This window comes from Fringilla coelebs (assembly GCF_963513975.1).
Source record: "Fringilla coelebs genome assembly, chromosome: 3".
In the NCBI taxonomy this organism is placed as follows: Eukaryota; Metazoa; Chordata; class Aves; order Passeriformes; family Fringillidae; genus Fringilla; species Fringilla coelebs.
The window spans coordinates 66,209,157-66,785,872 of record NC_140030.1 but is presented as its reverse complement, the minus strand read 5'-3'; the positions used below and the strand labels follow the sequence as shown (position 1 = coordinate 66,785,872).

The window sequence follows — 576,716 nt, the reverse complement described above, 5'->3', positions numbered from 1 at the left end:
GCGTTCAGCCTTAGGATCACAAAACCTAACCATGACTGCCCAAGGCCTACTCTAGCAGGAAATGGTGGAAGATGAAGTGCCATTTGAAAAACAAGGCATGCTCCTAGTTAGTCTCCCTAGAAGAGGGACTAGATCCTCAGGTTTTCACTGCCTGCTGCTCTGAGGCTGGGTGGCTCCAGATTCTCCATCCACCAGCCCCTAATCAACTGAGAAGCACTGGGCATTTTTCTTAAGGCTCAGTCCTTGGCATCAACTGTAAAAATGGTGAGTCCCCCTTTGTTCCAAAAAAAGGTGGGTTTCCAGTTCTGCACTTGAAAATGTGTACTGAGCAATGACTGGCAGTAATTTTACATGGTAAGTTCTAGCTGACTAGATTTAAAATCTGTTTTCCCTCAGAAGACCTGCAAAACACCTTGAGCTGGGTTTGTTCCATTACAATTACTGTGATGAACTGCCAGAAAGTCACATCAGGAAAATTGTACATAACCAGCCAAGTATTTCTCCTCTTCACTTTGTTACCAGCTCAGCCTCCTGTCCTTGCATGTTCCTCTGCTAGTGATGCTTCTGGTGAGAAGATGTGTCTCCTTTCTTATTTGACCAACTACAAGAGAATTACAATGCTTATGCTCTGCTTTGCTAATTAATCTGGATTTATGTGTGAAAGAAGGCAAAAGAGTTTGGGGAAAAAAAAATCTACTCTAAAACACAAATGTCCATTCCTTAAGTGGACCCATCACATAATACAAGTAAAAAAACGCTGTAAAATTCTCAATTTTGGGGAGCTGGTTGTCACTGTTCCCAAGGAGAAAGACTTGCTGTATCCCATCATAGGGGCAGAAGAACCTCATTAGAGAGAGCCATTAGTGTCTGCTGCCTGGTTAGCTACGGACTCTCACTATTTTCCACTAGCCTGCATAATAGAAATCCCACAAGGATGAAAGCTAAAAGAAGCATTACTCCATACATTCTGCATTAGGCTGTTAAAGTGTGGCAGAAACAAAATGTGTCACCCAGTGCTCTGTATGGAAGGTGGCAGGTGGTGGCCCTTGGGGTGTGATCGAGTGGGTTTGTTTCACCACTAGATGACACTCCTGTCTCTTGAAAAGGCTCCTGCCACCCCTACTGTGCTGCAGGTCAGAGAAATTTTGAGAGCAGATTAACCTGGCTCCAGGTGGGAGCTCCATGAGCCCCTCTCAGACAGTCACTGCCTGATTAATTACAAGTGGTTGCACATTAGGAAGCCTCACCTTATTCTTTAGCAAAAGTAAGGTAGAGAAAAAATGATGACTTGACTTTTGAAATTTTGGTTTCCCTCTCAGCAGAAGCCAGCTAACATGTGCTCAGGAAGAGGGCTTCTCCTACTGCCTTTTGGAGTGTGGCTGTGGATTAGCAAGAGAATGCATTGAGCTGGTTGTCAAAAGTATGGTGGGCTCAGGGCCCAGGTACTGAAAGACCCCAAACTCACTATGAAACCATGGCCAGGCTGTGCCACACTCCTAACACCACTTTAGAAAAGCCACAGGGCTTATGTGGTGTTATGGCCAATACCCAAATTATGCTCTCTGCAAAACCAGGACAGTTCCTTTTGCCCCAGCCCTCTCAGGAGACAGAAATAATTCCCGTATACAAGTGCTCAAATAACACAGGGTAACATGCTGTAGCCACCGGGCTGATGGAGAACTTTCTGAGTGATACTCTTCATTCTGCTTCAGCAATTGATTTTAAGTATTCGATAATGCAAAGTTTGGAAAGGCAAGACAGTAAAAAAAAAAGAAAAAAAAAGCCTGAGATTAAAAGAGCCAGTAATAAAAAGTCCATGAGTAAAATGCTAGTACGGCTTTAGGTACACAGCCTTCATGCAGCAGAGCACTATACAGGAGATGGGGAAATGCATAATATGGTGTTTTAAGGACAGCTGTAATCACATTTCTGAAAACTCTCCATGAAGAGATGTCCACAAACTTCTGACACATGCTCCTTGATTCCCAGACAAATACCAAAGGGGTGAAGATCCTATTCCTCCCAGAAATAAGAGAGCATTCAAATACAGCCTGAGATGGCAGCCCTACATCACCCTCTGATCAACTTCAACAGGCTGGTAGTGCCATGCAGAATCCCACGGGATTGTACTTCCACAGATCTGCTTGCAAGATGGGAGATTTATGGTTTTTTGTTGCTTAGAAAGTGATTATCAAGATAATGGGGCAATTTGTCTGCAAGTTAACCTTTACAGAAACTTCCTAACATAAAGCTCTTCCTCTCACATTGTGCATCTTAACATTTATTACAATTATAGTCTTATGAATTTTGCTGTTTCGTGTTTTCCCCAGTTTATGGTCTTTGCTTCCTCTTTTTCACCAAAAATGGAACTCTGTTTCCCAAGTACCTTTCCCCACTTGTAGGGCTGGCCAGGCAATTAACAACTTCACCCACAATCAATATGTAGAGTTTTCCTGCGTGTGTAATAAGGTAGGAGATGAAGATAGATTTTTCCCATGTAAGCTTTCTACATTAAACCTGAGTATTTATTCTTCTTACATAAATCTACTTACCTTCTTTTAATCACGATGATGAAATCAATTAAATACATTTAACTTGTCTGCACAAAAACTAATGAGAATAAGATTTACAGGCAAGCAGGGTATTCTTGAAAATGAATTATTGGATGGAGACTCAAGCTAGCATCTAAGACTTGTTAAAATTAAGACTTTTACAGTACTGGACAAGTCTGAAGACACACCAGACTGCCAGTCAGTGCCTGAAACTCGACTTTGCTCCTGTGTCAGAACAAAGCAAAAGCTGTGTGCCTGATTAGAGCTATGACCATACATGGGAGAAAACAGTCCATTTTGGGGAAGCAATTTACAGAACAGCTTGTTTACTTTAGGACAAACAGTGCTGCCTGTGAAAGCCCCATCTCAAGCACAGCTCCTGCTGACTTCAGTGGGAATCTGCTATGAGTCAAAAGTGGAGGCTCAGTAGTGCTCTGTGGAGAAGTATAATCATAATTATAGCGCGGATTATAATTGGAGACTTGCAAAGTCAATCAGCCTGCTTCTGGTAATATCAATAGCAGTCTGGTGGCTAAATTGCCTAGACTAATTCTTTTTTAACACCTCAGCCATAAGACTCATCATTAGACAAATGCCATATCCTAATATATACTGCAGCTTAAACACAATGAGAGCTTCAATCTGTTTTTTAATTTCTGTGATATTCTGTCTTTTTGCCCACATACAGGGAAAAAGTTTATTGTAGGCAGAAGACTGCACGGACTGTTCCCCTTCAGAAGGTTCTTGCAGCCTTCTTGTCCCTGGGAAGTGAGGAGCTCCTGCAGACCTCTGCTGCATGATGACATTTGAAAAATGAGCAATAAATGAAACAAAAATTTGCTGAAAGAAATTATCAAACTAATATGTATCAGATTTATAAATGGGTGAAAAAGGCCAATCAGCTGTTCAAAAATCTAAGCAGCCCCCATTATAATCTAGCTTACTTATACAGTTACCTACTCAGTCCATGCAAGAATACTTGGAGGGGAAAAGCAACCTTTGCCTATCCCAATCCCCCATTTTCCTCTTGTTCAACTAGCAGAGTGTGGATTTAGTTCCAGCTGAAGAATCTATCCAGAGTCAAGCATTTGCATATGCAGCAGTGATGGCACTTGTGCTGTGTCAGGCCCCTTAGTGGAGCAGGCAGGGTCAGTACCACTGAATAGCACCCTGAAGTTGTCTGGAATATTTTTATGCTTGTTCATTCCCTGGATCTGTTTCAAAAGACAAGCATTGTACTTGGTGACAGCAGCCCGTGTTTTCAGAGCTAGGCTCCACCAGCAGTTAATTCAAACTGGCCTGATTTTCAGTGCTCCAATTTGAAGCAATTTCCTCAGCTCCTCACTCAAGTAATTTTTAGTTAGAGACCTACCTTTTGGTAACTGGTTGGGAACATTATGACCTGCCTTTAAATGTAATGTGTTACAAAATTACAGGGACAATTTATGGGACAGCAGATACTTCCCTTTGCAAGTTTCTAACTTCCCAATGCATTATATCCTTATAATGAGTCAATAAAACAAGTCATAGCTGCAGCACAATGAATGTCAAGAGGCACAATAGACAGCAGGTATTTTTGATGATTTACTCTATCAGCCTCCTGACCAAGCACTTTTACTTTCTGAAAGTTCACTGTGCTACACTGTAGGAGGTGAGTGCCTCTCGGTGCTTTGGCTGCACCTCCCGCACCGCAGTGAGATCGATACCATGCACCGCTGTCAGCCTCGCTGGGGGAGGAAGGTCAGCCGAGTTAAGCCGTCAGCTGGCCCGCAGACAAAGCCTGAGAACAAAAAGCGGAAAAGCCTTCAGGGGCTCTAAGGCTTTAGGCAACTAAGGCTGGACACAGCCAGCGCCTGCATTCCCGGGGGCTGGCAGCAGCGAGGGTTCAGCCGCGGGTCAGCGAGCCGGGCTCAGGTTTGCCGCGGAGCGGTCACACACTCGGTGCTGGAACGGGCAGAGGGGCTGAAAGACACATAAAATCCTTCTGGGTCACCCAGCTGCCCTCTCTTTCAAGTGGAATAGGGGCAGACGGGGCACAGCTCTGCAGGGCCCAGATGAAAGCGCGGGGCTTTGTTATTCGGCAGACCCAGTGCCTCCCAGTTATTATTTTTTACTTTATTTATAGCCCTACTCAAAACTGAGTACACATTTTGCTACGGGGGAAATAAAAGACTAAAAAGACTAAAAAAACAGCTATCCTTGCCTTCAGCCTCTCGGAAATTAGTCCGGGTCAGCGAGAATTCAGCACTTCTCTCTGTAGCCGGGAGCTGCTGAGGGACCGTGTTTGGTCCCAGGGCAGAGCTGGGAGCAGGCGCTACCCCGCGGGCTGCCCGGGCCGTGTCCCATCCCCGATGGCGGCCGGCCGTGCGGGCAGGGCTGGAAGCGGCCCGTGAGGGCAGGGCCGGCCGCCCAGCAGTGCCGCCATCCCGGGGGGTGCAGGGGCAGGGCTGGAAGCGGCCCGTGAGGGAAGGAGCGGCCCGTGAGGGCAGGAGCGGCCCAGCAGTGCCGCCATCTCGGGGGGTGCAGGGGCAGGGCTGGAAGCGGCCCGTGAGGGAAGGAGCGGCCCAGCAGCGCCGCCATCCCGGGGGGTGCAGGGGCAGGGCTGGAAGCGGCCCGTGAGGGAAGGAGCGGCCCAGCAGCGCCGCCATCCCGGGGGGTGCAGGGGCAGGGCTGGAAGCGGCCCGTGAGGGAAGGAGCGGCCCGCGAGGGCAGGAGCGGCCCAGCAGCGCCGCGGTCCTGGCAGGAGCAGGCACGGGCGCAGCGCCCCCTGGCGGGCCCGGCCGGGAGGGAATGGCGGCGCCGGGACCTCACACGGAAATCGCAAGTGCTTTCGGAAGATATTCGCCGTGTGTATTACCTGTTCTCACCGACACGATTCACATCGCGTTTTAAAAATTCCTCCAGGCTACAGTCATAATTATGAATTTTTAAAAGTGACTGAATGACTACTGAATGACTCAGCCTCCAGATTTAGATGTCTGGAGTTAGGCGTCCTCTCTGTACTATCTGCATTATTTTTTGATTAAATAAATTAAAAAATAATTTTAAAAAAAGAAAAAAATGACTGTCGCACAACATTTCTGTAGGTTTCTATTTAAATTAATTTCCATATTATTTCTCATACAAGTACGCTGCTACCAAGCTGACAGTATGAAAGCAGCCATGAATACATGGAACCTGTTAAAAAGGATGGAACAAGGAGATTGTGTTGAGTTCGAAAGCAAAGTACTTAACTGGACTGCCAAGAGTGCTATCTGTGCTATCTCACAATGTTCTGCCCTGTGCATCCCGCTGGTGAACTCCTGGTCTCTTGCAAATCTCCAGCTGAATGTCACTGAGCAGGGACTTCATCTGATAAAATATCTCATACTTGATTTGCAATTGTTCTGCACTGCACGCCAACTCTGTTGTCCAATGCTGGCTGTGTGTGGAATTATAGCAATGATATACTTAGCACACATGTGCTGATAGATAGGTGGGGGACAATAACAGACCTCCAGTTCATGCTAAGTTTAGTGAGAGGACTGAAAAGAGAATGATACTTGATATGGATTTGTTTGTCTCTGCATCCAATTTATAAATGGTACCATGGGGATCTACAGTCTTCTCATCTTAGCCATGTTTCCAGATTTTTTGTTTTTGTTTTGTGGTAAACAAATCAGTGTCTTTAGGAGAAAGCAGATATGGACATAGACAAACACACTAAACAGAACTTAAATATCTCAGCATATGCATATGGTACTTCAGAGCATCAATTATCAAAACAGTTTCCATCTGCTACATCACAGCTGCAATGTGCTAAGCCAGTAATATATATGGGAGATAAAAAGAAACTACTTGAAAAACCTAACTTACCGATGAAGTCTTTTAAAATCATAACACTGAATAGTTCAGGTGAAAGCCATTTAAGCAAGTCTGAGAAATGTGCTTTTAGGAAACTCACCTTTTGCACTAGAACAATAGAAAAGCATTTCCTTGCTTTTCCTAATGCTTTTGGTGAAATGCTGTGAGAGTCATTCTACCAAGAATAAGGACAAGGTAAGAGGAAATTTCTCATTCCTGCATTGGCTGAACCTCACATTCTCTCATGCCACATTTTTGTGATGTAAGAAAGAAGAGTACAAACATAGCTTTAGGCCCTTGTGGCTAATATTTAGTCCCTTATGATTCTCCAGTTCCCAAGAGTAAAATATTTATGGGGTATGTAAAGTCTTGTGATAGACAGGCTTTCATTCCTTTGTCTGCTTTGCTGGACTAGTGGTGGAGTAGTTTTAGTCTTTCCTGGATTTTTGGATCTGTGATTTTAACTTCTGCCAACAATAGTCTCCAGAGCTAAGTCGAGGTTTCTCTGTAGTAAAAAAAAAAAAAAAAAAAAAAAAACAAACAAAAAAAAAAAAAACCTCATAATAATTGTGGCCTTAAAGATGGAGGAGTGGAGTATAGAAGAGGAAGGACAGATTTTTTCACTGCCCCTTCATGTCCCTTTAGGCGCTTTCTGTATGTCTGATGTAGTTCTGGGTGCTCCTGGCTGTGCCACTGCTGAGTGCTTGGACTGCCTCTGTACCTGTCTGTAGCTGAAATCTACTGAATTTTGCCATGAGTAGTATGTCCAGACATTGGATGAAAATCAAATCTAGCACACTGCAGGCTGCAAAACAGTAATGTCCTTTTATCAAGACACTTACTTATATGACTTATTAGTAAGTCAAACCTTGCAGAAGTCCATAGCCATGCAGCTGCCCTATCCCTCCTTGTATGTCCCAGCTTTACAATGAGCTGGCTTATATACTGAGCCCTATGCTTGGTCTTGTGAGCATGGTCTGGTGAGAATGGGTCCCCCATGGTGTCTGGGAAATATATCTGGGATGTCCTGTCTGTGGGCCCCTACCCATGGAATCCAGCTTTCTCAGGCTGAGAGTAGACAAACCTGGGTATTATTTTCCATGGATTGTGCTGCGCCCACAGGGCTGCCATGTACAAGGAAGCGCCTCACATGTACCTGTCACTGACATAGTTTATGAAAAATCCTTTTGCTAGGATTTTTTCTCCTGAGAAGCTGAGAGGCTTCTCAGGAGACATGAAATGGAAACAATAATTATCTGCTGCTGTGGAATGCAACAGGTGCATCTTTGATTGGTCTCATGTGATTTTTTTAATTAATGGCCAATCACAGTCCAGCTGTCTCAGACTCTCTGGTCAGTCACAAGATTTTATTATCATTCCATTCTATTCCTTTCAAGTCTTCTGATGAAATCCTTTCTTCTATTATTTTAGTATAGTTTTAATATATAATTTTCTTTTAATATAATATATATCATAAAAACATGGAGTCAAGATTCTCATCTCTTCTCTCATCCTGGGACTCCTGTGAACACCACCACATGTACCCATGGAAGAGTGAGCATTTTGGAGCTTGCCCTTTGAGGGGAAGCCATGTGTTGGGCAGGGATGCTCAGGTTTCAGAGAGAAGTGTGCACAGAGATCTCACCCAAAGTAACATGTCCTGGCTACACTTGAGCCTGTACATTATCTCATTTTCAGAATAGCCTGCCAGTCCCTGAACCACTGACCCTAACTGCATTCTTGATGCCACACAGATCAAAGTTCCTGAGTCCTACATTCCTGATGTCCCCACATTCCCCCCACCAAATATTTTTTCTTATTGCGTCTACTGACGTCTTTCACTGCGCCTTCCTATTGTGCTGTTGTCTCACTTTATACAATGCAAATTGTTTCCTCTCTTTTCCTGGCTTCCTACTTCTCTACGTTGTCTTTATCCTCTTTTGAGTTGGAGGACAACAGCATCTTGTTTTTCTGCAAATAGGAATATTTAAAACATTGAAATATGACCTAGACTCTGAATCTATTAGGACTGATTCAAAAAATGAATGAGAAGAAAACAGGGCTCTGAGAGTGAGATTTCTTCATTCTGCAAACTGCCATGTGATTATGCAAAGCTGTTCTCTTATGTTTTCTGCCAGACAAAATATGCAGATAATTTTCTTGCCTTTTGGAGGGGAAATGGTGTGCATGTGCATAAATTCTGTCTTCCTTAAATTAAAATGAGACCTTACAGAGTGGGTAAATTGCACTTTGCCGGGTGAGCAGACTGGCAGCTCAGAACCGAGCCTGGTTTCACAGCACATTGCTTGTCTCAGTAGCGAGGCAACATGGAACAGGCTTGGTCTGCTTTTTGGTCTGTAACTCACTGTGTAAATGCCAGCCAAATTAAAGCAAAGCAGATGGGACGAGTAATATGAAAATTAATGAAGCTACTTGCATTTAAAAGTAACTGTAGATACATATTTTAATGGAAAATATCCTTTCTAATTCAGAATAGCTGGTCAAAAGAAACGGATCAAGCAGTGAAAACTGCTAAAGCTTAGCAGAACACACCTACAAAGAATTATTACAAGTGAATAAGTCTTTATAGACATAATCCCCATTAAATTGAATTATCAGGTCAAAGACTTATTTTCTTTCTCAGCTACCTGCACCACACTGTGAATCTACCATTTTTCCCAAAATGTAGAAGTCCACCTCTGATAAATTCTTTTGGGATTATTCACAATGAAATCTAACATGTTTTCATTCTCCTGTGACTTTTGCAGTTTCCATCCAAACTTTTACAAATTTCTACTGAATAGTGACATTTTACTTTTGTATAACTGGCTACACTTCAGTTGAAAGAGAAATGAGTGTCAGTGTTCTTTTAGCTTTACCACACAAAAAAATGCAGCTCAACCTTAATGATATGCTGAAAGATGCCCTCTGCTGTAATAAAGTTCTAAATCAATATTCAAAATTCCAGCCAATCACCAAGTATGTTTGTATTACTCTAAACTCTGAGCTCACTAGGTATTTCCAACTGCACAGCTGGTTCATAAGAAGAAAACCAGGCTTGTCTCTCACATGCCACTGTGCTGCTTCTTGAAATTGTTTCTTCTTGATGTTTAGATACTAACAGACTCTTCAACAGTGTTTTAAGTGCAGAGAGTGGAATCAGCTTTGTATTTTATTAATGAGTTTGAAGGTACTTAAAGATGTGGGGGAATCAGAAAAAAATAAAAATAAAATCTTACCATTATATTGGAGACTGTCTCTAAGAAGCACACAATTTTCTGCTAGACACAGATCAGGATTTTTGAACTACTGAGTTACCAAATTCTCTTTATCTATGTAAAAAAATGGCATCCAGACTCTTCCTCAGGAGTCAGATTTGAAATTTCAGGGGAGAAGTATTACAGTTAAATTGCAACTTTTTGACACCAACATAGATATATGTACTGTTTTTCATACACAGAGTCTTTCCATGAAGAAAAAATGAGAGGCTGTGTAAGTGACAAATTGTGCCAACATTCGCAGAGAGGATTTTCTGTAAGAAACAGTAGAAGGTCCCTACCCCCACTCCCTCATACCTCTTCTGTGGTGTGATGCCATCAGATAACTGGTATAGTAGGCTTTGATGCAGCCATTTTGCTATTGCACCTCCAAAATGAGTGTCATCTTGAAAGATCGGGCAATCGTGTCTTGATCCAGAAAAGCTTGCCCTATCTGTTCTGTTCAGTAAAGGGCTTGACTCCATGTGTCAGTCCTTTGCTGAAGTTCTTCACTGAGTAAAAATGCACATAATTTCAGGGCTGTCCTTATGCCCCTACTGAATGTGGCCCAGTATGGCTGAGCTAAGTATAAACAGGACTCATGACCATCCAAATTCCAGTACTTTCAATACAGTAAATGTTATAAAGTTATGGTGCTTAAAAGTTGTGTTATTCCGACAGGGAAAAAGAATAAATATGTTTTACCCAGGTCAAATATGTTTTACTATTGAGCAACCTGGTCTACAAACTTGAGGCAAAAATCCTATCAATTAAAACACGACATACCATTCTTGTTTTCCTTGTAGTAAAGTGCTACACACAATGGCTCTTTAACTTACTGCAAATGCTGTTTTGAAATAGCTTTGTTTTAGTTTTTGTACACCTTTCCTCACTAACTTAGCCTGCAATATAGTGCACCATGTAAAAAAGCTGTTTTGTTGGTGTAAAACTGATGCATATGAAATGTCATCAGTCATCTCTTTCTGGTCCAATGTATGTAAATTCTTTGACACAATCCAAACAAGGCATTTTCTCTTCCAGGCTCCATTGAGGTAAGTGAATATTTTGTTCTTCTGGAATATGCACAGGGATTTAGTAAAACTGTTATTGTGCTTCTCTTAAAACATTACACACTCCAAAGTACATGCAATTAAACAGTGTGACAGTTATTCACACCCTCATCATATCTGTGTTGTTGAAATGATAAAAGAGCCAATCAAGACATTCACAAATCTCACAGTAGATTTCCACAATGTCACATTACCGTTCAAAATGAGAAAATTATGAAACTTAGAATTATGTTTATCATCAGAGCAAGATTTGATAACGTATATCTGACTATACTGTGCCTGAGTTTAAGTCAGTTCATGAAGGTTATTAGCTGAATTTTTGACATTTCGATATTGATAATGCTGGCTTTTGGAGCTGGATTGATTTTTACAACAGAATGTCATTATAGCGCTTGCAGTGACATGAAGAACAGAACTTCAACTTGATCTTCCTCTACAGAAGCTCATTAGACATTCACATAAGAAGGCAACCAACACGTGCTATTGCCATGGAAACAAGATGGAATATTATGAAGCAGTATATCCCATATTCCAAAACAGAGAGGACAAAGATAGCAAAAGACTGACAGGCTTTTCTTTTGCAGCCTGTATGGGTCAAAGAAAAACTTAGCTCCTGCTCTTTGAAATAAAAATCACCAGTGCGGTTTTAGGCCTCTGGTTTCAAATCTTCCTTTTCAAAGACAAAATCTCAAGCTAGTTAGTTTAGTTTAGTTTATGATGTATGGGAGGAAGGAGGCCGAATGGAGGCATTGGCATTGCAGCAGGTGTGTAGGTGTGATGAGGTACAAAGCACACATGTCATAGAACTGTCAGAAGACTGAGTCAAGTTCAAGCCAAATAGTGAGGTATAGATAAAACAGAGGTGAGCAAAAGCACCAGAACATAGTGGCCATTAAGATGCAGAGGAGGCTAGTTTCAAAGACAATGGCTGGCCAGTACCAGTGGCCAGAAATGCAAAGGATAAAACTTCTTGTGATTGCCATTAAATTGGTTAGTCTCATAGTTTCTTACCTTGCCTAGATAATGAAAAGCTTCTGGACATCCTCGACATATTTCAGGTATATAAGACATACCTAGTCTAACTTCCCAGGCTTCTGTTTGTGATTACATACATGGAAAATACTTTAAGTCATTTAAAACACCTGTCTGTTCTAGAGAGTTTTCACAATTTTAAGAGTCTAGATCATTGTGTTCGAGTAATAGTGTTGACTTCTGAGTGGTTTTTTTGGGAAAGAAAGATGGATAGGGAAGCAGCATTGTGTCATTGATGACACAATGACAAACACAGGAATTCTGTGATAATGAAAACAAGAGCTTAGAGGAAATATCTCGCCCTTTGAATAAAGAGCCTGTGATTGCTACTTCATTCACACACTGGTTTACTTTTAAGAAATATTTTTAAATTCCAGCTGGGAGTCAATTGTAATTAGTCATTTGAACAAAGTGTATTTTTGCATGGGCAAAATACATCTTAGGAAAGAGAAACAAAGAGAATAATAGGGCTTTAAGGAGTGCTTAACAAGCCTTGGAAGGTTGTATCATGAGTTTGTCACTACAGAGAGTTCCTGTGAGATTCCAAAACACTTTAAGAGAATGATGGAAGGGAAAATATTACAGTACATAGAAAGCTTGTGAGTCTACTCAATCAGGCTTTGGTAAGCCTCTCAATGCCAGCATATGAAAAGTATCGTTTGCCCCTATTTAGTTATGATAAACCCCACAAATTGTCGTCCACTTAAGGAGCCACATCAAATGACATTCAAAACTGTCAGGCTGCATTCACTGTTTCAACTCTGATGCATTCTTGACTGGTTCTGTGTTAATTGAAAAAAAATGACAAAAGACACTGGGATTTTGGGAGAAGAGTCTGAATGGAATATTAATTTTATTACAAAATTATTCTAGCAAAGCATAAAAACTTAACAGTAGCAAGTAGATTTTTAGAATACTAGATAAATTTTTTCACTAGCAAAAGGCAAAGAGATAAAATGTGATATAGTTGCCAAAAGTACTTGAAAATAATAAACATTTTTTCTCATCTTTGCATATGAACTTTCTTTCCCAAACTGTTAAATACAATTCACAAGTGATAGCAACTACACTTTTCTCGCCAAACCTTTACCGTTTTTTGTTTTTCTTTCGCTCTGCTTTCAGGGCTGCTTCCTGAGCTGCTAGTTCTTCTTCTTTTCTGCGCTCAGCCTCCAACACCTCATTTCTGTATGCTTCCCGAAGGCTGTAAATTCTGCCTCGTGCTTCATCCAAGGATGCCTAGCCAAAAACAAACAGCAATACTGCCCTGCTCAACACATCAATCTTGGTTTCACCACAAGCAACTGCATCCTTCCTGTTTTGTTTCACTTTGTGACGCTCTAAGTACAAGGAGAGCATCTCTCCTTTTCTTTTTACATGGATTTTTATTGACTTCTCAAAGGAAACAGCCAGATGTCAATCTTTTCAGCATGAAGAAGAGAAAGTTCAGGAAAATCCTTTTTAAACTGCTGGCATAATAAGATAGTTGTGTGAAAGAAGAATAGGGCAACAGAGTAGTTACTGTAGTTACCTAACTGGACCTAGTCCTTTTTCAGTTACTGGTTTGCTTTGCAGTCTTAAACAAGTCTATTAAAAACTAGGTGTTAGAGATGCTGGAATGGCTTAGGAGTTGTGGCCTTATAAGAGGTTAAAGGAGCATAAATCATAATGATCTTCAATGAGACTTGGGGTGAGTGGGACTTTGACACCTCTGAAAACTTTAACCTTTCCATTTCCATCCTGAAAAATGGGGATACCTGGAAATCTCTATATAGTTCTTTGTGTCCATAGATGAAAGGGCTGCAAAAGTGCTTATCAGCACAGTGTGCATATTCACAAATAAATCTAATTTTAAATTCATAATGTGAAACATTTAAAATGGAAATACTTTCTAGAAAGAGTTGAGGAATTAATCTTATGAAAAATTCCCCTTCTGATATACAATGTTAGGCATCCAAAATCATAGCAACATCTGAAAACCTGGACTGGCATCCTTATTAGGGTCAGCCACTGTTGGAGAGCTGCGGCTCCTTGCTGACCTGTAGCTGAGTAATCTAAATCAGGCTGTCTGGGAACTAGCTAAGGAGATGTTTTCAAGTAAGATTTCTGTAAATAGGTTGATTTGACATAAAATTATTTTTATTGTCTCTTATCCAGTTTTAAGAGCTCTGAATTGAGCAGTTGATTGATAGTGGTTGTTGTATCACCACTGCAACAAACAATTGTTTTCCTGATGATGCTCAACAGTTAAGCCAATTTGGTAAGATACTTGTGCCAATTTCATGTGCAGTGCATTGGCTGAGTTAATCCTCAGAATGGATCCCACTAATGCTACCACATTTATTATTTATAGACATGGTTTTATGAGGTTTAATAATATAAATTCTTCATTTGCTGGCATCATGCATATTCCAAGGAAACTGCATTCTCTAACTTTTCTGAGACACAACTTATCCCCCTGTATAATTGGTTTTTTATTACTTTTCAAAAAGCCGTATACAAGTCTATAGCCAAAAAAAAAGCCAGACTGGAGATGCTTCACTTAATAAGCATCTGGTCATGTATGTCAGTTTTTGGTCAGTTTTTTTCTGACATATAACTATGCTTTTATGTTGATAAAATAGTGTTTTTGCAGAGAGTGTATCGAGAAAGTACCAAGAATATCATATTAAAGATATCATGCAGTACTATTTTTTTACTTTAGAACTTTTAGATTTGACCTTTGTCCAAGTGAAATTTCAAGCTTGTTTGCTGCTTCTGATCTCTAGTACTGAATACAAAAGCTTTGATGATGGTTGATCAGGATATTCAGACTAGTGGTGGGCATCCCAGCAGAAGTTAACTGGAAAGTAATCTTGAAAACATACCTGCAGGTTCTCATACGTTTCAAGTATATTTTGCTTCAATAAAATTCTCTCATTTTCTTCTTTTTGTCTTTGTTCCGTAGTCAGCGTGCAAAATTGCATAAAATGGTTGAATTTTTCTTCTATCTGTATCTGTTGCTGTTGAATGATAGACTCATTTCTCAGCACAGGTTTAGGCATTGTTTTTCTGAAAGAAATACAAAACAGATATTTGTCTCATATTAAATGAAGTTTTGGTTGTTGTCTATTTTGCTTAACATCTCTATGCAAGTATTTGGCTTACATTTGGCAACATCACCATCATATGGTTAGATATGGTTAAGGAGTCACTTTTCCTCTGCTTCTATATAACACCAATAAGAAAATACATTCCTGAGGCCAGGTCTTCTTATACTTGAGTGTCTATTTTAAATCTATTAGTAAAATCACGCTCATCTTCGAGCATTTGAAAAACTCCTACATGTGACAATTTGAAAGAAATATGTTTTCAGAAGTTTTTGATACTTCTGAAAATTGAGACAAATGCAATTTATCTTTTAGGGTGGTTTTTTTTTTTGCTTTTGGCATAATGGCAGGTAAGTGGATAATATACTTCTATATTTTGTCCTAAATGACTAGTGTAAAAGTCAAGGAGTTGAGGACAAATGAAATGCTTACTAGATTTAAGATTGTGGAAGGTATTTTGCCATATTTTTGCCATACTGCTTTTATGCTATTACACTTCAATATAATGCCAATTTCCTTCTCAATTTAAAATTAAACTTGAGCATATTTTTCAGCATTTTTGAAGTCTTCTGAAGATCAATAAAATGCAAAAATGCCACATTGAATACAAATAGACTTAAGCATGAAGTGGGTTATAGCTGCAGCGCAGCAAAAAAGGAGATGCATTTAAATTAGCTCAAAAAGTTCATGTCAACACTTGTAATAAAGAATATAGTTCTTTTGAATAATAAATGTAACTAGTACAATTATTTCAGCTATTAACTATTATTAACTGAACTGCATTTCTTAAATATGTTATTTTATAACATCCTGACAAATTTTTTATGACCCTGGGATTGGGTCAGTTGGTTGGAGGGTAATGCTGATAACACCAAACTTGTGGGATCAATCCCCGTACAGGCTATTCACTGAAGGACAGGACTTGATGATCCTTGTGGGTCCCTTCCAGTTCAGAATATGCTGTGGTCTGGATGCTCCTTTCAAGAAGACTGAAATAAGCATATTTGTCCAAACACTCATTTCCTTCAAATGTTTCTGTCACACATTCATCACATGCAGTGCAGTGATTCAACAACCCCTTTGACATTTATTATGTTAGGGCAGTTTACCTTGTGTAACGACTAAGGTCTATAAGCTCCCATTTTTTTTGCTGTGTTTTCAATCTTGAGACAATATTTATTTGTGGTGATTGCTTTCCTGTGGTAAGAAAATATAAAACAAAACAGATTAAACTGGTTATGTGGTTATGCTAGGGAGCTCCACCTAAATTCTTTTATCAATTTTTCTTCCTTTGGCTCAGCAAAATACATTATTAAATGAGAATATAGGCTGGAGAGGTATAATATTTCTGCCCTTTTATTTCCAACACTTAGGACAGAATCAAAGATACTATTAGAAACCCATATATACTAGAAGGAAATTAACATGTGGATTTTAGCTAAAACCCGTCTACTCACTAAAGTTAGTAAATCTAAGCAAGAACATTGACTTTGCAGTGCCTAAAAGGTATAAAAACAACTTCTGGGTATCATATTCTTTTGATTAAAGAAATCAATAAAAATCTGATTCTGCAGTCCTGGCCGTAGTTTAAAAAAAATTTATTCCCTTTTGGGGAGAAGACTTAATTAAAAAAATACCTGTTTAAAGAAAAGCCATAACACAGTAAAACTGGTATTCTGAAATCTTAGACTAATTTTTTTAACCACATGGATAATGTGGTTAAAACATGCTGTGTTTTATTGTAGCATTCTTGCAGTACAATGACACATCTGATATTAAGCATGGCAATGGGCTGAGCTGCTTTGTCATTATTTCAATGCTTCCTTCTTTTAATTTGTCTTGATGTGCTGAAAAAACCTGTGAAATTTGATGGGATTTAATGATGACTGCATTAGTTTTCTTTTATCAAAACTCTTTTATTACCTTACCTATAGTAATAACTAATTGAATTATGTTAAAAATATTACTGGACTTTTCTCGTGAAAAATAGAAAGAGGTTTCTGAGCATTAAAATAATTAATTTTTATATATTTACTCTCTATATATAGACAAATATACCAGCTTTCTCTGCTGGTCTCAAAGGGTGACATGGATCTGGGGAAATGCCTTATTCACTGCCCATTGGAACAGTAGTATCCAGAATACAAAAATCCTCATTAAGCTACTGCATATTACAGAAATGTTCAATCTCATCATTGCCAAATGCTGCACTCTGTGGAATAGAACCACAACAACTTAAAGTCATTGGGGTGTCACTTTTTACTTCCTAAGACATTATATTAAATGCTAAATGCTTAGTTTAGAACAAAGCCCTTGGTGGACAACAATTAATTTTGAAGTCCTTTAGCCAGTAACTTTGAGGAAACAATATTGTTTCAAGTAACCAATACAGTATTAAAGGCATTAGGTGAGGATTAATTCTGCTTTAATTTCTGAATCTGAATCTTTCCTGTGAAGGAATGGAATGGGATGGAAAAATACTAATCTATAGTTAATTACTGGTCACAGGGTCTAGTTCCATGCACATGAGTCGTGATTAGATATTGTCACAATCAGACTGGGAAGTATTTCCTTTTCGTGATGGCCTCACGTCAGCATAATCATGGGAAAAAAAACCCCAACAAACAGCTTGAAGTCTTGCACCCAGTTCAACTTTTCATCAGAGTACAGAAATTGGCAGGGAATACATATGAAGAATCCATAGAAGATTCAATCACTAAATAAAATTAGCACTTATGGAAGCTTCCAGGAAACTGATGCTATTCAGTATGCACTTTTTGACACCTCACTTCCAGACCACTCTCCATGAACAGCTTCCATGAACATGCACTTTAGGTGTATTAGTCTCTTACTGACATGCTATTTTAGCTGCTAAACACTTTTTTAGCATTTCTACTCTAATGACCTCTGGTACTTGGAATTGAGGGAGAAGGTATTTTCCACTAAACTTCCAAAAATTTCAGATTAATTTAGGGTTAGAATTCTTCTACAGAAGGGCTACCTGAAGTTTGCTTAAGGGTAACTTGGCAACCTCCAAGAGCTGTGAGGCTGTATTTGTGTCTGGAACTAGAGCAATGAAACAATTAAAATAAAGAGGGGATAAAGAGTAAGCCTGCCATTGCACATTTTGACACCTTTATTGGGGCTGATCTATCTATCTACTACCAGTATTTAATGCAGAAGTCTTTCCTAAGAAGTGGAACATGCTGAACAGCAGACACAGAAAGTTGTACTCTTACCTGCTTCTTCTGAACTAGGTGTTAAGTCGTCAGTCTCAGCCCCAGCTGTGGGTTCCTCTGAATCTCTCACAGTATACTTATTAATAAAACGCACACGTTCCTGAAAAGCCTACAGATCGAAGTTTTATAATCCAGATAACAAAACTTTTACTGCATATTTCAAATCTCAAAGAATTTTCAAAAGTAGGATTCTATAAGTCTTCAATAAGACCTAACATCAGGGTGCAGTGTGCAAGTCTGCCTGGGGCTGGAATCAGAAAAGATGCCAGGATCCCACTGAATCAGTCAATGAGACATTGCACACTTGCACTAAAGATCTCTGTCCAATGAAATGCTGGGAAATCACTGATCTCTGAGCAGTTTAAAATAGTATTGGGATTAAAAATAAAATAAAACCTGTATTGCTGAATGTTTGGGTAATGCATCTCTTAGGAGCTCCTATAGCCTGATGATTTAGACTTCCTCTAGAAAAATGGGACCTTTGGGTGAAAACCCTTTCAGACTCAATTACCTTTGATGCCAAAACCAGAAATCAGCACTTCTGTCTTTTCAGAAGGAGACTTTGACTCACTTGGAATTCTCTTAAGGGCTGTCATTGCCAGAATAGACAGAGAAGCCGTTTGGCTTTTGGTCAGCCTGGAGTCAGGCACTCAATTTCCAGAGCCAGAGGGTCTGTGACCCCTGGAATAGGCAGACATTGGGCCAGCGTTGTCAAGAAGAAAGGAGAGGAGAAGCTACTTAATCGGGATAGCATACCCCCAATTTAGACCTTGTTTTTAGCATATTCTGTTGTTGCTGCAATTTTCTTAATGATAGCTGTTAAAAAAAAGTCACAAACCTAAGGGGCTTTAAAGTGGAAGTTGCAATACAGTTGATTTTTTGATTAAAAAAGATAATGGTGATAGAACCAGATTCTGAAGAGTCTTCACACATCAGATGGAATTCATTTCTAGCTAACCTTTAGGAGGCTGTACTTGCATTTTCAATCTCAGCACAACTAATCAAAGCTGCAGAGCAGCATTTCTCCTTAGTTCAGAATATAATAGAGTAGTGTCAGGAAAAGTTTTGAGCTTTAAACACACTTGAAAAGAACTGAGAAAATCTGAGAGTGTAGCTGGGAAGGCTCATGTCTCAGGTTCATTTCGAAAAGTTGATACTAAAACCCTCAAATTTCAAATCTGGGGATTCTGGCTGAGCATACCTTAATGGTATTGGTGGTGATAGGGAATGACTGTCAGATGAGTTTGAAGACTGCACTTTGTTATTTTATTTTTCTTTGGTAATGATACTTCCAATTCTGAATCAGCACTGCACTTTTTGCTTTGCTAGAAAGAACATGTATTATTTTTCCATCTCAAGCATATGTCACTTCAAAAGCACCCAGATGCACCTGGCAACTAGATCAGTATTGCTTCTCCAAAACTGAATTCATACTGAGCGTGTTACAGACTCTTGGGTAACCTGCAATGCAGACTGAATTTGGAATCCTGGCTGCAAGGAACAATTTGGGTACTGCTATATGACCAGGTGCCAGTTCTTCAGAAGAAATAACTTTTGGCATGTTTATAGCAGTGTATTTCTCGATAGAATTTGTTCATGCTAAACATTAAACTAGTCACAAGTAGCAGCTTTGCAAATGTGTAGAGGTAGTGGGCTTTCTAAGGAGAAACTTATCTATGTTTTGTAAAGTAGAATCTAAAGTCTCAGTGATCTACAGAAGCCTGATGTAGATGATCTGGATTCCTACCCAGAATTCAGGCACATAATCACTTTTAATTCTTTAAATTGTAAAATTTCCTGTCTTCCAGAGGGGTGAAGAGAGCAGCCCTATGAAGGCAGGTTTCTGTTGTGGCAAGTGCTCTACCATTACAACAACTCCTGGAACTTGTGAAGAAACATCATTGCAGAGATAGCACTCTGATATTACCTTGACAGCTCTCCCTGGCTCCGCAGACTCCCATGCTTCTTTCATGGCTCTGATTGCATCTACTCGCCGGGTGTCCTTCTTCACCTCCAGAAAGTCTGCCTCTTTCTGGTCACTAACTATGCGTAAAATACAGTAGGGGGCATTTGACTCTCCTGGCTGAAAGCATCATAAACATAATGTAGTCACTGGTATACATCTACTACCACTCTTTAGGATGAAGTTATGTTTTTGTGTACTGGTAATTTTTCTAACTGATATACATTGTACGCTGACAGACTTTGATATGCATTATGACACAGAGGCTGCCAAAGGAAAGAAAGATTACTTTGCAATGTCTGGAAGCTCTTTGAGGTGTTTTGTTCACATGTTTTCCCCCACCCTCATGCAGCATGCTTCACACTCCCAGTTCTTCTGAACAGTTTGTGTGAACAAGAGTATTTTGTGTGATTTTTCATAAAATTATGTCGTCTCGCCTCGTCTCATCTCCTCTCCTCTCTTCCCACAAGCTTCTTTACTAGAAGCCTTATTATATTCAAGTGGATTTTTTGTATAGAAATAAACCTTGCTCTCTCTTGTAACTTTCTTTTCCAAGCACTTCTCAGTCTCTCAAACACCTTAATGCATGGCTTCTCCAGAATCACAGGGTAAGTAGGGCCTGAAGTCTACTAGACTATTCTGATGCCTGACCAAGAAATGAGATATTGTGCTGCATATATTTCAGGAAAATATCCTGTGAAGAAACTTTAAGCCTAAGACTTAGAACTAGGGTTAGGAGTGCAGGTCTTGTTTGAGACTAAGGGTGGACATCTTCTCTTTCTGCAAGGGCTCCATCTCAAAAGTTGTATCTGTTTCAGTGGTGGACTCCCAAGAACCATCATCCCAGCACCTCTAGTGTAAGGCAAAATCACAGGGAAGTCTGCTGTGCAGCAAGATTAGTCAACTAAAAAAATCAGTAGAAATTTCTTAATGAAAACCTCTATGGTTTTTTACTTAAACTACACACCATGAGGCAGCAAAATTCCCAGCAAAAGCAATGCCATTAAAGAAGAAGCTGTCAGTTCCTTCAGTGCTTTCCATTAATCCCTTCGCAACCAGTAATGTCAATTATTCCTTTTAAGGCATAAAGGCTGGCAATAGCTTTTCAGACAGCCACAGAGCACTCAGATGATCCACTCCAGGGGATAAGAACTTCCAAGTAAGCAAGCACACACTGATTTTTCTGCCACTGTATGTCTGCATGCTAATGACAATTGTGATATATGAGACAGGAACTGACTACAGTGGAAAAACCTATTTCATCTCCCTAGGAACCCATAGAAGCCACTACAAGGGGGGATTAATGGGACACAAATACGGTGAATTCTTGGAATTTGGTAAGCCTTCAGCAGAGACAGAAACTACACCAACAAAAGGAACAACCAGTTTTTCCTTTATACATAAACAAAGAAATGAGCAATTTGTGTATCTAAATCCAGGATGCATATCTTTTACATTCAAATTTTTAAATTTAATTTCTCAAGTGTTAAGCTAAAAAGGTGGCAAAGCAGGGTATAGAGAAATACAAGGGACATTAGAAGTCCTAGCAGTACTGATCTGCAGACCTGAGAATATCTCTATATTCAGTGCAAGGATGGCACATTCAATAAATCGAGGCTTTGGCCTTGTTCTCACCTGAGATCCACCTTCTTTCCAGACGTCCTCTTTTCCTATCTTCTCAAACTCTTTATCTTTTGATCCTCCAGTTGATTTAGGAATATTTGCAATCTTTTTAACTTGGAAAGAAGTGAGAATTAGGGGAAAGCTTTGCTCCTCATACTTTCTCCTGTGTATTAGTTAAATGTAGTTATAATGCATTAAGATTTAGAGAATGTCATTGTTATCCATAAATATAGTTCCTCATATGAAACCCAGGGTGGAATAACAGCACAAAGCAGCCATACAGAGAGGCAAAGGAAAGCCAGTTAATTAGTTGACACTTTCAAGTACTATCAAGAAAGAATTTGAGGACCAAACAACTTTTAAAAAGATACTTACAAGGTGAACACATTGTGACAACCTTATCTGTCCTAAATAACACTTTACCCAGGGCTTAACTGAGAGCTTTCCACACTGCCTGCCAGTAGTCACTGCATTGCTGCTTTGTGTATGGGTCAGTACAAAGACTGCAATGCACAGAATCACAGCCTGACTCTCGCTTCCCTTCTACATAAAATCTCTGTCAGTGTTTGTTATGCACCAGGAAAATATGCAGCTCAAAACAGGTAAAGTCAATGATCACATTATCTCCCGTCCTAAGACTATCTAGAACTAAGAATGTAGGTACACCCCATAAAATGCAAGGGAGTTAAAGCAAAGAAACATGTTTGAGACTCAATGCATGTTTAAGAAACGCAAAATTGTCATTGTCAGAACTATCTGGGAACATTTTAAATTAATTATATTATCAGTACATATGTATACTATATGTTTTAATTAATGGTACTCTGAATTGACATTTGTAACAGTTATTTTGCAAGGTCTTATCTGGTGACAGCTGTAAACAAGACTTCATGCTTGTCATATTGTTTTTAAAATAAATTAATAAATAAAGCATGTAATGGCATATAACTTTATTAGCATAAAGGATGTGTCAGTTGAAACAACCAGGGATTAATCCAAAACACTATGAGAAAGATTAAAAACCTGAGTCTGAAATCTCCATTTCCTTCCACCTTCTTACTGCCTGAAACATGGAGAGAAGTGCTGAAAATCTAGATTTAACAATACAGTAAAAAAGGGGATTTCTCTCAGAAAAAAAAGTTGATATGAGTGACTGTTTAACAGTCTGTTGATTATAGTAAGATAACTTTCACTTAATACTTTTAAGGTAGACATCTTTCACTTAGTGCTTTTCCAATTTCTTTCCACTGAGGACAAATCATTGTACTGCACAGTTAATGAGCTTTGGATGGGATCTGTATTGTCATGGGTGAGGTTACATGGATACATAAAGCTGTAAATATTAAAGTCATAGAAACATATTTGTAGCTCACATATAGTTCCACATTCAAATATATATTATATGGTATATAAGTGTGTTACATCATACACGTGTTTATCTAGAAATGGTATTATTCTTATCTCCTCATGCTACTTAAAAAATGTCCAGTGACATTTTACACCAATGTGTAAAGCTTAAATTGGTTCAGTGCTACTAAGGCATATATTAATGAAATAAAAGCAAAAAGCTAAAGTGGTCTCCACAAATATTGAATATAATAAAACAACTCCACAGGAAATGCAAATATAAAACAGTGATGACATAATTAAAAGTTATAAAATTATTACATAAATGGCTCTCTCTTTAATTTCACATTATCATTACATACTAGCACCATAAATCAGGCTGGTGTACATACATTATTCAAGGTATTATTAAATTTTTGAGATAAATTATTTATTGTTTACACAAACACTCAAAGACATTCAGTGTAGTTAGCTAAATGATCCCAGACAAAGACTTTCTATGTCATGGAATACTACAAGCTTTTTCTGGTTTCTAGAAATATTTTGTGACTCTGAATTATAACATTTTGATGCTCTGAACTTACAGCATACCCAGATAAGTTAGTAAAGAACAAGCAAGCATAAGAAATGACAGGGGCTAGAATGAGGTAACCTACTTTAACTCCAGATTTGAAGGCTTAGGGCAAGATTAAGTTGAGATGTCCAAGCTCTCCCATGTACTGCACTGTCCAGTTTCCCCCAGACCTTCCCACTTCCTCAGCAGACCAAGCAGTATCCCAGTTAAGGGATCAACCTCCAAAAATGCCTGGAGGGGGCAATGACTGCATTTTGGCATGCTGCCCACTCTGATTCAAAGGGAGATGAAAGCAACAGCTTGGGGCTTTACTTGGGGCAAAGGCAGGCAAATGCTTTGTATGGGATATGATAAGAAAGGCAGGCAGATGATACGAAAGTAAAAGGCCATTCCAGCTCACAGCTTATGCATCAATCATCACAAACTCTCAGTGACAGTTTTTTATATCTGTGTGGCACCAAGAAAAGCCTGGGCATCACATGGGCTGACAGTGATGACACACAGCTGACAGGAACTTTAAAATTAGCTTCTCTACTGCTTTTCAATTATTTATCCAAAAATTCATTTAGTCTAATGCCAAATGGGACCAAAGTCCAGTCTGATGTCCTGTCCATGACAAGTTAAACAATTTCACCAAATGATTCCTAGCTGAAACTCAGCTTCAGATTGAGATACATCAATTCTCTGTTTTAGATAGGCAGCTACTCCTGGTTTATGAAATTTAAATTACAGAGAATCTATCTTATTCATAGGTATAACACAGAGGAGTCTTTTGTAGCTTTCCTTGAGAAGATATCATGCTACTGCTATCTGAAATAGGCTCTGAGCATTTAGTGGGACTACCCAGTAGCTGGTAGTAAGGACTGTTAGTTTCCCAATGAGGGACTTTCAGATTTCATTTCAAGAAAAGATTGAGAAGTTCAGCTGTTGCTTTTCCTGTCTTTGACTGGACCCTCAGAAGGATTCTTGACAGATGGCAATGTCAAAAGTCTTTCCAAAGCTGGGCTCACCCAGATACTAAAGTTACAGAAAAAAATACACCAGGATAGAAGCAAATCAATAATCTGGTTGCAGTAGTAGTGTAGGTTTAGGGCATGGCTTAGAGCACCATCATGTATCCTCTGAATTATTTGTTCACTGAACACCAGGCAAGTGATTAATCACTACTGACAGGCAAGCTGGGAAAGAGAGAGAGAGAGAGATCTGAACACCCTGTTAAACATCCCATGGAATCCTCTCCTTGGCATGAGCCAGCAAGTTCTCCTGTGGGAAAACAACACCTGTGGGAGAAAGTTTGACCGCTCTGGAGGATAAAAAGGAATATTCCAAAGCATATTGCCTGTCCTGCCTTTTCAAACCTACCTCTACTACCTGGGCTGGGCACTCCATCTTCTGCTTTCCCAGTTGCATAGACAGCCCTCATCAACAGCTTACAGTTCTAAGTTAATTTAAGGCAATATGTAAAATGCAGTTAGCATTCAGCACACAATGATGATTCAGCTCAGGGTTGTGACAGTTGCACAATAAAACTGATGATCTTACTACAATAAAAATAAAACTAAAGAACCCAGAAATGTAATAGCCAAAAATCCTAAATACAAAATGAACCTTAAAATGATTTTGTTCACACAGTCAAGCAACTGAAAATGGTACTAGCAGTTGCAAGACTGCCTGCTTATTGTTCCCCTTTTACACAAGAATCTTGAGCTTACATTTTTAAAAGTTTTTTCCATTGAAGCTTGCACCATAACAGTTCTCAGAAGAAAGAGGAAAAAAAAAACCAACAAAAACCCCAAAAAACAAAACAAAACAAAACAAAACCAAAGAAAAAGGGACGAAGAAAGAGGAAAGAATGAAGACAGTATAAATAAACTACATGGAACTTGCTAATCTCTGTGTACTTAGTTTTTCCTGCCTAATGCCTTTTTTATGTTTTGTTTGCACAATGGGCTGTTTAATGAAACATTTAATGGGCTTTATATATAATAAATATGACTAAGTATTATTCACAAAGTAACTTTCACTAACACAGTTCTTTTTACAAGTACAAACATCAGGAAATACAAAATTATCATAGCAATCTGTATATCAGAGAATTTACTTTCTTCAAAAATGTTCTAAATAAGTATTTATAATATTGGTGAATATCAAGAGTAGAACAGCATGGGTCTTCATTTAAAGGGAGACTGGTTTAAAAGATTTTAGTAGATCTTAATACAAAGTTGAAATAAGCTTTTGCCATGATAAATTAGCTTTAATACAAAATTAACTCTAGATGGCAGTGTTGGCTTACATGAAAAAGGGATACTTGAAAATGGGAAAACATTTTACATAAATTTTTCACCTGGCTCACCGCAGCATTCTTAAAAATCACGTGGTGAAATGTCTTTATGGTTACATTCCAACATTATTATTATTACATGAATTTTGTGTCTGACAACTTGTGTTGGCAATTTTAAATAGTAAAGGTCAGTTTTCAAACTGATTTAAGACTAGCTCACAATCAGAAAAAGGAATAAATGTTTGGGCTTTCCCCCAAAATACTTAACTATAGTAAGAATTTCAGATAAATATTGCTGTTAATAGGGGTACAAAAAATAAACACTAAGTATCAAGTGAGTATTGATGTTTCAAAATTTTTATATAAATTGTGTTTAAATTCTGTTGGTGGCATAGGCAATCTGTTGGTATCCTTGTATAAACAGAAATACTCAGTTAATAAGAAGTGTGAAATGGATTTGAAAGGCAGCATTTATGAGAGAGCACAAAAATTACACCATTTAAAAATGATTATATTTACACCATTTTAAAATAATCCCAAGAAAAAAAGTGCTTGCTCTCACAGACTGTAATTTAAGTATGTTTGACTGCAAATGAGCATCAATTAGCATGGAGAAGGGGAGTTAGGAACTGGAGTACTGCTACCTTGAATTCAACATGAGAACATGCATGACATTGCCAAGGTTCAGTGATGTGAGCTAAGAATTAGTGAAGAAATTTAAGAGATTTAGTGACCTCCTTTACTTGCAGTTTTAGACACCATGGTGAAGCTGTATAAAAGGATATTGTCAAGTGCAAGCTGTCACTATGTAGCCAACTCAGAAGGGTGTAATAGAATGTCTATTGTGAGAAGGAGTCCAGCAGGGAAAACTAAGAGAATTACTGGGATAATCTAAGAAGAAAGATGATATTGTGAAGAACACAACAAAATACAAGCAGATGAAATCACTAAAAGAGCTGTGCACAAGCCTGTAAGCCTACATGACATATCTCCTCAAATGCTCCTAAAACTGACTACAGACTACAGCAAACCAAGAAGATAAATATTTTTAAATTTTTGTAATAATAACTGAAAAATACTGAACAAAATCTCAAATATTGCTTACATACCAAACCCAAGAAATTAAATAATATCCATCAGCAATTACTGCTGCTGAATCTAAGTTCAGTCCAGAGTACTAGATATTACTGAAAAAAGATCTGACCAGACATTTAAAAAGAAATATGTAAATAGAATAAAAAGTAAAACATAGAGCTAGTAAATAAAAAACAAACCATCCTAAATTTTTTTTTTTTTGGGTATTAGCAAGTGTATGTATATGAGGAACCAAATAATTCTTATCACTTCTTTTAAAAACTGAGTTACAGAATTTTAATATTAATGATACAGAAAATCTACTGAATGATAGGAAGTAATATTTTAGGTTCTGCAGGAACCTAGGGGTGAGAACACGGGAGAATCAGCTGCATGTGTGTGTGATGTTCTGCACCAGCAGCTGGAGTAGGGCTGCACCTCAGAGCTTGTAGGGGATGCAGAGGCAAGCTATGGGGCACATTAGGTGTCTAAGTGCAGCTGGTGGAAGGATCCACCTTTTTAGAAATATACAGTCTATCTAGGGACTTCCATTCTTTCCAGCCCAAGAGCGAAAAGCAAGATAAGGCAGCCGGTGCTGTTTGTGTTTGTGCTCTGTCTGTCTGAGATGTCTGTAGCTGGCAATGTGTGTGTGTTTCTGTGTATATATACACACCTACATATACATATACATCGAGTGCATGTGTCTCTATGTGCACATGCTTGGTGGAATTTCATATTCAGCCTCACAAACAGTTGGATCTGGGAATGTGCAGTGGCAGAGCCTTGCCTCTCTCAGGCTCTTGTGTCCAGAGTAACTACCATAATAAAGATCTAAATAATTTTGTGTCAACCTTGCAGATAAAAGAAGAAGTATGAGACATTCATCTAATTTACAGAATACTGACTAGGATTCTAAGTGCTTTTAATGTGTCTTGGGATTGGTTTTTACTGTCCCTTAAGAAGAAATACTACAATAATCTGTAAAAAACCCAAAACCTTCTGTAATTTCTCTGTCCCCTTCGTGACTTGGACATATAGACTGTACTTGGGAACTTTCCTAGTCTTTTGTCTTACTAAATACTTCTCCTATCTGTACAGAAGGAATACATTTCCCAAACCAGGCCTTTCCCTCCACCTTGTTCAGTGCATTTTCTGAAATTATCAGCAGGCATGTTTCTGTTCCAGATCTCTACCTAAAGCTGAGCCTTAAGAAGGTGTCTTGCAGTGTAGTCTATGATTTCCTTATATTTTGTGAACTGAAGATATAGATACATGCAATCAAACTTCATTTCTAAGGACTACAGAATAAAAAGGTTTTTTGCCTAGTTATTTCACTCAATCAGTGAAAAAATGTTGCTTGTATTAATAGATTTTTTTAAAATCAGTAACATGATATGTTTGACTAAATATGTACTTAGATTAACCTACCTTTTATTTCATCTTTCTGCATTTCCTTTAGTTCCTGAACAAGCAAAGACTCACTCTCAGTAAGTGGCCAACTATCATGCAACACCAATGCCTCTATTGAATACTGGTGAGACTGTAAAAGAAAATGCAACATGCTGAAGTCATAACAATTGCAACAAGCATTCAAGTCCTGCAGGTTAGTAAAGTGCCAGATATTGAATTCAGCAAATAAAACACATAATTAATTTACAAGCTTGTACACAACAGCATTCACAAGAAGCTTAAAAATTTATGTTAATTCCACAGATCTTATTTTAATTCCTGTGAAGTTAAACAATTACTCATGTGTTTATCAAGTAAAACTAAACTGGGCTACACAATACAGAGCTACATTCCTGTAAGATTTTCATGTAACTTCCCTATGTATGCCATGTACTACAACAAAGACTTTTGTCTTTGATTTTAAGACTTACTACAGGGCTTTGAGCCCTTCTACTAGCACTCAATAATGCCTTAATTTGAGGCAGAGGTGACAGGGTCCATGGGCTTTTTTAAACATTGTCTAAACCAAATTGGAAATGATTATATTTATAAACTGTTTTCCAAAATTCTAATGCCAGTTCTGAGTCAAAGGAACAACTTTGGAGTCTATTTCTCAATAATTTTTGTTTTCTTTCTTTATTTTGTTGCAGTTGAACTCAACTATCAAGAAAAAATCAGACAGAAAAACATGTGGAGAAGTAAAACGAGAACTGTTTTAGAAAGTATACTAAATTTCTCTAAAATAGACAATACTAAATGGCATCAAGAAAAACCCATGGTATGATATTAGCCTCTGACAAGCTTGGCTTGAGAAGCAGATATTATGAAACTATTACTAAAGCTTGCAGCTGTCTGGAAATAGGTGTTTCTCTAAGCAAGCTATTACAGATGGTTTTCTATAATATCATATTTCAAAGGTGGCTCATATTGAGGCATCAAAACTTTAGCTTAATTTCTGGCAATTTTTGATCTTTATGTGAAAGTTATGCTGTACTTGTATTGGATTTGCCAAATGAAGAATGCTTAAAGGTAGAGTAACTCACCTTGTTCTGAAACCTCCTACTTATTTAGTCATTCATACATGTACATTATCCTTTTTTTCATCATCTCATTCAAAAGCTACCAACAATCTTAATTTTGGATTCTTGTTTTTACCCCAGGATAGAAGATCTCTCCACATGTACCAAAAGAATTAGCAATAACCCTTCACTGTTTGCTTGCTTTTCTTTTTTCTTCCCAAATCCCAGTGATTAACAAACTCTTACTTGTTGTGGGCTTCCAACATTATTTTCAAAGTTTTCTGAGACTGAAGATTCATCTGGTAACATCACTGAGCATTCCTGTACAAGGTCTGTCTTGGAAGAAGTTTTGCTGTCCTTTGACGACTTACGACTTCCTTTTTTTGATCGTCCAGGTTCCAATCCCTTCACTGTATTACTTTGAACAACTTGTAGGTTTTTTACTGCAAGATGACCAAAAAAGTGGTCCTGAAATTCTGTGAATTATTGGTATGAGGTAAACAGATGCTCCCATAAAGTAACAGAAAGAATTAACATAGTCCATTTTCTCATACTGGATTATACTCACAAGCTTCCAATTAAAATGATAATTATTCCAAATGCTACCCTGATTTCATTTTGCATGCAAATCACAAGAATCTTCAAAGTAAATAATGAGAAATTTAAGACTGTGTATATATGACTGGTGTTACTGTTTATAAAGCATATAATTTCTCCCCTCAAAGCCCATGCTTCTTTCCTGCACTAACCATCACAGCACCATGCTATACATTAAAAAATATAGAAAGCTTAGTGCTCCCTATGATGGGATCCCTTTGTGGCTAACCTAATTTAATAAATTGTGTAAAGCTGGATGAAGGGAAGAGGTGCATTGGCCACAGTTCTGGCACTGCATACACTTACAGACGTCTCTTATCTCTTTGTGCCAACCTGAAACAAAGATCATAGCTAACTTGAGATAAAAAAGAGCTAGTTTTAAAAGGAGATATAAAACTATTTGTGATCTATCCTTTATCAATGTATATAATTGTCACCTAAGGAAGATGTTATGTGGAAAAACTGTGAAAAGCAGAATGTTCTAAAGAAGGCCTGGCACAGAAGTATTAACTCAGAAAACATAAATATGTTTTCATTTCTAACACCATTGAGAGGGGGTCTTTTGCCTGCATGTCTACAGAGAAAGTAAAAAAGAATTCTAAAAGTGAAAATCTCATGGAAAATTGAATTAGGACAAAGAATAACACCTCTGGGGAAGCAGCTTCACCTGTGTTACACTAACCATCACCTGTGTTACACCGGACCACCAGCTGGGAAAGAGATATCATTCTGACTTCATTGAAGGCAAGAGGCTTTACTCCTCCCAGGGTTCATTGTATAAAAAAAGGATGATACTGCATCATTGCCACACTTTGAAAGAAAAATGCAGACTTTCATGCATGTTAATGAAACATCCAGGGAAATTCACAGGAGGTAACAGGACTATTAGACACCAGATTGAACAAAATTTGATGCTGGTGTGTCAAAGAATAAATACCCAATTAGAGGTTAAGTTTGCCCCAAGAAACTCAAATGGAGCCAGGAAATATTATGTATGAAAGCCAAATGTCATGGATTCCTTCCTATTGCATCTTTTCTCTGCATAAGCCAGTGCGTCCTTGTTCCTAAAAAAAGCAGTAGAAGTCAGGAAATCAAAATAAGACCTTGCAGAGACAGTCTCTTAAGAAGTCTCAAACTCCTTATCACAAGTTCTAAGTTGCTCTTTCGCATTGCATTTAGAATCTTTACCACCAGAGCCATCCCTCTTGCTGTCCCTGTGGCAAGGACACCTGTGAGAGAAATGTGAAGGAAGACAATACTTGGTTTCTTCTAAACCATTTTTAGGGTGCTGCAACTCCATTGCTATTATTTGGTAAAAGGTATGCCTAAACAAGCCTGTTAACTGTGGAATAGTTTCTCACTCAGTTGCTGCTGAGCTTTTTAGGTATCATGCTGTGAAGGTAAGAGTAGATGTAATTCACAATGGTTAGATTATTAGGTCTTTCACCAGAAGGAACCAAAATCATGAGGTTTTCACTCAATAGAAGTACATTTGGATGAATAAGAAACAACATCCACAGACCCAAATCTTGAATATTCTACATCTGCAAGAAAAAAAAATGTTGTTTCAAAGAAACAACCTGTATTCCAGATGGAAGAATAACTACATAAAGATATTTTCTCATTGCATAAATTGCCTTTAGTTTACCATTTGCAATATTTGCATAAAGGTTTCAAGTCAGGAATGATCTTCAGCGCCTGTCTGAGCACTGCTAGCAAGGGCCAGTGGATGTAATTTATAAAGGGTAGCTTTAAAGCAATGGGGCCACTTAGATGTACTCCCCCGGAGTCAACAGAGGGGTGAGCTCCCCTCCAGGATGTGTTGTGTCGGGGCTTTAGGAGATGTGCACTGCCCTCTGCAGGACCTTACCTCCACCGAGCAAGACAGGTAGAGCCCAAGGGAGCTTGTATTCCTTAGGCTACAACTGGTTTTCATGAACGCCTCGCTATTCGCCTCTTTTCTCTGAAACCTGAAGAGCTTGAGTATTGAACAATTCTATAAAGATTTTCCCAGAGGAATATCCTGCCATGAAGATAATCCTCTCAGAATGGTGGAATCCCCCATAAGAGTCAATCTGCTTCCTTTGCAGGAAAGATCACTTGCAAGAACTCCCCAAAATACATACACAGCCACGAAATCTCTCAATGGTCACCAGGTGGTGCTGAAACGCTATTTTTTCCTTACTCAATACAAAAAGGTATGTGTCACTCTTGGTTTTCCTAACTTCTGGCTGGAAGAAACCTCCACCTACCTTGCTTCCATAGTCAAACAAATATCTGAAAGATATTTTTATACTTTTAAACAGGATTGTATCAGACTATTACTGTGGAAAATAAAAGGATTGTGAGTGTTCACTTCCCTATCTGTGCTTAGGCAACTGCTGTGCTTGTACCAACAAAACCAATTGTGCTTGAAATGTGTGTGTCAATATGTAAGTCCTTTATTGTCAAGCAAATGTTCAAGGTCCAAGTCATCTGCTACATCTCAGATGAGGTAAATGTATTCAAAATCAGTTCGTTTAATGTAGTTTTTGAGCTGTAAAAGACATTAATAGAACAGCTGTGACTGGAGATGAAATAACAGGCTGTAGGTGGGCAGGGAAATAATGTTTTATTGGTGATGGCTGTGCAATAATGTCACTTAAGAGAACTTCTGGCAACACAGTGATCAGTTCTGTGAGAGGCAGAACGTGTGGTAGTGAATAAGTGTCAAATTTAGGGATTGTATGTGGCTTAACTAACAAGATTGGTGCTGTTAGCGTTCAGGAACACATAATCACGAGTGATTATATGCAGGTGCTTTTATTGAAGAGCTCTGGGTGTCAGGGGTACAAACCCAAATCTGACTCCGACCATACAGTTGAGATGAGCATGTTTTTATATTCTATCGTTATATAACTTTCATGTTAATTATTAAAACTTATATTGTTCTATTGTATACATAGATTTCAGCTAAGCATAGCCCCCCTTAAATTTCCAACATAGTTTCTCATGATTCTTCTTATGGTTATATAATAATTATATTTAATTACTAAACAATCATCACATCTAACAATCATATCATTTATCATACTGCTTACGCAGGTGCAGTTGATCTGGGAAAACACAAAGCTTAACATTTTCAGATTCTATCTTTAACATTTTTCATGGGCTCCACTATCAGTGCCAATGGTATAACAGTGTTTTCTGATTATTCTTATTCTGAGAAAACACACTGTTTTAGAGAACAAAGAAATACTGATAGAAGGAGTCTTGTTGTATTGAGTGTCATTTGTATGAATCTTCACCTGAACTTGGAATCAGTATTTCTGAGTGTTTCTCTATTGTTATTGAGCAGGCCATAAAAACACTTTGGACAATGCCAAAGAAACATGCTTTTACAATGTCATAGACTGAACCCCTACTGAACCTAGAGACACTCAGTAGATTGGGTACAGTACTTTCATTTTGGTTATACTGAGTACATTTCATAATATTTTCATTTAATTTGGATGCTATGAAAGATTCTACACAAAGTATCTTCTTTGTGATATACAGGATGTATATTAATGGGAAAAGAACTTCAGTGCTAAGGCCAGTTGGTCTACTATAGTAAAAATACAAGTAATAGAAAAAAAAAACAAACAGTGACAGCTTCACAGTAATTCATTCCAAATGGCAACCCTCTATATACTCACACACACACTTAATGAGTATAATTAATATTCATTTCATCTTCAAATATAGCCTAAAATCATAACAGGATTTTATGGCCACCATTGCTAAATAGGCCCAGATTCAAAAACCTTCCTATTTTCAATCAGGTTAATGTAACAGATAGTTCACCAAATAATTCAAAGTGGATTAAAATAATTAAAATAAATTAGCAGGAATTATTTGTATCATTGCACATTAGAGCTAGAATGTTTGTGTCTGATTTCTGAGGATATTTTGCAAAGTTCTCACATATGTGTCCTGGTAGACTGGCAAAAGCAAAACACCCCTTCTAGTTACTTTGCCCCATCCTCTCCCTTTCTGCCTCTGGTGGAACCCATTTCTCTTCCCTGTAACTTGATTGTGCCTTTTAACTTATTTCAGTCTTCAGACTATCACCTTTGCAAGGAGACAGTCTCCCAAAACAAAGTTTTTCCTTCACTTTACTGAGGGCATCTTGGCAACTTCCTGCCACTACTGTGATGCTGATCCTAAGCTGAGTTATTTTATACATTCATCTTTCTATTTCCACCAGTCTACCATTAAGTTTACTAGTCCACTTTCACATTCCAACAACATTAGCCAAAAATAGCTACTGATTATCTTGGTAACTCAGAATCATGACAGGTTCTCTGTGACTTCCTTTAAAAACCCAAAGTTTCATCTGATGAATGACATTTTAAGAGCATGGTCTCCATAGGGCTAAAATTTTTTTTCACATTTCTGGTAATAATAAGGTGCAGTTGAGACAGAAATCAAGTTGTTTCATAAATATTATTAAATTATTTTTTTTCCCATAAAGCATTGGAATTTTATATTACACATTATGCTAAAGGATCATGTTTGAAAACTCCACAGATCAAAATAGTGGAGGTGAGCAGAAATATAATGCTATTTTGGGCTTTAGCAAAGCAATAATCCAGTATTTGAACAATTTGTCTTTGCCTCAGGTTCTCAATATGCTCAAATAGGCAAACTCAGACTTATAGAAGATTTATTATTTAGAAGTCTTCATAGAAGGACTGAAGACTTTCATATCTTATGTATCTTATGTATAGCAGTGTGGCTGGAGAGTACAGTAGCAGACTCGGCTTATAAACATCTGCTTTATTTAAGCGAACTTGTAATTCTTATGAAGAATTAATTTTAAAATTGAAGCACAAGTATAATGAATAATTCAAAATAGCACACAAATTAAATGGAAATAATTTGATTTAGAAGTGAGGTGTATAGAAAACAGGGAAAGGATGTAGATTATCAAAGAAGATGGCAAAGTAGCCTCTAAAAGAAGATGGAAAGAAGATGGAAAGTAGCCTCTAAAATCTATTATGTATAAGAAGTATAATGGAGGCAGGCAGATGGTACTTAATTTTTGTTTAAAATTACCTGAGCACTACAGGGTCCATTGTTGAAAATATGTCTAAGAATTATGTACCTCATTCAATTGTACTTATTGGTTTTGAACAGTAAAATTAAAGGTTAATGAAAAGAGCAGCGAAAAATAGTATTTTCCATTACAGTTTTTCCTTACAGTTACTGTAAGAATGTATATCCTGCAGTGAATAAAATTATTAAATATAGCATACAATACTTACACTGGGAGCTCAGAAGTGATTGATTACTCCAGAAATTAAAAACTGGGATGACTGCATTGCCCTTTCCAATGACACTCTTAATTTCCTTCTCATTATCTAGGACTTGTAGCTTAATGAGCACATCTGAATTAGAGGTTTGTACCTGCAATGTAGCAGTATGTGGTGCTGCGACCTTTACAAAATACCTAAATAGGAAGAAAAAATTTTAGCAATATAACCAACTATACCTGATCACTGTTTTTAGGAAAGTGTCTAAATTTTGTGCTGAACTGGAAGCAAACACTTAAAATTGAGTTACAAATCAACTGTTTTCCTGGAATCTGATGGGCTAAGCATCCTATAGTGAAGTTTAATGCAGTGAATCAACAAACAAAGCAAGTGCTGCTGCTGAAAAATTGGTGGTCTATTTATTTTTTTTTCACTGCCTTATCAAATGTCCAAATAGACATCTGAATGCCTACTGTACTTTTATTTGTTGAATATCATTAGCCAGATCAGGGAATTGTATCATTATAAAAGTACCTGAGGGAAAAAAAAAAGATTATTTGCTTTCAAAAGGGTAGGGATATCTCCTTGGATGGCAGTAGCTACTTTAGTTCGCTTAAAAGACTGTGGCATTAAAACCTGTTGAATTAGAGTCTGAGGGAAAAAATTCAAATAATTGTTGTGTTGTTCAAATAGTTGTTATGCTGTAACCCATTGCTTTATGTATTATATGCTTTTTGTCCATAAATCCAAATTGTTATGTCTAATCTCACCAAACAAGCAAAGAAACAAAAATACACAAAGACTCCATCACCCTGACTTCAGCACATTTGGAGCTAAAAATAAATATATTTTTATAAGGTTGGTAACATCAGAAGGGTGAAAGAATGAAAATCGTCAAGAAAGAGAGTACTTACAAAATTTTAGTGCATATAGGTTTTTTTCCATTACATGGTTTTTTCAATTATATTGAAACTGATTCCTTCTCTTAAAGAGACCTCTATCCCAAGAATAATCTGTTGGTTTGAAATATTGAAAAAACTTCCAGGAATCAGGGTAAAATGTTTAAGAATTAATCTTCAAAATATACACATTTAATCAGCTCTAAGCACAGGGCCTGTTGTAGTGCAATGCGAAATTCTTTGTGTAAAAACTTAAGTATAGAAATTTAGGAATGGTCAGTTCTGAACTCAGAATGGATTTTAATGAACTTTAATTAATTAAAAAAGGATGAATAAAAACTAAATCACATGTTTGTTAAGTATATTCTCCTAAAAGAATCAGCACACAAAAATAAAACAAATATAAATTTTTCTCCCAATACTGCAAGATGGAAATTGGTCTGATATATTGGGAAAAGAGTGTTTCAATACATATTTATTTCCCGAAAGTACTATGGAATTTCAGTAATTGGCATACGGATGAGACCTAGCTTACAGAAATGCAAAACACTGAATTTTGATTTTAGTCTGTGTACTTCACAGGTGTTCTTCATTAATTAGTGGCAATATTTCACAAATAACATTTTCACTAATCAAATGTTAATTTGATAGCCCATAACATTCAGATATTTGCATTAATATTCTCCCCTTCTAAGAAAGAGGAAAGAACACACTTTTTGGTAGGGATGACCGATATGAACCCCAGAATTTATTAATTCTTCTCTCAGTATTTACCTAAACAGTAGGAACTCTTTGTTGGGTATGTAATACTCCTTAAATTGTAGAGTAGAATAGGTAGCATTTACAGCCTGACGAGAGAGAAATGGAAGAGCACTCTGGGAGCCGCAGAAGCGGAGCTTCCATTTGCCACCTGGCACAGGTTGGTCACCAGTGTGTGCTTCAGCCACAAAAGTGTATCCTTTCTGAAAGGGGAAAACAAGTCATTTTTACATGGCAATAACAATACTCAAAAGGCACCCTGTGACTACATGCAACATACTTTTTGTCCATTACACTTATCGATATAATAAGATGAGCTTCATCAGCAAGAATCTTATAACTCCAGTCTACTCTAACTTATGGAGCATGTCTTATTTTAGCAATTTATACTTGCTAAAGAGTTACATGACGAGTTGAATCCAATTTCATCTAACTGGAAAGCTGGCAGGTGTTTTTAGGGGCAGATACAACCAAAGTCCTAAAGTCACTTTCTAACAAAATTATTTGATGATTTAAAATGTTCCTTCATGCTTAGGGAGTGTGAAAGTAGGGGTGGATGAGTTTGCTACATGGAAATTTAAAGATCAGGTTACTTCAGTCTTCAAATCTGAGTCTTTCAGACCCAGATTACTTCAGTCTTCAAATTAAAATTTACCCTAATTTAATAATGCCACTGCAGATAGAGCACAAAAGGATAAGATTTCAATCTTATTTTTATTAATATCTTAATAAAAAATATTTCTAGTATTAGAAAATTCAAAAAATAATAAAAAATGCAACACACAATTAATAATGCAGATTTAGATGTTCTTTATGAATCCTGAGAATAGGAATATGAGGAGCCAGGATATAAAATAAAAAAATTCAAACTGTGATTGATTTGTATTTGTGAAAATGAAGGCAATGTGATTACTTGAAAGGCAGGGGCAGGAAAAAGGGATATAAGGAGTGAAATGGCCATTTGTAATGTTGTAGGGGAACTCAGCATTAAGTCCCTTTTTCATGCAGTCTGACTTGCCCTACTATCCTCCTATTTCAAATATTAAAATTTCATGTTCCACCCAAGAAATAGACCAAATGAAGAAACTTTGAAAGGCTCTATTTCTTCCAGTCCTCTTCTAAATTCTGTTTAAGAAATCAGCATTTACCAGCAGAAACTTTGTTGTAAAATCCTTATAATAAATAGGGTTGTGATTTCAGGACTATCCAATAATTCAGGGCTGTGGCTCCATGAATACTGAATATTTAGAATGAAATTAAAATAAATTATTCATTATTCCAATTTGTGCAGTTGTAGCAGTAAGGCACTTTACAACCCTTAATCACCACAAGGTAACAGCAACGACTCAGAGTAACCATTCAGGAGAACTCACTTATTTAAACATCTAGTTAAGCACAGAGCCACAGGCCCCTCTGTTCTCATCAAGCACACCTGAAAACAGAGAAGGATTTATCCAGATATTCGGCTCTTTTCTGACAGCACGGCATGCATGAGAAGAACAAATTCCAGCATTTCTCTTGTATACCTATCTGTAAAGCTAATGTTATACAATCCTAATGTTCACTAAAAATATTCAGAAAATTCAGACTTAGGACCAAAAGTTTGTTTGAGTGAGCACTTTGTGACTACTACAAGCAATTAGAAAGCACAATAACCGAATTTTGTGTCTGGTAGGAAGATCAAGTAGGAAGATCAAGTCACTACTGAGAAATAAGAAAATAGGGGTCAACAACCCCATTAAATTTAGGTCTCTTTTGTAAATAACCTTCAAGAAGTTTCACTACTTAGATATCTTGTTACAATTCACTGTCTCTAGAATCAGAAAGGATTAACTTCATGGCAAAGTAAGATGAATCCTTTACATCCTTCTATGTCTAGTCAAGAGAAATAACTGAGTAGGGTCCTTGCTCAAATAAACTTCTATTTTCTAGACTAAATATGGTGGTAGTGATGGTTTCTTAAACTCTTATCTATGTAGGTCAGCTGAAGCTTGAGTGCTTATCTCTATCCTTCTCTACAATGTGTTCAAAAGAATTGTGAATAATAAAGAGAGGAGAATTAAAAAAACCAAAAAAACCCAACAAGAACTAAAACAAATTCCACTGTCTCCAGCAGTAGAAAAAAACCACCAAAAAAAATTTAATGCAACCCCAAAAAATCCAATGCTAAACAAGTACCCAGTTTCCATCTAGGTTGTAAAGTCTGCAAAAGAAGACAGACTTTACTGCTAGTGTGCAGATTTTATCTTCATTGTCAATCATTCTGAAATGAACTTTAATGCGTTCCAGAAGTGTCTCTGCAGCAGAGTAACAGTATCTGTTGACAGGATTCTTTTTTATCTCTGTTGTAAATTGCTGAGTCATAGTTTGGAAGCAGAACTGGTAGGTGTATTTTTTTAAAAAAATGACTTATGTAATAATACTGACATTTAAGAATTCAGGCATACTGAATAATTTCCTGCTTGATGTACTACATTGTTGACTATTTTTTATGAAATACTGTTACAAAAAATGTAACAGATTAAAGTAATACCATTGTATTCTGTGTTTACTAATTGCAAAATGTCTTGTCAAAGCATCAATAGAACTTTCAAAAGCATGTGCAGGTCCACTAAAATCAACTATTTGGAAATAGGAAGAAACAAGCTAAATTGGAAAGCATAAGGTTATATCCTTACTGAGGAACTCAAGAGCTCAGTGACTGAGAAATGCAAGAACAAGTAAAAAAATACAGCATGCCTGCACAATTCTCTTTTAATACTCTGAAAACCACTCTTCACTGCTATTAACCTCATTTAATATTCCAAAATATGAACCATTAGTTTAGAAAACAATAACAAAACTGTGGTTTTAAGAGAGGACTTCTTCAATAGGGAAGAGCAGGAATCCAATGAAAAAGGCCATTTTCATCAGTAATTGACAGAATCACTGAGGCTACTGTGTTTACCCGTGGGAAGAAAATATGCACCCTTATCATTCCTTATACAAACTTTTTATGGACACAAGTTAAATATTGGCACAAAGTTTACTGTGCTCAGTGTTATGCATGATAAACAGGAAAAAAACCCAAAACAACAGCAGCTGGAAAGAGTACAGAGGAGAAAATAATCAAAAGTTTCCTAATATATATTTAGCATGGAAGTGGATCAGGGGTGGTCTCTGTTCAAACTTGCTAATAAATAAGGGTGTGCTTTTAAGTAAAACACTACTAACATTGTGACATAGCAAAAAATCTCCACAGAATTTAGGCATTGTTTATTATTTTTAAATTATACTTTTCACAACAGCTTCTTGCATTTACCTTATTTTTGGGATAAACATGAGGTGCCACTTTGAAAAAGGCATGTGGCATTTCCTCCTGTGTGTCATTATCAAGAACATGAAGTCTACAGGAAGGGATAGTGGTAAACACCTTTGTAAATATAAACATGTCTTCTGGGACAATAAATATTTCTCTAAAAAAGAAAAATTAAATTATATCAAAATTATGTTCCCAATAAAAGGATATATGCAATACAAAGCAAAAAATATTGCCATGGTTTAACCCCAGCCAGCAATTAAGTACAATGCAACTTCTCACTCACTCTCTCCACCCAATGAACCTGAGGGAAATAATCGGAAAGAAAATATAAATCTAGTGTGTTAAGAATAGTTTAACAACATAAAATATATATATACCAATAAATATTCTAATAATATGAATATTTTTAATTATTAAGAGAGGGAGAGTGAGTAACAGAACCCAAAAGAAATGAATGATGCTCAATACAATTGGTTGCCACTCACTGACCATGGTCAGCCTGGTCCTGAGCAGTGATCAGCCCCCTTCCAGGTAATCCTTCCCCACTTAATATACAAACATGACATTCTCTGGTATGGAACATCCCTTTGGCCACTTCAGGACAGCTGTCCTGGCTGTGATTCCTCCCAGATTTTTTTGCACTTCCTCACTGGCAGAGTGTGAGACATTGGAAGTCCTTGACTTGGGGTTTGCACTCAACAACCCAAACATCAGTGTATTATCAATATTGTTATCACACTAAATCCAAATACACTGCACTCTACCAGCTACTAGGAAGAAAATGAAGAAATTAAGAAGAAAATGAACGCTCTTCCAGCCAAAGCCAGAACAAGTACATGCCAGAATTTAAGGAAAGCAGACAGATAAGTAAGTTTTTAAGCAGGTTAGTGAAAAACCAGAGTGTATCAATACTACTCCCACATAAGAGTTGTACAGGAGTCTGTGAAACTCACCTGAAAACCAGAAACCAGGCATTTGGTGGTTGATCAGCATATGTTACTGCAAAGTCAGTGAAATGCATCTTACACCATTCATCTTCATAACAAGGAAACTTTTCAACTGAATTAAAGTTTCTTTTAAACATTTCTCTGGAAGCAGAAAACAAGATAAAGGCTTCAATTTAACAAGGATGGCATACATATACTGACTTTTACTTATGCTGGCCATGAAGAACACTACTTTGTGCATGAATATAAAACAGCAACATTAAATGTGTTACTAATATTTCTCTAGTAGTTGTTCACTCTTAAATAAAAAAATAGTGGAGGGATTAGTTCTTTCAGATCTCATGGCAAATATATACACATATTTCTATCCATCAGTCTACCTGTGACTACAGCTGCTTCTAATATCCTAAGATGTTATGGCTTCTATAAAACTTTAGCTTTTTTTTTTTTAATAGATTTCAGTTAGCATAACTTCACTTTCTTTATATTAAGTTGTCATCTTAAAGCTGTGGAGTCATTAGCATATTAAAATACCTTTATTTACTTTTAAAACATTTTGGAACAACAAAGGAATAAAAGTAAAACTAATTGGCCAAGGTGCTAGATTGTTATGTTAAATAGAAATCTGTCAGCTGTTAAAAAAAAATTAAGCACAAGCACATTAGCATGATTTTCACACTCAAATGTATCCCTCGGGACAATGCCTATGAACCCCATAAGTTTTATTGGTTTGAAGGCAGGCTAAAAACTGCATCTCATCTTTGCTGATGTAAAAATGCTACAAAGCTAAAATGGAAGGCTAATATTTGGAACAAGGCTTTGGTTGCAAAGTCCTGATCCCATCAATGTACACAGGTTTTACAAAATTAGAAATTATAAAAGGTGATATGAAATTATACCTGGTGTGAGTGTTGCTCAAATTGCTGGTTATAAGGAGTGAGGATTTATATCCACAGGCAGTAATTATTGCCAGTTTTCACTCCTCACCCCTGGAAGAACTGATTTACTGCTAGATCAGTTGTGTGAACACTTGCAGAGAGATTTTTGGAGGACTTAATGGAAATATGTGATCCCCAGAGAGTGTTAGACTTGCAAATGACTTAATGAACACTGTTTAAATTAGAATAGCCATCTTTCTAAAAGCTCTAATAAAATATCAGGGAAAGCATAGAAATACACCTACTACATTTCTACTACCTAGAAATACATATACTTCAAGCAAGTGAGACAAAAATGTCCCCTGTTGAGACAATAAGTTGTGTACAATTACATAGTAAAGCTATCTTCTTTCTACTGTCAATCATGATTGCTTAACAGATAGCACAAATCAAAAAAAAAATTGTTAAATCAACTGGATAACGGCTTAACTAAGGAATCAGTATCAGATCTATACTTATGGAGCAGCCTACCAAATACTAAAAAATCAACTACATGCAAAATCTAATACTTTAGATTAAAAAAATCAGTAACATATCTAAAAATTAGATTTTACTCATGTAGGGTTCACAGAATAAAGCATAGCATATATTTAGTAAAAAACATTTCATCCCTTCCATCAGGGATTTGTAATTTTGAGACTAATAATGCTCTTACCATGCTTATTTTGTGAAGAGACAGTTTCTGACAACTGTCTACAATAAAATAGTTTGATTTACTGCATGATTACCTTAATAATGTTACAGCATACTCTTCAAAATTTAACTCAATCATAGTCCACAGGTTTTTCAAAGTTTCTTCAACATCAGTGTTTTCTTTAGTACCTAGAGATAACCAAATAAGTTATGAAATATAACATCCAATTTTGCTATTGTTCTAAATTTACACTGGCCAAATACTTCTGAAAAATATGACTTATACAAGTAAACTGCCTTATTTATTTGGAGTTTTACAGAAGTCTCACTGAGCTCAAAACTGCTTTCTCCTTGGACAGGGTATTTTCCATTCATCACCATCTTTGTACTTTTCAGCACACCTACAACTGCAAAAATTATGTGACCAATATTTTTTCCAATTTACAGTTTTTTCACTGTAACATGTTGTAGTGATGGTTGGCAATCTCTGTCCTCAGAGAATATGCTATTTAACTCCCAGCAGCTTTCATCTGCAGATACCAGGAAGGGGTAGGGATGCACCTAAAGTATTTGTGTAGCTAGCAGGAAAAGAATTGGGCAGCTCTAATGGGTAATTCACCCCACCCGTGTTGGATAACTCACATAACAGGATGTAATGTCATCTCAAGGTGTTTGCTTCTATACATGGAATAGAGATAAAAACTAGACTGATTTGAAAGTTTTCAGTAGTACATTACAAATCTTGGTTTATTCCAATAAATATCTTACCTTTTTAAAAATAAATATCACTTTTTCTAACTTGAATGTGTCCGGATTCAAGTCACAAAATTTGAATGTCAGACTAAAGATCTTCTTGTTAACCTTTGGATATCAGCCTAAAGAGACTGTTACTATGAAATTCCTTTCCTCCTGTGGGTACTTAAAAATTATAGCAAAGTCTTTTCTTATCTGCTCTTTCTGAAATGACAGACTAACAACCTGTAAGTACAAGGCCTATATTCAGTCCTGATCCTCACAACTCTACTCATTATTTTGTGGTTGTTATCTTTCTTTCTTCCTGGACTGTGGATACTGTACTTGGACACAGTATTCCAGCTGAGATAATAGAATTGCTGGATAGGAAATATTCTACAAGTCCTGAACTGCTATGCAAGATTCCTCTATCTATGTGCACAAGAATGATGGATAGTATCAGTACAGTATCTTTGCAGGACAGCATCAGACTTCGATACTGCGTGTGTTCCACTGACTGCTCATTATGATGCTTAGGTTCTTGTATGATTTCCTTTACATTTCCAGAAAAAAAAACCTTAACATTTATCCCAGCTCTGACCTAAATCTACATTAACACTGGTTTAGTATCTATGCAAATCTAGGGGGGTGTATCTTTCGTATATTTTTAGTATCATATGTGCTAAATGAGTGGTTAGGAATATTTAAGAGAACTACGAGTTTATTTCATTAGTTGCAGTTAATTTTACCTAGATATTAATTAGTAAAAAACTCTTTACAGTGAAGATTTTAAAAAGATGAAGCATGAAACATTTTTGAAAGGTGTTTATAAATGACACACCTGGTTCTCTGCTCTTCAGTATTTTCCTAATATAGGTCCCTCGCCAGAAGGCTTGAATTTTGAGAGCTGCTGCTTCTTTTTCTTCAGATGTGGGAGCTCGATTCTCACAACTACTAAGGGATTTCTCCTCACCACTCTCTGAAGGATTGGAAGAATGAGTAACATCAGCTAAGCTGGAAGTCCTGTTCCTGTTGCTTTCTGTAACAAATTAAAAAACAAACAAACAAACAAACAAATAAACACAAAACAGCAAGAGAGTGACTTCAAGCATAAATTTTCTATGATGAAAATATCACTCTTGCAATTTTATTTTTATCATAAGTTGGAGAAAATATACTGTATAATTACCGAAGTCAAAATGTCAGCTACTTTGCTAGTTACATACATCAAATAATTTAATTTTTCTCTTCATGGACAGCTATTGCAGGACATTTTTTAAAATCACATCTCTTACTGTGATTTCAAAATGTTCTTCCCAACATGAACCAAGAGAATTTGATACACTAAAGCCTGACTCTGTACACAGCTTAAAAGAGCTTCACAAGATTGTAATTACTTTTGCCTCTCAATCTGATAATTTTATTAAGTAATAATTTCAATACCAGTGTTGTTCAAAACATTTTGTTTAACCCTTGCAAAGGAGCCACAGAATAAGGGTAAGAACTATGATAAAGGAAGAGCTCATTTATCCGACTGACTTTATGTCATCAAGGAGTTTCGAATTGCAACAGAAATTTGTGGGTTCTGACATGTTAGCAATGAAGTCTTTGAAGGCATTCTTGCCTAGAAATTAGCATCCTGGGAGCCATCAGAACCAGGACTTAGGGAAGGGTGTGGGGAGCAACACTCCAAGGGGCCACTGCCAGAGGGGAAGTTTGGAATTGCACACATATGGAATAAAGGGAGTAAGACAGCGTGATAGAAAGGAAACGGTGCCACAAAAGGAAGTACTAACAAACAAAAAGGAGGAGAGGAATCTGCTTGAAAAATGTAGACAACATTGCAGGCAAGCAAGCTGTCTTAAGATATTGCTTTCATCAGCCAGATCACACATTTCAATCTAATCACTTTTACTCAATATTGCTAAATCTGGCTGTGCTCTCAAACCATCATTTCTTGTCAGTATTGCATTTCCAAACCCAAGAAAGCCTCTTTAATGCTTGGGGACTGGAAGATTACGCAACCCCACTTCAGTAGAAACCACATTAGAAGTCAACAATATGAGTGGTACAACCACTATTATAAAACAGGAACATATAATCAGTCGCAGAACAATACAGACTTGAGTGGACCACTGAAGGTCATCTGGTCCAATCCAACATCCAAAGCCAGATGAATTTAGGCCAGGTTGCTCCTGTTCTTGAATAAATGTCCAGTCCATTTTTTAATACTTCCATAACAATTGAGACTCCATAATTTAAATGGGCATTCTCTTCCAGCTTTTGACTAGCCTCATGGTGAAAAAAGTTTTCCTAATCTCCAACTGGAATTTAACATGTTCTAAGATGTGTCCTGTGTGTGCATCTCTGGAAAGGTTTTGGCTCTTTCATTCATTCATTACTGTAACACACTTCAAAATGAATTTGTTCAATCTACAAACTTGTCTATTTTACAAATACGTAACCCAGTCGCAAGATGACTTCTGACCTCACTAATCATTGTCTTCATGGAAGGGAAATAGACTTTGATTTTCAGCTCATGCTTTGGCTCAGAAAAATGAGTTCTGCTGCAGAGCCTACATTCCTCATATAAGGCAAAATAATGTATTATAAAGTAACAGTTGTATCTATATGAACACATATACACATAGATTGACCTAATAGGTAAGAATATCCTAACACAGGGCAGGAATCAAAAATATAGAAAAGTAAACACAAAAAGTATTGGTGTGGTGTTGCCCTGTGAACCAACTAAAAACTTTATCCACTGAAGATGCCAAGTAGGCTCCATAACAAGAAGTAAATACCTGTAACTCTAGAAATAAAACATTTTATTTGTGAGGAGAAACAATATATGGATATACAGTAAGTTAGTTAAATGTTAAACTGTTTCTGAAAGCACAAATATAAAAAAATTGTACGGACTGTCACACAAAAATAAATTCTATTTATAGAAACTTTCAGAAGTTACCACAGATCAGGCCGAAATACAAAAATTATGAGTGTATATTCCTAAAGTATATATTCATAGGGAGGTTCTTTTTGTTCTAATTTTTTTAGACAATGTCATAAGAACAAAATATTTTTTTGCAATATTTAAGGCAAAATAAGGAAGTCTTAATTAAATATGCTGATCTTTCAAGGCTTTTTTAACTTAGCAATTCTTAGTATTTTTTCTTGTAAGCAGCGAAGTGTATATTGAGAAATGCTTTTAATCAATCAATCTTGAGCTAGTGAATACTTTAAGTCCATCAGTATTGAACTAATGGATGTTTCAAATTTGACATTATGATTGAAAACAGATTTGTCAAAAATCTCTGACAGACCTTAGCCGTTAATCAGAAGACACCGTGCTAGTAATAAAACTGAAGCTTTCAAAGCAGCCTAGCAAGACACTGTTCACCATAAAATCACTTCAGTTCTTGGAGGCAATGTGGCAATGATTTTTTGAAAAAGGACTATTTTGCATGTACTCGAGGCATTTTACATATTCAAACAATTAATGTCAAACTTTCCCTCACCCCTTACTAGAACACAAGTTCAAATCCAAAGTGCAAGAAGAAACAAATATTCAGAATTCTCTTTTCATTCACACAATGCAACACAACACAACTGTATAATCAATCTTAACCTATGTTTCTGGAGGAGAGAGAAGCTTGTTCTGAAAAAGAACTGAGCTGGACATTCCAAATACAGTTTCACAGTCAAGATAAGCTCGTAGAGAACAGCTCGACTTCTAGATAAAATTTCAGACCAGAAGGTTTTAAGAGAACTGTACACAAAGGGCACTCCACTTCCAACTTGAAAGTTGGAATTTATCCATGAGAAAGAAATGTAGCCCCTGAAATGTGCCTAAATCACTGTTAAGTGTTTGAGACTCGAAAATCAGTGCCACAGACCTCCACTGGCTCACTATTGGGCCCAATGAAACCAGGACAACGTAAAAAAAGAAAATGGGCAACAGAGCGCAGGCAGGCATCCTGATATGCCTCCCTTCCCAGGAAACATCACATACCTCTGTAAATTCAGTACCTCATGATTTCCCAAAGTTCTTCAGGGCCCCTTTATTCCCTCTCCTCCCAGAATACAACAGAAGAGCCATGCCATGGGGAAGCACTCAGCTTCAGATACTTCCATCTTTTTTTTCATATGCTCACATGGCACCGTCTTCCACTTGTTTCTTGTGGCTCTTCTGCTAATTGCTTCTTGGGAATGGATAATACTTGGCAGTCTAATAAATATGACTAGATCATTTTCAGGATGGCTTCTCAGAAACCTTCGCAGCCATGACCACTAACTGCAGTAAATCGTAATATCCTTGCCCTTGCTAAATTTTAAGATTAATTCAGCACACAGTGAAAAATGAAAATGCCAATATAAAATGGAGGTTTCAAAAAAAGCTCAGATTTGACCTGATACACTTGTAGACCCAGATGACAAAAATACTTTATTCATCTGTTATGGTACTTTACACTGATATCTGTTCGGTTCCAAAAAGTTACAACCTCAGGTCTCGACAAGATTTGAGTAACTAAACTGACATTGCAGCAGAGCTAAGGTGGGGGCAGGGTATTCAGCTGATGCAAATCCTTCTAGGCCTTTCTACAGTGTAGTTTGCAACTGGTATTTCCTGCCATCTACCTCTTTTTCCCTGACAGTTCACTTGGTTTATGCTTTATTTCTTTAGGTTTCTGGATGGAACCTGAATAAAAGCATGCATTTACTCCAAAGCAACCTTTATTAAGCAGGGCAAAATGTCAATAAAGGTCAAAAAATGTCCAATATCAATAAAATCAAAGGGAAACAATTACCTTTCCAGTCCAATAGGGATCTCTGGTAATTTAATTTTAGAAAAGCAAATAGTTTAAAAGGACATATTGGACACTGGAAGAAATAAGACTGAAACAGAACTTTCTTTCTCCATATATTTATTCCACTTTTTTGATTCACTGCCCAACTCCTAAAAATTATTCTGTCACAGTGGATCTCATACTTTAGTAATTTATATGAGATCTTTGCTACAACCTGTCAACTGTGCTAATTATTCAAATCTATTTAAAAAATGTCTTCTAATGCTGACAAGTGTTCAAGGGTTTTTTTTGGAATGCAGAAATCAGTAGCACAGTAATCTTTAAAAAATGTGACAGGTGTTGTTTACTTTAAGTGGTTTGATAAATGTCAATATGCTGACCCTTGCAACATACTCTTGCCATGGGATGCAATTCTCTGAAAAATACCTGATGCCTCACAATAAGAATAACCTTCAGAAGAATGGAGATTCAGAGGAAAGTTCCCAGTAAAGAGAGACAATATATGTGCTTATAAGTGCTTTCTTAAAGGGACAAAAGTATAACAACACTGTGTCAGTAAAGTTATTTGTGTAAATTTGAATTTAATTTTTTATACTATTTTTCCGGAATAAACTGATTTTTGATTAGTGAGTCAAAAGGAAGTTAGTATAATTTTGTTTGATCAAGTAGAAACACTTTATTCTGTAAATTCACAATAGACAAAGAAAAAGCTAAGTACCCATAAAAAGCCTTCAAACGGTGATAGTGTCTCTCCCCACCAATCAAATTTATTTTCTCTTGTGATATGAAGTCATGTACAAAAGGCTTTTATTGGTAAACTAGACACCAACATTAATAGATTAAAAAGTTATAGAAACTGAAAAATAAGTCCTAAAATGGAAAAGAGCCATGTATTTGGTTGCCAGGAAAACTTAATTCTAACTGTGTAAAACTGCAGCTTGCATAAGAAAATGAAGCAAAGAAACAATGCAAAGAGAATTATCCCTGCTGGTAATAAATATGTTGGCCTTTCAATGGCTTCTCTCAGAGTATGTTGAGGTACGCAGCACTCCCTGACCACAGGCTGGAGAAGAGGCAGTTGGTGCTGTAGCCAGTTCCACACTATATGGGTATGACTAGCCAGCCAATTAGCCAGGCAACACAGCAACACAGTCATTTCCCAAATAACAAGCTTAAAAAACAAGCAAGCAAGCAAAACAACAAAAATTTAAATATTCCCCCCCCCAAAAAAAAAAACAACCCAACACTTAGAAATAGCTGAACTTTCAATGAAGATACTAACTTGAGTCTTCCTTCACTCTCATTTTGTGAACAATATAGGCATTTAAGGCCTTTTGAGCTGGTAATTTGAATGAAGGTGATGAGGTGCAGTACAACAGGTAAAAAATGCAGATGTTTGCTAATGTTTGTTAATACTGACAAATGCAACTCAAAGAAGACCAAAGGTAGTTTTATAAATTAACAAAGGGAAAACAGACTTTCAGGAACAAAGAAAGGATCATTTTTATTCTGAGATGAGCCTCAAATATCCTGTCATCAGTGAAAGTCTTAGGCTCAAAAATTAATTGTGCCTACTTCGGCAAGAAAAAACAAGAGAATAGTTGGCTTCCCTGAAAATAAGAATGGGCAGATATATTTGAAGTGATTAGCAATATCAATACATTACCTGAAAACACAATGTCATCCCCAGAAACATCAGTGATTTCAAAATCCAAAGTGAAGGACCTGAAGGCAAATTTATATCTGTAGATATCCTTCTTGTCTGATACATATTCAATTAAATACCAAAATACATTATTGAAAATCTAAAATCAGAAAGAGGAAAAGAATTATTCATTTATAAAGATTGATTTATATTGCTTCTTATTATTGTTTCAAAAATGGTTTCCCTCTTCTCTTACCATGTATAAATGAAATCTTTAACTTCCTCTAACAAATACTATATCTGAAAATTAATCCCAACTGTAGGACTATAATTCAAGACAACAGATAGAAAACCTGCTTCATGCCTGGTTTATAAAAACAAGAAAATAGGACTTATTCTACAGTGTGTTTATCACCCAGGAACATCCTAGTTTATGTGTAGGGGGTTGACGGCCTCATACCAGAGGACAGAAGAACACATAATAATTACTATAATGACAATGGGAGTTCTAAACTCGAGGTTTCAGAATAGAGACAGGTAACTTAATGGGAATGCTTTCGGGAATAGGAAATGCCACAGCATGGGAAGATTTGGCTCTATTTTTATGCTTTGACATATTGATTCTCTTTAAAGAGCAGAAATCCAGTCTTTTCCTCCCCCACTCCTAGTAGATGGGAATTTTAGAGTGGGTTTTATAGAACTAGTTTCATAATCTGACTTTAAGAACTTACTGGAAAAGACAAGATTTTTCTGTTTCATTGCCCTTAGTTTCAGATTTTTCTGCTTTCTGGAAACATATTTTATGCATTTTAATACTAAAAAGCATGTCCTTTATTTTTAAATTTGTAAAACTAAGAAAAGAAAGAATACAGTAGAACCTTTCTTGCACTCAGAACAATTTTTCACTGTTTGTATTAAAGACAGATAGTTTCCATATTTTCATCCTTGAATCACTGTCAGCTCAGTGCCTTTCATTTATCTAATTTCTGTCCTTTTTTTTTTTCAGCTGTACATTGGTCTTCTTAGAGGAGGAGAAATTAAGGGGTATATCTGTTTATGACTACTGAATTTTTCTTAAGGTCTCAAAGTTTTGCACATATTTCACATGAACATCTGCATTTAAAATTTGTTTATTCCATTCCTGAGTTCAAAGCAATTTTTTTTCCTGGTGGACTTGGCATGTAAATTACCTCTTTCATGAGTGGTGCACCTGTAATCGTTCTTTATTAATTCTGATATTTCGCTGAATTTGAGCTGGTGTCCAGCCCATGTATAAAAGTGCTGGTGTTCTAATTTTTAATATCAGTAATTATAAAAAATATCAAACCCTTTTTTCTATTCAATCTTCTACAATATGCATAAACAGTCTAACCTGCATGAGCATTTTAGTACTTTGATGAAAATAAATGAATCTGGAGTATATAAAATACTGACTTTAGAAAACTCAAGTTATAGCAATTTGATCAACATTTGCATACACATAAAAACTAGTGTACTTTCTATAAAAACATTTTTTTTAAATCTTTTTATAATATTGGAAAGCTATAGCATAATATTGGAAAGCTATAGGATAGAGATCTACAGAAAAGTGTGATGTTTTCATCATATATCTAATTTATTGTGCATAGAAGCAAAAAAGTTGAATAAGAATGCTGTAGTTTCAAGAAACAGAGAAAACCAACTTGGAATACTGTGAACAAAAGAACTCATTACTGCCTTCAGAAATATAAGCTGTAATAATGTTTTCCTGTTCCATCAACATTAGACACAGAAAGAGAACATTAGACTTTTCTGCATTTCTGGTAGTATCTTTCAAATTCAAAATGAAGTTTTAGTATAAAGACAGCTAATGCTTTCTGCCCCAAAGTATGCTAAACCAGATCAACAAAAAAAGACTCAATTTAGAATGTGCTACTCTGTGCACATTGATGTTTCTCTTCTTAAAAGAAGATAATTATCATACAGTTGCAAGTTATGTAATTTGGGCTTACACTTTATCATGAAAGCCACATTCACAGCATGCAGGTGGTCCTTATTAAGTGCATAGGCCTTGTTTTGAAGAGGGCAATGACAACATTAAGCAGTTATCCAGCTTCTGTAGCTTTTAGATATGTGCTCGTTCAAACTATTTGCTCACCTTGTTGTTTTCTTCAGCTAATTTAGTATCCTGGAGGCCAGGAGGACAATAAGCTACTTCCAATTCCTTCAAGGCTTTAGGAAGCTCATCCTTATTGCTGTAATTATTTATCACATTTCCAACAGCTCTCAGGATAGCTGTAGCCTGTTCTATAAATCGAGAGCTCTCCTGAGGAAAGAGAATAAACCAACCATTGTTAGAAAGATTGCTTTAAGATTTTCTTTGGTTTTCTCTCTGGGCCATGACAGAATACAAGCATTTTTTTTGTGATGAAGTACAAAACTTTTGGAATTCATTCAGTTGTCCTTAATATTATAAACTGTAAAATCAATTATGTCTCTGATATTTAAAAATGTATCAATTCCTCACTGATTTTAGCCAGTGAAATAAATAACAGGCACCATAAGATATATCTATTAATTACTTTATTTTTCCTATGTCATTAGTCCTAGGAAATTTAATCAAAAATAAGATCCATATAGAGACTTTCTACTCCAGTGATAATAGTGTCAGCTGAAGTGCTCAGCATCTTCTGTTATGGAAGGACAGATTAGTACTAGTAACCTGCTGAAAGCAATGACCAAATACATGCTGCCTAAAGCATCAATTATCTTCATCAGGATTTCTGTGCAAGAATGTGAACACTCCTGCAAATGACAGCCTGCAAAGAAGTTGCTTCAAAAAGAAGTACAGGAAAAACCCAAGGATAAAATTCTGCTTTATTTTCTTGATGAGAAATACCTTTTCATCCAAAAATTGAAGGCAACGGGATAGTACAGCCACAAGATATTTTTAATTATCCAAATTCTTATATTTCAACTTTTTATCACAATAAATGTGATAAATGTGCAGAGCTGTATTAGTGCTCTAATATTAGGACCCAGAATCTACACTGCTATATAAATTTGCTGTTACACTCATCTTTTAAAATGTTTTTGCATGAATGTTCTCTAGAAAATATATTCCCTCCCCTCAGGGATTTCAACATATATTTGGGGCTACTGCTTGCCAGAGAAACCTTGAAAATATGGATGACAGTGGTGTCTGGATTATGGACAATGAAGAACAAAAGTTGTAGTCATTTCTCCCCTGGGCCTCTTATCTCAACTATGAAAAGTTATTTGATTAAATTGCTCATTTTATATATAAAAGCTGGTTTCAGACCTGGTGAGTCATATGCAATCTCATGGGACCAAACATACTTCACTGATTTGAGGTTTTATTTAAATAGGCAGGTATTTTTTAATATTAATTAATATTTATACATGTATTTTATGACATGCCTCAAAGAGTGAGTTATACCCTACCCTGACATACATATTTCAACAAAAGCATTTTTCACCTTTTATGCTGCACTTCTTTGTAAACCATAACACTATTTAACATACAGATTTATATAGGATAATTTTTGCATGCACTATGCATCCAGTACCTGTTGTGCTGTAAAACACATATCTTTTATGCCTTTACCAATTTTATGTTAAAATTAATACTATACCATTGAATATAATAACTCTAAATGGAAATCCAATACTATTTCACTTTAATTAGTAGTCAGAAAAACTATTATCACAATGTTTGATTAGTCATTATGCACACCTTCTGAAGAACTGACAGCACAGCATCCTCTTCTCCAAAGACACATGGCACCATGGTACACAGCTGAATGTGGTGCCCCATGGGACATCTTACTGTGAAGAGCAGGGTGTGTCGCCTAAAATCAAGAAAACAACCCAAACTAACAACTTTTTTTTTTTTTTAATTGCAACAATTCAACAATTCTTAAGCTTTTCCTTTAATGCATTTGGTAATATCATTGTTAGAACTGTATTTAGGTGAAGAAGCTTATCCAGGCCACAGCTGCAATGTGTTAACCAGAGGTTCAGCAGTGAAAGTAAGAAAGGAGAGTTCATGCCCCCAGACACACTGGTAGTTTTTTATTACATCTTCTTTTGACTGCAATTTAAGGGCTCTTTAGCCACTAACAGACAGTGGGAAGAGAATGCCTTCCATGCTCACCAAGTGACTTCTCTTTTGGAATGAAATGGGGAAGTGGTCAATAAGCCCATTTGTCTCCCACACCTTTTGTAAATTAAATCTGACTCTTGTGTCTGAAGAGAATCAAAGGTGGGAAGCTTATAAATTTGAGCTGATGGTATCTCTGTTAGCTTTGAAATTTACAGGTGCAAAAAGAGAAACGTTTTTGGCCCCCTTACAGTACACAGAGATACAGCTTTTAGAAACTACACTGAAAAAATACACGTGAATCCAGAACTAGATGTGAATGTAGTCTATAAACATAATAATAACTATTCTAGTTTTAGTATGAATCAAAACAAATAAAGAGCACTATTAAAGATCTTTGACTTAATTTCAGTATGCTAGAGTTGTGGTATTTTCTTTCTATGTCTATTTATTTGACATCTTACTTATTTTTAAAAAAATCATTTTGTTTCATGTCTTTGAATTTTAACTGATGATTTTCTCTTTTTGGGAAAGTAGAAGGCCTCATTTAGTTATGCAGGAATATTATGCTCATGACAGGACATGAAGATGTCATTTTCCTGGTTTCCCTGAAAGGGTTTTCAGAAAATAACATATCAAAGGCTCTTCCTTTTTATCTATTTCTTTATTTAAACAATCAGTCAATGCCCCATACTGAGTATTTAGAGTTACAAGCAAAAATAAAAAAATCATATTAGGCAATATGTGAATGGGAAATGAGATATGCAAGACTTCATGAATAATTTCTCCTGTTATGTTTATCTTCTTTTTCAAGAAAAGCATTGAAACCGCCTATGGTAGCATCATGCTTTTACAGTTCCACTAAGAATGCTAATTCTTACATTTTTCTTGCTACCCCAGGGAACATTTCAAATCATTCTAGTTAGAAACACTTTTAAGTGGGAATTTTTAGGAATTTAAATATATTTTTTAGCAAGTCAGTGTGATTTTTCCTGTTAAATGGTCCTAAGAAGAGTAAAGAACTCAGAATTGTTATAAAAGTGTTGGTAAATTCACAGTAATTTGACAGTCTTACCAAATCCTAGCTATCAACCGGTCTGATACTCCCAAAACTTACGTTTTAGGAAATAAACTCTTACTGGGTTACTGTGTAAACAATCATTTCAAGCCTTAACTAAAGAGTCAGGACAGTAATGAAGTCTCATACATACCCAACAGGAAGATTTACTACAGTAGCTTTGGTTGCAGATGTATGCATGTTTAACACAAGTTCTCCAGGAGCCTCAGATTTCCAAGAGAAATATTCAACCCTCAGCACACCTGTTGAACATTCTTGTTGAGTACCTAGGTTAAGAAAACAAAACAAAACAAAATAAAACAAAACAAAAAAAAAAAAACCCCACAACACAGCCCCCAAATTATGGGGAGGGTGAATAACATTCAAACACACCTGTGCAGAATCTGTAGCTACTTCACAATCATTAAAATATTCATTTAGGTTTTGCTAACACAGAAAAAACCAGTCACTTAAAATGCATTGGTGGTACAAAGAATGGCTTATTTGCACTCTTTGCTAGAAAAGAATGGTTATAAAATGTGTTACTAAGATGATGCCTTGAGAGGCTATGTAGAACAGAGGCTAGATGGTGTTAAAGAAATAAAGTAGGTATTTATTAAAACATAGGCTATCACGTCAGACATATTCTAAGTCACTTAAGGCTGCTGTAAAAGTCCAAACAAATCCTTTCTGTCCACATGAAAATTAAGTAAATAGCCATTAAAAATATATATTTATCTACATTTATAACTTACAGTTTAATTATTTTAACAGAATGGTCAGTTTCAATTTTTTAAGTATTCTTTTAGTTCTCTCTACTCCACTCTAGATGCATTAAATTACATTCATGTCAAGTGTTTAAATATCTGATTAACCTAAGCCAATTACCATAAAATGCCATCACTCTCCTGAATTCCATTCTATGTTTTTAATAAAATACAAGGAATTATTATTTAAATCATTCAAGTTGTTAGGTATTGAAAAAGCCAACTTAAAGGTGCTTGAGAGCTTATTGTGTACCAGTTTAAAAATAATTTCAGAAAATTACTTTTGTTATATTGCTGTTTTTGCTGCATTATGATCAGCTAAGGCATAAAGTAGCTCGCAAGAATGGAATTTGTAGAAAAGAAACCACAAGAAACACAAGGAAATCCATTCCAATAATATAGAGATGAAAAGCTCCCAGCAAATCATTATAAACAGAAAAGGGAGGAATTCTTTCATGAAAATGCTCATCATCAACGAAATAATGATGAAGCATTGCTTGAATATTAGTGTATTCCTTAAAACCAATTTGATTATTTCAAACTATTGCTAAACTCTCAAACTGTGCCCGAATAAACAACAGACAAGCACAACAGCACAAACATATTCAAGAATGGGAAAACACAACACTGACATGTACTTCTGTGTGTTGGCCTTACCTTCAGTAACGTACCAGTGTACTAATGCAGAAAAGCTAAGCAGGATTTCAGTGGGCATCACACTGTCCACAAGTAAATAATAAAAGACTTGCTCTTCAGACGACTGTATAGAAAAATGGACATTTGTTCATTCACTTGCACTGAATGCTGTCCACCTGGCCTTACACAAAGTAGGACTAAGATTTTGGATATGGTGACTTTAGGAATGGTATGGGAAATAAGTGATTAATTGTCACTACTTCTTCCAAATTTCAGACATGTCATTTAAGCCCAGAGCCCCATGCTGCATGTAAAATAGCGTTCAGTTAAGAGATAAAAGGAAACTGAACTTTTTTTTGCATGAGAATATATCTATTTTTATATTATACTGTCATATGTACCTAAATGCAGTACTTTTACTTGGCAAACAATAATTAACAGAAGACCAAAAATGTTGGGTTTTGCTGCAACTTTCTGATTCTAATTAATTATAGAAAGCTTAAAAGAATTAAGTTCTCTTTGAATTTGTAGATATGAGTGATCCTCCCTTACAAAGGAGTGTTTCTCCTACAAATCTCTATGAGGACAACATCTTTCTCTCTTAATTTTAATACACTATTCCTATGCCAATATTAGAAACTATAGAATTATTCTATTGCTCCTAGTAATTCTTCAAAATCTAATGGTGAATGAGCTTCTTCCTTCAGAACTATTACAGAACAGGTCTTCCCGGATATTCCAGAGTTATATAAATCCATATTTTTTAATATATTTATCTTTCTATTGTAATATGAAAATGTTCTTTTGTAAGCATGATATAGAATTTACCTAATATTGTAAACATATCATCTCTTTCAATGTTAGAAATGAAAATGGTTTTACAGCAAAGGGTTTGGGGTTTTTTTTTGGCACAAGAGCACACAGGCTTACACAGTCTTAATGCTGATTATGGCTTATGAAAGTATATCGTGCAGTCATTAGGAAAATTTCTTGTGATGTGATTACAGAGAGGTGGGAAATTGCAGCTGTACTGCAATTATGGAGCATTAATCCATGTAGTTAACCTTCCCAGTACAGGATTTTACATGAACCTCGCGCCTGGAGTTTACATTTTGGTACTCTACAATTACACTTCAGATACACTATAAAATAGGAGCTGGGACAGGATATTGAAGCATGTTGAATAACCTTCTGATAATATGAACTAATGGCAGGTTTAGAGAAATTCCATTATTCGAATGTAACTAGAGAGTACATCTAAATCCCCGCAGCAGGATGCTGTAAATAGCAAAAGGACTTAGCATTTACACAGAAAATAGAGTGTTATGCTAAAAAGACTCACAGTTTGGGTTTTAGGTAACAGGGGAAGATGAAGGAGAATTGAAGAGCAGATTCTGTAGCTGGATCATCATTAAATTCAATTTAGACACCAAATTGTTAAAAAGTAGTTTTAAATCAAAATAAAGAGCGGTTGGAGATCTGATTCACTATCATTTTTGTTTACATAAGCCTTTTTTTGTTATTGTGCAGTAGCATTCCACAGTATTTTTCCTTTTTGTAATCACATATATATAATGCAACATATTTGCTTGCAAACATACATTTGTATTGAATACAGTAATCTTAATGCATTATTATTTTTCAGTAATAGCAGTTCTATATGCTCTACCAATATCCTTTAGGATTATATGAATTATCTAATTATGTAAGACTTTGATTTAAAAAAGGCACAATACTGGCATTTACCTTAAAACATGTCTTCTGATAATTATAAGCATATGTATTTGGCTTGTGGAAAACATACAGCCTCCTAAGAAGAATATAAAATTGAAATATAAGATATATATGACTGTAAGAAAATCAGCAGAAATTACATAGTTTAGGTAAATGCCTATTTCATAGCACAAAACATTAATTTTACTTTCACAAGTCAGACTCAGCTATTTCTCAAAAATGGTTCAAAATTTTTGGTTATAATAAAGGTGAATAAAATTAATCTCCAGAGAAAGCAGCTGAAATTCTTATCTTTGCTGCATTTCTACATTTTTCCATTGGAGGTCAGCCCACTAATTTGTTTGTTTTCAACCTGTAAATTGTAACATGCTAATAATACTCTAAAACTTCCATACCCACATAAAAATTACTGTAATGAAGTTTTATACAAAATATAACTGAAAGATGGACTGTTTTATATATTTTATTAATGTTTTTTTAGCCCTGTGCTGTTGGCAGATCTTCAGAAAACTATATAGTTCCTGACTACATTTTTTTTAAATTTTGATTTCACCAAGGGAAGCATAAATGGCTTCAGGTTAAACTGAGGATGGAATCAGATCTGGATCAATGCTGTTGTTACTCAGAAACTTCACAGTAATCCTGATCTACTGCTGGCATATCAATTCTTACAATGACTAAAATATTCCTCACTTCTCAAAGTTGATATGGACTATGAATATTCTTCTTATTTTTAGTGTATCTGAGAGGTAGGCATGACAGAGAAGGAAAAGCTTTCAACTGAACAGAGAGGTAAAATCAAAATCTTAGGTGCCTAATTTCTTCTGAGGGATAAAGTCTTCAAAGGTCAATGAAGATGCTCTGTTAATAGCTACTTTATCAGTTGACTGTGACAATAAACTCTCACTCATTTAGAGATAAGAAACTGACAAATGCTTTTTGCCTTAATTAATATTAATATTGGTCTACAAAAGGGCAATAGTACTTTAACATTTAGTTAGTAAGGTAGAAAGTTCATATTTCACATTCTCTGTATGTGACCAAGACTTTTAAAGGAAATTAAATTGCTTGAATTGCTTTTTTTTTTTCTGAATGTCCTTTCTTCCTGGACCTAGGACTACCTAAAAGTAGCATAGAAATCTTAACAAGGCCTAAAGTGATCTACGACTTTTTATTCCTAAAGTTCCTGTACTGCTGGCTGGTATAAAAGTTATACATTCTCCTTTAGAGAGTGAGTAGAGTTTAAACACTTATTTATGAAAATGGAAGCTTCATAAAGAAATCTCAGTTACACATTCAAACAAGAAAAGAACTGGGTGAATTTTCTCAGATAAAATTACTTCCCTCAGCAATCTTATATTCTCTAAAGGATATATATTGTACCAGGCTCCTTAAATCTGAAAGATAGAAGCTGAACATATGATGCTACAAGTACACTAGCTTTTTTATGTTTTCAGAGGCATAAATGCCTTGGAATTATATTGAAAAAGGGAGCGAGACAAAACATCTAGTTGATCAAGCAAAGCTATGCTGATGGCAACAGATATTAACAACTTTTTTCTTTAGAATTGTGTGTTCTTGATGCAGATTGTGCCTGCCCAGTGCCTCATGGGTGGTAAAAGCACACAATGGCCTCCACACTCCATAACCTACAATCTTCCACTCCAGCTGCAGTATGACAGCTGCTTTATGGAGCTGGTGGTTGTGTTTTCCACTGCATTCTGGAGCACACACACAAGGCACAGAGCAGGGCTGCAGCCACAGACTCACTGTCAACAGGGACAGTATGTCTGGTCTGAAGAGCAGCCTTGAAGCCACCCTGAAAGGCAGGATAGCTATACAAATAAGACTGTTATGAAGACACAATTTTTATATAGACATGTTTTGGATTTTACCATTGTTATACAGTATATTGTATGGAATAAAACCCTAACCCTCTATTCCTTACTGGAAACAAACGCAGAAATCTTCAAAGGTAATCCAGGTTTCCCTAGAAACTGAAATCTTTTCTGATGCTGTTTCATCCTTTGATTTAGTCCCTGTCTGGCTCTTCATACCCGTATCAGCTCTTTCTGGCGTTTGTTTTGTATCTAAACTGATATTGTCACTTTCTTCTGCAAAGATAAAAAGACACACAGAGCCAATACAGCGACAACATGCAATTTAAAGTCGTATCATTCTTAAAATTATACTAAAATTACAAGAAAATTATCCATACATCAGTTATTATGTATAGAGTTTAAAACTAAAAGCTATCCCACTAACCTAAAAAACTCAAATGGCGACTGAAGCAACTCAGTACAGAAATTTGGGGGTTGAATCTGCAGCTGCTTAAGTAGTCTGCCTTGATAAACTACCACATATTGAACTATGCCCTACAATTTTCATTATCAGCTTGTTATGTATACATACATATGATTTCTGAAACCTAAATTCATCTCCATAAAGAAAAAAACATCCCCTTGTCCAAAAAAAAAAATACATCCCCTTCTATTCAGTGAAAGGCTAATGAGGCAGTATTTTATAACCCACAGAAAAAAAAAACAGAGAAATTTGGAGGACACAAAGGCCTAGCCTTGCTCTTGGTACTTAGTACCCCTACAATGCTACTCACACAAATCAGTCTCACTACTTCTAAACAGAAACAGATTTGAACTAAATCACATCAGAAAATCAGAATTAAGGTCAGATTCATACCAAAATATAAACACATAGCCAGGTTTTGCAATCACTCAATGAATTTTTGTGTTGTAATGTAACTTTCTCTACATTTATTCTCTGAGATTCATATAAGCAGTTCCTGAAAATGTTTGACCTAGCCCAAAAAGAAGTTTTGAGATAGCTCAGCAGCTGAGAATAGAAGAACTGAACAGCTATTAATTTAGAATGCTTGCTGAGGAAAAAAGATGAGGTAATATTCAAATATAAGGTATAACAAATGAGAAAGCTATTAGAAACATGCATAATTTATATTTAAATGTGCTTTGTAATATTTCATTACCACCAATACACACAGAGCTAATGTGTGGCTCTAAATTAGTTTGCACTTATTTTTCAAGGACTGAAAGAAATACAAAATAAGGAAAGGCACCAAAGGCCTTTTTCCTTTCCTTCAACTATGGAAATCTACCTGAAAGCAGAAAAATCTAGACTTTCTCTTCAATTTAAGTTAGCATGAGTGTTAGGATTCTAGTAAAACAACCACAGTGCTCTTATTTTTAAGAGCCTCTTCTTTTTCTGACCAAATCCTTCAAACATTCAAAGTAATTTAAAAAATGTGGTATTTGTTTTGAAAAAAGTTTGAATACTCTTCAAATAGTGATGTAAAACACATTTCAAAGGAGCACACATTAAAATGAAAGCGGATTTTTGGTTCTTTTTTTGACATTTTTCAGGAAAAAGAAAGAAAATACTGTAATTCACAGCTCTTGAAAAAGAGCTCTCTGTACAAAATCCACCGTATTTTCCTGGAGAGAAACTTATGAGAAGTGTTTGAATTTTTTTTGAAGACCAAACTGAAGATTTTACATAATTATATATACTATTACCAGTTCTTTGAAACCTTTTCCTGTAAAACCAACACCCATAAATAAGTAAGACTGCTGATATATGTACATGAGAATTAACACCAACACCAAACAACACAGGAATGGTAAAACTCTGACTATAAAGTTTACACACACTTACCTTTACTGAGTACCTCTGCATTTTGTCTCAACAAGGGACTGGTCTCCTATACAGTGAAAAAAACAAAACAAGGAAAAGTAATGATAATGCATTATTTTGTTAGAGAAAATACCTAATTTTGGGGCAGTCTTTCCAGAGACAGAGAAACAAGCTGGTAAGTTATCATCATGGGTTTGGGCTAGGTTTTTAAATGAAAAATAAAAGTAGCATATTTCATCATAATACCTACACACATATCAGCAACATACAGATTGATGTTTTTCTAGAGAAGTACATGTCATCTGCAATGTGAGATAAAAGCTGTTTCATATACCTACCACTTCACTATTAAAACAGTGTTTGATATTACTGAGTTTTGACAAGAAAGTAAGTTTTATTCTAAGAACTGATATTCATATTCTACAACCAATTCAATTTTTTTCTGTTTCCATTCATGAAAAATACATAGAGGACTCCTTTTCCAACAAGAATTTCTTGCTGTGAAAGGAACAGTACATAACTGTCATTAGCAACAGCATCCTTGATTACAATAGAATCTTTTGTTTTCTATCACTGTATAAATAAAAAGTAGCCTCTTTTTTTAATGCTTTTGGCAAGCAACTTTATCCTGGCCAACCCTAGCTCCAAGCTAGAATTGCTGAACTAATATGAATGCAATATAGCTGCTGACACTTAAAGTTCAAATGAAGTTAGCCAGCCTTTCAGAAAGTCCACTCATTAAATTTACAAATACAGGGTCCTAGTCTTTGAGAGATTAAAATCTTTGATTTAAAAATGTGTGCCTAGTCATCCTTCCTTCAGACTGCCCTCTTGTCTGCAATATGACATGCACTGAGAGAGTCACTTCCCCCCTCTTTTTTTTTTCTTTTGTGAGGTTGGGCAGGAGAAAGAGATTGCACAGTTTCCAGTTTACTTCCTATTTCAACGTGATACTATTGATGGTGTAAGAAAACATGATGGCTTAGCTGGACTAGCTTTGCCTTTGAAAAGACAAATATTAAAGCCTAAAAAAAGCTATTACAAACAAACTTGCAAGCTTCCTTTCATCCCAGGTCTCCCTTTACCTAGATTTGCCACCCTTCTCCCTACCCAAACTCCCCATGTATACCCTCATATATCTTCACATGTGTTAAAGGTGCTGATGCTGAAGCTGGTAGCACTGACCTGGCCAGCAGCTGGACATACATACTGATTTTCTGTTCTGCGTTTCAAAGAAGAGCTGTGGGAGCTGTGCTGACTTGAAGCTTTTATGCTTTTTCAGTACAATCAAGAAATATATTTTGAGGGGTAGACAGACATAATTTAGACAGTCTGAGTTCGACTGGATGGCAGGTCACAACAGTACCTAAATCTTGCACAAGGTGATTGTGCTGGAAATTCCAGTCTGCCTCAACCCTCCTATTACAGACTACCCTGCATACACTATGTGAAGGGACCTCCAAATGCTTCCTTAGAGGAAAACCACATGGCTTCCTACTTTAATTTCTAGCTCCAGTAAAAGTCTTCCTGCAGCATTTTAAAGAATGTCTATGGGCTCAGGACATGGGAACAGGCTCAGGAATCTCACCTCTGGCAAAATTTATGTGTTTGATATTCTCTGAATTAGAAAGGAAAGAGCTGAGCAAATAAACTACAGATTTAAGAGTCTCTATCCCAAAGCTGGAAGTGGCAAATAATTTAATACACATAATTTAACTGTTATATTGTTTATTATGGAAATTTAGAAGTCCCATTTTTGCCCAAATCCGACACTCTATTCCAAGTCTGTTATGGGCTTTTGGTTTTTTTGGTGTTCATGTTTGTTTTTGAGTCAAAGCTGGGGACAGATCTAAAATTAGGAGCAATTAAGAGAAAAATTAAGACACTGCTAAAATTGTTAACACTTGGGTTAAGAATTTAGTAATGGAAATATATTGTGTTTTACAGTTATTTTTAAGATTAATTTATCGTTTTTCTATGAGCTGAAAGGACACATCGTGCAAATATCCATGTACTTCAGCTCCTGTTTGCAGAATTCTGTACACACAACTGTTGAGAACAAGTCAAGCTGTGATCACTTGTCGTGTCCCATTGACAGTCATGTCTCAGCATATGAGTCTGAAAAACCACATGGACTAACTCTTCCCTTTAAACTGTGACTTCAGAAGTACACATGCACAGAGCTGTCATATTTCTCCATGTGAGCCTACCTCTTTCAATATTCCAATGTTGCCAAATTTCTTGCAGGAGTCATAGGACTTACCAAACAGCTACATATCAGCTGTACAATTTATCGAGTTTCTTCTCAGAAATCCTGGGCATGTGCAAAGTATAAAAGGTATGAGATCCACTGTATAAGCCTTGGAGACTGCAACATCTGTACAAGTCTAGCACTTTCTGCCCAATATACTGCTCATGGACAGTACACATGATCCACACTTCTAGTATGGACACGAGGTAGCTTAATATAGAGCTACTTTGTCAGTACTAACAGTTGGCAGCAGGAAAGCCTGGAAAGATACAGAAAATCCTCAAAAATGGCATCAACAGAATTTCCAGTAAAGAAGGAGAATGTGCCCTTGAAAATCTGGATGCTTAGTAACTTCATGCAGTCTGAGCTGTGAAGCCAGTCTAACCACAGCTGTGTAGAGACTCCCATAGGCTCATTTACTCAGTTTTTGGAGCACAAACAAAACAAAGTCAAAGCTGTCTGCTTTTTCAATGGTACAGGATGTGTTCATCTACCTAATCTTCACTGACTTGGCGACAACTGGAGTGTCAAGAAAGTTGTCATTCTTTTATATTCTTGCCTCATGTACTGTGCCTAAGATATTGGCACAGAAATAGAAAATAAAGGCATTTTTCCTCCTTAATGAACACTCATTGCCTGAAAAGTCAGCTCTGCTGCCACAGTATCTTATAGAGAAATAAATTAGAAAAGACTTAGATCCAGCTATGAACATGGAATGATGCACACAGTTAGATTCTGGGAGAAGTACTTCCTTCAGTGAATGGCAAATATGAATGAAAATTCCATAGATAACTTAAAAATGTAATTTATCATCTCTTATGTTTCATAATCATTAATACATAATTGTAAAAATGGTAGTTCATAAATGCATAGCTATCTTGTTACGTTCAAGAATTCCTTCATATTTTTCAGCTTCCTAAATTAGTTATATTTAAATTTTATTCAAATCTGCCAAATAATAGGTTTTAAAATTTATTCTACATTTTTATAAAAACAGTAGCCTTTTCTATTGTACAAATGATGCATGGCAGAACTTAGCACACCAGTTTTTCTGTGAAAAACAGAAGTCTTCTTAATAAAAAAATAAGCTCTCTGAATATAACTGCGGATGAAGGAGTAAAGTTTCAGGTACTCTATTTTTAAGATAGATAATCCATTTCAATTCCTTCAACATAACAAAGATGACCAAAATATTTCTTAAGATCTAAACCTGCATTAAGTTTCAAGTTTTCATGTTGACTGGAGAATTATATCATCAAAGGGTTTTGCATGTGCAGTCATATGGACAGTCTTTGTTTGTTCCTCAGTCACTGTGTTCACTAAATGGAATATCAGTTCTCATTTTAGCTGTGATATGAGAATAGGTAACAGAGGTGGGCTTTGAAAAAAAGGAAATGTTGCAAAAGAGCAAATATCTGCAAAGCAGTGCACAAACTGAGATACAGAAATAGTTCAAAATGTATTATCAATGTGGCACATCTTTTATTCAGTCTCTAATGTTGAAGCTGCCAATATGTATGTGCAAGTAGATAATTGTGGGCCCATCAAAGTGTCTCTATACTACAAATGTCTAAATTCCTCTTCTCAAGTCCCTCTTCTAATTCATGTGCCTCATATGTCATGTGTAATTTTTCCCTGAAAAAAAAAAAAGCATGGAATTTCCATTTTATGCAGGGTGAAGTAATTTTCAAAATGATAAAATTTGTAAGGAAAGTAGATTTGTTTTATTTCCTACCTAGCTCTCCTGGTGACTCAATACCTATTCATAACACTTATGAAATACAACACAAGAAGGATTGGAGAGAAAAGAAGAAAAAGTTTGTTATGACACAAGAGTCAGTAATGTTTATGGGGAACATGAAAAGAGCACACAACAGAGCATGCAAATTAAATAAAATGATATCAGTTGCACACGAGAAGATAATAGACTGACTGAATTAAAAAACATGAAGGAAACATGAACATTAAAGAACAAGTTTTTTGTATTGTGCCACTGGGAGAAAGTGAAGACTAACACTTTTGTGCTAGAAATTAGCATTGCCAGAGAGCTTGACACTGAAGAAGTCACAAAGAGAAATATGAGTGTCTTGCTTAAGATGTATGAACCTAGCAATCAGGTCAGTATATTAAAATATCTAGTAGCCATTGCACATACTGATGGTAGACCTATTCTGATTTTCTTGCTTTTGATTTCGTCAAAAAGAACACATAGAGCTCTATTCTCAATGGAATTGGAGATAACTTCTATTGAAAAGTTCATCCCGATGAAGAATATTCAGATAGGCTTTTGAATGGCAGATCTACAAGGAAACATCTATCTGCTCCAGGATAATCTTTTTCTTGGAAGTGTTTGACAAAATTACTGTTGCAGAAATCCGCAAGACTGTGCAATTTATATATGATGACTGTTTTGGTTTTTTCCTGGCCACAAAATACTTTCACATGTATTTCGATGTGTGCTACACTCATAAATCATTTAACTTCCTATTGAACAAGAATAAAAGAGAGCCTCTCCATATAAGAATTTGGCTCTATGTTATGGAGTTTTTAAACAAAAAAATTAACAAAATGCATTTTCTTAGGAACAGTGATTCAAGATCATTTCAACTTCCATAATTAGCTATTTTAAAATATTTTTCCCTTATGCAAATCCAAATGCTTCCAGGACTGTAAAATCAATGAATGGGAAAGTCAGAGCAAAAAAAAAAAAAAAAAACAACTGAAAAATTCAGTAATGAAGCATTTCTATTTTTTAGCATGAATACTTTGAGGACATGAGGGATAATGGCATGTCTTTCAACTTCATATTTTTCAAAGAAGATACATCCAGCTCCTAGAATTTTGCCTTTCATGTATCACTTGTCTCTGTTTCTGTGACAACAGACCTTAGGAACAGCGAATCAGATATTCAGTAATGTTACTTCATGCAGTTTACATTAGAGCGAATTGAAATACGCCAATTTAGACTTGTCGAGCATCTGGAATAGCAGCTGCCTGAATTTCAGTCGGCTTAAAGCACAGAACTGCTGTATCCCAAAGATTTACCAAATCTGTATCAAAGGTTTTAAAGCAGATGTCTCCTGACTAGTAATCACACAGTTTAAAATGGAGAAAAAGTTACTCACATTCAGTATATTGAAATACAAAATTCTAAAAATTAGCAATAATAAAGTGAATTTGGGATATCAAAGTTTCTCTTACAGTGTTTGCTTTTTTAATCACTAATTGACATGTTTTCAAAAAGTATATATTATTATATCAAGTTTTAAAACTACAGAAAGCAAACTCTTCCTTTATGAATTTGCCAGAGGTAGCCACATAATTTTGTTGATGAAAAGATTTAATATGTGTAAAAAAGAAGACTGTCCTCCCTAGCCCTACTCCTAATCCTCCTTTGGCCAAAAACCATTTTCTTTTCTCATCTGTAAAAATGAAGTTCTCCTTGCCTACTTTAGCTATTAATAGGCATAGCATTTTTCAACTGAAGTTTAAATTGAGGCAAAAGTAAAGTTCCTGTACAAGTCAATTAGCTGTTCAAAACTTCTTACATTTCATGTTTGAATCCGATTTCCCTCTGCCTACATCACATTCATGTCTTCTTCCAACCGTTCCAGTTTTATCAGTGACTCTCTCATGTATTTTCATACTCTCCCTTGTCTCTCCTTGACTGCATGTCCTACTGTGATAGATCAGCCTTTTAAATCACTCTTGGACTACTGGAAAAAATCTAAGGGATGTTTCACACTCCTTTGATGCTTCCAGCACATAAACCTCTTTTAATTTGCAACTAGCCGAATCTGTATTTGTACACCTAAAGACTGAAGCAGTGAAAACAATAATTATTATGATAAGATGCTACTTTGGTTTAGGATGATTTTATGAAGCTTGTATTTCTAATTGTTCTGTTTATGTTGAATATAAAGTTTTGCACTTTTAAGATTGGCTTACAGAGTGAAGGGGGGGAAGAAGAAGCACGTAGTTTGCAGAAATTGCACTTGTTCGTATGCATTCTTTCTTTTGGCATGTGTTGTTTGAAGCACGGACAGTGAGAAAGAACTTTCTTTTGCTTTTAGTTTTTTTTGCTAGCTGAAGCAGAGATGGATTTTGGACTGTAGGTTGTTGGGGTTTTTGGAACTCTTCAAACTTGTTTTGGACTGAAAATTTAGAAAAAATATTGGAAGCTCACACTGTGTCCCACTGAGGCCTGGGATGCAGCATGTTCCAGTCTCTTTGCACGTATTGAGCAAATTAAATAACTTTAGTGGAGCTCTGCTTGTTTCTTTTTAAGTGAGTATTTAAGTCTTTCTCTATGTTGCCATCTCTTTCCCTAAGTGAAATATTTTTTCATGAAATGCATTGTTCAGAAAGTCTTTGAAAGTATCATTTTTTCTCAGTTAAGCTTTAAGATTTAAAGATTTAAATATTAGAAGGAGCATTTTGTCAAAGATTTATCTAAAAGCAGACTATGGTAGCATATACACATTCCATTGAAAAACAGAGATAACAACAACAACAACAACAAAAAGTGTCACAAAAATCAGCAACTACAACTTTCCAAAGTCATCCTGGTAATGTTTCATTAAACTTAGGTAAGATTAATCTTATCTATCTTGGAAAATTATAGTGGAGACTTCTACCAAGTAACTAGCACTGACTTGGGTGGTTTGAGCCAACTTGTAGTCAGTGCCGCATCCAGTGAACCTGTTTGGAGGAATGTCATTCCTTCACAGAGTTGCACAGGAAGCCTGAGGGTCCAAATCATAGCTGAGGATTCCTTTAGAATGCAGAGCTCCTGAAATCTAAGAGCAGGCCAACCGAGCAGTGAAGCCTTACTTCTTTTTCCAGATCTAGCCAGAAATCCTTCCATTCAATACTAAATGAGGAAGCCATTTTAAGGCATGTGTTAACAAAGTTTACATTTTTCTAGTCACATGCCTAGGTACATCTTGCTCTGCAGTCGAAATAAACTATTCATAATATAAAGTAATATTTATTTTAAACACTGCAGACTATCTTCTTAAGATACTCCCATCAAAAGGATTTCAAAGAGCAAAACCAAGACCGTGTTAGCAATAGAACTTTTATAATGTGAGGGAAAATCATAAAAAAGAAAGTTGAAGAGTAGGTACTAAGAAAGATTTCCCACCCAATACACATCAATATAACTACAAAGTGGAAAGAGTAGGGAAGTTAGTTGAATAGGAAAGGAAAAAGCTTTCTGAAATGCCTTTGAAAACATATATTTCAGTATTAAATAGTTCCTATTTTATATTTCCCTCTCCTTTCTAATATAAAACAAGGTCAAGTTTAAAAAATAGCAATACTATTACCTGAGAATAATCTTCTGCATTTGAGTGTCTCCCATTTTGATTCATATCCCCATTACTGTCACTTTCATTTTCATCAGTTTCAGTAAGAGAAGCAAGACAGGATAAAGAATTAAATCCTTTTTTGAGGGTAGACTGTGGAAAGTGGCTAAATAATAAAAGAGAACGCAAACACTTTAATCCATACATTTTCTTTCAAATGACAGTCTTCATAACTATTCTTAACAGAATTTTGTCAAAACAAGTTGTGTCTCCTTTATTTTGAAAGATTCCTAGGGCAGTACAGAATCCATATCTTCATATATTTCTTGTCATTACTGGCTTGGCACTAACACAAACCTATGATAGAAAGACCTCTTAACTAACCCTCAAAAAAGCAAAACCCAAGCCAGCTGAAAACTAGATGATAATGTCAGAAGTGAATAAATTACTATGGCCCCTAGACAAGAAAAAAATACTACTTTAATGGAGGTAAGGCAAAAAGTTAAAATGTTTTGTGTTTTTTCCCTCAAAATGGGTCTCCATAGCTACCAGACCCCTAAAACACAGGACAACCAAGTAAACCTGTGCAGATCTATTCTGGTACTAGCAAAAGAAAGCTCTGTTGCTGACTTCACTGGAGGCAGGAGTAAGAAATGAAGGAAATAAAAAGTAACTCTTTGCTTGTTAAGTGAAGAACAAGAAAAATGAGACCAAAACAATTTTGCATACATGCTAATTAGACTTAAGTGCGTAATTATGCTATTACAGCAATAAAGAACAAATTAAAATCCAAGCATGTGTTATCTATCTCCCTTTCTAAGGACTGAGATAATGAAAGATCAAGATCTTTTGCAGCAACAGTCAAAATTATCTTGTCTTTTAGTGTTTCAAAATAATTTATTAGTGGAAAAGGAAGAGATTAAAAACTTTCAGTCCCAATCGTGTGTGTCTAAGTCCCTTATCTTATTTACACAGCTATATTATTTGAATGCAATGTTAATACCTGCTATATATTTTTGGCTGCTACCTGTTAATTAAATCACAAAGATTAAAGTAGCCAACTATAATGGAAACTAAGCATAAGAAATAAATTATCCTTCCTCAAATGGGGTAAGTTGACCATGAAGGAATCTATCAAATAGGAAAAAAACAATACAAAATCTGTTAAAGTGCAAATACTTCAACATCTTCATTATCAAATCTCTCATTACTTTGATAGCCTGTTAATTACTTAGAGCATTATTATATATTTCTACTCCTACTGTTTGAAAACAAATAGTAATTTAAATACTTTTAACTAACAAAATACAACTGTATCAGCAAAACAATTACATTTCCAGAATACTCCAAGGGGTCATGTTATCCATGGACAAATGCTGCTGTTCAAAAAAAGACAAAAAACTAACGGTTTTTTATCAGTCCATCCAATTATGATGATCAAAATGGAAAACCTGCCACATATGTAATTTAGTCAGTTTATTTAGAGATGTACTCAACAAAAGCTGTACACACCCTAAGAAAATACACAGATCTCCAACAATTTGCAACCCATTGCTGGACTCGAGTCTCAAAAAAAGACATATCCTTCAAAATGACATAAACCTTTCGGTGTACACTGGGTACACCAAAATACATTCAAATTCTTCGTGACGGAAGCTCAGTCAGAATAAAAGAGACAGAAGTCTACTGATGAATGTTTACATCATAAACTGCAGCCTGACAGAACTGCATTATGTGATGTGTCCTAGGGAAAAAAACACAGCTCTGATACATTTTATCATCCTCTTTCTTTTCTCATCAGGGAACAAGTATTATGCTGAGCATGAAATACTGACTAGAAGTCATGTATACAACAATTTCTGAAACTTCTCTAAGACACCCTATATAAAGACACTGGTTTTCAAGGGCTTATAGGACTTCCAAACAGTCTTTAACACAAGGCATTTATACAAAGCTGTGTTTTGACCATGAGCTTTTTCACTTGCACTCTCAGGCCTATTGTAACAATCATGAACAGAGAACAGCCTCTTTTATTCATAAACATTAAGTGTTCCATATCAAACTTGTGATGCCCATGAAAATACTGACTGGCTAGTCAATTATTTCCTTGTTATATGTTAGAATTAAAAAAACTAGTAGTTTGAAGAAATATTTGAAATACTTCAAAGAATATTCTTATTTCTGGCAGAAGTAATCTAACAAAAATTCTACATCTTTGGGCCCACTGGGTAGAGAATCTGGCAATGTGTCTTTGCCTGACAGCATTCCCTGTCCTCCAATGTCAGAAGTCCTGAGAAGTGTACATCTGCCTAAGGGATTGTCTGTCCTGGCTGTGACAAGTGGGGACCCATGTGTGCATGTCCACTTCCTGGGAAACTTTCTCAGCAGTGCAGACATGAGCAGATTGGAGGGAGAAAAGCTAAGCCCAGAGACTCATCTCCAACAGGAAGTGTGTGCTGCACTCCCAAAACAGGAGGTGTTTGTAAGCCTCAAAGACTGGAGGGTGAACATAATTGTGTATGTATGCTTCTGTGTGCCTGATTAGAACTTCTTAGGATTTGCTACAGGAGGGTGTTCTGAAGTTTTTAGGTGTTTAATTAGCATTTTGTAAGCGCCCAGTATGCAAACTTAGCTGTTGTATTGCCAATATTGAGCCTAAATGTACAGTTCACTGATAGCTCCTTAATGATGTGACACCAAAACATCAACAGAGTGCTTTGTCCTGATGTGCTTCAGACATGATCTGAGCAGTTTTTCCCTGTGACACAAGTAAAGATATGCCATTGCACTTTCCCAGTGCTCTTTCACAATGCTAATGCTGAAACTACATTATATACTTACATGTCTGTTGGTATTTTGATAATATCCAATTTGTATCTAAAGAATAGGCTAGCAATCTCAACATATTTTTCAGGTTTCTCCACCACAGGCTCTGGGAAAAAAGGTAACTTGTTAAATATTTACATTCATAAAAGTATTTAATACTATTAATGTGGAGAAATAATTCCCAATGGGGACTCATCACCCCTAAATAATTTCCCAAGTATCATCCCATGCACTTGAATGGAACAGAAAACAGAGGGGTGGTTCTAGGAGACATACAATGAAAAAATAAATGCATTACACTCTGTTCCTTAGCCTGCAAAGTATTAAATTATGCCTAATTTATATGTAGGGTTGTCCAGGGTAGCTCAAAACAACTATGGCAGCACTTTCTGCCTTTGCCAATTTCCTTTATTTCTTATCCCAGTATACTTTGTTAGCCTGCCTGCAACACTTTCATGCTCAAGATACCTCATTTCATGCATCTCACTCCATTATGCAGTACAGACAACCCTAGAAAAAAATTACTCTAAAACCATGAGTTGATGCAGCAGGACTAGTCACATACTCTAAATTTTTAAAGGTGTTCAGAAGCTTGCATGGCTCTGCATCAGAGAGCTTCTGTGTTATTTTGATAGTATCCCCTCTTCATTTGCTCCACTAGAATGCTTTTTTCAACATAAATTAGGACACTTCTTAAGCCATGTAGGAAATATGGCTAAGAGGAAGTAATATAAAATTGAGTTCAATTGAAATTAAGTTAACAGATGATAGGTATGGTCCTGAAATAATTAAAATGCAATTACAAATTTATTTTGGAGGTTTTAGTAGACAAACCTTGGGGTTCAGATGTCACAACAACTTGCTTTTTCAGACGGAAAAGCTTCCAAGGAGGAGGTGGTAGCGGTTCCGGAGGTACTACCAGAGGGCAGGACCTAGTTCTAGTGATCAGGACAGGATGGCTGTATATATGGGAAAGCCCATATTGCCTCATTTTCTCTGAAGAATCAGCCTACAAAACATGGAAGGATAACCTGACTGGGTCAGATCTTTTTTCTCCTTGTATCTGTCTAACAAACAGGAACAGTATGCACACAAAGGAATCTAACAGCTTGTATAACAAATAAAACTAATATAGTCCACCTGGCAAGACTATCCAAAATCATGCTGATTAGAATTTGATATTCAGCATAAAAAGTATACTTAGAAGTGTTTACGTGTATTTTACTTTTTATAATAGATACATCACTTCTTTAACTTATTTATATAACCTAACATACAAGTGAAGAGAATAAATATGTAAGAATGCAATACGCACAATATTTTATTTTAAATAATAACCCTTAAAAAACTTTTCTTGGAGAAAAAGTCCTTACTCCATGCTGAGTTTATAAAGTGGTAGGATTCTAAAATCAATTGGTCTTTTAGACGACTTGTAAAAACTCTGTAATGTATTGCTTTGAACCAACACATCATTAAAGCTAGGCTTTTTATTTGATGGCTCTTTTATAAAACACATTAAAGACACTTCAGTTGACCTGTATACCAAAGACCTTAGGAACAGACTTAAAAGCAATTTTAGATGAGGACATCGAGTGGTGCTCTTCCCACTAAAATAATAATGGTCTAGTACTTAACATCACAACTGGAAGTTCTGATACAAGATTTGTATATCCTTTTAATTTTAAAAGCACACTTTCCTTTACGTGCTAAATAAATCACCTATAACTTATTTCTTTAACATACTCATCAGCAAGTCTCTGATTGTTTCTACTAATTTAAAAATGTTCCTTTGGTTCTGTATTTATGAACTCTGTAGAGAACAATGTTGTGGTTGTCAATTAGTTGAAGAATGGGGAACAATTTAAATTAAAAAGCCAGTTAAAAAATCCAAAATTGAAAAGGATTTTGAAGATGACCAGTTAGGTCTCATAAAGGAGAACTTAGTTGTTGAGTGCTCTACACACTTGTATGACTCAATTTCTGATTTTTTTTTATTTGAGCAAACTAAGACAAATTCAAGCCACAACAATCCAAGGGAATCCATACTAGAAAGTAAAGCTAAAAGGGATACTGCAAACATTCGTGAGGGAAATTCTGTCACAACTGCCATCAATGACAAAATTTTCTCCAAGTTTAGGGAACAACTCTTATCCCAATGAACTAATTTCCTAGACTTTATTTCAATCAGTCTAGTTTTTTTCAGCCCTTGAATATAGTGGGGTTTTTATCCATAAGAAACCCTCTACACTTCTATATTTAACTTCTGTCAACTTCCATTTTTCTATCAAGTCTTTACTAGTTTAGACATATAGATTCATCTGTCTCATCCTATTTGGTCCACCATACCTCTTTTTCAGTAATCTCTATATCCCAACAGACTGTAGTCAAATTTGAGACTCAAGGTGTAAGGTGGCAGGAAAGATAGAAGACCATGTCCCTGCTTCCACTTTGCTTTTTGATGATTCGCATTACTTATTATTAGCAAAGAGACAATACTGACTGAAACCTTATATTAAAATAAATTAAAGCAATATCACAGATAACAAGCTAATCTTCAAAATTGCCTAGAATACACAGCACAATTTTTTAAAAGAAAATAATGCAAGAATTAAGGGCACTAAAGCATAATACCTGCAAAACATTTCTGGAAATTTCTTTACTTTATGAAGCTTACCAGTTTCCTGAGAAGGCAGCTTAAAATGTAATGATCTAATTATGATAGATTTGATATAAATGTACAAAAAAGGAGGAAACAATTAATGGTCAACTCAAGAAAGCCTGCTCTGGCATTATTAAATGCTTTCTGAAGAGTATGACTAAGTGGAAATTTAAGTGTTGCTTTTACCCCAGCTGCATTAAGGGCTACATTTTTCCAGCTGCTTTTACCAGTTACAAAACTAATGACAGAAATTGATATAAATGTGCTATTTCTTATATAACAAGCAACATACTGGAAAATGTATATCAGGGAATCTTAACTGTAGTCTTCAAAAAATTAAAATTCTTTTTTTTTTTCAAATAGCCCATAAAATAATTAGACTTTCCATTCAGAAGTATCTCATCATGATACATTTTCTAGTCCACATCTAGTCTCTCCCATGAAACTTCAGCTTCTGGGATCCTGAGGAAAGTGGAGGAAAACTAAGTAAAATCAGCAGGCTTTGGCAGGAAAATGCATGTTCAGAACACAGAAGTACCAAAATATAAATTTAACTGACAGTCATCATCTAGTGACAGTTTCACTGTGCTAATTGTATTCTTTTTGTTACAATATTGTTGCAACAAAATGAAACACTGATAACAAAATAAGTTTTCCTGTCCTGAGAGCACGGAATCTTACCATTTGTGTTAATAAAAAAATGTCCGCTTCTATCAGATGCAGTGGTATGCAGCCAGCGTACGCCACCATTTCTGGCTGGGGTGGGGTGGGCGATTCTATGCAGAAAACATCAACATGCTTTAGAACAAGGCAAACAGTAAACAATGTAGCTGTACCTCACACTAAATTATTGTGCTTTCTCGGCCTTATTTTTGTCACTATTTTCTATGTCTGACTGTTATTTTGCTCAAAAGAAGAGCTCATTGTAATGCACTTTGAATTGAAGCCATGGACGGAAAAAAGCACCTCATTTAAATTGTCGACAGCATTTGCACATTTTACTTATTTTTCATAAATCAGTAACATAAAATACAATTTAAAAATATGACAGGTCAGAGGTAGCTTTCAATGGTTTTTTTGGTTTTATTTCAAATTTTAAAAATGGCAGATACTAGCACAAAGAAAACAATACACATAATCTGTGTAGATGAAGTAAAAACATTCTGATTGGTCAGTACTAGTTAAATGCTTCTCACCAGGGAAGGCAGAATTTGATCTTGCCAACAAATGGATCCAAAGCCACAGCTCTGGCCACTGCTGCCAAGGGATAGGGAAATAGAGATAAGTAATTTGAGAAACACAGTGCCTGTAAGCCGGGGTAGCTGCTCTCACTTCTGTCAAGCAGATGAAAAAATGGAGGTAATATGGCTGCCTCAGAAAGCATGAAGCTCTTATCCCACACACCTTATAGAATTGTTTGCTTGTAATTCTGCTATAGGCAAGGAATAGAAACAGGGGCACATTAATTTGTTAATCCCAGAAATCTGTTGCACTAGGCAACCATACGATCATCTCCTACTCTTATCTGAGAAAGAAGCCACTGCTAACTCCTGAATCATGAAGAGAAGACAAAGATGTCTGATAGTCAGTTCATTCATGCTGAAGGGAAATTAAAAGTCTAAAACATATATTTGAAATAGACATCTCTGGTTTTAACAAAAAGACATCTCAAAAAGAAAGGTATCTATTTCTCTCTACTTTTCCTTAGTCTCAGAAAATTTGGAGACAAGATTTCAGTACACAGGTTGTGACATCTGTTTTTCAGCAGAATGTTTTTTAGGAAAAAATTTCTTCACAGAAAGAGTTGTTAATCATTGAAACAGGCTGTCCAAGGAAGTGGCTGAGCCATCATTCCAGGAGGTATTTAAACGATATGTAGATGTGGCACTGAGGAACATGGTTTAGTGGTGGGCTTGCAGTACAGGTTAACAGCTGGACTCAATGAACTTAGAGGTCTTTTCAAACCTAAATGATTCTCTGATTCTATCCCCATCTAACACTCCAGTAGAATTATCTGTATCTGTCATTGTTGCCTTCAGCTTAACCTCAAATACAGGATAATTGCTTCCTATGTTTAATAAATATTCAACTGGAAGTTGCACTAAGAATAGGTATTTTCTGTGAAATGAAATAAAACAAAGCTATCTGCATATAAATAGGCAAATGTCTGGAAAACATGATTTATCAGACCTAAAATCTTTTTATTTAGAGGGTATGTAACATTTTATTCTCAAAGTCTCATTCTCAAATATCTTTGCATCTTAAATATTCTTCCAGGAATTCAATTATCCAATTAAATATAAGCTAAAGGCAAGTAAGAGTTACTTTCCAATGGATTCTTAGTTTTTCTCACTGCATGCTTGTGATTCCCATGTTAATCACAGCTCTTGTGTCTGTTGTGAGTTTCAACTTATTCAAAAGCAAGGCTATAATTAACATTAATCTCACTTCTTACCAATACATCTGATCTGTTACAAACACAGCAATATTAGCTACGATGTCCTGCACATTTACAGAACAGTATGTGCCACAAGGCATACCGATCTCATTGCATGTGAGAACTATTTCTGAAATAAAAGTATTTAATCAAATACCAGGTGGAATGTAAAGCTGTCATATTTAGTCCAGATGGGTTGTGAAATAAAACGTCTGCAGGGCACACAATAAAGAGCAATGAACAAATTATTAGAGCATGCAAATAATTAACCAGGCATATAATATCTACTTTAATAATACTATTACAATACTAGCACATTATTCCAGTAGCTTTAAAAATTGCATATTATTTGATCATTTTTCATTGTACAAAAAATGAGGACGATGTATGCAAATTATTTGGCACCAAGAGCAATGATGGTTAGTGTGGATTCAGCATTTGGGGAAACTAGTTAAAACTGATAGCCTTGATAAAATTGCATTATTAGATGAAAAATGTTATAATACACAGCACAACAAAACAGATTCAGCAAAGCCTATTATTTCTATCTATCAGTGTGGATATAGGAATTCTGCAGCGCTTTGTTATAAAATTCTGAATCCGTATAGCTACTTGTGTCTTGCACTTGCAGCTTTGCAAATTCACTTACAGAGAATGAGTACTAAACAACCCAAAAAAAAGCTTCAGTTCCTTTGAGAAGGGAAAGTAAGACTTCAATTGATTGATATAAAATACATATCCAATCCAAAGAAAGGCCAGGAATTAAAATGGTTGATTTTAATAGATCTTAACAATTTTTTTATCATATGTTTAACATACGACTTGCAAATAATTTTCTCACTCTTGATGTTTCTTTTAAATATTTATCTATCAAACAAGAGTGGATGGTGTAGTATAACTTTCCAAGGACTAATGATGGCAGATGAAGACCACAAAGGTGGGTCTGGATCTGAGGGCTGGAGAATCTCTCCTATGAAGAAGGGCTGAAAAGTTTGTATTGTTCAGCCTGCATTAGAGAAGGCTCCATGGAGATCTTAGAGTAGCCTTCCAGTATCTAAAGAGGAGCTTACAAGAAAGCTGAAGAGAGATTCTTCAGGCCATGGAGTGATAGAAAAAGGGACATTGTTTTAAGTGACCCCTCTGAAAGAGGGCAGGCTTAGATGTAGAAAGAAAATTCTTTACTGTGAGGATGATGAAGCACCAGAATAGGTTGCTCAGAGAAACTGTGGATGTCCCATCCCCGGATGTATTCCCGGCCAGGTTTCATGGGGGGGGCTGTAAGAACTCTGGCTTAGTGGAAGGTATCCCTGCCCATGGCAGAGGGTTGAAACTAGATGATCTTTAAGGTTGCTTCCAACCCAAACCATTCTATGAAAACACATCAGTTGGCTTTTAATATCCTGACCACCAGGTCTGCAGCTCAGATGTTAACTTTGCATATTGGATTAGCTTTGTATATTGGAAGTTTTGAGTTTTCAGAAAAATAACCTGTGTGCTCTTCAGAATTGACATAAATATCATAGAATGATGATATGCACTTGAAAACCAAAACATTAGGCTTCAATCCATTTTGTAAATGAAAACTCTTGAATAGGTAAAAGAAAAATTATAAGAATGTTATGGTTATGTGACGTTTATCCCATTGACTCTGATGATTACAGATCTACTTGAGTTCAAAAACTTCTAAGTATAATAATAATCTCAACACTTCTGTGACATATAAAATACTGTCTTTAATTACAGAACTTGTATCAAGGCACAATGAGATTAGCAAAATACATGGCTGATTTGTAGAACAAACTCCCAAATTCCTAGCTAGTGACCTTTCAAATGGAATTGCGTTCCCTTTCCAGCAGTTCAGAAATTATTAAGAAACTCAGTAGTTTGGAAACCTAAATAAAAGCAAAGTGGTGATTCTTTATAGGAACGAAGTGGTTGAGTATCTTGTTGCATGTAGGTAAAATCTTACACAGGGAAGGCCTTGTAAAATCATGGCTCAGGCCCGGTACTTCAGCTAAGCAGAAAAGGACTACAGGAAAGTGACTCAGCTGAATTAGAGGCAGAAAAACAAGGTATGTCACCATCATGTGTTCACATCATGGCGTGTGGTGGTTGGTTGAATAATGTTTGTTATGATTTAAAAGTATGTAACTGATAAAGGCCTGACTGCATAAAAAAGGCCTGGTTTTTACAGTAAAGCAGCTCTCCCTTGCACCTGCCTGGGAACCCTGAGTCACTTTGGACCCTCACCTCACAGTACCTTATCTCATATTATATCACACCATATCATATCATTTTAGTGTAAAAACTGCTCATAAAACAGGGAGACACCCTAAGTATGAAAGGTTTGTTACCAGAAGAAAAAAACCGATGAGTGGAAAAGTACAGATTTGTATACTAAAATGGATCAGTAGGAACACATGGATTGCCTGCCAAAAACTCCTGAAGACTGGCTGACTGATAAAGTCAGATAAAAAGTCATTCAGATAAGTCCTTTATCAAAGACAAAGTTGGTTGCTCTCAGGAAAGTTCAGACTGACCATATCAAGGCCTTGATATTCAGCTGGATCCACACAACTGGGTGAATAGAGAAACAAGTTCAATGCTTCAATGAACCTGCTACTCATACTGTGTTTGCAGCAGGCATTGGTCTGACTGTGCAAGTGGTTCAGAACTGCATATGTTTGTATTGGATCTGGCTTGGACTGAGCTTTCATCAGGGCAGCCCTTGTGGTGCTGTTTTAGACACATCACCAAAACTGTGGGGGTAACACACCAGTACGTCAGTGACTGCTGAGCCAAGCTCACACACCAATCAGTCCTCTGTTTCTCACTCCACTACCCCAGCAAGAACACTGGGGGTGGGCAAAGGGTTCAATCCTCATTCTCTAGCCCATCCCACTGTGGGGAGTGACCAGGTGGATAGGTGGTGGCTTAGCTGCCAGACAACATCAATTCACCGCAACATTATAGCCCGCACAAAATCAAAAGCCCGTAAGAGAAGTTTCCAAATTATTAGCAGTAACTGGTCCTTCAATGTGTTATGAATAAAAAGGTCATGAATATACAATGCAATGAATACAGAAGGTTTTGCCATTTTAAAAGTCAAATATAAATAATATCCGGGGCAGTTGAATATCTCTTTAGAAATAGTCCATATTTATCACAAAGAAGAAAAGTTTCCTTGAAATCAACAGACAACAGGTAGAGTGAAAACTTGCAGCTGGGAAATAAGCACTTGTATCATGATGGAAATGAATCACTTTTCAAATCACTTAAAATGAAAAAAAAAAAAAGAAAATTAAAAAATGTTGCTGTATTAAGTAAAGTCACTGTTACAAAACTACCAGAACAATTCAGGAACTTTTTATAACTACTGCCTTTGGAGTCTGACTTTGAATCAAGACCTAGTTTGAGATGTTATTTTATGCATAACAATGGTTCTACTGTCTTGGGCCACTCTGCAGACCATGTGTCTCACAAAGCCTGTAAGATTTCCCTCTTTTGGCTACACTCTCACAACAAAAATGCATCATAACTAAGTATTATTCCAAACTTCAATTCCTTTTTTTTTTTCCTTTCAGTCTAATAGTTTTAAATTTGCTCTGTTATCATAGAATCATAGAGATACCTAGCTCTTACTCTTCTCCAAAAGCATTTTTTGGTTCAAACTTAGGATAAAAGAGTTCTCTGATCAGTGTACTTAGACCTGAATTAATGACCTTCCTAAATAACCTCTTCACAGGACACTATCTTGCTTTCACAAAAAAGCATAAACTCTGCTTTAAACGGCAGGATAAAGATCTAAATATCATGTCACTTTTCACATGGAAGCACTGCCTCTTTTTTAAAATGCTCCTTCACTCCTTTTCCACAATTTCTAGAATACATATCTTAGATCCTTTTGCTTCCCTTTTGCTTTCTTTTCTCCATCACATGCTTGAGTACTAGTTATATTCACATGAAACACCTCCTTTTCCTATTCCACACCTGCTGCACTAAAGCAAACTACATTCCTGCAATATATTTTAAAATTTACTGCTGTTTAACTCATTTAGTGTTATGTAAGGTAGGAATTTAAATAAATATATTTGCTGATGACAAACCATAATCTTGGTTTGCTGTAGTTTAAAATTATTTAAATTACTAATTAAAATTATTCAAATCACTAATTTAAGATTCAAATCAAGAAGCAGGAATTCCATTTATGTAGCAAATTTCATTTTCACTTTGCAGTTATTTCCCTTAGGAAGATGTTCTACCTCTTCTCACCTACTGATTTGCAACTGCAAATCATTCTAGTTAATAAGTGGGTTTTGCTGCTAGTCACACGGAAATGCCACATGTATCCAAACATAAGCAGTCAAGAGGATATAAGCTTATTGTACATTTGTGAAAATCTTCTATAGTTTATGCTAATAAATTTGAAATATCTTGGTTGATTGTTTAGCAGTCTGATAAGTAATTACTTATGATTTGTTTAAAATGTATTTTCTCAAGGTTTTTTTGTTTGTTTGTTTTTAGCATTATATATAAATGCACAAAGGAAAAATGTACTTAGTTTTTATGCTCTTATGAATATATCAATACAGGAATCAAATTCACTGCTATGTATTTCTTGGACAAAGATTTTAAAAAATTTAGATTTACATCATGAAATGAATTCTAACAAACATTTATTCCCCCCCCGCTCACCTGCCCTTCGACAGAGGCGTTCCTGCTTTTTCCAATTGCAATTTTGTGTATAAAGTGGATATTGAACAAGTAAATCACAAAAGAGGAAAGATTGCTGTTTTATAAACACAGAACAACTGTAAGACAGTTTGCCACTAAGAGAAAGTACTGAAATATACTATTTTTAATCTATGTGGCAGATTAGGTTAGAATGACTTCAGTGTGTAATTTGAGCTATAAATAACTACAATTTAAACAAAAACAAAAGTAAATACAACCTCCCCCCAGTAAAGTTCAAAACAAAATTAAAGCAAAGTCTTTTGCTTTACATAGAACTCCTGTCTGTATTTTTATCTTCAAAACAATAGGACTTACTTTCAGTTAAGTCCTGAAGGCCTTGGGCTTTTGCCAACTTTCCTGCAGACTGAAGTGCTACCTTGCCTTTTTCTTTCTCTCCTCCTTTTGTTTTCTTTACTACTTTTTTCTGCTCTGCTTTTTCTATTAAGCAAAATAAAGATTAAATATTTTTCTTTCTTAGATAAAAACTTTCAGTCATCAAATGTCATACAGTGCTTTAATAAGACTTAAGATAAATTTTAAAAACAATCAAACACAAACTCTTTGAAGTCAAGAGTTGAGATTAAAAAAACTAATTTAATTTAATTAAAATAAATAAAAATAAAAAGTAGTCCTTAAGATGTAAATGAATATTTAATGAGAAGGAGCTAAAAAGGCTTTGGTCCCACCTTTTAGTTATTGCACAACTTTTATATCCTTACTACACCATAAGAAATCATTCTATTTCTGGCAGTGTGCCAAATATTTTATTCATGTTCTTGCTCTCATGCATCAGTAATTACAAAAAAAAAAAAATAACACAGACAATGCATAGATTCCCAATGGACATGGAAGAAGAAAGTGTTCCACAGACCAAGCATTCTTTGAAGTCTTAGAACTCAGACTACAGGAAAAGACTTCTTAAATGCATTTAAAAAAAAAAATCATAGAATCATGGAATGGTTTGGGTTGGAAAGGACCTTAAAGATCATCCAGTACCAACCCCCCTGCTGTGGTCAGGGACACCTTCCATTAGAGCAGGTTGCACAAAGTCCTGTTGCTCAAAGTCCTGGCCTTGACCTCTTCCATGGATTGGGCAACCAAAACTTCTTTGGAAAATCTGTGTCAGGAGCTCCCTATTGTCAGAAAGAATTTCCTTCTAATACTCAATCTAAACCTGCTCTCTGTGAGTTTAAAGCCATTCACTCTTGTTCTATCACTACAAGCCCTTGTAAAAAGTCCTGCTCCAGCTCTCTGCTAGGCCCCCTCTAAGTACTGGAAGGTGCTCTAAGGTCTCCCTGAAGCCTTTTCTTCTCTAGGCTGAACAATCCCAGCTCTCCGACTGCCTTCATAGGAAAGGTTCCTCCAGCCCTCTGATCATCTTAGTAGCCCTCCTCTGGACTCATTCCAACAGTTCCATGTCTTTCTTGTGCTGGGACCCCAGACCTGGATGCTGCACTCCAGGTTGGAGTCTCACAAGAGCAGAGTAGAGGGGGAGACTCACCTTCCTCATCCTGCTGGCCACACTGCTTTGGATGCAGCCTAGGATACAACTGCCTTTCTGGGCTGTGAGCACACACTGCTGGCTCGTGTACTGCCTTTCATCCACCAGATCCCCCATGTCCTTCTCCACAGGGCTGCTCTCAGTTCTTCCAGTCTGCACTCACGCCTCAGATTGTCTCAATCCAGGTGCAGCACCTCGCACTTGGACTTTCTGAACGTCATTAGATTCTCATGGGTTCAATCCTCATGCTTGTCCAAGTCCTTTTGGATGTTATTCCTTCCTTCCTTTGTGTCAACTGCACAATACAGCTCCACAGCTTCACAGAATCACAGAATGCTTCAGGTGGGAAAGAATCACAGTGGGTCATCTTGTCTAACCTCCCTGCTCCACCAGGGTCATACTAGAGCACATGGCAGAGGACTGCATCAAGACAAGTTCTTGAATATCTCCAGTGAGGGAAAATCTACAGCCTCTCTGGGCAATGTGTTCCACTGCTCAGTCACTCACACAGTAAAGAAGTTCCTCATGTTCACGTGGAGCTTCTTGTGCACCAGTTTCCACCCATTGCCTCTTTTCATATTGCTCAGCACCACGGAGCAGAGCCTGGTTTGATCTTCATGGAACCCATCTTTTATATACTTGTACACATTGATGAGGTGCCCTCTCAGCTGTCTCTTCACAAAGCTGAACAGGCCCAGCCTTGCCTCATCAGAGATGTTCCAGTCTACCAATCATCTTCATTGCCCTCTCTGCTGGACTCACTCAGGAGCTCCATGTGTGTAATGTGCTGAAGAGCCCAGGACTGGACGCAGCATTCCAGATGCAGACTGAGTATAGGGACAGGATCAGTTCTCTCAACCTGATGGTAATTCTCTTCTTAATGTGTCACAGGACATCATTGGCCTTCTTGACCCCCAGGGCACACTGCCGACTCAGGGACAGCTTGTTATCCACCAGGATCCCCAGGTCCTTATCTCTTATGGTGACATGGATGGCTTTGTGCCATCCAAACATTAATCTCAGACATCAGCAGAACATCTCAACAAAGCTTTTAGCCTCAGAGTTGGAGATAACAGAGCTATATCGGACACAATGGTTCCCTGATTCTTAGCTATTTCAGTTACTAATGAATTTTTAAGTCTTAGGCAGGATTACATTTACTTAGTTTTAAGGGGAAAAAATGACGCCACCCTGTTGGATGAACTGTTGCCAGCGACATGTCCATTCCAAACTCTTGAAATATCAACCCCACTGATGGCTGGGTCAAAATCATAGAAAGATTTCCTAAGAAGAGAGAATACTACCTCATCCAGGTAATTTCTAAGACTTTTATAGCACTTTAGACATTGGGACATAATATTTGGGATTCAAACGAGGAAGTCAGTGATTTTTCTAAAAATCTAGGAAGAAATAGAAATTTTAGCATGTGATTTGTACTCTCCAAAGGCATGAGAGTTGTTGTGAAATTGCACCCATGACTTCAAGTTAAAAACAACAACTAAGAAAACTCATTCTCAAATAAAAAAAATAAGAATAATATACTGGAACAAACTAGTATATACATCTAATTTTTTAAATTTAAATGTAAATAGGATTAGCAGCTCTTAAAGAAAATTATTGCATATGCATAACAGAATAAAATAAAAATTGCAATAAAAAATGCAGGCAGATGTTAGAACATATTTATTATAACTGTAGGTAATCACACTATACAACATTATTTACAACCCAGTATAAAATATATAATTAATTGATGGTCAGAGCAGTGTTGCCTTTGGAGAACCTGTAACCTCTCTGATTGGTATCTCTCTGCAAGGAACCAGACTTTGGAGAAATGACTGTGACATAGAGCTGAAAAAATCTCTGCCAGAAAGGGAAACTATTTTTATAAAATAAAAGACTAGTACTGCTTTTCATGAGATCTGTAGCTAGAACAAAAGTATTTTGAATATACATCATTGCAACATGTTCAGTGAAACAACAAATCCACAGAGTTGTATGTGGCAATATATGCAAAACATACTTATTTGAAACAGAGATGATGTTAACCTTATTTAAGCTTGGCCTACAAAGGTAAGACTGTGTAAAATTACAGACCTTTGCTACTGGCTGTCTCTCCTCTCTCTGCTGAATCTGTCAGCTTACTCACAGATGAAAGTTCACTTTTTAACTCTGGGTCTCTGGTTTCTTCAGTTTTTGTATCATCCCGAGTATCAAATTCTGGAGCCTTCTTCTCTGGCAACTTGAATTCTGGCACAATGCCTTTCAAAAAGCTCCAAACTTTGTCCCAGTATTCAGGCCTTTAAGAGAAAACACAAAAGTATATGTCAATGGTAGGGATATTTCCAATAAGAGAAGAAGGTGTGATTTTCATTTAGACAGCACTATACTGCAACTGACAGTCCAACTCCAAAAATGCTACTGGGTTATTTTAGTAGATATAACACCCTCTGTATCAGAAATATTTGTTGGGACAGCTTATGAAAGGCCTATAAGAAAAGAGATGATGGTTAGAGATGTATGCAAATAAAGCATCCTTTCTCAAAATTTTTAGCAGACACAAGTTGTGGCAGAGAAACTTGCAGACCTCTTTACAACTACACCATATAATAGTGTGATTCTATCTCTGTATATTAAAAAGCTTCTCAAAGACCCTGTCAAACTGGAAAGTTTTTGATATGATGTAACAGTTGCAGTCATTGCAGTTGATTTTCCGCAGAAACTCAGTGATTCCAGAAATAATCTCAAACAGGGTCATGAATGAGTCTCATGCAAGCTAACTGCATTCAACTTTTTTTTTTTAAATAAATTATGTGATTGTAAAATGAGCTAAAGTCATCTTATACTGCTATTCCAATGACTCTGTAGTATTCACATTCTCATATTCCATGATATAATGTATTTGTAGCAATGAATACTGTTTTTTGCTGTTGAAGTTGTAAAACTAACTGTAGAAAGAAATAAAATTTCGGCTACTTAGATTTTTAAATCCATGAGCTATATACACACTACTGTAGGACACAAATATAACAAAAACCTAAATTGCAAGCATAGCTTGAGAAATAAAAAATTACTGAAAAATTGAATAAAATATTCTTTGACTGGAATTATTTATTAGCAAAATATGGTTATAAATAAACAAGGCTATCTAAGTGAATGATATATAAACCATAACTATTTGTTATCTAGATATTCATTTGAATTTATATATGAAAAGGCAAAAAAGGTGTAACTCAAAAGAAAAAATCTAAATATTTTGTATCAGCATCTGGGTAATTAATTTAGTAAAAAGAATATCAAGCTGAAAAGTCAGAATGTCTTTTTTTAAAAATACAAAATGAACATAAAACACATAGGAAACAAGAAAAATATTATTGTAGGTAGAAAACGCTATTTTTGGTTGAAACTAGAAGTCTGACAACTGTTACAATTTGAAAGGTGGAAACACCACACTAGCTGACACTGATTACTTCCAAATTCATGACATATACTTTCTATGGTATATTCAGATATAAAATTATTATTATCAGCAGACCTTTTATAACTGCATACTAAATGCAACACAGATTTCTCTAACCTTGTTTTCCTCATGCTGTTTAATATTAGTTAAATTAATTTATAAAGAATAGGCATCAGCATGATAAATAGCTTTACAAGAAACTGTATGACTTACAAAGAAAAACACAATAAAATTGCATTTCTCAAAGGTACATTACCCAAGTGTCTGAACTATAAACCATTCACTTTCCAAAATTGAAGGTGAAGGACTTCTAGGGCTCAGCTTTATTTTTCATAATGCCTTATAGAATTAAATATTAAATAACTGGCACATAAATTGCTTAATGAAAGAACTTACTGGAGAGGAATAACTTCTGGTATCCATCCAGTCAGTGTTTGTAGAACTGTAAATTCTTCCATCTCTCTTTTTCCAGTTGCATGTATACTATAAGACAAAAGCAGACTTTTTACAATTATAATGTTACCAACTACAGTAAACTCTGAAGTCAACATTGTTTTCTGTAATAAGACCATGTAATGAGGAATAAGATCATACACAGAATAGTTTGATGAAAAGCAAGTCATTACTTGCAATTTTAGGAGCTTTCCAAACCACTGCTGAGTACTCCCCTACAAAGTCAACGCTTTCGCATCAGATCCATTATTTTAGTGCTCCCTGTGGTACAATGGCTTTTTTTTTACCTTTGTTAGCAAGCATACTATGTATACTTGCACATAGTTGCAGGGTTGGAGATGTGGGTTTGAAATTTCTTATGCTAAAACAGGGTTATAATTCTACAACTTCCATCTCCTAAGCAGCTTCTCTAGCTCCCAGGTTATTCTGAACAAGCTGGCTCACTCTAGCTGGTTCACTTCCACTCTAGCAAAGTTCAGTCTTTCAAACTGACACTCTGCTACTCTCTGGAGAGGTTTCCTGAGAGGACCAAGGACAAAGATGCCAGCACTTGTATGGCTAACCCTTGTGCTCTGGAGAAATGCAGTATGTCAATCACATTCCTGCAGAGTTTCCTAACGGGCAGCTCTTGGCAACTCCTTAGCTTGTGTCACATACTTTAGATGACTCTTCTGACAAACACAACTTGATGTGACGAGAACAGGGAAGCTTCACTACCCAGATGTGTGTTTTGAATTATTTTCTCAATCTTATTCATTTAAACTGTTGGTCTTCATTCCTCATTTCATAGGAACCTGTAGCCATAATTGTCAATTACTGCATCATAGGCCACCTTCTACTTTTCCAGTCAGTTCTAGGGAAGTAGATCACTGTACACAACCACACGACTGTAGCAAAGGTATCAAAAGAAGCTCACAAAACTCTGCTTTCAACATTGGTTGAGTCAATACAGGTCAAGGCCCACAATAACAATTTCATTAACAGTTCACAGGTACTCCTGTTCAGCAGAAAGCCATATGTGAAGTTGTCAGGAATAACGTCAAACAAAGCAAATAATGAGAGTACTCCAGTTTCTTTGTAAGTTTTCTGTGAATAAATTTACAAATACATGTAAAAATGAAAACCCGTGCCTTCTGTAGCTATAGAGGATTTTTTTCTTACTGATTTACAGTGTCAGCTTTTGGAAGTGTATAACTGTCATTACAAAAATGTAACAAAATATATTTCCAATGTATACCAAATCAACTTTTTGCTGTTACCATGTGACTTCACAAAACAAACCAAAAGTGAGACGACAAAACATACCTAGTATTTGCTAACTTAATTATAGCTTTGGACAGCAACATTGGCCAAAGTTCATTTTGGCAGGCTGTAGCTGGTAATAACAAATTGTCCTCTTCACTGAATGGCATAGTGTCATCCACAATGATCTTTCTCCAGCACCCCTGTGATAGGGGAAGGGGAGGAAAGCAGAAAGAAAAAAATTAGTTTGTGGGCAGGCAAGTAAAGAGTATGCAAGAGAACCTTTAATGCTTTCCCAAGAACCCAATTCTACTGTAACTCAATTTACATCACAGATGGCTTTAAAAAAAGTTCTCACATAATTTATGAGAAACATGGAAATAGCATTCATAGCGTTTTATTACTGCTCTGACTTATTTGTTCCAGAGATTAATCTAATTGCTGCTATTTCCAAATATATTTCATCTCATATGTGTAGTACATCATGTGCATGCATTCAGTACTGTTTCTTCAGCTGCCATGACAGATGCCTGAGAAACGCTAATGATGAAAAAAAAAGGCTGAACTAAGATAGCAGCTTTTTAAATGTCTCTTTAGATATCAGTCTGGAAAATACTTGTGACATAAGTAATCCCCCTTGCTTCCCAAAAACTATCTGGAGATATTGACTGCAATTAGTCTCCTGTTACACATTACATCAGTATTTTGTAAAACACTATACTAAACAACACAAAATTATCAAATATTATTTATTTACTTATTTATTTAAAATTTCTTTATTTCCAGGATAAGAAACAAAGAGGTAAGACAAAGTACTGGTATCTCCAATACCAGATACTTCATTAGTAAACTGAGCTAATATTCCACAAAATAATCCTGTCTACCATTCTTCAAGTAAAACTCTCTGTCCTAGTGATCAAGATATAATAGAAAATAGGTGGGCCAATAGCAAATACTTCTGTTAATTCAACCACAAAATGATGAAGAATGACCAAATCACTAGTGTTCACCATGTGTTATCAGAGAGTGCAAAACTATTGTTCTCTGCTTGTAACTAAGCTATGGATTCAAGCTGAAATGACAGCTGATTAATGCTATGAATTCTATAGGTCTAAGGAGAAAACAAATTTAGTCCAGAGGTCAAAGACATTCAAAAACCAAAAAATAAGCTAATATTTTTAAGGATAAGAACCATTTTGTGACAACCAAATCAAAATATTTAAATTTCCCTAGTTTGAAAAGGACCTAGTCAGGGATATGATCACATATTCATCTCCTCTTCCAAAAATTGCTGAAGTTTACTAGAGAGAACAGAACAAGGTGATAAGTAAAGGAAAAAAAACCAAAAAAAAAAAAAAAAAAAAAAAAAAACTGTGGGGCAGGTCTACAGATGGAAAAAAGTGAGAAAAAAATAACTACAGGGACAAGTTTAATAAACCTCAGAAATGCAAAGTGAAAGTAGAATGTGGGATGGAATTCATATATTTTTTCAATTATGTGAAAAAATTATTATCCACAGGTTTGATGTGGTGCACAACAATGCCTTCAGGTCTCAGTGCAGAACATCAGTGAAATCAGTTCATTATTCTTCCACCTTTTGTACTATTTTTCTTTTAACTTTCTACTTTCTCCTATGGAACATATTTCTCCTCTATCTCTTCTGATATTTGTCTTTCTTTGTTTGCACATTTTGTTTAATCTTCCAACCTCTCTTCAAGAGGTCACCCTATTTTTTTCCTGTTTTTCTTTCTGTAAAATACAGCTGTATACCCAGAGGAAAAAAAAATTGAATAAACACACAGGCCCAAACAAAAAAAAAAGGCAAAGAGCGGAACAAAAAGTGACAAAGAAAATGAAGCATTGGTAACTCTTGGATATCCTTTAAAATGTGAAATGTAGTCTTTTACCACATGACTTCATAATATCTGCAGCATTAAATTCACACACAGAATAATGCCTTCTGCTGAGGAACTTGGACTATACAATTTGTGCCTTCTCAAACTCATGCCACTCATTTCTATATGAATATAAGTTATTCCACAAGTGAAGGGAGTAGTAAGGGGTGAGGAAAGCACAGGCATGTAAATCAGATAAGTGTTCCCCTTACAGAGAAGGTCACTTTCAAGTTTCTGTTTCCAACTGACTATCTCAAAAATATTTTCAGCTTTGGGCAACTGGAAGTTCAGTAGGGTTAGTTTTAGGTCTTAGCCTGCTGTGACATTTTCAGTTTCCAAAAGGCAAATGTAACTGAAATAACTCCAGAGGTCAGTTCTTTTATATGTTACTATTTCTCTATTAAAATTAGGTTCAATATGCAATTAAGTTTTCCCTGTTGACTGCCAAATGTTTTAAGAAATTATCTATTTTCTTTAGAAATCCTTGGGATGTTTTAGTTTTACCAGTACCTCTTCAGAAAATGGTCCTCACACTGGAAGTATCTAACTATCTTTAAACACACTTAGAGACAAACAGCTCTATAAAGTCAGCCAACTGAATTACTTAAATATGAAAAGAAAAAATTTAGCCTAATACACCAGAGGTGTGGACCACATGTCTGACTCTACTAAGCATTTGCATCAAACCTACAAAACTACAAAAATAAAGTATTGCCTTTGCAAGTAATAACACTTTTATCAGGCCACAAGTTGTACAACAATCACATTAAGTGTAAGAGGCATTTTAATTACCAAGCATTTAAATCAACAATTTGTCCATTTTTCTACTCCTAAAAATCTATGTATTTTCAATAATAAAATGTATGTCCAGTAACCTTTGAAATTTGCCAGGCTAGCTACATTATATTTTTATTTTGTTGGAGGAAACTACTCACCATCCAATAAAGTTTCAATCCATATTTTCCAAATTTATTGTACACTGGTACGCGTTCCTTGGCAGATTTACATAAGCCATAGATGTGTTCCCAAGGTTTCCAAACAAGTGTGGGTGTTTCACTATTTAAGGAATTATCATTATATATCCTCCAGACAGCATAGATTTCACTTACAATCCATCTCATCAGCTAAAACAAGAGAAAAATAGAAAAAAGTTTTTTCAAGTAACACATTTTGAAAAAAAAGTGAAGTTAGAATGATCAAATAATAAACCAGATCCTGTTGTAAATAAAAAAGTGCCATAAAAATATAGTTATAGTTTAATGGAAAAATTAATTTTGCTGTTACAACTTCTCTTAAAATCATTGCAATACCTATCTACAATAACACAAGACTTTATGCAACTAACTAAAGGCTCAATATAAATAAAGGTATTCATTATCTAACAAAGGCAAACTAAGAAATACAATCTTAAAATTAATTATTACAGGACTTGTGAGTTGTCACTTGTTTAATTGCTTTTTAAAAGCCAGCTGCTAAAAGTCAATATTGCCTTGAATAGTCATTATTTGTACTCAGTAAAGGAAATCCTAAATTATTAAATGTACATAGAAATCTTTAATTCTTAAAATAAGAACTTAAACTAATCATGTTTTATGTATGAGTTTTTATAATATGCAGATTTATGATGTATGCCTTACTTTCACAAGTACTACCAAACTGTTACAAGGATTTATATATACTGGAATGAAAAAAACCTTTTACTACAAGAAATGTGCCCTAAAATTAATTAGTGGTTCTATGGACATTCTAAGAAACTTGTCCTAGAATAAATTAGTGGTTTTTCAGAGTAAAAAATGACATGACTTGTCTTCTGGTGTTTCTTCCCTTATATCTCTGGTGGTGAATTTTGAATTTGCATTGACATACTGAATGAAATAGAAATTAAGTAATATTGCATTCAGTAAGGCACTCAGATGACTTGATTCCACCTGGTTTACATTTTTCCATGATCTGCAGAAATTCAGTAAATATTCAACTCTGGAGAGACAGAATAGACTGGATCACAGACATTTGCACATGCATGCAGGCCCACTAGGAATTCCAGAAAGTTTGAGTAAAAAATATAAATCCTTTATAACATTGCCTTTATTTACTCTTTTCTTTAGACAATATTATCCAGTTGGAAAACCTCTTACCATCACTGATTTTTCAATTTCTAAAAAAAGATAAACACTAATTATAATAATCTAGATAATTTCTTGTGACTTTATCCCCTTCATTCATTTTCCACTTCAAAATTTTCTCACAACATTTTTTTTTTGCAGGAATTTGGAGTGAAATTCAAAAAGTCAAAGAAAGATAAAAAGGAAATAATTTTTTTAAAGGGACATTAATCTTTTTCCACCTACCTCACAACAAAATATGTGCTCATTTGCTGAAACAAGGTCAAACGAGGTCTCATTTTGGACTATCACAGGAACCTAGTAGAAATTAAATCAGTTAGTTCCATAACTAAATTATCTGGAGAAAATTAAATTAACATTAGCATTTAACTGCAGTGAACATGCAGATGTTGGACATCTGGCAAGCATTCATTACACATTTTAAAACTAGAAGTGATCATCTTGTAGATGGTTTGATATTTCTTTATAAAACTTCCTTAAATGTAGGCTCAGATTTTTAAAAAATTATTATTATTTTTACCAGGAGATTTAAAGAGTATCAAATTGAATAATCACATAAGTGAATTGAGATGCCCTCAATTTCTTAAGATATTTGCAGTTCTGCATTTAAATCATGATCATAACACTGTCTCATACTTTGAGATTCCCTTAGCCACCCACCAGGGTTCACAGTGGTTCACTGATGATCAGTTAAGACAGTGGCAATGTCTAAACAGCAACTTTATCAAACTTTTGGCTGCATTACATTATGTTCATGAATATTTTCTTCTTGTACAGCCCATTTCTTTTTTGTAAACAGTTTAGTAATAACAGACTGGGATTGCAGTTTATTGAACTAAATGTATCTCTGCCTCTCATCGCGTATTGGTGTTCACTGTTTGAATCTTTGATTACCCCACTAGTTGCTTGTTAATGTTTTCTTTTATAATTAAAAATATATCAAGTATAGCCTTAATAGCCTTTCATCACTTGACATTTACATTAATTTTTATATAAAATCCTTGGTAATCATTGCTTGTTGATTCAAAATATATTTGACCAAAAGAAGCACCAAAGTTTTAATCAGGTCCTAAAGAAAACAAATGCTTTCTTCATGATACTCCTGAGATAGATTTTAAAAGCTATTTTTAATACAGATACATGCTTCTATGACTTTCTGGGCTGCCAGCTACCTCTTGCCTACATCTTTCAGATACCTCCACTCAGTTTATGCATTTTGGCAGTGTTTCCTACCCAATCTTTTGGTCTTGTCAATTACTCTTCTGACCTCTCCCTCTCCCTCCATTAAAAATTAAACTTAGATCTGTTTAGTGTCTAGTTAATAAAAAATGGAACTGACAAGCTGACAAAAGGAAAACTGACAAGCCTGAAAAAGTGGGAAGGGTGGTCAAAGTACTTTAAAACTTCAATATATCATCTGAAGTAAATGACATAAACCCTTATATTAGTAACAGTATTGGAGAACACTAACCTTTGAAATGGGAGGCTATTTATTTTCTCTGCAATTAATTTTAAAGCTAAACTGATTAACAGCTATGCACAATTTTAAAATGTTATGGTTACCTTGCAGACAAGTACTGTCAAAGACATGTACTCTGTGTAGCCCAGAAAAATGTGATAGTTGAAGGGAAAAAACGTAATGTACTTCTGGTAAAGTTAGTTCATGGTTTCATGACAACTATGAATACTTCAGACACCTGCTCAGGTGGAACATACAGAATTTTTTCTGCTCTGACAGTAATTCTTAAGTGAGACTAGAGAAAAAGAAGGCATCTATAAAAACAGAAAGGCATCTTCCTGTTCAGTTGTCTTCCAAATGAACATGGGAGTCAAAAAGTGAAGCAGATGTGGGAGGATACAAAACCATGATGTTTTGTACCAGGAACGCTGGTCCATGGTGGTCTTATCCCATTAATAAATTTAATTAATAATTAAATCTCAGATTCTGTATAGTATCATTGGGAATGCTATTATTACAGCTAACTGTAAAGAATGGGATTAGTATAGGTAATCTTATGACTTTTTAGACACAGAGAAACCTGTGCTGTGTGGCATCAAGCAGGCCTCGGATTCATCTACGCAACATTCTGTGCAGATCCCATCTATTTTGGATTTGCTGACCTATGATACAATTTGAGCTACGAAAGGATACTCTTACGAGAAAATAACTCTGCTGACAATTTCTACTGTAAAATGAAAGAACTTCCTGCTGTGGTTAGATAAAGTCAAGGAGATGCAGGTGATGTAATTAATTGCCAGTAAGGAGCAGGAGCTGCCTGCAGGCTCCTCCATCACCATCAGCAGTGTGAGCTCACCCTGGGCTCAGGGTTTCCAGGGCCAGGGCCCAGCCATGCAAGCAGCACAGGTGAGCTGTCACACGGGTCACTGAGCCCTTGTGTACACCAGTTTCCAGGACAGGACTGACTGCATGGTCAAGTGGCTTTTATCTGTTGAACTAACTTCCTCTGCTAATTTCACTCTACTTTTCACAAGTTAGGCAATTGGGAGTTTTTCATCATGACCTTGCTTGTTTCTTACCTCTTTTGTTAAAAACTCTTGTGGACGTTTCCATGAGTGCACTTTTAAGGATGCTGGCAACATTATTTTCCCTTCAGGATCATCAAATCCAGGCTACACAAAATATGGATGAACAAAAATGGACCACCTTTAATAATTACAGTATTGATCTTCCATGAGATTTAAAATAATATATTGTTCACAGGATAATTCACTTAAGGAGCAAAAAAGCATAAAAAAGAACTAACAGTATATACAACTAAACAAAAAGAGCACGAAGCCCAAGGTGAAGATGCAGCACAAAAAGCTACCTCCAGTATTCAGAGAAGTTTATATGGTCTGCACTTTCCAAGACATCTGTATGAAATTATTATTTTTCTTTTCCCCTTTCAGAATGATCTCAAAAAAAAAGCTTAAATTTTTAAGTCAGTTATTCTTCTACCAAGCTATTCCTATGTACTTTTTCTAACTCACTTATTTCTATAGCTTTTAAGTTGAACACTGAAAGTAAATATCTGAAGTGATTATTAAGAAACAAAAAACTCACGTTCCATGCATTTAGCACTGCTGTAGAAACCAAAGTGAGCTATAATTATACAGCATGAATTAGCCCATAAAAAAGAGAGGCTCATACAGTTTTCAAACTTGCATTTTTAAGCGATGCTTATCCTCCATGTGCACAGAAGGCGTCAGGATATATGATGTCTGTTTACTTACTGGTACAGTGTGGGATGAGGACATGCCTCTGATATAGCTTGTGCTGACTGAGAAGCTAATCAGTTACATGGATAATGCCTTTTATTTGTGCCTGGATTTTCAACAGCTTTTAGGCATATTATACATTTGTGAGTGTTTCACAGTCTATGATGCACTCTGTCTTCTATAGACCAGAGAAAGAAAAAAAATCTATGATACAAAAACATATGATACTCTGAGTCCTTAATGATTAAAAGATGACAAAACAAAGTACATCACAAAAGCATAAAACCAAACACAAAGCAAAGGCCCCCAAATAAATAACCTTTTCCCCACATTTTTTATTTGTATTTTTTTTCAACATAATAATCTGCAACAACCTATTTCAGTACCAGAAGGATAAAAGAGAAGCTGGGAAGGAGGGGAGAGAAGGAATGTTTTAGGAATACTTTTTTTCTTTCTGAAAGCTTAAAGAATTCCTTGGGGCCTGGACCATACAAAACTGTATTAACAGTGTTTATATTTTTCTTTCAGAGACATCCAACCCTGACTTCATGGCACAGCAGGAAAGTTTAGCTCTTAAGCACTACATAAACCACAGAAAACAGGCGCAGATGGGAATAATATGACACTATGCAAAGTTAAAAAAACAAACAAACCAACAAAAAAAAAAAAAGATGGAAAGATGCAACTCTTCTTTAGCTTACTAGGCTTTGAAGTAGAATATTATAGGTCCAGGCTGAAAAAATCAGGTTTTAACTTATCGAGTTTAAACTTTTTTTTTTTTTTTAAGGTGGCTGTAAGAGACAAGTGCCAAGTCTCAGGGGTTCATGTCCTAAGAACAGGAGTCTCAACCACAAGTTCTACAGGAAGGACATGGAAGAAATGAGCACAGAAGACAAAGACAAGGTCAAATGCATAATCTCAGCTACACAGTGCACAGCTGTAAGAGAGGGCATTGTGTTCAGGTGGTTGGTAAAAGACTTTCAGTGTTACAAGGAAAGAGATCAGGTTAAATTCTTTACCCACACAAGAAAACAGGACTGTTTACATTCATGTTCCAAGTGTACTTAAAGGTTCTGGATGACATTACTAATTTTGTTTCCAAAAGAATTAACCTATATGATGTTGAATTCTGGCTACCTGCTTGGATCAAAAAAGGTCATGTTACAAAATACTTCAGATCTGTAATTCATCTGCTGTGACTGGCATATAATTCCTTTAAACATGTAAAAGAAGCAATGTTTCATACAACTTGTAGCTGAAGAACTGAAGAGTCCAGTAAGCAATTCAGAACACCTCTTGTGCTAAAATAGAAGAAAGGTTTTCATATATAGTTAATTTTAAGTTTATGTATGATAATAATGTCTGGTAGACGTGACAAATTAGTGCTAGAAAAATGTTCAGTACAGCCCAAAGACACCAAAAGTGGTAAAGGAACAGGGGAAGGACACAATGGAAAATTATTTACTTGACAAGTTAATGGCAGTCTTCAGTACAGAATGCATACCTTCTCTCAAAACAATACTTTGGCCCCATAGGAGTATAATATAGTCAACCTTTGGATAAGAAAAAATAATCTAGAAATATATATGGAAACATAAACATAGTACACCAGGACACATTCAGAAGAAATATATTAACAGTGCAGAATTTGCATATAAAATAGGTGATAAATCATGGTATTTAATGCATTTAAAACTTCAATTTAAGGTGCTGAGTTTAAGAAATTTTTTAAGAAATAAGTTTACTACTACTCTGTATAGAAGACCCATACATTCTGCAATGGTAACCAGTGTGAAGGAGTAAAAAATCCATGAGATTTTTAATTAATTCCAAAGTTGGTAAACAGGAATTTTTCAACATCTGGCAGGTGCTTACTTTCTGCAAAATGACAATATTCCCTCAAATCATTCTCTACATACTAGAACTGCCGACAGTGTTTCATGTGTCCAGAAACTGCAGTGTACAAAAGAAAGTACTTCAACATCCATTTTTGCCATAAAAAAGAGGGATGCATCAAACCTTTTGAGCCCACAGGAACTGCAGTAGCCTGAGGAGTGTGTTAGTGCCCTGACATACTCCAACAGTTCAGCTGTTCCCACACCCTCAGTTTTAGTTATGCTATGAAATAGATTTGAGGGTTGTGTTTTTTAAACCATTAATGTGCACACAGATATGTTAACAGTTCATTTTAAAAGCAGCAAATATACAATACACAATTGTTTCTAGTTTATTACTGTAGTTTAGTAGGGAACTATTTAAACATATTGAAAATATACGATTGAAAATATTTATCAGTAACACATTATTTTGAAGTTGCGACAAATACTCTATTAAATACAAGTAAAAAAAATCAAGTGGAAATAATATGTGTCATGAACTTACTGAAATTTGACCTTTTCCAGGTTTTTCTTTTCCAGCTTTTCCAGTATCCCATTTTTCTGCATTGATATCTGCATCATTCCATTCTGGCCAAATAGAAAAACTCCAATTCTCATTGGAAGCAGGTAGCTTGGAAAGCATAGATGGCCTAGAAAACACACAATAGCATAAATAAAAATGAACAGCGTTATTAGACAAGAGTAGTAGAAGGTATTTTATCTTATAAAATTTTCTTTTTTTAATGTAATAAGAATTTTAGTGCTTTTAACTATGTTAACTTTTTGCCACTAAGATAAGTAAACTTACCTTAGAAAGTGCTTAATGTTTTTATTAGGTATAAACCAGCAAAATGTTTAATGCATTTATACTTCTGCTGAAGTAAATTGGGTAGCTGAAGTACAAAAACCGAATTTGAGGACAGTTTCTTCCCTCCTCTTTTCCCCTGCTTGAAGCCACATGGCTCTCCTTTCTCTCCTGTGCCAGTCCTAGCATTCATCACTCAGTTCAACTCACTCAGCCATTTGAAGGTGTTCTTCCATTTTTTCTGACTTATTTTCTTTAGGTAACCAGAAGGAGCTTGCCGTGGATACAGGATGCCCTGGGGAAAAGGACTCCCACTTCTAGGCCTCTGTGAGCTGCTAGACCAGCCAGAGCTGTCTGCAGGCAGTTTCATTCTCAGGGCTCTTGTGCTACTGGCACTCTCACTATTTTCTCTTGGCTTTCACAACCCCGGCAATAATTTTGCTGAGGCTGAAAGGATTTTCACAAGACTAATACACAATGTGTTCATAACCACAAAGTAGCACTAGTGCACCTTCATCTTTCCAGTGCATACAAAGGGCTGAAAAACTGAATTAGCTAGAATACTCATTCATTGTTCCTATATATAAATGCAACAAAATGTGTAACTACATTCCAAAATCAAACACAGACTACTTAAATGAACAGGAAACTGACTAAGGAAATTACTAAGGAAAATGTTGTCTAGCAAATGACACCTGAAAATCCTATTAAGCCACATCACCCAGAAGGTGGAAGCAGGGACAAGTCACTTGGGGGAACAGAGGTGTTGCTCAAGTGCAGAGCAGTGAAACTACAAAAGTAAAAGCTCAGCTGGAGTTGAAATAATCAAAGGATGTTAAGGACAAGGATAAAAGCTCCCATAAGTATATTAGCAGCAAAGGACATATAAGGAAGCACATGTCTGCTGCTCAGTGAGGTGGGGAACAGCTTAGTGACAAAGAACATGGGAAAGGCCAAGACATTCAATGTCTTTTTGTGTCTTGGGTTTTGTTGGCAAATTTGTCTCTCCCCAGTCCAAGAGTCTATTTTCAAAGTCTGTGGGAGTGAAGCATTACCCACAGTAGAGGAAGGAGCTGGCAGCAGTTAAGGCAACTGGACACAACTCCACGGGACTAGCTGCAATGGGAGCAAAGATACTGAGGGAGTTGACTGGAGTCTGATTTGGATTTTGGTAAATGCAGTGCTTGGAGACACTTTAAAACTCAAATAGACATGGATCTAAGCAACCTGATGTAAACTGCTCCTGCTTGAGTAGGAATTTGACTAATTGGCTCCCAGATGCACGGTTCAATCAATGTTTTTCTATAATTCCATAATACTTTAGCTGTTAGCAGTAGTAAGGACAAAGACATGGGTAAAAATAAAGATCTCTCACTGTAGACATTAACTGCATTCATCCACACTACCAGTAACTTAATGGAAGACAGCTGTTAAAATTCAATACCATCTGTGCCTTCTGCTATGCAAAAACCACCCAAACATAGCTTCTACTTCTCTAACTGGAAGGAAGATGCATTCTGTAGAGTATACATCTTCAGCTTTATTTTTTCATCTTTTTCACCTCAGTCATCTGTAAATTAACTCTATTACCTTTGATCTTACATTAATGGCATAATATTTTCTCCTGTGTTTTCTTGAAGACTCAAATGATGCTTCATTCTGTATTGATTAATATTTAAGCAGCAATTATAAAACCCTGAGGTGTTTATCAGTTACTCTGTATAATTTCCAGTTGTTTCAAAGAATCTTTTGTATCTGTGCTAACCACATGCATGAAGGACAATGAAAAACTAAGTGCTGGCTGTATCAACATTTGTGATATTTTGAAACCTGAACACTTCTAACACAGATTTAACTCCTGGCAGTTTCTCACTAACTCCTGGCACAACTCCTGGCAGTTTCTTACACATAGTAAAATTTTTGTAAGTTAAAATTCTCATTTTCTTTACTTTTTTCTTTACTTTTCAGATAAAATATGAACAGCATACATATCAATTTGAAATATTTAAGGACTACTCCTATTTTTTTGTATCTTTTTTCTACTTCTACATCTGCATTTCCTCTTCTACATATTTATAGAGAAGCATAGGAATTTCACTTACTGATACCAATAATAAAGATATTCTGACACCATTCACAAATAAAATTAATGATAATTGCAATAAGTCATAGAACCATAGAATGGTTTCAGTTGGAAGAAACCTTAGAGATCATCTAGTTCCACCCTTCCTGCCATGAGTAGGGGCACCTTCCACTAGACCATGTTACTCAGAGCCTGTCCTCATTTCTTGCTATGAGATTTCTTAGTATTTTGGGACAATAAAAGAATAATAAAAAAGCATAATTTTAAAATGCAACAATGAGATATGGAAGACTTACTTAGCTTACTATCACACTAAGACAGAAAATCACTTTCTACCACACTTTGACATAACAGAATATCCTCAGCATTAACAATGTGGAAGACATGGAAACAATGCTACCTATGATAAAGATGCCTAAACTAAGTTGTAGAGGTCTAATGCTACTGCATCTCAGAAATGATAATTCAGTAAGACTTAGAAAATTCACAAATAACTGCAATTTAATTAGTCTCCAAATATAAGTAATAAATAGTAATAAAAGGAAAAAGGCAGCTGAATTAATTAAAATACTGCACTTGAGTAATGCTATTAAGAAGTTCCTCTATTACAAGAATTGAATAGTGTAACTGTGGGAATTTTTTGAAATTAACTGTAAGATACAAGGACAATGCAAATAACTGCTATTTTATGCTCAGGCTGGATGGGTTCATTGTGCAACAGTATTTGTGCATTTTTAAAACTAACTTACTGGCAGACTTCCTTTTAATCCTGTGCTAAGCCCTAAAGGAGAAAAAGGACGAATAAATTGCCAAATGAAATACCATGAAGTTGGCACTAATTCACCTCTGACCCTTAAAGCAACTTCTCCAAGAATACTGGTATAATTGATATAGTGCCAAGAGAGGAAAGAGGAGACAGGCAGGATAGACAAGCACAACAGGGGAAATACAGACAGATTGCAACCTAAGTTTTTCAGACACTTCAAATTTAATACACAGACAGGAAACAAGCCCACTGGAAATGTGCTCTCAAGTAATACAGTCATTTAGTCAGCAGACATGTGCACTACCACATTCTGCAAGCAAGATCTTGTTAGCTTGCTTAATGGAGTCTAGAAAGCTAGGAAGCAAATATTTTCTTCCTAAAACAGATAAACCTACCTGAAAATTATCTATGACCATTCCTTAGAGAGAGAACCCAGCAACACTGAAGGGAGTCTTCTCAAGAATTACAGAAGTATTTGCAGGTACTTTCAAACAGCACAACTACTCCCACCTTCCAATACTCATGTCATTCTGGACCACCAGAGTACAATAATTTTGTGATTTTTTGGAAATCATGAAGACACCAAGAGGCAGTAAAAAAAAAAAGTGTCTCTTCCTGTGAATTGTTTGAACAGTTATAAAAAACCTACTTCTGTCTTCAGTAAAGCTTTTATATTAGGAAAAAGAGGGCAGAGAACAAACAGATGCTTTAACTTTTTCTCCAAATCTGCCCTGCAGGGCAGCTACTTAAGTTTTTCTCTAATCTCTTCCAACCTCAAAGACAAAAGACTCCTTTGAAGACCTTATTTATAGCCAAAAGTTCTTTTAAAGTATAATCACTGAAATGATTTTTAAAAAGCAGCATCTGAATATCTTAGAAACCCAGAGCAAAAACCATGGTAACACTCAAGTTCATAAGAATCTCTAAAGGATACAGGAAAGTTTGGTCAAGTATCAGTAACTCTGTGGCAAAATGATTTGCTCTTTTTCTTCATACCTAGTGCCATTCTTCAGAACCAGAAAGAACAGAATGAATCACAATCAGACAATTTAATAAGCAGCTAATAAGTTAATACAGTTTTCTCCTTAATATTAGCATAGTCAGTAGCAATTGCAAAATAAAACCAAAATATGAATTAGTTGTTTACAATACCTTGCCATTAGTCTTATCTTGGATACTAGAGCCAAAACTTACAGGATTCTCTGCAGAAGCAAAATAGTCTACGTGCTTAGATGTATCACATTTGGGGAGACCCAAGCCATGGATGCAGCTCAGGTATGATGGGCAGAACAAATAATTGTAAACCATCTATATTGAGATCACAGTTGCTTGCAAAAGCCTGTGACAATCAGTTTTATTGTCATTTCACTTTTGTGTTCTGGGGTAGGATTTCTTCCCCAAAAACACAGAATACTTTTGGCGTTGAAGCAAGTTCAAACTGGAAAATTAAAGTGATGATAGAAAAGATGAACACCAAGTGATTATTCTTTATAGACATCATTTTCAAAGGAGTCTGTAATTTAGATCACTACTTCCAAGTGTGATGTTCTCATTTCTAAACATAGCTGATGTCCTTGTAGGTGTCAGACAAACTACTAATAGACCTCAGTAACTTGTCAAGAATGAGCCTCTTTTGAAGGCACACACACACATTTTCTAAGAGAGATGGTCACCTAGCCTGACATTTAGCATTGCCAGCTACAAGTCTACGTTTTCTTACTTATATTTGCCTTCACATTAATGGAAACCAAGTTATTCCTTCTTGGTTTGCTTTCCAAATTCTAGGAGGCAGAAGAAAAACCCTAAATGCCAAATGCTTAGCGCAAATTTTACACAGTAGCATGCCTTGGACATTATTTGAAAGAAAAATTAATAGAAAATAGTAGTTTAGAAGACCTGTAGGTTTTAAAACTTTTTTTTTTGTTTGCTCTCCTTATTTTCAGCCTGATTCCATTCGTCGCCCTAAAAATATTGTCTGAATTCTTATCCTTGCAATTTTTGAATACCAGCTAAAATTGAGTATCTTCTGCTGTTTTGATCCATTTACCCCAACTAAACCTTTTTGCTATATAAAAACTTGAAGTCAGAAATTGAATATAAAGCACAAAATCAAGTAATAGACTTTTTCCATGTGTTAGGGGAAAAATATGAAGATGTATTCAAAAACCTGGTGACAAATAGACTGATAAGCAACTGAATACCTAATATAGATCACAAAGGATTTGTTTTATCTTGTGTGACAAAATCTATATAAAGCAAAAAAAAAAAAATTTCTTTTCTTGGAGGAATTCCAAAATTAAAATTTAACCTTCATGCTCATAGCAAGTTCATGTACAATGTTAGAATTTTTGACCCTGATCCTTCAATTTTTGCATTCCAGGAAGAATAGTTTCTATTGCACAAAATACCATTTGCAAACTGCTCAAAGACAGAAGTAAAATCAGGTGGAATTATATACTTGAGAAAAAATATCATGTATGTGCTGCTTTCAAATGGCAGACCAAGACCCTGTAGCCTGCAAGGGCAATGCCAGAAAACTCAGCTTACCATTTTCTGTGCTGAGATGCAGCTGTAGTGAAAATTCACTGCTCTTGATTCTATGGAGCCAAAAATCTGCTATAAAAAAAGCTTTAAATACAGAATGGAGAAAAATACCTTTTACTTATTTGAAAAACATTCTTCACAATGGAAGGTATTAGATTGCCTAGATGTCATTCACTGGACAGCCTTTCACGTTCTACCACACTGGTAGAACTTAAACATTTAAAAGACATCCTTCAAATTTCTTTTTTTTAAATTACATTCCTAAGAGTGGAACATTGAAAATTAATTCCAAGAGATGCCTACCAAGACAGAAACACTATATTATCTAGCTCTTAAATGAGCCCTTGTAACGTACAGAAACAAAAACAGTCTGCAGAGGTGGGATTTCTATCCAGTGTTACAGGTGGAAATATGATATACCAATACCTAGATAATGTCATAGCAAGAGCCTGGGAAGAGGAATGTCTTTCCCAGTCATTTTCAGGGGCCAATCTCAGCCAAAAGAAGTGATATCTGATGGATTTTTCCAAGATAGCTAAGGCTAACTCTGAGTTGTGTTCCAGGTGGGATTGTGAGGTGGTCAAAATCCTTTGAGGTTAACTGGTTTCAAAAGGAGGTGGTGACAGGCCAAGTGAACAGACTGCCACAGACAACAAGGGCTTTGAGCCATATCTTGCAGTTTTCCACCAAGTCACAGATTTGAAAGCAAGTAACATCTACATCCAATTTGGAGATCAAATTTCTGCCTGATCAATGTGCTCTTCTTCCAACTAGCAGCAAATGAATAAGTGTTACAACGTTATAAATTGACCTTAGACCCAGATGTAAGAGTGCTAAGACTGCTTTTGACACTAAAGTTTGATACTCAAGTATCAAGTAGAATATGAACTGCACAGCATTGCTTCTTTGCTGGCTTCTCTAAAAACCTGTTGGGCCTTCTGTACGGCACCTGAAAAATTACCAAGAGCTAAAAGCCTCTGTGTGGCAGAGCATGCCAGTACTTCCGAGGATTTAGGCCAACTCATTTAAAAAGCGCTTTGCATGCATTGTTAAAAAAATCAGGGAATCCCATTTCTTCCATGGTGGTTACAGAGAATTCACAGAGGATAAAGACCATTCTGCTTAAATAGATGAATAATCCCCGGCAAACTGAGTCTCTGACATTATACTTTAAGAATGCCGTCTAGTTTCAAAGCCCAATTATTAGTATTTTTCTTTTGACAGTAACGTTTTCTGCTATGCAGTTCTGCTGAAAGCTGCTTTTCTCCATCACACTGTTCTTTACACGGTTCATTGCAATAGAAGTCAAAGCTCCTCTTGCACACTCTGATTGTACAGTCTCCAACCAAGGGCTCATTGAGTGTTTTCCTGTAAGATTCTCCGACAGTGCTTTGAGTTTCATGGAAAGAAAAACCTAAAACTAAAATCAGTAGGGAGTACAGCATTTAGTGTGATATTGCCACTAGTAAATTACTTAATATTTTCATGCCCATGAGTCCGTGAAGTTTGAAATCTACAGATCAAATAAGCTGAGCTCTCAGGGATTCCTTGTTTTAATTAGAATTAACTAGGAAAATTAATTTGAATACATAATTTTCTAATTAACATGTAATCTAGTTAATAAAAAATTAAACTTATTGGTCAGCTTATATGCTATTCTAGTATGCTTCTCATAATTGGGGAAAATGTGGGGGAAAAAACCCCACATTTTCTCACCACAAAGCATGAAACTAAAAAGAAAGTTAAGAATAGAAGGGAATAAAAAGGACCAACAAATTGACTATGTGAAGTTGTACTGTGTTTACATGCTGAAAAATTTTGATTAATGAAGCACAGGTACCGAAAGCAAGAGCTTCATTTTTCTGGTCAGAAGTTCTAGGTCTAATTTAGATTTTTTTTTTTTTTTTTTTTTTTTTTTTTTGTGATACTAAAAAAAGTGCTACTCTCAGAAATATGAGTTTCTTACAAAACAAATAGACAATAAACAACACTAGATGAAAAGTGGTTCTCTCAAGCTTAAGAAAGACAATGAAAAATCTTCAGGAACATCTCTAGCTTTAGATTACAATTTAGGTATTAATACAATAGTACAGTAGTATGGTTTGCAGATGGTCAATGAGGCAATAAATAACTTCTGAAGAACAATCATGAACCTAAGATCACAACACCTTTATTCACTAACACTGCTGTGTCTGGGGAAAGTACGTATGTACAGGATGGTTCCACTTGCTCAGCATTTCAGATGGGTAAATTTTAAGGTACATAGATACTTTTCCCTTCAGTTATGCAACTGGATGTCCTGGAATCCTGGGCCATCACAGATTTATGTTGTACCTAAATTATTTGAGAGGGCAGGAAATGCCTTCCAAAAGGCTGCAGACAGGCATTCAAGCCAAAACAATTGTTTATCTTTGGATTGCAATTAACAGTGTGCTAAAGGAGACGATGATCTCAAAACATACTCAGTTATGTCAGGACAGTAGCTGCAAACTGGAGATGAACAACTGCTGTAGCTCAAGATACACCACTCACAGAGTCTCATGAAGCCTTAACTGGCTTTGGTTAGAAAGGATCTGAACTGAGCTGTTTGAGACAGAAGAGCCCAACAAGTTATCAAAAATCAGCCTTGTAGTAAGAGTATAAAATCTTGTAATATGTTACCAGTTACAATTGTAAAGCAGATTATGAATGCAGTGAAGATTTAAAATTTTTCATTCAAATCTTTTCCTTGTGAAGTCCAGTGAGTAGCTGTACTGGGTTCGGCTAGGTTTGAAGAATATTTCCTCAGAGCAGCTTGTAGAGGGGATATATTTTAGTTTTGTGATGGAAACAGTGTCAATAACACAGTGATATTTCAGATACTGCTGAGCCGTGACTACACAGAGTCAATGCCCTTTCTGCTTCTCACATGGCTCCAACCAGCACGTAGGCTGGGGGTGCACGAGCAGGGACCAGAGGGGATTCAGCCCAGACACCTGACCCCAACGAGCCAGAGACTTTCCTTACCATATGTTGTCATGCTGAGCAATAAACCTGGGGGGAAGAAGAAGGAAGTAGAAGACATCCAGAGATGACATTTGTCTTCCCAAGTCACCATCACGTGTGATGAAGCCCTGCTTTCATGGAGATGCCTGCACACCTGCCTGTCCATGGGAAGCAGTGAATTAATTCTTTTCTTGCTCTGCTGTTTACCTATTAAGCTGTCTTTATCTGCAACAAGTGTCTGCATATTTACCCAGATTCCTGCCCTCATGCTTCTAGGGTTGAGCTAGTAAGCAGTGTGGGTCAGAGCTGCCACATGGGGTTAAACCATGACACTTGAAACTAATTATATTTTTAAAACAGCCCAATTTCCAATAAATTTGACAGAATTAACCATAAAATGGGTACACCTAATAAAAAAAAGCAAAATCAGGGCTAGTATAATCAATGTCTTTTGTCCAAAATGTTCACTCTGTTTCAAGTCTCCAGCAGAAGTTATAACCTCCAAACCACACTCAACTCTGACTGTAACTCATGCACAGTCAAAAACAAGCATAAGCACCTCCATAGGAATGTAACCAGCTTTTACCATAACACAGCAACCACTTCTCTCAGATAAAACATTTTGCAACATATGTTGCAAGTCAAAGATGTACCACTGGGCTACCCCCTCAGACCACAAACAGGAGAACAGTACTACTGAGTGGGAGAATGAGTGAACTGTAGCTCAACTCCTTGTCTCAAATAATACTGCAACTGAAAACCTTTATGCAAAGTAGTAGTCAAATAATTCCACAGACTCTAAGTATTTTTAAGCATAATGCTCAAACACTTCCCAAGCTTGTTGTAGTTGCTACATATTTATATAATCATCAACAGGTTTCTTTTCTGTAGGCTTGTTCACTGATTCCATGTAAATTTTTAGTGCCCATTAAAACTTACATTAACCAACATGAGAGGTCCACTAAAAACTTCAATTACCATGCTCTTACCCACAAGTCATGAGTTCTTACCATTCTCAATCTTCAGCCTATCTAAAAAACCCAAAACATGAAAAAACCAATCTGGTCAGTCTATATTCTCTAAACTACCAAACCTAAAGAACAGATGCTGGCAGTGGATAAAACCTCAATCACCAGCCATGGCTGAAACCTTATTCTAGGTTTACTGGAATTGAAGAATGACCTAGCAATTCCACTGTTTTTTCCTGCTCCTATTGTCCCATCCTTTAATCTTAATAACAAACATTCGGTAATCCTAGGCATTGGTGCAGCAACCTGCTACTGATTGCAATCAACCAGGCATACAGCTAAAAAATAATTTCTTCCAGCCAATGCAGGCTTCAGCCTGTCTCTGCTGGTCCTTAAGGATACATCAGCAGTACATATTATTTAGTGACCTCTTTAAAAAGTACTCCAGCATTGGTCTGACCTTCCCTATACACAATGGTGACTTCTGTCAGTGCCACAATTACCCCTAAATCACTTGCCTCTCTTGGCACTGACCATTAACTCCTCATTTTTGTCCCTAATAGCCCCAACCCTAATTGTGATAGCTGCTGATGGCTTAATTCGGAAGATTGGGCTCGATGGCATAGAGCTTCATCAAATTAATTTAAAAGCATTTTAATTCATTATCCATTCTTACTAGCCAGAATCTCTTCCAGTGCCACCAAAGACATCAGTTCCTATTCACCATAGCTGTTGAAACCTGGGAAAGATCATTCTCAGTAGCCTCTAATGGTGCAATTCAGAAAAGCTGCGTGGGCAGCAGTTCTTTTGAGCTCTTCAGCCCATCATCTCCACCAGCTGCCTAGCTCCTGAGGGAATTGCTATCTAATTAGAAAGCAATAATGAAGAGAGACCCAATGGAGTATCCTGCAGTGACCCAAGGGAAGTCTGGCTAGCAAGTCCAGAGGAATTTTCCTGCCGCCTTCATATGTTTTTGAGGTCCCACTCTAACAATGCAATATATCCACCCATAATCCTGATTGATTTTCCACAGTGCAGATGTACTGTCCTGATTGTTCTAAACACTTGTGGGGGAAAAAAAGAAGCCTGATTTCACTAGAAATTGAGAAAAGTGATTTTAAGGTGATCAAAATATACTGCACAGATGTTTGTACACATTACTCTCAGAGGATTTCTGCATTAATTTTATCCACAACAGATGAAATTATAACACTAATTCTTTTTGGAAAGCACTGACAGATTTCAGAATTTTTTTACAAATTGTTTAAAGAAAAATTAGTATTTTTCTTTTTTCAACTACTTATATTTCTATTTAGTATTTTGATCATTAGAGACATATAATAAACAAGTCACGTTTACTATCAGGAGGACAGCATTAGTCAAAAGACAAAGTATTTTTAGCATTTTTATCCTTGCAACTGCAAGCTTTGCTCTAAAATAAAACAGAAAATCTATCTTGCAATTACAACAGAATACTAAACTTACAAGGCAACATTTTCCCAGGCAGGCTGCAAATATCCATTTCTCTTTCAAATACAGGAACAGTTACATTGCTTATGTTTTCATATATTTAGACAAAATTTTTACAGTAATTGTCTCTGCCTCATAAACATCCTGAACAAGCTGGGTAACAGAATGAACAGAATGAATGAATATCAAAGAGAATCAGAGAATATTCTGAGTTGGATTCCACTAGGATCATCAAAGTCCAACTCCTGGCCCTGCACAGGACATCCCAAGAGTCACTCCATGTGCCCAGGAATAGTGTCCAAATACTTCTTGAACTCTCTGAGGTTTGGTGCTGTGACCACTTCCCTGGCCAAAACAGCAACAATAACAGTTACTATGCAAAGGGTGCTATGGAGAGAAGGAACTAGATACTGGCAGCCTGCAACAGAAAAGTTGGCAAAATGGGAATCAAGGTGTGAAATATAAAGTAGAAATATGAAAATATAAGAAACTATTGTGTAGTAAAGGCTGTGTTACTAGATATGAAATAAGCACAAAGGAGCATTTGAGATTGACTTCAGGAGAGAAATAAGTGATACAACTGATACCTTCATGTATGGCAGAAAAAAAAAAAGAAGCAAAGGCCATAAGCACATACATGTGATACTTTTTTTCATTTGAATCCCAACAGCACCATGCATTCAGGCTTACATTAGGATGAGAAAGCTGCTAACACCATAGAAACAGAACTCTCAAGTCAAAACAGTGACAGTGAATGTCAATGTTCTCTATTTATTTGTCTTTTCAGGAAGAAATAGACATTTACACAGAAATACACAAATTCACACTAAACACCCAGCAAATAGCAAATCATTTAAAGATAACTCAAGATGCTACTTACACAGAAATATTTAAGAAATTAATAGGAAGAATTCTTTTCTTTATCATACTTGCTTTCCTCAGATTCTTCATAACATAAAGCAAACCTTCCAGACACTGGGAATTTTTTTTTCCTTTCTGTAAGGGAAACTGATGTGCTATAACCGTCATTAATCATTTTGCCTCCAAAACTGCAGCTAGTTTGGTTCCTCTCCCTGATTAAAGTAGAGCGTCCCCATTCCCAAAATTATTGTCCTATTGTCCTGGTTGACAGGTTCGAGGTTCTTTTAAACCCAAAATCATTTCAGTGAGCTCTTAACTTCTGAGAGCTCCCGAGCAGCAGCTGAAGGCCTCGTTCCCCTTGCTATGCGCAAGGTCCGAGATCTGCGTGCCAGACCAGGGGCGCTCCAGGGCACGCACGGCCCCGGCGGGGCAGGACGGCGCTACCCGGCGGGAGGAGCGCCCCAAGGACCTCAGAGGGAGGGAGCACAACTTCCACACGAGCTGGGCCCCCAGCTTGAACAAACAAACAAAACCCCAAGAACAACCAAACCTCTCCCCGTCTTTAGAAACCACTTTTACTGAAGCACCCGCACGAACGAATGAACTTTCTCAGCACAAGTTGTTTGCCCGCACGGCGCTTACGGGCACGCACCCGTGTCCGGCCGCTGACACGGCGACAGGGCCGCCTGGCACAGGGCCCCGCCGGCCTCGACGGCCGCCCGGGCCGGGCCGAGGCAGAGAAGCCTCGGGGAAGTTCCCGGCCGGCCGCAGCAGCCCAGGCCGGGCACGGCGCTGTCTCCAGGCGGGGCTGCCGTCCTCCCGCGCCCACCCTCCCTCTGTCCCGGGGCTCCCACCTTTTGGAGGAGGTGCCGGCGCCGCTGGAGATCTCCTTCTTCTTGCCCGCCTTGGAGGCCATGGCCGCAGGTGGGAGCCGCCGCGTCCGCCGCGTTGCCGGGCGACCCCGCGGGCCGCGGGAGGGGCCGCGGGCGGCTCAGGGCGAGGCGCCGGGCCCAGCCCCACACGGCCCCCGCCGCCCGCTTCGTGCCCGAAGAGCCAAAGGAACGGCGTGGAACGGCTCTGCGGGCAAAGGTTTTCTTTGGAAAGTAACAGATACCGCTTTCTGCGGCAGCCTCAGGAATACGTCCCAAGAAGGAAGTTTGTCTGCTGGTCGGTGATAATCGGTTGTGAGAAGCTGTCGTCTCTGTCGAAGACAGAGGCCCTGCAGAGAGACCTGGACAAGTGAGGGGACCAGGCGGTCACCACTTGTATGAAGTTTACCCAAGAGCAGTGCTGGATTCTGCACCTGGGACAGAGCAACCCTGGATGTACGGACAGACTGGGAAACAGGCTGGACAGCAGCACTGCCGGAAGGGACCTGGGGGCCTTGATCGATGGCAGCTTGACTATGAGTCAGTTCTGCCCTGGCAGCCTAGAGAAATTTTAGAGCTAGATTATGCAAGTCTTTCTTTTTAATAATTTCAGATTGGGGCAATTAACTAACTCCTGCTATGAAGCCCATGATTACCAAAGTGAATGCTGTTCTACCAAGGTCAGATAAAATTGGCATTAATCTGCTGGTTTTGAATTCAGCAGATAGTTGACTTCATTTATAAGAAGACTTTTTCAGATACATTCCAGAGACTGCACTATTGTCAACAGCACCTATTTCTAACACCATGTTTGCTGTTTCCTAATCTGTAGTGAATGATGAAAAATCCTTGATAAAATAGAATTTACTTTGCTTATTCTTATTCAAACTTTTAAAATATAAAAATCAATGAAAATCTATTTGTCAAATTGCAGAAGGCATGAGTAGATTAAAAATAGGAGGAAAAATAGGCAGATGTTGCTACATCTAGAGGGTTATTTTAGACAAATTTCAGATCTTGATTTATATCAAGATGACAGGCAGCCAGATATACACTCATAAATTTCAAAGTGCAGAATTCTTCCACAGCTTGGCATTTCCTTTGGCGTTATGTCCAACAGCATCCATTTTAAACAAGGTACTTTGAGACACTTTTCACTTGAGAGCCAAGTAAACATTTTAATTTTATTTATTTCTTTTCAAACTGAACAGCCGGTCTTCTCTTCATACAATTATGCTATCAAATATTGATTAGGGCAATAAATAAAATAAAAAAAGGAGAGAAAGAGGTGAGTTCAAACATCTGGCTACACCTCTTGAGTACCAGCAGAGCGCTGTTTGCCTCCATACATTGCTGGATGCTGATGCAAACTCGTAGATGGGGGACAGGATTCAGTTTGTGACACGGAATGCAGATAGAAAAACAATGGAAATTACAGACTTTCTATTCCTCTGAATCCCCTTTCCTATACTTACTGGACAGAGAAAATACTATGGAAGAGTATCTATGAAACATACATATAAATGAAAGAGGCATTTATGGAAGTTTTCATAGTAGGAAAAACCACTTTCTTAAAAGGAAGGAAAACTTTTCCTTCTTGAGGAAGAAAAACTTCCTTCCTTCTCCTTTTCCTTCTTGAAAACTCCCTTCTTGAGGTGACCAGTGAGATTTGCAGCATCCCAGCAAATAAAACTTTCATAATAAACTTCTGTGAAAGACAACATTAAAGTAACTGAAGTTTGAGTGCCTGGAATGGTGGACGAAGAAGAACACAAATCAGAAAAGCATATTCAAGTACAGAGGCTTTAATTCTTTGCTTTCTTAAGTGATAGTTACTACATAGGAAGTTCAGAATGGACCTGACCTTTACCTACAGTAAGTTTGTTTGCTAAGTGATGGCATTAGAAGCATGTATCTATGTGCTTTGTGAAGGAAAAACAAGATCTCAAGTTTAACATCCATCAAGTTACATCTTTTTATTTATGCAAGAAGTTCATTTTGAATTCCATAACCTAACAGCAATGACAAGGACAGCTTGTTTGGAAAGAGAAATTAATCTGAATTTCAAACAAGCTAGTTTTCTAACTGGCAAAGAATCTCTAAGGTCACATCAGCTGTTTCATTGCCCTAATGTCTCAAGCCATGAAGTATATCTGACAGACACTCCCTGAAGGGAAGAGATTGTTAGGGTAGAGGCAGCCTGACAGAAAATGTGGAATAAACGCACAAGACAACAAAACAAGTGTTAGGAACCCATTGAGATGTCACTAAACAAATACTAAGGCAGCACATACTGATTAGCAATGGATGGATGACCTTCTGGTCATCATTCTTCTAAGGTACCATGCAAAACACCAGCTTCTTTGTTTTCCCCTGAAAGCATCACAGCAACAGCTATAGCACATGCAAATCACTTACAAGAAAGCAGCCTTTTAATCTGAAGTATTTTGTGCTTTTTTTATTGCAACACATAGTAGCTGGAGAGAGTAGAAAAAGAGTAACTATGAACAGCAACACTACCAAAAGCCCTCAGACTTAAGCCTCCTCTGATCTTACAGAGGGCACAAGGACTTCAAGAGAGTAAAAGTTTTTGCCTTAAGAGAAGGAGTGTGGGATTGGGGCAAAGCAGAATGTCTAGAATAAGTGATGAGTAGGCTTAAGATACTAATTTTTCTCAGAGATGTCGAGTGGCAGGATTAGAATCAATGTGAGAATTTAAATATGAGAAATTCCTCTTTAAAAATAAAAATTTATTTTATTTTTAATTACAGTGAAGCTGGTCAAACACTGGAACAGGTTTTCCAGTAAGACTGTTGTAGCAGACACTGAGCTAGCTATAGCTCCGTGGAGGACGGAAGCCTAGAGATAAGAAAATGCCAAGTCATAGTAACTAAGTTAGGAGTCCTCACTCCAGTCCTCCAGACCTAGCTTATCTCTCTGTGACCCCATAGGCCATTCTCCCTAAATCCTTACAATTGGTCAGTTCCTGAGCCCTTGTACCCCTATCAAAGAGGTTACTTTAGCCCCATTCTGTTAGAAGAGCTGTTGCTGGAACCCTTCATGGACCTCTCAATAAAACCATCACCGTGGATTCTCCAAGGCCTCTCCTCTCTCTCTCTCTCTCCACCTGCCTGGAGCCACTGCCCTAGCCAAGGCACCTTTAGCAAGAAGAGAGCTGAAACCATAAAAGAGCTGAGATCACTAAGAGCTGATAATCACTGAATTTGCTAAGGTGGCCAAGGCTATGGAGCAGTTCAGGTTTTGGACACCCAGCCTCCAGAAGGCTAAGCTATCTGGCCCAAGGCTGCTCACCTGGGGCACCCTGATCCTGCAGGGACCCAGCTATCCGGCTAGAAGCAGGATCCCATGGCTTTTCAGACTGTGGAGTTTATATCAAACTGGGCATGATCATGAGCAAGCTGCTGAAGGTCTGAGCAGAGCTGTAGGACTACACAATCTTTCAAGGCCACTTCCAACCTTACCCATTCTGTGGTTCTGGGAAGTCTCCTGTGAAAAAATGGGTTAAGGTCAAAAGCAGCTAGAGGCTTCTGTAAGGAGAGATGCTTAAATTTCAAGCATGAGGCTGCAACAGTCACAAGATGAGAGGATTTTTGTGTTGCATTTTTGAGACTTTTTCCCCATGTATTTTTTATCAAATGATAGGAAAATCTAGGTTCTGAAATTAATGCTTTTAATAGATTAAAAAAACACAAACATTGGCCTTTAACTTCCAATACTCTCTTTTATCTGTTTGCTAAGTGAAAGAGTAGGTGGAAGAAATGCAAGGAAGGAACAGATCAGTGGGAAATAGTGAACAGAGGAGGACAGCAGTGCACTGGCATTTCATTAAGTGCAGGCAGTGAAGGATCAGGAAAAGAGTGAAGGGTGATCAAAAAAAAGAGCAGTTGTGAGTGGAGAATGGTAATGCCTGAGAAAATGAAAACACTGCAGTATGTGATAAAGCCTGGCGGAGCAGTCTGTGCACTGTGTCAGGAACAGTCAGTCACTGAGGTGACATAGGCTAGGGAACTATATTTGAGCAAAACCATCCTCAAACAGATGGACTGCAACTATGCACAGGAAGTCCTAGTCTGTCAACTCTTAATGTGAGGCTAGGGAGTAAAGTGGATTATGAGAGTTTTCTTGGGTAAACTGATGGAATAAGACAAGGTAGGGGGAAAATCAGTTGTTTGCATTATAGAAAACAGTGTTTGCCTAAGCAAAGGACTTCACTGCCATTTCAAAAATATCTTATGGTAACACATCTCATCTGATTTTGTCAGGGACATGATTTTTCCAACATTCCAGCCTCTCTTGAATTTGACACAGTACCAGAAAGGTGGGGTTCATCAGAGTCCTATGTTACTATTTCCACTTACCCTTTTTATTTTCAAGTTCTTTATTTGCTAGAGCGCATTCTATCACATTCTAATGCTATAATATCATTTTGGAGAAACACAGACCCAAAACATTCTGTTAAATATCAAGCAGCTCTTCAAGTCCAATTTAAATACAGCAATACCATCAAGTCCCATGGGAATGCTCAGGGTACTTATTCAGGTAAAAGTGCAAACTGAGGACCACCACAACTTTGATCATCTCTCCACTCTAATATAGGGATAAAACAATGTATGGCCCAACAGCAGGCAGCAGAGGAAAATCCAAGTGGCTCACAGAATCATACAGAGCTATTGCCTTTCTTTTGCAAATTTACATTTGATGATACAGGAATATCTTTTTATGTCAAAAGGAAAGGCTTTCTGGGTTTGATACAGTGTGAAAACCCTATCTGAAATCTGGAGTTAAATAAGACAACTGTGATTCTCTAACTATTGGAGCTGTAACAAAATTTAGATATGGACAGAGGAAGTAGTATTACCTCTTAAAAAATTCTAGATATTTACTAAAAAGATACAATGAAATTATGACAGTAGCCTGAGGGACAGAAGGGTATTTTTTTTTAAATTGAGAATACACAGTCTTAATGTAGTATAAACTACAGAACCTATTAAATCTCTTAGTACACTGTTTTACTTTAGTATTTTGTTTTTTACAATTTTTTTATCATTAAGAATGTAACCTTTTTGCAGGAGATTTAAAAAGTTAAGTCTTCTTGTTTTAAATAAAGGCATACTGCAGATCACAGCAAATCCTTTTTAACAGTGATTAACTTTAGTGTGTTTTAAGTGTGGCTGCAGTTGTACATGCAGGCTAAAAGCAAAAAGCTGTATACTATTTAAAAAATGCAAAATGGAAGATTGCCAGAGAAATATGCTTTAATAGAAATGTGATTAACATTCTTCATGAAAAGTCAGAAGCAAGACCATAAGCTGATGCAAGATGTCTTCTAACTTCTTTTAACCAAATAAAAATATATTGTCTTCTCGAAATAAAAAAATATCTACAACAGTTTACATTCTCTAACTTCTGAAACCCATAAAAATTACATAAATTATTGGCAGACTTATGCCATCATCCATATGCCAAGTGCCACTCTAACCATTTGAGCAATAAGTCATCTGCTCTATTTGTGCTTAAAACAATAACCCAATGAAACGAAATGGCATCCTGGTGGACAATCTGATGGAAAGCTCTTACTCCTTAAACTATTACATACAAGAAAGCAGTGATTTTGGGGATCTTGTGGCAAAGTGCCATCAAAAACAATTCTTTAAATTTCAAGCAAAGTAGTTTCCCTGGGTGGTGGGTTAACCCTGGCTGGACAGCAGGCGCCAACCAAAGCCAATGTATCACTCCCCTCTCAGCTGGATGGAAGAAAGGAAATATAACAAAAGGCTCATGGGTTGAGGTAAGAGGCAGCAATCGCTCACAATTGCTCTCATGGGTAAATAGACTTGACTAAGGTAAATTAGTTTAGTTTACCACAAATCAAAATGGATTAGGATAATGAGAAATAAAAACTAAATCTTAAAAACACCTTTTCCAACCCTTTCCCTTCTTCCTGAGCTTAACTTTACTCACAATTTTCTCTATGTCCTCCACCCAGTGGTGCAGGGGGATGGGAAATGGGGGTTTGCAGCCAGTTCAACACATATTGTCTCTGCTGCTCCTTCCTTCTTAGGGGAGGACTCCTCACATTTCTCCTGCTCCAGCATAGGGCTCTTCCCATGGGAGACAATCATCCAGAAACTTCTTCAATGTGAGTTCTTCCCCTGGGTTCCATGAACAGCTCCAGTGTAGGCTCCTTCCATGAGGTACAGTCCTTAAGAACGGACTTCAGCTCTAGCATGGACTCCTCCCAGGGTCCCAAGACCTGTCAGAAAACCTGCTCCGGCATGGGCCCTTCCATAGGGCCACAGGTTCTGCCAGGAGTGTGCTCCAGAATAGGCTTTCCACAGTAGTCTGCAACTCTTTTGGGCATCCACCTATTCCATGGTGACATCAAGTACTGGGTCTCTAGGAATGACTTGCACTATTCCCCACAGATTAATTATTATAGAAGAACAAAGACTTGTTCAATCTAAGGAGCTAGTACAACTCAACAAGCCTGACACAAAGTTTAAACAAAACTCTGGAGCTTGGAATAGCTGATATTTTTCTAGTACTACAGTTAAGATACATCAGAAAATCCTATACTGAAAAAGTCACTTTGTGTTCATCTTCCACATATTTTTCCAAATCAAAGGTTTTGAGTTAATTAGGATAGGGCTTCATGACTAGTTTAACTAACCTATACACTTCTGCATGAATTGCAGTCCCATATCCCTCTACCAGGGAGACACTACCATTTCCTTCCTCAGGCTAGTCTTTTCCTAGTTTTCTTGTTCTGACTGGATCAGCTTTCCCAATCTTAAATATCACAATGCTCCCTCTCCACAGAGGGATATTGAGAATGTAGTCTGTAGCACAAAGCAAGACTAGCATTCTATTAAAGCACCATTTCTTTTCCTCAGACAAGTGACAAGATTTAAAAAAACAAATACATCCTGCAGGCAGTTTTATAGTACTGGCCTCAGTAGTAACAACCTGTATATAAACCAGTACCATTCCACCAGCTTTAGAGTCATGTTCTTTCTACATTCATGCAGAGGTTTAGAAGATGCTATGTGCAAAATAAGGAAAGTGCTTAAATATAGCAGCAGTAACTCTTCAAGAAAAAGTTTAGACATGCTTGAAAATAACCTGTATGGGAACTATATTATCAGTGACAGGACCCAGATGAGATTCATGCAGCCAGGCAGTCACAAAGGATGAGTTTGGTCTCCATTTTGCTGTTGAATCTAAACACTAAAGCAAAAAAAATCCACAAACCACTAGAGCTGGGGAAACTTCCCATGGAAGTAAAGTTGGCATTTACATTTGTTGGCATTTAATTACTTAAAGTTGAAAAAAAAAGGCAGTACAGCAGAGATTAAACATTGAAAGTGAGTTTACAGTCAAAAATGGAGTTGTTCAAGTGATTGAATAGGAAGATTGTGATAGTTTCAACTCTCGAGGAAAGTCAGGCATTGAAACAACTTTGCCAGGGTTATACAGTCTCCATGGTTTGAGGTTAAGACCACATGAACACCTCAGCACTGTGTGATGACCTTGCTTGGAGAAAGACACTGGCTTGGAAGACATCCTAAGATTCCTTTCATCTGAATTATCTTAGGATGCTAAGCTTAATAAACCCAGTTTTGTTTATGCCAAGCCTTGCTGTGGTAACTTTAAATAATTCTTTAACATAGAACATACTAGAAGATAAAGTTGTTTTCAAATGTCAATGAAAGTATTTGAGTATAGACTGGAACATATGAGAAGATTCACATTCTCAAAAGCATACACCAACACACAAAAGATGCCCAAATATATTTATTTAACTCTTAAAAAGTATGTTACTCTTTAGAAAAAAAAGACAGCCTAAGAAATCTCAATACAGATTAAAGTATATCAAATCCTGCATATACCTAATTCTGATGTTTACCTAAACATCAGCACCATCAAACCCAGCAAGGTAAGACTTCTGAAGTCAATAGCAATGAGGTACCAGGACAGAAGAAACCCTTAAAAGAAAAAGGAGCTTCAAAGCCTTTGAGCCAATAAGAGCCCAAGTTCCAGAACATATTCAAGAACCACAAAGTATCTCTAATCCTTTTGAACTTCATTTGCTGCCAAAAATACGTGAGTGTTATAACAAAGAAACATAAGTATCTCAGTATACAGTTACAAACTGGTAAGACAGTTCATTAGTTCAAAGCAGCCAGAAGAGTTCTAAAACTGACAAAGACAGAGCTTGGGGCAGAAAGGTTGACAGACTAGCATGAACCAATTAAGCTATTTCCCTCAAGACCTCTCTCCTTGCTCATGATATTCAGAACCAACTCTAGGCAGAAGAAAAAGTTCATCATCACAAGACAGTAAGATACTTTTTGTACTCTTGGTAAAGTTTTCAGTGTTAGTGCATGAAAAAGTTACTAGATGCTTATTTCTGGATGTGCATAGGGGTGAGGTTGCCATAACTATGTGCCAGCAGTACAACTGTATTCATTAATGTGTTTCATATGTAAAGTATTAGCTGAAAATATTCAGCCTTAAATTGTTATAGAAATACTAATAAAAATGCATCTCCAGCAATGTCTTTCCCTTGTTAAACACAATAACAACCATCTTGCTTTTACTCCGTGGTAAAAGCCATCTACTCCAATCTTAGTGATCACCCTAGGAAAGATACCTCCCATCTGTCATTGGCCCCTTCAAGATTTCTGGAATGTTTTCATCCAGGAGAACTAGCAAAGAAACAGAACCTCATGGTGGGGATAATAAATAGGGACAATTGTGCTGGTGAGAAGGCTCACGTGGGACATAAATGGTGACAAAGGAAAAGTTTACTTTAAAGGTGCAAGAGTCTAGTCACCTAAAGTGAGTCCTATTTGGAATGCAGCATATGTCCTAGAAGCAAACTAGACACTGAATGTTGTGTTTCTTCCTTTTAGGAGTGTAAACACTACCTTATGTTCTCAAGTAAGAAGACACTAATCAGACTTAGATGCAGACACTCAAGCAAGTGGAATGATAACTCACAAGATACTCAGTTTCATGCTAAACAAGAATATGTAAACACCCAAATGAGTCACCAATTCAGATAGTACCATACACCCCATATGGATTGTCACATCGCAGCACCATAGCAGCATTTTGATTTAAAGCAAAGTCCTGCTGCTCATCCCATCACATCTACTGAACGGTGGTAGCATTAGCAGCACTGTGATTTACTCTCTGCTTTCAATGGATCTAGGTCCAGTTTTGGTTTCCCCACATCATTCTCTTCGTTAGGAAAGGTTTTGTAATTGGCAAGGATGTTTTCCACCAAGAATCGAGCAGCTTCATCAATGTTGATGTTGTCCTAAAAATGTTGAAAGCAAGGAAGTCAGTGATCTTTTTGAAACAGTCACACATTCCTATTAACAGTCACACTTTCCTAAAGCTATCCAAAAAGAAAATAATTCTTCAGTCTTATCAGCAGAACACAAGCAGTTTAGATACAAGAAGTCATTGCTCAACCTTTTTTTTTCTGAAAAAGTTAGCAGAAAGGTTGGACACAAAATTATTCATCCATATTACAAGCTGAAATCTGATTCTAATCTAGTAGGCAGTCAGGGGAATGAGTGTCACCTGCATTTGGAAGACAGACAAACGCCTAAGTGCATTTTTGCACAAGGAAAGATCCTAGGTAATTACATCATCTGCAGTATTGTCCTACCTTTTGGAGCCTTGGTCTGTTTCTGATGGAATTTGGATGCACTAATCTTTTCCACGATCCTCAAAATCACAACTATTTCCAAGTAGCTTTTCTAGCTACTCTACATATTCTTGTGCATACTTTGAAAAGCCCCTTTCCATACACCCTAAAGAATGTATGTGTGCAGGATACTTAGACATGTACTTTGCCAGAATACCCCAGTTTCTGAGGGTCCAAGCTGGCTAGTGCCAAGCAGTCTCTGGCCACAGGTTTGACCTGACCAGGCCATCTGCTAGCACAGGGCTGCCATGCTTAGAATTGCTCATCTTTACTTCCAAAGGAAATACCAGCCCAGTATATTACTGATGACTGAGTATCCAACTATCAGTTCCAACAGAAAGGCAGAAGCAGATTAATAGGATATCCAAGTGGGCAGGACTTAAAGCCATAAACTGTTTGGCTTAGAAAACAAGACAGTTGTCCTAAATAGTTGCTATTTCAACGACAATTCTTCAGAGCTCTAAACAAGTCAATTAATACCTAAGCTAGAACTTATTGCCTGGATTTTTCTCTGCAGCAAGAACCTTGTTTTACATTGTCCTGTCTTAAATGCCACCTAAAATGCAAGCTGTCACTAGAATTTCACATTAGGAAAAAATCTAATGTTACTGGCATTTATTTTTAAGTCATAATGCACTTCATATATAGCAGTTTTACAGGCAGGTAAAGGTTCAGGGAAGACTTTTACCAAAGCAGAATCATGGTATTCTTTTTGAGTATAAAGAGCCTTAAAAATAGAATTTTTAGTAGCAGATGGGTGAGTTTGGAAATATCTTTTCAAATGCAAACAAATTGTTAACTAATTTAACTAATTCCTTTAACTGCTTATCCTTCTCTTAAAGTAAACAAAGAGCAACTTGTTACTTTGTTTCTTATAGTCTTCTCAGAGACTCTGCTTTTTAAGAGTTGTCTAAACATCATTGTGTAACACTTCAGCGGCAGCAGCTGAAGGAAGTAGGCAAGACAAAAGAAAAGTGAGACCTTGAGGCCTATCTTACTTTCTAAAGGATTTATCAGCCAGACCAGTAAACTGGCCTGTCAGCCACACTGTCCTCATGTAGCAGAGTCCTTCATTTTAAGAATCAGTTGGGCTTTAAGGAAATATTGGGTTTCACTTCCAACTAAGCTGCTGCCAGTTTAATCTGTGCATTGACAAAACATCTGTAGACTAAAACTGTAAAATAGATGAAATTACGCAAAGTTAACTGAATAAAGCAGCTGTCTTTTTTAGCTTAAATTACTATACAGAACAATTTGTTTTTCTCCAGTTCAGTCTTGACATTGCCTGATAAAATAGAAAAGTGCTTTAGCAACACTGTGGGTAGATAGTAATGAGTAAGCAAATAGCTTCTTCACTTCAAATCTTGCTGTTTCCTACATAAAACAGTGAAAACAGAAAATGCAATTTAAAAACCTGCACCTAAAGATGACCTGTATTTTTTGGGGAGCTTGATCAGCATTTAGTAGTATTAACATCTAAAGAACTACTGATCCTCACGCATGCAAGATGAAAAAACTTATCAAACTCAGATAATCAAAGCTTCCAGATAGTTTCAAGATGCTCTGAATTTGAGATACCTTTTCATCTAAACCAAATATGCCTCATCTTCTTCATGAATGAAGCTAGCTAACACATGAGTTCAAATTTTCTGAATTTGACTGCCACTTCCTATACTTGATAACTTTATTTCCTATATGACTATATTCACCCTTCTTATGCCAATATTCAAGAGACTAAAAATATTTTTCTATTAAGCTTACCTTGGCAGATGTTTCAAACCATCCAACAAAGCCACCTTCTCTGCAGAACTGGTCCATTTGAGAGGGATTCTGGCTGCCATCTTTCTTCTGGTCACACTTGTTTGCAAGGAGAACAGCAGGGATGGGGCTACCATTAGGAAGTAGTACTTTACTGTCCAAATCATGCTTCCATTTTGAAACAGCCTCAAAAGTGGAGCCTCTTGTAACATCAAAGACCACAAAAGCACCAACTGCCTCTTTGTAGTATACTCTGGTCATATTTCCAAAGCGCTCCTGGCCTGGAAGAGAGGACAGTCACAGAGTATATTTATATTGAAGCATGAACTGTATTCAGTGTAAACAGATTAGTGTACCAGCTTAATCCACAGAAGTTTGGCATTTGGGCCTAGTCACCTAGAGCATAACACATTGCCTTCTGTATCTCACCTAAGTTCATTGTAACAGCTATTATGTATACTATACATGGCAAGTCAGATGCTATAAGTAGTCTGCAGTCCTAACTATGATTTGGATTTTTTCTTAAAAAAACCCCTCAACTTCTATACTTACATAGTCAACTTATTTGTTGAGTAGAGTTCTTTGAGAAGTAATGCCTAAAAACACTACCAACACAGCTATACACAAATCATTATTTCATCAAAGAATATTAAGGCTTGTATATTAATCTAGTTGCTTCAGCTAAAGACTCAAACTCAGCCTTTTGCTGAATGGTGAGCAACAAGGGGTTCTGCAAGCTTCAAAGCTAACAGCCTTCAAAGAATCTTCTGAAAAAGTCACCTATATTATAGATTTTTCCTTAGAGAAAAGTTCAAAAGAAGCTGCTAGCTTAACAGTTCGGGCTAAATCTGTTAACTTTGACTTCATTTTTTCAAGTCTAAGATTTACTCCGAATTAATTTTCAACTACAGAAGTCCTACAGCAATCCCAGGATTTAAAACAAGAACAGTTAAAGTACAATTATTCACAACAAAAAGCCACAGGGAAAAAAACCCAAACAACTGTCCATAAGCAGAGAAAACTCAAATAATGACTTTTCTTATTAAGTACAACTACTTTAGTCAGAATAATTGAAATATAGAATTAGAGTGTGCCAGTTCACTTTTTCTTCTGTTTGAAAGGTCAGACTATCATGGTGTGTTTACATTTGAGTGTGTCTAGCACTATCAACTCCTAGCACATTGTTTGGAAAGTCTGGGCTACTAAAATAGCTTTCTGCTTTGTTTGGAAGCCTTCACTGGGAAAAGTAGTCCCTGAGCTCTATTACTTAATTTTACAGTGTATCATCACTTGAGCTTTTATCTTTTCATGCATATGAGGTTTAAGAACAGATAAAAGAAGAACTGTATTTGGAAACATAGTTGTCCTCTGTTTATAAACACTCAAGTCCACCTTTGATTAGCAAGGGCAAACAGATGCAAGGAGAATTGGGTGTGTTATCATCGTCTCAGAAAGAGACCAAAACTCAAATGAAGTTGAGAAGAGATCCTGTTCAGCAGTGTTCTTTTCCAGCTCATTTGCCTCATTTTAATAGAGTATTTCAGAGTATGATTAGCTCATTCCCTACAGACAGTTTCGGAAAAGGTTACCTAAGCAGCTACTAGAATGGCCTGAAAACAGCAGCAGCCACATTAAAGATCCAAAGAACTATAAAGAAGCTGACTTTATTTCTGTCTTTTCACTTTAAGCTATGATGCTGCAGAAAACAGCATCACTATCCAGCATATTCTTCAGAACGGAGATTACACATTTTTTTCCACTACATTTTGTGAATGAACAAGCATGATCCAAGAAGAAAGCTCTTAACTCCATACTCAAAACTCAAGTTTTAAAGCAGCATTAATGCCATGGACTTTAAGGCCATGGAACAAGTCAGGCAGCAAGCCTGCATCTCTGTGACTATGCCTTTGAAAAAGCCACACTGCTAATACAATTCTCCTAAACAGAGTACACAAGTAATTCACATCGTCTCCCTAGGCTGGGCTTTCATATCTAAAAGAGGTTTTTAGAACAGCCTTACTGCAAACCACTGACCACTGTTTCCACTAATCATGTACCATTACGGAAGAGTTAGATCAGAAGGCTTTTACGACTTCTGCATGTCAGTGATGTCACATTTAAAGAATGTAGGATTTTGGTTTTGGGAGTTTTGGTTGAGTTTTTTAACGGAGTTCCACACAGCCAAATTTAGTTACATTAAGGCAGTCACTGCATAAGGCACCACACAAGTTTTGAGGAGCTCCTTCTCAGCTTCCTCATTTGTTGAGCTGTCAGTTTCACCACCAATTCAAGCCACATGGGGACACCTCGGACTATGCTAAAGCACTGACTCCAGTATCCAGTGCAGGGAGATATTCCTTCACAGCAAAGGACAGCCCCACAAAACAGTGTAATCTCGAGGTCTACAATGCCCTATACCAACCTCAGTCTTCTCCAGAGAGAGTTCTTCAATTCAGCTCTGAAATGGTCCAGAATTGAGCACCGCTTGCTGTTATTTACATGAGACTGAACATGAATCTGGAGCAGCAAGGCAAATGGTCCCATTAGTCCTTGCTATTTAGTTGGTGGAGAGCTGGGAAGCTTCCATGCTTTACTTAAGGCTGTTTTTCCAAACACTTGATGAACATTTACATACGAAAATTAAGTTGTATTGATTAGTTGCAGGAAGGGTTGCTAGATTGTTACCAGAAGGAATAGACAGAGCATGATCACTACACAGGAAAACTAAGTTATTCAGGAATGGCAGAAAAGAACATCAGGCAGTTGCCATTTCTCAGATAGCTGTGTATGCTGTACATAAACAAGGCTGCAATCACTGAGCACAGTGAAGGACATTACCATTGACTGAATCCCTTCCTGCCTATTGCTCTTCTATCCAAAACAGCTGTAAAGACAAAACCAGTTGACAAGGTGGCCGTACCAGCCTCTAATAGCAATTATCATTCCTGAAACACACACAACAGCACATTTAAGGTGCACAAAAAGGTGAAATTAGAACAGTGTTACATGTAGCTTCCAAAACAACAAAGTTACAAAGCACAGCTCAGGACCAAACCTGAGGAGTCAGCCAAAGTCAGCCTTGTACAGCAGCTGCTCGCAGTGTAAGAAGACAGCAGTCCTGCTAGGAATGGAAGTCAGCACAGAACTGTATGTTCCTTGTTATTCCATAGCAGCCACAGTATAAATCATGGGCTTTGCCGGCCCACAACAATCATTTAATTCTTATTTCCAGCAACTCTTACCTCTCTTGTAGTATGAGTTTTAGATTTAGAGAAACATCAACACATATTGTTCCACAGTTTTAATTTGGGTGAAAGTAGAAAACTGATGTGCCTATCAGCATGAAAGCTTCTATTTTTACTAGATTAAAGCTTTATATTAGGAATATTTGCTATCTCTTACCCTTAAACACACACAAGCTCAACAGTATTGGATTCTTATACATTAATGCCTTTTAATATGTCAATATGAGTCCTTCCCTTTTCTAGAGGAACTCAAACCAGGTTGTTATAGACCTGTTTTCACCTCTAGAATTCACATCCACTAACAATAAACCTGACCTGAATACTACCCTGCAACTGCTCTTTCATCCTGTCTGGAGCCTAATGAAGATGGATATACTGTATTTCATACAAAGTCAGAAACAATAAAGCATGGGCTGCCCAGGAGGTAAGTTTTGTTTAGTAAAAGGTATACAGCATGAGGCAGGAAAAGAATTCAGTTTAAACTGAGTGGACTTCCTTTATAATCATGTCATTATTGAAAAAGCACATGCTGACCTTCTTGTCTAGGATGCAGAGCATTCTAGACAGCCTTTTGAAAATTTTAACAGGAATTTCAGACAGGTTTCACAAGCGCTTTTCTGCTTGCGAAAACAAACAAACAAAAACAAACAAACCCACAAACCCTCATACAGAAAAATTAAACTACAAAACTCTAATCCTCTAAATTCTCAAGGCTGAACATAATTCTCTTTGCTCTTAAAACTAAATGTCACAGCTTCTGCCATGCACAGTTCAGAGATCTGTCAGACCCCCTCCTCTGTCCAGCAAGATATTTGCTATAGTCATTTCTCCATATGTGACAATAGTGTTGAGCAGTACAGAAAGTGAATCATACCCCCAGAGAAGAAAAAGGCTAAAAGTGATCAGATTAAACTGGACTTAAAATCCCCAGTGTGTATAATGTAAGAAGAGAGCAGGAAGATAACTAATTGCTTAGTACAGCAGTATAGAAAGGAAATCAAAAGATTAATCATCCTGGTAGGTCCAGTGACTAGGCATAAATCTGGTGCCACTAAAGTATAGTTTTTTAGTAGTTCAGCTGTAAATGAGGAGCTAAGATACAGGACAGCCACAGGGATGAGTTTAATTTAGGGGTATGGAAGTGACTTCATGTAATGCAAAGTTCTGCATTCTCTAACCATAGTTTTCATATAAAAATGACTCAGCACCTATTGTCACCATATCTTCCAGTAATTGCAACAACCTTAAGTGAAATATTTGCACAATGACATGCATCAGGAACTAATCCACTTCCCTACAGCAGCACCACAGGAAAAAGCTGACTTTAAAACTGCATTAGAACTTGGGAGCTATTCTGACTCCCCAGTTTATATTTTAATGGGAGTAGAATGTAAGTTGAAAACTACATGAAAGAAATTATGGGCTGTAATTTAAGATTGAACATTAGAAGCTTTATATTTGTCCTTTTCTGCAAGGTAAATTATCATTGCCTTGAAGTACATTTTCTAGAGCAGTCTCTCAGTGTAAGGGAGAAACACTAGAGTCCTGTTTCTTACAGCAGTGTGACCTACCATTGTAGCAGTTCTTGTGAATATTTAGCAACTCCTGTTATTTCACGCATAATTTCAACTTGTAACTCCTCCTATATGATGGGATTTTGGGCTAGAAAAAGCAATTTAAATGTACAAATGACTGTTGGATATGCACAATAATGAGTTTGTTAAGCTTCCTTCCCCCAGACTACTTAATATATTAATGAGTTAGTAGAGAGTTTATATCAAATAAGATGTGAAAGGTTTGTTTTTTTCAGGAATACCTGAGTGACAATTCTGTATTTACAATTCCAACTCTCAGTAAAGTTACTGTCATCCAGTGTAATAGATTTAAGCTAAATCCCCATCCAAAATGCGTGGGAACATAATTCAATCCTCTAATTGAGTTAGAACTACTGTCACTTTCAAAACAAGTCCTTCAAGAGCCACAGGCAGGAAAAGACCAGACTGGATGTCAGAGGGATGTTTGGCACAATACAGCCAATACCCAGAACTGCCCTGAGGATGAATCTCCCAGTTCTCCAGACATCTAATGTACATTTTAGCATTACCAGGGTCAGGTGTGAGTTGACTGAAATTCCTTTTTAGAGAGGTATATAAACATGTTACTGGCAAGTTACCATTGCTGACAGCTATCCCCCATCTCCCCAAACCAGCACATCTTGTCCCAGAACTGTCCTACCTAATTAGATTAGATCTGTTATTCTGCAATAAGTAGGTTAACCAAACCACTATCGATATTACAGCTCACATGCAAGTGGGTCTGCCTGCTGTCTCCCACAGATAGTAGCCATAGACTGAGAGTAGACAGACTCTTAAGACTGTTAATACCAGATGGCTCCTCACTCCCCAGTCTTATCCATTAAGGCTATAAGTGTAAAGTTGCCACAAGTTAAAACCACAGAGGTGCTGAACTATGCATTTATTTAATGACAGACAAATTTGCAGATGACACCAAGCTGAGTGGTGTAGCTGACATATCTAAGGATGGGATGCCATCCAGAGGGATCTGGACACACTTGAGAAGTGGGCCCATGGGAATCTCATGAGGTTTAACAAGACCAAGTGCAAGGTGCTGCAACTGGGCTGGGGTACCAACACAGGCTGGGGAATGAATAGAATGAGAGCAGCCAGGCCAAGAAGGACTTATGGGTGCTGGCAGATGAGAGGCTGGACACGAGCCAGCAATATGCATGTGGAGCCCAGGAAAATCCCTTTTATCCTGGGCTACGCCCAAAGTAGCATGGCCAGCAAGGCAAGGGAGGTTGATTCTGCCCCTCTGCTCTGCTTTTGTGAGACCCCAACTAGAATGTGGTATCCAGCTCTGGGATCCCCAACATAAGGACACGGACCTGTTGGAATGAGTCCAGAGGCAAGCCATGAACATCAGAGGGCTGTAGCACCTCTTCTATGAAGACAGGCTGAGAAAGTTTGGATTGCTCAGCCTGAAGAAAAGGCTTCAGGGTGACTTGAGGCCTTCCAGCATCCAAAGGGACCCCTACCAGAAAGACAGAGAGGGGCTACTTACAAAAGCATGTACTGACAGAACATGGGGAAATGGTTTTAAATTAAGAGTAGGTTTAGATAAGATATTAGGAAGAAATTTTTCATTGTCATGGTGGTGAGGTGCCAGAACAGGTTGCCCAGAGAAGCTGGGGATGCCCCATCCCTGGAAATGCTCAAAGTCTAGGTTGGGTGGAGCAACCTATGGTCAAGTCCCTTGGCAGCAGAGGAACTTGATGATCTTAAAGGCTCCTCGCAGCCCAAGCCATTCAGTGATTCTATGACATTAGCAGCTCTAGCAGATGTAAGAAACCTGTAAGTGTTAAGGAACATCCAGCTTGACTTTTACTTTCCACCACTGTGAAAAAGTGTTATTTGTGGTTCTGGTGACAAACACAGACAGGCTAGGAAGTGAGAATTACTAGAATATTATATCTTCCTGTATGAAACAAGTACTAGAAATAATCTCACTGACTGCAGTACTTAGTTTCTAACAAACAAAAGCAGCCTCAGGCAATTACAACTGCTAGTTCCCTTTCTTACTAAGGGTGCTATAGGTAAGTTAACTGACCACTGGATGGACCTCTTCCCAAGACTAATCTTTTCCCAAATGCTTCAGAACAGGCTTCAAGGCAAAAGCCAGTTAATCCCTGTTCAATTGACTCACATTTTATCGTAAAAGACAACCTTTGATCCCCTGGTTATGTCTATATTAGAGAGCTGCAGGGTGCAGTTGAAGCAGTTCTGTTGAACAATGCAGTGTCAGAGGCATGACACCAACAATATACTGTACAGACACAGTATTTATGAGAGACCCTGTAGCCATTAAAAAGTTACTGATGAACATCAGTCTAAGTGCAGCAGCATTTTGATTATTTAGATCATATCACAAAGTATGCCCATGTGTTCACAGAAGTCACTATTTCATTTTGAAATGTTAGGAAGCATTTTGCTTTTAAGTTCCATTTCTCAGCCAGTTTCTAAACTAACAATTTGTTGACTACATGAAACTTCAAAATCAATGACTAGTCCTTCCATTCACTGCTTGCTATCATTAAACTTTAACACAGGACAATCCTGTTCACTACTGTGAAACAGCAAGAGCACAGAGATGGCAAGTGCTGGAAGCTAGACACCAGATTTCCACCAGGAGCTATGTTCACTTCTACCAACCTAGTAGAAAAGGATTGCCACTCTCTCACACAAAGACAAAGTTTTCCCTCAAATAATTGCACAGCCCTCACTGGGAATTTTACAGCAAGACTGAAATTTTCATTGCTGCCTGTAGTCTTGGGCTAATCTAATACTTAATTGTCCAAACTGACTTCAACAGCTCACTGTTCTGTCTTTAAGAAGTTGAGAGGCAACACCCTGCACCTAAGAGTTCAATGGGTTTTGTCCAACATCATGTGTATTTTATGCAGCAGTATAACAGTCATGTTTGCCTAAGAATCCACCTATTTTTTTTTTTTGCATCTTTGCTAAACAGCAAGTGAGAGACAAAGTCCCTGTTAAGCACTAGATTTCAATCCCCAGAAAATCGGAGTGCAACCAAGCTAAACAATTTCTAACTAGCTGTCAAATGCAGCATGTACAGGACAACTCCCCTGCATTAGTATTCAAAGGAGTTGACATAGTCCAATTAGTGCCAGCAATAGCATGAATTGGTACTTCCTACCTTGCTTTAACAAGACTTCCCCAAACAAGTAATCTGCCAGAGTTAAGCTATTTCATGCCTGCCACCCTCTGATCCATATCCTTTGGTGTGCTGCCCTGCAGCCAGAGCTGCACTGCGTACTTCACAGTGATGCGGCATGGCACTACAGCATTTCACAGCACACAGGAGAACAATTCTAAAGTCAGTTTATCTCCAGAACAACTTTATCACGAGACTGAAAAAATGTTAATCTCTAAAATGGTCAATGTGTCATAGCACATTGTGTGTGACTGGAATTTTGTATCAAATTGCTGCCACTTTGCTCTACCCAGCACTCAGCCTGGGAGCATTTAAAGAACAAGTTCCCATAAGCTGTTTGCAGTGACATTCAGAGACTACCTCTCAACCTATTATTTGAAAAGCTGCTAAAATCCATACAATATGGAATATTTGTTTTCATTACCTGCTAATGTAGAAGCCACTGCTACTGAGAGTTTGCCAGCCTTCTCTAGACAGTTAAGACATTTATTTCTAAGCAAGCTCTATAAAGCCTGACAATCCCTCCATTTCTCAAAGCATAATCACATTCCATTTATCCTCTTTTTGTGTCTCCATAGCCAGAAGAGAGCTTTGAATATCGAACACTGCAGCACAGTAGCTTGAGAAGCATGCTGTGCTTTGTAGTCACTAGTCACTGCTTACTGCTGGTCATGCTAGCTTTATCACCTGCAGGAGTTTCACAAGAGGTATCCATATATTTCCATGCAAAAATATAAATAGACATTCCCTTTCTGCAAATCATCACTTCTTTCTAACATGGCATATCATACTCCTGAACCTCTGAAGCAAGTATTTGGAGGGAACCATTTACAGCAGACTACAAAAGCAAAGGAACGGTTACCAATGGAGGGTATGTCTGACAGCTGTGAGACTGAATCCAGTGGTTTCACTCATCACTGAGAGGAAGAGTTATTTTTTACAGCATGCTAATACCTTTTCTGGAACCAGTCAGCTAAGATTATTTTCTTTGCTTTATGTCATAAGTTGAGAATTACCCCTTTATAGCACTTGCCAACTCAAATTGTACTTGTGGATATGCACTTTGGTAACACCCTGTCCTAATGTGCACCTAAAGGAAACCAAACTGGTAAGAGGCAAAGTGGACATGTAATTAAGATTAAGCACCAAGACTCTGAAGCTGCAACTTCTGAAGATGAAAGGAGAGTTGATAAAGCTTGATTTACATTCCTGCAAATGCCATACATTAAGAGAAAAGTGTATATTCAACACTGTCTGTGCCAGTTTGTCTCTGAAGGGAAATGTGCTTGACTTGTCAAACCAGCTTAATTTCTGACTACTTGAGTCAGTATTATCTCTCCTGTCCATTTGATGTACACCTATCCCTGACTCTAACACAGAGTACCAGGAAAGAGTTTTTATTGTGGTCTTGCAGGAAGCACAAAACTAAGCAACAGCTGTGTGACATCTGTTTGAAAATAAGGCTGAAGCACCATCTACTCCATAGTGAATAGACACTCAAGGACAAAGTGCATTTCCACTGTTGACAGAAATTAAAAGTACCTGTAAGATAAATACACTGAACTTTATTTTAAGCCTGTACTAGATCAGGTGGTCTTTTAGGATCACATCTTTAGCCCCATTTCTCATAGAACACCTTGAAATGCCTTATGAGGAAATTCTAAGCTCATTTCCAAGACAATCCAAGAACATCTGTCTCAATTCTCCTATTTAACTGAACTGTCCTGCCTTGCATAATCAAAATTACCACACTAGACTATCTTACAACACCAACATCAAGACCTGTAGCATTTCCCATATAGTTCTGGAATTCAATCAGCACAATTGGTATAGGTTTCATCCAAAATAACGTATACAGTACTTTGAGTAGCTACATAACATAGTACTAAGCAAAAGAACCTTTGCCATTATGAATACTTTGGTACCCCACTGATAAGATGCGGAAATTCCTTCATTAGACCAACAAACATACCTCATACCTTGATAACATTTCATTAAAAGTGTATTTAAACAGGAGTCCCAAAAAAGAAAACATGCAGAATCTGTTTATATTCAGAGAAGTCTGAAAGTTGGAAAAACACCAAAAACCCAAGTTTAACAGATTCAGAACTTATTTTAATATTTAGCTGTAGAGCTCCATGCACAGCAAGTCATTCTGAAGTGAAAGCTCATAACCCAAATCCAGCTACTCCAGAAAAGTCATAAGAAAGGACACCCACACAAGACTTCCCACAGAGCAATGGTTTCTAGAAGGAAACAACGTACACCTTCAGTGCTGTTTCTTGCCTGTGTTCAAAGTCTATATAAGCAGGCCTTTACTTCCCATCCCCAAACTTTATCTGCTAGTCTTGCATGTTTCCAGTAAGCACAACCCTCAAGCAAATTTTCTCTCATGAGATTTATATTTAAACACATGTGAGCAGGAAGCAGTCAGAAATTAAGTTTTTCATATCTCCATGAGTCTGAAGACAATCACACAGAAGATTCCCCAGTCCTGACTGGGAACTTTCTGACCTGCCTCAGCTATAAGCAAAATGATACCACTCCTAATCTCCTCCTGAAGGCTGCTCCTGGAACCTTCATCACTATATAAACTAGGAAACAACCTCAGAAAACTTAAACGTTTCTGAAAACACTCTGAGCTCCAAGTTCTGCATCCATTTCTGATACGGTTATTTATGTTCACATCCTTCACTCACTAAGACTATTTATAGTGGTGAGAAAAAATTCGAGGGAAGGTTACGCTTGGATTGTCTCGCCTCCACCTTATGCTCACTTGTACCAGGCACATAGCTAAGCAATTTTTTTCTTTTTTTTTTCTGCAAGAGTTGCCATTTTAATCCCTTCAACATGCATTGTGGCTAAGGACAAGTTGTAACAAGAGTAACTTAACTACTTTTAGAGACTGCTGCCTCCAAATTCTTCATACTTAGGAGAGACTTCCCTGCAAAGCAACTTCCCTGAAGCATACGTGCCTCTGGCACAGAGCCAGGTATGGATACAGAACGGAATTTTTCTGATTGTTTTCCCACAGATTTTCAGAGATGCATTAACATCACTTAACACTTGCTTTAGACCTTATTTAAAAAAAATAAAATCAGTCCATAATTCAAGACACAAGCTAACACTCCAGTACACAGAAGCAACTTGGCAGCCTCTATGACATGCCAATGGCACAAGTGCAGACCAGCTGGAATAGAGAGCTGCTTGAAACGAGGGTGTTCACATGGGAGTAAACTATCTCACATACTATAACTGCCTGGTTGCCTTTGAAAGTCAATCATATCCATGGTTTACTGTACTCTCTCCCATTTCTCATGGCTTCCTATAGAAAAGCCTAACGGTTACTTAAAAAGTTAATTTGCTCTTAACGTCAACTCACCTATCTTAACATTCACTTGTCTTCATACAAAAGATGGGTTATTCCAGCTCTTCCTCAACTTAGTATTTAACCAAAATACTTTATCTGATTTCTCCATCCTCCTGGGGTCCTTTATATACTTATAACAAGTTACAGTTCACTTCGTCTCAAGGAGACATGCAATATTTTAGTAACAAATTTACATGCTACGTGCTGCTTATCATTCAGTTCTTGAAAGCCTGTAGAGCACGTTAACAGTACCAAAGTACAATGATTCCTTTTCTGTTTGGCCAACTTCATAGCCATACTCTGCCAGTTAAAGAATTACTTCAGTTTTAATAAATATTTATACAAACAAGTTTTAATAAATCCTGGAAGAAGAATATTCTTACACAAAAGTTAATTTAGAATTCCTCAAAAAAAGCATTAAAATTAAATTCATCTAACAGTTGCCATTAGTGACATTCTTCATGAGAAGCCAACCTCAGGCCACTATCCATGCTCTTTACCATGCCTGCTCTCCAGCAAACTGTACTTCATACAGGCTGATGTGAGTGACAGTGATAGTCAACATGAGCACAAAAGCAGCAACTAACACAGATGCGGGTTTTACTAGATCAGCTCTAAAGTTTCTATGACACTGAAAATCCTTTAAGCACTCTTTCAATATCACGTGAAAGCTTCATCAATATGCCACACACACCTCCTGAGCATACTGTGGTCAATGCAGTGCTCACTAAAACAGCATGCCTGTCAGGTAGGAATCTCTACTGTTTTGAAATAGACTATATAAACACTTCCCTATCATTAAGATTTCTTTGGTTTGCATCTCTTTACTACAATGACTTATTCCTACATCCTATTTATTTTGCCAATCATTTATCCCCTTTGATCAATATTTTAACACTTTCAGAATTTATCCAGAAAGAATTTTTCATTACTTCACACATCAAAATAAAAAAAAGGCAACAAAACACAAAAGACAAAAAAACCCAAGAATAATGCCTAAGGGCAGCTAAAGTTCCTGCATGAACACACATATAATCTGTTCACCTCCTTTCAGAATGCTTTCTTTATGCTGTAACCAAGATAATTTGACAGTGACCAATCAGTCTTACTCTCAAGCTTTTTCATCACCTTTAAGAGGTTACAACCTGTGTCTAAAAACTAAAAAAACCTGACTATCTCTACAATACAAATGTCTAGGCACAACAGTAACCTTCCTCCCTCTTCACTATTTTACATCCCTTCCCCTTTGATGCTGCTGCAAGAATTTGCACTACTTTGTACCTTACAACAAGAGGGCTATTTTCAGTAGAAAAAAGAAAAAGCATAAGCAGTGTAATGTGGTCATGCTCTATTTGACAGAATTATCTAATCACAAAAAAAAGACCCAAAACCAAAACAACCTCAGCTAGCACAAGAATTTGAAGTCATCCAGTAATGTACTGTATTGAAATAAACAGCACAACATTCATAATTTTTCCTACAATCAAATCAGAAGCCAGCATAGTATCTGCATTATGATCTTTAGCTGATGCCTGAACTACAGGGTCAGTTCTTATCATTGACTTAGGTACAAAACCTTAGCTTGCATCACCCAGCTCTTTAAAGAAAGCTTCTTATGAGAAACTGTTACGTACAAGCTTTGATCTAGTTAAAATAATATCCCTTTCTATGCTTAAGGGTAAGACTTTAATTCAACAGCCTTTTTAAATGCATCAAAATAAATTCAGAATGCCAGCACTATATTGCTTGCAGGGAAGTCACATGTAACATTACTTACCATAAGATTCAGATCTCTTCAAGAGATCTAAAGCTGTTTGCACACACCAGCAGGCAAAATTATCTACAAGTTGAAAGCCAGAAGACAGCTGGGCTGATGAGTTAAAAAGGAATGACTATCACATGCTCAGACAGTGCTACACTTCAATAAAGCACTTTAGAGAATGTTGTCTGTGATTATAGAAGCCATCTTCAACCTGGTTCTTTAACTAATAGCTTCAATATAAATCTGTTAACATCCTCAGGTATTTAGAAATATTCCTGATTGTACACATAAACAGCTGCAGAACACACTCCCAAGTTGAGGACTTCAGCAGCTTTAAGACCATCAAATACCCTTAAAGACACTAAAATACTCTTTATTTTACTAATTAACTCTCAGATGTCAAGTGCCATAAGAGTCCAAATTGTCACTGTCACACTGTCTCAGCACAACCCAACCAAAAATCACCAAGATTACTTCTCTTCTTTGTCTTTTTTTTTTCCATTGGGCAAGATTCCCCCAGCCCTTTGGAAACAGAGTACCCTAAACTAGCAGATTAGACCAAGAGTTCGGAGTGCAAACTGCAGAACAGTTGTATCTTCCTTTTCAATTTCTGCTAGGGAAAGACTAGTCAGGGGTTTCATATAAAAGTCTTATAAAACAGGAGAAATATTTCAGTGACAGGAGAAATTTTAATTCTTCAATCAATTTAATTCTTCACCCAATTTACCACAAGCTTCCAAGGATTTATCAGCAGCTCTTAACTTAGTCTTCAGCTAGCTGTGTCAAAAATACTCCAAGGGCAATAATCAAGAATGAAAAACATACTGTCTTCTGGATTATGTCACTATTGCACGATGTATTGCTAGAACTTCCCAAGCTGTAAATAGGTTCTGTGCAAACTTTGTGACAAGTTAAAGCTAAGTTTCCGCCTATCCTGTTGAAACAGATTGCTTTGGCAAAGCACACAGCCTACCCAAGTCTGAGCAATGAAGGGCTGAGAAGTCAAACACAAGGATGGCAGCCTGCCAAACTCCAGGATGCCAACAGCCTCCCCTCTTCAATCTTTGGAACCCCAGGCTCGCTAAATATACCCAGAGGATTGCAGTAGCTTGTACCGATACTGTTAATTGAGTCACAGAAAGTTAAAACTGATTCACAAGAGAATCTTCACATCAGAAGAGAAAGCTTGCCAACATCTTACTTGCTCTTCAAAACAGCAATTGGAAAATATTTTCATCTGCCCTACAGACCAGCAACAGAAAGATCCACGGTGTATTTCAGCATATGGAAGTACAAAGGCTTAACAGTTTGAGGAATCATATTTGAAGTGTTTTAGAGCAAAAAGACCAGGAGCTGAGGTACAGCTGGTCTGTCACAGGGTTACAGCAGCCACATGTCACACTTCCTCATTTCTGAGCTTCCACAGATAAGCATAAAGTTCATGGAAACAGTAACTACAGGCTTTTTTCCTCTTGTGTCTTCCAGCAGTGTAAGTTTAAACACTGGCATTTCAAATAAAGTCTGCTTTTTCAGATACAAGGAGATATTCTGAGGGTGGTAGAGATAAGGAGAGCTGCAGGGGAACACCTGGGCTCTACACAAAACTAGAAATGCAATACCAACCAAGGTGATTACGGAGCTGAGGGACAGTCTTCTTATGAGACCATGGCAAAACAGAGATTGTTCTGTGGCATTTGACTCCACAGCATAAGCAAAGCAAACCACAGTAGGTATACAGTTGGAATCTTGGAAACAAGAGATGCTGAAGAACAGGTTTGAATCATATATAGGAAAGGAATAATAGGTTTGGACAAGTAGACAGGACTTTATTGCTTCCATGTGCTCAAAGTATGTTTCTAACTCACAAATTTGTGATTTGAATATAGAACTAAGCATAACATAAGTTCCACTCCCTCACTCAATGCAGCAGGGATGAAAACTACTTTTAAGTTAACCAGGTGACTCCAAGCATGCAAAGTTTAAGCACTCTTCCTTTGAGGACAATTTTAGCTTTGAGTTACCTTTAACCTGTAAAGCATGGTGCATTAGATGCATTACAGAGCCATAACCCTGAATTAATTTCAGCAGCAGCCATAACCAAGGCCACCACCACCCAGACAAGCAGGTCAGGAGGAGGAGTACAACCAGGAACACTCCAGGAGCCCTGTATCCAGCAGCGAGAGTAAAGCAGCTGTTCGAGGACTACTGTAAAACCCTTGGCAAAGCCAAGAGCCCCACAAAGTCTGCTAACAAGAGAGGGCAAAGCCCGTAAAAAGTGAAAAACTTAATTCCCACATCAAGACCTCCCTCTACTTACACCTCAAGAGAGGCAAGAATGAGAGGTTGCCTATAACAGGGGTAAGACAAACACAAGAAGAGACATTTCCCAGCCAAAACACGCTTTCCTCCGCACAGGCCGGGCCCCGACAGCCGGGTTCCCAGCGCCGCCCGGCGCACCCTGCAGGGAGCAGCCCGCCCGTCCTGCCCCGTACCTGCGATATCCCAGAGCTGCAGCCGCACCAGGGTCTTGCTGTCCCAGTTGATGACTTTGAGCGCGAAATCCACGCCGATGGTGGCCCGGTAGTGCTGCGAGAAGAGCTGGTGCACGTAGCGCTTGATAATGCTGGTTTTGCCCACGCCCAGCTCCCCGATCACCAGCACCTTGAAGAGGTGCTCCCGGCACTCCGGCACGCCGCTGCCCGCTCCTTCCCCGCCGGCCATCCCTCCCTCCCTCCAGTGGAGTGCGGCGGAGAGGCCGGGCTGCCGGGGCCGCGGCTCTCCCGCTTCTAAACTTTCCTAGGCAGCAACTTTCCTCCGATTTTCCCCAGCCGGCTCCCCGCAGGCCCGGCCCTCGCCGGGCGGGGGAAGACGAAGCGGGACAGAGGGTGGGAGGGAGCGGGGAACCTCAGCCACCACCTGACTACAGTCACAGGACGCGGAAACTCCGCGGGCTTATAGCGGCCCGGGGAGGGCGGTGGGAGGGGCGGGGAGAGGGACCAGCCCGCCCCGCTCCGCCGCTCCGGGACACCGGGCGGGAGGTGGGGACGGGAAAGGGTCAGGGCGGGGGGAGTTACCCCGCAGCCGCTTCGGGCGGGCTGGGCTGGGAGCGGCAGGGTAGCGCGGGCTGGCCGTAGTGGGGGCTGAGCCTCAGAAGAGGGCTCGGGTTGGGAAAGTGTCAGCTCTCTGTCCGTACCATTCTTTGGTACTTTGCTTCCAGTGGTGGTGGCGGCAGCGAAGTTTTCTCCCGGTGAAGTCTCTGAAAGCACCCGGGTTCTCTCCCCACCGTCCGGGAAAGAGTGTTTTACGGCAGAGAGGTCCGTGGGACAGAGGGCCTTATCAGGATGCGTGTCTTTGGCAGGGTTCCAATGGCCCGTGCTCGCTCCCGGCCTGCATTCCCAGGAGCCAGCTTGAGGAGCTATAGGTGCAGCGTGCTGCGCTCCGGCCCTCTCCCCGCCCTCGCAGGCCCTGCTGTGCGGCCTCGGGCTGCGTGTGGGCCGGGACGGGCTGAGACACCGGGGCAAACAGGGCCGGCAGTGCGGGCCGGGCCGGGCTGAGACAGCGGGACAAACAGGGCCGGCAGAGCGGGCCGGGCCGGGCCGGGCTGAGACACCGGGGCAAACAGGGCCAGCAGTGCCGGCCGGGCCGGGCTGAGACACCGGGACAAACAGAGCCGGCAGTGCGGGCCGGGCCGGGCTGAGACACCGGGGCAAACAGGGCCGGCAGTGCGGGCCGGGCCGGGCCGGGCTGAAACACCGGGGCAAACAGGGCCAGCAGTGCGGGCCGGGCCGGGCTGAGACACCGGGGCAAACAGGGCCAGCAGTGCCGGCCGGGCCGGGCTGAGACACCGGGACAAACAGGGCCAGCAGTGCCGGCCGGGCCGGGCTGAGACACCGGGACAAACAGGGCCAGCAGTGCCGGCCGGGCCGGGCTGAGACACCGGGACAAACAGAGCCGGCAGTGCGGGCCGGGCCGGGCTGAGACACCGGGACAAACAGGGTCTGCAGTGCCGGCCGGGCCGGGCCGGGCTGAGACACCGGGGCAGACAGGGCCGGCAGTGCGGGCCGGGCTGTGCTGAGACACCGGGGCAAACAAGGCCATGCCCAGGCAGCAGCAGTGGCACAGCGATGGCTGCTCTGCAGAAAAGGCTCGGGTGAGCAGAGGAGAAATCGCCTCCTCATCCGCAGGATTGCCATCAAACACCTACAGCTAAATTTGGTTCCCTCTTGTTACTAAATTGATCTAATAAAATATTTTTATTATTTTCTGGTTGTTTAAAAAATTATCCTAGGCAGTCACAGAATCATAGAATGGTTTGCGTTGGAAGGAACCTTAGAGATCATCCAGTCCCAACTCCCCTGACATGGGCAGGGAAAGCCGGGTCCAGGGATGGGGCATTCACAGCCTCTCTGAAACAGACACCTTGTTAGAAATCAACATAAAACAATTTTCCTGACCTTAGCACCATGTAGTACCATGGGTGCTGACTACAGGTGCTGTGCTGGGAAAAAAAACCATCTTTGCTAACATACTCTTCAAATTAAAACACACAACCCCAGGTGTCTGTGCCAGTAACAAGAGGATGAAGTTGTGTGGTAGTGTCTCCATGCTGTAATGTTTGTTTATAATGCAAATACCTAAACAGAACTATTCTGTGCCACAGAGCAATGGCAACCACCCCAAACAGGAAACATTACCTGATGGTCTGGTCAGCCTGCGTGTACAGAGGCAGGAAACCCAAGGGAAGATCTAACTAGCAGTGAAGGGATGCCCCCAGCGGGAAAGAAAGTAGTGCTTAAAATACATGGTAACATCTGTCAAACAATCGTCAGTTTCTCCTGATACTATAACAGTTTCTTGCACATACTAATTTCTTTACAATGCTTTAAATTAGTGGCTTCAGTAAAATGATCAGATATCCTCAGGTGGCTTTTGGAGAATGTGTATTTCCATGTCACACAAAGATGGTTCATGCAGTGTAGATGGGAGTAGGTGAATAGAAGAGCTGTTTGGCAAAATAAGGCAAGAAAAGACAGCATTCTTGGGGGGGGAATTGTGTTTGGGGATTTTGGTTTGGTAAATTTGTTAATTTGTCATGCTATATTAACTCCATGACAATTTCTGTAATTAGTATTTACTTGCCCAGCAGTAATGATACCAGAATATAAACTGGGGGAAGACTATAACTTAGAAACAAGATATTTTCTTCTCTTGATGGAGTGAGGCACAGGGCAGCCCAGGTTCCTGCCAAGAGATGAGACAAACAAGTAACACTGTCTTTATCTGGGAGGTTGAAAGCAGATGTGAGACAATATTATTTCAGGTACAGGGACTTTAACCACTATGGGTTCTGGTAAACCTCTCTAGCTATATCTAGACTGAGGTCTTTTTCATCACAATGGTCCATTCAGACAGGGAATTTGGCTGGCATGCACTGAAATTTCTCCCCAGATAGGTGCCAAAGTTTTCCTTTGTCTTGCAAAAACCAAAGTGGGTTGGAAATGAATTGTCACATGCTCATGTAAGGGTGGCTGGGGTTTAGGATGGATGCAGAAGCCTTGTTCCACAGGCTTAGATGGAGTCCCTGAGCCTTTATTCCTCACCTGTGAGACAGTAATTACATTACTTTCCTACCTTCTGGGAGACTTGTATTAATTGATTACTAGGCACATTCTGTAATTATATACCAGGGTGTGGAATGCTTGTATGTTGACTGCAGGCCTCTCATAATATTCGATAAATTGTTTTCCCTTGCACAGACAGGAGCAAAATTGTATTTATTTCCTACCATTTGTTAGGCTTGCCTACTACCCTTTTTGTTTTACATGTCATAAAAATACATTGATGCCTGAGAAATTTATTCCTCCCATTACTTCCTTCATACCTTGTACTTTTTTTTTTTTTACAAGCAAGGTAAGGCAGATATTTTGGTTTTGATTGGGATAGAGTTATCATATCAACTAAATGAGATATTATTAACTGTACTACTAGTAGTAAACTGACTACCAGTACTTCAGGATACTTGAGTTTTATATCAACAGTGCAAAAGAAGCCTGTAATTTATTTTTTTCCTGACATATTGATTTGGAGGAATTAGAACCAATATTAAAACCAAAGAATCAGTAAAAGTCATCATCTCTTCATGGAGGAGTCAGTATAAAAAAGCAAAAGCAAAATGTGACTGATAATTTGCCATCATTAAGAGTTTAATCAGTACTAATTGCATTACATAGTAATATAGCAGTAGATCTTGCCTGAACTAATAATTTGCCTAAATTTCATTAATATTAATTTTTATCAAGTTGGCTGATACCTGTGTGAAACAGCTTGGAAAAATTCAGTCATTTATAGTCCTGTGTCTCTGGGGCAGTGCAATCAATCATACATGAGATTATAGAATGAAATATAACCAACACCCACCTAATTTTCTTATTGTGAGCTTAATTTCTGTGTTGCTTGGTCTTTTACATGTAATTCTATGTTTTAAGTGACTTCCCTTTGTCTCTTGAAGGTCACTGAAAGCTCTCTATTGAACAAAGGCTATTGACATTATGGTACAGTAATTGGGATAAAAACATTATATTTTACCTTCAGTTGCCTGCACTGGGAGACCAGGAAAGGGTTATTTTTGGCCATATTACCTAGCTTATCTGGTTGGTTGCCTTTAAATAAGATGTTTGCTTCGTATTTCAAATACAAAATAAAAGCTCTTTGGTTTTGGTGGGTTTTGGTTTTTTTTCCTTTCTCTGCAATGGAGGTCTCAGGAATGAGGAAGAGAAATGTGTGTCTTACAAAACAGGCTTTTGGTATCCTCTCATCCTAAAGGCTGAAGTTTGGTCTGAATTTTTTTACCGTTGCTCTTTGTTGCAACCAGTGGCTGCCCAGCCATGGGGTTCCTTTGCTAAATTATGTTTATCCACAAGTCAGAACACTGTCTTCCAACAGCAGCTGGATTTAAGGAACTGGCTGGCCACTGGAAGTGCTACAGAAATTTTTATAGCCTCATGATTGTTACACAATGAACTGGTGAAATAGTTTAGCTTGTAATACAGCACTTTAGCTTCCTTTTTTTCTGATCCCTAATGGCTTTTGTATCTCTCTTCCTTCAAGACTACTTCTTCTAATCTTTCCCATGTTAGTCTCTCCTCCACTTCCTCTACACACCATTTTGCCTTATCTCACTTCTATTTTCATCATAACAGCTGCAATTCTTGTAATTCTTGTAATTCTTTACAAACTTTTCTTTTTGCCTTCTTTTTCTTTGATTTTTTTTCCTCTATTTTTATTTCCTTTCCCCATGAATGCTATTTTTCTCCTGACCTCAGTTTAGGCTTTTCACTTTTTACCTTTTTTTGTAATGATTTCTTTCTCTCATACTCACTTTCCTATTCTTCTGAGCTTTTTCCTCTCTGAAATGAATGTGAGATTTTTCATGTTGCTACTTGTCAGCCAGTAGTGAGAAAGGGACCAGCAGCAGGTTCAGCCAGTTAGACCAGGAAAGCTGCAGGAGGCACATTCTTGCCTGAAGCAGAGGGATGCATTTAACTTACTCTGCAGTTACATTGGAAGTCAAATTCATAGCTGAAGGGATGGTGTGAGTGGCTGCAAAAGTGGATGTACAACACAAGGACAATTTCCCTGCGCAAATGAGGATGCAGAGCTGCTTGCAGACTATGACTGAGCAGGTTTGCACACCATGTTATCTGTGTGCTTCCTTGATCTGGTGGGGGATGCACAGAGCACTTCCTCTGCTCCACATAGTGTTTCCCAGAAGTCAAGGGCAACATAAATCCGCATTGCACACGAATGCCATGATCACAGCCAGAGTGTTCTGCTGGAGCAGCACAGGTGACTGAATGTTTTCATTTAACAGTGGGGTTTGAGGGAAATGTCCCAAAGTACTGTGATAGTAACATGCAAACAGTGGAGACCAAGGCAGGAATGGAAGGCTGGGGATATTTTGGAAAAGTGCTTCCATGGTCAAGTAAAACACTGGACAACAAAGGATATGCACAAAAATGCTGAATTAATATTAATTGAAGGTTAGGTATGAGTTTACAGTCTACAAATGCATGCCTAGTTTTTGCCCACTGTATGCCATCAGCTGTATGAGAGCACCCATGAACAAAAAGCTAAGATTATGTGATAGTATTAAGCCTGCCTGGGGCTTTGTTTCCTGCCAGGCACTATGACACACTCTTGTCTCCTGACCACAAATTTAACTGAGTGATGCAGGCTTGAACTTGTAAAACATTCTCAGCATATAGGAGAGTTCTACTCATACTCAAACAATGTAGTTGGAGAAATGCAGGTGGTGTTGTAAAATATATCTCAGATCAGATGTATGCATGCAAAACTATTATTAGACAACCATAAAGATATATTGGAAAATCCAGAAAAATAAATAGTAATTTTTATTTAAAGCCTGTAAAATAATGGTGCAAAAATTGAAGTAATGGAAGGATCTTTCTGTCCAGAAGAGTAAGTGAAACCAGCCATGAAGAGGTCCTGTCAAACAGTGATGTTTGCTGGTAAAATCCTGGAGAGAGTCCCTGATGATCACAAGCAGAAGTCTCCTTAACAAGGCCTGATTCCTTAACAGATCTTCCGATTCCTTCCCTGACTTATTTTGGTAATTCTCCATCTATATAGACAACAGACTGAGAGAAACAGCTTGTGAATTTTCTCCACTGCAAATATTTATTTTTAACTCTTTAAATATTTATTTTTAACTCTTTTCATATGAGAATGGTAAATTCTTTGCCTTCATTACGAGCACTCTGAAGAAGATAGTTCAATACTCTAGTATTGAAGCAGTGCAATGAGCCCCCAGTGTGTTGTTGGCAGGCAGATTTGTGGCAAAATAGGTAAATACTTATAGACCATCATTGCAAGTGTCAAGACTGAGGCCAGGAGGGAGAACAGCTGTTGACTGGGATTCAGATAAGCAAGATGTAATAGTTATTGAAATACTGAGGGGATTATTATGATAAGCTTTCTTCCTTTGCTAGCTGCTCACTCTAGCTTGTGTGTGGACATTTATTCCCCCAACAACTTTTCGCACATTCAGTACTCTCAAGCCATGTGCTAGGAAGGAAGCAGAGGTTCTTCCATGCAAGGCCCTTACTGTGGCATCTCCAGCTGGGGATGGGTGGGCCCTGCAGTAGGCACCACATAGACATAAACTGCCTAGGAAAGCATTTTTTGTTTGTTTTAAATGGTTCTAAGACTGAAGTACTGAAAGGCACTAGAAGTTCCTATTTATGTTTATGTTGATAACTCACCATATTGTTTTGTGTCACTCTTAACTAAAAATCCTTATCATTCTTAGCTTATCTTGGTTAAAAAAATGTACTTTTCCCATGTCACACTGAATAGTATCTGCAGCTACAGAAGTGTGACTGAAGATATGACTTGGAAACATAGGTACCAAATTACATTGATGCTTAGAGTGATGAGTGACAACCAGACACTATTGTAGATAAATCCATGTTGATTGACACATTTAATTTTAAATCGTTCAAATTTATTTAATTTGTATCAATCCTTTAAAGCAACAGCATTTATTGCATCTTTCATGGGGAGCGAAGTAGAAAAACTGAAACAAAAAGCTTTCTACGACCTTTTGTAAACTGTTGTAGCAAGTCCCCATTCTGCTCACACACTTAAGCAAGAGAAATTCAGTCATCATGACTCATCCCAATCCTCTGCACCTTCTAGAGTTCACTCCTGTGCATGAACTTCATCACATGCAGTCAGCTTCTTATTTTATGTGGTGGGAGACAGACTGGAAAAGATAACTATTACAGCAGACCTGGAAATACAGCTAATATGCATGGAGACTTAAACATACATCATGGTTATTCACTCATTACACGTTCAGCTGAAAATATAGATGTTTTCCATTGCCTTCTTTGCTGCACAATTTCACAGCAATGACAGAAGACATGGAAATGCCCTTTCTCTCTCTCTCTTTCACATTCAAAAGGGAAGCTTCTCTAACAAAATAAACTAACCATACTTATGCATTTTTTGTCAACCTCAGTGCTGCTGTGTGGCTTTAACATTAGGCCATGTAATGGAGCAAGCTGTACTATGACCAAAGAATATAACAGTTTCAGTCTCATTTATGTGCAGATTGTGTTGGAATTTACATGGCAACTGAGTGTCCTTCTTACACTGGCTTTAACTGTGAGTTGCTAAAATTAATGTTTGAATTGAGGTGTCCAAAATCTGACCCATTTGAAGGGGTTTTTTATGAAGTTTGATGCATGCTACCCTTTGTTAGTTTTCAAGATCCTACTGCCAAGGACAGGAGTTCAAACTTTTCCAGTCTAGAGGTTTCTGATCTTTCATATGGAGCAGTCATTTTCCCCCTCCCCGCCCTGCAATTAGTTTATTATTGAGAAATGGTTGAACAGGTCTTAGGTTTTAGAGCTTTTCAGCCTGAGGCAGACACCTGGCATGTATAAGGTTTGCTTAGGTTTCAAGCAAGCTAAAGAACAAAAATGGAGATTCCCAGTCTTTATTACTGAGAAAACTAGAAGCTCCTTCTGCAATACTGTATTGTGTTATTCTCATTGCTCCTCTTTTCTGTAGTTATTTGGACCATGGTTTTATAGCCCTTCTCTCAACTGTACAAAAACCCAAACAAAACAAACCAAATAAACAAACAAAAAAACCCAAGCCAAAAAACACAAAACAAAACAAAAAAAAAAACCAACAAAAAACCCCCCACAAACAAAAAAAAATCTGTCAGGCTCAATCTGTATCAAATTGTATTTGATAAATAATAAATGAGAATGTATTTGGCTAAACAAAATAGTGTGTTTTTCAGTCATCATTTCTTAAGGAAAAGTATGGAAATAACATATTTGGAAGACAGTGTGTGACTACTATGACTATGTGAGAATGAAGCTGGGTTTAATGCCCAATCGCTTTACCTGTATTTTCAGACAAAAAAAACCCTTTAGAGTCATCATTCACTGAACAAAACAGTGTTTTTTTTTTTTTCTTTCTTTTTTGTTTTCTAATTGGTTTTTAAGCAGGATTAGAGTGTCATTGAAGCCATTTATTTATGAGTGTGTATTCCATCACAGTGTTCCAGTTCTTAACCTGCCCCTGGCTGTATGTGCCTTTTTTGCTGGTTGCTGGATCCTTCCTGAGGAGCAGCACCACTCAGTCCACCAATAGCTGGCAGCCAGGGAGTGGGGTCTGAGCACTTTTGCCAGCTGGCTGATCAGCTGAGGGACAAAGACAATAGCTTATCTATGCTTGCTCTGGTCAGCTCCCAGGACATTCTTGTCCTTCAGACTGGCATGACTCCTGGCTCAGTGCCAGTTTCCATCACTGTGCTGCTGTTCTACATACACACAGCTTCTTTTTTTAGTTATTTATAATTTTTGCACAATTTTACTTTTATTTGTGGTGGCCATCTAAACAACCGCTGCCTGTTCTCTGCATTGTTAGCAACAGTCGTGAGCTGCTGTCAGTTGGATCTTGTAAAGCTGCAGCTTTATTCCATCAGCCTCTATTCTGTGGAGCCTACACACCTCTAAACTGTCTGAACATAAAAGGAAATAAAGACCTCACTCCAGGCATAAATCCCAGCAACTGAACATCTGTGTTTAATGCTTTTGAAATACCCTTCTAAAAGGTAGCTGCAGGTGGTTTTGTCAGTAAATAATTTTGCACTTGTCCATACATAATGTTTCAAAATCCCAGTTTCACTGGTTTTTGCGGTTTTTTTTTTTGGCCATAAAGCTCCATAGCTAATTAGAGAGGTGAACTAATTAAAGAAAATAATGAACCATACCCGTATCAGATCAATATATTTGGAAATTTTTTTGCAAGCTGAATAACAATCAAGCTGAAAATTAGAATATAAATGTTGCTAATTTCATGAGCAAGGAAAGGGGCATCTGGTTTAATGTCTGCTATCAAGATTATTATTAGATAGTTTTCAAAGTACTGCCAAGAGAGTACATAAAACTGCCACTGAGATGCATTTTTAGGTTCAGTATTGTTCTTCCAACTGGAGTACTTGGAGCACAGTTACAATCCTTATCTTGCTTTCCATCTCACCATGGTAACATGAGTTATGTACCAAATTTTTCTACTTCCAAGTACCTTATTTTGTGAACAGTCTGTTTATGTCAGAGATAATATTTTCAGGCCGTACACTTTATATCATTCACAAGCAACTAATTCAGCACAGACATCTTGCAGTCCAGTCATGATGAAAATTGTTGTAGCCTAAAATGAAGAGCTGATTTTCTATCAGTATCTATTTTTGTTTCTTCAATGTCTCTTTTTTATTTTTTTCTCTTACTTTCTTCTGGTAAGACATTCTATTGAAGAAATCTAACTTCTCTAAACATCTTTTTAAGATACCTTTTAAGTTTACAAACCAAACACTATTTGTTAGTCTGTAATATAATTTATAGAAAAAAAAGTACCTGAATATTTCAGAAATTATGTAGTCTGCAGTTTGTTCCCTTGTTTGTTTAATCTAATCCTGTATCTAATGGTGATGATCTCCACAAATTTAAGGGTGTCTATTTGCTTTTTCATAGAGATAGTTCTCAAATATTAACCCTGCTTCAAACATCTGCACAGCAAATTCAGTGGGATGAAGTATTGTGGATGACAAGAACAAAGCCACTCCTTTTCAAAGCTGTTGCAACTCTGAGTCAGTGATTTGTCTCTATGAAAGACATACTAAGTTCTTCACTCATAGCTTCCAGATGAAGGACATTTTCTTCCTAACAACAAGCTGGCTGGTCACAGAGCTCAGGACTCATCTCTTCTGAGCTACTTTTGCAGTTTCTTGCTGTCATTGATGCAAAACATCAAAGAATGCAGTTCTTGTCAGAAAGAAAATCCCTTACAGAACAGAGAGTTACAGACTGCATGTATAGAAGTTCAATTTAGAACTGAAGGTGTTTATTTAAAATGTCCCAAAGCTACAGTTGACATTACTTCCTTTTGCTGGGCCTAGCAAACACTTTCTGTCTTACATGTGGTTGCATGTATGCTAGAGATCAGAGAGCTTTTTTATCAAAATTGGTTCTCAGATGTGTATAAAGTTTTAACAACCATAAGCAGCCTTTTCAAAAAGCAGCTTGTCACATGACATATGTGGATACCAACCAAGTTTTCTTTCTTTTTGTTCTTTTTCTCCTAAATGAAAAAATCTCTTCCGGCAGCCTCTTATAAACTACTTCAAAGAAGTCTCAAGTCCTTTTTTTTCCCCCCAGATAATCTACTCTTCTGTGCCTTCTCAGAAAATCAGTCAAGATGTTTGAAATCTGAGGAGTTTGCAAAACAGCAAATTTGATTTTTTTTTTTAAACGAATAGTGTATTTCAAGGGCCCTGATCATATTTCCAGTGTTTTTTTAGTTTATATCTCTCAATTACAGTGAAAAAATATCTCTAAAGGGGTATGGCCTGCAGAAAATTCAGTAGTTTTGGAAAACTACAAGGCTGACAAAAACCAGTCTCAATCCAACACAGTACTTAAGTTATGCTTAATATATGAGTTAGTGTAGGAAAGCTGAGATTCATGCCTCAGAGCTAATGTGTCCCAGTGCTCTCTCAAATGACTGCTGAGAGAGCAAAGACTACAGGTTACCTGCACAGATCTGGCACATCGAGCAGTGGGATTTTCTTCCATGCCCCTCATTTGCTGGATTTAAACACACAACAGCCCCTGGTCTCTTAACATCTTTGTTTAATATGCCAGAAACCACTGCCCATTCTAGATAGTGTGAATTCTAACCATGTGCTGTCACATTTGTCCAACTTTAATTTGGCACTATTTAAGTGCCAGTCCTTAGTGGCACAACTATATTTTTTCACCTGTTCCCAGCTCCATTCATTGTAGTGCAGTATGCTTAGAGAATCCAACATCTGTTCACTATTTTCATCCTTGTTGCTTAACTGATGGCTACACCATGGAATGAGTGCAGAATTGTTTCTTTCCTCATGATCCTTTCCAGAGCATACTAGAGTGCAATGGTGTCCAAATGAATCATGAACTTTAATGATCATATGGCTGCTATGAGATGAAATGCATCATTATCTCCATTTGATGTCCGTGAAAGTGGAACAAAATCCTCTCTGGAGGCCACACAGGGAGCCAATGGCAGAACTAGAATTTGGGACCCAATCCAGTACTCATTCTCCTGGATGAAACCATTTTCCTCTGGGAAGTGCTGAGCAGCCTTGGCTCTCATTGGCTTTGCAGTTTTGAGCATTCATCATGCCTATTCACCATCACAGCACTGGTAATCTTAAAAAGCTCGACCAGAAGATAAAAGCCTCAATACATGCAGTGGCTCTATGCCTGAAGCTACAAAAGCAAATTCCTCATTTAAAAAGGCTTTTCAGTGGAATGGTGAAACCGAATGAAATTGCATATTTTTGTTTTCCTATTGCTTTCTTCATCTCACTTGGAAACTCACATTTCTTCCTTGTCACTTCTTCAGTGTACCCACTGGGGAAGACAGACACCACTCATGGTGGGGATGGCACAGAGCTACACTCGGGACAGCTGTCAGACCAGAGCTGGTGTGACCACTCATGAACTGGAACACTGCTGCCCAGCTGAATGTGGGATGGACCCTTCCATCTGCTTTCCTGTGGTGGGATTTGGGCATGTAGCACAAATCCAGTTTCTTACTTCTCTAAAAGTTATCAGGACTTAATTAAGGCTTGAAGCCTCCTACGTATGACTGAAATGAATGAACTTGTTCAATGCCTGGTATTTGAAGGATGGATGGGCAGATGAACATGCAGTCCTTGTAAACACAGACTATCCTTGGCAAACCACAAGCAATTTCTATTTCCTACAAAAGAAAAACAGTGTTCAACAAGGGAATGTTTCTAGTTCTGGGAAGGCAAAAATACTCACAGATATATACGAGGTTTTGAGCTTTTAGTCTCTTTTAGATGAAGGCTGCTCAGATAGTTGCAGAGATAATAGCAGGAGAAAATATTTGGATAGGTAGATCAAAATAATTTTCTTTCAACTGTCATATTCTTAAACTAGACAATAGAATGCTAATATATTTCAGATACAAAAAAAGAGTACATAAATTGTTTTGAAAAATATGGAAACTAAAAGCTGTGCACTGTCATACCAGTGCCTGAGGTCATGAAATTTCTTTAGATTTTTTTACAAAATGTACCTCCTGGTTAATAGAATTTAGCTCAGTTAAACTTGTTAAAGAATAAAGGTAGTATATCCTATGATAATCGCTGTATGATGAATGCCTGCTGATTGTCCATTCTTTTGCTAAAATACCCTCCTCAGTATGTTGTGGAGGGTGTACTTTTTAAGGGAATCTCAGAAAATAGACCCATTTCCTGGGCTTGTCTAGAATGTGCATTTATCACTAATTATCCAAACCTTCATCTTTTTGGAAGCAGTTAATTTGGCTTGATGTGGTATATGCCCCATAGAATTTTCAGATGAGTTTTGAAACTAGATCCTATGTGCTTTGATCTGTGGGCATTTGGGATAATGTGGTTGCATGCAGAGAAACTGGCCTTTGGTGGTGATTGGCAAACAGCAGAACAAGTCCTTGTGAAACACATGCAGTGAAGTCTGGTGGATCTCCTCCCACTTCAGCACTGACTAGCATGTGCATTTGCTGTCTGTCTCTATGTTCACTTCAAATAGCTCATGATGATCAGAACACACCACCAAATTATCCAGAGAATTCGGTGTTTCTTGTGCCATTAGAGACTGCTCAAAGTTTGGATGACAGCTTACATTCTCTGCCTGCCCTAAACCCTCTATTACACCAGGGCTTTCCATTTTGCATCCTCACTCCAGGAGAACTCTGAACAGCTGTGAGAATAATTTTCTGGGAGCTTCTGGTAACTGGTACAGTACTCTAAAGAGTCCCAAAATTAAATACTACATAACTGGATTTGAAATTCATGCAGCCCATGTATAAAGACTGAAAGCAGAGATGTTAGCATATGTGTGGCATATGATAAAACCTCTTCAATGACACCCACAGAGTTCACAGAGTGGAGAAGCAACTCACAACAGTGGAAATATTTGCAGTTACACGGGGAAATTACTGTAATTGTAAACCCCAAGAACTTGCAGCCTACTTGCACATAGAGAAGACATCAAGGAAGGCAATTCTCCTGTGCTATGAACTTCACAACATAAACAAGGCTAATGTCTAGTTGAGCAGAATTCTAAAATTATTCTAACCTGAAGAACATTGTCTATTAATCTCTTTTGTTTTGGTTTGTATTTCACAAATGAATAAAACTTCACTTCCTTGAGTGAATTAGGCTCATGAATATAATATTAACAAGGGAAAAGAAAAAATGTTCCCAAATAATTTAAGGAGCATATTGTTTCAAGAAAAATCATGCGATAGGCATGGAAGCATTTGAGAACATTTCCACTCAGCATGACATACTCCTATTCCCCATTTGCAGTGAAACGAATCCATTCTACAGATGATGAACAGGATGTGGCTGTCCTTACTTTTTTGTTCCCCTTTCTGCTAGGAAGCACAAGCATGACTAGGAATGACTTCTCTTGTTGAGCTGCAAACATTGCTTAATATATTCTTAGTTGCTTGACAATGAGTTTCTTGAATTGTAGGGTTGCTGTGAAATGTAATGAGCAGACTGTGCAGATAAGACACTTCACCAGTGGATCTGGTTTCATTATGTGATCATTCATTTCTACTCTGCAAGCTCTTGCTTGTACACCATGTTTCTCAGCTTTGACACCCTTAAATTAAAAGCAGGCCTGCAAGGACCTACTTATATTTAATAATGATCCCAATAAGATGAGTCTTATAAGGGCCAAGAAGTATATAGAAGTGTAAATTTTTTCTCACATTCCAGTTCTTCTCTGCAAACCAATCACATTTCCTCATTTGACTTGTTAGAATGTGTAGTTATTTGAATGAATCAATTACTCCCTTAAATCCAAAGAGTGATAATCCTTATTATTAATTTAAGACTGCATCTGCTACAATTTTCACCAAACATAAGGATACCATGTCTAAATACAGAGGCATACATCATTACTTTTATGGCCCAAGGCCCCTGCTCTCAACTCTTTTTGAAGTTCACTGGGTTATAATAATTTTTCACTCACAATGTCACATTTCTTTCCAGTAATCTGATATCTGCTCACTATGACCCTACTCACAGAAGACTGAAGCGCCAATGACATATCTAATTATCATTTACGTTATCATAGCATGTTGTCACTTCATTACTCGTGTTCTAAGTTTATGTGCACATCTAGCTGTTGAACTGTAGTCAAGAGACAGACAAGGAGAGCCATAATATTGCTAATTAGTTTTAATGTTAGAACTGTCAGGCAGTGATAATTTTTCAAAATTCTGAAAGAGGTGAAAGCAAACTTGTGCCTGAGAATTATGAAATATAGGAAATTAAATAGCATTTTATAAACTCTCATTCATATGATTTTTTTCCCCCAAGAGCAAAATGATGTTCACATGAAAAACAGTAACTGTAATCACACTCCAGTTGTCTCCCATCTTCCCCATCCTTTTTTCTGAAAGTATTATGACAGTTTTATCTTTTTTAGACAATTTTGAGATATTTTAAGTACAAAGTTCAGATACCTTTTCCAATTTACTGACAATTTAGACAAAGAGATATCTCTGCCCACATTAAAAAAGACACAAGATCTCCAGAGAGGAGGAATATTCTGCTTTTATGATCAACTGTAGCAAAACTAAATCATTAGCAAAACCAAAACATTTTTCTTTTCCTATTATACACATCAGACAAAAAGTGTTCTTTGTCCTGTGTTTCCTTCCTATCACTATTTTGACTATTTGCACAGCAGTTTTTCTGAGAAAGGGAAGACACCAACACTTCTGTTTGATTAATGGAGATCTTTCCTATTATCGTGCCTCCCTGACATTCTTGTCATTGACTAAAATGGGACAAGGATCTTCTGTTGATGCAAGGTCAGCCATTGATGGGCTAAAGAGCTCTCAGGTGGAAGTGTCTGAGCAGAGCATTTGAACAAATCATTTGACTTCTTAAGGGATAAGGCTATTTCACAGCTGTCAAGACAATTACTTTACATTATTCTGAGAATGACTGATCAACTATGTTTGCTGGTTTTACAGGTTGATTTAACTTTTATAGTGCGCTACTAAGGTTAAAGCTGGATCTGAATCCTGAGGATGTGTCCAGATTGAACACTGCTTCTTTGGGGGGTAGGTGTAGTGTGAGCTGTGCAGGGCAGCAGTGTCAGCTGGTGCTGCAGAGCTGCGTCACCTTACTGAGTAATGCTGTGCAGCCAGGCCCCCTTGGCAGATGTAACTGTATAGAAGGAAGGCAGCTTTTGTCAGCTCCACCTATGTGATCTACGTGGCTGACACAACCAGACCCACAGGGAAACTATTCATATATGCTAAGTTTCCACTCAGAAACTTTGCAGAAAAAGCCTTGTTCACCATTCAAAAATTTTGGTATTGCTTCCGCCATCAAAATCTGGGTCTGTGAAACAATAAGGATTGTCATGTCCAATCACGTGTTCACAAAGTATTTTTGGTATGCATCAAGTCATCTGTTCTGATAAGCTTTTTCTCACCTATTTGTCAATTCTGAGCAAAGCACTGTGATCATGCTTGTTTATAATATTATCCCAGTTCTCTCTAGCCTGCAGACATCTACAATGTAAATTAGTTACAGCAGTAGAGTCTCTGTAGTGCAAGCAGATCTTTGCCGCACCACTCCCAAGGGATAAGGGGTGTGCAAGAACAGCCCAGCTGCCTCTGCCCTGCACACCTGGAGGGGAGTCTGAGGAGCCAAAGTAATGGGAATGAGAGAGGAGCCGGAGTCAGTGCAGCAGAGAGCTCTGAACCTCAGGAAGGCATTTCTCCAGTGGGGCTATGCCACACAAGATGAGATCAGAGAGCTGTATCAGATCATTCGTTGCCTTTGGTTTCAACTCTAGGATTACTTCAACTTTTTGAATAAAATTGCTTACCACTTAGAGTGAGAATAAGTATTTGGGCCTTCTTTAATTTTAAAATATCTCCTGGACTCAGAAAACTAGAATATATTATTAAGAGGATAGGAAGACAACGTGCTACAGGCGCTTCAAAACGGGAGCTAAGACATGACAAGAAACGAGTATCAGATAAATGAAGCTGAGATTGTCTGAAAGAGAGGTGTGGCTGAAAGGATTTAATGGAGATGCAGACAATAATCTAAATCCTATGTAGGCAGTCTTTGCACTCACTGAGCACTGAGCTAAATAAAGCTTTGGATCATGACCAAAACCAAATTGCGTACCAAGAAACTCTCATCAAAAGTTTTTATACAGGCATTTTGATCCACTTAATGATTAAGGTTATCCAGCAACATCCCTTCCCTTTTTGGAGGTTATTTTGCAACACAATGTGCATATCTTACAGAGAACTCACAAAATGCATTTTAGTCTAAAAATTATCAGGAAATTGCTATGAACATCTTGAAGAGCTGGAGCTCAGGAATAGTCGACAAATACAGTGCTTGCAGCCGAGATGTTATCAGTCTGACCCTTTCACATAGGAATGGAGGAGTTTTCAAAAAACTGCAGACATGTAACAAAGTTTGCAGTGCAGGTCTGATGAAAATTTAGGAGCAGAACACAGCCATGTGTTGTAGCCATGGGATGATCACAATGTTCAAGGTTAGGCAGCCCTCATGTATCTCCAGGTGAGTACCATGTATGAATGCATTTTCTGGTGCTGTTCTGGTGCATGTATAAATGCATTTGGAATGTTGCTGTTTTTCTTTTTAAGAAGTTGAATGCTAAATCTAAGAAACTGGATTTTTTTTTATCACTTGAAAGAATCTTAAAATTATTAAATAATACAGGTCTGAGCAAAAAGAAGTCAGTTCAATATGGAAATATTTGCATGCCATTTCATTCCACTCTCCTAACCTGAGGGAATCACTGTTTTAGAAAGTGAAGACTTAATTCAGTTTAATGAAAGTGAATATGACAAAACCTTAATGTAATTATGAAAATAAGGTCAAAATGAAGTAGCTTTTATCTGGAATGAGCCTCATAAGAGCAGAATGAAAGGCAGACTCAGTTTTAAACATATTGAGAAATGGTCTGAAGATAATTGATCATGCATATGAATATTAGGCAAGAGAAAGACTGGTTCCACTTCAGTGTTATTAAATTTATTACTCTATTAAGTCAAACAGCACTTGGAAGATGGACATTCCATGGGATCCCTGAGCACAGTGGAGTCTCTCCACCCAAGAGACAGAAAGAGAAATGAGATTATGAAGAATTCTTGTTCTCATTTGATAAAAGATAAACTGAACACCAGGTAATGTTATGTGCACAAAGTCAGTTATCAACAGAGCAAACAGTACTAAACTGGATTTTCAATTCATTTCAGGTTGGATAAATTGAAATTTTTTTTCTGGAAAAATACTAATATAAAAAAGATTTTCAAAATCCCATTTTGAGGGTTCTGAGTATTTAGAAAATTAATTAGAAGGAATTTAGGTAAAAGACCTTTACATCAGAAAGTCAAATGATTTAACCATCAGAATGTTTAAAAAAGTACTAAAAAGTACTAGCACTTAGAGGATTAGGAGTTTCCTGAAAAAGATTATATAAAATGCTTTGGGGTTGGGTTTGTTTGGCTTTTTTTCCCCCTAAGTATTTCTGCTTGTTTTTCTCTCTTGGAACAAAAAGCAAAGTAGTTAAACCTATATGTGTTTATAACACGGATAAGAACTCCAATCAAATACATTTGAAGAAAAGATGTGCTTATCTGTAAAGAGGATATAAATTTCAGAGCTAGGAGCTAAATGTAGTACCAGTGCCGTACTGACCCTGAGCTCCAAGGCTGTCTTATAACCCTGGTTTTCCTGCAAATTTTAAGGCTTATAAATGCATTACCTGAAACTTGGTAATATGAATTACCTATATGAATATGAGAAGGTATTTTTGTTTTGGTTGGAAACCAATGAGTTAAAATTCTAAGTAATCAATATTTTAGTTTTTATGAAACTTTCATGAGAAAGTAGTAGCACCTACAGTGTTTTTTCTGTTCCTAATCAGTATAATACAATAATACTAATTGTCAGGCAATATAAGTATGTGCAACACAATAGAATGGAGAACCTCTTGATTCAGAACTGAACCTTAAATGAAGGTTTCTTGTATTATTTTGTATTGCAGGGTGAGTCACAGCCAAGGACTGATCAGGACACTGATATTTTGTATAAAAAAAATCAAATGTTCACTTGCTAAGTGACTAGAGTTAGGAAATGGAGAGATTTCTCTACCTGCTGTTATTGGTCTTCTTGAACTTGTCCTGCACTGAGTCACATAGCCTGGTGCATCATATGGCTCAGAAGGAAGGAGGTAGCCAGAATTATGCAGTGGATGCTGTGTTTTTCACCCACATACCTCATGGAGTCCATTCAACATGAAAACCTCTCTGTCAATGCTTTCTATGAGCAGCTGCGAGCACCCTCTGAAGAGGAACCCTTGAATACACTGCAGCGTCTGTTTGTATTTGTTCTTCACCTTTAGAAAAAGTAATAGAGCACTATGGAAAGTAGTACTAGCAGTTACTCTGTAGAAAGTAAAAATACTACTGGCAGTGCTCCTTCTAGCTGAAAATTCACAGCTCCTTATGCAAAAGGGTATAAAAATCTCCAGTCTCTCCCCTAGCCTCACCTGCTGGGATGCTCACAGGAACAGGGCAGGGTGTTGATGGCTGTGCTTCCCAGGAGGGCAAAACACATTCCAATCCAGCCACTTCTTGATAATGCTGCTGTGTACCTGTCTCCAAGTGCAATCGCAGGCATGGGCTAAAGTCTCAACATCACACCCAGCACAGAAGCTGGCTGTGATCTTGTGTGTGGACTGAAAACTCCATCGTGCTGATAAGAATCCTGGGGAGTTAAAGGGCAGAGGTGTGGATTCTTTGCTTCTTTCTTGCCAAGGTCAGGATTAAATGAGTGAGATGGTATTTCTTTCTTAGAGTCAGGTGTTTATTAGTTCTTATCTATATTACAGTCTCGCAAACCATGATTTCTAACAAACTAAAAACGGAGCCGTATCTCTCTCTCTACAAGGCCTTTTAAGGATAAACTGTCCAATTAAGAAATAACACCTAAATTATTTTTATTTTTAATCCAATAACCCATGGCCTGCAATGCAGACTTTTTTATCCAATTACACGATACCACCCAAACCCACGAAGAAAAAGGGGACGAGGAAGGACCAGCCACCACCCAAAACCTCCATCTTGCTATATATATTGCTATATTCTAAAACCTTAAACTCTAAGTTTTCCACAATGTGATATTACACACTTCTAATCAAATTACACACCCATAATCCCAGTTCTGTCATTCAATTTTGGAAGCCTTCTCCATGGCCTCAGGTCAAAAGCAGTGCTCTCTTGGGGGTCAGTGCCTGTCAGCACAGAAAGTCTGAAATTCTCCGTAACCAGGGCTCCAACACAGAGGGAAAACAGAGAAGGATCATTTTCTGCATTAACCCCAAGGAGGGCCAATGATGAACATTTCATCCAAGCCCAAGGGAAATCAGGAGTTTCTGAGAGCTGGTTTTCCTCAACAGCAGGTTGATGCAGGCTGGCCTGTGCATAGCCCATCCACAGCTGCTGGGTGCTGCTGCTCTCTTGGCACTGCCATTTTCTGTCCCTGCCACATGTGATGGATAATCTGTCATGCCAAGCTTTGTTTCCTGCACCTGCCTCCCTCTTTAATATCCAATATCTTGAGTCCAGGAGCTTCATATCAAACTGGCCACAATTTCCAGGACTTCAGCCTCTGGGCAGACTTTGAAATCCTGTAGTGTCCACAAAAGTAAATCAGCATGATAGGCTCCATAAATAAAAATATTTTCAGTGTAGAAGAGTGTATCTGATGAACAAGACTACCTGTATAGTGCAAGTCACAGCAACCATTGAGTACCAAGACCAGTAACCCAATTCCTCCTGACTGAGTAAGTAATCAGCTTTGCTCTTGCCAGCAGTGGTTTCAGAAGCATGGAAGTGCACTTAAATACATCCTTCCCCTGGGGAGAGAAGAGAGTTTTAAACCAGAGAGGACTGGAAATCTGGAGCTTGAGTAAGCATAATCTGTAGCACTTCCAGGTTCTGTCTGTATTTTTCTCCAGATGTCTGCCACTTTCCAGGTCATTCTGGCACCTTTGAGCTGTGAAAATATTGTGAATTTTAAAGACTATTGTTTTGAATTAAAATGATGCAAATGAGATAAGGTATGGAGAGTGCCTGAAACTAGAGCTAGTGCCTGGAAAGGGCAGGCACTGGGAAAACAACCATCTGCACAGCCTGAAGGATAATAACTCTGAAATGCTGATCTATGGATTGGTGTTTCTATCTGCTGTGGCTTCCAGCAAGCTTTCATTGAATTTTTCGCTGCAGCTGATACCTATTGTCCTGTATGCTCTAAAAAATGCCAGTAATTGAGCAGAATAAATTTTTATTTTGTGCATGGCACTAAAATATACAGAAAATTAAAGAGAATCATGCTCCTACCACCATTCCAGCGCAGTTCTGTGTTTCTCTAGCATATCAATTTTTTGCATTTCTTAAGTTTGTCCATTTCAAGCCAACCAATTTCAAGGACTAAGGAACTTCATATCTGTTTATAGTTTTTCCTGTAAAAGCAAAATTAAGGAAGATGCTATCTTGTTCTTAATATATGCCTGTGAGGAGCTCCCCAAGCACGGTGACCTCGGTGTTGGTCAAATACCATCATGGGACAGGAGCTATCCCCAAATGTAATCCAGGAATGATGAGCCTATGTTGCAGAATAAGGAATTTTAACTGCAGATGTTTGGGCTGTGCTGTTCCAGTATGATTCAGGGCCAGGTGTTAGATCTGATTTATTCTCTTTAGCATCTCTGTAGCTGCTGGGACTTCTGTGTGCAGCAGCACACGTTGAGCTGGGGGCGCAGAAGCCTCACCCCTTCCTGCTGCTGCCTGGCACTTGGGCCCGACAATTGTCCTTGCCACATTTGGTGCATTCTGCAAACAGCCTGGTTGCAGCCTCCATACTCAGAACACCTCTGACCTGCTCCACAGGAACTGAATTTGAAAGGTCACACAGTACCAGGTACCCTGAAAGCAAATTCCCTGGTATTGATAAACTTTGGGAAGAAACAAGATCAAACCCCCGGAATGTCTCAGCCTCCCATCAGCGAGGCTCATCTGCAAGAAGAGCTCTGTAAATATGCTGAGCTGCCTTCTTATCTGCAGAAGCCTTTGTCCTTACTGGAATGTTGGTGTGATTCTGAAAAGCCAGCTTCCGAACTCTAGAAGAAATTGTTCTTTGGGGTAACATAGAAGAAACATCATTAAGAACATTAGCATGGACAAACTCAGACTGTGGATTCCTCCAAGTATTCTTATCAAAGCAGATTGTGTGTAAAAACTAATGGCCTTCTTTCTATTAAAAAAAAAAAAATCCTGATTTACCACCCCATGATTTTAAAATCATGTCTTAAATTATTCCTGGGCCCATGTTTGGAATTGCCTTTCAAAGAATACCATTAATGATGCCATTGATAAAAATGGCAGTTCAATTGTCACTGTAATTGTATGCTTTGATCTGTGACTTTTGCTTATTAATACTGCAGTCTTTTGAGCTGACATCAGAAGGACAAAAGCTTTTGACAGCTTCTTTTCAGCTTAGATTTAAATGATAGTTCTTTATAAACAACACAGCGAGATCTCTGCCTTTGTCCATCCTCCTGTGAAGAATTATCTATCTAACAGAAGGTAATTTCTTGTTTGTTTGTTTTGTGGCTTTTTGGTTGTTTTGCTGAGGGGTTTTTTTGCTTGTTTTAATCTAAACCAAAATAGTGGAGTGACTGAATTAAAAACTGAATTATTTAATTGTGGTTCAAATTACAGTACATAATTAAAGCACACTTGCCTTCACTAAATCTAGCATTAAAATATATAGTGTTATTATTTTTTTTCTTTTGACAAAAGGGTTTTTGATTTATTTCCTCCAAATGACATAAATAATTTTAAAGTTCACTTTTTACCTTAAAAAGAGAAGGAAAGTTTATTTCTTTCTAATATTATGCAACCTTTAGGCTCAGTATCTCACCATCAGGTTCACATAGCAATTTGGAAATACAATGAACAGTAGCTGGGTGTTTCAGCAGTTCTAAGCTAATCTCCAAAAGCAGTAACATCATCTCTCATTTTTGCAATACCCTCCTCTTCAGTCTAGGCTAGCCATTTGTCTTGTTCTCAACAGGTGTTTTAGATAATACCCTGTCAATCATGTCATTATAAATCCCAATCACCAAATGTTTACACAAAGATTTTAAACATCCTGCAGTTTCTCATGTCTCATTGTTTTTCTTATAATGTTTCCTTCTGCAAAACCCATACAGGCACCCTGACCTCAGCTCCAGCAGTGCAATCATAAATGTATAAATTGCAAGCTGCTGCTGCAGATGGTGAGAGAGGTACATCAGATGCTGCCTTTGCTCCGACTGAAGATGTGGAGGAAGGAAACCATGGCATAGTGGGAAGATACAGGGCTTGGTACAAGGCTTTGCCTACAGATGATAAAGGAAATTCAAAGCTTTCAAACTACAGCTTTCATCAGGCACAGGCAGATGAAGATCAGCAGCCAAACCACTCTAAAATAAAAGACTCCTGTGGTTTCTTCATGCAAAATGATGGCAGCTCCTCAGTACTGAGGAATATTCCACATGGACAATTTTAAATGTGCTGAATGTTCAGCTTGCTCAAATTAAGCAAGATGCACAGTTCTGAGCTGTTTTACCTGGAGAAACAAGGCTATGCACATTCATATGCTGGATAAGTGTATGAAGCTTCACAATAAGCCTTTTTAATGGAGCAGCCAGTGCTCTACTTGGCCTGGAGTCATGGAGAATTCTCTAGTTTAGTCATCCTCTCACGTAATTTTTTAAGTTATGATGTGTCCTGTGATATAAAAAAGTGGTGATGTATCTTTCTATGCAAGACACTTAACTACTTATTACAGAATTCCTCCCTACCTCATCCTGAATTACTAGTGGCTGACTGGCATGAAGCTTTTAATGAAATATTTATTCAAAAGAAAAACATTGTGCTTTGTCAGTTCCAGGCCCCACCTGCCTTCATTAAACCCGTGTTCTTGCTCCTAGGTTCAGAAGAGAGACTTTTAATAAACACTAAGGAGGTGTGAAGTTTATGGTCAGGACCTTGTGGCCACTTGCAAAGCTTCTGGGCTTGTTGCATGTTGCTGCCAAAGACTGATTTTATTAGTTTCCACATTTACAGTCACACTTGCTGTTTAGCTTCTTGTTTACCAAGAGAAGAACCATTAGAACCATGTGCTTGATGGTGTCTTTAGAACTTTAGGACTGTGCCTTTGGACAGGATTCCTTTGCCAGAAATTGAAGGTATTCATTCCCAGTTTGGGAAAAGAGGATTTTTCAGTGCTGTCATAGTAGAATGGTACTGGAAACAGGGCAGTGGTAAAAGCAACAGTTGCCTTCAGGAAAAACTTAGCAAAAAAATATTAATTAATAAATGAACTCACAGCAGGTTTTCAGAATTATTAAAAACTAATAGCTGAAAAACATGATCACCTGTGTTTGCAGTCTCCCTATTAGTGTGGGAGGAAATGTGTTGCAGGGTACATTGTGCCCTAAATTTGGAAAGAAGCTGCAAGTCTTTTTGGAAGAGATGCCTCCTGTGCTGTGGCAGTAAGGCAGATGTGCTTGGAGCTTGGATTTTTTATAGAATTTCACTCTGGCAAAGTTTCTGTGGATAAGGCAACAGTTACTGAAGGGATTGCCATATTCTCTGCAGGCTTCGTGCCTGTGCCAGTTTGAATTGTTAATATTATTTGAATAGGTTTTTGATGCATATTGAACGTGTGTGTGTGTGTGTGTGTGTGTGTGTATGAAAAGATATTTTTATCTTACTGGAGATTTAATACTTTGGCAGTCAGCTCTCAAGTGCTTGGGAGTGCAGCCAAGATAATACTTTCTGAAATCTTTTTGAAGTTTTTCTTTTTTGAACCGTGAAAATGCATCATTTTTTTCACCTAAGACTTTTTTTTTTTTTTTTTTAAGAGGATACTGTCAGCTTTGTCAGCCTCACATTATGTATCACCAGCCACACTTTGTGAATAACCCCAGATGAAAAGAGGTCTGGCATTCAACTACAATGTGTACATTTGCATCCTGTGGAGAGAATGTGCTCAAGGACTCCCTATGAATGTCTGGAGTCTCAGTGCATCACTCTGGATAAACAGAAACCTGCCTTCTTCATGATGTTATGAGACTGCAGGGGCTGATTAATGACCTTTTATGAATTCCACTGACTATGAGTGATTTACCTGTATATCCCACTGACCCTGTAGGTGAGATGCATCAGTCAAAATGGATTCATACAAAATAATCTGGCTTTCTCTCTTCCAATACCAGAAACAAAAAATATTTATTCAGAAATAATGAGCTCTGCATTCATGGAATCCAAAAATGTGCCAGGTTCCCCATATATAGGATAAAATTTACGATTCAGAGAGAATCACAAAATGAGAGCAAAAGGGAAGGAGCGTCGAAGCAAATAGATAAAACCACATCTACTGTTTCTTCCTGATTACCCCCAGTACCACTTGCTGTGTACTTGGAAATTACATAAAATCCCATTTGATTTATTGATCTATTTATTTAACTTTCCTATTGGCTGATATATGCATTCCTTTTAAGTTCAGGTGAGTGAAAGGGGGAAGAGATGTACTCTTTTAATGCTAATAGAATGTTTAATTAAAATTTTTAAAATCCCAATCTTTTTGTCCCTTACTTCTTTCAGGTTGCTAAAGCTATAAGGAAATTGCCTAAGTAGCCAGAGTTTACAGCATTTTCTCTTTTTTCTCTCACTGTTTTTCTTCGCTGAGATGCTTGTCTGTCTTAATTAACATGGGATGTCTTCTATTCTATTTTGGACCCGAAGTACTGTTTGATTTTTCTTTCTTTTCAGATTACAGATTGGAAAGTTTTTTCCTTGCCATAGAGAAGTTCACTGAGTTTATTTTAGATGTGAGAAAAGAAGAAGTTGGCAATACCAATTGTTTGTTATTTGTAAATGGTCCATTAGAGACTATTATGTCATGTTACATCTATCTGCACTAGATAAGTAGCATTCCTACCAATACTGTAGATTATGAAGTAAACTTTTTTGGTGTTCTCATATATCTGTCATTTATTTCACCAAAACAGAGACACTAGAGACCTTATGGCTCCTCTGTGACTTCTCACATCATTCCCCAGCAGGTCATGCTCCCTTCCACTGAAAGTGTCTGGTGAAATACCAGGGCCCCACTGCACATACACAGAACTAAACCAAAAGGAAATGGGTGGGAATGCTGTCAGGTGGAACAGGCTGGATGTGCCTGTGTCTGCACATGTAACTAGCTATGGGAAAAAAGGAGCTTTATCAGTCTTTGCAGCATTTTTTACATCCTTCATTTTATTTCTTGCCCATTAAGCCTGAGCATGTGACACTATTAAAAGCCGCTGCAGAGTCTTTCTTGCTAAATTGATAAAAACTGGCTTTATAATGGGACTGAATACAAAAACTAGCACTACTTAGAAAAGGAAGTTGCCAGATTTCTTAAATAAGCTATAGAATAAGCAAAAAAAAAAAAAAAAAAAGGCAAATCACCAAACTGATTGCCTCTTGATTAATTGTAGTGGCAACAAAAGCTCAAAATAGCACCATTTATATTGTCAAGTGATTCCCAGACGAATAACTTTTCTTTCATTGTAATAGCACACTGTCACAATAACGTCAGGGAATAATGGATGCATCTAGATTTTCATCCAGAAAGACTGCTTGACAGTAGATTGGAACTGAAAAAAATATGCCACTGAACAGGAATTACAGCAGAAAAGGTGCTTTTCTTTGCTTCTGAATTTGGCCGATGGTCTACTCTAACATGTGTTGCTGAGGAATGCTACTTGGCATTACCTTAAAGCTTTAGAGCATCTCCTGCTGTAAGATTTTGCTTGAAGCTGCTTGAAACATTGTTAAAGTATTTGGGCTGTGATTTTCCAAGAGTTCAAGCAATCTCAAATTTTAAATGTTCAAATTAAAGACTTCCTTTCACACTTAAAAAAATAATACATCCAACATTTCTTTAACAAGCACTGAAATTCAGTCTGAATTTACTATGGGGATTAGGCTTGTGCTGTGTCTGCCAGAGGATATGAGGTACTTGGCATGGAGACTGGGACCTTCTGCCTGGAGCAGAGAAGTTCCAGGAGATCAGTGGGGAAGCAGAACACATCTGACACAAAGCACTTCTCCCAGGGTGAGCCAGAGATCCCAACACATGCTGTAAACTCCCTGGCAAAAGCACCCCACCATCCTGGAAGGCTGGGCTGTGGTGGGGTGAGGATCCCTTGTCACCACTCAGGTGCTGCAAGGACTGAGCAGTGAATCAACACAGCCCAAACCATGAGCAGCCACCATGAGCTGGAGCTGCTCTGCTGCTGAGTGCAAACCCAGGTCATGTCACAGCTTGGAAAAGATGGTCAATGCTCCCCATAAGAATAGTACCAACAAGCTTAAAAAGCATAACCTTGTTTTCTTCCTTTTGTATAGACAAGTGAAGGCTGCTTTTAAAGGTGGGAGCAAACACCATTTTCCTATGGGCTATTTTTCTATTCAGTAACAGGATGAACTTGTTTTAGGAATGAATCACATTCATGTATTAAATGAAAATTATGTGGTAAGTGAAAATCATGTAGTAAATGAAGAGGGGAATTGAAAGGCATCAGACAACTGTCTTTCATCAAGGTAAAACATTAGGCTTTATTTCCATCTCTGGGCAGCCATATGTGGTACCAAAGTAGCAAAGCTGTGATCTTATTTATGACTTCCTTATAATATTATTATGTAAATTGAAGCACTTGGCCAAAATGGGGACACACAGTTAATGGTGTGACCCTTCTCTCTCTCAGTTTTATGTGCATCTTTGTGTGACTAAGCCCCATGCCTCACAGGAGAGTTATAGCATAAAATTAGTTTGATTAATTTGAAAGAATTTGAATGAAGAAAGCTTGCTCACCTTCTCATCACATATTAGTGGAAACCAACAGAGCATTGGGAATCTGCTTATTATCTGAGCACATTTCCTGCACTGCAAGAGAGGGAGGGCTCCTGTAAATGGCAGAGGGTTATGTGGTGACAAAATTGAAATCTTTGACCTAAGGAACACCAAAAAGGAAATCTGAACTACAGATGAATAATCAGTCTTACTTTGGGCATGTCCTGTTCCAGAATTCTAGGTTTGGGGCTAGATCATACCAAGGGACATTAGTGTAGGTTTCAATGTTCAAAATGAGTATCAATAAAAAAATCATAGGGTAGAAAGAGAAGAATCCCTTTTTTTTTTGCTCAGTGCCACCAGTCCTCATTTGTGCTACAGAATCCTTGCCTTGGAGCAATAGTTTGAAACATTTTTGCAGAAGAGTACCTAAAACCATTAGAAGTGAGACCAACAGGTCACATTTTATATATGTGTGCTTAATAGCTGTAGCTGCCATTAATTTCAGGAGAAGACAAGAACTGAAACAGGCTATTTTTTTTTCTTTAAATGTCAAAATAAGAACTTACTGCTTAGCTTTAGGAAAATATTTGCAAATGTTGGTGTTAGTATACGATGTGTCAGCCTCCTCACCTGCCAAATGGGGAGGACAGTGCTACATCCCACACAAACACACTGCATTACAGACAGACTGAATCCATAACTATTTATGCTCTGTAAAGCTCTAGGAAAGGAGTGCTTGTAGCCTTCCAGATGCCTTTGAAGAGTTGGAATGTCTTGTACTAACATGAATAAAGACATGAATATCAGAGGCAGAAAGGACCTGGGGTGAAGCTGCTCAAGTGTAAACACATATTCTGTAAGATGCCATGCCATCAGTTTAAAAAATCTCAGAGGCAATTGTGACAGAAAATGCAGAGGCTCATGAGGCTTAAATCTCTCTTTACTAACTTCAGTGTTTCAGTAGGCATGAGAAGGTAAATTTGTTTAGTCCCTGTTTTCAAATTAAAGTTCTGTTTATCAACAAGTGAAAGGTAGACTCATGTCTCTTAATTATTGGATTAAAACCAGTAAGTAATTTTTCACCATGCCTTGATGTGATTTTCAATGATGAAGACAAATGTAGTTCAATTGTTTTGCAAAGATATGATTTTTTAAATGGTTTTATGCAAGGCTTTCCTCTCAAAATAAAGGAAGCCTCCAGCCTTCTATTGAGGATTCTTTTTCTTTGTCTTAACCCTGATAACTGCATGTTAGCCACTCATGGCAGGTATGAGTTCCCTGCAAGAAAGGGAGCTTTTGGAAAAGTTAGGAAAACTGGCCTGACTAGATGACCAAGCATCAGGCTTTAGCTGAACACATCATGTGTTAGACAACGTGGAAGGCCTGCATCCTGAATCTTTACATGTAGTTGCTTTTGTAGAGAAGAAAACATGACCAAGTGCCTTTGGAAAAATCCTCCTCATTGGTGAACCCTCTCCCTTTTCTTCCTTAGGTCAGGTAGGACATAACGTGCCCCCCAGCTAATGTGATACAATTTCTATATATACTCAATGGCTTGCAGGAGACTTATTTTTTACACTATGGTAAACTAAATAATAAGATTAATATTTCACTGCTTGAGTGAACCTTTCCTGGTAGGAAATAATACAAGTTTTCTTTGAATTATTCTACAGATATAGTTATACTTTCAAATACAGATTAAAGGAGAAAAAATTTTTACCACTATATCCTGTAACGTTTATATTAAGTGCTGGATCCTCTGTCTTAGTCATTTGACATTAACCATCCTTGTGAAACTTGGGTGTTAGAGTAACACTTAAATTTTTTTTAAAAGGGTTCAGATTGTCTTAGAAAAGCAGAAGATGGAGAAATTCTTGTCATGGTGTTACTACAACAGGACTATGAGTCTTTTCATGTCTTGAAACTCTGCTAAGAATTACTCCTAGCCTTTGGCTGGACTGAGCCTAACACAGTAGTAGAAGAATAACTTGTAACATCTCAGCTATTAAGTCCAGTAACTCTTTTAAGAATTAGCTCTTCTTGCTGACAGATGGATTTGTGGCCTAATTTGGCTCCTTCTCTTCTGTGTTTTCCTTCTGTTGTCTTTACCACTGTAACAGTGAGTACAAACTCAGAGAGAATCTCCAGGTGACAGGGATGTCTGAGCTTGGGCCATAAGGAGCAAGATACAAAGATCTAATGGACAGCATGCACCACTTCTCTCATCCAGCCCAGTCAAAACACTGGATTTTCATTATTTAGCCAGGATTTCATGGACATAAGAGTGAAACAACTCACAGTGGCCTTTCATCCTGCTCCTCTCCCTTTGTTTCTATCATGTGCTTTGTGTGCAATACCTGCATGGTTGGTATTGGCACCATTGCTCTCCCTTCCCAGCCAGGACAGGGACAGCAGACCTCCCCCTGCCTCCTGTGCCTACAGGGACAAACACTGGTTCCCATATCATCTTGCATTTTCCTTAGAAGCCTGATGAAAATGCATCAGCAGAGACCTCTGGAGCAAGCAAACGAAACAGCCAGAGTCCTGCAACTCCCTATAGGCATCTTCCCCTGTGGAAGGAGAGAAACAAGTGTGAAGAGCTGGGGCTGGAGCTCAGGAGGGTCAGAAGGTGAAGGGAGGCTGAGCCTTGGTGGTCTGTAGGCTGTCCCAGACACAGCAGGAAGCCACACAGACCCTATGACCTGAGTCTCTTGGAGGACGATGGCAAGGGAGAACTTCCCATCCTTGTCCTTTTCAAAGCTCTTTGTCCCAAACTGGTCACACATAGATCTTGACTGCCTTGGTGAACAGCACCTGTGAAATTCCCTGTGGTCTCAAAGAGCCTGAGAGGGCTCCATCTGCCCTGTCTCTCATCCTCAGCCAGTGTGACAGTGTGGGCACCTTGTCTCCTGTGGGACATGCCTGATCTCTGTAAATCAGTGCTCCCTGCCTTTAGCACCAAGAGGCCTTTGCAGAAAGTGTTTGCCTCCCCTGTTTCTTCAGTCAGGCTTGCCCCTTTGTGTCACAGGTGACAAGCTGTTTGTGACAGGAAGATGGAGCACACAGATAAGGGAAAGTCCTAGCAACAGAGCAAGTAAATACTGCTGGCTGTGCTGTTTTTGCAAGCTGTGTGTTGTTCATGCTTCTATGAGCAGAGGTGCTGAGGTCAGAGAGCTCTAAATGCGGAAGGGAAACACAAACAACACAGATGTCTAAAATCAGAACGCTGTGCAAGAAGGCTTTTGCTACCTGGGTTCTGATCCTGCTCCAGCACTGCCCCATGCCCAGCCTGCCACGGGCAGGGTATGCCTCCCATTGAAGTTGATGACATCTATCATAAAAAAACAGCATTAAGGAGAGAGAGGCTTGGAATGTTTTGTAAGTGGTGGGGAAAGGTCTGTGCACATCAGCAACTGAAGATGATGATCTCTACCTTAAACAAACAAACCCAGCACTAAGGAGGAAAAGGCTCTGAGTGTTCTGCAAATGGTGGTATTGCAATCTGACAACTCAGCGTTATTCTGGAGCTGAGATTTGGTTCAAAGCCTGGATCTTGCTGGGAAAATTAGTCCTTCTTAGATCTGCCAGCATTTCTGTCCTCCTGAGGGTTAACTGTGTTGTGGACTGTAGTCTTACTTGATGATTTCTATGGCTGCAGCATCTAAGCTTGCCCCAGCTGATGTGCCTGTTGTGCTTTCTTATTGTGTGCTCTTTTTTATTCCATAAGCTTTCACAGACATCACAAATCTTCCTTTAACACTGATCATGAGGTAACTGTAAATAAGGAAAATTATTCAGAATTATTGGACTGTACGGTGCCACAGCTATGTCATGTATGCTATAAAAAGAGGCTGAGTAAGAATGAGCAGGAGTAAGCTGGCATTGAGATCAAGGTGAGAAAGAGAGTAAAAGGACTGTGAAGATTTTCTCTTATTTATACACCTTCTCCTGTGTCCAAGCCTGAGCTGAAAGGAAAGACCGGCTGAGTTTTTAAACATATCTAAAGGATTTCTATGCCTAGTTTTCACTTGTGTTCCATTGTAAACTGGAATCCAGTTCCCCTATGTAGCTTTGAAATACCCTTGGGTAGATGAACATCCCAAAGTCATTGAAATAATCGAGAGCTGAACGGTGGTCAGAGCTGAGGGCCAGGCTGTGATGCACCAAGTTGATGCCCAACAGTGTGACTTGTGCCAGACTGCACCAGAAGAGCACTGGTTATACCCATCTGGGTAAATCATGATGCCAGCGACAGCGAGAGGGCAAAACTTTCTCATTGTCTTTTTTTAAGTCCACAACCATATTACCCAAGCACAAAAAGCACATTGGAGGGCATGCAGCATGCACCTCTCAAATAGGGAAATGGAACTCAGGAGGAAAATCTCTTGGCACTGTTGGGGAGCTGCAGCCTGAAGGACACTTCCCCCTGTCATTGTACCAAGGGTGGTTCAAAGGCATCACATAAGAACAATGAGCAACAGCAGCCACAAAACCAGATAAGAACAACATCCTCACAACTGCAAAATGGAGCTTGGGATGGGAAATGAATCTTGAAGAAACTCAAAAGTTAACAGCACAGGTACTCAGCCAGCTTCTCAAGGAAAATGACATAATCCAGGACTTAACGCTGATTCACACACATGGAAGATCTTGGCACTTAGAGGCTTCAGTTTCTAAATTAGCATCACACAGATGCCCATGAAAATCCTGGCACAGTTAATAACCTTGCTAAGTATTCTAGGCATTTTTTTTTAAGCAGAAAAGAAAAAACATTAAGCCAACTTCCCCCCCCCCCAAAAAAAAAAAAACCAAAACAAAAAATGAGAATAATTACCAAGGTGCCTGCCAAATTAAAATATGGTTTAATTGTTTTGTTTAAGTGTTCAAACAAAACATGTATAACACATCTCAAGAAAACACACTCATTCTTGCTTCCTTCCCCAAATAAAAAGAGATTGATTTGTCAGTGCATTTTCAAGTCTAAAAGATATATTAAAAAACTCCTGTACCATACATTTTTGAAAACATTGCTCAGATTCAGCTTCCATGAGAGACATCGCTCCCAGTGGTGGTATTTAAGCATTTTGCCTTGATAATTTTGCAGTTTGTCTATTAAAGTGTTACCTAACAAGAGTAGCTAAAGAATGAAGAGCCAACTCCTTTTGTCTGTTGAGATGCACGTCACAGGAGCTGTCATGACTTTGTCAGAAGCCATAAGGGATACGCTGCTGGCTCCACGGCACAGTCCTGCCTGCCCTTCTTGAGAGAGAGATCAAGCCAAGTTGTCGCCTTTCTTTTGCTCCATCGCTTTCCCTGTGTCATTGAGAACAGTGAAGGCCACAGTGAGCCCTCAGTGCCACCCAGACCTCCGAGTGCCAGCAGTTCAGGGAGCAGCAGCGTGAAGCTCCCCCCAGGCACCTGCTCAGGGCTGTACGTGCACCACCCACATTGGGCAGCACGGGCTGCTGGGCACCCGGAGAGCGATGGACCAGCACAGCCCGGATTATGGCTGTAGGACTGACAGTCTGTTCAGCTGTGGGGACACCTCACCATGGGCTGTTGGAGAGCAGCTGGGGAAACAGCTCCTTTTCTACTATTGACTTATTTTGAGGCATTCCAAGGCACTGAAATTCCCCGTCTCTAGGTGACGCTTGCAAGGAAAATACACTCTTGCATTGCAAAGACACCCTGTGTTAGGAAAACAGGGAGCTGACCAGAGACTGGCCTGCCCTGAGCCAGTCCTCCAGGCATGCCATCTTTTCAGGAGGGAGGTCTTGCAGATCTGTTCCTGGTTCAGCCTCAGAGCAGCACGGGGAGGTAGGAGTCCCACACACCCTACTGCGGAGTAGGTGGGGGAATAGATCTCATGCCACCTACACATTGCACGGTGTGCAATAAATAAAGTGGGTGGATTAAATGTCATAGATACATACCACTCCTAAACTCTTATCTGTCTGCACTGGTATCTGTGCCAGCTGCTTCTCCACCTACCTAGAGGCCTTTTGGTTATGGAAACCCACAACTCACAACGATATTTTACTTCTGTAGAGATACATTGCTTACGCCCACGGTGAAACCAAGCAGAAAACAAATGCTCGTACTTGGTACCAAAGAGTGACCTGCTCTCTTAGGGGAGCAGTCCCATTTTGTGTGATTTACTGAGATCTGGAAGTTGAATTAAAGGCAAAGAATAGTTTGCTTGTTTTTTTAGTAGGATACAATTCACCTGTAGTACTGGAAATGGCAACCAGTCACTCCTGCTCTCTTCTACCATCTCTGCTTGGGAGCTTGCAGGGTTTGCCAAAATTTCAGTCCAGGTCCAGATATGGGGCCTGTGGTAGTACCGTGCACTTGGCAGTGAGGCATTCCCTATCTTGTTCTTTGCTAATATCCCTGTTGGGAATCTTACAAAGATAAAAATAGGCTACAGTGTCTGCTTCTCCTTCCCAATGATTTGCAGACAGATACTTGCCAAGTGCCTAGTGACTCATTTATTTGGGAAAAAAACCGACCACAACAATGCAATCTGCAAACCCACACTTTTCCCACTCCCATATAAGAAGCATTTTTATCAGTCACTCAGACCTTGTGTAGAATAGATATTAGCAACCTGTTCCCCTGTTTTTGTCTAAAGAGTGATGACTACAATCCCAGGGGCCAAATTTCCACTGCCTTTTTCTTTTGGTAGCCACTTACTCCATGCAAAGTGTACCTGACACCAGTCTGGAGACCCAGGTTATTGAGCAGAGGTTGGATGGAGAGGCATGGGCTAGGCTGGAGGAGCAGCCAACACTCAGTCCTTGACAGAAGGATGGAGACTAAATCTCAAGTGTGCTTTGCTGCTCTGTGGTTCTGGTCCAGCCATCCATTTAGCCAGTGAAAAATTGCTTTAGATGTTTTTTTCAGCAGCTTGTGCAACACTGCACTGGGTGCTCTGGAGATGAGTAAGTGCTGTGTTTCTCTGAGGATGTTTTTATAATTGAATACACTTGGTCAGCAGAACTTTTACTAAGATATAGTCAGAAAATATTTTAAAATAAAAAGGGATAAGAAAAAAGAAAACCTCTATGAACAAAGAGACCAAACTTTTGGCACTTACCACAGAATGAAATGTCACTGTCCGTACTCCTGCATTGCAGTAGTTGTAGGTGGACTGACTCCTCAGACATGGGCTCTTGCAAGGCCAGATCCAAACAAAGGAGCCACAAGCCTATTCACAAGTGTAAAGATAAAAAGATCTAGATTTTATGTGTTTAGTGATGCTTGTTTCTGAAAATCCCAGCAGCATCCAAAAAAGCATCTTGCTGAGGCACAGAGCAGTTCAGGAGACACCAAAAAGCCACAGTGTCTGTGAGTTGCAGAGCAGAGTCAGGAGTCCCAGGACTTTGCTCTATCCCGAAGCAGTAAAGGTAGGACACAAAATGCCATAGTGGATCAATGCCTATCATTTATAGCTGTCAAGAAAGCATATTGCAATTTCCCTGGTGGGAGAAGCAGACATCTCAAAGACAATTTTCAGAGAAGTGCTAGTATATTCCCATGTCCTTGGAAGCAAAATTTCCTGTCATTTCCTATTGAATTCTCTTCTACAACTTGTCTGCCTGAATGCATAGTTACAGTGCTTCTGAATTTTATTAGGAAGCCAAAACACTGAGGATTATTACCTAAGCAAAAGTCCTCCAACCCTCCACCATCTCACCTTCATGACACAATTTAATCAATACCTACCTCCATTTAAATATCCCACCGTCTCTTATTCATGATGCTGAAAAGCCCTGGACCATTGCTATACATGACTATTTCCTATTCAAGAAAGAAAAAAATTAAAAATTGTGGCATTCTATTTTTAAATAATAAATACAAAATATTTATTTTACAGCATTTTCAAGATCATTTTGACAAAAAAGGCAGTTTTCATCAAGCATTTGACAGACCAAAAGAAAGAACAACTACAGAAAGCTTTTTAGCTCATACAGCTGCATACACAAGGTGAGTTCTTGCTCTTTAGATATATTTACGTGTGTGTATGTTTCCAGTTTTAACAATTACAAACTAAAAGCTAATATACTGAATTTCAAGAAAACTCTTACTCATGATATAATTACATTGCAGTAATAAAATCAGTGCTTAATATGTTCAAAGCAGACAGATATGAAAACAGTATAGTACCTTGCCACATTGCCGTTTCCTTATATATACAAATCTGTTAAATTTCTTTTTCTTATCTCTCTCAGATCTCCAAAGACTGGCTTCTTAGTATCTGTGCTACTGACAATGTATGTTTTTGGAAATAGCACAACAGATCTTATACTACAATTGTTAGAAGATAGAATTCATTGCCAGTGCAGTGATCAGCAAAGACAGCATTTTTCTCACTGCTTTAAGGAGTACTCAACATTTTAAATAAAAGAAACAGCAACAGAAAAGATGCCCCTAAAAGCCCCAAGCAGAACAAAAAATCAACCAACTAACCCTCAGGTGTCTTCAATTTATTATAGACACATCAATATACTGACAAAAACTTGTCTTTGGGCAAAGTAATTTCATGCTTTCCACATCAGGACGATGATAGCAATTCGCCACAATACTGCAAGGACCAAACATTGCGAAAAGAGGATGAGGAAAAAAAACTCTCTCTGGTTTTGAATATGAGCAAAACATTCCAAAACCAATACTGCATAATTAGGAAAAAATGATGAGATTTGGATCTTCAGACACAAATTGATAACAAGCAGGACTTTTTAGAATTCAAGTGAAAAGAAATAAAAATACTAGAATTATGATTCGTTTGGAAAACCTCTGGTAGAATGCTCAAAAGAAGCATGGTTAAAATCAAGGTTTGCAACTATATTAACGGGAAGACATTCCATTCCTTTAAAATATTTTTTGAAATAAAATGTGGAACTGTGGGACAGATCATCATCCTCAGCTGAATTCAGCAGCACAAGCAAAGACGATAGCAGCTAAAACTCTGATCTGTGTCTGTATAATAAGCACATTTATAAATAGGGTAATCATCATTATAATTAAGTTCAGGTCCCAGCAATTATACCTGGACTTTTATCATGCCAGTCATTAGGGAGCTTTGGATTAGGCCCATCTCCAGGAAACACATGAAAGATAGAGGAGGAAGAGGGATAAATGACAGAACTACAACTGCCGGGAAGTGACCTTTAAGCTATATTGTATATTAAACACGAGAAGTGAAAGCATAAAAAAAGAACATGCAACTAAACATTATAAAGGGTTTAAAAGAACTGCCAATAGCAAAACCTAGGGATTTATGCACACATTAAGCACTGATGAAATTTCCTGTCCTGACATGATTTCATTTTAAATTATCTGAAGCAGTGAAATAGTTGGATTACTTTTCCTGTCTTGCACCTGCAAGAGTTCTAAAACAGATTTCTTTTTTTTTTTTTTTCCTGGTTAGCCACACTCGCTGCAAAACATGTAAAATAACAAGTTATCAATGCACTGATTATTAATATCATATATCTACTTCATAAAATATCTGCAAAACAAAGCACCCTATTATAAGGGTAACGACTGTCTCAGCTTGTATATGAAAAAAAGGATGTGTCAGCACAGCATACAAACCTTCAAATATCTATCGAATATTTGTACCAATGCGATATAAAAACATGATTTAAACATAAAAATATTCATAGTATATAAGACAATCTTCCAGTGGTAGTTGTTGGACATTACTCTTCACACACACCGTACCCACGCATACAGATACACAAACGTACACTCACTCTCCTGCCTGGAGGCTCCGTAACCCCCAGTGTGGAATTGCCCTTCTTCCAGACTAACAGTTGTTGCTCTAAGTAAACAGCTATTTCTCAATGCATTTGATTCCAAAGTAACAAAGGAATGATGCAATGGCATGGCAAAATGCGTTGTTTTATGAAAAGATAGTCAGTAAATATTGTTCTGCTACAGGAAATGTTGTGTAACAGTTTAGCCACATGGTTTGCAACCTTATACAAAAGGGCAATTTTTTCTAAGTCCTTATCATATTACAAGTACTATGGCAAGACTTTCTTCAGAAACCTCTTGAGTCTTAACTTGATCATATTTCTTGCTCTGTTCACAATCAGCATTAAAAGAAGCCCGAATCCCCCAAAAAGCAGCCTCGTATAAAGAACAAATTGTTCAGATAGGAGTCAGTAAGAGCCATGTGCTTTCACATTATCTCATCTCCTCTCCCCAAAACAAAGTTCCACAGTTATACCACCTGTAGAAACCAGGAAAAAATATTTATGCATATATGTCTCATACACAAGTAGCTTTGTTCCCCTGCAGCACACTCTGCCCTTCCAGCTCCTGGGTGTGTTACTCCCATAGCAGACAGACAGCAGTCGTGAGGTGTGCTAATGACTTCTCCAGGTCGCACTTCCCAGAGTCCTTTTCAAGCATTGCCAAGAAAGGGTGTGAGTAAGTGTGATTATATTCTTTTTCCTGCATGTTTATTCCTTAATTTTTACTTTTTTTTTGCTATAGAAGTTGTTCCTTTAGTTTGTGCTTTGTTGTGGTTTCCTAACATTTTCCCAAAGTACTTTTATTTTAAACAGATAGGTAAGCTTGAGCCCTCAGAATGGATTTTTTATTTTCTTTTTATTTCATTTTAGTTATTTAAGTGCAGGATGAAATTTTTGCCCTGTCATTTGTCACTTTCTTCTCTGCTCCCTCTCCTGCAGCCCTGGGAGGCTTGTCTCCGCAAGTCCTCCCAGTGGGCAGCTGCCAAAGTCCTTCCAGTCTTGTCTCTTGCAGCATCTACAGGGTGGACGAGCTTTGCTTATAATCCCTCAGGATGACAGAGGCGTAGGTCACATCTGGGGGTGTGCAGAGCACCGACTCCGACACGGGGGAGCTGGGCACGGAGCTGCCCGAAGCCACTGAATCCCGGAAAGGGGACGGGGGCGTCAGCGCCGGGGAGTCTTCTAGAGTCAGTTTGCTGGTTGCGGGCTCCTCGTCCTCCTCCTCCTCTGTGCTCTTCTCGTACACATATCCCTGAATGAGCTTCACCTTCTCACTCTCGGCTTCCTCAGCCGGGGGTGACAGGGGTTCCTGGCTGAAGGCGGCCACCTGGAAAGGCTGCAGGGGCGGCTGCTGCGGTGGCGGGGGTGGGCAGGGGGGCCGCACGCCGTTCCCTGAGCCGGGAGGGGGGAGGACAGCGTTGAAGTCGGGGACGCCGGTGGCAAACTTGTTGACCACTCCTTGCAGCTGGTCCATGAGAGACTGTGGCTGCAGGGGCAAGGACTTGGGGGACTGCTCAGGCAAGAAGAGTTGGGTTTCCTCCGCCGTGGCCTGCAGCGGGGGGGTCGTTGCCACCCGCCTGTGCACCACCATGGAAGGACTGTTGGACTGGTTGAGGTGAACGGGCTCTCTGTCTTCTTCCTCCACCACATTGTACAGAGTCTTAGTGCTGATGTCGGTAAAAGTCAGACTTTGGCCGTGGTAGTCTTTAGTGAGGGGTTTGATCACCGCTGTCTGATTGCACCCTGTCTCCTGGTTCTTCACATGCACTGAGAGTCTGTGCCACGTATGTTCCCCCTTTGGATCTTGTCTTCCACCTGGTTCAGACCATGACACAGACTTTCCATTAGAACTATGAATAAAATAAAGATGGTTTATTTGCATTTACATTACAAAGACACAGGCAGTATAACAAACAAGCCTACAAAAACACTGATTGCTTTGACTCATTAGTAAGCCTCCCCCCTCCAGTTTTTCATGTCCTCCCAGAAATACTACATGAGAAAACAACACTATGATTTCCATCCAAAAGTGATTTTGGTTATCCATCCTACAGCCAACCTGGAAAGGCTAGCCTGCGGGAAGGGCTCTGGGAGAGCCATCTGTGGTTTGAGGACTTGAGCTGTCATTTGGTATCTAGGTTTGCTCACCATTTTGCAGGGGAGAAGAAAAAAACCACAGGAAAAAAGTCACAGGAAAAGATTTAATTAAGCCTGATTTGCAGCTTATAGGAAATATTTTCAAGTTGTTGGAAGAAAAACAATCCACAGTCATAGCCTTTGGCAAACTGGGTAGAGAGATAAATTGTTTCTAACCCCCTCCTTTCCCTTTTATTCCCTCTTCCCCTTAGAAACAGATTAGCTAACAGAGAAATGAAGGACTCCCAGGGCCTCTATCAGGTGGGAGGTAAATGCACTTCTTCCCGGGTGACTGTTATTTACAAACCAGGCTAAAATTCTGGGACTGAAAACAGTTGGTTTGTGTGGGAGGAGGAACAAGCAGCAGCATGACCGTGGTGAGTCAAACCCTCTGACTCCTCATATGGGCTGGGTCCCACCAAAACGCTGGGCAGTTTGGCCGAGTGAGGATGTGAGGGTCAGGTCTAACTCTGAGGAGCTGTAGGCTTTTGCATTTCCCTGTACCCTTGAAGGGAGCAGCACTCAAAGCTGAGTGGCAGCTTGTGAGCAGCTGGTGGGAGAGGGAGCTGAGCAGTGTTTTAGAGGACCAAGCAATTGTTTAATTGCAGGTCAGGCAGTAGAGATGGTTCACAAATTCTAAAATACATCATCTGTGTGCAAACCAGAGACGGAGAGAAATTCTGAGATGATTTATTCAAAGCAGCCTCATCTCAGGGTTTCATCCCTCAGGGACCAGAAGCAAGCAAAGAATTGCATTTCAGACCCTGAGACTGCCATGCAGATGGGAGACAGTGAGTGTGAGCCTGGCACAGCAGCCTCACCTCCTGCTTCTGCTCACACCAGAGGAGATCGCTTCCCCTACAGTATTGCAGTATTGCTGTAAGCATTTTGCTTTCCTTGCTCAGACTCTCATGGTCCTGTCTTTTAAGGAGTAAATAAATGCCACTTGAATTTTATAAAAAAACCCATATTGACTGACTTTGTCACAGCCAGAAGAGACTGGTACAAGACATATAGTGTTGTAAATCTGTCAAAACAGAAAAGAAATATACATGACAATGTGTCATTTTTCTGTCAAGCAGTAAGTACTCCTGGAGAAAAAAAAGGATTTTAGATGGATCCAAGCTGGGAAGCTCATCTCCAACTCCAGACTCCAAATGCTGGACCTGTGACTCACCACCTCTGTGGGAACTGGGGCACATTAAAGAGACAATCTAAAAAATTCATAACTCCCCAAAGCATGTAGTTGGTCGGACCTGGAGCTGTTTCAATTTAGAGCTTTAACCTAAGAGATAAGAAAGCCACGTTCTCAACTGAAGAAGGAAATGTTTATATTATACTGATCAATGAAAAGATAAGAATGAAGGCTTAGAACCATTCCTGTTTGCATCAAATGAGCTATGGTACTTTTTTTTTTTTATGTGGTATAAAGATAAGCAAATGAGTGTAACTCTTGGGTGTGAAAGTTTTTTAAAGTAATGTTTAACATGCCAAGAACTCCAAACTCTTCACACAGAAACACATTTGGTCTACTTTAACTTCAAAACAAGTATCTTCTTGTAGAAAGGAAATTAAGTCAAGTGCTCTTGTATTTTGCTGCTGCTGTAGCTTACAATTACTGCAAAGGGCTTTTCTAAAAAAATATTATGATTATCTGCTGCCTTTTGTGCTAAGTCCATTTTGCATCATTTATTTCCTCATATCTAGTTCTGGTGCATCACCTCACTTTTGAATCCCTCCTCACACCATCTGTTTTTTCTCTATCTCATTTTATTTCCAAGATTTTGTATTTTACATCAAAGGCAAGCACAGCTATTTTAAGGAGCTCACTACCTCTGTCTTCAAGTCTTGCTCCTATTTAGTTCATTTCCCTCCCCCTCAATCTCAAATTCTGCTCTTACATCTTTCTTCTGTAGCGCTCTCCATAGTTTCAAGTCAATGGCCGTGCTTAAACTGTGCTGGGACTGCAAGGTCCAAATGTGAGCTAACCATTTCATCTAGATTTGTCTGGTAGCAACTTGCTCCTCGGGGAGAGCTGGTCCTGCTTGCCTCTGCTTGCCAGACCTTACTGCTCATGGTTCCGATGGCCTCATGACAAAGAGCTTTAGGGCTGCAGTGGCTCTCTGTGGGATCCGTTTGACAAGATCCATGGATTATTTGCCTTAGATTATTGTTCCAGCTCTTTCCCTCTACTTGCTATGTCCAGGCACTGCTAGCCTGTTAAGGAGTCACATTTTGAGATGGAGTCCCAAGACGGCCATAGAAATACCTGGGCTCTGTTTTGCTGGATGGCTGGCAGGGGGTCACACCGAGTTTGACACTTGCAGGAAGAATTAATCATTAAAATGCAAGAAGAGCACTTGTTACACTGGAACAAAGAGCAGCCACCTTGAATTTTATTAATTGACATTTGGACAAAAAGCAAAGATGGGTCTGGAAAAGCTCAGACTTGAACCGAGTCTCAGTGAGAGAAGGAGCTGTCTCACTTTTGCAAAGCAATGATGACAATCCTGACTGTGTGGTTACCACTCACTAAGTGATTGCCATCTCCTCTTTGGAAGGAAATATCCATTGGAGTAGGCCAAGATCAAAATAATCTGCCTGGGTTAATGGGAGAAGGGATGGTTTTCCACAAAAAGACAAGAGAGGGTACCGAGCCAGGTCACAGTGACGAGATGGCACCAAGTGGTGGTTTCTTCATTTAATCAGTAGGATGATTACCCAGTTCATATCCACCATGTGTTCATTTATCTTTCCCAACCCTGTCCTTTCTCCTGTCAATTTCTCATAGGATTTAGACTTCACACTTTCTGCACAGAAGTGGACTTCTTGGAGTCTCAAGGGATCTTAAAGTTTGTACTTTCATATACCCAGTGTAACACACCACTTACTATTTCTCCAAATCCTCCCATCTAGCCTACATGTTCAGGCAGATTCCTGGATATCCTATCAGCACATAGGGTGGGTTTGCTTTTGTTTATAGGCAAGAACATACTTTGAATTTAGATGCTTTTTCTCAATTTTCACCACAGCTTTATCTATGTGTTTTGTATTTCAAGGGAAATAGAAGTATTTTTGGTGTGAGCTTTTATGAATTTCATGAGCAGAGCTTTTGCTATTTTTGGTAATTCAAAATTTTGCTACTAATACATGCATTGATCTTTGTAATATACTCTCTGCATGACTCTGGGGCACTTTCAGCTTTCTTTCTTTATTGTAGACACTAAACAAGATGGACAACAACTTCAGATCCTAATAGTTCCTGAAATTCTTTAGAAGAATTGATGCACCCAAGTCTGAGACTATGGTTCAAAATACCCTGTTCAAAAGGGTTCAAAATGCCTACCCAACAGTAAGAGACACGCATAACTTGTAACACAGCTCACTGTTCATTGTTAAGTATCTCCAGATGACCAAAATCTGGTCCCTCCTTGTGACCAGGAGTTCCCCAGACCCAAGTCCAGTTTCAGATCAAGAACAGAGTCCTGCTCTTGCCAGTTCCTAGAGGATCTGACCTTGCTGGCTTCTTCGGAGCAGAGTCAAGTCTGAGTACTCCACAACAGTTGGCTTCTCTCCATACTTCAGGATTCTGAAGATGATTTATGTTAGATTTGGATAGAAAAGGTTTCTTTACATCTCAGAGGCTGAATGCTTCTGAGGTGAAAAATTATTGTCTCATTGATCTAAGGTAAGTTAGACCTCTGATCCTTTTACCAGCAAAGTTATATTCTGAGATCAAGAGCATAGAGAATTAAATCACCTTTGAGTCCTGTGGGCCTGAAACTTTGCCTCTTTTTTTTTTTTTTGCCTTGAATGTTTTATGCATAACAATCCCTAATTGATAGCACATGAAATAGTTAAGCAGGGTGGTATGTCTTCTGATGAGGTTAACTCCAGGAACCCGCAGGTTGGAAAATGGCTTCAGATGCAGTCAGGCAAAGTGCTTGTGAAAGAGCCCTTTCTGTTAAAGCAGGAAGGGACATTCCTCCATCTGTTAAGAGTTTATACCCTGCTTTGTCCTTTCACGATGCCAGAGTTGTGGTCTGCAATCTTCTTCAAGTGGCCATGAGCTGAGGAATAATCTGAATTGATTAAGATTCTTAATCTTGCAGTGATGAGTGATGCAATCATTTGAGCCAGCTTGGTGGTGTTAGACAAGACACAAAGCACAGATTTTATATATATAAGGCTGTTTGTGTTTTTTTAAACAACAATGGTAATTAACCAGAGGAAGAGGTTATGGGAGAAATAATAAATGTTACCTGTCTTTCATTGCCACCCCAATGTTTTGGCCCAACCTGCCTCCTTGTAGTCACTGTGGTAACTGAAATCCCACAGCCAGTAGGAAGCACTGGGATAACCTGGCAGTCCCTTCTATGATGATAAAATTTTAGGAATGAACATAAAATGTGAACTGAGGAGACTATCAACTTTGCCAGGAAAAATTAAGTCTGAAACAGACCCTGAACTTTCTTACCAGCAGCCAAAGGAGGTCAGTGTCAGGTACTGCCCAGTGACCAAATGCTGCTCCTCCCTTCAGAGAGCCCCTTTACAGCCATTGACAGCTGGCTCTGGAGCGTAGCACATGCACAGCTGTCCCTGAGCACTGATCAGCCTTTGGAGGCAAGGGGGTGCAGAACAAAAAGAAATGCCCTCGAATGTTCAAAAGCTGTGCATTGGACAAAACCTTTCTCATCCCTACACAGCACTTGCTGATGGATGCCATCCTAGGGAAGCCACTGGAGGAATTTCTGCCCTGCCCAGAGAGAGGCAGTCAGTAAACTACAGACTTTTTCCAACCCTGCAGTCACATAAGTGGTAATGAGCCTGACTAAAGCTCTGTCCCACTGCTGCCTCACGGTTCCCAGGGCCTAAGCTAACAAGCTGAAAATTTAAGGCTCATACCTGCACTGCAGCGCACTGCAGGTGCTTTGCTGGTATCCCCAAGGTGTCTTCCGTTATTGTCTCCATTTCAGTAAGGCCACTGGGGCACGAAATGTGATTAGGGGAGTGAGCAGATTGTAATCCAGGGTGGTGATACCTCCCTGCACTGAGCAGCTGCTCCTCTCAGAGCTGCCCCAGCCAGCCCTGATGCTCATTAGCAAAGCAAGCCGTGCTGGTCTGCATGTTCCTGCAAGCCTAACTTCTAGAACACTGGTTCTAGGGACTCATTTCTTAAACCTGGGTTGGTAAAATTTCTCTGCACTCTCTCATGAGTGAGGGAGCCATCATCTACCACAGTCCCTATCTGGTGTACACTCAGGATTTTTGCCTCATATAATCACCTAAATGAAAAAAGAAATCACAAACCGATTTCAGCCTTAGCTCATTTACATGATAATCTCTATCTTGGTGACAAGAGGAACTTAAAACTGTTCTCACAGCATGGCTCCAATGCTTTTGTTAGTGCTGTATAATTAGAGAAATGTTTAACCTCCCACTTGTGTTTTTGGAAATTTAAATTACTTAACTAACTTTTCCTTGTTGCTCCCCTCCTCCTTCTACCCACCCCCCTTTTTTTTTGTTTTGGACAAAATTGCCTTGAGCATTGGACACAATATTCTATGTTAATTAGAGCACTGCTTTAAATGTATGATGCAAACTGCTACAAAAAATATAGGAAAATATGATGGTGTCAGACTGTCTTGCCAGGGCAGAACCTGATGATACTTAGAGGTGTTGTGAGTGAGCTCAAGTCCAGTCAAGTCCAAAGCTGCCTTTCCAACTCTCTGGCTGGCCACTGGTTTATGTAAAAGAAATGTAACATAATAATTTCCTTCATAAGCTACTCTAATGCAGAAGTTAAGCATTATTTTATCTGAGTTACAGATAGGCTTTCTAAGGTATATCGAGCCTATTGATAATTGGGGTATTTTTCTCTTTTTTAAATTGAAATCTTAATATTACACAGTCTGTAATGTGGATGAAGTAGCTATGCCTGGGCTGAGTACCCTGTGATGAGATCCTAGTTTCCATCCACAGGGTCTCTAGGCTGGGATCAGACCCATGAGCAGGATCAGAGGTTGGCAGCCCCCCTCACCTCTCTGTTCTGGTCACCCAGATGGGGAAAGCTGGAACCAGGGCCGGGGTCACTCACTTTACATTTGTGCTACCATAGAAGTGAGTTGCTGCTGGGCTCATACCTGGCCCTAGGGGTAGGGAATTACTTCCAAATCCAACTGCTCAGATATAGCCAAATGTCCCAAAATAAGTAGATTTATTTACTTTGAGACATAACAATAATTTTATGTACATAAGCTTTTGTAGAGCTGTGAATTTGGGGAGAGTGGGAGGTGGTGAGAGAAATGGTCAGTGCATTGCTTCAGTGTAGTTGAAGTCCCACAACTTCAGCATGTATCACAAATCTACCTAGCTAAACAGAGGTGTGAGACTATTACACTGATAATGTGTATGAAGGTCTGGCTACTCATGATAATTACTGCTAGAAATCTGTAGTCTCATCTGAAATAAAGAAGCTGTGTCATATTTCAGTCATCCAATATTAGTGAAAAAATTTGCTTCACCTGTGTGTTCATTAGGTGTTTTGAAAAAAAAATCAAATCACTACTAAAGTGTTGCTTTGAGAAAATAATCTAATAGATAATACAAAGTTCAGGATAATAAACAATTTGTTAGAAACAGCAAGAAAATTCATCAAGTGCTCAAGAAATGAAGATGAGAAGCCTGCAAATCAAAGTGAAATTAAAAAGTGCTCTTAGAATAGCTTTTGAATCTGTTTATTTCATTGTTATTAACAAGTAAGGCCCACTGAATATTCAGAATGAATTTATCCTACTGAATAATTTTTGTAATTTTTTTAAGGATAATAAAGTTAATGCATGGGAAAACATGGTGTCCTCTGGTACCAATGGAGAAGCTAATTTTTGTTATCTGAAGGTGTGTGTCATGCTGCAAATTCAAATAAATGTTTATGACAGTGCAGCCAATGCCAATGCCTGAGCTGAAGCATTTATTCTTACAAGCTCAGAAGGGAGCGCATCTGATAGAACCTGGAAACAGAAAAGTACAATGTTTTGAGCAAAGGAACCTGGAAAGCTTAGGAACATACGAAGAAAACACTAGAATTAAGTTCATTTACAAAAAGTGTAGGTGGGTGCAATTAAGGCAAAATGGTCTGTAGGACTGGGAGACTGTGAAGATCAACAACCTTCAAAAAACATTACTTCAAAAGAAATGCCATGGAGCTGCTGTTGAATAAGAAACACTAATTAATGAACTTTGAATAGAATAAAACCACAAAAAATTGCCTGTGAATTCTGTATTTCCCACTCAAAAGCCATGGTGCAGAGATCAGTAGGTCTTTCCTATGAATGCAGTTTAATAGTGATTAGGACTGTTGGAGGTTTTTCCTTGCTTTCTGTAATCCTCTGTGGTTCTGATGGAAAATTATTTGGGCCACAATGTTTTTTACCAAAAAGGTATTGACAAGCTGAAAGCTGTATAGTGAACAGCAATAATAAAACACTGGGGACATAGGACAGAGCGCATGAGATAAAACTAAAATATCCGAATATATTCTGTTTTTTTTCAAGCATCTCAAAGGCATTAACACCAAGGCTGAAAAGTATTTCACATGGCATAGAGATGCCCAACTGAGGCCTTTTAAATGAAGCAAAAAAGGGGCCAAATTATACTGCATGGCCAGAATATTTCCTAGTCAATAGCTGTATCAGAAAAGGAGCAATTCCTTATGAACAGAAAAACCTGTTACTCTGGATATTTCCTGACAAAAAGTGTGCAACCCTTGCAAGGGTAGTGGTCAATGAGGTCGTTCTTCCACAATAACTTGTCAAATTCTCTGGTATACTTGAGAATAACATAAAATCCCAACAGTTTAAATGGGGCTTAAAGAGCCATCAGACTTCCCTTAAAATGCCAGCATTTCGAGTGCTTAACCCTGTGGCAAACTTAGCCAAGTTGCCACAGGAAGCTTAGTCATGAGGCCTCTTGTTTGTAATGTACAGCTCTCCCTAATATGCTGCAGTAGATAAAGCAGCCTGTAAAGCCTGTGGGTTTTTTGGGTGTATCCGAATGTTTCCATGGTAACAAATGTGCAGCTTCAGAAGAAAAGAGCTCTGAAACTCCAAGCTGATGCTTCTGGGGTTTTTTGTTATGATTCTGTATTTTGATGATTCTGCATTTCTAACCAAGTCCAGTGTTGTACAGAGAATGGAGATGAAGATTGGTGAAACAAATGATGCTAAGTATTATATGCATCAAAACACAGAACAGTTTCAAGAGTTTACATCTACTTGCTTGTAGGTGGGAGCTGAGGGAAACCATAGCACATGTGGTGATTTCTAGCATAGCATGTTGGGGTGATGAAGCAGGGCCTCCTAAGGAAATTCTGGACTTAAAAACTGCTGGAGTTCTGGTGAATGAGACTGAGGCTTGAGACCAGGTGGTGGTGATGGGCAGCTGGCGATATGATGGGCAATTGTCTACTGCTCAAACTGGGCCACAGGGAGCTCAGACTGCAGATGGAGGACGTGCCCTTCCCTGAGCCACAGTGCAGCTCTGCCAGTCCTCTGAACATATCAGCCCTGGCTGGAGGGAGAGGGAAGCCTGAGGGGAAGAGACAGGCAGAGAAGCCAAAATAGCAAGCTTCATGCTCAGCAGATCTGAAAAACTCCCCTGCTTCTTGAAGTTGTTCTTATCTGGGCAGCTACCACAAGCATTTGCAGACCCATTGACAGGTTGGAGTCCCACCAGAGGTGTTTCTCAGGAGCTCATGCAAATTAGAATTTTTTTTTCAAAACTGAAAAAAAACATCCCAAGTGTGGTCATGCAAAAAGCAGGAGGTTCAGCTTTCCCTGTGCTCAGGAGTTCCACAGTTTGCGCTCATGCTTTTTGAATAGAATCGGTTGTTGCATTTGCTTTTGCCTCCTAATAGTATGCCTATGTTGGACTCCCATTTGAATTTCCAGACAGACAATTGGTGATCTGTACCCTGAGAATCTGCGGCACTTGTTCCAGTTCAGAAAGAAGAGGCATATGGTTCTGAATAGAAGATAGAAACAAGTAGTTTGCACTGCTCCTTACACTGCCTGCGTACAGTTTCCTTTTCAGGGTGCCAAATCTGGTTGCTGCACAAGCCCCATAAAGCCATCACAACTGCTCCAAATGTATGATGCATTTTGTGGATTTCTTCTGATCTGCAAATCAGAGAGGCAATTGCAGAGACATACACAGAGCTAGAATGCTTTGCGCTACTCAGAGCAGTGCAACAGCATCTCTGGTTGCAGCGAGCAGCACTGCCCAAACTGCTGTGTCAGTGGATCACAAGCATCTTTCCACCGAGTCACTGCACAATCTTCCCTGGGGCAGGGAGCAAGACTGTAACACATCTGCTGCTTATCAGATGGAAAAGAGCACAGATCTGGGAGAAATGAGGTGAAGTCTTTCTGGTTTTGCAACAGCTTGCTTGTTTTCTGCACCTTGTTTGTGTTTGCTCAGAGAGGGCAGTATTTGCACTTCTTGCTTCTGAAGAGCTGAACTTTGTTATTGTTTGCTGAATGCAGAATCTGAACATCTTTCAGAATTACAACAGAAAAAAGATTCACTGCTGTTATTTTGAGATGCTGTTTGCTCCTACACCAAATCCTGCTGGTTTTATTTACATGCGCCTTTTTGTGATTTCCCTGTTTTCTGCCAATCCCACCAAATAAATGTTTTCTGTGCTCCCTCAGCTGGGTCTGCAGCCTCAGTTTGCTAACAAGCATGGGTTAGCAAGAGCTGTGCACAGCAGAGGTGTCTTGCCATGTAAAGCACACAGGATAATGTCCTTTCTATGCAAAACTACAGAACGGAGAAAAATGTTGGTTGGATGGAAAAAAGAAGATAAAATTAGTACAAGAAAGAGGACATATTTGCAAAGTTGTAGGCATTTAGAAATAAAAAAGTAAAAGCTTCAAAAAAATTATTCTGTGTCCTCTTCATCACATCTGGACAATGTTTAAAGTATTGTGTGAAACAAGGGGACATAAGCAAATTTCCCATCTTTAATGGCATGCACCACATTTGTCCCATCATTAGACATGATAAACCAATGAGAAAAAGAAAGCAAGGGGTAAAACCACTCTTTGTCATGCAGCTTCTCTTACACATTCACTGCAGGGATTTTTCAAAGCTGCACATGTGCCGACGGACACTGGCTGGTGGGCGAGAACTCTGGCTGCCTCTTCCTGAAGATTAAAAAGAAAAAGACACCCAGTGAGTGGCTATACACATGTGCACACATGGTGGCTATACCACTCAATAGGTGCCTGTCCCTGACCTGTGTCTTTGGGATTTCCCATCTTTCATCCTCTTGTCACCTCAACTTTCACATAGCTATCTCCTTGGCTCCAGCACAATACTGGTTAAAATAGATTTCCATGATGCTCATTCTACTTCCTGTGCTGGGCCTTGATGCACTTTACATACCAGATGGCAAGGGCTGCTGTGCATCTAGCTGTCAGAGGAAATTCTCCCCTGGTATTCTCAACATAGGAAGAAATGATGAAAAAAGGAGCATCTGCCCCTCACATCTTATTTACAAAAGCATCACCAGAAGGTTTTGCTGGTGGAGTTTTTAAATGTACTCAGCTGCTGCTTTTTCCTTGTCTCTCTTCCCCTAAAATGTTTTTCTAAATGTTTCTTTTACTTTTGGAGCTCTGGCTGAATAGTCACTAGCTTTCATTATATGTGATTTCACTGCTGTGCTCCTTTTTTTTTAAAGGAAGCATTGGGTTTATTAAGGTAGACACAAAATGAATAGTCTCCTAAGCGCTCTATCTGCACTGGTAATTCAATACAGAATTGCAGATTGCAGTTTGGGCTGTTAATATAGGATGATTTCCATTTCATTTTCCTTTTCTTCCTTGCCCTGTCAAGCAGATGCTTTGTCAAAGCACGTACTTTGACAAAAATCTAATGTATTTTTGCGCATGGAATGTATCACTGAATTTCTGAAAAAAAAAAATAAAATAATCATTGTATTGCAAATAAAATCCAAATAGAAATTCAGCATTTCTTCTCATCAAACAGTCATAGTGCATGTTTGCCAGACTTCTGTGTACCTCCAAATGACAGATTCATGGATGGTGTGTGCATGTACTACGTACTCAGCACATGAGCCCAACAAGCCATTCCTCTCACCATGTAGAAAAGCACAGGAGCACAGCATGATGTACACAGAACACATGCACACCCATTTGGGAGCAGTAGATGCCTTGAGATGACTTCTGAACTATTATGAATAAAACACAAATACGACATTCTGCTGAGCAATTTTGCCAACCTGCTTACTTTGAAGCCTCTAGAAAAATTTAATTCCTTACCAGGTGTAATGGGATCGCTGAGATTTGAAAACTTAAAAGTGATCATGACTAGGAACTTATCTAGTATCCACTCTCCTCCACCCTATTAAAGTTACAGGGATTATTAAGCTTCTGATTATACAGATTATTCAGCTTTTCTACAGTCTCCCATTTTTCTTTATCAAGTGAGAGAATAAGAGCTTTCTACTTCCTGTGTTTTTTGTTCAGTCACAGGAGCTAATTTTACAAAACAAGTAGTGACACACAGTTGATTATCTGAGAGAAAACCCCAGAGCTAAATGTATTTCACAAACATGCGTTGCTGTGCACTCAGTGGAGGGCACACAGCCACAGACAGCCCTGCTTAGGACCATGGAAAAGGTGGAAGACTTTTGTTTCAGAACATGGCTTGGAAATTGGATCTTTCTGAGTCAACAGGCTTTGGCAGCCATCATTTCTCAGCTGCTGCCATTTGCTGTCACTTATGAGTTACTTAGCTGGGCCCCCTTTGTGTTTCTTCTTACTCGTATATATCCCTGTAGTGACCTCAGAGCAGTTTGCTCTCCCAGCTTTGGGCATTTGTTGGTCTTGTTATGAAATCCTCCTAAGTGAAGGGAAGAAAGAAGCCTGCTTCCTCAAGTAGTTCAAAATGCCTCAAAACATGCTCAAAATACAGCCAACTCCTCTCTTACTGTGATTGCAGTTGTGCTACTCAGCCAAAATCAGACACAGACGTTGCATCTAATAGAGTATGCAACCCCCAGATGCCTGGCCAGGTTTGTATTCTGGAATTTGGTTTGCATTGTTGTTGTTAAAATGCTGCCAAGCTCCAACAAAGCAGTGGTCTGACTTTTGATCAAGGTCAAGGGTGATCCCCACATGGTGTTGCACAGCATATACCTAGCAGAAATCACCTAAATCTCAGGGCTCATGCTTCAGTAGAATTTGAATTTATAGTGAAATTTAGATTTATATTATGGGAAATGTAGTACATGTATTCATAGTATTTCAGTGAATTATTTTCCAATTATCAAATCAATGCCAACTGTGTAAATAATAAACTCTTTTGATGCATTGAATAAGAAGTATCCTTGTAGGCTTTCTTTTATCTTCCTAGTAGCGTGTGCTAATACTGCAGAGCTGTGATTCAGAATTAATGCCCAGATCTCTATACCTTTATTTTTTTTCTTTTATTTTTAATGATGGCAGTGTATCCCTGCTTCTTTCTCCTAGCCTTGCAGGCAGTAACAGCAGTTCACATATATTTCTCTAGTTATGAAACATTAGATACTCTGCCCATCTTTACAATATGAGAATTAATGAGTCATTTTGGGGGCAATCTTCTCAAGGGTAATTCCTGCTGAGTAGTTGTTTGTATCCTGAGCCCAGAGGCAGGATGGATCTTCTGTGCATTTGAACAAGGAGCTGGCATACCATCATGAAAGTGTCTGAGTTGCTTTATAAGGAACCCCTGGGTGCAATAACAGAGAGTCTGGCAGAGGAATCAGGGTGGCAGTGCAGAGGGTTCCTGAAAGAAGTGGCTTAATTGCTTTACTTTATGTTCTTTGAAGCAGAAAAATGCTTCTGGCTAGTCATTCAGAGCAGGGTAGGTAACAAGCCTGTTGAAATCTGCAGTAAGGAATATAAAGCATCAGAGGGAAGAGTCAGTTTTGCCACCATTTTTCCTCTTAAGTGTAAATGAATCATCCCACGAGGCAAACAGCTGTGTCAGAATTATAGGAAGTGTAAATTCCTATCTGCAGTGTTTTATATCTGTACAGCTGTGAAACTAAAAACATTCACCTGCTGCTCTGGAATTATTCTCTCTGCTCAATCAGACTCCTGAAACAGAAGGAATCTATCTGGTGCCCAAGAAAATTGAGATGCAGTACTGTGCTACTTATCATTTGAAGTCATGGTCAGAGATCCCCTTCCTTAGATGTACTTCAAGCTGTTAAAAATCTTTCTCATTCCCCATGTGAAAAAAGTACAGAATAGCATATCACCAGAATTTGTACAATCTCATTTGAAACAACTGACCATCAACAACATCAGGAAGAAAGTAAAGTGGGGAGGATATTCAAGGGAAGTTAAGTGATAACCCTGAATAAACTCCTCATTTTAAGAACTTATATATAACCCTAGCTTTAGTACAGGAAAATGGAAGCCTTGTACCATGAACTCTTGGCACACAGCCTCACATTCAAGAGCAGTTCCTGCTCCAGCACTCACACTGGCTGCCCTCTGCACTCTCAAGGAATATCTCAGCAACACCAGAAACTTTCTGGCCTGCATTTCACCTCCTCAGTGCTCCAGTGGTCTGCAAGGTGACTGGGAAGGTAAGCAAACCTCATGTGAAGAACCAGACCACTGAGGTATTCAACTAAACTCTCATCCCAGAGCCTCTTGCCTCTCCAGTTCTAGCATCTTCCTTGTAAGAAGAATGCTCCTCTTTAGATGTTTGTGTCTTTGAAAGGTCAGATTTTATGTACGGTTGTCATGGCTGGATCAAAAGATATCTACAAAAAAAAAAAAAAAAAAGAAGCCACGTCCTTTTCCTGTAGGATGAGAAGCTGAATTTTCAATGCCTTTCATATGAGCTAGGACCTGATAAAAGATCTCTAAGCCAATAGATGAAGTTGGGAAGATGGACAGATTCTTGGTACAATTTAATTTTTTTAACGCAAGCAGTACAAGTCTATAGGGTTCTTCACCCTCACCCAGCAGAGTGAGGCATATGGGTAATTATCACTCACAGAGGACTGAGAAGCAGGAGGGATTTCATGGCACATGCTTTCTGTTGAGCTGTGAGCATCTGCTGAAGAGGACAGAAGGGTCAAGGTCACCAAGGAGAGCATAATCCCATAAGGATGCCCAGAAAGACCTGGCACTGAGCTGGATAGTGAAGATGGAGCAAAGGCTGTGTGTACTTCAGGTCACCCCTGGGCAGCAGGAGCCAGCTGTGTGCTGGGGGGTGCTCTGGCCCTCCCCAGTTGCTCCCTTCTGCTGCTCCACCTTCTCCTCTGTGTCAGCACAACCCTTTGTGCAATTATTCAATCATCCTGCAGGGAATGACAGAGACAACTAATCTGGGTCACAATCATGTCAGAAAAAGAAAAGAGAAAAAAACCCTTCTTATTTCCCAATTTGAGTTCACAGCATGGCTGTCTTGATTCTTGTCCCTGCATTGGCAAAGTGATGGTGTGGGATAAAGGAAGGCTTTGAGTGTCAGTTCTGGCTTAGGGCAGCTTAAAGCATTTGTGGATTTACAGGCTATGATACCCCAAAGTAGCTGCAGGAAAATCTCTTGCTTGTCTGGGATGGTGGCAGGAGAGATTTTTGAGATAACTTATATAATGCTAAGGATTAAGAAATGTATACAGCCTTGTGTTTCAGAGAATATGGGAAAGCAAAGGAGGAAGGACTGCTCCCTGACTGGGGAGCACAAAGATGCCTGGGGCCACACTTTGTGTTCCACCAGAGCCTGTAGTGCCCAGGCACACGAGCTGTGGCTGCCCACCCACGCAATCCCGCTGAGCCCACGCAGGAAGCTGCCAGCTGGGCACGGGAGCCCACGGCTCAGCGGGGCTGGTGCCACCCACAGCCTCATCTGCTCGCTGCACACCACATGCGGGTGGCTGTGCTTTCAGGTGTAGCTGCCTGCCAGTCCCTGTCAGTCTGCTCCAGGTAGATAATCCCTCTGTAGGAGTTTCCACAGGCTGTGGGATTTGCTTTCTTTGGTTTGATTGTTTTTGTCCTGGGTGTGTTGGCTATGTAGTTAGTCACCTTGTCTGGGGGGCCTTGAGACGCAAAAATATGAGAAATGTGAAATAAGTCCCAATTTCCAGACAATTCTTTCTCTGACTATTCAGGGCTTGCAAGCCAGCTAAAACAGGCTTAATAGAACCATCTGAAGATTTGGGTTGTGCCAGGAAAATAAATGGCCAGAAGACAACATTAAAAAAAAACCAAAAAAACCCAAAACCCCCCACATTCAGGTAGAGGGGAAGACTAACAAGAAGTCTAAGTAAGAAAGTGTGAAGATTCCTGGCTTTAATACACCAAGGATGAGGAAAGATCAATAGTGTTGGATAGAGAGAAGGAAGATCTACTAACTAGAAGGCAGCTTGTAGATGGTAATTTAAACTGAACCTGTGATTCTCTGGGGCTGATCAGACTGAAATTGCAAACACCAGCAAACAATTTACTAGCAAGGAGTTGCCATAATCAGATCAAGGGGCACTTGCTTTGATAGAGTTTATAATCAGCTTTGACATCTCTGGCTGTGGTGTGGCAGCACAGCTGTGCTAAACTAATAATTTGCTGCTGAAGGGGACAACTCTCACCCCTGTTCCCCAAACCATGGGCATCGGGGACAGTTTCTGTGGTGCTGACATTAGTGTCTATCTGACCTTGAAATCCAGCTCAAGGAATCCAGCAGACAGTAATTCATTTTCTTTTCTTTTTTCCTCTTTGTAAGGATAGTTTTATAGGGTGGAAGAAAGCCACATCCTGCATGCCACAAAAGAAGAACCATAGAGAGCAGAGAAGGGGAAACAGCTTAAGAAGAGATAAACTGAAGCAGTAAGCTAGAAATGGTAAATTATCTATAATGAACTAACAAGAAACCTGGTTTTAGTTGTCAAGTGGGCTTGAGAGTGACAAATTGTGTGATTGCTTTCAGCCTGCACAATTATTTGCTGTTTACAGTGGTAATGACTTTTAACCTATGCTTGTCAGGTGTGGGAGGCTGAATGCCAGAGCACATATATACTCTGAAGAATTAGTTGACTTGTTAGTTCAAAATTAAATAGTCTCTTAACAACTTTAGTGTGGAGGCAGATGTTATATTGATACAATATACTTTCAACCCACACAATATGGTTTCTTAGAGTCCTTTGGCACAGGAGAGAACCTAGCTTCTCATGCTGGCCATGTTTATTAGTGACTCTGTGACAGTGTATGCCTTCTGTGTGGTGGAGTCTGTTCTACCAGACTACCAAGCTATGTCTTGGTCTGAAAACCATAAAAGAGATCTGACAATGAAAAATTTGCCCATTCAGAGTCCTTGAGCCACAGAGGTAAGAACACAGAGAACAGAGGGGAATGGGGTCAGATCGTTGCTCTGGGTGTGAATAGTTTTCAGTGTGTTTGGGACAGAGGAAAAACAGAATCAGAAGACAAGTAAAAAAAAAAGCATCACTCCATACTAGATTAAAAAAAAAAAAAGTCAAGCAGAAATCCAAGAAAGAGATTTTAAAATTTGTCTTCCCTTTACAAACTCTTAAAGCCCCAAGAACAAAAATATAAGAAAGCAAGTTGCCCATTACACAAGTCTAAGGGACAGACATTTAGCAAAGACTACGTCTTGATTTTTGGACTGAGTGGTGCACCAGAAGTCAGCCTGTGCTTTGCCATATCCATCATATCCATAGATGGGTACTTATAAATGAACGTGTCTGAATCTGCAGATTTTATTTCTGAGGGTGTAGAACCATACTCACCTACATTCCCTTAACAGAGACAGACCACCGTCTCTCTCTGGGTATAGGATTCATTTGTGAATTACAGAGTCTGGCTAAAAGTCAGACTGGCTTTGTTGGTATGTGATCATAACATCTGCAGTTTGTCTTGTGGCGTTTGGCTTTGTGAAACACCCCTGAATAAAGCGGAGAGCTCATCACAACGAGGGATAAACTTGGTGGACAAGCCAGAATGCAAAATGCCTTTCACATCAGTGAAAGAGAAGACATGCAAATGTTGTCCCCTTCTTGGACTCCTATGTGCCTCTTATGTGTCCCCAAGCAAGGAAAAGGATTAAATAAATCAGCAGTAGCTCTGCATTTTGCATTAGTAACTTTGCATTGAATTGCTGGGGTGAATCAAAAGTATTTTTCAGATGTTTTAATTTGATGGAAAAAACAAACTCCAGTATTAACTGTATATAGATGTGTATAATACTTCTGCTGTTTTATAGTCTTATTCTTATTTGTAAAGAATATCAGAGACCAACATGATATCCTTCAGTAATGAAATTTTTTCACCCCTAAACTAGCTCAAAGCTGTATGATATCACAAGGTGGCTCAGAGACCCTTGCAGAACAACCTGCATGCTTATTCATGTAGTATTTTTACATGAATTATCACGTGTTTGTGCAATGTCACAGCTCTCTTAGTTTTTGCTTAGGTGAGGTGAACAACAGTGGCCTAGGCTGAAACATCACAATTTGAGAATAGAAAGGAGGTAAATTGTATTCTTCACTTAAAAATTGTTAAAATCACCTTTAGAAGACTTATATGTTCTTCATTCCATTTCCATTTTATATTTCAGAGCAACACTCACACACAACATGGGTGTGAGGATTGGTTTTTTTCCCTAAGGCTGTGCTTATGAGAGCTGGAATCTGATTTCCATATGAAATATAAAGAACTATTCAGGGGTTTAGGTGCTTAACTGGATGTAACCTTCAACACCTATTTATGTATCTGACACTCTTTAAAGATGAAGTTTTCTTCCTTATTTCTCTCACAGAGGCAATTGTAACCAAAACAATGTGTGAGTGTGGTGCAAAGCAGATAAGCAACACTTGCTTATCCCTACATGGGAACACAATTGTTTGTATCACTCACTAATGAGTTGATGCACTTTTGCAGCATCCTAACTGGGTATGAATAATGTATACAAGTACCAAAAGACAAGGAAAGGTAATAAGTGATTCAGTCAAGCAAGAAATTAAATTGCAAGTGGTGTCCTTATGCCTGTGGTTTATGCCAAGAAAGATACTAGGATTTCTGTAGTGCTGCCTTTGCTTCCCCTCAGTCAGGAAGCAGAGATTATGGTACATACCTACAAAGCTCCTCTCTGATGTGACTCTGTACCTTTCTGTCATTGTGCTTAAGTATTGAGATTCATTAAACAAAGCTGCCTGATGCTACAGCAGTGCCCCCAAGCAGAAAAACATTTTGTGATTCAGCATCTTGAGAGCTGCAAAACAAGAGGAGTAGCAAAGTGAAGTTCTCCAGCAGTCCTTTGGCAAGAACTAGGCTGGACTCAGAGACTGTGCCTTAGATATATGTCCTGTCAAAATCTCCTGGGAGAACAAAGTTGTTCTCATCTCTGAAAAGACTGTGGTATAACTGCCATAGACTGGGAACTTCCAAGAAAGGCAGGAAATTGCATAGAACCTTACACAACAGCCCTCACATTTAAAGGCACCATGCACATAAAATGTGACTCTGACTGGTGATAAAGAAGCAGAAGTCTGGATGGGAGCTCAGGGTGCGGGCAATTTATCCTGTAAACTTATTCAATATAACCTGGGTTTTGTCTGAGGGAGGTTTATCCCCACTGTTCTTACTGGGAAGCCCCGGCAGGACTTCATAGCTTTTCCAAGTTATTTATCCCAAATGTAGTCTCAGGCAGCCTCTGTTTGGCTGTGGAAGCAAGCCCAGAGGACTGAGATTAAATTGCCAGGCCTTTTGGTTTTGCAAACATCCCAATCATAGCCTGTATTTTTGTCCACTTCTTCTCCTCCTCATCTTGTTTTAGGAATGGCATGTGATCAGCTATGCATGAGCTGGGACTCCCTTTAGCTGGTATAATTCGCAAGGAAAACTTACGGTGCTTTATGCAGCTATGCCCCTTATTTCTCATTAGAAGGATTAAAAAACCCTTCTAACTATCACCAGGCTGGTTAGTTTGCACATATACACACAGATAGACAACTGGTATAAAATTTTATATATGCATATGCCATTCCTGGTTTTTAAATAAATATGGGTCTTAGTAGTTATTTAAATGAGAAAGAATGTAAGTTTGGAAGTGATATCTGAGAGTCTTTTATCCCTTATTCTGTATTTTGTTTTTTGTCTATGGGCCAGAACTACAATATATGTGTATCATAATCCAATGCAAATTCAAGGCTATGGAAGATAATATTAGATATAATTACAAAGATCAAATTTAACAGAGAAACCCTGCAGCAGGGCTGGAAGAGATTGTTATTGGAATGTCAAGTTTCACACTCCCCTGTTATTTTTTGTTTCTTCCCAGTTCTTTAAATTTGGCTCTAAGAGTCTCTTTGGAACCATATAACTGTCCTCTGGGAGTTTTAAATATTCACTTAAATCAATATACTGACAAGGACAGAACAGCTTGACTGGGTTTGTCGTATTTTCTTACATGAAATTCACATCACATCCACAAGAGAACTGGGTAAGAGCTGTTACATGTCACAGTGCTATGTGTCTGCAAAATCTTTCATGGTTTAAGACCAGTAAACAGCCCAGCAAAGCCAGCAAACATACCAGCTGCTGAGAGAGTGATGTTTGGCATTAAAACCTTCAGCTATCCTTTGTGAGCATGTAAGAGGCTTTCCCAAAAAGGCACTGCAACCTATGAAGAGAGTGGAGGACTACACTGAATATAGAAACTGGGTAAATGTTAGGGAGGGCTGAAATAGGAAGATGAATTAGGCCAGGCCAGGCTGCTACCTGCCTTTCCTGTGACAGCTTGACAGCTGTATCACCAGGAGCCATTCTAGAGCTGCCACATCTGCAACAACCTCTGAAGGAAGCATCCTCCTGCATGATATGTCCTGAGCGTGATGCAAGGGTGAACCAAATGTCCAGTGGTTTTGGAGCCCCATGCCCCAGTCAGGAGCTGGGAGCCTTGAAGCCATGGACCAGGACAGCACCTTGTGCCCCATGGTGCCTCTGCCCAACAGTCAGCCCCAAAAACAGGGTGTGGTTGTCAGCATTTCATTGGAGTTAATGGAGAGATCAGATATACAGCAACAAATTGTTTAAATAAACAACCTTATCTGTCCTGTACAATTTTGCAATTTGTTTTTCTTTTCAATGTCTGTATAATTTCCCACTGACAGAAGCTCACATCCTTTCTGCTGTTCCAAAATTCTCTTTCATAATATGCCATTTCCCTCTAGGGTAAGCTTCAGTAGGATGGCTGTGCAGGCAAAGCAGGCTTAAGGGTCTTCTTGTAAATCCCTTGGAATGTGGTATTTTCCAAGGTCTGTAATGGTAAAAATGAGGGTCTGTCTCATTTTTTCTGCAATACTAGTGCAGGACATGAGAAGTGTACCCACTGCATCACATTTCTAGCTAGCAAAGCAAGGTAGTCTAGTATCTCCTATTAGATTCAGCAATTGTCTCTATACTGGTTTGCCACTGTTGTAGCAAGGTAAAACTACACGAGATGCTAATTTGTGTAAGAAGCATTTAAAGATAATTCTTATGTGCTGCAGGCTTGATAACATCCTTCAGGACCAAAGAAAATACTTCTCACATTGGGCTTGTGTCCTGAAGCACAGAATTTAATATATCTCTTTTACAAGAGTAGGTACAATAGCAACCAGTTTTTATTAATCCTGTTTACACTTTCCACAAAACCTACTCAGAAGTTTTTGTACATTTTAGCCAGACTGAGGGAAAAATTCCCCCTGTGGCTGTTGCCAGGTTGAGATAGATTGGTTTGTTTCCATTTCATCTACGTTAGCCTGCAGAGATCAGGACAAAAGGCATTGTTTTTGCTTACATCAAAAGTTCTTTCATGTATTCTGTTCACACTTTTCTCTCTCCCTCCTTGCCTCTATAACGCCTGCTTAAAGATAGAATATTGACTGTGCAGAATAATGACATAATAGTGAGAAGATGGAGTATTCTTGAGCACCTATTTCTGTGACAGGGCTGTTAGGTTGGTTAAGTGAAAGGCTGTAAAATATCTACATTTGAGCAACTGCAGCAGAGCATGCTGAACATTTACACTCTGTGTCTGGAAGCTCCAAGCCTTGCCTTGCTTTGTTGTGCACTTGCCTTCTCCCACCACCATGAAAACCAATGAAACAAAATCTTCTGGGCAAACTTGTGCTAAGATTCCCTTCACCATGTGTCTGTGGGAGGCTTTGAAAATGAAGGAGGTGAAGAGCCCAAAAGCCTTTGTGGGCTGCAAATGGCCAAGGGAAATGAGCCCAGGAAAACACAGCTTGTCCGTACAGCTTGCTCAAGATGAAATGGCAACTCAGCATCAGTTTAAAGAGAAGCAACAACTTCAGAATACCTGGAGATAATTTTCTAACTGGCAAGACAAAAAAGCAGATGGTTCTCTGGGCCATGTGTTACTACAGGTTACTGAGAACCCTGATTCTCAGTTTAAAAACTGTATGTAGGAAGCCAGCACACAGGGAGAAAGGACAAAGGGAAGCACAAAGAAGTTACTAGGGGATGTTGGGTTGTCTGCAAATTTTTATTGGAATAAAAAAGATCACATTTGAGAGATCCATGGCCCAGGTGACTGCCTGGACACTGCTCAGCCTGGATGCCTGTGACAGCAGTCTAGAGGCATGGACTGCTGAAATGTGTGAAAATGATAAATCACATGTTTGGAAGCCCTTTAAATCAGCTATTCTTTTCTAAAGGCAGACAGCTGGATGAAAAATAATTGAATGTAAATATACTAAAATTATAAAGGGAAATCAGGTAGCATATGCACTAATATGGAGTCCTGGCCATTCAGTAAGTCTTGCTAGTTGGCTTCCTTTTAACTCAGATTTTGCTACACAATGTATATTGACAACTAAATCCTTACTTGCTCTGATTCAAAATGCCCCAAAATGGTGTCCAGACCTGGGGTCTCAACCATAAATTTAAAATAATTTACATGTGAAGACTGAGGGAGCAGTTAAACATCACTGCCAGACCTGGAACTTATTACCCAAAGACACAAAATGAACTTTTTCTCTGTGGCAAGTCCTGGAGAAGGCATTTCCTGAACTCTCATCAGAATCAGCATCTGAAGTGTCACTGGTTTTTTTTCTTCATGTAGCAGAGAAGGGAGCATTGCTTCTTCAGGGAAGGGATCATTCAGGCACTGCTAAAGTGTCCTTCTCTTCAAGCTCATTGACCCTCATAGAACAAAATAACTTTTAAGACCAAGAAGAAGGCTAAAAATCACAGCATGATCCATAAACAAATGTTTCCATTTCACATCTAGAAAAATAAAAAATAGATGCAAAAGGCTCTTCTAACAAATGCTGCTATGCTATCATCCTATAACAGCCAGGATCTTGTAATATCTTCAAGCAGCAAATGAGCAATAAATGTCCCCACAAAGCTTCAACACAAGCAGCAGATATCCCCGTCTCTTCATCTCTCCTGATGGAGCTGCTCCATTTTTTATACATATTTAAGTATTCATTTGACAAGAGGGAAAGAATGACAGTTGCTTGGTACTGAAGACACTCACGAGGGATCCCTCAGACCCAGATTCAAGCTCTCTCACAGAATTATACCAAGTATTTCCCAGGGGTCTGCTCTACAATATTTTTATCTCTGTTCCAAAATACTGCTGGACAGAACAGAACAGAAAGGAGACTTGCCCTGGACAGTGCACAATCCAGTTTTAGATCATCTTCCTGGGAAATGAAGGAGATGCTCTTAGCCTAAGTGACCACTTTTACTATTGGGGTAAGATTCCCTCATGATTTCTCAACGTCTTCCTCTCTCCATGGGAAAAAAATGTCCCCCTGGCCCAGGGTAAATACTTACTAGCAAAGCCCAATTCTATGAAGCATTTTGAAAGGCCAGAATTTTCTGATGGAAAACATATATATTCCACTGGAAAATTCCCAACCAGCTCTATGGAAAACATTGCTAGTTGTAATTTCTCCTAGTTTAACTCAGTCAAAGTAAGAGAGAGCTCAAACCCTCAAGAATGCTTGTATCATCTTGAGAGTGCAACAGATCAGTAAAGGCAGAGTGCTTTATTATTTACATGAAGACCAGTGTTACTAAATTTATTTTCCCTGAAACTCTGTCGGCAATGCAGCTGGGAGAGATGTTTTTCAAGATGACTTTTCTGACCACTATGTCAGCACCAGAGGCAGCTGAAGGTTTTGAATTGATTAATTGATCCTGTGTTAGTAGACTTCCTTGGTTAATTCTTTTGCTCTCCTTTAGGAAGGAGAAAGGAAGAGTGTCTCAGTTTGCTCTAGTCCCCAAGCTATACTAGTTAAACAGCACAACATTGCATGAAAATGCTTTATGAAGGCTTATATAAGTTTTATCTGTCCTTGTAAATGTAAAACAGTTTCCATTTTTAAAACTAATTAAACTTAACCCTGTATCTTCACACTAATTTAATTTAGATGGATGCCACTTTTCTATTTAGGAATTGGAATTCAATAGATTAAGCAGAGAATAGATTTGATACAGACAGGAAAAGAGATGAAAATTGAAAAGCAGAAAAAGAAAAGCAATCTGGGAAGAGGGAGAAGGCATAACAAGAAGATAGATTAATACATCTAGAAGATAAATCTTTTGCGTGCAGAACTGTTGGCCACTTATAGACAGAAAAATGTGGCCACAAGGAGAGAGTATTGAAGAATCTAGAAACAGAGTAACATACTTACAGGGATTAGAATTACTGAAAACATCACAAATAAATCCCAGATTTTGATGTTTGACAAACAAACCAAATAAAAAAGAAACACACCCAAAACTAAACCACAAACAAAACCATTGAAAATCAGTCTAGAGATCATTCCTGTGGGCATTGAGCATGTACCAGTAGCTTTAAGTCCTGTTTCAGGAAGGACCTGATTACACATTTGAGTTATCTAGGTGCTTCCAAGGCTGCAGCAAATTCTACCTTTTCCTTCTTGATTTCCACAGTGACTCACTTTGCTATTTGTGTTGTCACAATGTCCTCAGAAACTTTGCAATGGACTCAGCTAGGAGCTAAAAAAACCCTCCAAAAGCCCTGAAATTGCTTTTTGTTTTGCCTTGTGACTTTATTTCCAAAGCTTTGTGTTTGTCATTAAACTTTCAGTTCTTCATGGCCATGAACAGAGCTGTCCTTTTCCATCAGCAATCCCAGGGTGCCTCTGCACTTGGGCTGGTTTGGGTGAAGAACATGAAGTAGCTTCACAAGAGGTTTGGGTCAGAGGTGGGAATTTGGCTGTATAAAAGACACGGATGCTTAACCTGAGGGAAAAAAGGCATATTAACTAGGTGTTGAGCTTTTAGCTTAGAACAGATACTTAAAACTCTGTAGAGCTGTTTTGCTTTGTAACACTCACACAGGCTTAACATAGAGGTTGAGAAAATCTTACTAAAAAGATGCAAAAAATTGCTAAAAAACTCAGGTAAGCCCTGTTGAGTTTTAAAGGTGACAATGATGAGGGAGAAGCTTAAATTTTGAACAGGATATAACATTCTCTCATATTAAGAACTGTATTCTAAGCATATCACATTGGGATCTTTTAATTTTTTTTTTTTAAATAAAGGTAGAAGAAGAAGAAGTAGAACAGAGAATTAGTTATTAAGTCATCATGACCTAAAATATTCAAAATTCCTCTTTTTTTTGACAGGCTTAAGGAAACCAACACTGTTAGCCAAAAACCACACTGCAGGGACACCACACTATTTTCTTACAGATGTCTGAGTCCCCAGATAACTACCATAGAGTCAGAGGAAGGTGGATCAGGCTCCATCCTTCTATTTGCATGGAATTCATGCTCTTGGGCTACAGTGAGTTTTGGCTACCTCCTTGTAGGTGGTGGCTGTTAGGTCTGCTCCCTGATCTCTCTCTGGCTAGCTCAGGAGTCAACAGCCTTGCCTTGATGTGGCCCCCGTGGCACACTGAGCTGTGTATTGGGGTCACTTACGTCTCCATTCCCTTCCCTTCTGAACCCCTGTCTAGCAAAAAAAAATAATGTACTGAAGTAGCGTAAAGACAAAATTGATCACAGCATGGGTTTTCTACAGTATTACCTCTATCACCAGGACAGATCAAAATGGTTCTTATGAAAACTAAATCAAAACTAACCTGAGTGACTCAGAGAAAACTACAGATCTCAAAAAACTGGAAATTAACTGAATTTTCATTCTATTGAAAAGTTCAAAAATGTAGGTTTCACTGGTGCTTTTTTATTTTTATTTTTTTAATTGAGACAAAAATCATCTAAGCTCATATGTAGCCCTATGGTTCTTCTTTAAAGATTAAAAAACAATAAGATAATAAAGAATGCAAATTTTCAGACAGCTCCTCACAGGGAGATGCTGTTTGAAGTAACAGTTCTCTCTACCACTCTGCTGTGTCTGGGTTGCTTTTAATTATTAGCAAGGAAAATAACAAGTTCCACAGATGTGACTGCAAGTTCATTTTCACCATCAGTTGACTTCTGCAACTTTCACACCAACGCTGAATTTGAGAACATGGAGAGATTTACACAAATGATGAGTAAGAGTATTGCTCATAATGCTGAGTATTAAATAGAGTACAGGGATAGCATGGAAAGTGCTTTTGAATCACAGTCATGAGGACTGTCACAATGCACTACCTTAAAAACTTATGTTCCGTCCTCAGCTTTCACACACATTCAAGTGGCCTTAGGCAAGTACATGTGATTTACTATAATTTAAGAGAGATTTCTTTTCTAAAAGGTTGCAATAGCACTTCAGTCTGAACATAGTGCAGAGCAACTGCTCGTGAGAGCGTGAGATCCCTGTACACACACACACGTGACAGGGAGATGCAAGAAGCTGCCGTGCAGCTTGGTCACTCTGCCACTGCCTGACCTGCCCCAGCAGTAGTAGGAGCTGTGCACAGGGCTCCTTCAGAGCAGGAGAGAAGATAATGAGCAACACACCAATATCCATCTGAGGCTTAGAACTAAATGGTCATTTCCACCTTCTCTGCTACACATGAGATGAAAAACTATTACATACCTTACTATTCAGCAGACTACAGTCAACCAAGAGAGGATGGCAAAGAGAGGGACATATACAGAGAGATGTGTACCTGCAGTCAATCCACTTACTTTGGATTTCCAGCCCCTGGCTTCTTTCTCCGGAATATGTTGAGGAAAGTGTTGGACTTGCAAGGTGCCTTGCCATCCCCGACATGCATACGCACCACATCTGAGGTGGTGAAGGCACTGCGGACGTTCCTCTCGGGCTTGGCTATAATGATGTACATCTTAGGAGTGAACATGCACCCCAGAGCCACTGTCACGCTCAGGCTCACTGCGAAACAGGTGGTGATGATCTTGTAGTTGCTCCCGAAATAGATGGGCACGAAGGCCAGCCAGATGATGCAAGTGGTGTACATGGTGAATGCAATGTACTTGGCCTCGTTGAAATTGGCAGGCACATTGCGAGTCTTGAAGGCGTAGTACGTGCAGCTCATGATGAGGAGTCCATTGTAGCCCACGGGAGCCACGACGCCCAGGTTGCTGGTGTTGCAGATCAGGTAAACTTCCTTAATGCTGGGGTAGGAGAGGATGGGCATGGGGGGCTCCAGGATGATCAGCGTGATCACCAGCGTCAGCTGCACGCTGATCAGGATGGAGGCGATGACCACCTGTGCCCAGGCGCTCATGAAGCGAGGCTTGCGGGTGCAGATCTTCTTCTTGCTGCCCGCCAGGATGCGCGCGATGCGGTTGGTTTTGGTCACGAGGGCGGAATAGCACATGGCGGAGGAGAGGCCCACCAGGAGGCGCTGGAGGTAGCAGGACGTCGTGGTGGGTTTAGCTATAAGGGTGAAAGGGCAGACGTAACCCAGAAAGATGCCAGCCAGGATAATATAGCAGAGCTCGCGGCTGGAGGACTTGACAACAGGGGTGTCTCTGTAGAGCACAAAGATAAGGGTGACAAACATGGTGACCAGGATCCCCAGGCAGGAAAAGACCACAGCCACAATAGACTCTATATTGCTCCACTGGAGATACTTTACAGGGATGGGTTCGCAGCCTGCAGTGTACAGAAGAGAAACAGAGTGTTAGAAAGGCAGCTCCTGGAAGAACCTTTTTTGCTGGATCTCAGTATAATCCAAGCATTAGCATATATGACGTGGACTATTAAAACCATTTTACAAAGGAGTGAACTGCATGATGGAAAAGTTTGGATTAAATATGTTCAAAAACCAGCCATCCATTTTGGGTGTCCCAAACATTTTCTCGTGATGCTGCAACAGGATATTAGATTCGGAAATATCTGCTTTTAGAGATACCTGATTACAAGCACAGTATACCAAAGGCACAGCTGGGAACAGAATGCAGACAAAGTCACCATCATCTCTTCATTTCATTGTTGCAAACAGGTAGGTTTTTTACCTCCTCAGATTCATCTATTCAATCATTGCCACAATCATTATAGTTTGATCCACTGCATTTTTTGAGAGTGATTTATAAATATTATAAATTAATCAGAGGTCAATGGACAGAAAAATGGTAATCAATCCAAAATTTTAATGGAACTATATCATAGATACTCTACCTTCTTAGTACATTTCTGCTTTTTTCCCCTTCACAGTATCTTATTCTTATTTTGTCAAACCCTCTGCTCATTGTTTGCTCTCTAAATAATATAATTTAATTATCTTGGAAAAGTCAAACCCACAGAATATGCATACCTTCAGATAAAAACTGGAGAGCCCCTTTTTTCTGACTAGTACAAATGTGCAAACATATCTGTCTGTTAAGGTAGTGCTTAACTGCTCTCTCCCACTCAGTTTAAAGGAGTCTCTGGATATCTTCCTCACTGTGCTGAAGTAATATCAGCAATAAACACTACAGAGAAAATAAAATCCTTTGTGTTAATAAGATGTTATGGTTGTGAAGCTGTTATGGACGTCTTTCATTATGGCATTTTCTAATTTCTGTTCTTGACTTAATAGTTCCAAAATGCTTTTAACATGTTTTTTTATCCCAAGGGAAGTATCCACAGCCTCTTCTACTTGTTTCTGTTCTCCTCCAGTTTCCCTTGCTCACAACTGAACTTTTCTGCCTTTCCCCCACCTCTCAAGTCCCTCACCATTCCTGTCTCAGTTCACCTTACAGTTCAAGTATTTTTAGCCACCTTTCCACCCAGATGTCTTCATTACAAACTGCTGCTCCAGCTTTTCTGGTCCTGGACTGGCTGCTCATGAACTTTGCCTATCTGAGTTCTTGGACATGGCTGAAAAGAGCAAGGAAAAGATGGTAATGTCAGCAAGCTTGTGAGAGAGGCATTTTTTTCTCTCATTTTTGCTGCTAGATCTTAACAGGGGCCCTGATGTTGTGATGGGCAGAAGTTGTGATCAGTCCCTTCCTCCTCAGTGTGGAGTGTATTTGCAGAAACCATCTATGAACTAAAAGCTTCTGAGTCCCACAGTTTTGCCTAATTTATATGCAATTTCTATATGGTGACAAAAAGTACCACCAGATACTTCTACTGTAATGTAGATACCTGTACTGTAATGTAAAGTCTTTCCTTCCAAATAATTGAGAAGTAAGACAAGGTATGGATCAGGATTGAACAGTTTTACTGTAACCTCATTTTGAGAAACAGGAGAAAAAATGTTTTTTGTTTAAATTAAAAAAAAAAAAATCAGCCCAAGGCAAAGTCCTGACATGGAAAATTTCTGCTTGAACTTTTAATGTCTGCCAATGTCATGTGAACTGAAAGAAGGTCTTATAATTCTGTGCACTTTGTCTCCAAGCTGACTTAACTACAAGTGTTGTTCTTACATGTGCCCATAACATGAAAAACATTAGAAATTATGGCAATGGCTACCAGAGGTCTTATTTTATAAAGAAAATATTATAAAGCAAAAAGACAGCTCATTGATTAATACAAATGAAGCTCTTCTCGTACGAGAATCTGGTGAGTCGTTGTTGGAAGGGTTAAGTTTCAATATGGACTTTAAGCTTAACAACACCAAGACATACTCTCACTATTCCATTTTAAACTACATTTTCAGGGGCTTAACCCAGATCGAACATGGTAGTTAAGCCTATCGTTTGCTCTAAGCTTATCCCATGTAAGATTTGCTTAGAAATGTTTCATTAAACTAGTGTAATTCCTGTGCACCAGCAAGCCCAAGAAACACATATTGTACAAACTGCAAAAAGTTCCCTAGGCTGCTTATTACCAGCTAACAGTTGTTGGTTGTCAGCACCTGTGAAGGTGGGTCATTTCCCAGCTAGGAGAAAGTGGGCTCTGGAGCCCCACTGAAACTGCGGGAGGATACTCAGGAAATTGTGCATGCATTTACAAAACAAAACAAATCAGCCCCCTCAACAACTAAACCAAACCTCAAAAAAATCAGAGCAAAAACTTCACAGTTAAAATTTTCTGGTAAAAGCTGTCTGGTTGTTTTCATGTACTACTTTCCCTGCATTTTAATTGTGAATGATTTCCAAGATCAGAAGGCTAATATATTTTTTTTTATTATTACTATATTCATAGTGCAAGGACAATAAGAGAATCTATAATGTTTTCTGTGGTCATTAACACATCCCAGGCAACTGATGTCCCCAAAACTTTACGATTCTTTTTATAAGACTATCTTGTTTTATTGCTTATTTAAGATGCTTTATGTAAAAACTGAGTTTACTAGCTTGACATTCATCCATCTTATATTATATTCTGGTACTATAAAAGATTTCTCTTGGCACAGGATCTAAGGTACTAGCTTTAGGGACTATTTCTCAGGTCAGGTTTTCATCATCTATGGTGAGAAATCCTTTGTGTCTGCTGAATCCATTTCACTGCATTCATATTTAAGGGAAGCTATCTAAAAAAAATGTGTACATTAAAAAATAAAATTAAAATGTCAGGAAATGATTGCTGAGCTACAGAGGCTGATTTCAAATGGAGAAAATGAGCACCTTGAAAAGTGTGTCTTATGAAATAGGTTAGTATGTGCTTCACATTTCTTAAAAAGATGAAGGATTTTAGAGCCTCCATCTGTGATGGAAAATGAGTCTAAAACTACATACATGTTTAGCATTTAAGATTTAAGGCAAAGGGAAAAACAATCTGCACTGTGAGATGTTACCGCCTATGTCTAGATGCTATGGTGACTGTCAGGGTATGAATACAACACATAAAATCAAGCTATAAAAACACATTTGTTAGAAGTCCTGGCAAGAAAAGAGAATTCCAAATTAAATCATACCAATGGTGACTCCCACAAAGTTCAAGAGACAGAGCTTATCTAGATAAACCTCCTTCTTCTAAAGATTAGGATGGCATCAGCTTCCTTTCACAGATTTGTACTTTGTAGTATAGTTCAAGTAAATCAATTTTAGGGGTTAAAAAAGAAGCTTTTTTCTTCAATAAGACAGACTGAAGAAGCTGTGCGGGAGCAGACTGCCATTTCAATGTTCTCTAGGAAATAAGTCGATGGCTATGCTGTCATTTGGCTGATGTTACTGTGATTTTAGAACAGCAGCAGTCCAGTCTCCTTGCTGAGAAGAAACACAAATCAGCAGGTCATCTACTGATTTCATTAAAAGTTAATAGATTGCAACATGCCCTGGAGATTTTTTCCAGCACTGATTCTTTCCACTACTCTTTTCAGCAGTGCCTGTAATTTTGACATGACCCCTTTTGAGCTACTCTGAGCAGCCGGTAGCTCTGAACCATATTCTTTCAAGTGCATATTGATCTCTCACCAGGTTTTTGTTCTGGCTTCTTTTTAATCAATAGATCCCTTTTTCTTCCCTGAAGAGTAGATACAAACAATTCTGTGAACCTCCAAGACCTGGAAAACCTGTTTGTGTGTGGATATCTGCTTTAAAATTAGCAGATGCTGATATCCTAGGAGCAGGAATTAAATATGGGCTTTTCAAATAGTTGGGACATTCACGAAAGGTTCTGTGGATTTTTTTGTGTCTATTAATACCAATGTGTTTCTGTGATTTGGGCCCTTACAGAATATATTTTTCATTATCTCCTCTCCCTACAACCCACTGACATGAAACCTGAAGGGTCTGAAGATTTCTGTATCCTGACAAATCTGTTTGTCAGTTTAGCTGCAAACCAGAGTAGGGGCAGGGCAGGGTGGTGGGAGTGGGAGGGATGGATTATAGACATTTACACACTCATCTGGGACATGACCACAACTTCTTTTCCACAGAAAACCAAGACAGATAGTGAGTCACATTTCCCAGTCTCTTGAGATTAATAGTGTATTTCTACCTGGTGAAGTGGCTAGCTTTCCCTCTCAAAATACATCCTCTGAGAGCTCATTTGGCTTCAGTTACTAGCTTGAAGTATCTTATAGATGAAAATAGCTGAAGTTTGAAGATTTTTGTTTATGTGCTAAAAGTTGCAGCAACATCTATCTGTCAGCCAGTCATGGTAAAGAACAAAGTGTGTTAAGTCGCACATTTGATCTTTGGCTAGGTGTTCAGACTGTTTCTGTGACTAGAAATAATGCCCTGCTAAATGCTGACATCCAAGATTTGCAGAGGTGACATGGGGCAGAGGTGCCTCTAATCTTTCATAGTGATACAAAGCAAACATTAGGGTCAGGGTGATGTTTCTCAATGCATTATAGCTTTTGGGGGGGGTGATGGTTGCTGTGAAGACCAGAGCAGAAGTGGAGATTGACCTTAATAGGTAAAAAAAAAAATCAGGAGTGTGCCAAAGCATGCAATTCATCCAAGGCATATACACAAGGGAGACCAGACAGCTTTTCTCAGGATTTTGTTAAAATTCCTCTTGCTGGTGGCTCCAGTGAGAATGATCTTTGTACCAAACAAGAGTCCATTAATCACTTAGTGAAGGTCCTGAAATCCCAGATAAAGTGCTACTAATTGCATGGTAAAACAGTCAGAAAAGAGTATCAAGTCAATATGACAAGAATGCACTGAACTCTTGTGATAGTCGCTGCTAAATTGCAGCAAATGCTGCTGAGTTCATTAGCAGTCTTAACAGCTTTATTAATACTTGTGCTAACTGAAGGAAGGGAACAGACTATAACATTTCTTCTTGGCAGAAATTTTATTGTCTCTGCTGTTGCACTAAGCTGAAAGACAGTCACCCTAAACTACACTGGAATGTGTGTCCAAATATGTACCTTTAGTATCACTGCATGCTGCCATCGTACTGTCCAGTGCTCTCCTTGTGCCCTGCAGAAAAAGAATGTGTTTGGAGGGACACATGCCTACCTGTCAGGTCAGCATTTGGCCACCAGCCAAGCTCACAGGCTTTACAGGTGAATTCATCCTGAACAAATTCATTCTCCTTGCAAGCAGTGCAAATCCAGCAGCAGCTCACTTCTCCTTTCCTGATCACCTGCAATACAAAACACATCCTTGGTTCTGATCCTCTATCAGAAAACAGAGGCACACACCATCACCCCCCAGCAAAACATAACACAATACTCTGTTTAAAACATGACAGGATTCCTGCATATGGCACATTTCAAACAGCTAGAAAACACCAATCATGATTTTGTATCGACCCCTGTATTAAAATTTGTGCTTAGGATTTCAAGGATAACCTCTGGGGACAATTTTATTTTGTTTTGAGGAGAGCTGTTCTGAGTTAAAAGTACAAAACCATTTTCCCTCTGGTATAGAGGATGGTGAATGTCATGTTTTCAAACTTGAGGCTTAATCTGTGAGATGGTAGAGGTCAGGACAAGCAGCTCAGCCCTTAATATCTATAGTAAAAAGCAGTAAATAAAGTCAAAGTCAGAACCAAAACTAATTCATGCCTATAAATACATATATATACATATACACACAAGCACATTTACATAAATATACATTCCAATTTATGTGGAAGTCTCTTTGGGGCTCATTACACAAGTGTAAATAGAAATTAAAATAAGAACAATTTACAAAACATCCTGCTAAAAGGATATGTTGGGTTTTAGCAGAAAAAAAAAATTAAGCAGTGACAAAAGTCATGCTTCAGAACATCTCTTTTAGGGACAAATGTCCCTGAAAACTTTCTTTCTTTGTTGTGAGGACTGCTAAATGGAATGATCCAATGCTGAAAAGATTATTTCCTTGTCTTGATTCCTAGTTTCATTACCCTGAGGCTGAAAGAAAGATTAAGGATATCTCTGGTTCCTAGGGCTCTGACAAAGGCTCTGCCCTTGTTTGCTAGGAGGGAGGAATCCAGCCTTTTCTCCCAGGTCTTCCTACCCACCTATATGCAGAGATAAGTACAGTAGTGAAATGCAAAATGTTTGTTTTATTGAATACTGGCTTTGTGGGCTTTTTTTTTTTTTGTTTAACATTTCCTCATGCAGTCTGTGGAGAGAGTCCAATAGGCTTCAATGAGAGCTGAAGCTGGCATTTTGTGTGCATAGTGTTTACATATGCACACATACACAAACTGCACAACCTCAAAAACAGAAAAAAGATGTTTTGGAGGGTGGTAAATACCAATAATGTTTCTCCTCCAAGATGTTGGAGTGTGTCACTGTGCCTTTGCCAAATCAGTTGCTTATAGCTTAGAGTAGCAGTATAGAAATAAAAAGCTGCAAATGTGCTTATTAAATGAAAATAGAAAGAAAGGTCTACTCTAAGGAAATTTTGCTGAATGGTTTCTTGCCATTTTAAACTTACTGCATCTATGCCATTCTGATAGTGGTGAAACATGTCTTTATGTCATCCAGACATGACTGATAGCAAATTATTTGTAGCCTGATGCAAGTGCTACTGTTTGGTGAACAGAGAGTGATTTCATTTGTGTTTCCATTCGTCCTGTTTTGAACATGAGATATAAATGGGCATGGGGTTAGTTGCGGTTTTTTTTTAACTTTTTCTTGCAGGTGTAACGGCTGGAACAAAATACTGGACTCCTGTGGGTCACGATATTTTCAAGATCTCCCCCTAGGTGAATCACAGCCACTGAATGTTGTAGGCAATGACTAAGTGAAAATCTTTCTCACATAAGGTGAAACTCAAATTCTGCCACATTAGAAGATTCTGCATCCCTACAAAGGGTAATTTTAGAAAACATGGGCCTGTATATGCTGTTGTTAAAGAAAGATATTAGTCTAGGAGTCTTTCTATCATTTTGATGTTCCTGAAGGAAAGGAAGTCCTACTCACTGACTTGAAAGGAGCTTGCTTGGGTTTAGGGAAAAAACACTGACTGGATACTCCTATTTCTATAGCAGAAAGTAAGTGCCTGAGGCACACCTTAATCTGGCCCTTCAGGCACGGCTCGCTGCACACCGATCGGACCATTCCGCTCTTATTCATCTGAATCCGGTAGTCATCGATGTTGAGCACACCCTCGTGCCAGGTCCCAACGAGGACGTAGTCGTAGCGGTTGGGCTCTATGTACTGCAGGTTCATGATGTCATATCTGCAAGGAAAAAAGAATGAGTCAGTGTCCTGAAACATAAAGGACAAAAATTTACCTTGCTCTTTTTCTTCTGCCTCTAAGTATTCAAGTTATCCCTTAATACCAGGGACTTGGGTTTCACAAAAACCCAAAATCCTTTAGGATTTGCAGCAGAATCACAGAAGTGTCAGCTCTGATTGGCACACAATTGCTGATTGCCTGCCTTGCTTGCAAAAAACTATGGGTAAAAAGTTGTGTCCAGGAAGAGCTGCACACTGAAGCTCTGCTGAAGGTACACGTATAGGCAATGTCTGGATGCTGCTGATTCAAATAATTTGTCAAAACTTCTTTAACCTTCACTTGGTGTCTCCATGCAGGCTGGTTGTAATGTAGCCCTTGCTGGGAGCTCTTAAGCAGAAATGCTCAGACCAATTGGACTGGTTTGCCATAAGTTCTCTGTAAGCACTAAGTTCGACCATTCATTTTATGCAGCCCAGTGATCCTGTCAGGAAAAGTTAGCACCTCAGTCTCAACATTTACTTCCTCACCCTAGGCAAGGAGGAGAGCACTTCCCAAGGTAAGGGAAGCATAAAAAACTGCTACAATAAACATCCAGCCTGCCCATTGCCTTCAATGCGTTGGACCTGAGGTGTGTGCATCCCTTCTTGATATTTATTATATTCATTCTTTTACCCACAGAATCTAGCTTGATTCTTAGTAGGAAATAAGCAAGAATGGAAGAATGAATGTTGGAGCGTGTACAGAGAGGAAGAACCACAAAAGAGACCTGGTATCTTAAGATGGGAAGGGGGAGGACTTTGTTTAATAAATGACAAGAGAAAGAGCACTGAGAACAAGGAATCAGCATTAGAGCTGAAAATAACAAAACATCTTATATTTTCCAAGCCTGGGATTTACTTCCTTGCTCTTCTGTACTGGATTGTCTCAGTCTCTGGAGAAAAAGAATCTTTTGTTTATAATGGGCGTTGCTAATCTGTACATGCTTTAAGAATGAAATGTAAGGTAAGCAAAGTACAAGTCAGAAATAAAATTGGGATGTTTGGTTGTGAGCAAAGAGAGACATCCATTTGTTTCTTTTCCATTTTGAGGTTCAAATATGCAAAATTTCAACTCTCTCTGCACTTCACAGAGGGAAGAGGTGCTAGAATTATTCTCTAGAGTAGAGCAGAGTAATTTTCTTAACTAAGTCTTTGTTGAAGATGATTTAAAGAAATGCATATTCACAGCTGTAATTAGACCTCAGTTTTGCAAATATGCATGCTCAGATAATGCCAGTGCAGAGCTCCATTGAATCATGTGTGAAAAGGACCCCTGCCATTGAGTTCAACGGAGCTCCAAGCAGGAGGCAGCTCCATTGGTTGGGAATTGGTCACTAATCAAGGCATTGCTTAGGAAACGGGTAAATTTCAAATTCATTAGGGAACAATTGCTTCTCATATCCCAGTTCTAACACTAAAGTGCCTAAAAAAAGAAATGCTGTTTCCAGGCTTGTGAAGAATCAGGATAACAAGAAGCAGTGAAAGTCAGGCATTTCATAATGGAGACTCAACAGACAGGAGTAAAGCTCAGTGGAAATGTGCATTCCTCTTCCTAGCAAGGAAAATGTACTTGGATTTTAGTTTGACCTTATATTAGACTGATACAAAATCAGTTACTCTGGGCTAGAAAATTAATTCAGGAAGGGGAATAAAAGATTGCTAAAACCTCACATTTCCTTAATGGAATTTTTGAGCTCACACACTTTTTTCATTTTTACAAAAACACATCACAAGGCACAGAGTGACATTAATGTAATATCAATTAAGAGGTTCTCTTGTGTTCTTGTAATACTATTCCCTTTCCTATAGGTTACCTGTCAAAGAATAAAGTATGTAGATTAAAAGCCTTACATAGCCTTGCGTTATGACAAGTTGTAGTACAATGTTTTCAGCTTTGATATGCAGCTTGAATTTTAAGTGGAAAAATGTGGTCTAGCAAATACAGTTGGTATATGGAGATGCGCTTAAGTTCTTTATCCTTTCCTTCTTTGTCTTAATGAAAAACATCTGTGCTTCAAGCAAAGACAAATTCAGTGCTGGAATGCCTCCTCCCATCCCCTTGCTCACGTATGTACAACTCTAACCATTTTGTGCTGCGTCCATGCTACAAATTATGACCCCAAAAGAAGAGGGCTGGACGAGAGTTGTGAAGCCCTCAGAGAGTAAGACTTCTTGGAGGCAGTTGTATTTCATACACACATGGCAGCATTTAAAGAAGCCATTAAAACATTCAGCGGGTAAGAAAATTAATCCTTCTTTTAACATAAGAGCAAGCTCTCTGGTATATTAGGAAATTATGTGACCCAGCAGGTGGTGTCTTATGAGTAAGTTACTTGTAAGGCAAGCCAGAATATAAGTCAGCTGGTCACAGGCACAGTCTTACTCCAGTTAATCTGAGATAGCTGAAGTTACCTTTTTCCACAGCCATATTACATGACTGATACTGATGTTGGCTATCCTGAAAGACAGGAGGGAAAAGAGTGATGCTGAGCAATGCTGGGATGTAAATGGATGAAATAACCACCCATGAATCCAAACTCTGAAACAAAAATGCATATTTGAACAAAATTTTTTTACATGCAAGTTTGAAGGCTTTGCATAAGGCAAAATTTGATTATTCACTCAAAGCACTGGAGTAGGTAGTGTTGTCATGACTGAAGCCTGAACAGCTTTTGGAAATTTTGAACTAGATAGACTTATATGGTTCTAAGTCAAAGTCTAGTTAAGATGAAATGTTAGGTGAAATTTTTCTCTTAGTTTGTGAACCTCAGCATTTCTCCACATATCAAATGTTTCTGTTGGGGCTGAAAGTTCTCCTGCCTGTTGTCACAAAGCATTTTATGGTCAGAGGTCTATGCAAATCATTTGTTCTAGAGAGGAAAGGTTCTTCACACCAACCACAAGGTGAAAGGAGGCCATTACCTAGAATAGACCAGAGCTAAAAGATATGTCTTTATCCCAGAGAAAGATGTTGTGTTGACTATTGCATCCTCCACACCTTCTCCAGCCATTTCTGGAAATTTGAGTGATGTGATTGCTACAGAGGAAGGAAATGGGAGCTACTCAATGAAAGAAAAAAGTGCAGTAAATGCACCAGCATGTTCTTAATGACAGTATAGTGAGCACATACAGCTGAGTTTCCAGATTTATATCCATGTCATTTTTCCCAGAGTCAGTGCAGTCAACTAAATGACTGCATTTCTGCCCTTCCAATAAAAGTTTCCTTCATATTTCTGCATAAGAGATATTCAAAAAAAAGATTCTTCACAGAAGAAATACACCTTTGGCTACATGCTTTGTTTTCCAATCTCATTTTGATAAAAACCTTGAAATAATGAATTGAGCCTGAGATATAAAGAAAGCTGTGTCTAAACAAATGTTGAAGGTTCATGAAGCTGTATAGGTTTCAAAACAGGAGTTATGGGAGTGCCAGACAAATACAACTATAGGCAACTCTATCTGCTCTGCTCATGATGATGACAATTAAGATTTTGTGGAAGTCAATTGCTCAGAGAACCTCGCAGATTTTGAAAATTATGAGAAAGGTTGCTGCCTTCTAAGAAGAATATTATTTCACCTTGTGAAGTTGATTTGTTCATATGATTTGACGACAAAATATCTAAAACCGCCTTTACAAATGTGTCACACATTTGTGTGACATTCTGGCACTTGCATAGAGAAGCCAAAAAACTAAGAAACTTCATAGCAGGCTGACTTTGCTATATTTAGGTGTTGTATGTGGTGTTTATCTTTCCCTTTTGCTGAGGTACAAAACTCTTGGGTATTGACACCGTGCTTTGGTCTGTTCACTGATGCACAAAGAGACTTTCCACACGAAGCTGTGGAAGCACTAGAGCCAGTCTGAAACTACAGGTGATTCTTTTGAACTGCTGTTGCCGTGCAAGGATCTGACAGACTGTGCAGGTCACAGTTCCTATACACACAGCCATTCTCTGATATTGCCCACATCATAAATTCCACAGATTGATTCAAGGATTACAGAATGAATAACTAAATGGTTAATTGAATTTCCTTGCCCAAACTTGCTAGCTCCAACTGTGAAAATATAAATGAGGATCAATAACAAAAAAAATCCCTACCTAAAATATCCTATCAAATTCTAAGTAGGCCAGGGAATCAAGAAAAATGAACCTTGCTATAGACAAAAATGATGGATGGAATAAATTCTATAATTCTGGCATACTCAGAGGAATATCCTGGTATAAACTCTCTTATGTTTTAAATTCAGCAACTGTTCAATCTAATTTTATGCTTGGTACTGATGAGAGTTGTGGAAATGCTCTTGGGTGACAAAATAATAAATAAGAATTAGGCTAAAATTGGAAAATTACATCTAAACATCAAACCAAATAGCTAAGAGACAGAAAATGCAGCATCTGCAAAGCTGGAGTAATGTTTTTATGGACACAAATAGTGTGCAAAAATCATAAAGCTACACTAAGCAGTAATTTCTCTGTATTATCTAAATTATATTTGCAAATACTTGATTTATGCATTTGTGTTGATAAGTATGTGTTCAAATGTAAGGGAATTGCTTGCTTTACTTTCAAAGTCTAACCTTAACTGATCTGTATCTTTGACTAAAAAAATTCTGAAGTCAATGTTCAACAAGACCAAACTGACTAGTTTTTTGTTACTAATTAAATTGACAAACTGTTTAAATGTATATACTGTTTTAATATGACAATAGAAAAAACCATAACAATCTAGAAAATGGCAAAACATTGGCCAGTTTTGCTAATAAAACCTAGTAATAGAGATAAGGGTTGCTTTAAGATCACTGTGTCTTATGAATATTCTTTGGAGGCATGGAAAGACATGAAAACTCTTGTTTGCTCCAGAGCCCTTCCTTTGTGTGGTGTTGGCACTCAGATGCACTTATGCAATAAGCCCAAAGATGGAGTGAGAGAGCCTTTTATAACACTTCAACAACTCAGTAGGAAAACAAACTTCAGTGAAGCAATCCCTGGGTAGGTTTCAATTAATAATGGACTTTGTACTTTAGCAGCTGAATTAAATGTATTTATAAAAAAAAAGAAAACAAAGAAAAAAATCCCTACATTAAAATAGAACCCACAAAACTAAATGAAAAGAAAGATCTCTGTCAGTTCACTACCATAAGAGAAACAAAGGCGACACCCAAGTCCACAAGGGTGCTGCCTCACCCACGGCAGGGGTACATCCTGTGTCTGCTGGGGGGGGCTAAACAATAGCAGCTGCCACAGCTGGGACCAGACCCCAAATGACCAAAACACAGAAACTTCTGCCAAAATCCCCCTATTATTTGTCCTGCTCTACACAGATCTATCTTTAAATTCAGGGACTGATCTGATTCTATTTGGAGTGAAACAAACTAAAGAGATCATAAAGGATCTTACCAATCAACATTAAATAGTCTCTAGCAAGGTTTCAGCAGAGCTCCAGTTGGAATAGGATGAGCTCTACAGCCCTTTATTCAAAACCATGTCAGGTAAATTCTTCATAAAATTCCAATCATTTCTGTTAGGCTTCATACATGCTAAAACCCTGGTACTGAGACCCAATAGTACCTTGCACACCAGAAGTCTGTGAGCTACAAGGTTTTTCATCTCTTGTAGCACCAGAAATTTATAAGATCTACTGTAGTTCCTGTCCCAATATAAGATACCATGTGTTACCAGTATTATTCCTGGCTGTTGGAAAGACGGGTCCATGCTATATGTTTCAGGAAAAAAGCCAAAGAAATCATCACCAAACACAGCAACATTCCCACTCCCCACCCTCTGGTTTAATAGTTGAGATGAAAACTCTTTACCTTCCAGGGGCATCTCCCTTTTCATCAAACCAAACTTCTTCTCCAGAAACACCAATGAATGAGGATTTGAGGAGGAACTCCAGGAGCTTGCTGCCATCAATTGGCTTCATAGCATCACACAGTCCAACATGTCCAGGGCAAAGGGAATGATGCATGTTCTGTAGCCCATAAGCCATAGCATATATTGCATTGATGACAAATCCCATTTTACTGTCCTGCACGTAATTTTCTTCTAAGCTCTCATTGCCTACAATGGTAAGAATAAAAGGGTTATTATAAAGAAAAATGAAGTTAGATGAAAATATGAAAAAACAATGATATATAAAAACGGATTTCCTTCTTTCTCTTTTAAAGCACTAGAGGCATAAACAAGGTGCTAGTCACAGATTATAAATAAATTAAAAAAAACAAAACAAAACACTTGCCCACCTCCACCCCAGAGATCTTGAATTCATTAAAAGTGAAATGCTTCATGAGAAGCACTCATCAAGTCATCATCTTTTTTTGGTTTTTTTTTTTTAATTTTTCCTCATCATTCCACAATATTATTTATTTTAGGGAAGGTTAACTAAGAAGATAGATTTCCACTGAAATAATTTTTAAAGTGATTTCCCTGAAAATTTGATTTTTTGTTACATTTGAAGTTTTTATTTTTTAACCTCATGTTATTGAGGGTCAAGATAGCAATGTCCCTTTCAGTGTTAATAACTAAACAATGTAAATCAGCATTACTTCTCAAGTTATCAGAAACAGTCCTTTTAGTTAAAAGTGATACTAGGTATGCCAGTATGGGATTGCTACAGAAAGACAGCCAAAGTTTGAAACACTAAGTTTTTCTGTAACTTTAGCAGGAGCAGACATTGAAGTCTCCTTCCTCTGATGAGAAGCAATGTGGCAGCAGATTTTTCTCCACACCTAGATTTTCTGCCAACATAGGTTTCCCCTTTGATCTGCAGCTGGGTCAGCACTGTCAGAAGGTGCTGTTTTTGGGCTGCACTTCACATCAGACCCTGCTGGGTCCTGGGCTGCTCCCTGCTTGCCTTTGGCCAGCTGAGCTGCTGCAGAGCACTGCCAGCTCTGGCCCCAAGGCACTGCAGACCTGTGCTGCGGGGCCCAAGGCAGCTGGAAGTAAGAAACCTCCCTGTTTTCCTTCTTCCCCCTTGAGTCATTCAATCACAATATGCTCCAAACTGCAAGTTGCTTTTATCTGCAGGCCTCCCACGTTACTCGAAGTTTAAAGGCAGTGGCAACCCAGCCTCTGTTATTTTGTCTCAGGAACACCTTGTGTACTCCAGGGAAGTAGGATGTGTGAGAGACTAGCTGTTAACTGACGCTTCTCAAATCCAGGTTGGAGAAGATGTTTGTCATTTTAATACAATGAAAGGAGGTAAAATTCTGCAAGTTCACCAAAACTTTCAAGTTAAAAAATAGTTCCTTACCCTAATGCAGTTATGATATGGCTTTTAAATGAAACTATGAAGCCTGTCCTTACATTTATCATTGGAAAAGGCTCTCATTTGGTCGTTCTCAGTTTTCTTGCCCTAAAACTCAGAAATTTCAGCTGGGAATTTATGGGACAGCAGACATCCCAAAAGCAGGGATGTCTGTCTTGCTTTCCCTGGGTTGCACTGCAGCTAGGCAAGAAAATTTTGCCTCAGTAACTATTTTACAGATGAGCTTAACAGAGCAAACAGATGTGATGGTGAATTTAAAAAGCTTTGTGAATATAGCATAATCTGACTGAATGAGTTCATGTGCTCCTCACTACCATACATTCACCACCAGCACCACCAAGCAAGGAGCAGCTTGAAAGAAAACAGAAAGAAATTCTTTCCAGAGGCAACATATCTGCCACTTTCTTTGTGAGGGAAGGTTCACAGCTCCCATTCAAATCACATGAAAAAAACACCACTCAGATTCATGTTGAGAAACACAGTAAGAATAAAGTAACTTGTATGCAAGATGACAGAACATTCACCCGGGGAAGCAGTGAGCGTGCCAGTGCTTGTGCACCCTCACTTATGTACAACACAGCCTTGACATCTGTATGCCTGTATATGCTAATATATAGTCTCAATCAAGCATCTGTCAGGGTGTTCTATCAGCTGATTAGTCCCATAGGACCAGCACATTGTGAATTTATCACTGATTCTGCTTTCTTGTAGCTAGAAAATGCAATTGTTGTCAGTCCCTAAGGGAATGAGACAGAAAGAATCTGGGCTTGACACAGCATTCCTCTTGTGAAGCTTCTAAGCAGCAGGTTATGGAAGAGATCACAAAAAGCAGATAGTGCACAGCACTCACTATCTATCCTTTCCTACATGAAAGTTTATCTCAGATCTTCCTCATTTTTTTAAATTAGTTTAAAAAAAGAAGCATAAACATCAGTAATGCTTGCAGGAGACAATGATAGCATCCATGTGTCTCCTGAGGCAAGCCTTCATGTGGGTGATGGAGGTAGAAAATGAAATGTTACAGGATTTGCCAATGTTTAAAAAGAGGCCGCTCCCTTAAGTATGTATTGACTCAGCAAAACATCCTTTGGATTATCATATTTCAATATAATATGCATACCTCCAAGGAGCATAAATAGTTGTTGGTTGAAGAATTTGCTTTTGACTATTTTGGAATGAATACCTAAATTAAGGTTGCAAGCATATAGTCCCACATTACAGACGTGACTGCCTTAATGTCACCTATAGAAATAATTGTATTGTAGTGGAAAGCAACATGTGAATTGTCTGAATGAATTGTCTCCAGATCAGTAATATAAAAATCCTTATATGTGAATAAGATATTTTTCAGTAAATCCAGAATAAGTCATGTTTTCCCTAAACTTAACTTCCCAGAGTCAAAATCCACTCTATTTCATTTTCATCATTATAAATTATTGATACAATTATGCATTTGAATTGGTAAAATTCACTTAAGGCAATCAGTTAGAAATGTATGGGTTTTTAAAACAAAAGAAATCATGTAATTGTGTACAGCCAGAGACAAAACAGTGTTCAATTAAGTTTTCATAGGGCAAGTTTTTAATGCAAAAGTATCACAATATTTGTCATTGACTGTCTCTATAAAGTTGTATTTTTCCTCAGTAAGTCTTTGAAATGTAACAAAAAGCAAAGCAGAACCCTGAACAGTGAAACTTCTTTTTTTCCTTTGTTTCTCAGCCCTTGGAAGAAAATATCATTGAACTACAGAGGCTAATAGAAAAATATTTTGTTAGCTTTCTTCCTTTTTTTTTTTTTTAATTTTAGAGACCTTAGCTTTCACTAAGCAAAGAAAAGCTGTAAGTCATAAGTCCTGTGAATATTGGATTAATTGAAGTCACTCAAATTAGATCATTAATTTTTGGATGACCTTGAAGAATTCAGGTGTCCTAAATACCATACTTAATTTTCTATTGGATGCAATGCAAATCTTCCTTTAATAATTTAAGTTTAACAGCTTCTCAGTAGTCTGGGTCATTTTTTTAATCACAGTTTTGATTTTAGTCTCTGTTTCTGTCAGTAAATCTTAGAGGATGAGGGCACGTACACACATACACTACTAACTGGAAAGGAAAAGAAAAAAACAACAAACAAAACCCAATAAAAAAACCAAACATCACATCCTGGCTGCACACAACTGAAAAATGCTCCCAATAGTGCTAAAAGTGAAGTACAGGTAGAAGGAAGGAAGAGAAAAGAGTCCAAATTTTCATGAAAATCACTGTTAATTTTTCCATTAACTGTAATGCCCCTCACAGCTAAATAATCTCAGCTTCAGCTAAGTCCGTAGAAGGATGTGACTGTGAAGCAGCCATGACTTTAATTTAGTGCTTTTACTGTGAATTCAGTGTGGAGCTAACTGTGCTCTTGAGAACAAAGAGTGTATTTTGCAAATCCCACTTGAAAAACTGAAATAAAGAAAAAATGTGCTATTGGAATTATGGCAAGACATGAGTTAACTAGCATGTAAAAATAAAGATAGGAAATGTCTCTTGATATTCAATATAAAAATCAGCACCAAATATTACTCGTTTGCAGTCCTCAGAAAGGTTAGGGCAGGAGGGAATTTGTGATGGAAATAAATGTAAAAACATTTTGGTTGGGGAATCTAGCCAGTTGGCAAATTTTGAGCAAACACAGACATTTGACAAAGAACACAGTCTGTTCATAGATGACTCTTGATTAGCTTAAAAAGCCAAAATCTGTTCAGCAAAATTGTTATAAAGGACAATATTTCGTCTGGAATAGGCAGACAGTTTTATGATTTGCTATGGTCATCTGCTGAATATTTAGGGTGAAATAAAAAGTTACCAGCTGTCATAAAAACTGTCTTCATTTCTGGTGGTCCTGACAGAGGTATGAAGGTATTAAAAATTGTATTTACTGCTTTCTGAATTTCCAGTTGTCCTTTCCAGGACTGCTATGCTTCATGGGAAAGCCAAATGAGATTTTTGCTTTGTTGTAAGTTACAACATGGGTGATGGTTGCATTGAATATGAGTGCCAATTTATGCAAAAAAAAAATCTGGAAGGACAATTGGGGCAAAATTTCATTGGGAAAATGAAATTAAATTTAAAAATCTGCCGTACTTGGGTTGCATATGTCAAGGAGTAAAGAGGGCTCCCCCAAAAAAATGCCAGGTATGAACTGGTAGAGCAGTACCTCTTGGGGTCTCTAGCTGGTCAGAGTGACCCCGAGATGCGTTAGAAAGTCTCTTTTCCCAGCCCGGCTCTTGAAGAAAGAGTCAGAACTCTTCAGTTCTTGATCTCAAGGTTGCTTATTGTATCTTATCTATAAAATTCTTTCTCTTGACTTGCCGAGGTCTGCTCAGTAAGACAGTCAGAGGCACTCTGCCTCCCTCGGGGCGGTGTTATCTTTTTATACTAAAAACTACATATACAATATTCACAATTACTTTCTAATACTTATCATCTATGTTAGACAGTGAGCTTCTACTCTAAACCAATCTAAAAGTGCCAACATCACAGCAGAAGATGGAGGCCAAGAAGAAGAAGGAGAAAGGTTGGTCACGCTCAGATTCTTCTATCTTGCTCTCTGAACCCCCATTCTAAAAACTTCAAAAATTTATTTTTCACCCTGTGATAAATTTAGTATCATTCGACTCAAAATTTTGTGGCTTGTAATTCTTAATATAAGGTTGGTAATTGTTTTTTCTAAGGGCTAAATCAAAGGCACAGGGGTCTTGGGCTCTGTGCTAAAGTCTCTGAGCCCCCTGGGCAGGGGCTTGAGTCTTCTAGAGCAGCTAGAGGAATTTCCTAGGTTCCGACAAGTACCCAAGCTCCTAGCAAATGTCCATATCCATTGGACAAATTGTGGAGGCAGGTTTCCTATCCTGCCCTTCAGTCCCAATAAACACTGACTTTGCCACAGGGTGGCCAAACACTGGAAGAGGTGTCCTATAGAGGTGGCCAATGCATCAAGTCCGTCAGCAGTTGGAGCCATTTGAGCAAAGCCCTTAACAATCTGCTTTAACTCTGGTCAGGCCCAACAGAACTGAAATTAAAAAGCTCCAATGAAACAAAAGAAGGCCCAGTGGCGCTGACAAAATTTGCTAGTCTTCCTCTGTACAGGTTTGTGTGGAGAGCTGCTAGTGTCATGGCATGTCCTTGGAAAACACTGGATGTCACATATCTTGCACTGTCTCATGCTAGAGAAGACCTGACAAACTTTGACCACAACAAATTTGTGTCAAAGGATCCTGCTAGGAGCAGGGAAGAAGGTCAGCATTTTGACCTGACCTCATTTTAAATCTGGGATCTAAAAGGTAAGAATTAAAGGTTATTCTAGAAACCAAATGGCACATTAATAGTGATGAAAAAACTTAGTTAATGGTGATTTTTTGTAAAATTTTAGGGTATTTGGCTACTTAGAAAAGTTGGAACAGTTTTAATTAGATGCTTAAATATTTAATTATGGTTTTGTCTTTGTACACATAGGAAAGAAAATGTAACCAATTCTACATTTCTGTTTTTTGACCAATTCCTTGAAAAATTTAAATTTTTAATTTTATTTAAAACTATAGAATAATTTAGGTTCAAAAAGAATTTTAAGATCTTTGAGCCCAACCCTTAACCTGACATTGCCAAGTCCACCAAAAACCCTTTAATATCTTTTTTGACAGTAGCCAGATTGTGCTCCAGTTGGACTTTGGCCCTTCTAATTTTCTCCCTGCATAACCTAATGAAATCCTTGTAGTCTTGCTGAGTTTGTTGCCCCTTGACTCAAATGCCATAAACTCTCCTTTTTTTCCCTGAGTTCCAGCCAAAGGTATCCGCTCAGACAGGTCAGTCTTCCCTGGCTTATCTTTCCACACATGGGAACATTCAATAATGGCTAATCCTCTAACAACCATGCCAAACTGTGATTGTATAAAATATTTTTTGCAAAGGGTTTCATTTGTTTTAACTCATTTGCCATTATTGATTCAGATGTTTTAGAAACATTGCCAGCTCACTCCCTCTCATATTCTATTTGTAACATCTTTTTACATTAACTAACTTCAAAGATAACAACAAAATTATTTAACACAATTCACTTCAATGCACTGCAAAATGAGTAACAGAGGTTATGATTTCTCTAGATGTGATAAGTACAATGATGGTGTGTTGAAAACGTGTGGATCTTTTGGGTTTTTTTTGGTTTTTTTCTCTTTGTATCACCTTCTTGATAAAAAATACACTCTGTTAATTAATATTGTGCAGCTGAATGAAATCTGCACATCTTAGGAATGAAAAAGTGAACTTTTGTTCCTGCTACGGTACTCACTATGTCCAAAAACAAGTCACAGGCAACAAGTCATTTATTCTAGATGAAAACATCCCCAAACAATTTCCAGCCCACAATCAAATATGCAGTAACGAGAATTCCTGAAGTTTTATTTTCCTATGTAACTGTCTGCTTTCCAAGGCATTTCAAGCTGTAGCTCACTACCTATGAGGAAGAGGCCAGGATTTGGTGACTAGAACAAGCAATTGTCTATCAGGGGCACAGGTTCCACTTGTTGTGGGCTGCCTCGATGACTTTGCTGTCTCTATGTGCAAACTATAATGTGACCACCAATACTTTGTGGAAAAATTATCTGGGGGGAGCATATTTTCCAAGCCAGAACTGTTAAGAAAAAACAAGGCTTTGCTTTGTTCTCAATTAAAAAACTTTTGCAATTTTCATGAGAGAGAATTGATAGGCTGGAAAATTTCTCACAAAGTTTCATTCAACCTACAACAGATGATCCCATCATGGTAAGTTATTGCTTCTTTTATGGTTTCTGTTCCCAGAAAAGCAGTTGCTATTCTGTTTTCAAACAGAACAGGATATGTGCAGTGGTTACCACATTACTTCTCACTTTGGTGTCTATCTTTGCAGCAGGGAGGCAAGTAGAAGAGGCAGCTAAATACAGTGAAAGGGAGGAGGGGTCCCTTACAGGGAATCCCATACCTGGAGGATAGAGCTATCAGAAAGGCATAAGATGAAAGAGGTAACTCAATTCCCATTGTATGTGAACTATTTGTCTGGGTGGAGCTCCTGTATTTGTAAGGTAAGGCTGAGGAAGGATGTAGTATTGCTACATACATTAAGGAAAAGATATTTCCTTAACGTCCCCCTGAGCATCATGTTGCCACTCTATAGGAAGCAATGCATTTCTCTATCTAGAACTGCAAGTTCCTCCACCTTTTGGCAAGAGAGGAAGCAGAACTTTCACAGGAGAGGTTAAAAGGAAAGAATATCTTACAAAATGTGGGTTCTACACCAGATTTTGAAACATGCTGATAAACATTTGACATTTTACAGTACTCATGAAGCAATAAATGAAGTTCACTGGGTTTCAGACTTTGTTTTCAGGATGTCATTAAATCAGAAAGGTTTTCTTCAATTCTTCAAATGGTTTTTATTTCCCCAAGCAAAGAGATTAAATTCAGGCAATTACATTTGATCTATTTTTCCCTGAAAAGCTAGCATACAATTACAGTTACCAGTTGAGACACCCTGCTATTTTCTTTCTGAGCATGGTAAAATCTATGAGACTCTCAGATACCACTGCTTTGTTACATCTGGTAAATGCTGGTTTTTAATTGGGATTACTGTATTTCTATTCTTCTATACAAAACTAGAGAGAAGAGAATAGAAACACCCATTTGAAAGCTGGGTGTTCAGCAAAAGCTCCTCAAAAATTTGCACTAGAATTCTCTAAGGCATTAACAGGATGGTAATTGCAGCAGTATTTGTAGGGAGGTTTTGGTTTTTTTATCGTTAGCAAATTATTCAAATCACTGATGAAATGCCTTCTCTTGAAATAAAGTTGATATTGAATTTAAAAGGATTTGGGGGTTTTAGATTTATTTTTACCAGCATATCTTTTACAGATGTCAACTCCATGCCTAAAAGAAACCAGAATGTGAATTCAGCCATCAAGGTACAGGTTCTTCCTCATTTCAGATATCTAACACCTAAACCTTTGAAGATTAGTACCCATTTTATATATACTATACACCCCAGTGTCTCCAATTTCCTTGCTGCTTTTGTGAACATGCCATGTTATTCCCCAGTGTTCTAAAAGAAGTTCCTTTTGTCTCTCCCTGTGTGTCAGAAGGAGTGGGGAAAGATTTAATTAAATTTACTTTCTTGGGTCTCCATATCATGTTATGTAAGCACATTAGGGCTTTGAGAGCTTAGTGTCAAAGACTCTGGAACAAGTCTGGCATACACAAATACAACAGTGCCACAGTGAAGCTGAAACATTGCGAGGAGAAATGACTGTACAAGTCTCTGACTCACTCATTAATCAGATGTAGAGCGAGTGTCAGAGTCTCTAAGCACAGGGCAGGAGAAAGGGGACCCAGCAATGCTGCCAGCCCTATGCCGAGTCTGAATTCACCACATGACTTGGGAGCAAAACAGAAGGAAACTGATCTAACTCCTCCTTCATTTCCCAGTCTGCAGGCTTTGCTAAACAGATACAAAAATCTGAAGTTTGCTCCGTGCTCTGCTCTTCCTGCCCCTTCCTATGGGCATTCAGACTCTCACACAACTACATGACTCCAGGAGGAGCAGCAAGTGACAATGCACATAGCTCATGCTTATACTGAGGGAGATGATGAAGATGTGTTCTAGCGTGCCTTTGTCCAGGAGAGTAGACAGTCTCCTTTCTGTGACCCAGAGAAGCCAAGCAGGGGATGAGAAGTCTGTCACCTTCCTAGGGCTGCCTGCAACCTCAATTGAATGTGAGGACTGGGCGTGCCTGATGCCACAGGACAATGCAGGGGTGAGCAGACAGGCCATGTCTGGGTGAGATATTCACAAGCACTTATAGCTGATGTGCAATGCTGCAGCCCCTTTCTGCCTTCAGGAGAGGCTGGAGGAAGGCTGGAGGCCTTTGCAGCAATTGCCAGCATGGCTTTGTCAGAACTGCATCACTGGAGTGGGAGGCTGTGTTGGAGAAAAAAGTTGTTCGTGTTGTTCTCTTCCTCTTCTCCATAAATCCGCATTTCTTGCTCTGTCTCTTGTGTTTAGCAGTGAAAGAAAGGACTTGAAGGGGAATATAATGCAGCACCTGAGGGCCATGCCAGCAGCACATCTGTCTGCATGCCAGGAGCCCTGGGAGAGTGCTGTCTCTTCCTTCATTAGGCTGCCCCTGGCAAGGTGTATCTTTGCAACACCACAGGTTTTGCAACCTACACAGATTGTTCCCATGCGTTTACAGCTCCTGTCACTGAGAGCTGAAGCAACCGATGGATCGCAGAGTTGAAAAGTTACAAGTATGTAAGCCCACAAAAGCAAGAGGGAAGGGAGAAAGAAACTAGGTAACAAGCTGAGAAATTCCACAAGTTCGTGCACAGGGCGGGGCATGTAGTTAAATGCAGGTCTGGAGAAACCCTCTTAGAGTAGATGGCTTGATAGAAGCTCATCAGCCTAATAAAGCTTCTCTAGGGGATGACATGACCTGAAGCCTCTGTGTTTCTTCCCATTAGGATAAAATTCCTCATAAGAAATTTTACTTACCAAAAAATATAGGAGTTCTGGCCCTATGGGGGTGATATGCTGAGATTCCTTCTTCTCTAAACAAGCCCACAAGCTGGCATTTGAAACCTCTTCTGTACACATTCATTGCTATGGACTGTTAAAGGCTTGGCGGAACGTTTAAGCATTACTTCCCCTTGTTCCTAGCTTTCAGTGGAATGATCTTGATGAAAAAGCTCTGCAGCAAGGATTGGTCTTTAATGAAATAGAAATGGAAGGATCTACAAAGTATAGCTCAGTGAAGGTGAAAAAAAACTCAGTCCACTTCAAAGAATAAAAAAAAAAATCATACTTGTGATATTTGTGTGTGCACTTCAATGAAATCAGCTTGAGAAGTACAATTCACAGAATGTTCAACAGCGAAGAAAGATAACAAAAATCTACAAAAAATGCTAAGTTTTGAAGTTACTCTTTGCCTCATTTTGGTTATTATCTTAATTCCTGTTCTTTGGAATTAATACACTGGGAAACAACAAGAGAAAATAACTGCCCCTATTTAAAATAATTTATTTCCTGTGATTTTATTTATGAAGTAAGCATCAGTACAAATTGTTTGAAAAGAAGCATGACTTTGTATTGATGTGCCATCGTTTTCATGGCTGCAGTCATGTGCCAAACCAGAAGTACACTTAAAATGCCATAATGAAATAAAGATATGGACATTCATTTTTATGCGCACTCTAATAAAAATGTTTGGAATCAACTCCATCATGAAGCAAGTAAGCTGTAAAAATATTTCATCTACTTGCTGATGATAAAAAGAATCAATATTTAGCCGTTCTAGCTTATGGAAGTTTATCCCTGATTAAAATACTGCAATTACATATTGGAAAGCTCATGGAACTGACCAGGAAATTGCATGGAAATACAGTGGTCAAATAGTCAAACATGATACTCATGGTTTTAAACTGGAAATCAATAAAATATTGATTCTGAACTTGGGAATCCATCAAGTCAGAAGCAGTTTAGGCTTAAAAGAAATCTACACTAATTCAGATAGTTAGGACATAACATTAAATTACATATTCATTCTAGAAAAAAAACCCCAACATAGAAGAGAATGTGAGGTGATTCCAGCATCTTTTTTTTTTTAAACAGAAAGCAATTACTATGAGAGCTTGACAAATAATTATTATGAATAATTTGTTTTCCTCAAATGTGTACTGGACTGTGTACAGTCTGCCTGCAAGATGACCACAATATGTTCTTTTACTTATTTGAAATTATTATTCACCTTCTGCAGCAACGTATTATTTCTCAGTTCCTATTTTAATTAGAAATTAATATTTCATCCTATAATCAGGAATAAAATATGCCAGATGATCTTTTTCTTTGATTGAATGGTTTGTATATGTAATCAACAAAGACACTGATTTCAAATCCTAATATAGCATTTGAAATCCATCTTATTATTTCATTAGCTGACTAAAATTTAATGCCAACAAAGGTTGAACGGTCAGGCTCAGGCTTTGCATTTAAAGGGCATAGGCAGCAGCACAGTTATTTTAATGGAAGATTCACAAGCAGTGGGAATGGAATGGAATGGAATGGAATGGAATGGAATGGAATGGAATGGAATGGCTTTTCATCTGTCTCAGCCTGTTCAGAGGCTGTATTCTCATCTGGTGTCATGGGTTTTGTTGGGCAGTTATTTTGGGGTGATGGTGGTATTCTTATTATTATTTTCTCTTATTTTCTTCTGTCCCCTTTCTTGGGAATACAAAATCAAGGGATTTAATTTGTTGCTATTACTGTGTCTTACATGGCTACCTCAGTCAGTTAGAGTTCAACAATAAACTATCTCTGAGCCTCTCTCAAACTCTGCAGGGTCTCACAAGTGTCCATGCTCCCAAAGCCTCAGGCACCAATTTAATCCTAATATTATTTAATGTAGTTATTATCACAGAGACCTTGGATCTGCCTTTGTCTCTTGCTTTCTTCACAGCCTTCTCCCAGTGCCATGTGGATCCTAACCAAGATTCTCTAAGAACAGGATTCCACAGAGACCATTTTCTACATGACCTGAACTCTTGGGGAGAAACAATTAAAAAGAAAGAAATCCCAATCTTGAGTCTTCCCTCTCCCTTAGTTAGCTATGTAACCTTGCTGCCTTATTTGCACACTCAATTAAAGACATATTTAGAACTACTATTCTTAACAGATCAATTATTTGGAGCAAGCTTGGCAGATAATAAGTTGCTGCTACTCTTACCTGAGACAGAAATGAACACACTTAAAATCAAATTCATTTACAAATGTAAAAGAATGTAAACAGATTTTTTTGCTATTTGGCTAGTTTTAATCAAGTTTTCACCCTTAATAAAAAGAAAAAAAAGTTGAATCGGGTACCCTTGTAGATGTTCCATTATAACACACTACAATAGAAAAATTGGAAATAGGACTGATTATATCTCAGGTGTCATGCTTTTTATATGAAGCCTGAGACCTTATCTGAAAGAAAGAGATGGAACTCAGTAATTGTACTGCAGCTTTCAGAACATTATCCACCATGCAATACTTAAATTAGGAACCTGAATACATATTCAGGCACCTAATTAACTGGCTTGATTAATGCCTGAACTTCTCTAGCTGCTGTTGACTTTCATAGAAATTATGGGAGATCAGTACCCTTAAAAATCAGGCCAATTTATCTAGGTCTCAGAACATGCACTTGAGAAGCCTAATTTTGAGCATCTTCATCAGAAAATGCTGTTTCAGAGTTGAAAATAAGCAACTTTCATATTAACCACAGAATGTATTACCTCCAAATGGGGCAAAGGAATTTATAAGAGATCTATTCTCAGTATATGTTAAATATATGACACCAGCACAAAACCCAAAACAAAAGGTCTTTAGAATGGAAAGTGGAAAAATATGATTGTAATAAAATACACCTATTCACCTGTGCTCCTATGTGGCATGGAGACAGAAAATGGAACAAATCACAAACTCTGTTCCCTCTGTTGATCTAGATTTGTAAATGTCTAAGTAGTGACAGTTCTGGTCAGTGTATGAGCATGAGATTCTGAGGATTTAAAAATTGTGAGTCAAAATCTCATGTTAATAGACCAAGTAGTCCCCTCATGGTAGGACACAAACTAGCTGGCATAACTGGTCTTTTCCGATCTTAAATTCCGGTGGTTCTGCATGAGTACAAAGAGCAGCCAGGAAAGATTTCCACTATTTACTGTGCTTTAAATCACTATTGATTTTAGAAGGGCTTCAGAATTCTTGCCTGTACCACCCATCAGCCAGTACTACTGGTTTTTTTCTTTCTTTTAATGTTTTTTTATTATTATTCTAAGAGCACAAAATTTCTTCCTCACTTCTGTTCTTAATGCTAAGGTGCTATTAAAACCACCAGCATTAGCTGTCAGAATACAAATCAACACGAACACCAATGTGCCTTACTTCTGCAGAAATATAGCTTCCTCTAAATTTCTCCTTTGCCAAGTTTGCTGTTGATTTTGGGTTTTGTTTTGTTTTTGATAGTCCATATCCTCACACAAGACAGCCTCTGTGTGAAGGGCTGGCTTCCTGGAGCCACATGGATATCCAATGTGCAAGGCCCAGATTACACAGCAGTCCTGCAAACATGCAGCTTCTCACAGAAAAATTCCAGGTTTCCCAGGACCAGAGCCAGATGACGCAGCTGCGCTGGAGCTGCAAAGTGGTCTTGGCCACCCTAACTAGCTGGGCTATGCTATAAATTAGCAGAGTACACTCACAGTTTTTGGTGAAATTAATCATTGTTTTGAAACAATTGTTCAGTAACACAGAAATTATCTTTCTTAAAGCTAAGCTGAGATTAGGAATTTCTGAACAATGTCTGCACAAGGACAATGCATCAATGACTAGCAGCAAAGTAGAGCTAAGCAAATCAGAAGATAAAATAAGTGGCCCTAATCTGTAGTCACATGTCAAATTCAACGGAAAAACAGAAACAGAATTCTTTCTGATCTGAAAGAATTTTAAAAGCATCCATTTTAGCCCGCCTCTTGTTTTCCTGGGTGTAGCCAAATGTGACAATGCAGAAAACACTCAAGTACTTGAGATCTCACAAGAAAACAGGCCCTGTGGTATGAATTTTTAGACAAAATAAGCCTAGAAAAAGCAGCAGACTGAGCTGGCCTCTGAAGAAAGTAGACAGTTCACTGCCTAGCATGATATGTACAGTGCTACTGCTTCGAAGAAAACAGCCCTGCTTTTTCATTCCTACAGAGCTGAGCCTGAATCCAGCGCTAAATAGAAGCTTTGAACTTGTGGGTTCCTCCAAAGCTACTTTCTACTGCATGAATCTCAAAAATCTCAGCTGGAGGAAACATTTTGAAATCATCTGGTCTAGTGTCTTGCTGTGCTACAGTGGATTTCTGGCTCAGCCAGCAACGCAGTGTCGAGGCAGTATCTCTCATTTTTCCCTAACTCTCTCTACAGAAGCAGACTTCTGCACTTCCCCAGACATCCCAGTATGAATGGGAAAACAGAGATTTATTCTAGCAGTGCTACTTTTCAGACCACCCACCTTCCATCAGATTATTCTCCCTGTGGATACCAATACAGCATATTCCGAATAGGAAATTCTGTGGTTTTTGTGGTTTAGGTTTTACCACTCAGGCTCATAGTTTATTGTTCTGTATGCCACTGCTTGCCCACCATCTTTTAAGAGGAACCCATTTATTTGAAGAACGCTACTGGCTATTTTTCAGAAAATATCCTTGTGTGCAAAGAGTCTCTCTAGTCTGCAGCTAGACAGGTGTGGGTATGTGGGACTGTGCCTACATGTGTTAGCCTCCACTGCTTCTCCTTTGCACCTGTATTTATGGGGTAACACTGCCAGTAATGACAACCTGTAAAATTGCAAGCTGAGTTTAAAAATTTCCACCTACAGGTAAATGAGGAAATGGAAGATATAATCTAATAAAAGACATGGAGGGGGGGAGCTGACAGAAAGCAGTTTTCTCTGTGTTCAGATCAGTTACTTGTGTTATTTCATCTGACTGACTTCCTGGTTTGGTTAAATGTTTATATCTCTGCTAGCTGTTCTGATGCACAACCTGCACAAACAATTGATTTCTAGGAACAAGTCAATTTTTGTTTTAATTGTGTTCTTTTGTCCTCACTGTGCTCCTGATAAAAGTTTAAATCATCTGTGGCAATCTGAGCAGTCAGGAGGGGCCCTGTCTCTCTCTAGGCATAGAAGACAGGAGCCTGAAGGAGGCAAAAGGGAGCATGATTCAGGTGTCCTCTTCCTTAGTAGCACCATCAGTTTATCCATGTAATGGAGAAGGGTCAATGTCACAAGCCTACCTGAGGACTTTTTAATCCCAGAAGTGCAAGCTTTTACTGTTAAAATCCAAAATGGAAAATGTAGGTGTAGATTCAGGAAACTTTTGTCATATGCTGCTGTAGTATGAATGGTTCTGTAAAATGTCTTCTATGCTGTTTACAAAGGCACATGTATATTGCCCCTCTCCTTTATTTCATGATGATGTAATTTTTTTTGTTATGGGTCCCAAAAGAAGAAATATATTTATTTTTATTGTATACTTATAGACAGCCTGGTTTACAATTATTTTCGGAAATAAAACCAGAAGATAAATATAACTGCTTTTTTCTAAACATGGACAGAAAAAGCTAGAACAAAGGCCATTATACCTTTTCTGAACAATTCACATGATTTATCACAGATAAGCACATTATTAATCCTCCTCATCTTTAAGCCTTAAAAGCTGCCTATAACATTAGGAAATAAAATGAAACTACAACTCTCCTGTCTTATCTGCTGTAAAAAAAGACTTGACTAAGAAAGGTAGCAACTAGAATATCTTCAGACAAGTTGTCCCCAGTAGGCTTTGTTCTGGGTGCCAATGAAATTGCGATCAGTTTTGATCACAACTGGGATCACTAGGATCTTCTGCCTCATACTGAGGAAAAAGTGTGATACAGGACCTAAATATGTAATGAGAATGCAAAGCAGAGGTAAGCATGGACAAGTCACAGGAGACTTAATGTAAAATATATTTTGAAGAAATTATGGCATGTCAATAACTTGATTCCTTCTTCAAGAGCTTAAAAATATGTCTCCTATACACCACAAAGGTGATTTACCAGCATCAGGGGCTGACTTGGCAGAGTGCACAACAGGCTGTTGTCTTATAATTAGTTTTTCTGAATTATTGTAGTGGCAGTAATTCCCGCTGTAGGTGCTTCTGCTGATGAAAAATCTCATGGGACAGGTGCTCCACAGAGAATCCCAGCAGATGTTGAGAGAAAAAGAATGTTCTCAGAGAAACACCTGCACACTTATCTAACACAGCAGGATGAGCCCTAATAATGTCTGCTGGATCTAATTTGTCTTAAGATCAGCTCTCACTGGAAATGCATTCACTCCTTCAGAAAAGTGTAGAAAAATCAAGTAGACATCTAGAGTGCATTGTCTACTGAGATGAGAAAAGGAGAACCCCATATAATCTCATATAGATTTATTAGAAACAGGATGTGTTTTAAGAAACAAGTTCTTGATTAAGAGAATCTCTGAACTCCATTACTGGTGGCCTGGATGTAATCTGAAAGGCGCATTGGCCAAGTACAACTGTGTCTCAGGATGGGAATAGGCAGCCATTAGTCTCTGTCTTCCCATCTGCTGCAATAAATTAAGTCAAGGAGAACTTCACAAACAAAAACAGAAAACCAAACATGGCAGGCATGAGCAGAGGCCCTGTAAATCTTCTAAGAAAGATGTTATTGTCCTTTCCCTTGTTTCAGCCAAAATCATTGGGAGGGGCTGTAACCAAGACTGTAATGTTATTTGATTTCATCTTATATCATTACCATGGTGAGGGAAAGGGATTTTCTGAATGTTCCCCTCCTGAGGGAGAAAAGGTGGTGTGGTGGGGAAGAGTTGGTTGGTATTTGTTTGGTTTTTCATGTAAATCCTCTTTTTGTTCCTTTATCTTATACCTTCCATTGTTATTATTGTTCTGCTGTTGTTCACTTTCTTATTTCATTTTTGTTTCCAGTATTTTTTTTTAATCTTAACCCATGACTTTCACTTTTTGTGCCCTCTAATCCTCAACTCCATTCCTGGGCCAGGAAGGGGAAGGGGTGAGTAAGCAAGTGGCATCTGGTTTGGGAGAGTCTTGGCAGGGGCACTGAACTGGGGAGTACAATTTTTAAACCACAGATATCCTATGTCAGAAAAAAACCCAAAATTTTTTACTAAAATTATAAGAACTGTGTGTCTGTATGGGATAAAACTAGTTCTTTTTAATTAGTGGGTGATAATGGTGGCAAACACTTAGGGATGCTTTTCAGAGAAATCTTAACTAGAGGCTAACAACCCCACCAGACTTCAGAACCAATTGTTGAAATGATTGGATAATATTCCACAGATATTAATACACTAGTTGAGCCGGTATGCTCATGTAACACTGCACTGCTTTTTGTATTGCTGTGGGGGTCACTAATACCTAAACCACCTCTGCCCTGTGCTCCACATCTCTTTCAGGTTATGGCCATACCAAATGTAGCCCAAGGTCTTTACAGTCACAAAATAATCTATATTCACTGACGTTTTCATCTCAAGAAATATTACTCTGTTTTATTCATACCAAAGCATAAATGACTCTTCTGGAATATTTAGCCTTCTTCCCAAACTTCTTCTGCTATCATTATGTTCTGCTCATGATTTAATATGTTATGACAATTTGCGGTGGTCTTTGAGAACTGGCCAAATGTGGTGAAAGCTTATGTCTGCTGCAAAAAGGAGATGGGAAAAGATACACCTTCTTAAGACCAAATTTGACATAAGAATAGGGTGGACATACAGATCCTTGGCAGGAGTGGTGGCAAGCAGCATTCTATAAGCAGGATGGTAACAACAGCACAACAGTGACTGAGGCATGTGGTTGTCTAACCACTACCACCATCCTTGGCACTCATCAGGCTGCAGCTAGAACACTGCATATGGTTTGTGAATCCCTAATACAGAAAGACACTGATAACCTGGAGTACTTGCAGCAGAGGGCCATCAGGATGATCTGGAGCTGCAATCCTTGCCTTTGAGGGCAGACTGAAGGGCCTGGGCTTGTTCAGCCTGAAGAAGAGATGGCTGCAGGGGAACATTAAAATAGCACCTCATACTTATGGGGTGGTTATGAAGAAGAGAGGGGCAGGTTTTTCACAGTGAGGTCTGGTGGAAGAATAAGACATGATATGCATATCTTGAAACGAGAGAGGTTTAGACCCTCTCTTTAGATATGAGGCCAAACTTTTTCACATCAAGTAGTGGAACAGGTTGCCCAGACACACTGTGACACCTTGGAGGTTTTTGAGGCCTGATCAACCTGGTCTGATGACTTACCATGCTTTGACAGAGAGCTGGACTACAGTCTTCCTGAGCTACCTTCTAGACTGAGTGATCCTGTGATCCTTGTGACTCTGGATGCACTCAGACTGATTGCTTGCAGTTCGTTTGGGCCAAGACATGAATTAGCAGATAAAGAAATCCCTATGGCATGACCAAAGTATGAGTAAGCATCCTAAAGGGAACTTGGACTATGATTTCCTTTGGAACAAAAAATATCTACATTTCTTGTTCTTATCTGCAACAAATACATTCACTGACAAATAACCCTTCGTCACAAAGATCAATTGAATCGATGAATGAATCATGAATTGCCCACTTTGTTCCACTTTGCTCTATTGAAAAATGTTTGTGCTGATTGCCTGCCAATGTATTTTGTTGTCCCAGCAGATGAACTGCTGTGAGCATAATCTGTTATTTGCATCAGTTCCATTACCAATTTCATAACTGTCTCTTGCGGTGCAGAGGAGGACTCAGCCCACCTGGTTTACATAAACTCCAGCCATTGTATTATCTGCCAGGAGGAGAATAAGGCATTTTGTAAAAGAGCTTTTAGACATCCCTACAAGAATTTGCACTGCACTGAGTTTTACATCATTTCTGTGAGAGTATGGCTTACATTTAATAATTTGGACCTATGTGAGCTCACCACATGCAACACAGAAAGATTAGCCAGTGTATTTTTGTGTGGAATAAAACCCAACCACTTTTATTTGGGCTATCAGATTGGGGAAAACATCCTGCAAGACTGTTGAAAAAATATCTGACCTCTGTTGACTGACATATACAGTCTATCATCTAATCTGCAAAATGAAGAAAATGCTGTTTTCTAATGAACTGAGATAAGTAGGGACTGTTCTTTGGGGCAGTGCCTGAGGCTGTGCACTAGAGGAACATTCTGTCAGGTCCATCCTGAGATACTGTCTTAGTACCTCAAATTCAGAAACAGCTTTTTTTGTTACAGTTAATACACTCTGTTCTGTTCTGACTTTTTATCTGAAGGGCATAAAGAATGGTGTGAATTTCTAAATTCTGCTGTGTGTCAGGGGTCCATGCAGAGTTGTAAGACATGCTTTGTTTCCTACAGACTGTAGCAGCTACATGGGATACATTACAAGTACCTTAGTGGCACAGACAATTTAACAATTTTGTACTGAAGTGGTTTTGGCCTGCTAGATATCCAGGAAACTCTAGGAGAATATCCATATACAAATCTCTGTTTTCTACTGCGGTACATTGACTTCAGCTGGCTGGCAGGTGCCCACCAAGACATTTTCTCACTCCTCCTCAGCAGGACAGGGGAGAAAAATATATAAAATTAAAATTAAAACAGTATGGGTCAAGATAAAGATAGATTTTAAAAAACCAAAGACCATGAATGGAAGAAAAGGAGAATGTATTCTCTGACATCTCTGTCAGCAGATGATGTCCAGTTTCTTCCTGGGAAATAGGGCCTCAGTGTGTTGTTTTGCAAGACAAATGCCTTAATAACAAGCGCTCTCCCACCTCCTCATCCTTTCTCTCATCCTTTTTGCAGACCATGACATCATATCATGTGGAAATTTTAGTTTGGGTCAACTGGTTTTGCCCCCTCCTGCTGTCTTGTACACTCCCAGCCTACCAGACTTTGAGAGTTGGGATATGGGGTGGGAGAGAGCTTCAATGCTGTTTCAACTCTGCTCAGCAATGCCCTAAAAAACTGCTGTGTTACCAAGACTCTTCTAGCTACCAATACAAAGTACAGCACTATGAGGGCTGCCGTGGCTCCTTGAGCCAATCTCAGCCAGATCCAATACATCTACATGTGATAAAATTTCTATACTTGAATCCTACTGAGGAAGAATATTTCCTATAGCAGCTGGAGAATGAGGGAAGGAGAGAGGGACAGGGAAAGGCATTCTGTTACAAGAGGCACTTGGCTAAAACATTGCAAAGAATGAGTCAAAAAGAGCTCCCACTCATTTGGCTGCCACCCAAGGGGGAAAAGTAAGTTGTTTAATTTTTGCAAGAAGGGATGATCTAAATGAGCAGTAACTGCAACAGTCTTGATGGATTTCTTCTCTTCCCAAGAATTTTTTGCTATTACTACTTAGTTCTAGTAATCCAGATGAACTATTGTGAAATTGTGGCAAACTGTTAGGCATCCTATAGCCTTCACGGAGTAGAGCACACTTGGACTTTCTTCCTTCCAATAGTGCTTAGAGCAAATATACTTTTATTTTTCCTCAAAATATGCATGTACATTCAGGGCTCAGTGTAATATGAGAATTTATGAAGGACAACATCAGTCTTCTCAGAGACTGAATGAGGGAATTCCAGCAGTAATTCCTATCATCAGAGAAGGGAGATTTCTAGGAACTAGCTTTCCCTTGCTTTGTAGAGAGTATGCAATCCTGAGCTAATGCTGACTCAACAGTAACAGGGTGTGAGAAATTGCAGATGCAGCAGCTGTAATTACTTGAGGAGAATTCCTTGACTATTCATGAAAGATAAAAATTGAACCTCACATGCCAGTGGCAATTCTGAATAAATTAGTCAGTAAACTGATTAGATTGTATGTGAGTAAATTATAATGGGCAGGCAGTAACTGAAAATTCTCAACAGATACAAACTTTGCTATTAATCTTCTTTTAAAAACATAGATAGGTTGAAATATTGTGAATATATTTTAATAAGGTATTCAAAGAACAACAATGTTTTGGTTTTTTTCCTTGCTCCCGTCTGCTCCTAGGAAACCCCTTGCTGTGTCAGTACAATTACACTATGCTTGCCTATCACAAGAACTTTTGTACATGGCTCTATTTTTCATGGTATAGTTTCCTGAGATGTTAGCTCTCTAGACATGGAAAACAAACTTGAGCAGTATTGGCTTCGATAATTGCTGTCTGTGTTAAAATATGTGTGTGTTTTGTTCTCGGTAAGGAGTAACAGAGCACCTCTGTAATACAAATGAAGTCATGACCCAGAGAAAGTCACAACCTGTTAATAATGTGCATGGACTCCTGGGACCAAGGGGGACTCAGCTTTTTCCATGATGCATGGCCTTATGTGCCTTTTCATAAGAATTTTGAGGGAGGAGAAAAAGCTCTTGGATATACTGGAGATAAGGTGCTTAATACCAGTACTGGTTACTGATTATTTTCTTAGGGTGATTTAGGAGTGGCAGCAGTACTTAAATTTGTAGTACCACAAAAAGTCACATCATCTCTTGGCACTTATCATGGGTTTCAAATATTAGTGCTTATTGTTTATTGAGCATCATGGATTTTCTCCTTCAGATTTGTGTACAGAGATAGTTTGTGAAGGAGGGGAGCGTCAAGAGACTCCTTTTTTTTAGCAAAGAGTTTGTGAAAAGTCCTGCCTCCAAATCTGTGAGAGATGAAGAAGGCGGTTTCTTGGCACTGTCATACTAGACCTCCTTGGAGAGAGTGTCTCCACCAAACAGCTTTGAAGCTGCTAGTATTTAAAGTGACATTCTTAACCTTCCAGAAATGTCAGATAAAGATATGTTCACAGAAAGCTTGGTAGTGCCAGACAGTCAGCAGTCAGATCTGTGTAGTTAAGTAAAAATAAGCATTGTATTGCCCACAGATTTGCTGAGGACATGGAGATCTCTTGATTCTGTAGGTATGTCATTGGGAAAGATACCTTGTGATGCTTCCCTTTGGTGACTTGAGATATTTATGCATTTTTTTAGTTGTATGTGATAAGCCTGAGGGTTATCAGTGGTACACCACCAAATTTAAGAGCTGATTGCTTTTCAGCAAAGCCTAAGTATCACATTTTTTGAGGTTTCATGCAAAAATTGACAGCCTTCTAGAGGAGGGAAAGATGTCCGAATGCCTGACTTGACACTATTAACTGTCAGAAATATAGAAATACCAATATAGAAAAACGATTTTGTGTTTCACTAGTATTATCTAGAATTTAGTGGTCCCTGACACCTTGAGAACCCTGAACACTGGGCAGGCATGTGATGATACCTCTTCACAGCTCCTCCAATGTCCAGTGACTTCAAACCTGGGATATCCTGAAAAGTTTGGAGGTAAGATATTTTCTTAATAAAACAGCCTCCACTACTTTTCTTCCATGATTTTCTTAACTTTTTTTTTTTTTTTGCTTAAGTACAATTTTAGAGTCTACAGCAATCACTGTCTGAAAGCACCTACGCATTCTGTGCAGAAATACCCCACGCTGGCCATTTTGAAGTCACCACGTGGGGAGTTCCCTCGCCTGTGATCCACCAGATAAAAGGTGACTATGATGGCTCAGAATCAGCTTTAGTTTCATAACCAAAGAGAGGCTGGATAACAAACTACCCATGTTTATAACAGCTGCTGAGATGTCTTGAAATTGAACCTTTGTTCATCAGCATGAAATTTATTTGTGTAAATGGAATTAACAAAACCATGGAATTTTAAGTTTCTTTTCTTACAAAAGAAGGCTGTGCATTTGCACTGTGCATAAATCACTCAGCTCTCCTTAGCAATTTTTGCCCCTGTTGGCCTATATCAGCTTCTTTGTCTGAGTTGAAGCATTTCTAAAGCAGACTAAATATTTACATGGAAAAAAATCAACATTTTGGAAAAGTCTAAAGTTAATAACTCATTTGAGGAAAAATTATCATTATAAACTCAATATGGATTTAGTCTGTCTGGCCTGCTATTAGTCCCTCAGCGCCCAGACAGGCCAGCCTGGCTGCCAGTCAGCACATCAGGCCAGTTTAAAGTCAGTGACAGTATTTGGTGATGTGCCTCCATGGTGAATGGGAGAACAGGGGAGAAACAAAAGGTACTGTGGAAGTCCTTATAAGGAAGTATTACTGATGGAAATGGGAAGAACTAGAAAATATGGGAATGCAGCTCAGAGAGTATGAGAAGACCAACTGAGATTACTGCTAGGGGATACAGGAGGTCAAAATGTAAAGAATATGAAAGAAATGGATGAAAAATAAGGCTTCATTAGTTTTATTTCTAAGGAAATAACTTCCTTACTATCAAGAACACATTTTTGACTACAAATGAAATATTTGCAAACTATAAACAAAATATTTGCAAAAAATCATTCAGGAAATATTCCATAGAAATGTAATTGTCTCTCACTTAATTTACTATGCATTTAATCTTAATGAAATATTTTAGTTCATTTTCTTATATTCTGAATGGAAGAGAAAAAGGGTCTATGCAGAGGTACACTTCTCTTGCTATGAGGTAAGAGTTACTTCCATGTATAAGACACGTTTTTTATGTGAATGCTATATAGTAGAAACAAACTATATGTTTTAATACGTTAAGAAAAAAAATAAGGTAAAGCAAATGACTGGCCAAATTTAAAATCCATCAATTTTCCTTAAAATTGGTTTTCTGCTGTAATATTGTCTGTGAATTTCTTGATTCCTCAGTTACCAAAAAAGCTGACTTTGAGAAAAGAAAGTATAAATTTGTTCATATTTTTGTTGAAATTTCATGTCTCTTTATTTTTTAAAAGCCATATTACAAACTTGGGCACTCAGACTTAGCATAGCCCTAAAACAAAAAATGGTAGCAAGCCACTCTATAACAGAGCAGAACTAAATTGAAAGAAGGCTGTGCAACAAGCACCAGATATACTCGCACCAGAGCTGGGATTATTATTTGTACAATTTGAATCTTTCTTTTCACAAAATAAACAAAAAAACCCCAACAACAAATATTTAATGAAAAACCAATCAAACAAAAAAAACCCAAAAAAACCACACAACCCCAAAAATCCAAACAAAAAACCAACAAAATGACAACAAGAAAAACCCAAAGCAGAACCAAGGAAAATTTTTTTGCCAGAGCACAGATTCAAAAACCAGAAAAAATATTTGAAATGTTTGAAAAGTTACCAGTGCAATTCTTCTGGAAGTTGGGATTCTCTAGCGGGTGCCCTGGAATGCGGCACTGAAATCTGTGCTGCCAGAACTCAGGAAACCAGGGGTTGCGGGTGTTGGTGTCCAGCCGCAGTTTCAGGTAGTAGTCATCAAACGCCAGCACCTCAGGAGACTGCAGCTTGATAGTGATGCCTCCATTTGCTTCAGGTTCATAGCCTTCAATGACTTCATCTCTGTCTGCCCAACCGTCACTGAAAAGAGGCAAAAAAGCCGCTTATTACACAAAGATAGAAAGCTGGTTTTGGAAAAGCTACCAGCCAAAGGCAGGCCGGCACCCTTGGAAGGAAGTGATTAATGGGGAATCTAGAGATGTAGAATTCAGGCAGAAAAAGCAGAGCGATAACAACTTGTAATGAGCAGTCTGACTGATTTCGTGCAGAGTCCTCATTAACTCATCCAGAATAATGAGGTTTTATCTTTGTCCTTCTGGAAAGGTTATTTAGGCATAGCTTGTGCTGTGATATCCCTGTGACTGAAGAGATTCTGCTTAATTTCCGCTGTCCTGTAAGAGGTGGAAACTGAGAAAATTATTGTTGTTGAAAAGGAAAACGAGCCAGAATCCTGGATTTTTTTCAAAATAGACCGCAGCATGCATGGATCATACTGCTAGAAGAGAAATTCAAATCAAACATGACGTGCGAATTGCATTCTGTTGGAAGACAATGAAGTAAGACTGCTTGACCAAACCAGAAATAAAACCACATACTATTCTCCCACTTCATGGGATTTGTGCTAAAATGCTTTTTTCACCCCACATCCTTCTTCTTTTTATTCTTTTTTTTTTTCTTTTTTCTTTTTTATTAAGAAAAATGGCTTTCTGCTTTACTTCTTGTTTGTTCATATATGAGATGCTTTTGAAAACCTGAAGATAAAGCTCTTTCTTTTCAACATTATTTCATGGAAAGTCTGTCCTAACAGGTTTGAATAAAGTCCATTGGGCTTAGCATCTGAGCTTTGGCTTAGTTCTTTAGTTCTTTTTCTCCTTCTTTAAGTGTCCATTGATTTAGTGTCATTCTGCAGTTCTTATTAGCATCCCCCAAGAACAATGCTTTTACAGTCTAATTTAAGTGCAAATATAAGTCAGCCATTGCTTAATCTTAAAATGCTAGGCATGTAATGAGAGAAATAGATTATTCTGGCACCTCAGATCTAGGTCTATTGCATTCAGAATCAAATCAGCTGCACTGCTTCTGTGAATAGCAGACAGATGAAGCACTTCCAGCAGCAAAGAGCTCAAGAGGAAAAATGCAATTCACCACTGAGAGAAGTCTCAGATTCACCCAAAAGAGGGTTGCATCCTGAATTCCAGACAGACTGAAAGAAGGTCTTTGTTAGAAGCCTTTTACCACAGCCTTGAGAAGAGTGTTGTGGTGCAGACCATTACCAGCTGAGGGCATTTATGAGACATTCAGCACAGGTGTGCCTGAATCTCTCCAAAAGAAAATATAGATGATTTGAAGTAGCAAGCTCTGTCACAGTCCTGGTGAAACAGCTGTAAAGTGAGTATGTACTGGATGTGTGTGAGCTTTTGGTCCTCAGCCACCAGACTAAACAGCTGCATGGCTTAGTTGGCATTCACATTAACTGCTGCATTTCTGCTCTGAGCACCCAGGAAGAAAATGGCAGTTTTCCATGAAAATACAGGAAAACCCATGTAGTAAATTCTTTCCACATCTGAAACACAACACATGCCTCTATTATGGAAGTTATTTGAGACATGGGGCATCTGGCAGTGCAGAGTAATCAATGCATTCCTTTCAACCTAGTCTCAGGATCTCAAAAATCTGTATTTTAAGATGACATTCCATGGTGCCTTCGAGGCAGGGTTTTTCCTCTGTTTCCCCCTTTGCCAAGGCCTTGCAGTAGAACCACCCAAAATTTCTGAGTTGACAAACTGCTGGCAAATATCTTCATACAGCATCAGATACTTGTGTGTGCCTGTTGCATTTCAAACACAGTATAAAAGCAAAGAGCTGGAGGCAATGCAGGGTGTAGGTCACAAGAGGGAGACAGCAATTTTGGAAGTGTCCCAAAGGGACTCTCTGTCAAGCTGAACCTGTCAGAAGCTGCTGGTCACTTCTTCCCACAGCCTGGGGTGCAGGTTACTCATGTCTGGTACCAATACAGCCCAAGTGATACCCACATGGCTCAGCCTCGGCCTGACAGCTGCACTTGAATGCCACAGGGGTGCACAGAGTTAAAAACCTACAATTTGTCCATCCCTGCTCCCTACACCAGCAGACTGACTGAAATTCTGGAAAGGGAAAGATGCCATGGTTCAACTTCTCTGCATCCCCCCACTCTCCACTTGTCCATATGCTGAGGACAAATAATAAAAAGTGCCATGCTCCCCTGACTACTTCATGACAGACCATGGTCTAGGTAATCCTGGTCTAGATAACCTATACAAAGGTAAAACCATGAAAATTAACTTTCTGGATTTCACATAATTCAAGATGGAAATTTTCACTAGAGAGGAGAAAAAGACACAATATTTATTTTTTATGTGGGGGAAAAGTAAGAAAGAGATCACTCTTACAGTATGAGTAATTAACTCCTAATTACAGAATTTCCTCATTATTTGTCACAATGTTTTTGGCTTTCAAACAGTAGACTCAAGCAGAAACATTAGCAAGACACAAGAATTAAGTAAATTGAGCCATTTTTACAAGACCTTGTTGAAATGAGGTAGTTTTTCTGCTGCTTGGATTCCTACCAGCCAAAAAATAGCTATTTATTTTTCCCCTCCCCTTCCCCAATACGTTTAGCTTGGAAAATGGCCACATAAATTCTGAAGGCAAAATGGAGCAAATCTCCAAAACAAGAGAAAGTGTATTTTGAGTTCTTTGAGGGCAGCTCATTGAAAAGTTCCCCTAAATTGGAACACAGATTGACACCTAATGTTTCTTTGTCTCTTTCTAGCCCCAAATATTTTTTATTCTTTTTTCAAGTTCCTCAAATTTTTAAATATGTCTGATAAGTCTCATCTTCAGCAAAATGTGAAGAAGAATCACTGGAATCAGAGAAAAAATGGTTGATGGGTATTGAAGCTCATATGGGAGCTTAGCTCTACTTTCAGTAAAATCAAGAAAGCAAAGAAGAGTCCTCTGGCTTCTTGGGGGATCCATGCCATCCTGGCAGCTGCAGGCTGACTGAGGTGAAATTTGCCCTAAGTGGGATGTGCAGCCCTACATGCAGCTGTGGGAAGATTATTAGAGACCCAAGATCCCGTTATAACATCTTTATGGATTCATTTTTGCTGTTTATATATGTTAAAAAAGATTGTCTGAAAGCACTGCACCCCTGTCATATGAATAAATGGAGAGTGGTCCAGAAGATGGTGGGGAAAAAAATTACATTTTTATTGCTGGGCAACAGCATGATACTGATGGTCAGATGACAGTGACAGAATCACAAGACCAATAGCTGAGTCAACATAAAAATGAAATTTCATTTTAAATAGGAAGCACATACTATTCTTTTGTTGTCAGAACAAGTACATTCCACCTACTATCCTCCTTTCATCCTGCTGAATAGCAAGTAGCACTACGCGTAGCACTTTTTGCTAGCCGGTCTTTCCTTGCCTTTGCTACAGATTTCAGGGGATGGCCCAATATCTATTACCCAAACTGCCATCCCAAACTGCTTACCCAAACTGGTAAGTGTCCATGTGTGTGACAATCTAGCCTTGAAAGGTGCTGGGTACCTCGTGCAACTGTTGATCTGAATCTCTGTGAGGGAGTTTCAAGTGTGATGACAGAAACAGTGAGGGAGGGAAGAGCATGTGGGTGTCAAACTAGCAACCACTCTTTTTGCTCTTAGGAGAGAAAGAACAGCTTTTGTTATGGTTTTGTGGTCTTTATCACAGTCAAAACGGTCACTGATATTCTGCAAGCTGCTCTTGGTCCAAGTCCCAGTCTGGTGACTGACATTAATGATACCAAATCCAAATTTCAATGTTCACTCACAAAAAAAGATCAGGTGGAAAGGGAAAAAGCTCAAAGCTACCCCAGAGGATGAAAAGTCCTAGTTACCACTATCACAGAGGGGGTTTGAAGAAACAAAGCTCAATCAGTTTACTGTTCTGTTAATATGTGACAATGGACATCACTGATTTGTGGCTTAAGTATCTTAGCCTCTCTATATTTTCTGAACTGCAGTCACATATATTCTTGTGACACCGGGAGAAATGGAATGGATTTCCAATTTCCTCTCCTCTTCCAAACATGAATACTGTCAGCTGCTTTTCACAAGGGCTGATGAGACAACCAGCAATCAGCCTCTCTATTTTCATCTCTTCAGGGCTTAACTCTTAAGTGATGCAGCAGCAGCTCTGCTCTGCTTCTCAGCACAGTGCTCAGAGAGCTACTCATCCAGATGCTTTTTCCAAACAGGCAAACCTACAAAAGTAAACACACTATTGTTTATGAGGACTGCTTTCCCTGTGATTATTGTCAAGTTAGCATCCTTTCACACGTAAAGGAAATGAAACACATTTGTTAGTCACAGATACTGACTGCACCCTTGATCCCTGCACCCTTGAATTGTTTGATCTGACTGACCAAAGCTATAGAGGGCAATTGATTTAGAGTCCTCTGACTGGAGAGCTGCAACTCCCTTTTGAATTAGCTGAGATTATATTTTCTTAAGAAGTTTTCATTCATTATGAGATATTTTCTTTCTCTATGGACAAGTTATAAAAGAGAAGAAATTAAGAGCAGGAAGCCCTTTGAAATGCTAAATGAATTATTTCTGCAATAATCCTTCTGACTACAGCAGATATTCTTGTCATTATAAAACCAAATAAATCAATCATATTAACATGATTTCTATCTCTTTAGTTTCAAGTATTCAACCTTCACAGTGGCTCCCTGCAGCTATACTATTCAAACAGGGTGGCAGGGAACCTGCCACTGTAGGTGACCATAACTGTCACCATAGGTAACCATAGGTGACCGTAACTGTCACACAAAAGGCTCAGAGTCTGCATTCTTGCCTTGCCTCCTTTCCACAAAACTAAAGTCCGTGTCAGTACACCTCCCCTGTCATGTTGATATACATCCCTGCAGAGCCCAGTGCTGAATGCCTTATTGCCACACTCTCAAAGCTGCCAGCTGGCCTGCTGTTCTGTCAAACTTCTAATGCATTTAAGTATGAGGACAGCACCACTCAGAGAACTCAACATTCAATAAAGTGCCAAGACATTTTGTTGATTTTTTATTTTTGTTGATATGTTATTTTTAAAAACAATTATTATATGCTGGATTATATACATATGTTTTTAAAAGGCTGGACATTTTAATTGAAAATACTTTTTGCAAAACTGTCCTTATGTGTAGTAGTCAGACACTTCTTTTCTGGAGTCTCAGACACTGTTTATGTAGAGGTATTTCAAAATGTTACAAAACCCAAAATAGTGCTAAGTAGAGTTTAAATAATTTGTTATTTGATTCTGGCAAATACCAGTGGTCTCAATTGCTAGAGCTGATCAGACATGAAAGCCTGCAAATTTCATTTTCTCATTTTATAAAAGTCTTTTCTGACAGCATCCCACTGGAAAAGTCTGCACACATTCTCCTGTCTGCATGCAAGAGCTGTCTAACTCCTCTTCTTTACTGGCAGAATGGATGGAAACAGAGCTCAGCCAACCCAAAAGCCAACCCAAAAAGTAGCAGTGTGGCAAGTGGAATAATTTCATAGGAAAAAAAACCCCAGTGTTGCCACTTGCTATGATCATAGGTGGTAGAATCAGACCCAGAGTTACTCATGAACAGCTCTGTAGCTGACTGCTCAGCTGCCTTCTTCTGGGAATAGATTTTTTTAAAGAATCCTTTAATTCACCAGCCTGATGTGAAGAGAAAACACAATTACCTTATTATGAAGGAGGATGAGCCTATTCTCTGGCAATAAGGAGCACTACCAAAGGTACTCAGTGTCCGTGCAATACATGCCTTAAACAGAAGATGCCATGTAAAGGAAATTGCAACTGTCCAATACTCACAAGTCAGCAACTCAGAAAGTGACTTTCCTCCTTAGGTGTATGCACTGTCAGTCAATCCCAGCAGTCAGCAATGTCAGCTGAAGGGTGCTGATCACTATTGCTAATGAGTATTGTTGCAAACATGAGAAACAAAAAGCCATTTTTTGCACTTACTCATTTAGCTAATTCACCAGAATGACACACTTGCATTGAAAGGTGGGAGTCCTTTCTTTGGTTGCCAAGCAGGAAATTTTAAAAAGCATAGTTTTACTTTCACCTGTGTTATAATCATAACAATATTAGGAAATTAACCCCCTGGCAACAGATAAGCCTGTATGTCACTGCTGGCAAGAGCAGGCTGAAAGGCTGTGTATTGTCAGTCTGTAACCTGAGGCCTGCTGACAACAGACTGATCTCCTTAAAACCAGAAGAATCAAGTTCACTAAATTTTCTCAGCTGAAAGGAAGACAAACAGGTGATAAAATACAATCATAGAACGGCTTGGATTGTAAGGGACCTTAAAAGTCATCTAGTTCCAGCCCCCCTGCCATGGACAGGGACACCTTTCAGTAGACTAGGTTACTCAAAGCCACATCCAGCCTAGCCTGGAGCACTTCCAGGGATGGGGCGTCCCCAGGCTCTCTGGGAAACCTGTGTTAGTGTCTCACCACTTTCACAATAAATAACTTCTTCCTAATATCCTATCTAAACCCACCCTTTTTCAGTTTCACTACAAGCCCTTGTAAAAATTTTCTCTACATTTTCTTGTAGGCCCTCTTTAGGTGCTGAAAGGTGCTATAGGCTCTGAAGTCTTCTCTTCTCCAGGTTTGATAACTCTCAGCCTGTCTTCACAGGGGTGGAGCTCTGATCATCTTAGTGGCCTCCTCTGAACTTGCTCCAACAGGTCCAAAACCTTCTGGCTCCCCAGAGCTGGACACACTACTCCAGGTGAGGTCTCACAAAAGCAGAAAGCTGGAAAAGCCTCCTCTGATGTAGGCCTCAATATAGTCCAGTAGTTTGGCTCCTGCATGTACGGATGGAGCTGGGTAGGAGTCATCACCTTCCAAGCTCCCTGTCTTTCTCAACCAGTTTCACAAAGTACTCTGGGATTCATATGTGTTTCCTTTTCCCACAAACTCTGCTGGGGTCAAATATATCCTGAATTCCAGCCTTTAGATTTCTCCAGTTTAGTCACCTCCCTAGGTCACTCTTTACTAAAATGAGCTGAAAGCATGGGAATATCAGTTCTGCACACTGGAAGCATAAGAAGAAAACCACTGAAACTCCTTCTGGGAAAGCTTTAGAAAGCAAAAAATAAACAGAAGACTGCTGCCTTGATGATGTCATGCACACACAAAAGAAGGTACATTTGGTGCCAGACTGAACAGATTTTAGACTGAGACTGAAGAGCATGTCAAGGATCAGAATGACTGAAGAAGAGACTGGTATGATTTACCAGTTAACCCTGCTCCATTTGAGACAGCTCTGTGTACCCATTATGGTTTCATTTCTAGTGTCCTACAGGAGGTGCTATTTCCTGAGAGAAATTGAGATATGAAGTTTAAAAAGTTTAAAAATAATTCCAAGGCCACTTCCTGGAAGTGATTTGTCACATTTCTTAGTAAAATTTCTATCCTTGTCAGGTTCGCTTCATGACATTTCATACAACATTTTTCGCTTCCCATTCATGATTACTGAAAGCTCACAGTCACAGTAGCACATTAGTTATTATATTTTACACAAACAAAAAATGTTGGTAAGGGCTTGAATCTTTTATTTAGTCAATCAGAGATTTTTTTTTTGAATGAATGACACTCTGTAAAGAACCTAAAGTTGGTAAATGACAGTTCACAATGTTTCAAATTATCATCATTCTCTTCCATGTGAATGTTCAAAGTTTTTGCACTGTTCATTAAAAAATGTAGATTATAACCTTGTGGACCATGATGGATTGTATTTTGCAAATATGTATTTACAAAGGTTTTAATTATCATATGTGGTGCATATATTTGCATGCAATTTGCATAATGTAATTTCACTGCCTATCATGCAGGCAATATCTTGGAGAGTCTTTACTGTGAAGACTCTTGATACATTTGGCATTTTTAAATGTAGTTGCTGCTTTTAGGCAGGAAAGGTTTTACTGTTCTCAAGAGTGCACAATGCTGTATATCTTGGAAAATCAGCAACCATTCATGTATTCTCTAAGGCAATGGCTGATTTTTAAAAAGGGATGCACATGCTTTCACCACAGACTGACAAGTGGATTAAATTCTTGCTCTGCATGTTTGAAATTCATAACATGAGGCATCACGAAAGCACAGTATCTTTTCCAAATGGAAGCATGCGTGTGGAGAAGAATATCCAATTTTAAACAAACACACACAAATTGGAAATTTTAATCTTAGCACCGTGCCTCATCTAAGGCACTCCTGGGCTCCAATATCACAGAAATACAGAATCACAGAATAAGCTGAATTGGAAGGAACCCACAAGGGTCATTGAAGTCCAGCTCCTGGTCCTTCACAGGACACCCAAAAAGCCACACCGTGTGCCTGTGAGAATTGCAAAAACACTTATTGAATTCTGTCAAGCTGGTGCTGTGACCACTTCCCTGGAGAGCCTGTTCCAGTGCCCAAACACCCTCTGCGTGAAGAACCTTTTCCTGATATCCAACCTAAACCTCCCCTGACAGAATTTCAGCCACATCCAGTGAAATCCAAGATTTTTACCATCTAATTTATACATATAAATGTAAAAGCAGAATATTTTGTCTTTCATCTCCGTACCAGTTCCTGGCGATTTTTTGTATCCCCCTGCTGCTGCTTTGCTTTGATATATGTGCAAGAAGACTTCACCAAAAAATTAATATGTATAGTAAGGATATTGTCATTCTTGCTATAAAGAGCCCAACTGTAATCCCTTTTCAGGATTGATAATTGGGAAGAAATATTCCTGCTGGTTCTTCCAACCTGTCTGAAAGTTAGAGACTGATGTCTTTTCTGTGCAACCATGTAAAAGCATCAAGGGGAATGGAATCATTCCTGCCTTTACTCCAGTCAACTATAGTCTTGGAGCTGGATCTGAGGGACTGGAAAGCGGGATAGCGTATGGAGGGGAAACAGTCTGGAAGTACATGGAAAGACATTTATATATATAAAAATACAGGAAAGAGATTAGGTAAAGGCAAGTCCCTCTTTGCTCCACATCACTCCATCAGATCTTGCTGGATGCTTGAACATTAATTTTTTGAACTTATGAAAATAATAAATCATAGATGTCTTCCCTAACTACAAGCATAAAAAGTGGAAGCATAGCTCCTTTCTTTCCTCCTTGCTTTGTTTTTTGAGGTCCTGCCAAGGAACAGGAAAATAGAGAAACATCTTAGAATCCCATTTCCATCCAAACCATACTTTCAAAATAGCATGAATTGCAGCCTTTAGATTTCTCCATGATAGTTGTTTACTTTTACAGGATAGTCCAAAATTTCCCTTTCGGGTTTATATTTTGAGTTGATTCCCTCAAGCCATTGCTTACTGTAACCATCTCATATTACAAGAGTTAAGAGAAATACACAGAATTTATAGGCCTTTCCTCAGTATAAATAAAATTTCAAATATGAAGACCTAAAGAGAACATCCCATATCTTGTATTAGCTTTCCAGTATTGGTTTGCATGTGAACTATTTTTCATACCTGCACAAGGTTTCTGGAATGCCTTTTCCACACTCATTCTTTGTATAGGAATTGCTTTTTACTTTGCTAGTCCTTTAATGAAGCTGTGTCTGCAGAGGAGCTGGCAGTTCTAGGGGAGAGCCCATTATCCATTTGTACCAACATGTACTAAAATGGGCTTTGAAAATCAGATTGAATAAAATGAAGAACAAAAGAAGAAGTATGATTGAACCCATGATAAAATCACAAAGCTCATGAAGATATTAATCAAAGTTATCATATATTAGAATATCTCCCTAAATGACTGTTTTTACTAAAACTATTTTAAATTTGTCTTCATCTGCCTTCTCTCTTTTTCACATTCTGTGCATAATTGAACATCCAGATTACTATGAATGTTTATGAATAATGTAATTTCCACTCAAATATTTATAAGTCATTCATTTGAAATAACATATTGATATGGGAAATATCAAATTCGTATTATGCTAGTGAGTCTCCTAAGCACCTAAACCATTCCAGTGAGAGAATCAAGTAATACTTAAGGGCTTGAATAAATAAACACAGAACAAATAAAATCATTAAACTTCAATAACCTACTAGCACAGCATTGTATTTTGACAGTAAAGAAAAGCTCATGAACTGCTAGGAGACCAAGAAACCAATGAATTATTTGAATAATGAATTCACCTGAAAATTAACCAATCGTTTAATGAACAATTGCTGAACATTAAACATGTGTAATACCTTGAAATTTTTTTATAAGCGACTTTGTTCAGACAATTCTATTATACTTGACCTGAAGCAAAAGTTAGAGAGCATTTAAAAATGTATAAAAATATTATTGATTTGCCTTTCTGCAATTACTGATGTCTTAAAGTTGTAAGTGTCTAGTCCTGTAGCTATACACTTATGAAATACGAACAGTCCTGTGCTTGTCTAGACCAAATTTAGTTCAACACTGCCCGGCTAAACTCTATACCTTAGAGTTCCTGCTTCAGCGAGCAGAGCTAGAATAGGACAGTAGCAGTCTTTAAGGTACTTAGGTCTCAGGTATCCAGTCCCTATTAAAACCAAAATGGTCCTGAATGTAACTGGAAATTACCAAATATCTTTCTCGGAGGAACCACTGAAATGGGTTATCTTGTTTAAATGCACTTAAAGACTAGATCACGAGTTTATCATTCCGATTCTTCAAGTGATTTTCCTTACAGGTGTCATGCTGGCATCACTGAGAAAGCTAGGATTGCAGATGCTCCCTGGCACAAGGAAAAGGTTCACACAGGCTCCTGCTAGCATGCAGAAGGATGTTACAATATTGCATCCCACAGTAACCTCATTTTGTAGCATGTGGGACGTGGAATAGCCATAGTGAGGTGCATATTTAAATGCTGAGTTTGCATGCAGCAATACCTGCCTACCCTCCTGATTATCTAGGGATAGGAAAAAGCAGCTATTAAACCCTTTTTTTTTTTTAAATATTATTAATATGCAGACTTACTCAAGTGTAAACATAAGTGAAGATCTACTAAAAGTGATAGGTTTCATTTTAAGTTATGCTAATCAGAAACTTATATTGAAGATTTTATTAAAAAATATTTAAAACCCATTTATTGTTTATAAGCAATGATGAAAATTGTGAACAGATGTATATATAGAAAGAGTAGAATGATTTGCCAAAATCTTGCTCACACTAGATGTACCTGTACTTGAAACATGCTTAAAACTACAGGAGTAAGAGAGTTTTATATACTTTTTATATGGTCAAGCCAAACTGAAATTAAGTAAATGTACATTGAGGACACTACTGGTGTTTCATTAGACTAAATAAAATACAGAAATGCATCAAAGTCACAGCTGAGAAGGCCTCCATTCTTCAAAGTGCCTAATTTACCAAATCACCAAATTAATGCACAATATGATCAGATTAATTTCAAAATGGACAAAACAAATATTAATCCTTGTTAGTTCTGTACTGGAGATTGAGAAGGCATCTTTTTTTCCTTCTAAATCCCAAGTTGTGCGTGAGTGAATTGGAAGATTTCTTCCAGGCAATATGTCTGGATATCTTTTCTGATATCAGATATTTCCCTGATGGAAACTTGTCTTAATGACCATCTGTCCCAAAAAAAAGATGGAGGCTTCACTTCTTATGGAGAAGCTATGTTTGTACCCTTTATTTATACAGTCATGGAATAATTTATGTTGAAAGAGATCCCTGGAGTTCTTATAGTTTAGGAAGATATATGGTCCATGCAATCTCCCTTTAAGTAATTTGTCTCATTCCTGTCATTTTCTTTGGATCATTAGAGTCATGTAACTTGGGAGACAACAAATCTGCTACTATAAATTAAGTTTCACACTTCTATTTGGGAACAGAAAACTTCTTTTATGTTTCATTAATTTATTGACCCCAGAGTAATCAAAGTGTTCCTAGGATCAAATTCTATTAATTAGTGACGATGTTACAACTTACTAATGGATAACTGAAGCAACCTCTTTAAAAATAGTACCTGATTTTGTCTGGCTTTTGGACAAAGGCACAACTGTGAAAGATTAACTTGAGTTTCCTCCTACAAGATGTAGTGAGAACTCTTTCCTTTTCCTTTCATAAATCTAGCCAGAGAAGAAGAATGTGCATGGAGCAACAGAAAACACATACTTGTCAGCTGCTTCATATTGGGATATGCAAAGAAAATTTGAAAGGCAATGTGCAGAAACTTTTCTTGAGTAAAAATGCTACATTAATGGACAAGGAAAGGTGTAAGAGTAAAAGGCAAATGGAATCAAGTAAAGCCTGCTGTCAGGATGCTGCATGGGCCAGCTGCTCCTTGAGGGCTGGGGAGCTGGGAGCTGAAGGGGAGCCCTGGGCAGGGCCGTGCCAGCCAGAGCTCAGCCCAGTTGTGCCCAGGTCAGGAGAGCCAGGGGCACCCAGGTGCCATGGCCAGGTTCAGTGTCCATTCTGCTTTCAGCCTTTTGAATGATTTTTAAAATCTCTTAAACAGAGATGGGAAACATGGCCTGCTTATAATGTTTCTGTCCCACAAGTACAACTGCTACAGTCATCACAAACATGTCCAGCCAGAAGAGACAATGACCCTCGTGACAACAAACTGGACCATTGCCATTTCCTGAAGGTAAGAAAGAAGAGGAAATTCAAAACCATGAAGAAGATGACAAGTCCCCAGTGTTGTTATTTCTTTTTACTCTATGGCTGAATGATATGCAAAAGGTTTAGAATCAATCTCAAACAAACCACTCACAGAAATCTACTCTACCTCTATCAACAACCTCTGAAAGCAAATTTTTAAATCCATGTTTATACATGAAAATCAGAGAAAAAACAGTTACTTCTAGGGAAGCATTCAAAATAAAAAATACTTGCTTGTATTCATCTATTGAAATACCAACAAAACCTACAAAATTTAAGGTTAAGTCACTTGCAAATTAAGAGAAAAGAAACCAAAAAAAACCCAAGCGGAACAACAACAAGAAAAACAAAATTCCAAACACAACAATGAGGGGAGAAGGAAAATAGCCTTTTCAATAAAATTACTCTTGTGGCACAAAAGTAAGAACAGCAGTCTGAAACTTTGAATACAAGGACTGTTCCTCACAAAAAGGTAGAAGGAGGAAAAAAATTGATGAAAGTGGAGAGAACCAGATAAAGAGCTCTAGAGTTTCTGTATTATGTCCTGTGAGCTGTAAGTAAAGAAAGATTGCACAGCTGGTACTACCTCAGGAGAAACCTGGGATGTGATTAAAAGCCAAACAGGCAGAGTGCTTTCATCTGCTTCCTGCTGTCTTAGAAAGGACAAATGTTTGAGTTTCCCAAGTCTCCTTTGACCTTTTACTGGTGGCCACCTGTGCTTAGTCCTATACCTTCCTCTCTACTTGATTTCTGGTGCATTAAAACTCCTTCTTTCTCATCCCAGTGAGAACTAAAGCATGGAGAATTTTAATGGGCTCAGTCAGGAGGAATGGACACAAAGGACAGTCCTATTGAAGCCTGAACCTTGATGGACCAGTAATTCTACATGGAGCTAATTACTTATCCCTTGTGAACACCATGGGGTTGATTCTGGATCCTCTAACTGTGGCCTGGTAACATCTACTTATCTGAGGGATACAAAAGGGAATAAATGAGATTGCTGAGGATTAGTAAACTTCAGTCAGTTAGAGAAATGAAGGAATATAAGGGCAGTATCAAGATCACTTCAATTATGGTGCTTTCCAGAAAGTCCATGGCAGGCAGAGGACACAACAGTTGGGAAAGAATGCAGTTATGTCAGTATTTTGAGAGTTTTAAGGAAGAGTGTATAAATACAGATATATAAAAACACTGGGAAGAAAATAATTTTCTGAGAGAATTAAAACTAAGAGAAAAGGCAGAGAGGGAAAGAAAATGTAGTAAATTCCTACATTACAGTCGATGTAATTTGAAATATAAATACTTCATAACCTATCCAATACATATTAATCATATTTCCAGTTGTAGGAAAGGAAAAATATTTAACCTAATGCCCCATTTGACAATATTTAGGAAGCAATAATAATGGAAAGAAGAGGAAGAAAGATTGATACAGTATTTTTATGAAATAACATGCTGTTTTTACTTGAGGCAATAAAAATATAAATATTCACCAAATTAGTCATTACTTAAAATAAAAAACTGTTTATTAATAAATAATTTTTAAATTTTTTTTAATTTAATTTTTTTTTTACAAAATTGTGCAGTGGACTTCCCTCTGCAGTTGTTATTGGGGGAAGAAGAAGGAGATGGGACAACTGTGAAACCTATGTATCATCTGTATAGCAACCACAGATAAAAGCTAAAAGGGAATTTACATGAATGGGAATGAATTCTGTTTGCCAACCTGTTCTCTACATCTTCTTTGTTGTGATATAGGGCCACACACTCTGTCCTGGACAGTGACCCCTACTATGGCCGAGCAATCCTTTGCCACCCCACCCTTTTCTCTTTCTCATCTGCTTGTCTGCTTTTTCCCCAGTTATTCTTCCTTTCTACTCTACGCAACCTTCACCCTTTCACACTGTCTAGGTAGTGTAAGCCTCCCATGAAAGCTTCTAGATATTGCCATGATTTAAGTGATAGAGGAACATTAAACTTCTCAGCCACTATTTTGTGCATGAGAGGCAGTATCTCTGCATGGACAGGCAGTGATTGCACACTGAAAACTACATTTTAATCCCTACTGAAATGCTACTTAGTCGAAGGATGCTGCATCAGTTAAAAAGAATTAGCTGTGAAAGACTGGCATTGTATTAGTGGGAACTACACAGTTTTGGCAGAGGAAGAACAGAACTATCCCTGGAAGTCTGACTCAGTACAAGAAATGAAATTACTACAAAAAGTGCTATTTATTTCCATCAGCATCATGTTTAACTGTGCTACAAGACACATAAACACCACTAAAATATAAATGCATATTTGTATTCTGAAAAGCAATTTAAAAAAATAAGTACATCTGTTTAACAAAATTAGAGCTTGAGCCAGTATTTGTCACGGAGCTGCTTGAACTGTCTAAAGTATAAGTGGTAGAACACAATAACACTCTTACTGTGAATTCAATTATGACTTGGAAACTATATTTTTGCATAGAAAACAGAAGGGAAACAGAAACTATATTTTGATGATAGAAGTAAAATATCACTCCCAAAAAAGATACCATTCTGTCATATCCTAGTCATGTATATATATATACACATACATCTATATATACACGTTATGTATATGTTATGTATGTGTGCCATAAAATTCTGCCAGCCAAGAAAACAGGAAGGCAATAAACAACTCTGGGGAAAAAATAATGTAATTAACAGACAAAGAAAGCAATATTTACTAGATCAGTTTTTACTACCTTGTCAGGGAAGTCTCTACCTTAGGACTCAAAAGCTGTGGGCATAAAAGAATTCCAGCTTAGGTCTGTGTTGTCTAATATCCAAAGAGAGCAGAGGAATGACTTTCTTATGTGTCTGTCTAATCAATGTCCAGAAATAGCAAAGATTATTTTTCAGGGCAGGTTTGGCAGAGAAGTGGGTGGTGGGAATTGCTTTGATAAGACAACCTTCTATAATGCTATAGTCAGGAAATCCTTAGAGAAGCTCATACCAGTATTCATTTGACAGCCTTCTCTATAAAAAATCATTTATCTTTTTAAAGAAAATAAAAATAAAAGACATGAAGCTCAGTAAGGACAGATTCGATTTCCTCCTTCTTTTCTCTGTTTTTTTTTTTTTTTTTCTTCCTTGAAATCACAAGTCTAATTTACCAAGCTTGGAGTTTTTTGTTATATTGAAACAGAAGCTCATTTAAAACCAATGAGCCCATTCAACAATAATGGAAATAGATACTGCTGCTCCATTGTCCTCACTGACGCTACCTTACTACATACCATCTCATCACCATAAACCAACTAACATTAGCCTGAGTTGGTCATTACCTGCTTTGCAAAGAACCTTCTGTTTAATCATTTATAAAGAGAAAAAACAATACCAAGAAAAATTACCTCTTTTTCTGCTTCAGAATAGGCAGTTTTTTATGATAGGCAGTTTTTTATGATAGGCAGTTTTCCTCACCTCTTTTTCTGCTTCAGAAAAAGAGGTGAGGAAAACTGCCTATCATGCAACAGTAATTTATTCTGTGTCCCAAGTGCGTCCCACAATACCAGTACCCAAAACCAAGATGCTTAATCCTCAGAAATGATGCCGTGTTGAAGCATTTATTATTGGCTGTTCACATCTTCTTCAAGTAGGTTGTCCCCGTGATTTTTAAATTACCAATAAACCAAACACCTGATGATCACAGGCTATACAATTGTAAGACATGTAAAAATTACAATATATTAATATACACAGTATTTTCAGAGGCTATTTAGAGCCTTCATTGCTTATGCATTTCATTCATTGAGGTTTTCTTTGAAATCATGAGAGTTAAGCAATTGCTTTATATTAAATGAAATTGAAGATTCTTGTGTTGATGCATACCTTCAGTAACTAAAATTGAGCAGTAATACAAGAGAACTAAAAAAAAAAAGGCTGCTTTGTCCCACCCCTCCAAGGACAGCGACACATAGTTAGTAAGCTAAGTGCACACGTAACACTAGGGCTAGGAGAAACCATTGTGTTTTATTCTGCAGTTTGCTCAAGTTAATTTTCCAGCAAATCTATTCACTAATACCAGAAAATATTTATGCAAGATATACCTGCTACACAGTACTCCACTGACAATATAAAGTCATTCAAAATCCATCTTAACTTTGCATCTTCATAGTACAAAGCTCTTTGAGTCCTTTGGCTGATCTTACAGATGGGTTTGTAGCCCAGAAAGACGGACACCAGCTACTCCTTGGTGTGATACTCTATTCCTAATTATTTAGCTTCTTAATGTCTTCTTTTCTGGGATCTGAAACAGCCACTGTTATGCTGGCATTACAGAAAGAAAACAGCTCTCAACATCCTGAGAATGTCTGGGATAATTATGGATAAAATGTCTGAGTTAAAAAAGAGTATAATTATTTATTTTCCCAAGTTGAAAAGAAAACAAAGCATTTATTTTCTCTTGATTCAAAAAGTCTTTGGAAAAAAGAGCACATCTGAGATCCGATATCTAAAATAAGATGGAAGAAAATAAAAGGAGATGGAAATATAACTAATGATTGGGTTTACGCTTCAGACTACTGGCACTTTCTCACTGTTGCATGTTGGAAAGTTTGAAAATTTACTTCTAGTTTCAAACTTCACATCTACGTAGCAATACACCCAGAATTCTTTTCATCTCCCCCTTTTACATGTACTTATCATAATTTTATACATATAATAGTTTTCTTCAGCATGCTTTTACACTAATTTCTTTACATGCAAAACATAAATTTGAATCTTTCTTCTGCCTGTTTACATCCTTGGCATAATTTGACTCATTTCTATATTTGATTTCTTTCTCTTATCTCAGCAACTATATGTGCAATGTCCTTAAATACTTTCGCCTGTGTCTCATCTTCATTTGTCTTGAGAAAGATTTAAGCAGCAGCTAGTTTAGTCATTTTAAGCTCATTATTTCCTATCTTTATTCATGAGTTTACTTCCTTCCTGCTATTTATTATTTCTCATTGTAATTGTATAAGCCTCACCAATTTTTCTTAACAAACCAGCTATCTCCTTTTTTATAGGTTGTAATTTCTTTTCTTCACATATGGCTCTTGTTTGGTTTACTATTATATCCCTCCAGTTGGCAGAAAACAGGAATGCTCAAATAGCCAGGCTGAAAAAATCGTATTCTTCTTTATGCACAGCACCTTATTGATATATATTGCTTATATGCCTTTTGAAAAAGTTGTTCTTGTAATTTATACTGCAAGTTCCTAGAAGAAAAATAAAAATTATCTGCCTTTGGAATTTCATTCTATAATTTAAAATAATGCAAATCAGAAGCAGCGCTTTTAATGCATATCTGATTTAATCTTCAGGCATATGTATATTACTTACTACTTGAGGGGATAAGAATCCTGACTCTTTTGGTAAGTGATCTTTTAAAGCCCTTTTAGCCTTTAGAGAATCTAACAATTCTAATATTGCTATTTCTCTATATGGTTATGTATATGTTTGAACACATATTTCTATGCACCGGTACGTAATGAAAAATATCAAAAACTGGTTGCCTATTTACTGTGGTAATTTCTTTCTTTACAGACCCTCTGCTCCCCAGCTACACAGAAATTTCACTGCTCAGCTCAGCTATGCTCCTGTTAGCTTTCCCTGTACCTGTCTTGGATTTGGCAGGAAAATCACCATGCCTCAGCAAGTGCCACCACACATGCCTGTGTTCAAATGGATTTGCTCTCATATGGGAGGTGGCTACAGGACATTACCTCTGGCAGTGCATCTCCAACACACCACATGCCACAGCCAAAGCTGCAGACTAACCCAGCTCAGTTCCCATCTCTGTCAACTCAAAATACACAATAAACTCTCACCACGAGTGCAGAAAGGTCTGGGTTCATAGGGGAATTGGTAGGTGAAGATGAAAAAGATCTGAACATTTGCATCTTAGAACTTTTGCATACCTGGTTGAAGTATTGCACAGGGGAACTGGGAGATCACTACCTTAAATGCCTGGGGTTTGTGAATCCAGGTCTTTGCCAGGGTTAATGGCCTCAGAAAATGATTTGGAATATTTCCGCTTCAGAACTTTGATCAAAGAGATGAAAAGAACCCCTTAGGATCGTGCTGTGCTCTGGAGGAACCCCAAACCCTCCCACTCACAGTCAATTTCTCTTTCCTGAGAGAGACAGAAAGCAAGCTGCGGGGCTTTGTGGAGTTGTTGGCTACTTGGCATTTTCACAGCACTTAGGCAGTGTGATTCAGAGATTAAGAGAAACTGAGAGGTCAGAAGGTAGTGGCAAGGGAGACAATCTTGGGCAAAGTGATGACCCAAATAAAGTCCATTTCTGTTTACCTTATCTCTAACTAAGAGTTTGTGCCCTTGTGCATGCCTAGTTGTGGACAACACAGTCCCTTTATAAATGACAGCAAAAATGGAGTGCATCTGGCTCCTCTGGCTTCTGCAATGAAACTGGCAAGGTGTGTCAGACCAAGTAAGCAGCAGCCATCATGATGGCTACCAAGATGATGATGATGATGATGATTATTATTATTATTATTACTACTACTACTACTAGATGGAAGCACAGTACATTGGTTACCTTGGCCTCCTACAACTGAGCACTGGCTTCTCCAGCTCTGATGAGGTTGGCTGCTAGGCAGATGTGTGTGTAGGACAAAGTTAAATCAGTGGAACTCCAATATATTATAGGATTAATTTGCAGTATCTTGTCAGTGTGTCTAATGGAACATCTGATGTGGTTTTTGTCTGGGTTATTCTTACATGTTTGTTTCCAAGCCTTGCCTGAACATAACAAGTCCTGCTGCTTTCCAAATTTGCATCTGTTCCCATGGTCTCGGTATGTAACTTTAAAGGTGCTTGTATGGACTTTGAAATGGGACAGAATCTTTGAGTCAGTTTGTAACAGCAGAATATGATGGGCACTCCAAACAACTGAATCAGAAACAAAAATACCTAATGGAAAATTCAATACAATTGAGACCTTATCATATGAAGCTAAAGTAGAATACTTCAACTAAAAACAAAAATTAAAACAATTAAATTAAAATCAGTGGGAACAAATATTTTTGCCCAAACTCAATTTAAAATGTGTTGTAGCCAGCATGTTGAGATGCAGAGGTTTTATGTCATGAAAGAGTCCAGAAAGGGTAATGTAGGAGACCAGCTGTCCTTAATGGTGTTTGTATACAGATCATAGAACATTTTGATTTTCAGATCTCTAAGCTGGAAACAGAAACTCAATCATTTAGTTGAGTTCTAAGAGATATTAGAAAGGGACTCTCAATAGGTACCACTAACATGAAAAGAAAATCTGCCTTATCTGTTTGTGTTTAGATCTAAGAGAACTAAATATATTGAAAAAAGGTTCCATGAATTGAGGCATTACTCTTTCACTAACTCAAATGTATATCTGCTTTGCTTTTACAAATCTCCCCAAATAAGAAAATTTGAGGCAAGCCACATTCGATGCACTATACAGGAGGTAGTAGTTTCATGGGCTTCCTTTGGCTTAAAATGTATTCCCAAGAATTTTCACTAAGTGCTACATATTTATTGAAGGAACTGAATCTATTGAAATGCACAGAGATGATGTTCTGACTTTTGAGAATACAGCAACAGAACATCACAAAAGACTAAAAAGTGTGTTTGATAAGGCTATGAAATAGGACCCAAATTATACAATAAATGTAAAAGCTTCAGGCTCCAGAGATACTTGAAAGAAACCCTAAAGAAGGCAGTCAATTCCTAGGTATTCTAGACTTCAAAGAAGAAAAGACAAATGAATGTGCAAAGTAGGAGGGATGGTAAAATCTGTGGGAAAATTCATACCAATCTTGACAGTCTTTATTAGTAGCTGTCAAGCACTTAGAAAGAAGAGCACAATGGCATTCAAGCTTGGACGGAGATTTTCAAAGTTACAGGGTTAAATTCCTATTTTTAAGTATTTTGATAACAGTACACAGACCTAGGCATTTTCAGAAAATGTTTTGGGAAATTGCTGAAGGATAGGATGCTTACAGAATAGGCTGAACACAGGGCACCCATGATATCAGAATACCCCTATGCTTTAGCAGAGGAAGAGGGTAGGTGAAAGAAATTTTAAATATTCACTTACAGAAAGCTACCAAGAGCAAGAACTAGTCACATAACATTGGTGCTCTGCAAAGGTGTCACTGGTTAAATATAACTACAAAATAGACTGGGGTTTTACTGACTGCAATTATACTGTTTGAAAGTATATAATGAATCTGGAATAATATACATAGAGACAAGATGAATTCTGACAAATAAAGGTTCATTGTGGCACAGGGCAATAGTTTAAAAAAAACTGTTTCAGGAACTATATTTCTGGACTATTATTTGTATTACTATAAGGCTACATGGAGAAATTTTGTTCCAATTTTTTCATGGGAAGAATTAAATCTACATTTGCCAGATACATCCTAGAAACTACTACCACCTGATAGGCAACAATCTCCCCAGCACCCATGTACAGCAAAGCTGCATTGATTACATTGATCAAGCTTTGTGGATGTGTTGTAATTGACAGGGATCAGGCAGCTGTGGAAATGCGAATCTGGTTGGATTCAAACAACTCTGCAATTATTACACAGTTCTCATTCAAAAATACTGGGAGATGAAACACTTCCATAATCTGTGCAATCATTTTAACTTTGTACCCAACACTTAAGCTGATTTCTCAAATTGCTGGGACTAGAGTCAATCAGAAGCAGCTGAAACTAATAGAGTTATAGTACCATGTACTAGAAAAAATTGTATGAGGACTTATATTTATGTACAAAATTGGGTTTGTTTTAACTTCAGAGTTCCAAAAGCTTCTTAACATGAATATTTACATGAAACAATGCTCCAGGGTGGTATTAGCTCCCAGCACACAGCCGCACTCAGCATTAATCTGCTGTCTAGTCTGTCTCTGCTCAGGTTAACACAAGGCCAAGGGGTGTTGGGGGATAGAATATAAGAAAATAAAGATAGTGTAGAAAGTAATCTTACCCCTAAAGAGGTGCAGCTGGGCCAATTAGCAAGGACTAGGAAAAGGCCTGACTTTAACAGGCCCCAGCTGTAACCAATTAGAAGAAGAGTGCTATGAAAGAGTGGGTTGGCTGGTTGAGAAGGGAATAGGGGTCAGTTGGCTACTTTGTGAAGAACAAAGAGGCAGTGCTCTAAGGAGCTGTCCATGAGAAACACCAAGAAAGTATGAAACTAGGAGACAACAGTATGGAGCAATAAGATGACAACAAAGGGGTAGCACAATGCAGGACACTGGTGTTGGAAGGCACCAAAGAGACAGAGGGCCAGATTATGAGGGCTACTGATAGTCTGCTCTTTGGGCCCCTCTTTTGGGCCCCAACTCCTCTCTTTCCCATATGCTTAACATTTCCTTTATTGATAATATATGCTTAGGTTACCCAGAGGATACTGTGCCAATGCAAATATGTGTAGAAAAAGAGAGATACAATGATGTTATCTAAAGAAAATGTCTATCCCCATCCTGGAGAAAGAACTGCATCAGTTCTTGAAGTAGAAAAGAATAAAACTGAGATGATAAAACCAGCAAGAACTCATAATTTAAAAGAATGTGTTGTCTTAAAAAACCAAAAGAATCTAGGTCAGTGTGACTTGCAGCATAATGAAAAAATAGCAGCCAGACACACAAAAAGGGAAAGAGGGGAATAATGGTTTGTTGGGCAGTGTCAGGACAATTAAATGTTAAAAACCACCCAGTATTCAAAAAAGATCAGTGACAAAAATACAATCCCATGAAAGTTGAAAATAGCAGACTAACCTTACAGGAATAAGTGTCCCATTTTTATGAGTGTGACCTATAGGATGAATTACTAAAATCTTAGCATGGGTAACAGAAGATTAGAAGGACGGCATGTACCTATAAATTGAGTATGTACTGGACTAATAACCTTAAAATATGTGACTGAGGAAACTCCCAGAATAAGCCATAATCCATTTAAAAAGCTTTAGATATAAGAGGACAGCAGTAACAGGTAGAATATCCATAAAGTGATGCTATATTTAAAGACAGATGACATATACAGCAAATTAAGCAAAAGTAACTCTTCCAACATTGTTTTCCCTCACGAAATAAAATTCAAAGGCAGCTTGTGACACTTGAAGATATCCAGTGAAGGTTGTAATGAAGCATACAAAAGGAAGCATACAAAAAAAAGTCAAGTGAGGTAGTGGATCAAAACCAAATTAACTTCATTTCATGAATTCATCATTTGAGCCGTTCCATACCTGTACTTCCATACCTTTCAGAGATGTGAATATTTCTTCTAATTCAAGGCTTTTATATTCCTCTAGAGTGAGAAAACCTTATCATTTCCATTCTCTCTTTCAGCTGAATCCTTGAAAGCTTATTTATACATGAAAGAGCCTGCCTAATTTACTTCTGCTGCTTTTTAGGGATGGTGCTGAGTTCACTGTCTTAGAGGTGTCTATGGTCCTAGCAGAAAACCAAAAGTTTTTCCTGCAGACTGTCAGGATTTGGAAAAGACTAACCAAAGTTCTAATTATTGTGTTAAAGAGGCAAAGCCTTGTGCTTTTAAAATGAAGATGAACACAGATTACAGAGACTTAATCCAGAATTAAGGAATTTAAACCTTGGTTTATTTATGTTTTCTCAGCAGGGACAGGAAGATAAAACACCCTCTGAGAAGAGAAAAAATTACGGCGTGTAAGGAACTACTGTGGCCTGACCCAAACTAGGAAGCATTACCATAGGTTAAAAGGTACTGCATAGGTACCTAAATCTAGTCAATGAAATGTGAAATTGAAGAGAAAACATGCTTCAGATGAAGAGATCCCTGAAAGAAACATTAAAACAGTCTGGAGTAAGTACGGAATGTGTGCATGTTAACAGCTACATATGTTTAGTGAAATGAATTTAAAACACATAGATCACCCACACAAGTTTATCCAAGATGCTGGGGCACCATATGATTATTCATTTACTCATCTTTAAATGGAACTAACTTCCCAGAAAGCAAAAAGTGTGAGGTCTTGTTAGAGACAGCTTTAGAGTTCCTTCTATCCCCTTCCTTCATTTATTCCCAGATAAATTCTCATGCTGAACCCTCTTCTGAACAGTAGTAATCACTTTGCTGAGTGGTGCAGGGAATCACTGTGAGTTTCAAGACTGCACTAATTTACTGTCTAGGCTACTGTCTGACACATCAAGGACCAAGCAGCAAATAGCTGATATACATGGCAGTTCACTAAAACCTCTGTGTGCTGTATGAAAAACGCCCCTAAATTTTGGAAAGATGCTAGCAGCAGAGTTTGAGGGTACAGTTATAGAGTACTTCCTTGGATTAAAGTCTACCAAAATAATGTAAATATTATTATTAATGTAATTATTATTAAAGCCCTACTGAATGAAAAGAAATTTTCCAGAATTTATTCACATGTTTGATTGAAAATATAGCAAAAGGAGTGCTCTTTTCTGACAGATTATAAGCAGATTTGCAGAGACATGCAAATAATATTTCAGTTAAACTTACTAACCCTTTCCAGTTTGAGAATGATGAAAATATGTAACAGTCATTTAAACTGAACTACTTTACCAGCTACTACTCAAAAATAAACTGCAAACGCATCTTCGAACTGCTTGTGTAGAAAAGAAACCCGGTCTGTATCTAAGATGGCAACACAGCACGGCTGAGAAACTGTTATTTTGCAAAAAGAAAGACCATATAGAAAACATATACTGGTCTAAGGTGATGAAGGCCAGTTAGCAACTTGGTGCACAACCACGCAAGTCCTGTTTCTGGTACCTGGAAGTTTTTAAGGGGAATATGAGGTTCATATCAAGCCAAGGTGAAGATTTTATAATTGTGCTAATGTGTTGAGAAAGTCAAGTGTCACTGAGATTTTTCAGATTGCCATTTTGTATAAAGAGGATTTTGTAAACAAAATTATCACAAAGACCACATCAAGACAAAATTGCCTGGATCTTTCCTTGAAAAAAACAGTGGTGTCAACTGACTGACAGTGTCATTTTTAACCACCAGGAATCTTGCATTTCAACTCTACATATCACAGAGATTAGTAAAATAGGACTGGTAGACCCAAGGCTATCAAATATTATTAGACTAATAATATATGAAGAAATCTTGCATAGACAGAGATGTTAGAGGAAAAGCCTCACATATACTTAGAAATTTGTTAGGTTATTTCTGTTTTAATATTATAAAACTATGGGACACCCACAGCTTAACAAAATGAAAGCTTGCCATCTGAATCCATCATAATAAACGCATGATGTGACAGAGAAATTGTGACATTAATGCTATTTTCAATGCTGTGTAGCTGAACCTGATAGCATCATCAAGAAGCAAAGGAGAGGTATATAACATGAATTAGCATTCTTGGCAGGCTGCAAATTAGAACAAGGATCTCAGAACCTGAGACTCATCTGACCTATTTCAACACACAAAACACAAAGGATGCAAATAAACCATAATAATAATGGATTATAAAAATAATGTTCTATAGACATATAAAAAAGATACTACCTGTGAACAGTGGAAAGCAAGTGATTTGAGTAATTTTCCATCACATTAAGTACTCAAGGAAAAAAGAATCCATAGAGAAACCATACTGTCCTTTCCAGACCATAAAAATGCATTTTCAATTTACAGAAAAAACCCAACATCCTTTATACTGTGATGCTTTTGTTTGTCTTTGATACACAAGGGTTTATGAAAAAATGTCTTCCCTGTTCACCATGCTTGCCTGGGTATGAGTGCCTGGGGATTTCATGCACTGTGGTGCATGCATAGATATCTAGTAGCCGCTATGTATGAAGATACCTAATGAGTGGAATATTATATGAAACATTTATAAAAGCATTTACTGAATTTATCAAGCTGTAATCACAGCAAAGTTCCTGTGATTACACATTTCAAATGGCTTCCTGTCTGCAACAACTAAAAATTCACCAGATCACATGTGCATTAGTACTAAGAACCACACTTAACCCTTTGTTTTTTATTCAAACTCTGATTTCTGACACTTAAAAACCAAGTTCCCTTTCTCTCTGAATCAGCCCCTGGTAATCTCCCCAGTCATCAATGTCTCACTTTGAGCAAGCTTAAATCAAAAATATGGCAAATTGCACAGATAAATAAATTGAATAAAAAATGAGTAAATAAACCAAACATAAGAGACTAGGCTTGAGATAAGAAAACCCTACTGAATTGGTCACCACTGAAGAATACAGGTTGTTTAAATTATCTCACACTTTTGAAACCCACTGGTAACAGCTTCCAATGAACATTTTTGCCTAGCTGGTACCTCCCAAACATTTACTAAAACTTGGGCTGATATTGCTGTTTATTACTATCATTGCCGGTGACTTCCTAGGGTAAGATTTTGTTTACAGTAATTTGCAACTTGGAAAAATACCTGTCTCTTTGCCTACTGTTTACCTCAGGCTCTCTTTTTTTATTATATCTTTTAAAATATCCAGAATAATTTTGTAATTTCTATTATCACAGCTGCAACAAAAGATTCTTTTGCCTTTGTAAAAATTCTCTTGTGACCTTCTTTAGAAAAGTTCTTGCAGACTCCATCTTGAAATTTGTGAGGGCATACAGAATTTTTATTAGACTATCTTTTGAAAATACACATTTAGTCAATGCTCATCCCTCTTTTAAGTGTTCAGGGCCCAGGGAAGGGCTCTTGATCAACCTCCTGCCCAAAAGAGGATAAGCTCTGAGGTTAGACCAGGCTGAGATCCATGATAAAAAGTACTGGAATCAGAGTCAGAGCAACAAGATCAAACAGATCAAACAGGAGACTCCTGGGCAGCTTGAAAATCTCCTTAGCCCTAACAGTCACTTCCAAAAGTTTTTACCTGGATGGCATTGTTGCTTGTAGAGATTGCTGGTATAGATACTTAGGACCTACACCTCATTTTCCCAGAAAAAGAATTATTAAAAGTAAAGCAAAATCAAGACGTCTAAAGACAAAATGATGAGTTTTCCAATGGTTAGGCACAGGCAAAAATATTCATTTTTCCTTTGTGTCTAAAACTTAAAACTATGCCATCCTCCCCTCTCACATCTCCGATTTTTTAGGCTGCCAAAAAGACCAAAATTCTTACACCAAGTAAACTTAAAATGCTGTTAAAATTTAAATAATTTGTTTCAGTATTAGGTTAATATTTTCATTCTTTTTCCTTTCTAGCATGGTTCACTTTTAAATGCAAATCCCTCTCAGATAGAAGACATAATTTTCATTTATAAGTATATGAATTAAAGTATTTCAGTGTTTCATAGAGCAAATATTTCAGCTAGGAAAGTTTAAAAAAATTACTTTTATGTCTTCAAAACAAACATTATCTAATAATTTGAGAGTGTTCACTCCCAAATTTCTGTATATTTTTGATTCCTTCAAAATGCCAATTACATTATTAAAAATTAGAAAAACCTTTTCACCACCATTTATGCACATCCTCAGAATATGGATTTCTTAACAATGAACTTTAGAACACACTCGCAAGATGGGAGAAGAGGGTTATTTCTTTTTCACAAAAGCTGAACTGAGACATGAGAGAAAACTAGTAAGTACAAACTAATTTGGAAATCCAATAAGGACACCTACTAACCAGTCTTTCAGACTGCTACTAAAGAAATATTTTAATTAATCGATTCTGTATGTATTTTACATTAATTTTTATGACAGATTAATACACTCAGCAGTTTTGCAAATTATACCTCAAGGCTCTAAAGCCTGGCCACCCTCTAAAACCTTGTGCTACATGACTTTGTCAGAATTACACAGAAATGTGATATAAGCAGGGGGTTGTGGCAGAGACAGGGTTTGGTTTTTTTAATTTTATCATAAATGGGGATGTTGAACTGTTTTATAACAGACACTTTCTCCTGAGGAAGGGACCCATCAGGATCACGGAGTCCAACTCCTAGCCCCATACAGTGCCACACCCAAGAGTGACACCATGTGTCCGAGTCCATTGTCCAAACACTCCTTGAACTCAGGTTCAAGAACTCAGGACAGGCTGGTGCCATGACAACTTCCCTGAGGAGCATGTTCCAGTGCCCAAACCCCTTCTGGGTGAAGAACTTTTCCTGATATTCATCCTAAACCAGCTCCCCCTGACACAACTTCAGACCATTCCCTCAGGTCACTGGTCACCACAGAGAAGAGATCAGTGCCTGGCCCTCCTCTTCCCTGCATGAGGAGATTGCAGGCTGCAGTGAGGTCTCCCCTCAGTCTCCTCTTCTCCAGGCTGAGCAGACAAAGTGACCTCAGCTGCTCCTCACATGGCTTCAATTCCAACCCTTCAACATCTGCCCTCCTTGACAATAGCTTAATAACTTTTTTATGTTGTGGTACCCAAAACTGCCCCCAGCACTCAAGGTGAGGCCGCCCCAGAGCAGAGCAGAGCAGAGCAGAGCGGAGCAGAGCAGGACAATCCCCTCCCTTGCCTGGCTGTGATGCTGTCCCTGATGTGGCCCAGGACAAGTTTGGCCCTCCTGGCTGCCAGGGCACTGCTGGTTCAGATTCAACTTCCCATAGACCAGGACCCCCAGGTCCCTTTATGAGGTGCTGCTCTTCAGTCTCTCATTCTCCAGTCTGTACACACAACCAGGGTTGCTCCATCCCAGGTGCAGAATCTGACACTCACTCTTGTGAAACTACATATAGCTAGCTGATGATTGCCCAGGCCCCCAATTTTCTGAGGTCTCTGCCTTTAAGGGAGTTAACAACTCCCAATTTAGTGTCATAGGCAAACTTACTTAGTATTCTTTCAAGTCCTGCATCCAAGTCATGAAAAGAACTGAAAAAACCTAAGAGATTTGGAAGCACACAGGGCCAGTGATGGAGCCCTGTATAAACCCACTAGTGACAGGTCACCAGTCTGATGTCACCCCACTCACTGTAACCCTTTGCACCTGACACACGAGCCAGTTGTTCACACCCTGTGTAACTTGGTTATCCAGATGTGTGCAGGACATTTTGTCCAGAAGGTGAGAGATTGAGAGATTGTATCATAAACTTTACTGAAATCCAAATAGATTATATTAACTGGCTTCCCTTGATTAACCGGGTGGGTTATCCTGTTGTGGGAAGAAATCAGGTTCAACAAGCAGGACTTTCCCCTCACAAAGCCATGCTGGCTGCATCCTTTGACTGAGCTGTTTTCCTCCAGGTGTTTTTCAGGACTTCCCACAATAATCCTTTCCATGATTTCAAGAGATGTTACTGATGTGAGACTGCAGGCTTGTAGTTTCTGGGGTCCTCTTTCTTGTCCCTCTTGAAAACTGGGACAACATTCACAAGTTTCCAGTCAGCTAGAACCTCTCTGAGTTCCCAAGATCTCTCAAAAATCATTGAGAGCCTTTGTGATGACATTATCTAGGTCCTTGAGGATTGACTGATGTATTTTATCAGGCCCCATTGATTTGTAGGGATCCAGCTGGAATAGTAGATCCAAAAAAAATTGAGAGTTGACTGCAAGTTGACCATTCTTGCAGTCATGGTCCTCCAGCTTGATCCTTCTTGTCCTCTTGCCCTCTGATTTGTTTATTACATGTGTGATATTTCAGTATTCCCTGAGGCAGAGCTGCTCCAAATGGCAGTTGTCTTCTGACACAGCCTTGTCTGTACCTGAGGAGGTCTGCAGCACATACTGAATAAAGCAATGTCTTATGGAGAAGGAACCTTGCAGTTAATTAATTAGGGAGTGCTTCATGGCATTCTTAAATGCCAAGTAATTTACTTCATGACTTTAGGAATAAAGTCAAGAAGTATTTCTCTCGGTGTGTGTGTGTATGCATATCTGCATCGCAAATATCCTCTTCCTCCAACTATTTCTTCTCTTTTTAAGAACATATTTTCCCAGCAATCTCTTGCAATAGAATATAAGCTGTATGTTATCTCCTCTCTTGAAATGATATCAGGCAAGGAATAAATTAAGGCTCTGAACACAGGTTTGATGATTCGTGCATCTTTCTATTCCTCCATAGTTACGTTCCAGATCCTTTTCATGCTATCATTATTTTTACACCAATAAGTAAGGGTAGGGTCCTCCTAACAAGAAATTAGGCCAAGTACATGCAGGCTGGCATAAATAAGTATACAACATTGAACATGTGGATTTTGTCCCATATTTCATGGTGAAAGCATTTGACCTGAACATATAATAATTTGGTGAACAATATGAGTTTTGAGAGTTCAGAAAAATAAAATGGAAAGCCCGTGTACAATTAAAATGTCTATCAGGCCAAAATAATGATGATATCTGTTCTTTGCTCAAGTTGTGTGAATGAAATGTCTCCAGAAGTGCCAACAGGTGCCAATATGCTTGGGGAAAGGTGAAGGGCATAGCTAATGCCTACCCTAGACAGCATCTGCCCACTGACTAGGAAGTGGTCTTGGGTTTGGTTTCACTTTATTTTGGTATTTATTGGGCAGACAGATTGGGCTCCATGCTAGCATTATTAACTAAGTATTCTTACATGTAAGTGCATTGATTCGGTTTTGTGTAACATGTTGTCATATGCTGCCTTATAAAGGTTTTTTCCAGTCTTGAACACACAGCCTGCCTCCAGGTCTCTGCAGGAAGAGAGGTCCTCCCTAAATGCAGGTTCTCTTAGTGCCCTCTTCAGTGTTTCACCTCACTGATGGACATCTATTATTTTCAGTTCTATTCATCTTTTTTAATTCTTTCCCTGTACATGCGACATTTTCAAAGCTTTCAACACCACAGTGTGGAAGAAAAGTTTAGTGCTGACTGCCACAGTTGACAAGAATAAGCTTGCAAGTATAAGTGAAATTAAATGGGAAAACAGTACTGTGCAAAACCAAAATGCTGGTCTTAAGCTCAGGAGATTTAGTTTTGTGTTCTGAGTTAGACATCAAAATTCTCAAAGAAGATTTTTTTCCTGAAAATCCACCTAGTTTAGGAAAATATTGGTTCTTATAATCCATATGAGAAATACATTGTAAAGAAAGTATTGCTTAGTGTATAGCAATTACAAAAAGAATTGCATTGGGTTTTATTTGTTTTCTTCTTTTGACTTCCATTTTCATTGTTGAGATTTGATTATCATTTAAAAAACAAGCAAATTTTTTATTCAAAGTGCAGTAAGGGAGAAAAAAGGAAACACTATTTTAATCTTTATGTGTCTTACAGGGTTTTTTTAATCACCTTAGAGCTGACAGTGCAGTTGGGATCTATCTCATTCAGATCAAATCTTACTACTGCAGATGTTAATGAACAGATTCTCTTTTTTTTTAATAGGACTTATCTATTTGAATAGTCCATGAGATTAGGAAGTTTTCTTTCAGATTTTTCTGTACAGCATTTGCTGACACCCTACCCCTATTTTCTGCTGCTTTGTTTGTCCTTAATGTGTAATTTTTTTTCTATGAATGAGTAAAATATTTGCTTTAGTAAATGACTGCAAAATTGATATATCATGCCTAGGCTGATATAAATTTGTATGATAATTTGGAAAACTCACACCGAATAATTAATAGTTAGCAATGTCCAGAAATAATATTCTGTTTCTTGTATGACTGCTACAGGCTGTTAGGATGACATTGTTGCTATGTACTTCCACCTCCTCAGCACAAATTTAAAGCTGCTAGGCTTGACTCAGTCATATTGTGAAAAGAATATCAAATTCCACAGCTCCTTTCCTCAATAGGGAGATATTTAGGGAAAGGATCCAACAGGAAATTACAACTGATAAATACACACCTTGGACTTGCTTATGACTATGATAAAGAAACAGATTCTCAGGTGAGATGTGTAAGTGAAATAATTAAAACCCCATAGAATTTATTGCACTTTTTTTCTGTTTGTTATCAGTCAAAAAAATCCAAGGACTTTCTGCAAGTTAAATGATGACTATGTCAGTTTCCAGGCATGATATTCAGCTTCAAAACTTTTTTCCTAAGTAAAAGTATTGACACTATCCAACAGTACATTCAATACCTAGCACTGATAATATTCATATATTTTTTATATATGTTTAGGAAACACTTGAAGTGGATAAAAGTCAGGGAAGGATATGATTATCAGGCTAAAATGCTTACGTTTTGCTCAGAACAGAGTTTAAGTTTTTGTTCTTTCACATTGACCTTTTCTTTTTCACATGGCAATGACTACAAACCCACTCCTGCTAACAGGAGTAACAATATCCCATACTTTGAGTAGCCTATTATCTGGCAAATAGGGTTCATCCTATATTTACCATTTGGTCTACAGGGATGGATTTTCAAAAACCACATAGAAATTAATGAGAAATTAAGCAATTGTACTTCAATTAAATTCAGCAGGAGTCAAGGAGCTAATGCCTTGGGCGCAGCTTTAAATGTGTTGAGATGAGCATCAATTGACCGGGCAGCACTGGTATCTGGCAAAGGATCTGGATTTCAAGGATTTTTAGACAGCATGAGTTCTCACAATACTAAATTAGAGTGGGCAAACTTAAAGTTAAGCCAGTGCAATAGCCATCCCACAAAATTTGTTCTCAGGATGACCCCCAATATAGGAGCTCTTTCCACTATGACCTGCCCTTGCCACTCAGCAATCAAATGACAAAAGCATGTAACACTGTTGTAGTCTCTGCAGTGGTCTTTGTAAGCCAGAATCAATTTATCAAATGGGATAAATGTACAGAATTGTCTAGCAGATTAAAATGATTTCTGGATAATACCAGTACAGAGAAATTTATTGCTAGCCATTCTTTCTTTATCTGGGAAAAGAATAAACTAAAGTCCCAGGAACACTTACAGAGAGATTTCCAGGGAGGACTTAGCCTTGAGATCTGTTGTTACATGAAAAACTGGAGATCACTTCTTTTTGTACAGGAGAGAGAAGCCTAAAGTATTTGCTTCTGCTTGAATTTGGACATGTCAAAAACTTGTCTGGTCCTACAGCTGTAGGGATATTGCTCCTCCCTTGGAATACTCTCACTGTATATGCTGGCAAACACTATAATGCACAAAGAATAAAAAATAGTGAGCAATAATGAAATTCTAGAGCAGGAACAAAATACATCTTACACAAGGTTTGAAAATGCCATATACCAATAAATGAATCATTCATCTGGGTGAAGTCCTGAAATATAATTATATTATAGAGAATAATTTTGCCTAACCTACCTGCACCAAAAAGAACTTAATCTATTAGTTGATTTAAAACATTCATCATAGAAATGCTAGAATTTATGAAATATTTGGCTTAAATAGACAGTTTCTAGACAAATATCATGGACAGAAATTTAGATATCTCTTTTGGACAGATGTTCTCCCCTACTTTATACAAGTCATGATTTCTTAAAATTGATCAGCAATAACCCACAGTAGAGGAAATCTGAACTGGACAGTAACATCTAATCATGAGCAAATGTTAAAGAGCATGACAATGTTGGATTGGATTCAAATTTCACATGACTTTTTCTATTCACTTGAGAGAGGTTTAGATCAGCCTGAGAAGCAACCTAGAACTGATTAATAGAAAGTGATATTCAGATTACATATCTACTGGTAAAGTGCATGGAATGAAGTAGAAGATAACAAAGCAAAGTAAAATTGGAAATTATGATAAAAATATCTACCAAAACTGTAGATTAAAAAATAGATGTATTTATGTCATGTTCCATCTTTTAAGAACTGTTGAATCCAAAAAAATAAAAGCTGAATACTAAACCCAAGAGGAGACGTGCTGAATGATTGTGTACCACAGCTGCAACTGGAATCTGACCCTATATCAACAAATTTAAGAGGTTAAAAATTAGAATATGTGTGTATTTCTAAGGAATCCAGTTGCAGAATTTTCTCGAAGTCTAGTTTTTATTATTACAGGAAATTTTCAACATATTGGAAACTATGAGTATTAAAACATCTTTGAATTTAATTTGAGGCTGAATACTTGTATTGGTACTTGTTATTGGTCTAATCTGACAAATAACCTCCACAGAGACAAGCTTTTACAGCCCTTCAGGAACTTGCTGATTTCAGTGGTTTCTCTGCTACCTATTCAATAGATCACTATTATGTTACAAGTTCAAGTCTGTGCTCAGCAGAATATTTAAGAGCACACTTAAATCCATACTTACTCATCGGAGCACTCAACTATAAGCACATACTCAAACCCCTCCAGTATCAATATCACTTAAATATTTTACTGACTATGAGTAGATATTTCAACTGGGACACTAGCTGGGTGTGCCAGCACATATACAACTCCTTTCTCTTCTCCAGCAAGGAATATGGAATATTTCTTGTGACTTACACTACTATAAAATTGCTGGATGTGGTTAAAAAATTGTCAAATTTCATTTGACCTAACACATTTATATTTCTACCTTTAAAAATGTTTGTTGGAAACATAAGTTTTATATACCATTTCTGTGATATTTTTCAGAAGACTCAAGTTTGATAAAGTTTATTGTTGCATTGCTGTGTTGGACAAATTTGATAGTAACAGATGGAAAGATTACCCACCTATTTTCACTGCCCACTTCAAAACAAACACCAACTCTCAAAAATTTTGAGACAAACACACATGGAAATAATTAACAATTAATAAAAACCCAGATGTTTTAAGCTGATTTAATAGTAATTTACATTTCTTTAAGCTAGAGTAATTGTTCTGAAAACTACAGAATATCTGGACCTATAAATAAAGTACAGGTAGGATTGTTAGCATGAAAGTGTTTCCTATGTCTTGATAGTTACTGAATTTAAAAAAGGTGAAATATTCCATTTTAATTTTTCACATGACCTCTTTTCAGTAGAGTGCTAGATAAAAAATTACCCACAAATTGTCTTTAAAATAAGCTTTGTGCCTCCAGATCTAGAGGCTGAAAGACAACTGCATTATTTCTATTTGTAAGGCAAGTGGAAGACACATAACAATATTTTCAAAACAAATAATCCACAAATCACTAAAAATGAAAGATATTATAATTCTGTTATAAATTAAAACCAACTGTTGAAGAAAGGAAAATAACCATCCTTTGTACATAATAAATGTCAAAAGTAATTATTCTCTTGTACACAATCAGCTGAAGTCCCTAGAAAAATTAGTTGTGTCAGTCACAGCCCAAAACAAACACAAGTTTTACCTCTCTTTGATCTAAAACCTTTCCCACTAAAGAGTTTTCATTCCTAAAATCCAATTTGGCATGTCAATGTCTCTTTTAAATTGTGTACATTTAGAACTGTTAGTGTTTGGATTGTGCTTTGATAATCTGACAGCTGCAGTAGTATTTGCAGTAGTAAATTGTACACACAGAGCTACAAGTTGCCTGATACTATTACAATCCCCTAACATAAATATCTGGGACAGCTGAAATAGCTAGGAAGAAAACCATTTTGAAATAACTAAGGCCCATAACTAGTTAAAATAGGTTGAAGTTCTCATATTCTTGTGTTTACTGCTAGTGGTGTAACAAGCTGGTGTGACAGTCACATCTGAGTGAGACACACAAGGTCTATACTGAAGGCACTTAGCAGAAGAAAACCCCACCAGCATCTCAATGTATGCTCCTCTGTGGGTATCTGCAATTGCTGTTTCACATTCCACAGAACAAAAGGGTAACTTTGGGTGAAGTATTGACAAAATATTGTGATGTTGGAAAAAATCTTTTCAATTTTCTTTTTTTTTTTTTAGGTTAGTAGGTTGCATTTACACATAAGTGCAGCAGACTTTGCACAGTGCTTTCAAAACAATAAGCATTATGCAGACGGCAAAGGATAAAATCCCTATGATTAGCCTCTTACCTCTGCAAGCTTAACTGGAGTTAATAATCAGCTTTGCAGTCTGCAGGTATAGTTGAAAAGGCGTGAAGAAATCTGTATTCTAGCCAATATTGTACTCACAGAAGAACAAAAAACCCGAGTTTAGCTTAACTAATGTTAATAGCAAAAGCAGTTTGAAGTTCAGGCTCTCTTCTCTGAAGCAGTAGCCAGGTGTTTATGAATGCCACCAAGGCTAACAGGAATACTCCAGTATTTATGGCAACCTTACCAGAACTGTAGAAAAACCAATCACAATTACAAATGGTCTCAGTGTTTGAGTAATTTGATAATAACATTTGGTTTAATGCTCAAAAAGAAAGACCCTATCTTCAAGTTATTTTTAATGTAGAACTGGCAACACTGGAGGCATTTAAAAAAAACCAAAACACTATTTCAACTTATTTTGATCTTTCTGTAAATGCATCACTATAGATGTGTTTACATAAAGTGATGTCACAGGTACAGAGGAAATACATTTTTATAAAATTAATACTAATTTATTTGTCATAACTCTGTCACATAACTTCCCAGAAGACACTTCTTAAATTTTTTTGTAAATATTGTTCTCAAATATAGGAAGTAAATTAACATTTGATAAAGGAAATTCTGAGAGGCTGTCCTTAATTCCAAGCCTTTGCACTAGCAAGGCTGTGTAGTTGTTAAAGGTGACGTTCAAAAGTTTTTAATCACGGAGTTGTTTTTACCACTGAGTTCAACAAGCACTAACACAGTTGCCTGGAGTTTCCATCATTGCAGATACTCAAAAGCCGCCTGGATGGTCCTGGGAAATCAACCTTAGGTGGCACTGCTTGAGTAGGGGATTTGGACCAAATGACCTCCAGTGGTCTAACCTTCCAACCTCAGGCACTCTGCAATTCTGAGCTAACTCTAAACTTATTGTCTTTCCTATTCTCTTCCTTAACTATGAATATTCCACTAAACTTTCCTGAAAAGTTCTTGGATAAAACCCTAGTCATGCAATACAAATTCATTCTTTGGATACTATTTTATGTCCCCGTTCTTCCCCTGAGCAGAAGGCAACCTAAGCCTACAGATACTACAGAGAATGTGGGACAAAAACTCTTAAATGGCTTTTGTACTGCTGACACTGGGAGGCAAGCAAGCACTGTGCTTTTGGGTGCTGGAAGGGAGCTCACTAACAGATTGCCAAGTAAGCTCAAATATTTTATCAGGCCAATGTCTTGATCCATCCCATTGTTATTTGCTGTGCATAGAAAAAGTCATTTGGAGAAGACATCAATGACAGGTTTTAAAGGTCTGTGCAAAATGCAGTTCAACTGGAAGTGACTGCAAAAACAACAATCTTCATGGTTGCTGACACAAAGACAAGGAGACACCAATACAGAAATGTGCTTTTATTTCTTGTATTCTACAGACAAAAAACTCATCTCAAAAAAAGTGTTCGATGAGCTATGACCATCTGGTCCTTCTTGCCCAAGGTATCGTTAATCTTAAAATATGCCAAATGGAGGCCATGAGCCTCTCAGCTTCAACGCTAAGCCACATGGCAAAAGTGATCCAATAGAGCACTAAAATTTGTGCAGTTCTGTGTGCCTTTCTCTTGTGGAAAAGGGAGAAAAGTGAATTGATAATAAAATGAAATTAAGAGATTGGCACTCAGCAGCCAAAGTCCCCTGCAATCTTTGTATTTATTTGCCTTTTTCCTGGTAGTACAAAGGCACTCAAAAGGCATTCAAAACCATTCTCTTTAGAGAGCTCACTTCTCAGTAAGCTCTGAATGGCTAAGAATCTGTCAGGAGCTGTAATAAACTCCCTCCCAACTGAAATGTACCTCTAGAAGGCAAAAGATAATTTTGTACACAAAAGCATTGTACAGCAGTTTGAAAGAGAAAACTAAGAAGGAAAATTACAATTAATGACAAAATTCCAAAGGAGGATGATGGAGCTACGCAAAGTGTTGTGATTCACACAGAGGTTCAAGAGTTTGTGGGCTCTGTACAGGCTTATTCCACTCTGCATGGAATAGCAGAGAAATGGAAGATCAGCTTCATAAGTCTATGAAGCTTAAAGTTCTACCTGAACCCAAAGCTCTATCCTGAAACACCTTCACATTCCAGGGCTCCAGTGAGAGTTCTCCTTGAGGTTGACTCTAAAGTGGGGGCAATGCCTAGAATTGACCTTAACAACTCTCCTTAGTCCTTCAAATCTGCCTCTTGGAAAAGCAAAATCCCACATACTAACATTTGTTGCTCATATTGTGATGTCTCAGTGATGCACAGATTTGAATCACGAGAATTACAGGAGAGGATACTGGAATTTTGTGTGCACACCCATCTCTATCTTAACAATTTCTGTGTTACAGCACATGGGTTCATTGGCAATTCCACAGTTTGACATTCTTCTCATATTATTCACATATCTGTTTGTATTTCCATTGAAAACTTCACCAAAAAAATTTCACATGCCAAAAAAGCATGTGAAGCAGTGGGAGAAGCCATTCCCTACCACAGGTTGCTCCCAGTCATCTCCCTGGTAGCAGCCTAGAAAATGAAAGGTGTTTAGATTCTCTCTTGGGGAAAAATGTGTGCACCTATACCCACAGAAACAGTCGTGATTCACACCATTCCTTGAGGATCAGGGTAAAATTTTCTTCTCAGTGTTTGATTGGAAAATTATTAACAATTTTTCTGCATTCCTTCTCAAACTTGTGGTAAACAAGTGCATTTCGGAAGAAAAAATAATCCTACTTCATTGACCTGAATGTGTTTCTCCACAACACTAGTAGGTTGCTCCATTCTGAATATCACTGTTAAAAAAGACATTTTGTAGTACCAAAAACATTTTGAGCACTAGTATAGTGGGTCTTCTGTATGTCTGTTATTTCAATTTTATTTTATTTTGGGGACTGGAGAGGGAAGGTTCTTTGCCGTTCAGAGTTTAGTGCAAAACTGTAAATGTAGGTTGCCTGGCAACTGCTTTTAAAGAGTGTTATTTGCTCTCCAAGAGACAAGCTGTTATTTCTTGCCTTTTAAAACAAAAACATAAAAGAAGAAAAAATGGAACAAAAAGGAAAAAAAAGGAAGAAGGTAATTACTTCACCAGCTATTAATGTAAATGGCTCCTTTATATACATGCAGTGGTGACATGCAAGGTCTTCCTCCACCCCATCACATGATTTCCAACATGTAGCAAAGAAAACCTGTAGCAAAGTGGTTTTTTACAAGTGCAGCCAAGTGGAACTGACATCTCATACCAACTCAGAAAAATAAGTTACATGCAAGACCATGCATCTCACAGGGGGGAAAAGAGCTAATAGAGGCCAAGGTCAAAGCAGCTCAAAATTTTCTTTTTTAGAAGTTCCTGCCAGCAGACTCTTGGGGAAAAACTGTAAGGACCCCTGTGCATATCCCACCCAGTTGTTTAATCATCTGTTTAGAAGAGGCTGTGAAGGGGCAGAGGCTCAGCAACGCCAAGCCCACAGAACTCACAGAGTGGAATTAGGGAAACCCAGCTGAAAGAGACAGGATCACTGGGCTTGCTGAGGAGGACACACCCATCTAGAAAGCTTTCACACCTTTTCAAGAATTGAAGCCCAGAAAAACAAACTAGCAATGGCTGTTTAAGACAAAAATGCAATGGGTCCATAAATTCCACAACTTCCATCAGCCTCTCTTTTCTTCTTTATTGAGTATGCAACATCTTAGAACTGCTTTTGCTGAATTTTGCGCGTTTTGGTTTTGTGAAGACAAAGAACGTTACGTCACGTCATTAATATCAGCTTTTATTTAGCTGCAAAAAAATAGCTTACAAAAACACACTGAAGAATCCAGAAAGTGATCCAAATTTATTTGTTATGTGCAGTTAGGATTGCAACTTCACATGACAGAATGTGTGGTTTATAAAACAAGCATCCTTCTCTTGGAGGAAAATTTATACAGGGCAGAGATCCAATTCAGACTATAGAGGCTAAACATTTCAAAAGAAAGCATTTAAGGTACACATGTGTCCTCAACAGTCCTTTAGCTCAAGGAATATATATATATATATATATATATATATTTTTTTTTTTTTTTTTAATCCACTCTAAGCAAGTAAGTCAACTATCTTAGAGGTAAGAGTCAACTACATTAATGCCTCTGCAGAACAAATAGAAAGGAGAAGAAGTGGTAATAAAAATTAATCTGAGTAAATACAGTAGAAAACTTTGAAACTGCAGGCCACAAATCAAATATACTATCAAGTTATGCAGCAGTTTAATATTCTTCTGATACTGACAGATGAATAGAGGTTAATAATAATCTGGTTTCTGTCAAGAATACCTTGCAGATTGTGAAAGTTCCCAAGTCAAAACAACAGCTAGGGAGTCTTCAGAAATATTAATTCTCCTGAAAGCAATATATGACGAGAGTTACCCGGTTTCATTTAATTTGCCTGGAAACTCTTGTGCCCAGTGCATTTCAATACCTGCTAGCTGGCAAAAAAAAAAAAAAAAAAAAAAAAAAGAAGAAAAAAAAAAAAAAAAAGAGGGAGACTTATGTATAAGTGTATAAAGAGGCCAAAACTCACTAATTAGGCCTGATTAGTTTTCGTCTTCAAGTATACCAATTGTGTTGCACCAGAAAAAATTTGTATTCAAGTGATGGACCTATATCTCTTTTAAGTCCAAGCCTGAGCTACAGCAGCACAGCTCTTTGACTGCATGTGGATTTAACTTTTCTTATCTTTTTTTAAGGTAATTTTCCTGTGTAAAAATACAGTTCTAGCTATAATTGCTTAAGCATTTTGCAGTTTCTTTGATGGTCACCAAAACAGAACCTGATTTCAACATCTTATATTCTCATTTTGAGATGACATTTTAGGATAAATTTTGCTTCTGCAGAGGGGAACTAAGATACATTCACCTCAGAAAATGGATTAAGTAAATTCCTTTCCTGGTGTGGCTCCAGCGCTAAAAGAAGAAACATCTTTTCTGACGTAAAAACAGTGCTTAAATGAATGGCCCTAGGAATATGTATCTACATTTTGTTTGAAAAAATATAAAGAATGCTTAACAGCGCTACCAAAAAGAAACCCATGTAAAACATGCAACTTTATTCCAAAAGGGTGGAAATTATTTTTTCCTTTGTTTTTCATTCAGAAATTACTTTTAGTAACTTGCTCTACAGACCAATGTGACTCGTGACTACAAGAGAAAGCAGAGAAGGTAAATGCCTGGAGGTTTATAGCTGTGGTCCTATACAATTTTGTCATTGCCCTAGCAGTGGAACCAGCAGTAGCAGCACTACGAAACACTTTTCATGGACACTGTTAATAGAGCAGAACCTGTAAACATCTTGGCCAACTTTTAATTTGTTGTGGTGTTGCGCAAGACCTTAATGATTGTAGCAGACATTAGGAAAATGGGGTGGCAGATACATTTTAGATGGGCAACTGAGGAGCTGGGCTCTGCCAGGCCTCTCAACACAGCAATGGAAAAGTTGTAATCATGTCTCAATTCAATTTTCTTTTAATCTAAAACAATATACAGGGGAATATGGTGAGAAGTAATCAGCTTGTTTTGCTTCTGTAGAAGTCATAATTGACTCCAGTAAAGCCCAAAATGTTTCTCCAGTGTGGTCCTAGTGTCAGTCAACCGGGTGCCAAGCACCTTAGTCCCCAGATGCATTTTCCCAGGAAACTGCCAAAATCATTCAGAAGCATGTAATATGTGCAGTGGTTACTTTTCAGGAAGCAATCTATTGACTCATTTCAGGCTGCAATTATTGCCAGAGTCAGCTTGAACAAGTGAAAGTTTTTTCCCGGAGCTGGAATTAGAGTTAATGCTTCTCAGACTGCTCAGCCCTTTATAGCCCATGTGCAATATAATAAGGGCCAGATTCAGAGTGATGGTAGTGGTCATTCAAATTCTGTACTGCGGAAGAACAGACGAACGGAATGAAAACCATCAACAGACTGATTTTGTGTTCTAAAGTTAGTATCTAAGTATTGTCAACCGTGGTGTAACCATCTCTATTGGGTGGTTGAAGGTCCTTGGTTCCCAAGCCATTAGACCAGGAATGGACAATCTGGTCTTCTCAGAGGGAACCTGCTTTGGGACTCTCAAAGCAGACAGCAGGCACTTGGTTGGCAGAACCTGATTAAGTAGGGGCATTGCTCACTTTGCACATTAACTCAGTGCTAAAGCTGTTAATACAGAAACTTGGGTTCACATTCTTTGCCTAAGCAATTTGAAAGGCCCATATTCCTTCCCAGGTGTCTCATGGCATTGGTCAATCTAAAGGGAACTCTTAATTTTTGTTGCAGCAATTAGGCTGAAGTGTAGAAAAGAAGCTAAAAGGAGAGCGTACAATGGAGTCTATTTCTGTAGCTTTGAAGCAGACTACAAGGTCAGGGGGAATATTGTAGCTTTCACTCACTGTTTCCTGGATTGTTTAAGCATTTGCAAGACTCTTTTTTCTTTCTTCTTCTATTTTTTTTTTTTCCCAAAAAAAGAATGAAACAAGCCAGAAAATTCTTAGAACTATCTAGCATGGTATGTTCCAATTGCATATTCACTAAAGTGGAACAAGAAAATCAGGAAAATTATGGAACTCTCTGTATCCTGAGACACCTTTTCAGGAGGTAGAAAATATATCTGGATGCAAGATTTTTTTTTTTTGTCAGAACTTTAAGCAAAAAAATTTCAGAATGGTGGTCACTTGATGTTCCATAACAAAGGTGTGAACTCTCATTTGGTGCTTGTTGCATTCTCATTGAGGGAGTGTTTTTTGACTGCTTAAAAAAATTACAGTCACCTCTCCAATAGTATCCCCAATCAACATTTGGGGCTTCCATTGTTCTAAGCATTGCAGCTAAATTGTAGCAATAAAATTACAAAAGACCATTTTTGACATTATAATGTGACATCAATATGCACTACATGTGGGAACATTAACATTTACATAAAATATTACTTACTTTCATTTAACTTAGCCTTCTTTCAATCAGAGGCACATCTATTAGCAAACAGACTCTGCATTAGCTCAGCAATTCCATCTGAGGTTTAAATAAAGAACTTGTGTTTTGATACTCTTTTGATATTTGGATAACATTCAGACTTTATATTAGATTTTCTAGTGAAGTGCCATCCTTGCTGTTAAATTTATCTTTCCAGTAACAGCCTATACTGAATATGGGTTTCTACTTCAGTACAAACTGGAAGGTAGGTATTAGCATTCTCTCTTGATAATGAAAAAATACATGTGCTGAAAAAAGATGTTTGAGCCAATACAATGAATGAGTCATACAGTGAGGAGGGAGAGGCCTGAGCTGATCTGACCCATTGAAACAGGCCAGCTCTGTTTATCTTGTCAAAATAAGCTGTTTCCAGTCTCCCAGGCTAGTGTTTCATCAGACCACAGAAAGACGCTGGCACAGGAACACTGCCTCCACAACAGATAGGACTTCCAAGTGCTGGACCAGAGTGGGTAACACCCCTAGAGGAAGTTTTTCCTTCTCTCTTTCTCTTTCATGAATGTCTTTTTCTTTTCTGCAGTCCTCCTTTCTACATCAGAAACTTCCACTGGTTTTCTAACATGAAATAAGCTGTGTGAACCCTCTGCAGCCTTCCTGTAGTAAAGTGGACAACAGTGTGATTGAGCAAAAGCACCTAGGTTTGGAAAGTATATTTAAAGAAGTTTAAATAAAAATTAAAAATTCAGCAAACTACAAGCCATTGATCAGCCTGAAGCATCCTTCACAGAAAACAGTTAAACCAATTTTTCTGTCCCTGCCTGGAAAAAGTAGTTGCTGAAGTGCTCAGAGAAAGAGAATTTCTCCTGTTATAGGCCCCTACTGTAAAGCTAATTGTTTGAAATAGTGTTAGATGACACAAAAGGACCATATTAGTTTTTCTTTACTGTACTTTTAGCCTTTTCAGGATGAGCCATTAGAAAATGTTGTACTTCCCTTTCTCTTTTCAAGGATTTCTCCTGATGACAGGAACATTTACATGAAAATACAGAACAGGCACTGACTGACACTGTGTTGAAGCTCATAAAACTATCAAATTATGTTAGGTGAGAATAAATGTCATTGGCATACAGGAACATAGTGTGCTCACTAAAGCTTCTGCATTATTAAGTTTGAATATTTACTTAAAACTAATTAAAGATAGTGTAACAGTCTGTTCAAAATTAGGGAGTTTGGTTTGGGGTTTTTGTGCAGAGAAAGGGAAACTACAATTTAATTAAACTACTATGACAGGTGATACCTGATTAGTTTTGCCACACCTCACATTTCTAATGAAGACATTTCTAATGAAGGTTTGAGATTAAGCTGAAAAATTTATTCCAGTAATGAGGGAGTTATTTCTCATTCTGTTTTATTACATCATGTAAACAAATACACCTATGCATATGGACATTATAATGTGAGTGAAATTTAAAAATATGTATCTAATGCTAATAAAAATCTCAAATTTTTAAAACTACTTATAGTCAAGATGTAAGATGGCTGAATCTCAAAATCTCACAGCAACAAACAACTCCTATTTCAGGCAAGGCAGAGAATGGTATGGAAAATTCAGGATGCAGTGAGAGAAAGGCTTGTTATTTTGCATAGATGTAAAAGGAACTGGAACAATACAGATACAGCCTATTGACCACAACCTATTTGAACCAGATAGAGTGGCTGAGGCACTCTTGGAGGGTGAAGATACAGGTACCAGTAGTATTCTTTCCTTGGGAAAGTGGATGAAGTCACCTTTAAATTTTAAGGTTGCTTACAGCTAAAAATGAAGAATTTTTTTGAGAATGCAGGGATATAAATCTGTGACCAAGCATTCATGAACTGATACAGAGCACTCTAATAACACAAAGAAGGAATGAGAGCTGCCTCTCTCATCCAGTGAGCCCCAGTCAATTCAGGGAGGAGGTGGGTATATCAGTAAGGGGATGTAATGCACAGATGTGTGTGAAAAGTGCCATTTACTGAGAGGGACATCAAATGCTGAATGGCACTACCTCCTGGCACTGTGGCAAAAAACAGACAAATGGCAGGTGTCTAATATGGAAATATAAAGAGGAGTGCAGATATGAAGGGGAAAAAAAGAAATTTTAAAAAGTCATTTGGGAACTCTTGGGAAATGTCACATATTATGGACATTTGATGTGCATGGTTTTTCCTTACTTTAGATCAAGAGAGCAAAATAAGAACATTTACCTGAAAAAAATTAAAATCTTCATGCAATACAGACCATAAGAATAAAATAACACATCAATGTTGCTGTAAGTGTTTTAACTCAAAATTCTGAAACACTTATAAGCTGAAGCAATTTACATTGGTATAATAATTCCCAATTTACCAGCTGGGTTAACTCTGCTCCAAGTTAGAACAACACTGATGTATCTGGCTGCACAGAAAAAATTCTGGCACAGGTCAATAAGTCCAATCTCTAGACGATCCATTTTTCTTCGGAGGAGGGTAGACTTGTGAGATATTAATGTGTCAATGAACATTTCCAAGTACAGAAAACTTACATAATTTGAATTTTTGTTCCAATTCATTAAACCTTTGAACTGGGATTTGTAGTATAACATGCCACTTGAAGAAAGACAAAGGTTCAGCATCCTAAGAAGAGATATTCACAGTGAGGGAGAACATATATCAGCATCTCGCCTTGTATCTCATGGAGACAAATTCATAAAGCCTCTGCTAAAAGACAGGCAATATCTTTAGCTGAAAGTATGAAAATGATACAGATAATTCATGCTTTGACTATCTAATACTGAAGACATGTTAGCTCTAGCCTCAAAATCACAGTTCTCCTAACAGTTGGCTCTGGTGCTTAGGCAGAGAAAATTTGTTTAGCTTGCTGAAGCAATTATGAGGACCAAATTAAAATATCAGTACTAGGAATAATATGCTTCTTACCTATTTTCTTCTTTAGGTAAGAGCAGCTTAGGGAAAACACCCAGTTTCGAATAAAGATTATGTGGAAGAAAGCAGAAGGCATGAAATGCCAAGGGCTGAAATACTAATGGCATTTGAGCAGCCTGGTCTAGTGGAAGGTGTTGGGAGAAAGCAGCAGGAGAGACTGGATGAGATAATCTTTAGGGTTCCCTTCTAGCCCAAGCCTTTCTATGATTTTATGATTACATTTTATTCTGTGTTTTGGTCAGGGACATGCTGTACACAGCAGTTCTTGGGACTTTGAGAGGCCAAAGCAATGTTATAATTCAGACTTTGAGAACAAAAGGTATTTAGAATTTCAACATTTCTTTCCTGCCCTAGTCCCCAGTCTATGTTTATTTTCAACCTTCACTTTTATTTTTCTACTTAAACACCATTCCTAAGGATTCACTTCACATCTGCTCACAAAGATAAAGTCCTGATCCACCTGCTGCTTAACTTTTTTTTAGGTCTGTTTTCACAAAACCCTTGGCTTGGCAATTGCACAGGTCAAATCATAGCATTCTCAGGATACAGAAAATAAGGCAGCTCTCTCCCTACGCTGTGAGTTAGATAAACAAAATAATTTTGCAGATATCTCTGTAATTTTACAGAACATCTTCTCAGTATGTCATCCCCTTTCTTCTAGGTACCTGTGAAATAATGGCTGGGGTTTTTATAATAAGCCCTTTCTACTGAAGATCATGTCATTATATTTGCACTTTGCCATTCCTGCTTGTGTTTTTTTTCCCTCAGACTTATGCAATAATGGGAGTGCTGAGATGATAATAATAAAGAAAAGTTCTGAATCATAATGGCAGGTATAGAGGGCATTAGAGGGCATTCAACATTAAGAGAAAGAAACCAAGGCAGAACTAGACAAGGCAAGGCTAGGGAAAGATACTGAAAATCCAAGCTGGAGGAAACTGCTGACTTAGACCCAGGATTAGAGCAGAAGACCTGTGGAAATGAGGCAAGTGCAAAGCAGAGACTGAAGGCAGAACAGGCAATATCAGGAAGTTAAGGCCGAAAGTGGAAGCAAGGAAAGAGGGCAGATATACTGCAGTGGTCAGAGGAAGGTTTGCGTACCACCTGGCATCAGGGGTTCAGATCTCTTTCTTTGTGAGAGTCAACAGAAATACAAAATCACCAGTGAAGATCTCACACTCTCTTCCCACCATGGAAGAAAAGAGAGTTCTTTGAACAATGGGGACAGAAAATCTGTTCAAATAGGGGACAAACATCACTTACAGTTACCAAGAAAGCTAAGAGTACCACTGATTAATTAGCAAATTAATTTTCTAGAAATGAATATACAAATAAAGGGTGGATCTGGAAGGGTAGAACAGACTTTGATCATAAACACCAAGATTTTTCATAATAGATTTATGGAAAGATCTGATAAAAAGATACTAATTTTTCAGATCTAGAAGTGTAGGCATACAACAGTGAGCAACCCCTACCAGAAGGACTGAAACTTTGTCTTAGTCTCTTCTTGAAAATGAGGGGCTGCAGATATCCAGTCCAGCAGAAGTCACATCAGGCAGAAAGGTAAAATGGTGAAACCCATGACTTGGGGAGAGAAGGTTGAATTTCTACCAGAAGTATTAGTCAGCTCCTCTGTACAAATGCAGCAGAAAAATATTCAATCAACTTGATGATAAGTTGATAAAGCAAGATAAAATTTACTTGAAATTTTGATTGGCTCATTTCATTTGTCCATTGACTTTTGGAGAAAAATTATCATTCCTTCCATAATTTAGAGATGTACCAAGTCCTTTTTTTCAAGCCTAGCCAGCTGAGAAGAATTTCAAGCAGTAACTATTGTATCCTGTGTTTGGCTTGTACATCATTCAAGAATTCCACTCTACAATGTCAGAAAGGTACAGCCATGCCAATGAATCGGTTTGATTAATTTTTAGCAAAAGATGTAGCAGTATCCCCCAAAGTTCACAACTAATATCACTAAGTTTTAAAAGTTGACTACAAACAAAAAAAAAAAAAATTTTCAGTCATTTTCTACACTGTACATACTTCAAAAGAACAGAGTTTGGCAACAAAGACTTTTCTTTATTCCTTCCCCCTCTTTCAAATTATTGAGTGTGGTTCCTGTTTTGACCAGTCAGGTATGAGTTCTTTTCTTCTTTGTAGCAAATCGTTAAAGAAGGTGGCAAAATTATTCATACTAGCAATTAGATGACTCAATGTTTATCTTTACCCAGTATTTGCAATAAGGTAATATGCATTTTAGCTGGTTGCTGGGTGATGACATCATTGCTGTCCCATTGCAGTTGCTATAGAAACCCAACTGGGCTTTTTACAGGCCAGGCAACAGAAAAACTGTAGAGATTTGCTGGTTTCTAGTTGTGATACATGACTTGTCAGCCAAAGTATAAGATCCTATCACTATGTACCTGAAGGAAAAAAGAAGTATCAAAGGGTCATCTATGTCCTTAGAAGAGTGGATTTAGTAGGGTCACTACTAAGTGATCAGTTTTTCCTGCAATTCAATCCATATTAAAGAGATAATGATGCCAGCTAGGGAAGGCTGTACTCCGAAGAGAACTGAGTTCATGTGGGTATCCTCACACTGGCATAAAAAAGCAAGTCCAAGTTCTGGTGTTGATACCTCTTCATCACATGTACATTTAGATGCTACCAGCTACATGCATTTTTTCCAATTGCTTACAAAAGCCTAAGTGAGCATAAAAGGCAGATAGACTCCTCTTTAAATCTCACACGAAAGTGAAAATACTGAAGAGATCTTTGTGGATTTGAGTCTGCACTAGACCCTGCGTTTCTATAAAACTCACATTGCATAATCTCTGAGGTTATATTCTCTAAGCATGCCACATTTTCTGAGAGTGCAACATTTGGTATTTGCAGTTTGGAGAGAAGACTCAAAGATACTACAAGACCAGGGTCAACCCCTTCCAAAATATGATCATAAATAAAATCACATTTAATATTTTCATGGTTTGGTGTAGAAACTTTCATCACAATTGTAAAAGAAGGGAACTGTACAAATTTCAGAATTTAGTTTTGACTTATGTAAGTTTTAAATTTAGAAACACAAGGAAAACAATGCTGTAAAAAATTAGTTGTGTGGGTTTTGGTTTGGTATTTCATAAGAAGCAGTTATTTCAAAGTTGTTTTGAAAGAAGAAACTAAGACTCCATGCTTTCCTAGAAGGTCTGAAAGTGTGACTTCACCATTGCAAGTCTCAAAAAAAAATCTTTCAGAAACACTTTTATTCAAATCAATGCAACCTATATTCCATGTGTTTTACAAGATGCTACATAATCTTAAAAGAGGTTGCGATTCAGTCTCACGGCATGAAACCTTAATATATGTGTGTATGTGGAGGCATGTTTACTTCCATGCCTATAAGCAAGTTAGGTGCCAAAGTTGCAATTATACAGAAAATTTAATCAAATGCAGGCAAAAGAGACTAGATGATGTTTCAGGTAGCATGTTTTAGGGGATTGGACTGGTTTAAACGTTGTCTTGACTTCCTCTGCAGTAACTGTAGTGAGATCTCAGTCATATGATACACTTGGACACCTAACTGAGACACTTCCATTTAGGTGTCTTAATTTGTAAATAAATCTCAACCATGTTTCCAAAACACAGGGTATAATCATCACATATTAGAATAACACAATAAAGGGGGCAGTTGTAAAGGCAATAGGAGCAAAAAAAGGTGCTGTGTTTGGGAGCTATTCCTCTCTTCCATAGCAATGCTTTCATCTGGAAACCCAAAACTTGGCTTTGAGTACATGAAACTCCAGGCTCATAGAGAAAAGGAGGTTAAAAGGTCTTGGTGTGGTCTCCTACAAAGGCATTTTCTCAGGGGTGGCGTTACTTGGCAAACTAACTCAACTATGCCACTAAAGAATTTTTGTCATGTGATAAATGAACTAGGAGAGACTTCCTGTCCTTACAGCACTTTTGTCTCTAACAGCACTGACCAGCTTAGCTCAGCCTCAAGTGTATTCATAGAAACATCAGATCATAGAATATGGTGATTTGGAAGAGACCCATCAGGATCATGGAGTCCAGCTCCTGGCCCTATGTAAGACACCCCAAGAATCATACCCGATGCCCGAGAACAGTGTCCAAATGCTTCTTGAACTCTGTCTTGGTTCTGTGACCACTTCCCTGAGGAGCCTGTTCCACTGCCCAAACACCTTCTGGGTTAAAAGTCATTTCCTGATAGCCAACCTAAACCTCCCCTGACAGCTTCATGCCATTTCCTTGTGTCCTGTCACTGGTCCCCACAGGGAAGGGATCAGTGCCTGTCCCTCCTCTTCCCCTCACAAGGAAGTTGCAGACTGCAGTGAGCTCTCCCCTTAGTCTCCTCCAGGCTGAACAGACCAAGTGACCTCAGCTGCTCCTCACATGGCTTAACCTCCAACCCTTCCCCATCCTCATGGCCCTCCTTTGGATGCTCTCTAATTGTTTAATGTCTTCTATATATTGTGACACCCAAAACTGCCCCCAGCACTCGAGGTGAGGCCGCCCCAGTGCAGAGCAGAGCAGAGCAGGACAATCTCCTCCCTTGCCTGGCTGTGATGCTGTGCCTGATGTGCCCCAGGACAAGTTTGGTCCTCCTCGCTGCCAGGGCAGAGCTGACTCAGATTCAACTTCCCATAGACCCAGACTCCCGGGTCGCTTTCCACAGCGCTCTCTCCAGCCTCTTGTTCCCTGGTCTATACATGCAACCAGGGTTGCTCCATCCCAGGTGCAGAATCAGGCACTTGCCCTTGTTAAATTTCATGCACTTCCACAGTTTAATTCAGTTTAAAAAGAAGCAACTGTGGAAAACCAAGCACAGTGAATTTTAAACTTTACCATAGCTATATTCAAATCCACTTTCTCCTAGAATAAATATTAAGCAGATTTTCCAAAAGAATATTTTGGTTTTGAGGAAGAAACACAGTTTCAAAGCAGACACTGTTTTTTATCTGTGTTTTTATCTCTTTTTATCAGAAATGGATCCAAAACACACAGGAAACATTCATTAATTACAAACAACAACCAAACTAGCACATCTGCACTATCTTTTTTTAGTTCAGTAGTGTTGAAAGGCTACATTTCCTTTTGTAGCACTTTTAGCCACTCCACTTTGAGACAGCATTTTTTGTAATTTAATTTTCCTTTCTTTTTTACATTAATACAAGTAAAACTATAGGCTAATTGTCCAGCAAATATTCCTATGGTGAAAATTACCAATACAAGCAGTTTTGGTTAGACACCAAAAGTGATAAATTTTGTCACAGTAAAACATTTTTGGAAATCCCAAGTGACTACCAAAGGAGGATTTAGAGAAAATGCCAACTCACATGTAATTGCAGTGGCACCACCTCTGTGCAACCATGCATTTATTATGGCATTTAAGCAATGTTATCTCCCAAAATGAATAACACTGAATGGCTTGCAGGACACCGTGAAAAATAATTCATTCTCCTTTAAAAAAAACCTTTTGCAAAACATATTTCCTCTCTGGTTTAATTAAAGCCATATGAATGTCAGTCTTTCCTTTTTATTTGTTCACATCATTTATTTAATGCTGAAATCTTTTATTTATATGGGGTTGTGCAGGTAATTTATTTATAACAGACGTCATTTTCCTGGACTAGCAGTGAATTGTGCATGAGAACACCTGTGTCCCTAGAGAACGCAACTGCAGTGATTCAGATCCCATCAAAATGTAATCAGCCTTTGAGCTGTGACCTTAGTCATTGCACTTAGATTTTCCTTTTTATAAAGGGTTAAGAGGGTTCCAGCACAGAGGATGCCACCAGTTATACCATGTTTCTTACATGAGTGTTGCCCACTTGTTGTTTGCAAGTTACAGGTGTTAATTCTCATCACATTAAAAATTTTGTCAAGGGCAAAAGGAACACACCTTATATGCAAACACAAGTATTTATTGGCAGCTATAGTCTTAAAAACCTGATCCTTTAACCTAGCTGCAAAGATACTAAAATTTTGTTACACATATAGTATAGTATAAAATGTAGTATGATGCATTGCATACATATAATCATACGAAATTCAAATTATGTATATCCAAACTTTCATGTCTTTGATGTTTTGTTGACCTTCTTAAGGGCAAAACTTGGTGGGGAGCAGAGGGGGACAGTGGGGAAAATTAAGGGATGCAGGGGAGAGAAGAAGGGGAACCTGCAGTATCCAGAGAATTTTTTCCAGGAGGAGAGCAATGTGGATGGTTCACTCCCTCTCACTTAGAGTAATTTTTAGGTATGATAACATATTCTACAGCCTTTTTTTTCTTCATTGTTCACCAAGACCACAGAGCAAGTTAATTTGCTGTGTGTTTTGGTTTTGTTTTTTTTTTTTTTTAACTACTCTTGGTAAATCTGGTTCTGGTTTAACAAACTTGCCAAGGTTTCATTCCTTTGCTGGTCACTGGAGAGCTGCTTACAGCCCAGAGTCACCAGTAAAAGTCTACCTGTGTTTTTAAGCCCTGTGTCTGTCACCCTGTGACTGTACTTCTCGGTGCTGCAGTTCATTGTAGCCTTACAGGTCATTTCTTCCACACACAATTAACACAATTTATTGTGTACTCCTTGCAGAAAAGCAATAATCATCACAAACACACAATTATAGAGAGCTAAACAAACACCAAAAAAAAGTAGGTGATAGTCACCTCGTCATTAGACAAGTAGTGCTGCAAGCTAAAACATAACTCCAGATAGGCCAAAATAGAGCCTAAAGGAAAATCTGTGGCCTAATACAAGCAAAAACGTCCTCAGATTTACTGGGCTACAAGGTTACATATGTCATTTGAAAAGACAAAAATAAACTTAGCTGGTGGTTTCTAGGACAGAAGAAAAAAAATCAGTGACAGATTTCTACAGCAAAAGTGCATCTGGAATCTACCTCTGAACACCATATGTGGGAGAAAGCTGACAGTAACATGCTTGAAGTTAAGTCCATTGTGGTTGAATTATGCATCCATGTAAGATCCAGGAAATTATGTAAGTCACCTACATACTGAAACACATAAGGAGGTATTTGTATGTCTAGTTGACTATATTATACTTTAGAGTAACAAGATGCACATATATAGTATGTTCAAGCCCATCCCAGTCTTTCCCTAGCTCTTTTGACCTGTCTGTTTAGCTGAAAAATACAACAGACTAAATCCCAAAGGAAAAACCTGGAAAAGGATTTTGAACCATGGCTTCAGAAATCTCAAAGACAACTTGCTCTTCTAGTTTTCTATTTGGTCCCATATAGTCACCACCCAGAGCTTTTCATTTTGCTGCCACTTGAATGACGTGCAAGATTCCATTGGGATGGTACTGTGCAGGCCCAGTAGTCAGACTCAATGATCCTTGTGGGTCCTTCCCAGCTCAGCTGAGTCTGTGATTTTGGGGTTCTACAGCATGACCGGCAAAATTTTTCATACAAAGCTTACCTTGATTGCTGCACATTGACACCATCCTATGATTTCTTCCATACACAAGTACTTCCTTCCAGCTGTTTTAACCACCTTTCATCTACATCCAGATCTATTTTCATTGTTTACTTATAAAATTTTAACACAAGCCCACACTATGCTAGGTCTGTGATTAAAATATTTATGGATGTTGCACAGGTGTCCTGGGAACCAAAAAAGGAAGCTGTGATTTGTATATCCACCAGGTTGCTAAGCAAAGAAGCATCTTTTCCTTTATAGACTGGATGACGGCAGGAGATTTAGGGAAGATGCAATCCTTATAGAAAGGAAACCCACAGGTCATCAAGTATGATTAACTTAAAATAAGTTTCATGAAAGCTTTCTTCTGGGTAAAAAATAAATAAATAAAAAAAAAGTATCCACTGCAACACCCCCAACTCATTGGATCATATTGTTCCTTACTTTATTCACACCACATGAAATAATCAGTTTATTTTCACATGTGGTATTGACCTTCATAATATAGGATTTCACAAGACTCGATCTTATAAAAAGTGAATAGGAAGCCAAAATTACTGAAAGGAAAAGTCCTTCATATCCAAGACAGACATGTCTAGCAGGTTTCAGCTTCCAACCAAACTGTTGGTATGGCAACAAAAGACATTCATAGTTCAAAGACAGAATTGATAGTGTGAGATATATTGCATATTCACTTTCAAAAATACATTTTGAAGCCTCTTATTTGATTAGTTTTAAAGGCAGATCCTCTTTGGTATATATTTCCCAAGTCAAATAGATCTGATAAAACTCTTCCAAAATTACTATAAATAATTACCACCCCCTCAAAAGCAGTGGGAAAAGACATAGTTTACTGATCAGTCCCACATAATTTATGTTGCTCATATTTGTGAACAGAATTTATATCTTTTTCTTCTTCTCTGTCTGGCACAGTTTCTGAAATTTCACTGCAGGGGATTCTGACATTTAAGTAACAACATATCAGGTACAACAAAAACACTGATACCTTATAAGGACAAGTATATAATTTCAAGTAATTTCAAGTATATAATTTTCAATAATTTCAAAAACAAGAATGGCATTAATGAAAACCAGCCCTTACCTCAAAATAGTATCTGTTATAGTGTCTGCAAAATCCCTTTTATATAATAAAGCAAGAGGCTCATCTAGATGTTCTGAGAGAAATGATACATAGGGCAGTCGTCTTCAGACTCCATTCATCTATCTAGCTTAGTCATTCTGTCTAAACATGCTGAACAAGAAGATGTCAAAAATGTCATCAAAGCATCATTTAGGCCTCTGACACTGAAGAACATTGAGGATTTTATTGCTTGTAGCTGTACCAAGAGCACATACTGACTGATGCTAGGAAGTTGGGCTCATTTTCACCATACAAAATAAAAAGACACATCTCTCATGCGCTCCACATGTTGACCTTAGCCCACAGCACCATGAGTCCTGAGCAAAGGACATCCATCACCCTGCTTGGCTGGAGCTATACTATCCCATCTTTAATAATTTTCCAAAAGGTTGGTACTACAAAGGTCTCTATCTTTTCCTGTTAATATATGAGAGCAGTTGGAAATATAAAATACCAAATACAACATCTGAGTTCTGCTGACAGAATGGCCAGACATTTAAATCTATGAGATGTATCTATCATGTATGCTGGTTAAAAAGAATCCCAGAATCATCGACTACAACCTTTACCTGAAATACTTGTGCATGGGGTTGTTTTTTTCCCTTACTGGAAGCTACTTTTACTTTTTACATTTGTATTATTAGAGCCGTAAAAGATAACCTCATGCAAATCACACATCACACTATGCACTCTCCGGCTTGCATTTGTGCAATGTGAAGATGACTTCACAGCTAAATTACTAAAGCATATTAGATCAAACAGGCAGCGTGAATTCGCTTTGTAGGTTACTCCACTAATGGAAACACTCCAAGAAAACTGGCAAAAGATGTCGTTTGTTGGCAAGATAACACAGTGTGTGAAGGCAATGCATCTTCAGAGAAAACAAACAAATCAACAACAGCCATTTCATCACTTTCAGAATTCATTAGCTCAAAGTAATTTAATTTCAATTTCTGTACAGGCTCAGTATAGCAGAATGTGGGCATGCATGTATGTGTTCTACCAGCTTTCTGGTAGATTCACTTGGCACTACTCTCTGCAATTCAGCCAAAAGCTTAACTAAAATTCTCTGATAGAAGATCTCTTTCTTAAATCACATTTTAACATTTTTTTTTGCCATAGTGTGTGGATACAATTTCTGACAGCCAATAAAGGTCATTTTTTTTTATTTTGAACCAAATTTACTTTAGCCAAGGCTGTTACTGTATTTGACTTCACTTTGTATCAGTCTGTATATAAAGCAACCAGTCTTCTTCAGATTTCAGAGGTTTTACTAAGGTCTTTAAATACTAACAATAAAAAAGAAAGAAACAGCTAACTTTTTGTAAGAGTTAAAAGTGTTTTCAATAGTGTTTATTTGTTGGAGTGCAAATACAAAGCTGGGAAGCTGAAGGAATAGTAAACTCCATGTGAAATGCTAATTGTCTAACATTAAAGGACAATATCATTTTTATCTTTTCTTACATCCTCCTTACACCAGAACTCACTGTATTTTTCAGATCACTGTAATGAATACTTTTCCTAATGGATATTCAGCACTAAGTTATTTATACTAATTTGTTTCAGTAACAAGTGAATTCCAGAAGCACCACAACTAACAAAGCACTTATGCACTGTCTAGTCTGTTTCTGCATTTCTACACAGACCCCAAGTGAATAACCACTGACCCTCAACTTGGTGCTTCCTTTCTTTGACCTCAGACTCAGGAGTCCCCCTGGCCCCAACCTTGCTGACTGCCTGGCCAAGAAGCAGAAGAGGTAATTTGAGTTCTTGTGGAGTTAAAGAACACTGCTTTGGGGTTTCCCCTCTCTACAGATGTCAGCTGGGGTAAGACTGATACAAACTTTAATTCTGAAGAACTTTACTTGTCTGCCAAATCTGTTTGAAACTGGCCAAGAGTCTTAATACTTACTCTTTTTATACTTCTTTTTTCCTGTAGAAGCCAAGGTAAAGGAAAGTGAATCTTGACCAGATTCCTTCCCTTTCATTTTCATTTTCAGAACTAAAATTTTAATAGCTAAGAATTCAGATGTTCAGCTCTTCCAGATTTAGCCTTGCCAGTAGAAAGTGTGATTGTCCATAAAGTAAAAGTTATACTACATTATTAAAGAGTGCACTCAGAAGTTTTCTTCTCTTTCCCCCCCTCTTCTTTTTTTCCCTTGTGAAAGAGAATTGTGTGTTAAATTTAAAAGCATTCCAGCAAGACTGTGTAATAAGAAATTCAGCAAGCTTAAAAATGCAATCATTCTTGCTAATGAAATGTCCCAGATTCCTAAGTTTCCCCAAGACACAGCCAACTCCTATTAATATTATTATTAGTAATAATATTTAATGGCAACTGGATGATAGACATCTTTTCTTTTTGCATCTCTCACCATTGTAGCCTTTATTAGAATTTTTTTACATGGTATTTCTTATTACTGACTGATGGTACATTTTTTGCCAATATCAGATACTTCAATTAAGAAGTTTTATGTCTCTACTTTTTTCTTCAAAGCCACACATTTTTCCTTTGATGAGAGGGAGTTTTTAATTAAAACAAACAAACAAAAAATACTGGTATAATGGCTGAGAAACACTTAAACAATTATGTTAGAGACAGTCATCTCAGTTCTTTTAAATAACTGCTTTTTAAAAAAATCAATATCCAGAAGAACTGGATAGTTTATAGAAAAAATAATGAGATGTGAAGACTTCTACCAGTTTTTAGGCCCAGCCATTCAACTTAAAATAAAAAATTACTGAGATCACCATATTAAGGAGTGTCTGTTATTGAATGTTTACTGATGAGAATCCAGTTTCTCAGGGAAAAAAGCAGTCCCATTGGAATACAAATGTAGCTGACATATCATTTGGTACCCCTATTCAGGAGATGAAGGCAGTTGTCCTCTTTCATTTGGAGCATTGTGTTTTTGGGTGTTGCACTAGGTCTGCTCAGCCTGTAAAGGACGTAGATTTCTGCTGTTTTCCCTCTAGTATATTGTACAGAAACTATAGTCCCTTTTTTTCCTCTGAAATAATTTTAAAAATTAGTAATATATTCCAGTTACATAGCACACATTTGTCCCTTGTGATCTTCCTTATGTAACCAGAGTACCATTTGACTTTCAGAATATTTTTACTTCAGGACAATGGAGGAAATATACAGTCACAATCAGTATTCCTCAATAATATCTGGATATGTAGATCTAATCTATAGAACAACAGCAAAGCATCAACACATTAATTCTCAAACCCTCCTGCAGAGAAACAAAGACAAGAAAGCATTAGACTGTCCATTTCACAGACTACAAAAAGACCAGCTGTTTGCAGGGGTCATCTGTTCAGGGCAACAAAGTAGAAACAATAGTGATAAACCAGCATTTTCTTGCTATCAAGCTTTAGAAAAAGATTGTAATTTCCCTCCTTCAAGCTGAAAAAAGCATACACTCCCCAGTTTGTACTCAGAAAAATTAGTCAAAGAGAAGTAGCAGCACAATCTGTACAACCCTGAGTTTAAAATAGGCCAATAATGTAGCCTATGGCCTGATACAACTAGAGTCATTGAACAGGATTGTTTCAAAGCATGCTGGAAAAAACAAAGAACAGGGTATTTGTGCTGATGGGAATAAGGATGAAATACGACACTTGTTTCTGTCCTCATAATAATTCCGACTCCATGATTTTGGTGATCAATCTTAATTGACTCTAGATTTTCCAAAATTCAGCTGTATTAGAAGTGTCAAGCAGTGATTCAAAAACTTTCAGTAGTAATTCAGCAGTAGCTGACCACAAACACAAAATTCTGGATTCAGATAGTTTGTCTCAGTTCTCAGTCTGATCTGAAATAATAGAAATCACGGTTGCCACAGACTTTTACCTTTTAAGCAAGTAAAAGTCAGAGAGTGGGAACATACCCCAAAAAACTGTCTCTAAAGGATATGTATTTTGATATATTAAAAGGTTAAAAAAAGTCATTTGATTGCACATATTATCCACTATCTAAGGTCTCTACCCAGCCATAAACAAAACACTTGCCAGACTGCAAGGCACAAATATACTTTCTTTATGAATCTAAAGTTCTTTTAGCCAGGGCTGATCACTGTCAGCAGCTGTTCCAGAAATTTGGTCAGCAAAGCATGCTAAATATTCATTACTTCACCGTAGCCTAATATGATGAGTCTGTGTCTGTATCCTCAGCACAGCATTGCAATCCCTCCCTCACCACATACACCGAGACACCAAAAAGATTCTCTAGGCTCAACAAGCCTTGCATCAGATCCTGCTTCTACCTGATGGTCTGATGAAAAGGGAAAGCTAGGGAACAACTGATGCAGAATAATTGCAGCTGCAAAAGGAAATGATAGTTATGTAAACCTCGGTGCTCAAGACTCTGACAGGCTCACTCCATTATTAGAACATGTTAATTAGCATATGCTCTCTGATTTTCACTCTGCTCCTCTTCTTGGCACATAGGAAAAAGAACATGAAAATAAGTGTTAATTTGCCTAACAAATTAACATGTACCCAGTGGGAAAGACATTGTTTGAATATTTTTGGGTTGAGTAACTTCATAATACATAAACTTTAGTCTAGCCTCATAGCTATGTTAAATAATCAACCAATAAGATCTTGTATCAAATATGAGTTGCAATGCGTTGATGATCAGAGTTTTTAATTTTGATATAACTGTGGAGCATGTCAGTTGGTAATCAAGAAAGTGCTTAGCAAGATTTTCTTATTCACCTTCAATTCCAAGAAAGACAGAAGATGTCTGATGAGAGACCAAGAAGGAAGAAGATGGAAGAAAGGAGATTTAGTAGATGAGAATAAAGAGAAAAAACTTGTCCCTAGGGATGTTGAGAAGTTCAGAAAACTCTCCTGCACCACTAAAATCCAGACTAGTGTGACATTGATTAATGGCAAAAGAAGGAATGAGAAGTGCTGGCTCCCCTTCTCAAGGTAGAAGAGAATTGTACTTGTAAGCCAGCCATATGTACCCACCAAATATATCTTTTGGCTCTAGCAGTGCAAAGGGGACTGTGCATTGTATCCTGCAGAGAAACCCAAAACAGGTTTGCCTGAGATCTGTGGGACCTGGAAAAACTCTACCTAGCACCTCAGCCACTGACACTTGATGGCAGTGCTAATGACATTAGCAGATTTTATGCAGATGGCAGCCTGGAATGTACAATTGACCATTGAGAGAATTTTTCTATTAAAAATAGGAAAACAAAAGCCAATGTTCAGTGTTCTACAGATTTTAAGTGGCAGAATTGGTAGCATTGAGGGACCCTTCAGAAACAGTGCTGTTAAGTACAGAGATATGATGACAATGATAACATGCTGTCTTAGTTGGAAATATCAGCCTTTGTTCCTCAAAACATAGGGCTGCTATTTAAATGTTAGTTGCAGCCAAGGTTCCGTTTCTGCCCTATGTCAGAGCAGAAGATTACTTAATTACATACTTCTATGAAAGAAAATCACTGATTCACATCTGTCTTTGTTTTAAAATATATTCCCCTTTCAGCCAGCTGTATCAATTGCATTAAGTATGCCTAGTCTGAGTGCTGGTGTAAATTAAATGTACATAATCTAATATTTTTAATACAAACAATAGATTCAGTAAATTAGTCTTATTTGAAATTGAAAAGTTAAAACTCTCTTCTGCTTAATTTGCAGTATGTATTTATACCAAACTGATTGTGGATGTAAAGCCAAATTGCTGTTCTATTATCACAAATGTGATACAGTCCTTAACTTCAGCTTAGATAAAAGCCCAATCATAAATGTAAGTCCTGTTTTCTCTCTAAAATAGCCCAAAAATTCCCTCTGACATTAATTCCGTTTGAGAAATTTCAAAAACTAATTTTTAGAAGAATTTTTTTTTTATTTTTTGATATAAAATACCTAACTCTTAAAAGCACAAAATTTTTAATTGAAGGAAGTTCAATGCACTGCATCAGCGACGGGTTCTGTCTCTACAGGCTGTCAAGCTTTAGGAGAAATCTAGTTTACAACATAAGAGAAATCAGAGATTTTGTGCCACTCAGCAGAAACCACAAACCAAAAAGGAGTCCAGATGTATCAAAGCAGTTGCCCAAGGACCCAGAGACTGACCAAGCTCTCAAGAGATTCACTCTCCTGAGGTTTTGTGACAACAAAAGAGCCTCCAGCACTGCTGGCCCCAGCTATGAACCAGCATCCTGAATCACCACCCTGAGGTCAAGTAGTTCCCACACCAACAGTACCACAAAAGACTGGAGACAGCTTCAGGCCTTTCTCTCCCTAAAAAGGCAAGCCACAAGGACTCTTCAAGTTTAGTTGGAGCCCCAGCTTCAACTAGCTTTCCAGGGATTGTCAAGTACAGCTCCACATCCTAGCTATGCTGGTTCCATCTCACAGCTGAATGGAAAGTTTCCCAGAACAAAAATGCCTCAACATCATAAATCTACCTTCTTGTTATGTACAAGTAAGGAGTCTGGATGTTGCTCCTAACAAAGAAATGCATGTAAATTATATAAACACACATTTCCCAACCTTAAATTTATTTTGTGAAGCGGTATGAAAAGCTAGACAAGAGGAAGCATGCAACTGAAGTAATGGCAAGGAAGCACCTAACTAAATGGCCCTTTCTCACTTCTGAATGTTTGGTTGGGTATTTTATTGACACAAATTTATCTGCTGGTTAACAAATATTTTGGTGAGCAGACATGCCTTCTCTTCTCAAAACATCATGAGCTTTTTTGGTTACCAGTTATGCCCCAGAAATTAGAGGAGAAACTGTGGAGGTTCAATTAAAAATTAGCTCTTTGAGCATGAGACAAAGAAAGAATTTAAAGAAAACATTAAATATAGCATAGAGTGAGTAAATGAATAATAAGATGCAACAGACTCTTACAGCAAGGAAATCACATGTGTCAGCTGTATGAAATATGTAGCTATAAAGACAATATAAAAATAAAGGTTAGACCAAACCCATATTCTGTCTTGAAAAATCACAAATAGGTGACCTATTTAGTAGAACAAACTGTTATCTCAATTACACTGAATTCAGAAACAAAATTACAAATAACCTCTTACTGCACACCTAGAAATGGACCAAGGCACAAATGCAGGTAAAAGAAGCACAAAAAATGCTGGTTTTCAATTTCTTCAACACTCTGTTGCTGCTATAAAATTGTATCACTTTCTTCCATGACTACAGCTAACATCATTTAATTCTATACAAAGCTTATAAATACATCAATTGGCTTTTTTTATCAAGTTTCTTTTTTGACCTTTATGAGTGCAAGTCTCAGCTTGTTTCTGAATCTTCTTCCCTTCTGTGCTGCAGTCATCTTAATTAGCATTATTAGAGTCAAGCTAAAGATATATTTACAATAAATTTGTCCATTCTTTGCTACCCTACTATATATTACCCTGTGCCCCTTTTTAAACTGTAATAGAATATTACTGCTTACACTTAATACTAGTAAATTGCTATTTAGCAGTCCAGAATAAAATGTTAAACCATAAGTGCATACTGTTGGGAAATTAATTTAAAACCAGAGCCTAATTCATATTTGCTGCCTTTTTTAAGCAAATCTATCCAGAACAAGAATGCTGTCCCTGCCCTTGCCCATACAACCTCAGTAAGAAATGTGAGGACAATAGTGGGAAGCCTACATGGGAGGAAGCACTACATATCCCAGAGGAGCGAAGTGTCCAAGATACAAAAATCCCTACACCAGAAGATGGACCCCTCTATTAACCAGAGTAAGAGAAATTAGGTTATTGTCTCTTTACTGACAAAATTCCCTCCTTTCTCAGCAACAGAAGGCATGATGTCAGAACAGGATCGTTTTCTGTCCTGAAAGGCAGAAGTATTTAATGAAAAAATTGTTTGTTTCTTTCTGTATAGATGCTTTCTGATCTCCTTATCTGATGCTGGAATTCCTGGACTTTTGCATGACTTTGCATATGTCTTATCCCTGCAGCCAGTGGGGTAAGGGAGCAGGGAGACAGAGGGGTGGATGGATGGATGGATGGATGGATGGATGGATGGATGGATGGATGGATGGATGGATGGATGGATGGACAGAAGGGTGCCTTTAGAGGTCAACTTGGCCATGTGTAGAGAGCTCAGCATGACTGCTCTCCTTGCTCTGGTACTGCAAGAAGATCCTAACCTTTAAAAGGAGGACTGTGAAGCTGGACAAGCTCCTCTTTGGGTGTCTCCTCCTTTTGCTGGTAGAGCATTGCATACATCATGGAGTTTCTGTGCTGCAATGCATGTTTGCAGCTGCTTTCTACGGAAATGTCTAGGGAGTGTTCATTCTGTGCTCTCATGCACATATTTTTATGAATATTGATAAGAGAAGCCAGCAGCTAAGCTGCATACCTTATATCCTGTCTCCTAAGGCCAGTGTCAGGCAGAAGATTTGTATTTTCACAGCACTGGTTCATGTTGTAACAGAACTCCCTTTTGGAGAAAGACATCTAGATAGCTTTGCCAAAGATCAACACTTTCCTTAAGGCTAAAAGGAAAGCTGACATTGCATAAGGATTTTTAAGCTAAGCAATTGTATAGGGAGCTGAAAAAACAGATGCTGGTCATCAGGAACAGCATATTCCACGATGCTGAGAATGCATGGAGCACTGTCCCATGCTCCTGAGGACTTGAGTCCACATAACTTACATTGCATTTGTGTAGGTCACAGAAGAAAAAAAATGGAGGCTTGTATTATTATCATTATTCATAGGAGCAGGATAGAGTCTCAGACTAGTGAAAACAGTGGTAGATTTTGATCTGTGGAGTCGCTATCAACTAGTATTTCAAAAGCATAAGTCAAACTAAAAAAATTGATGAATAATACATCTGCTGGAAATTAAACTTGTGGGGAGATCAAAATTATTTACCAATTTGAAAATGATGGAGGGTTAAATGTTATGACAATTTATTTTGACATCTTCTAGAAGAAATAATTTTAACATTTTCAAAATAGGAGCATTCTGACTTTCTATTTTGAAATAGCATATTTGTTTTGAAATTGACACAAGATTGCTCTGGATTTAGGAAAAATGTTTGTGTTGGCAAAGAATAAAATTCTTCTTCCTGCTGAAAAAAGGACACAAACTATTAAAATCATTAAAAGTTGTTTCAGGTTGTTATAAGCATTGCCTTCAGAATGCTGAGTTCAGGCACTAAACTTTCAAAAAGATGATAAAATCGATCATTTGTACATATCTTTGGAAAACCATCAGGGAGAAAAGCAACTGGAGATGCATACCTTTCAAAGACCAAGACCCTGAGGTTTGTTTTTCCTTGGCTGCCACCCACTGCAGCATAAATTTGTTTTGTATGTAATAAAGCCAAGAAAACACATGCATATAATTTGGAGCACTGCACAACTTTTCTGTCTGTACATCTGCTCCTATCATTCAGCTCTTCATATACTCCATAATGATCAGTAGACCTGACTCCTTCAAGAGAGATGCAAATCACTTCCTGCCTCAAGGGGAGACTTCAGTTACACAGCAAGGCTCCTTCTGCTTCTCAGTCTGAAAATTTCTGGCAGTTTTGTTTAAATGGATCCCAGAGCTTCATATTAAGTTACATACAACATGTAATAATACAAAAATACAACAGTTGATGTCTCATTTTTATGTTAAATTCAATTTATACTTGGAGTGTCTCCACTATTTCAGCTTTCACTGAGCTGCAGATTTAATTATTAACAATGTATGAAGTTTATTTTAGAGGCTGCCAGGAGCAGAGAGTTGGAAAATTTAGATAGGTAAGGAGCAGGTATATGAAGGTCTGTTTGTCTAGGGACTCAAAGGGATTTGAGGTTAACAGGAAAAGTAAATTTTAATCTGGTAGAAAACCTTGCAAGGAAACAGCCACATTCTTTAGTGGAAACTGCAATATTAAAATCATTGATTGCAAGGATCTCAGAATATTACAAGGGGATCACAAACCCAGTTTTCTCTAATTCAAGGACTCTGGCTAAGGAAAGCTTCCATTTTTAAAAGATGAGGAACTAGATTTGATAGCATAACTTTCATTGCCTTAAGCCAGGAAAAGGAGACTTCAGGGTAGGTCTCCATCACCTTGCAGAATCTGTTTCTGGAGCTCTGTCAGAGAAATGGAAGCTTTTATCAGTGTGCCTATACAGTCTGGAAGAACCACAGCACTTTAATAGACACTTTCTTCTCCAGGCTCCCAGTCAACCTCTTTCCATGGTTATCAGGACTTGAGAAACAGCTGCTCCTGCTGATGCTGAGCAACTCCACTTTAGCAGTGGGGCCATGACCCTCATGGAAGATCAAAATAACATTTTTGAAAGCACACATAATTTATCTCCCTCTTCTGCTTGGTGTTTGGTCTTTCCTGCACATTCTTTGCTAAAATATTTTTATTCCTCTTTAAATATTATTACTATTTGCATGAGTAGCAGAAGGGATTAGCAAACTCAGTTATGAGCCAAGGTTACCGCTCTTTGTATGGCATTTCACTGACCTAAAATATTGTCCTTTCCCCAGAGTGTTTGTAGCATGCAGGACTTTAAAAACAGTGCATTTAGTTAGCAAATGACATGAGGACATCATGTGATGCTATGTCTAACATAAATGATGAAAATGAATCCTGGTAGACTCATATTCCCTGTTCCATTAGAAAAACTTGATTTAATTAAAAGCAGCAGGTGTAAAGTACAAAGACATTCTCTTATATTCAGGCTAATATTGGGAACTCCAGGCTCTCAGTTTTTCTCAAAGTTAATAGCTTAGGAAGTTCTAAACAAGAACATCTGGAATTTCTATACCAAGGATGAAAATTACAAGAAATGTCAATCACCTGGTTTGAAAACAAAATAGCCAGACAACATTCTAGGAGATACATTGCTTCACAGAGGAAAAAAAAGAGTGGAAGCAAAAGATCTTCATTTGAATCACTGAATGTTCACCACTGACAAACACAGTCTTGTAATGCATGGATATTTCTCTTTTTTACAGGTAAGATCTTCGAATCAGGAAGATATTCTTATTTCACACTTGCTTTAGGAGCCCAGAGTGTCACTCATGAGTCACAGCAGCATGAAAACAGAATTCAGCCCCCGATATTTTACTGGAGAGGTTCAGTTCAGCAAAAGCATTCTTGTATGGAAGCCTGATGTGCTAGCAGTCCACCACTTTTTCTGTTTGGAATCATGATTCTGCTTTTTCATGTATCTTAACATACCTCAGTCTAAATCAGAAAAAAAAACAAGAGGTTTGTCTGTAACCGAACCTCTACCACACTTCATCTCTGTCTTATGTACAGACTTTTATAACTCATCCTCCCCCACTTCCACATTCTATTTGCCTTCCTATAATGGATATTTTTCTTTCTTCTCCTTTCTTAGCCTTTTATCTTTCATCATTCTTAATTCTGCCTATATCTCTATAGAACTGCCGTTGTTACTCTGCTGGAATAGCTGGTGGTACAATTACTTAAGTCTCCCCATCTAAGAAGTTTTCCCATAAACATAATGGCAAACAGATAAAAGAAATCAGTCATACTTGGACATAGACCTCTCGAGAAACATTGTGCTCTATCATCTTCTATTTTTATTAAGCTTAGAGACAGCAGAGAGTGTCTTGTAAATGCTGCAAACTCCCCATTGCTGTTCAAGGTTCATTTAAAATACAGTGTAATCACCCTGCTGAGACAATTCCTTTGAGATGCAAGCAGATTAACACCTCTAGTCTTGTACTCCAGGTGTTCCACTGAAAACCAGTCTGGGCACTGGCCTTAGCAGTGGTGCTTTCAACAGACTTTGGCATTTGGTTTGTTTGCTTACATTATGTTACTTAGTGAGTCCTCACATGCACTCAGCTTGCAACTCTGAGAATTATCAGCTGTCAACCTCCAGAGCACTGGCTTAGTTTCTCTCCTTATACATTGCCTCTCCTCAGAACTTAGTTTTAAAATACCAGGGATAGCATATGAGTCCAGATTCAGGTCAATTACAGTATTTCAGGTCTGTAAAGGCAATAGTGGTTACTATGATAACAAATACCCCATCTTGTATTTTTAATGGCAATAATAATGCAAACTCCCATCAAGAACAGTTGAGAACAACAAAAGGACCAGTCTTAGCTGCATAGCTGCTTTTGAGTGGAAGGGCCTCTTTTTTTTTGACTGCTTGTTGCACATCTACAAACAAAAAGAGGCTACATCATTCCTAAATTGGTAAGTTTATTTAATTATGGCTTTAGGTGTAGGGTGCTCATCTGCCTAACACAAAAGAAGAGCCATGAAATTAACCTGTTCCTCAAGCATCTCCTTTAGATGAGTAAGATTTTCAAGAGCAAGTTTTTCTTATCTCCATTTCTGATTAGGGAAATGTCAAAACTCTTCATGACTTAGCAGAAAGGAAATTACACCAGCACTACAGACTTTTTACTACACAAAATAGCAGATGCTGAAGGGTTCAAGAAGGTCCAGACTCAGGTAATGAGGCAGAAAGACCAAGAAAGAATGGATGAGGATGCAAGGAACAAAATGCAGTAAACAAGGAACTGAAGAATGCAAGTAATATATAACAATAAGGAAGCAGCTAAAAGTGTATATTCAGAGATATACCAAAGGAAGTGTAGAGAAAATTTATAGATTATAAATGGCAACTCATAATGATTCACCCTGCTGTGAGAAATAAGCAGAAATTGTAACTGGAGTCATATTCACATTCTTATTTCTGCATACAGAATTGCTGAAATCTGACCTATTATGCAGCTTTCCTGGTCCTCATGTTGACATGCAAGAGATGATTTTAAGCCTCATCTTAACAATGAAAGAAGGAATTGAGTTTGATTCTGCAAAGCAGAAGAAAAGAGCTTGCTCCATTTCTATTAAGTGAAACAACAGTAGTGTATTTTTCTTTCTAGCTCTGACTTGCATTACATCCTTACAGTATTACCCTCAAAGAGGGCCAGGAGGAAAAAAACCCTTAAAACTGACTCCCCACACAATGAATAAATACAACCAAATCACCAGCATAGAAAATAACTGTATGAGCCCTAGGTATCAAAGCTTACCCACAAATAGCTCATCATGAATAATGCATGTGGTTTAAAGTCGGTTAAAATAAGTGCCAGGTCACTTATCAGGCAGCAGTGAAATTGCAAGACTTTGAAGCAAAATTCTTCTTTTGATTCTCCCTCTCTGAGGTACAAATAACTGAACTAAGATGCAGGTAAGTAAAGACTAGAATGATATGTGGCCAAGAGCTGGCCAGTCCTTAAGTCCACAGTCCTTTAGTCCTATAGCAGAACAGGCTGGTGGTGCTGAAAAGGCTATAGTGAAGCATGAAAGAGCCAGCTTTGACTTAGTGAAACAAGTTCTTGACATCATTGAGTCCTAAAGCCTCCTACTATGCCTCAGAAACTGAAAGGATTTTTCTTGGCTGAAAAATTCAGCAGAAAATCAACAGACTATGAATCTATCAACATGGGTCAATTGCCTGTAGTCACTTTGAACTCTGCTTTTGAGACATAATGTATTTGGCTGCCAGATTGCAACATTTGCATGACGTAAAATTTTCACAGTGCATGTTCATGAGGATGCTTCAGGGCTAGCCTCCCGTCAGATGAATTCAGCTCCTCAGACTGCTGAAAGTTGTGCACATTTTCCAGCCTTGGAAAAGTACCAGGGTTCTCCAGCAAAGGCCATTAGGTTAAGGGCATTTGTAAAAGAAAGGGAAAAAAGTAATGAAAAGCAGGCAATATAAAAAAATATATGGCCTTTCTCCACAGCATCATACCCTGCTCTTTATGTTACCTTCTCTGCTTAATGAGCCAAAGGTTTAAACAAGCACTAAGTTTCTGCACTGAAAGTGCAGCCAACTGATTATTCAAAGGAGCTCTAAAGCTCTTCATTCCCTCCTTTCCAGAATGCAGGAGAAAGGTGCTTAAATTGCAACATAAATTATTTCCCCCTTGGCGTGCTTGCGCCTGTCAAAATAAGTGTTGTTTGTATGGGTACAGCTCAGGCAATTATCATCCTCTTCAGTCAATAATTTAACTGTATTATCAATGTTCTTTTAGTGATCCAAAGACTGGAACTATTACTAACAGCTGAGGATATATATTCCAGTATTGCAGGAGGAAAATCTATTTTTATACCAAGACATGTCAAGAAACAAGAAAATAATTATTCTTAAATATTTCATAATAATTATTATGATTATTCCAGGTAACATTAATCTTCAATTTCTGTTTTTCCTCTTTAAAAAAATGTGATTAATTTGCTGCTTAGAATTAAGAAAATAATCCTTACAAAAACTGATAGAGTTTTAGCGAGGGTTTCACTCATGTTTTTTATCAGAACTTCTTTAAGTTTCATTTCTATTTGCACACTAAAAGGAACTGAAAATAAACTGTAGACATTTGAAAGATCACAGTATTAGGGTCTTATTTTAACTGTTGTGAGAAAAACAAATTTTGCTTTGGTTCTTAGCCATTTATAAAGAACCTCAGCATCACATAGACGTGTCTGACAAAGTCTGGCCCTACATAAATTATACAAAGACCCTTGAAATAACATCATTCAATATGATTCCTTCACATAAAAGTACAACATCATTTTCCATGTGAGCAGCAGCCATCCAGCTCGTTTTCTGCAGAAGCATGTTAAAACATATACTTGCCTAATAAATAAACCCTTAACACACTGTACTACTTAATAATTCAATTACCTAACATCCATACTAGTTCATAGACAACAAGCAGATCTTGAACTTTTGTACATTTTCAGGGTTGGAAAACTCTGCAGAAAACTTCAAGGTAAATTATTTCTGTCAAGGCTGGTCTTTCCTTCCATTCACATTACTAGCTTAGATAACTCTTCCTGCAGAACACATTCCAGGACAATTTGAAAATACTGAACCAAGCCCTAGCTTTCCTTTGCTAAGAAGCATAAACTGCGCTAGAATCCCAGAAGTTTTGTGAGGGTTTTTTCCCCACAAATTTTACCATCATAAAATTCAAGCATAACATTTGGTAATTTTACTTAGACACTTAGCTGTATGTTTTTGTTTCCTCTCCTATTCCAGTGACTTAAGCAAGTAAAAGATACAATTCCTTTGCTTTGATAATCAATTGCATTACATCTTCAGAACCAAAAAAACCCACTAGTCCTTTACTTTCTCTCATTTGTGGAAAAGGTACATTAATGGCTACCATTAAACAGTGTATATTGCTTTAAAACATGTTTTCATGTCCTGTTTGTCAAGCCAGCAAGCTTTCATATGACTTTAAAAAAACTGAGTATTTACCTTAGTAAAACATCTTAACTTATAAATTGGTATTTTAATAATCATTTACAAAAGTACCAGTATCTCATCTAAAAGTTCTGTACATTTCATCCTCATTTAAAGCACTGAGTGCATACACAGAAATAGCTAAGGGTTAATACATATTTTTAAAACTAATTCTGGATGCTCATATGAAAGAGATTTAATTACACACAAAACCTAGTTTAACTCACATCACATAGAAGCAAGAAGTAAAAAGACAAAAGAACACGCCCATATTTTAAAATTTGCCCACTGCAATACATAAATCCCACTTACCATAAAAAATATGTATACTTGTTGTATTTTTTTGTCTCTATAAAAGTGAGCATTGCTTTTTTTATTAAGACTCAAAATGCAGTTCTGCTCAAATATACTGCTATTTAACGGGCACTTAATATGCAATCCCATTTTAACATTGATTGATGTTATTGTAGTTTAGAGGGTAAACAAAATATGCTTGCTCAGTGTTCTTGCCTAATGTAATTCTGTTTTCATCCACACAGATTATAAATTCTTGACATAGTAAACAGGTGATAGACTGCAACTACTAAATCAACCATGAGTAAGGTATAAAATTTTCTAGGGACACATTCTGAGGTCTCAAACTTTTAAGTTAGCAGTGGATCCCATTACAAACCTTGATAATGTTCAAGAAATGGTCTGATGTTGCAAGGTGGGACTATCTTAATTGACAATACTTTGCTTAAATGTCAACTTCAGTTATACTCTGAAAGGATTTGAAAAATGATAATGACTTATTTCAGCATTTTACAGAATCTACCTCAATTTTAATCTAGGAATTTGAATCCAAACACAGCTAAACCTCTGATTATAAATAAACATTTATTTAAGCACAGTCTTCCATCAACTTGGAGTGTCAACAACAACAGAAACATTAAAAGTAGTCATTCTAAACATCTTTGGTCATGGAGGTACCAGGAAGAAAAAACAGTCCTCTTTCTGCAGCAAAATGCATGGAAAGTAAACCTTTGGGTCTTAAATTACTATTTTTCTTTTTATTTTCAGCATGACAATTGTCTTGTCATCTTTACTTTGCATTTTCCACTGCACCCAAACTGCTCTCTCAAAGAACAGCACATGGAATATGAATTATTTGGATTCAATCATATACATTTGGCAGTGCTGGATTACTACCAGTTTTCTTAAGACATTCCCATTCATAACAAGTTGGCATAAAACAGTATCATGAGCAACACTCTACCATATCTACTGTTTTTGTCCGTTTTATAAGTCCCAAAGCTATCCTCGATAATCTGTGCAGGCACAAGGCAGGGTTTTTCCCCCCATTCACAACATATTGTTGGTTCTTACTCATTTCTTTGTTATCTCTTAAGTACCTAAATATAGCAATTTTTTTCTTAATGGAATTAAACACATTGGCCCTGCAAAACATTTCAGCTGCTTTTGGAGAATGTGGACATTTGTCATTGATTTTTCATAAATATGGGGCAGCCCATGTGAAGAAGACATGGTGCATTGGAGAACAGAGTACAGCATCTTTCTTTCAGCTAGAAAAACTTAAAAGAACAGTCATATCCTCTGATGGTCATCTCCCTTTTGAAGAGTATTCCATCAACAGTTGAACATTCTCAGTCATTCGATAAGTAATGCATGAGCCACTGGCACCAGGGACTCATCAGGGAGCAAGAGGCAGGCAGTCAGCCACATATGTGAGGTGGTATTTGTGATACTCTTATGTTACTTGTGATGTCAGAACTGAATGAAAGAGAAATACATAACATCATACTTTTGGCACTGCAAATTCTGTAACCTTGGTCAGCAGCCAAACGCTCACCCAGCCACCTGCCATCTACCATACTGAAGAGAACAAAAGAAGAAAACAGAGAGAAAAAAATCTCACAAGTTAAAATACAGAAAGGGAGATTGCCATTACAGGCAAGAGACTCAGCTTGGGGCAAATTAAAACAATTTACTGCCAATTAAAATAGATTCAAACAGAGAGAAACTTCGGCAACTTCCTTTGTCTCCTGCTTCCTTGCAGAAAGGCCAGCTTCCTGACCAGATTCTTCCTCCTCCCTCACTAAATGATGTTATGGACCTGTCAACCTCTGCTACCACTTTTTGACAGCTGGGGTGATTATTGCACATAGGGTTTAGGTGCCTGTCTTAGCCATGGTGTCCTCAAGTGCAGAGGCTCTCCTTCCTCTGCTGTGATGGAGCTGAAAAAGGCTCAATAGTCTCAGGGCTAAGAAACTGATGGGCCTGATTGGGGTAGACAAAGCATTCCTCTATCAAATACTGTACCAATTCAGTGGGATTACATGTGTGTTCTGCCATAAAATCCCAGGCCTTGGAAGGTGATAACTGCTGTAGGTGTCTGCCAAAATCCTCCCACACAACCTGCTGCCCAGGGATTGCCCACATCAGGTCACATTTCTCTGTCAACTCACCAACAAGTTGTTTACTCTTGCACTTGAATGCAATCAAGTTCCACCTATCCAGAAATACCAGATAATAGGACCAAACAGTTTACAGTGATAATGCCTTGTCAATATTTTAGAAAGTGTGATTTTAAATGCCAAAACCATTATTTATATTGGCTTTTGAAGGGGGAGAAGTCAGAAAAAATTTCACCACAGTAAGTACTCTGAAAGTGCCATCATCCTATGCTAAGTGAGTTTTATTAGATACATAGAAAGAACAGACTTGCCCTTCAAAATGGGTTGATAGCAAAGAATCCAACCATATCTGAAAATCAGGGTGCCCTGATGAGGGGAGGAAATTATGCATTTGACTCCATCTTATCAGAAGGCTAATTGATTACTTTATTATACTATATTATTCTATATTATATTACATTACATCTAAACTGAATCTGCCAAGCACTCAACTCCACTGCACAGTCCCAACACACACACACACATGCTTGGCCCTGATATGCCAAGGAAGAAAAACACCATCCACCATCACTTTGGGTAAACAATCTCCATATTGCATTCTACTTTTGCACAAACACAGACACAGCAAGTGAGATAAGAATTGGTTTTCCTATCTCTGAGGTTCAGAGAATATGAATCCCAGACTATCCTTGGGAAATTGTGCCTTGCTTTTCTCTGTGAAGAAAATGTGGCTACACAACCATACCTTCACTGCTAAGCATTCAAACTTTGAGAGATCACTCTACTGACACTTAAAATTTATAGCTCTACAAGAGCCCATGCAGCAGCATTAATGGAGACTGTAAAGCATCAGAAAGCCTACAGAAGTAAAGCAGTACCTAGTCCTTTACAAAGGACTGAAAAACAGCATGTGCACTAATATAACCCTTCCTTTGTAAAATTCCTTATATTTTTCCACAAACTATTGAGTGTAGGAGTTTGGGAACAAATCGTGAAAGAGCATTTTAATTTCCAACTATTCATCTAAAAAATTTCTCTTCTCCAGTGACCTCAGAGCATCTCTTAAAAATTATTTTGTTTGTTTATCATCTGCTTTTCATTACCCATACAGGTGCTGAAAAGTCAGTTACACACCTTTTCTTGATGTACGATCTCAGGGGATATATAGGAGATTGATCAATCTTGCAAAATTCTCACAAAATCTAATTGATGCTTATTAAGTAATATAAAACCCAGTGGCCTGCATAAACATGATTAGACACATGAGGTTGAGCACCTTTCTACATAATCTCTTCACATCAAAACTAATTTCTGCTAAAAGAGAAATGAATTCCCTTAAGACTACAGTTAATTTTTTTGCATAATTTTTGCCTTTACTTGCTCCAATTCTATTCTATTATTTATTTTTATACAAAAAGCCATGACCAAGTTTTGCCTTCTTTCCCTTTCATTATCAGTCCCTTTTAAAATTTATCATCATCATTTTGTAATTTAATAAATTTTCTCACTCATTCTCTGCTACATTTCAACACTATTGATTTCAGAATATCTGCTATTCTGCCTCAGGCAGGTTTGTAACCTCATCTATTGTACTGTTTTAATTCCAGCTCCCTCCAGATTTAGAGACAGGAATTCCCTTCTCACTAAAATAAAAACTCCCACTTCCAGTAGTAAAGGAGACTGAATTTAGGATTAAACAGAAGTCAAATTTAGTTCCCAGCTCTCTTTCTGATAGCATGAATTTAGTTAAGCTAAGCTGTTCCTGTCTGCTTTGACAAACAGCAATATTGAAGATGTAGCAGGAAAAGAACTATTAAGCCAGGTGTTCCTTTGCAAAGGCTCCCTCTTTACAGTGAGTCAGAGCAGAGTATGGAGTTGATAAAATGTAGCTGATAATAAATATGTGGGTAAACTAAAGGCTTTGTTTAGCTTATTATTGAAAAAAAAAAATCTTGATTTCTCATTCACTCTCACTTCCCTACATTAAAAGAATGTTCTTAAAAGGCTCTTAGATTTTTGCTTAGCTGGGTACTTCAATATAAAAGACTGAATAGCACATCAAAGTAACATTAATGTGTGCCTTGGCTCCTGTTTGTATATAGATGACCAAATTCATAGCACTGCAGTTCCCCTGCAACTTACTTATTCACAAGTTCGCTAATTTGCCATTTTTTAAAATCACTTAAGACAATTCAAAGAAAATTTCTTTTCTTTTCATTCTGCAAGCACATAAGAACATGTGCAAGCCCTATAATACTTTTTATTTCAACCAGCTGTTGTGCACAATCTAGACTATGCAAAGCAATAACCAGCCTGTTTTACAATTGACAGAACCAATTCAGCCCTAAAAGGAGTCTCCCATACTCAACTACCAGCATGAAGGAAGGGTATGTGAAAATCTACATGAAAAACACATAGTGATTTTTCCAAAGAAATTCCATTATTCCATTTAATAGGTGGGCATTTCTGACAAAAAGCTCAGAACTACACTGTTGGACAAATTCTAAGAAAAACAACTGAATTTTATGGACCAGTGTTATGTTTGGTAAGGGCTCAAAGTCAAAATTTCAAGGTTAAATATTCCACATACTCAAGAAGCAGGGTAGTATGTAGACTAATAGGAAACCAAGGGTTCTGGCTTGATGTAGGAGGTTCCATTTATTTGGTTCTCAGTATGATCAGCATCAAGAGGGAGCAACAAAATCAGTGAACAATGAGACACTGCTACAGTGACAATACACGAAGAAAGCACAGCATTGCCCAAAGCTTCAGGGTGTTTACTAAAAGACCAGGGATGCTGTTACTGAGACTAATTGTATTATATTCAGTTTCTTCTATTCACTGAAAACCCATACATGAAATGTGTCCCTCCCAAAGCCTTCCATTATTCATTTCAACTGATGCAAACTAAATTATGCACTTGAACTAAATGTGCACTTGCACAATCTGGAATACACTATTTTCAATACAGTCCTTCTCTTTGTTTTATTTTAGTGCTGACAGTTGTCCAAATGAGCTACATCTTATCTTCACAACCTTCTGGAGATACTCTAGAACCTCAGCTTCAAATAGGTAGCAAACAAGGACTGCAACAAAAAATTGATGAGATTGACTTAATGCTTTCAATCTATTCCTTAGGCCAGAGTAGCTATTTGACTTGTAGAAATCATAACTGTGGGTTTTGAGGAGCAATACAGTCAGGGGAAGACAATACCACAGCAGAGAGCAAAAGGAGAGGATCTCAGTCACATACACAGACCCAAAGATTTTAGGGAAAGAACAGGACAAAAAGAAGTCAGGATCAAATGACAGCAGAAGCTAAGTAGGTATGAAAACAACTGCCAAAGGCTTTGAAAGAATTAATTTAAACATTCCTTCAAGGAATGTTAAAATTACAAATAAAGAAACAGAGAGTAAATAGACGATTAAAGTAGACATTATCAATCCACCACGGAAGACAGAAAATATCCATCCTCATCATTTCAGCAATGTTCATCAAGACAGGAAAATGGACAAAGACATTGCAGAAATCAAGGTGAAAGTCAAAGAAGCCTCAAAATAAGAAATAGCACAAAAAATGAAATTGTGGATAAAATGCATGATAGAACTAAATTTACTATATTTCAGTGATTACCTACAAAGATAAACTAGTAGAGCAAAGCAACTCTTCTCATTTTGATAAAAACAGCTTTTTTCTGTCCAACACACACCTGCACTGTTACTCTGATGATATAAAAAAACACATACATACTCATTTAGCCAGCAGCAAGTCTGATGTTTTAAAAACCAAACCAGTCTGCATAATATCAGTGCCCCAGCTTTCAACAGCAAAGATCACAGCAAAGTTTACAACTGAGAATGCAAGGCTGTAGTCATGACACTGAAAAAAATTCCAGTAATCAAAAGCACTTGGTAATTGGAGTTTCAAATTATGAGAGGTCATCCTTTCTTCAAATTCAAAATGTGACATAAAAGTTTGTCACATGCCACAGATCACATACAGACCAGAATTCTTCACTTCAGGTCTAAAAATCTGTGCATGAAACATTCCTCTAGAGTGTGCAAAAGCACAAAAGCAGAGTGTCATATATCCATATAAAAGAGTTAGTAATTAACATTTAGTTCAGCAAAATCTATCACCACTGATCAAGCTGGCATACATCTTCATATCTCCTTCCTGAGAATCTGCTCTACCATCTTGCCACTTCTTTTCATGCCGTAGACAATTAAATATGGAAATCACCGTTAGCCTAAGCTGCACAGTTCTGAAATCAAAGGCCTGCCTGCAGGACGAGAGGGAGAGGACAGGCAGAGAAAGCATGCTCAGAGCCTTACCTTCCAATGAGCAGGAACTCCCCAAGCACCCCCAGGCGCCGCATGGCGATGAGGATGCCCCTGACAGTCATCCCCTCACAGAAGCACACCACCACTCTGGCCTTGGGTAACCTCTCCCGCAGCTTGCGCAGCAGGCGATCAAAGCTCTTCTCGCCGGCGTTGCTGTAGATCTTGTCAGAGTGAGCAATGCAGAGACCCTCTTGGGCAGCCAGCTCTTTGAAGGCTTCCATTCCACTTTCCCCATAATTTCCTAAAAAAAAAAATATATATATATCATGCATTTACCCAATTGAATTTTGTTGGGAAAGTGATAGTTTCTCCCTCAAAAATCAAGAAGCATTAGCAGTAGGAAGAACAAAAGACATCCATCAAAGTGAATGTGCTCAGAGTTCAGTGGAGCAACAGGATATCCATGTATCAGTACGTCTTAGGAGAAATGGAGACTACAAGTTTCTTTTCTTACATTGACTTAACAATGGAGAGTAAAGGGGATGTTAAACATGGAAAGGATAGGTAGAAAAGGGGACAGATCAGACAGCAGGAGTGAAGTTTTATTAACATTTCTATGGCAAAACCCACAGCTGATCTAATTTAGGAAAACAATAATAGGAAAAGGAAAAAAGGATTTAATTTCAAGCTGTCTGCATAACATGAATGATGCACGCACATTTAAAACACGCTTATTTGGTAACATTTTCAAAGTCACACTAATTTGACCAAGCAATGTTCACGACAGCTAAAACTTAGGCTTGATGATGTCTCTCTTAGGAGACTTTCTAACTGAAAGAACTTCAGAAATTACCCTTTCCATGACAGAAATATTTGAACTGTGTGGTCCAAACTATATATAAAAACTGATTCTCAAATTCACTTCTCTTTATACATTCAGCAAGCCAAAACAACAATTTTACAAAACTCAGAGTGCCTTCTGCTATAAAAACAGGTGAAACCCAAAGTTTTCTTTGAATATTTCATGCCTGACATGAGCACAGGACTTATGATGAGCACCCATCACGCAAGAGGAGCAGATGGATTAAAAAACACCCCATATCTATTAACAGTAGCAAGAAACGGTCCAAAAAGAGAATCATTAATTTGATGTTATCCATATCCATAATGCTTCTTTTGTCTAATGAGGGAGTAAAATCAGATACGCTGATCACTTCTAAACCCAGACCTTTTCAAGAAGTGGTTGAAGATGTCCCACTTCCCTATTTCCAGCAATTGTTTGAAATAGGAAATTTCTGAGTAAGCCTAAATTTCTTCATTAAAAAAAAAGCCATCAGAAAGAAAATGCAGCAAGAGACAGTTCAGGCACTCTGTAGAAACCCAGTAGAAATATGTGCATTTTTCCAAAAAACATGGATCATTTGCCACAGATCAACACTATGCAGACAAACTATGGCAGTCATTGTCATACTAAGTTGCAGACAAACCTGACAGGTCTAGTGTCAAACACAAAACTGAAGTTCCCCAGCCCTTTGCACTGAGCTGCCCTAGTTTCTCATAAATTTGAAGCGCAGCAGAATGGCCCCTTTTCCAGCCTGTGACTCAACATCATATTCAGCAAATCAGGTCAATTCTGCTTTTTTTTCTGTGAACCAGAGGTACTCCAGAGCAGCAGTCCTACGTGGGTGTGGGGAGGAGAGGAAGACCTGTCCCTTGTGGGAACCCCCCACCAAGCAGCCCAATCCCACAGCCCTGTACTTGGGCAGACACTGTGGCCTTCTCATATGCTGAGAACAACCCAGACGGAGGCATTTCCAGGTATTTATATGCCAGGACCTGCAGTCACCAAGGGACTTACTCCAAGGCAGTACAGTTTGAGCTGTGCTGCTTTGATGACTTGCCTCAAGTACCTGACTGGCAGGACAACCTCATCCCTGATTTGCCATTAGCAAGAACTTTGTGTTTCAGCAGGATACACTTCCCAATTTCATGCGGAACTTTGTTCAGCAGGAACTCCCTTGAAAACAGCTGTGTTATTCTTAAAGTCTTAGCTAAAGAGGGACAGGAGACTAAACTGAATCCTATTAGATGTTTGGGCAGTACATATTAAAAAAAATATAGCAGGTTTCTTACCCAAACTTTAAGGAAGGGTTTTGTCATACATCAGTAAAGCACTAATTTTGCTGTAGTTCAAGTTAACAGTTTCAAGAAATGAAAAATTAAATCCATTTGGAATGATTTTTCTCTGCTTTATTTTTTTGATGAAATAACAATTATCTCAAACATAGTCAAACCCGTACTAACGGTACAGCAGCCTACCAAAACATATGCTAAGAGAAAAATTGGTGTCTATAAATTCAGTAAGTGTGACTGAGAGTCTAGAAGGGAAAAAACTAATTAAGATCAAGAACAACATGAACACAAGATGGAATAGGCAAAAAACAAGGCAGAAAATCTCCAACTCTAAAGGAAAGATTTCCAATCCTTATATGAAAGTAGCATAACAGCTGTCCAGTAACAGCACGAAGTCTGATGTTTGACTGGAGCTTGCTCAGCTCACAAGAGCATTATGTAAAGTAGGTTTCTGCAACAGCCAGAGATGAGACTTGGTGACCCTGGAGGTTCACTTAAAATCTGTTTGCCATGCTCCCAGAGCAAGACAACATGCTGCACATCTTTCCTCTCTAGGGAAAAAGATCAGAGAGAAAACGAGTGTGCGACATACGCTACATAGATTGTTCAATGCACTCAGGTATGGACAATGTAAGGGCATATATGGAATAGAAAACACCAATTAATTCTGTGCAATAGCCAAGAACACAGCCATCTGTACCAGCTTGGTGGGTACATCCATTTTAATCTGAACTCAGACAGCTGAGAGGGGAAACCTGTAATGAAAGACATCTCTTCCTGATTGTAGTCAGTGAAGAGTTACATCAGGGCCCCAGGCTAAGACCTTTCTTCCTTTGAAAGAGCCATTGAATAAAAGATCTAATCTTATCTGAAACTACCTTTTGCTACCAGGATCAGCTGTGAAAGGCAAAATAATTATTATTGTGATTTTCTTTCTGACCTCTACCCAAAAGTAGGTGAGACAGTAACATACTTTGAGCCCTACAATTGAGGCTCAAACAGCCCTTGCCAGTTTTTCACCTTTTTCAAGGTCTGTTCAATTGTACCCTCGTCAAAAAAACACATATTTTCTTTATATGCTTCATTCAGAGTCTGTACAGCAGTATAAAGGTAAATTCTAAACCTATCAAGACTGCAATTTTGCCAAGAGGATTTTTATAACATTTTTCTTTCAGTGCCAAAGGAAGCTTTGCTTCACCACTGAGAAAATTCAAGATAAGGCCATTTCTGAGAAGGATCTGCATATCTGAAGATACTGCTGAGAGTTAAGTATAGTGGTAATTGTTCTCACTCATTGCATTACATGCCTTAAATATCTTTAAAAAAACATTAAGATGCTGTAGTAAAAATAAGAGATGTTATCTTGATCAATGGAAGACATACAAAAGAAGAAGCTAACAAAAAATTCAGCCTCATAAATTGCTCCTGTGAGCCAATAAGTATTACATTTGTGCCACAGCTATACTGAAACTAGCACTCTTTGGTTGTATTAACACTTTAGTAGTGTGGGGAGCAGAACCCATGAGCTCCATCTAAAAGGTATATGTTCTTTTTTTTTTATTACAGCTGTTTGGCAAATTTGTTCCCATTCTCTTTATCAAGAGAACCATTTGTTTTTCATTTATGAAATGGAGCAGAAACAGCTCAGCAGTGAAGTGCTTATGAGAATCATGGAAACTTTTCTTAAGGGATGCATAGAGTGTCTGTGTGGGTCTTCTCAAGCCATATAACAGTGTGTTGTGTTTTCAGGGGGCTTAATAACAAAACAACGTGTCCCATTTAATCTATTTGAATGAAATCAGCCATTGATTTATTTGGCCAATAACATAAGGAAATATGAATCATTCATATTTGAACTGAACAGAACATTTCTTTGAAATATAGGCTAATCACCATTAAAAAAAAAAATCTTAAAGACCATAATGCTGAAGAGAAAGACTGAGACTGTTCTTTCTTCCTCTGCTTTAAGTGTCATTAGGAAATACCAAACACATTTTTAAGACCCATTTAGAGAAACACCTACAAAACCCTCAGCAGAGAACTCTGCCTGGAAGAATGCTCCAATGCGCTTAAAATGACAAAAGGTAGGGAGCAAGAGTTACTTCACCCACCTCAGTCATGAGTAATCTCTTCAGGTGAGGTCATCTGTTGCTCCCCATGAGGGGATTATTTGCTGCATTTATTCCTCTAAACCATGGCAGCCACAACCTGGATCAAAAGTGAACACACAAAAACTCCCATATACCCTGCAAGCACACAACAAAGGTAATGCACCAAATAAGGAAACCACAAACTCCAGTTTCACTGCAAGGTGCTACAGAGGCAAGTAATATTGCAAGAAAGTTCCCCTTTTCAAATTAACAAGTGAGAAACTATTTTTTGCCATCTTCTTTCCTCTCTTAATGTTATGATCTGTTTTTTCACCTCTCCCAAGCTTGTAAATACCTTGCTGGAGGTTATGAAGTCTGCTTCATTGCTCAGTATTGATTCACTGCAAGACATCTCTTTTACTCAACTAATTAACTACTTTTTGACAGAGAAAATAAGATGAGAACAAGAGGACTGCATGACATATCAGCAAGTAATAACTTTAAAAAATCTTCACTGCTGCAAAGGCAAATTATTTGGGAAGAGCAGAGCAAGGACATGATCTGATTGTCAAGCTAGTCCCTGACATATTGCAGTAAGCAATTTGTAAAAACTAGTGATAATATTAGATACAACAGTAACTATACAGTTGTCAAATACAAATCAGAAGACAGGGAAGTTTGGGACCACTAAACAGAAAAAAAATTAGGCAGAAAGAGCATCAGTTTTCTCTCCTATAATATGGAATGCCTCCCTATGCCACAGGAGCATCTTTGAGTAAGGTCAGTAAACAAGAAAAAATCAAGTTCTCTACTTTTAACGTATTTGTTACAAGTACCATATTAAAGAAGCATGTGTATACTGTTAGTTGATTGCAAACTAAAAAATTTCAGCCATCAGAGTTAAGCTAGTATGTTAGTAACACCTTGGGAGCACATACAGAATCATCTAACTTTCAGAATCTGAAATGACAAGTACTCACTTTCTAAGCTATAATAATCCAACCACTCACATCAGTTTGGCTACACCTTTGATTGGGAGCATTTTTTCCCTGAAGGTACCAGACTGACAAAAAATCCAGAAAAGTTGTAGAAATGGATCTGCCAGTACAGTGCATTATTGTGGTCTATCCCAAACATAAATGCTGTGTTCCTAGAAAGTAACCCTGCTGACACACAGCTTCCTGGGCCATCAAACACCATGCAGCCTCTGCCAGACTTCTTTGTCACTGGGAAAAGTGCAAGGATCCAACACTTCCATGTTTCCCTAGAGTATCTTTTTCAAGGCTATCCCACTGATGTCAGGAGGGGCCAGATTTTACCAGTTATAAGTTATTCCAAGTAGGGTTTTTTTTTTTCTTTTTCAGTGAACTCTCTACACCTAATGTTGACTTTGCTATCTAAAGCCCTTTACCACACAATTTCTTTTCAGAGTTCAGATAGAAAATTATGTTGAGAAATCTTCCTTGGCTCAGTAAATTTCACCTCAGAAAGTAGCCTATGACAGTACTCCCCAAACCCTAAAGTACTGGCTATTTTACAACAAGTAGAATTCTGCGTGGATGTGGGCTCTGATTCTGTAACCAGTGAGGACAAAACAGCAGAGAAAACATCAAAATTACAAATTTCACTCAACCTAAAATCTCAGTCAAACTGCAAAGCTTAAAAGGAAAACTTCTACCACTTCCTTCATTCTAAGCAGTTTACAGAGGAAGGAACGACCCAAACCTGCTTTATAAAGAATGCTGAAGTGGCTGTTTCAGTTTCTCTAGGTACAGTGGCTTTGAAGAGAGAAACAAGTCCTGCAAACATTGGCCCCTAAGGACAGTTTAATACAGGTTGAACATCAATGCTACTCACTAGAGGTTTTCCCCTCTCCTGAAGACCAGCTGGATTGGTTACTGCTTCCTACCCCTTAGACTGGGTCCAGCTACCCATCTCCTCAGTTCTTAAAGTTGCTTTTAACCTGCTACCATGCATCAGTATCAAAGTCCTTCTTACCACCCTCATCTTGCCTTTCAGACCAACTCATGGCTCTCTGGAAGTCAGTACTTCCCTTACATTTCCCTAGATGTTTATCTTTGACATTGTCAAAAGGACTTTGTATTGGATGGAGGCCTTACCGTCTTTTAGCTATGGAGAAGAAGACTCATAGTTAGAAATGGAAAGTACACTGCAAGCACTCTGTCTTCATCTAAGCTTAGGAAAGTTTTCTGGATTCTTTCCAAGCAACTGCACTCTAGCCTTACAAAGGCCAGAAGGATATATTAAATGAATGAACTGAGTCATCTTTAGTACACTACAGATCTCAGCCATCTGTGGTTACAGCCTGTTTTCTTCAGGCCCTTCTAGAAATGCAGAAAGTGAGCTGTTAAGGCCAAACTGTCTTTTTTTCATTTCCTAGTTTTTCCCTAACCAAAATTGAGTACATAGGATTCAAAAAAAAAAAAAAAAGCTGAAATGCCGAATTAGGTGATTATTACATCAATTAAACAATACACTATGCCTAACATAATTAGAGAAATGAGATTATATTTCAAATAAGAAAACTTACATAATTTTGTTAAATGCTAGGTTAGTTCCTGTCATTAATTACAAAGTACATTTTGCCAATAGCTCACCACAGTGATGTGTAACCTCAGTAAAAAAGACACAAAAAAGGCACAATTCTGCCACTCAGTAAAGTGGTTATATTTAAGCCTTCATCCTGAAAGCAGCAGGTGCAATATCTTGAACAACTAATTGATATTCTTGTCAGAAATACAGCCACAGGTGAATTCAGCCTGAAGTAATGAGACTACTAATGCTAAATGACACTTCCCTAATAAGACAAATGCCAAAATGTGGTATCATGCTGGTTTTTCCCTAAATGTATTCAAAGCATACACCCAGTGATTATTTATTATGTATCTATTGAGGAGTTTGAGAGGTTTATATTCTAATCAAGCCATTTCAGGTCCAAACCTAGCTGACACACACTACTTGTAACAAATTTGCTTGCTGAACTTCCTCTTTCTGTTCATGACTTATCAGCAAGGGGCTTCCAGTTTTCTTCAGAAAATATTAAAATTAATCTAGTAATTCCTGGCATTAACTGTTGGTTGGCATTGGTAGAAAAAAATCTCACACTTTTTTGTGTGTGTTTCTTGATGATTCTGGGGAAAGTAATCATAAGAATAAAGTTTCAACTCTTATAATAATCTCTTTTTGCTTCAAGCTTGCTGTGAATATTATACTTAGTAAAATAATTTACAAAGTAGTTATAGCAAGGATACCCAGAAGTGACATCAAAATAGAAGAACAATATTGCTCTTTTTGTAATATGAGCAGAAATGTCAAGAAGAAGGAAAGAAGCATATCCTCAGTTCTGCACATGCTTTGACAGTTTTGCAATTAGGTTAGCTCACATTCAAGCACAAGATTTAAAACCTTGAGCAATCAAAAATCATGCATAAAAGTACTGCACTATGAGGGTTTGAACATAGAGGAATTAATGAAAATTTTAAATCATATTTCTACTGGTTATCTGCTTTCTGAACCTGAGCACACATAGCAATTGGTTTCTGAGCTTTCCTTATAATTTTGAGAGTTAAAGATGGCTATTTTGTTTTAGTAATTCAAGATACTCACAAATTATATGTTTTTATGGGCTGGCACTTAGAAGGCCAAACATCATTAAATGCTCCATAAAGAGTCAGCAATACTATGACCACTTCCCAATAACCTGCACCATCAATGACTTCAGGAGGTATCTATAAAGTATGTTAGAAAGGAGGCACTTTTTTTAGGAGTATTTTGTACTCATTTTCCTATGAAAGAGGAGTTTCCTATTCCCACTGAAGTGCAATTTCAGTGGCAAAACTATCGGATGTTTATTAAGTTTTAAGAGAGAGAAACAAACTATTAAATTTTACTCTTCACTGGCTGTTGACACACATCATTAAAAAAAAGTCCAAAAAGCTACTGAACTACAACCCCAGAGCTAAAAGTTCATGACCTTTAAGGCAATTTTGGCTTACATATAATTGTGAGACACTGATACATTCTGTTCATGTGAGTCACAGCTCCAGATGTGACTTATATGGCATCTGGAATAACATATAACGGATAAATTTTAGTCTTTTGTCTATAAAACTATACCTAATCTTATTTTATCCATCATAAGAGAAACTGTGTTATCTAATTGGAATAGAATCCTGCAATTTTTACAAACCAGAAGATAAGTTTTTTGATGCATGCTTTATCAAATCCCTGAATACTGTAGACTTATTATTCAGAAGAATGTTATGTTATTTTAAAAACAATTGTAGTTTAAATTAAATGTGTTTAGGAAAAACAGTGACTGCCCTGGTGAACATGTCTATTAAAGGTTTTGATGAAAATGAATATAATTTCATAATATTATGTGAAATAAATTCAAAGCTACAAACAAATTCAAATCCTGAGTGTGAAAGGTACTCTCAGTTATAAAGTTGAGGAGAGATAATCATACCAGCATTTCCAATTGAGTTCAAAACTGCAAGGATTGACACAATATAAATGTCTGAGTTACACAGTGTTAAATGTCATGTCTACTGCTGAGTGGTGAAACATTTGAAATACCTTTTCCCGAAGGCTATTGTATTATCTGCATATGAAAGGGTGATTTAATGTTGGGAATACAGGCAGAGCTAGTACAGGAAATTAGTGTAAAAGCTGAATTACCACAAGTAAAGAACAAATTAGTAGTTTACTTAACACAGCTCCCACAGAAGTAATATAAAAGAATGAACTTGGAAGGGCAGTCTTGAGAGGTAGAAAAAAATGGCCAAATGCAAGTAGGAGAAAGTGATAAGCCTGAACACGTGCAGCTCTGCCAGGCTGCACCCCAGGAACCACACCTTGGACAGGTTGAGTCTCCTCCCATACCCCCACCCATGTCCACATTCAGGAATGCTCTCAGGTCACCTCCTGTGCTCCAGGACCTAATGGGGGAGGCCTCAGCATTGGCAGGAGGCCCCTGCAGCGCTCCTGATGCAGTTCTTAAAGAATCCTTGAGATGAGGGCAGTGCTGCTACACCGACCTGTAAAATTGCTCGATGGAGGGAAAACAGATGGACCTTTGCTGAGCTAAGAAATAGGAAAAAAAGACAAATCATGAAGAAAGGGGAAAATACTGCATTTTTTTCCAGACATTGCAGACTCTGAAGTTTTGCCTCCTCTACAGCCAGGGCTTACAGATAGATCCTGAGGAATGGCTTCTGGGTACTCACAAGTTGAACTGCCATCCAGAAGGTCCCAGCACCCTTCTGTTCTCAGCTCAAAACAACCTGAACCCAGGCGTGTCATTCCACCATGGCTTCAGCTGCTCTGTCCTCAAGTAAATATTCCTGGTAAAATCCGCTGAGGGCAAGGAGAGACCCTCAGTCAAAGGGCCTCCACAAGGCCCCAAGGCCCACCAAACGCCTGCAGGCCCCGGATGTACCAGGAAAGCTGGACAAGCCCTGCTTGTTCTCACCACCTTGTCTTTTCCCAAATGGTCCCTCTGAGAGCCAAAGCCCACAGAGAAACTGGGCACCAGCAAAGTGGCCCAGGGGAGCTGGCGCTGGTGCCATGTCCTGGACCGGGCAGAGCCGGCCGGGCAGCCATGCTGGCCCTGGATGGGGCTGCGGCAGCCTGGCAGCTGAGCCATCCTTGCTGCCAGGGGAGGCTGATGGCAGGGCAGGCTCCTGCACCACACCAGGTCCTGGTTATTGGGAGGGGAAGCCAGGAGGAGAAGGAGAAGGAGAGCCAGAGGAGGCACATGCCCACGGATGGAGCAGTGGCAGGTGCGACATGGAGGAGAGAGGCCAAGGCTGTGCCTGCACTGAGCACATCCAAAAGCAGCAGCTGCTGAGGGCAAGGCAGCCGTGCTTGCACAGCTGGCTGTGTACACGCTCTCCAGGAACCCTGTCAGCCACTGCCAAAGCAGGCTGTGAGGTGGCAGAGTGAGAGGCAGATTTGGGTTGCCTGCTGGCCTCAGCTTTGGCACTCGCTGACAGTGAAGAAGCAAAGCTTTTGGCCTTGACAGTGGCCAAAGGGCAGCATTGACAGGAAAAGTACATCTGCAGCTGTGCAGAGGTGAGCTTCTTGGCAAAAAAATTATGGGGGACTCCTCAGCCATTCCATGTGGTTGCTCCAGCATTGGGAAAAGGCACAGCCCCCTGTGTGCCAGGAATTTTGATGAAGGTATTCATCAAGGAGTGATTTGCAGTGTGTTCAATATTTCTGCTTGACTGAATCAATAAATGATTGACATAGATGCCTCTTGATCTTATGACAACATGTGTGGTAGATCTGATCTGCACACTAAAATATTCCACATATTTCTCAGCAGCAACAAATCTTTTTTTGACAACAAAGTATATAGCAGTTCAACAGATGTACTTCTACCACCAGGAGTGTCAGAAAATCCATCCCTAAAGCACCGACTGAGCACCATGGGAATATATAAGAGACTTAAAAATCATAATTGCCTTCAACACTATTAAGATCATCAAAGGACTTTGGGCAAACTGTATTAAGAGGCTGCTACCCTCAATGCCCACCCTCTCACCATCACTGTCACCACCATCCCACCCCAAATATGCCTCCTGGATTTGGGGAATTTGGAAATGAGCAGTGGCTAATTTCAGTATTACCTTGTGAGCTTACCTGATGGGAACCCAAGATAAAATAAAGGCAGCACTACTGTCCAATTATCTCTGGTCTGAGGAGAAGTAAACAAGGCTGAAGGAGAAGAATGTGTCCACAAGGAAAGCCAAACCCAGCAGCTGTGCTGAAAATCAGCTCTGGCTGGGTTTGGAGCAGGCAGGCCATAGTCCACAGAGACTCATGTGCTGAGGCCAGGTTTGCCAGCCAAGGGGGAGGAGAAGAGTTTTCGTGCGTATGATGACAAAACCTCCCATACAGAGGGGTTGCACACCTATCACCAGAGGCTACAAGCCAGATAAGAAGCAGAGCCTGCAGAGTCTTCCCTCATACAAACTGGCTCAGTTGTAAAACTCCTCCAACCACCAGGAATGTCACATTCACACAGGACATTCACATGAGAGTCAGGTGTCTGGTTTTAAAAAGGGTCATAAACCATCAAAGAGCACAGAAGCACTCCCCAGACTCATTCCTAAGGCCTTCCACAGGTCCAGAGTGTGTTGCAAAGACAGTGTAAAACTCCCCAGAGCAGAGGAGGTGCTTGGCATGTTCCCATGGATATCTGAATGTACTGTATGCTTCGCGGGACCCCACCACCAAGAAGACCAGAAGAAAGGATGAATGGGACACTGCTGGACCCACAAGGGGGGTGAATATCTTTCTACTTAATCTTCTCCCTGTCACTTTTTTTCATTCTCTCTCCCACCTTCCTTCTGCTTTTCCTATTTCTTTCTCTCTCTCTCTGATCCAAAAGCACAAGACACTACAAATTCCATTTTGGCATTGTATAACCTGACATCATTAACCTGCCTCTGGTAAGAAATTGCATGATGTTCTGTACAAGATGTAAGCAAGAATGAGTGAGAAGTTACTGAATCTTTCAAATGTATAGAATGTTTTCAGCTTCATCAGCTTCTCATATCTAATCATATCTCATATCATCAGTTTCTCATATCTAATCCTAATATAAATGAGTGAATTGGTGCTGATAGAAAGCACATGTGAGATAAAAATTAAACAATTTTTCAGTTTCTATTATATTGGACACTTTATAATTTCTTTCTTTGTTCCTTTCTTTTATTTTTTTCTGAAAAGAAAAAAGAGTTCACTTTCTCTCCAAATTAAAGTAATTACAATTAACCTTCAGTAACACAAAATGGTATTAAGCAGAGGTGTTAGGCTGGCCAAGTATTAAAAAAAAAAGAAAACCAAAAGAACAGAGAGGGTCTTTATGATAGCAAGCTCATAAAAGTTTCATAAAAATGTTAAATAGATGGAGAGGAAAAATAGATTTTCTTAGAGAAAAAATCAGCAGTGCAAAGGCCAATGCAAATTCTGTATACCACTGAGGCTTCACACAAACTCTTTCTCCATCAAAGCATTTCTGGAACTTAAAATAAAATCTGTTAGTCCTTTATAGAAGTCTCACATAATCCCCTTTCCTCCATAATATTTCTTAGATTTAATGACTGTTAGTCCAGAACCAAGATTTCATCAAAATAGCATCGAAAATACTGATGCTTCCTCTGCTACCATGGAAAGAAAATAATGGTTATTCTTAAGATGTAACTAAGGGATATACAAGTCACATGGTACTTTGGATGGCACTGATATGTCCCTTTTATTAATTGTAAATGTTTTCTTTTTTTTTTCATATAATTGAATCGTTTCTTTGTATGCTTTGTGTTCACTTGTCCTTTGAGGAGCTGACAATGATACTGTGATCTTACCTTTAATGAAATAAGGTTTGTCTTACTCTATTCTGAAGAGCACTCTCCTGTTAGACTCTATGATTGAATTGGATTAAAAGAGTGATGCTTCTATATGTAATTGTATAAACAAACCCACAGATGCTTAGAATAGGGAATTTTGGGGCATCTGTGACTGTGCACTACATGAGAGCAAAGATGGACTGGGTAGATCCCACTTACATGACAGGGATTCCCTCAGAAGGAGCAGAATGCATTAAGCAGTTTCCTTTTCAGAAGTGTTTCTCTGTTTCTAAAATGCTGGTATATTTTCACCATCTATGTGTTCAAAAAATAGTGAACAGTGTTTTTGTTTAAAATATGGTCTGAATGCAAATTTTTCTCTGTCTCCTTTGAGACTGTTTGAGCCTCAGAAGGTAATACTGAAATTAGCCACCGCTCATTTCCTTTGGTATCATCAGGATCCAGTTCAAGACTTCCTGATTGCACAGATAAAACATCAATGGGGAAGGGAGAGAGAAAAGATTGTCAGTCTGAAACCATACACAAATTGTTGTCACAGATTTCAGCCTACTTCCTTCAGGGATTCAGTTAAAATCCCTCTAGGATGGTTACCCAGATAAGGAGATAAGAAACTCCTTCACGTACGCAACATGAACCCATTCCATGAGCAATGCATTACAGCTCATTCCAAGCTGTTGCTGTCCTACGTGGAGAGCAAAGGATGCCCCCAAAGGGTGTTTGGGCTGACTATCTGAGTAACACAATGGCCTCCCACTGTCTCTGCAGCCCCTTCCCAGGTGCAGGACTGAGGGGATGTGTTTTTGCTGCGGCTGGGAGGGTGAATACAAATGCAGAAGGCTGCTCTTGAAATGTCAACCTGACTACAGGAATTACTGGCAAAACCACAAGCAAGCCCTTTCCTGCAAAATCGTTGGCAACAACAAACTTCAAAATTATGGACAGAATTTGTATTGGCTTAAAGTACATTTGTTAGTCCTCCCTCCTACCTAGCAACAATTGGGTTTCATATTTTATGTGTAAGAGATCTTGTGTCTAAGATTAGATTTTCCTCAAAAACATATCTCACATTGCTATGGTATTTCCAAACGAACTACAATTTCATCCTAAACATCTGTCCAGGTTTTAATATAATCAGAAAAGCATATGGTTATGCATATTAACATACTGTGAGAAGGAGATGCATTAGGCAGACCTCCATTTTCAGCTTTGATAACCCGACTATTTATAAGCTGTTGGAAAGCATGTTAAATGACTGAGTGAGGACAAAAAAACTACTGTTTTGAGGATGCAGATTTAACTTATTGAATCTGGGGTTACATGCATGTATAAGTCCAAAACCAGAAGAAGGAGTTGGGACTTATATTTCTGACAATTTAAAAAATGCTGTTGCAACTTGATGCAGAGGGAGGCCAAAGGATGAAGGTTGTGTAAGTTTGGAGATTTTAATAAATATCAGCAGCACTCATCTTCTCACTTTTGCCTCTCTTGGTTCCAACATTCCTCTCTCTATTCCTTGGGTACCTGTTGCCTGTACAGATGCAAGGGGACTGTATTTCCAGCAGATACAGCAGTACAGCAGGGCCATGCTCAAAAGCACAAAGGCATACTTGACAAAACCCACTCAGAGGCTTTTGGGAATCTTATCTTTTGAGATAATCAATTATCTTTTGCGATTAATTTAAAGAACCCTCAATGTACAAAGTCGAAAAATCTAACAGTATAAGAAATCCCCAGAAATTGTTACTGAACTTTGGAAAACCATCAAGTACATCTTATTTATGAGTGAAAGAGCCAAGGCAAGGTTACCAAAGAATCAGAAAAGACAAATGGCCCTGTAAAAAAGCTTTTGAAGTCGGCTAAAGGTCAGCTGAAGTGAAAGATATATCTTCCATTTCATCAAGATATATCTAAAAATGAAATGTGTTAATTTTTCTGACCTCTGTATGGGCCATTCACTTAAGAGCTGGGCACAATTCTTGTGGGCGCCTTCCTCTGAATGTTCTGTGATTCTGTGAAAAGGCTTTACTCTATAACAATAATAAAGGCTGATGACTACTGGCTTTTTGCATAAGGATTTCCATTTTTACTTAAATAGTTTGTCTGCCCTAATCTTAGATTAGTGTTTTCTGAGAAATTTCAAGCTCTTATTAAATTGAAAACAAATATTTCCACGGTGGCCCTTTAAAGGAACTTTAAATTTATCTGGACTGAATATCTACTGATTTTTATTTTTTTTTTTCATAAACAGAGGCTCAAGCAAATGACTGCTGAAAAAAATTAGGGTTTCAAGCTTATGCAATGCCTCTGAGAATTCTTACAATATAGAATGACAGTATTTCCAAACTGTCTTATTGCATCTTCCTTGGCTAACAAAGTGGACACATCAAAATTAATAAAATATGCCAAAAACAAAATGAAGAAATCAGAGAGGAAACAAAATAGGATATGATTAAAAAAATGTAAATCACCAGACTCTGCTAGGGGTAAGTTTAACTTCTTACTTAAAGATGATATTTGAAGATAGTACTTTTAATGCATTGCCTGACAATTTACTGCAATTAAAAAAAAAAAAAAAAAGGAAAAACAAGTAAACTTTATTTACTGAATTAACATACAGAAATCTTCTGAAATAATCTATTGCATAGCAGTTTGCAGGCAAAGAAATTGAATGTGATTATCATTCTTGTTCACTAAGATTTTTTCATTGTTCAGTTATGGGGAAAAAACAAACACTCTCAGATAGACAACTGAATAGCAGCTAGGTTCTCAGTGGGGCTGGGGGCAAGTTTGGTAGCACACTCCAAGTACACCTGCCTGGGGAGAATCACCTCTCCTCATGAAAGCCTGAATTGACCTCTGAAGTAGTGCAGTGGTCTGGCAGCTTTGCCCTGTACTGCTTCCTAAAATAGTTGTGGCTGATGCTTTCCTTATAGCCACTTCCACTCAGTGAGTATTAGAGCAACCTCACTGTAACATCTAAAGAAAAGCTCAGGAATGTCAGAGCTTTTATCTGGACTAAAGCCCTGGTGTGATGATTTTCACTTGGTGCTTCTCAGCCAAAGATTAGAGTTTATCTCAATGACCAGCAAACAATCAAGAGTAAAAATGACATCTGAAAAACCTCTGCAATATCTTGTTGGAACACTTACTACCTGCCTTGCTGTCAACCCTACAACCCAAAGAGAGTTGTAACTGAAGTTTTATAGGAAAGTGACTTATACGAGTTCCCCCCACAGCACTGAATCTTGTGTTAAGTCTCATCAGAAGCTATAATAATGTCTGCATTTCCAATGAAAAATCCAACCGGAGACAGAAAAGGCTGTTAACAACACCATACTTTGGAATGTTATCACACACATTGCCTGGGAATAGAGGTTAGATGGGACAGTTTGCCTTGGCAATATTAATCAGACTAATTGCTTCATTTTTCTTACAGTCTAAGAAGGCAAGGATTTTGCTATTTTTGTAAGTATGCATCTGCCTATAACAAAAAGCATTGATGTTCAAAGATAAATGGATTTAAGAAAAAAGAAATCCAAATTGGAATTATCTATTACATTGACATCATGGTGCTAGGAAAAAAAGATGAAACATCACTTCCTGAATTGCATCCACTTTAGTCACATTTTGTTATAGGTGTCAGTTCTGTCAGGATATCATCTGTCTGAATGAATTAGTGCAAAATTTAGTACTTCACTTTTAACAAAAAATAAGACTGTAATGGCATTTCAATTTTCCTTTGTCCTCTTGTTAGCACTTGATAAATGCAGTCTCACAAGCGCTGCTACTCATCTGACATGATGCCTGCAATCTTAATTTAACAAATCTGAAGAAAATGCAAAGGCAGAAAACTTTCTGGTTTTCTTAACATTTCTTGAGATTTCTGCAAACTATTTTTTTCTTGACAACTTCATTTGAGTGAATTAATAGGGGCTTTTTCTCCTCCCCCACCTCCCTAAGCAATGTTTTATTCTGAGTGGGTATTCATATTAACAGAGGTTGATGAACATAAAACACAAGGTCAATGAAAAGCATCTGAAGCACTTCTGTATATTCACGTATGTATACAGAGCAAGGGACAGACAAGTGGCTTTGCCTCTTACAAATGGGGTGCTGTGAAGTTGGCTTTTTTAACCACAAATGAGCGTTTTTCTTTCTTTTCTCATAGAGTTATGTCAGAACATGACACTTGGAAGACACTTCCCCTGAGAAAACTGCTGTGCTTAACATCCTTAAGAAACAAAATACTATTGCTCCTTCAATGCAAAACCCAACTGCAGGCACAACAAAAGGCACAACAATGACTCAAGCACCAAATGTTGGCTGGGCAATCTTTCTGAGTGACACCATTAGAGATTTTCCATCTTCTGAGCACACAGCACCACCAGCCATCTGCTACGCAGGGAGCTCTGTAAGTGGAGCTGACTCAAAGTTAGTCAAAAGCATTAGCACATGGCAGGAGGGGCCCTGGGATTTAGGGACAGGTGAAAGCTTTGGGGCAGCAGGTTGGTTTCTCTTGGCAGATCCTAAAATGTGGATCCTAAAACTGGGCAGCAAAGTTGGGCCTTCCTTTGCCTCTCCCAGTAATCCCTCCCCAGCCACTTTTTTTGCTTAGATCTGAACTGGCCTTCTTTCTACAAAAAAAAAAGGAATTATGCCATTTAGTCAGTGATATTGCAGTCCAAAAGGTAAGAGAGAAGCTTTAGAAGCCGGGAACTTTGGAAAAGAAAGAAAAAAGAGACAATGATAATGGGTCAGTGCTAGAAGGGATTCTGCAGAACAGAAAGAATCTTTTAATAAGTTTTCATTTTATGTATTTTGGGAAAGAGATAATGTATACATACCAGAAGATGGAGACGGTGTTGATGGTGATGATGAATGGTAATGTCCCTTCCCAACTCAGAAGGAAATCAAGTAGCAGGTCCGAAAGGTCAGGCATTTTTAAATGGATGTGTTCAGATAACTCCTGACAGAAATTGCTGATGAGCCTCTAAACTACTAAAACTATTTTTGATAGCTGTTGGAAGTTGTGAAGTGCCAGAGGTCTGCAACAAAGGCGGTGTTGTGCAATATTTAAAAGGATAAGTGAGTTAACCTGAGTAATTACACGTCTACCAGCCTGACATTCATTTTGTAAAAAATAATAGGTTATTTTGTCAGCTGACATGGAATTTGTGTACAAAAAAAAATTAAGGGAACAGGCAACGTAAGGGTTGCCAATCATTATGTGTATGTGGAAACTAGGTGCTTCCAATTCAGTTATCCAAATCATCTCTTATAATTGAATTTATAATCTTGGTTATCAAGAGTAATATATTCAATGCCATACTATTCAATTTCCACAGGATATCTACCTTCATTTTGCATGACATTTTGGCTACGAACCTGGAATGATAAGAATCAATACTGCAGACAAAAAATAGATTAAGTTCTGGCTGGTAGGTTTCAACATATACTTGCAGTAAAGGAACACTAATTGCCTGGGTGTCTCTTTATTGTATCCCATAAGGATCTGTCCTTAGATTTTACAAGTTAACATTAAGCAATGACCTGGAAAAACAAAAATACAGAAGCATTACCAATAATATATGCAAATGACAGAAAGATTGGGAGACAAGTTACCAATGCAGTCTGATATAGGTTAGTCTGTAAACTGGACATAGACAAAGAAATATGCAGTTAAATACGCACATAAATTTAAACCTTCATTAACTAAGAACTCTGCACTTAAGGGATATTGGAGTCCATCATGGGACACAATTACTGGCGTGGTAATTATAACAGAAAATCCCTGAAGGTAATGCCATGGCTAAAAAAAATAGAACTGGGGTTTAGTTATGCAAATAAGTGTGGTACTGTGGTAACAGAGATTATACTACCTTACCTCGAATTCACAGTATTATGACTGCTTCTGCAACTGATATCCAGCATTACAGGATAATGGAAAAATGGTGAAATCTCAAAGAGTAGCCATTAAGATCATGAAAGACAGAAAGATGTGACTTTGAGTAAACTATACAGAGTCTCATTCTCAGATCAAAAACAAATGAACAAACAAACAAACTCTAAAGCAACATCCAAAAGTAAAGCATTCAGTGGGTTTTTATTGTAGAAGGAATTATATTGTAGAACAACATTTCAAGACAACCATTGGTATTAAGGAACTTACCAGGCTGGATTTCAAAGTGAGTTAAATGCACATATACAATTATACAATGTAAGGCGTCCTTCAAGAAAATGTCTGGAGAATTGTGTGATTTTTAAGTTTAATCTTGTCTTGTGAAACTTCTGCTCAAGTGGCACTAAGGCTAGACCTCTGTCTCTACTCTGTATTCCTAAAATATATCTCCTATTTCAAAATAGTTAAAGTTCTCATAACACCACAACTTCTACAACCCTTGGGAACATCTTAAAAATGGAAAAACTTTCCAACTGAAGTGCATGAAATGCACTCATTTATCTGTAATATATTCCTTTATCTCATAAGTACAGTTGGTCACACAAGTATCCAGGATACTTAAGCACAAAGCATGCTATGGAATTGTCCATAAGAGTGCTCTAGGCTGTAAATCAAGATTAGATAATTTTACACTTCTAAGTCCTTGCGTGGCTAGGGTTTGAAATGTTAATGCCATTATCTCTAAGGTATTAGTTGTGAAAGTTTCAGTGTGATGTTACAAACTCAGTGAGGCCTCTGCAGACATGAAAGTTCAAATCAAGCAGTTCAGCATCTAGAGCACTCATCAGAGAAGTGGGCAATAGAGCTTCAATTTCAACCTGAGAGAATAAGAAAATACATCTTTCACATAGAAGAGTGGCTTAATCACTGAATAAGGTATTTTTTGACCTGGATTCTACTGGATCTGGCTGCAATGGAGGGAACTTGCCTCACAGCAGCCTGTATGGGCTGTGTTTTGTATTTGCAGCAGTTTGGATTCCCTCTTGTTCTACCTGTTTTCTCTCCTTGGCCCCACTGTACAGAGTGGGGAGGGAGTGAGCAGCAGTGTGGGTGGCTGGCTGCTGGTTTGTTATTGCCTCCACGGGGAAGAACAAACACATAAATAGTTCTTGCAAAATACAGTAGTGTCACATTTGACAGTAATGCTTCAAAAAATGGTCTTCTCTACACAGGGAAAAGTTGATCCATAACCTCTTGAGTTAGTGTGATAAGTGAGATAAAATTTCCAACAAGAACCCCTATCACGTGCCCGTTCTTGACTCCTAAGAGTGCCCCAAGATAAAACATTTTCTTAATGTTGAAATAATTTCAGTTATCCTAAGCACTTTTCCATAACAAATGTGTGAATGAATCACTTATCTCTAAAGCCAGGGTGCAACCAATCACCATTTCAAGGTGTGTTAGGCTAAGAGAAAACATTTCTTGTTTTGTTATGTTCTCTTCATTTAACTGTGACACATATTTAGATCCCTCTTTTCTACTGGGTCTAATCCTAATTGGCAGTGAGCAGAACTTCTTGCTATATACAGAACTTAAATGCTCTGAGTGAAATCAAAGTTGTAGAAATTAAGGGTAAAGCATCTGTGCCTGCAGGTGTGCTCTACCCCATCCCTCTTTTTAATAAAATGTATGCTTTTGCCTATTGGTGCTCCTGACTACAGTATAGAGAAACCCCTTTTCCCTTTATTCTAGATAACAATGGACTTTGTCACCACAAAGATCATTAGTAGCAGCATAAAGTTCCCCTGTGATTGAAATTCAAATTTACATTACCATGGAGCAATTCTTTATAGAGATTAATACTTTTAAAATGTATCCCTGAAATCTTCCTACACAAAAATAAGTCTAGCTGAAGAAATTTTGTTTCTGTTTGTAAGACATACAGGCTTTCCCTTTGGTTCTGTGTTTTATAACCCTCTTTCCTCATATACATGAACAGTTTGCTTATATGCATGTATATTTGCCTTTAAATTATAGTATATAATATAAATCTATTATATTGTATTGTATAATAATTAAAACCAAGCTGCTTCCTACACAAATCAGTGGCAATTCTTCAATGGACATCAGTGAAATAAAATTGAAAGCTATTCTTATATTAAAATAATCTAGAGGGAAAAAAAGTCAATGATGATCTAATTGTAATGACTACAAAGCTTTTTTTCAAATTCTTTGCCTGTCTGAAAACTAAGCTTGCAGCTCAGCTAAGGCATTTCGTTTTTTCAGTCTAAAGAAAATGCACTTGCTATTGATTGAGGGCATTATCATACATTCTGTGCACTTCAGAGATGCTTATGCCTTGTTTTCCAAACTACAAAAATCTGGTGGATTATGTTGAAAACATGAAAAGAGCAGCACTGAAGATGAGTGATTTTGCAGTGCTTGTGTGCTTTTCCAGAAGGCACTACCTTCTGAAAACAATAAAAAGCCAACTGAGCTTTTTAGAGATTGCTCTAAGTATCAATATGGATTATAGCCTGGGAGAGGGAGTTCTAGGAAAGAATAGGAGGCAACATACAGAAAGGTACTGTCTATGATTATTATGGGATGGGATGATGAGACCTGGAGTCAGAGGCAAAGACAGTTATACAATTCCTATAGGATATTTTCCTTTTTCTAAGGTGCTGATTCAGCAAAAGCAAATGATTCAACAAAAATGCTATCATATCAACAAATTTCCCCCCAAAACGAGGCAGCCCAGTGCCCTTTCATGGTCGCTTACAGTCGCCTTCTGCATGCTGCTGTTAGAAAATGAAACCTGCCTCCTAAGAAATGAAGCACAGATAGGGCTTATTCTAAATATGATCAATATCTTTTTTAATTTCTGTTTCGCAAAGCATTGTGTGTTCCAAATTTTAAATCAGTTTTTATTAGAGGCTAGACAATTTAAGATAACATCCTTAAAGTTTGTTAAAGTTTGTAGAAGCTTAAGAAGCCTGGCAACACCAAAAAAGCCTTTTAAATCAGAAATCTTTGTGTGGCAGAGACACAGAAGTAGTTTCTTTCTTTTTCTGCTTTGTGTGTTATTTTCCTGCATGTGTTATGATAAAAGAGCTGCCTAAGCTTGAGAATTTAAGCACATACCAATTAGCACTCTGAGATTATTCATTATATCAGAGAGAGAGGAAAAAAATCCAGGTGACATTTACCATAGGGTAATCCAGTATAGCAAATGAGTAATTAAAGCAAAACAAACAAAATACTTAAAATAAATCATAGCTTTTACACGGGTAAATGCAATTAAGTTTCAACATTCAGTTAGCTGCCTAATTACCTTGATCTTCTATTCATAAAATTAGAAAATAATTAGAAATTAGAAACCCAACCTAATCAGTTACTTCAGCACTCCACTTTAAATTAAGAAGACAGCAGCAACTAACTTTTCCTGTCATTTCAAAACAGCACATCCAAAATCTTGCCTTTTTTCTCCAGTGGGTTGCAGCCTGTCTTCATTTAACCCACTCATCAATTTTTATAATCCCTTGATATGCACAGTTCTAACCCCTTTGTTTTCCCCCTAGACTAATCCACTGCAGAGTCCTTACAAAGCTTATAAATGTCTGCTTTATCAGTAGAAAATCTGTCTTCAATGTGAGATAAGCACACCTGGCCTCATCCTGTAAGGCACTGGGCACTGTTGTGATGCCAGAAACTGTATTGACTAAGTGTGTGGTTAGTTCTTGCCCTCATATTCCAAGTGCATAAAGTAAGATACCATTCACTTGCCATTTGGGATCAAGCAAGAGCATTCTGCACCTTACAAGATCATCACACAGCATCATCACAGCTAAATTTCAGTCAATAACTCCTATTGACTTCATTACAATCAAACACAGCTCTGAATACAGATATTTTACCAGAACTTTGAAGACAATTTTATTATTCCTACGTACTCAGGATATGAACTATAAAAAGCAGTTACGTGACTCCAGATATGGTACCAGTGCATTCCTGTTTCTCACTTCACAGACAACAACACATCTATGACAAAGGTGGAATGCATTATTTCACATATATTTGGACTCAGTAGAAAAGTCAGAAGTAGATGTGACAAGGACAAAGGATTTTACAAACATGGCTATATTCCAAGTTGCCTTGTAAAAGGACATTAAGATGTTGATTGCATGAAGGGATTGTGTTATAACATGTTGTTTGGGATCTGAAACAACCAGAAAATAATGATGTCCATATTACATCTGTTAAAATTAAAACAGATAATCAGAAATTCAGCACTGAATTAATTTCTAGAAAAACTGTTGGGTAAGAATGTTAATTAACCTAGCTATCAAGTTCTAGCTTTCTTTCATAGTGTTTTTCAATTCATTTAATTTGCATGGGCTGTCACAGGAATTAAACCATTTTAGGTACAAGGCAGAATTCTAATTGGTGAGACCTCTGGAAAATGTCATTGCATCTTTTTAGAAAACTTGCGGTTTTCTTCAGTCACAGGGGCCAACATCTGTGTCACAAGTAAGAGAATAAGTGAAATATAAATTCCCCATGCGAATGGAAATTTCCCCCAAGCAAACAAAACCAGTAGGAACTGGGGCTCTCTAGTCAGGCTAAGGGCAAAATGCATTACAGGCACCAACTGCTGATGAGAGGACAAACACTGACTTAAAATACTGCCTGTAAACTGAAACAGTGGGCTGAATTTGACTGATGGAATTATTTTTGTCCTGAGTTTCTCTTCCTCTGCAATCAGAATCCTCAGCACAGGATACTTTGGATGATTCTAGGTAGCTGAATAAACAAAATTTTAAGCTACTCTTTAAATGAAATATTTTTCTCACCTCCTTACATAATTAAAACTATTCACAAATGAACAAGATTTAATGACAAAAGAATTGTCAGCTCTTATTATCTGTCCGTACCACCTATCAGATTCCAGCCCATACATTTGCTCCAGATTCAGCTGTGCTGTGCCCAGTGACATGCATTTCAAATAAAACTGTTCTGGAATACCTGCAGCTAATTTTGATTAGACAACATCAAAAGTTTGAACTTTCCTCAGTCATTTCTCTCAGTGATTAATCACCAGCACAAGTAAAAACATTGTTTTTGCTTGTTTTGCATTTAACCATTAGGATGCAGAGCCCTGTAGTTCCCAGTGGCTTTGTTTGCTAGGAAGATAGGAAATATTTTTGACACATAAAACTGCATCTCCTTTTGAAAAACCAGGCAGATTAAACTGGTTTGGATTCCTGATATTAAGCACTTTTTTCCAGCTCTCAAATCATTCAGAGTTTTATCCCTATCTCTTTTCAATATTTTAGTATTGATTTTTAAAAGTTGACAACAGAACTGAAAAAATACCAAAATTAAAAGTAATAACCTTAGATTGAGGTGAAGTTCCCACTTTCTCAAGGATGACATTAGCTTTTGGGTTGGGATTTTTTTATAAAAAGGTCCTCTATAATCATAAAGTGTATTAGGACTTCTTTCAAGGACACAATTCTCCTGTGTAAGCTGTACTTGATGGTCACCCTTGACTTGCTGAGATCAGTGTGCTGAGTTTAAATTTATGGGACATCTGGTTTCTGACATTGCACAGTGCTTTTTCAATAAAAATATTCTGTAATACTGATTTGGTGCCTGAAAAGGAATCTAAGATATTTGATCTGCACTTCCAATCTGTAACTACCAAGTTTGCATTTTCATCAGGGAATAAAATCAGGTTTATTTGAGAAGAGTTATTCTTCATAGCATCACACTGATTTGTTTTAATTTAATTACAGTTTTTTGTCAGCTAAAGTCTGCATCACCATATTACTATTATTCTGGGGATTGCTCTCTTGGTAGCCAGAACTGTCTGGCATAGCTCATTTGTCTTTTGTGTTTGGATTTTTGGTATAACTCAATACTGTCCATATTTGGCTGCTCTTTAATATATAGAAATCAATATTTGTTGACTCACTCAACTTCACAGCATCAGTTTTGCACATTAGTGTCTCAATTCCACTTTTACTACATCCTTATCCTAGTCTTTTTCAGGCTGCCAACATTGAAGGACACAACTAGGGCATGGTTAGGGGCATATGTTTAATAGAATACTGTTTATGTCTTTCTGAGTTTGGTGACAAATCCATAAGGAACTTCTGGAGAACCTTCCAGTTGTAATGACATTTCCAGGTTAGCACTACGTGGGAATGGAAGGAATTCTGCCTCTAGGTGACACACACTGGCACCATGTCACTTAGTATGCCCAGACTGAGCTGTCAGATGTTGGTGTACTGGTCTAACTTGAGAGAGGACAAAGAATGGTTTGAGTTGTGCAGGTATCCACCTGAAGGAGGAAGGTTAAGCCTATTTCACTGAAAATGCAGTGACACCTGAGAGCCGTCATTGTAGTGCCTTGAGGGTGGAAGGGGACAAGAAAGGACTAAGTGACGCCCAGTCTGCCTGGGCTGCTGTGGGGGCTGCTGTCTGGCTCATTCCCCCTTCTCCAAATCTTCAACACTTCTGTTCCAGTGGAGTAGCTGTCCCAGCTCAGCACTTTGCTTCATATAGCTGACAGCTGTAGAGTTTTTAATCCGATGCTGAATGGGTTTATCCTCCCAGGAAATATGGCCTGGAAATAAGGGCATTCTCCAAAAGAATGCTGTCAGCCTGCCATTGTAACCCCTTATGAATAGTTCAACAGAAGTGGGATTTTACTTTCCAGTCTCTCAAATAATCCTACAGTTTCCCAGTGCTTGTAACACAGCATTTCTTAGCAGTACTACCAATACTCAGTTTCACACATTTGCTGTTTTGGCAAGAGACTGAGATCTACTCATGTGGAACTTGCAGTTAGGGAAATAGACTCTCATTAGGAAGATCACCAATTTCCATATCCAGCATGAACTTGTCAAAATTTCATTTGCTGAAACCTTTCCACACCACCACATGGGTAAGAAAGGCTCATAAACAAGTTTCAAAGGTTTTCTCACTTCCTGACAATTAATTGCAAATTTATCTTTTATATTCTACTCCACCTAGGAAAAGATATTCAATGTTCAATGGAGCATGGCCAAACACTTTAAGTCAGTATTTATGAACACTTATTCAGATTCCCAATAGTTGTCATTTGAGCATTCATGTCTGGTTCTTATTGCTGTTTTCCAGGATGAGTTTTGTTTGAATAAATGTCTGGGAAATTACTAGCTTGTGCAAACCCATCTGTACCCGCAGATTAATAAGGATGAACGTTGCTGGTTAAATAACTGCATTTAAGAAAATGAAGGCTTGTTCCTCAAACATTTTGCAAAGAGAAGCAAGTATTAAATTCACTGGGGAGCTTGAATGGGAAGAACTAGATTCAGCCTCTTTCTAGGTGGAAGGGAAAAGTTATGTATCTGAATATCCTCTAATATCTATGCAAATCCAACAAACACATTTTTGTTTTCACACAATTTCATACTACTCCCAATTAACTATGGCATACACCTAGACGTGGGACTCACGACCCCTGCAGATTTTTACAGCTTTCTGAGTATTGTCAGTTCAATAACCTGAAAAGACAACTTCTGATGGCTGTGCTGAGCTCCATTCAGGATCCACTGGACTCCACAGAGAGACACCAATTAACTTCAGTGAGCATTTGATAGGTGCCTTATTGCTACACTTGCTCTCTGCACCAGCACAGGACATGATCTTCTCTGCTTTGTCTACCAGAACTGCCAAATGCCCATGCTTAAAATAATACTGTCAAATTTTCAAGGGACTTATAAATCATTGATGGCTGTTAACATAATTCAAATATCCATTAAGAAATTCATTTGTCTATAAAAATATTCAAGAGAGATTATGAATTACAATTGTTTGAACAAAGGACCGTGATACTACAGAACAAGCAATAAGACTTGTCAGTAAAATGAAGTAGCTGTCACGTTGGTTTTTGATAGACAAACCGCTTAGGCAGTGGCTCAGCAGAAGTGGAAACAGCTTGTGATGCACAATGCCCATGTCACAAAATGCTATTAAGGCACTCTGGATCTGTAGGTAGCAGTTCCAGACTGTAGGTTAGATAATGAAAAATGAAGGCAAATCTTACATACTGTGTATTGATTTATTTTTCATGTGTTTCTTGTTTTACTCATTTGCTCATTGAACCAGCAAAGGAAGAAGCAATTTTTGATTTAGTCTTAAGGCATATACAAATTGTTAAGACCTAACTATCCAAGAAGTGGTCTGCCATTGTGACTATTCTTTAGTGATAAGACAAAAAAGAGCTGTATGTGAAATAAAAAATTAGTAAAAGTAATGTTTAATTCAAAGCAAAATAAATTATATCAAGATGAGAAAGCTAATTTCAAGGACATTAAAAGGAGTAGCCAAAAGACTGAAATACTAAAAAATTACATAAAGACTAGCCAGGAATAGTCAGAGCCAAAGTTCCAAAAGGATTTTAAAAGCTGGCATGAAAAAGCAAAAAAGTAAATTTCCTAATGCTATTGAAATAAACAAAACCAAATAAATAAAATTAAAACCAATACTTTGAAAAGTTGAGGTTGTGCCCTAATGAGGGAAAGAAAACAGAGTATACCTTGACAATTGAAATACAAAACCAGAAAAAAACAAGATGAAACAATTCTGAGACATAAAGGCATAGAATCTAATAACCCACCATTCTTCAAATATTCAAGAAATGGGAAACTAGCCTGATATTCAATGATAGCAAATTATATAAAGAGAGCACTCAGGGAAGATAAAACCGCAACAGAAAAGTTAAATTAATTCTCTCAGTCTGCACTGCCAGGGAAGGCAGATAGGGCAATTCTCACACAATGGTCATTCCTTATGTAGGATAGAAATGAACCATTTTGTCTGAGTGTCAATAGAACATATTTTAGAACAAATCCAAATTCATAAGGTGGACTTCAACAAATTTCCAGTACCAGCTGATGTTCTATTGGGGCATGTTAATACCAGTTACAGAGGTCTTAGCACAAAAGAAAGCAGTAAAGCAGAAAAAGCAATTTTATATTTTCACATATCAGTTTTCATTTTTAACTGAATTTATGGGGAGTAGAGAGGCATACAGGGTAATCCAGTGAACAACAGACATGATATTTCTGCAGACTTCAGATATTTCTACACAAAGCTAATTGGTAGGAACAATGACAAAACAGTATTAAGGTACAAATAAATAAATATGTCATATCAGGGAAAAACTAACATAACTTTTCAGAAAAACCCCCACATATCTCAGAAGCTAAATAAACTTCTTTTTTGGAGCAGGTAACCATATGAGTAATACAATCACTATACAGTACTTAGCATTTAGGAAAGCTTTTGATGAAGTCTCTTATTAAAGCCTCTGACAGAAATAAATAGAGGTAATAAAGGATACAACAGAAGGTCCTGGATTAATAATTGGCTAACAGATAGAAACCAAAGTGTAGGAAAGAAAATTTGTGTTAATAAAGTAAGGGTAACACAGAAGCACTACCCAATGTGTAGTGGCCTCCGAAGTAAGCCTTACCATTTACAATGAAGATTTTGTAGTAATTTTAAGGTATTTTCTGACAACAATCATTCAGTGCATGGTGGTAATTAAAAAAAAAAAGTAATGGGCAACTGGAAATTTATCAGGAAAGGTCTGAGAGCAATACTGAAATTGTTGCCTCACAAGGGGGTTTAACCATGGTGTCCCCCTACCCTGAATACTGAATGTAGCTCTGCTTGCCCACATTTCATATTGGAATTAGAAAGACAGAATAATGATCAGGATTAACAAATGATGAATAGTTTTGTATGAACTTCTGAAGGTAATGCAGTTATCAAAGAATAGTTTTAAGGAAACATTTCTTCACCCAAGAAACAATGAATTTATAACATTGAGGGAGAACTTCTTTACTGGGAGTGTTACTGAGCACTGTAACAGACTGACCAGAAAGATTGTGGAATCTCCTTCCCAGGAGATATACAAAAGCCATCTGGACAAAATCCTCAATAACATGCTTTAGTGGACCCTGCTTGAGCAGGGAGGCTGGATTAGATGACCTCCAGTGGTCTGTTCCAAACTTAACCATTCTGTGATTCTGTGATACTCTAGAGACCAAAGTATAAATGATACAAAATAGGATTGGACAAACTCCTAAAGGAAATGTTCATTGGTGGCTGGTAGCCCTAGGACTTGGGAACTTGCTACAGACTGTAACTGTGGTGATATGCTCTGTCCTGCTCTTGTTTCTTTTCATATTCAGCCTCTCTCTCAACAGCCAACTTTCTGCTGGCAAACCAGATTTAGAAATTGTTATTTAAGATGTATATTAATAGTAATAATAGCAATAATAGTGTTTGAGAAAAAACTATTGAAAAATTAGACTGCTAACCTTAGCTGCTTACCCACTGGATGGCATTTGTCCCTTGAATGCCTCTCTCCAATCATGTCTGGTGATAACCCTCAGCATTCCTTAGGTGATAGGACAGTTATTTCAGGTGCAATCATGTGCAATTAATTCCTGGCCCTCCAGTTCAGACTGCAGGCACACATGTTAATTACTGCCATCTGTGACAGTGGCTTATGCAGCAAGCACTCCTACCACCCAGAAGATAAACTGAAATCTCTGTGTTGCTTCGCATGGATCAGGGAGCCCCAGTTAGCAACGACTTTGATCAGCATTTTTCTGGGCTGCATGTGGCAGGTGCAATGCTTCTGGTCTCTCACTACTGATACCAGCTCACTGATGTATCAGGCCCCTAATGAATCTTTCTCAGTGGGTGACACTTCTTTATTTATATGATTTTACTCCATTTTACTCCATATTTTTAGCTTTTTGTTTTCTGTCTAAGAAACCTCAGTGCAAGCACCTCCATGTTACCAACCTAAATTTCAAAGGTATATTTTAGAGGCATTTGGACATAGCTTTTTGAGAAAGCTAAGGTCATTTAACATTTTTAAGTCTTCAGTGAGACAAGAAACCTGCAGGAGTTAACAAGGATTGTAGGACATGCATAAAAATCTGATAGCAAGGACATAATGTAGAAAAAAATAAAGCACAAATGAACACATTGTGCTGACTGATAAATATGAACTCTAGCAGTATTGCTGAGAAGGCAGGCACAGGAGTTCGATGAACCTTTTGAGCTGATATAACTCATGCAGCTGCCAGTTGTGTAGCTGAAAAGCTGTACTATTTGTGAACTTAGGAGTAATGCTAAGCAATATATTTTCAAGAAGGAATTTCTCTTGATCTCTGCAGTGTTTGTCACCAACCATAATTTTTCCAATGTTAATCTATGAAAATTATTCTCCCAGCACCTTCTAATTAATACAATTAATGGGATCCATCCAATGTAGGGATACTTGCTTTGAAACTAATTTGTGTTTTCCTTGGGTCATATGCCTTCCCTTTTTTTTGTGTCACAAAGCCTCTGAAGATGATTAGTGAAGCAAGTTAAACACACACACAAAAAAATAGATTGAAATCTGCATTTATGAACACACATCTCAGCACAATTCATACCACTACATGAGCTTAACCTATAAGAGCATTTTTGTAATCTTTGGTATCTATAGAAATATTTGCACTCTCTAGAATTCCAAACATTTGAACTGGAATTCCTTATTCTGTTGCCTGACAATTTTATCAAAAAGTATTCATGATTGAGTGACACCATAGAATTATTAATAAAACATTGTCAGAAATACCTTCAAGAAATTAAACGCAATTTTATAAAAATCATTCCTTTGAGCTATTTGATCAATACAGCCCCACTTATCTTTAAACAGAAGTGTTATCTTCCACCATATCTAAAGCTACTTTAGTTGGTTCTACTGAATGAAGTTGTGAAAATTCACAATTTTCTTGTGAAATTTGCAATAATGTGCAGGACTTGCTCCTTTCCATCCTCTTTCCAACACATATAACCACATTTATGAGTTTTCTGTACAATGGATAGTATGCAGCAGTCAGGTTATCAAAAATCATTGGGAAGATGATATACTTACCATCTGCTTTGATCTGAAAATCTTTACAATTGTGCCATTTGCTTCATCATAGCTCATTTTAAGCCTTATAATCGAAAAAGGAATTGCCGGGCAATACAAATCTGACAAAATTTAATCAAGACCAGAAACATCCCACTGTTCTCTAAAATTAATATCTAAACAGTCCAAATTTGGTGCAATTATATTAATCATTCCATTTTCAAAGTTGCTTCTGCAAGGTCTGCATGTTAATCTGTTGGAATGGAAATCTTGTTTCTAAAGGGGTATTTGTACAATAAAGCGTAAGCATGGTCCATAAATTGCAAATAGCATTCAAATGAATGCTCACATACATTTTATAAAGCTAACAGGTAGGCAATGATTGAAATGGAATCCAGGTACAGGTGCTAAGTATTTCTATTAGCTTATTCAGAAGTGGGGTACTTGGAAGATGAAGTGATAAAAGGACTTCTTACACCATCATCTCTCCTGCTCCCTGTACTAGAGGAACAGGAAATGTGAGGGATTTGCTGGAGACTTCATGCTGATCACTAGCCAGGGTGCAGTTGTCGTGTGGGTTTTGCAAGTCAGCATAACCTACAGCAATCTCATAATCCTTTGCATTTTCTGGTGGCAACCCCAGAAATTCATTTTCTCTGCCTTCAGCATGGAAGTAGCAGAGCAGTGGTGCTTGCCACCTTGCCTTGTTCTGGGGGCAGCCTGGGGGCTCTTCCCCAGGAAAGGAAGAAAGTGTCCCCTGTAATTCTTCACAGTGTTACCAAAGCACCAGTGGCTGCCTGGTCTAAGTTGAGAATCCCTGACTCTCAGGTTATCTCGCTAAAGTCCAGAATATCTCACTTGGAAAGTTACTCTTGGCAAGTGTCACTCCTTCTGCCCTTATCACACTAAGGATTGTGCCCAATTTTAACCAATGTGCTTTTTGATGCCTTTGATTTCCATAGGAAGCTTTGGCTCAAAGTTAAGCATCCACTTAGGTGCATTTCAAGATAAGAATGACTTTCAAGCCTAAAATTTGAGATGTAGACATGCCAAAAACTCCAATATTGAATTATCTTTGAAGAAAACTTAAAAGAATAATAGCCTTGAAAATGCTTTGCAACTACTATATGGTCATACAGCCTTACACGGACAAATGCACAGATTTGTTGCAGCATTTAATGACTGTTGCCCACTCTGGGAAAAAATTGACTCTCACGATGGGCAACTATGCTTAACTGAGATACATATAAAATAACGAAACCCCTTTCTTCTTTAATATGGAGTTTTATATGCAAATTTTAATCTAATGTGTTATGTGGACCTTTGAAAACAGATTTTATTGACTGAGAAGTTTTTACCCAGATAATGTTCATTCTTCTTAATAAACGACTGTGTGCAAAAACCCAAAAGATCTGGCACATGTCCATGCAGTTTCATGTACCAGAGTGTGGAGACTGAGTGTAGTTAAAAATCATCCTCGCTAATTAATTATCATATTGGCACATGAAGGATAAATTTCCATGTCAAATGCAAACTACTTAAAGACACCATCCTATATGGATGACCTCTTTATGTTCATTCTTACAGCATGTATAGCCTTCATGTTAAGAAACTTGGGCAACAAATTGTGTGCTATTTATTTCTGATTGTCATTAAAGCTATAATTGCGTACCCAGGTATTGGTTTGGGCATTCAGCCAACTTCACTTTGGCTGCAGGAGCAGAGGAAGGGGAAGCAGAGGAGCTGGAAGGTTCAGGCTGGGAAAGGGCTCATCTGTCTGGGCAGTTTCCATGACCCTGCCCTGGGTCAGTGAGGACTGAGGAGTGTGCCTTGCTGGCACAAGCGTCAGTGAGCTCAGTGGTCTCACTGCATCCCCTTGTGGCTGGGCGCCTACAAGAGCTAAACGTTGTCCATTCCCATGAGAACCAGAGGTCAGGTAGGAAGAAAGCAGCTTTCCTGCTCTGGAAAGGGGGCCAAACTGGATCTTGGAAGGGAAAGGAATTAACTTCTTCACAATGTCAACCTGTGCATTTCCTAGAAACATGCCCTTTCCTCACAGTTTCTGCTGAAGAGATTCTCCTGCCAGTGATACCCTAGAATTCCTCCCAGCACATTTTGCAGCCCACCATAAAGACTGTGTAGAGGCCTATGAGTAATTGTGGAGGAGGAATGTTTCTGACTACGCTTTATCCCCCTATTTCCAAACATAGCATGGATGGAGCAGCTCTGCTCAGACTATTATTCAGAGTGCCTTTGTGTTGTCTTTGAAGAATGATTTCACTTTTAACAATTCAGTGAATGCATGGGATCTGAAACAACAGAAATGTAGCCATTTACACCGATTTTCATGAATACTAACTTCACTTTAAATAGAAGGGAAAAAAGCCTTTGGAATCTACCCAACACCAATTGGGTGGGGTAAATAACTTGTCTGTCTGGAAAGAAATGCAAAAGTTAAAGCTTGTTACATAATTTCAGTGACATTTTTTGCTTTAATTTAACAATAAATGAATGGCAGACACAGATTAATAACAAAAAAGCAAATCTGAATCTCAAGCTGCATGATCTGTGAAATTGTTGTGACCTTTCCTAAGAGGAGTGTTGCCCTGTGGGCTACCCCTATTTTTAAAAGTATCACTTCTGAAGTCTAAAAATATCTTGCAACAATTATTTTTAATCAGTCAGTAACATTCATAAAAATAGGTATCTAATTAAAATTTCTTGCAAGCAATGACTGAAGTTGCTGCTTATAATGATATTTTTTCAAATGAACCTTCAGAGGGTGTTGTCTGTTCCAAAAGAGGTAAGGTCCACTAATGCTAACAGGAGTGGGACAGAGATGCAGTCAGTCCCTTGAGGCAACTCCTCAGGCACAGTGAGTTAGCAGAGCACCCCAGAGTGCCTTGAAGGGAGAGATGGCTATTTAGATCAGCAAAGAATTTACCCCTTTCATGTTTATTTGTCATCCTGGCCTTCCACAGGATCTAATCGTATCTGTCAACAATAGAAAATCATAATAGCTCATGCTGGAGTCTTGCTAGCAGCTCATTTTCTCATCTGAACAGGGCATAAATGAACTGCAAATGTCAGGTCATTGCTTCATGCTCTCACTTGTCCCCCAGCCCCCTCAAATTGCAGCATTTTCTGGTTTTGGTGTCCAGATCAATCCAGTTCCCTTCTAAATGTTGCAAATATGTAACCCTTCTTGGAGATTCTTTTTCTTTTTTCTTTTTTTTGGTCACAATATATGTTCTTACCTCATTTTATTTAGTCATCTCTGTGAGAATGAAAGGTGTGGAGTCAGCTCAGTAAACACAGGGAATCATAAATCAAATCCATACAGGAGATACACTCAGATGAACAGGATAGCTGCAAAGCTATAGCAATAATGTGATAGATTTGCAATTTTATACTTAGAAATCCCATTTTGAGGACCACAAGTGGACTACAGAAATATCGCAATAATATATCACAAGTTTATTTTCTATGAAATGCAATTACTGCTGCAATTTATGTTGGTCCACATAGCCTGGATATAAACTAATGTCTCCTCTTTAAAATAACGTTATTATTGCTATTTATCTTTTGATATTTAAAATTAAGACCTGTTGACTATGAACAGATTGTGCAGAGCGATAGCTTTGACTATTGCTCAAGCTGCAGACAAGATTCATGAGCCTCTGCCTGCCCTTTCCCGCGGCACCTGGCTTTGCAGGGTCTACCTGAACAGGGGAGGGACTTTCTAGGTGTCTTTCCTCACTATTCGCAGAGGCAAGAAATCAGTTCACACGCAGCAAAGCCGGCGACTAATCCTGGAGTCCCTGCCGAGCCCTGATCCCGTTTTGTCAGATTCCCGGCGATGGTAACGACCGAGAGCATCAGCCCCACGGACTCACAGCCCCACGGACTCACGGACCTGCCCCGGCCCAGCCGGGGGGGCGAGGCTGCCCGCCCCGCATCCAGCTGCTCACATCTGTTAACTTTTATTTACAAACACGCGAACCGCTTTGTGTGCGAATGGGGACAGCGCCGGCACCGCCGGGGAGACGCCCGATCCCTTCCTGCGCCTCCGAGCCCCGCTCCCGCTGCCCGCAGCCGGGGGACCCCCCGCCCCCCGGAACGGAACCCCCGCACCCCCCGCCGCTTCTCCACGTCCGCCCCACGGTCCCTGCGGGTGGCAGCGAACGGCGCTGTCCCGGGGAGGAGCCGCACCCCCGGGCCCGGTGCCGGCGGGTGACCCGGCACGGCCGCGTCCTTGCGGAGCCGCCGCGGAGGGCGCAGCGCCCCGGGGCCGGCCCGGGAAGGCGGGGGCTGCCCCATACCCACCTTCCGTGTGCACGGCGGAGACGTAGGTCCAGTTGTAACGCTTGACGATGTCAAGCATGGCCCTGGCCTGCAGCGTGTCAGAGGGGACCACCCTGAGGAAGTACTTGTACAGCGTTTTGTCGCTCAGGTCGATGCTGGTGGCAGAGTAGGCGATCTGGGGGATGTCAAAGAGCTGGAGCAGATTTTGGACTTGGATAGCAACTGAGCTGGAGCCGGGGCCGATGACCCCCGCGATGGGCTTTTTCACTCTGGTCTGGGGCTGGGTCTGCGAGTCGGAAATGCAGCGGGTGCCTCCATCCCTGTCGTCCCTGATGGAGATGAGAGAGTCCCGTATGAACTCGATGCTCTGCTCCAGGGCTACAGAGGAGTGCCAGCAGGAGTCTCGGATCTCGCTGCCCAGGGTGATATTAGGTAGCAGGACCGGGTCTGCATTAATTTTATCCAAAGTGTGAAACATGGCTTCAACTCTCTGGATGCCGTATTGCTCCCGGATTTCCCCGCACTTCCTCTCGGGCACTTTCTCAGCTGGTGGCTGGTGATGGACAGAGAAGAGGGCCCCGATGATGACATCCCCGTCCATCCGAGCCACCGACCGCTGTGAGGAGGCTGCAGAGAGAAGAACCTTCCGACCCCCACTCTTCGGCAGCATGTCCATCTCCAGCAGCAGAGCAGGGAAAAAGACCAGCAGCATACCAATCATTTTGTTGCACGATGTCATCCAGACCCAGGTTACAAATTTCATGGGCTCCCCTTGCCTGCACATGGTTTAAGGACATGTAGGAAACAGCATCTGCTTCTCCCCAGTGACGGCCAGGTTGCTCCAAATACCATCACATCGAAGCCTCACAGCATCACTCTTGAAGGTGCCAAGACAGCCGTCATCCTAGTGACTTTTAACCTGGTGACATAGAAAGAGGGGATAAAACAGGCTAACCAGGAAATCGATGTCAAACCTGAGCTCGACAAAGCAACACTGCGCAGTTAGAGATGTCTGCTTTCTCAAAAGCCCGGGGCAATGTGCTTCAATAAGACGCCCAACAAGAAGTTTCAAGAGGGATTAAATCGTACTTTTTTGCCTTGATATGCGATCATGCATACTCACATATGTTGAGTTTCTACAATCCTTTTTGCATCTGCATTTCAAGCCAAGGCAGCTACTTCCCACACCTCCAGCCAGCACACACACCCCCTCTGCCCCCGGGAAGTTTTAAAAGTTTCTGTGGTAGGCAACTCTTCAGAGAAGAGCCCTAGCCCGGCCCCAGTGGCCCCAGCCCTGAAAGCAGAGTGACAAGCGCTTCTTTCTTTGCATTCTGATTACCTGAAGGCATCTTTCTCAGTTTAGACATTTCTTTTCTCCATCCATAATGTGAGTAAAAAGAAAAACCAAGCGGTCTGCCCTACCAGCCACGGGAAATGTCATTTAAAGGTCAGCAAAGAGAGGAAGAAAAAAAGCACTCTACAGTTTAGATTAACTTTTCCGTGTGTAGAGGGCAAAACTGTAATCCAGTCAGGGACACACACATGAAAGCAGGGGAAAATACATATTAGTTACTAAGGCAACCGCGGGCAAAGCCCCGATGTGCCTCACCAGCACGTCTGCCGTGCAGAGAGGCTTCGGGCGGGGAGCGGCGGCGAGCCCGGCGATAGGGCTCGGCGGCTTGAAACGCCGCGCTGGGAGGGAAGGTGCCGCGGCCGCCCGAGAGCACGGCCGGGCCGCGTTCCTGTTGCTCGAGGAGCCGTCAGCACCCGAGACAGCGCCCGCAGCCGGGGCAGCCGCGGACCGCGGGCCCCAGCCCCGCTGCTCCCCCATCCTCTACCTCCCTGTCCCGGTGTTCCCTGCCCGCAGCCTCTGTCTCGCCGTCCCGACACCCCGCTGCCCCGGCGCTCCAGTGTCCCAGTGTCCCGCTGTCCCGGCCTCGCCACCGCCGGCTCGGCCGCCCGCCAGCACTGCGGGGCGCTTCCCCAAAACTTCTGCCCCCCGCCAGGCGCTGCTGCCGCTCTGTCCCCGGATGCACAAGCACCGCGGCTGGCACACACACACGCACCGCTCTCACACGCACACTCACACATCCGCACACCCCTCCCGGCGCCCGGAGCCCGCCGCGGCACGCACCGCCCCGCGCTGGCCGCCGCTCCGTCCCTCCCCGCCGGCGGGCAGGGGTGCCGGGGCCCGCGGGGCTGCCTGTCCGCCGAGAGGCGCGGGGGGCTGGAGACGGTCCCGAGGAAGGCGACGCACCGAGGGGAGCCGCCGTCCTGACTGAGCGTCCGCACCCGCCGGCGGGCAGAGCCGCCCGGAGCAGGCTTCCGCGGGCAGCCCCGCAGCCCCGTCTCCCCGGTGCCATCTGCCCGCCCTGCCTGACCCGCGGGCCGGCCCACGGCTGAAGCCCGCGGTCCGCTCGGAGGGTCACCCCTGAGACGTACCTGGCCGGGCGAGGCAGTGGCTCCCTGCCTGCTGGGAGCGGGCATTGGCGGCTCTCCGGCCGCCCCGAGCTGGCGCGCTGGCGGCGGGGCGACGGCTGTGGGCTGGGCGCGGGTGCCCTCTGTCTTCAGCACCGCTCCACCGCAAGGAAAAAAACAGGTCATCCCGGGCTCATCCATTATCTCATACAGAAGGTTCAGTCATCTTCTCTCCCTCCTTAATTTTTTTTCGGCTATTGTCTTGTAAACGAGTAAGGAAACATCACACGGAGCACGCTGCGGCTGCAGGGGAGGCGTTGGCTCTCACCTCCCGTGGCTCTTAATTCATTATCTCCCTGCCTCAATTAGCAAGAGCGAGACTTAAAGCAAGAGGCTGCTGCTAGAAGGGGACCCAGACCACGCTCGGGAGATCTGAGACAATGAAATGTGCCGTTCTGCCTCACGGGCAGGGCTTCACTATTTAAATAAATATTTTTATCTGGGGAAAAAAAAAACAAAATAGAAAAAATGCACTGCAACAAGGTAAATCACCTGTAAAGATAAAGGCATAAAAGGCATTGAGATTGCAGTTTTCAGGTCAAGATGAACCTAAATGAAGCACGTGAGAGGCATGCCAGATTAAAATAATACCAGATTGAATAATCATAATTCAGACGACCTGCTTGCATCCCTAACACAGGTCTCGGGTGTTTTACTTGACTGTATGAAAGTTAAAGTTAGATTACCTCCCCGCTGGGAACTCTATAGATATTTGCCCTACTTTTGAAAGAAAGAGGCAAGGACAAACATTTAACTATTGCTCATTCAGAGATGGGTTTGCAGTGAGTGCTGCCTCAGGAGTGTCAATATCTCAGCTGATTTTATTGTCACACAGCTAGTTATTTGTCTGCACTGTGTTTATCCACAAGCTCTGTTTATTATGGACGACTCAGCTCAGGGGGTTGCTGGTGCCCTCTTTCCCTGCAGGTAATGTTTCCCAAGGAGGGAACCAGGGTCAGAAGGGCTGCCTGCCCTCTGCCTGCAGGCATGAAGCTTCCCCAAGGCCAGCCTAGGGCAGTTCTGCCAGGGCCAGACCTAGAGAAACATTCAGATGTGCACAAAAGGGGGAACAAATTCCCCTTCACTCATGTTTTAATGATTAAACTTTAGTTTCTGCCCTTGACACAACAAGCCTGCAGCACACCAGCAAATTATTCCAGAGGTTAAGTTTTGGTTTGCTTCTCTGACTTTGGCAAGGGAAACTTGCAAATGCTCCCACTGGTTCTTCCCAACATATAGCACCCTGTAGCCTTCATCCCCACTAACCTGGCACTCAGAAAGACAGCAGGTCTTTATGCTGAGGCTCGTGCAGAGCCGTCACACAGAGCTGTTTTCCCTCAGTGATGGTCTGAGTTTTGCTGAGACTGGAAAGCAGGTCACTGGGTCCTGATGCCCAGCCATGGCTGCAAATGCTGCCTCTCCCACCCCTGCAGCAGCAGGTGGGAGTAGGTGGAAATGGGCAGGAGTCTGGGGCTCATATGAAGACATCTGGGATATCTTTAGGAAAGGCCAGGGAAAGACAGCACTGGGATTGCAGTGGCTTTGATCTTCCCTTCCATCATGGGGGAAGCAAAGGCTTTGCCCAAGGGGAAATAGCCATGTGCAACCACTGGCACTGCTGCCTTTGTCGCACAGATTCATCCCACTGCCTTTTGTCCCTGACTCCAACACATCCTGATCCTGCTGTGTACCACAGATCTAGTATTTCTCCCCTCAGAAACAGCCCATGTCCCCAGTCCTACCACCTTCACAAATTTCTTAGCATATGGCCCCTTTAGCATCTGGTAACCATCCTTGAGGCACAACATGGGACTGCATTTTTTTGCGGAGATATGAGCTGCCATCAAGCAGGGAATCAGGGCAAAACCAGAGCAAGGCTGGAGCTGTCGTGTAAGCAGTGATTCCTTTCCAAGGGAAATTGCCTGCTGTTGAATATTTTTTCTCTGCAAAATGAAGGACAAATGAATAATTTTCATATTCCCATGTTACACAATTTAAAAACCACTTGGAGGTTGATTGAAATATTCTGTTTTGATGGCATCCAAAGTGTTTTGTTCCATTTTCTTTTTAAACATTTTATATAACGCAGAACAGTTTTTACTTCTGATAAAATAAATCATTAATATAAAATGGATGTTCCAGTATTTCTTCCAAAAAATTCTTTTTTCTACTCCTATTTCATCAGAATTATCTCTTCTAACAGAAAATTTTCAACTGGAAAAGTTCTGTTCAGCTCTTATGAGAAAGGCCAGTGTATTGTAGAAAATGGTTTGAAAGGAGATTTGTTTGGAGTAGCAATGGCTGAAGCCTGGAAACCTGGTTTGTTGAAATCCCACTTTTGGCTTCCCTAACATGGCTACTCCCTCCTCTACTTCCTACCAAGAGAGACAAGCCAGATTGACTGCCTAGCTGTACAGACTCTCCAACTAAATTATTGGGGAGATTTAAAGCTATTCTGCAAGGATCAATGCTGCTAAAGTTGTACAATTTTATTCTGCCTTGGAAACAAGCAGAAAGCTCATGCGTTCCTGTCTGAAATTAGTTTAAACATATACCAGCTATCTGATAAATTGTCTACAGTCCTTTTTATTCTGCTCACTTAGCTGCTTTCTTTTCATGATTTAAAAATGTCACCTGCTATATATAAACAGTGTGCATGCAAAACATGCATGGGTAGCCCACTATTGCAGATATTGAATTGTTTGCTTGTGACCAAAGATTTGGAATCATCATCTAGCAGGCTTGTTCAGATAAAACAGGAATTTAATCTAATATATTCAATATTTTTTTAATTTTCTCTTAGCAAAGTAAACATTGCTCATAGGTTTTTTTTAAAACATGTGCCAGCTACAGCATCGTTTTTTACCTCCCTTCTTGTATTTAGGCTTTCAAGTTGCCCTATCTATAAGAAACAAAGCAAAAGCATTTTTAAGTTTTGATTGCTTACACTAATTTGCTGCAACAGCTAAGAAATGGACATAAATGGATCGATGTCTGTATATATGGAGCTTTGTAAAGGTCTGATTGCTCAGCTGTTCCTTGTACTAGTAGATCCATTAAAATTAAATAGGATTAACCCATGAAATTTAGGACTCACTTCTGAGATACTTAGAAACTCGCAATAGCTTCTACACAAACCTATGACTGTATGGGGTTACTCTTCATTTCTTTTTTTTTTTTTTTCTTTTTTTGGAGAGGAATAGACCCTCCTTGAAACCCAAGGATTCCCAGAAATTTGAAAGCTAACATTGGTAGTCATCCAACACCCTCTTGCCCACTGTCTCAAGTCACATTATTGTCAGCATATTTTACAGATTTAGGAGATTTTACATCCTTTACAAAAATTTCTCTGCTGGGGCTTTCTCAGGAGGAAAGTGTCTATCTGGATTTCAGATGTCTTTCAAACAAATGTGAGATCCAAATCAAGGCAAAATTCAGTATTCAGGGATGTCTTGTAAATTTTTTACACTCTCTGAGGATTATAGACTCCATGAAGTGATAAATAGAGCAGATTTATTCAGACATTCAGCAGTTTTCATCTCTGGCTAGCAGAGCTGTTAATAAGCAACGAGTAATTCTATATTTAAAAATAAATAACTGCTTGCTTTTATAACTCAATATTAAAAAACTTTCAGCAGAAGTGCTTCATGCTGGCTGCTAAGGAGAGAGACTGGAAGAACGTGGTCCAGAAAACAAAAGGCCTGATCTCTCCTCTTCAGAAACTCACCTCACAAAGCGTTCCCTTGCCACAAGCCTGTGCCCTCCAAGCAGTGGCATGCAATAGTCAAAGGCAGCTGGTTTCCATTCCTTACAAAGAGGGCATGTCTCAAATCTTAAAGGTTTCTTGGGCATCTGCTCTTGTGAAACCCAAAGACAAAATTTGGTCTCATGGCAATGGGGATGCTCCCAAATAGTGACTAAGAAGTCAGCTGAATGTCTGCTTTGCTAAACAACACAACTGTTCAGTCCCGAATAATGTTTAAAATCATTCCTGTATTTATTTTCTAACTGCAAAAATGTACTTAGGGTGCCCCCTAGGCCAAAATGCTCCACAATGTTTACAACATCCACTTATATCAATCCTATCCAGTTTGATTAATTTTGATAACACCCCCTTGCCCTGAAATCCCCTGATTTCCCTGAAATTATCCCCTGAGAAACAACATGAGTAAATAGATAAATTTCTGCTGGGACTTGCATTCCAACAAGCTTACGCTACATAAGGCCAAAAAGAAAAGTGCATTTCAAAGTCAAAGGTCCACAGTTCCTGAGCATCAGACTGTCCATTTAAAATCCACAGACTTCTAATTTAATTTGGAAATGTCAGTCTGAATCATTCTGGCTGAACTCACCAGGCAGGGACTTATATAAGTGTGAAAGGAGAGACAGTACCTTGGATATATGGGATTTAATACAAATTAATGAGCCAGGTCTACTTAATTAGATTGTAACTAACAGGACAAGTAATTTAACGAGAAGTCACCATCCCTTATGGAGACAGATTTGGTACTCTGTGGGAAATATGGCAGCTGAAGCATCAGCTAGCCAAATTTTCCAGTGATTTTCAAGGACAGCTCCTTGTAAAGCCGTCTGCAGGAATTCAGTCTGATACCAGTGAAAACTGGTAACACCCACATATGGAAAGGAAGTCCTTGCTGTGTGGATGAGGGAAAGGTGCTCCTGCTCTCTCCTGCCATCTCGGCTCTCAGGCTGCAGCCGAGTGTAAGAAAGGACTCATGCTGCAGATTGCAGCTACAAATGGCACCGGTGACTTGAGAAGATGGAAAGTTTACTCCAACTGTACAATGTAACAACACAGCTCTGCACTGCTCTGAGAGAAACTGCACCCAACTTGTAATTTCTGAAATTTCCCCCTACAGTAAGCACTACAGTAAGCACTGAAGGAAACAGCTCTGTGTTTACTGGCTGTTTTGCCCTTCATTTCTCCACACAGAGAAAAAAAAAAAAAAAAAGAAGGAAAAAATTATTAAAAATTACAAATATCAACGATGGAAAAGGCTAGCAATCTTTTACACATGACTAAAGAATCAGAGAAAGTTTTACAAATATCAGTTTAGCAAGTAAACAATGTGTGATAAATACCTGACATACTATAAAGAATATTTCCAGTGCTTAAAAAAAAATTAAAAGAAAAGGAAAAAAAGCCCAAATTAGCATATTGAATACCTCCGGATGTTAATTTTTTCCTTTTGCAGTCTGTTGCTGTTTATGCAACAGTGTATAGAAGATACTTTATCACCATCCCTAAATACCTACTTTTAAAGGCTGCAATAGCAAATAAAATAAGGAGGAATGGAATACCTTAAAGATAGTAGGATTTTGTGGTGACCTTTAAATGAAATGATCTCATTTTCTGCACTGCACCTCTTTATGCATTTCCAATTGTTCAGGATGGATGGAAAGGATGCCTTAAAATCACTGCCAGCAGACTGGTCAGCTTTATTCACTTTTTTCTTGCTATAGCTGGTTGTAAATGAACTCAGAGATATCAACTAGGGGAACTTCCAGCCTATTGTTCTAGTTTCACAATCATTATTTCCCTTATTTTTATTAATGTATGTAATGTGACAGAATAGCACATCACTGAGTAGTAACTCAATAAAATAATGTAAATCTGTGCTTGTTTTAGCTGGGATAGAGTTAATTTTCTTCACAGTAGCTGGTGCAGGGCTGTGGCTTGGATTTGTGCTGGAAACAATGCAGAGGTAACAGAAAGGTAACGCAGAGATGTCTTTGTTACTGCTGCATTCATACAGAGCCAGGGCCTTTTTTGTCTCTCACCCCACTCCACCAGCAAGGACACTGGGGGTGCACAAAGATTTTGGAGGGGACACAGCTGGAACAGCCAACCCCAAGTGACCAAAGGGATGATTCAAACCATGCAACATCATGCTCAGCATATAGAGCCAGAGGAAGAGGGAGGAAGGAGGGGGCATTTGGAGCAATGGTGTTTTTCTTCCCAAGTGACTGCTACACATCACGGAGCTCTGCTTTCCTGGGGATGGCTGGACACCTATCTGCTCATGGGAAGCAGGGAATGAATTCCTTATTTTGCTTTGCTTCCATGAATGGCTTTTGCTTTCCATATTAAATTGTCTTCATCCTAACCCACGAGTTTTCTCATAAAATACCATGTAATACTGTATTTATTTGTAATATATAGCTACTACTTAAAGCAAGACATACACAACAAGAATTTGATACTCAGAAAGAGAATGAGGGTATGGTGTACAAACTATGCTCCTCCAACTATTTGCAAATTACTTGATACATTTGTTCAAAACGTTGATGCAGAAAAGCACCATTCCTAGTGCTTTTCTGGATAGTTCAAAGCACTATCAAAAATAGTTCTCACTACGTGCTTACACATTTACTGACATCTTCTGTGCTATAACAAAAAAAGAGAACAGCATCAGATGACATATGTTTCTTTAAATACTTATTTATAGTCATCATAAGGAGTTGTCTTGATGATAGAAATTGCACAGACTGTATCATTTTGATTTTCCATCCAAGCAATGCATTTCTGGAAGCATTTCATTACTTCAGGATCTATGAGAATCATTGTTGTAGCTCTCTTTCCCCTCATTTCCCTGACAGTATGCTGCTGTGGCTTTGATGACACATTAATTGCTTTTTCTCTGTGACTTCCTTCTGGTGAAGTGGCTGCACTGTCTCACTGGCCACCTGCCACTGCAGGGATGTCAAGACCTTGATCCTCACTGGGTTGCCTGGCTCCTCAGCTTGTTTCTATGACTGGTTGGTCCTCGGGGCATTTCAAATCCCAGCATCCTGGTTCCTCCAGAATCAGACATTCACTCTCTTGTCCACCAAGGCCACTCTATTTGACCTAACTATGGATTTATCACAAAAATTGCATTTATTAATGCTGGAAAACAAACATCAAGTGTAACACGACCCCGGGTGATAAAATGGCTGAAGTCCAGCTGATCCGGCAGCTTGAATTCATTGGCTGTGAATGCCTGTCCTCAGAAAGAACATTCAAATGCTTTTTATCTTGAGTTTCCATCAGCTAGTTGCCTTTTGCCATTCTTTCTCAAAGCAGGCAATATTTCATTTATATCCCTTATCCACTTATGATTAATGGCACACATTTGGTTCATGGATTGGATGACAGAGCTCCAAACACCATACTTTCCTGATTATCTTACCTAAACACTATTATAATTTTTTGGCTCCACCTGAGCAAAGCATGCTTACAAGGCATTAACAGATTCTGATTTTCTATAAACATTAAAGTAACAATGTTCTGAAATACCAGACCCTCTCCCTCTCATACACTTTGGATTGGACATTAGGAATGCACCTAAAACCATTAGTTTCTTTAAAAAGATCTTACTATTTTGTAGACATGAGGCTGAATTGAAAATGATCAAAAAGGAAGGCCAGGAGCAGTGAAGAAAACTCAAAGAGTGTCACTAAATTAAAGAACACTTTTATCCTCTTTGTCTAAGGAAATATAGCCAGCATGTTAACTGTGCCTATTGCCTCCACAGCCCTTCTTGAAAAAATACCAAAAATATTCAGAAGGCGATTGAGGGAAAAAAAATCACAGAAATTTGGAAAGGTCTCAAAGTTAAATACATTTGTCCAAACTTTTGAATGCCAGTAGTCAAGTAAAAGAAGCAGACCAACATAAATACCCACACTGGGAGAGAGACAGGTAAAATTCTTCACTCTGAGGGAAGCAAGGCACAGATATAGGTTGCCCAGAGAAGCTGTGGAAGCCCAATTCCAGGAAATGTTTAAGTTGAATGGAGCTTTGAGCAACCTGGTCTAAGGGAAGATGTCCTGGCCTAGGGCAGGGGGCTTGGAACTAGAAGGACTTTAAGGTCCCTTCCGACCCAAACCATGATTCTATGAAATAACCAGCAGCTGCAAGCAGGTGCCCAGGCAGCACAGCTCTGGGCCAGCTGCAGGATGAGGTGTCTCTGTCCTGGGGAAGTACAACTGAGTCCTCATGAGAGATGACTTTCAGGGGTGGAGGGTGGAGCAATCATTAGGCAGGCTGATGATACATGCCTGATTACAAGGTTTGTGCAGGAAAGTGGGGTCCTCACGAAACCCCTATTCCACTCATACATGTAAATCATGTAGATTTACAGGTAAATCATGTAGATTATTAATTGTAACTCACAAGGTGATTCTCAAATCTTGTTTAGCAATGACCAGATGAAGGGACAGAGACAATACATGGCTGAGTAGCTGCATTGCCATACTGAAAATAATAGTCATAGGTAATCAACCTTTGCTTCAATAAATTAGAGAACTCATTAAAGAGAAAACGTCTAAATAGCAATTAGTTGTGTTGTTTAGAGAACGTCCACATATACAGGGTGATTCTATGTAAACAGTGTGTCCTTGTGGTTTTCAAGATTTCTGTACAAGTATGTTGTGAAAGCACATACTAATTTCATGGCATAGTCTTTAATTTTATTCTAGAGGATGTTTTCTCAATAAATATAGTATGTGCTTGTTTTCATAGCATATGCTTGGTTTTGTTTCCTCTTTTCTTAGCAACAGCTTCTAAAAAGACTCCTTTCATCACCACTGCACTTTTTATTTAGCCGCAAACCATAAGTCTCCAATAAATTAACCCAAACCAGCTCAACCAATTTGGCAGCTGCTGTCACTACAGTAATAGACAGTTATTGATTTCCATGTCTTTATTTAAATTCAACTAATGCTTGTGCTGCAGTTTATGCTGCATCTCAATTCCTATTGTGTTTCTGATTTCTAAACAGTACCTGCACTTAGTTTATCTTTTCTTTAGCTGGCTTTTTTTTTTTTCTAAATTCCAACCACTGTCCACAGGGGATACAAATCTGTACATCACTCTTTCTTCTTGCTCTCCTTTACCAGACAATGTAAAATGCACCACTCAAATAACACATTTTCAATCAATTTTCTAAATCATCCTAAAATTTGATTCTTCAGCCCAAATCCACCTGAAAAGTGGATGTTTTGTGTTTTCATTTTGTGACTACATGTCCATACACTGATGCCACACATATAGGACTTAATCCCAAAGAATATTTGGACATATGCTTAACTCTACCCTCATTTAACATAGCTTTTAAGTTTTTGACCTCATTTTTTCTTTTAGAAATTGAGGAGGAGGGTAAGGAGAGGAATCCAGGGATATGTGGTGAGAAGACTGCCTTAAGCTTTGGTTAGGTACTCCATTTTTAGTTTTGTTCATTCATTTCTAATATAGTAAAATTTAAAATTACAGTAAAACTAAAACAAAAATAAGTCTACCCAGTAAGAATTCAGAGGAAGTACTATTCTGTGAAGACTACACCTGTTTTCAGCTATGCCTTCCACCTCTGCATATACTCTCTAGTTCAAAACCCTCACAGCTGAAGAAACAGAAATCTTGGCCCATTAGGTGTCCAAGGAAGACCTGATGCTGCAAGACCAGAGTTCACAGTGGCTCCTTGAGACTGCAGGGTATGTGTGAGAGTGTGGAAGATATCTAAGGAGTGTTAAAAGAAGTCTGTTAACATTTCACAGTTGTAAAATGTACTTTTTAGAATGCTGAGATTAAACTGCTTTATCTCTTTTTCCGATTTAATTATCTTGGTTGAAGTTATGAAATGTGGGTGAGAGGAAGATGTTATTCAGTTGGATGCTATTTTTAATTTTGTAGTGTAGATAATGTATTCAGAAACCTTTGCTTTGAAGGCAATCTGCATTCAGTGCTGGTAAGGAGTATCAAATCTTTACACAGTTTATGGGATTATTCTGATTAGATGCAGTTCTTACTCTGTGGACAGAAGTGTAGAATACCTACAATAATTATGGTAATTGTGTATTGGAAGTCAGCTATTCAGGAGAAAGCTATTTGTTTAGCACATAATGGCTCAGGCCTGTGAGATAGGGAAGCATCTGCAGCTGAAGGACAAACAATAAAGACTGCTTGGGAGCAGGCTGTTCTTATGTTACTTCACTTTGTAAGTATCTTAAAGATCACTCAAATTGAAGTTTTCTTGCTCCACATAACACTAACGTCACCAGAACCCCTCAGAAATGCAAGGCATATATGGGGAATAATCAGCTTGGCTCCTCAGGAAACAACCTTGCCTGGGCAGAAGCAGATGTGAAAGGGGCATATTGCCTGGGAAAGGTGGCACCAAAACATCAAACCACACCAAACTCTCATCAGGTAAACCCAACCCAAAGAAAAATTTTAACTAAGTCAAATCAGGCCAAACTGCACAAGCTTTCAAGGCACAAGAGGTTGAAACAAAAAATCTGTGAGGATTTACTTGGTGTAGATACTACCTCTATTTCCCTTCTCAAATGATGCTGGGTTTTGGCTTGAGGGCAAGGGGCAAAAATTTTGAAACAACACCAGCAGCTGCAATAATTCTTCTGGAGTTACCAGGATAGCACAGCAAAACAAAACTTGGCATCCAGGGTTACTTTTGGTGGGTAACTCAGAAATAACGGTGAGTGGCTGGTTCCCTGCAAACAACCTAACCCTTCTGCACTACCAGGGATGTGTCTTCAGGTCTTCTGACATCACACTCCTCAACAATGCCCTGGTCTGTGCCCAGAGTAGGACCAACCCCAGGGCAGCAGCAAGTGCAAGGAGCTCACTTGACTCTTCTCCTTTCTAGGATCCCATCAGCAGCAGCACGTGGCACTGCCATACTTCTAATCACTTGGGTTAAAACTGGATAATGCAGGTATTTCCCACCAGGTTAATCTTTTCTGGAAGGCTTCCTGAAAAGTACGCTTTCCAAGTAGAAGGGAAAGGAAAAACCACCCTTGGCCTTGGTACCCTCATTGCTCTCCCTGTGGATCAGATATTGTAGGGCTCTCAGGGAGCTGGGGGTGGTGGAAGACCTCAGCAGGTGTCAGCCAGGGCAGAGCCTGGCAGCCAGGACCCATCCCATCTCCTCAGCCCAGCAGGGATGACCAGGAAGGGTCAGTCTGGGCTGGCAGCAACATGCCAACTTGTGCTTTGGGCAGGAGCCAGAACTGTTGCAAAATTGATCAGCCATAAACAAGATGCTCACCAAGCCAGCAGATAAGCATTCCTTGTTTTGCTGATATCTCTACACACAACACTGTAGTATTGTTATTTATATCCTATAACATCTTAATCATTTATCACTTTCCATCTGTGTTCCAGACCCAGGATTTCATCAGCTAGGAACATCTGCAGGTCCATAAGCATCCCAGGAGAGTATTTTTGCAAAATTTTTGTATTATGTTCCTATTGCCTAGAGAAACAAACCATAGTTAATGAAAAGTAATACTTTGTTGGAAAAAAAGGGAAAATATTTATTTTGTTCTGACCTCATTACTTTCTCTTGCAATCATTTTTCAAATAAAAGCCTGTTCTCTCATCTCTCGATAGCTTCCAATTACCTCCTCAATTAAAAAGGTTTATTTTTACTCAAGCAGGGTCATGAGATGAAATATTTCATTGTTTCATTGTGTGACAAGGTGGGTTTTTTTTTTCCCTGAGACAGTGCTCCGTGATGCACAGTAATTTCTGCTGACTCATTTCCCCAGTCAGAGAATGTGGACGCTACCAAGCCCAGCTAGGAGACATGAACAATCCTGTGGTACACAGATGGGGCCCCCATGTAGGACAACACCTTGGAACAAAACCAGTCAAAAAAGAAAACCCCTCAGAGCACTGGAAGCAGGAAGGAGATTGGATTGAAGCATGGTTTATTATTGACATTTGTGTACAAACTTTGGAATTGTAGGGCTACATAACAGGTTATGCATCTACCCTAGTGAGAGAACAGCAGAATTATTTTTTGTTGTTTTACAGCTAGAACAAAATCCATACATCTGGGTTTGCCTGTATGGGGAAAGGCAAAGTAGAGAGGAATAACAAGAAAATATCTACAGTTGCTGAAGATTAAAAAAAAAAATTAACATTTGATTACAAGTTTCTGCAATTTGAAGTGGCAAATATGTATAGGAGAACTAAAATGTATACAAATATGTATAGAAGTACCAAAATATAAATACAAATATGTATAGAAGTACCAAAATACTTAAATTGCTTGCACCACTTGTGCTGGTGATAAAACCACAAACCAGAGCTGCACATTTACATGGGTCATTCCATCAGCTCCCATTAGGTTGGGCTCCCTGTGGTACTATGCAGGAAAACAAACTAAAATACACATTTGGAGTCCCAGACTAATTTCTCATCGCTCATTGCATTTCTAAATTTTAGGCCAAGGACAGGCAACAAAAATGAAGTTTAATTAATAAGCCTCAGTGTACACGTATTTAGAAATACAATGACATTCATATCCAGAGAAAATCTCCTTTCTCATTAGTTAAGGTTGTTGCCTTAGTGAGTTAATGTCCCAGGCCAAAGCAAAATCTCCTCTCAGGGATGATTCAGGGGCCTTTCTACTACAGACTTGTTCCAGGGACTCACATGACAGGGGGTCTAAAGGCTTCTACTGTCTTAACATTTCTCCCTGAACAGCAGCATCAACCAGGTACCACCACACTTGGGCCTCTCCTGTTGCAGATTTACTGCACCTTTCAGGGAATAGTTACAAGGGACCAGGTGCCAGTAGCAGCAGAAAGCAGGCAGTTCTGCCGCCCAGCTGAGATCTGCCTCTCTGTAATTCCCCTGTGGCTCTGTGTCACATCATATCCACCTCCCTGGGATGCTGCAGAGAGAAACATCCCTCTGTCTCCCACAGAAATGCTGCCTGGCACTCACGGCATCCAGGTAAGGCGTAGCTCCCCCGAAGCTCCGGGCAGTTTGCTGACAGCTTTGGGGCATCTCCTCGGCTCTTCCATGCCCTGTGCAGGCTGTGAGTCAGCACTGCCTGCTCCTGCAGCCCAGAGCCAGAGCAAATGCACAGCCTGCCCTCTCTGAAACTTGCTGCTTTTTCTGACTCAGGTAGTCACCCAAGTGGGCTCAAAGGTGAATTTTGGACAGACAGTTTAATATAACACTCCGCTGAAGAGAATGATTATTAACCTTCTGCAATGAAGCTACACAATCTTTATGTACTTGTTTTAACATCAAGCCCTGTTAAACTAAAGAAAATATCTGTGGAGGCAGATTTTCATTGGTGTTAAATAAAAGCATTGATTTCGGGCTTGAGAACTGCAGATCTTTCTATACTTCTAAGTTGATAAATCAAAGAAATAACAAGCCTGATAAAGTTCGTATCTTCTTTGACAGAAACTACCAAGACTGCTTATCACTTCTTTATGAGGAAAGAGGCCAAAATAGAATAGTTCCAGAAGACTTCTGGACTAAACAGTTTCATTTTTGTTTCAAATGCAATTTTATTTGCCTTTTATCCATAATATAAAACATAGGTATGAATTTTGCAAGCAGTTTTGGTTTGCTTGTTTTTTATATTACAGAGCAAGTTATGAATTCAAATCTTCTCTTGCCAGAGTGTGAAAATCAGCATTTTTCACTGCCAAGAAATATATCTCTAATAGATAATGTCTGAAATATCTCCTTGTTGTGAGCATCCTTCAGCTCTCTTTCAAACCATTGTGCCCTGTATTATGTTAAAAACATATATATTTTGAGCCAAAATTTCCAAATGCTTTTACTGATTTTATTACAAAGATTTTATTTATTTAATTCCAGTTTCATCAGAAGGTTTGTTTTTTCTCAGGAACTGCAAACTTTTCCTTTATTCATTTTTGTTACATTAAAAAAAAAAGGCTTATAAAAGGAATATTAAAACCATGAAACCACTTTATTTAGGTATATTTAAATAAATCCAAGAACTGGATTCCAAATCCTACATAGTATCTCTAGATGATGTCCTAGATGCAATGACATGGTTATTTTTTTTTTCCTGCTCTATATTTAGATAGTCTTTTTAACTGTCCTTTTCTCTTGGAAAAAGGGAGATGGGCTTAACTCCCACCAGTGACAGATCAGCTGCTGCTGTCAGTCCTGAGGTCAGGTGTATCACCTGGTTTTCACAAAACCAGCACGTAACTCAGCTGAGCGGCAGATGGACCAGGGTGTACAAGAATTGAGCATACACGTGAGCTGAGACAGATGGCCTGCAGTGTGCTGTTCTGTGGGGTGCAGATAGATTCCCCCAGGAGATGCTATGCTGAGAGGCAGAAGGGCACAAGTGATATGTTGAACTTCTCTGTTTTGAAGAAACAGAAAAAAAAGAGTGGAAGCCCTGAAGAAGTGAAAAAGGGGAAGTTTGCCATCGTAGCTCCATGGTGTTTTTCTCATGCTGGATTCTTAACCTACTGACTTACATGATGGTTTCTGGCACACAATAATATCCTGCTCTTTGTAGCTCTCCAAAAAATATTTAAATCCTATACTCTTTTGTCCCAAGCAGCATTATGCACTGTGGATGCTGGCAATTTCATGATAACACTTTTAAAGTCCCACTGTGACAGTTATACTATTTTCTGTTATATGTACCAAACACTCTGGAAGTTAGGTAGAGCTTAACCTACGAAAATAATTTCCTACCAGGCCACAGAATACTGCTCACAATTTTATTAATCTAGAATAGACTGGAACAATATTATGCCTCCACTGGGATCCATCTTACCACTTCTGTCACATGGTGATTTTTATCAAAGGAGCTGAATAGATTTCTCCTGCTAGTTAACCACCTGGGTAACACATGGGTTTGCTGAGGCACGGCTTAACATACAGTCATTGTAGTGCAGGGAACAGAGCCTATCTGCCCTCAGTTTCATTCATTTGCTACAAACATTCACATTTCCTGCCAGAAACAATTTGGAGGCGCACAATTTTATTTTCTTTAGAAGATTTCTGCTTGCCTTTGCAACTAAAAAAGGACTTTAAAATACCATAACAACTAGCATGCTGTTTTCTCCAGCCTCCCTCAGAAAAGAAACCCTTTGCAAAGAAGCACGTCTCCTGATTTTATTTGCTTACTCGTTCTGGGCTTTAACAGTTGCTACTGAAAGCATAGGGGAATTTTTATTCATAGTGAGGCTATGTTCTCAAGTGTGGTCAAAAAAATCACATGATCTTATTTAATGTCATATTCTCTTCTCTTTATACTGCTCCTTTTTATTTTGTTAGATTAAATGGCAATTATCTTCTTTCATGCACTGAAGTTCTTTGGAACAGTAGAAAAATTACTGGGTGCTAATCCCTAGGATCCTTAGTCATTAGCTGCTGAATTGAAACAGGGATTTTTCCTCCTGCTCTCAAACCTTATTTCAAAAAATAGGTTTGTAAGTGGTTAGACAGAAGAGCAAAACTCCTTCAGACAAAAGATGGACACAGTGGGTGGAGACCCCTTTGTATCCTCCTAAGAAATGCCTCAAATATTCCTGTGGAGCCATTACAGGCAAGATAACAGTCAAGTGTTCCATGAGCTATGCCACAAGATATGTAGCTAAGAGATTTCCATGAGATGTGTGAACGCTGAGCTGGGGGTGGTGGGGGGAATGACCCTTATCCTTGCAGCCAGGTGGAAGAGGGAGTGCTGCTAAGGTGTCATGGCTCTGCTCTGCCCTTCCACTAGACCCACTGTCTTTGTCATCCTTCTCTTTGTTCCTAAGTACAAGTTGTTACTTTTACATATAAATTGGCTGCCCTGTCCCCATTTATGATGGCAGCATGGTCTCGCCTCCACTTCTTCCAAAAGGAAAAACTAGTGTTTGAAATCATTCATGACAGAGGCCGAGAATACAACCACCTTACAGACAAATCAACAGCCTGCTCCTCTTTCCTCCCCAGTGCAGGGACAGCTCTTTGGCAAGACTTGTGCCTCTGACTGTGTTGGAGTGCACTTCAGAACTAGTGCTCCTGATACTCCAAAGATCTCCATTGCTCTTAGAGATCTCCAGGATTTCTCTTGCTCTATGCTCTATGCTGCAGGACAGATGATCTCTCTCTTCCCGCCTCTTTTTTCTTTTCCCTGTCTACTTTTCTCCTGCCCTCCTCTTTCTCATATGATATTGCAAGGTTTACCAACATAGTGTTTTGATAGCTGTGTGCCTTCATCTTTGCATTAATAAATGTGAATTTTTCTTCAAATAAAATCATTACTTGTTAAAGGACCTCTAGTGTTGTTTCAGTGCACCTCTACCCAAGGGTATTTTTGAATCTGAGTCTCTTTCCTTCTTGAGTTGAAAAGTCCTAAGGGGTACTGAGTCTTGACCCAGTTAGTGGGCAGGGAGAGCTGGGAAGTGAAGAGCCAGGAGGGGTTGGAGTGGTGCCAAGACAATGGTGATCTGGGAAAGGCCAGAGTGTGACTGTTACCCTGTTAGGAGTTATCCCCTCCTTCCCTCGGCAGGAGGATCATGCCAAGGTTGTTTATCCTGAGAACTAGGAAAGATACTTCTTACCAAATGAGGGTGAGAGAAAAAGAGACGCTCAGACAGATACTGTCATGTACAACAGGCACCCTCTTGGGGCCATTGTGTTTTCCCCCTCCTCTGAAAGCAGAAATGTTACTCTCTAGCTTACTAGTTTTTGCAACATGCAGATGAGAAAATAAAGTTCAGTTTCACAAATGCTTTATATTCTAAATCTTTAAAGACCATCATCACTACCAAAGAAAGCAAAAGTCCCAATCCAGGAGAGGAAATCATTAATAGAAGACATGGACAATATAGAAATAGAAGAGCGAACTAAAAGGCAAGACTCATTAAGAAATTCACGGCCCTGTAAACGAATGATCAGCCCTGTAAATGAGTCTGTGAACAGATCTCACCAAGTCATGAATTATTGCCCACTATTCCTACAACAGTTCTGGAAGTGACGATTTTCTTTCCTGTTTCCCTTTGCTGGTGGAGTCCAACTTCACCAGGTGGAGGAGGGTGAGCAGCAGTCACTTGTGGGACTTTCTTATGGCATCAGGTCTCAACAGCAGGTGCAGGACACTCACATGAGGAGTCACACCTTTGAGGTCCCATGTGGGGGCCTCTACATTATCCCAGACTCACAGCACGCCCCTCCCCACCTCAGCAAATGTGATGGAAGTTGTCCTTTGGCTGCCCTCGCTCCTGCCACCAAGAGAGCCAGTGCACAATGAGAAAATTTGATATTCACATCTTGCAACAGGAACCTAGATGTCACACCTTAAAAAGTAGCTGCCTGCCCTACCGATCCATATGTACGGGGATGCACACCAGTAGCAGGAGGGAAACAGGGTAGCTTAATGAACTGGGAGCGAAGCGCATCACTTCAGCTGCTCACTGTCCCTCAGACTGGCATCCTGGCCTGTATCAGCAATGGTGTGACCAGCAGGAACAGGGAAGTTGTGGGAACTCAGCACATCTCTCCGGATGTCCAGAGCTACCGAGAGAACCCTTGGGGGGCTCGGAGGTCTTGGAATGTTGCCAAAAGCACTTGGTGGCTTGACTTTGATCCTTCTAAGGATGTGCCACCTGTGTATGAGGATATGAGAATCACTGGGGTTTGAATAGCGTAAAAACAGTATATTTACAAGGTGAAACACAGGTTTTAAGGTTTTGGTACAGGGGGGTTATGGAGACAAGATGGAGGAATTTAGGCCTATCTCGTGGTTCTTCTTTCTTCTTCTTGTCTTCCATTTTCTGTGTGACACAGATACTTTTAGATAAGTTCTTGGTGAAGGTACACTTACCAGCAAGGGTAAAAAGTATTGAAGTCAAAAAGTAAATATGATTTACCTAAGTTTTGTTATAAAAAGACACGACTGCCTCGTGGGCGGTCAGAGTGCCTTTGGCTGCCTTGCTGGTGAGATCCTGGCTGGGCAGAGAGAAAACTTTGTAGATAAGAAGGAATAAACAACCTTAAAGACCAAAAATCAGAGTCCAGTCTCGTCCTTTGAAGCCCGATCCGAACGAACCATCCTATGCGTGTCTGGGCAGAGACAGACAACAGCCGACCCGGACAGGGAGTGATCCTCCCTCTCCACTTGTGAGGCCTCACTTTTGGTCCACTCACTTCAAGAAAGACATTCAGGTGCTGGCGTATGTCCAGAGCAGGGGAACGGAGCTGGGGAAGGGTCTGGAGCACGATGAGGAGCAGCTGAGGGAGCTGGGGGGGTTCAGCCTGGACTGAATACTTTGTCAGCTACACTATTACACTAAGTGCTATGTCCAGTCTTGTCTTGAACAACTCCAGGGACAGTGACTCCACCACCTCCCTGGGAAGCCCATTCCAGTGTTAAATTGCTCTTTTTATGAAGAAATTCCTCCCATTGACGAACCTAAGCCCCCCCTTGGCACAGCTGGGACTATGTCCTTTCATCCTGCCTGATGGAAGAGGCTGACCTTCACTTGGCTACAGGCTCCTTTCAGGGAGCTGTAGAGTGCTAAGGTGCCCCCTGAGCCTCCTTTTCTCCAGGCTAAACACTCCCAGCTTCCTCAGCCACTTCTCCTAGGACTTGTGCTTCAGACCCTTCAGCAACTTCACCAGCTTCCTTCCATAGTTTTTACTGCAGTGGTATTTCTTGTTAAAAATTATTTGGCCTGATTCTGCCTTTTCAAAGTGCTAACAGCCCAGAAACCCGCTCTTTCCATCGCTCTTGTCAGATGCCTGAACAGTTCTCTCTCTTTTGCCAAGTGTTTCACGCTCGAAATCACAGAGTGGGTCACGATGGAAGGGACCACAGGGCTTCATCTGATCCAGCCTCCCTGCTCAGGCAGGATCATCCCAGAGCGAACGGCCCGGGATTGCGACCACACGTTTCTCGGGTATCTCTAGCGACGGGGACTCCTCAGCCTCCCCGGACAATCTGTTCCAGTGCACGGCCGCCTGCACACTGAAATTCTTCCCAGGCTCAGGCGGACCTTCCCGCGCATTCCCGGGATCCCACCGCGTTCCCACGCCCCCCCCCCCCCCCAGGGCCCGCCCCTCGGCGCCACCCTGCCCGCGCGCCACGCGACCACGCCCACCTATGTGACGTCACAACACCGCGCTCGCCCCGCCTTCAGCCGCGCCCCACTGAGGGCACCGTCTCTTTAGCCCCGCCCCCTAGCCCAGGTGCACCCAACTGCGCCTGCGCGGCTCCCCGGCTTTCCCGTCGCTGCGTTCCGCTGGCATCAGGGAGGGCGGGGCAAGTGCCGCGGTTCCCGAAGTCTATTGGCTGCTGCTCGGGCTAGCGCGGGTGCGCGCGCTGCCCCGTACCCGCCTGCCCCTCCACCCTCCCCTGCCCGGGGGCTCCGTCCGGCACTGCCAGGGGCGGCGCGCTCTCGCGCCCCCCGGACCCGCCCCCCCCGCCGCGGGCGCTCTGGGGCCCCGCCCGAGCCGGGAGGAGCCGCGGCCGCCGGGGCAGCAGCGTCACCGCTCCGGTACGTCCACGGCTCCTCGCCTCGCTCCCCTCACCCTGCGCCCCCGGGGCTGCCGCCGCTCCTCCGCTACTGCCGTGCGCGGCCGCTCCTCCCGCCGCGCTGGTCCTTAGCTGCGCGGGGGCCGTGCCGCGGGCGGCGGCGACGGGGCCGGGCAGCCCGAGGCCTGTGCGAGTGGCCCGCGGGTGGATGCCGCGGGCCCGCTGCGCGGTGACCGGGGGGTGGCGGTGGGTCACCGCAGCCTCGCAGGGCCCGCCGGTGGCCGGTGTCGCCGTGGTGCGGCGCCGGCTGCCGAGGGTTTCGGATTCCGCTGCTGGATTCGCCTTCCCGAGATTCCAGTCTCTTTCCTCGTTCGAGACAGCGAGAGCTGTCCGCGTCTCTGCGGTAGAGCCCGGTGCGGGAGGCCCCGGCCCTGGGGTCGGCGGTGCTCAGTGGGGCGGTGGAGCCGCGGTCCGCGGGGCTGCCTCTGCAGACAGCCCCGGCCGCTTCCCCTGCCCCGTGCGCGGCTGCCGCTTCCCCTCGTAGGCACGGGCGTCTTCTGGCCGCCGGAGCTGTGGGCAGACCCCACTCGCACAGAGCGGTTCCCTCCTGCTTGTCCCTCAGAGAGCGATGCCCAAGCTGGCGTGCTCGTGCAGGCCAGGATGCCGCAGGGAGCCTTCTGCCTCAGGGTTAAGTGCGGTGTGTGCTCGCCGTCGGGATTTGCTTCGAGTGCTGTCAGCATCGCTCCATGTGCATGAGCATTGTTTTGAAAAACTTGCCCTTCCTTCCCGGAAGTCTGTTGTGTAATTGTGGGAGGCTGTCATTCTCTACTGCCTGAAAGGAGGCTGTAGCCAGGTGGGAGTCGGCCTCTTCTCCCGAACAACTGTCACAGGATGAAAAGGAATGGCCTTAAGCTGCGCCAGGGAATGTTTAGATTGAACCTTTGGAAGAATTTCTTCACAGAAAGGGTGATTAGACATTGGAATGGACTGCCCGGGGAGGTGGTAGAGTCACCATCCCTGAAGGTGTTTAAGGCAAGATTGGATGTGGCACTGTGCGCTGTGGTCTGGTTGACGGGGCGGTGTTCAGTCACAAGTTGGATTCGATGACCTTAGCGGTCTTTTCCCAACCTAATTGAGTCTGTGATTCTGGGTTTGAGTTTCAAACACAGGAAAATTTATATATTCCACAATGTTTCCTTCAGCTTTCATGAATTATCAGTTCATGTTTGTTATGTTTTTTGGTTTTTTTCCAAGACCCTTAAGAAATTATTCAGTAACAGGATTCTGTTCTGTTCCAGCATAAGCCCCTTTAGCATTAGGATATGGTGTACTGGATTTAGGTGCTTGGAATATTTTCCTCCTATTCTTCCTACATTCCTTTAAAAGTTGTACGCACAAGCTGAGTTGACACAAATATCTATACTCACAAAGTGTAATACGAAGTCACAGACCTATTGCTATGTTCAGGCTCCTTGTAAAAAATCTTTTGAAAAAAGTTCCTGCTTGCTTGAGTATTTAATTATGAGCATGTGGTTTTAGCTATGTAGTTATTAGTTTCCCAGATGGATCTAATATTCTGTATTTTGCTTCTTCATATATATAATTTAGCAGTTGTACTTTACTTTATTTCCTTGTATTTTATCCACAAAGTCTGTTCTGTGCCCAGGGTCATTTAAGGAGTTAGATGTCTGTCTTGACTTAGGTTTGCAGTTAGTCAATATCAGTAAGATAGTTTGCTGATTGGTCCCCCTGAAATGCACAATAACTAACTAAGGACTCTTCTGCAAGCAGTTTGTATACCCAGGGCCCAGGATGCACAGTTTCCTGGGAAAATTATTCAATACTAGTAGCAAGGTCATTGGGGATTTTGAAGGACAGAACTTGATAGCTTGGTCTCTAAACCATATTTTATGTAGTGGCATCTTCACACTAGCCCTGTGTCAAGTTTAAGTTTCAGCTCTATGTAGGCTTTGAAAGGAAAGAGGAATTTTATATGTGTTTACCCCACTCCCGCCCCCAGATCTCCTGTACTTCTGCACTTTTGTTTGCGGAGGTTTCTTTTGGGTTTTTTTGCTGTCTTCCTCCACCCCCATCTTTGAAGGATTCCCCTGCTTCTTGGTTTATATCTGTCCCACAAGATTCTGAGTAAGAGCTCTGAAATGAAGCAGTCTTGTTGATCTTTGTCTGTAACTGTCTGGCAAACTTGTAAGATCTAGTACGAGACGATGCTTCGTGTCCAGCTTTGTGTGATGGCACGGGAATAGGAGGCCCTCTAAAGCTAATTCTTCTGAACAGTTTGAGTGTATAGTGCATGTATTTGTGTCCCAGAATTTTGCACAGTGAAATTCTAGTGTGGCCATTTAATTTTGTAATGCCTGTTGTTGACTGATTTACTTCACCTTGCAGATACAGAAAGCACCGTTGAGAAAACGGCAAAATGAGCAGTCGTCGGAAACGTGCACCTCCGTCCAAAGTGGATGAGGAGAAGAAGAAAAAGCTCTGCTGGAACATGCATGAAGACCGGAGAAATGAGATTGTGGTGTTAGATGATGAAGTAACTAATGAGGACCATATTCCAGTTCCAAGCACTTCTGCATCCTTCATTGTTATAAATGATGATAGCACTGATGAAGATCTTGTACAGAAAGAAGGCAGTGGCTCAAAATCTGTTAAGTTTTTGACAGTTAATGATGAAGAAGACTCTTATTCCATCTTGACTCCTGTGTCTGTACAGCTAAATATTATAGTCTTGCCATACCGTGCAGATAGGTCCTGGAAGGCTTTGTTGGGAGAATTTGCTCTTCATCTGCCTTCTGAGCAAATTCTAACTGATGAATTCCGTGATAGGAGCTTTACTTTAATGAGAGGAGACTCTGATGATGAGCTGCAGGTCTGTGTTCATGAAAGAAGTGAAGAAGAGCACAGTAATGAAACAAAAGAATACCTGGGTGCTTATGAACAACGTATTCTGGTGGAAGCAACTTTAAGTGGTGAAATATTGGAAGGTTTGAGATGGTTGCAAAAGAAAAAGATAATTGGACTTTATCAAAGACCTGGAGAGGCTCAGGCTTTAAAGGTATGCATTCATTATACTTGTTTTGCATTTTGGAAGTTCTTTTTCTTTTGTGTGAACTATAAAATAAAAGCATCTGAACAAAGTCTGGCAGCTACTTTGTATTTATAATGTGATGAAAATGTTTCATTTCTACATGCTTTTGTAATGTTTTCAGTATGTTTTTTCCGATAAAAATATTTATTTCTTTTTGACCATTAGCAATGTATTACCTGAAGGAATCATAGAAGATTTTGGTTGTGTTTCCTCTACATGATGTTTTTAGTAGATTTATTATATTTGTCTGTACCTGCTTATTTTCAAACCACTATTATTATTTTTGTGCTCTTCTGTTTATAATATTCTTGTCAATTAAATTAAATTGTTAATTTAATTTAATTGTTAATTAAATTGTTAACTGAATAACCTTTTCACAGGTTGGAATTTACCTTCTTGAAGCTGGGCTAAGTAAACCAGAATTTCTCAGTGATGGAGGTGGAAGACCCAAAAAAGCTAATCAGATTATTCAAAAACTCATGGAAAAGTTCTACAGTTTTTTAATTCCAGGTAATGCAATAAAGTTGATTGTTGATGAACAGAAACAGTTTTGTCTTCTGTAGTAGTTGTAAATGTAAGGGAAAATAGTAGTTATTCCTGCCATCTAGAGCAACTCTTCTTTTCCAGGCAGTGTTATTAGGTAATTCACCCAATACTATTATCTGGCCATTAATCATATGCTAATTCTTTTATGCTGAAATCAGAGGTGATAATTCTTCTCTACAGGTACTGAAGCATAGAGATGTTTTGAGTCCTTACTTTTTTGGAAGTAAATACAGTTTTCACTGTTTCAAGAGGGTAGTTTGAACAGATCTACAGTATCTTCTTTGAATCATACAGGAACAGTGTCAAAGAACCAGGAATTAAATTTAGAAAACTTCTTCCCGGGTTGGGGCCTATCACACAACTGCAGCAATAGATTTCTGTTTGGTTTATACTGTAAAGTGGTTACAATGTAAAATACTACAAAATGCAGCTTTATGACAGTTTTGAGAATATACCATTGCAGATTGAGAAACAGGGGCCTCCCTATTATTTTAGAATTTAAGGTATGTTTGCCAGATTACACTTACTAGTAATACAGATTTATAGGGTGATAAACAATGGCTTTATGTTGTGATATCTTAGGAAACTTGTGGAAAAAACAAACAAACAACCCAACCAACCTTTGTCTCGTTCCTGAGTGTAGAGTTGATTCAAAATTTTGACTGAAGACTGATTCAGTGACTGTAGTATGCGGAGTTTGTGTTGTGGCAAAAGCCTAACACCCCGCCCAAATAGCACTGCACTTAATTAGAAGAGGCAGAGTTGTATAAAAATCAGTAACTCAGGCTAAAGAGAAGCTAAAAGGAAGAGCTAAGAGAATAAAATCTGAACATCCTTACATGCTGCGAAAAACAAACGTGCAGCTGTGAGAAATGACCTGAGGAGTACCAAGGGATGGGCCAATATAACTCAGGAAGTGGGGAGGGTACTGCACATAAGAAATTATCCTTCCAAAAACTGAAGTCCAACTGACACAAATATGCCAGTTTAGGTTTGAAAGCATGACAAATCAGATCCAAGAAGAGGTCTGAAGAATAAATAGTTTGAGATCTAGAAATGAGTAGTAGTGATTTAAAGTCCATAAGGAGAAATGCATTATCATAAATGCATTAGAAGCAGAATAGTTGCCAGAGAATTCATAGACTTGAGATGTCTAAGGCATATGATAGAGTGCTGAAATCAAAGTAATGCTATAGCAGAAAGCACAGTTTTCATCTCTGCATATCTTCTCATTGTGGAAGAGCTGGGGAAGGAGATAGTGAAGAAAATTGCTGGTGACTTACTTTAAGGTCCATACTAATTTTCTGCTGGAACCTGGGACATTTGTCTTCAGTACACTAAAGGATGTGTTCATAGGGACTACCTGGTTCAGTGTAGCTTACAGGTGAAGAGGCACTTTCTGAAAGGGAAGACATGCCCCTCAAAGTTTCTGGGGCAAGAATGTGTCCTGAGAAGTTGGGTTGTCATGCCTTAACTTTTCAGAAGCCATGCAAGCAGCTCAGGTTTGTAAAGGAGCTGTGTTGCCAGCTGGTAAAGATTTGGACTGTTTTTGAGCATGTACGTTTTTATGTGCTGTAAAATAGTAATAGAGTCTTGATTTCACGCCAGTGGATGCCATGTAAGTGACGAAGTAAAATAGCTGGCACAGAGAACAGAAATAAATGATTGCAAATCACCAGTCAAACCCTACAAAGGCATGTGCAGCTTAATGTATTGCTAACGCTTTGAGAAAAAGAATGATTGGTGAAATGGTATCAACAATGTTTAAATGTATTATTCAGCGTAACAGAGATGAAGAAGAATTGAAAGCTTGCAAGCAGACTAGACCATTTCAGTAGTAATTCAATAGATGAATAGAAAGCAATGCAGAAGAAAAAAATTATGGCCTCTTTGCTAGCTGTTGCAAGCAGGGTTGCAGTTCAGTAGGTAGGTGTATAGCTCAGTAAATCCATCAATTTAATGTTCAGGGTTAGTGAAACTGCATCAATAGTAAAGAATTATCCTGAAAGTGTTAGAGAACAAAACATGATCACTAAACCGCTATGTAAATCCATAGTGTGCATTATGCTTGCTCTGAGTTCAGAAAAAGCATGTCACAGAAATGAAAAATATTTGTGAAGGAGGACCCGACCCCAGGTGATTATGCACTGTGAAACTAGTTTCATTTCCTAACAGTTTTTGAGCACAAACTTACTGATGTGGCATAAAATAATATAGCCTTGATCTTGTGCTGATTAATGAATTTCTCTTAAATGTTTCTAACAACTTACTTTGAATTCCATTCGTTTTTAAACAGAATTAGTTGAAGTTTTGTAAAATTACACCTAGGTATATATTTTAACATTTATCAATATCCATCTAAAGTGAAATCTGTACAATAACATTCCAAGATGAAGCTTCTTGTTCCCCCAATGATGAGCAAATTCTCATGCTGATGGGGTTGTGCTCAAGGATTTACACAAATAATGGATATGACCTCTCTACTGCTACATTTAATTTTAATATATTTTTCCTCACTGTACTCAGTTAATTTTGTTAATATCCTTCTTGATGGTTTTGAGACTTTGTGGCAGGAAGTTTGCCTGTGTTATGGCAAGAATAGCAGAGGTGCATTAGGTAATCTGAAAAAAAATCTGATGTTTAATATGGAATCATTGAATCATTTAGGTTTTAACCCAGCACTGCCAAGACAATCACTCAACCATCTAAGTGCCACATTTACATGTCTTTTTAATATTTCCAGTGATGGTGACTCAACTACTTCCCTGGGCAGCCTGTTCTTATGCTTCACAACCCTTTATGGGAAGAAATTTTTCCCTGTTAGCCAATCTAACCTTCCCCTGGTGCAACTTGAGGACATTTCTTCTTGTTCAGTTACTTGGGAGAAGAGACCAACCCCCACCTCAATATTACCTCCTTTCAGGTAGTTGTAGAGAGGACTGAGGGCTCCTCCTCATCTACTTTTCGTCCAAATGACCCCAACTCCCTCAGCTGTTCCTTATAAGAGTGATGTTCCAGATCCATTACAAGCTTTATTGCTCTGCTCTGGATGTGCTCCAGCACTTCCATGTCTTTCTTGTCATGTAGTTAGGGACCCAAAATTTAATACAATAACCTCACAACATCCTTGTAGTCATCCTGAACTGCCAGCCCTTTCTTCCAAAGGTCATAAACTCTCTTTTCCCTGGGTCTCAGCCAAATCTGCCTGCTCAGGCAGATGTTCTCTGCCGTCTTACCTTTTCGTCATATACTATTTACCCTCAGTTTTCTTAAGAAGAATAAATTCTTTGTACAAAGATGGTTTTGGTATTTGTTTATTTACTACCATGTGTGAGGCAACAAGTTTTCTGTTAATCTAGGCTGTTTTCATTCGTGCAGATATTGTTATACTGCAGTCTGGAGAAGGAAAGATCCTACTGCAGATGCAGTAGCAGAACTGTAGTTCAGTCATTGAAGGAATTAAATAGAGTACTTGAAAAGCATCAGAGAAACCAAATTTTTAGATAGTACAATGCCATCTGTTTCTCAGATGTAAAAAAGATTAAGATGAGACCTCTGTAACTGAATTACATTTTGGAATGGTTGAAAGCATAATTAAATATTCACTGTTTAATAAGTAACTGAGAGAGATAAACTTCCCTAGCATCCTTTTCAAAATTCCCATGGTATGTAGAACCATTTAATATTGAAAAAGAAATCTCTGAAAGAATGAACAAAACAAGAAAGGTGTGTACCAAAAAAATCCAATTGCATTAAAAAAAATTTTGCTTTAAATTATATTGCAGTCTTTCCTCTCCTGTAAAATTCTGGATAGACTTAGTTTATGTAGAAGTCAATTTAGTATGGCTAAAAATGTGAGATTCAAAGACTGTTATTTTAGCAAGTATAATGATAGGTGTCATTATATATCAAATTCTTTGATCGAAGTTATACTTTGCAAACACTCTAATTTTCTGTTCTTTTCCTAAAGTGAGGGGTATGTGTTAGAGGATCCCTTTGAATGGTTTCTTTAATATATAAAGCTGAATGCTTTCTTGGTGCTTTTTATTTGGCTGGATCATTAATAACCCCACATGTGCACTCTGATTGCCTTCTTTACATTACAAGTCATATATATAGTTTTCATGAATATGTAGAAACTTAATGCCTTTCAGTATTCTCATTTCCCTTGACAAGCTCTGGGATTGTTCCTTTGATTTAAAAGGATTAGGGGAAGGCACTGATGGCTGCCATATATAGGTGTATTTTGTTTTAGAAATCATTCTTCACCTTTACCACACATTTGAATGAAAGAAAGCATTTGCTTTTCAGGAAAGAGGGTCCTAATACCAACTTCTGAACCTTATGATAAGATTAAGCTTTTCTTGTTTTTCCCAGATACATCTCTTCCTTGTTAGCCTGAGGCATCAGAATCAAAATCTGATTTAAGTGTGCCAGCTGTTTGCTGCTTTATTAAAATGTTAAATATATTTTAAGGTCACTTCATGCTGCAAATGATAGCTTTGACTTGCTTCCAATTTTGGTGCTGTTTTTTTTGTTGTGTTTGTTTGTTTGTTTGTTTTGAATAAAAAATTCTTCAGGGCGAGTTTATCTCCAATGCTAGCTGGGGTTAGCATTAACAGACAGAACCGGTCTGTATTTTTTTGATACCAATGTTTTAATTTTGTGCCTAAAACACTGTTAAAATTTGGCCTGCAAGTCTTTCATTCTCTCATATCTGTTTTCTAGAATGCCAACCCTTCAATTTTTCATGAATTTTTGTTCTACATTGTTTAAGTTCTGTGTATGCCCATATATCCAAATTATGTGAAAAATAGATAAGCACAAGGCCTTCTTTCTTAGAGGGTAGAAAAGAAGGGTAGGCCTTCTGTCACAAAGGGCGAGGTGGGTTTTTAATTTTGAAAGTATGCCTTGTATGAATTTTTGCAGTGATGCAAGTGGTGAGAGTTATATTTTGTCCTGCTGCTACAATTTTCTTAACCAGATTAATAAGTTAAGGTTAACTTTTCTCATTTCAATAAGGTCATTTATTAATATTTAAATCAGAAGCATGAGATAATCGTGATTCTGTAACAATTGGAATTTTTTAGTGGAAGGTCTTTATTAAATAAATAAGTTCTGGTCATTCTATACCTAAATTCTAAAGAAAGAGCTTTGCTGATTATGTATACATCTGTGCTCACCATAGCATGTTAATTTTTAGTTGTCCTGGTTCCAGCTGGGGCAGAGTTCGTTTTCTTCTTAGTAGCTGATGAGTGCTGTGTGTTTGGGTTCACTGTGACAATAATGCTTGTAATGCAATGATTTGTTACTTGCTTAGTGGTGCTTGCCCCAAATCAAGGACTTTTCAGTCCTTGCTCTGCAGGTGCACAAGAAGGGAGGGGGCATTGCCAGGACAGCCAAAGGGATATTCCACATCATAGAACAACATCCTCAGTTTATAAACTAGTGGGAGTTGGCTGGGAGCCACCAGTTGCCACTTGGGGATGGGCTGGGAATTGATCAGTAAGAGGTGAGCAATTGTGTTGTGCATCACTTGCTTCTTGGGTTCTTTTAATCTCTCTTTTTTTCTTTTCATTGCTATTACTATTATTATTACTGTTGTTATTGTTGCAATGTTTTTCTTTATTTCAGTTGTTAAACTGCTCATTGTTTGCTACTGCTGCTAGCTGAGTCAGATGCAGTCATGGGCATATGTTTAAATGACACTTTGCTTATTTTCATGTGTGTAAACTAAATATGTTGCTGCAAAATTTACTGAAATGTTGTCCCAAGTTGATTGATGATGCATATCTTGAATTATTTGGTGTATGCAGACGAGCTGGAGGAAGATGAGGAAGAATCCGACACAGAACTAGAGCGACAAAATATTGAAGAGCTTTATGACTTTGTACGGCACACCCATCAGCAGGATATCCAATTGCTGAGAAAGGATGTGCAGCATCCTGCATTAATTCCCATTCTGAGGCCATACCAAAGTGAGGCTGTGAACTGGATGCTTCACCGAGAGAACCACACAAGTACTCCAAGTAGTGGCAAGTATATGGATCTGAAAAACTTGCATAATTGTGGAAAGGGTAATTGCATTGTCAGCAGTAATGTTTCCTTGCTGTTTGATTAGAAGTTTTGAGTTATTTCATTAGTATTTTCATAAAAGTTGTTGTTTGGGTCATACACTAAATGATAAGCTAGGTTTTGCTGAACAGCAGTTGATGTATCATGTTGGTCATGAAGCTCTGTGGAGGTGGACTTCAGCTTTTTTTCTCTTAATGTCACAAAAAGGCTGAATAATTCTAAGGAGTGTGCTGTTAATAGAGAAATCATAGTAACATGAATGCTTTCTCCATAGAAAATACGCTGCACTTCTTATGGCGGGAAGTGATCACTCTGGATGGAATAAAAATCTACTATAATCCATTTACTGGCTGGTATGTTTTTATAGTTATTCTTTCTGAGGACACCTCAGGGTTGTACTTTGTGAAAGCCACGTTGGTAGCTTTATCCTGCCGGATATAAGATATTCCATAAATTGTTTTTCAGTTATCAACTAAAGATTTAGAACAGTAATATCTTTAATTTGAAAAAAATAACAAACTCGAGTGTGTAATGCGCAGATAAATATGTAGATCTGAAGTTGAAGATGTAATTATTAAAGCTTTTCTTTTAAAAAGTCAATAATTTAGTGGTTTAATATTAACTTTTTTTAATTTAGGGTATTGGGGGTTTTGATCTTCTGATCCACTGTTTTCAAAGTCCAAAAGAAGGCAGCAGTATAAAGCTTTTTATTAATGCTAGGTATTGCATTACTAAGCCTGTTTCTCTTTTCTCATTAACTTGGTCAGAATAGAATTTTTTGATTGCTAGTTTGCTTTTTTGTTCCCTATGTAACTTTTAGATCTTTTTCACATGTGAATATAAAACTATTTCATATTTATTGAGATTAATGCTATGATATGCTAAGGTTAGCAAGGCAAGGCTTATTAAGAGGTGAAAAGATGCTAAAAAATTTTGGCATGCATGTTTGTCTTGGTCAGGTTCCTACACCCAAAAAGCTTGCAAGTTTTTGTTAATCTCAGCCTAACTAATAAAAGATAACACCTCACCTTACAAACTTTGCCTTGCTGAAGCTATGCTGTGTGTCCCTGAATGCACCCTTCTCTGTCACAACATTCTGTAGTAACTGATTTTCACTGGGAATGTACTTGAATTTTAGCATTATCCGTGAGTATCCAACTGCTGGACCCCAGTGGCCTGGAGGTATTTTGGCAGATGAGATGGGTCTTGGAAAAACAGTAGAAGTGTTGGCTCTTATTCTGAATCATTCTGGTCCAGAGATTAAACAAGATGATCTGACATTACCTGAGGTAAGGAAACCAGGTTGAGAGTTTTTATTAAGAAAATGCTTTTCAGTATGAATGCAAGTGCACTTTTTGTTGCTTTAGAAGTCCATATTTAAAGCTCTATTACTGTGAAAGTTTTTCCCTTAGTAGACATGATACTTGGCAGCATAAATGGTGGAACAGTTTGCATGAGAAGCTGTTGATCCTTTGCCATTGTTCAATGGTTTTATCAGGCAATTGTGCTGTTAATATAGTTTGGACAGGTTTCAGGAGTGTATAAATAATTTAATTTAGTTTACTATGTTGGAGGTCATTCTCCTTCACTTCATTGTATTGATGGGTGTCAAACATCCATTAGATGCATGTTCTGTGCTAAAATAGCGACAGTGTACATCCTGAATAAAGATTTCTGCTCTCCCTCTATTTCATATAATAAAGGAGCTTATCTAGCAACAGTTTTCCATCTTTTCACTTTGCTCATCATGCATACTGTGAAAACTTGACACATCCACTAAACCCAAACATTTTTTCTGAAGGGAAAGGACCATTATTCTTAAGTAAACTCTTACCGCTTTGTGAGTTTCATCCCTTGGAAATCATGGCTGCCAGTTTCATTGCACATTTATCATAGTGATCTCCTGCCTGCTTGTCATTTTATCAGTTAAAAGGACTCAATTCTTAGAGAGAATAAGATGATTCTTAAATATGTAAGAGGGTCAGCACCAAGTACTGCAAACAGAGGAGAATATGCACTCAAGTGCCTGGACACCAACTGATAACAATAGGTAGAGACCAGAGAGACCAGAGCTTTTGGAGGCCTGGAGTTATTGAAACCCTTTCATGATGTAAGTAGTTGGGACAGACATCAGCTGATAAGAGAGTAAAATTTTGGGGGGCAATCCCTAAAAGGAGAAACATACTTTCTATACAGCTGACTAGGGGTCTTCCTTTATATTGATTACTTCCTTTTGTGTTTCTAGCTATATATTAAATATATATTTTTCCTCCCCCATCAGGAACCTAGATCACTTACATCTGTAGATTCCTGTAACTTAATGCTAAAGCAGCGGAGGACCCAAGAGGCTTTCAGAGCTGCTCTTTGTGTTTCAGTTAGGGTGCTGAACACTGTTTGTCAAGAAACTGAACTGAATTATGTGTCACTCTGTACATTAAAAAAGAGCTATCTGAGCAAATTGGTGGGATCAGAACATGTATTTGTAGAGCTCATGCTTACTTTCAAATATGAGGAGATTAATGAAGGTCAGAGTGACTGTGAAGAGACATGAGCTAATAACTATTTAATGTTGTCTGCATTAGGGTAAGCTTGTGAACTTCTTTGTTCCACCTCAACCTTTAGAGGGAAATAAAAAGAAAAAGCCAAAGGAAATGGAGCCTAAATTAAAGGAAAAAATACAGTATCCCAGTAAGTATTTCTGATGAGTTTTAAAATACGTTTTGCTTTTAGCGTTGTGTTATATTGGCCACTGACTATGAGTTCAAGGCTATTGTTGACTTCATCAGAATGAAGTTATTCTTTTGCTGAGCTCTGTCATGTAGGATTGCATGCTACAAAAAAGTGATCCACAGTTAAAAGTAAAGCTACTAACTCAGAACTCTGCCACAGAGCTCCGTGCAATTAGAGGTCTTTGTAAAGAGTTTATGTATTTAAATGAAATGAGCAGTCTTTTTTATGCCTCAATAAGAAAATTGAATTATTTATTTCTATTGCTATCCAACGTTGTTTTAGAATCACTGCAAAACAGCAATCTGTAGAGCTGCGTCAAGTAAAAGCTTGTCAAAACTGCTGCCTATCTGCATTTTTGAGATGAATACTATGTTTAGAGTTCCCTTAATATGCATTCTGTGAGGTAGCTTAATTTTTTGTTTTGATTCTTCATTCAGGCTTGCGAGTAATGATATTAGAAGCTGTAAAGGAAATGAATGTGAAGAAAGGAGCATCCATAATTGCAATATTTAAGTACATCAGTTCTATATATAGGTACGACACGCAAAGAAATAGACGGCTTCTCAAAAGAACTCTAGAAAAACTAATTGCAGAACAGGTGGTAGAACAAGTTAAAGGACATGGTCTGGCTGGGTCTTTCAAGCTGGGAAAGAATTACAAGGAACAGAAGAAGCGAGAAAGAGCCAAAGAGCAGGTAAAACATGCTGCTGTAGTTACTTTAAAAGAATGTTGCAAAGGCTGTTCTTTCTTTCTGACAATTGCATGCTACTCTCAGCTGTACTGTCTATGTACACTAGTTCAGTGACACTGATTTGGTGGTAGAAATGAAGAAAACTGCAGCAATTGCTTCGACACTCATAAATAAAGAAGCAGAAATCATAAGCAGATAAAATTTGGGGCTAAAATATTAACTTCATCTGTCATAAGTCTTCTAAAATAGTGTTACTGGGAGTTGTATTGTTCTTACTGTGAAGTTGTTTTTTAAACACTGGTAAACATTAACCAAATCCTCAAACTGGAAATTGATGTAAACCCTTAATATCTATGTACTGATGTGTTTTTATGTTCATTAAAAAAAAGGGTGAGGAGAAAGTTGTTTGGGTTGGAAGGGACTTTAAAACTCATCTAATTCCAAACCCCCTTGCCGTGGGGACACCTTCCACTAAACCAGGTTTCTCAAAGCCCCATCCAACCTGGCCTTGAACACTTACAGCATTGGGGCATCATTGTCTTTGGGCAACCTGTTCCAGTGTCTCACCACCTCAAAGTGAAGAATTTCTTCCTAATATCTAAACCTGTTATCTTTCATTAAAAACTATTCCCCCTTGTCCTGTCACTACGTGCTCTTGTAATTAGTCTGTTTAAAGCTTCTCATAGCCTTTGATCAGGTACTGGAAGGCCTGATTTAGCCTGAAGCCTTCTCTTCTCCAGGCTGAACAATTCCAACTCTCTTAGCCTTTCCTCACAGGGGAGGTGCTGTAGCCCTCTGATCATCTTCATGGCCCTCCTTTGGACTTGCTCCTAGAGGTCCACATCCTCCTTATATTGGGGGTCCCAAAGCTGGATTGCAGTACTCCAGGTGGGATCTCACAAGAATGAATAGATAGGTGGGATCCCCTCCCTGGCCCTGCTGCCCATGCTGCTTTGGATACCGTCCAGGACACGATTGTCTTTCTGGGCTGCAAGTGCACATTGCTGCCTTGTGTCCAGCCTCTCACCCATCAGTACTCCCAAATCCTTCTCAGCAGGGCTGCTCTCAATCTGTTCATTCAATCCATGTGCAGCACCTTGCACTTGGTCTTGTTAAATGGCATGAGATTCCTATGGGCCCACTTCTCAAGTTTGTCCAGGTCCCTCTGCACGGCATCCCGTCCTTCAGATATGTCAGCTGTACTGCTCAACTTGGTGTCATCTACAAATTTGCTGAGGGCACACATGATCTCTCTGGCTATGTCATTAATGAAGACATTAAGTAGTACTGGTAGCTGTTAAATGTCACTGGACAAGTCAGAATGTAAAGTCTGACATTCTTGGTTAATTTTACTTTGTAGGTAGCAAAGACTTCAGAAAACACTCAGAAGAAGCAATTGATTGATGCTAAAACTCAAACCAAAGAATCAAGAAACAGTGACGAAACATCTGAAAATGTCTTAAAAGCTGCTTCACATGAGAATATCGCCATGGAAGAACATGATTATTGTACAACTAGTAAAAATAACAGGAAATCTGAAGCAGATCATGAGAACTCTGTAGAAGAGAAAAATGTTAAGCAAGAAAATGTGGTCCCAAAATCTCCTGATTTTCATGGCAACCTCCTTGTCTCCAGTGACATGAGCAGTCATGCTGATGTTGATGTTTCTAAAACTACAGCTGTTATGCAACAGGAAGTCCCAAAGATCCAGTCCTCACATTCCCAAGAATGTGCTGGCAGTAGCGTACAACATACCAGTTCTGTATTTCCATTTAATACCTCTGAATATCGTTTTGAATGCATCTGTGGTGAGCTTGGATTGGCTGACTACAAAGCTCGCGTGCAGTGCCTGAAATGTTACCTGTGGCAGCATGCAGAATGTGTAAACTACAAAGAGGAGAACCTGAAGAGCAGGCCCTTCTACTGTCCCCATTGCCTTGTGGCAATGAAACCAGTTCCCACAGGAGCGACTCTGATAATTTCTCCGAGTTCTATTTGTCACCAGTGGGTAGATGAGATCAACAGACATGTAAGATCATCATCTCTTCGAGTTCTGGTAAGATTATATAGCTTCATATTCTGGAGAGTTATTTTATCAAGGCTCGGGGCTTGCATCACTCAAAGTTCAGAGGTCTTTGTCCTCTCTGCCAGAGCTCTACATTTCTTGCTGCTAGATCAATGCTTTGGCATTATGTGGTGCATTGGTGTCCCAGAAAGACAGTCTGCAATTAGTTTTTTTTTTTTTTAGTTGGTCACTGGGAGATAAACCAGTGGACTAGATGGTATAGCAGCTGAAAGCAAATTTTTGTACGGTTGCAGCAAAATGTGATTTCTGAGAGGGAAGGCTGTTTGAAAGACTACCAAGGAACTTAAAAAGGCCTATGGGTGTTTTGAGTGTTGTCTCACTGTACACATGCACTTAAGCAATTCTCAGACTGTTGCTCCTCTTTTTGTTCTAGATAAAAAATGTTTCCGTAGGTGAAGCCTGTAGTTTTGCATTTCTGGTTCTCAGGCTTTATAAAACAAGTCTTGGGCATTGTTTTTTTACTGAAAACAATACTGTTACAACTTGGCTGTTTTGTCTATAACATCTACCAAATTTTTTAGGATATTGGTTATTTGGAGACCATGTATTGTCCTTTTACTTGATCTCTAATAACCCTGTCACTAGAATAAATCTAATTATATTAAGAGTAATAATCACCATGCAAGTTTTTAAAAAATACTGTTATCACGGTATTCAAGAGTCTTTTATTACCAATGAAGCCAAGTTTTGTCCTTCATATTTTTAGCAGTCAAGAACCTTTGTAAAGGTCAAGAGCTTTGAAAACCATCAATCACTTGTATTTTGAACAAAGTAGTAGCAGATTAATATAACTTTGTATTCAGGATATATCTAGTATCTTTGGCTATTACACATAGTTGCCCAACATACAGATGAATTCTAGGCCTCCAATGCTATTTGTGTGAGTAGTCCAATTAGACTTAATGCAGGAACTAACAAATGTGTAAAACTCACTTAGTTTTTCTAGGGCCCAGTCCATGTTTAATACAAGCTTTAATGAAAATTAGCAGAAATAGATTTACATGGTGACCATAAAATAGCTTAAATACTGAATGTCAGTACTTTCAACTGTGCGACATCTTCCATTCTGCAAGATTGTTTTCATTTTCTTTTACCTGCCAACCGTGAGACTTGTTTTCAGTGTTGCTTCAAAATGAAAATTTGTTTTATTTTCTGTTAAGGTAAAATGAAAGTAATGGAGGTGTTTCAAACAATCAGTTTCCCATGTTAATAACTTTTGCATTGCATGTGACGTGTTTTTTACTCTTCAACTGCTTACAACCCATGGGAAATTCTAATGGTTTTATGTAATAGAACAAGAAATTAAAATTTATCAGTAAGTCTTGCTTTGCAGTTGATTGTCTTCCTGCTGCTATGAAAACAACCAAAACTTGGCCAATTTATAAATCTCCAGAAAATCTATTCATAAGTACTTGAAGAAATCATTAGACTTTGGCGGCTGTTTGTTTCTTCTTGGTTGCTTCAGAGAGTATGCTCTTTTTGGTTAATATGTTTCTTTTTTCTTCCCCTTCCAAGCTCCCCTTCTCTCTTTTGTTTCATGTGCAATGACCTGGGTTACATTGTTGTCCCACTCTGGGGCTCAATAGAAAGAAATTATCTGCAGGTGTTTCTTTCAGTTGGCAGAAACATTGTTGCCATATGCACAAATGTATAGGAAGATTATTACTGGGAGAAAAAGTAGGATTAAGAGTGAAATTAACAGTAAAATCATGTGCTGATCATCAAGGGGTAAAGAGCAGTTATTTTAACTTCTGTATGTTTCTAAAGGGATTTGGCTTAACATTATAAGGGAGATAGGAAAAGTAACTTCTGATGATAGAACAAATGTCAATATGAAGGGTTTCTGTTAGTGCACAGGGACTGTATTTTACCTAGGGTATTTTTTAAAATTTCTTAAATCTCTGTAGGTAAAACTTTACTCAGAGTGTAATTTCTGGTTTTTATATATTTTGATGCATATTTCTGTCTTTGCCTAATCATCCATTAAATTTTAGTGAGTAAAGTTTTCAGAAGAAAGGTAATGATCTGCAGTAAAGGAGAGGAGAAGACTGAACGTGTAACAGTAACTTGTATAATGTTGTTCCATACAACGTTATGGAATACTTAATCTTCAAACAACTTTTATAACAAATAACTGTTGTAGAAAATAATGAAGTCCTCTCTTCTTCAAGGAGGAAACAAATGTTTTGCAAAGTCATAAAAAGTTAGACAAATTTTTCATCCATGACTCTATTGTATTTGTTATTAGGTTACTTAGATTAATTTCCCCCCATACTATTAGATGATTACAGATTTATGAATAGTTTCTTTTTATATGAGCAACAGTGCTAAAAGCTTGCACATGTTAGCTGTACTGATGTGTTAGCATTTTTATCATTCTTACCTCCCTTCTTTCCTCTTGTGCTGTTGCTGATAAATCCCTGTAGGTGTATCAAGGCGTGAAGAAGCACGGCTTTTTGCAGCCGCACATGCTGGCAGAGCAGGAGGTGGTTATCACCACCTACGACGTCCTGCGCACCGAGCTGAACTACGTAGACATTCCCCACAGCAACAGTGAGGACGGGCGCCGCTTCAGGAACCAGAAGCGCTACATGGCCATCCCCAGCCCCTTGGTAGCAGTGGAGTGGTGGAGGATCTGCCTCGATGAAGCACAAATGGTTGAGTGCACCACTGCAAAGGTATGACATTCCTGGCTATGCATTCATTTAACTTGAAAATGTTTGGACAAATTTATTGTAAATAGTAGAGTCCTTCCTTCCCCCCTCTTAGTGTTCAGAGTATGCTCATGTAGTTTGTCCTTGTCCCTTGTTCTTCAGGAGGGAATTTTCTGTTGGAGATGAATGGTTCTCCTATCGGAATTTTGGCAGATTGCGAAATATATCCAGCTCAAAAAATACTTAACATAATGTATACTGACAGTTTAAAGAACTAGGTCATCATGTTGTATATGGTGTTTGATAGTTTCAAACAAGACACTAGCCTTGTTCAGTGATGTGGTTCAGAGGCATAGATATGTCCTTTGGGTCTAGAAGCTAAAATTGTCAGCAGTCTGTCTGCAAACTCGAGGGATACAGTCTGCAGGGGGAATTATTTTAATTAGTCTTTGTCCAGTCTTTTGTCTTCCTGTGTTGGGCTAAAAATGCCACTTACATAATGCCTTACAGGCTTTAATGTTTAGAATTTTTTAAACATGCAGTTTATTTTGCTATTTGCTTGCCTTCTGTGAACCCTTAATTGCACTTGATTACTTGAAAGAGGACATGGCTTTTATCAGGCTTCAGTTACCTTCTAAAAAGATCAAAAATTTTTTGTATGTTTTTATAATATATTGCACCAATGCTGCTTGTAGGTCTAAGGGTACATTATGAAAAGATGTTCAGACTTCTCAAAAATAAGATCCACGTTGTCAGATTGTGTTCCACTCTGTTTTTCCTTTCCCACCATTGGTTCTATGTCCTTTCATTAGGCTGCTGAGATGGCACTCCGCTTGAGTGGAATCAATCGCTGGTGTGTCAGTGGCACTCCTGTGCAGCGAGGATTAGAAGGTGAGATTTTATGTAGCAGTGTGATCTCTGGGCTTTCCTTATGCTGATAAGTAGGTGGGGCTTTGAAGCAGTTAAAATGTCTGCTAGTTTTGTTCTGAATTCACTAGGTACTCTAACTTTGTAAGCCATAAACTTGAAGCATGATAATAAAGCCATCAATACATGGATCAATATAAATATTGAAGAGCTGAAATCTTTTTGTCTCCCTGAGTTAGACAAATACTTTGGGGAGCAGAGAAGCTGTATGTCGAATAGCTGACTCAAGTGTGTTCTTCAGTTTTCACTTAGAGGAGTGGATAAATATTAACCCTTCTCTATAGCAGATGTCTGCTCTGGTTACAGAATCCTGTGAACTGTCAAATACAGCAAGCAAAGCTGTATTTGCTTTTTGCATAGCTCTGTATGAACTACTGTGGGCATCCACTGCCATGAATATAAATCCTAAAAATTGTGCTAAAGCTTATGAAACTGTCTCCAGTCCTTAGTGCTTATGTAAGGACTAATGAATTGAGATGTGTGAAGTAGGTAGCTGTATGTTAGCAGGTGACATTTATCTTGTCTTTTTTTTGTGTGGTGCTCAGTTTCTGTAGACAGGCTTCAGACAGAGATAGAATAAAAGAAAGGGAGCTGACTAACTGCTTTGTCTCCCTATGTTCACTGATGGATTTTGGAATATATGGTACAGATTGGGGCAATGTGTTTGAAAGTGGGTGAATCAATGTAAGCATTTGTGGACTGTTGTTTGGATAGTAAGTTGTAAAAAACAATATTTCAGATTAATTCATAATGGAATTCTGAATTAAATTTATAAATACGTGTAATAGTTGTGAGAATACAGTGTTAATAAAGCAAAGCTGCAGAAAGAAGTGATTGATTTTAGTGTTGTGATGAACTCCTTCAAGGCCCTGTGTGTGATAGTGTTGATTTAATACATATCTGAAATATCATACAGTTCATAATACATGTTGACAGACTGTAAGGCAGCCCCCATCACTTCAGGGATGAAAACTGCTGACTCATTTCAATCTGTGCCGCTGCTGCTGTAATGCAGTGGGATAGGAGCTCTAGGTAAACAATTGCTTCTTGCACAGAACTGATTCCCAGGATTTTTCTTCCTCTGGTCCATGATGTGTTTGGTGAATGTCTTGATGCTTTCAGCTGAATACTGAATTATAATAAAGCTAACAGAATAAGGAATGTAGCTACCAGATTTTCAAGAACTAGAAGATAGCATCATATATCTCTGTTTCTGCAGTATCCACATGCAGCATTTAAATGTGTGCTTCTGTATTTTTCCAGTAGGAATAAAGCAGACGCTTAAAGTCAATATGTCCTTAAATTCCAAAAAGTGACGGGTTTCTGAATTAGGCAGAATTAGCGAGATGTATTCTCTCAATTAGCAAGAAAACAATTGAAGTGTCTTTTGTTAATTTCTTATGCATTAGTAGAGAAGTGAAAATTCTTCTGAATTGCTGCCCCTTCTAGGATTGTGGGCAGCAGACAGTTGGTGCACAGCAGGCTCTGAAGTAATGATGCTGAGCAATATTGGTTTAGAAAAACCTGGCAAACCCAGTTAACCATATGCAATCATGTAATTTCTGCCTCTTGTTTCTGCTCTGAATAGGCTTAAATTCTTTGCTCTCTTCTGCTAAGCTTGAAATTAGGAAAGTGTCTCACAAACAGCTAAATTCTCTCAAGTTGTGTGGAAATCAAAAATGAGCTAAAGGAGAGAACACCCACCTTCCACCACCCAGTCCTCTGCCTCAAATTAAATATTTTGCTGAGGAAGTGACTGGAAAACAAGTGCAAAAGATAAAGGCCAGAATGGAGATGGTTTATGCTTCATAGGCTTTGTATGACAGTTAATTTTTTTGAGATGTATTGTGAAGTATTAAAACACAAACACTTTATTTTCTTGGCAGATTTGTATGGATTAGTCCTTTTTCTCGGAGTTGATCCTTACTGGGTCAAACATTGGTGGGACCAACTACTATATCGACCTTATTGCAGGAAAAATCCCCGACCTCTCTACAGTCTAATTGCGAAGATAATGTGGAGATCAGCAAAGAAGGATGTGCTTGACCAAGTAAATCAAAGTTTTAGAATTCCTGAACATCTTTTATCAATAGTTTTATTTGCAAATTACTTACTTTCTTTTTTAATTTCAGATTCAAATCCCCCCTCAGACAGAAAATATACACTGGCTTCACTTCTCTCCTGTGGAGAGACACTTCTATCATCGCCAGCACGAGGTGTGCTGCCAGGATGCATTGGCAAAACTCAGGAAGATTTCAGACTGGACTCTTAAGCTTAGCAGCCTAGATAGAAGGACTGTGACTTCTATTCTGTACCCTTTGCTGCGGCTCAGGCAGGCCTGCTGTCACCCACAAGCTGTTCGGGGAGAGTTCTTGCCACTACAGAAAAGGTGAATTTCTGTCATTTCTTGAATAGCCTACTTTATTCAAAGCAAAACTCTGATTGTCTCCAGCAGTGCAACTTCTTGTTCAGTCCTGAAATAAGCCTAATTTAAGCTTCTTTAGTTAAATGTGTGACTATGGCACACCAGGGTATTCTGACCTCAGAAGCTGAACAGGCACAGTGGGTTCATTAGTGTAATTCTTGTGTTAAAGAACATAGTACTGAAGGCATTTGATTCTCCAGTGGCATTCTAACCTTACTATGACTAGAGTGTTGCAGGTAACAGATTGAGTGTAAAACAAAACAGATTCTTTTTTTGTTTTAAAATAAGCCCACTGCTTTTTTTTTTTCTCTCGTACAAAGATCACATTCATGAATGAGTACAGTGAAAGAATTGAATCAACAGAATGGAATAATACTTTAGTTCAAAGAAAATGTTAATGTGAGGTTGCAGAATTTGTAAATATAGATCCAAACTTGAAAGCTGTACAAATGCTCTTCTATTTGCATGCTTTCAAGATCATCTACCCCCACAAGTGCTCTGCAAGTACCAGTTTGGTCTCAGCTTTTGTTAGACCAAAAAAAATCATGTTGCCAGTCCTGTTGTGAAATGTAGCTGCTATCTTTTCAGTCAGTTAGAAGGAGGTTGTGGAAGAGCAGGCTGTTTCACTTTCAGCCTCTCAAAGTGATGTTTATTTTTCTTTTTTAAGCTACAGGTAGGGAAGAACTTCGACTTTCTGCACTGCCAGTGTTATTGCTACTGTTTCCTATTCCATCCTTTCTATTCAGTCTCAATCCTTGTTAGAAGTTTTGTGTCCTACTCGTGCTCTTTGTTATACAGGGCACCTGCAGTGCCTAAGCAGCTGAAGCTGACTTTGCACCTACTTGAGCAGAGACCAATAGTTAGACACTGTGCTGTAGCACTTACTGTGGCAGTCTGCTGATGTGGGAGCAAGGGACTCAAACATAGGAGAAATCAATATTCCCACCCATCAAACAAGATTATTTGCATTAAAATGAGCCAGTGTAGTATAAATTAAATATGTGTAAACTGAGCAGAGTATGGTGGGAACAGCTTCGTGCTGTGTTGATTTTGGTGGAATGATTGCACAATGACAGCTGCATAGTAACTGAATGAGAAGCCAGCAATGAAAATTAAATCTTTCTTAAAATCACGTGTACAGAGAAAGGTCAATTCCCAGCACTGTTTACATACCTTTTTTTTGTGACCCAAACTTGACTGCAGCAGTGGACATTCTCAGAATAGAGAGAAGATTTGGTTCCTGTCTTTGGTTATATGTAGGAGAATAATGAAGAAATTCTCTGCTAGGACCTTTGATGAATAAGAGAAATTTCCTGCAATAAGAAAGTTGATGCTGGAGCATATCGATAAGAGACATTGTCCTGGATTAAAAAGCTGAGTTTGGAGCATATTCTGTTCTATGATAGATGACCTTTTTCTCCCATCTGTGTAGTGAAGGCAATAAATCTACTCAGAAAAAAGATCTACTCAGAAAAAAAAGCTTTCAAATGAGATTTTACTAGGTTCTCCTAATTTAACTGAGTAAAAACCCCTTCTGTTTGCCTTAGTTGGTAGTCTCAGGCTGTGTATCAAATTGCATATTTTATGTGTACATCCTTCTGCTGTAACAGTTTTTCTTGGAACTGCTGATGGCTTTGAAAATAAAAGGTAAGTAGCAATGGTGGAAGTATCAGCATATGTTATGTGTATTTACCATTTCCTTTGCAGAATTCAGTAATTATGAATAGTGATTATATTAATTTAAAGCTGATTCTGGTGTAACACTCTACTATAAAACCAAGAATCAGGTTCTGCAACTGAACAATGTTGCTAAGAAGGTAAAATAAAGGCTTAGTGAAGGGCATCCTTCCAGCATCATTTGAGCCCAGTCACTGCAAGAGTTCAGTACTCTGTTCCACAGTGCTGAACAACAAATAGCCAATGCTTCTGAAGGTGAATGAGGCTGAGGAGCAGGGTTTCAATGGAGAGGAGTGGTGTCTGGTCTAACAGCAGCAATTGATATTAAAAGCAGCCTTAGGTCAGCTGTTGTAGGCTGTTGCAATTGTTTACTTTCCTGTCTCTTCATATCAGTCCTCTGATTCTTTAACGCATGGCTTTACTCCAAGGTACCCTTCGAGCTTCCTTCTTGCATCCTCCTCATTTCTGTTCCTGCTTCTCTCTTTTCTCTTAATTTCTGGTATTTTTATGTGAAGCTAATTCTCTTCTGGTAAAATTCCTCTCATAATCTGCAGTTATGACAAATGTAGAAAAGGAAGTTTAGAATGATTTTTTCTAGTCTTCTCTGTTCTCATCTCATACATTTTCTTCTTTACATTAACACTTCATGTGTTTTGTGTTTAGATTGGTAGCAGAGGGTAGAAGTGTAGTCTGTCATAGCTGTTTTCATCTGAACAGCTTTTGACAAAATGAGGTCTATTTTGCTTGTTTGCAGTTCACCTCTAGCAGAAGGAGAACAATATATTGCCCCATGAAGGATTATTCTACCGAGTTCAAATTTTCTTCTTGCTCCTTATTTCCTGGTGTCCCAGGAGATGGCAACCTCTGGACACACTCGAGTTAGGCTAAAACTCTAGCAGGTAGAAAATCTGACAGCTAGAGGTTTTTTAATAAAAAATCTCAAAAACGAATGTGTTGGATGCATGTAATAATCTGCTATGCTGCTTTGCATGACCCTCTTACTTTTCTAGTACTGTGATTTTGTTTCACATTCAAGCTATTTGCTCTCCTTTTCAGCACCATGACCATGGAGGAACTGTTGGCCTCTCTGCAAAAGAAATGTCGAACAGAGTGTGAAGAAGCTCACCGACAGTTGGTGTGTGCTCTTAACGGCTTAGCTGGTATCCATATCATTAAAGGTAGGACCAGAGGGCTGTAGGGTCCATCTCTGTGTACTGGGAGATTAAAAAAAGTCAGACTTGTGTAGTTGTACTTAACCTGCTTTTGCTTTATCAGTACTGCTTTCTGGGCTTCCCTTGTGCTCCTAGCCATGCAAACTGCTATGCTGACTGCTAAGATTCCTTTTGCTGCTCCTATTAGACAGCTCTGTCAATGTTGGTTTTTGTCTGAATTACAAGGCAAAAAAAGCTTTGAATGAGAAACAAAAATAATTATATGAATCTTGAGTGTCCCACAAAATAAAAATAAATTAAAATTACTCAATTATGAATGTGTAAAAATGCCACTTTTCCAAGTTCTTCTAAAGTTGACATGCTGTTTGAATTTTTCCAGCTCATGTCAAAGTCTTCCTTCAAAGAGAACGGGCAAACTGCCTTTTCTCTTACTTGCCTCACAGAAGGACTATATTCAGATTCTTTAATTTGTAGTTAGTGGGTTTGAAATACTTCGTTACAATTGAGGCATGGAGATAAGTGTTTCTGATACAGTTAAGTGCTTAAAGAGAGTTACATACAGATGTAATGCTTCTACAGTGCGCTAGTAGCAAAAATTATGTTTGGCCTGTTTTGAAAACCAGATTGATAAAAATTTCATCTGATGAGAAACAAAAGCAGGACAAAAGAGGCAGAGTTCTGGTCTGTAACTCCTCCCCCAGTATTACCCTTACACTGAGTCTTCTTTATCAGGAAGGGGGAAGCACACCTTACATAAAAGTGAGGCCATGAATTTAATCTTTGTATAATTGAACATTTATAGGTCTATTATTAGTCCAAATTTATTGCTACAGGCAAAAGAAAAGAGTAACAATCAGACAGAAACAATGGTTTCTACTTGTCCTGCTTTTCTGCTCACCTTTTTACTTAGGCTCATCTGGACCCTGAGGTCAATGGCTTGGTAGATGTGGTGGCAGTGCAATTGGCAGTTGCCACTGCCTTCATCAGTAGGAATAAGATATTTGTGTTGATGGTTTCTTCCTCACACAAGAGTCCAGTGAGGGTCATTTTTATGTTTGCTAGCATGTTTGCATCTTTCTCTTTCTTCATTGGTCTGCAGCTCCATGAAAACACCGAATTTAGTGAACATGATGCCTTTTATGAATGTTACATACTCTTTCTTTGTTCTCTTTGTTGCCCCTAAAACCAGTTTTGTCCAGCTCTAAGTCTGCATTTCTTTGACTGTGGGTGAGTTGTTTATAGCCATGGCTTTCTTATTCACTGCCAAGCCTGTGCACCATCTCTTAGCATCCCATGGCTGTACTCTACACTGCATCCTATATCTTTACTTGTCAATAGCCTCTGCTATTGTTACTGGGCCTGTATTTCCCTACACTACATCATTGTGGTAGTTGTTAATATCTCATTCTACATGGAATAACTGCTTGTTACTGCTGTCTATATAAAGCTGTGTTTGTACCACACAATGATAAACAGAAGTTTAAAAATATACTAAAAATTAGCCATAGACACCTAGTGAGTTACAGAAATTGCTATCACAGCTAAGCCAAGCAAAAGGTTCAGGCAGGTCAAGAACAATTCAAGGGAGGCCTGGCAAGCTTCAAACTATCAAATTCAGCACAAAGCTTTTGGCCGGTTTCTAGTAATTGCAATCCTATATGGTGGGACTACACCTTACAAATGCAACTCTTTCAATGTAAGAAACAGCAAATCTTGTTGACATAGAATTGTTACACTTCCACATAGATAGGATGATGTTTTTTGTTTTACTCTCTTATCTGTCTATGCATTTCTTTTCTCTGTGCTTCTCCATGTTTTAAGAGTCTCTTAGAGTATTACTGGCTGAGTAAATTTCCATCAGTTGAGAAAAGCAAATTAAGATGGATTTATTTTTTCACTGCTTTTCCATACACAACTTCAATTTTGTATTTCTTTTTAATTGATATAAGCTATTTTCTGAGGAGTAATTGTGATGCTGGCAGCTTACATCAGTAGTTGCGCTCCCTGCATGTACCTAATCATTTCTGCATTTCTGAAGTATGACATAACTTTCATGATTTTGACTGGGAGAGTGAATAATTTACAGTGCAAATTTAGAAATGCATCACTGCAGTGAATTGTAGATGATTTTTTTTAAGTGCAACATGAGATTTTTTTGGATTAATGCAACTATGAATACATATTTTAAGATTAAGAGGTTTACAGATCCTACAGTCACAAAAGATATTTAATTTGAAAACAGCATTTGTCTTTGTAGAATATTATATTCTGTCTTTTACCAATTTTTGGGGGGGAGGAATGACTAGGAAAGAATTGCTTGAAGACAGGCACTTAATATATAGACTCTCTGAGAACATCTTAGTATGTTACAAGTAATGTAACACTTGTAAGGTCATAGCTGTGTGTATATTTAAAAACCAACACAATGTGTCTGTGTTTTTGATACTCTTTTTTAATTCAGGAGAATATGCATTGGCTGCGGAGCTGTACAGAGAAGTACTGAGATCATCTGAAGAGCACAAAGAAAAGCTCAAAACAGATTCCTTGCAAGTGAGTGAGCATTGAAATGTAAAGAGACATAGTTAAGAACTGGAATGCTTTAGATTTAATTTAACAGGTCAGTCTTTTCTTCATTCCAGTGGTATGCTGAATTACTCTTTCAGCCCGATGTGTTAAGAACAATCTTTTGATCACAATCTTTAGATAGGAATCTGTCCCATGACCTTCATGTTCCCTTTTTTTTTTTTTTTGACAAAAAAGAAAAAAAGCTACTGTGTTTGTAAAAACCTGCTTGCGAGTTTTCTTGATGTCCCTGGAGCAGTGTATGATCTCCACCTGCTGTTCTTCTGTACAGTTAACAAGCTGAATTCCTAGTCTGGTGCATGTGACTGTGACTGCTCAGATTAAGTCTTATATTACATCCTGCAATTACAGAATGTAGGGTTTGCACTGAGAATGGTAGTAATGTGCCAAATGACAGAGAATAATAAAATATTTAGACTGCAGAAGATAAAAGGACATCAAAACATGGAAAAGAATTGAAGTGCCTTTTCTCTTTGGGCATTTGACTTCATGCCTTTTGAATGCCATTTAAAAATATTAATATATTTTCCAGGTGAAAAAGTCATGGTTCTCTAAGTAACATATTTATAGTTCTTCAAGAACTATCAGTTCTTAGTTGACCAAAATTTTCTTCAGCATAATAAGAGATTGAAAATGTTAGTGACACATAGATCAGTTGTCTCTTTCTTTACTTGCTTCTATGAGCAAATTATTGTTTGATTAAGTTGCATGCGGTCACCTGATGTCTCCGTTGTCCTTCTTTGATTTCGCCATTTCCTTTGTGACTTCCTGGTGGCTTTTTTGGCCTGGCACAGAGGTGTTAGCCTAAACTTGTTAAGCTGTGCATAGGTTGTTAATTAAATTGTTCTACTGAATTGTACAATCCAATTAAGTTATTTTTTCCCCCTTGAAATATATGCTGACTAATGTTGCCTTAGTGTAATAAAATTTTACTTCTGTTAAGTCTTCTTAGTTGTGTAGAATTAGCTCTTTGGGATAATGGCAAATCACTGCTGGCCAGTCCTCTTGAGTGACTGAAATAGTAATAGGGAAGAGGTGAAGAGAATCCAGATGTGAGAAGGGCACAAGTTTATGATGGTGGAGGTTATTACTATGAGTTTGTGGGAGCTGTGGAGGAAGCATAATATTATTGGTCTTGTTTGAGAAACAAAGAGTGAAGCCAGAGAAGAGGAGCAGAGTTTCCTTATATTAATAATCAAATTTATTTTCCCTTAAAGTATACCAAAAGGTCATGTGTTTTTCAGTATCTTTTATTTCAGAGATATGAAAAATATGAAAAATTATTATAGCTCTTGGTATCTGGTCTTTTCCTTGCACTTTATTTCGCTTTAGATAGGCTAAATTAATTGTTTCCTCAGAATATTCCAAAAGACACCAAAGAAAGTGCTCTGAGATAATTTGTTTTTCATAATAGTCAAGAGCTGTTTTAATTAGGAGGGTGAGTATGGCGTAGGATCTGATGACCTGGTATCACCCTTGCCTGCTGATTTGCTTTTGAGATGTTAAAGAAGGTCTTTTTAATACTTCATTTCCTGTCATTTCCTATCTCAGGAAATGTGGAAAGGAATCTTTCTGTTCTTTATAAGATGCTTTCAGATTAGCAGAAAGACAAAACTGATTTTAAATTCATGCTAATTTCTTGCTGTAAGCTTTCATTGCTCTTCAGGTCTTTCCTGTCATGGATGTTCCAATGGATTTTTTTCATGATTGCTCTTGACTTTGTGTATATTTAGAGACTTCATTCTACACATAATTTGATGGAATTGTTGGCAAAGCACCCAGGAATTCCCCCAACTTTGCGTGATAGCCGACTTGCAGAAGAGGTAAACATCTTTCATTTTTACATAAATATTGTAGAGCATGTTTTTATTTTTTGTCCCTTCAGCATTTTCTCTAACAAAAGAAACAACAATTATTTTCATTTCAAAAGAAATCGCTTTTTTGAGTTAACTACATACATAAGCCTTTCTTGTTATTTTATGAGTAAGTTTTATATTATGAGTATATTTTATGAGTAAGTTCAATTGTCCTGTTCTCAGACTGTTCTGGGATCTTTTTATTGTTTGCTTATTCAACACACATAAGTAGAAATACTGAGTTATATTCCAGTTCCCTTTTATAATACATTGTATTCCTATTGTGTTGTTCTGGCTTACCCAAAAGCAAAGTTGCACAGTTAGTATCTTTATAATGATTTGTCTTCTCACTTGTTTCTTGTGGCTAACTAATAGATGCTGGATTCTAGATGAAAAAAAAAAAATTGCTAAATATTGCTTACAAATGAAGGTGGGTAGCACACAGATAGGAAACCACTTGAAAGTACTATGGTAGTTGGGGAGGTTTTATGTTTGCAGTATTCCTCACAGATATGATTTGTGCATAGCTTAAGTCTTATTTCCATACAGGCAGAACAACTCCGACAGCATTATATGAGTAAATCCAACGCAGAAGTTGCAGAAGCCCATCAGGCTTTACAGCCAGTTCTTCAAACCATTCGGGAACTTCAGAGAAAGGCACGTACCTCTTAAATGTTTTGTCTCTGACTTTTGGCATTTTTAAAGAATATTTTTTTCATCTTTTTGTCCAGAACTCTAGCTGTTTATCGTCTTTCCCCTGTTAAAATTACAAGGTCACTTCAATGTTGCTCTCTTAATTTCACAGGGAACTTTGCTTTCTCTGATTAAATGATCTCTATCTCCTTTTGAGAGAGAGAGAGAGAAGGAAGAAACTTTGAGATCACAGTATCTCTGTGTGACTGTTCTGTATAGATAGCCTTGATGAATCTGATTCTCCTGAAGGAATATAAAGGTGTGGAGAATGTAGACAGTTTCTTAGTCATGTTAGAAGACGGGATATTTTTAATCACACTCTCATCCTCCACTTTTCATGGAATTAGCCAGTTTGTGTTTGACTGTGACCTAAAGATCAGTATATGCCTATGTTGCAATGAGTAGATTGGTTTTCTGTTGAAAGTTCAAGGATAAATCTCTTGTTTTTCATACAGATACATTCAGGTTCTCCTTGGTGGTTGGATGTCATCCAGACAGCAATACAGTATGCCATCGATGAGGAGCTTGTTCAACGTGTGCAAAACGAAATAACCTGCAACTACAAACAGGAGACAAGTAAACTCTCTATGGCAGAGAAGTAAGAGAATAACTGAAATAGGCTGTTAAATACAGACCTGAATCTGCTCAGGTCTTCTTACTAGTTTGTGCTAGCTGTTGCAATTAGATAGAAGACATTTTTGCTTCAGAGCATCTGGACTGCAATTATGTTTCAAAACCAGACCCTGAAAAAAGCACAACTAGATAGAAGACTTGGAAAGAAGAGCAAGAAAATTACTGTTTTCTCTTAGATAAGCATTCTTTGCTTAGATAAGCATTCTTCTGCATTTTCTACTGTGGTTTTATAGTCTCCTATACTCATGAAACTGCTGAGTAAGAAGAACTCAAAGTTTATTACATTAAAATTGAGTAACCTGTAAAAGAAATTGGCTTGCTTAAATGGAAAGTAGACAGACAGTATCAGAAAATCCTTGTGTAACACCATAAAATAGCATCACTCTTTTTCTGAGCAAAGAATTTGAAGTTGGTTTCATGTTCAAGACAACAGTATACCATTTCTTTTTGGGTTCAATTACAGAGTAATGAATCTGGAAGGGACATTCAGAGGTTGCTTAAATCAACCCCCATCTTAAGATCCAGACCCATGCTTGTTCAATCCAGTAAAGCTGCACAGTGATTTGACCTGTTACGTATCTCCAAGGAGGGAGATTCAATAGTCTCTGTGTGAAGCCTTTTCCAGTATTTGGCCCACTTGGTGGAAAAAAAAGACATTAAAATTACTTTGCCTAGTTAATATTTCCTGTGTTGCATCATGTGTACATTGTCTCTTGTTCTTTTGCCAGCTGCCTTTGACAAAAGTTTGACTCAGTCTTCTCTGTATGTTCCAGTTAGATAAATATAGAAAGCTATAAGGTATCCCCTTAATTTTAGGATTGAATAGACCCTTTTCTCCTAACCTCCTCTTGTACATTCTGAATGAAGTTCTGTAAGTTCATCACAGAAAAGGGAGACATAGGAAGGACAATGCTCTGGTGGTCTAATTCAGGCAATTTTCTCAGATACATGAACTTACGCTTCTAATACAATCTTTCTGAATCAAGTTTTAGTCAAATACGTTTTTATTATATTTTTGAAATATATAAATATATGTATGTACATCTGTGTACAAATTTATAAAATGTGTGTATAAATTTAAATACCTGAGGTACACATTTTTTAATTCCATATGTAAAGATGTGTCCTCCACTCTGACTATTCTGCCATCACGGTTCCAAAAGATTGAAATTTCTTCTTGATGGAACTAAATATATCTTTTATTTTCAGTACTTAACATAATTCTATTGAATAATCTAAGTAAAGACACAAACCTCAACCTCTTTTTTCTTCAGCACAAGAGGCAATGGGCACAAACTGAAACATAAGATGTTCCCTCTGAACATCAGGGAATGCTTTTTTACTGTGAGGGTGACTGAGCACTGGAGCAGGTAGCCCAGAGATGTTGTGGGGTCTCCGTACTTGAAATACTCAAAAGCTGTCCGGGTATGGTCTTGGGCAACCAGCTCTAGGTGACCCTGCTTGAGGAGAGCATTTGAGCAAGACAGCACCCTGAGGCCCCTTCCAACCTCAGCCCGTCTGGGAGTCTGGATATGAACATGTCAGGGTTCTTTGAGAATGATAGCATCACATTCTGGTCAAAATAAATATGGGGAAAGGATTGTTTGCATGTTCATGCAAAACTTCTATGCCTATCCGTCCATCTGTATGTTAGCTTGTGTCACACTGATTTATTTTTTTTTCCTTGATTGAAATGAGGTATTTAGAAAGCATCTTCTTAAATTGCTGCTTACTGATTGTATAACTTTGGAAAAGCTATCTGTGACTTTCTTCTATAACACAGGGATAAAACTTACTTCCTTTTCAATTTATTTTAGCATATGAGATAAAACTTAAGAAAAAATATTGTATCAAGTTCTACTGGTCAATGGTGGAAGCAACAAGTACTCTGAATTGAGTACTGGCAATGATTAATCCATGTTATAGTGAGGGAGATTTTTATAAAGCTGGTATTATTTGGTAATTGATGATACTAACAGCAGACTTGTGGCTGCAATTTACATTTATTTTCAGGCTACCTGGTTAGGCAAACTTTGTCTATGTTATTTTAAAATGCATATCACTGAAGTAGGTTATATTGAATGCCAAGTTTTAGTAGTGCTAAACCTGTGCTTTGCTCTCTGCACTGTACAAAATGTATGTTTTGGATCAAACTTTTCATATTGTGTGGAACCACAGTCTTGTACATCAATGTCAGACCTTGTAGGAATGATGCACTTCCTTTCAGCAAGAGACTTCTGCTCTCAGGAAAAACACAATGTGGAAAGTGCTTAACTTGTGTTCCTGTTTGTGTTCATTACTGCAACACCCCTCCAATCATAAAAGACATCTAGGTAGCTAGGTTTTAGGAGAATAGTTTACTGTTATTGTCCATTTAATAAATTTAACTTTTGAAAGCTAACTTGCTGAATGAAGTATATTTTTGTGATGTGTTATGTGTCTGTTGTGAATTGCACAGGTGCATTGAAAATCATTTTGTTGGCCAGCAGACCTAAGTAAGACTGTATGTGCAGTGGTTTCCATTTAGTAGATCTGCTTTGTGGGCCAGCAGGTTGAGGTTCACTACTAGTATTTGGCCACACCTCTCAAGTCTTGGAAAGTCTTTCTAAAGATACCAGGCATCAGCTCTGGGGATACACTGGAGTGATTTCTGACAGCATTGCATGTAGTAGGAATAAGCATTTGCTCGTGGTACTAACTTTGTATGTTGTCCTAGATTGCTATTGAGCTACTTCTCTTCTACTTTAAAATACTGAGTCAAGTTTGGATTTTGTGCCTTGGTGTACAGTAATTTCCCTTTTTCCTTATATCAGATTCCGTGACTGCAGAGGCCTTCAATACCTACTCACAACCCAGCTGGATGAAGTGAAGAAGTTCCAGAAGATTGTAAGAGAAGCAGTGAAAAACTTAGAAGGGCCTCCTTCTAAGCAGGTTATTGAGGCTGCCACTATCTGCCATTTGCGACCTGTTAGACTGCCACTTAACAAGTAGGTCTTGAAAACAGAAAATATACCTTAGATGTGTATCACTCAAATTTCCTTTATTTGAAATAGCATAAAGCCTTTATTATGTACTCAGGAGCTGTATGCACACAGGTATCACAGATCTATTTTTTAGAATCATAACCTTTGGTTTTATTTTTATGAAATCTAGTGTCAGCTATATTGATGTACATATGACTGTTGTTTTGTTCTTTTTAAAGAATTTTGTGTAGATTTTTGGGTTGGAATAGGGGTTTATGGTAATATGGTGTCTGAAATTTTGAGTGCATCTGTTTTCAATTTCTGTGTTGCAGCTGTGTCTTTTGTAAGGCTGATGAATTGTTCACAGAATATGAGTCAAAGCTCTTTATGCATAGGTAAGTTCATAGCTTTATAAATTTCTCACTGTTAGAAAAAGTGAAAGTGAAAGTTGGATTGGTTTATGTTGTCTGAAATAAGTTTATCACCCAATGACAGAGACTTCTTGCTGATGGCTTTGATAGTAGTTCTATTAGGTTTAATTTCCTATGTAAATTTCATTTGAAGAAATGGTGTCCAAGGAATGAATACATGTCACTTTCTCTCAAGCCACTATAATATGACCATAGTCAGAAATGAAGTGGTGGCATGTTCAGAAAGCATGTGTATAAATACAAGTTAACACATACTCCTATTTGTGCAAATATTTATTTGCAGTCCAGCTGCAAGTGGTATTATACCATCCTCATTCAGTGTCACAATGAGAGATGTCAGACAGGATGAAGCTGAAAGAAGGGTGACACCTGCACGGGGTGTCAGAGAAGTGTGCATAGTGGGCAGTACTGAAAGACATAGATTACAGCTCTCTGCATGCTTTCTTTTGGACTTCTTTCTCTCATATCCCTCACAATGTCAAAGTTGGATTGAAAAGTCTTGAGGTTACTAAGAAAACATTTTAAGAAGTCTTTACCAGTGGGAGTTCTGTTGCTTCATGACTGCTGAAATCAGGAAGAATGGATTATTTTAAAATTAGCATTATTTGTCAAGAAGAGAACTGGGAAATTGTACTGTTCTTTCACAGTGCAATACACAGCAAATTTTGCATCCGAGTTTAACTGTAATTCTTGCTTATATGAAAAGTCAGAATTGATTTCTTTTTAATGAATATGACCTTAATAACTACTGAAAGATGATTTAGATGTATAAGCCTTTACAAAAGCTATAGATAACTTGGGGCTGACAGAATGGCCTGAGGATTGGTACTGAGGTCACTGTGTTCAAAGCAAGCTTTTGATTAGGTAATAAAACAGCTGTTTATATTTCCTTGGTTTGCATTATCCTATAATCATATATAAGAAGGCTGAAATAGATGATGAATAAGTACAGATGGATGTGGAAGTACAAAATCAGTGCTAAGTGCTGTGCTTGGTTTGTTTTGAAGTGTTAAAGGCCAAATGGCAATATTCGAGGAGATGATAGAAGACCAAGAAGGGCTTGTCGATGACCGTTTGCCCACCACAAGCAGAGGGCTCTGGGCAACCAGTGAAACTGAGCGTGCTTTGAAAGCTCTTCTTTCCTTTGCCAAAGCTCACCGAATGGATGCTAGGGTAACCGAAGAAGGGAGCGTATTCCTGGAGCTCTTTGAAGCATGGAAAAAGGAATATAAGGTACAGTAAATTACATGGCGATCAAACAGTTGTGTGGTCCATTTAATTTATTATAAACAAATGGCAGCTGAATATTAGCGCATCTAAGTCGTATTCCTGAAATTAGGCTTTGCCTACCAGCCTTTTCCACAGTGCTTATTACAGGATTTGATTTTAAATTATTTATATGTGAGCTAATAGTTTCTAAAAGCTATACTGGCTACTAATCAAATTACTAAGCAATGTAATTGCATCTATTAAGACAGTAGAAAGATATAATTAAATGTGTTCATCTGTTTACTTGAATCAGAATGTAACAAGACTCAGCAAATCCAACACTGCTCCATTCTGTAACTCAGGTTACCTTCAGTCTTGTGAAGAAGGAACACAGTTTTTTCATGTGCTTTTATATTAGGAAACAAAAGATGGGCCTAAAATACCAATGAGAATGAAGACAGTGTTATGATTCCGTCTGTTGTGACTTGGAAATACTGATTCAGTGGTCTGTACTGCTCCAATATACACTGAGCTATGAGAATGATACTCTGTGTAATAACTATTTTTTTTATTCAGCAGGGGTTTTTTTTTGTTTTACAAGGCATTTTGTTTCTGAATTTTTAGTTGCATTAATTATTATAACACTAATTGTTGTAGAAGAAACGAGCGACAGCTATTTCTAGTTGTTTATCCAGAGAGGCTGGAGAAGAGAGCAGGCAAAATGATGTCTATACTGCTTGTTTTCCATTGTAATTAGTTGTTGTTATGGCTGAATGCTGTAAAGAAATATTATCTCTTCCTCCAAAAAGATTCTCTCGTTTCATTTTGCATTGTATGGCAGAGTCCTGTAAGTGTAAATCAATTCAGTTTTGCTGTTCACTTGTTTGGGGTTTTCTTACAGTTACTTCACGAGTATTGGATGGTCCTTAGGGATCACGTGTCTGCTATTGATGAGCTGGCAATGGCGACAGAGCGACTGAGAGTGCGTCACCCTGATGAGCCAAAACCAAATCCACCAGTGCTCCACATTATAGAACCACATGAGGTAGAGTACTGGACAGGAAAGAATGGTTTCTTTTTGAGGGAACCTACCTCTTACAAAATTAAAATCCACATCTGGATCTATGTATAATGTCTATAATGTGTCTTTGTTTTCATTTCAGACAGGCTTGGTGGAGTATAGAACTTTTCTAGGTTGAGTACATGGGCCATTTTGAGCTTGTAACTGTTACTTTGATATATTTTTGTTAGCCTTCTGTCAGAGTGGCATGTTTCCAAGAGACTGCTGCCCTTTCAGGAGCAGCAACTTCCTTTCTCCACAATTGCCCAGTTTTCCAAGCTGGGTGGAAAATTAAGTTGACCTGATTCCTTATCCATATTGATACTTTTCACAAATAGCTAAAAAAAATCTTTTTTTCAGTATTTTGAAATTTCTGAGCTACCCCTGACTCTGTTTATGATGATAGAGAAAATTTTGGGTTGATTGAACCTTTTAAATTTTTTTTGAACCAGCAGAAGTGCATTTTCTATAGACACGTTTTGTGCTTTTTTTCTGTGAGATTGAGTTAGGTAAAATTGCTTCTTTCTATAAGGAAATAAATTTCATCTCTGTATTAAAACAATTTTTAAAAGGAGCACTTTGCTTAACAAACACCTAATAAAGTCTTAAGATTTATGCATGTATATGCAGCCATAAAAGAAACACCCATTTCTTTGGTCTTCATCCTTCAGGTGCCTGCCTCTTCTGCAGTATTAAACTTCTCCACTATCAGCTGTAATTAATCTAAAAAAAAGTCAGGTTGATGTTTCTGTCTTTGGATAGGTTAAATAAAAAGTGGAAATTTATAAGAAGTATAATTTGTCTCATACAAATTGTTTTTGGAACCAGCAATTAATTCTGGTGTATATATATATATATATACACAATTATAAGAAAAGAGATGATAAATTGAAGAAATTTCAAAAAAAACTTCTAAAAATTTGTGTTATTTTAATTTAGTTTTGTTTCTGTAAAGAAACAATAATATAAATAAAACAATAAAAAGTAATTTTGTGTGCCTTCTGTGTCTCAGCCCATTCATGGTGCTGTGTTCATACTGGGTATAGAAAAGGAATAGATATTCAATTTTTTCCTAGGGACAAGCACATCTTAAATTTCCAGCATGAGCTGGTTTTCTATCTGTTGCCAGTAAATTACTCAGCTGAATTTCGCAAAAAAAAAAAAAAAATTAAATTAAGCCTTATTGTAAAACTTAATTATTTTTCCCCTTTTTAACACATATTTAATGTTGCTTTCATAGGTAGAGCAAAATCGAGTGAAACTCCTGAATGACAAGGCAGTTGCCAAATCACAGCTTCAAAAGAAATTAGGACAACTTCTGTACCTCACTAATCTGGAGAAAGTAAGATTAATGGTTCCTTGGTCTTATATCTAAGTGATGTACTGTGTTTACCTGTGGAAGGGAAGAAACCTACCATTATTTTTATTTAAAACCTCCATCTTACAGAAATTGTATTTTCTGTGAAGATTGATTACATTTTGAAATTCAGTGTGCTTTGTGTTACTATGTGCTCATAAAATTATTTATTGCATTATATATTTTAGTTACTTGTTTAATTACATGCTCATTAAACTATAAAAATAGTTTTAGATGTGCAAAGTTTTCATTAAAACTAACTGGGCCATGTTTAGTTGAAGCCTTATAAAATTATGTATGTCTCTGCATACCTTTGGTATTTTACTAAGAGCTTACCTGAAACAGAAGGATAATCACTTCTGGAGTTTAAATGAGTGTTTAAAAAAAAAAAAAGGCAAAACAGACAACCTCCATGTATCCATGTATTACATGTTATTTTAATCATAGTGTTTTAGTAAGTGCATTTATGTTAAAGTAAGTATAATTAAGCAAAATTAAGTGTTTTTGCAACCATGTGAAGCTGATAGAAAATATGTGGAGTTTCTTGTTTGAAGCTTGTATTTTACCAGGATTTTTCAGAGCTGTTAGAGAGCTGCAGATGCCTTCAGAAGGACTGCACAATGACAAGTGCTCCTTTTGCTTACCATAAGTTACATGTTTTTTAACTCCTCAAGATGGATTTGAGTACGTGGATATGTTTTTAATTTTCTCAGACAGTGTTTTGGTTTGATTTTTTTTCTTTTAAGGGCTTCATTATTCATTTTTTCTAGAAACTTTAAATATAGAATAACAAAACACAAATCTTGTCTATTTTTTTCTAACTTATAGTCTCAGGACAAAACTACTGGAGGAGTTAACCCAGAACCATGTCCAATCTGTGCACGTCAACTGGGAAGACAGGTAAGATACTTATTCAGCAGGTTTTTCTTTTAGAACATCTTTAGCTGGAGCTGAGCCAGTTGTGTGTCAAATTGTCAAAATCTGTTTTTAAATGGATGTTGTATTGAAACAGGAAAAATGAGCTGTTTCTGTAATGTACCAACCAGCCTCTCCCCTGAAATAACATCTTTCTCACATGCAAGCACCTCTACTTCTTTTAGCTTTTGACATCTGCTTAAGTGTTGCAAAAATGTGAGTTCATGATTGTTTTATAAATCTGAAGTTATACTTCTGTCAGAAAGATTTATTAGCATTTATAAGCTAACAGAAAGGGGAAATAAGTAAACTTCTTTTGTATACTATTCTATTTTACTGTAATTATTCTTATTGGTAGTATTTTTTTCTTCTAAAGAAAAGGATATTACATATACAAACAGTAGCAAAATCCAATAGAATAAATACTGGCAATGTGGATTTCTTTCCCTGCTTAAGTGCAGGAGTTGAAATTCAAGTGAGACTTAGTCTATATCATAAAGTACAAAGCCATAGTTTAAACTTTACTTACCATGCATTAGGGAAAAAGATAAAACTACTCGTTATGGTAAAACTAAATTGTCTCTTCCTTTTAGGGCAGCTATTTTAAGGATTCTTAGCTTCTCTTTGCATTATGGACATGTGTAAGCATGAACTGCTGTCCTGCCATGTTTCCAAAAAACCTTCTGTGTTCCTCTTCCAAGGGTAATACAGGTTTTTACAGAGAACAGCTATTAGTCCTGTTAACTGCCATTATTCTTTATCTCAGAGCTGGAAGAGCTCTCTGGAAGGGAAAATAATCTCTTAACTTTCTTTATCTTTTCTTAACAGCAAGACTTCTTTAGATGATAGCAGTTTTCATGTTGCAAAGAACTTTTAAAATACTTCTCATTCTGTTTCTGCACAATGAAAAAACTGTACAAAGCCTAAAAGACCTGCTTAATATCAGTGGTTTAATCAATCCCTTTGCTACTTGGTCCCATGAAAACTTCTAGTTTTTCCTCTTGGAATGGCCTAAAGAACAGGCTAGTACAGCAAAAAATACTATTTTGAACTTCAAAACTACTGGTCTACAAATTGCTTCTCTCTTATGGAAGGTTCCAGCTGACATGTAGATGCTCTAGGCTCACAAGGGGAGAACAGCTTCTGCAATGAAATCTTGTTTCATATACATTCTGTCAAAAAAGAGATTAAGACACTGTATAAAATCTTTCTTAAGTCCAAAGATGCTGACTTGGACTTACCAGTAGGGAAAACTTAAAGCATTTTTTCTATCGCGTGTTAAATAAGACCAATCTAGTATGAATACACAGATAAAGAATTGTAGAGAAGGCAAATAAAAACATTTTTGTAATTTTTAAAAAGTATGTAAATACTTAATCTGTGTTTGCATATAAGACATTTAGAATCATCTTTCATAGAAATGGAAGCTTGTAATATCTTTCCTGAAGTTCAAAACTGAGAAAATGCAAACAATGAACAATAAATTCAGAGGCTTCCTTTAGATCATGAATGTCTCCATGCTGGAAAACTTTAAATTTTAGGCTGTTTAGCAGCTGGAGTGCAAAAACTGTAAAATTCTTCTTTTATGTTATTTTCATGATATTCATCTAATCTGATGAATATAATGAAAAAAACGTAATTTCTCTATGAAAATATAATTTATCATAGGTTGGTACACTGTTTTTCTTTTGCACTGGCCTAAAACTGAAACTGTGTTGTGTTTGGATTTTTTTGTTTCCTGCATAGTGGGCAGTGCTGACATGTGGACACTGTTTCTGCAATGAGTGCATAGCAATCATAATCCAGCAGTACAGCGTTGGCACCCGCCGCAGCTCAATTAAATGTGCCATTTGCAGGCAGACAACATCTCATAAAGAAATATCTTATGTCTTCACTGCAGAAGCTGCAAATCAGGAGGATGATATTCCTGTAAAGGTGAGTTTTTTGCAGGAGCTCTGTGGCCCAAACTATCAGCAGTGCATATTTGTTGTGTTTTGTAGCATACTGCATTTAGGTAGACGAGTGTACTGTATAGTTTTATAAATAGTTTGTCCTAATGGCAAAACCTCCAGACACAAACATGTAGGAAGGAATTCAGTCCTGATTGCAATGTTGTATCTCCTTTTTTTCCATTGGGTTGAAGAGACAGCGTCTCCACAAGTCTTTAGCAATACTGACATATATGTAGTGCATAGGTACATGTTTGCACTGCATGAATGTCTTGTAGAATTGTCTTGTAGAAACCAAAAACTTGTGTTTAGTGCGGTTGTGGAAAAAACAGGATTCTGGGCTAAAATGCAAGGGTAAAATACAATGATAATACTTTGATTTATATTATACTGATGTCTTTTATTAAAATATTATTATGATGCTGGTGGATTAAAATATGATTGTAATGCTTGTCATAATCTGATTAGTGTAGTTAAAAATAATAACTAGTTGTCCTGACAGATTTCCATGATATCTGTGCAAGTCTCCTTGAACCTTGCGCAATTTCTAGGGTTGCTACTTATATTGAAGACCAAGTATTGAAGACAATGCTACCACATTCACAATAGTTATTTCAACCTCCCTGGACAAATGGAATTCTATTTTAGAAGTAGATTATTCCTAACTCAATTAAAGTAGTTGACAGTATGTGGCACCAGGGGGAGTAAATAGGCTGTATTTTTCAAGTGCTACTTCTTAGAACACAGCTTCATGCAGGGATTTTTACATATTACTTCCATATACAGTTTAGAGATCTCACCCTGTTTCTAACAAAATTTCAATATGTTTCATAAATTACATTAAAAATAACCAGAATAACCAAATTTCATAAATAAGAGACCCTGAAAGAACATATCATCTGCTATCCTGTGTAAAGAGTTGTAGTGTTTTCTTGAAGTATTTCTGCATCAAAAACTTTGAACAAAGCAAAAATAAACCAAAAATATGAATTCTGTGCAAATTTGCTTGAGCAAACCTCATTCTTAGTTAATGAAAAATTAAAAATTTACACTGTAGCTTCACTGTATTTACTACCTAAACAAGCAACATTGTTAAAAATTTCTACTTTATATTCCTTTAAAGGACAGTTTACAAAGAATAGCAAACTTACTATAGTTTCTATAGAATACTGATGTTAAGATCAGTATCTTTCAGAACAGATATGAAAATAGTGTGATTTATTCAGTGTTCATATTTTAATCTGATCTTTCTTAATCCCTCTTAAAGTATTCACTACCTCTCTCTTTCTAACTCTTTATTTTACTGGCACTAACCATTTTAAGGTAATGCCTTAGATGCAAAAGGACTACTGTAAATGGAAGCATTTTATACTGAGAGAGAGATTACTGGCATCCCTGCATGTTTTGGTTTTGTAAAAGCTTCCTGTGTCTGGTCAGTATTACAGTGGGTGTTACCAGCCTGTCATCTGAGACAGAAATTGTTTGTTAGAGGGTAGTTTTGGTTCTAATGTTAACTGTTCCATAATTCATTTGATCTAGCCAATTTCCTTATAAATAGTCATCTGACTATTTAACAAAATGACAGACTCATGGTGTAGGGGTTATGCATAGGGTACCCTTTTTTAAGACAGACTGAAAAACAAAAGTTTTTCTGTCAGTTTCATCTCTCCATAGAGGACAAAATTGAGATCTTTGTGTGTGCTGTGAGCCAAAGTTTTAGTCACTTGTAAGTTCAATAAGTATAATATAATTAAATATGATGTAGAGAAAGGGATGAAGAACTTTATACTGTTATCTTGTTTAAAAAATAGAGCAAAAAGACTGTGACCACTTTGAGCATAGTGCTGTTCTTTTCTGCACCACAGTTCCCCTTACTGATCTTGTCTGAAGTCACCTTTGTGACACCTGAGTCATGGGAATCTGAAGGGTGGAAAAATCAACAACAGTGGCTAAAGCTGCTATCTGTTATAGCAGGGAAAAATAGAACCTGTGGTAAGGTCTTAAACCAGTCTCTGAGGAAAAAACAACTAGAACATGTTAGCCAGGATTGTCTTCACTGAATCTGAGATGAATAGTATTGGAAAAGCCATACATGACCCCGGAATTATGTAGGAAGTCCTAAAGGCTAGTCTCAGATCTCCTAACTGTAGGTGTTTATGATTAGCAGGCAGTAGCCTTAGGGGTGCAAATATGTCATCCTTTCAGACCTGCCAAAATAAGCATTTCTAATTGTCCATCTGACTTTGCAAACAGTCAGATGGACAGTCAGTGTCTACCAGGTGCAACAGAAATGACGTGGAAGAAAGCTGGTTAGTTTCTTTGTCTGTGACATTGCAAAGTTGGAATCACTGTGGGGGACCCTGGGTAATAAAATGGCACTGCTTACTGCAGCCTTTGGGAAAACTGTCTGCAGAAAGTCTTTCACATGTTAGCTGCCTAATGTGTGAGTGATTAAGCAGCCCAGCATTGGTTCCCGGCTTGTGCTGAGACCGCTGACATCCTTCCCAGCCAATTCTGCACGCAGCATGACTTCAGTAAATTTGATCTGTCATTGTAGTGAGCCAACATAGTTAATTCAATGTTCAAAAGACAGGTGCAGACAGAAATAAAACAGTATTTGTCCTGCTGAATCTAGCACAGTTTGAAATGACTATGTGTGTAGTAAAAAAGTAAAGGCTTCTTTAAAAAAGACGTGAGGTAAAATTGCTGTGATAGAAAGTACATACTGAAGGAGATGGAAAAAGAATTGTATCCTCTTGCTAACCTAAGGAGAAAGGGAAAAGTACATAAATCAAAATGGACAAGATGGAGAATAAAGTATTCGATTCATTAAGCACTGAAATACTTCTGAATGCAGAATAGAAAGATGTTTTCATTGCAGCTCACCATCATTCAATAATTAATTATATTTACAGTTTTCGTACTGTTTTAAATATAATTAACAAGCTTTATAGTACTGAACGTAAGTTTGATGTTGCCAGAATGAGAAACAAAAGCAGCATAAATAGCATTCAGGTAGTTTTTTTTCTTGGTCCATTTTCAAAATGTGTGAAGGTAGGGAATTTTTAATGTGCATTTGAAAAATTCACTAAAGACTGTGCTACAAAGTTAAACTGCAGGAGGCCTAATGGGCACATTTGGTGCTGCTGCACTGCTTGGGCCGTCTGTTTTGCCTCATGTAGAACTAGAGGGTGTGTGTGCATGGCACTTCATTCCTCCGTGTGCTGCTCATGCTGGTACACACTGCTGTCCCTAATGCAGTGTGTTATAAGGGAGAGGTAAAAGTAGTTCAGTGCTACTTAACCTGCCCTTCCTCAAGGCTGATCATCGTTAACTTTGTGTAAGATGTGTAAGAGACCTCATATAGCATCATTTAATAAAGCAATGAATATGGAAGGAGTTTTTTACTATCCTCCTTTACTAATGCGCTTCTTTGACTTTTCAAAGGGAAGTCACTCCACCAAAGTGGAAGCTGTGGTCCGAACACTGAAGAGAATTCAATTTAAAGATCCAGGGGCTAAGTCCTTAGTTTTCTCAACGGTATTAATCACCATTTTCTGTCTTGTCTTTGCATGTGTCTTTTGAGTTTAAAGCGTTCATAATCTTTTCAGGAGCCAGTTCAGCTACCAAAATGTTGAATCACTCTGTACAACCACTTGATTGTCTTGAGGATTTGTAGGGCAAGTCTTGTAACTGGAACAAGAATAATGATCATAGTCAGCAGATGTGAAATTGTTTCTTTAAAGGGCAAACACTTAGATTTGTATGGAAGCAATTTTAGATAATTTTAAATGTGATGTCCAGATGTTTTTGATACATTGAAAACTGTTTTTGCAATGCCTACCAATTTCTTTTATTCAAGTTATCTTTCTAATTACCCATCTTACTTAGTTTTATGAAAGATTTGGTTTCTAGCACAATTTTTTTTAAAGAATGGCAAATCCTAGCAGTTTGAAAAGTTTTTAAAATGTACTCTTTGTTAGGGAAGCTAATTATTATTTTTTAGTTGTCATTGCTGTTTGTAATGTTGAGTTACTTTTATTGTGTTGTGTGGTTTTTTTTTTTTTTACAGTGGCAAGATGTGTTGGATATAATTTCAAAAGCTTTGTATGACAACAACATGGTTTTTTCTCAGATCAATGGAATTAGTAAATTTCAGGTACAGAAAGGATATTTTTCTTAAATTATTTTCAGTGGGAAAATCATAGTTCATAGAAGTTAATCTGATCCTTTTTACGTTGTTGCTTCATTTCATAAACTAAAAAAGCAGCAAATTTGTATGGCAGAAGTTTTGATCTCCAACTTATTCATTCTAAAAATTATAATCTCAAAAAGTCCTACTTTAAAACATTTGTAGATAAACAGTACATTCACTTTTGAGAAAGATGCATTGGCATGGAAGTTAAGGATGTGACACACTGATCAGTGTTGCAAGAAGTTCATGCCTTCCTAAGACTGTCATGTCTCAGGAAAGCATGAACTTCTTGCAACACTGGGATGTTCTGGGATGACAGGCCTGCAAAGATTGTCGATCTGGAGCCTGTATTAGCTGCCATAATTTGTTGAAAATATAGTCTTGTCCTGCACACACTGCATTGAGGAGCTTTTGTCACACTGCTGTGATGTTTGCCTTTTAGGAAAACCTGTCTGCATTTAAATACGATCCCAACATCAATATTTTGCTGCTGCCTCTTCACACTGGTTCCAATGGACTGAACATCATCGAAGCAACTCATGTTCTGCTCGTGGAGCCCATCCTGAATCCAGCACATGAGCTACAGGCTATTGGCAGAGTACATCGTATTGGCCAAACAAAGTAAGATTTACAGCTGGGTTCAAGGGTTTAGATATGGTCCAGAATAGATCTGAAAAAACCTTGTTCAGCTGCTGCCCTATTTTATGTGTGCCATTGATGCCTTAGTTTTTAACTTTAAACTTCCGCTTGCAAAAATGTCCAGAAGTGTCTTAGCTTTGCAGGTCCAAGCAACTCATCATTTATGTCATATATGGCTACATTCAGGCATGGCTTTTCTGAGTTTGCTTGAGACCCTCTTTCTAACTGATCATTCTTAGCTCCAGATTAGGAGCTGCATTAATTGTTGGGGCTTTTTTGTTTCCTTGTATGGGGCTTTTTTTAGTTGGGTTTTATAGTTTACCAGTGTTTACTGACTACAGTTACTGACTTCTTTAAAAAAAAATTATTATATTTTGCTGTCTTCAAAAATAGTATTATTAAAACTCTGGGTATTAGGTTTAATTTTCCATCACATTGAGCTCTTTTCTCTTGGAATAATTTGTGACAATGAAGTATGAACATTGTATATAACCAGTGGGCAAAACTCCTTTTTCTTTGCGCTCTGGAGGAATGTTTCTAGTAAGGACACAGAAAGCAGAACTTTTCCCTGTATCTACATTAGGATTTTAGCTAATACAGCTTACATTCATTTAGTGTGGTATCAGTAAAGTGAAAGTGTGTTTACAGGGAAGTGCTAAGCACTCTGAAATGTCAATGGAAGTTGCTAATCATTTCAAACATTTATTTCTTAAAAACCAGAGGCATATTTTCAATACTTTTAATAGAATTAGTATGAGATAAAATATAGTTATAAACTTTGGCAGTAACAGTAAAACTTCTGCTCACTTATGGTTACATTTTCTTTTTTTTAAACACATTCAGATCTACGATTGTTCATAGGTTCCTGATAAAAGCAACAATAGAAGAGAGAATGCAGACTATGCTGAAAACTGTTGATAGAAGGTATGTGTTGAATTTTTTTTAAATGTCATTGCACTAAAAATGAAAAGGTGGTTCTCTACCATATTTTGTTATGGTTAGGAATGTACATCTTACATATAAATTTTAACTGTTCTTCAAACTGTTTTGATTGGCAAAACGGTTTTAATCTGATTCCAGCAACTTGCAGCTTAAGGTATTTTAATTCTCTGGAAAATATTTTGGTTATGTTTTGTGTATTTTATTTCATAAAAGCCCAAGTAATAAATTATATATTATGGCATGATTTATCTTTTCAGTTTACCTATGTTCATTGGTATAAAAACATTGCAATTGATGGATAGCACTAAGCCTGCTGCTAGACCAACAATATGTTATAAACTCTAACACAGGACACGGGTTCTTTCTTTTGTTATTTTATTTTTTTAATCCTACAAACTTCATCTGACGGTGCTGTGTCACACTTCTTAGTTTCACAGTCCGTGCAAGCATTGCCCAGATGCTATGTCATACATGAGGCTGGTGTGCAGACACAGAAAGCAGTTCTCATGGTGGTTTATCTTTCTAAAATCTATAAGCAGTGATGGATTGGAGTGGGACCAAAAATGCTATTTACATTCCTTAGGCAGTCAGTGTAAGAGGTTTGTACCTTTTAACCAGATGGTATACACATGACAAATCTAGGAGGAGGCCTTAGTTTCAGGAAATTTTCCCTGTTACAGGGAAAAAAATTACGTGCACATCTTTTGCTGTAGTTATGGAAGATTTCAGTTTTAGCTCTTCAAGAATGATTTATTCTCTTTATCTGTAAAGTAGCACTACTTTTGCAGATAAAATTTGGATAAATGTACAGTGGTTGAATGATCCCATGAGGGCTAATGTTTTCAAAGTAATATTAAACCTCATGCTTGGAAGCTCAAGCAAATCCCTTAAATGTTAAGAGGTCAAGGTGGATTATCCCATGTTCTGCTGCCTTTGCAGTGTTTGGTGTTGACCACATTGGGGACAGTAGATGGACTTTTTATCTTACTTAGAATGTGCAGGAGCAGTAGCTGATGAGTGTATGTATTTCCTGGACAGACGGTGTCCTTTCCTGCTGAGCTTCAAAGCTGAGCAGGTATTGACTCTGAACTGTGTGCTCTGTCTTCAGTGCACACAGCTCATTTCTTACACTGATTCTTTCTCTGATGCCCACATGCAATTTTTTCCCACAGCCACACAAGCTCTTCCATGAAACAGTCAGAAGCCTCAGTGTTGACAGTGGCAGATTTGGCTGACCTTTTTACAGAGGAAACTGAAGAACTTGAGTAAAAACATTGGTTTGACCAAATGAAATTGGAAAGTACCTGACCCAGTAAGCGCAAGGATAAAATCCACTTGATCTGTCCTTCCTGTAAACATCATCTAACATTTGTTCGTAAGAGAGCAATCGGAAATTGAGAAGTCTTAATTTTTACTGATTTCTTCTTTGGTGATGTTCATAGCAGCACACACTTCTGATGGCACTGGATAAGAGTTGCACTTTGCACATTATACAAATATGGATTTTTTTTTTTCCCAAAGAGAATTTGAGCTGGATGCTGAAACTGAGATCTTTGACCCTTGGTTGAGAGGATTTTTACCATCAGGCTTGATCGGCTATTAGCTCAGTCTGAGAACAAAACTATGTGGGTGGTTGGGTGGGAAAGGGAAGCAGAAAAATACAAATCTAATTTTTTTTATTGTACAAAGAGTTGTTAGAAAGAATGACTGTAAATTAATATTCTTCTAGAAAAGGCTTGTTAGATTTAATGCAGAGTTATTAAATGTCTTATTGTTAACACTTCAAATTACAAATGTTTACTAATAGTTTGGATATTTGTATTAGGCCTTTAGATATTCAAAAAGACTTTTGGCAGTAAAATATTTCATTGTTAATCCTTACTCACGGCAATAAGATGATAATTAAATTATGCTTTTTGTATGTGTGTTGGTCTGGTGATCAGTTAAAGGCTTGAACTTGCTGTACATTTTTTCACTTGAAGCTGTGACTAAGTTAGTGCTCTGTTTGAAAAAAACAAGAAAAGCATTTGCTACAGAATTTTCAAAACTTAATTGGTTACACCGCTGATCACTTCGTAATGATTTGGTGTCTCTGTGCATTGTCTCACCCTGATCTTTTTTCTAGTTCTTCCCCTTAAAGATGCAGCAATTTAAATATACAAAATACATTAAATTATAGTAGGCAGGCTAGTTATTAGGTGCCTGGTCTAAGTTAGAAAAAGTGTGGAGAGAAATGGACCTTTTGTGACGCTTCACCTTTAGAGCACTCTACCCCATCTTTGTTGACAGCAGATAGTTTAGGAAAGAAAATCAGGCTAATTTTCAGACTGCTGAAGGTAGGCACAATACATTTTAAGCCTTTTGGCATTGGGTATGGATGTGCATTTATATAACATTAATTTCTGAAGGTATTACAAAAGCTAGCTCAGTTGTGCAGTTGGCGTCAAACCATTTGCCAGCAAGTGGGCAAATGTGTATGCATAAGCAACAGGCTACTTCCCTCAGTTTGCAGCAGGAGAAATGGAATAGATGGTGGGGTCTTCTTTAGATAAGATTGATCAAGCAGTTTACACAGAAACTGTGACATCTCCATCCTTGAACATACTGGGAACTCAAATAACCCTAAGCAACTTGATCCACCTTCGAAGTTGGTCCTGCTATGTGTGCTGTGTTGGACCAGATGACCTCCATGGATCCCTTCCAGCCTAAATTATTTTACAGTGTACTGGAGATCATGCTGTACAGACACTCCAGGAACTCTGAGGACAGCAACATTCCAATTTCCTCATCAGCTTCAGATAATTTTGATATTATATGACACAATGTGACTGCACAAGAAGCTGCTATTCACTCTGAAAAATGATGTATCTGTGCTACAAACTGTAGAAGCACATAGTGTTTACATTCATAGCTCCCATTTTAGTTAACTAGACGTGGGAAGAATAGTTGTCAATGAATGTGAAGACAGAAAGGCAAACTGAAAAATGTCAGTTATGAGAGGTTTCCCAACCTCTTCATGTTTTTGGCTTGATGCCTTTTTTGGGCTTACCTAGAAACAGAGGCCAAAGTTAAATGGATAAAAGTGATGTATTTAATGAAGGGCCTTCAGGTGTATTAAGGGCAGACGAAGCCTCGCCAAGGCTGGGGACGATGGTCATGAGTTTTCCAGACAGATACAAGTTTGGTCTACTTGCAAATCAGGGGGTTAATGCTCCAATTACAGCTTCACGTAGTGAAGTCTTATTCCCCCAATCCACACACCCCCAATTTACTTTTCTTTATACTTTTCGGGCCCAAGGCTGTAGGGTGTCCTTGAGTTGTAGGCCTAGAGGAACTGCTTTGTCTGACCAAAATGTAAAGACAGTAGTTAACACTTTATATGGAGTTTAGAGTTATGCACTAATGCAGTACAGGATTTGAAAAACAGAAGGGCTAAAATCTTAAGGCATCAGGCTTATTTATATAAATATGATGGTTTCATTGTTTATTTATAAATATGTGGCTTTTGAATTCCTAACCAAAAGCATAGCTTCTTATCAAGCACTGCATGAGTCTTTAGTCCTGGCTTACCTTGTTCTATACTCATATAACAGCATAGAATGCCAGAAAATCTGGTTCTAAGTGCTCTCTTGACTGCCCTAGAGCAACAGCACCTAGAGCTCTGGATATATTACATTAAAATCTGGCATGAGTCATGTTAAAGCACCTCTTGAAATTGGAGGGTTGAACCATCAGAGTATATAGTTAGTGTCAGTAATAAAATGAATTATTCAAGTTTTATATAATATCAAATACAGAGACCAAATTTAATGCTTTTTTCTATTTTTTGCAATATTTCATATCTTTGACAAAGGTTTTTCTTGCAGACATCTTAAGAGACTTCTCATGAAATGAATTTTTTTTCTTTTTTTTCCTGCTAAGGGTGTAGCTTGTACATCTGCAGTGCTTTTCTCTTATCAAAGCACAATAAGCTTGTTTTCATGGTACTGTCATGGTTTTGCTCTCTATCAAAACACTTTTGAAAGACAGTATCTTAGCTGAGAACAAAGTCTGCCCTATCCTAAGACTTCCAGTATACTTGTAGAAATGGGATTTTCCATGGAAGTCAGAAACTTAAAAATACTGACTACAGTGTTTGCATAACATTTGTGTGAACCTACCAGAGGCATGTACCAGATTCTCACGTGTTCTCCTGCTAAAACATGTAAATATGATCCAGGTTAACAGTATTACTTACCTGGTAAAGTCAGTCCCTTGAACTTCCTTCCAAAGACCTCAGTGCTGACTTTTAATCTCTTTCAGTTCCATAACAAAGAATGTTAGGAGTTTTTTTAATTGTAGTTGGGGAGGATTTTGGGGACAGGTTTTCTCACTGTGTATAAAGTTCAGTGCCTTGTAGAACAGAGCTGTCATTTTGGTATCTGTAAAAGCTTGATGCAAATAGTGAACTTCCTTGAACTACACAATATGATCATCTTGGAAACTGAGGTGTTAAACTTGTTTTGTTAAATTGAACTCTGTGAATGTCACTCTGGATCTTAAAGAGATTTTGTAAGTTAAGATTCCCCCTTGCTCTCTAAATCAGCCTGTGCCTGAAATCAGTTTACATCTTAACCTGTTAAGTAACTTTTTACCATACAAATGAAAGTCCGGGATATACGACAATTTTCATTGTAGCATATTTCAGGTCAGGTACCACAGAAGAATATTTACCTCAGTCTGCTCTTACATATTCAAGTTTCATATTTAGAACTGGACAGAGTTGATGATGCTTTTTGTGAGACAGTCCTTCCAAACCACAAGTCTGCCAGTGTGTGCAGATGTATTAGAGTTATCTGTGAGTGGGATCCTACGGAGATAAAAAATAATTGTGCTGGTTAAACCCATACTTAGACATAAATCCTCTTGTAAAATTCTGTCTAGACTCTAGCTGGGGATCAGCTAACAGCTCCCTACCATTGTCTCTTCTGATACAAACAGTGCTGTCATCTTTCCATCCATTTTTGCAGTCCTTATGACTACATTAATTCTTTCAGGAGTCACGGATTTATTTGTTCAGTTGAAACTGTACTTCAATTAATTTGAAGGGAAAAAGGTCTGTATTGGTCAATCTTGCATTGACTGGTATAAGAAAAAATTAATCTTGAAATTTATTGCTTTCCCAAGGTAAGCAATCAGATGAGTTTCTAAGGAAAACCTAGAAATCTAGGGGTTTGTCTAGCTGTAAATAAAGCCCGTTTCTGAAGTCTAATCCAAAGACTTACTGCTTAAAATCTTTATGCTATGCTTTTCTCCAGACTGAAAGGTGAGCTACAAAGCCACTGTGCCTGTGCCTTTTTCTTTCCTTTTTTGGTTGCCTGAAACAAGTGAGATCTTTACAAGATTATATGCTATAAATGTAGATTAAATGGATTTCATAATGGAGAAAAAAATAAGGTGCAAGACATCTGTCTCTCCCTCTGCCTGTGTTTTTCTCTTTTACTGTGTTGGTCATCTCATCCCACCCTCCACCCACCCCCAGCTTGCTCAGTTTGTTACAAAGAATGTTTGTATTCGGTCAGTGGAAGTAGAGGAAAAGAGTTATAATCCATAAAATGGCTACAGTCGAACTAACTTACTGCATCACAAGAAAAGTATCTGAGGTAAAGAGAATTGTAGCCTGTAGGCACACAGTTTTTGGTGATTGGGAGTAGGGCTGCACTGATCCCCATCCCCAGTGGGCCACAGCTGTGAGAAGCAGGTGAGCAGCATGGAAGGCAACGAGACCTGGAGTGCCCAGGTGCCCTGACCAACCACCAAAGGGAGCAGAGGGCACACAGGTGCAATGCATGAACATGAGGGGTGTAAAAGGTTGGGCTAAACAACAAGGAGGGTCCATGCTTGCAGCCTTCTGAAGTGTTGTGGTGTTACTCTGTAAGAGCAGGTGCTTGAAGCCTTCTGAAGTGGTAAGGTGTTACTCTGTACGGGTTGAAGCTTTCTGAAATTGTATGATGATACTCTGTGTATTGTGGCTATCTCAACTGCAGCATATGCTGTGGTATATGCAGCAACAGTGGCCTGGTATAAATTTTTCTTTGTACCGATAATATTTTTGTTTACCCCTATTCTTCACTGCTGTGGAATCAGATACTGAATTTCAGTCTTTTAACTTTTGTATGTCTGGTTTTATAATGTACAACTGACGCACAAAAATAACTCCAGTAATCTACTTACTGAGTAAGAAATGAGGCTTACAAGTTTTTACTTGCCAAGTCTATAGTTTTGGAATTCATAAAGTGCACTCAAGCCACTGTCACAAATCACCGTGTATCCACTGATTCTCTCCTTTAGAGAAGGAGGAAGGAATAGGTAACTACTAATTTACTGTAGTATTGGATTCAAGTCCCAAGTAGGCACTCTGTGTTCTACAGTCATATATAGTGTAAAGAGGACAGATAGTTGAAATTGTAGCTTTCAAATGTTGGTAAGGAATTAAGTCACCTGGTGTAGATGACATAGGGTTTCTAAGTACTAGAATAATTCTTAGACAGTTAGATTGTGAGATACCTGTAAACCTCTGCTTTGGCTTTTCTCTGTTTACAAGATACCAGCCTTCCAGGGCTGACTTCCAAGTCCCTTTGTTTTGTGTATTTATAGAGCTTACACAAGCAAGTGCCCAGCCCCATTCGTTGAACTGAACACCAACCAAATGTTATCAGTTGAGCAACAGGTGCCATTGTTTCCGTGATATAACATCTCTTGGTTTGATAGTTTCTACCCAATGTGAAGGTTGCTATCTTTCTAAATTTTACCAAGTGTAAGGTCTGACTGCTTGTATGGTGTCTCAAAATGTAAATTGTTGTTGTAGGCTGACTTAGATAGTTGTGGGGAGTTTTATGCTGCTTTTCCTTCTATCCTGTGGGAGCAAGTGAGCTAATGGGATTCATATTATGTTGCTATGAATTGTCACTTCTTTATGCTAACAGATGATCTTCATTTGTCCGACTTTCTCTTGACTACATCATTTGTTAAGGAAGAAAATCTAGACTGCCTTTCATGTCACCTTGATGGAATTTTGGCTTGTCACTCTTGGAGTCTCCTGAGATGGAGGCTCGCAAGTGTGAGAAGAGTGACTTTCCATTCATCAATGCTGAAATTGTAAGGGACTACCTGTACTGGCTGAGTGTTCACAAGTCCATGGAGCCTGATGGGATTCATCCCAGCATTCTGAAGAAGCTGGTGTATGATATGGAAGAACCCCTCTTGATCATCTACCAAAGGTCTGGGAAGGTCCCTGCTGACTGGCAGCTAGTTAATGTTCTTCCAGTTTACAAGAAGGACATGAGGGAAGACCCAGGAAACTAAAAACTTCTAGTCTAATCTCAATTATATTTATTATACCTAGTATTGAAATGTGTTGTTTCTCTTCTAGCCTTCTACAAAATCTTAATGCAGTAACGTAGGAGTTGTGGACATGATTATACCACGTAACTGCTGCCCCCTTGTTAGATCTTGTAAGCAGATCTGGTTAAAAGACATTCTATCCTACAATTCCTGTCACACAGGTAGAAAGCCCAGAGCACTTCACCACAGCCAGAAAAGAGATGGACCGGATATCTCTGAGACCAGATGATCCATTCATATCTACTGCTGTTGTACATGCTGCAGGGGAGGTGGAATCTGTACTATACAGAGTTGGAGGAGATGGGAGGAGGTTGAGGGGGACAAATGAGAAATAGTTGTAAAATGTTCCTCTGAGTGCCCTTCTGCTGATTTTTCTGTGGGAGGAATGAGTCACTGATATGAGCAATGAATAAACAAAGGGTGAAAGATTGCAAGTATAGCCTATTCATTGGAGCTAAATGTTCATCTAAATGCAGTGGCACATTTTTGTGTTCCAGATCTGAGACATTAGTCACTTTCTTACTGAAAGTTCTTGGGCTCTGAACACACAGGGCTTTGCAGTGCTTGAACAAATGTTAGTATTAAAAAGTTTTAGCCCCTGGGATACATGTTTTAATGTGCACCGAAGTCGTAAGATTCCCCAGTCAAAAGTTTGCTGTGGATTTGTGAAGGAAGTGGTTCAAACTTGTAATATATACTTTTATAGATTAACCTCCCTGAACCAAACAGGCAAGTTTTGTTTAATAGAGGCAAGGTAATTAATCACTTCTGCTGTAAATTAACAAATGTCTCTGAAGGGGTAAGACAGTGAACTTTGTAATTGCCACTTGAGAAATTCCGCACCTTGAGAATGTTTGCAGTGGGGATGAGAGGCAGTAAGCCCAGATCAGTCCTCTTGTGCGGGGAAACAAGTGCTAAGAAATCTTGCCAAAGGTTTGAGCCAGCTGTGTCAAATGAGGGACATGCCGTGGATATTTCTGGGGAATCTCTCCTTTTGTATGCTGTAATCTTCAAGCATCTTGTAAGCATAGATTTCCTCTAAACTTTCTAGAATTCTTAACATACGCTTCATTCATCAACAAGCTATGACTGTTCAATAGGGCTTTTCTTTTTTCCCTGTGGAGCGTGTATTTCTTTTCTGTTACTTGTTCTTAACAAAGGTGAGTGACCCTGAATCATTTACAGCTCTTATTAAGAACCTCTAGAATAGAGTTAGAGGACATGAAACACCAAAGCAAAGGAGGTGAGGGAGGTTTTACTTCTGCTTACTTACAGCTGCCGCTGCTGTAACACAGAGGACAAATGAGAGTGGGGGAATGGTAGAGAGGGGTGTCCAGCCCTGTCCTGGGGGATTTGATTCTAAAATAGAGAGGAAAGGTTTTCTGAGTAGTATTTAAGTTTCCACTTGCTCCACACTTCAGGAAATCTGTTGTTGGGCACAGGACACCTTTTGGGCATTTTTTGGGGCCCTTGATTCTATGGAGAGGTTTTAAAGTCTAAAGCCACAGCCCTGGACTTAAATCTATAATTACACACATTTTGATAGAAAATGTTTTCTTTCATATAACTGCATATTAACAGACATTTTGCCAGGAATTTGCGAGCAATTTCATGTCCTGCAATTTAATTGTTCAAGTAACAGAACACTGAAACTAATCAGCTTTTGCAGCAGCAAGTTAGTGACTTTAGAAACCAACCCACAGGAGAGAAAAGAACAGTGTTCAGTTATGTTCCAAAACTGAAATTCCTGGATGATAAGCCAAGAAATGGGTCTTTTGATTACCTCTGTGTTTCCTTGTTTTATACAGCTATTGTAATTTGAATGAAATAATTTATTTAGAAAGTAGCAAAGCTAAATTTTTATTTGAAAATTATCAGGTATGGATAAATGTGCAACCTTGTGTTCTCTTGGTCTCTGAGTAAGTTAACATTCCCATCAATAGCCTTTCTTTTGCGCTCAGAGTTTGCTCTCAAAATTACATCATAGTGTCTCTGTAGCTTTGTAGCTATTTCAAAGCCTTTGTGAACATCAATTTTTGTCCTAAATTAACCTGCTACTGAAATAATACTGACTGATGTAACATTCATTACCTTTTCTTTCCATCTTCCTGGTCTGTGGAAGAAAAGCTGGTGCCCCTTCTGTGAGACAGCACTTAATCATTTGTGTTCCTATTCCTCAGTGTGTAACTGACTTGTCTGATAGATGTTGTTAAATAGTATCAGTTGATAGGAATGCTCTGCAGTATGTAAATAATTGTTATTCAACACTGCAATTACAATTGTACAATGTGTAGAAGCACAGGGGTCCATAATTATTCTTTCCAACCAATGTGGTTGGTTGAAGCCAGCTCCAAAACTGCTGACTTCTGGAAACAGCTCACTCTTCCCTACAGCAGTTCTTCATTACAGTCTCCTGCTCCATGGAGACCAAGCCTGTGACATCCTCTTGATAAAGTTATCTGTTGGATCAGTTGTATCATATTTTCCTTCCTAGAACTGTAAATCAGTCCTGGTCAATCCCAATATACACAAACTATTTTTAAGAGAGTGGTATAATTAGGAGACCTCTTTGGCCCTTTGGTATATTGCAGTTCCTGTATTACTGTTTATAATTCCTTTAAAGATTTTTAAAAATTTAATAAAATATAAAAAATGTGCACTTAGTTATACGTAGATAGAACCTAAAGAATGAAGAAAATAACTGATACATTTCACAAAACCAAACTTCTTGACAAAGCATGAGAAATTATATTGAAAAAAGGTATCTTAACTGAGTTTTAAGACAGTGCTGCAGCAGGGCCTTATTTTTCCTGGCACTTCACAAGTGGGATCTAATCCAAAGTACAAATCATAATAGGATATTTTCTGTGGAGTTAAATGGTCTGTGGAGCAGTTCTACAGGGAGGGACAGCCTGCCACCACACTGCTCAGAAGCTGCAAAGGACGTGAGGGTGGCCAAGGGACTTGCCCAAAGCCAGATGGCAGCGGAGTGGAGATGGAGCCGCAGCCTCCCCCGCTCCGTGGGGGGAGCAGGCTTGCCCACCTGGGCCAGGGGCAGCCAGCCCTGGCACGGGGCTGCTCCTGGGCTGCCTGCATGCCCAGGGCTGCTGGCACGCTGCTGTTGGAGCCGTTCAGCACAAGCTGTCGTGCACGGTGCCTGCTGGCACACAAGGGGATCCTGTTCCTGCTCTTACTGTGGTATTTATTGTCTATTGATGCAGCTCCACAGAGGCTCTTGTGAATTGCTGGGTTCCTTGCAATGCTCCCTGCTACTGAGTGTTGTGTGCAGGCAGAGCACGATTGTCCTCCATGTCCCCCACACTCGGCTAACAGCTTTAGCCAGCTGTCCTGCACTGAGCAGCCAGGCAGTCTTCCTCAAGAGGTGTCAGTTCTAGCAATAATATAGAAAAAAGTGTGACCTTGGGAAAAACACCACAACTATTAACAGACCAGAGCATGTTATGACCTGACATACTTAAGTACTTAGGTGTTAACAGGCAGGAGATAAAGTTTTCCTATCAAAAAGGCAATACATCCATCAAAACCACTGCAGCCATTGATCAAGGCTTTTATACATCTGTTACACTTCGGAACAAACAAACAGCAAAGTGTGAAGAATGTAAGAGGAAGGCACCAAGGCTTTTTGGGGTGCAGTTGTTAAAAGATGATTGCACAGAAAGTCCACAGTGGAGTGTGGTTGATTCAGTAGCTGGTGTGGGTGAGATGCAGGCTTTCATTACAGAGTGCTGTGGTTGGAGCACCTTATGGCATCACCTGTACCAGCACTTGCACTAATGAAGTACACTTAGACCTTGCTGGAGAGAGAGATATCCCTTCTGCTCCAAATACTGTAATGTGATGTACAGGGTCAGAAAGGAAAGGTGGGATTTCACTGGAATCACCCTGAAAACATCCATTTCCTATTGAGGTTGGGCTGGGAAGGAGTAGGAAAGCCCCTCCAGCTTTGGGCAGGTGAGGATGTGTTACCTGTGGCATGTGACCGAAGGCTGAGTCTGAATCTGCCTCCTGAATCCCTCCTGGCTGATATTGCACAGGATGGTCTTTGCGTCAATTCCACAAGCCCCTGCAGAGATCATCTGTCTTAAGGAACTGTGGGTGCATGACTGGGACCTGCAATCCTCATCCAGGAAGGATGGGAACGGGGATGTGGGAAGCAGAACTGCAATAAGCAAAGTGGGAGTGCATGAGTGATGCCTGGGGGGAGAAACTTTTTCTTTCTAGCACACACAATAAGAAATTATTGCTACATCTAGTTTTCCTTTGCTTAGCTCTCCATGGTGTCCTGAATAAGGAAGATGGTGTGTTAATAGAACAAAAATTTTTAGGCATTCATATGGGAAAGGGGAAATCTGGACCTCCAACGGTTAAAAGCCAAACAGAAGTGACAGCTGGAGTGAAAGATCAAAAGGCAAGGTGTGCTACTGGCCATTTCCAAGGAGATGTTCAAACAAGTTGGTTCCTTTGGGTATGTTTCAGTATCTAGGCACGTGTCTTGCTGTCAGTCAGTCCACTGTAAATCTGGAGCTTTGTGGAGTTTTGTCATGCTTGTGCCAGTGCAACTGAGAGTAAACTTTGGCTCTGGTTACATCCATCTAGAGCAAGCTGCAGCTTGCCTTATCCAGAGACAGATTCCTGTTGCCTTCGTAGAAGTTTTTCATGACATGGGACATGTGGATTTGGTACAGTAATACTTAACATTGTGATGTTGCTGTAAACACTAGGATGTTTACAGAAAGGAGAGACAGATCAGACCCCTGCTAATTATTTCACAGGAGCATAGGGTTTCTTCCAAGAAAAATATTTGAGCTCTCTAGGGCAGCATCTGCTCCCCGATTTCTGTTCTGCAGGAAAACCTACATTCAAGAAGATTAAAATTAGCCTCCATGGATTCCTGGAGTCAGCTTGAGAATTTCCTGTGTCTTGCAATTTCTAATTGCACTAATTCTTCTAAGTGTCAGTGAAACTGTAATGGGTGCTGAGCAGTTGTCTCCCATCCCTTGGGAGTTCCAGCTTCAGTCTACCCTGAGCCAGGATATGCATCATTTGAAAATTACAGGCTCAGCCTCTGCTCCAAGAGAACAGTAAGTGAACTACTATGAAAATTGAAGATGAAAATGATGAATATTTAGAAAGGAAAAGCTGTATTTTAGATGCACTTCCCTTGTGCATCAGACTTTCTGAGTTAGATACAACATATGGTTGCATTTTTGTTTCTCAGTTGAACCCCTTCTTAAATACAAATTATCCATTCAAAGCAGAAATTTATTTAGCCTTTTTTTCTACATCCTGCAGCTCACAAGCCACTCCAGCATGCAAAGTTAAATAGCCACTGAGGCAATTTGGATGACAATTAATACATAAAAACCATCATAAGCTGCTTCAGTGACAGTAAGAACTGGTTCTAAACCAGCAGGAACTTTCTGTCTGCAGTGTGGGAAGAGCATTTGCAGAGCTCTGTGCCAGGGTTAGCTGGCAGTGAGAGGGAGCTGCTGCTGCCGAGGTGGAAGTAACTGGCTGCAGCTTCACGTGGATTGGTCAGGTTGATGTTAAGCTGGTGACTCAGTGGTAAACAGAGAGCTGGAGCTCTCCCTGTGCAAACTCTGCAAACACAAGAAATAATCTTCCCTTCATTTTGCAAAATACCAGAGGTTGTACAAATAATTGCAAAGGTTGGATAGAAGGTATCAGGGTTTTTTCCACCCTGGCCAATATAATTAAAATGCTCCCTGGCATGATCACCTTCTTGGGATCTTAGCCCCAGCCTTGAACCAGAGATGTTGCTGGATTTCTGTCCCTCGTTTTCCAGAGGGGGAAGTTCAGTACTTCTTGTTAGTGCTGTTTTCAGCAACTCTACCAGCGTGGCTTCTCTTTGGCAGGAGCTGAGCCCCAGAGGATGTCACATTCAAGTTAACAGCTTGTGTGGCTGGAGATCATCTCTTCCACATCACCAACTGGATTTGTTGTTACATCAAAGTGAAGCTAAATATTGCCTGTCTACTACTCTTGCAATACTCAGTATTTCCTTGTAACTTTTTCCTGAGAGTTCATATATTCACTAAAGGAAAGGGAAGACACAGCTGGACCTCCCTCTATCAGAAAATTTTTCAGCTTGAGGTCTGCTCTCTCCTCTGCCAACAGGAGGAGATTACTACAGTCTTTTTCTGTGGGAGTGTCTGTGGGTCACTGCTCTGGTGCTTCAGATCAGCTCCTCTGGCACTCAGCTGTGGTTGCTCTGCTGCCAGTGCAGCTGTAAATCAAGTGAGCTGTGCATGGGAAAAGGGAACTTTCAGGCCTGTTGCACACTGGTGTGGAGTCCTGTCAAGCCATCATTTGGTGTCGGAGTAGACACCTCCAAAGCCTTCTGGTTCCAGCAGCCTTACTGGGCAGTTCATCAAAATTCCCTTTTCACACTAAGGGGCAGGAAAGCCTCTTTGGTGCACAGTCTGTGATAAACATTCCACTCTTCCCTACCCCATCCAAAGGTGCCAGTACCTCCCAGTCGCTCAGTATCCATAATTGTACCCAGGTCAGCCTTTGGAAGCTGCTGTGTAAGCAGCACATGCTGCCTTCAGCACCAAGAGGTCATTGAAGAACCTGAAAAGCAAGCTACACGTGCTAATGCAAACTCCACATTAGGATTTGTTCCTTGCACTGATTGCTGAGGTCTGAGTAGAAGGGTCCTGCATCTGACAGCAAAAATAAAGGATGTTCTTTTCCATTCCTGCCTTTTTTTATTCTGGAGACACAGTGTGCTAGGCACAGAGGTGAGGGAAGAGGCGCTTCAGCTCCACATAAATATTCTGGATCTCCACCAGCCAATCTCCAGTTCTCCAGAATCTATGTTTAGCAGCACTAGTGAAACTTAAACACCTTGGATTGCATTCATGAGATTGGGGGGTTTTTTGGTTTTTTTTTTTCCCCTTAATCCCATTCTCCAGGTTGCTGTACTGTTCCCAAATTTGAATTCCAGAGCCACTTGACAACTGAGCCATGCCTTAGATCTGCTGCTGATCTCAACCTTAGCTCTGTGCTGTGGCTGTAAGGCCCCTTGGTAAAGCTCCAGAAGAGGAACCCGTGGTATTACTGATACTGGAGCATAGGGTTAATGTCTTCTTGTTAAGAAGACATTGGCATAGGAAATGTTTGCATTTCTATGAATTAATGTGATGTCCTCTGTTAAGGAAATTGTGGGTGGGTGGCTTGTGTAAGAAAAAAGAAGGTGTCAGGCCCAAATAGTTGCTTAAATTATTTCCCAAAGGAAGTTTTTCAAGATTGCAATGTATTTCACAACTGAAAAATTGGCCTTTGAAAAAGAAAAAAAGAGTAACAGAATTGTTTTTATGATGAAGTTTGTTTGCTGTCATGCGTAAAAGATTTATTGAGTCTCTATTGCTATCAGTGGAAAAGGTGCTGGGCTGGTTCCTAATTTCAGTGATCATTAACCACCCTGTGTGACAAGGTGTGGGGCAGTAATTACTGTTTTTCTGACATATTGTTCCAGCAATCTCTGAGTCAGGGAACTGCTAAATTAGATTAGAGCATGATAAGATTTCATGAAGGGGCTCTGAGTCACCCCCTCACACAACCAGGGGTGAGAGTTTCCAGACTAAGTTTTGTCTCCTGAGATGTCCATCCCCACTGCATTAGTTTCCTAAAGGAAAGGGCTGCCAAGCAGGCAGGCCAGCAGACCCAAGGAAATGTCCCTAAGGGCTGCTGCCTGCTCTCCTCGAGGGGTGCCTGTCGCACTGTTCTGAGAGCCAGGCACACACAGGCTTCACCTTTGGCCTTTGCAGAACAATGCAGAGCTCTTCATTAAAGCAATGATCTGAACATGAGTCAAAGAGAAGAAATGTTTTCCTAAAAATTAAACCTGTACCTGTGAGCTCTGTACCACAGACAGCATCACACATCATTAGGGGCTCACAAGGCAACACCAGGAGGTGGAGTGCAAAGTTGACACTCGGCTCAGGTTACTCTGCTGACCTGGGATTTCTAGGCAAAATACACCTTAAATACAATATTCAGTTCCTGTAAAAGCTTTCCCTGAGTCATGTTCCTTTGAGACTGCTAGTATAAATGCCTCACATGTCCCAGGGGCCAAGGTGCACTATGGGATTTTGGGAAAGCTGCAGTGAGTGGCAAGAGGTAGGTCACAGGGAAGAAAACAGCCTACAGGATGGAGTGGAAACATGAAGGGTTTGAGCAAGAATTTCACAATTCTATGTCCTATTGACTTAAAATAAGAACTATTCATTCTTAAATGTCAAAATATTTAAATTTTTTTACATTTTTTATCAGCATTTTCAAAAATTTATTTCATGGAGAATATATTTTCGAATCAGGATGTATATAATGCTCAAAGTAATAGGAAATTAATAGACATAGACAATAATTAAATAGACATTCTGACTTTTCTGCCTTTGCTGTACTTATTTCGTTGTACTTTTTGTGACTGAGCCTCAGAACAGCTGTATTTCCACATAAATTTCAACCCAGCAATCTTTTGTAGATCTTTAGGTAAGAAGGTTATGGTAAATCTGAATTAGGGTTAATAGGATGAAGAATCAAACTGGCCTCAGCTGTATGAACTCAAATGGTAATTTTAATGTTTATAGAGAAACCATTGAAACCCTTGTCTATGCTGAGGACCTGAGGTGGAGATTCCGAGGACCTTTCTTTAGAAAAGAATCAAATTCTGGGAAGTATTCATCCACGTGAAATAAGTAGGGTATTTTTATACTTTCATCTGATGGGGTTTTCCCCCTTGTAATCTGTATAATTTCATTTTATCTCAGTGACAATTACATATTCCTGCAGTCAGACTCACTGAATTAGGTAAAACTTACCAAATTTGGACAGACAGATAATGTTAGACTGTAAATGCTGTGGAGAAACAGCTCCTGCAGTACAGTGGACTCTCTAGACTTTAATCTGAATTTAGATGGATCACTAGACATCCTTGTGTCAGAGGAAAGAGCAGAAATGACAAACCATTTTCTCTTTATTGCTTTATAATTCTTTCAGTAGTAAAGAACACAGAATTTTTCTTTTTGGAAAATAGAAATAGTGGTGGTAGCTCAAGGAGACAACTCCAGGCCATCAATGTGGTGAAAGACCAGAATGTTAGGAAAAAAAAAGACAAAACAACATCTACCCCATTCCTTTCATAAATTCAGCTACAAACCTCTTCTGATCATGGCAAGGACTTGACATGACACAAGACCTCTTTCCCATCAGGCATAAATCAGCAGAGGCTCAGGGAAGTCAGATGAGGAAGATCTTTCCTAAAGGCTCTTTCCTGAGATGATGAGAGGTTATTCCTGTCACCCACTCATGGGCTTCTGAAGCATTGACAAGGAATCATCAGGCCTCTGTCCCTGTCCCCTCCAGCAAGAGTTGGGAATCTTGCCTCATTCACTGTGAATTTTGATGGATAACATGTTAAAAAAAATATCAGGAGTCTTTAAATACAAGAGAGTTTGCAATAAAACCTTGGTCTTATCATATTAATATTCTATTAATATTTCTACAAGACTAAAGGTTTGCTTTGCAATTCCCAGCCTGGAATATTTTATCTGTCGCTTTTCTCTTACTTTCAAATGAACAGATTACAATCTTTACATCCTGTATCACAAGTGACTTAAAATTACATTTGACTCAGTTCATCATGTGAAAAATCCTTTTTTTTTGTCCTGTCTATTTGAGTAAAATGAAAATGTGTTGATGGTTAAAAATCTTCTATTTTCTCACTTTACCATGTATTTTGCTGGGCTGTGAGAGACTTGCATTCCTATTTGTTGCCTGCCTACAGTCAACAATGCACAATGACTTGCATTTCAGGGTGCAAGGACAGATAATGTGGAAAATAGCATGAATACAAGAGAATCCAGCTGTTCTTTGCATGCATCTGCTGGAACTGGATAGGAAATACCTACGTGGTGTTTACTGTTGTGCTTTGACTTTTTACATAATGCTGAGCAATTTATTATTCTCTCAGACCATTAATCAAACCTAGTTGAAAAATTAATTTTTGTATGGTAAGAAGGCAGGGTTGGGGGCAGAAACATAGAATTTGAAGGTGAATTTGGCAATACGCTGCAGTTAAACCAAAGAGGACAAAATTATAAGAATACTGAAATATTTGATATTTTAATTAATTGTTTCATGTTGGAAAAGTAAATAAATTATTTCAATGCCTTCAGAAAGAAATATATTCATGTGGCTTTACAATAATTTCTCATTTTGCAATTAACCTCTGGGAAAAGCTGAACATTTGAATCGGTTCAAAATGTTCCTGTTTGTTGGTCTGCTTGTTTTATCAGAGATAAACATCCATTTGATTTCCATCCAGACAATTTTTTGTTGTTGCTTTCTTTCTTAAGTTTGGCAGTTGATTCAAAAAACGTGCTGAGAGTGAAGCTCTGGGAAATGCCACTGTTATGTCAGCGTGTGGTTTAACCCCAGCTGCGACGCAGCCTCAGGCAGACGCTCGCTTCCTCCTTGGTGGGATGGGAGAGAGAATCAGGACAGTGACAAAACTCCTGGCTTCAGGTACACCCAGCCAAAAGAGAAAACAAGGCCTGCGTGCAGGAGCAAAGCAAAACAGGGAATTTTTTCCCTGCTTCCCATGGGCAGGCAGGTGTTCAGCCATCCCCAGGAAAGCAGGGCTCCATGACGTGTGTAGATTACTTCGGAAGACAAACACCACCACTTCAGATGTCCCCTCCTCGCTCCTTCTTCCTCCAGCTTTATATGCTGGGCATGATCCCAGGTGGTTTGGAATGTCCCTGGGGTCAGCTGTCCCAGCTGTGTCCCCTCCTGACTCCATGCGCACTCCCAGCCCCCTGGCTGGTGAGAGGCAGAAAAGGCTTCAGCTCTGTGCAAGCCCTGCTCAGCAGTAATGAAAACATCTCTGAGATACCAACGCCATTTACAGCAAAGATCCAAACCACAGACCTGCACCAGCTACTGGGAAGAAAATTAATTCTATCCAAGCCAAAACCATCACAGTAAGAAAATGTTTTGCAGCAAAAATCAAGCAGTAAAAGTGGAACAAGACTTATACTGGAGCTCCCTAAATCAAACTCAGATGATTTTATAATAGCTGCCTTCCAATTCAGATGATCTGGGCAGATGATCAGACATGGGAGATTGGCCCCTTCCAATTCAACAGCAAAATTCTGCAAGAAAAAACCCAGTGCTTCTGCCTGCATTATTTCAGGGCTGTCTGCGGAGCCAAAATGGGAGCTCTACTCAGCTACCAGAGACATTCTGGGTAAATGAGGATATAAATCTCCTGCAACTCAGCATCCTCCATCAGTGCAGCTCCTAGATATCTACTGGGCATCCTGTGAGAGTGCAGTTCAGAGTTCCCCACACCATGGCTGAAAGCTTGATTCTAAGAAAATACCCAAGCCCCTATTTTGGTGTTTTGAACCTATGGTCCTTCTGCTGCAGAGCACAGCTGTAATTAATAGCTCCTTGTTTATTTTATTCTTTAGAAATTAAATGTTTCTCTTTCAGAGCCTAGAGTGAGTGTAGATAATGTAGCTACAAAATTACCTGAAATTAGCTGCTAAAAGTTATTATTTCATTCCAGATCCAGATTACACCTGAATGACAAGTGTCAAATGTCATGGTTTTGAAAAGGGAAATGTTTATGTTCAGCATTAAAAACAATTTGACCAAACGAGGAAGAAGAGCAGCAGTATGTTTATTTCTTCTGGTGCTGCAGATGGAATGGCCTAAACTGCAGAATAGCACATGTTTGAGGGTTAGGCACACAGTTCTGTGCCTTCTCTGTCTTTTCTTCACACTATTGACCTGTCCTAGTTTCTTTTTATTCATTTGAACATCTGTGAAGCCTCCTGATGTTTCCAGAAAATTTTATGACCGTGAAGAATTCGTAAATTTAATGCACCATTTGAATAACTAATATCAGTAGTAAGACGTTACTAACATTAGGCAATGAGAGCAAGTATGCCTATACTGCAAAACTGTAAATTGTCTTTAAAAGACTGACAGACACTAAGCAAGAAGCTGATGTTGCTCAAAGTCCATGGGAATAGATCTTTAGATAGACAAGAACAAAAACTTGCTATGTGTGCAGTTTCAGAACATACCTTAAAGAAAGAACCTTACAACTGTAAAGAAACGTCAAATTCAGAGGATTTACCATCTACTATTTCAGAAGATTTTTTTATATCTATTATAATTTGAGAGGAAAAAATCCAGCCAGGCACAGCAGCTTTCTACACTTACATTCCTTGGATTAATAGCCACAATTATGATTTGCAGTGTGAATTATTAAAATGTGCAAAAAATCATGACAAATAGATGTGCACTTTGGGGAACTGAGAAGAACAACAGTTTCCCAGAAGCCAGGATATTCTGCATGTGGAAAGAGGGGACAGGAGAGTGAGACTGCCTGAATTCCAGGTTTTGAGCACCTATTGCAGAAAAGGTGATGTGTACTTTTGACTTCATTGCCTTACACAGTGTGAGTTTAATCATGTCTGGCACCAGCTGTTAGTTTGAAATTAGACTAATGAATGTTCATTTTCTCCTCTTAAGCTGCTCTGCTTTGAGAGCTAACAAAGGCTGTCTCCTTATGAATTTGCATGTCACCTCCCACCTCCACCCCGCTGCCACGGCACCAGCCTCTGTCAACTCCTCCACCACAAAGTTTTGTTTCCTTTCAGGTTTTCTAGAGCATCTACTTTCTGCCAAGCATTCAAAGATTCTGTTCCAGAGCCCCTGGGCTGGAAGGGACACAGTGACCATGTGGTCCCAGCTTCTGCTGAAAGCTGGTGTTCATCCAGGACCTCATCAGCCCAAGCCTGGAGTGTTCCTCCCCCTAGACATTTGCACAGTGATGCCTCTAGCTCTCCTTCACCTCCCTTTTAGGCCTTCACCAGCACCTCCAAATGCTCACCACCCACCCCACAGTGGTCCGTGGCTGGGTGGAAGGCAGCCTGGGGCTAGTGAGCAACGTGTTTATTGAGCCAGTGTGTCAGTGGGGCTGCCAGCAGCTCACTTCCCCAGAAAGGGAAGGGAGAGATGTGGCCCTTCTCCCTCTCAGCACTGACAGAGTCTCCCTTCTCATCTGGGCATTCCTTTACACGTGACACATGTGGCACCTTACTGGCCCTGGCACTGTGCCCCTATCAAATGTGGTTGAGTGTGGGCTGTGGGCTCAGGAGCTGCCAGGACCATGCTGGGGACAGATGGTGTGGTGCTTCAGGGAACTCCCTGCAATGCACTGCAGTGCCCCCTCAGAGGCACTAGGGTGGTATTAGGGTGATATTAGGGTGCCAGCAAAAGCAAGCCTCGAGCACGTGCCTAAGGCTCCTCTCAAACCACCCCATTCCAAAAGCCAGACTCTGGAGCAGAGCAATCTCATGCCTCGCTGCTAATAAAATAAACATAATTGCTTTTAACAGTGATTGCTTTTAATGGAGCTGTGTGTGCATAAAGATGGAAATGTTCCCTCTATGAAGGTTTGTACAAACAGCAGCTGCTGACAAGTCTCCTTGTCTCCTAATATTTCTTCATTAACCTTCAGACTTCTGCTGGTGCACATGCTGTCTTCACGAACACAATACAGAGCAACATCTCCAGTATAATTGCAAGAACCTTTATCGGTATTATGTTTACTTGCCAACACCCATCCTATTAGTTATATGTCACAGTGGCCTGACAGGTAGAATAAAACTGCTGTTGACATCAGGTAATTTTATTTTTCTCTTTAACTGAAGCTAATAAAGTGTCCTGTTTAAAGATGCAGTAAGAGAAAAATTAAAGTCTAGGGATGTTCCTCACCTTAAAAGAGAGCCTTTTCACATGGCCTCTGTAATAAAGAATGAGGCTGGCAGAATGGGTTCTGGTCTGCTTCAAACTGTAAGATCTCATGATTAACTTGCATACATACAATGACTAACTGCAGCTGTGGTCTCTCCCGAGGCCACAAAGCCCTGCAAATTTTCACTACACTTATGGGGATCCTACAGATAAAAGTCTCAGAGTCAGAAAGCTCTTGAGCTAATGCCTTAGTTTGCCACAGGGATTGTGACCAACACCTACAAACAGCTTCTCCCCTGAGGGGAGAAGATTCATGGGACTGGCCAATTCTCCTTTTTTGTGGGAACCTAGTGTCCTGTGGTTTTGAGTGGGGAATTTCTGGCTCACACACTGGATTAATGTCAGAACCATCCTGCACCAACAACGTGGAGGGGACACGCTCCTCCACGAACCAAGGGCTGATCTGACAGTATGAGCAGCTCTGGGCCAGCTTCAGCATTCCAGTGAAAAGTTCAGTGTAGCCTTTCACACCATGGATTCCAACTCAGCAGAGCAGAGCTCATGATGCAGTTACTGTGCCTGGGCCCTAGTGACTTGAGTAGGATTTGAGTTTTAATTTCTGTCTTTGCTGAACTCAGTTTCATCTATCATCTGACAGAGTGTGGCATCAGAAGCATGGTGCGTCTGGCACCACCAAAGTTTGGAAAATATACTGGCTTATGTTATTTCAAAAGCAGTATTTTTGTTTCTTAACATAAGAGGCTATTCAAAGACACAAGAAGGCAAATAAAAACAAACCACTAAAATAGGGACAGATGTAAAGCATGCAAAGAGTGATTTTTCAGTTCAGACATGCTTTTTATGAACTGTTCATGGACTGTTTCACTGTAACTATGTGATTGAGCTGAATAGTCCACAGAACAATTACACCAAATTTAAAAGATGAAAATTTGTCTGTAGATGCAAATTTGAGGCTATATGAACTGTTACAGCATTTTTAACTCTGAAGGACAGCATTTTTGTTAAAATCAGTTTGGTAAGTTATATGCTTATATTTTGGTTGTGTGGTAAGCTTTTGATTATGTGGGGGGCTACAGAGGTGGCTTCTGTGAGAAGATGCCAGAAGCTTCCTCGATGTCTGACAGAGCCAATGCCAGCTGGCTCCAGGACAAACCCACCAGCAGCCAAGACCAAGCTCATCGGTCACTGTGCCTCTGATGATCTGGGATCATGTATTTAAGAAGGGGGAAAAACCCTGCTGCACAGCTCACCTGGAGAGAGGTGTGCAAATGGAGAGGAGCAGCTCTGCAGGCACCAAAGTCACTGCAGAGGGAGGGGCAGGAGGTGCTCCAGGCACCAGAGCTGAGATTCCCCTGCAGCCTGTGGTGCAGACATGGGCAAGCAGCTGTGTCCTGCAGCCCATGGAGGTCCACAGGGGAGCAGAGATCCACCTGCAGCCCGTGGAGCAGCCCCATGCCAGAGCAGGTGGGTGCCCAAAGGAGGCTGTGACCCTGTGGGAAGGCCATGCTGGAACAGGATTTTGACTGTGTGGCTGTGCGCAGACAGAGAGGGACCTATGCTGGAACAGTTTCAGAAGAACTGCAGCCCATGGGAAGGACTCAGGTTGGAGAAGTCCATGGAAGACTCACTCTCATGGGAGTTACCTCACACTAAAGTAGGAGAAGAGCAGGAAGGAAAGGCAGAGATGATGTGTGATGAACTGACTGCAAACCCCCACTCCACTCTTCCCTGCACAACTCAGGGGAGGAGGTAGAGAAGTCAGAAGTGAAGTTGAACATGGAGGGGTGGGGGAAAGGTGATTTTAAGAATTGTGTTTCTTTATCACTATTCTATTCTGATTTTAATTGGCAATGAATTCAATTAATTCCCCCAAGGTGAGTCTGTTTTCTTGTGATGGCAATGGGTGAGTGAGCTCTGCCTGTCCTTATCTCAACCCATCAGCTTTGTGTTCATTTTCTCTCCCTGTCTATCTGAGTAGGGGAGTAATAGAGTGGATTTGTCGGGCACGTGATGTCAGCTAGGGTCAATCCATCAAAGATACTTCTGAGGTGAAGGCTAGAAGACACACTGATGCCAAAAAGCTGCTACCACTACTGTGCTTCACAAGCACAGAACCACAGAATCGTTTAAGTTGGAAAAGACATTTAAGATCATCAAGTCCGACTGTGAACAGAAGAGATCTCCCACGGCACTTCATAAACATCAACATTTAATCCAGGGAAGAGGCTTAATGATGTAACAAAGGAATCATTTCAGTTGTTAAGCACAGAGGGTTTTAATATAAATATTCTCATTAAGAGTTAATTAAATAAAAAAACTTTTGAAGGACAATGACTACCATCTTTTCTCTGAGGCCAGAGTGCTGAAATGGCAATAGATAGCAGAGAAGATAATGACTCACAAAGCTCCACCATGGGGTTCTGTACCCCTTCTGTCACAGTGACAATCACCACTGTGACCACCCCAAGATGTAAGCCCCAGGTCCTTCTCCTGACTCCCGTTTATGCTTCTCTATTCATGCTTCATTCTGGTTCCTGAAGTTTTCTCTTTTCATAGGAAAGTTCCATTACACAGTTAGATCATGCTTTAGATTAGCATAATGAGTGATGACTGAAGTGGCTTGCATCAGGTTTTGAGCCTTTGACTTTGCTATCCTGACTTGGTGGAGAGGCACCCTTTGTTGTTTCCCCACAATGACAGAGGCAGTCAGATGGGGATGGAAAGTAAACAACTCACAGGAAAAATGCATTTCATGGGTATTACACACAAAGGATGCTGCCAGAAAGGTGGAATCCTCACCTAGCTGGTAGGTAATGCATGGCTTTTGGGCGAGAGAGGAGACAACAGAGAATGGGAGGCTTGAGCAACACAAAGCCTCATCTGACACAGCCGCTGCAGCTGACCAAGGGAACAGGCATCCTTGCTGCCATGAGTCAGTAGAAGAGCCAGGCCAAACGGCACCTTTAGTACTTTTGTGGTTAATTTTCTTCTGGGTTGTCTCTTCTCTCGTCTCTGGAGCTCTCTGCCTGGCTCTCCTACTCTTGAGAAGGAGATTGCACAGAATACCTCTCCTTTGTCCATACCTGGTACTTTCTCACTGTGTATTTGCCCAGGTCCTCTCATCTGCCCTCCCTGGACATGGACTGCCAACATTGCCCCTGTGCTCCCATACCTTTTCTGTCCCCAGCTGTCCAGTACTCCTTTAGAGAAGAAAGGCTCGTATTCCTATACAATAATTAAACATTTTCTGAACTGCATATTTCAATTGTAGAAAATATGCAGTGAAATTGAATAATTTTCCACAGGAATATGCTGACTTTTATAAGAAAATAATGGAAAGAAGCACTGCTTTGAAGAAAATCAGTGTGCTTCATTTGGATGTAATAGGTTATAAATGAAGTTGAAGCTATTCCAAACAAAGATCTTTACTTTATGAGATTAAATAATGGAAAAAGAGCTGCTTGAAATTTTAACATAATAATTTATTGAATTCTTACTTCATGGAAAACAACAAAAAAAAATTAAGTCATCCTTTCAATTCAGGTCAAAAGGAAAAGCCAAAGCAGAAATCTACCACAGAGGATAAATTTTCCATATTGACCAATTCTATTGCAGTATCTTCAGCTGAACAACGTGTATAGTCTGACCATAAAGTCATACATATTTTCATATTTGTACAAGTTCCCATGTAATTTTACTCCAGAATTTCAGAAAGCATTAAAATAGTCACTAGCTAAGGTAGGTGAAAAGAAAATTTGTTAAGTAAATGTAGATTTGCATTGTGATACCTCTGTAAACCTGGACAAAACACATCCTTCTGTGAGGAGTTTGCAGTTCATCTCTCTGCATTACTAAAATGAAGACTGACAATAATTTAAATATATTACCTTTTTTGCTGATGATAATCTGAGCAGAAACACCAAGGCAATGTGTTTGTCTGCCAGTGATAAATGGAATGACAAGCCAGGGACCAGCAATAGCTGGTGCTGCAGACTGCAGGGACAGGTACGTGGGCTTTGGTCTGTCAAACCATCAGCTGCTCTTGACACAGGTTAAGACATCACTAAACTGCTGTCACCCAGCTTCCCATCACATCTTCCTCTCTAATCCCTCATCTCTGCTGGTTTGCCAGCTCAGCCAAGAGCTCTGGCTTACCAAGGGAAGCAAGTATTTCTTGTAGCATCAGGTTTTGATTTGGACCACTGTGCAGAGGCAGGTTACTGACTATGAGCCAAATGGGCAAGTTAGCAGGAGCTGCCCCCCAGCAGCATTCTTTACAATGTGTGCCCTTTCCCTCAGGGCCTGCAGCTGGGTGGGAACACACAAATATTTCTGGAATAAATCCAAAACAGGCATGCCAGTAATTTTAGGGTAGTCTGTCTTGCAATTTCAAGCTAAATCTTTCAATAAAATGATCCTCACAGCTTTCACTCTAAGGGACAATTTTAAATTTTACAGTGTGCAAACTAACATGCATAAAGGCTTGAAATAAATAAAATAGGTAAGTGTCACTGAACATTTCAGCCAGTGAAAACCTTCACTGAGGCAAATTTATTTACAATAACAGAGTCACTCTCCCCTATCCTACTCCAAGTATATTACCTGTTTGCATATTTCATTAAAAATTCTAATCCAAGACATGTTGATTCAGGATGGCACCATGTTCCCTGAAGTTCACTTTGTGATCCAATTCTCCTCTACAGAAAAGCTTTTCTGGCTAAGGGTTTTTTCTTTTTTTTAAATTTAATTTTTTTAAATATGGAAGATTATAATAAATTCTGTAATGTCTCCAGAATATCCAGATTATAATGTGCTGGATCTACACCTCCTATTAGGAATCCATTTTCTTTTGTGACCATCAAAATGACCCAACAAGAAAAGCCCCCCTTTTTTCATTAATATTGAGAACTTACAATATTGGATTCTTCTCTAAAATACAATAAACATAGGCAATGGTGTAAAATGTGCCTTACTCCACAGTCAAATGTTTGCAAGAAGTCACACACAAAGACTGACTGCAGATGAAATTAACTCACCATTTCACTGTAACAGCTTTTTGAACAAGCACTAAAATCCTCTTTGTTCACTCCTAGCATTAAATCACATCCATCTCAGGAATGAAAGCAGAGAGGTTACCTGCTCTAGCCCCTGAGCCAGCCCCGCCTTGGCTGCCCAGCCTCCAATGGGAGGCCTGGGAGGGATCTCTGAGCACCAGCCAAACAACAGGCATGGGCAAGGGGAGGCAAGAAATGTTGTAAAAACACACCTGAGACAAGGGGTTGTATGACATCCAACACAACAGCCAACACTTGTTTAGACACCACCTTGTATCAGAAAAAGATATTGTGACTCCGCCCCAGGAATTTTTTGCTTTTGACTTTTGATTTTATCCAAACTCTCACAGAAGAAAGTGCAGACAAAAGAACAAAATTAATGTTTTTATTCCTTGCAGTCCTCCACTTTTTCTATCCTCTGGCAAATCCGGAAAAATTAAAAATGTTTAAAAAGTAGCGTGAAAATTTAAAATTATTATTTGAAAATGAAGTGGAAATTGAGACTTCTAATATGGAAATGGAGTTAGTACCTTCTTCTGAAGAGTCTTCTGAATAAGTAACCACTTTATTATTGAAATTTAGCAAATTCTCACTGATTTCTCAATCTGATTTTGATTCCTTCATTTCACAGGTTATTTTGTGGGATGCATGAATATCAAATCTAGTCACTGGATTCTGCTGTTTAGTTAAATCAGTTCAATGTCTGATAAAACCCGTTCCACAGTCTAAAAGTTTAGTGGATCAAACTGCGTCATAGCTTTTATTTTATCCAATTGCCCAAAAGTTGCCAAGGATGAACCCTGTCTATACTGATGAATGAAGGGTTTACAATCCAGGTGTTCAGATTTTTGCAGAATTCAGATGTGTCACAGCAGCTGCTTGCAAGCCCATAAGTTCTGCATGTGTGATGTGAGGATGAAGATGAAGTTACATTACCTCTGGGCCAAGAGAGCAGGTTTCTTACATGGCAGTTTCTGAATCCCAGCTGCCATCATTTAGCTGATACATAGCCCACAGCAGTGTTCAACCACGGGGTTTTAGCATCCCCTTTACAAGAATAATAATTCCTGCAGCAAGCCTGTGCAATGACTTGGCAGAAATGAAACTAAGGAGCAATCAGCACACGTTTTTACTTTAGCTTTACTATTGCAGCTAGATAGCAAACAATTTAACCATGATTAAAGAGGCAAAAATCCCATTAAGATCAATTTGTGTTTTGTCTACATTATTTGGACTGATACTTTATATTATTTCTAGAGCAGCTTGTCCAGTGACGTGCACAGAAAAAGAAAAGTTCCGTAGTGATGGTAGTTTACAGCTTAAATGACACGCTTGTAGTCCCAAAGGAAAACAAACAGCAAAGAATCTGTCTCTGTCTCATCAGACAAGGTATGCAGTGCCAGAAAGCACACGATAGTACTTGCTCCTACAGGAGTTATAACTAGGTGACATTTACAAGCATTCAGCCAATGAATTATGAGGTCTTGAAACAGGAGTTGTCTAAGGGGAGCACTATAATATCCCAGAAGAACAGATTGTTTTATGCTGGGGCATCCTATAGTGATGATAACAGCAAGAAGATTTATTATTCAAAGCCCAGAGGGAGAATACCTTGTAGATCTGAGGAGAAAATATTATATTGTATTCCTAGTGCTTATGAGATACCATGACATAAAATACAATATCTACTTGATAGGTGTCAGGTGGTAGAGGTTTAGTCATTAATGGCAGCTGCCTCATGGCAACAAGGTTTTATGCAACTAGTTTATCTCTTTAAAGATATATCTGAAAGTCACCACACTGACATTAAACAAGGGAAGAAATCAAAGCAGAAGACATTCTGACATTTTGGAAATGGATTCCAAAACAGATGCTAAGTCTAAAAGTCACAAGATTGTAAATGCACTCAACAAACAAAGTCTGAGGAAAACAGTACTAGGGTTTGCTTCTGCTTCCAGATATAAATGTCAGTTATTGCTTCAGACCTTGTTATGTAAGTTGTCCACACAACAGCATGACTTCCTTTAAAAAGACAAAACCCCCAAAATTTTAGGAACATGTGATCCTGTTAAACCAGTCCTTAGTTCACCTTGTGACTCAAAACCTTGGCAAAATAATGTCATCATAAAATACTTTTGAAGGGCATAAATAAGTAATTTAACATTGCATCTGATTTATTTTATTTTTCCTATGAGGACCTAATATAGCCTCATCTAACTATGAAGAAAAGGAAATCATGGTACCAAAAGGGGCAAGCCATATTCCATATTGATTATTGCTCATGTGAGAAACAAAGACTCCTCAAGGTGTTCCTTCCTACTACTATAAACTATAGCTGGTTTACATTTACATATCCATATGAATAAAACTGATGGGGGAGGATAAGAAACCCTTAAAATGCATTGCTGACCTTTTATCTTCTTCAAAATGTGCAGCCTTATAACATCAGCATCTATTTGCAGTAGCTGACTTCATCTTTTCTTTGTGGAATAGGGTAGATTTTTCCCATGCAATTTTTGGGGTTTTGGAACAAAGTGACAATAATTTCTTAGCTATCATACGGCAAGTGGCCTTCTTCAGCCTTTTGCAGTTGTTAGTTCTTATGAGGTCTAAGGTTCATAAGTCTGACAAGATATAGTCTCCTGCTTCTAGACAAGAAACTGAAGTTCTGCCTAATTAATCCTTCTGCAGACCTCTTTCTTTGGTATTGCAAAAGATCTTTAAGTGGGGCATTGCAAGCCTCCAGCACGTGTGTTTATGAAGCAGGAGAGATAGCTACAGCCCCAGTAACTTCTATGCACAGCTGTGATGGGAGGGAGTTATGGGCTGAGAGCCCAATCAGTGAAGCAAGTTTTTATTTTTGTCTGTGCAGCTGACCTGGATGTTCAGTTCTGGGTATGTTGCAAGGGTGTGAAAGGGGTAGAATTTCTGAATCCTGATCTGTTTTATTATGGATGGTGAAAGTTCTTCCTTAATTTGCAGCCTTGTTTTTGAAATTCTCTATTTTTGCAGAGCTGAATCGAGACAATGACATGGATATCAAGATCTTTCCCCAGATGGCTGAGCACTTGGGGAATTCCCTTCCCCATTCCAACCAAGATGCTGAGAGATTCACTAGCATTGCTCACTGGAGTTCCCCAGCATCATTCCCTAGAACTTGATTTCTATATATAGGGCCCAGGGAGAGGGAAGGCTTTGTCCTTGGAAAAAGGGAGTGTGCAGCATGACAGATTTAACCTGCCATTGCAGGCACAAGTAATTAATATGAAGGAATAACCTACCTTCTCTGTGCAGAGAGTCTCAGTAGAATCAGCCTGCTTAGGAAAAAAAATGGAATCAAGGACATTACTGTAAAAGGCAAATTGTACAAACAACTTAAAAATAAATTGCTACCGTGCATCATTTTGGCCATATACTTCTAAATATGAGCATTCATTGTAATATTGCTCTTTTGGTTAAATCCTACTAGAATTCTTCCTTTCAGGATCACATTGACAGTCCTGTGCCTTTCATTGTCATGCCAAAACTGCCTCTGATTTATCTCCTTGTGATACATCTGTCAGTTTTGTGATGAAGAGGTGACAGTGTATTAGCTATTCTTTGAAACAGCCACAGTGGTTACTTGTCTTTGCATCTGGTCACCAAAACTTAGACTTTCTGGCCTACATGGAATTTTGTTCCATGTAAGAGTAAGAAAATAATTTCTTATTGACAAGAAAAGAATTTTATTTTTATATAATATATAGAAATTACCTATAATTATGTGTAATACAGAAATATAATGTTTAAAGGTATTCTATGTAAATACATATTATTCTATATATTATAGACAGAAATATAAGAAAATATAGGCATTTCTTCTTGTCAAATGTGCTAATACTAGGGACAAAGAAATCTTTCAAGCTCACTAAGTAAAAATATATCTTTCAAACCTAAGCTCAAATCCTAACATATGTTCCAGTATGTCCTTTACCATCCTGGTAATTCACACTAATATGTACAAATAAACTTCCCCAGTCTGGATGTGAACAGCATTGCTGATAACAGTTCTGAACCATAAGTATAATTGGGAGAGTCAACAAAGCCCCATTGACTTACTTTCATTGTTCTTGTTGCTGGGTGTATCCCTTGTATGACTAAAATCATATTTGATTAGGAATTAATTCTCAGAGACTGTTAGTACCTCTTTGTGAACAATACTTCTGCAAAAAACCCCCACAACTTCTGCAAGAAGTGCATTGATTTGCAGTCCAGCACAGCTACACTTGTGCAAGCTGCCCTGGGCCATCTGTAGCTCCACGTCTTTGTGTGCAGGTTCAGGCCACTGCTGACCTCAAACGACTTCAAATGAGCCTGTCTGCAAAAAAAGTTAGTGCTCCACAACAAGTCCTCTAAGTAGCAGATAGTCCTGCTTTGGCTGCAGGACAAGCTGTTCTGTGCCTCTGGAATACATGATATATTGGTTTGTATATATAGGTGTCAGAGCCCTCTCTTGAAAGGAGATAGCTCCTATACATGGCCTCATAGAGCTGGTAGAGCTGTTCCTTCCTCTTCTTGTTCAGCTTTTTCTCCTGAGCAAGCAGTTTTGAGCATTAATTGACTTTTCATTTTAGAGAAGCATACACAGGCCTTATAATTTGCCTTTTTTTAATCAGAATTGTACTAATTATGGCAGAATGACGAGAAATAATAAATTCATTTCCCACTCACACGGTCTCTTATGGCCCTATTAAGCAGCAGCTAACAGCCAACAGGGAAGCAACTCCAACTAAGTGGTTCACTAAAAACAAGAAAATTCTATGTTGCCTACTGAAAATCATCATCATGCTTTTAAAGTAAAAAATGTGACACTGGCTTGAAGTTGACTTCTTATCACTGTCTTGAGATTAAAACTGACGTCTCCTGTAATCCAGAAAAACTGAAATATCTTCATGCACACATTATGATGTGGCTGGCTTTCTTTGCCACTGTACTCTTTTGGATTAGCACATGTGTGCACAGCCCAACCAGATGTGTATGACTGATGAACACACTGCTTCCTGATCAGTCTGAAGGGCTGGGAGCTACCATGCCTCCCTGACAGTAAGCATCGGTAAAAACTAAAGCCATTCATTTTGAGGCACAAATGGTTTAAAGTTTGCTGGGTGATGAATGAGCTCTAAGTGCACTCCTGTTAGTCCTGACTCTTCTTCTCACCTATCATGGTGAGAAGAAGCCAAAGCCAGAAATAAGCCATAGTGCTGTGCAGCAGGCAGTAGCATGTATATGATATTTTCACCCTTGCTTCCCCTTGCAGCCCTGCATGACAAGTTCAAACATTTCAGTAGTTCCATAACTTGACCTTCAGCTCCTTTCCCCCTCAGATAAAACACTGAAGTGACATTTGTCACAACACCAGTTCAGTTTTGTAAGGGAAAAATGAAAAGAAATGAAAAGCACTAGTGAGTGACTGAATCTTTCTAAGTCTTCTGAATTAATCACCCATGACAATGCTACCTAGCTTTTTGCTTTTACTTCTAAAACAAATGGTGTAGCTTGGAATCACTAAAACTAGAGGTCACACAGTGTGGCAAGGTTGGCTAGAAAGAACATTCCCAAACGTATGGAAAAAATAAAATACTAACAGATAAAAATTGCTGAAGTGTAGCTATACAAAGAACTGACTAGTGCCAAAGAGAATTACATGCCGTGAAGGTGTTATGTCACTGTTTTTTATTTGTTTAATGGGGCACTCTAGTTCTGCTAAAACCCAGTTTTGGGCTATTAAACTCAAGAGATGCAATGATCCTCTTGAGCACTGCAGCTTCCGAAACAAACCTGCCATGAGCTGAGAGAGGTCTCCTGATGCTGCTGTGTAAAACTCAGCCATTCACACAGCTCCTCTCAAATGTCGTGTCAGAGGCCCTCTTTCCCTCTTTCCACTACTTCAAATCAGACACAGCTCTATCAGGTTCCCTATGCCTATGCTGTACTTAGACAACTTTAGGAACAATTCAGTCCTAAAGTCCTGTCTAGCCTAGCTGTCATCCATAATGGAAGATGCAAGTCCACGTCATGGACAGTTTTCACTTTAGACTGGAGTCTGATTCATCCTCTCACAGAGGATCGATCATACAGGATGAAGATCCTGTGAAACCACAGGAGGGACCCACATGGCTGAAAACAGCTCTTCCCAATGAAAGCAGCTCCTGAGTTGAAGAGGCAATATCATATCCCAGAAAATCGTATCCTGCACATGTGTATGGCACTGGATCATTTTGAGTTCCTTTTGTTTAGAAGACCACCACTGTGATGCTTAGTATCACACTCTTCCTCCTGGGTCTACAATCAACCAAGGGAGTCCAATTCGGCAGGATTAAAATTTCATTGACTTTTTTAGGTTGTGGAGTCTCCTTCTCTGGAAATACTCAAAACCTGCTTGGATGCAATCCGGTGTACCTACTCTGGGTGAATCTGCTTTGGGGGCTGGACCAGATGGCCTCCAGAGGACCCTTCCAACCCCAACCATTCTGTGATTAGGAAGGTATTTATATCCCAGAACCCGAGTCAGAGGACCAAGACTTCCTACAAAACAACTGGAGCAACCACCCACTGCAGCTTTAATGGCTGTAACTAGGTAGGTGGGCAATTATGCTGACATTGAAACATCTGACCCCAAAGGGCAGATTTTCCTACCAAAAAACCCTTCTCAAGCTAAAGACAGATCAGGATGAAACAACACAAAATCCCAAAATTAATTAGCTTATCAGGCAGCTTCTTTTATAATCAGTGTTCCAGATGTTTTAAAATATCAACTCAAAAATATTTTTAAAAAGTATTACTATGATTACTATGCTACTTCAAGTCTCTAGGCTATTTAATAGCCCTTTTTTAAATGACAAAGCACATTATAAAAGAGGAGAGGCTTTGCTTGAAAAGGTATAACCATAAAGGCATTAAAGTAAGTATCAGACCTTTTAACGGGCTTAGGTTGAAAACACAAGCTCAAGAGCTGCAAAAAACTTCTGAGGTCTCTGTTGTTTGAAAACATCCTGCTGTCAAAGCTGTTCAGTGCAAATTGCATGTGTGGCTTTGTGGGCAGATCTCAGCTGTTTATTTTTACACACTGCTAAATACGAACACTCGCACATTAGTAAACCTACTTGCAAATGCATTTTGGAAACACTTGAAATTTGTTTTCCCGCTCTGTATCTCCATGTTGAAAGAATTTCCAGACATTAATACCCATCAGGGAAAAGCGACTGTGATAGTTTGAATTTGAAATTAGGAAGTGCTTAAATAATTCACATTTTGTAGAAAGTGACAGCAAACAAATTGCACTACCCACAACCTTAGGAATAAATGTGGTTTATTTCACATACAGCCACTCGTTTACAGGAGATTGTTTGCACACCTCAGCAAGTGTCTTGGCATTTGATGTGGTCTTTACTTCAGATGAAGATGATACTGCAGATGAGAGACACAAATCACACTGCCTCAAGAATTTACACTTCACTCTTCTGTTGGCTTCAGAGACAGTGTCATGTACAGAACAATAGTGGACCAGACATGGATATTCATTTTCCATTTATGAGTAACCAGAATGAAGTTTCAGTCATTTTGGATTTAGGCCAGTAGAAAATAACCCCTCCAGTGGTTCACCCAGTGAATCCTCAAAGACCTCTGGTTTGTAGGTCAGCGGTGCTAGCCAAACTGTATGATTAAAACCCGCTTGTTTACCTTAAGCAGCAGTTCATGAGAATGATGATGATTTTCAGGTGGGGTACTATGGGATACGGGACCATGAGCAAGTATAGGCACCAAAGCATTAAAGAAGAAACAGATTGATCCCTGAATGACTGAATGACCAGACAAGAGTCAGCTGAAGTACGGGAAAGGAAGTCCAAGCCACAGAAATTCATTCTCCTCACCCAAAAGAAGCAATTAAAATAAAAAGCCTAGCTTCTGTTATAGAAGCACAGCTCCAGCACAGAGCCAGCCAGCCACAAAAGCCCTGCAACAGCCTGTAATGAACACCTCAGCCAGCCAGCAAGCACACTCCACTGAGGTGAGAGCAAGCAGCTCAGTAACCTCACCTGTCCCACAGCAGGCATTGCCAGTAAGAGGCAGTTGTGAAAAGCAGTGACTGTCTGCATGGATTCTGCACAGCAATTTATGTAATTGTCTGATGGGCAGATGAAACGATTCTGCTTGGCTTCTCTGAGTCATGATGCCAATCCCTACCATCTTCTGGAGTTCATTTGGCTAGATTAATATATACAGATCCTATAATCAAACCTATGAGGGGAAAAAGGGCCTGTCCTCAGGATCAAGGCTGTCACATAAGGGTGGGGCAATCCTGAGAGTGCTTATTATAGGAAGTGTTGGCAATGAGGCCTCAATATTAAGGTCATCTTACATTTTGTCTTACATAGCTAACATGGAAATGATTTCTTATTGAAATGAGCCCTCTAAGAGTAAGAAAAAGTAAGACTCTTCTAAGATGATAAATCTCAAATTTGAAACGGTCACATTTTTACTTACTCCCCACACCTGGGTTAGGTGCTGTGAGATTGAGAGGATCTATTTGGCCAGCTCTTAAACATGTATAACCTCTCTCCAACAAAAATCTACACAAATGGCATGGAAATAAGGTCTCCAAAAGCTGGGTGCAGACCAAAAAGGTTTTCCTGGAAGTTTAAAGAAAAAATAATTTTTCTTGTCAATTAACTAATCTCCTTGCCCTGTATCTTCTGTAGCCACACATATCTAGCTCTACATTTAAAATTCTCCCTCTGAAAAAAGGGTATGGTCCAAGTTAAACTGCTTTTTTTTTCCCTCAGGACTCTTAAGACACACTGCAGCCCCTTAAAACATGGCATGCATATGAGGAATAAGAGCCCTTACAGGGGCAACACCCTGTATAATTCCTACCCAGCTACAGCCTCTTAAAGGACTGGCTTCCATAGGCCGAAGGGCAGGACCTGCAAAGGAAGGCTCAGCAACCAGCAACTGTGGGTGCATGGCCAAGTTCCTGGGAATAAAGTTCTGGACCAGAAGTCTAACACACTCCAAGAGAGGTGTTGGAGAAGCATTGCCAGTAACACCGGAAGGCGTACTGCGGTGTTACTGATGGCTGGCAGGAAAGGTTTTGTTGAGGTGACAGCTTTAGCAAGGCCCAGTGCCTGCAGAGGCCCCGAGAAGGTGACTTTGGTTACGGGATGGGTTGTAGTGGTGGTGCCGGACCTATGCTGGAACCAAGGCTGGTGATCCGGCCCAGGCGAGCGGAGCTGTCTGGACTCAAGGCAGCAGCCGTGCTCGCTGTGCCCTCAGCCCGCGGCACTGCCTTCACAGAGGGGCTCGGGAGAGCTGCCGGAGCACCGACCCCAGGGGCAGGGCAGGGGCCCTCGGCCGGGCCGGGCCGGGCCCGCAGCCCCGAAGCGGCGGCGCGCTCCCGGCCCCACACGCGCGCTCCCGGCCCCACACGCGCGCTCCCGGCCACCGCCGCCTCCGCGCACGCGCGCCGGGGGAAGGGGGGAGGGCGCGCGCGACATCCGGGCACCCAGCCCCCTCCGCCGAGGGGAAACGGGGCCGCGCCGGCGCGCGCGCGCTCCCGGGCCTCGGCCCCGCCCCCCGGCGGCTCCGCTCCGCCCCGCCCCGCGCGCTCGCTGGCCCTGTCCCCGGCACGCGCGCGCGCGGCCGGCGGGGGCGCGGCCGGAGCGGGGCCGCGCCGGGAGCCCTGCGGGCGGCGAGGCCGGGCCGGGAGAGGCGGAGCGAAGCGAGAAGAAGAGAAGAGAAGCGGAGCGAGTGCGGCGGCCGCTGGAGCCCGGCGGGGGGAAAGCGCGAGGCGCAACGCAGGCTCCTGCGCCTGCTCGCCTGCCTGCGGAGCGACGGGGACGGGTGAGCCGCCGCTGCTGTCCGCGAGTGGCGGGGAGAGCCGGGCCCTGCGCCCGCCTGGGGCCGCGCCCGCTGCCCGGCAGCCGGGCGGTAAACAAATGGCGGCCCGGCGGGGGCCCGAGCGCCCGGGGGCGCCTCCCCGCCGCCACCCCTGACAGGTCGCCGTTGGAAGAGGCCGCGAGGGGCTCGGTGAGCGGCTCCGCCGGCGTCGCCTCCTCCTCGCGCCCCCCGTGCCCCGCGGGGCCCGGAGCGCCGGGTGTGTGCTGGCCGGGCCGGACCGTGTAGGGTGGCCGCCGCCGCCGGGCCCACGGGTGGCGGCGGACCGAGCTGTGCCGCGGCCGCTTCCTCTGACCCCGCCGTGCTGCCAGCGTTGTCGGGGTGTCGCGATTGCACGTGGGAAGGGCGTAGGGCCGGGGTCTGCCTGGGGCTGTGAGACCGCAGTCGGAGAGCCGCCTTTCTGCGTGAAAGAACGGAGAAGAGAGCAAATAGTCCAGAGGTATTGCTTAAATCCTTCTCTAATCCCCCGTGTGTGTGTTATTTCGAGTAGATGTGCTCAGACCGTGCAAGAGGTGGTGTTTTCTCTCTTCTCTCAATCCCTTTTTTTAATGGCAGTTTTTTGACGTGCGGTGGAGCCTTTGTTTCCCTCCTTCATGAAGGTAACGAGGGTTGTGTGATTGTACTCCTGTAACCCCACGGGTCGGCAATCAGAAGCATACAGGGAGATGACAGCAGCTTGTTGAACGGCTCGCGTCTTGGAACGGTTGTGTGGCCTCACTTCCAAAAGTTCTAGCGTCGCTGTTGTTCGCAGCAGGTCTTCCAAATTCTTAAGGGAAATAACCCATGGGCTGGAGAGGTGGCTTTCTTTTGTTCTGTAAAGCTCTGCTCGGATTTGGCTGAGGAGCTTTTTATAATCCTTGTTTCCCTTTCCCCTGTGTTGTTAATAATGCCGGAGAAGTGTTTGTTAGCATAGTAGTCCAAACCCAGTGCCCCTGAAGTAACAGCCTCACCTTGCTTGTGCCAGCACTTAAGGCAGGCGATCTCCTCTGCTTTCTCTAGAATTGGTGTGGAGTACTTGATGGTTAAGTCCTTCACCTCCTGCCTTCTGCTTCACGTTGATGTGACATACCTTAACTGGGTCTTTGATTTGGGGCGTTAAGGTGCATGCATCTGGTTTGAGGAGGATGTCAGTTATCTATGGACTTCTCCCCTGCACCTTTCTCCCAGAAGTACAGAAAATATTAGAAGAACTTAGTTGGTAAGCAAGTCGAGTACCTGGAATACTGAAAAATGCACTGGCAGCTTTACTCTGTATGTTTGTAAATATCTATGTGGAATTTCTCCATAGTGGTCAAGTTTCATTTGCTTCTGAAGTTAGAAGGTGTTAGAGAACAGGAGAATCCCAGCAGAATGGGCAAAAGCTATGCAAAAGCAGTGATTTTACTCTGCTGCCTGAATATTCTTTCTTTTGCACTAAATTCTGTGTTTACGCAATTAATTTCTTAAATTCAGGTTATATATTTCTTGCCTCCTACTTCAAAGTTAGAAGTCTAATGGGCAAGATAAGTGCTGCGTTTAACAAGCACTATCTGGTTGGAAAGCTTCTGGACAAGATTTCTGCTTGTTTTTGTACAGCCAGGTTTTTAGGTTGTAAGGAGTGTCTACAGCAGAGGGTGTAGTCTACAACTTTGTGAAGAAGAAAGCGCATGGTTATTAGTCTTCAAATGAGTTCCTGTGGCTGCTGCAGATTTCAGCTGTGTAAGAAACCCTTGGTTTGCCTTCAGTCCAACTGAACTAAAAGGAACAAAATTTCCCTCATATCGATAGACCTGTTTCTTTGGTGGGCTCTGTCTAAAAGGAGGCAAAAGCTGTTTGCCTCTGGCAATGAGATCCGGTGGAATAAAGATAGGAGCAGGGAATCCTGTATAGTCATCATTGTACTAATGACAATTTCCCTTCAGTTTCCTTATCTGCATAATGAGAAAAAAGATAATGTATCTATTGGTGGGATGGTTAGATTGTATAAGGGGTGGTAAGTATTCTTGAACAGACCACAAAGAAATGAATATTTGCATTATTGATAGTTACAGAGAAATCTGTGTAAGCTGTCCTAAGTGTCAGGGCACTGTCTAGTCTCAATAGTAAATGAAGGAAAAAGACTGAAAAGTCTTGTTATATAAACTGGTCTGAAACAGGCCAAGAGAGTTAAAATGGCAGGGGAGCTCTAGATTCTGACTTACTTTGCAGGCTACTGTTTTTAATAGCTTCTGATGCACTTGGTGTCTTATTAAAATCTTTTAGTAATCTTTTAATGCTGTTTGAAGCTTCAGGACCCTGCAAACCCCTACAGTCAATACAACATCCAGTTGAGTAGATTGTGCTGTTTCTTACCAAATGTCCAACATTGATCTGAGCTCTTAATGTGAGATCACATTGAAAAAATGATAGGTCTAAACTTAAGACTTGAGAATGCGAGGCATGGTGAGGTAAGTTTCTGAGTGATATAGTTACAGCTGTTCATGTAGAACTTTAGGTAGTGGTTTAGGCTGAGTATGATACCTGGTTCAGACTTTGCTGCAGAGGTACTGGAAGGTGAGTGGTGTTTTGTTGAAGTTCAGGCTTTTATTTGTCTATTTAGAAATATCTCTAGTTCAAAATGTAGTTTTCCAAAAGTCCTGTTTGACTGAGGAATTTGTTGGTGTGATAGATTCATTGCACATAGGATCTTTTAGGAGTGTGCTTTATTGGCAAAGCTTTAATGCTCTTACAAAACCTTGTTTTGTCTGAGTCACTGTTGTCGCCAGATAAGGAATGTGTTTGGATAGGATCGTTCAGCTGGAGTCCTTGGGCAAAAGAAATAGCATCAAGCCTGTTGACATTTGGAAAAGGTGGTCTAAATTATATTAGAGATAACAAATTGATGAGCAGTCGAATGTCTTAGAACCCTGTACAAACTTGTAGTGAGGATGTTCATGTTTTCCAGTTCTTCATTCATGTTAGAAACATATTGAAAGAGCTGGTATAACATGCTCACTGTGAGATATATTCCCAACTTTCTGCCATCAGCTGTTTGAGATAGGTGAGGTTTGGTTTAGACAATGATTTTATTGAAAACTATCTTTTTTTTTTTACTGTTTTGTTGGTTTTAAAACCAAGCAGTTTGGAAGGTGGAAAAGTCTGACAGTTGCTGGAAAAAGTCTTTCATTTTATAAGAAATACCTGAAAATAGAATAAAGTTGTTAAAACTTTGTCTTATAATATTGAATGTTTTTGCTTTACTTCAAATTTTTCAAAATATTTTGAGACAAACTACCATCATTTCTACTTCAGTGCAATCTGATAAGGTATCCTTGTGGGTATGTCTGTTAATTTTTTTGTGTACTGTCTGCTTTGCTACATATTAGTCAGGCCATTGTCTACTAAGAAGGGTATATTTTTAACAGAAAAAATAATACAGACAGAATACATGGCATTGCACTTCAGTGTAGGATGTTGGAGGGAAGTTGCTTTCATAGTCTATTTACTTTAAAGTTGTTTTCTCATTTTGCTATGGGACCTGGTTAAACTTGTGTGGTAAGACCTGAAACAGTATATTAAGGAGATATTTGGCCTGATTTCTGTAAGTATGCAGAGGTCAGGAATTCTTCAGCAGCAACATGTATGAATTAAAATATTATGTAAGAAGGATTTATTTTTGGTTTCTTTTGGGTGGTTAAAACTACCTACTGTAATACAGAACACATTCTTTTTTCCAGTAGTTCTGTTTCTGGTTACTGAGAAATGGTTTATTTTCTTTCCTGCTTTTCTGGAGGATTTGTGAGTTGGTATTGGGGTAAGAATATCATTGTTCCTTTGGGCATATCACCTCGGTTTCACCTCTCTCAACTTTTAGTGGTAATCCTTGGGAATGAAAGAATGGAAGAAGCATCTTTTTACAGAAAAAAGCTTTTTAATAGTAATCAACTGCTCAATAAGTTCCCATGTAGAAAGACTGAAGATGGACAAATTTTAACTAGACTAAAATGCAGCTTGTAAAAGAATCTAACTTTATTTATTTATATTAGTTCTCCAGCTGTTGCAATCTTCCATATGAGTTTAGTTTTTCTTTTTTCCTGAAGTGGTCAGAGCAGTGAATTAACTGCAGTAGCTCAGAGTAATAACTTTTAATAATCTCTTACATCCTTAAATATAATTAGGTTACCATCCAGTGTGACTAATAGGTAGCAGTAAGCAAAAATGACAGAACTTAGGATGTACTTGAGAAGTCTTAAAAACTTCTTTATATTCCCATGAAGTGTACAACAAGTTTCAGTGTTTGTAGCCCAGACAGTGTAAGCGCATAACCTTTTCAGGGTATTGTACATACATAAAGTAATGTCTACACCTGAAATGAAACCTTACTTCTGATCTCATTTCTTGCAGAATCTGCAGCAATCGAGGCGTCATACTGTGTTCAAGTTCAGAAGTGCTTTACACATGAAATCTACTGGCTCTGTAGCTGATTCTGCTCTGTCACCATCTCAGCAGGTAGAGTGCTTTTGTGCCTGAGCCATGCAGCAAGTGTAGCTGTTCCTCGTGCAGTTGTCCTGTGTCTGTGTGTGGCCAAAGGCACACTGAGGTCTTTGGGTTTCTTCTCAGGGAAGTCTGTCAAGGAAGCAAGAATGCATGGCAGATCTGTCACAAAAGTACTCTAAAGAAAAGCCTAGTAGTTTTGCTTTTGATTTTTAGCACTCCTTTAACTGAGTTTAACAAGGATAGAAGAAAGTGTTCTGTCATTTCATTAGAGCTTCTGTTCTAAAATATAACAAAGCCAGATGGGTAGGGGAACAGTGGAGGGTCCACTTCAGCCAAAGCAGTGTTTTGCTTTGGCTCTTTTCCCCTTGAATTTTTTTTTTTTTTTTTGGCTGGAATGATTTGGGAGGAAATAATTGCCCTGTATTCTGTGAATGGTAGGAAGATGGTTTGCCACTAGGAAGAAAGGCTATTTGGGGCAGTGGCAGACAGGGAAAAGTCTTCTTTATAACGTTGGCATAAAAAAGGTTGCAATTGCCTATAATTCTAGTGCTCATTATTTCTGCTGTAGTTAGAGATTTCTCTTTTATTGGTCTGGTTTGTTTGTGAGGTGGATAGGTAACTTTGACTTATGCTTAAAAAAGCAGCTAGTATATGATGCCAGACCAGTGATAAAACTAGAATCTTTTCAGAAGTATGTGTCCCCCTGAGGGTTTTTTTTTTCTTGCAGTAAAATGCCATGTTTTAATGTAACCATTTTCTGTTTTCGTGTAACCTTTTTCTGTCTCTTTTGTGCAATATGTAATAATAGCTGTAGACTATGATGGTAATAGTTGAAGTAGCATCCTGCTTACATAGTAATTTGGGCTTTAGTAATAGGAGTTCTTTTCATGTTTTCAGTGATTAACAATAAATTAATGTAAACTCGTTCTAGTATGTTCAGTATGCGCAGTCACTACCAGCCAGGGAAGATGCTCTTGTCTTTGTTGTGGATGAATTTATGTTTGAGAATGCAATGAACACTCATCCATCCAACTCTTTTGAATGTACTTTTAGCTTCCCTGGTCTACCTTGTTGTAGCAGAAGTCAGGGTTGTCCTGATGAACTTAGGGGTAGGGGGTGGTAATTAGTATTGTGTAAGGTTGAGAATTTAAGCTTGGCATCTGAAAGAGAAGCTCCTAACAGAAACCTGGGAAAAAGATGGAAGATATACCACTGTCTCTTCTGATGCCTTGGACTAGCTAGCTTGAACAGAGGCCAGACAGAGTTAGAGAATAAAGTGACCATTTATTAAAGGCCTTTAACAGATACACCTTGGGCAGTGCAGAAGCCTCACTCACAGGGGCTATACCCAAGATGGATGACACTCGTGAGTTTTTTGGGCAGATACAAGTGTAGAATTTGCATATCAGGGGTTAATTGTCCAATTACAGCTTCAGGTAATGAAGTCACACTCCCCCAGTTTGCTCCCCCCCAATCTACTTTTGTTTATACTTTTTGGGCCTGAGGCTGTGATGATCACCTTGGTTCTCAGGCCTGGAAGGATTGTTTTGTCAGGCCAAACTGAGATCAGGACTAACAAAGACTGTGTGGAGTTCAGAGTTATACACTAATGCAGTACAGGATCTGAAAAATATAGAAGCTAAAACTTAAGGCATCACTTCTGCAGTGTCCAAAACAAAAGGGAAGTTTTTAGTATGGTTTGCATGTATTTGCTTGTGGGTGGATTTGGATGCTCCTGGGAGTTTAAACCTGTAGTACAGCTTGTGTGTCTATAGTTTTCTACTTCCTTGAAGCAGTAATGTAAGAACCTGTTGGTCTATTCAGTTAAATTTGATAGAGGAGTCTTAAAAGTATTTGAGCTTTATAGGTTTGATGAATAATAGGGGGCTGTGTAATGGAGGGCTCCAATGCAGCAGTAATGGTTGCTGTGATTTCCTGTCTTATTGGCCCCAAAGTATTCATATAGAAGTGAGTGAGCAAAAAGGCTTTGGGTTTGGTAATACTAAGTACAGTTTTTGTGGTATAGAAGAAAGTGAGAGCTCACACTTGGAGCTGAAGCATTGTACGTGTCTGAAACCCTTATTATGCTATTTTAATGTTTGTGTTACAACAGCAACTGGAAATCACGTGGCTGTAGCAGCTGGAATTTTAATCCTTTTAATTATGACAGATTTTCAAAGCATGTTCTGGCTGATTTAGTCAGCTGACTGTATAGTATGTGCAATAACATCAAGTGATGGCACAAATTCTGAGAGCAGTGGTCACCTCACTGGAACGGGATGTATTTTTAGGTTTCTCTGCTGGTAACAGTCAAGTGTATGTACTTCAGCACCCTGAACTGAAGGAACTGAAGCTGGTTGCTGACACTACACTATCAGAAAAGGACAGCTGTTCGTTCTTGTTGTAGTCATTGATCTGACACTGTCTTCTGACCATATTGTGACAAGGAACACAGTGGGATATAAACTCTGTCAATATTATTGGTGTTTTAACAACAGGTATTTTTCTTTGTCAGCAATGACATTCTTTGTTAGCCCTTTCAATTTTCTGTATTAGAGGAAATAAAAGGACTTGTTACCTCCAGCAAGAATTTTCTTTATCTCCCCTTTACCCAACAGGTTTTTCCTTTACAAAGCAGTATTTGGGAAGAGGGTGGTTCCTGTTCTCAGTATAGTACTAATGATATATTGGTCCTGATTCTTTAATGGGAAATTATTCATATGTGAATGCCCTTAATCTATCAATGAAAGAGGTGCTAAGTTCTGCGGTTTACAAAGTTAGCTTACAAAATAGAGTGAGTCATGGCCATTTGCTGATTAATCAGTGTGCTAATTCTTGAGGTCTTATGTATTTATTTTACCAGTTTGATAGGGTCATTTGTTTTTTTTCCTTTGGACTTAATTTGCAACTTAAGAATTGAATTATATCAGAAGCCTAAAGTAGTTCAAGCAGTCCAGGAACTCATGACTGCCCAAAACAGCTGTTCAGTTTGAAGCTCAAGTATTAAAATTAAAAATGCATAAAAGGACATTTAATATATTTAAAGAGACTTTGTAGTAACTTATAAATAAAGTGCAACATTCTGACTAAATTGAAGTTTTGCAGGAGGTACTGAAGAGTTACAGCTTGTAAGCAGAACGCAGAATTTTAGTGAATGTTCTGCTGATGGTCTACGGATGTCTGAAGATATTTTAAATTGTATGTTTAGAAAATGAGCCAAAGGATTTGAATTTCAAGATAAATGGCAATTAATATCAAGCTTCTTGGTGATGAGTAAAATTCTTATTTATAGAAACTGAGAGAATAAGTTACTTCACCTATTTAATCAATTTTGTGTATAACTGTTTCTTGATAAAACCAATCTGAAGCATCTGTAGTAGAACAAATTAGCATCTAGCTATTGATAGGACTTGGGATTTTAGTGTCAGCTTTGGCTTTCACACACTGTCTGTTAGTGATATTTGATGTTTTCACCAGATTTTGTTTCCTTCTTGCTTTGAAAGGTCATTTGCTTATCTGAAATAATTAAGTTTTGATGAATATTAGCTTATGAGTGAAAGGAGTTCAGGAGCCTGAGAAAAGCCAGTATCATTGTGCAACTCAAGTTTCACAATCTGACTTGTAAAGACCAAGATAGTGTGCTGGGGAGGAGGATGTTTTACTGTCTTAATAGAATGTTCTGTGTAAGCTCAGGCTATTTAAAGATACTATTTAATGATGGTTGACTAATTTAGGGTATGTCTCCAGAAACGGTGCAGGCAAACACGAGCTCAGTTTGACTGTGTCCTGAGCTGCTGCATGTGGGCCAGCTTTGGAAGCAGTAGAATAGTGCTGGCTTTGCAGTGTGTGCTGTTCTTCCAATATAATTCGTGTATGTGCCTTTTCTGGGTTGAGTGAAGGTGGCTCATCTGCCTTGCCCAAAATCCGTAAAATTTTGGCCCAGATTGCTGTCATGCAACACATCTTGACATGATCTGATGGTGTTGATGTGAAATTCTCACTGAAGTGTCGCAGTCAGTATGAAATGGGCTACAGGCAGCTGTGAGGCTCTGGAAAGGATGTGTGTCTGCACCCGCTCCACACGCCGGGATGTGCCCAGCATGGAGCCATGCGGCGGCAGCGCCCAGGGCAGCCCAGGCCTGCCCCTCACTGCTGTGGAGGAGCATGCCTGCTCCTGTGGGTGTCCTGTGAGTCTTGACAGCACTACCCTGGACTGCTGTCAGACTGTACCCAGCTTTTCCATCCTGTGGGAAAGGGCATTGGCAGCTCAAGACATGAGTGCCCTCTTTTCACCTGGGCTACTGTCAAGTGGATGGTGAAACAGCTCGATAGGGTGAGAGCATGCATAAACCCCACAGTGAGGCAGAGGTCATCTCAGGTACCCTCATGGGCAGGTGAGACCTGTGCAGCTGAGCCCAGTTAGCAATACACTGTCCCAGCCTAAGAGTCATTGGTACTCCTGCCCTGAACACATCCACATGCTGCTCTCCCAGTAGCTCACTTCTGGCCAGCTCGAAGTGAGCAGGCTGTTGATTTATGGGAGCAGGACTCTGTTTAGATGGATGAAGTAGGGGCTGGGCTCTCTAAAGGCCCTGGCATTATAAAATAGCAATTGTCTTTTTCAGTGCTATTTCCATTTTGTCTTATTCACTTCAAAATACACACATAACCCGAGAACTTCGTTTTGATCTCTATTCACCTGTTGACTTGAGAAGTAGTTTGGTTTCAGTATTGATGTAAATTTCTGACATTTTCTGTGGTCTAGCAACAGGCCACAGTATTTGGCAAGAATTACACAGAGAGGGCTTTGCTGGAAGAACTAAAATTATCTTCAGAGAAGTCAAATATTTTTTTCATTCTTTATTGAACATGTTTAATCTCTTTGTAGTAGATGCTATCTGATTTAATTTGCAAGTCAAAAGCAGGTTGTGTGCCAGAGATGTTTGCAAAAATGTTGAGCAAGTCAGTCACTGAGTCCAGTGACTGATACACTTGACAATTTATTTGAAACTTACTGTTACTCAGTATATAAACGCTAAGGTATGGTGGGGGAAATTCAGCTGTGTTTTGCCTGCTAAGTGTAGCACATATGCCTTTTTGTTAAAAGTGTTCAGGAGAGTGGGTGGCTAAAATATTTAAGTTATCCAAATTACGAAACATGGGGGGTTGAAGACTGATTGCTACTTAAAGTTGGCATGAATTTCAAAGCATTATAAAAGAATACAAGTGAGTGAGGTGTCACATATATTTCTGTTTAAATGCTTTATATTATTTAAGGTGGATTGCCTAAAAGGCACTTTTGTTTCCTTTTGCCTTCAGTTTCAAGGGAAGCAGTTTTCCTTTTATAGTTTACAGTAATTTTAATTTAAGAAGGTTTAATGCATTAAATCTGAAGTGTTTAGTCTAAAGACAATGTGTGAGAGCACTTGTTAGCAGAATAAGGAACCATTTTTATTAATCTTAAATTCTTTGAGCATTTTATTTCTCAAGAAAATTGCTAGATGGAGAGGAGCAAGGAAAAGATGGAATGAATAATGTACTTCTGAGATTTGGCTCTGTACAAGTCATTCACTGATATCTCTGAACTTTAATCCCTACTGATATCACTTCTGAGAGGGAGTTTGTAAGAGCATAGGGAAGAGCTTGGTAACTTGTGTGTGCCTGCACTTCAGCTGGAGAGCAGTTCCAGACTTTCTCAAAGTATGATACAAAGACACAAAGTTTATTCTTTTTTTTTTTTCTTTCTGTTTATTTTTCTACAACAAAGAATTGAATTTTTTGTTGGTGTCAATGTGTTGTTGTAGATTGCACCATCGAGGTATATGTATTTTGGTTTTTATTGCTGTTTGGCCTTGTTATGCAGTGTTGTTGATATCCTTACACTTTGAAATGCTGGTATTGTGATCAGGACGGCCATGGGATGCGTTAAAACATTGCCTTTTGTGGGTTGAAGTGGACATATAGATAGGACCATGTAGGCAACTAAAGTTTTATGTAAATGTTTGCAGAGAGATAAAAGGACTTATTTAATATGTAGTGTAATTATGTAGTGTTATTTGCTACCCTTGTACAACAACTACTGTAGAAAATTAAGGGAGGGGCTATAGGCTTTAGATGAAGAAAAAGAGTAAAGAGCTGTTGTAAAGGACTGCAGTCTGTCAAAAGCAGGGAGTGGGGAGAGAATGGGACATGGCATAGAATTGAGATGCTCGCTGAAGGCTGCAGATTACCTTAAACAGAACTGCAAGAAGAGGATATCAGTGGCTTAGGTGGTAGCAGGCAGCCTGGGGAACAGGCTGCCTCTGTTTAATTTAGAGAATTGGACATGAGGATGACTCTGGTTTCCTTTATTTTGTCACTGTACTCTGTGCAATTGTATCATTTATAATTGTTGTTGGCTGTATAGTCCAAGGTCATGCTTTGTTTTTCATGGAATGATCTTTTTGCAATGTGCAGGGAAAAGGCCTATTCCACAGTGCAGGAGTATACAACATCTTTCCTGAAGTTGCATATATTAGACCTGGTAAATAAATGCATAGACTATGTTCTGGGCTCTGATACCAATGTGTATTTTTAATTTTCAGCTTAACTTTTAAGCACCAGTTCTTTGAAATAAGATGTTACATATGTGTTTTCTTAAACTGTCTACTGATCAAGCAGGCAAAACTGCAAATAGTAGCTAGGAAATACTAATAATGTTGAGTTAACATTATATGCTTCTGTCTCCTTTCTCTTTACTCAGAATTGGATTTACAGTCATGGAGGAACATCAGCAGCACTTGCACTGTGTGAACTGTGTCAGCCGTCGTTGTATGACCAGACCAGAGCCGGGCATTTCCTGTGATTTGATTGGCTGCCCCTTGGTTTGTGGAGCAGTTTTTCACTCATGTAAAGCTGAGGAACATCGCATGTTATGTCCACTTGAAAGAGTGCCTTGTTTGAATAGTGGCTTTGGATGTCCCTTCATAGTAGCCCGAAATAAAATTGCTGATCATCTGGAAGTTTGTCCTGCAAGTGTGGTATGTTGTACCATGGAGTGGAATAGATGGCCAGTCAGTTATGCTGACCGAAAATCTTATGAAAACCTGAGTAAAGATGTTGATGAAGTGGAGCAGCTAGATATGGCTTTAGCTCTTCAAGACCAGCGCATGTTATTAGAATCACTTAAAGTAGCAACTATGATGTCAAAAGCAGGTGATCAAATACCAGAATCCAGAGAGCAAACCTCTGTCAAATCAAGTGCCCCCGATACAGTGCATACCAATGGTTTGATGCCTGTAGATGAAGAGTCCTTTGGTGCACTTTATCAAGCTACTGTAGAAACAACGAGAAGTTTAGCTGCTGCTCTGGATATCCTGAACACTGCTACAAGGGACATTGGTATGTTAAGTTCAAACCTCTGCATTTCACCACATGAAATGAAAGAAGATCCCAAGATTAAAGAACAAGCTTCTAGTGGCGTTATTCAGGATAAAAAGTCTGACTCTGAAAATCCAGATGAAGATAATGTAGGAGCAGTTGGGGGAATTAACTCTGATAGCCTGAGTCAAAATTCACAAATGGAGCAAAATGGTTCTTGTGATATTTGTTATGATGTAGAGCAAAACCATGACTTAAATCTAAACCTCAGTAACTCCTCACTTTTGTGTAATGGCTTTCATGTAGAAAATGAATGTTCCAAGGTGTTGGACCACAGTGAAGATCTTGGTGTATCTAACACAAAACTGTCCAGTGTAGCAAATGGTGAATGTACTGCATCTCATGATGACGAAGCATCAGAGTCTTGCAGCTCCTGCCCTGTAACAGCACAAGTTGAAGTAATACCAGCTGATCACTTAGTTAATGGCAATGCTAATCATGTGCTACTTCCCCATAATGCTAATGAAGAAGAAACGTTAGAGAGACAAGTGGAGCAAGAAAGATTGAGAAACATAGATGCATTTTCACTTTTACGGCATCGATCGTACAGATTCCTTGTTAACCATTATTGGTCAACACCAAAAGAAGACAAAGCTGTTGATACATCAGATTTGGAGATAACAGAAGATCCTATGGGTCTTCAGGGAATTGATCTAATCACTGCAGCTCTGTTGTTTTGCCTAGGAGATTCTCCTGGAGGTAGGGGGATATCAGAAAGTCGCGCTGTCGATGTGTATCACGTTGATTTTGGGACCCAGACGTTTTCTCTGCCATCTGCTATATTGGCCACAAATACAATGGTGGGGGAAATAGCTTCAGCTTCTGCATGTGATCATGCCAACCCACAGCTCTCAAATCCAAGTCCATTCCAGACCCTTGGATTGGATTTGGTATTGGAATATGTGGCTAGATACCAAACAAAACAGCGTTCAATGTTTACATTTGTTTGTGGACAGTTGTTTAGAAGGAATGAATTTTCGTCGCATTTTAAGAATGTGCATGGAGACATTCATGCTGGCCTTAATGGCTGGATGGAGCAGAGGTGCCCTTTGGCATATTATGGGTGCACATATTCTCAACGAAGGTTTTGCCCTTCAACGCAAGGGGCAAAAATTATTCATGACCGCCACTTACGGTCATTTGGAGTTCAGCCTTGTATATCCACAGTATTAGTAGAACCAGCAAAAAGCTGCTTAATTGGACTACACAATGACCATCTGAGTAGTCTGCCTTTTGAGGTGCTGCAGCACATTGCTAGTTTTCTAGATGGCTTTAGTTTATGTCAGCTTTCAAGAGTGTCACGTTTAATGAGAGATGTGTGTGGAAGCTTGCTTCAAGCACGTGGAATGGTGATACTGCTTTGGGAGAAGAGAAAGTGCCCAGAAGGAAGTTCTTGGCAGGTAAAAGAAAAGGTAAGTTACTATTTTTTTTTATTTTGAAGGTGAAAGGGAAAGTATTATATTGGTCCTGTTTCTGGTTTTTCTCTTAATATTATGTCTGTTACTACTGGATTTTGGTATAATAACCTTTCAAGAAAGAGATTGTTGTATAGCAAAAGTGAAAATTGCTGCGGGTTGTCTCAGTCTTCTCCGCACTTGGAGAAATAGAAGTAGAGTCTGTATAGTTTTTGCTGGATGTAAGTAAATTAGCTTCTATTTTTTCCAATATTTTAAAATGTTAAGAGATTACTTCATGATTTGCTATAAGATCAATATTTCATAGAAGTGGGAAAGCTGCCTACAAAGTTTGCTTTTCTTGCCTGTGTAGTGTTTACAGCAATTTTTATTTTCGAGCCTGTTAAGATCATATCTATTGCCTTGGTACTGAATGCCTTAAATATTGCAATAATTTAAAACCTTTGGATGACCATTCTCCCCACCCCAAACTGCAAAGTATTTGCAGCACTCATTTGGAGTTGCACAAGTTGATAAGAAACGAACTATTGTGGCTGGTCTTAAAATACCTTGTAATTTAACTTCCAATTGTATGTATTTTATGTACACAAAAAATATTGCCTTTGTTTCTTCCCAGTGTTCAGAGTTGTCTTATAGTCTGAATCAGCCTGGGCCAAACAATACTAAGTTCTGTATAGTGTATTTTTGTCATGTTGATTTTTTAGTATGAGTTATTGACAACATTGCCTGAGTAAGTAAAGTTCTATGGCACAAGCGTGTGATTTCCTGCTCTGAGTTCAGGCATCCTGAAGCACTGTGAGCCTAAGTGCAGTTTATTTCCTAGGTTTGGCGCTTCAGTACAGCCTTTTGTACTGTGAACGAGTGGAAGTTTGCTGACATCGTGAGCATGGCTGACCACTTGAAGAAGTGTAGCTACAACGCTGTGGAGAGGAGAGAGGAGGCCGTGCCGCTGCCATGCATGTGTGTGACGCGAGAGCTCACCAAGGAGGGACGCTCACTGCGCTCTGTTTTGAAGCCAGTACTTTAAGTACTGCAGCCACTCCAATTGCACATACACTCAAGCACCTGATATAACCTCGGTAATATTATGAGACACTTTATTAATGTACTAAAGATACTTTCTAGCTAAATCTACTCTGTCACTGTGTATATAAGGTTTGAAGTGACATTTATTTTTTATAATACTGTTTAGCTGGAAAGTAATGAAAGTTGCCTTAATGTTTGAAAAATTCGGAACTTGCTGGACAGGGTAGTTTTATCTAACTTATGTAATTTAAGAACAAAATCCTAAGGTGTGTTTTCTGATTCACTGGTGCCCATGTAGCTGTTGACTGATAACATTTCAAAAATGGCCTCTAAATGGTATCCACATTTGGATAGGAAACTGAATTGTAGTGAGAGAAAAGTCCTGTCCAAATCCTGTACCTTCTGTGTCTGGTCTTTTTTTTTTTTTTTTGTAAACAAATTATAATCTAAATATTTGAAAGATAAGGAAGAATTCAGAACTTTATAATAGGTGTCTCAAATGCAGCTTTTAAGCACATCTTTTCTCATTAAATTGGTGTTCTACTGCTCTTCCTAGTTAACAGGTGATCTAGGATCAGCTTTTTTTTTAAAAGAAAGGTTTTTTAGGAATGATATAAGTGAACTCAGATTTACAGCAGCTTAATTTTTAGTACAACTGTCAACAATTGCTATTTTTTCTTCTGAATTCTTAACAAGTTGTTTTACTTCTGGGAGCAAAACTTTTAGAGCTAAAACCATGGAATACTTGTTTTTACTCTCACACCTACAATGATATTAATGTCAAATATTCAGAAAATTTTTCCTTGTCCTGCAGTTGGCTGAGGGTTAAATTGCTTGAGCAGTCAGAAATTCAGAGTATGGGATGAACAGTTATGAATTTATTGTGCAGCTAATGAAAGGGCTTTACTTGTTCTGTGGTGTTGTGACATGTATTGTCTCCTTTTCTGTTAATTTGTTTATAAAAATGCTGCTTTCATAAGGAGCATTTTAAATTACTGGTATGTATAGCAAATGTATCATCTTCATAAGATGAGACATGATTTATTAATTGTATAAGGCATATCAGAAATCTTATGTTACTCCACGTTTGTTAAACCAATAACTCCAATTTGCTTCCAGTCTTCCATAAACAAAGATCTTACAAAGTATTTGTGAACCGAGAATACATGCTATGAAAAATGGCCTGGTATAGCAAAACTTTAATAACTTGAACTGACTTTCCAACTTGTTTGTATTACTGGTGTCTCTAGCCTGTTGCACTTAGCAACTGTGCCACAAAACTAAAACAGAAACAGACCAGAGCTCGGAACAATGAAATACAGTGTGTATTTCCATTATAGGAAAAAAAAAAGAGATTAGTTAAGAGGAGATGTTTACAAAAATGGCTAAATTTATTACTTGCAATTTCTGTACCGGACACTTGTTTATGGCTAATCTGGCTGCAGTTCACAGCTTTGGTATCTGTGCATTTCCCATTCTGGATTCAGTCCAGCTAAACATTCACTGCCTTTTTTTCTATTCAGAGTGCTACAGGTGCCCAGGGAAAAAACCCAAAAAACAGTGCCATGAGTTAAAATTATAAGAACTCAAATAGAAGCTTTGCCTGGATCTTCAAACTGCATGTTCTCATTCCACAACTTCTCTTCTTTGTTGTGTAAAGAGAAGAAAGGAGTAAACCCTCTACAGAAGTTCGCAACATTTGCAGTAACTCTTAGCTGTTACCACAGTTATCTGGAAAGGAGAATCTAGATTCAAGTACAGAGCTGACTATACCAACTGGGTTTTAGGTAGAAATCTTACACCCCCAGCCTGGTTCTTTGAATACATAGAAATGCTCATTACCCACAAATGTTCTTCAGTACAAGGCAGGAGACGACTTTCATCAGTTCTTGTTTTTTAGCTCTAATGGCTCCTTGCTGCTGCTCTCCAGTGTTTAAAAGTAGTTGTGTGACTGGAAGGATCCTGAAAGTTGAGGAGATAATGCTTGCATTTATGGCTAAATCTACTTCAAAACATCTGTCTTGGGTTACTGGTATTTTTTAGTGAGCAATGTGGTGGTTTTGGTACTCTGCATTCTTTGTAACTCCCCAGAACCCTGATAAGTACAGTAGGCAGGCACATGTCTTGGTGCTTATGGAAAAGAGGATGTTCAGTTAGAGGAACTGGTGTTAGACCCTCACTTGTAGCACAGTGCAGAACTGCATTTAAAGTATCATCAGTTGTTGATCTATTAAAATGAACTTTTAAAGTACTCTTTTTAAGAAATAACACTATTTCTCAATACATGCACTTTTATTTTCAAATGTAGATACAGGCTTTTTTGTTAAATTAGTTTATTTTTTATGAGAATCCAGAGCTATTAAAATATCAATGTTGTAAACAACATATCTGCCTTGTAAACTGCTCCAAATGCAGAAATACAGTATACTTAGGATAAAACTTTTTTTTTTACACTGCTATGCAGTTTGTAAAACATCTATGGTGTATAGTCAGTCTATCAAAATGTGACCTGTTCACATTTGCCCTTGAATTTTAAAAATGTCATATCCCTTTCCTGGTACATGTTCCGTACAGCATATATAGACAGCTGTTTCAGTCTTTCTTTTACTTGATACCACATTGCTACTTTGTTTAAGATGTTATGTTTTCAATCATTATGCAATTTTTTTTCAATGTCTGTTGAAATCTTAATAAAACTTTTGGAGTTTCTCTTTTAGTATGATTGTATTTTCTTTAAAGCTCATACCCAGCCTTTGGGTGTTCAAGCTTGGGGCTCAGCATCTGCCCATAGGATTCCAGTAAGTACTCCAAGAGTAAAGTTACATATGGGAAACTATTTGCAAATATTGCATAATTTGGAAATTATTAATATTTATACACATTTCGGTATGAAGATTGGTCATTCATTTTCAGATTATCTACCCATTTCTATTGCATTGGTCTATTATGCAGCATAGATTCCCTTCCGCAATTAAAGATTTGAGTACGTAACATTGAAGACACATATTGCAGCTTGTAGGTTTGTTCTAACTGATTTTTCTGAATAATAAAATGTGAAAGATTATCTGGTCAATATGATATCCTGCTGATTTGCAAAGAACATTTTCAGTGTGTTGTTTCATAAGTAAAGCTTCTTCTAGAAAGTTGTAGGTCAGAATAGTACAGAAACAAAATTTAGGGTGTTTAGATAATGGTTATATTTCAGACTGCTTATGGAATGGCAAAATATAAAACATCATTAAAATGGAAGACTGCTCAGAAATTGACATTTTGCCCTGCTATTTGCTAATACTGGCATACTAATAGTCTTTACAAATAAAAATGGTAGCCATACTGCACTAAGTTCAATCTTAAAAACTTGTGCCTATTTCACTTTTTAGACAGACCACATTTTGGTTTTCTCTCTCCATAACTGGATTAGATATTCTGCTGTGTAAGGAAATATTTTTCTTAAAATTTCTTGATACTTGAAGTATTGTAGGGGGTTTGCCTGTATGTTTTAGGTTGCTTTTCTGAGATTACTACTGCTAAACTTATGTGCTGCATGTAATTTTCTAAAATGAGATTTAAGTTCAGTGGACAGTTCAATGCCTGCTGTAATATCAGATTTAAATTCCTATTGTTAGAATGTCTGTTCAGACAGCTTTGATCATCTTCAGATGGGCAGAACCTAGCAGTTGTTTACAACACTGAAAAAAAAGTAGTAATCAGATAGGATTAATAAAAAGATATGGCATGTAAAACAGAGCTTGAAGAATGGGAGTCTCATATTGTGACTTTTTGGCATGTGGTGAATATTTAAGCAATAATCCAAACTGGAGGGGGAAACTGAATGAAGAGATGGAATAACTCAGGCATGGAGTCCCAGCATATGTAGACTCTTCTGGGAGACTGTGTGAGAATGCTGGGAGTTTGACTTGTACATGCTGCAGCTGGGTGTTTCAGGGGCCATTTATCAGTTTTTCCATAATAGCAGGAGTTATTCTGCTGCTACTTGTGCTTTAATGTGCTTTAGTTGTAAACTCTCTCCAAGCACTGCTTGCATTCCTGAATCTAATATTAGTTAAGTTGAATGCAGTCCTCATACTGAATGCAAAGTATGTATTTGATGTGGATTCTACATGCTGGTGGTATCAGAGGCAGTATTTGGTAAGAATAATAGAAAAGTAAGGTCCTTCAGAGACAGAGGATCCATCTGCTTGGTTTTTATTGATATTTGCCAGAAAAAAATGACCAAAAATGTGTTGGGGAATGCAAGGAGTAAGGTTGATAGCATTCAGTATAGCTTGCTAATAACCTGGTAGTCAAGAAAACATTATTAATCATCATTAGATTCAGGAAGATGGCAAAATCCACACCTCTGCCATTTTGACAGACTAAATTCTGTGATACATGCAGCAGTAGATATACAGCCTCCTTACAGCCTCAGGTAGTAGGAAAAAATCATATACAGAGTTTAACTGCAAAATATAGGAAAGCTAGAGTTTCATTAGAGCTAGATTTGTACAGCGGATCAGGAAAATGTGATTTTTGCATTGAGGATATTTCAGTGTTCTGGTTCTTCGTTTTGTCCTAAACTGGGCTGACATTTAGAAATTTAACTAAATCATAAAATGAATGAGCTGTAGGAAAACAGTAGTAGGAAAAGATGAAATGACCTCACAAAATTGTTTCAGTTTCATAATATCATAATGTCATATTGAACTGAGAATTTTACAAGACGTTAAAGAAAGGAACAGAAAAAATAGATTGATATATGTTTTTCATTTAACATTTGACTTTTTTTTTCAACCTAATCTATGTTTTCAAGTATGTAACAACAGAGCTACCTTCAAGTTTATTGTGATTTAAATGGCGGCAATTGTGCCTCCAGTAAAATGAAAGTAGGGTTTGCATTAGTATTCCTAGCACAGGCGTAGGCTGCAGGACAAAACTAATCTGATTATGTGACTGGTTAACAAATGAACAATCAACGACCTGGTATGAACCTACATTGGACTTTGTTCAGAACTGTTAATGTTTGATTGTTATGTGTTGTGTAATCTTCTGAATATTGTTTTCTTTTTAGTATTTTAATTATATAGTCGTGTTTCATGCATGATTCCGGAGCCCTTTGTAGCAAACAGGAAATAGTGTGCTGCTTAGAGAGATTTGAACCTTGGTTAAGGTAAAGTATTAGTGCTATGAACTGTGACAGCTGTTTGTGAGCATCAGCTGTCCAGAGTTTCATGTCATGTGTATTTGAAGAGGAAGGGATGACTGGATGCTGTGTTGCCTAAGCAAGTGGCTTTACTTACAAGCAAGATGTTTAGAAGGTACAGCACTGGGCACTGTGTTTTTCAATATACAGATGGGTAGGATATTATTGAATTAACAATGCAGTAAGACTGCTGAGTAAATGGGATTACATACAACAAAAATTGCTTTCATATTTTGTGGTAAAACAGACTCTGTCCTAGTGACCTGCATCTTTGTCATCAGTTAAATGGAGTTGTAATTTGTAACCATATTTTTCAGTGGATGGCCTTTTGGATATACACAGAAGTCTTATTAATATTAAAGGTTAGAACCAAACCAACCAAGAAAAAGACCCCGCACCAAAAAGAAACCTACCCCAACAACTGCAAAAATCCTCAGTGATAAAATTTTTTTTAGTGTATAAACAGTGTTATTAGGTTGTTAGGAGAACCTGGGAAGTAAACAGAAAACTCAGTTTCCATATTTTGTTCAAATGAAATCTCCTGCATGTAGATAAGCAAGTGCATCTTTCTAATGAAAACCAAAGCCAAAACAAAACACATTTACAAAAGCTGTATGATTGGCAATAGGACTTTTCTACTGTCCTTTTGATCTTCAGGTGAAACTTTAATGATCCCAGATTTGCTAATTTTACCACCCAGAGGGAGGAAACTCTGTGACGAGAGACTGGACATTAAAGAAACTGTGACAAACACTTATGTAGCAGCTGTGGGAGAGGAGTGACAAAAATGTGAGAGAAACAGCCCTGCAGACACAAAGGGTTGGGGGCAGGAGGTCCCTGATGTGGGAACAGCGATTCCTCTGCAACCTGTGAAAAAGTGCATGATAACTCAGGTCATTACCCTACCTCATGGGAGGAACAGGTATCAGCTTGGCAGCCAGTGAAGGACCTCATGTGGGTGCAGGTGGATCTACTTTAAAGGGAAGCTTCAGGCTGTGGAAAGCTCCTACAGGAGCAGGCTTCTGGCAGGAGAGTCCACCCATGGAAGGGAGTCTGTGCAGGAGAAGGTTTTGTGGCTGCTACATTAACTAGTCCCAGAATAACACACAGAAACCTGTGTGAATTAGTTACCTTGTGTAGAGGTGTGGTAAGTAAGGTTGGCCAGAACATACATAGATAAAATAAAATGTGAGTAAGGAATCATCAAAATAGATGGAGAATATGGAATCATATATGTTGTTGAGAGTTAATGTAAATCATAACTGCTCTTCAATTTTGCTCTGACCACGCATATGCTCTCAGCAAAAGTGGTTTAAAATCTACTTCTCTAAAGGTAGGGCACAGCCTGCCTTTGGAACATTCTATGTGAACTTTAAGCCACTCTTGGTTGATAGCAATTGAACAACTTACTGTTAACTATGGTACTTAGTGAGAACAACACATGGAGTAAATGAATATTCCCTGACAGCTGTGGTGACCTAGCAGAGCTTGGGGAACTGATGCATGCCATGTGACTTCAGATCTCAAGCAAAGTACCTGATGGTTGCATGAAGATCATGTGAGCATGTTTTTCTTCCATATTTTGACCAGGTTAGAGTGACTACTTGCATCCATGGTGGTAAAGTTTTGAAGTTGTGCTCAAGCTGAAACTATCATGAGGATCATTATCTGGGGGCTTGCCCATAGTAAGGGTAAGCAGCCCTCAGACACCTCTGACCACACAGCTTGTAATTGAAATGGTTCTCATGAACTTACCCATAATGCAACTTGTAAGGAAAGAAAATCACTATTTATTGCTATATGGATCATAATATGGATCATATAGATCTAGTCACATTTAAATGAAGTGAGATGCTACAGCTATGACTATAGTAATTCTTTGAAATCCATGTAGAGTTAATTTTATGCTTAGTTGGATCAATATATCAAATGAATTGGTTTCTGTCTCCTTGAATTTATGCAGGTAGTAATGTTTGAACAAAGATGTGCTAAAGCAAAGCAAATATTAATAAATGCAGAATATTAAATGCAGAATAAAACCTCTCATTCTCTAGTGGTATAGACATAAACCTTACCAGAACTTAGGAAAGACCACTAGTAACTATCAGATGGATTTATTATGTACATAACAACTTTTCACAGATTTTGAATGGTTTTGGTCTCAGTAGAACAATCTGAAGTTTGTTATCTTATGTGTTACACATATTCATGGCATAGACATTTGTACATGTTCACATTTTGTCATATGACAATACTGTCGCTAAATTTACATAAAGAGGTGTTTGTGGGGAAATTAGTGGATTCATTTGACTTCCATACAATTTCCAAGCTGTTCTAATCTGCGTCCCGTGGGTTACTGCTTAAAATACAGATTCTAAACCAAAAACTCTCCAGGTCTGAAATAGCCCCTTCCCGATAATAGTGTGCCATTCATCCATCACTCCAGTCCCTTGCCATGAAACATTTCAGTGGCTTTCCCTTTTATAGGTCTCTAGTCAATGACTTGTCCCTAAAGAAAAGGCTGTTATATTTGCAAGCATTTCTGAATGGCAGAGAATTGCAGTTTTCAAAAAAATATATGTAGTACCCAAATCAGTTGCTGAAGTTTAATAGTCCCCTTTACATTTTGAGCTGATTGTTTGTGAGCTTTAATGAAATCCACAGAACTTCGCAAAAAAACATGGCTGAGGGAAGCAGTAGAAAAAGGATCAGTCTCTCTTGGTGTCTGCATAGTTCAGACAGGGAAAAGCTTCTTTGCAATATTTCCTTTTTCCTTAATTTCTGTAGTTTTCTTGGCATTGTTCAAAAAATAATACTATCCCACTGGCTGTTCCTTACTAAGACACTTACTCCACAGTCATACTAGTGTAAATTATGTATGTAAAAGAGCATTTTGCATAGCTTTATAAACTGCAGTTGTATTTTCATAAAGTTTTAAGTTAAAACTTCCACCTATGTTTCCAGAGGTACATAATCCTTTATGTAGTAATAAAGTCAAAGGAGGGTGTGGATTTATCGGTTACCTCTCATAAAGTCTTAGCTTTCAACTTCCAAAAAATAATGGTTTTGCTAGAGTCACTTTGAATCTTGCTACTAGCAAATGAAGGTACTGACAGTCCGTGCTTTTTATTTCATGCTTTTTAAATACGAAGAGAGAAAAACCTCCCTTGTGAGGTTTAGTGTTTAACACTCTGCAAAAAACATGGCTGAACCTCATTTGAGTAAGATTGGTTTAACTTTCCCTATGAAGACATGGAGACCAAAATGATATGAACACTGGTTTGTCTCTCTCCTTAAAAATATAAAAAGGAAAAGCATTAGAAGGTAGATATAATTGAGTTATTACAACACAATATGCCACCTTGGCTCAGTTACTTTTGGAGGCAAATAATGATGGGCTCAGCTCTTGCAGTGTTAGAACAAAAAAAGTCTCATGCTAAAAGGATCCTTCTGGAATCAAATAATGATGTTGCTGTGCTACAGATGGTTGTTTTGTATAGATGTGGATAGGTCTGTGATTGCCACCTCTCCTGCAGAGCTTGGCTTTGAGCATGCTGTAGCAAGGATTATTCCACTGGTCACACATGGCAACAGGCTTGATTTTTTTTTTTTTTTATTGATGCTGATAACTTGCCAGATTTAACTTCCAACCCCCAGGAGGATGGCTGATAGAGACAAACAAGTATCTGCAGTGAATAAAAGAGCATGGAGATCAACACGCAAATATTAAATGTGTCTTTTGTGTGCATAATCACTCTTTAGGAATAGTGTTAAAGGAAACCCTGTCAATTAGTTTAGCTCATTATTTTATATTGATAGAATTTATGTCATTTGAAAGCAGTATGTGAACAGCTGAAAGTGAGGTAGTTCAGAAAGCAAAGGTAAGACAAGTGCTCTGTTATTCTTGGAACCCACAGTCAGTACCTCCTCATGTAATACAATGGTGTTCTGGTGAGGAGGAACTGTGCAATAACACCGGTCGAATTCACCATGCCAGAAGTGATACTCTCAGAATTTCTGATTATGGAAGCAACAGATTGAGTTAACACACCACAGTCTTTGCAAAACCTGAAGGATGGTTTGTTTGATGTGTCATTTAATGCAGTTCAGGGTAGTGAACACTAACAATATCATTGATCATAAAGGTAAAGTTATTTTATTTGCATATTTATACTTACAGTCAAAGTAAAAATGCAGAGCTTAATAGTTGCTTTCAGTTTAAGTCACTTTAAATGTGGATGCTTCCAAAAGAAATCGAATAGTGGTACATCAAGTGCTTCATTGTGCCCTGTCATTGCCCTCCATTGCCCCTGTCAGTCCAGACTGGCCATCATGCCAGTCTCACAGCTCTATTAGCTTTGACTTTTCCTCCTTAGAAATATTGTAGCCGCTGGGATAACTGTATTTGGTAATAAATTCAAATCACTCATAAATGTGTGTGGTGTAAAAAACCCGTTCTTTAAATAAGTTTTTTTTTTTTAAATGTGTTTTTGAGAAGTTGGAACACGTTATTCTACTACATGCTACTAAGAATTGTTAGTTGGCTGACAGGAACTCAGAAGTGCTTGAAATTTGCATGGAACTAGTTCCAATTCCTATATAAATATATTTTTTAAACCTCCCATTTAATTGTCTTGTGGGTAGGAACCTAAAAAGTGAGAGATCAGATCAGGATTTATTCTACAAGTTTCACAGACAAGGAATTTGCTATCAAGCAAAAACTAATTCTGATAATTTAACAAAATAATTCCACTTACCTGGAATTTGAGGTCATGAGTGTAATACTTGAGAAATATGCAATTTTGACCAAATTAATGCCTGGTATTAATATATGAATCTGTTACCTTTTCTATTTATATTTATCTCAGAATAGGAAAGGCATTTAGCAAGAATATTTAATATAGCACTAAGCCTTAATGATCTTAGCTTGAGAATTTATGCTTATGGAAAAGTGCAGATTAGTGGATGTATAAAAGTAAACCAAGAAAGAATCTCTAAAACTTAGATCTCAGTGCTATTTTTCAGTAAATTTGAAACCACTTTAGTGGGTGCAGGTGTAAGAAGTTTCAGACAGCTTACATTATAGTTTCATGCAGTAAGAATAAAAAGTAAGCACTGAGAAAGATAATGTCATTTGAAAATTCAAGTGTTCTTCTAGATGTTCAGGACAATGTATGTGTAATTCAAGTGTAACTCTACACAGAGAATATTTGAAGTGTGTGCTGTACTTCCAAGGCTGTTGTAATACTGTTGATTAGCATGACGGATCTGGTTTTGGGCTGATCTTCAAAATCCATTATTCTTTCAAACAGGTGAAGAAAAACCAAATGATCAGCTGCTGACTTAGGGGCCAGGTACATCTCAGTTGCAGTTTTTGGGGCAGTACCTTGAGGGATGGCTGTGCTAATGGGGAGGCATCTGTGTGAGAACTTGAGCTCATGTGGAAACGGGTTACTATGGTACACAGCAACATACACATACCAAATTAAGTAGCAGGAGTCCCCTGTCTATGATCTAGTCTGCAAAGTATGTCATACACATCTCCTGGTTCTTGGCTGCAGGCTGTTGCCATGGCCTGTGGAAAGTTGCTAAGTTGCAGGCTGTTTACACTCTCATTCTAGACTGCAATTCCTACTTCCCAGAGTTTCTTTATATTTGGATGAAAGTAGTGCTTGTTTCTTAGCAAGAATTGTGTGCCAGGTAAGTGAATTTAAGGAAGCTTGCCAAAACAGCCAAAATAAAGATTCTTTAAAATAAAGAGATGTGCAGTGGAAAATTCAGTAAATACATGAAACCAGAAAGATAAGCAGCAGGAATGTGTTGTATTGATGCAGTGATACAGCAACAGATTCAAATATGGAAAGAAGATAAGAGAGTAAGATACTCTGTGTGCTGTTATATAGACTTGAGCATTAAATCTCTGTTTCATTAGATTTAGCTGGTGATATAACTGCTTCTTACTTTTTGTATGTTGTAGAACTGTTAGGTAGGGAGCAGGGTGCTTTCTGAATTTTTTTTAATTTCTGCTGCCACTTTTCCTAGACCTTAAAAATAATGTGTTGGTCTAAAGATAACTTCTGGATTTAGTTTTTGATCCAGTTTCAGTCTAAGAGAAAGGCTTTAAGTTGTTTTTACCTTTTTAGTATAATTAGAAAAATAAATTGATTGGTAGGGTCAGTCACCAGTAAGTTTGATTTCTTGTACTATGAGAAGCATATAATAACCCCTGAGAATTGTATATTTAAATGAATAATTGGTTTTGTTCCCTTTTCTGATATAGGGCCATGGCTTGAAGGATAATATCCTTCAGTTTGTGTTTGCTTAATTTTTTAAAAAACATTAAAGCTTTCCCTTTACTATTCCAAACAGCTTTTGTTCCAAAGCCGTTTAATCATTATGCAGTACAATAGTTCAATTTCTGACTTACCTAAAATCTAGTCAGGCTTGTCAGCAAGACTTCCATTTTTTAAGGCTGTTTATTAAATTCCAGTCAGCTTTGGAGCTAGAAACCCATTGCTTAAGCACATATTGAGAAGGAAGTTCTCTTGTCAAAGTTCCCTTTCCTATGGTTGCTTTTCTCACCTTTTACTCCACATCTAATGCTGTGTGTGACTTCCTGAAGTGTTGCTGGTCACACATAAAACAATTGCAATTAAAAGGTCTGCATAATGAAAATAAGCAATTAAATTTTTCTTAAAATGACCCCAGGAGTATAATATACCAGAACTTTCTATCAATAATTTGCTGGGGATCCCAAGAACACTGAAACCCTGCACAGGTACAGAGGGTGCATTAGACTGGAGCTCAGTTATTAGGATCTGTAAGCATTGGCTTTTGAAAGTGGAAGGATTATTTAAGTCTCCCCAGAAAAAGGCAGGTACATTGTTCTACTTAAAAATTAATGTCATATTATAGCACATAAGTTTTGGGTCAGATTGCATTCTCCTAACTAACGAAATAAAGTTTTGCTATTCCACACAGTCATGTATTTTTTTTTACACTGTTTTGTTTCTAAACAGCCTAACACTTATTTTTTCCCTTAACTAGACATTTTGATTAGAAACTTGATACAATGTTGGTGGTAACAGCCTGGTTTCAAAAACGAAACTTACAATCAGTTAATACTGTAATGATTACTGCTACATACTGTGTTTCGCTCAAGAAGCTCCAGGTACTCTGATCTCCAAGTAAGCACTTGGCCTCTCTCATGCCCTTGTGCCCAGCAGAAGAGCCATGTTCCTGCTAGAGCTACCAGAACTCTGGGTTAGGTTGGGTCACAGCATCCCAGTGCAAATGCACTACAGTAAATGTGGAGCATCCCTCCAAAAACTGTGTGGCTCATTCTGGGCAGGAAAGAAGCCGTGTACTGGACTAGTCCACAATATTTGTTAATTTCTGGACATTGGTGAGGCTGATAGGACATCCTGAAAGGGCCCTGTGCTGAAATATGTTGCGACTTTTTCCAGCTCCCAAGGCATATGAGGCTGGGGAGGATGCAGACGGCTTAACTAGATGTTGAAAAAAGAAACCTACCAGATCAGTTATTCCTGTATGTATTTCTGTAGTGTTTACTGTAATGTTATTGCATATTTATATTGCCAAGTTACTTCTAAAAACAACTAACTTTTTTTAAAAAATATGCTCCACAAACCCCCATGCAAAAGTGGAAACCATCTCCTGTTGTGTCTTATCTTTTGTTGCAGAAAAATTTTCCAACGCAGTTCCTGAAATGGTCAGGCCTGACAGAACTTCTGTAGCTTAGTCTGCAAAGAAGTTGCTCCTAGCAATAAGCAGCTAAAATGGTTCATGCAGTTATCACTACTCTGACACAGCTCAACACTAAAAATTATGGATAGCAGTGCTTATCTGTTAACAAGTTCTTTAATTCTTAGTCTTCTTTCAGTCTTCAGTCTAGAAAGGTATTTCTTAGCTGCTGTATTGCCCAATTAGAAGTTTTAATGAGAGCATTAGTTCATAGTTCTTTCAGAATTAATATGAGAGGGACAGTTAGAATTCAATTAGAAGGTCTGGGTCCATAGATCGATTAGTTTTGATTAATCAACATAATCAACTTTCACTTAAACCAGTGGTCTTAAATTTATTTGCACTAGAATAGGCTTTCTTTTATATTTAGCTCAATCTCTTTGAAGAAATACAGGCCGTCTAAATTTTTCAGGAATGAACATTTTACCCAAATCACTAATACATCTAAATCAGCTTATCACATAATATAAATGTTTGCCTTTTTACAAGCAAGACTGTGTACCATGTGCTGCCTTTCTCTTTTCTATAATTAGCAGAAACATTTGGGAATTGCAGTAACACTTTCTCTGTATCTTTACAAGAAAGAAAATGACCTAAAAAGGGAAGAAAGGCAAGTCTAGGAAGGAGCACTGCTAATCTAAACATCACCCACAACTTGCAATCAGGGACACTCCCTCCCTTCTCCAACCAGATCTTTCTGTATTTGTGTTTTGTTTCTGTTATTCAAACTCTCTCTCTTCGCTACAGATTTCCCTACTTGGAAATATTATCATCTGAGATCACTGTACAGCAATAACAGATAAAGCTGTTCCAAGCTGCAAACTGGGCTATGGGGTAAAAGTTTGGAATCACTAAAGAACACTTACACTGCAGACACAGGCTACCCCAACATGGAACTGCTAAGTTCAACTGTCATTTTAGTAGTGTTCACATTGATTGGAAAACTGTGTTCTCTCTCTATACCAAGTAGACACTTTTCAAATAAGAAAATTGTGAAGAAAAATATGCCTTTGCACTTGGAAAGCTGAATTTTATAGAGCTGAACTGCTCTATACTTTCAAATTTCTCAACTACTGTTTACTAAAATTTCAGCCAGCAATACTTTGCCCAAGTTTTCTTGGGCTGTAACAAATGGTTTAAAACTCTTGGGTTCACAAAAATACCACAACAATTTTATCCCTGAAAGAGACACTGTAAGAAATTAGACTTCCACAGAATGTTAGAACTGTGATTCTGCAAAAGATTAGTGTGCAGCAAGTGAAAATGCTTTTAAATGTGTTTTACATGTCTGCAAATAAAGTCACAGCTCCAATTTCTGGACATTCAGACTTTTCCCTAGAATCCTTTCAGATATAGCCATTAGGCAGAAACCTGAAGGAATAACCTGAAGGAATGGTTGGTTGATGTTAAGTTGGTGCACGACCTCAGTGAGTCCTCCTGTGAGATCCCCACCACCTGCACAAATTTTGGATAATAAACCAGCTAATTAGCTAGAAATTACATAAGGCTACTACATATTGATACAATTTAGGTGAAATCCATGAAGCAACTGATTCCTGCAGAAACTGTGATCTCTCGAGTCCCTTCTTGCACACTAATGCTGTGTAAAAATAAGCTGGCTCTTTTTTTTCATACAATTCTTCCCTTTTGGCCAGTCAGAAACAGCTTTAGCAAATGCCTGGGATGGTAGCAGAAACAATAAACTGAAGGCTTTAAAATAAACTTGGCACTAAGCCTCGCTGTGTTGCTAGTTCGCTGTTCGATTTGAGGTCAGTCGAGGCTTCCACTCAGCAAGTAACTGCTGTAAATTAAGTATACTGAGAGATCCTAAACAGCTGAGAGGGGCACAGATGCACAGCATTTATTATTACAATGCAGACAAACCGCTAAGATGGTAGTTTGTTCCCACAGGAATCAACAATTGACAGTAGTTTTTGTGACAGTTGAAAACAACTTGACTATTAGGGTTTTGCCCCTTTGTGCCAAAGCTTTTTAATGGGAACTGTAAGGCTTGCCAAGTTGGAATGAGGGCTTACTATAGTGGGGAAAAAAAAAGGAAATAGTCATGTTTAATTTGTGGTTGTAAAAGATGACTGGATTCTAGGGAAAGCTTTTAGATTTCAGAATAGTATTGAGGACTGTAGGGGAAGAGTACTAGAATAATACCAGGCAGTACTAGAATAACAGGTCATTTTGGCAAAGGAAACTATTGTTAATTCCTTAAGAGGCTTAGGGTGACACTTAAAACTAAATTTAGGGTTATGGCAATGGTTCAGCTGTGGAAGTACTTCATCAGCTCCTTCAATCTCAAACACTAACAGTAAATGGAACTCCTCCCCACCTTCCCTGCCTTTACTCCAGCTGAATTTCCAGTTTAGAAGACAAATCATAGACCATGCAAATCTAACGGGGGGAAAAAACCCATACATTTGCCTTTGTTTCTTGACCTTAAAAACAAACCTTACAGTACCTTTAGATCCTCAGTCTCAGATCTAATGCTAATAAATGTTATCCTGTCTACAGCCCCCATTCAGCTGCAATTTCACCAATGTAAACTGTTCTTCTGTTCCCACTATATCCAGCCATGGGATGTCCCAAGCCAATCCACATTTCTAGTTTTTATCTGTCTTGCAGGATCCATCGGTAGATCCAGTTTTTCAGCCCTTCTGTTGCTCTCTCAACCTAACCCTAATCTGCACTAGGGCTTTTGAGGGAACCACAGGAAATCAATCTGGCCACTTTCTGTCATCTTTAACCTTAATCTAACACACAATATTGAGTGGCACAAAATGGATTAAGGCAGACCCTGGAGAAGAAATGGACTGAATTATTTTTAAAGATGCTACTTGGCACATCAGAGTCTACAGAACAATTTTTTATTGTTCCACAAGGCTTACAGGTCTAAGATGAGGACTCAATATTTACAGGCATAAAGCAGTTCAGATTTGTCCAAAGATGGATGTTGCTGGTCCCTCTTTACACTCGGGCTTAGACAACAGCCAGGAACTAAACTGTCAATCAGATGTCCTATTAGATCCTTAAAAACTGCAGTTTTTAAGCTGAGACTGTGACTGGAATGAGCAGAAGCATATGGTTTTATGTAGACACAGTATGTTGGGGTGGTTTCAGGACTCCTGTCATGCTTGAGCTTTAGGATAACACTGCAAAGTTGTTACATTCTGTCTCATCCATACTGTTAAAATGAGGGTGTATGGTAAACAGATATTTGAAAGAAAATTATGAGACAGGGTGTGGGTAGCTCGACTATAAGGTTGAGGAAAAAAAAAATTAAAATGTACTGCACTGTTCCACAAAAGCAGCAGTGCTACAGTGAAACCAGCAGAAATTGAGGACAGCAAGAATTTCATTCGCTTTGGTTATGTCTGGAAAAGTGGTGGAATATCACTTACACAAGTTCAGTGAGTATCAGTGGAAATTGGCTAAAGCACTCTTAAAAATAAATTTGGCAGCACATACACTTCAGTGTCATCACCCCTGAATAAAGGAAACAAACAGGCAGGATTGAGGCAGGATTTCTTTTGACTCATTGAAAGGCCTTCATCCTGTTCCCAGAACTTGACCTAAATAAAGTTACCACTCCTCTGTTTCTGTCCTTAAAAGCTTCTGAAATGGGTGTATTCAAGCAGGGACCGCCCATTAAATGGTTGGATTGCATCCTCTCCCTCAGTCTTTTTAAATCCTGCGTATTGCTACACGTAGGAGTTGCCAAATTTTCCCCTTCTAGCTGTAAACAGAACCCGTTCAGCGAACTCCAGATTTCTTTTAAAAGAACTCCAGATTTCTTTCTAACTTCCCTCAGCATTTCACATTTCTTTTCTCACCATGACTGGCTGGCTGTCAGCGGGGAAGACATTAACATCATGAACACTTTAGTGTTATTTGCAGCCAGTCCTTGTTTGTAGCCGCAAGTATGGCAATTTTCAATGATGTTTTTGCTGCGCTAAATTAAGCCCGGGCTCTTGGGAGTAATTGCAGCGGCTTCCTTTAACGCAGCAATAATCCTCGTTAAAGTCACCATACGTGACGCGTAGCCTTTGGCAACCAGGAGAGCCAGCGTTTAGCTGCGGAGAGGATTTTCCCTCCCCGCTTTAGGAGGCGATGGAGGGTCGGTGTTGTTTGAACTCCCAGCCGCTGCTTTCGGAGAGGAAGCTCCCTCTGCTACGTGCGTGCGGCAGCCGAGCGCTGGGAACAACCGCACCGAGAACAGCCCCGACCGACGGAGCCGCCACTCGGGCTCCGCAAGGGGCAGGGCCGGTGCCGGGGGCAGTGTCCAGGGCAGGGCCGGTGCCCGGGACAGGGCCGGTGTCTGGGGCGGTGTCCGGGGCAGGGCTGGTGTCCGGGGCAGGGCCGGTGCCCGGGACAGTGTCCAGGGCAGGGCCGGTGCCCGGCCCCCAGCCCCGGCGGAAGGGCGGGCCCGGGCGGCCTCCCAGCGGCGGCTCTGCTGCCGGCCGTGCTGCAGCAATAGCAGAGCTCCTCGCTAAAGCCCGTTCTTTGTGCGGCAGTAAAATGCTGTTCCGCTTCGGCGTGGTGCTGCCCGCCCGGGTGACGGAGGGCGGCGCGGAGCTGCTGGTGGCCGGGTCGCGGCCGGAGCTGGGCGAGTGGGACCCGCGGCGCGCCGTGCCCATGAGGCGGGCGCGGCCGAGCGTCCCGCTGCCCGCTCAGGAGCCCGCGCTGTGGCTGGCGGAGGTGGCGCTGCCGGACGAGGACGCCGCCAGCCCCTTCTGGTACAAGTTCCTGCGGCGGGAGGGCGGCCACTTCCTCTGGGAAGGTAACGGAGGGGACACCGCGCCGTCCCTGGCACGCCCGGCGCTGCCCGGCCGCAAGGACGGGCCGGCCCTGCCCGGAGGGGCGGTGCGAGGCTCTCCCGAGGGCTGGCCCTGGCTGCTGCCCGCCCCGCCCGCTCCTGCCGGGCCGGGGGCTGTCCCGGCCGGCCGGGCCCTGGCGGAGCCGGAGCTGCCGGTGCTCCGGCACGGCACGGCGGGGCCCGGAGCTGTGCTTGCAGCTAGAGCCGCCCAGGCTGTCGTGGCGTGACGGGGGTTCTCGCAAACAAAAATGGTTTTTAACCGTGTGAATGCAGAAGGAGGCTGCCATTCTAGGTTGGTAAAAGTTATTTGAAATGGTTTCATTTTGTCCTCCTTACTTTAGGCATCAGTTGTCATGGTGTTTTGGTGGTTTTTTTTGTTTGTTTGTTTGGTTTTTTTTACCCCCAGAAGTAAAGAAATTTGGACCTCCTAGTATGCGCTATGGTGTGGGTTGTTATTTTATTTCGCTAGGGTGAAATGTCATGATGGCATTTTCAGACTGGGAAATTTTACTATTGTGATTTCTTAAAGAAAAACACACGGAGAAGTTCAATTACGGTTTTTCCAGTCTTCTTGCTGTTTCAGTTGCACTTCCAGCATGTTTTCCTCTTGCCGTGTCTTTTCAAATGTTGAATAACTCTAATCAGTTTCCCTATATTGATGTATCTTGAATACAAGAGAACACTCAGACAATCGTCTGCTGAGTCAAAACTCTAAATATACCTCCTGAGGAATGATCTGACCTAGTGAAAGGAAGACAGCTCACTTGGTAATTTGCGAGGGCATTTTTTTAACTCACAGCATAATAATCCATGTACCAAAATAACACATTGTAGAGCAGCTGCTCTTCACCTGTTTTAAGAATACATACCACGCTTCTGAACTGCCTTTCTGTCATGTAGACTAAAACATGCATGTTGTCATAACTGTTGCATTTGTTTGTTCTTCTTTATGCTAATAAAAGATTTTGTGTTAATGCTACATTCACAGAAGTTTACATCATGAAGGACTATGTACATCATACAATAGTAATTGTTTTGTTTAGCAGCTAAAACAAATAGTATATTTTGTCTGTTTTAACCATGTTTTTCTTTTTCAGAATTGCAGGAAAAGTGAATTTATGGAATAAAAATCTTTACATCTGTCCAAGGAAGCAGAATTGGGTCTCTTTGAAGGTGCCAAGTTGTACATAATATGACAGTGATACTGGTATATAAAGCAGTCCCCACCCTGCAATTATAGAAATAATAGTAGAATTAGAAATAATTAGAATTTTATAGAAATAATGGAGAATGACTACAAAGAATCAGCAGTTGTAAGGTTGATGGTTATTCTTTGGTTTGGAAGTAGTGGTAGCTCAAATTATTGTCTGTTCCAGGAAGCACGTTTAGGAAATGTAGTCAGAGTAGTAAACATATTGTGTTTTGGCAGATTTGCAGTTTTAGGATTAACCTGGCTGGCATTTTGTACTTGTCATTGTGAATGCTCAGGAGTTTGAGCTCAGTGCTTAGCAGGAATGATAGAAAGCAAGTGGGCATATCGTCTGAATGCAGAAGAGTTTTTAAATTAGTCATTCATATCAACAATTTTTTCCTCAATTGATATTTAAAGGAAAGCACATATTTGCTTAAACTTTGAAATTTATTGTTCTCCATGTATTACATGAAGAGAGCCTAAGGATGTTTTCTTATTCAATAACTAAGCAATCTCACAGTTCTTTTAAATCTGATTTGTTTTAATGTCTTTTGGTTTTTGTAACTGTTGATCAATGAAAGTTTGGCTGTCATCTGTTTATTCTTATAAAAATTATAACTTGAAAAGACAACTTCCTTCTTAAAGAAAAGAACAGTGGTTTTTTGTGCTAAACAAATGCTGTGCATTGTCTCTTTAGTATTCTGCATGTTTAGAATTAAAATGTGCTTTGGGAAACACTTAGCAGAACATCTGCAGTTTTGAAGACATGTTTATGAGGAAGAGAAGAAAGTGTAGAATGATGCTTGCTCTAAGTTTATGAGTTGAGACATCCATCTGTTACCAGAGAAACTGTAGTCCATGGATATCAGTCTAGTTATGGATGTCAGATGTTTACATGTATGGGATGTTGAAATCGTGTCCTGTATTGAAGAAAATTATTTCAGCTTTTTTATTAAGACATATATGTGTGTGAGAATTCCACTGGCAGTGCATGTTGTTTTTATGATAGTACGACACCTACTGCATCATGTATTTTGAGTACAAAATGCAGCCATTCCAATACGGTGGGGAAAACTGGAAGATAAAAGTGGGGGTAGTTTTTTCTGTGGGCTAGAAGAGGCAAAGTCACAGGCCAGTGTTCTGTGGCTTTTAGTAGGAAGCCTTCAGGAAGGCTTGGACAGTGCAGGATTCGCTGGGTTGTTGTGCCTTGAGGGAACAAGTTCCCTTCCCTAGGAGGATGATGTGGGAGACAGGACTCCCCTGTGCTCCTGAAGGATCTATAGATACCTGCCCCTGCTGTCCCAGGCAGATGTTGCTGGTCTGCATCCAGGACCTGTCACTTAAAGCCATTGAGTGTTTCTGGCTCAGATCACGTGAGCTGTGTGGGGTTTCTTCATGGCTGGTACTTGCTTACCTACTGTGAAAGCTGAAGCCAGCTATCCAGGAAGGTTTGTGATATGCTGTGGTATCTGTGGAAACAGGTTGGTTGAGCTGAGCTTTAGAATCTGGGAATAGGTTTAGAAAAAAACCTAAATTAATGTACGTACCTTTTTTACCCCCAGCTGCACCTGTGTCTGTCTGTGTACTTTGTTTTTGATGTTGATTCTTCAAAACTGGACTTCACATCTCCCAGCTTGGAAACTAAAAGTATTTGTGCATACTGTCAAAACTAAATAAATACAAGATGAAACTTATGCTTGAGTTTGTTTTTGTGAGTTTATGATGAAATGCTCGTCTGTACCTCTATCCCCTTACTTTCATCTAAGTAAACTGTAGGTACTAATCAAGAAGCATGCTGCATAAAAGAACAGGGAATTTACTAGCAGTTTGCCCCAAACTGTATTTTGAGGTCATTGAGTACAATCTGTTGACACTTTGTATTTTTGGGAAGGGGAAAAATAATTTATATAAAAACCTACATAAGCTTGTAGTACCTACACACGCTTGTATTGTAGTATTGATCCTTTGTTGCCCAGAGAAGCTGTGGATGCCCCTTCCTTGAAGGATTGAAGGCCAGGTTGGATGGGGCCCTGAGTGACCTGGTCTACTGAAACTTGTCTCTGCCTGGGGAACAGGTGGGAAGCTTGGAACTGGGTGCTCTTTAGGGCCACTTCCAACCCAAACCATTTTGTTATTCTGTGATTTTTGTGTTCTTAATTTGGTGTAGATAGAGCTTGCTTGAAGCTTGCCAGATAGAGTATAGCCAGTGAAAGGTCCAAAGCAGGGTCAGCCTATATTCTAGTAATTTGTTCAGTTCAGCAGAGCCTTAATCCTTCCAAAAAAACCCCATCTCTAGTTTTGGGGAGGGAGGAGGGGAGAAAAGGAGGTGTCTTGTTTGCAAAACAAAGCAAATTATATAATACAGTGCAACTTGGAAACAATTAAATTGTTCAGCCTGTGGTATGTTGACCTTACAACATTTCCAGTTCATGCTCCTGTGAGCGTGTTTGTAATAAACCAAAAGATTGGTAAATTTATGGATGAATAAAGGTTTTCACATCTTTGTAATACAATCAGTGAAAATATCAGAAGTAAATTCTGATCATAGGTTTCAAGGGTTGAACACCTGACTGATTGAAGACATTGGTGATAATGAAGCACGTTAAAATTTCATTTTTAAAGTGTGTTGAAACTTAAAGCAATCTGACTTTTGGCCTCAGCTAAAATAGGTGTAATTTCTTAATTAAAAGAAGAGGACTCTTGTAATGCTGTATGAGAAGGTAAGGTCTAGTTGCCATTTGCAATGGAGAGATTGGGGCAGAATGAAAAATACTTGGGGCTAAGCCGTAGCAGGATACACAAAATAAAAATTCTTTTGAGGCCATTCTAAGAAGTACTTTTGGATACAATATTAATTTGTGTAACTGAGATCCATGGGTTTTTCCTATTTTTTTTCTTTTCCTCCAAAGCTAATCTACAGATCCCCAAAGTAAGTAGCAGTTCCATTATTAAAAACAAACAAACAAACCAAAGCCAAACAAAAAAGCCCAGTGAACCCTGAAGAGTTACATTTCTTCATGGCTCTTTTCAGGCAGATGTTTCATGTGGTGCTCTTCCCACTGGGTGGTGCCATATTCCCTGTGTATAGCCAGCGGCTGCCTAGCGTCGTGCAGCTACTTGCATGTTTCATTAGTATTTAGTGTCATCTGTTCTGCTTTTGAAAATAATCCGGAGTTTTACTTATTTTCCCAATCCCAGTTCTGAAGTAGGTGGTGACTAGAAATGGGCATAAAGCACAAGCTATGTGATAGTTGAATAATTGTGCAACATAGGCATTTTGTTCCTGCGAAGCTATTGCTTTTTGGACAGTGCTAGATACCTTAACACCTTTCAGATGTGAAAAACCTAATGAGTGGATAACTTTGAATTCTTCAACCCAATACTTCTTTAAGGAATGGAAAAAACCTTTGGTTACAAAGTACAATAGCTCCTTGTGTTTTGTTCTTCAACCCCCTCAAGACATACATAGCATGCATTTTGGTGCAATTAAATGGCATCAAGATTCTCATTGCTTTCTGTCTGCTTATCAGCATTAACCAGCTTATACTGAGCAGAGAACCAGACATCAGTAAAACAACGTGGAGTGGCCTATGTGAAACTGCAAAATAACAAGAATAAAAATAAATACATATTCTTGCAAATACATATGCTCTGGGTTTGGCAGGTATGTATCTTTTCCTACCCACAGAGATAATCAGGGGCCAGTTCTGCTTTCTGTGAGAGTCTAATTAAAGCCTTTGTGGTTATAATGGCAAATTTACAATAAATGCATTGTTTATGCAAATCCTGTATTTACCATTTTCCTGTCCCTCACTTCTAAGTGGTGGTAGCATGCAATAGGGCTCAACAAGTTATTTTGAATGGCAAGAAACACTGAGAAGTGATAAGTAACTGGGATGATACTTTGGTTAAAGTATTGCCATGCTTGCTATTTTGATGTAGCTCGTTTCCTGCCTGTTTTTCTGGTATGACAGAAAGTAGCAATCACTAGTAGGCAGTGTCAAACAGTAAACAGTAAGCAGTAAACAGTGTCAAAGCAAATGTGAAGATGGTATTAGATTATGCATTTTGTTGCTATCAGCCATTATTCTTTCATCTGTATTTCCTGTAGTGTTATTTCTAGCATCTTTCAGAAAAGAAATTGTCTTACATATGAGGAAAATTTCCTTTTAGTTGCTTTTCTCTGACTTCATTATTAAACCAGGCATTTGGTTAAAATATCTTAGTGCAATAGAAGTTCCCACTGAAAAGCATCTGGGTGTGAGCAGAACTACAGAGAGAAATAAAACATGTTTTTGAAAGTTGCCTTTGAAAATTCTGATTTTCTTATATCTGATTAAAAAAAGAAAAAGGGAAAAAAAAGCCTTGGTGATGAACAGCATTAAGTGCTGAGAATGGCTTTCTTGTAAACCATTTAGTTCTAATTCAGGCATAATTTCAAAATGTAATTCCATCAAAGAATTTTCTTAGGATATATAATAGACTAAAAAGTCTTAAATTCAGCCTGGCTTTTAATAGAATTAGAACTTGTTTCCATGGTTCTATGTAGCGGCTCTACCAAAAGGGAAGTTGAAACAGTCTGCTTTAAGACTAGTAGAATATAAACATGTGGTGTATGATGCACATGGTTTTCTTTTTTTTTTGGGTATCTCTTCTTGGCTTGCAAATGCAAGGAAACATTTCTGCAAATCTGACCAGTTAAGAAGGAGTTACTTAACTAGGTGTGGCAAATTAACAATTTTGTCTTATATTAATACTAGGTATTTAATGAAATTACAATGAATTCATCTGACACTTAGAGAATCTAAGGGGAAGATGATTTGCTGACCGCAGAAAAAAATAGCATTAAAAATCAAAGTTTGCTTTTCTTTGGCATAATGGGTAAGGCTTCATACATATGGCATACAGAATTGGAGATATTTGTCAGAGCTGCTAAAACAAAGGGCTGCTGCTGAGGGCTTTGCTGAGACTTGAGGAAGGTGAGACTCCAGAGCCTGTGGCAGACTTAAACTCTCAAAAACTTGACCTCGCTCAGTTTCAATGAGGGGAACCCTCCCCCCCACCTCCCACCTCTGGTTTTTTAACAATCAATAGCAATTCAGTCTTGGCAAGATTGAGACAGATCCTATTTCAAAACATCAGAGATTGAATTTTGTTCACAGGCAGCAGGGAGACTGTTGTGACAGTATCTGGTGTGAAGGGTAAGTAAATTTGAATATTGTGAGTGTACTGAAGGAAGTTCAGTTTGAGTGATGTGTGATAACAAGACTGTGCAGTAGCACATTCAGATAACTGAAAATTGTATCCAAAATAGAAATTGAGACTTTTCTTCATTGCAATTTTGGTATAAAAGGTAAGGAAGCTAGCAAAAACTTATTCTTTTAAATGCTTTATATTTGAGATTTTTTAATGTTTACTTTCTGTTCTGCTACTATTTTTTTTTTATAAAAATCTTTTATTCCTTGATGCCTCCCTGTTTATCTGCCCCCAGAGGGCTTATAATATTAAACTCTTCCAGGGGAATTGCTAAACATGAACTTAAGATACTCATTTACCTTTTAAAGGACCTCATTTGATACAAATGGAATTACTTAAAACACTTCAACATAGTTAAAATTTTGAATTGACACTTAAAGTGTGCTGGTTCATGCAAAAGTTATGACAAAGTTAATAGGAGTTTGTCTGTCTTCTGACTGATTTGTGTGTAGGTGATGCTTGTGGTTTGGGTTGGTTGGTTAGTTAATGTGTTTCACTAAGGTTATCTAAGTAGCCCTGTGGTTTTTAAAGAGGTAGCAGTGAGCTGAGAAATACCCTCACCTTACTGGGGTTTGGAGGTTTGGAAGTTGCATATCTGTGTTTTCGGGTCAGGCTAAGGCAGGGCTGAGATACCCAGCACCTTTATGGCTGCTGTTGTGCCCTGTAGTTCCTGCATACCTTCCTTTACATAACACAGAATAGAAAAAATTTAAACTTGGAGCAAGGTGTGCAACAAGCTGGTAACTGGGAGAGCAGTGGCTGAGCAGAGCCTTTGCTGCAAATAGCTCTGCAGAGACAGTGGGAGAAGCAATCTCATTTTTTTCCTTTATTGGTGTGCTTTTTGTTCACCACACTTCATTGACCCATATTTTGTTTATCTTTTAAGATCAGGCTGGTAATTTTTCCGCTCTGACTCTTCTGTGCAATCTGTGTGCAGTTCTTTTCTGTGTCAAGATGAGTCTGTGCTGTTGGCAGACTGTTGAATTGTACTTCTTTCATGCCTGCAGTACAGCTGTAATAAAATAGTAACTGCAGGCTTTTATGCTTTATGGTTGTGCCTCATTAGATTGAATTTCAGAACATCCTCTTCTAGTCTCTGCTTACCTTTTTTCAGTCCTAGATCTCTGCACATCTTATATCACTTCCTATATCTTCCTGTGGTTTTCACAGAATCACAGAATGAATCAGATTGCAAGGGACCACTGTGGTCATCTGGTCCAACTTCCCTGCTCAAGGATGATCCAAACCAAAGTTTTCCTTTGCTTCATTCGGGTCTCGTCCTTTTATCAGTGCCATTTATAGTTATATGGAGATCTTTGCTTTTATTATTTTGTTTATTTATTTTTACAGCCGCTTCTTATGCTCCTTTGATCATCCTTCATATGCATTAAACAAGGAGCCATGAACTGCAGTCATGCAGATTTTGAAAGAGGCTTCTGTGAGGCTTGAGCTGTAAGTGGGGCTACTTGGTTGCTTTGCTCTCTGGCAATTCCCTATGTCAGTGGATTCTGTGCAAAACCATCCACAGTACAGAGCAACCAGTGCAAAAGCAATGAAAAACTTTAGAATGTAATGCCTAGAAACTTATTTTCATCTTTTTCTTTCAGATAAGCATTTTTGCTGTGAAGACTCACAAAGATGGGTTTTAAATTAAAAAAAAAATTGACCTTATTAAAGGAAATCAAATGCTATCCTAGAAATTAAACTAGGACCTGTATATTCTAATAAACCCTTCCAAAATGCTTTTCTTCTTTAATTAGGAAAGCCAACATGATCAATTAATAGGAAGACCAGTACTATTCAAATATTTAACTTACCTCTTTTTATGGTTGAATTTTACATGTTTTCAGATGATTGTGTATTTGCTTCCCAATGATAAATAATTAAACCTGTGTTTTTCCACTTGGAATATGAATAAAAACAAGATGAAAAAAATACTGATATAGAAATGGGTTTAGCTGTAAAACCATGTGTTTGTTTGCTGTTATGTGAGCCTTTTCTTAAAGGACATTTGTGTTTCTTTTCCTTTTTTTTCAAAGATGAACAGGTGAACAGAAAATTTGATGTTCTTGGCTTTACTATTGTCTCTAGAAACAGAAAAGTTGAAATAGTATAAAAATTGCATTGTTGCCTTATGGCATCCAAAATAGGGTGGATTTCCTGAGATAGATTGTGCTAGCAGAAACATGATGTGGACTGAGAAAATAATTTTTTCTCATTTTGAAACGTCCTTGTTAAATGCATATTGTGAAGCAAAATCTGGTGAGTAGCACTTGTGTAATCGTGGATATTACCTGGGTAGTGAAACCTGATCTTTTTTGGTAATTGCAGATTTCCATAATTCCCTTAAGAAGTATAGTGATTCAGCTTTCTGAAGACAGTCCACTTTGATACTGTTCCCTAAATTAGTATTTATTGAAGATGGCAGCACTCTTTCCTTCCTGTATGAAGCTATATCATGTGTGAATATGTATCTATATGTTGAAAATATGTTGATGTACATTCTGTTGCACAGATGTCTTATTTAAGTAGGAAAGTTGTTTAATCCATAGATCAGTATCTAACATAAGGAGTAGTGAAGAACTAGGCAATTCTCATGAAATATGATATGAATGCAAGCTGCTACTGTTTACCTGATTATTAAAGGCAAATCAGAACCATACCTTTTGAGATTCAGATCTGACTGTAGGCCACAGCGGGAAGGCTGAGGCTCAGTGGTGCACAAAAAATCAACACTGATTAATATTTATTACAGAAGAAAGTGTTTCAGAATGAGATTGGACCAAACCTGTTTGAGAGAACAAATAAAATGAACATCTCGTGGCAACTTACTCTTGGCCCCGTTTCCATACGTGGCTTTAGGCTATTTAGGGGAATTAATGATGGTTAAGGTGGTAAGGTTATAAGGCAAGGCGGCTGCAGCGCTTAAAAAGGCAGAGGAGGAAAGTCACAGAGAAGGAAGGAAGGCAAAAAAGGAACAAGAATTAAAGCTGGAGAAGGAGAAGGATGATGAACTGTAAAACTGGCAGGTGGCAGAAGTGCATGCACCTCAAGCAGCAGTGATTGGAAGTGGGGTAGTTGGAAGCACATGGTGGGTACCTGTGTACAAGGAAACATAGGGCTGGGAGTAGCAAAAAAGCCAGAGATCCATGGTTCAAAACTTCCAGGGCACAGTGAGAGCTGGCAACTCCCTGAGGACTGCAGGGACACCCTGGGACTGGCAGTCAGAAGCAGGCAGCCAGGGGCACGAGGGCAGCCCCAGCCCTGAGCATCAGGCATCTCCCTGGGGACAGGCTGAGGCTGGGGCAGGACATGGGCCTGTGGGCATGTGGGGTCAGGATCAGACACAGCCTGAGATGGCAGGACGTGGCCATGGTGACGTGCATCACTACAAACAGTTGTTGGAGAGTAGAATGGGGAAGGCAAGGTGTGCTGTTTGTGGCTGTATTTTACTGAATGCATGAAGTTATTAATTAAATGCCATAAGCATCCGTAGATTTTGTTGTATTTGTTGATGCCGTTGTATTGTTTAAAAGTGGTAAGAATATGTAAACAGTTATAAATGTGAGATAAAAATGTAGTGGTGAGGTTTGTAGCTTCTGAAACTTTACTGGTCTTGCTTACCTTATTTATAATCAAAATAATCAAAAACTACATGATGCATAATTGCTCAGTAATGTGAAAGAGAAAAGAGTTTTCTGGCTCATATTTTATTTTTCATTTTGGTAAATAACAATATTTGACAATTATGATAAAATGGCCTGCATGTCATCTGGAAATAAGGAGATGGTTTGAGCTTTCCTCTTAAATGTTATTCTTACTCTCTAATCATTGCATTAATACATCTCCCAAAATGCTCTTGCTCTAGCAAATTTCCCTAACTACAGTGATTGAAAACTGGTCATGCATTTACGTGCAATGAGAAATTGAAGATATTCCTTTGGGCATAATTTTTCTCAGAAATATTTTAACGTCATTAATAATGTATAAGTCTAACAGGCTTAAACAAGCCATAGACTAGGTCACTTCTGATCTGCACGATAATTATTCCTACATGGCAATTAGTATTACAATAAGTATGTAAAAGCAGTGCTGGGGGGAGAATCTACATGTACTGTATTTTTGGAGGCTAGATAACCTTCTGATTGATGATGTGACCCATTTCAATTCAAGTTGCTTACTCTGGCATGGTATTAAAAACAAGTTTTCTGACTAAAGTTCACACTATTGCTGTAGGAGAAGAAGAAGAGGTAATAAATATTGGTGGAAAATCGTAAGGAAAAGAATCTTGCTTTAAACTAGGCCATTTAAGGTAGTTGGGGTCATTCACCATTGCAGTTGTGACTCTGTGGGTCACTTTGAGCAGCTTCTCCTGGGTATAAACAGATTCCCATAGTGAGACATACATTTGAAGACAACAGAGTGAGTGTTTATTGGTCCGCAAACATAAAAGACAGAGAGGGTTTAATGAACTCCTTGGCTAGATATCCAAATGTTTCTGGTCTGCAGCAGGAATCTGATGAGTCTTTGCTGGCCAGGCAGCTGTGAATGAAGTGGAATAAGTCCACCCTTCTTTCCCCCTGTAAACAAGTCTGCCTTGTTTCTACATTGCTGTCTGCCACCTTCTTTGGGCTTTGATGCCTTTCCACATTGATGTTTTTCCTCTTGAATCCGTAAGCTGGTAGCAAATCCTGTGTCACCAGTCCTACCTTTTTTGGTGGTTTTACCTTTCTGAGCATGCATGGCTGTCCTCTGAACTTTCTCTGAGGTCTTTCCCGTATCTTGGCAACTTTCTTAGAAGTCAGCCTGAACCAAGGTCAGGGTGCCATGGCACGTCTGAGACACAGCAAGATTGATACCTTAGGGAGAGGTCACTGAGCAAGCATATTAAACACTGAGGTCACATACTGTGAGACATCAAATGAGGAACTTAAATGAAATTAATTATTCCTTACATTGTAGGTGATTTAGGAGTTTTTAATATTGTGGGGGGTTTAAAATAACCAATAAATTAAAATGCATTTTTAAAAATAATCTACAAAATTTTATTTTAATGTTGAACATTTGCTTTGTGGCAGTGCTTCTGTTGTTAACTATTAATATAACTATTTCACTTGTTAATAATGCAGTTTGAAGAAGCAGGAAGCATCACTCCTGGCCTTGAATGCTCAGTTAAAATCTCCCTGCAGTTTTTTTTTTAAGATTTTCCAGACACACAGTCCTTTCTGTGTCCTTTCCTGCAACTGTCCTTTCTTCTGTTCTAGGTAGTGGACCCCATCATGATCGAAGTTGTGTTTACAACCAGAGCAACATAGTAGATGGAGTTTACTGCCTCCCAATAGCACACTGGATTGAAGTCTCTGGACATACTGATGAGATGAAACACACAACCGATTTCTATTTCAATATTGCAGGACATCAAGCTATCCATTACTCCAGGTAAAAGAAATGTGCAGAGCTTGGCTGGTGTCAAATGTTACAAACAGAAAATCTGAACTGGCATATCTGAAAACTGCATCTGGTTTATATGCATGTAACAGTAAACTTTCACAAAGATTCAGCACCTCTTTGCAATTAAATGTCAGTTTAGCAGATCCTAAGTTCAAGGATACCTGTGCCCTGTATGGGTCTGTTTCATAGCATCACATATGATAAAGTTTTGTGGCAATTTTTGGACAGTCATTTTCAAATGCTTGTCTATATACATGTGTAAATTTGCATGTATCTTATGTGTTTGGTTTGGGATGATTGTACTGAAGAACTTGTCCTGGGAAACAAAAATAATATAATCCAGCACTGGAGTTTACTTGTGAGGTATTATTGCTCTTGTGTGGCAGCCACTGCAATTAGTGACAGCAGCTTTCGATGACTTCCACTTCTGGGCATGTATTTAACAAAATACTAAAACTTAGACAAGCCTTAAAATGTTTGTATTCCATAGTGTTCACTTGAGTCCACTGTCCCACTGGTGAAGCATCCTGGTTTGAATAAGGAGACAGTAAAGGTTGAGGAGGACACCCAGCCTTTAGGGCTGCAGGTGAAGCACAGACTGTATTTAGAGCTGTTGCAGGCTGAGCACTGGAGGTTAGCAAAGTAGCACTGAGGAATTTGGAACCCTGTGTGGCTTTTTTTCCCATCTCCAGTCAATTGATACAGCAGGAAGTTTGTGGATTGATAATTGTTGTGTCAATGCTGGCAGTCCTGATCTGCCACGTGCATTACAGAACAGTTAGTTATCCCAAAGGAATGTGTATTTTTTTAAGAAATCAAACCCCTTTTTACTTTCATTAGGCCCTAGCATTGTTTTGTGTGAATTTCTCCAGACCACTTTATCAGCTACACCAACCTCAGCATGGTGTCTCCTCTTTGTGCTCTTTATCTCCACCCTCTCACAGGGTAGGAAGGAGAATTGTCTTCTCCTCATTAGACTTGCAGTGTGAGAGGGAAAGATTTCTTCCCCTTGGTATCTTTTGGAATAGCTGGGATTCATAAACACTGTCAGGCACATGTAGGTATTTGTGGGACTTTTTTCCTGAGACCCCCTCAAGTTATATAGCACATCTGATAGACTATAGTGTTATGTGGATCTTAAACATCTGTTTCCAACGTCCTATCAGAGTAAAAATCTTGTTTATTCCACAGCACAGACTTGTCAATCCCAAGTAATCTTTGCTTGGCAGAGACATTTTTTGAGAAAGGAGAACAGCTGTCAGAAAGTGAATGTCTGAGTACCAAAGGCTAACTTATCTTCCTTTCCAGAGGCAGCAGTGATCCATTTAATGCTGCCTTATCTGCATGACTATGTGTTTCAAAGATTAGGTAAAAAGCTGCAGATTCTGCTAGAGGATATTTGAAGAAAATTTTCTGGTAGTCTTTTGCAGATTGGTGTCTTCCTAATTTCCTTCTCTCACATACATACCTTCATTGGAAGGCAACCTTATATGTACATCTTAGTAACTCTTATCTCATTTCTTTGAGCTATATTAAGTAAGCGTACTCTGTAACAGTCCTGTCACATAATTATTTCTAATACTTTGAAGATATGCAGCCTTAAATGTTTTTTTAATTACTAACAGTTGGGGGCAGATTCACTATTCTGCTGGTTATAACAAAGCAGCCCAAAAATACTAGCTATTTTTAATTTTTTTGTTTTTCTTGTTGGTGGAGCAGCTGAAGCATGCTGATGAAAATGCCTTTATTTTGCAATGAATTTATTAATTTAGAGGAGTACTATGAAAATTAACCTAATGCAATTTTTAAAAAAATTCCCATATAGCCCCCATACTTACCAAAGCAAAACCAAAACTCAAACAGAAGCAAAAAGGCAGTCCTTCTGCCTGTACAGTTAAATCTCAGCGTATGATCAGATCAATCAGATTGTGGTTTTCCCTCTAAGATTACCTTTTTCCATGCTGTACTAAAGGCAGCAGGGAACATTAGGACCACAAATTCTGAGTCCTGTCACTGCTTGTAGGATGCTTGTGGTGGAGGCTGGAAAGAAGTGATCTATCAGTGAAAACTTTTGATGTGAGCACGTCCTCTCTGTTGCTTCACTCAATAGGGCTGCCATGTGTAAATTAATGAGAAAGGAGGGTTTTCCTCTGTCAAAGGACATTTCCACATGAGCCCTGGGACTGATTTTATTTATCCTCTGTTGAATCACAATTAGAAACAGTTGCTCTGAGCTTTGTTGCCATCTTGCTTCTTCATAAAACATGAGCTTCTGCTTTAACTGGGCGGCAGCAGGATTAGAAAAGCCTGCCTCTGGCTGGGGCCAAAACCAATTTTGCACTATGCTGAGGCTGACAACAATGCTCTGAGGGATCAGATTTTTCTTATTTGATGTAGATGCATCTCTCATAATTTAGTGAACTTACATTTAAACTTATATTTAGAGAACTCATTTTGTGTCGGTCATTCAGGTAGGAGAGTATATAACATGGTTTTTAAGCACAGCAGGACTTGAACTCGTTTCTTGTAAATGTGAAATGGAGTTTTACCACAGCTAGGAGTCATGACTGGTATCTTCACGGCACTATTATTCACTTGGTTTGGAGATGTAATGACACCTTTAACCAAAATCTGATTCAGGAAAAAAACCCAAAACTATCAGTTTTTCTTTTGTGCTAGATATTACTGCAATAAGATGGCTTCAAATTGCAGGAAAGTTCACTTAGAATGAAGTAATTTTCCAAAGCAAATTAGAGTTATTGTAATCTTTTCTGAGAGAAGATGACTTCAGAAAATTTGTGAATCTGGCCATATTATCTCTGTTTCAGTTTCATCTGTGAAAGGCAGAAGTTCCTAATTTGTAGGTGTAGTACACCTTATTATTTATATAAAAACATCTGCATTTCTCAGAAGAAAGGCATATCATAAGAGCAAGATACGGAATGACACCTGAAATTACAAAATCCTTAAATAATATGTTGAAGACAATGATGCTTGATGGCAGAATTAGGTGCTATGGAAATGAATATCTCTGATAGGAAAAGACATCTAGTTAGTTTCCTATTTCCAGACCAATTTTTAGGTGTGTGCTTTCTGTGAGTCATATTTCTTAAATCTGACAAAGAAAAATAATTTTTACATGCTTTGCCTGTAAAATGCACATAAACTGGAATGTGTAAGTGAATTCCTCAGACAACAACCTCTGTAACTGTGGTATTGTATGGCTGTTAAACATTTTAGAGGAAAATACACATTAACAATCCATAGTCATGGGGGTTACTACATGAGAGTGGCTATGAGTCCTGACAATAATTTTTTAGGGTACAAGTTTCTTCAGTACCTTTTTTGCATTTCAGATAAATATATGTATATGTGTGTGTGTGTGTGTATATATGTATGTATGTATATATGTATGTATGTATGTATGTATGTATGTATGTATGTATGTGTATATGTGTGCGTGTATATATATACACACATATATATAATGTTTATGGAGTGATTGGGAATTTGACAAATGTGTTGAAATCATCAGTGGTTTTTTTTCCCTAAGGCAAAATTAAGGTAACAATAAAATTTACTCCCATGCTTGGAAATATTATTTTTGTTTCTCAGTGGTTGCAAATGAAACACAATTTATGATGTAGTATGTACAAATGCTTTGTGGCTTGTTGGTGAGGCAGTTTCCTACAACACTGCCAGTAATATAGATTATAACCTAAGTTAGGTGTTGAGTGGGGATGATCAGGAGAGTCACATAAGATGTGTGTTCCTGCTTCACAGTAAATGTTAATGTAGATAGGTGAGTGGATGAAGAATGATCCAGGGCAAAATGGAGATGCTTCTTTTTTACCTTTTGGAGGCACTAGAGCAGTATTTTGCTGATGGAGCACAGAATTTCTTTCTATGGGAAAAATGAGTGTTTACTTGATTGATATGCATCTTTAATTAGGTGGTAAACAAGAACTTGGTTGAATATATTTGGTTCAATATGAAATTAGAATTGCCTTTGAAAAAGATACAAGAAAGAGCACTTTTTTTTTTTAATCTTTAATTTCTCTTTTTACTGGTAGTAACTCATTCACAAAATAAAATGCCTTTCTGTTTTAAATATAATTCTTAGCTATTTTTTATTACTGAATTGTAAAAAAGGCTTTAAAGAGTAAGCTGTCACAAAAACCCCCTAGAGTGCAGTGACATGTGCTACCATAATAGAAAACTGCACTGATATTTTATGCCTATGTTATGAATTAAGAGAAGAGGTGGTGATGTCTACAGAGATTACCATAATTAACATTAAAAGCTGAGAGCTAACTGTCCCCTGTGCCTCAAGAATACTTGTGATATTAGAGAAAAGAATAAGAAATAATGAGCTCTGGAACAAAATTCATTGATTGTATTCTAGTAAAATAGTCCTGATCAAAAGGACTTAACATCAATAAGAGTTCATCCTTTGATTTCAGTACTTGGGGTTCTAATTGTGACGTTATCCACTCATTTTATACATTAAGTAATGAAAATATTCACAGACACATTTTTTAATGTGTTTATCCCATAAACTAGGATATCTGACTTCTCCTTTGAATTGTTTTATTGTACTGAGCTGTAGTCTGAAAGTAATATGAATTGGAACCGTTGTTTACTTACCAATGGGAATCACCTTTTATAGAATGGTTCAAAGGTTAATTCTATTTTTTGTCCTTTGTGTGTCTTCATTTTTTTCTACATCACCCCCAGCTGGAGCTGGGAAATGCTTTTACTAGCCTCTGTTGCAAAGAAAATGGATTTCAAATCAGCATAAGAAGTGACATTTAAGGAATTTTTTATTTAAGTTCTTGAAAATGAAGAGGGAGTGTGAGGCAGCAGGACCAGAAGTGAGAAGACAAATTATGAGGCCAGAATTCGATCTGGTTTTAGTCCTTAGTTTTCATGTATGTAATTTGGGTGATCTCTGTATTGGGTACAAATGCAGTTTTCTTCCATATTTGTTGTCCATCCAAACAAAAAGCTTCTCCTTTTGTGAACTCCCCACACTGTGCCCTACATAATAATGGCTAAAACAGGAAAAAGTATTCTATTTTTCTGAATTTTGTGATCTGGCTTGGGCAGGATGGCACTCGGCTGGGATAGCCCAATCCAGGCTATTGTTGAGTTAGCTACAAATCTCTATCTTGAAAGCTGAGAAATAGAGTTTGGATGTGCCAGCAGTGCAGTCACACGCCGTGAAGTGGAATACTGTGGATGAGCTAGATGGCAGGAACTCTCTTCTCAGTTATGTTGGGTTTTTGAGCATTAGCAAATGGCTGTTGCCAGCACAGCTCTTGTGCTCTTGCTGTGACCTACTGCCTGAGCGCCCAAACGGAACTTGACATGGAAACTCCTGATGTCACTCATTTCTAATTGCATTTCTTGGGAGAGCCATGGTAGGAAGGGAAATCTACCTTTAGAAAAGGTGATTTTGTCAGAAGAAAAAAAAGTTGCAGAGCTTCTAGATGAAAGATTTTTACACGACTGTCACCAGCATTTGAAGTCCCAGTATTACTTCCACCTACAGTGACTGGTGTGTCAAACCTGATGAATGGCTATTAGCCAGCAGGCTGCCAGGTTTGTTGCCTCCTTCAGGGGCTGAGGAACACAAATTTTTGTCTAGGCTCTGGGATGAAGTTGAAGTAATGTCTGATGAACAGTACACTACCTATGGGAATAAGCTAAAGAAAATCTTAGCATGATGTTTGGTTAGTCATGTGGGTTTTCTCTGGAGTTTTTTTCCTATAGTTTTCTTGACCATTCTGCCATTCTTATGTGGTTTTGGCAATGGGTGTTTGAGAATTTTTTATTTAGAAGGATGATTTTTCTGGAATGAGTATTTCATTAGTAAAATGGCAGCAAGCAGAGTCTGGCTGTTGATGAGAAGATGAGGCCTTTAATCAGTTGGCTGGTAATGGGTAATATTTGCTTAAAACCCCTGTTGCTCTTTAAAATGGATCTTTTCATAGGTGTGCACCTGCACAAAATGGTGTCCTTACTTCTTAAGAAAAACTTACAATTCTGAGTGATTCTGGAAGAAAAAAAAAACAGAAGGAAGATTGGGAACCCACCATGGGAAAACCTGGAGGAGTAAACGTAGTTCTGTTTTTCTCTGTGGGATGTAACAGAAAAATGTTGATAGTCCAGTAAATATGAATTTTATGTGGGGTATCACTGTTAGGGAGCAGAAACTATTGTTGCTTCTAATTTCTCTGTGTGTTTAACTGTGTCTCCCTGCCGCTTGTTCATATTTATTCTGGAGGTTTTCAGCCCTTTTTCCTGCCTCTTTACTCTTTGAAATTCAGGCTGTCAGCGAGGGAGTAAAGTTCTGTCTCCATTGGAAAGCAATTTGCTGGTGTTGCTGGCTGTGAATGAAATTGACTGAGATTGTGAAATCCTGGGCAATTTAGCTCACAGCTGGGATGACAAGGAAGGGGCAGCGTCACTCTCTCACTGAAGATGATGTTCCAGTTGTCTTGCAGATATTTATTTCCTCCTAGCTTTTACATCCATTTATTAGGTGCTGGGTAATTGCTGGCATTTTTTAATGCAGTTCATCCAAAGACAGCAGAACTCTTTCTGAGAAGCAGAGATTGTGTGCACATCCTAATTGCTATTTAGCTTACCAGGAGGGAGTAAATTCACATTTCTGGTTGTTGTTGGAAAAACTTCACTAACACAACTCTGTAAGTTACACCTGGTGAACCTGTTGAACTAGGGGTGTGTGTTGGCAGAGTAAACCCACTTTGCCTCCCCTTCCTGTGATTTTTTTGCAGGCACAGCTCCTGAGGCTGACTCTTACAGAAAAAAAGTCTCAGAGCAAGAGAGTTTTTACACCCCAAATGTGAAAAGTGATACCATCAGATGTTTTATTACCACCAGGTGGTTTAGTGTTTATTACCTGCTCAGTGTATACTATATTTCTGAAAGAAAAAAAAATCTGAAATAAACAACTGCATAGTTATTTTAAATGAAGTGGGAAAAACATTAAGATACTTCATTTGAAACAGTAGCAAGCCGTAGCTATTAAGTTATGAATTCTACCTCCATCTTGAATAATTTTTGTAAATGCTGAGAGATATAAATGTAAGTTTTCATGCTTAAATGCTCTAGATATTTACAAGACAATTTAAAAAATGAACAGCCATGTGAAAATACGGAGAGTCCTACTTAAAGGATAAAAATTTTTTATTAGAAAGGAAACTGGAATATAGCTCTAGTTCCTTTGAAGCATGTCTCAGAAACATAAGTATTTTATTTCTCAAGAGTAAATAGAGATTTTCAAATGGTTGCTGTATTTTCCCATATATAATTTTCCCTCTGTGAGGAAAAAAAAAAACAACAACAAAGAAATGAAGTGCATTTGTCTTCCCAGGGAAGATATTAAGAGGCTGAACTGAAAATCTCTTGCTCTCTCCTTTAATGCTTGTACTTTGGGAAATTTAATTTCAGAGAGTCAGGTACATAATCCCTGCTGTTGTTCAGAAGTTTAATGTGTGTCCTCCCATGAACTGTGAAAAAAAATTGAGTCAAATGTCATAGACATTGCCAAGCTTTAAGAAATGTGTATTTCTTTATTGGTTCAGTAGACAGCATGGTTTATAAGTTGAAATGAAATGTCTTTTTTCTTTGATGTGAAAAACCTAGTAATAGAATATATGATTTTAAACATCAAGATGAGCATAAAGGCAAAATATGTGTTTCAGTTTAAATACAGACACCAGAAAATGTGGAATATATTAAAAAAAAATCAATATTTGAATAGGTGGTTGCTTACTTTCTCCCTTTCTCCCCTTTCCTTCCTTCCTCTTCCCTGCCATCCCTCAGTTGTGGGTCAGCAATAGGCTCTCTGTGGCTATCATTCAGTTCAGGGCTGGATGCTGGGCACTACTACAAGGGGATGGATGTTGGTGGCCTTCTAGAGCCTTTTCTTTTTTAATTATATTTTTTGGTTTAACTAACTTCTCCAGGACTGCCTTTTAAAAGCACTTCAGAACAGTTCTATCCAGTGCCTTCATTTTACCAAGGCGATGATCTGATAAGGAGGATATGCAGCTTTCCTAATAAAATAATTTCTCTAATGTTCCTCCCTTCTGTGGTCCAGCTGCCAGCTTGGAGGGTTGGCTGTGTGCAGACCAGTCCTAAAAAATGTTAAATACTGCTTTCACTGCAGAAAACTGAATTTCTCAGCTTACTCTTAATAATGAGTTGCTTCAATCTGGTGAAATAAAAGGTAGAAAAAGCTTCTCAAATATATCTGTAGTCTTGGTAATAAGATTATCCAGTATGTTTAACAAATGTACAAAGTCAAGCTTCAGTTGATAATGTAAACACATTTAAACAAACTTTAGTAACAGTAGGTCACTTTAGAATATTTGTTCAAATATTCAAATTTCAATTTCCAAGCAGGTTCAATGATACTGCTAGGAAAAGAAAGAAATCTGAAAGGAAAAGAAAGAGACATTTTTAAAAAATAGAGAACCTCTGGTAATTCATGTCAGTGTTTGCACTCCAATAAAAACTGCAGCATTGATTGTTCATAAATTTAACTCTCATGATTTTTTTCCATTTTGTCATCCAAGACTTCTTCAAGGCATTCCACTATACTTTGTAGTTTTGTGTTAAAAAGATACACATAGGTTCTTCTGGGGCCTCTTAGTAGCTCCATTACCATCTCAGCCTCAACATTTGACGTTGGCTACTCATCCACCAGGGTTATTAATCTTATCTTTAGAATCTAGAAACCAGGTACATTATCTAAAATGAAGTTTTCTGACAATTTTTTGTGGTAGCACTATACACAGGTTATTCCTTTGATTTGACTTTCCTGTGAGAACAACTTATTTTAGATGTTTATGTAACTGATGTGGTGAGGTTCATCCCATTTTTCTCCACATTTCTAAGTTGCTTCCCCCAGCCTGTGCTGTTCAAGTATGTATCTGTCGCTTTTTAAAATTCAAATAAATGAACTGATGTGTGTTTAGAAATTCTGGATAAATTCTGGAATATGCAGAGCTCATCAAGGCTGTTTGCAGATGGTACCACAAGGGATGAATGCACATCTTTCTCTGACTGTTGGAGTTCTGAGAGATTCCATTATTTTGTACATGTGCATATGGTGCCATGTGGATCACAAGGCCACCTAGCAATAGTCTGTGCTTTGCAATTATGCAATTTTCATTAATATGTACTTGTTTCTAAAGCATTGGAATGTATTTCCATTGGATCTGAAATGCTACATTTTGAAAACTGGATTTATCTTTTATTGTTTTTCCAGTCTAGATTCCTAAGCAGCTGCTAATAGGTAAGCTCTGAAAGAACACAAAATGTATTTTTGTTAAGGATTCCCGAATCTTCTCGGGCACTAAACTAAAGTTCCTTTGTAGCAGTTTAAGTCAATTTTGTTGAGATGATTTAACTTACAGGTGCCAGCAGTGGCATCATTCCCATTGCTAAGCATTAATGTTAGAAATTCTCGTTCCCAATGCCAAGAGATTCATGCTTTATTGCGGTCTGGCTGAGTTTAGCAGCCTGTTGTTCTTGTGTTTCCGGGTATTCGTTCTAATTCAAAACAAATGGGAATGTTGGCAATCGAACGGAGACATATGTAGGAAGTAACCACTGGCAAGCATGGTTGCATGAGACAAGATTCTTTAACTGGAGCATTTAGGCATTAATGCTCACAAGCCAATGGAGGAGTCCTTTCCAAGTTGCTCAGTACAAGCCTTGGAACCTGATTCTCTTCTCGGGCTGTATTTTCGTAATTGGCACACGGTCTGCTTTCAGAGAATGTTTATAAAATGAAAATGCAAGAAGAGTCATTCCTTACAAAGGCAAATTTTGCTTTCTGCTGCATAGAGTGTGCTCCTTAGGCATCCATTGAAACCTTGTGTGTATGTTTGAAAATAAATTCTGACAAAGTCCTGTGAGGCTAGATCTGGACACCCTGTCCTACAAGGCATTGGTGTGCTTGTGAATCATTGCTTTCTTTTCTTCACAGTAGAAATACATAGAAAAATGTGACATAAAATATTTCCCTTTGAATACAGGGAGAATAACATTTAATCTTCCACATTTCAGTTCTGACTGTGTAGGTAAAGTCTTGTGTGACCACACTACTTTAGATCATATCTAGACTAGAGACAAAACACATTATAAAAAAAGTATAAGAGATGAATTAATTTGCTTTAAGCTTTTTAATGGAATGAAGTGAAGAAGGGAGAAGGGTTCATGCTATGGGTCTTTTCACTGTATAGGTTTGAATGTACTGCAAGGTTGATAACAGCAATTCCACTGAACTTACTAGAGTATGTGAGTTTAGAGACAAAAATTAGACAAATTTAACCTATTATTGTGTCCAGAGAACAAATATGCAATGAATGAGAGTGGTTTCCACAGGATGTGCAACTTTTATGCCACTGGAGTTGAAGCTACATAAATTGGTTTGAAAGGAACACTGCTACCATAGTTTGACTACTCCTGGGATAGACAGCATAGTTTAATGAAGACTAAGAAAGAGGATCTATTACTATTTGTAAAAGACATTCAGGAATTACTACAAAGGGGGAAGAAGAATTATTGAAATTGAACCTTCTTTAAGATCAAATGGATATTAATTGCTTCTGAATGAATTTAGAGTGTAAATTAGAACAAGGTTTCTGTCATCAAAGGAATGATGTCTGAATTCTGGCATGACCTTTCAAATAGGGCAGGAAGGACAAGGAACCTAAATTATTTCAAGATGGAACTTGATAAATGAATATAGGTAGTGCTTCCAGAAATGGAAATTAAAGTTTATGATTATAGTATCATAGATCATAGGCTCAAAGAGACCTCAGAAAGTATCCAGTCCATTTCCTTGCCCCAACTTAATCTCAATTACATTTAAATCATTTCAGGTTTATCCAGCCTGATCTAAAATATGATCTCATCTTAGTGATGAGACTCTATAGGCCTGTTACTCTCCCATTCAATTACCTCACTATTCCAACCATTAAAAAGCTTTACTAATCTCAATTTAAGTCTTCCTAGTGCAATTCAAGTTAATTTCTTCTTGTTCTCTCCACAGAAGACTTGGAGAACAAATTAGTATCCTGTCCCTCTATAGCCCTTTAATATATGCTTGGAAACTCCTTTTTTCCCCAGAATCAGAGGGGCTGACTTTGGAATATCTCACTATATTCATTCTGATATTAGTCCTTGGATCTTTCATTCTTTTCTCTGAGAACTTGTCTTCCAGAACTTTGATTGTTCGGGCACTCTCTGCTGGGCTCTCCAGATGTTTCTCTTCCTTCGTCCCATTTTTCCTGATGATGGTCTACAAGTACTGAATGCAACAGAAGGATTATTTTGTGACTTTCAAACATAGTGTTATTGCTTATCCAAGTATTATTGTAATTTTTGCAGTTTTGGATGTGGTTTACTTCCCAGTTGTCTACGTGTTTTCATCAAATAAGTTCCCTGCTTTGGCAGGGTGTAGGATGTTAGGAATGTTGTCAATCTCTGCATATGTTATTATGAGATGTTTTTTGTGAGTTTCTTCTAATAAAGCTCTTATGTTCCTTGTAAGGGAATGTTTGGGATTGCTGTGGAAGGCGAAAATGAGCCATAAAGAGAAAATTTTGTGGATCTGTAGCCTAAAGTCTTATGTGACTTTAATTCTTCTCACATGGATTTTTTTATCCTGTACCCCTGGTGACTTCAAAGCTGGGACAATCCTGAAGCACACACAGAATGCACCAGAAGGTTGTGAAGGAGAAGAGCTGGGCTGTGCTTAGGCATGGGCACAGTTGCTCAGTGTCTCAAAGCCTCAAGGCACCATGCTGCCTGCTGTAAGAGCAGTTTGGTGGGCAAAGGGAACACAATCAAACCCTTTCGTACCATCAAGCTGATGCTGTGCAAATCCTTTCCTGAGACAGCAGAACGTGAGGGTGGTGCAAAACTGGAACCCCTTTGTAGCTGAATGTCTGGTTAATGCTGTATTTCAGTTACAGGTTTGATATTCTTCTTACCTGCTTTACTTTTAGCACATTGTCCACTTGAGGTCAAACCTTTATGGCTTATTTGCTTGGCATATAAGTAAATTAGTTAGTTTTATGCCACAGATTTGTGGACATGGAATAAATAAGATACTATTAGGCATAAGACTCAGAATTCAAGGGCTTGAGAAATGTTGCGTTTTGCTAAGCTGACAAAGTGTTGTTCTAAAGTGATAAAAGCAGGTGTTTCTTTCTACATTCCAAGTCTGCTCCCATGTGAGAGGCTAGATAAGTAGTTCAAATTACATCTAAGTAGAAAATTTGCCAGACCTTAATTGCTTTTCATCAGAGTTCCAAATAAGAAGGAGAAGTTAAAAAAACACCTTGGAACTACATTGTAGTCTGTTTAATTCTCCTCATTTAAAGCCCTGAGGTAGAAATCTTAACTTCACATTAAACTGCACTCTTTCAGTGGTAAAGCAGAACAAATTTATAAGCAATGACTTGTGCCTCTTCTACATTTGACATTTAGGTAAGAGCAATTTTTTGTTCAGGAATATAAGTAGTTTCTACAAGGTCTGCAGCTGTGTCATTTCAGTAGGATATAGTTTTATCATGAATCAGTGCTTTTCTCTGGTGGCTTCTGCTAAGGTTATGGCCATTTATTCCATCTTTTTTGAAAAGAGTGATCTTATTAAGCCTGTTTATTCTATCTTGGAGTCAGAGCATAGCATCATCAAACCTTGCTCTCCTGCTCTGGCTACCACTGCTTGACTCTGTGCTGGGAAATGAAGTGCATCTGACTGTTCCCAGTTAATCCTGCTTAAGTCAGGCCTCTCATCAAGGAGGGTCCATCAGTTTGTCTTCTGCAAGGAGACTTTACCAGTAAATCAACAGGAGAAGGGATTAAGATCACAGCCGTTTACCCTTGTGCCCTTTGCAATATGCAGTGAAATGTCAGTGTCATAACCCCCCAGTCCTACATCACTTTTTCATTGGCAAGGAGGCATTTTGCTGAGAGATCTTTCTGCCCTTTGTTTAAACAGACTATGGTAAAACCAGAATTCCTGTGCAAGACCAAACAAGGTACTCCTCTGTTTTGGTATCTGTCCATGCTGTCTGCATTTTGGAGGAGGACACAAGACTAAAAAAAAAGATTTTTAAAATGTTGCCATTTTTCTCATCTCTTGGTAGTTACTTTATAGGTGAAGCTATATGGAATTTGACATTCTTTATATCTTTTATCTAGATAAAGCCAGTTGGTTTGCCCTTTTCATACATATGCTCTTTAAACAGTTGTTAAATTCCCTCTTAAGAATGTTAAATCCTTAGTCTGCCCTCATTTGAAAGCATTTTCACAAGAAATTGCTGGAATCTACTGAATAGATTTTTAATATTTTAATTTTTCTGTATCTTTCTTGATACAATAAAATATTAGTAAAAAGTTCAAAGTTTGAGTGCATAGAGTAGGATCAGATATTTTTAGACCATTACTATAAATTTTTTGTTACTTTCAGTTCACTTCTTGGTAAAGGCTCATATTTCCCCTTTGATCTCCTTATAAAGCAATGCTTTCACCAAGTGTCACTACAAGTAGGTACTGTTTCTCTTTCTATTTGATTATAGTTAGCTTAAAATAGAGTGATGTGCATGAGATTGTTTATTCCAAGACATTGCAGAGATGCAGTCATCAACTGTGAATCTCATCTGCTCCTTTGCTGCGTATTCATTAGTTAAATTTGACACCACTGGCAATTGAAACTAATAATGGTTTGGGCAAACTTTGGTGTCTCCTTGTTGAGTAGGTTCATCTGTTTGGAAAGATCTTGACTTGAAAAAGGAATCCCATGTTGAATATAGGTCAGCAATGACATGCTGTAGAGGAACTGCCAGGGAACTTTAAAGAGGGATAAAGCCTTTGAAGCACAAGTAAGTAATCTTTGGCTCTTCTCAGAAATGTACTCTTTTCAATACTGGGCATAACATATTCAAAAAGAGAGAGAGTCCAAAGGCAAACAAGAGTGATCAGATGCTTTGAATATATGACAAGTGTGTGTGTGTGTGTGAAGAATGCAAAGATGTGTTGGAGTGTGTTAGTAACTTAGAGAGAAGTAAGAGGGTTTTACGGAGTGGAAGGAAATAATCTGTTCTTTGTGTCCATTGTGGAGACAAGAAGGTGTGTCTGTGACCTGTGACTGCACTATTCATATTGGACAAAATACATTTTTTTCAGAGGTGAGGCTAGTAATCAACGTGTTTTCTACACATCAAAGAATATTTGAACATGCTCGGATCTTCCACTGGAGAACAGAATTTGGTCATTTGAAATTCTACTCTGTCTGTGAATGCATTTCAGGCCACTAGACAGCAATCTAAGCAATGTTTCCACATTGCTCTGACAAAAGTACAGGAACCTCATCTCATTTCTCGGAAGGGCTCACTGTCACACATTCAGAGAAAAGAGCCAGGAAGGCCTGGAAGAGAGATGTCTAACTTGGTACTTCAGGGAAGGCACACACAGACCTATGAATAAGCTGCTATATGTTGTTAGAAGGATGCCACAGGCAAAAGAAGGAGCACATGCAGGATGATAGTTCTGGGTCATCATAATCCAGTGGTATTGCCATTTAAAGTGATATGCCTTGTCACAGGGCAGAGAACACAGAAAAGATGAAAGAGCATATCAGCTATAGCTGAGGATTTCCTATATTCTCACTTTGAATATGCTCAAAACAATACTTCTGGAAATCTCTTTTTTCTGTCATGTGAGACAGGGAACAGACATCTGGTCTCTGAACTAGTTTAAATTTGGCTGAAAGTTGAAAATTTCTATGAAGCTTTTGGTTCAGACAGATCATAATTTTCAACTAAAAATCCACCTTATAAAAATTCTGAATGAGTTCCTACTCCAATGCCATCAGGGGAGGAAATAGGAATGCAGTGTAATTGGAAACAGTCTCTAGCAGCTCAAGTGCTGCAAAAATTGTCTGTAACTGAGTTGTACTTCAGGCCTATATTCCCTTTGGGCTGCTTGCTTGTAGTGGTACTGGGGTAATAGCATTGGTGCAAAAAAACCGCTCTGTATGCCTAGAAGCAACACAAAATTCTGGGGGTAAATTGACTGAATTATATATGTTGCTCTTCTGGGAATGCAGTAGTTTTACTGCAAGTTCCATGTAGCTGAGGTTGCACACTATACCTTACTAGGAAATAAGAGTCTTGAGGGAGGACAGAGTCAATTAAATAATTATTTTGTTTGTTGTTTCAGCTAAATGGCTCTGTTTTGTTATATGTGTATTTTAGTACTTATGTCACTGTCATCAGATGTGCAATGGGATCTAAGGAAGTCTGGTGTAGAAATATAGAAAAGTGAAGTGCAAGCTTTAAAACAGGCTACCCCTTCACCTGGCACTGGGGGATTCAATCCATCACTTTTCATTTAAAATAATAGACTGGACCTTGGTCAAAAATATCACTGGTATAAACAAATGAAATCGTTGATAGATCATTGTTGCCACTAACCAATGACAAATACCCTGCTATTTTTCCTTAGTTTTGCAAAGTCCTCTCTTTTGATTAAAGCTGGCAACTATCAGGATAAAAGGACACCTGTCAGTGCCTGATAGATATGCTTATGAAATGTGTTCCTGAAGTGCCAAATCCTATCCCTTTCTATAAGAACTGTAACTCTTAGAGGGTTGATTAATTTTAGGGTAGATTCTAAGATGACTTCTCCTAGCACGCTGATGATTGCTCAGATGTGGAAGCAGTACCTGAGTCATCCCAGCTTGCAACTCAGCATTTTAAGGGAATTTCAATTTAGGATCTGTTTGTCTCAAAGCATTATTAGCAAATGTAAAACTGGAGCTGATGAAAAAGCAGAGTAGACATTGGTGTCATGGAGGAAGAGCTGACTGCCTGATGCAGTAACCTGGTGTCTTCCCCTAGTCAGGTCACCTTCCCTGGAAATCACATCCCTACAATTACAGTTGCTGGGCTGGTTTGGTACTGTACTAAGGCTGAGAGGTATGGTGTGCCATGCTTTGTGAACCAGCCTGAAAATTAGTCTGCACCATCAAAAAAAAATTCACAATGCTAATTTTTCACTGCCTCAGACTCATTTTCTCCTTAGGGATGGGGAAGAACATTTGCATACACATTGATTAAATGGAATGCATTTGGTATTTTAGATGTATTCACTCTGAATTGTTGTATATAATATAACAATGTTATATATAATTCACTCTGAATTGTCATTTTAATCCAGACTGCGCAGGGTCCTGGGGGGAAGCCAACAAACACAATATACGTCTATGTAATTAAAAATAATTTAACTGTGCTGGAAAAGAAGTGTACAAGTGTTTGCAGAGTGTTCCATATTTACTCAGGGGTAATGATAAATAATTGTTGTTTTTCTCTGTTTATAAGGCAAAAAGCAGGTTTTAAATATGCCAGCCTTCAGTCTGGGCTCTGCAAAAATAAACTGAGTAATGTTTGCCTAACATTTATTCCTTGTTACCACAACCTCAAGCTTCTCACATTAATTCATCCATTGGACCCCTAAAAGTCCCCTTAAGGTAAGTAAATATTGTATCCATACTGCTGGTGGGGAACTGAAGTGTAGGGCAGGCTGAAAGTAGCTGACAGAAATTACTTATAAAAAAGGGCTTATAGACAATCTTCAAGTCTTAATCTCAGAAAATCACTAAATAGTGTTGATGTTTAAATCACTCTAAGTGATTCCTTCATTGATAAACTGTCTCTGACTGAATAGACCATGTCTTCTGGAGCCATGGTTTATTATCCTTGATGCAGAGAGTAAAGATGTACAAAGTGCCATTTTTATATGAAAGCAAAGTTTCAAGTAGAATTTTGCTATAAAGGTCTACTGATCACTAATAGTTTCCTAATGTTTTTTGATGTGCTTAGGGATCACATAATCTTCTGCTGGAATACACCCACATGTGAGCTGGAAAGAAGTGGCTGTCAGGGAGCTCAGAGCACTATAACTTGACAGTTTAGAGGGGAACATAAAAGAGCTCTCTTTCCCATGCCAAATGGTCTTGTGTCTAAAATCTAGCTACCTACTGAAGTCCAGCAGCTACTTAAAGAAGGGCATTAATGATTAAATTAATTATATAACTTAAAGTTATATCTTTATATAACTAAATAATGATATAACTAACTTAATGATATAACTGAAAGTTATATCATTAAGGAAAGAGATGTAAAAACGAAATTACCACATTCTTGCTTTGTTCAATATGTATGTTTTACTGATCCTCAGCAAAATAAAGCCCTCAATAGGGCTATCAAAAAAAATCAATACATAAAATATAACTGCTAAACTCTCCATTAGCCTCTGTACTCACACATGCACCAACTCCTTTTATTCCTTCATTCTGATGTCAGAAAAAGGTAATATTTGAACTAGATAAAGCCAAATAGAAATATAGGTACTATGCAGTAGGATTATCCTAGAACTTTTACATAAATTGGCTAATAGGACAGCTCTGCAGTACTGTTTTCTGCATGGTAAAAGGGTGGTTAAGCCTTGGCCAACAAGACCAAGAATTACAGTTTTTTGTAGGTGGGTAGATAAGGGGCTTGTAGACCAAGGTCAAGACTACATCTGGATCCTCTCAAAGGCTAAAGTTTAGGACCTGATCATAAAACTACTTCACAAGAATTGCCTCTCAGGTCATTCTCTGAATGCCCCCACTAGTTTAGTTAATTGTGGGAAAGACAGTGACAAAAATGTGATAAACTCTTCAGATTGTTCAGTAAATGCCATTAGTACTGTGCAATACAGGGGGTCTTGTCATGTACAAGACCTGTTAGGCTGCAAGAACAAAATAAACAAATGGTCTATATCCCAGGGGTTTTGCAGATAGCACAGCTGTGATGTTCATCCATTAAAAAATCTGGGGGGGAAAATTATATGGCATTGGTGTATCAGTAAGCAAGAGTACTACTCAGAATTTTATTTATCTCAGGAATGCTTTAGTCACTTTTAATTTAATCAAATCCTAGCAAACACACATTTTTTTCCTCCCATCAGGGTAATTTAGTGCATTAGATGCTTCACAAAGTATCAAGTGAATTACATATGTATGAGTCTCCAGGAAAGCCTTTGAAGGAAGGGTACTAATGTTCTTGTTCTTGAAATAATATCCTCATATTGTCACAAGTTATTAGTGATATTGCCATTTCTCTGTCCCAGGGATGGAGTTTTGTGGCCATTGCTCATCTCCAGCCATTTGTCAGCATCTGTTAGGGACTGTAGCTGACACTCAGCACCTTGAAATGCCCTAATCATGGTGGCAGGTTGCTGTGGCAGAATCCTGACAGCAGTCACTCAGTCAGGTTAGGATGGGGGTTGCTGTGGGGCTGGCAAGTGGGAAGGGGGGCAGCTAAGGTGTTGCAGTGGAGCTTCACTCATCCCTGTGATCAGTGGGAATGCTTGAGCTGGTACGTTGGATTTTGGGCAACTCTTGAACATGTGTGTGAAACAAAAACTAAGTCCAGTCTTATCAAGTGATCACACTGTTGGAACATGAACAGTGAAATGGTATTTGCTATGTAATATATTTGTTTAAATTGGTCTCAGTTACCACATATTGAGATCAAGTGTTTTGTCCCATCGAAACAGGGGCTGTTAAGGCCAAAGGCTGTGCTTGTGTGGCTAGTAGGCAACTCACCAGGGAAACAGTAATAGCAATTATTGTTATAACAATAATTACAAACAGGAAACAATAATAATTAGTTCTTCTTGGATCTGAATTTTTATTTTTGATAATATTGCAGTGCTAATACAGCAGGATTTAATAATTACACTCAATTACAGGTCTTAATTAAATGCTAGTACCTATTACTGTGACAGTGAAATGGAAATAGCTACCTGATGGTTTGAGTGGTTTATAGGCTCCTAAAAAAAAGATTAAAAATTTTCTTATTTGTTGCTGAGGTTAAAATTGGGAAAGATCATTAAGCATGCATGGCAGATATTTTTTATTGAGGATCTTGCTTTTGTTGTAGATTTGCATTTAATAGTGTTTGCTAAGTTTGTAGTTAGTAGTGCTACAGATTTGTTGTAGTTAATAAAGTTTGCAAAGCTTTATGTTAAATGCAGGGATATTTTGTTTAGTTTGTAGATTACACACTCAAAATTGAAGTTAATGGAAGCATAAAGAAATTAGTGGATCACTAATAATTTGAGCATCTGAATAATCCATTGTAGATGCCATCAGTTTAATTGCATGTGCATATTAAAACCCCTCATTTGAAAACAACTTTCTAAATATTCAGTTTATAATGTCAACATCTGTTGAAGTATACAATAGTTTTATGATAATTAGCAATGGGAAAACCATAGAAGTCTTGAAGTTTGATTTAGATAAACAGCCACATTTCTGGTACTTTCCTGTCCTACATAAACCTTGTTTTCCTGAAAAATTTCTGGTTCTTCAGGCCTTGAGGGAAGCTATACATGTGTTGTAATTCTGTATTTGATTCCCAGGAGCCTCCAAGAAATCAGAGAAAAATTATAAGAAAATGACTCATTAATTTTTAAGTTTCATCACAGAAGACCTGCTCAAAATGCTTTTTTCCCTACTTCCCTCATTATAGTGGTGGCTAAAGAGTTGGAAGATTTCTTTCAGTCTGACTTATTACTAAAGTAATGCAGATTTGGATGATGTGAATTCTTTAGGTTTTTTGGAGCTTTTTTGGTGTTTTTTGGTTTTTTTTTTTGTTGTTGTTGTTGTTGTTTTTTAATTGTTGTTGTGGTTTTTTTCTCTGTGTGTGTGCAAATTGCATGAATCTTCAGAGTTTTTTCTTTTTAATTCCTGATGTTAGTAAGCTTCTACTTCAAGCTTAGTGACGGATGATGCGTTGGAGACCTTTGCTATAACTGTGCTCTGAAATTTTTTCTCATTACATCTGGCTCTTTGGTGTAGTCTAGGAGCTTGATCCCCAGTGTCAGACATCACCAACTCAACTGTAACAAAATAAGTTGTAATGAAACAAGAAGTTCCTTACTGCCTGATGTGAAAAGTCTGTGCTTAGCAGTGTTTGTGTGATGATGTCAAGCAGGTTTGGAACAGGAACACTGCTGAACTTGGCAGTTTCCTTATGATACTGTAATCAAGCCCACTGTTTTCTCAATGCTAGGATTCTGCCAAACATCTGGCTGGGAAGTTGCCCCCGGCAGCTGGAGCACGTGACCATCAAGCTGAAGCATGAGCTGGGTGTTACAGCTGTGATGAACTTCCAGACTGAATCTGACATTGTTCAGAATTCCTGGGGCTGCAACCGCTACCCAGAACCCATGAGCCCCGAAATCCTCATGAAACTGTATAAGGAAGAAGGTCTGGCCTATGTCTGGCTGCCAACTGCAGACATGAGCACTGAAGGTAATGCTCCTGTCACTCTTGCAGTGAGTTAGTAGCAAGAAACACTTGGAGTTAATAATCTGTCACTTTCATGACAGCTGGGGGGGGAGTTCTGTGCACATTTTGCATGAAAATATAGCTGGAACACAAGGTATAGTTTCTTTCTGTGCTGTCTTTAACAAATTGTTCGTATTTTCTGGTAGGCAGTGAGGCCGTCTGAAGTACTTTGTGTCTGGCAGTGTTAGGTGTATTTAAAAACACCTGACATCAATAACTGCTTGACTATTTTTGCTTTCAGCTTGAGTTCAGCCTACATAATGAAAATATGCTTTGTAGGTGGAAGACAGCAAGTTTGCAGAGCAGGGCAGCTTGCCACCTTTGCTGATGAAAAATGGACAGACAGTGCTGTGTGCCTGCTGTTTCCTTCCCAACAAACACTTTTTCTTTAGCTGTAGTATCCCAGTCTGATGAAACTCCATAGCGACATTTATGCAATAGTTTGCAATTAACTAAAAATACTCATAGCACCTGAGCTGTAACATCAATTACTAGTACTCTGCAGTCTTTGGTTGGAATGCTCAGTTCAAAGTCTTGTTTCCAACCAGAAGGTTAGAAAGTGAGTGTGTTTTCAAGTGAGCAACCTGCTGGCAGAAGCGAGTGCTTTCAACTCAGGTAAATACCTCTGCCCCAAATAGTTAATTGTCATATCAGCAACAGGACATCAGGGAAGACAGGAGACCTTAAAACAGGGATTTGAAAGGGCTTAATGTCAGTGCTTATATGTGCCATGAGGAAAAGTTGGGCTCTGCTGCTTGCAGTTCTGTTTCCCAGGATAGCCAGAAGAAAAGTTACAGAAAATATGGTATGTTCATCCCTTTGAGAGTGAGGAAGGCTATTCTGTGTTGTTTGACTGTCTGCTTAGTACACAGTGAAATCATGATAGTTTTAACTAGTACAGTAAAATGTTCTGCTCTCCCTCCCTCACTTACTGAATTGATGGCCTTCCTTGAAATGCTTTGGAAATCAGCAGTATGTAGGTACCTTCACAAACCTCTGGTATTAAAAAATTTGAAATTTCATTTTTGGCTTGCTAACTTTAACGCTATGTAAGTTGTGCTGTTCTCTATAATGTGCTGCCATGTCTCAGTTCCTTTAAAAATGAATATGCCACACACATCTGATGTTATCAGAATGTATATTTAGAGATGACTTGGGGCATTTTACAGTTTCGTCTGATCTGATTCTATATTGCAAGGAAAAAAACAAGTTAGCCTAGAAAGCCATTTGGAAAAAGAAAGAAAAAAGTGGAATATGTCAGGTCTGCCATTATATTTCACAATTCATCAGGCTGTACAGGCAGAATCTCAGCCACAAACTGACTTTGTCCAGCGCAAGTGAACGTGCCTTGTTTTTAACCTTAGGAAGAATCCAGATGTTGCCACAAGCGGTCTGCCTCCTGCACGGGCTGCTGCAGAACGGACACACGGTCTATGTCCATTGCAACGCTGGTGTTGGCAGGTCTACAGCTGCTGTCAGCGGCTGGCTGAGGTACGTGGTGGGATGGAGCCTGAGGAAAGTGCAGTACTTCCTGGCTGCCCGCAGACCAGCTGTCTACATAGATGAGGAAGCTCTGAATCGTGCTGAAGAAGATTTCTACCAGAAATTTGGGCATCTTCGTTCCTCATATCAAATACAAGAGTAGCAAAGCAGAAGAAGAAAAGGAAGGTGAAGAGGAATCCTTACATTTGAACCTCAAGGACTTGGAAATTTCTGTGACTCAGGCACCCACCTCACCTCTTCAGATTATGTTTCTTGTAAAAGTAATGAGAATTTTGTTTAAAAAGTGCCTTAGAGTTTTTTATTTGCTTTCCTTAAGCTGGCATGGTTCATGTTTTCAAGCCTTTTGGTGCAATTATGAGACCTAGAAACTGCAAAGGGAAACAAGATTTTCTTTCAACTACTTGCCTATAGGAACTGAGGTTTTAGGGTAGACACTAAACAAGATGTGAGGTGAAATACAGTTGGCAGTAAAAAGTGAGAAGAAAAAAAACGAAGATTGACTGATTAAGATTCAGGTTAGGATGGAGCAGATCATCATCAAAGCTGCTCAGTTATTTTAAGCAGATATAAGATTGTTGCAGTGTTTTGTAGTAATTCTGTAGACAAGTGGTATTGATGAGAAAGACCAGAGGGAAACCAGTTCTTCAACTCAATGTTTAAAAAGAGAAAGCTAATGTTCTAATGCAGTGAACTAAGATTTGCTCTTTGTCCATCTATTTAATGTTAAGCATTATGAGCTCCAGCTGTATTCTTTTATGACATGGGGGTTATGCTGGGCTGTGGCATGGAGAGAGGACGCAGCTCCAGCTGTGACAGCCTGGCTTTGTTGTGGAGCAGGACCACTGTTTGTTACGTTATCCTAGGCTGTGAAGTTCTCTGAGATGAAGCTGCATTTTGCTCCTCTGGTCCATGCAGTGCTGAACAGGGGCTCCCTTAGGTGCCAAGTCAGTCTGAGCAGTAACCACTGGGTGAGACAGGACCTATAGGAATTGTGTGATAAGCAGTGTGCACGACTGGCACCACAGCCTCTGGGCTGTTGACCTAGATTAATATCTTCAATACAGCAAAAGCCTGTCCTTGTGCAAGCAGTGGGTGTGTGCTGGGTTTAGCTCATTGAAGCTAATGCTGGGCTATCTCTGGGCTGAATAAAGTCAATACATTCCTCTACAGGAACAAAGAGCAGCTCTGGAGAGGGTGGTTTCTCAGGAGCTTAGCCTCAGTGTTAGCTTTGTGGATGACCCCTAATGTTTTCCATTGCTGCTTGGTCCCTTAGCTAAACTAAGCACCAACAGCTTCCAGTCCCGCTCAGATGAAACCAGTTTGATGTAGATTGAGTTCAAGAGAGAAGAGAGAATTAAGGATGCATAAACATTAAGAAACATAATTTCTATAGGTTTATTCTTCAGTGAAATCTCATTTTTCCAGCCAACTTCTTCCTCTAAAGATGCAGTCGGTGACAGAGTAGTTTAAGTAATAAATATTGATTTTCTGAATACTTAATGGAGAAACTATTGGATATGAGCTGTTTATGGAGGATGTCCAAAATAATATATTTTATTTATCCTATACTTCAATCATCTTGAAAAGAAAAATGTTTATTTAAGTTATTCTATGTGTGGTTTTGACCATGACTTCATTTCTTATTTTGTGAAATAACACTGCCTGTTTAGAAAATGGATGAGAAAATAAAGACAAAATTGCTATTCTGGCAGCCCATTTTGTCATGTGTCTTTGTCTCCCAATTTCACAAATAGCAAAAAGGGTCATAACCCATATTTCTATATAGAATTGGAACCAGCTGCTTTAATGGTAACAGCTCATGTCTTGTCTTGTTCTGTGTCAGTTTGACAGGAAATCTCAAAAAACAGCACAGCACAATGTGTAGATCATATGGCATCTCTGGTACCTTCAAAGACTAAACCAGGTGCTTCTTCTCCTAGCCCAGAGCAGAGAGAAGAGGGAGTGTGTGAGTGCTCCTGGCTGGCTGTTGGGCTCACATGCAGACGTGAAGAGCTACAGCTGCCTGCCCAGGAGTTACCTCATTTTGCCTGAGTTTAAAATAAAATTGGTGAGCTTTTGCTACCACATTCTCCCTAAAATCAAGCATTGAGAGAAGGAGAATGGCCTGAGAAACAGAGAATACAAGTTGCTTAAGTTCTACGTTTCTGCTGAGATTTATTTGAAACCGCAAACTTAAAATGTGTTCCAAGCATCCCTTTCCTCCAGATGCAACTTGTAATAAATGCTGGGGAAAACACTTGCAGATTTGATTCTTGTTCCACAGGTATATGTATATAAATAGTTTCAGGACTCTTGGGACTGAGCAGTGCACAACATGGCACAAACAAGTAAGTATATGACTAAGTACAGCCACTCTGTATTGGCTACTTCCTAATTCTGATTATATTGGCAATGGAAGCAGACTGATGTTTCATTTGTAGGGCAGGAATCCATAAGACCCAGGAGTCACAGATTCAAGGATGCCCTAGCAGGCTGTTAATTCATTGTTTACTGTCAATTCAGCAAGGGGTTGTTGATTCATTGCTTATTGCCACTTCAGTTTGCTTTTCTGCTGAACTGCTTGGGAGCACACATCATAGAGATTGCATTAGCTCATGAACTGTGTGAAAGCAACTTGCCAACATAACAAAGAATGCAAGGAGATCCCAGGAGGATCCCAGGGGCTTGCAGTCCCTTTGCACCTATTTGTGGCATCCTTTTTTTGCCTCGTTGCTACCTTCCTGCCTTTGTCAAGGAAGACCTCTCCGTCAAGCAACATTCATTCAAAACTTTTCTGTGGAATGCAACTAGGAACTGAAATGATAAAGGGATCATTACAAGAGACTACAGCAAGAGAAAAATCAAACCTATAAAATATTCAATTTCTTCAAATGTATAATTACATAATAAATCTGCATCTAGAGATAATGCATTAGATGTCAAATTTGTAATGTGTTCTGATGCTGATTGGATCATTAGCTCTTTCCACAGGCTAGCCTCTTGATGTAATTTGGATGAACGGATCAAGACAGGCTCTTGTTTATGTTCTTGTCTATTTCCTTGCTACTTTAGTCCTAAAGCACTACAAAATTTAGAGAAAAAGAGCTCCTGTAAAAAGAATTAGACTCAGATAGACAGTAATGGTTATTTTGGAGGGGACCCAAGAAGCCCATAACAATGGGAACCAGGTAAAAACTCATCACAGAAGAGCATCTGTTGGGGAAAACAGCTGTGATGCTGTGAGCATTAGTATTCTCTGTCCTGTTAGGGCCATGTTTTTACCTCCATGCAATTAAAGAATTTGCTGCTTGAAATGGGAACATTAGAGTAGTTAGAGTGTCTCAATGTCATTATAAGGCCAAATGAGTATATATTCTTTCCCAGGTCTATGCAGATGAAGGAGCTAAGCAATTCTCTTACAAGTGATTTTGTAACAAGCACAGCTCCTTGAGGGATGGGTTGGGTTTTGAGTGGTATGGTTTTGTGAATATTTTTTCTTTGGACATCACAAAAGTACTAGTGACAATCTTCTGCAGGACATTTTTAGATTGATGATGCAAGCTGATGAAAGGGAACTGGTGTATCTGGTGTGACTATTGAAAACCTTCCTTTCTCACCTTACTCCTTAGTTGTTATTTTGCACTTTGATCCCTTTGCTTATGTTGTAAGTTTATGATTTTCCCTCTCAGTACAGCAGCAAGCACAACAAATCTCAGGCTGCAGGTTTGATACCAGGATGTTCTCCATGGCTGAAAAGTCTCAAACCCGGCAGCTGAGTTGTATGTGCTGCACAAAATCATGTGCAAAACAGTCTCTCTGCTCTGGAATGAAACTAAAATTTGAGACTGCCAGTCAAGCCCACCTGGGCAAAGGAAAGGAAAAAGGCTGTAGATTGTGCTGGAGCAGGTAATATAAATCCCTATTTAAAACAAGAATGCAAAAAGTCAGACTTATTCCATTACCTATTGAGATGGCCTTTTTGAGCTCTAATGTATAAACCCCACTGAATTTACTGGTCTGTAATTGAGGGAAAAAAAAAATCTAAAGTAGCCAAAGACATTTGCTCCAAGTGTATTAGCCTGTTACTCCTTTTATTCTTCATAATTTAATTGCAGTGAGATGTTTCAAATCAATGATGAAGTTACAAAAAAATTTATTCTTTAAAAAATACATTGTGCAGCAGAAAACAATGAGAAAATACTTAGAAGCATAATAACTACAGGAAAAGCATTTATTTGGCAAGCAAGAATTACCTTCTGGAAGGATAATGAACATCAGGCTACTGTTAGCTAAAATGGAATTGGATTAATGCAGCAAAAGATAGCTGAAAGTCTCCAACTCTGTATTCTCAGTGGTAAATAACCTCTGCAGATATTTCTTAAAAAGTATTGTGCTGAAAAAACTTGTGGTTTATTTTCCACATGAATCTAATGTAAAGGGTAATGGGCAGCTCTGATGGAGCAGACTGGGAATGGTAGAAGTGGAAAGGAATTAACAATTTTTATGTCTTTCAGCAACAGAGTGACATCACCAACAGCAAGACCAAACCACATGATTTCGTAATTGATCCACTTCTCAAATTATTACAGGAAAGCAGTATTTTCAAGGGCAAGAACATTACCATATATTAGGATAATTGCAGGATTTTGATACAAGTAACCAAAATACATATTGTTGGCACTTCAGTTGTGCTAACAGTGAACCTATGGGGTGCTCATTCTTAATTAGACATATTTTGCTCTTGCTCTTCCTTTCACCTCAAGGTCTTTCATTAGAGTTCTAGATAGTTTACTTTTTAATTTTGTGCCTGGAAATTTCCATATTTGTGGGAATGAGTATTGACTATTTTATCAAACCCTTTTTACATACTGAGACTTGTCTTATGAAGCAAGAACTGTTTTATCCTGTAAACTAAAGATGGTAACTAACTTAACCTGACATGATTCAATCTTTTTGTGCTTAAATGTTTTGTCTTATTTGGGAGATTGAATTTATAAAGATTGCAGGATAATGTCTTGATTTGATAATTACTTCAATGCTGATGCTGTTATATTTACAGCAAGGAAAATAAAAGGCTTGTTTATTCATAAGCTGGTAAAATATTAAATGATATCTCATTCTTGATTTAGATAATGTGAAGAAAAAGCATAAGAAAGCTTCCAAGAAGAAATTTCTAATGCTGGACAGGTTTCTGTGGCCTTTACTTAATGTCATTATAACAAAATTTATTTTGTGGTAATGCAGTTTCAGCAGGGAAATAATTAATGGTCAGGCCATCATCCAAGAGTAGCAGCAGCCATGGTTAAGTTGGGCAGCCAGCCCAAAGTCACTGCAACAAATCAAATGCTGAAAATTAATCCAGTCTTCAGAAATTCAATAAAATGCATAAACATAGAGGTTAAGAATGAAAGACTGTGTTTAGGCTTAAAATGCAGTTTACAATATTTAGTTGTATTTAAAAGAAGAAATGTGGAAAGGTAAACTTTCAAGAGCACAGAGCACTTGGATACCTTCTCCTGGGCAATTAACTCATGCAGTGCACTCAGGCTGGTGAAGCTTCATGAGCACAAAAATGGTTGCTGGTGCCCTGTGGTTTGGCAGTGACATAAATCCTTTGTGTAGAGATGTGTGGTTCAGAAACAGGATCCATGTGGCTGTGCTTCAGAAGAGCTAATGGAAGGGCACCACTTACAGCATGCTTAAATTATAGCTCCAGCTGGAAGTCTAAACAAAACCACATCTTGATGGAGTCTTTCTCTTCACATGTGTCTTGCTGAAACAGGCAAGCCTCTCAGATGTCTCCCACCCTGCAACACCTGTGCTTATAGCCAGAGAGCCAGAGTGGGAAATCCTCACCAGCAGCAGTGGCCCTGACACCATCCAGACTCTACAGGTGAAATGGATTATTTAATCTCTCTACTTGAGTTATTCTGTTTCTTAACACACAGCTAAATGGGAGAACTGCTGTTCCCAGTGCCTCCAGTCACAGTGGCTGTGGGGGTGCTGTGAGCACTCCATCAGACAGTATTTCAGGTACTTTGGAACTCCATGTTAATATGGTCTAAAGGACCACCTTAAATTTCACTGAGAGTTACTTGTCCATGACCCCCACGTACTTTCCTACCAAATGTGTGAGTATTGCAGCTTGATGGCATCCACGGGCAGCTCAGGGTCTAGCAATAAGAGCCAGGATCTGATTGTGTCTTCTTCCTACCTGAGATGTCTTACTCACTTTGAAAAAGGATGCATGAACAGATGCTGTCATGTTCAGCCAGTCTTGGTGTAGCTTTTTTGGTGCCTTATGTCACCTTCCACCCAAGTGCCCTCTTCAAAGAGTAATGTAAGCAGTCAATAGAGGATATTCTTAGCACCACTGAAAAAAAGCTCATTTGTGAGGTGGCTTTGTTTAGGATTTTTTTTGTTGGTTTTGGTTTTTTTTTTGTTGTTGTTGTTGGTTTTGTTTTGTTTTTTGTAGATTTCTTTTTTTAAATTAAGCTTAATTTACCTATTCAGTCATGGGCAACTAAAGCAGAAAGTGCTGCTCCTAATTTCTGAAGTCTTCCACTCCTCTTATATGGTAAAATAAATGCATTGTTTTGCAGCAATTTTCATGCAAAGGACTGCAAAATGTCTTGCAAGGCAATGACTAGATAGGGTAGTTACTAGTTATCTTCCTCTATACTAGAGGAAGATGGAGCAACAGGAATAGGAAAATGTGTGAACTGCAGAAATGAGCAGCCTGCTGGGATAAGGCAGAGGAAGTGGCCAGGTGTCCTTCCTTCCTGAGCTCTCATGTCACCTGAGAAGGAGCAGAGGAGCAAGTGAGGCTGGCAGCACAGGCTGAGGGCAGGGAGGGAGGCAGGGAGAGCTGTGTGAGCCGGGAGTGGCTGGGAAGCAGCTGAGCTCCAGGGCAGAGGTGTGAGCAGCGCCTGTTCCCTGGGGCAGCAGAGCCACAGCCTCCCATCTCACCTGGGTTTCAGCACTTGGAAATACCTCCTTCAGCTGTTGGCAGACACAGACACAGGGGCTGAGGGCACACAGCAGTGAGGCTCAAACACATCTCAGCACCCAGCAATCACCGTGAGCACACAACACCCTTGGGAACAGCAAAGCCTGGCAAGCTACTCAACAAAATCTGCCAAGATCGTTATTTTTGAGAGGAAAAAAATCTGATTAGGTCTCTCTTGATTGCTGAGAACATGACTTGAGTACACTTTAGAAAATGCTGAGCTCTCTATTTGTGTATTTCTGCTTATGGAGCTAAAATCAGTAACTTAATTTTAGCTATAAACATGGCTTTATTTTGCTTTCCTGAATAGCTGTAATTTCAAGGTATCCTTCGGTGGCACTCTGATTTAAAAAGAAAAAAACACAACCCCCCAAAGAATTGTATCAGAAATTGATGGAAATTATATCAATGGGATAATTTCTGTGCTTCTAAGTCTGGTTTGTTGCGATATAACTAAACATAAAACAGTTAACTTTTTTTACTCAAATGTCTATATTATATACTTATAACTGTCTTGTATTCCTGATTAAAATATATTCTTGGATAGCATAGACTGTATAAACTATGTGTGAAACTGTTATGTTGTTGTGTTGCTATGAAAATCCAAGGTTCATTGTGTTAAAATTTTTGTTAAAACCCCTGCATCTGTAAGACAAGCATTGATGAGAAACGCAGTAGTTACCAGAATCTGCTGTTATCCTGCTGAACCTGCTTTTTATTTGGCAAGGCAGGAGAGAAAATTGTTTAGAAAAACTTGTTAAAGTCAAAGAGAGAACGTGCCTACACAGAGCAGTGTACCTTTCCTCCCTTTTTTCAGCAGTGGGCTTGGGCAGGTGATGAGCTGATTCTCCTCCTGTGCTCTGAAAGACTCAGTTCAGCTCACACATCCTTTAGATACAAATTGATCTAACAAAATACACACAGCTTGTGGAAATTTAAGTGCCAGGACAGTAATTTCAAATTGAATACTTTACACTTGGTGCCCAAGTGCTTGGTTTGCATTTTCCACTGTGATGTTTGCTGAAACAAATGAAAAATTGGTTTGTTGCTGCAACTAAAGTGCCCCCAGAAAATACCATGATTTTGAGGATAATTACACTCTCAATACATGACTCAGTGACTCAAACAAGATGTGGAAGGTGGCAAAGTGAAATCACTTCATTTTTCAAGACATTGGGTGGTAATAAGTGTTGGAACTTCTTTATGCAAACAATACCTGACAATATCTGTTGTGCACACCAACAGACTTTTCTGAGCATCTGTGTTCATATGCCACATGCCTCCCTGGAACACAAATAAAGTGAAGGGCAAACCTACCCAAGATCAGGGCTTTCAATACTGCAAATTAACAGGATGGAGGTGTACATGAGTGGCTGGAAACTCAACTAAGCTCTGCAGTGTTTTGGTGAGAGTCTGCATTTTTCAGCAATATTGCTGTTGTGTTTTGTCTGAACATCATTTTTCTCTAGTCTGTACCCATTTACTCCTGTACCTTTCTGCTTAATTTCTGCCCCTGCTACTCCTCTCATTTGAAATGACTCACACCACAGAAGTCTTGAGGAAAATTCTTTGACTTGTGGAATTTTTTTTCTCCACGGGCTTCTGCACTCTACCTTGGTAACTGTTCATTCCAGACTTGCCAAAACCAGAGCAATACTTGGGTGCCACAGCTGCTTCTTTTCACCTGTGTTTCTTCATAGTGCTTTTATTCAGTGGAGAGAAACGCAAAACTATGTGAGGATTCTGCATGGCTTTGAATCACCTACAGGAGGCGTGCAGAAATCATAATTAGATAGAAATCTCCCTACTGAAGAGTCTGGATCTTGCACCTGAGCAGGATTTTCCCTCAGTCCTTGTAAAGTGAGGCTAATGAAGTTGTTCTCCCGCAGGCCAGAGCAGTGACATGAGGTCACACTGAGGGCTGCCCCAGCCCAACACCCCACTCCGATGGTGGATGAAAGCAGAAGCCAAGGGCAGGGTGAGACCAGGGCAAGCATCAAAGGCACTTTGCTGCCCCCAGGCTCTGAGCATTTGTAGCTCAGGATATTTCTAGAGCTGATGTAATTTCTCTGTTCAGTATCCAGAATATATCTCTATTCAAGTCCTGCTGCTGTCTTCAGTGTGCGTAAGCTTCAAATACTCACAGCAACCTCTGGGAAGGAATTTCACGAGTCTGCTACATGCTGGAGGAATAACCACATTATTTTGTTTTGCAGTGCATTTCCTATCCCAAAGTTTTCATATGGGAAGAGTCAGAGCATAATTAATCTGTTCTCCACCTTTTCCATCTGAAAACACGTGCTCTGTTAAGTACACACATAACGGAATATTAAGCACTTGATGAACTCCCCTGGGAATTAACAAAACCTCAGCCCAAACCTAAACATTATCTCACTTGCAAATGCTTTGCTGAGCTTGGGAGCTCTGACAGCATTGCTGTGGAGCTGAGCTACACTGTTTCTGTCCTGCTTTAAAGCAGAACTCCCTGCTCCAAACCTTCATTTATGTGTAGACGTTTAAATTGTCCCTTCTAAATCTCTTCTTTCCTTGAGACAAACTTTTCCCCCCTATCCCTGTTTGTCATCTTCTGCCTCAAAAACCTTCTGATTTATTAAGTAATTAAATGAAGTGTGCATGTCTTTCCCACATAACTCTCATTTTCTTAATTATTCCTTACCTTTGATATCCACTTGTTCTCTGCTGTGGTCAGAGGCCACCAGCACAAAGAAGGAAATGAGTCCCTACACTCATCTGGCCATCCCACAGAGCCTGAAGATGTAAAACTCCTGCGAGCACCAAATTCTGTTTGTAGGTGCTTAAACAACCAAGTGGAAGCAATCATCACATTAGCATTGCTTGTATGGCTCCACTGGCGCTTGTGCTAATGTAATTCTCGTGATTTATTTTATTTGCAAAAATTCTGATGCATATATGCACACATAAAAGACCTAGAAGTAATGGAGGACAGCTTAGAGGAAAAAGGGTCCTCATGTTTATGACTAATGCCTCATAAAGTCCTTTTCCCCATCCCTTTCCCCAAAGATTTATTTCTGAGTGTGTGACCTGCAGTTGTAACAGCCCAGCTACCAAGCAGACACCAAGTTTCTTAATATTTTTTTTTAATTGCCAACTAAAAAGTTCATCAAACTACATAAGTTTTAGGGCTTTTATGGACCAGGTGAAGCTCTATTGCTTTGTGTCCCAACCCCTATATGCCACCTGCATGCTGACAGAGGAGTCACCTGGAGATACTGAATAGAAAATCAGAGGTCAGAGGCAAATCAGACACCTGTCCCTGGCTTGGGGGAACTTCTGATAAGCACCTCAACCTGCCTGGGATATGGGGCATAGCATCATCCCTGGAGGAGACACCTCTTATTTGTAATGCATTTACTGACTCCTCCTTGTTTTTTAGGGTGGTAGGACAGGGGTGATAGCTGTAGTGCTCATTGCAATTATTTGGGGCTTAAAATACTGGCCTAGAAAATGGGACTGTAGGCTTAGTCCTCTTTTCCTCCCAAAATGTTTCACGACTGTGTCTCCCAGGATGTGGCCCTAGATGGTGAGCTGTACAGCATGTGAAGGAAATTTATGTTGGAGAGCCTTAACAAGCCAAAACCATCCTGGAGAGCAGGAAGGAGGCTACTGGGCTCCTGGTCAACCATGAGCATCCTGGTCTCCAGATCCCACCATCAGCATCTCTGTTGTGCCTTACCCCTCTGGCTCAATGAGACTTGAATTCTGTTCTGCATTCTGGCATGATGCTGGGGAAAACTGGGTGACTTGATCCCACCATGCCACAGCCTGGCCTAGAACATGTTGGTAAAGGAACTTGCACATTTTATGCTCACTTCCAAAGCAAGCATTCTTAGAGGAAAGCTATTATGCCAAAAATATCCCCATAATCTCAGGTGTTTCAGAAGAAATGAGAGAAGTGGTAGCATATGTTCACATCAGCATCAAGAGATTAAATGTAAATGATATTTGTGTAAATGATATTTGTGCTCTGAAGCCTCAACTCACTAAGGAATCTGAAATGTTGTAAATCCCAGCCCTGGCAGCTGATGTATACAAGGTCTGGAAATGCTCTATGCTGGCACCACCATCATCACCCCAGAATCTAAGGGGGTTTTGAATGTCAGCTCCTTCTTTGGCTGTCATCCATTGTAAATGACAAAAAAAGTGTGTTTGTGCAATCACGGTTTCATTCAACTACTTCCAACATTTTCTAGTAAAAAAAATAGAAGGGGACAGACAGTTTGTGTGCTGCCTTACCAAAGGAGAAATGTTTGCTTTCTTCCCATCCTTAGCCCATATAAGACACTCTTATACTGCCAGCAAAAGCTGAACTTGGAATGCAGAAATACTATAGGTTAATAATGTAAAGAATTTGATTTTCCTGTTGTCTTTTTCTTCTTTTTCCCAAATGGCAAAATAATTTTAAAAATCATTCAAAGGGAAAAACAACCTGCTAAGAAAGAGCAGTCAGGGAAAACACCAGTTTACTGGTGGTTTTCTGGCAAGGGTATCTGTGTAGGGGAAAAAGAAAGAGAGAGGACATGTGTCTCTGCAGCCATTCCAACAGCCTTCACCTGCCACTCTCAAACAGCTTGTGCCACAGTGCAGGAATTCTGAACTAGGCTGAATTCCCTCAGGAAATACATTCGTGAAAAATGGGGCATACAAAATCACGACCTGAAAGTGGGTGTCAAGGTGAGGGATGTGTTTTTTGGTTGCTGTGGGAGTGCAGTACAATCTGGGAGAGCTCTGCTGGGCACGGGCAGGTCGTGCCCTCCTGCAGGGACGTGTCTGTGCGGCACAGGATGGGGTCTGAGGGCAGCCTTGCCGCAGAGACTGCCCTCTACCTCTGGGCTGGGGACAAGTTTTGTACAACCCAGGCTGGTTGGTGCCCATTGCAGTGGTGCTGTGGACTCTGCCAGTCCAGACTCCTGGCCAGGGTCCTCAGGGGAGTGGAAGGGAGGAAAGCAGAGCAAAGCCATGGTAGGGAGCCCCTGGCTCAGCGTGGCATGTGGGCACTGACCTCCAGCAGAGCTTGTGGCAATGCCAGCTCCTGCAGCTGGGCACAAAACCAGAGACAGACTCATGCCTAAAAAAACCCCACAGAACAGCCTCTTTACATGAGCAAGGTTTTGAGAGTCATCACAAAATGGGTCTGGGGCATTGTGCTGAAATCCTGCTCAGCCACCTGCCAGCATGTTCCAGAGGGCAGAGGAGAGCCCAGGTCTCCTGCCTGCCAACCCCACTGCCCCACCACCTATCTGGGCAGGCAGGCAGAGCAAAACACAGAGATAAACTGCTGTTTAATTGTATAAAAAACAGGGTAGCTGGAGAAACAAGGTTGGAAAGGAAATGAGAGACCTGGAAAGTGAGAAAAATACAGCAGGAGAAGAAACTATGAGAGAACATCCAGGTGTGTGTGTGTGTGTGGTTTAGCAATTCTGACAAGACATCCCCATCATCCCCAAAAAATTAAGAGGAAAAAAAGGAAAAAAAGGGTCTACATTTACATCCCCTGATGTTTATAGAATCCTAATAAAAAGTCCCTCACGTACTCATCAAAATCTCCTGTCCTCACATGGGCCCAAAGAGAGATTGCTGCCTGTTGGAGTTTTATTTTCTTCTGTGTCTTGCTGACTGGAAGACATACATGAAATATGTATGGAAATGTAGGAATCACCAGAAGATGCTTTAATACCACCCTCTCTGGTGGTTAATTTGCCTTTGCCATGGGCCTGTCCTTCTATCCTGTATCATAATGCTTTTGCACTTGGTAGAAAGCAGGCATTTACCCTGCACATAGCCATATTGTAACAGGCAAATTTTCTTAAACTGTATTTTCTTCTATTTCCCCACAAGACACTCCAAGGGAAAAGTGCACTCTCTTTTCCTAGTATTTCCCATTATAATATCTGTAAGTCTCTGTGAAGTGGAGGAAAGACAAACCTCCCCTACAGTTTACTTCATATATCCCATAATTTCTGTGATTAACCCTCTAATGGGGACATCCTGACAAGAGACCTCAAGGAGCTCCAATAACACTTTTGCAGGGAAAACACTTTGCTGTGGGGGATGCAAGATCCTGGGAGAGCCACCTAGAAGTGCCTTTGCCTTGATCTCACTTGACAGTGCAGTGACTGTGCTGGTGCTCAGTGTCCTCAGGGCACCTCGGGGTGTGAGAACCAGCTTCCTCCATCCTTGCTCATCCTCTCTCCTGGGAGATTTCAGGTCACTGACCTCAGCAACACAGGATTTATTTCCATTGTTTCTTTTACTTCTCTGTAATTGGGTAAAAACATGTACCTGTAGAAACATTTTTTTCATGATTTTGAGCAGGTTCAATTTTTTCAGTTCTCTATCTACAGAGCAGAGAGTGTGATGAGCTCCTCTCGCTGCTGGGTGTGGAGGCATGGCTGTAAAGCAGGTGGAAATTTTGAGAATGCAAATACTGAGTATGTTTGAGGTGCTTATGGAAAAATCCAAGTGAGCCCCTCATACTCTGAAATATTCTGTTTCAGTCAATATTTGCCATGCTTGAATTGGTCATTCCTTGGCATACTGCCCTTTAGCTGTAGCATTTCATAGCCAATTCATAGAAAAATGTCAAGCTGGCTGACTGGAAATCTTTGCTGGAATATAAACACAAAGGGCAGATCAGTAAACGACAGGGGAGCAGATACCAATTCATTGTTTCTGGCTGGGCTAGAACTGGTGAGGTGAAGAGTTACTTCCACTGGGATTGGGAAATTCATACCCTGCCACAGATGATTGCTTTGCTCACGGTCACAAAGATTAACAGATGAAAACAAACTGATATCCTGCTTTCTGGTTAAGGTGCAAAGTTTCATTGATCTCATGGGACTTGGCACTGCTTCAGATGTGCGACATCTGGTCTGTAAGAAATTGGGACAAGTGCATGTGAAACAGATAGAGTGTGAAAAACTGTAAGTACAGAATAAAGCTAGAAACAGCACTTTGTCCAAAGTATTATGGGTTTAAGTGTTGATCCACGCATCAGCACCTTCTTTTGTTACTGACTGTTGTGCAGAACTGGGAGCTCCAGAACAGTGTTCATATTCTTTTCTGAAAGTGTCTTCCAAACTAACTTAAATTCAGCTCTGTCTTCCCTCTCCTTCCTTTCTCAAGTGCTCCCTTTCTATGCATTACTTGAATTTTTAAGTCACTGCAGTTTCTACTGGTCTTTGAGGGGAAAAAAAAAAAAGCAGCGCCCACATATATGGGTTTGAACATTCTGTTTTGTAAGGCTTTATTTTTTAGGGATGTGAGTGACAGTTTTAAAGTTTCTCTTGTGGGGTTGTTGAAGTCTCTTTCTACCTTCATGAGAATATTCCTCTTTTCATGTTTTTGAAATGGAATTTTTATTTTCATTTCTATTGCTTGAGGAAAATTAAATGGAGCACCAGGGAAGGTGACTTTCCTCATTCGCATTAGATTGGTCTGGTCTCTCATTAAAAAAAAAAAAAAAAAAAAAAAAGAAAAAGATGAAGCACTTGACAGTGCAGCCATATCAATCTATCAATCTAAGCTGATCTAAACTTTCGGGGGAATGAGGGTTTCTGAGTTAGTCTTTCGTCAGGCTGTCAGGACATTTATTTTCTTATATAAACTACAGGTCCTGTTTGCATTTTTGTGGCATCTTCAGTCCCGACGGACTGACAGCACTCACCTTCTATCCATCTGCTCTGTCTTCGCCCTCTGTTGAGCTACAGCTGCCACAGTCTCTGGAGCACAAATTGGATATGTGTTTAATTGTGTATAACAACCCTGTCCTGGAGTGAAGGACAGAAGCAAAGCAGAATCCAGGAGAAACAGCAGGGGACCTTCACATTAAAGTGTAGCTAAAAAATGAATATTCAACTGAAATAATTTTCTGACAAGAAATTTCACTTCATCTCATCGCTTACCTGGTTCAAACCTGTTTGTATTACAGTTATCATGTGGAAGGTATCTGATTTGCCTGTCATACCCTATAGCTAGTATTTTGATCAAAACCCACAGATTTCTAGTTTATTCTGAATTTATTTAGGTAGTACATGCTTTCTGACTCCCAGAGGTGCTCAATGTCCTTGCAAAAAAATCAGTGGCTATTGATGGAACCCCATTCACATTCTCATCCTGCTGAAGCACAGGCTCCCTAGACAGCCCAAATCAGGAGCACTGAATGAATTCCTGCTCCATGAAAGTTTGATCATAACAGCAGTACCCTGCTCATGCACAATGAACGCCAAGTCAGAAAATTGGTCAGGATCATAAGAGCCTCTTCTAGCTAATAAGGCAGTTCAACACCTGAGATAAGCACAGGCATTCAGGGTTTACAGCTGCTATAAACAGTGGCACTTCTAATGGCAGAATAGCAGCAGTGCTTTAATTCAGCAGCTGGATGGGCAGTGATATAATTTTATGTGGCTTCCACATTGTTGTCCACAAGCAAACAGGGCAGCCAGCACAGCAGCCCAGAAGCATTGCTTCAATGTCCCTGCTTTTGTAGGGAGGAGGCTATTTTGGTGGTGAAGGGAAGAAAGCAGAGCAGCAGTGTGCTGGCAAGCATGGGCAGGGGTCCTTGGTGAACAACCCCAGAGGAAATACCTTGTTACATGGAAAGTTTTCAGCCCCAGTTAGCTGAAATTGTAGGGAAGGGTATTTAGCTAGTGAAAAAGAGTTTGAAGACAGAAATTTGTGTAAGTCAGTGAAATGCTGTTTAAGGCAGATGAAATTAGTGAGGTAGACAGCTTTCCAAGAGTCCTGATTTCACCAAGGTTTTTCTGATTTAATGATCTGCTGCATCTCTAAGCTGAGGCCATGTGTGTGGCACTGCGTGCTCTGGAGTTATCTTTAGCATGGGCCATTTTCCTAATCGTCCTGAGCATCATTTATAGGTGAGTCAGTCTGCCAAGGAGATTTGGTATTCGTGGTAGCAATCCCCCTCCCTACCTTCCAGCAATCTCAAAGGACTCCTTTGGGCATGTCTATCACATACAATTATGTAGGAACCCTGTTAATTAATTAATATTAACTTCTAACGGTTATGGAATTAATTGCATTTGGAAGAATATAAAAAATTAGTAAATAACCTCAAAGTGTTGAGTCCTATTTGGCAAGATAATAGAGCTCATCCTGCCCAATTACAATGATAAGATTTTAAACTAATTGAACTCACACTGTGCCTCCATTACCTGACATTCAGCAGCACACAGAGAAGATTAAAGGGATTCAGGGGATGGTGTGTTTATAAAACCAGGAATAGGTACTCCCAATTCTTATTTGAGCATAAATACATTTTAATTCACAACTGAACATTACTTTTAATGCAGTTTGCCATAGAAATTAGCACGTTGAGAAGTTTGGGGCTTTTGCTGGTGTTTCAGGTTAAAAATAGTGACCTGGGAAGCTCAGGACCTCATTACACAATGGCAGGTGCATACCCTGCAATCAGCTGCTCACCATGGCACCACAGGAGCAGAGGGCTTGCCAGACTGTATTAAATCCTTTGCTCATCTAACTTGACATTTTGCCTTCTGCACTGATATTCTTGAGGAAGGTGGAAGGCTCCCATAATGCCAATTACCTATCCAATAATGCTGTGTGGTGCACAGGGAAGAAACATCCTTACAGAGCCCTGCAGGCAATTAGCATACACCCAGAAGAGTGATATTCAATTACCCTTATTATTTCAGCATGCCAAGCAGCAATGATTGCACAAAATTATCTAACCTTTTAGGAAACTATACTCAAAGTTACTGGAACCTTATACTGCATATCAGCAAGACCCATATGAGGCCCACTAACAGCAGTAAAGCTGATGGAAGGCCAGTGACAGATTATTCACTTGCATGGTAAAATTTGTATTTTTAAACCTCTTACTCATACCCACAGAATTAGTCCTGGGGGACGTTCTGCAGGATGAAAATTTTCACCCAGAAGCAAATCTATTACTCTCCCCAGATTAAGTTCAAGGCTTTTTGTTCACTATACAGAACTGGCTGTTTTTCAAAGAAAGTTTTGGGCTGCTGAGCTCTCAGATTCTCTTGCAGCACTTTGTACTCAGAAGTTGATGGTGCCCATATCCATGGTACCCTGACATCTTCTGCCACTCACAGCAAAACAAACAAAAGAGTGAAAACTGAGTTATCTTTCAACCACTAATTCTAAAATCTTTGCAGTAGAGTTTGCACTTGAATGGGTATTTCTGTTGTCATGGAAAAACGGGGTCAAAGACACCAAGGTCAATGTAAGTTGTGTAGGAAGACAGTATAAACCCATTCCCATGCCACATCAGACCCTGAAAGAAGAGAGGTGGTAAATAACAACTGCTGTGGGAAATTATACATTTGATACCTATTTTTACCAGAAAGGTCTGGGCTGGTAACTTTATGTCCTTCAGAGAAAGCACAAGGGAGATGATGATGAAATGCATCTGCATTTTTTTATAGTACCAAACAAGTGCTGAGCTTTGTCAAACTGGTGTTATAAGTGGGCTGCAGGTGAAATATCCCAGGAACTTCAGTCTCTGAGGGACGTGTACTCTGATTAAGATGTATTGAATCATTACTTATTCAGTAAGAGGCAGTTAATTTCTTCCTGCTAAAAATTCACGCGAAAAGCATTGTCTTTAAGGCTTAAAGAAATTATACTCCTTTTAAGTGAAAAGCTGTTTGCTAAAACCAAGGGTGGGGTGAGGGGTGCCTCTTACAGCTTCAAACCATCACCCAAGTTCATAGAGAGTCAGGATTCCAGTTAAAATGCAGTCTCATACCTTTCACCAGCACTGATTTGATCAAATGTGTATTCTGTAACTACATATTTGTCCACTGATGTTCATGGCATTGCCTCAGTGAATACCAGGACTGATTCTGACTGGTTTCACACTTAACTAAGAAACAATCTAATTCCCAAGCCTTTATAGAAAGAGACCATTTGTCTAAATGGATTTTTAAAATGGACTAGTTAGGAAATGTGAATTTTAGTCTCTGTTTTGGGCATAGTCTTGGGATTCACAAAGAGGACATCAGGATTTATGCTCCCCAATGACAGACCTACTGCTTATGGCAGATAAAAACCAGCTGCCTCCTCATGGGTCATAGTGAGCACATGGAAAAAAAATACTGCCTTGCCAAGCTTATTCGATTTTTGCAAAATTCGTTTCCCTAATATCTCTGTTTCCTGTAGCAGAGGATAGGAAAAAGTGAGACTAATCAGCTAAAATGTTTTCTTTTCCACATGAGGATTAAAATTTCACGGTGTGCTTTCAATTCAAATATTCTTGAGTACCTACAACTGTAGCTTATTGAATAAAATGGGTGTAAACTAGAAAAACATATGGGTCTACTTCTCTGGTTAATCAGAAGAATAAATTGCATGAGGATGTTGATGTTTTCCTAGAACAGAAAACAAATGATTCTGTGAATGACAAATAGGAAGTAACACCAAACTGCTGCAAGTTTTGTAGCAGAGGCCGCCAAGAGCTGCAAACATGGGAGGTAAATGAATAATCACCAACAGAGCAGAACAGCCATCAGACATAATGATGGAAAACCTCCTTTCACACTCACAGACATCAAGTTTTCTGTGCAATTAAAAGCTGGCAGAAGCAAACAATTGGCTTTAAAACAAGACAAAGAGCTATGAAAAGAACCAGGCTTTTTGCTTCACTGTGAATGAATTCAGTTGCTCTGCTTGAAAAAGGGAGCAAACGAAAGCATATGCTTTTGCACCCTTCAGAAAAATTCAGTGTGAGGAAATAATCAAACTATTTAGTAAATCAAACAAGACCTCCCCAAAACATTAATTTCTGGCATTTCTTTTGAGACAGAGCTAATAACGCCTCTCAAAAGTGTCTTTAGATTTGTGTCCCTCTTGAAAAGAGTGCAGAGGAGTGAGGGCCAGGGGTTGTATCCCCAACTGATGAGCAGCCAGAGCAGGATAAAGGGGGATCACTCTGTCTTCTTCAGTGGTACCTATTTTGTTCCAGTGGAGTGCTATTGATTTCTTAAGCATCCCTCACACAAGTGAGATGAGAGTTGTTTCATGTCCTTTGCGGCTCAAAATCCTTTAAGCACTATTTGACTTAGTATTTTATTGTGAGCCACTTCTATTTCCTGAAGGAAGTTGCCAAAGAAGATGGAGGATATTATTTGGGGGCACCAGGTAGGGAATACTGACTGAAGAAGGGGCAATGTAGAAAGAGAGGAAGTGTGCTGGAAACAGAGAGCAATTGATTTTCTCCATCTCACTGAGTAAAACCAAGACAATGGGACTTTGCATGGTGATTCCCTTGTGAATTCTTTTCTTTCTGTCTGGGCTTATGAGTTTGAGATACAAAACTTGGAATTTGGCTTCGTTTTTGTTCCTGTTCTAAATTTCTGGTAAATTCTATTGTCTGCTAAATTCTAATTTCTACGTCCTAATTCCTTCCAACACCAGGTGGATAGCAGTATTTCATTGATCATCATCTTTAAATGACTTCAGCCATTCTTGGTGAGAATGTTAGGCAAATAAAAGACATCTGTCTCACCACTGAGCAAGAGGGTTCAAGGCTATATTTTTCTGTGCTCTAGATGGTTTATTTTTATTATTAGGAAAGAAGATAGACTTTTAATTGAAGTCCTTTCCATAGAAGTGAAATATCTGGAATTTTAGAAGAGAAGAAAATAAATTAAATAGTACCTTTCAGAAACATTTTCTGATTTTGGCCATTCCAAGTGAAAAGACAGTACTGTCAGTCTCCTAACCTTTAATGAAAAATTTCAGGCAACTTCAAATTTCAGAGTTAAAATTTATCAGCATAAATCTCCTGAAATACTATGGAAAATGTCATTTTATTACCATTCTTCATCACTATTTTTTAGCTGTATTTTAATAGCAAGGTGAAAAGCAATTTATTGCCCTAGCAAAAATTACTTTTCTGGGTTGGTTGGTTGGTTTGGCTGCTAGTGTTCAGTGAAGGAAATTCTAGCATCAGTGGTTGGCCATTAGCACATTAAGGTATTGCTGTGTGGGAAAGAATTTCAGCTCTTGAGTGTTTCATTGAACTGGAACCACAATTAAAAATGGTATTGCAAGTTCAGCTAGGTGAGTATGTAATGCTGGAGCAGGTAGGAACACCTAAAAAGAAGGAAACTTCTCTGGAATGTGGAAAGATTACATTATATTCTTTGCAGCAGAAAATCAGGAAAGTGAAAAAAGGAAAATAGAACACAAAATAAAATCCTGTCCCCTTGCCTCAAGAGGGGGGGGTCAATTTGATCAATGCAGGATCAGACCCAAAGGTTCTCATGGATCTGGGCATCCTGTCACAGGGACATCAATTACCTCCCACCCTCCTCTGCTGCCAGAGACCTGTATAGATACTGGTGAAAGTTAAACAGACAAATTAAAAAAGTAAGATTTCTTTGGAAAAAGTTTTCTCTCTAGTTGCAGATTCTGTGAAGTTTTTCAAAAGATAGGCCCTTAATTCATCACACCTTTTCTATCAGGCTGCAGCAGGATCTTTTCAAGTGAACACTTGGATTAATCAGGTATCATGAATAATTGGCCTGTCTTTGTTAAGTTTGAAATAGGAAAAAGAAAAACACAAAAGGAAAAGGCTAAGACAGAAAAAACCCCCTTAAATTCAATAGAAATAAAATGCAAGAGGGATTGATGGTGAACCTGAGAGTTTAAAAACTACCTGAATGTTAATAGTTTGGGTGTCCTTGCAGTCAGATTGCTTTGTGGGCGCATTGAGGGATTATGCCAGGATCCATGAGAAGGACAACTAATTGTCCAAGCTCCCTGGCTCCCAGTACTTGTCCTACAAATGAGCACCCTGACTTTTGACAGTGCAATGACAGAGAAGGACGTGGTCCTTCATCTCTCCCAGCTCACCGGAATGACAGCTATGTCCATCACCTAGGTATCACGACAACATTTTAGGTGCTTCAAATACAATTTGAAATTCAAATATTTTCTACTGCTGCTTCTCTGCTAATTTAGGACCCCAAGTAAATACGTGTTCAGTTTCACTTGTTGAATTCTCCATGGATTGCCTAAACCAGGCAGAAACATTTTTCTTCAGCTTTGCCAGAAAATGGCTTTAATCAGCAAGTTTATGCAGGTTGAGCTTGATTTTCTGTATCTTTTTTCATTTTCATTCAGAAAGGCAATTAAAACGTTGACAAATTTTTATAGCATTTGCATGCCCCAGCTATAGAGACTTAGGTGGTGTAAACATACAACCAATGCTGGCTTGGACCCCTCCTGTGAAATGTGATTGTTCTTCTATTCTCACGGTATATCTAACAGTATGAAAACTCTACACAAAATAAACTTCTTGTAGGCTCTGAGCTTGGTTCTCTTACTTGAAAATAGTAGTGTGATTTCCCTCCTATATGTATAACCCTTTCCTTGTTAAATATAAATATGCATATATATTCAAACTCATATGTTCTATATATTTACATCTGATTTTTTACTTGTTGCTCGTGGATGATGTAATTCCTTATTCTATGCAATAATTCTCTTAGTAAAAGTACCTTGCAATTACTTTAAGTTTTCCTCTATCCATTTGTTCAAGCCAGCACCATAACTTGTTCTGCATCACTAGGTTACTAAACTACACTCACTAGAACCATAAGTGGAAGGGCGCAGGGCTCCTGGAGATAAAAGTTTCCTCTGGTCTCCTAAAACAGGGAAACCTGAGAAGACAAAAATCAAGGAGGAGATTCCTATTGTTATTTGCTATTTTGTCAATGATATCTGTCATTAACAAACAAACGAACAAACAAAAAAATACAGCACAAAAAAATCAACCCAGCAATGTCTTTAAATAGATCTTGGAACAGATCCTTCCTGATTGCTGAGGCAGTTCTTTTCCCCAGTGAGATCCCAATAGACAACAAATTTTGCAGAAATAGTGTTTAAAGTTTTAGACCTCTTACAAATTTTAATCTTGTACAAGGCAGCTCCTAGAATTAAGAGAAATTTGCCTGTGTCAGGGCTACCTCTGGGTGTCCCAGAAAAGAAAGCAAAAATGCTGGGGCCAGAAACAAGGATTTTGTTCTTTAAAACTGGAAGATACATTTCTTGTTTTCCTATGTGTTCTCACTTTCATGTGTGCTTATTCTTTTTCCTTTCTTGATCTCAGCCTCAAGTTCTCAGAGCCGGAGCTGCACCTTGGTTCACCTATGTTACCTGGTGCTCTCTCTCTGTCAGGCTTTTACATCATCCAGAAATCAAACTGTAGAAAACTTGTTTGGTATTTGAAGTTAAAATTGTTATTCATACCAATGGCTAAGAGACACTCGCTAATGAGATGTTGGTGCAAAGGATTTAAAAATTTTAGCTACTGGCTTTTAACTCCAGAGGAACTGAGCAGCAGGTGATTTGGTGTTGTTTTTTTCTCCTCTTGCTTTTGTGCATGCCGAGGTTTTTGAAGCAAAGATCTCTTTAGCATTAATACACTCAAGAACTACGATGGCAGTCAGTTTGTCCCTCCCTAGTTGCTGGTTCACCACCATGGAGAACTCATGACTAATCCAAGCATTATCAAGTGTCAGCACCATCAGTATCCCATGTTAAAGCCATCTTGCCCCCAACATCTCTCTAATTTCTGCATGACCTAAATATGCACTTGACACAGTTGACTCGGTGGACTATGCTGACACCATGGGAGCCAGTCTGTGCAAGGGGTGGCAGTCTGTCCTGGTTACAGGGCTGGGCTGCCAGTTTAGTGCTCTGTGGGCATAACCAAACTGTGTGTTCTACTCCCCTCTACACCATTTCTGAGGAACTGGAAATGATGGGTCCTTTGCAGGAGCTGCCCAGTGCACACCTGACACCTCAGGCTGCAGGCTGGATGTTAAATGAGATAAAGGAGGCAAAGCCTGCAAGGCAGGCTAATGTTTCTTTTTCTTCACAAATAACTCAGCTGTGATAACTCCCCACTGGGGAAGCACCAGCACAGTTACACCCAGCCTGAAGGGTCATCTCTGCAGAACAGGCAGCTGCAATGACTGAGACCATCAAGGACTCCCAAAATATCTCATGATTCACAGTGTTACATAGTCCTTTGTGAAACTACCTGCCCTGGGGGAGGTACTGAGCATTCCCACCTGAACCTTAGTATGCATAAATCTTTGGCTTGGGGATGGGGACAGCACCATTTGATAGGTACAGAGGAGGATCAGAATTTTCCCAGGACTGTACCATGACTCTGACCAACAGGTGCCAGTTTGTACTCTGACACTGGGGATTAAAACCAGTTTTCTCTGTGTTGTTGTATTTGTTGTGATCTCTTCAGTGAGTTATAACTCTGAACTGTAATCTCTCTTGGCGTGCTGGAGTGGGGTTCAGTTCTATGACCAGTTTACTTTTAGACTAGCCTAGTTCCCAAGCTCTGAGCAGTCCTCAGCTGACATTTTTGGGTGTTTTCTGTCAGCCATGGTGTGATGGTTCCTGTGAAGATCAGTTTCCCTGAGGCATACACAACATTCTCCTGCATTCCTGTCTCTGTCTCCCTTTTCCAAAGGAAAGGTCTTAGTGCTTTCTGCTTTTTCCTTCATCCCACTTAAGTGCTGGGCTAAAGGCAGAAGTGTTGTTTTCCTCATGGACTTCTTAGGTTACTCATCTTATTTGAATGCATCTTTCATTTGATGTCATGACAACCAGGTAAAATGGACTGCTGTTGTCATGCTTGATTTACAGCTGGGATACTGACTCAAAATGTAGCTGAAGTGACCAGAATAACTGGTGATCATTAAAGCCTGAGTGATGGTGGGCCTAAGGAGACACCTGAAGGCTAGTTTGAAAGGGTCTCTCATGCTTTGTGCCCCTCCTGCTGCTGTGCCACCCAGCAGTACCACTTTCTCCTGTCATCTTTCACCTCTTGCTTTGCTCTGTCTGCTGCTAAATCTCTCTCCTAAATTTGGTCTGGTCACAAAAGTGCACAATGGTAACCTCATGTGAATAAAGCATTCCTCAGCCCAACTAATCCCGCTGACTTCGGTAAGAGTGATAGCATTTGGCTTTATATATCAATAAACAGGGGGGGAAATGGTGGAGTTGGAAATATATTTTGTATTTCATCTTGGCTGTGAAACAAATATGCATTTTCTGGTAGTCAATTCATATTATATGGACTACTAAAACAAGTGTATCAGATGACAAGACCTGCACACAGACTTATATTTGTGGGCAATAAATCAGGCAGAGTGTGAAGAACTGTGTGTTGCTGTTTCAAGGGAACAATGATCATGCAGCCTCAGAGCTGGCTGTAGGATTAAATCCATAAGTTCTGGGAAAAGAAATACTTTTTTGTCCCAGAATTCATCTTTTTGTCTCATTATTTATTTGCAGTTTGTGTATGGGCAGACAATAAGGGAATAATGAACAGCACTGAGTTGCCAAGAGGAGCCTTCCAAACTGGGCTGTGCTGCTGTGTGGATGTGACACATCAAGAAAAGCAAAACTTTGGTGTCTTGCTGGACCAGCTGGCCTGGATACAAACTCTGGCCTGGATACAAACTCTGCATGAGAGGTTTGGAAGAGGTGCAAGGGGAAGGTTCTTCCCTCATTTGCCCTTTCACTGCAGGAACTGGGATAGTCCACTAAGTGAACTCTGCATTTTATACTGTGTTTAAAGGGAGAGTCAATGGTTACGTTTTAGTCCAGCCTAAACTCAAAAGCCACTTCAATCTTTTGATAGTTAGATTAAAATATTAAAGCAAAATTTTCTATATCCCTTAGTTAATAGCCTTAGACTTTTACATATCCCTTAGTTAATGTAAGTTTTTTAATAATTTACCAAACCTGTTAAATTCCCATGTTAGAGCCTTGACTTCTGATAGGAAGTGTGAAAAGGCACTACCAAGGTAGGGGCTGAACTGTGGGCCACAATGTCCTTATTCACCAAAAGGGACTTTGCTTCTCCTCAGTCTTGCATGATTGAATTCAATTTAATAGGAAGTATCTGTCCCCTGAACACATATTTTCCATAAACAACTTTGGTTCATGGCCACAATGACCAAGGCAAACTTCAGTATTGGATATCTGTCTATACTGATGTTCTCCAGCACAGAAAAGGAAAACCTCTCCTTCTGAACTGTGCAGTACCAGTCACTTGGATATCTCAACACCAGCTGAAAATGCTTTGGTGGTGTTGCTTTCCCATCAGATAGCCCTATAAAAAATGTGGTTTGGCTGCATTTTGAGAATTCTTATCAGGCATCCTAACACTTTCTCTCCACACTTACAGCTCCAAAAAGACCTACAGTTTTCATGTTTTACTGCCTATGAAAAGAGCCCTGTTTGTAATCAATGGGATTACATACAGCATATACATACAGCCTGGGAATTTGCACTCCATTCAAACATAGCGATTCTCCTTTTTAAAAAACAAATGTAGGTAGGTTAGCAGCTCAACATGCAATTCAGAAAAGAGAATCTACTGCTTTTGAGAAAGTGATGGGCAAGAGGAAATAAGAGGAAGGACGTGAGCAGAAGAAAAGCTACTTTATTAAGGCCTGAAGGCAACATAAAGCAGGGGTGTTGCTGAGGTTTATAGTGTTTAGTAGTTTATAATGAGACTGCATCCCTGAGTATTTCCAGGTGACTCAATTCCCTTAACTTCCTTGGGATGTATTTGACCCCCACATGGAAGCCTTAGTGTCTCTCCAAGTTCAGCATCTTTCTTCTGTATGCCAAGCAAGATATCTTGCGATTTCCTTTGCGGACCAAGATTATCTATCCATCCAAAGTCAACACCACCTTCTGACAAGCAGTAGTGCAGCAAGATGATCTTATCTCTTGATACTGTTTAAATCTTCAGAAATATTTTTCACTCCAGGAATTAAGCATCTGGCTATATTTTCAATAAAGGGGAATGCTAGGCCAGATATTTTGTGGAAACTGGTTTAGGAAAGATGTGGATGAACTTGGCATCTTTGTAACTCAGATGCTTTCACATAAGCTTTGATCTTGGCACTCAGTCATGAAATTCATTTTCCTGGGAGACTTCACAGAAATGAAGAATTATAGTGTTATCTGCTTTTCTAAGGTCACAGGGATGACTAGCATCAAACTTTAAAACATATTATCTTTACAACTCTAATTAAGAAAAAACACCTTAGGTTAATTGCTTACTTCCAGATATATTAACTGCTGCATCTATTTATATGTGGATAGCAACAGGAAGGTCTAGAAGTAAAAGAAAAATTATAGAGGAAGTTCATACCAAAAATATTTGTATTCCTCTCATTCCCTCAGGCAGAAAGCTTAGATTGCAAATGTAGGTACTAGATAAACTGACACAACTATTTATCATTTAAATGTGCTATTCTCATAATTCCAAACCCCCAGATATTAATACAAAGTCACCTTAGCATCTGTTAAAAATAATGACAATTGTGTAATAAATATTTTCGACAGTGCAGCTAAGCATTTGTTTTAAACATTGCATCACTTATTTAAAAGTCCTGTTGCACCACAAAAACACTTCATGTCCTGAATTGCACAAGCTTAGTTTTGAATAAATGGCAACAACACTGAATACCAGTAAGGCTGCTGAAGAAACCCATGCATGGAGGCCATACATAAACAGAAGGGTCACATTTTAGTGGTAAAACTAGAAGATGAGGAAGAAAAAATCTTGCATAGAGACACCCACGAGAAGTATTATGATTTCATTAAAATGAGACATGAGACCATGTCTTTTTCCTTTTAATCATACAATTTTTAGTTCAGTCATTTAGTGACTTGATCAATCTGCTCTCAGTTATTGGAGGATCTCTGCCTAAAGATGTTTTAACATCCCAAGGGCTTGCCTTAAATATGTACTTAATACTTAATAAAATTGAATCAGACTACCTGCAATCCTTCATTTCCATACTTAATGTGTCCAAGGCATCACTTAAGTAAAAGGAAGCAAAGGGCTGAAGGATGATTATGAGTCCATTTGCTGCTGTTCCATTCTGGTTTGCACACATACTGTCAGCATTGTGCTTGCTCGCTCTGCATTGTGCCTTAAAACCATTTCAAAAAGCTTGGAAAGAGCATGTTTTTGCTGTAAGCATCAGGACAGGAGGTTGCTAACTGCAGAAGGGTAAGAGTGTTTTTAAAATGGGGATGCAGAAAATAATATTTCTGGGTATGTGCTCTAAACAAACATCACTTGCTCATGCAGAGATGTTGACAAACTGGTCCAGCAGAAGGAAAACAATGATGATGTGCCTGATGTACTGTATTTTGGTGCTTTCCATTATGATTCTCTCTAAGACATAAAGCAATGCTTTCTACAGTTTCATCCACGTCATTCACCATCTGCAAAATCCCAGCTGACGTGCAAACTGAGGCATCCTTCAGTTTAAGGATAGTGCACACCAAAACCAGGAGTAGGAGACCAATCTGCTTGAATGTATGCCAGGTCAGCAGGTGAGGAAATCTTTGGACCAGTTAAAAGACATCACTTAGAAAGCCATTGGCAGAGCAGGCCAGAGCACACGAATGATTTAGTGAGCTTTTGTCCCTTGAAGCACTGTCCCTTCTGCTTAAACAAAAGGTAGCTTTTCAGGACACGATTGAGAGAAATTTGTCCTTTTTCTACTTTTCTGCTAAATAAGACTTCATGTCATTGCCTTAAATGCTGTAGTTTTCCGACAAGAGAACAAGCACTTTGGGAAAATGGACCCATTACTTCTTTGTTGGAAGTAATGGAAGAATCTGAAAAATGCCCAGATCTGCTCTGCTAAGTGGAGTAAGGAGAGTGGGCCTGGTGAAGAGCTTTAAAAATTAAAGTCCTGCTCCTGGCGTGCTGTACCAGTTTGACACTAGTGGCGCCTAGCCTCCCCAGGTTAACTCTGGTTCCACGACTATCACCTCAGGCTCTTTTTCTCCAAGAGTTTCTGTGGGTTTTGCCCCATCCAGAGATTTTTTTTTGTGCATTTCTCCCATCCACAGTTTTATCCTCTTAGCTAAATTTCTTCCAAATTGGCATCACTGCTTGCCACAGTCTTTACTGCATGACTCTGCCAAAATTCATGTTAAGCAATCTTGGGATCTTTCATGAATGCAACCTTCCAGAATTTTGAAAGAGACTGCCACTGTATTTGAATAATCTCTTTACATAAACCTTATTATCTCAGAAAGCATGCCTTCCTGCAGCTATGAAATAATTTTATATGTTTCTAATTCTGCTAAGAAACCTTAAAGGGAATATTTGTGCATTAAGGCAAGCCTGTAAATTTTAAAAAGAAATATGGCTTGAATTTGGAATATAATTGCCCAATGCCCTCTCTAAATCTCTTAACTTGACACAATTAGGGGATCTAGGAGGGAAATGGTAGTGAGTAGATGAGACTGTATTAAAATTTATTGTGAATTCAACTGAACTGTGCACAGAGGCAAATCCACCATTTCTGCACCCATACGTGTTGTCTGCTTTTCAGAACAGCAAAGGATCAAGGTGCTGCCCAACTTCAATAACTAAAGGTCTGATCACATTTCCTATGGGCTTAGTTTTAGCCCTTGTGTTCTGGCTGGGCTCCACCTCAGCTCCTCCAGCCTGCCTTACAGTTTTAGCCCCTTTCCTGTTGCCCATGGCTGTGTGATATAGTGAGGCTGCCCTCAGCACTGCTGTGCCTTCCAAGGTCAGCCTCAAGAACAGGCTGCTTGCTGGCTGGGGAGAGTGTGGGGGTATGCCAAGGGTCAGAAGTGTACCTCTAATTCAATTTCTTGCAATTTTTTCACCAAAAGAAACCACCTCCTGCATGTGAGAATAGCCATGTACACTTAGTGAGAGGGACAGGCAGCAGAGGATGTCCAGGGCACATCAAGAGCCTCCTGATGAATAGAGGCATAAACAGGAATAACCCTCTGTGGAAATCAGTGGGCTTGATTTGCCCTTCTGTTGACAAGAGGGGAATGATTCTCGTGCCCAGGGTGTTGTTGGTAACACAGGCATCATCTGTTTTATAGCCTGGCTCCTGGCTCAGGTCTGTGAGCACTGTGGAGCTATTGATTGAAAAAGAATTTTGTGCCTTTGGTCTCACCTGCTCTAGCTTTGTGATTTTGTTTCTGTGTTTGTTTTGCAGACGGCTAAATCCTTTCCTCCCATTGTCAGTGAGCCCTAGACAAACACTATGGCATTGGGACACCACAAAAAATATGTATTGACAGTTTAATCAAAGTGGGTAGGGATGAGCTCTGGCCTGCTGCCACGGTGCCAAGCTATTTCTTTTATTTTAGTTTTTTTTTTTTTTTCCTGATACTTCTTTTTTATACAGCTTGTTTGCTTTCAGACTTCCCAACAGCTGCCACGAGTCATGGCTAACCCTGCTGTCCTGAGGGCTGTAGGTATTGCCTGACAGGGTAATGAGAAGCCCCACTGAGGAATAGAACCTGAATTCTTGTGTTTTTCCACAGTGTCTCCCACAGAAGAACAAAATAAACTCAAAGTGAGCATGCCTTCAATCCTGCTTTTGTGCCTAAAAGATATTTTCATTTTCTGTTTATCCAACTAAAAATAGAGATGATGGGAAAATGGATTTTTTACCTGGAAGGAATTTCCAGTATTTTGGTGTTTGGTATTTACATTTGGGAATATTAAAAGGTGAAATAGAAACTTTTATCAGAAAGGTGATATGAAATTAAATAAACTGAACAATTTTGTAACAATGAGGGCTATCACTGCCGTCAGATATATAGTTTGAGCAGTATGTCCAGACACCATGGGAATCTCAAGTAGATGACAACAGCAGCCACAAAGCACAGAACAGCTGAAAAAACCCCACAGAAATTAATGCTGAAGCCATGCAGACAAATTATTTAGTTTGGATCTTCTGGTATAGGAAGAATAAAATGTACTATTTTTATTTCTGATTTGAATAGCAAATCAAACCCAGAATTTTCTTAAGGAAGTTTTCAACTCAGTGGAAGGCAGGTGTCACTGGAAAAGCAATTGGCTTGAATCTTTTTTCCTGTTTAGTTAAGAAGCAGGCTACCCTTTTCTTTGTCATGCTTCAGGAGAACAAAGTCTCACTCATGCTTCAGCCCACCCTCAAAAGGCAGCAAACACTTGCTGTGCCAGGACTCAGATCCCATAACAGACAGTCAGGGACTTTATCAGAAAGACCTTAGTCGTTGTTTTTTTCCTGATTCCTTGGACACAGCCTTGGGACTTTATAAATCTTTGACATCACCCAACTCTTGGAAATACAGCCTGGAGAGCTCTTGTTGAATGCATGCACTGAAGGCTTCTAAGGAACGAGGCAGAATTTACTGTGTCTTTCAGAATACAGGTTTTTTTAAACCTTTTGAGCGTATTGTAGCAATTTCTTCAGCCTTCTTTCAGCATCAAAGGCATGTACACTTGTGACTTGTTAGGGGATGCTTCAGACACAGGGTTACTCACTGGAGGGGAGTTGCACAGACCCAAGTGATGTTTCCTCTTTTCATTGTCTCATGAGGTCACTTGCAGCCAACCTGGAGAAGCAGCAGGCAAGGATGGCTGCAGTCCTTGCAGTAAGATTGTGATCTGAAGTTTATTTGATTCTTTTTCTTTTCTTGGTTTCTAAACCAGGGCCAGCAAGGCAGTTTCAGGCAGCAGACAGGCTGTATACTGTTCATCATCCTCCTTTCTGTGCTAGGGTGGAAGCACACATCTGCAGTGAGAAGAATGACTGCAAGTTGCTTTTACATGTCTATTTTTTGGCCTGCCAGGGGACTGCACAGCAGTCACAATAGCCTGAAGGTTGCTTTTCCTGGGGCACTGTGCTCTGCTCAAAGAGCAGGTGTGTGACAGATGTTGGCTTGGTTTGGTGTCATGGTTCTTACTTCTCACTCTGTGTAACTTAAAGCCCCTTAAAGAGCACTGTGGTTGGATCTCAGAGGGCTGTGATGGAGCCTGGATGGCATCCTTCCCTGGAGAGGTGGAAAGTAGACAGGAGGGCCTGAGATGCTTTGTGCCCTTGAGCAGCCAGCACAACCCTGCTGTACAAGCTCAGCCCTTCTGCTGGTGCTACAGGGCTGCAGAGAGGCAACTTAGCCTCACTGGATCATTGGATAATTCAGATTGGAAGAGGCATCAGAAGAGTTCACATGCTTAAAGCAGGGTCAGCCAAGGTCAGACCAGGATGTTGGCATATTGAGGCATATTTCCAGAGAGAGACTCTTGCACATAACTCTTCTCCAGGCCCTTATGTTTTGGGATTTTTTTTTTGTGTGTTTTGGTTTTTTGTGGGTTTGTTTTGTTTGTTTTTGTTTGTTTGTTTTTGTTTGTTTGTTTGTTTTTCTGGAAGTGGTAATATTTTCAGGAAAAAAAAGCAACAGAAAAATAGTGAAAAGCCCTGCCATTCTTCCTATTCTTTACATGCTAGCCTGCATATGGTATATTTCTGCAACCTTTACTAAGGTGTTCTCCTCTTTAGGTAGATTTCCTTTACAAAACAACCAGGTATCTCTGCTTTAAACATCTTCCTCATTCCTCTTTCAGTGATGACAACACTCATTTTACGATGGCATTCCCCTTCTGATGGTGACAACACTATTAGTTCACATGACAGATTGTCATGTGGGCTGGAAACAGATAAAGATACAAATCCTCATAAAGGCTACAATTCATCTGATAGTTTCAATGGAGTTTAGATGCTACATATCTCTTTTGACTGCTATTCATTTTAGATCTGTGTACCACAGTCTATTTCAGATATGGAAATTTCTACAGGGAGCTAGAGCACACCCAGGAATTCGCAGCTTTAAAGATGAGGTAGCAGGATGCTCCTAGAAGATCTGATCTTGTTCATTTCCACTAATGACCTTCACACAAACAGGATGACTGCAGTACTGACAGATTTGAGTAGCATCATCTTGCAGAAGAGAATGAGTATACCAGCACAGGAGAAGGATGTGGCTGAAAAATATTTGAGTACAGGACATTAAAAGAGACCTTTAGGACAAGAAGGTCTCAATTTTAAACTTCCACTGTAGTCTGCTCAGGGAGAAGTGACTAAAGTAGACCTGAATGTGCTTGTCAATGACAGGTGTCTTACTGCTTGTCACATATAAGAGAGACAGACATACCCCTAGAATTCTTTAGGAAAACCATTTCCAAGTTCAAGAAGTTTAAATATCGCTGGGCAATGTCCTGACAAGCCCTCCTCCAAAATACAGCAGTCGAGAGTTTTGTCATCAGTTCAAGAAAAATGAACGGAACCCAGAAGATGTTAAAAAATTCTGGCCATCTAGCCATAGAGCAAGATACTCCTTAGGAGAACAGAAAATGATTAATGAAATGGAGGAAAAAATGCTGATTGTGCTGTGTGTTTTCATGGTATAAATACAAATAGAAAATATGTATTTTACATTATTAAATGCTTTATCTTCCTGTGCTCTCCTTGTTTTTGGGTTTTTCACGGAGTTCACTGGACTTGAGCAGAGCCAGGAGCAGCAAGACCAGTGGGAGAAATCCATGTTTAGTAGGTATTCCCTTTTGAGATTAGGGTATGGGCAAGACACTTAGTGCTTCTCTCCATGTCTGTGTTCTCCTTTCCTTCCAAAGATGTTGTAAAGCCGTATTACTGAAGTCAAAGAATGATAATTGTAATTGTTTGGATCCCTTGTGGAGAAGGTTTTTGTTGCTATTGTTTTTGTTTGTTTTGTTTTGTTTTGTTTTGTTTTGTTAGCAGATTAAATTAGAAAGTCCCAGATTTGATTTGAGGATTTGGACTATTTCCTAAAAGCATCTCACAACCACACCTTCATGGTGTACGAGATCTTATTTCTGATGTGGAGACTACTCCCACTTCTTCCCCTCCTACACTCATTTGTGATCCTCCTTAAATTTTCTCTCTTCTCCTGGGAACTAAGTTTAATTACCATATTGCCATTCCCAGTCTATACCCTGCCTTTGCTGTCTGTGCATCCTTGGTTATTGGAAATCTGGGTAAATTTTTTGTTTATTTTGGGATCATACCTAAATGATCTGTAATCTACAGGTTATCCAATCTTCAGGACTCACAGGCAATTTTATTTTCTTCTGCTATGGATTTCCAAATGGCAAATTTTTTTTGTTCAGATTTTTACCCCTTACAGGATCCAGCTCAGGTTACTTTTTGTCAGTAACTGTTTTATATCCTTGTATGTTTTAACCTGTGAAATTTGGCTTTATTTACATATCTGTCTTTTTGCCTTTCTAGGTCTTGTAAGCTTTTTGATTTTATCCTTATAGTAGGCAGTATATTATATTTTTAAATATCTTTTTAAAGGTGGATATTTATTTACATAAGTGTGGAATCCATTTCCATAAATTTTATTTCGGCTGAGGTTAAAGATTTCTCTTATTTCAGCTCTTCAGACAGCAATCAATTCCTTTCTCCTTCCACAGGCAAGCTGCTGTATCATCTCAGTCCAACAGATTTTGCTAATCAGTTTCCCTAACTTTTCTAAATTTGCTTTTCTGGAGTCCAAATCTTTAGCTAAAGACCTATTCCTATTTGTTCTTTGATTTTAAATGTAAAACAAATCAATTTTTGATCATTCTGCAGTTTCTATTATTCTGTTCATTGGCCATCTCTCTTTAATGTCCTTTACACTTGCAGAAATCCAACAGTGTTGCATCTCATTGACTGCTTGTAACAGTGATGAAGAAATGTGCTGAGTAATATATCCATTGGGCTGGTATTGACAGTGCCATTCTTTAGCCAGTATTTAGGAAATTCAGCTATCCCATAATGCAACAAGGGTCTGTAGAGTTTCTCTCTGAAGTCAGAGTGAAAGTCTGAAAGTGCAGCTTCTCCACTTACCTGCAAATTCACTATATCCCCAGAAATTCCTGTCCCACTTTCAGTCAAATATGGTACCAAATATTGTACAACTTCACCCCTCCTTGTACTAAAACTATGACATTCTCCTGCCTCAAAAGCCTGTGGGGAGAAGGAGAAATGAAAGTTTTACAGAGGTCTTTTGGGGGATTGGGTCCAGGCAGAGCCCACGGCTGAGCCATGGGTGCTCAGTGGTGGAGGATTGCCATGGATGTGTGCCACCACTAAATAAAGTCAGGCACGTGGCTTGTGCTCTGCATGGTTTATCTTCCCCATGGGCATTTCACTGGGGAGCTGGAGATTCTACTGTCAAGTTAAGGTAGAGCAGAACAGCAAATGATTATTGTTCAGGGTGATCGGATCAATGTTTAGAAAATAAAACTATTAAAAAAGGGCAGAGAAAAAGATTACTCCAAAGCCTGATGCATCTGGATTTAAGAAAATTCTAGCTGGATATATTTTAGGATTGCACACAGTTGTAAGAAAACTTAAGGAGTTTTGAAAAACCCTTTAAACTTAAAATTCAGAGTTCTTGTGGGGGATTTTAAGGTGACAAATTAGGATCCCTTTTGTTACGAAGCCTGGTCAAATGTGTTTAGGCTTATGAAGACTGCCTGATTTTTCTATGCAAAAAATAGATTTTCAAATAGACTTCATGACTTTTAAGGTAGGAGACCTGACATAAACTGTGAAACTTCAGAACAGAATGACAGAAACCCAGTAAAACTCTAGTGTTGTGGCCCTAGGGTGAATTTGATAATTTTCTTCAAAGAAAATGGTTTTAAAAAGTATCAGATAAGCAAACCAAAACCCAAGACATCATTTTACAGTTTCCAAGGTGTTTTCAAAAATGCACCATTCTAATGGGGGGGGAAAAGATTAGAGCCCCACTGTGGCCAGGAGGGTGAGGCAGCGTTGCTCTTTGCAGGCAGCCACGTGGTGGCTGACATAAACTGTCACAGGCATTTTGCAGCACAGAGCCTGTGATCATTAAAGCTTAAAATTACATTCTTTGGATGGTCTAATTCCTGTCTATCTTTGCTGTAATCACTTTGCTCAGAGCTGAAATTTCTTTCTTTCCCTTATAATTTTTACTATAAGGATGTATTTCCCAAAGTAAAAAAGCGTGTCTGAGACTACAGTCTGTTGAGAAGCAACTGTCAAGCAGAAGTATTATTGCTAAAATACAGTAACTTGAGATACATTCCCACTAGAGTCAGACAGGAAATACAGATTCACTGCCTGAAAACCTTTGTCATTTGGATGTTATTGTAGCCAGGTGTTGCTAGCTGGCCTGTTCACAAATTCCTCTTGAGCACAACCTCCTCCATTGTGTCACAGCCTCTCAAGAGTACTCTGACATCTCAGGCAAAACCTCCACCTCTCCTAATCTCTTACATCTCAGAAGCATCTGCAAGGGTTTTTGTGTCAAGAAAAAACTGGAGAAGTTCCTGTGTTGTAACTTTTGCTTTGAGTTTTACGTGCTTTGAAGATGATGAGGAGTAAGTGCCATTTGACTCCTCTAAGGTTAAATTTCCAATAGCCAGTGAAGGACAGATTGAGAGCTGAAAGTGATTACTGAGAGCAGTTCACATCTGGACACCTGCTTGAAGCCCCTAGTGATGACTTCAAATAGGTTAATCCTTTTTCCAGAGACCAGTGAGCTGCTAGAGGGCTGGATTTTTTCAAATGAGAAAACAAGTCAGTTCTGCAATGAAAGACAGGGGCAATGGAGGGAAGAGACTAATTAAAACCCAGACTGTAAATTGCTGCAATAGCAGAGAAAGGACTCCTCTCTCATCAGCGTTTTCCAGTTGGCTTATAACATTAAAAAATATAGATTTCATTAGGTCATAGAAAGGTCTGATGTGTCACTTGTTTACATAATGGGTACCTAGTTTGCTTCAGCATTACCCCTGTAAATTGAATACTCGCATAGACTGATATCAAGCTTTGCCTGAGTCTTCACAGGCATCTTTCTTCCCCTTTGCAATCACAGTCACACAACCAGCAGAGCGCCACTAACCAGAGCAGCAATGAATGGTGGTGTGGGCAGGAAGCTTGTGGCCAAACCAGCGCCTTGTTTTGTCCTTTCTGCATGAGCATCTATGTTCATTGGAGAAGAAACTTGCAAGGGAACTTTGCATCAATATAAGAAGCTCTGGGATAAAGTTCCTATGATTTAGCTGCAGATCTATTGTGGTGTTCCCACACCTTCTCATTTTGAATCTTCTGATTTCTGTGGGGAGTAATTTTACATTCCAAAATAAGTCTTACCTTGTGTTTTAAAATATTTTAAATTTAAACAAGTATCATCCCAGATGGAAATGTATAAGAGAATTCCCAGTTGAAGCTGCTTAGCACAGGAGGGCTTGTAGTGACATCTTGACCAAGACATTTGTGGTATGAGATTTGGGATATTTGTGGTTCAGGAACAGAGAAGGTGTTTAAAGGTATTAGGTGAAATTATGGAAAGAGACAAACAAAAAATTGCCTGAAGCTTGTTCTTCTCCAAGGTAAAGGTAAAAGAGGCCAAAAGTTCTTTCTTTAGCTTTCTGCAGTCTAGATTTTCTGTGGAGCTTATGTCATACTTATGTCACAACACTAAATCTGGGTTTCCAGTAATGTCTGAGGAAGATTAATGATCAAGAAATTAGAGCAGTTATTGAATGCAATTAAATAGAAAATTTCTATAAGTTATTTTTTTCTTATTGTAATAACTGAACACATGATGTTTAAACTGAGAAGAGAGAGGCTGACCGAATTATTTCTGCCTCCAGGCTGCTCACACACAAAACATAGCAGAAAAATGTAACGCATTTTTATGGGCAGTGTGGAATACCTTCTCTTTCTAGTATGTGAGACATACTAAATGACCATGTGAAGGATCTGAGGTCATTATGAGAATTAGTGGCAAACAGGGTTTTATCTCTGATAAAAAGAAGATGCTGATCTCAGTCAGGCAAGAGCAAATCTACTGGCCTACATAGGTGGAATCAACATTGAACCTGAAATTTGCTGTATTTCTCAGCAGCATAGTAATTGGAAGGGGTTTCTTAATGTTTGGAACATGTTTTAAAATTGTCAAAGTCAATCTAGTCTAGGCATAAGCTTGAAACTGCGTGGGAATCTCAAGTGATGTTGAAGTCACAATTATCAAGGGATCTGGAAGTGTAACCATAACAGCCAGCAGAGCACATGCTCCTGATCACCTCAACAATTTGGAAGGTCCCAGACTGGTGCTCTCACAAGGGCTTATGACATTGTTCACACAGCATTGAGTATGAAACAGGAACAATACTTGGTGGAATGCACTTAATCTTATTTTAGCTGCACAAAATAAAACACATAAAATAGGCTACGTATTTACACTCACAACATCAGTGTAAAATAACTAAGAGAAAGGGGAGAAAAGCAATGAAGCAGCACACGAGGTTTTTGATTTTTTTCAAATGTAGTTACTTATGTCTTTATTTCTTATTTCTCCAGATGCAGAACTAGGAAACCAGAGAGAGTTCTGCTCACCTGGAAAAAATGGCACATTGCAACCAGATCTATTCAATCTTTATTGTTCATTTTGCCCTAGAAGAGCTGAGCAACAAGCTCACTGTGAATTGTGCTCAGTAAAATCAAACTGCACTGTCAGAGAGCTCCACCTGGTGTTTTCTGAGCCTTGCTATGGAGTAGGGGCAGGCTATTCCAAGGACACTAATAATGTATAATATCTCTGGGGGGAAAAAAGAAGTAAGAGTGTGATTTTGGTCATGGTCCTTAACAATATGCATCTTAGAGTCAGAACTGATAAAAATTGTCTGTCATGTGAGTGATGTGCAGTAAGACAATCCCTGGTAAGTCATAGAGGTCAAGAATTAACATTGAGCCAGTTGTTTCTTTTTTTTTCAGAGAAAATAGCTGACATGTTATCTTCTGATTGCAAGGGAGAGAGACAAGATTGTCACAATTTGTCCAAATGACTCAGTTTCTAATTTTAGGAACATAATATTTGTCACTTTTTTGAGCTGTTTTTTTCACTTTAGCTAAAATGAAGTGTGTTAAGATACTTTTGTCTCTGAGTTTATGAAGTCAATGGATCCTTTGAAATGAGTGGGAGCCTGAGGTTGTAGTATCACTGCTATATCATACTGCCTTTCAAAAAAAGCACTGACACTTAACCTTCTTATAAGAGATAATTCCGTGCTGTTGCAAACATGTAAAGCTCACATCTGAGATGTGTACCTTCAAAGACAAACAGCTGCTATCATCTTTACCTAATCAGGGTTGTTCTGTAGACCAAGACAAGAAAAGTAGGCTCTTGTAAATGCTGTCTGCATATTCCCTCACAATACATCCCTTCAAAACCACTGAACTTGTCACCAGCTGCCATTTTTCATCAAGAAAAGCCTCTCATTAAGTTCACTGAGTGCTCACAGAACTGGCTCTGAGTTCCTCAGTCCCTGGCTGGATCAACCCCTGCTCTGCAGTGTCTGTCATGCATCTGCATTGCTTCAAGGCTTATGCTGCTCACCTGGAAGGAGGGAGGGAGGCAGAGTCCTTTGATGCATAGCTTGTTTTTGCAGATGAAAAAGGGGAAAGAGATTTGATTTCCTATGACCCACTCTCCTGGTAGCCCCTGATCTCTTCTTGCAATTCCAAAGCTTGTTGAGATTTTTTGCGGTGCCCTGGGTGATAAATGTAGGACAGGGATAATTGTGGAAAATTGTTAGGCTGAAACTCTCCTGGGCACGTGCTGGAATGGCAAAGAGCTGGTCTTATGTTCTTAATGCCATCCTTTGAACAAGTTGAAAACACAACTTTTGTGAAAACACAAAAACCACAACACAAGTGTTGCCTTACACTTGCTATTTTAATAACCATTTTTTTACTCACCATCTGTAGGACAGGAAGCAGTCTCTGAGTCAAGTTATGCTGCTATAGCCCTGTTTTTTACTCCACATGGGAGCATGAAGGATGGATCACTGAAAACAATGACTTTTTTTTTCTTGACACAAAAAACTGCTAGTTTTCATGTTATAGGTTGCTTGCTAATGGCATGGAAATTCTGAAAAGTTGCATGAATAGTTTACTTGCATGAAACTATAATTTATACCAGCTCTGTTACTAATGTAGCAGTCTGCTTTGTGAATGCTCCAGGCTGAGGGGATCTCCAAATGTATTTGAGGGTCTAATAATCTGTCAGAGAAGATAAATCTTTGGTAGAGTTTCTTCTGTGTTGACTGGCAAACCTCTCCTGCTCCAACATAGAAATTTCAAAAGACTTTCACCCTGGCCTGCCACTTAAGTCAATGCTGATAAAACTTGATCAGTCTGTCTAAAGGAATTATTTTTTTTTTCATTCTGAAGCGCAGGATGACACTTTGCTTTTATTCATTTACAGGCTGAACTAAATGCCACTCAGAACCTTGTTTCATGCACCGTGTTGCTCAAGAGCTGGCAGACAGAGCTCACAGGACGGCACCACCCACCCCTGCAGCTGCCCAGAGTCATTGCCCCTGACATGCACAAGCTGACACGTGAGCCAGAGGTGCCAGTCAAGGGCTGATTTTGTAGAGATATTGATAAGAGGTGTCAAGGCCACTTTCTCCTAGCAAAAAGGATGCCCTGCCAGCTCTGAGAAATTAATTGAGTAAAGACTGAGGATGTTCAATGTTTCAGGCAGAAAATGTGCTCCCCTGTCCTTTCAGGAACTTAAATACTGCTGCAGTTTGCTTTTGTATGGGTTACTACTCTACTTCAAGACAGCAAGTGAGGTGGCTGACAACATGTCTCAAATCTGCATGAGGCTCCCTTGAAGGCAAGAAGTTAGTCACAGAATACTGAATATTCCATTTTAAGCATCCCATGGGTGTCTGCTGGACTTTAGTGACTCCTGTTCACCTATAATCCAGAAGGATGTCTCTGGTACTACAATGACATTCAGTGTTTACTTTATCCTTGCTCAATAATAATAAAGTAACACTTAAGAAATACATTGAGAGTTCCTTAATCAGATGAGTGCTTAGATTTTAGTTGCAATCAAAGAAAATGTATTTTAATGCAGTGAGATGACAAAGTAGCTCTTCAGAGATTTTCCCTTGAACAATTCACTTGAATGCAGCTACCTCATTGTGAGATATTTATACTGAAGTTTTGCCCGTATCCATTTGGTCTTCTGGATTTTGGGGATCTTTCAGCCTCTTCAGAATCACTAGAAGGTAAGAAACAGTTTCATGCTAAATGTTTGAAGCCTACAGCCGGATGGAGTCCATGAACATTTGATAAATATATACCCTAATTGGCAGCAGTTTTAGGCACTTCAACAAGATGCTCATTCTTCTGTCACCTTCCCTAGAAAATAATTTTTTTTTTGTTTTTCCACTCACTTATTCTATACCAAAGCATACATTTGCTGACTGTTAAATATAGTCAGTTTTCTTAAATGTTAAGAAATCCAGATATTATAAAAGCTGCAAATGTAAACCAGGGTTTTCTTTCAAGCATGATCTTAACTCCAAGTTTACTATTCTTAGAGTCTTGTAGCTGGAGGAGGGCACAGCAGGACTGGTGGGTGCTGGGTGAGGACTTTTCCACTTGCCTCAGTCAGCTCTGTAGCTGGTCCATCCCACCAACCAGCGCCACCGAGGAAGCGCAGTCGAACCTTTCAGTCAGCTTTCTTTGTGATGACTTGATTTCCCACCAGATGAACAGAAAAGGATCATCCAAAATCCTTTCTTAGGAAAGAGGATTTAATGCTTTGTCTTGACAAAATGCTACAGACTCTGCAGACTCTGTGGTTAGATTGACCTTGTTTCTCAGGTCCGTGGGACTCAGTGCCTGTGATCCCTGGATTTGCTGATACAGGTTGTTTGCTTTGTCCATGATGTGTTCAGCCTGGGGGTCAGAAATGTGGCTTAAATTCCAGGGAAGATTGGCAGATGCTTTTTTTTAACTTTCCTCAGTGATGAGGGTGCTATTTTCCAGGAATGTCCTGCACCTAATCAATTCTTTGCCATTCAGTACTCCTCTGGCAGCAGCTTGGTCTCTCTGGTATTCTGCCTGCAATATGCAGCTTAATCTCCTCAAAAGATGTGAGCGCCTGAAAATCTTTAGTTTTTCTAAAGCCTTTGGACTTAATATAAGATACCATCATGAAATTTAATGGCCTATGATATTTCAGAAGCCTGACTGGATGACCTAATGACTCCTTCTGGCTTTAAACACCGAACCTCTTGGATCCTCACTTTTCCAATGACTTCTTCATATAAAATACAATTTAGAATAAAAATAACCTGATCATTTATCATATATATCTTCTTCATGGGAGAAAATTATTTCATGACAGCAAAATCACAGAAAAAGGAATTTTACTGGGACATCTGTGGATTCAGTCAAGTGTTCCTTAACCCAAAGCCTCATCTTGTATGGAGGATTGGAGCCATTTCTCTGTGCTGAATTAGAACTTCAGGCCTGTATTACCAGTGAAGTATGGAATGCCCTTATCAATAATAAAAATAAATAAAAATAAAAGAGCAGAGCTCATTTGCTCAATAAGGAAAACAAAACTTTTTCCCTGCCAAAAAGAGTTCAAAGATTGAGAGATGTGAAAGTCTCTGGGAGAATAGTGAGGTGGAAATGAAACCTCCTAAATAATTACAACAAAAATAAAAATGATGGTTTAAAAATTATTGAACAGAAGAGCTGAGCTAGGAGTCAGAAAATCTGGGCTCAGAACAGTGTATGAGACAGAGGAGCCTGAAATGAGATGTCAGTATTCTTTGGCTGTTTAGATCCAAGTTTGTGACCCAGCTTGTCTAACGCTGTCCTGAGCATGGCAGCAGCTCTGCAGTGGGGACTGCAGGGTGCTGGGCTGGCTTCTGCCAAATCCTCGTGCAACCAGGACCATGGCATGGGGCACAGGGCATGGAACATGGGATATGGGACTCCCCTGAGCATCCAGCTCAGGGGGTGGCTGAAAACCACCCTGGATGGGAGCAGCTCCTGCAGGAAACACAGCCAGTGCCTTGTTTCCATCCCTGCTCCTCATGCAGCTTAGCCATCAAAGGGAGCACTCAGAGAACAATTCTTCCTCCCTCCAGGACATCTGCTTTTCCTTGCAGAGGATCTTAAACCTGAATGAGAGCCAAGAGTCCAGAAAATGTCCCTACCATTGCAACCAGCCTGCTGTCTGTGCTGGGATACTGTGAGAAGCAGAGCTCCTGTGGAAAGTGCCTGGCAGAGAGATAGAATCTCAGCGTGGGCATCTCCCCAAAAGTCCATTTTGAAAAGGGTACCTAGAGAACAAAATTAGATTATTGAGTGAAAAGGAGTATAGCCCAGCCTATTTACTGCCTTTTGTCTCACTGTTTATGCCACTGCCTGAGAGGTGATTGGTTTCCTTCCCCCCACCCAGGATGAAAACAGCAGGAATTAAGAAGTAGTGCTTTTTCAGGTACAAGTCACTGTTTCCCCTCCCTGCTCCCTTTGCTTTGACAAACACTTGTATGAGGCATGGGTAGTGCAACCAGTTCTGTGTCCTCTCAAACTGGTGTGAGGTTTAGTCCCCAAATGCCTGACACAGTTACTTTTGAGAAGAACTTTGAATTGCTTCTGAACAGTCTCCAGTATAGTCTTCATCTGTGACTGAGTTCATTAAACAAATTATTGAGCTTGCTCACCAATGTCATAAGGAACTGTGATGAATTTGAAGGATGATTGTGTTTTGATTTGCTGACTTTGGAGTCACTCTTATAACAGGTAACAAAACACATGAAATAATTTTTTATTCTTGTCTTATATATTTTTAACGTGCTTAGTTACCATGTACAAAGTCACTGGAGTCGCTAAGTAACCCAAAATGCTGTAAGATTTAGTTTTTAGGAGGACAGTTACTCAGTCACTCATAGAAGTACCAACAATTACTGCCCTTGTTTTTCTGGTACATCCATGGCAAGTAAACATTAATAGCAAGAGTAACTAAGTAAAAATAATAAGGAAGAAGAAGAAGAAGAAGAAGAAGAAGAAGAAGAAGAAGAAGAAGAAGAAGAAGGAGAAGGAGAAGGAGAAGGAGAAGGAGAAGGAGAAGGAGAAGGAGAAGGAGAAGGAGAAGGAGAAGGAGAAGAAGGAGAAGGAGAAGAAGAAGAAGAAGAAGAAGAAGAAGAAGAAGGAGAAGGAGGAGAAGGAGGAGAAGGAGAAGGAGAAGGAGAAGGAGAAGGAGAAGGAGAAGGAGAAGGAGAAGGAGAAGGAGAAGGAGAAGGAGAAGGAGAAGGAGAAGGAGAAGGAGAAGGAGAAGGAGAAGGAGAAGGAGAAGGAGAAGGAGAAGGAGAAGGAGAAGGAGAAGGAGAAGGAGAAGGAGAAGGAGAAGGAGAAGGAGAAGGAGGAGAAGGAGGAGAAGGAGGAGAAGGAGGAGAAGGAGGAGAAGGAGAAGGAGAAGAAGAAGGAGAAGAAGAAGGAGAAGAAGAAGGAGAAGGAGAAGAAGAAGAAGGAGAAGAAGAAGGAGAAGAAGGAGAAGAAGAGTAATAAATTTCTCCTTACCTGGAATGTGGTGAATAATGTCACCACTCATATAAATGTCACCACTCATATTACCTATGGTCCCTCTTGACTATGTGTTGGCATAAATGACCTGAGCAAAATCATAACAGTATGAAAAGTAAAGACAAATCCATCATTTTTGCTTGTCTAGTTTGTAATAGACCAACTTGCCACACAACTGTTTGCTGCTGCTTTCCAGTATCTGCTGAGGGTATTTGTATCTTTGAATTGTCTAAGACGCTGAGTTTAATGGGTTATTTAATTTGGTGGTACTTATTGTAATTTCCCACCAATTTTCTTTAACCTTTGCATGAACTTTTCTTCCCTCTCCCCTCTACCATTTGGGAAAGAGCAGAAAATCAGCCCTTTTTGTTTCCTTATGTTGGGATTTGTGTCTCATCTTGCAAGAGATAATAAAACATATTTTGCCTGCCATCCTCTTCATGATGGTATGATGCTTGATAAAGAACATTTATACTGTAAGTGTGCACATTACTTCACAGTTTAAATACCATCCTGCTTATTTTCCTGCTGTGCCATGACATTCAGAGGATGGTTTTTTTTTTCCTTTTCATAGTGTGTTCCTGCATTTTATCAGTTATGGTGATTATAAACAGTTTTCTAGAAAATAGCATGAATTGCTCAGCTGAAGAATTTTGAGAATATACAGCATTTGGATATTCTTGAATCACAGCACTGATCCAGCTCAGCTTGCACACTGAGTTGGTGCCAAAGTGACTTCCATGGACTTCCTCGTGCAGTGTAAGCCTAGTCTTTTAATTCCTGAGCTTTGCTCAATCAAAATGCGCAGTATACATAGTTTGCTGGTTTACCTGAAAATTAAGTCTCTGTCATATCAGCTGGAGTATCATTTTGCTAGATCTGTTAGAAAGTTGGGAACAAGGCAATAACCCCATCATGGAGGTGAGGTGACAGCCCCTTTCCCCTGCAGCATGTGCCAGGGCTGAGCTGTTCAGCACTGAAAGAGCAGTAGAAACAAACATTTGGGTAAGAACACTTCTTCCTTCTTAAAAATCTGGCACTCTGGCAGGATGATAATAGCCTGACACTGGTACCATGCATATCTGGAAAGCCACCTTAGGATGGTATAATTTAGTGCTGCTACAAAAGAGATTGTACTACTCAGTCTCTTCCCTCTGGGATTGGCAAATACTCTGTGCCATCATTCACTGAAGTACCTGTGGGACTGAAGTGGCTGAAAAATTACTTGAGAAATGGCCATGTTAGTTTTCTGAGCAACTTCACAGCTTGACTGCAAATTGCTGCAAAGGGTGAGAAGTGTGGGCATGAGAAAGAGCTGCTGGGAATGGAAAGTGAGCAGGATACTACAAAAAACAAGGACATTGAAGCCAGTCCACGTGGTCAGTGGAATTTGGGGATCCTTGAGTATAGAAAAGCAGCCACTGAAAACAGAGAAAGACAAGAGGGATGAGAGTTCTTAGTCTTTGCACACCTATGAGCTTAAGTTTCAGCCAGGCCATGAGGCTTGCTCAGAGCACAGAAAATTAAGAACATATACGGTATTCTGTGTTTGAAATGTTCTTGCTTAACTATATTTCAATTGTAATTTAAAGTAAAAAAGAAAAAAAAAAAGGGATGAAAATACAATTTTCTGTTTTTCCACTGAGAAAACAAGAATATAAAAAGTCTTTAGAGACAATTAACACAATTTGCTCTGGTTTGCTTTTGCTTGGTTGGTTGGTTAGTTTTTTTAATGCAAGTAGGCTTAAAAACTTCCAGGGTGTCTTCCTGCTGGTAACTTGGGCATAATTCACAAAATATGCTTCTAATTATTTATGACCTCTCAGCTTGCAAGAACATGACAAAAATTATTTCCATCACTTTTTCACATTAAGTGGCAGTTAGAGATCAGGGAACTGACTCTACAGTGAGGACCTAGAATTTTCAACTCACTGCAAGAACAAGGGCTGCCTACAATGATTATTTCAGTGCAACAAGAGTAAAACCATTTTACCCAATACTAGCTCATTCTGTTAAAAATATCTGCCTCAGCTTTAATCCACTCAGGTCAGTTTGCCTCATCTCTTTAAAAATTCTCTCCTCCACAATGTATGATGTGGATATTCTTTTTATAGAAAAAGTAATTATGGCAGTTTTCCAAACTATCACAATACCACTGTGCCCTCAATTCCCAAGGGCCATTTCAAGAATTTCTTTCAATTCAGAAATAGATTACAAACGTGACATAAACTTTTTGACTGAAATTGAGTATGTAAATTTGTCTGGGGAACCCCAATCCTCCAGCAGCTCTGAGCCCCAGCACCCAAATGTCCCAGCAGGTGAGGAAAATTGGTCATTTTGACCATTCCAAGCAAAATGGGCCCAGCTGTGCAGTGGTGTAAACTGACTCAGTGGTCACTGGAGTGATGCTGATTTTGCCAGCTAAGGAGACTCTTATATTATATTTTGCTTATCTGTGAAGACCTTTTCTGAAATAGCGTGTGTTCATTGTCTCTCCAAGGCAGAAGCACGCCAGCAATTGAAATTAGCCATGCATAATGCATTTGAGGTAACACCTGGTTTTATTGCCTCTTGGTAAGTTAATAAGCTTTTATTGAAGCATATTTTGTATGAGTATCAGTGCTTTGTGCCTAATGTGTTTCACTTCTTTAGCACATCTCAGTTAAGGGTTCTAAAGCAGGCTACAAACGCTAATGAACCGCGATTTGCAGTGCGCCGGTGGGGAAGGCGAGCAGCATCATTGCAGGTCTGCAGGTCAGGATTCTGAGGGATGGAGAGGCCTCCTAAAGACAACACAATGAAATTCAGATGATGGTTCCTGCCCTTCTGTCAGCACCTTTTGCTCTTCTCCCCCGCAGTGCTGTATGGAAGGAATGAAGCTCGCCCGTGGCTGCTGGCTGCATCTCCGAGAGCAGCAGGATGCTGGATGCACCCAGGACTGAACATCCTGTTTGGTGCCCCCCTATCCCTGGGCAGAGTTGGCCCTCTGACCTCACAATCCTGCCTATGCCCATGCTCTCTCCTTCTCCTTTCGTGCCAAACTCTGGGATTCCTTGTCTGTGGTCTCAAGCATGCTCTTGCCAAAGTCCTCATCACTGTGCATCTTTCCAGCTCCTGGCTCTTGGCTTCAGCTCTCCCTGCTCCGATCCTGCTGTTCTCCCCATAACAGCAGCACTTGGGGGCTCCCTCACACCCTGATATGCACCCTTGCACACTAAATAATTGCAGCTGTAGTACAGAATTAAAGCCACAAGTGAGAAATCTTTTCAAAGCTCTTTTTCAAGACGCATTACCTCAGAGGACAGCTCTGCTGAGACCTCCATGCTAGCATACTTTAAGCGTGAGGGCTCAGTGTTGCTGGAAATCTTTGTCCTTTATCACATGCTCTGCTCTTGGGAACTCATTAGGAGTCAGGCAGGAGAGGGACTATGCCACCAAAGAGCAGAGGGACAATGCTGTGAGGCACTGAGATGGCCCCAGCCTTCCATGTCCTTGCTGGGGTCCTGGGGCTGCTGCTGCTGCTCGTGTAGCTGCCACTCAGGCACACATCTGAGAGGAGACCAAGAAACCAGCAGGCACCATGGGTACCAGTGGGTCCCAGGAGGCTGCTGTGCCTTCTCCTGCTGGGCTGCCTGCTGTCTGCAGGGATGCTGGTGATGCAGGGCTGGCAAACACACCCCTGCAGCTCCACTGTCCTCCTTCTGCCTCCTGCCCTCCCCAGCGGGACCAGGGCCACAGCAGGTCCCGGGGCAGTGTCACAGGTGAACACTTGGAATGCAGCTTGAATCTGCCACTGCTGCTCAAAGCTGAGCCTTCTGACTGAGCACGGTGCAAAGTGACAGAACACATGGAGGAAATTAACAGCCATTCCTCTAGGATGGAAACAGAGGAGGAACTTCCATTTGGAAACTCACTGGTGCTTTCTTACACAAACATTTTCCTCCTCTGACATTATTTTTTCTCCAACATTGTGCCTGCCTGCTAATAACTTTGGAAGTTTCTTTCTTTTCTGTAATGGGGACTTCCTCTACCTCCCCAGCCCAGACCTGCCTCTTGTCAGGAGATCTCAGACCTGCAAGCTGAAATGTCAGGTCCATTGGAAGAAGTTTCTTTTAACAAAACTAGAGTTGCTTCGAGGATACCTTAATATAAGCTTTTAAAGAATCTCTTCCTTCCTCATTTTTGTTCTCATATACATTTAGATGTTTATACTAATTCCTCCCTGGATCCCTGAAAGTTGGTTTTAAGAGATTAGGATGAGTTTCAGTGTGTACCACCATTATAACAAGCCAAACACTTTTTCCCTTCTAGACCTTTCAGAAGACCTCTAACTTTTTATTTTTGATTTTCTTTTCCTGAATGCAATGATCTGTAGAAGCCTTTAAATGTTTTCTATCAACTCTTATGCAGTCACTTCCATTTTTTCTCTGTGGTTAGTATTTCCCTCTTGTGTAGTTACTGCATTCAGTGCCCTGCTGGTTTCCTCAACCCACAGAATTGAGAACTGTGACTTCTCAGCACCTCTGATCGGCTACTCAGTAAGAGATTCTCTCCTTTTCAGGCTGATTGTAATCTTCCAAATCTTTTTTATCAAGATTTAAAAATATGAGTGGTAGAAGGACACAAATCAACCCTTCTCTCCTGAAACACAAAGTGCATGTATGTAGATATTTCTAAACTTTTCTTCCCCTTACAGAAATTCCACCACATTTGTGCACTCCAGGTTCACCCACTCATCCCTGATATACCCCACAGTACCACGCCAGAGTTTAGTGGCTCATTTATCTATGTAATATTCCTGGATGAACTGTTTGTACAAATCCTTGTAACAGGGACAGAGGAAGCACTGTTTGGATTCCCAAGCCCTAGTTTTGGTTCTGTGAGATGGGATAGTGAGTGGTCAGGGTCTTGACTCATTTTCACAGTGTAATATCAACAAGGGCTAACTGTAAAGATGCTTTTCTACCTAGACAAAAAAAGAACCCTTTTCCTTTTTATCCTTTTCCTTATTCCTTTTCCCTTTTCCTTTTAATTATATTTAGTTTTCTCTTTTTCTTTCAACTGCCATATTACATGACAATGGTGCAGAGAGAGGAATTTCAGAAATTTAGAAATGATGTTAGCTCATTAGAAGTTTCCAGGGTTACATTGGGAAAATTTTGCCAGTCCATGAAAACTTTCCTTTTACTCCAGGACCAAAGAATTTTTGTACTAATTGGTTAACACAGATCAGCTCTGTCTCGACACTCAATTTTTTAGTAGACTAAGTATGTCAATCACCTGGTACAATGAACTCTGGCAGATAAGAAAGAGGATTAATTAATCCAATGGAAAAAAGTTTTATGAAGAAAACAATAGCCATGTTAGGATTGTGGAAAAGAAAAGAGAAACAATGAATTTGGAAAAAAATAGCACACTGGAAATGAAGCTTGTTAAAAAGAGAGAGAAAGAGAGAGAGAATTAATTTTTTAAAAGTGTCCCTGTAGAACAAAATGGTACTTTCCTTGGGTTGATACTGCCTAATAATGTTTCATAGCATAGAGTGTGCCAGTTCTTCTGTGCCTCTTGTCCTTTGTCCCCACATATCCATGGTGATTTGAAACTGGTAGAATGTAAAAGAAAGTGCTTTATGTAATTAACTGATTTTCAGAAGCCTAAGTGTGTGTGCCAGAACAGTGAAGGAGAAATCAAATTAGTTCTTCATACAGCTTGGGAAAAAATGGAAAGCATCCAAAGAAAAATAACTGAGGCTGCATGTGGGCTGATATTAAAGTTCAGGAGGTCCCTGAGCTGTTTGCCCATCTATTAATGAAAACAGATCTTCCTCTAGTAGTCCACTTCAGATTTAAAACTGGTAATGTGCATGGAAAGAAGCCTACAGAGAACTAGAGAGAACATACATATACACACACACACACACACACACACATATATTTATTTATTTACTATATTTTGTGAATCCTTTATGTTTTCATGCTCTGTATAAAAACTATTACACAGATGATCCATAACTATAGTGTTAAAATAAGAAAGATGAGCTATGTGTTCCGTCCTTGATATTTTGAGATGCAGCCATAGGACCCTCCTTCTCAACAGTGGTGTAGCAAGAACAAAACATTTGATTTCCAATCAGTCTTGGGGATTATATCCTTTTTCATAAATTAAAACACGTAGGGACCCAAATGTTTAGGTGGTAACTTCCAGGTCCAGACAGCAGCAAGTCTGTCTTGCCTGTCTGGCATCCTACTCACAATAAAAGCTTCTGTGAGCTGGTTGTCAGAGACTGGAACTGCAGAGAATACTTTCTGCAAACATTTTAGAAGCTGAGCTTTCTCAAAGCAGCCGGGGAGGGCAACAAGCATAGATACTTAATGATGCCACAAGTTGCAGCTTCCAGTTCTGTATGTCCTGGTGTGCCTGTGAACTAATCCATGGAAATACAACAGATCCCAACTCTAACTTCCATCCAAAGACTGTAACCATTTACAGTTATGTATTGCATCCATTCCTTGTCTTTGTTTCCTCTCTGCTGAGGCACCCTCTTTACAAAGTCAATAAAAGGTTAATATATTCAGTGGTGACATATTTAGGAGCCTTAGAGAGGATGGTAAAAATGCCATTCCCAGACCAATATAGGATTCTCTCCTCTGGATTTCAGACAGTATTATCCAGTCCTGTCCCTCACAACTTCAAATGAGCAGCTGCTTAGTCCAGCTAAGTCCACAGAGTATTGAGTCCTTGCTCCCAGGAATTCAGCCAGACAGTATTTTTTGCACTCTATTATAAACCTCAGTTCAGCCATGAAAAGATTTTGTGTCACATTAGAAAAGAGCAGGGTAGTTCAAGAGTGAATTGACAACATTCTAGCTCATTTTAGTAGCAAGTAAATGTTTTAAGTGGAAATGCTCAAAGTGATTCTAAAAAATTGATGGCTCCACCTGCTGCAGAAAAGACTTTCCTACCTATCACCAGTACCTGTCAGTCCTAGATACAAACGTGTACTCAGTCCACTTTAGATTTTAATCTACTGCTACCTTAATAGGAGTTCCTGAGGCAGCTTCTGACAAGTGATTGCCTCTGAATATGTTTTTCTTTAATATTTTTTTCCCTTTGAAAAAATATTAGCAGCCATTTCCTTGATGTAAGTTGCAACTTCAGGTCTGCTGGTTTGACAGATTTATAGATTTTATTTCCTTTACTTATTTGTAAACTGTGTGTTTTATCCTTTCTGCAGTCTTATATTATATATCCAAGTATCTGCAACTTCTCCAGAAGCATTCACTGTTAGGAGTTTTCATAACTTTTCTTTCCTTCCCTAGTTTAATTTCACCTGGTTGCTGGTGTGTGGGTGTTTGGGATTTTAAGGGTAGCATTTGCCACATGCTGAATACTTGCTTGTTGGGAATTTTGGGGTCAGTAATCAGAGGTAAAGAAAGAATTGAAATGTAAGTAAGAGAGAAATGAGTCGGGGAAGGACAAAGAAGATTTAGAAAAAAACCAAAATAATTTATTTTTCTTCTGTGTACATGCATTTTGTAATAGATAAACAGCTGACATGGACAAGAGGCAAAAGGGCCCTTCTTGGGGTGGATGTTTGAGGGCAGAGAGAAATACGGGTAAGTGCACTCTGAGGAGGCTGGTGCCAGAAACATTTTGCTCAGCCAATGCCTCCCCAGGCACTGCTCTGTGCTGATGTGTGATGGTTTCTCACCACGATGGGCCCAGGGAACATTGTGACAGAACCCATTTCTGCAGCCAGTGCCAGAGGTATGCCTAGTGTTCCCAGCTTACCAGAGACCTTGGCAACGGAAGATGCAGTCAGCAGCTGGGCATTTGTTCTCTTACACAATCCTTCTTCAGAAGATTTCTATAAGTTTCTTAGATGAGGTTCTATTTTTTGGTAAGGGACAATTCATGCATTTCTTTCTCTACTGGATATATTTTCTGACAATAGCTCATGTTTACTGCAAGCTGGGCACTAAGAAACACACATGTCCTGCTGAGGCTATCTGACACAACTGAAGAGTTGACACATTTTCCATCCCTTTCAATCTATGAGAGATTTATAGCAATAGCTTATTGGAGAGAACAGTGGAATTATCTAAAAGTATTTTGTTATCTACTATTTCCCCCAACCAGCTATGATATTTAAAAACCACTAGTATCTTGCTGGGTTTCCCCTGCCCCTCCAAATCCTCTGCTCCACGTCCTCTGCCCAGCCCCTCCACCTCTGCAGCCTTTCAGCTGGGAGTCTTCAGCAAAGACTTGGCAGATAATTTGTGTCTTGAAAGCTGCAGCTACAAACATCTTCTGAGCCTGACAGCAGATGAGTGCAGGAGCCAGAAGCAGATAAATCACACCTCCTGGATGCTAACTTTTCTTTGTGCTCTGAGTTTTTTAACTTCCTGCATAAGCATATGAAGGCAGAGGAGTTGCCAGCTGTAAGGGACTGAAGTGGCTTTTGTCTTCAAAGCTTTACTGCTCCTTGTCATTAGTTATGTCAATTCAAAAGGAGAAAAAAAAAGGACACCTTTAGACTGATGAGAATACATCGACAGTCAAAACCTTTCCTGGAATATTAATAGAGGATTATGTGAGATTCCTCTCCAAACAGCCAACAGATCCTGTTTTCCCTGCAATAAGCCAAAAGAAATACAATCCATAACGATCCAAAAATCCTTGTGATAAGATTTAAAATATTTAAATATTTAAAATATGAAGTACTAAATAGAAAAAAAAAAAAAGCCAAACTAATGTGAGCTTTCTTCGTAACAGATTTTGTTGATAGTCATTAAAATGAAAGTGCAAGGAAGTGCTGCAAATCCCATACAAAGGCCCTTGGAGCAGGGAAGGCTTAAGGAAACAAAGCCATTTTTGTCTTGGTGTAGCTGGATGCTCTCTGCAGAATCAGACCCTGCAAAACCTTTTTTATGGTTATTACAGGCATTTCATCAACTATTTAAATGCTCCCAGTAAAGAAAGAAACACAGTCTGCTCTGGAAGGTCTTCATCCTGCAGAGACCGAGGGTTTGGAGGGGAAAGGAGTCCAAGCAAAGTCTCCATGGAGACACAATGATTTATATGTTCAAGTCCAGTTTTCAAACTCTATTTTTTTTTTATTCTGTTAATAATTTCTTTTAATGTGTGCATATTTAAATGCAAGTCCTTTTTTGGGGGGCAGAGACCTTTCTTCTATCCTCAATGTAAAATTATGTAACTCATCTGCAGACACCAGAACTGGAGGGCTGCATGCTGTATTAAAATCAGCTCACAGGCAAAGTCAGTATCAGAATAGATGCTCAAAGTTTAGCCCAGAAAGTCTAAAAAATCTCATGGTTTTGTCACAACACTATGATAGAAAATGGTAGCAGAAATGTTACTCATACTTTTTGTCTGACACTCTCGATGTGATTTTCAAAAACCTCATAATGGAAATATGTATTCAGCATCAAGACTTGTATGAAAAAGGAAAATCCATTAACACATTTTAATAATAAGCCATCAATAATAGTGCTAAAGTTCCCAAGGAAAGGCACACTATACAATGCTTTTTTTCTTTGTGCAAAAGGACTGAGCTGAGAATAATGTACTACTGAGCAGTAAATGGAATGATAAATGCCTGCAGAGTTGTTCTGTCACTTTATGCTGACTAACACTGATTGAAAGGTAGCTTCCAATGACAGCTGTAATATTTTAAATATAGGTAGTAGCTATGTGTATTGAGTACACAGGCTTACAAAGACATCTTCACTTTGAAATTGCCTAAAATCCTAAAAGCAATGAGAAATTTTTAAACTGAACAGATGTTTGCTCCAAGGAAAGACACCGAAAAGAGATTAAATCCTCTCAGAAAAGTTATCTTAAGTGCAAAGTGTAGGCCCTGTGCAAAATCTTTGCCCTGTGACAGAGGCAACATTGTCTTCTTCTTAGGAAGGAAACACTTTGCAGTCCAGGGCAGAAAAAGTGAGAGCTGTGATGTGTAAAGCCCTGAATCAAATAGACCTCTGACTGATGATACTTAAGGCACATCCAAAGTCTTTTATTTATCTCCCATGAAATGGAGACAACTGGTTGTGCTCAGGTGATTGAGAAGTGACATACATCACCCTAGAAAAATCCCATTTATTTTCTTTCCTGGAGGAATGGAAAAAGAGTAAAGCTGGATAGAGGCAGGGGTTTACAGGGATTTAGGACTTTAAAATGAGGGTGATTTTAATGAAAAAGCATTTTGTCTGCACTTTCATAATATAGTTTTATGCAAATATTTGCAATGGAACAGTTTATATGGCATAATAATACTAATTTTCAATCATAATTCCTTAGATTGTGATATCTCTGACACAGAGGTGTTCCTCAAACTGTCATTTTTCTACTTTTTTTTACCAACAGCCCATCTCGTTGCTGTGTGTGTGTGTGGAAGGACAGTAAACATTGATAATACTGCTGAATATACAGAATTGCTGGAGAGGCTCACAATTCAATTCCAGCTTGTATGTGCTGC

General features: G+C 38.9%; 6 protein-coding genes across 13 annotated transcripts; 3 read left to right on the top strand and 3 right to left on the bottom strand.

The window, feature by feature from the left end:
• Positions 1-12,840: 12,840 nt before the first annotated feature.
• ADGB (androglobin) lies at positions 12,841-117,628 on the bottom strand (the record flags this gene model as incomplete). Its single annotated transcript, XM_084202634.1, is given in 37 exon segments — positions 12,841-12,990; positions 14,619-14,802; positions 15,950-16,037; positions 18,080-18,188; positions 20,007-20,162; positions 21,678-21,778; positions 28,370-28,481; positions 29,656-29,852; positions 35,295-35,479; positions 36,956-37,143; positions 40,242-40,395; positions 41,195-41,329; positions 42,855-42,948; positions 44,333-44,530; positions 49,969-50,107; positions 52,085-52,252; positions 53,684-53,798; positions 55,261-55,393; positions 56,531-56,633; positions 58,256-58,319; positions 60,192-60,357; positions 61,931-61,976; positions 69,491-69,635; positions 72,311-72,401; positions 73,130-73,304; positions 75,636-75,730; positions 85,724-85,926; positions 87,483-87,569; positions 88,845-88,984; positions 91,612-91,800; positions 93,025-93,096; positions 95,338-95,430; positions 98,401-98,545; positions 110,965-111,305; positions 111,307-111,608; positions 114,559-114,625; positions 117,533-117,628. Coding segments are annotated over 37 exon segments (5,226 nt in total).
• Positions 117,629-119,111: 1,483 nt separating this feature from the next.
• Positions 119,112-138,708, bottom strand: RAB32 (RAB32, member RAS oncogene family). The gene is made up of 3 exons (XM_084202490.1): positions 138,368-138,708; positions 122,750-123,027; positions 119,112-120,592 (listed from the first exon to the last, which is right to left on the bottom strand). Exons 1-3 carry the CDS (start codon positions 138,594-138,596, stop codon positions 120,443-120,445), a joined length of 657 nt encoding a protein of 218 aa, XP_084058616.1. The 5' UTR covers positions 138,597-138,708; the 3' UTR covers positions 119,112-120,442.
• Positions 138,709-176,461: 37,753 nt separating this feature from the next.
• On the bottom strand, positions 176,462-354,135 carry GRM1 (glutamate metabotropic receptor 1; the record flags this gene model as incomplete). Of its 2 annotated transcripts, none has more annotated exons than XM_084201589.1 (8): positions 176,462-177,625; positions 204,070-205,000; positions 210,190-210,316; positions 212,181-212,349; positions 218,203-218,449; positions 242,465-242,700; positions 318,648-318,897; positions 353,421-354,135. In XM_084201589.1, 8 exons carry the CDS (start codon positions 354,118-354,120, stop codon positions 176,791-176,793), a joined length of 3,495 nt encoding a protein of 1,164 aa, XP_084057715.1. The 2 variants fall into 2 exon arrangements, with proteins under 2 accessions (XP_084057715.1, XP_084057716.1); XM_084201590.1 differs by lacking the exon at positions 176,462-177,625 and adding an exon at positions 188,056-188,116 and having other exon boundaries at positions 353,421-354,120.
• Positions 354,136-375,053: 20,918 nt separating this feature from the next.
• On the top strand, positions 375,054-422,557 carry SHPRH (SNF2 histone linker PHD RING helicase). Of its 2 annotated transcripts, XM_084203539.1 has the most exons (30): positions 375,054-375,182; positions 377,567-378,236; positions 378,650-378,779; positions 384,632-384,850; positions 385,165-385,243; positions 386,029-386,179; positions 387,473-387,578; positions 388,058-388,314; positions 389,672-390,367; positions 392,824-393,075; positions 393,864-393,942; positions 395,865-396,028; positions 396,111-396,367; positions 399,137-399,258; positions 401,714-401,802; positions 403,569-403,658; positions 404,241-404,348; positions 404,840-404,982; positions 407,831-408,004; positions 408,313-408,375; positions 409,419-409,644; positions 410,522-410,665; positions 411,921-412,022; positions 412,866-412,937; positions 414,699-414,887; positions 418,349-418,441; positions 418,974-419,060; positions 419,539-419,717; positions 420,579-420,659; positions 421,850-422,557. In XM_084203539.1, exons 2-30 carry the CDS (start codon positions 377,598-377,600, stop codon positions 421,944-421,946), a joined length of 5,088 nt encoding a protein of 1,695 aa, XP_084059665.1. In that variant the 5' UTR covers positions 375,054-375,182; positions 377,567-377,597; the 3' UTR covers positions 421,947-422,557. The 2 variants fall into 2 exon arrangements, with proteins under 2 accessions (XP_084059665.1, XP_084059666.1); XM_084203540.1 differs by lacking the exon at positions 375,054-375,182 and having other exon boundaries at positions 377,562-378,236.
• Positions 422,558-456,627: 34,070 nt separating this feature from the next.
• On the top strand, positions 456,628-473,914 carry FBXO30 (F-box protein 30). Of its 5 annotated transcripts, none has more exons than XM_084202110.1 (4): positions 456,628-456,835; positions 461,252-461,356; positions 468,087-470,175; positions 471,002-473,914. In XM_084202110.1, exons 3-4 carry the CDS (start codon positions 468,103-468,105, stop codon positions 471,203-471,205), a joined length of 2,277 nt encoding a protein of 758 aa, XP_084058236.1. In that variant the 5' UTR covers positions 456,628-456,835; positions 461,252-461,356; positions 468,087-468,102; the 3' UTR covers positions 471,206-473,914. The 5 variants fall into 5 exon arrangements, with proteins under 5 accessions (XP_084058236.1, XP_084058240.1, XP_084058238.1 ...); XM_084202112.1 differs by lacking the exon at positions 456,628-456,835 and adding an exon at positions 456,877-457,021; XM_084202111.1 differs by lacking the exon at positions 456,628-456,835 and adding an exon at positions 457,059-457,328.
• Positions 473,915-488,638: 14,724 nt separating this feature from the next.
• On the top strand, positions 488,639-524,509 carry EPM2A (EPM2A glucan phosphatase, laforin). 2 transcript variants are annotated; one of them, XM_084201929.1, is made up of 4 exons: positions 488,639-488,957; positions 500,706-500,880; positions 521,070-521,311; positions 522,712-524,509. In XM_084201929.1, the coding sequence occupies exons 1-4, from the start codon at positions 488,696-488,698 to the stop codon at positions 522,990-522,992; spliced, it is 960 nt and encodes a 319-aa protein (XP_084058055.1). In that variant the 5' UTR covers positions 488,639-488,695; the 3' UTR covers positions 522,993-524,509. The 2 variants fall into 2 exon arrangements, with proteins under 2 accessions (XP_084058055.1, XP_084058056.1); XM_084201930.1 differs by lacking the exon at positions 488,639-488,957 and adding an exon at positions 489,129-489,285.
• The last annotated feature ends 52,207 nt before the right edge of the window (positions 524,510-576,716 follow it).

Excerpts from the sequence above, each read along its gene's own strand:
- RAB32 (XM_084202490.1), bottom strand. The coding sequence starts at position 138,596 with ATGGCCGGCGGGGAAGGAGCGGGCAGCGGCGTGCCGGAGTGCCGGGAG. Across the intron at positions 123,028-138,367 it reads GCAGCTCTGGGATATCGCAG|GCCAGGAGCGCTTTGGAAAT; the intron begins GTACGGGGCAGG and ends CCTCTCTTCCAG. Across the intron at positions 120,593-122,749 it reads GGTTTGAAACATCTGCCAAG|GACAACATCAACATTGATGA; the intron begins GTAAGCTTAATA and ends CAACATTTTTAG.
- EPM2A (XM_084201929.1), top strand. The coding sequence starts at position 488,696 with ATGCTGTTCCGCTTCGGCGTGGTGCTGCCCGCCCGGGTGACGGAGGGC. Across the intron at positions 488,958-500,705 it reads CGGCCACTTCCTCTGGGAAG|GTAGTGGACCCCATCATGAT; the intron begins GTAACGGAGGGG and ends CTTCTGTTCTAG. Across the intron at positions 500,881-521,069 it reads CAAGCTATCCATTACTCCAG|GATTCTGCCAAACATCTGGC; the intron begins GTAAAAGAAATG and ends TCTCAATGCTAG.
- FBXO30 (XM_084202114.1), top strand. The coding sequence starts at position 468,103 with ATGGAGGAACATCAGCAGCACTTGCACTGTGTGAACTGTGTCAGCCGT. Across the intron at positions 470,176-471,001 it reads CTTGGCAGGTAAAAGAAAAG|GTTTGGCGCTTCAGTACAGC; the intron begins GTAAGTTACTAT and ends TTTATTTCCTAG.
- SHPRH (XM_084203539.1), top strand. The coding sequence starts at position 377,598 with ATGAGCAGTCGTCGGAAACGTGCACCTCCGTCCAAAGTGGATGAGGAG. Across the intron at positions 410,666-411,920 it reads ACATTATAGAACCACATGAG|GTAGAGCAAAATCGAGTGAA; the intron begins GTAGAGTACTGG and ends TTGCTTTCATAG. Across the intron at positions 412,938-414,698 it reads CACGTCAACTGGGAAGACAG|TGGGCAGTGCTGACATGTGG; the intron begins GTAAGATACTTA and ends TTTCCTGCATAG.